General features: G+C 47.6%; 16 protein-coding genes and 1 long non-coding RNA gene across 44 annotated transcripts in view; 8 read left to right on the top strand and 9 right to left on the bottom strand.

The window, feature by feature from the left end:
- Nucleotides 1-25,165, bottom strand: part of LOC310842827 (uncharacterized protein) — a gene marked incomplete at its 5' end in the record, with an annotated part of 28,232 nt that extends 3,067 nt beyond the window's left edge. The window contains one exon of the mRNA XM_083734967.1: nucleotides 24,207-25,165. Within this exon, the coding sequence (XP_083591093.1) occupies nucleotides 24,207-25,165 (959 nt within the window). The remainder of the gene's footprint in view (nucleotides 1-24,206) is intronic.
- Nucleotides 25,166-46,270: 21,105 nt separating this feature from the next.
- On the top strand, nucleotides 46,271-47,314 carry LOC310843615 (olfactory receptor 52K1-like; the record flags this gene model as incomplete). The annotated part of the gene is made up of 1 exon (XM_083737231.1): nucleotides 46,271-47,314. One exon carries the CDS (start codon nucleotides 46,271-46,273, stop codon nucleotides 47,264-47,266), a length of 996 nt encoding a protein of 331 aa, XP_083593357.1. The 3' UTR covers nucleotides 47,267-47,314.
- Nucleotides 47,315-50,081: 2,767 nt separating this feature from the next.
- On the top strand, nucleotides 50,082-53,745 carry LOC310842826 (olfactory receptor 52K1-like; the record flags this gene model as incomplete). Its single annotated transcript, XM_083734966.1, has 2 exons — nucleotides 50,082-50,153; nucleotides 52,719-53,745. The coding sequence occupies exon 2, from the start codon at nucleotides 52,768-52,770 to the stop codon at nucleotides 53,743-53,745; it is 978 nt and encodes a 325-aa protein (XP_083591092.1). The 5' UTR covers nucleotides 50,082-50,153; nucleotides 52,719-52,767.
- Nucleotides 53,746-62,159: 8,414 nt separating this feature from the next.
- Nucleotides 62,160-63,176, top strand: LOC310842824 (olfactory receptor 52K1-like; the record flags this gene model as incomplete). The annotated part of the gene is made up of 1 exon (XM_083734962.1): nucleotides 62,160-63,176. Exon 1 carries the CDS (start codon nucleotides 62,175-62,177, stop codon nucleotides 63,174-63,176), a length of 1,002 nt encoding a protein of 333 aa, XP_083591088.1. The 5' UTR covers nucleotides 62,160-62,174.
- Nucleotides 63,177-66,369: 3,193 nt separating this feature from the next.
- On the bottom strand, nucleotides 66,370-86,031 carry RRM1 (ribonucleotide reductase catalytic subunit M1). Its single transcript, XM_083736496.1, has 19 exons — nucleotides 85,788-86,031; nucleotides 84,140-84,228; nucleotides 83,225-83,402; nucleotides 82,710-82,810; nucleotides 81,938-81,997; nucleotides 80,825-80,864; nucleotides 79,433-79,595; nucleotides 78,802-78,943; nucleotides 78,511-78,594; nucleotides 76,962-77,123; nucleotides 75,100-75,179; nucleotides 74,255-74,456; nucleotides 73,048-73,197; nucleotides 72,490-72,711; nucleotides 71,480-71,556; nucleotides 70,800-70,935; nucleotides 69,284-69,379; nucleotides 68,242-68,430; nucleotides 66,370-67,574 (listed from the first exon to the last, which is right to left on the bottom strand). Exons 1-19 carry the CDS (start codon nucleotides 85,804-85,806, stop codon nucleotides 67,392-67,394), a joined length of 2,373 nt encoding a protein of 790 aa, XP_083592622.1. The 5' UTR covers nucleotides 85,807-86,031; the 3' UTR covers nucleotides 66,370-67,391.
- A 5,743-nt stretch (nucleotides 86,032-91,774) lies between these two features.
- Nucleotides 91,775-120,055, top strand: LOC310843406 (sodium-dependent proline transporter-like). The gene is made up of 15 exons (XM_083736754.1): nucleotides 91,775-91,875; nucleotides 100,539-100,779; nucleotides 104,239-104,370; nucleotides 105,321-105,475; nucleotides 106,215-106,267; nucleotides 106,527-106,665; nucleotides 107,997-108,131; nucleotides 110,063-110,166; nucleotides 111,191-111,315; nucleotides 112,489-112,601; nucleotides 113,379-113,513; nucleotides 114,521-114,620; nucleotides 115,360-115,478; nucleotides 116,737-116,910; nucleotides 118,717-120,055. The coding sequence occupies exons 1-15, from the start codon at nucleotides 91,843-91,845 to the stop codon at nucleotides 118,879-118,881; spliced, it is 1,923 nt and encodes a 640-aa protein (XP_083592880.1). The 5' UTR covers nucleotides 91,775-91,842; the 3' UTR covers nucleotides 118,882-120,055.
- Nucleotides 120,056-120,796: 741 nt separating this feature from the next.
- On the bottom strand, nucleotides 120,797-227,075 carry STIM1 (stromal interaction molecule 1). 17 transcript variants are annotated; one of them, XM_083736455.1, is made up of 14 exons: nucleotides 227,035-227,074; nucleotides 224,914-225,221; nucleotides 186,444-186,574; nucleotides 166,907-167,021; nucleotides 158,249-158,360; nucleotides 157,436-157,551; nucleotides 145,948-146,125; nucleotides 133,889-134,066; nucleotides 131,343-131,510; nucleotides 130,047-130,147; nucleotides 128,614-128,852; nucleotides 126,401-126,478; nucleotides 124,669-124,735; nucleotides 120,797-123,190 (listed from the first exon to the last, which is right to left on the bottom strand). In XM_083736455.1, the coding sequence occupies exons 2-14, from the start codon at nucleotides 225,020-225,022 to the stop codon at nucleotides 122,644-122,646; spliced, it is 2,139 nt and encodes a 712-aa protein (XP_083592581.1). In that variant the 5' UTR covers nucleotides 225,023-225,221; nucleotides 227,035-227,074; the 3' UTR covers nucleotides 120,797-122,643. The 17 variants fall into 17 exon arrangements, 16 of the variants coding, with proteins under 16 accessions (XP_083592581.1, XP_083592594.1, XP_083592587.1 ...); XM_083736468.1 differs by having other exon boundaries at nucleotides 133,856-134,066; nucleotides 227,035-227,060; XM_083736461.1 differs by lacking the exon at nucleotides 227,035-227,074 and adding an exon at nucleotides 226,607-227,027 and having other exon boundaries at nucleotides 124,309-124,735.
- A 3,432-nt stretch (nucleotides 227,076-230,507) lies between these two features.
- RHOG (ras homolog family member G) lies at nucleotides 230,508-269,930 on the top strand. 2 transcript variants are annotated; one of them, XM_083737436.1, is made up of 2 exons: nucleotides 230,508-230,836; nucleotides 266,808-269,930. In XM_083737436.1, exons 1-2 carry the CDS (start codon nucleotides 230,783-230,785, stop codon nucleotides 267,423-267,425), a joined length of 672 nt encoding a protein of 223 aa, XP_083593562.1. In that variant the 5' UTR covers nucleotides 230,508-230,782; the 3' UTR covers nucleotides 267,426-269,930. The 2 variants fall into 2 exon arrangements, with proteins under 2 accessions (XP_083593562.1, XP_083593563.1); XM_083737437.1 differs by lacking the exon at nucleotides 230,508-230,836 and adding an exon at nucleotides 240,014-240,235.
- A 5,102-nt stretch (nucleotides 269,931-275,032) lies between these two features.
- On the bottom strand, nucleotides 275,033-291,080 carry PGAP2 (post-GPI attachment to proteins 2). Of its 4 annotated transcripts, none has more exons than XM_083737396.1 (7): nucleotides 290,213-291,080; nucleotides 288,400-288,624; nucleotides 286,469-286,643; nucleotides 285,490-285,742; nucleotides 284,694-284,800; nucleotides 278,557-278,665; nucleotides 275,033-276,973 (listed from the first exon to the last, which is right to left on the bottom strand). In XM_083737396.1, exons 3-7 carry the CDS (start codon nucleotides 286,631-286,633, stop codon nucleotides 276,843-276,845), a joined length of 765 nt encoding a protein of 254 aa, XP_083593522.1. In that variant the 5' UTR covers nucleotides 286,634-286,643; nucleotides 288,400-288,624; nucleotides 290,213-291,080; the 3' UTR covers nucleotides 275,033-276,842. The 4 variants fall into 4 exon arrangements, with proteins under 4 accessions (XP_083593522.1, XP_083593521.1, XP_083593524.1 ...); XM_083737395.1 differs by having other exon boundaries at nucleotides 288,400-288,531; XM_083737398.1 differs by having other exon boundaries at nucleotides 284,706-284,800; nucleotides 288,400-288,531; nucleotides 290,213-290,384.
- A 127-nt stretch (nucleotides 291,081-291,207) lies between these two features.
- On the top strand, nucleotides 291,208-337,389 carry NUP98 (nucleoporin 98 and 96 precursor). Of its 7 annotated transcripts, none has more exons than XM_083735847.1 (34): nucleotides 291,208-291,692; nucleotides 295,815-295,876; nucleotides 296,630-296,732; nucleotides 297,873-297,980; nucleotides 300,022-300,201; nucleotides 301,244-301,380; nucleotides 304,009-304,116; nucleotides 304,540-304,723; nucleotides 306,605-306,765; nucleotides 308,118-308,255; nucleotides 309,820-309,904; nucleotides 311,010-311,102; nucleotides 311,742-311,882; nucleotides 312,829-312,962; nucleotides 313,577-313,764; nucleotides 314,348-314,464; nucleotides 316,456-316,766; nucleotides 317,720-317,833; nucleotides 318,856-318,994; nucleotides 319,106-319,283; nucleotides 319,987-320,151; nucleotides 320,928-321,104; nucleotides 321,876-322,035; nucleotides 323,201-323,627; nucleotides 324,728-324,960; nucleotides 325,735-325,998; nucleotides 326,878-327,035; nucleotides 327,236-327,379; nucleotides 327,990-328,129; nucleotides 329,238-329,459; nucleotides 330,747-330,988; nucleotides 332,236-332,390; nucleotides 334,328-334,439; nucleotides 335,936-337,389. In XM_083735847.1, the coding sequence occupies exons 3-34, from the start codon at nucleotides 296,657-296,659 to the stop codon at nucleotides 336,151-336,153; spliced, it is 5,409 nt and encodes a 1,802-aa protein (XP_083591973.1). In that variant the 5' UTR covers nucleotides 291,208-291,692; nucleotides 295,815-295,876; nucleotides 296,630-296,656; the 3' UTR covers nucleotides 336,154-337,389. The 7 variants fall into 7 exon arrangements, with proteins under 7 accessions (XP_083591973.1, XP_083591971.1, XP_083591977.1 ...); XM_083735845.1 differs by having other exon boundaries at nucleotides 325,729-325,998; XM_083735848.1 differs by having other exon boundaries at nucleotides 291,291-291,692; nucleotides 297,873-297,974.
- A 4,218-nt stretch (nucleotides 337,390-341,607) lies between these two features.
- Nucleotides 341,608-354,391, top strand: CHRNA10 (cholinergic receptor nicotinic alpha 10 subunit; the record flags this gene model as incomplete). Its single annotated transcript, XM_083734961.1, has 5 exons — nucleotides 341,608-341,677; nucleotides 346,426-346,571; nucleotides 347,831-347,985; nucleotides 351,146-351,678; nucleotides 352,755-354,391. 5 exons carry the CDS (start codon nucleotides 341,608-341,610, stop codon nucleotides 353,360-353,362), a joined length of 1,512 nt encoding a protein of 503 aa, XP_083591087.1. The 3' UTR covers nucleotides 353,363-354,391.
- Nucleotides 354,392-378,398: 24,007 nt separating this feature from the next.
- Nucleotides 378,399-398,527, bottom strand: LOC310843507 (uncharacterized protein). The gene is made up of 3 exons (XM_083737017.1): nucleotides 398,501-398,527; nucleotides 396,960-397,452; nucleotides 378,399-380,785 (listed from the first exon to the last, which is right to left on the bottom strand). The coding sequence occupies exon 3, from the start codon at nucleotides 380,625-380,627 to the stop codon at nucleotides 379,302-379,304; it is 1,326 nt and encodes a 441-aa protein (XP_083593143.1). The 5' UTR covers nucleotides 380,628-380,785; nucleotides 396,960-397,452; nucleotides 398,501-398,527; the 3' UTR covers nucleotides 378,399-379,301.
- A 14,539-nt stretch (nucleotides 398,528-413,066) lies between these two features.
- On the bottom strand, nucleotides 413,067-417,687 carry LOC310844002. The gene is made up of 2 exons (XR_014563870.1): nucleotides 417,627-417,687; nucleotides 413,067-413,193 (listed from the first exon to the last, which is right to left on the bottom strand). It is a non-coding gene; the product is annotated as an uncharacterized lncRNA (long non-coding RNA).
- A 9,376-nt stretch (nucleotides 417,688-427,063) lies between these two features.
- LOC310843318 (uncharacterized protein) lies at nucleotides 427,064-560,704 on the bottom strand. The gene is made up of 6 exons (XM_083736483.1): nucleotides 560,612-560,704; nucleotides 509,008-509,500; nucleotides 508,730-508,811; nucleotides 508,363-508,445; nucleotides 507,355-507,481; nucleotides 427,064-429,710 (listed from the first exon to the last, which is right to left on the bottom strand). The coding sequence occupies exons 2-6, from the start codon at nucleotides 509,407-509,409 to the stop codon at nucleotides 427,981-427,983; spliced, it is 2,424 nt and encodes an 807-aa protein (XP_083592609.1). The 5' UTR covers nucleotides 509,410-509,500; nucleotides 560,612-560,704; the 3' UTR covers nucleotides 427,064-427,980.
- On the top strand, nucleotides 446,495-471,561 carry LOC310843333 (uncharacterized protein). The gene is made up of 2 exons (XM_083736525.1): nucleotides 446,495-446,594; nucleotides 468,116-471,561. Exons 1-2 carry the CDS (start codon nucleotides 446,561-446,563, stop codon nucleotides 470,371-470,373), a joined length of 2,292 nt encoding a protein of 763 aa, XP_083592651.1. The 5' UTR covers nucleotides 446,495-446,560; the 3' UTR covers nucleotides 470,374-471,561.
- Nucleotides 517,733-525,590, bottom strand: LOC310843324 (uncharacterized protein). The gene is made up of 5 exons (XM_083736509.1): nucleotides 525,163-525,590; nucleotides 524,885-524,966; nucleotides 524,517-524,599; nucleotides 523,494-523,620; nucleotides 517,733-520,876 (listed from the first exon to the last, which is right to left on the bottom strand). Exons 1-5 carry the CDS (start codon nucleotides 525,562-525,564, stop codon nucleotides 519,210-519,212), a joined length of 2,361 nt encoding a protein of 786 aa, XP_083592635.1. The 5' UTR covers nucleotides 525,565-525,590; the 3' UTR covers nucleotides 517,733-519,209.
- Nucleotides 542,970-557,191, bottom strand: LOC310843473 (uncharacterized protein). Of its 2 annotated transcripts, none has more exons than XM_083736922.1 (2): nucleotides 557,010-557,191; nucleotides 542,970-545,501 (listed from the first exon to the last, which is right to left on the bottom strand). In XM_083736922.1, exons 1-2 carry the CDS (start codon nucleotides 557,041-557,043, stop codon nucleotides 544,075-544,077), a joined length of 1,461 nt encoding a protein of 486 aa, XP_083593048.1. In that variant the 5' UTR covers nucleotides 557,044-557,191; the 3' UTR covers nucleotides 542,970-544,074. The 2 variants fall into 2 exon arrangements, with proteins under 2 accessions (XP_083593048.1, XP_083593049.1); XM_083736923.1 differs by lacking the exon at nucleotides 557,010-557,191 and adding an exon at nucleotides 553,162-553,330.
- Nucleotides 560,705-570,725: the final 10,021 nt, after the last annotated feature.

Below are 570,725 nucleotides of genomic sequence, written 5' to 3'. Positions count from 1 at the left end.
AGGACTCAGTTCACACTGGGTTGCACGCCCTGCGCTGGTCCTGTGGCCCAGCGACAAGCAAGGAGCAGCATTCTCATGGCATGTATGCTGAGGTTACTCAACAGTCATTAACAAGGAAAGCGTCCCTTGAAAAGCAGGGAAATTGCCATGATCTACCATTGCATTATCAGTTATCAGCATAGTCAAACTCTGAACACCCTTCCATGTGTCAGTTATCTAAAACTCTCAGTTACTCTTTTGTAACCACCAGTTATATGGAAATTGAACTGAAGTGCATTGTTTTTGGTGCTCAGTTCAGATGTAAGAACCTAAGAAGAGTCAGCTGGAGCAGGCAGCTTGAACCTAAGCTGTGTCAGGCTTTACAGGTCATAAAAAGCCCTTTTAATTGTGCGCAAAATCAGAGCGGTAGAGAGTGGAGCTGTTCTAGCAATGCTCCTTTTAACCAGCCCTGGTGAACCAATGGCTGCAGCTCTTTGAGACAGTTTTCAAAGGCAGCCCCACCTAGAGCAAGTTCCCATGGTCCAAACAGGATGCAACCAAGGCATGTGTCGCTGTGGCCAAATCAAACATCTCAAGGAACGGGCGCAGTCCATGCCCATTTCCAATGCATGACATTTCACCATTCACTGGATTGATCACACTCAACCTCGTGTCCGTCAAGGATCTCTCATCTTTTATTCATTTGGAAATAAATCACACCACCAACATTAAGAGAAAGAAGATCCCTGTGGCCGTTCTTAAAAGAAGAGATGGATCTGACCATAGAGAAAAAGGTTAACTTACAAAAGCCCAGGAGCTCTCAGGAGCTCTGTTCATCATCAGCTGTCTGCTTGGTTTTTCCTTTCAGAACAGAAGGAGAGACTGTTTATAAAGCTTCGGCATATATAGTCCCTTTGAGTTTCCACTGGGCAAAGAGCGGCCTGTGATTCTATATAAAGCCCTCAGATCTCAAGGTAGACCAGGAGGAATTCCCTAACTAGAGGATGTTAACCTCTCTGGCATGCTCTTGGAGAATGTGGCAGCCTTTCACAAATGGATCCATGGGAATGAAATTACAGGCAACTGAGGGGCTAACCATAGGAATCAGCATCATCCAAGCATCTCAACCTGAGGAGCAAGAGGAGGCAGTGTGGTGTAGTGGTTAGAGCGTTGGAGACCAGGATTCGAATCCCCACTCAGACATGAAGCTTGGGCCAGTCACTGCCTCTCAGGCAAACCTAACTCACAGGGTTGTTGAGAGGAATAAATTGGGAGGGGTAGAAATGTATATCCCGCCTGGATTTCCCTGGAAAGACAAGATGGGATATAAAGGCAACAGATAAAATTGGATACATTGTGAGACACCCCAAGGGAGGCTCCCACAACTACAGTGGTACCTCGGGTTACATACGCTTCAGGTTACAGACACTTCAGGTTACGCCTCCGCTAACCCAGAAATAGTACCTCGGGTTAAGAACTTTGCTTCAGGATGAGAACAAAAATCGTGATCCGGCAGTGCGGCAGCAGCAGGAGGACCCATTAGCTAAAGTGGTGCTTAAAGTTAAGAAGAAGAAGAGGAGAAGAAGAAGAGTTTGGATTTGATATCCCGCTTTCTCACTACCCGAAGGAGTCTCAAAGCGGCTAACATTCTCCTTTCCCTTCCTCCCACACCACAAACACTCTGTGTGTGAGGTGAGTGGGGCTGAGAGACTTCAGAGAAGTGTGACTAGCCCATGATCCACGACGAAATAAAAAAATTGATAAGGACATCACACACAAAAAAGGCAGAGGCATATCTATTAGGAATTCTAGATAAAGATATCCCAAAAGATAAAACTAACTTATTTCTATATGCGACAACAGCGGCAAGAATTTTGCTTGCTAGCTATTGGAAAGAAGACAGCATCCCAACAAAAAGAGAATGGTTGGGGAAACTTTGCAAGTACCTGGAATTAGCAAAATTGACGGATATAATAAGGAGAAAATCCGAAACTATGGTTATGAAGCAATGGGAGTTCTGAAATGATTATTTACAAAACCAGGGCTTGACTACAAAAATCTGGTTGTGTTAAGAATAATCTTGTGCGTAATATAAAAAATACAAAGTGAGACATTAAGGAAATCCAAAGGGAAAATATGAAGAACAGAGGTTCTGATGAACGGATTATTAAAAATGTGTGAGGTAAATGGCGGAAGTCTTTTTTAAAAAACAACAACAACCACACACTTTATTTAAGGTAGATAAGGACAAGATGAAATTATACAATTGAATATAAATATAGATGGGAAATGGCTATGTATTGTGAATACTTATCTACTTTTAAAAATTTTCACCTATGATCTTTTTCTTTTACTTCTTTATTTTTTCTTTGTTCTTTTTTTCTTTTTTCTGATATCTTATTTTTCATTTCACTGCTTTATTGTGAATAGCGTTTTATAGAGGTATAAATAACTGTAAATATGAAAAGAGCCAAAATATTCTCTAATTTTTTTCCCTTGTTTAGACGTATTTTCTTTTTCTTTTGTATTTTCTTTTGTTGTGAATATGTATGTTTTCTAATTTGTACTTAATAATTTTTTGTTTTTTTAAAAAAAGCTATTTTTGCATTCAAGATCATACGAACCCTCCTTATGCAAGCTTTAGCAGATTCCATTTTTTAAAAAAGATAATTGTTTCCTTACTGCTAAACTCTGCCAATTCCAGAGACCAGGTTCAATGGGTCAGTCTGTTATCCCAAACCTTCCTTCACCCTTCAACTTGCAGAAAGAAAGTTTTTCCTTTTTATAGGCTTCAGGCTTGGGGTTCATTTTGCAAACAGGCTTGTAATAAATAATAAATTCTGTTCGATCCTTCACTCAACTGTAAGGATTACTGGCCTAAATGGACCAATGGACTGACCGGGTCAAAAGGCACTTTCCTCTGTTCCTTTGACTATGTGTTCAGTAGGGCTTATCCCCTGGTAAATGTGTTCGCAGTTGCAATCCTAATTTATTTGTCTTGATATGTTATTATTGTACATTGGTTTTGGGGACCCTTAACTGCAAAGACCAGCCATGAGAGCAAGACCACTGTTGTCATTGCAGCCTCTGATAATCTGATATTATTTGTACCAGAGACCATTACTGACTGTCAAAACTTTGGGTTAGACACCCAGATTTCCTGTCCATGTTCCTCTGGAGGGGGGGAGGGGGGAAATTATGGCATTTACACTGAAGGTGCAAAGACAGTAAACAAAAGTTATGAGAGGGTGTTCAGAAGAGGGTGTTGTAAAAGAAGTCGGAATGCCCGTGAAGACCTTGGTAGGTGAGTCTATGGCCCTATTCTTCCTCAAGTCTTGGCCTGTGATGTCACCTTTGAAATACTTTATTGTCACTTGTACAACTTGTATACAGTGAGATTACACGAGCACCCCCCACTCAGCTCTCTTAGTCTTAATTTCCCTCATTTACTGACGCACACCCACTCACTTAAAGAGATGGCTTTGGAGTTCTCCACATTCTGGCTTTGATTACATCACGATGGTAATTTGGTGTCATTGGCAAACTTGCAAATTTTCTGCTCATCCCTGACTCCAGCAATGCCTGCAAAAACCATTCAAGCAATGACAGGGACGCTAGGTAGTGGGGAAACCTCCACTGCTTGGAGGAAAAACCTCAAGTTTAGCTAGAAACCTCCACACCACAAAAATACCAGTGAAGGCAAGAACTGAAGGGATGAATTCTGTACATTCTGCAGCTAGAATGTTTGTTGTAGACCTTTGGCCCTCTAGAAGTTTCTGGACTAGAACTCTCATCAACCTTGTCCATTGGCTATGCTTGCTGTGACCGATGGGAGTCATAGTTCTACAGCATCTGGAAGGCCAAATGTTCCCCACCCTGGACAAGGGAATAAGAAGATGCCCTTGCCTTGACTTCAGAGAATCATCTGAAAGCAGCCTTTGCAGAAGAGAGTGTTGATTCCTTTCCACTTGAGCATCCTTTATGTTTATAAAACACGGAATCAGGTTGGTATGGCTTTTAATTGCATCTAGAGCAGCGGTTCTCAACCTGTGGGTCCCCAGATGATGTTGGACTACAACTCCCATCATCCCTGAGCTCTGGCCTTGCTAGCTAGGGGTGATGGGAGTTGTAGTTCAACAACATCTGGGGACCCACAGGTTGAGAAAGGCTGATCTAGAGGAATTTGGTAATATTTGCTACAGTTCACCAATACAAAGTTGTGGTTTGCTGATGGTTTGCAGGAACTCTTATGGTGGCTTGCAAACCTACAAATAGAGCTCCCTGAAGAACATACTGGATGAGGCCAATGCCCCCCTCAGTAGGAAGCACCCCAGCAGGACCCTCTTCCCTACTGTGGTTTCCAGCAACTGGTATTCAGAAGCATTTCTGCCTCTGACTGTGGAGGCAAAGCAGAGCCAGCCTGGCTAGGAGCCATCAATAGCCCTCTCCTCCTCCATAAACTTGTCCAATCCTCTCTTACAGCCATCTAGGTTGGTGGCAATCGCTGCCTTCTGTGAAAGTGAGCTCCATAATTTAGTTATGCACTACATAACAGGCTTCCTTTCACATAGCTGTTTCATGAGCTCGATGATGACAAAATCGATGCAGCTAATGTTGATGATCCCATGGGCTCTGGGCTGAAGCTGCTGTCCCCCTAGGAGTTTCAGTAGAGACTATAACTTCCTTCCCTCCCAACTGGCTTTCAGAAGGTTCTCCGCATGTTGCTGCAGAAACCCAAGAGGACACGGCCAGCATCAGAGCCCAAGCACAGGCTAAGAGTGTGGCCAGGCAGCATCTCCAACAGACCTTGAGAAGGGCAACAACTGAGATGGCCCCAGTTGTCTGCTTGAGAGCATGGGGCAGCTGGAGTTTCGCTGAGACTGAGGAGCCCATGATAAGGTAACAACAGAGGGGAGCAGAAGGGTGACGCCAGCAGCCGAGGAGGCCACTGAAAACTGGCTCCAAGGAAGGGAGGCAGCTAATGATCCAGACCTCCCTGTTAACATTGCCAGAACTGCTAGCTATTCATGGGGCTTAGGGGTCCAAGTAGACCTACAACAATTTCCAAGCTCAACATCTCTATTCTGGTATAGGACTTAGTGGAAAGGGATGAACAGCGCCCCTACCCTGATGGAGGATCTTGATTCTTATAATGACTCTGTAGCTCATAGTATTGTTGTTTTTTTAAAAAAGTGGTAGAGGAATAAGCTGCTCCAGTTTTGTTCTCATTTTCCACCTCTGGTGTGGAGCTCTTAAGAACTGGATGTTCATTCCCAGGGTGAACGTTCCGCACATTAGCAATCAATGAAGTTCCTCCTAAACTGCTTGCTCCTAGTTTTGTGGTTAGGCCATACACGTGAAGATATGAAACTGGCCTTACTGATGATTGGTTTTGAAGTATTTCTACCTCAGAGTCAAAAGAGCTGATGCAGAAGACCAAGTGTTAAAACACTACTGTATGTTCCTAACCTCCTTGGTCTCACCTAACCTTAAGCAGCAAGCGTAGTAGCCCTGCCTAACTTCCTTTTCGTCTTAACAGCAGGCTATGAAATGGTTCCGGGAGCCAGGTGGAAGCCATGGCATGCAACAATCGCTCCAACAGCAACCCCTCCGTTTTCATCCTCGTGGGCATTCCTGGCCTGGAAGCTGCTTACTTTTGGATGGCCTTCCCCTTCTGCTCCATGTACTTAGTAGCCTTGCTGGGCAACTTGACCATCCTCTTTGTGGTCAAGAAGGAGCCCAGCCTCCACTTGCCTATGTACTACTTCCTGTGCATGCTGGCCGCCCTCGACTTGGTGCTGTGCTCCTCCACGGTGCCCAAGATCCTTGCCATCTTCTGGTTCCAGTCCCACTCCATTGGCTTCAAGGCCTGTGTCATCCAGATGTTCTTCATCCATGGTTTCTCAGCTGTGGAGTCAGGGGTGCTGCTCGCGATGGCCTTTGACCGCTACGTGGCCATCTGCGCCCCTCTACGCTACACCACCATCCTCACCAGCTCCGTCATCGCCAAGATTGGGTGTGCAGCCTTCGTGAGGGGCATTGGCTTGATGACCCCTTTGACTTGCATGGTGAGCCGTCTACCATATTATGGGCCCAATGTCATCGGCCATTCCTACTGCGAGCACATGGCCGTGGTCAAGTTGGCTTGTGGAGATATCACACCCAACCACATCTATGGGATCACGGCAGCCACCTTCGTGGTGGGATCAGACACCATCTTCATTGCTGTCTCCTATGTGCTCATTCTCAGGGCAGTCATGGGGCTCTCCTCTAAGGAAGCCCGACAGAAATCCTTCGGCACTTGTGGCTCCCACATCTGCGTCATCCTGATCTTCTACACTCCTGCCCTTTTCTCCTTTTACACACAACGCTGGGGACACCACATCCCTGCCCACATCCACATCTTGTTGGCTGACCTCTATGTCCTAGTGCCCCCCATGCTCAACCCTATCATCTATGGCATGAAAACAAAGCAGATTCGGGAGCAAGTACTGAAGCCATTCTACCCGAAAGGAGTCAAGGTTGAGACTTGACTCCAACTGGTGTCAGACCCCCAAAGGATGAGAAGGTTAGAACTTGTTACAGTTTAACTGCATCTAGATCCCCCTGCCAGGTGGAGCCTCCAAGCTTTGGGTAGCTCAGTTATTAGAAGTGTGGTTCAAGTTTCATTATTCTTGTCTCAAGTATACCAAGAAATATCTAAAACAATTAATTTGCCTGTTCAGGCTTCCTCACAACTGTCATTACTGAATATGTGGATGGACAACACATGACAGCTTGTTGAAGAGCTCCTGACATGGATTTTTGCTGCAGCCAGGATTTCAATAGCCCATTAATGGGAAACCTTGAAAAAATCTACATTTGTCATTGTAATGCAAGAACATATGGATTTTGGCCATTGTGGGGGAAAATCACACATAAATTGCATGTTTCCCAGGGGACGGGGGATCCAGAATATTTTTATGTCAGCTGGTGGGATTTTATTCTCTATGCTTTAAACTTTGATGCTCAACATTCGCCATCCAGACCAGTTTGGGAAATATGGGTGTCATCATTTCTTTCTCTTACTGTTTGTTTGCTTGCTTGCTTGCTTGCTCTGGATATGGTATGATGTAATCCCTTGCTACTACACTTTTGGGTTGTTAGTAATGGGGGAAAAACAAGAGAGGGAGGGAGGGAGGGAGGGGGAGAGGGAGAAAGAGGTGTAGTTATAAATTCTTATTGGTCCCTGTAGGAATAACGGAGGACAACGGGAGGTTGGATGCAGGGAGAGGTGAATGAGCAAGCTGGCAGGCATGCTCCAAGCAAGCTGCCGACTAGCTGTGCAGAGGCTCCTTTTATTAATAGAAGTCAACAATTGGAAACCACTCTGAACATGATGTATTTCCATCTAAGCACATTTCCAGCATTATCAAATGCACGTGTCCGCAGGTGTTTCCCTAAAATGTTTTCCCCAATACTTGATTACATCTGCATCCCCGGTCATGCTCCAGCCAAGTGTTAAGTCTAGTAACCAAATCTGTGAGAGGACAAACGGTCAGGGGGGAAACCCTGTTTGCTACCCAAGAGGCCACAAGTTCATGGAGCGTGGGTGAAGGCTCCTTGGCACGCTGTGGTATGCCGGGTGCGAGGTGTGCCTCAGCACAGGTGGAGCCTTACCTCCATAGCTCCAAAAGGTCAGGGGGAAACCCTGTCTTCTGGCCAAGAGGCTAGAGTTCAGGGAGAGTGGCCGCGAGGCTCCTTGGCACGCTGTGGCATGCCAGGTGCGTGGTGGACTCTCTTTCATTGGAGGTTTTTTAACAGAGGTTGGGTGACCATCTCTTCAGGGATTCTTTAGTTGTCATTTCTGCATAGCAGTGGGTTGGACTAGATGATCCTCGGGGTACCTTCCAATTCCACAGTTCTATGATTCTCTGTGTTAAAACTGTTATTCTAAAGCAGCAATGCAGCAGCAAGCAAAGGCTCTAGCAGCTCAATCTGCTGCCTGTGGCTGGAAAGCCAAACAGGAAGTATGTGACTGTTGCCGTGGAAACAAAGGGGCAGTCCATTCTGTACTGAGCACCGGATGTTAGCTCAGAGTGTGTCATATGACCTGTACAGGATGTACATCGGTGGAGTTTGAGTTTCTCTCTGTTTGTTGAAGAGAGCAGACATCTTTTACTGTATGACTGCTAAAGACAGGAATAAAAGCATGTAGTTACATTTCTGTCTGTGTCTGATTCCCCTCCCTGGGGATATGCAGGGAGCAGGGAGGAGGAGAAGCAGTTGGTGTGTTTTTCTCACAGCCTGAGGAAAATCGCCGGAACGGACCTCGTATGTTCTTCCTGCCGGGAGTCGCCGGAGGGAGGTCTAAGGAATTCAGCCGGTGCCTGAACAGATAGGCACATACCTCTGACCGGGCTAGAATTCCAACAGTGGCAGCAGAGCTGATGGTTTCTACGATCCATGGAAGTCTGCAGAATGAGTGGAAGCAGACGCCGGTTGCTGTTTTCATCGACCTCTGCATCAAGAAGTGGCCTCCATGGAAGCCTGAGGTGAGAGGCTAATCCCTCTGCAGTCAGAAGCTGACCAGACGGGAAGACGAAGCTGAGCCAAGCCACGGAGCCCAGGTATGCGATTTTCGGGCTTAGAAGTGTGAAAGCAGATTGATTCATTCTCTGCTTCAAGGGAGCAACGTTTGGGAAAAACAGCTCCGAGAGAGAAGAGCTCTGCATTCCAAACATTCCTGTGGTTAATCCTGTCCAAGGGAAGGAATGCTGTTGCTTAGCAACGAAGGCCAGTTTCACGAGAGGGCTGGAAGTCAGGCTTTGCCTCGGAGAGGCAAAAACAAGGTTTTGTTTTGACTTAGGCCCAAAGGAACTGTTGGAAAGGGACTTTCCAAAGCAGCTAGCGTTCAGAGCTGCCAGGTGGCAAGAGTGTAAACAAGCCAGCTATTGGATTTTAGAGGCTTGTGTTTGAGAGTCAATGCAAGGACTCAAAATGGATGCCAAGAAGGGGGGAGGCCTGCCTTCTCCAAGCCTCCTGACCAGTGACAATTATGCATCTTGGTCTATTAAGATGAAGGCCTTGCTGCAGAATCAGAGACTGTTTGGGGTGATTGAGAACCCCATCCCTGCAGCACCAACGCGTGCTTGGGAGTCACAGGATGTGAAGGCCAGAACAGCTATAATTCTGTGCGTGTCAGACTCTCAGCTTATTCATATACAGCATTTACAGCACGCGAAAGATGTTTGGGACACGCTGAGAAGGACACATCAGAGAGATGCAGGTTCTTCAGCGTTGCTGTATTTTGAGAAGCTGACCAACCTGAGGCTTGCGCCTGATGGAGATGTTCAAGCGCACCTGACGGAAATGAAATTTCTGCGTCAACAGATGGTGGAACGCAATTTCCGTCTGGATGAGGAAGTGTTTTGCTTCATGGTGATCAACAGTCTGAATCGGACTTACAAAACAATTGCCAGTCAGCTGGGGTCTCTCCCAGCAGCTGATCTAACGTCGGACAGGGTCTTTGCCGTCGTTCTGAATGAACATGACAGACTTGCCGCCCTGGAAGTCAAGGACAGGGGGAGACAAGAACGGAGTTCTGACACCCCCACTGCTAAAGCTACTGGAGAAAACGCTGTAGCTTTGAACGTTGTCCGATGCTACAATTGTGACCAAACTGGGCATCTTCAGCGGTACTGCAAGAAGCCATGTCAGCAGAAAGTAGCCAAGGGAAGCTCCACAAAGTCTGAGGCGTCAGACAAAGGTCACACCAAGCCAAAGGCAAAGACTGCAAAGGCTTTGATGTCCCTAAAAGCCACACCAGAAGTGGGGAATTCTTTCGTTTTGGACACGGGAGCGATAGTTCACATGACAGGACACAGAGGACTATTTTCGTCGTTTAAGAAGCAAAGCTTCGTTGTACAACAGGCCAACGGTCAAGAGCTGGAAGCCACCGGAATTGGGACTGTGTATCTTGAAAGTCTGAACTTGACTATAAACAATGTATATTTGGTTCCAGAGTTGAAGTACAATCTGCTCAGCATTTCGCAGATTGCCAAGAAGGGACTAAAACTGTCCTATGATGATCAACACTGCGAGATCTACAAAGATGGAGAGTTGTATCTTTCTGCCAAAGAGAAAGATGGACTGTATTTGTTGACTTTTGATCAAAGTGATTACATGGAATGTAATTCTTGTGATTCTAACATGATTTCTTTTGCAGGTGTAGCCAAGGAGAACACCAAGAAGGTGACCTCGAGAGTCAACAGGGCATTTCAGCGGGTGTATGCTGATGTGATTGGTCCTTTAGCACCATCTAGAGGCAATGCAAAGTATTACCTAATATGTGTTGATTCTTTTACAGGTTTTGTCTGGATTTATCTTTTGGAGAGACCGCAAGAAGCTTTAGAAAAGTTTAAAGAGTTTTGTGACAAGGTTAAAAATATGCATGATGCTGACATAAATTGTCTTTGCACAGATGAGAAGCCAATTTTTCTTTTACAGGATTTCCAGAGGTTCCTGAAGAAGAAAGGGATAAGACACAAAATTGCTAGTTCCGAAGAAGCTTGGAACAGATGTGTCTGTGTTAGGGTGAACAAAGAATTGCAAAAGGGAATGGAAGCGCAATTGCTTAGTTCACATCTGCCACATGAGTACTGGGCTGAGTCGCTGATGTCATTTTGTTATACGTGGTTGAGAAAGTTTTCAAAAGAGTTGGGAAGTTCTCCTTTTGAGAAACTGTTCCACAGAAAACCTTCTGTTGCCCATTTCAAGGTGTTTGGGTCTCATGTGAGGACAGAAGCTCCGGGTGGAGTAAAGAATGCCAGAGGCATTTTTGTGGGTTATGAAAAGGGTCTCTACAGAGTAATTTTGTCTGAATCTGGAAAGGTGATTCTCACAAAATTTCTAGAGAGTGCTCCTGAACAGGAGAGAGTGATTGTTCACACATTTCCCACAGGAAGTGATGATGATTCTGATGATGATGTTGATTTTATTGAGTTCAGTAGTACTGATGATGACAGCGATAGCTCAGACAGCTCAGTTGTCACAGTCATTGAGAGGAAATCTCACATAATGACTAGACCCTCAGAAGAGGAGGATGAACCACTGTTTACAATTGGTACTGGTTCTCCAAAGAGTCCAAAGGTTGAACCAGAAAGCAAAGAAGAGCAGCACCTCTTACGTAGGTCTGAGAGAGCAACGAAGGGTGTACCACCCAAGAGGTATTCACAAGAGTTTGCTAACTTAGCTGTTGCTGTTGTAAACGACAAAGGAGAGATTGAAGCTGTGTCTGAGTCAGAGACAAAGGCACAACAGAGAGTTGCTAACCAAGGTAATGCAGAAGCACTCATTCCTTGGAAGTCACACAACCAGAGAGGTACATTGGTAAAACCAGTGGCGGGTAGTTCCAAGGGTGGAACTGAAACAACAGGGGAGTGTTATAAGTATAACAACTGTTTGTTTTCTTCTCTGGATGACGCTTTGCTCGCAGCACGCATTGATACTTTAGGGGGAGTTTGTTATTCTAAAGCAGCAATGCAGCAGCAAGCAAAGGCTCTAGCAGCTCAATCTGCTGCCTGTGGCTGGAAAGCCAAACAGGAAGTATGTGACTGTTGCCGTGGAAACAAAGGGGCAGTCCATTCTGTACTGAGCACCGGATGTTAGCTCAGAGTGTGTCATATGACCTGTACAGGATGTACATGGGTGGAGTTTGAGTTTCTCTCTGTTTGTTGAAGAGAGCAGACATCTTTTACTGTATGACTGCTAAAGACAGGAATAAAAGCATGTAGTTACATTTCTGTCTGTGTCTGATTCCCCTCCCTGGGGATATGCAGGGAGCAGGGAGGAGGAGAAGCAGTTGGTGTGTTTTTCTCACAGCCTGAGGAAAATCGCCGGAACGGACCTCGTATGTTCTTCCTGCCGGGAGTCGCCGGAGGGAGGTCTAAGGAATTCAGCCGGTGCCTGAACAGATAGGCACATACCTCTGACCGGGCTAGAATTCCAACAAAAACAACTGACTTACAAGTTACTTACAAAAGATACATAAATGTGATATGCTGTAGAATGCCCTGTTTACCTCAGACGGTTGTTGTGTGGATAAAACTGGGAGAGGGAGAGCTATATATTTCACTTTGAGCTTCCTGGAGGAGGAGGGGGAAAATGGGATATAAATGTAATGGCTGTTAGGCTTTTCCTCAATAAAAATGGAAACTGTTCTTGAGGTACGTTGTAATCTGTGCTTGACTTTATAACCCTTCAGTGTTTTAATCTGCCTGCTGTTCCAAGTTTTTTACCTGCTTCATTCTACCATTAGAGTGTCATGGAATTCTAGTCAATATACCGTTCCAGAGCAGAACTCCAATGTATAGTTAGCAGAGTAAAAACTTAAACACGTTGCAGGATCCCCCCAAAATAGACCAGAGACAATTTCATCCAGCAGAGCTTTACTGCTACTGAAGGCAGATGAGCATAATGGTCACAAATCCAAAACCTTCAGGACTGGAACTGTCCATAAGAAATCCAGTTGCAGCAGACTTAACTTAAACTTACAATAACTTATAATAAGAATAAAACCTTAACACTAAGCATACTATGTACAGAGCACCACACTGGAAGGAAGAAGAAGAAGAGTTGGATTTGATATCCCGCTTTATCACTACCCGAAGGAGTCTCAAAGCAGCTCACATTCTCCTTTCCCTTCCTCCCCCACAACAAACACTCTGTGAGGTGAGTGGGGCTGAGAGACTTCAGAGAAGTGTGACTGGCCCAAGGTCACCCAGCAGCTGCAGGTGGAGGAGCAGGGAAGCGAACCCCGTTCACCAGATTACGAGACTACCGCTCTTAACAACTACACCACACTGGTAGAGAAAGAAAGAGAAAGTGAAATCCAGGCTCCTTCTGACCTCTTATTATAGTCAGCATGACCTTGAGAGAAAGAGATAACAGAACCAGTTTAAACCAGCTGTACTCAGCGTCTCTGAAGAAATAACCCAAACAACACATGAACCTTCTGCTTGCTTCTTTCACACAGAAAAACATCCAGAAACCTCTTGAATGAATTAGAATAGGAAAGATCTCTACACATCAGATCAATACTTTCTGCCCTAAGAAATGCAAACTGACCTAGAGGTTTTTTCCCAGGTGGGGCAGACTGCCCTTAGAGGTCTGTCCCGCAGGCCTGTTCTAAGCTCAATAACTGACTTAGTGAGGAAGATTCTCAAAAACATTAGCCACGTCTCCTTCCCCTCTTCCCTCGTCCTTTCCTCAAAGAGAGCCATTGTCATGAAAACACCACCATTTCATGAACCTCTTACCAAAAAAAAAAAAAAAAGAGTCAGGCTTTGCTTTTGCAGCTCAACTCCCTCTCAAGGGACCTAAGACCCCACAATGTCCGCTGTCGGTCAGAGGAAGCGAATAGAATTGACAACCAGGGAAAGGGAAACAGCTACTTAAGCCCAGTCTTTCTTAATCTGTTGCTATAGACTCTCCCTCCCTCCAGCAGCAGAAAGAAGAGCCTTGAGCAAAGCGGGGAGCAACTTTTAAAATCTCAGAAAGGGTCCAGCCTTGGTCCTTTCAGTATGACCACCCACCCAAAACGTATTGAGAACATCACAAAATGTCATGGAAGGGGGAATTGTTCAGTGAAAGTGGAGCATGTGTGATGCCATGATTTCCAAACTTGTCCATCAGGATACTTTGTGAATTGCCTGTCTTGATCCGCCATTCCTATTCAGACACGTTTTATTTACTTCTCCAGGCATTTTGACTACCCGTCTCCTCCTCCCTCCCAGATCTGTTCTTCATGTTCTTCTCCAAATTCCACTCTTTGATAAGCCTTGGGGCTCTTCTTTTGATAAGCAACCCCTGCAACCAGTTACAGACCCCTGACACACTCGCAGCCCCTTGGGGGTTTTCCCAGTTTCCTGGCTACGTGACTTCGGAGATGGCTGCTAGGGTGAGATATGGGCCAAACACTGTTCCCCTGTCCACCTTTTGGTTTACTGTATCATTTGATGTGAGCTTGTTAACAGAGAAATCTGAGGGCTCCCTTGGACAAATAAACAAGGACACCAGCCAGGAAGACCAGAGCAAAACAGCAGCCAGTAGGCTTGGTCTTGATTGAAGACTGTGGCGACAGGACTCCCACCTGCCACAAGGTGGAACAAGATGGAAGCCCTGAACAAAAACATTTATTAGCTACTAATCCCCCATGCTACACCCCTAAGACTACATCATGACTACATCATTGACACATCACAAAGAGGAGGGGTTCAGGGAGGAGTTGTGGTGGTAACCTGAGTGTCTTGTCACCTGTCCGGTTCCTCCTTTCCCCCTCCCCATGATTACATTCCTGAGGACAAAGAGGAGTTCACTGTTTCCTGCCCCCAGAGGGAAGGGCTGGTCACTGTCCTTTGTTTCAGTCCGTACTGAATCCACTTCCATATACAGGTCCTTTGTGAGTGTAATGATCTTCTGTCTAGGACCATCAAGGTTGGAATGCCAACTGGGTAGGGCTCGCTGCGGACGTGTTGGTTGCCTTGTGTCAAGTCTCCCCCCTTTGATAGTCCTTCCCTCATGGTGTAAAATAAAATAAAAGTGGAATGGTACATATCCAATGCATGGCTGATTTGTGTGAGTGTGTGTGTGTCATGTTTGTACAAACTGAATGATGGGGGGGGGGTGTTTCCTGCAACAAGCTTTATCCATAAAACAGACAAAACAATCTCAGCCTTCTGCTGCTTCTTGAAACTTCTTCTCAATTCTTCTCCGTTTCTGGAACAAACGATTCTCTCACACACACAGAGAATATCCAACAGTTTCGCATTTGGTGCTGTTTGCACCGTTCCTCCTGGGACCCTGGAGGACTCTGAATGCTCCCAGTGCTGGCTGGGAAGCAGAACTGAGATGGGGGAAGCCCTCAAATCCATCTGCACCACAGCACGGCTGGGCAGCCAGGCTGACCTGCACATGGCTGTTGCAGCAATGAGGCCACCATGCTTTACAGGGTGCAGGAGATGCTCCAGAGGGTGCAGGAGATGCTGCTGGTCTCCTCCCACCCCACAGATCCAGGGCCTGAATCAGGGGTGTGGTGGGGGCATCAGCAACACATCTTGCCTGGAGGCCCATATTTTGTTATTACTGTATGTTGTAATTCTGCTAGTTTGACTTATGATAGAATTGTTTAGTTGTTTATGGGTCCTGTTGATACCATTTTGTAATTTTTGTATATAGTTTTTCTCTGTTTCTTTTTATTGCTTTATACCCCACTCTGGCACCTTGCCAACAAAGGTCCGTATAGTTAAAGCCATGGTTTTCCCAGTAGTGATGTATGGAAGGGAGAGCTGGACCATAAAGAAGGCTGATCGCCGAAGAATGAATGCTTTTGAATTATGCTGCAGGAGGAGACTCTTGAGAGTCCCATGGACTGCAAGAAGATCAAACGTATCCATTCTTAAGGAAATCAGCCTTGAGTGCTCACTGGAAGGACTGATCGTGAAGCGGAGACTCCAAGACTTTGGCCACCTCATGAGAAGAGAAGACTCCCTGGAAAAGACCCTGATGTTGGGAAAGATGGAGGGCACAAGGAGAAGGGGACGACAGAGGACGAGATGGTGGGACAGTGTTCTCGAAGCTACCAGCATGAGTCTGACCAAACTGCGGGAGGCAGTGGAAGACAGGAGGGCCTGGGGTGCTCTGGTCCAGGGGATCACGAAGAGTCGGACACGACTAAACGACTAAACAACAACAACCCCACTCTGGGATTGAAAACATTCAGTAATGAGTGGGCTATAAATACTGCTATTAAAAAAAAACCAGGACAGAAAGTGGTGTGGTCCCCAGGTGCTTCTTCTCCCTCACACCACAGCAAATCCTTTCTCCTTGCTCCCCTCCCTGAAGAGGATGAGTTTGGGGATCGACCAGGTAATAAATACCCTTATAGCGCCTCAGCTGAATGCATTGGCTTTGCACGCAGGTGATGCATTCCTGGAGCCGGACAAAAAATCAGGTCACTGCTGCAATCTGTGTGCTAGTCCTAGAGAATGCTCAGATGACCTCATGCAACTCAGCTGTTGCCACCTAGTATCAGAAGACACACCTCAGGAATAGGGAAAGAGCTGTTGGGGATCAGAACTGCAGGTAAACAAGACAGGGAGACACACAGCAAATTCAGCTGAGTGTCTGTTTATCCTCTGTGCTCCTGACAAGACAAGAGTGTTCAGCCCTTGTGGCTTTCCTGGAGTTCATATAAAGAGAGGAGGGAAATGCAATTTTCGTGATGGGATCTTCTTGGCATGGCTCCCTATTGCCAGTTGCAAGCAGAGAACAAGGCCTCCTTTGCAGTTATGCCTTCACCTGATCTGGATCTGACTCAGGTAGGTCTGGCATTAAAGAGCAGCTTACAGATAATAATAATAATAATAATAATAATAATAATAATAATAATAATACATATTATTTATACCCCGCCCTCCCCGGCCAGAGCTGGGCTCAGGGCGGCTAACACCAATAAAATTACAGTAAAAACATAATGGGGGGGACCAATTTAAAATACAGGTTAAAATGCAATTTGAAACGCAGCCTCATTTTAAAGTAGCTGATAAATCAAGACCATAAGGGGAGGGAAACATAAGGGTCAGACTGAGTCCAAACCAAAGGCCATGCGGAACAGCTCTGTCTTTCAGGCCCTGCAGAAAGATGTCATGTCCCGCAGGGCCCTGGTCTCCCGTGACAGAGCATTCCACCAGGTCGAGGAAAGTTCTGAAAAGGCCCTGGCCCTAGTTGAGATGAGCTATATGACCTTCAAATGCACATAGGGATATGCCTAATTCAAGCTCAGTGGATGAGGAAGCTCACCAAAGAGTAAGCTGAGCAGTCACTGAAATAGAGAAGTCCTCTTGTGGAACAGAAGTTGGTTAAGTTGCTGGAAGCAAAGAGTAGGATTGAATGGACAGAGAGAAGTAGAAAATGGAGTCCCTCTTTAATTAGTACTGGGACCTGTGCTTCCTAACTTGTTCATAAATGGTCCAGAGTTGGGAGTGAGCAGTGAGGTGCTCAACTTTGCTGATGATAATACATTATTCAGAGTTGTTAAAACAGAATGAGATTGCCATGAGCTCCAAAAGAACCTCTCCAAACTGAGTGAATGGGCAGTAAAATGGCAAATGCAGTTCAATGTAAATAAGTGTAAATATTGGTGCATATTGCAGCAAAAGAAAAAGAAAGAAAGAAACCCTTAATTTCGCTTTTGTGCTCATGTGGTCTGAACTGGAGGTGACAGGCCAGGAGAGAGACCTTGAGGTCATAGAAGATATCTCAAGGAAGAGGTAGACACAATGGATGATGGCTCTGAAAAAGGCAGATTCCATGCTAGGGATCACTAGGAAAGGCATTCAAAATGAAGCTGTCGGCGTCATATTGCTGTTACAAAAATATATGGTGTGGCTGCATTTGGAATACTGTGTACAGTTTTGGCCACCTCACCTCAAAAAGGATATTGTAGAGTTGAGAAAGGTTCAATAAAAGGTAGCCAAAATAATCAAGGGGGTAGAGTGACTCGCCCTGTGAAGAATGGTTGCAGCATTTGGGACTTTTTAGTATAGAGAAAAGGCAAGCAAGAGCCAACATGATAGAAGTTTATAAAATTATGCATTGCCTGGAGAAAGTGGATAAAGAAAAGCTTTTCTCCCTCAATCATAGCACCAGAACTTGTGGACACCCAAGGAAGCTGAAGGTTGGAAGATTCAGGATAGAGAAAAGAAGGGATTTCTTCACGCAGCAAAGAGTTAAACAATGGAACTCACTCCCACCGGAGGCCACAAACGTGGATGGCTTTAAAAGAGAATTTGATGAATTCATGGAGGATAAGACCATTAACGGCTACCAGGAGGGAAGAGGGCTGCTTGCTGGTTTCTAATTGGGGCAACTAGTCAGCCACTGTGAGAACAAGATGTTGGGCTAGTTGGGCCACTGGCCTGATCCTGTAGGCTCTTCTTATGTTCCAGATGTGCTGGCTTTCAATTCCCACCATCCCCAGCCAGCATGGGCATCTGAAGGGCACCAGGTTGGGGGATACTGGTGTATTTGTTTGAAGGTGCTCGAGTTCCACTCACTGATTGACTTGTGTACCGGTGAGTGAAGCGGAACTACTAGGGCTGTCCTAGAACTCAGCCCCAGCCAGCAAGAGAGAGAAGGTGTCAGTAGGAAACCTTCTGCAGGGAAAGAGGAGAAAACAGCGTTGCTTCCCTTTTGTGAAGCCAACCTTAAACGCAAATTCTCTTTCTTGGGATTTCATTTTTCGTTAAACTGGAACACCACGCTCAGCTTCATGGATCCAGGCAAGTTCAACTCCAGCTCCTCTGCCTTCTTCTTAGTTGGCATCCCTGGGCTAGAAAGTGCCCACTCCTGGATGGGCGCCCTCTTCTGCTCAATGTACTTGATGGCGCTTGCAGGAAACTGCGTCCTCCTCCTGACAATCCTCCTGGCTCACACCTTGCAGCACCCCATGTTCTACTTCCTGGCCATGTTGGCAATGATTGACCTGGTCATGGCCACAACTGTGGTCCCCAAGATGCTTGGCATCTTCTGGATGGGCTCTCAAGCGATTGGCTTTGATGCGTGCTTCACCCAGATGTTCCTCATCCACGCCACCACAGCTGTGGAGTCAGGAGTCTTGCTGGCCATGGCCTTTGACCGGTACGTCGCCATCTGCCACCCGCTAAGATATGAGACTATCTTGACATCCCAAAGGGTCGTGCAGATAGGGCTGGCCATTCTGGCAAGAGGGGTCCTCTTCATGGTGCCTTTGACCTGGATGTTGAGGCGTCTGCCATACTGTGCTTCCAAAGTGATATCTCATTCCTACTGCGAGCACATGGTGGTCATGAAATTGGCCTGTGCAGATTATTCTGCAAGCAGCACCTACAACTTGGTGGGGACCACCCTCATTGTGGGGACCGACACAGCCTTCATCGCCTTGTCTTACAGGCTGATTCTCAGGGTTGTGGGGAAACTTGCCGAGAAAACCGAGCGGCTCAAGTCCTTCAGCACCTGCAGCTCCCACATCTGTGTGATGCTGCTCTACTATCTCCCGGGTTTGGCCTCCATTTACATCCAGTGCTTTCCCCAGGCGGTGCCACCACACGTGCAGGTCCTGCTGGCTGATCTGTATCTCAGCCTCCCTCCCATGCTGAACCCCGTCATTTACAGCATCCGGACAAAGCAGGTGCGTGAGGCTCTGTGCAAAGTATTTTCCTTCTTCAAGGGTCCTCTTGGATGAGCAAGAGGATGGAGCAAGAGAAGATTTTTCCAAAGGAGGAAAAAATATTTTTCGTTGACAGGCTGAACTCTTTCTCCCTCTGCTCATCAACCCCTCTGCCCTTCCCCCCACATTAACTCTCTAGAGCTTCCCCTTCCCATGCCATGGGACTATGGAGATTGCTTTTCACCACCATCATTTCTGAAGCGGTTTCTCTCTTTTGTTCTGCAGTTCTGCTTCGCACCCAATTTCACCACCACCCACATGCCCATGTGTCTTCCCCGCTCCTTTTGTGCAACCCACCCTGCATGCAAACTACACGCCTCCATGGTGTAGTGGTTAAGAGCGGTAGTCTCGTAATCTGGGGGACCGGGTTCGCGTCTCTGCTCCTCCACATGCAGCTGCTGGGTGACCTTGGGCCAGTCACACTTCTCTGAAGTCACTCAGCCCCACTCACCTCACAGAGTGTTTGTTGTGGGGGAGGAAGGGAAAGGAGAATGTTAGCTGCTTTGAAACTCGTTTGGGTAGTGATAAAGCGGGATATCAAATCTAAACTCTTCTTCTTCCTCCTCCTCCTCCCTTTGCACTTGTTGCAGCTGCTAAGCACCCTTTTCACTTTCTACCAAAGCCGGCCTAATACATGTTGGTACCTGAGGCAAACTACGAAATCATGTCACCACCCCTGCCAGGGATGACGGTTGAGCGAACATCTACAGTCTTCTCTTTCTTTGGCGATCACTCGTAGCCAAGTAATATTGTCCTCCATGAACACGGTTTTAACAGTGAGTCCATAAGTGACTGGAGGCCAATTCTGGATCCACAAGTCCTTCCACAGTGGGGACATTGGTTTCTGGGCAGGAGTTGATCACAGTGAGGGTTTGCCAAGCGTGCTTTCCTCTATTACGTTTCTCTCTTTCGTCCTGAGTTTGAGCGTCTCCAAAGCCCATGACACCTTTGGTAAAGGCTGTTCTCCAACTGGGGCACTCGCAAGCCAGTGTTTCCCAGTTGTCAGTGTTTATACTACATTTTTTTAGATTTGCCTTGAGACAGTCTTTGAACTTCTTTTGTTGACCACCAGCATTACATTTTTGAAGAAGAAGAAGAAAAACATCTACAGTACATCAGGAAGAAGGGGGGAATAAAGATCTACACTGGGAACAAGGGTGGGAGGAGACCAGCAGAGCCTCCTATTTGCCAAGATATCACTGTAGACTCAGCATGGGATGCTGCCAAGGAGACGACGGATCTGGCTTCCAAGGAGTGTGGTGCAGCTGTCACTGTCGCTGTGGCGGCAACAGCAGGCAGTGCTTTCCTTGGAGGCCAGATCTGCTGTCCCGTGGATTCTGCCACCTGAGGCAGTCACCTCACCTTGCCTCATGGGAGGGATGGCCCTGCATTCCACCCAGCTATGATGCCAACATCCCTGCCTGTCCTTCATCCCTTGCATGCCCCTGCTTTCACAACTGGGGGTGCCTCCTAATCCCTCCTATTTTGAAACCCCCTCTGCACCCCCATTTTCACCTTCACCCCTTTCCCCCTCTGCTCTCCTCCTTGCTTTCTCTATCTCTCCCTTGCACAGGGAATATTGCAGATATTAAGACTGTGCAGCTAGAAGACGAAGAAGAAGAAGAAGAAGAAGAAGAAGAAGAAGAGGAGGAGGAGGAAGAGGAGGAGGAGGAGGAGGAGGAGGAGGAGTTTGGATTTGATATCCTGCTTTAACACTACCCAAAGGAGTCTCAAAGCGGCTAACATTCTCCTTGCCCTTCCTCCCCCACAACAAACACTCTGTGAGGTGAGTGGGGCTGAGAGACTTCAGAGAAGCGTGACTGGCCCAAGGTCACCCAGCAGCTGCATGTGGAGGAGCGGGGAAGCGAACCCGGTTCACCAGATTACGAGTCTACCGCTCTTAACCACTGCACCACGCTGGCTCTCTTGAAGCGACTGGAAGCACAAAAACTGACTGCTTTTGGAATAAAGCATTAGATTGTTCAAAGCTTTACTTGCAGAACTTTCTTCAGAACAAACACATCAGAAATGCATCCAAAGCATTCTATACAATATCTGGTGCTGTCCAGCACAGGCCCAGCATCTTAGAAATAACAGACAATTCCAAACAGACCTAGAATCCAAGGTCTCTCTCTCTCCTTAGAACCTCCCTTTGGCCTGGAGCTGTTTTCTCTTTCTCTTATTATCAAACCCATCAAGGAGCTCAGAGAGCTCTTCTGTCTTTTCTTTTGCTTCAGTGACGTCTTCCAGTTAAACCCTTCCAGCAATACACACAGGCATTCTTCATTTCAGTGTCTATTAAGAAATTCTACTCACCAGTGATTACTCCCCACTTCTCCTCCCTCCAGTTGTCCTACCCTGTTTACACACACAGATTCCATCATCACCCCCTTCACCCCCTGTGAACAGACAATGAGCATCTCCTCTACAGTACATTTATTATTCAGGAACTACAGAGATGAAGATAAATGGTCTTCCCAAAATTAAGGTTTACGTCCTCTTCAATTCAAACTTATCTCACCAGGGCTTTTTCTCAGCCAGAACTTGCCAGAACTCAGTTCTGGCACCTCTCAGATGGGCACCATTGCCATTAAAAGAGAACAAGAGAAGCATTCATGTTGAGTTTCAGCCCCTCTTTTTATAGAAAAATAGCACTGTAGCTCACAAAACACAACAGTAAGCTAGGAGGAACTGCAGATATAGGGCGGTATACAAATTTAATAAATAATGATAACAATAAATAATAAAACAACAGTTCAAAAGACTCAGGTGTGATATTATTCACTAAGTAAATAAGCTCCATCCCCTATGATTGACTATACTTTATTGTCAAATGTCTTTTTTTTTTTGTCCGAATTAAAACATTAATCCAGATGCAAAAGAGAGAGGGGGGACACAGGAAGGAAGGAAGGAAGGAAGGAAGGAAGGAAGGAAGGAAGGAAGGAAGGAAGGAAGGAAGGAAATAAAAGAGAAGGGGGGGAGAGAGAAAGTTAAGAAGCTACACTTAAACTATGCTTCCAATGGTTAGTGAGCTCACAGCTCCAGCAGGGCCCCCCTCTTTGCTCCTCAACAATCTCAAGGATCAACCTTGAGATGCTGAGAGATGCTGTTGCCTTGCTGGCCCAGGATTCTGAAGAGGAGAGCTTATGTTTCTCAGAAGGCGATAGGTGTTCCCCAATAGCGGTCTCCGAAGATGACCAAAGCCTGTGGGCAGATGGAGGTTGCAGTAGAGGCCTCCTTCAGCTCTCTGGATCCCAAACAGATACAGAAAGGCACAGGCTTTGTTCATCAGCTCACCAGAGGTCAAGTGCAACAAACCTGATTCCTTATTCCTTGGAATCAGCAACCTGTTTAATGAGCATCTAGCCTGATTTGTTTGCAGGGAGCTTAGACAATGACCAGGGCCGGCTCAAGCATGAAGCAGTTGCCTCAGGCAACAAATTCTGAGGGGCAGAAAGTGGCTACAAATGTGTGCCATGTGGTCTGCCCTGCAGCCCCTAAGCTAGCCTGTTACTCTTGGGGTCAGTGAAGGACTCTGTCCTATTCCAGTGGTCAAGGAAGAGTGGAATTTGCTGCCAAGGAGTGTGGTGGAGTCTCCTTCTTTGGAGGTCTTTAAGCAGAGGCTTGACAACCATATGTCAGGAGTGCTCTGATGGTGTTTCCTGCTTGGCAGGGGGTTGGACTCGATGGCCCTTGTGGTCTCTTCCAACTCTATGATTCTATGATTCTAACTACTACTCTGGTCCAATTTTGTGCACAGAATAGGCAATGCATCTTCTTGTCCTTTGTGTTGAGCAGCAATATTGCTTGGACCGCTCCTGGTGATGGCAGATATTCAATGAACATTCAATGGGACTTAAATGGCTCAGGACCGCAATACCTCAAGGACCGCCTTTCTCCATATGATGCTCTTCTTCATGTGCCTCCTCTGTGAGACGTCCGGTGGGTGGCAACACAAGAACAGGGCAAGTTCTCACCTGGTGCCTTCATTGCATATCTTTAGGCAACAGACAAAAACATTTCTTATTAGTCATGTCTTTGGCTGGTTAACATTATATGGCTTCCTAAATGTGTTTGTGGACTTTAGAAAAAATTGCAAACAGATGCGGAAGTGTGGAGAGCTGAATTTTACATTGAAAAGATGAGAAAGTGAGAGAAACCAGTGTTGCCCATCTATACCTGCAAGTGATTTAGATAAAAGACTCTCTGCATTGAGCTAATTGAGTGGTTCCCATGGCCTTCTGATTGATGCTGTTCAATTCATGTTTCAGCCAAAGAAAGAGGGGAATAAACCTCACATAAGGAGCAATTGTGAGGCTCACTCAAGACCACCTCTGGACCACAACAGCATCTTGGCCAGCCTCCTCCGGATCTCTCTTGTCTGGACGGCATACACAAGGGAAGGCAGGGAACATTTATTGCAGATATTAATATTGCACAGTTTGAAGCAACTGGATGCATAACAACCGACTCCTTTGGAATGAAGCGTTGCCCAGATTCATTAGAGCGTTCAAACCTTTGCTTGCAGAACTTTCTTCAAAACAGAACAGAAACATCAAAGATACATCCAAATATTTCAATACAATATATTGTGCAGGTCCAGCACAGGTTCATCTTCTTAGAAATAAAATAAACCTGATCTAAGGTTAAACACTCATGTGTTAGCCAGCAGAAAACAGCAATTGTTAACTATCAATCCATCAAGTAGCTCAGAGACCATTTCTTGCTGTTCTTTAGCTTCAGTGGAATCTCCCACTTAAACCCTTTCAGCAAAACACATAAGCATTCTTCATTTCAGTGCCAATTAAGCAATTATACTTAACACCAATAATGTGAGTCAGCCTTTTATATTCTATGACTGGTTCTTAGTATATGCAAGTGGTATTGGTAAGAGACTCCCCCTCTAGAGCTAGTTCAGAAACTCCACAGATGAGCTTTCTCCTTGCATTTGATTTGAGCCACGAATCACCCTGAGGCTCACATCAGGCCTTTAGCTCGTCTCCGGGACCAAGACAGCATCTTAGCCAGTTTCCCTTGGATCTCTTTTGTCCGGATGGCATACACAATGGGATTCAAGACGGGAGGGAAGATGAGATAGAAGTTGGCCAGGAGGATGTGAGCTGCAGGAGCCACATTGTGCCCAAACCGGTGAGTCAAAGATGAAACTGCTATGGGGATATAAAAGGCCAAGATGGCGGTGATGTGTGAGGTGCAAGTGCTGAAGGTCTTAAGACGGGCCTCCGTGGTGGACAAGCTCATCACCGCCCGGAAGATGAGGACGTAGGACACCCCGATACACAGGGAGTCAACAATGAGGACCAGGAAGCCAATGGCCATGCCATAGATGTTGCTGATGGAGATGTCCTCGCAGGAGAGCATCACCACAGCCATGTGCTCACAGTAGGAGTGTGCAATGATGTTGGTGTGGTAGTAGGTGTATCGATGGGCAAGAAGAGGCAGTGGAGCGATGTATAGGAAGCCCCGCAGAGCAGCGGCCAGCCCGATCTTGGCCACCACCGAGTGGGTCAGGATGGTCCTGTGCCTCAGCGGGGTGCATATGGCCACGTAGCGGTCAAAGGCCATCGCCAGGAAGATCCCAGATTCAATGGTGGCAAAAGAGTGGATGACAAACATCTGGAGGAGGCAGGAGTGGAAGGCAATGTCCTTGTTGCCCAACCAGAAGATGCTGAGCAGCTTGGGCATGGTGGAAGAGGAGAGGACCAAGTCGATGACGGCCAGCATGGAGAGGAAGAGGTACATGGGCTCGTGGAGGTTGGGCTCGGCCCGGATGATGAAGAGGATGGTGCAGTTGCCCACCACGGCCATGGCGTACATGGAGCAGAAAGGGATGGAGATCCAGACATGGGCAGCTTCCAGCTGAGGGATGCCCGTGAGGGAGAAGGTGGACGGGCTGATGCAGGCATTGTAGAAGGCCGGCATCTTACCAATGCACCACGGGAGGGACCATCACCCCATGCGACTGGAAACAAATCAGGGGAGAAGTCCTATTATTGTACTTAATGCATTTTTTCTTTGAAGACCCTGAAATTTCAGGTGTCCCCTCAAGAGCAGAGGAGGTCAGGCTGCTAATGTTCTGTGGAACAACTGGACCTGCTGAGATGTGGGAGGTACCCACTATTTGTAGTATTCTAGAAGCAACTGAAGGCATAAAATCCCAGAATTGTAGAGTTGGGAGAGACCCCAAGGATCATCTAGTCCAACCCTCTGCAATGCAGGAATCTCAGCAAAAGCATCCATGACAGGTGGCCACCCAACCTCTGCTTAAAAACCTCCAAGGAAGGAGAATTCACCAACTTACAAAACGTTTCCCTGGTGTTTGCAAGCTTTTCAATGGAATCATAGAACTGTAACATTGGAGGGACCCCAAGGTCCCTTCCCCCTGGTTTGGAGGGAGGGGGGATTTGAAAGGGGATTTCAGGAGCACCCATAGCTGAAGATAAAATCTGCTTTCCTTCATAAACTGTTTTCACAAATGCAAGTTTGTACATAACCCAAATATACCATGAACGACATGGGAGAAGGCCTTCTCTATGGTGGCATATCCCATTTAGGGAATGCCCTGCCAGTTACAGGGTGTTCATGTGCAGAGTGAGTGCCAAAATGTGTGTTCTGTAGGCTGTTGATCCAACAGTTTATTTTATCTGCTCTTGTTTTCTTGAATTGCTGCATTTGTGAATGCCTGGCATGGTTTTAAACTGTTTGTGGTGCCCTTGCAAGGGAGGACTGCTTAGAATTATTCAAGTAAATAAATAAATAAAGCAACCTGGAATGAACAGAAGAATGGGCAGGGAACAGAGCAATGGAAGAGTTTCTTCACGGCTGAGTTTACCTGCAGCCTCACTCTTGTCCTGGAAAGAGCATCATCTCAAGTGCTGGTCCAGAGGGTCTTCTGAACCCAGATTGTGTGGAAAAAGGGGAGCCACTTTGCCCTGTGGCGGCTGAGACTTTGCGAGCAGAAAGCCATGGGAAGTCTGAGAGGAGAAGAAGGAGGAGGAGCAGGAGGAGGAGCAGGAGGAGGAGGAGGAGGAGGAGGAGGAGAAGGAGAAGGAGAAGGAGAAGGAGAAGGAGAAGGAGAAGGAGAAGGAGGAGAAGGAGAATAAAGCATTAATGGATGACCATCTGCCATGGGTGCTTTAGCTGTGACTCCTACATTTCAGAGGCTTGGACTAAATGGCCCTTGAAGCCCCTTCCAACTCTATAATTCTATTATTCTATGACTGAGTCAGTTGCAAGTTCCCCACCCAAGAAGAGAAGAAGAGTTTGGATTTGATATCCCGCTTTATCACTACCCGAAGGAGTCTCAAAGCGGCTCACAATCTCCTTTCCCTTCCTTCCCACAATAAACACTCTGTGAGGTGAGTGGGGCTGAGAGACTTCAGAGAAGTGTGACTGGCCCAAGGTCACCCAGCAGCTGCAGGTGGAGGAGCAGGGAAGCGAACCCAGTTCTCCAGGTTACGAGTCCACTGCTCTTAACCACTACACCACACTGGTACAATCACTACAATCTTTTTCAAGAAATCGCCTGGTTCTGGAGATCTTGAATAGTTACTTTCAGACAGACATTGGCCTGGATCAGCCAATGATCTCACCCAAAAATTTATGAATATCTATCTATCATCTATCTATCTATCATCTATCTATCTATCATCTATCTATCTATCTATCTATCTATCTATCTATCTATCTATCTATCATCTATCTATCTATCTATCTATCTATCTATCTATCTATCTATCTATCTCTATATCTATCATCTATCTATCAGCTATCTATCATCTATCTATCTATCTATCTATCTATCTATCTATCTATCTATCATCTATCATCTATCATCTATCTATCATCTATCTATCATCTATCTATCATCTATCTATCATCTATCTATCTATCTATCTATCTATCTATCTATCTATCTATCATCTATCTATCTATCTATCTATCTATCTATCTATCTATCTATCATCTATCTATCTATAGATATCACACCCAGAACCCAAATTCTCTAAGCCTGAGCAACTCCCTGCAGCAAGCTGTCTTCCAGGGCTGTTCTGCCTGGGGGCAAACATCTCTCACCAGCTTTCCTGCCCCAGATGCACCACGGCTACCAAGTTCTGAGCTGCAATAAAATTTCAGGGACTCCAGAGCAGTTTTAAAGTGTTTGGAAGTGCTGTATGAAACACTGCTTTCTGCTGTCAGAAACAATCCCTGATTGGTTCACCACTGCAGATTCAAATGCTTCATTCTATGGAGCGTAGTAGCTATTTTTTTAAAAAATGCAGCAAGCATAACCCAATACATTTTGGACCTCCCAACTGGTTCAAAGTACTCATTACCAGTCAGGTTATTTGGGCAGAAGCAGAAAACCCAACCAGAACCTCTCCTCCTCTCTGACAGTAAAAAAAAAAAATACAGTAATAATAAATCAAATAGCTAACCAGTTCTTGCCTTACTGAGACCCAAAATCCTACTTCCTGTGGAAGCTGCCTCACAACAGGGCTGTTCTGAGGTTCAACTTACCAAATTATTGAGCCAGCAATGGTTCTTCCTAAGCAAATGCTGACTTTGGCCATTTGGTGAGGTATTTGTGCTGCATATTTTGGAGACCTTGAGGGATCTCCCAACCCAACTGGGGCCTGGGATAATTAAGTGGCTCTTTGGCTGCCAAACCTCAAAGCACCAAGCAAGGACTACAAATATTGAAAATGGAAAGCCTTTGTAAAAACTGTATTCTTTATTTTGGCTATCTGCCTTTCAGGCAGGACGCGGGTGGCTCTGTGGGTTAAACCACAGAGCGTAGGACTTGCCAATCAGAAGGTCGGCGGTTCGAATCCCTGCAACGGGGTGAGCTCCCATTGCTTGGTCCCTGCTCCTGCCAACCTAGCAGTTCGAAAGCACATCAAAGTGCAAGTAGATAAATAGGTACCACTCCAGCGGGAAAGTAAACGGCGTTTCCGTGCACTGCTCCAGTTCTCCAGAAGCAGCTTAGTCATGCTGGCCACATGACCCGGGAGCTGTACACTGGCTCCCTCAGCCAGTAAAGCGAGATGAGTGCCACAACCCCAGAGTCTTTACCTCTTTACAAGTCCACCACTTTTCCAACACTCATTAGATCTTGTCCTATATATTCTGGCAAGCTTTGATATATACATCATTTTCATCACTTTTTCTTTAAGTGCACTACATGCAGTAAAATTGATACCTTCATTCCACAGCCTTTCCCAAGATTCTAACTGAATGTTATATCCAAAATCTTTAGCCCATTGTATCCTCACCCCTTTAACCTCTTCATCTTTGGTATGCCATTCCAATAATAATTTGTACATGCCTTGGGCAGAGCTAATATCCCATTGTTGTCCCATAAAATTCTCCATTGCTCCATTGAAAGAGCTTCCAGAGCTATGGAGCATCCCTGAGGGTTCATGGCTGAACTTGGGCCTCACCCTTTCGCAAATAGATGACCCACCCAGAAGATAATCATGCTGGACCATGTTAATAATGCTTCTGAATCCCAGCTGCTGGAGGCCGCAGGAGGGCAGAGGGCTCTTGTGCCCAAATCCTGCTGGAGGGCTTCCCTTGGGGACACCTGGTTGGCCATTGTGAGAAGGGGATGCTGAACCAGGTGGTCCAGTGGCCTGAGCCAGCCATCTTTGCTAAGTATAATTGTTTAATTCACACTGAAATGGAGAAAAATGTGTCTTGCTAACATTCAGGTTTTTCCCATGGCAGCATACTGAGCTTTAACCGGTTGATAATTAACTGTGAATGTGCTCTGCTGTAATGCTGAATCTCTGAACATGTCAGGAAGGTATTTGATTGCAAATCTCCATCCTGGAATGGTGGTGGCTGTAGTCTTTGTTCTCAGGCTCAGGACCGCAATGCCTCAAAGACTGCCTCTTCCCATATAGAATCATAGAATCATATAGTTGGAGGAGACCCCAAGGGCCATCGAGTCCAACCCCCTGCCAAGCAGGAAACACCATCAGAGCACTCCTGACATATGGTTGTCAAGCCTCTGCTTAAAGACCTCCAAAGAAGGAGACTCCACCACACTCCTTGGCAGCAAATTCCACTGTCAAACAGCTCTTACTGTCAGGAAGTTCTTCCTAATGTTTAGGTGGAATCTTCTTTCTTGTAGTTTAGATCCATTGCTCCATGTCCGCTTCTCTGGAGCAGCAGAAAACAACCTTTCTCCCTCCTCTATGTGACATCCTTTTATATATTTGAACATGGCTATCATATCACCCCTTAACCTCCTCTTCTCCAGGCTAAACATGCCCAGCTCCCTTAGCCGTTCTTCATAAGGCATCGTTTCCAGGCCTTTGACCATTTTGGTTGCCCTCCTCTGGACACGTTCCAGTTTGTCAGTGCCCTTCTATGAACCTACCCAGAACCTGAGATCATCTTCCTAGGCCCTCCTTCATGGGCCTCCTCCTCGAGAGGTCCACAGGGTGGCAACACGAGAACGGGGCCTTTTCTGCAGTGGCTCCCCGTCTGTGGAATGCTCTCCCCAGGGAAGTTTGCCTGGCACCTTCATTATACACCTTTAGGCACTAGGCAAAAACGTTCCTCTTTAACCAGTCCTTTGGTTGATTTGATTGACATCCTATGTCCTTTTAAAATGTGCTTTTGGGGAGGGGGCTATTGGGTTGCAGTTATTTTATTATGTATTTTGTGGTTTTATATCTTGATTTTATCCTGTGAATCGCCCTGAGACCTCCAGATTTTGTTGGGAAACATCCTAGGGTGTTCCTGCAGCCGCCGCTGTCCAAGAGTCCTCCAGTATGCGCAGCTCTGGAAAAGGCATTTCCCTTCTTCTCCAGTGCGCTCAGCGACATATACCAAATGGTATATGCACACTAATCTTCTAGCATTACACAGCAAGAAGCGTGAGACATCGTAGAGCTAATGTATGTATTTATTTACACACTATGTAAATACAAAGAATTATGGCGTCCTCTCTCATCAGCTCTGAGAGAGAACAGCACGATGGTGAATTAAATTAAAAGACGCCTGCTTCTTGGGAGAAAAGCAATGACAAACCTAGACAGCATCTTAAAAAGCAGAGACATCACCTTGCCAACAAAGGTACGTATAGTAAAAGCTATGGTTTTCCCAGTAGTGATATGTATGGAAGTGAGAGCTGGACCATAAAGAAGGCTGACCGCCAAAGAATGGATGCTTTTGAATTCTGGTGCTGGAGGAGACTCTAGAGAGTCCCATGGACTGCAAGAAGATCAAACCTCTCCATTCTGAAGGAAATAAGCCCTGAGTGCTCACTGGAAGGGCAGATCCTGAAGCTGAGGCTCCAAGACTTTGGCCACCTCATGAGAAGAGAAGACTCCCTGGAAAAGACCCTGATGCTGGGAAAGATGGAGGGCACAAGGAGAAGGGGACAACAGAGGACGAGATGGTGGGACAGTGTTCTCGAAGCTACCAGCATGAGTTTGACCAAACTGTGGGAGGCAGTGGAAGACAGGAGTGCCTGGCGTGCTCTGGTCCGTGGGGTCACAAAGAGTCGGACACGACTAAACAACAAGAAGTTGATTTCAGTTTATTCTCCATGAGGATGCCTTGGGCATCGTCACTCTTCTCAGCCTCAGTTCCTCAGCTGTAAAATGGGAGCATTTGCTCACTTTCCCTTACCCCAAGCCTCCTGTCTCAATTTATTATCCTCCCCTTTTGGGTCTCTCCCCCCAGTGGTGGAGCTTCATGCTCTGGCACGGGGGGGGGGGGCTGGCACACATCCTGGGGGCACGCCACCGGGATCACGCTGCCCCCGCACTCCTCTTCCTCCGCCAGTGTCTCTCCCCCCCCCCCCCAGTGTGGGCATCAGTCTTCATCAACCTGGGGTCCTCCAGATGTTTGGGACTACAACTTCCATCAGCCCCCATCTGAACCGCTGTCTGGTGTTGGGGGCAGGGAGGAGATGGGAGATTAATCTGGAGAGCAACAAATAAACAAAGGTGGATTTAGCCTGTAGGATGCTTGAGGCCAGGTGAGGGGGGGTCACCTGTGCTACTCTTTCAAGCCGCCAACAGGACATCTAGGCCGTTGTGCCAGTAACAGCAAGAAGAATCACTCTGACTTTATTGAATTGTATTAATCGCTGTGATGAAGTTGTTGCAGCTGTTTACTCTACTTATACAGTGGTACTTCAGGTTAAGAACTTAATTCATTCTGGAGGTCCTTTCTTGACCTGAAACTTTTCTTAACCTGAAGCACCACTTTAGCTAATGGCGCCTCCTCCTGCTGCTGCTGCGCCGCCAGAGCATGATTTCTGTTCTCATCCTGAAGCAAAGTTCTTAACCTGAGGTACTAGCAGAGTCTGTAACCTGAAGTGGGTTAGCGGAGTCTGTAACCTGAAGTGTATGTAACCTGAGGTACCACTGTATACGCTGCTGTGTTTTGATATTATAGCGACTGCAATGCCTGTTTGTTTTTTAATGCTATTGTGATTATCACAAGCCACTTTGAGCTTGACATTTGTTGCTGGGAAAGCATATCAAATCAAATGAAAGCTGCAGAGTTTTGCAGTCAGGGCAGTCAGCAATTTGGTCTTGCAGAGGACCCCTCATGATTTCAGTCCAGCCTGTGTCTTTGTGAAAACCCCTGTTGTTGATTTTCAAGCTCTTCTTGTCAGCGAAAAAGGGGGAAAACAGGTAAAGGAGCTTCTCCTGCTTCTCTTGTCTGCGGAAAGGGCTCCATCGTGTGGGAGGAAACCAGGCTGCAAGCTGCCCACCTCCACCTGAGGTTGGAAGAGGCACTAGGGATCCCCTGTCCTCCTTGCCTTGGCCCTCTGCCCACAAGGGGGAAAATCACGCCTGCAATTAGCAAAGGCCTTTAGGGGCTGCCTCTCTCACTTTTCTGAACCACTTTGGAAAACTTTCTGTGCCCTGCACGGAAAGGAGCAGCCTGCATGGCTTTTATTTTTTGCCAAAAGAGCTCACTTCTTGTTCGTGTCTTTTCTTAGCATTCTTATTCTGGTGCGTGTATATTTTTAGCTTTCTGCAGAAAAGTCGTAACTCGCTGCTCTTGTTTTCCACATAGCAGCCATCTGGGGACCTGCTGCCTGCCAGCCAACCTTTGGGAACAGGGGGTCAGATGCTATCTCCCCAGACCCACCTGCTCCCGAGGCCGACATGTTTGTCCACTTGCCGTTAATTGGGTCCCAGAGGAGACAGGATCCTTCCTTTGTTTACCAGCGATGCTTAATAGCTCCAGCCTCATTAGTGCCGGCCGGACTCGGCCACTAGAGAGCAGAGAACAGCGGCCAAGTAATTAAGCCCTGGGCACGACAACTCATTTGCGAGCTTGTCGGCTTTAGGAACTTTTAATGTGACCTTTGGGCACCGAAAGGAACTTTTGCAGAGACGACAGTTGCAAAGGCCTCCTCTCATGATAGCAGAGAATGAAGCAAGGATCTTGTTGTAAAAACCCAGCACCTCTCTCCCTCTCCACCCAGCAATCTCTGTCATTTTCTTAAGTTAAAAACTTTATTGTAAATTTCAAAAGCAATTACCAATTATTCTGGTCTTGTCGGGACTAATATTTATTATTATTCATTTATTGAATTTATGTACCGCCCTATACCTGGAGGTCTCAGGGCGATTTACATAAAAAGATCACAGTATATAAAATAAAAATAAAAGCAATAACCCAATAATACACACACCCCAAAAAACAGCCACGTTTTAAAAGGGTATGGGAGGCTGATCAGGTCCACTAAAGGCCTGGTTAAAAAGGAATGTTTTTGCCTGTCTCCTAAAGGCGTGTACAGTGGTACCTCAGGTTAAGAACTTAATTCGTTCCAGAGGTCCGTTCTTAACCTGAAACTGTTCTTAACCTGAAGCACCACTTTAGCTAATGGGGCCTCCCGCTGCCACCACACGATTTCTGTTCCCATCCTGAAGCAAAGTTCTTAACCCGAGGTACTATTTCTGGGTTAGTGGAGTCTGTAACCTGAAGCGGATGTAACCCGAGGTACCACTGTAGAGTCAAACCTCAGGTTACAGCCACTTCAGGCTGCGTTTTTTCGGATTGCGGACCACCGAAACCTGGAAGTACCAGAACGGGTTACTTCCGGGTTTCGGCGGTTGCGCATGCGCAGAAGCCCCGAATCGCAACCCGCGCATGCACAGACGCAGGTTGCGAACGCTGCGGGTTGTGAACATGCATCCCACACGGTTCACGTTCGCAACCCGAGTGTCCACTGTAATGACTATAAAACCAGGGTGGGGGGAGAGATGGGGATGCCAGAGGGGTGCAAATCACTAAGAGGAACATCTACCAGTCTGTGCTCCTAGCCCCGCCCCCCGTACCAACCCCATAAATGCTGCCACCTCAATCCTGTCTGCATTTACTTGGAAGTAAGTCCCATTCATAGTGACCAGCACCCCACTGCTGTCCCTGCTTCCGCTGCCCCACAACCTCCCCCACTGACCACCCACCCACTGCTGCTTCGTCTTCTGCTGGCCAGGGAAGCCCCAGCGCACTTATGGTATTGGGCAGAGGTCAGCAAACTTACTGCGCCTCGGGCCAGTGTTTCCAGTGCTGATCGCACAGCGGGCCGGAGGGCGGGGGAGTGGGTGCCCATAAGCGTGCGCACTTCCGGGTCGGAGGATCACCGGAAATAGCTTGTGCGCATGTGCACGGGCCTCCTCCAACCCGGATGTGCACCGCAAAGAATGCTTGTGCATGTGCACATGCTATTTCCGGTGCTCCTCCGACCCGGAAGTGGGCAGCCGTGCAGTGCAGCGCCAGTAACAGCGAGCAGTGGCAGTGGGCGGTGGGGGTCGCCGCAGGCTGGATAAATGAGTCCCTCGGGACTTATCCAGCCCGTGGGCCTTAGTTTGGGGACCCCTGGTATTGGGGCTAAAAGGAGGAGGAAGAAGAGGGTGACAAGTCCAGGAGAGCGGAGGCAAAGGCACCAGATTCCCAAGAACAGGGGGGGGGGGCTGGTGGCACACGGCATGTGACATCACGCACACAACATCCTGACGTTATGCGCATGGCTTCAAGAAGTGGGAGGAGCTGGGGGTGGAGCCAAACATGGCAGCAGCGTGGCTTCAATGACTGTGGCTCCTCTTGCTGCCGCTACCGACCTGGGGCTGCTTCCCGCCTTGTTGTTGTTGTTATTAATTGAATTTATATACTTCCCTATACCCAGAGGTCTCAGGGCGATTCAGGAGGAAAAGGAGGAGACATCTGGGGGCCACACTCGGCTGTGCTTGGCCTCTTCCACCACTTTTGGACATTGAGGGTCAGCCCCTCTCCCCAAAAATATTGGGGGGCAAAAGAGCTTGGTCCCTAGGAGACGACACCCCCTGGCAAGAGGTGGACTTCTAGGGGCCTGGATCTGTTGTCCCTTCCTGCCGCACGAGGCAGCTGCTCCATCATGCCTCATTTGCGGCCGGCCCTGTTGTGAGGTAGTGGGTGGCCCAGTGAGCCTCATGGCCAAGTGGGGATTTGAAGGCTGGTCAGCCCAGCGCTCTAGCCATTGTACCACCACTGCCTCGGGTGGCATCCTAGGTTGCAGCCGTGCCCCAGGGGTTCAGGTTGAGCTGGAGAAAAAAAAACAACCTGGAGAACTGTAAGATTGGAAGGAGGCTCAAAACACAGATCTGCCATCCCTCTCACCCACAATACGTAGCAAATACCACAGCAAGGAACCACAGGCAGATCATGCATACGCCAGTATTGTGCCCTGTATCAAATCAGATTTCAAGGCACTGTGCAACTTCCGCAGTAATAGAATAAAGTGCTGTGTTTTATTTCATTGGAGAGATTTGTAAGCCACCCTGTTTCCAAAAGGGATATTATTATTATTATTATTATTATTATTATTATTATTATTATTATTTATTATTTATACCCTGCCCATGTGGCTGGGTTTCCCCATCCACTCTGGGCGGCTTCCAACTAAACACTAAAATACAATAACCTATTAAACATTAAAAGCTTCCCTAAACAGGGCTGCCTCCAGATGTCTTCTAAAAGTCCGGTAGTTATTTTCCTCTTTGACATCCTTTGCAGCATACAAGAGACATAAAAGAATTAGTTACACCAAGCCCACTACAATTAGACAACCACCTTCTTGGAGCAAAAAAACTCTAAAAGGGAAACTGAGGCCATGTAATTTATTTCAGAAAAATTATACACTGCTCGGTTGTTAAAACCTCAGAGCAGTCTACTATAATAACACAGTTCAGATGACGCAGGAATTTAATTTTAAGTCTGGACACTTCTGTTCCAGAAAGAGGCAAGTAAGATTTTAAGGAGGAATAATTAAGGTTATAGATCTCTGTTTCTGCCTCCCTTGCAGCTATTGGACTCACAAACTCAAACAAATTAAACCACAGCGCCACCTAGTGGGTTTTGGAAAAAACAGCAGTTGTTTTTGAAAATTTGCAGAAACCAGGTACCTTACATGGAATTGTTAACTTTTGAAACCTAAACTGGATACCAGAACAAACACACAATATGAGCACGCTTGTCCGTGTAAAAAATAAAACACAAAGTTTAAACAAATATGCAACACAAAATCAATCCCATCGTGTCTGTGTGTGTGTGTGTGTGTGTGTGTGTGTGCATGCACATTTATTAATGCAGAGGGAAAATTTAAAATACTACACAAAATTAAAACAATTACAAATGCAACAAAATATTAACTCGTGTGTGTGTGTGTGTGTGTGTGTGTGTGTGTGTGTGTTTGTTTATAGGCTTTAGCTAGTTATTAAGAGCCTTTACAGTATATTTATAGGCTTTAGCTATTTATTATGACTTCAGTGTTGGACGGCCATCTGTTCTGGATACTTTATTTAGCTGTTTCAGCAGCAATATCGTAAAAGCCCATTTTTGTAAGCTTGCGAATTGAAGCTGAACTTCAAAAATAAAACATTTAATTTTTTAATAAAAAACTTCCCTATACAGGATTGCCTTCAGGCGGCTCGGGGGTCGGATAACTCCATACCCTCCAACATTTCTCCAGTGAAAACAGGAATGTCCTAAGGAAAAGTGGGACATTCTGGGATAAAATCAGAAACCAGGATGGCTCCTCTAAATCAGGGACATCCCTGGAAAATAGGGTCTGTTGTCTCAAAGTCACATTTCCTCACTCGTTCAAAAGTGAACGGTTAAATGTTGCAATTGACCCTGAGACGGGACCAGATTCTACAACCCACGTAGTGTTTCTTGGAGGTTTAGTCATTCTTTTAAATGTAGATTGGACGCTCGGGTTGTGAACGTGATCCCTGTGGGATGCACTTTTGCAACCCGCAGTGTTTGCAACCCGCAGCTGCATGACTGTGCACGCAGCTGCGGGTTGCAATTCAGCACTTCTGCACATGCAAAAAGCGCGATTTAGCGCTCCTGCACATGTGCAACCACCAAAACCTGGAAGTAACCTGTTCCGATACTTCCAGGTTTTGGCGGTCCGTAACCCAAAAAAAACCGCAACCTGAAGTGTCTGCAACCCAAGGTGTGACTGTATTGCATTTCTCTCCCTCCTTTTCAAGGAGCTCAAGAAGGCATGCATAGTTTTTCACCTCCTTATTTAACCTCCACAACACTAGCCCTGTGAGGCAGGCCAGGCTGAGAGTGAGTGGCTGGTCCCCAAGACTTAGCCCAGCAAAGGCTTTGTGGCAGAGTGGGTGATCCGAACCCCGGTCTCTCCCGGGCCCTCTAACCAGTGTACCGTACTGCTTTGCCATGCAGAAAAGGCAGAGGTGTGCGACCACACGGCAAACTTGGGACTCTAAAGGAAAGTTTTCTCTCTGTCCCTCCACAGGTCCGAAGAGCAACTTCAGGTCTGAAGGGAAAGGCGTTTTGCTTTGCGGAAAATTGGCCCCGCGGGGAGGCAGGTGGCAATTGTTACAACAGGGCAGCTAATTGAGCCGTCTGCGAACAGGCAGGGGCCGTGGGGCCGCATAGGCCGGGGAGAATCAAGGCCGCTGCAGCCCCCAGACTCTGCCACTGTTATTGTCCAGCTCGTTAAGGCTAATTGCACTCAGCGGTCTTGGCTGCACCCGCAGGGAGGTGCGAAAGGACAGCGGAGATAAACAGAAGCAACTTTAGAAACTTCTAACTTTGTCCACTTTCGGATTCCAGTAACTGAAAATGAACGGCAGGCCGGAAAATAGACCCCCCTGCTGGTGCTGGGAATGTCAAGGGTCCCACGATTCCTGCAGGTGGGAGGGAAGGACAGCGCTGTGGCCATTTCGGGTTGTGTTGTTGCAGGAATTTATGTATAGGTTTTTTGGGGGGTTGCCCCTCCAGCAGATATCATGCACATGCAGCCCACTACCAAAATCAGCACAATCACTTTTGTGACTTTTGTGATTTGTCCCCACAAAACACTTCATCACAGTTTCTTCAAAGGGCCTCTGCTGCACAATACCAAATGTAAGAATTCACTGATAAATGTACCTATGTATTGGCTCACTGGGAAAACTTCAGAAATTCATATTGTTGCAGGGAACCCCCCCCCCCCCAATCATTCAGTTTGTACAAACTTCACACACACTCACACTCACACACTACATACGCTATACTTCTGTTATAAATTCATAGAAAAGCAACCATACATCCGATTTGCACTATTCCACTTTTATTTTACTCCATGAAGGAAGGACTACAAAATGGGGAAGGTTTGATACAGGCCACCATAATCCCTTGAGCATACCAGCACATCCACAGGAGCCCTGCCCAGTTGCTATGCCAATCCTGATGGTCCTAGACAGAAGACAATCAAGATCACAAAGAACTTGCATATGGGAGTGGATTCAGCATGGACTGGAACAAAGGACAATGATCAGATCTTCCCTCTGGGGGCAGGAAACTGGAAACTCCCCTCTGTCACCTGGAAAGTACTCATGGGGAGGGGAAAAGGAAGAACCAGCCAGGTGACAGGACACTCAGGTTACCACCACAACCCCTCCCTCAACCCCTCCTTTCTGTGGTGTATGCATGATGTTTCTGGGGGTGGTCTTGATCTATAGGATGGGAATTTCAAAAGTCTTTATAAGACCTTGCACACCATTTTTTCTGTGTCTTTCCTCTCTCCTGCAAGTGAGGGGAGCACCCTGTTGCAACAGTTCAATAAAGGCCAAACCTACAGGCTGCTGTTTTGCTCCAAGTTATCCTGGTTGGTGTCTTTGTTTTTTGTCCAAGGGAGCCCTTGGATTTTTCCGTTAACAATATAGACATGTGAGCTCAGCTCCTCAGCAGCACCTCTGCCTGAGTGATCATTCCTGGCATCCTGATACCTGAGTGCCAGACAGGTAGCCATTCCAGAAATAACAAACCCAGATGAAGACAAAAGGGTGTGATTAACTTGGCTGGGAAACAGGGAAATGCAAATATCTCTTTTGTTACACTTGATGAGTGTTTAGTGGAGGGCAAGGGGAACCATGGGGCAGGGTCCAGGATGCTCAGATCACTGCCACCAGACCACCCCTTTCATGATGTAACCATGATGTATGAGTGATGTAGTTTGGGGGGAGGGGTGTAACATGGGGATTAAAGGTAAAGGTACCCTGCCCGTCCGGGCCAGTCATGACCGACTCTAGGGTTGCACGCTCATCTCGCTCAAGAGGCCGGGAGCCGGCACCGTCCACAGACACTTCCAGGTCACGTGGCCAGCGTGACAAAGCTGCAACTGGCGAGCCAGCACCAGTGCCGCACACGGAAATGCCGTTTACCTTCCCGCTATAAAGCGGTACCTATTTATCTACTTGCACTTAGGGGTGCTTTTGAACTGCTAGGTGGGCAGGAGCTGGGACCGAACGACGGGAGCTCACCCCGCCGCGGGGATTCGAACCGCCAACCTTACGATCAGCAAGTTCTAGGCACTGAGGTTTTACCCACAGCGCCACCCGCGTCCCGAACATGGGGATTAGCAGCTAATAAAAATTTGGGTTCTCTTTTGTACAGGGCTTCCATCTTGTTCCACATGGTGGCAGGTGGGAGCCCTGTCGCGACAGTCTTCAATCAAGACCCAAACCTACTGGCTGCTGGAAGTTTTGCTCTGGGGGCAGGGGACATAGAGAAGGACTTCTGGCATCTGACAGGTACAGGGTCCTGGGCAGTTTGTTTGGGGAGAAGAGGTCCTGGAGGAATTATTATTATTTATTTAATTTTTATACCACTCTATACCCGCAAGTCTCATGGAGGGTTACAACATAAAATCACAATATAAAAACACAAAATACATAATAAAAACAAAAATAACTCAATAACAACCCCCTCCCCAATACATTTTAAAAGGGCACTGGGTGCAGATTGAGGTTAACACATATAAACATATAACGTGGATTAGGTAAAGGTAAAGGACCCCTGACCGCTAAGTCCAGTCGTGAACGACTCTGGGGTTGCAGCGCTCATCTCGCTTTACAGGCTGAGGGAGCCGGCATTTGTCCACAGACAGTTTTTCCGGGTCATGAAAGGGAAGGTATCTTTTACCAGACGTGGTGGACTTGTATTTTTTTAAAAAATGTGCAATAAAAAGTAGCACTTTTAAACCCCCATTTCACAAAGTAAAAAACAGTTTCAAATTCAGTTACTTTTCAGTTACTTCCCCTTCTTTCAAGATCAGGAGGAGACAGCCAAAAGTGTTGGACTTGTAAAGAGGTAAAGGCTTTCTGAGAAATGGTATATATAGTGGTACCTCGGTTTAAGAACTTAATTCGTTCTGGAGGTCCGTTCTTAACCTGAAACTGTTCTTAATCTGAAACACCACTTTAGCTAATGGGGCCTCCCGCTGCTGCCGTGCGATTTCTATTCTCATCCTGGGGCAAAGTTCTTAACCCGAGGTACTACCTCCGGGTTAGTGGAGTTTGTAACCTGAAACGTCTGTAACCCGAGGTGTATGTAACCCCAGGTACCACTGTAATGAGTTAAAGAAAAATAAGTTAAAGAAAAATACTTTTTAAAAAACACAGAAGCCTTTTTACTGGGTATAGTGGGTGAAGAGATACTAACGGAAGATAAAATACTGTTTATGTATGCAACAACTGCGGCAAGAATTCTTTTAGCCCAAAAATGGAAACAGCAAGAAGTACCGACGAAAGAAGAGTGGCAGAAGAAGATGGTGGACTTTGCAGAACTGGCGAAGCTGACAGGAAAAATCCGAAACTGGCACGATCAAGTATTCCAAAAGGATTGGAGTAAATTCATACGATATTTGAAAGGTCATTGTAAGCAATTAACATCACTAGCAGGGTTGTCTGATGACTTGTAATGAGAAATTTTCTATCTTTCTGTCTTAATTTAAACTTTGAGACATTCTGTAATAAGTCTAATTAGAATTGGAAAAAGTATAAATTGCAGTGATATAAAGGTTAATTTCGAAAACTATGAGGCTGGAGGGAAGGAAGTCGATAGGCTCTAAAGAGCCAGGGCGGTATAGTGGATGATGACGGTGTGAATGTCTAACATTAAATGGAAAATAAATAAAAATTGTAATTTTTTCAAAAAAAAAAAGGATGTGGCTCTGTCCTCTTGGCTTCAAGAGACACAGAACTCGCTTACACCTGTAACTGGAACAACTGGTGGTTAGAGCATGGCTTACGTCAACAGAGGCATTGACCAAATTCCTCACTACTATGAGCTGAATTAAGAGCATGAAATCCACACTCGACTCTGAGTATATTTCAGTAAATGTGAGGGACGGGCAGAAGAATTCAGGGTGAGGGCAGATGTCAACAGGGGCGGGGATTTTAGTGTTTTAATTAGGCGGTTGTGACAGGCTGAAAACCCTGCGCATACCCAGCCAATGGGGAAACTGAGGGAAGAACGTGCGCTGGATGTAGCTTGTGTTTTGCTAAATTTGGGTGTGCCTACATTTGGACATTTGCTTTTGAGTTCTGGTGCTGGAGGAGACTCTTGAGAGTCCCATGGACTACAAGAAGATCAAACCTCTCCATTCTGAAGGAAATCAGCCCTGAGTGCTCACTGGAAGGACAGATCCTGAAGCTGAGGCTCCCATACTCTGGCCACCTCATGAGAAGAGAAGACTCCCTGGAAAAGACCCTGATGTTGGAAAAGATGGAGGGCCCAAGGAGAAGGGGACAACAGAGGACGAGATGGTGGGACAGTGTTCCTGAAGCTACCAGCATGAGTTTGACCAAACTGCGGGAGGCAGTGGAAGACAGGAGGGCCTGGTGTGCTCTGGTACATGGGGTCACGAAGAGTCGGACACAACTAAACGACTAAACAACAACAACACATTTGGACACCCGTGCTTGCAAGGGTGTCTCTGTAATCAATAAACTCATCTCTGCTTCACCAATTTTGTTCAGATTTTGTCTGGACCCACCTGTCCAGCTTGAGAAGTCAGAGGTCAGCATATTCTGCCACGGGCAGTGAGGACATCCAGTCCTCATCATAACCTCATTAGGTTTTTAATGGGATTAATTTGTACCTCTGCAAACCTTGGGATTCCCCCAAACCTGGTGTGTGGATGGGTGGTTTGGCCTCATGAGGAAGATTCCCGCTTCGATAATAACTTGGCTCTGAGGGCATGAGGTAGAATTTGTGTGTCTCTCTCATTTGTAGTGCCTGGGTGACTGGTGGACATATTTGGATCGAGCTACAAATGGTGGCGCTGTGGGTTAAACCACAGAGCCTAGGGCTTGCCGATCAGAAGGTCGGCGGTTCAAATCCCTGCGACGGGGTGAGCTCCCGTTGCTCGGTCCCTGCTCCTGCCCACCTAGCAGTTCGAAAAAACATCAACGTGCAAGTAGATAAATAGGTACCGCTCCAGCAGGAAGGTAAACAGCGTTTCCATGCGCTGCTCTGGTTCGCCAGAAGCGGCTTCGTCATGCTGGCCACATGACCCGTAAGCTCCCTCGGCCAATAAAGCGAGATGAGCACTGCAACCCCAGAGTCAGCCATGACTGGACCTAATAGTCAGGGGTCCCTTTTCCTTTACCTTTTCAAATGGTCCATGATGCCAGATCTATGACCTGACCATCATCTCCCACCCAAGAGTGATGGATTTGCGCCAAAAACGGACTCCATCAATTACGGCTCGCAAGAGGGGACCATCTTTGGCTGTGATTCCTCTGAGAACAGAGCTGAGCTTACTTAATCCTGTCGGGCACAACAGCATCCTTCAGACCCTGCTGGGCCCTTGGATGCTTCTCAGCGCATCAAGGTAGGTAAAACTGCAGCATCTATCCCTAAAGGCGGATGCTGAAATGGAAGAGGACGAGGTAAGGAACGTTGCTGAGTCAAACTAGGATGCTGGGCTGCTGTTTTAGGTGCAGCATTATCCAGGTTGCCTTATCCAAGTTGGACAGACAAGTGTCTGGAAAGCCCACATTCTATTCTGGGCACCCTCTTTTCAAGAAAAACTGATCTGATGTGGATTTAGGGGAGAATCTGGAGGAAGACGTAAGGAGGAAAGTTGTGGGGAAAAAGAGAGGAGGGAAGCAAGCTTGCCTAGGGATGTTACACCACTTCCTTCCTGTCGATGGCTATTAGCCAGCATGGCTCTGCTCTGCTCTTCACAGTTGTGGGGAGAAAGTCCTGCTTGGGGCATCTGGTCGGCCCCTGGGAGAACCACTGGCCGGATCCAGCATGCTCTCCTTTAGTCCTTGGATGTATATTCCAGGAAAAGTTGGAATTCCCTTCCAGGAATGCTTTGGAGATCCTTTCCACACATTCTGTGTCCTGCCTACAGAACTGGGAGCAGAATCCTGCTCCCTGGGTCGGCGCATCTTCAGGCAAACCTTGGGACAGATCCAGCCTGGTTTCAAGTCCAAAGTTTTGTGCAGGAGCTCCTGAATAAAGGACTGTCAGCAGGAAGTCTTGGCTTCCTGCAAGATGTGAAGGTCAGTTGATATTCGCCTTGGAAGTGACTCGGGAAGTTCTTGGAGGATAAGGGCCTCAGTCATAATGGCTGTGTCCTCCTTTCGGGATAAGGGGCAAGATGCTGGGGAGCACAAGTGGGGAGTGTGCAGGTCCTGCTTGGGGGCTGTCTTTTCGGCAGGGTTTCCCAAACCTGGGTCTGCAGCTGATTTAGACTGCCACTCCCATCATCCCTGGCTAGCAGGACCAGTGGCCAGGGGTGATGGGGAGTCCAAAAACAGAAGGAGCCACTGTGATGGACGAGAGGGTCTTTCGGTCTGAGTCAGCTGCTGGGATCTTGTGTTCTTGAGTCTGTCTTGTCCACACTTCAAAGGGAGAAATGAAAGAACTATTTTGTTTTGTTTTTATTGAAGATTTTCTTGTTTTACAAAACAAACGAATAGACAAGGGAAAGCCCGTATAGCGTCTCCACTTTGAATTCCTGGAGTCTGTTTCACAGTTTGTTATTGTTCAGTATGAAACACCAATTGAATTGAATTGGATTTTATTATTACGGTCACAGACCAGTTCCGGCTCACTTACAATATCAGGAAAATCATAAAACACAACAGGAATGCATTAAATTGCAATTGGGTATAACAGAGACAATACAGATATAATGGCAGATAAAAATATATATTAAATCTTGATCACTAAAATATAACCTAAAATTGTCATTTAAAACCTTAATCATTTTGGTAGTACAGCTTGTTCCCTGAGTTTTATGGCAGTTACACAGAATTTGGCCACCCTTAGTGTGATCTCAGGATCCTTGTCCTCTGCCAGGAGTTTTTTTTTATATATATAAATATTTATTAAAATTTTAAAATATAGGTGCAAAGATAATAAACAATATAACATAAATCATAACATAGTTTCATAGCTTCTTTGGACTCCCTCACGTCTCCCGCTCCCACTTGCATCATTACAAACTTTTGCCAGCAATTTATCATCTTGTTTACAATCTTACTTCCTGTTCATTTGAATATAATCTAATGATTCTCCAAAAGGTTTATATTTTCCTCAGTCTCACTTATCGTCCTAATTCCATCTAATTTAGTGGTGCTCAATTATTTATGATCTAGCATCCTTCTTAACATTCGACCAAATTACAGTATCTTTGTAAATAAATCTTGAATTTCTTCCAGTCTTCTTCAACCCTCTCTTCTCCCAGGTCTCGGATTCTGCCGGTCATCTCGGCCAGTTCCATATAGTCTATCAGTTGCATCTGCCATTCTTCCAGTGTGGGTAAATCTTGAGTCTTCCAATGCTTAGCGATGAGTATCCTTGCTGCTGTTGTTGCATACAGGAAAAAAGTTCTGTCCTTCTTTATCACCCTCTGGCCGACAATACCCAAGGAGTTTTAGACATTGAAGTTTGGACCCATTTGGAGATTTTTGTATAACAGGAGTGATAAATACTGAGCGTCTATCCCCGTAGAAATGGCAACATAACAAGACATGAGAGACAGTTTCTACCTCCATCAAGCCGCAGGAGCAGGCTCGTTCCACCTATGGTTTACCCTCAAATCTGCCCTGCAATAAGGCAGCTGGCAACACGTGAGACACTAATGTCACAGACATCATACAGTTGGGGGGAAAGAAAAGGGGGGAGAGATGGGGGTATTGTTCTGTCGTTCAATTGCTTAGTACTAGTGTGGAGATTCATATCAGCATCACATTGGTAGGTCCTTTACCTATTTACCTTATTACCTATTTACTTATTTACTTCCTTACTTATTTCTATTGGCATTGCGGGGGGTGGGGTGTTGAAAGGTCCAGAAGGTTCCGTTCAATTGGTTGTTGTGTGGCTTGTCTGTATGGAGGGTGGGGTGGGTTCTTGGGTCAGGTTACTCATAGGTCATTGTCTCGCTGTGCTGTGTATGTGATGAAGGGGAACAACACTGGGGTGAAGGCATCTTCGCTTGCTTGTCCCCGTGCTAATTTATGTTTCTTGGTTAACTTCTCTAATAGGGCGGTTTCCCATACGTTTTGGTGCTACTGGTCTACGTTCACTCCTGATAGGTCCTTCCAGTGTCATAGAATCATAGAGCTGTAAGGGGCTCCAAGGGTCTTCTAGCCCACCCCCTGCAATGCAGGAATCTCAGCTAAAGCATCCATGACAGATGGCCATCCAACGTCTGTTTAAAATCCTCCAAGGAAGGAGAGTCCACCGAAACTCGTGGGAGTCTGTTCCCCTGCTGAGCAGCTCTTACCGTAAGAAAGTTATTCCTGATGATTCGTTGGACTCTCCAATCTTGTAACTTGAAGCCATTGCTCCCTTAGAGGGACCCTAGAGGTCCCGGGCCCTAAGGAAGTCAGATTAGCCTCACCCAGGGCCAGGGCCTTTTCAGTACTGGCCCCAACTTGGTGGAACACTCTGTCTCATGAGACCAGGGCCCTGCAGGATCTGATTTCTTTCCACAGGGCCTGCAAGACAGAGCTGTTCCGCCTGGCCTTTGGCTTAGAATCAACTTGATCCCCTTCCCCTCTTTCTTTTTTCCTTCTGTGATGGAACTCCTATTTGGGGACTTCCCTGGCTTTTTTCTGGGCCACGTACGACCAGTCTGGATAGTTGGCCTTGGTGAGGATTTGACATTTTCATCCCCAAAACGTTTTTGATTTGAATTTCTACTGAAATGAGGCTGCATTTTAATGTTGTATTTTAATCTTGTTTTTAAGTTGTATTTTAATCATTTGTTTTTATACCTGGTGTTAGCTGCCCTGAGCCTGGGTGTAAATACAATTATTATTATTATTATTATTATTATTATTATTATTATTATTATTATTATTATTATAGCAGGAGAACCAGGAGAAAGCAAGCATCAAATTGTGATGTTTCTAGCTGCTGGAAGTAAGTGTCTTATGAGTTTTTCGACATGTATGAGTGCATTGTTGTCCTGGAAGATATTTAATAGGGCTAGTTCTGGAGTTACTTTTATTATCTCTTTCGCTATTTTGGAGATTTCCTGCAGGAATGAACTTCGGGGCATTTCCACCTCATGTGGAGATATGTGCCTATGGAGGTGCAGGCTCTCCAGCATTTAGATGCTCCTATTTTACAGATGGGAATAGATTTGGAGGCTACCTAACAACAACAAAAATAGGATGGTGGAACTATTCCTCTCTTCCCTCTTTTCAGATCTAAGGATTGTTATCTCCAATCATTGCGAAGATGGCTGGAGGGGATCAGAACGGAACAGCCAACGTCTCCTACACAGAATTCCTTCTGCTCGCCTTCCCAGGCCTCCAAGAGTCCAGATATCTCCTCACCATCCCTTTCTTCTGCCTTTACCTCATGATTGTTGCAGGGAACTCCATCCTGATCTACACCGTGAGGGCAGATCACAGTCTCCATTCGCCCATGTACATCCTGATTGCTTTGCTCTTCGCAGTCAACATCTGTGGCTCCACCGTCATCCTTCCCAAGATGCTCCTCAGCTTCCTTCTCGGAGTCAGCCACATCTCCCTGACGGAGTGCCTGGTCCAGATGTTCTTCCTCTACTTTGCCACCATGCAGGACTGCAATCTTCTTCTCCTGATGGCTCTGGACAGATACGTGGCCATTTGTCACCCTCTGCACTACACAGACATCATGACGAAGAAGCTCCTGGTGATATTGACACTGGTCGCTCTTGCCCGGGGCGTGGCTTTCGTCAGCCCAGTAGTGATCCTGGCTTCCCAGGTGAGGTTCTGCCGGTCCAACATCATTGGGCATTTTGCCTGTGAGCACATGGCCCTCATGAGGTTGTCCTGTGGCGACATCTCCAGGAACAAGGTTCTAGGCCTGGCAGCAAGAACCATCTCCGCCATCTTTGACTTTGGCTTTCTCCTGGGTTCTTACGGCTGCATCCTCCAGGTGTCCATGCAGATGAGCTCTGGCCACGCCCGACACAAGGCCTTTCACACCTGTGGCACCCACCTCATGGTCATCTTTACAACCTACTCTTCCAGAATCATCTCCTCCATTGTCTACCGCTTAGCCAAGTCAGCCAGCCAGGATGTCCACAATCTCATCAGCACAATATACCTGTTTCTTCCCTGGATCCTGCACCCCATCATTTATGGCATGAGGACTAAGGAGATCCAGGACAGTCTTTGGAAGCTGCTCAGAAGGAAATGGGCTCATTTGGTCCCCGGGAAAGCTGTGGCTGTGAGCAGAATCAAGTGACCGATCTGTCTGTGTGGATACGAGGCGGGTTTAGCAGAACTATCTAGAGCAGACATTGCACACTTGGTGTCCAGGTTGTCCAAGTCTGGTCTAGATTCATGTAAAGGGGTTTTCAAGAGTTTTCATAAGACACAGGGAACAAATGACAAAAGTCTGCTGGTTGGGTCTCTTTTAACGGCCATGGAAGGATTCTGCAACACATTCCTTTGAAGGTCCTGCCCTGGCCACCATTAGAGTCAGAGGATTTCTGGCTTTTGGCTCCAGGTTTGTGTCTGGGCAAGAAGTTTCACCTGCCTTAGCAGAGGAATAATAGGAGACCTGACAGTATCCTTGTCACCTCAATTGCGCTCCACCTCTTGACTTTCTTGTCCCACAGAGTGGCTGGGCCAAATGAACTAGGCAAGAAGGGGTTAATATTTTTGGCTCAACCTTCCTGAAAAGTTATACCTTCGGGTTCCTAATCCTAGGCTGCTGCTAATCTGCAGCTAGGGAAAATCAGTCTGTGCATGCTCAGAACCACTCACTTCATTACAATATTTAGCATATATATGGGGTCTGGGAATGTACAAAGTTATTTTATTATTTATAATATTATATATTATTATACTGTTGTTAGCCGCTCTGAGCCCGGCTTCGGCTGGGGAGGGCAGGATATAAATAAAATTTATTATTATTATTATTATTATTATTATATTAGAGTATTTGAATACCGCCCTCTTGCAAAATGTCATCAACATTAAAAACTTTAGAAGCAATCGTTCCTCAATGTATCAGTGTGCTATATATATATATATTTTAAAAACTGAACATGAAGGGATGGCTTTTCCAGATATATAAAACGATTAGTTTGCTGCAAGGTTAGCAGCTACAAGAGACTGGTACGAACTAGACCTGGTCACACACTTAGAAAATTTTGTTCTAAAGAGACAAAAAGAAGCAGCGTTATGGCACCAACAGTTAGCAACATATCCTAGGTCCATTTTGGTTTAACAATCTGTGGTAAATTAAGAAATAAAATCTGTCCAGAGTTCTCACCTCTCACATCAAGGCTTTGCAATGAATTTGCAACATGTGTTTATTACTTATTCTTATTATTCTTATTAATTTATTAAATTTCTATACTGCCCTTTCTCCAAAGATTACAGGGCAGTTTACAAAATAAAAACACAAAAATACATACCATAATGACGAACAAGAACAAGAACAAAAACCACCCCAACACATATACATGTGGGGTATCCAAGAGCCCATATAGAGTCCTTATGTAGGTTCCCTATCAATAGGAGAAAATAACAGAGGCCAACCAGAGAATATTGAGATGCAAAGTGACTAGTGAGCCTGATCTTTATTAAACTGTTGCAACAGGGTCCTCGCTCACCACACACAGGAGGGAGGCGAGAACCCAGAACAATGGTACGCAAGCCCATATATAGTCTTTTGAAATTGCCCACCCTGTAGCCCAAGACCACCCCCCAAAACATCATACATACATCTTTCTGCCAGGATACCTGATAATGGTCACTGGTTGCTTTACCTGGGCAGCCTGGCCATTCTGTTGTGATGGTTAATACTTTAGTTCCTGACTCCAGGTCACAGGGTCACCCTGTTCATACACACATAAGCCCTTCAGACAGGTAAGCAAAAGACAAGGGGGAGGCTTTCCATTTCCTCCCTCACTGCAGAGAAATATTTGATGTCATTGGGAGAGTCAAAATGGCTTCAGGATTGCTCTCCTGTACTATTTCAGACACATGGTTTAAATACTTATGCATGTGTTCGCCTTGTACATTTATGAACATTTAATTTATATTTGAGACTGAAATATACTCAGAGTCGCAAAGTGATTTCATGCTCTTTATTCAGCTCATAGTGGTGAGGAGGAAGGAATGAATGTCCCCTCAAAGTATCTGCTTTATATACATTATTTACACAATGGGCTGCACATGATTGGCTAATTCCGGGATTCTACTGTAGGCCAATCAGGTTGTGGATTCACTTCTATCTGGAGCATGATTGGGTGGTTCCTGCTAACCAATCATACTGCTGCATTGTTCTAGGACCAATCAGACTGCTGCATTCTGAATCCTATTGTTCTAGGACCAATCAGACTGCTGCAGTTTGGATCCTATTCAACTCAGTACATAACAGAGACTTTGTTGTTATTGCTTAGTTGTTTAGTCATCTCCGCCTCTTTGTGACCCCCTGGACCAGAGCACGCCAGGCACTCCTGTCTTCCACTGCCTCCCGCAGTTTGGTCAAACTCATGCTGGTAGCTTTCAGAACACTGTCCCACGATTTCGTCCTCTGTCGTCCCCTTCTCCTTGTGCCCTCTGTCTTTCCCAACATCAGGGTCTTTTCCAGGGAGTCTTCTCTTCTCATGAAGTGGCCAAAGTCTTGGAGCCTCAGCTTCAGGATCTGTCTTTCCAGTGAGCACTCAGGGCTGATTTCCTTCAGAATGGAGAGGTTTGATCTTCTTGCAGTCCATGGGACTCTCCAGAGTCTCCTCCAGCACCATAATTCAAAAGCATCAATTCTTCGGCGATCAGCCTTCTTTATGGTCCAGCTCTCACTTCCATACATCACTACTGGGAAAAGGAGAGCTTTAATTATACGGACCTTTGTTGGCAAGGTGATGTCTCTGCTTTTTAGGATGCTGTCTAGGTTTGTCATTGCTTTTCTTTTTGAGACTTTAGAATTCTTATAACACTAAGAAGTGGATCAAAGACTGGGCCCCTTTGGGACCATTAGGAGCTAGACCTGAGGCAATACCGTCTCGGCTGCTGTTGCTCCAGGAGGAATTCACTTTCGTGGTTATTTAAGCACCTGGTTTGCAGCCAGACAAGCCTTGAACTCCATCACTGGCTGCCACAACCTCTTTTGCGTAACAGTGAGTAATACTATGCTGCATATTCAGACCTTATGTGAATTGCGGGGGGTGGGGGAGAGAAGGATGCTGTCAGAGGTAGCCGTGCCGTGGGTCCCCGACCCGTGTGACCCACTGTGCTCTGGGAGAACTGGGGGGCAAGGAGGCCTTCCATTCACATTTCTTTTGTGCAGGGGCCTCCAGATGTTCTGCTTCAGGGGCTGATGGGGGCTGCAGTCCAAAACATCTGCATCAAGTACTGTTTGGATGTGGGTGGCACTCTGGGTTAAACCACAGAGCCTAGGACTTGCTGATCAGAAGGTCGGCGGTTCGAATCCCTGCAACGGGGTGAGCTCCCGTTGCTCGGTCTCTGCTCCTGCCAACCTAGCAGTTCGAAAGCACGTCAAAGTGCACGTAGATAAATAGGTACCACTCCGGCAGGAAGGTAAACGGTGTTTCCGTGCGCTGCTCTGGTTCGCCAGAAGCAGCTTAGTCATGCTGGTCACATGACCCAGAAGCTGTACGCCAGCTCCCTCGGCCAATAAAGCGAGATGAGCACCGCAACCCCAGAGTTGGCCACGACTGGACCTAATGGTCAGGAGTCCCTTTACCTTTACCTTTATTGTTTGGGCATCAGTACAAAAAATCAAGCAAGGGGCATCCACTTCTGATCAGAGCTGTGTGAGGAACATAGATTTAAAGCCCCCCTCTTCCATGCCACAATCCCAGTCTTCCTGGTACGTTTCTGAGCACAATTCAAAATTTTGGTGCTGACCTTGATAGCCCTGAACGGCCTCGGTCCAGTATACCTGAAGGAGCGTCTCCACCCCATCATTCTACCTGGACACTGAGGTCCAGCACCAAGGGCCTTCTGGCAGTTCCCTCCCTGCGAGAAGTGAGGTTACAGGGAACCAGGCAGAGGACCTTCTCAGTGGTGGAGCCCACCCTGTGGTACACGCTCCTGTCAGATGTCAAGGAAATAAACAACTATCTGACTTTTAGAAGACATCTGAAGGCAGCCCTGTATCGGGAGGTTTTTAAATGTTTGATGTTTTGTATGTGTTGGATAGGGTTACCATATAGCCAGGAAAACCTGGACAAATTCAGGATTTGGGGCCAATTTGTTGCATCCAGGGGGATTTAAAAAAAAAAATGCCACTGGAGATGGCTGCAGTTTTGGCAGCGCACGTAGCATCAGTGGCTGATTTCTCTTCCAAACTTTGGGGGGAAATCTCATTTTAAAAGGTCTGGATTTTTACTTTTTGAATCATGGCAGCCCTAGTGCTGGAAGCTGCCCAGAGTGACTGGGGCAGCGCAGCCTGGTGGCTGGGGGATAAATAATAAAATTACTACTAGTACTAGTAGCCAGGATGGCTATACTCTGCCCTCCATAGTTTGAGGCAGCAGTGCTTCTGAATCCCAGCTGCTGGACCCACAGGAAATGGGAGACTTGCTCTGGCGCTCGAATTCTGCTTGAGGGTTTGCCTGTGAGAACAGGAAGCTGGACTAGATGGGACACTGGCCTGATTCATTTCATTTATTAGACTTGGCACCGAAGTGATTCTATTAAAGATATAGAATGCATATTACAATAAGGGGGGGAATCATATGACACATTAATATTTCATTTAGCAATCATTACAAAAACATAATGGGACGCGGGTGACACTGTGGACTCATGTTTAGCTTGTGGTCCACCAAGACCCCTGGCTCCTTCTCACATGTATTGCTAATATGCCAACGTCATTCCTTGCCACCACTGATGGGCTGATGGGAGTTGTATTCCAATGCATCTGATGTCCACCAGGTGGGCAAATGCTGCTGTCAACTGTGTCTTTAGCTAAGCACCACCAGTGCCGGCAAATAAGAAGTCCCTCAGGACTCGATTAGTCAGGCCTCGTGGCAAAATGACGGCCAACGCGACTACCAGCCCATCTCAGCTTCTGCCTCTTGAGCTGGTGGACAAGTGCATAGGCTCACAAATTCACATCGTGATAAAAAATGATGAAGAAATTGTTGGTACACTCCTAGGATTTGATGACTTTGTCAAAATGGTATTGGAATATGTTACAGAGTTTTAGATCACACCTGAAGGACGAAGAATTACAAAGCTAGACCAGATTTTGCTGAATGGAAATATTAATAATAATCATCATCATCATCATCATCATCATCATCATCATCATCATCATTTATTTATACGCCGCCCATCTGGGCAGCTTCCAACAAAATATAAAAATACTGTAATGCATCAATCATTAAAAGCTTCCCTAAACATAACAGTGCTGGTTCCTGGAGGAGAAGGACCAGAAGTGTAAATAAAGTCATTTGCCATCATTGAAGACTTCCTGTTAAATATTCTGCAGGAATATATTGATGAAACTTGATGCGTTTTTTATTTTTTAAATTTATACAAAGGCAAATTTCCATTTCAAGAAAAATGCATCGTTAACAATGACTTTCAGTTAAAACCATGACTTTGTTGTACAGGCAATAAAGAGGTTGTTTTTAATAATAATAATAATAATAATAATAATAATAATAATAATAATAATAATAAAAGAAATCCCTCTTCTTCCACCTTCCCAGGCCCTAGTTGCATAAGTATTGGGCAAGACCTCCACCCACCCACCCAAAAATGGGTGTGGAGACCCCGAGTGGAGCTGCCAACATCTCCTACACGGAATTCATCCTGCTTCCGTTCCCCGGCCTCGAGGATTCCAGGCAGCTCCTTGCGATCCCTTTCTTCTGCCTCTTTGCGGTCATCCTGGCGGCCAACTCGGTCCTGATCTACACGGTGAAGGCGGAGGAGCGCCTCCACTCGCCAATGTGCCTGCTCATCGCCTTGCTGCTGGCGGTCAACATCTGTGGGACGGCCACCATCCTCCCAAAGATGCTCTTCAGCTTCCTTCTCCGCTCCAGCCGCATCTCACTGGCCGAGTGCCTGGTGCAGATGTTCTTCCTGTACTTCACTTCCGTCCTGGACTGCAGCGTCCTGCTGATGATGGCTCTCGACCGGTACGTGGCCATCTGCCACCCGCTGCGCTACGCGGACATCATGACTACCCGGCTGCTGGTGCTGCTGACTCTCGCCTCCATGTTGCGTAGCCTTTTCGTCGTCAGCCCCGTGGTGATCCTGGCTTCCCGGGTGAGCTTCTGCCGCTCGGACGTCATCGGCCACTTCGTCTGCGAGCACATGGCCCTGATGAGGTTGTCCTGCAGCGACATCTCCATCAACAAGGCGGTGGGGATGGCGATGCGGTGCGTCGACGTCATCCTGGACTTCAGCATCCTCCTGGCTTCCTACAGCCAAATCGTCCGCACGGCGCTGAAGATCGCTTCCGGCAACGTCCGCCACAAGGCCTTCCACACCTGCGGGACACACCTGATCGTCCTCTTCGTCAGCTACTCCTCCCGCCTCTCCTCCTCCATCGTCTTCCGCCTGGCCAAGTCGGCCTCCCAAGATGTCCACAACCTGATCAGCGCAGTCTACCTGCTGTTCCCCTGGGCTCTCCACCCTGTTATCTACGGGGTGAGGACCAAGGAGATCAGAGAGAGCCTCCAAAAGCTCTTCAGGAAATCCCACAGCCCTCTCCTTAGGACTTTCAAGCGCTAAATGAGCTGCTGCTGGATGGCCACTTGCCAGGGATTCTTGAGCTGTGATTCCTGCATTGCGAGCGGTTGGACTGGATGACCCTTGGGGGACCCTCCCAACGATTCTGCAATGTTTTGGGAGTTGTTTTAAATTAATTTATTCCACTGTACGCTTTTGGGAATATTTTATGCATACCCCTTAGAACTTCCAGCAATTAAGGGGAGTACAAATGGCTAAAAACTTACATGTAGCCATGGCTGAGGAAGAAAATGTATCTTGGCCCATCTTACGTTCCGTATTTTTAATATTTCTGTAAGCTGTACCCAGAGAACTCAATGATAAAGGCAGCATACCAATGTTATAAATAAATACCGACTCAGGGAGATCCAGTGCATTGTTAGCAGAGCCATCTTTCCCATAGGGTTTAGTGGTGTGTCACGCCAGGGCGCCGGTCTCTCAGGGGCGCCCCAGAAAGTGGGGGAGCTGTGCGGCTTTGCCAGCGGCCTCCCCTTTCCCTACACACCTGCCAGCTGTGCCCCGCCAAATATATGGCTGGCGGGCATGCAGCTCGCCTCCCAAGCCTCTGCGGGCATAGCTCTCCTCCCGAGGAGGCTTGGGAGGGAATAATAATAACAATAATAATAATATTTTATTTATATCCCACCCTCCCAAGCCAAAGCCGGGCTCAGAGCAGCTAACAACAGTAAAAGTAATACAGTTTACATAAAATCACAATCAGTTAATTGAAATACATTCTAAAATCAATTCAGAATCAAATTAATGGCAACCATTAAGCTAGAGTTCTATGAGGATTACCAAAGCATAGCTGTCAACTTTCAGATTTGAAAATAAGGGATCAGTAGCCTCGAAAATAAGGGATCAGCAGCCTCACCTGTCCCGGGGACAGTCTACGGGATATTTAACAATCCAGGATGGCAGCGGGAAACGGCGCTGGAATAAGGGAATTTCCCGTAAAAAAGGGGAAGGTTGACAGCTATGTACCAAAGGAGGGGGTCAGGCTGTGTCCTGGCCAAAGGCCTGGTGGAACAGCTCCGTCTTGCAGGCCCTGCAGAAGGATGTCAAGTCCCACAGGGCCCTAGTCTCTTGTGACAGAGCGTTCCACCGGATCGGGGCCACAGCCAAAAAAGCCCTAGCTCTGGTTGAGGCCAGCCTAACCTCCCTGTGGCCCGGGACCTCCAAGGTGTTTTTGTTTGAAGACCATAAGGTCCTCCGTGGGACATGTGCTCTCCTCCCAAGGAGGCTTGGGAGGGGCGCAACTTCACTCCCAAGCCTCTGTGGGGATCGCTCTCCCGCAGCAGCAAGGGAGGAGGAGATTTCACCCCTCCCATATCCAATAATCTGCTGATGTTCTCTGCTGATTCTCCAGAGAGGAGGGGCGGTTTTCTGCTCCAGTACTTATTCCGCTCCAGCTTCACATCAAAGGGAGAGAGAGAGAGACACTGAGTGTTAGAGAGAGAGTGTGTGTTATCTCTGTAAGGTTGCTGTTAAGAACAGCTGCAGACACTCAGTGCAGTTCAGCATTTTCATTTAGACCTCATTTAGCTCTGTATATAGTTGTGTATTATAGTTGTAGATAGAATAAAGAAGATATTCTACAGAGCTGCTCTCCGAGTCGTTTATACACTGCCAGACTCTGCTATACTCTGCTGTGCGACGACTGTCTTCTTGTGGAAATGAATCCGGTGCTCACAACCCTAAGCTGTGAGTCCACAGCACTTTGACCTGTTCCTGTGCAGAAGGTGGTCTCTGGAAGTGCTACCCAGCTCGCCTAGCCCAGTCGGGGCTGAAGTGCATGAGTCCAGTTGGTGGCACTGGCTCAGGGGCGATGCTGATAGTGCGCAGCTACAGCCACCCCAACAATATTGTGGTAATTTGGGGGCGCTGGGCAGATATTTGCACCCCGGCGCCACATCTGCTAATGACAGCCCTGATTATTAGCTTGGCTGACTTCTTTGGAAGAAGCTCTCCAGAAATAATCCTGATCAAAGATAATAGGCTTACATGAAGAGCTAAAGAAAATGTTTAAACAAAATTTTGCTCAGAAAACAGAAGCTTTTTTTATTAGGAACACAGTCATACCTCGGGTTGAAGTAGCTTCAGGATAAGTATTTTCGGGTTGTGCGCTGCAGCGACTTCCGGGTTTCGCCACTCGCGCATGCACAGAGGGTCAAAATGAAGTCATGCACATGCGCAGAAGCAGCCAATTGTGACCCGCGCACGCACAGACACGGGCGGCGTTCGCTTCTGGATGCAAACAGGGCTCCGGAACGGATCCCGTTCGCATCCAGAGGTACCACTGTACTGGATAGGGACATAACGAGGGGAAATAATAAAATATTTCTTTACGCCACAGTGGCAGCGAGAACATTAATTGCCAAAAAAAAATGGAAAACAGAAATTATGCCGACAAAAAATGAATGGCAAGATATATCTTTGACTATATAGAATTGGCTAGAATGACAGATGTGATTAGGGGTCAGACCAAACAAAAATTTCAAAAATAATGGGGAAAATATAGAGATTACCTTAAAAAGCAGTGCCCTCAAATTAATAGTTGGACTTGTTTTGATTAACTATCGCAAAATGAATTATGGGGTAAAACTAAAAACAGAAAGAAAAAGGGGTGGAAATGAAATGAGAAGGAAACAGTTTACTAAAGATAAAAGTAAACTACGCTAAGGATGAAGGAAGTCAAGTGGAAGAATAGAAGAATTGAAATATGGTATATACACATTGTTTAGTATTTGTTTAGTATAGATTTTTGTATTTTCCTTTGATATTGCCTTTTCTTTTCTTTTCTTTTTCTATTAGTATGTGTGTTTGTGTTGCAAAATAAAAATAAAAAGACTTATTAAAAAACCAAAGACAACAGGTTTATTGAGTCTTCGTCCTGATTTGCTTGTGCAAAGCTTACATGGATGTTGTTGGAGCATCTCTAGTCTTCACATTTCCCCCTCTGTTTTCTTTTGCAAGGAGGTTATTCGTTCACCCTGCACTCATCCTGGTTTCCTTGAGGGGTATTTAGACATTTCCCCATCAATCGGTTGTCCACCCCACACCATTTGGTACATTTTCCCCATTGTGAAAAGTCCGTTGTTGGGGATCCATCGGCGTGAATATTTCCGCTTGCACAAGGCGGCACCCTCTGGATTTTCGCCAGGACCCTAATTAGTGAGGCCGGCAGGGTCACAGGTGCAGGAATGTGAGCCAACCGCAAAACTGGTAAGAACCAGTCAAAAGGGGAAATGAGCGGCTGGTTTTTAAAGTGAAAGGTAACAGCGGCAAGAGTATTTTTCCCCACCAAAAAAATTATTAGTTTTCTCTTATAACACATAGACAAAAGCACAAAAGAAAAACATTACATTTGACACAACATAAAAACTTTGTTGTTGTTGTTGTTGTTGTTGTTTAGTCGTTTAGTCGTGTCCGACTCTTCGTGACCCCCTGGACCAGAGCATGCCAGGCACTCCTGTCTTCCACTGCCTCCCGCAGTCTGGTCAAACTCATGCTGGTAGCTTCGAGAACACTGTCCAACCATCTCGTCCTCTGTTGTCCCCTTCTTCTTGTGCCCTCCATCTTTCCCAACATCAGGGTCTTTTCCAGGGAGTCTTCTCTTCTCATGAGGTGGCCAGAGTATGGGAGCCTCAGCTTCAGGATCTGTCCTTCCAGTGAGCACTCAGGGCTGATTTCCTTAAGAATGGATCAGTTTGATCTTCTTGCAGTCCATGGGACTCTCAAGAGTCTCCTCCAGCACCATAATTCAAAAACATCCATTCTTCAGCGATCAGCCTTCTTTAAGGTCCAGCTCTCACTTCCATACATCACTACTGGGAAAACCAGAGCTTTAACTATATGGGCCTTTGTTGCTTTTTAAGATGCTGTCTAGGTTTGTCATTGCTTTCCTCCCAAGAAGCAGGCGTCTTTTAATTTCGTGACTGCTGTCCACCATCTGCAGTGATCATGGAGCCCAAGGAAGTAAAATCTCTCACTGCCTCCATTTCTTCCCCTTCTATTTGCCAGGAGGCGATGGGCCCAGTGGCCATGATCTTGGTTTTATTGATGTTGAGCTTCAGACTATATTTTGCGCTCTCCTCTTTCACCCTCATTAAAAGGTTCTTTAATTCCTCCTCACTTTCTGCCATCAAGGTTGTGTCATCTGCATATCTGAGGTTGTTGATATTTCTTCTGGCAATCTTAATTCCGGCTAGGGATTCATCCAGCCCAGCCTTTCGCATGATGAATTCTGCATATAAGTTAAATAAGCAGGGAGACAATATACAGCCTTGCCGTTCTCCTTTCCCAATTTTGAACCAATCATAAAAACTTAACAACAATAAAAACACACAAAATAAAAGAAGAATTTTTTCTTCTTGTTCCCTGGGGTATTTACATTGCTAAAAGGCTTCCTCGACACCCTCCAATCTGGATTTCATCATATTACATATTTAGCAGTTCCCAATTTCATATTTATAACACCAGTATCTTCCTTCATTACAAACTTCTTAACCTTACTTCCAATTGGAATCCATATTAATGTTTGCTATTAATCTTTTTCTATCCCTTAGCCTAATCTGTTACTTCTAGGGATTTCTTAATTATGTTGTATTACAATATCTCACTAAATATTCTTTAAATTTCTTCCAGTCTTCTTGTGTTTCCTCCTCTTTCTGGTCGCAGATTCTTCCACTCAGGTCAGCCAGCTCCGAAAAGTCCATCATCTTCATCTGCCAATCTTCTGTTGTTGGTATTTCTTGCAATTTCCAATGCGACAAGAGTTGGCTCAGAAATGGAAACAAGAAGAAATACTGACAAAAGAAGAATGGCAGGCAAAGATAATGAACTACGCAGAATTGGATAAAATGACAGGAAGTATTCGAAACCTGCAGGACCAGAGATTCACAGAAGATTGGAAGAAATACACTAATTATTTGAAGAGCAACTGTAATCAACAAATTACGCTAGAAGTTTTGTAAGGAGAAATGTATGAAACATTGCAAAGAAGAGAAAGAAGAGAGATACCAGTTATGTGACTTAAATGTAATAGTGAAAATAAGAAATGTAAATCAAGTAAATAGACTGGAAAGTTTTCAGATGTGATCGATGGAAGTAAAAAAAAAAAACTGTATAAGATGTAAAAGTACGTTTAATTATTGTTGAAAATGATATGTTGAAAAACTAATAAAAAATTATAAATAAATAAAGTGAAAGGTAGCTCCGTTTTTAACCGTCATCATCATTTTCACATTGTATATACCTCCTTTCCATATTGTTGTATACTGTGGGTACAAGCTGAAGAAGCCACAAAATATACAACAAAGCTCACGCCTCAGTCTGATCCAATACAAAAAAGCTACAGTGGAAGTTCAGTTTTCAAACATCTCGGAAGTCGAACATTTCAGCTTTCGAATGCCAAAAACGCAGAAGTAACTGCTTCGATCTTCAGATGCTTTTCGGAAGCCAAACATGCCGCACGGCTTCCTTATTGAGTTTTCTAGATGTAAACTCATAAACTCTTATCTCTAATTCTATAACGAATTATTGTGTTATAAATATCCTTATGAGCTTGAGTTTGTTATCTCCATTTGAGTTTGTAATCCTTGTCAGAATGCGTACTTTTAAACAGATTAGTTTTTGTTAAAATTGACTATTGATTTGCGAGTAGGGACCACTCCCACTACTGAAACTTATATTGGCCAGAGTTCTTGGTGTGCTTTTTTCTTGGTATATTTAATAACAAGGAGACCACAGTGGAAGCAGAAGGAGGGCAGGCCAGAGGATTTGCCCGCTTGCCCCTTGGAGACCCAACCTGCTAATTTTAGGAGACCCATTAGCAGCAATTATGAGCAGCGCCCAAGAGAGGCGCCGATGCCAGACCTCACTCCGGTCATATTTAATGGGGTGAATTATCTGAAACTGGACATTAGAAAGGTCCTTCCATCAGATGGTGAGCAAAACATAGTGGCTTGCTTGCATTAGTATTTCAGCATTAGTATATTAGTATTTTAGTTGTGTTTTTAAAACTATGGGTTGTACATTTTTCTTTATGTTCTTTTTTTGGTGTAAACTGATTTTTTCAATTTTTTTACAATGAAGGGGCATATACATTTTATGAAATAAATAAATGACATCGATAAAACAAGTTTAAACTAGCTAGGTAAAGCATTCAAAAGTTAATTGGAATAAGTGATGGGCTAAGAACAAATTGAAAGACACGTCAGCCTTCTTGCCCTTTGTGTTCTTTTTGCAATCCTGTTAACTGGTTCTGAAGAAAGTGATTTTATTGATTGATTGATTGATTGATTGATTGATTGCATTTCTATGGAGACTGAGGACTTGTTTCTTCTATGCAGTCCATGGAGATCAGCTGCACACCTTTCGCTCCTGAAAAGTGCTTCTTGAGGAACCAGATTAATTCCAAAAATAAAAGCTCATTGCCGGCGATTCTGCATTTCCACACAGTGTGTCCGTTTGAAAGCAGATATAGGTGGTCCCAGCAAAGAGGGGGCCTGGATATAATACAATACGATAATCTTTATTGTCTTTGTCCCATACAGAACAACAAAATTGAAAAAATCTACACCAGACATTCAAAACCCAACAAGCCTGCTATCCCAGCTATCCCAGCCTGCTTAGCACCCTAAAAACTTTGATACCCCATCATTAAATACAATATACTCCTATAGAGACTACCTTAAAGGTGAAGGTAACGGGACCCCTGACCATTAGGTCCAGTTGTGACCGACTCTGGGGTTGTGGCGCTCATCTCGCTTTACTGGCCGAGGGAGCTGGCGTACAGCTTCCGGATCATGTGGTCAGCATGACTAAGCTGCTTCTGGCGAACCAGAGCAGCGCACGGAAACGCCATTTACCTTCCCGCCGGATTGGTACCTATTTATCTACTTGCACTTTGATGTGCTTTTGAACTGCTAGGTTGGCAGGAGCAGGGACCGAGTAACGGGAGCTCACCCCGTCACGGGGATTCGAACCGCCAACCTTCTGATCAGCAAGTCCTAGGCTCTGTGGTTGAACCCACAGCACCACTCGTGTTCCTAGAGACTACCTTACACTGTGTTTAAAACCAAAATCGCATTTGGATAGAAACTGTTTCTCAGGCGGCTAGTCCTAGTCTTTATAACCCTGTACCTTCTTCCAGAAGGCAGAAACTGAAAGAGATCATTTCCACGGTGCGCACTATCCTGTTCTATCTCTGCAGCTTTCTTACGGCACCTGGAAGCATAGATTTGCCCCACACCTGGGCAGACACCAGGACTGCAAACACCACTTCCTTCTTCGTTCACCTGGGGCATGTGCAGAGAGGGGAAAAGCGTGGATCACCTAATCATAGGAAGGGCTATCAAACATGTATCAAGTAACCACACTCCTTTTGGTGGATGGCAGTTTCCAGAATCAAGCAGAAGTAGCCAGTAGAGAATGAGACTCTTCAAGGTTGTGGGTTTGAGCCCCACGTTGGGCAAAAGATTCCTGCATTGTAGGGCTTGGAACAGATGACCCTCTTGGTCCTGTCCACAGCTGTCAACTTTTCCCTTTTCTTGCAAGGAATCCTATTCGGAATAAGGGGATTTCCCTTTAAAAAAGGGAAACGTTGACAGCTATGGTCCCATCCCACTCTGCAAGTCAATGATTCTAGGTTGAGGGCAAGTGGGAACGATTCCAGACTGAGGAAAAACTGCCTTTTTGAGGTACAAACAAGTTGCTGTGTACATAAGAATATAAAACACGAGAGCCCTGGCAAATCTAGCCCAGAATCCTTTTCTCGCCGTGGCCAACCAGACGCGCATTACGGGGAACCCGCAAGCAGGGTTCAAACACAAGAGCCCTCTCCCCTCCTGAGGTTTCCAGCAGCTGGGTTCCAGATGCATCGCTGCCTCTGACCGTGGAGGCAGAGCAGAGCCATCATGGCCGATAATAATAATAATAATAATAATAATAATAATAATTATTATTATTATTATTATTATTATTATTATTATTATTATTATTTATACCCCGCCCATCTGGATGGGTTTCCCCAGCCACTCTGGGCGGCTTCCAACAGAATATTAAAATACAATAACCCATTAAACATTAAAAGCTTCCCTAAACAGGGCTGCCTTCAGATGTCTTCTGAAAGTCTGGTAGTTGTTTTTCTCTTTGACATCTGGTGGGAGGGCATTCCACAAGGCGGGCACCACTACCAAGAAGGCCCTCTGCCTGGTTCCCTGCAACCTCACTTCTCGCAGTGAGGGAACCGCCAGAAGGCCCTCAGAGCTAGACCTCAGTGTCTGGGCAGAACGATGGGGGTGGAGACGCTCCTTCAGGTATACTGGATCGGAACCATTGTAGGCTATGAAGAAATCACACAGCAGCCACAAATAGTTGACAACAAAGTAAGTCCTTTCCCCATTTCCCCCCATTTCAGGTCCAAAGCCATGTCCGAATTTGGAGGCCCTTCTGAACTGGTCCAGAACACCTCAGCCAACATCTCCTACACAGAATTCCTCCTCCTCGCCTTCCCTGGCTTCCAGACGTCCAGGTACCTCCTTGCCATCCCCTTCTTCTGCATCTACCTGATGATCATCTTCGCCAACTCTCTGCTGATCTACACCGTGAAGGCGGAGAGCTGCCTCCACTCGCCAATGTACCTCCTTATTGCGCTGCTCTTGGCAGTCAATGTTTTTGGGAGCACCACAGTCCTCCCCCAGATGTTGCTGAGCTTCCTGTTCGGGGTCAGCAGCATCTCTCTGACTGGCTGCCTGGTCCAGATGTTCTTCCTCTACCTCGCCATCATGCTAGACACGGGCGTCCTCCTCATGATGGCTTTGGACAGGTACGTGGCCATCTGCCACCCTCTCCACTACGCCGACATCTTGACCGGCAAGCTCCTGGGGCTCCTGGCATCTGCCACTTTGGTGCGGAGCATGTCCATCGTCAGCCCGGTGGTGATCCTGGCCTCCCAGGTGCACTTCTGCCGCTCCAACGTCATCGAGCACTTTGCCTGCGAGCACATGGCCCTGATGAAGTTGTCTTGCGGGGACACCTCCAGGAACCGGGTGGTGGGCATGGCCATGAGGTCCTTCACCATCATCTTTGACCTGGTCTTCCTCGCCCTTTCCTACAGCAAGATCATCCTCACGGCCCTGAAAATGGCCTCTGGGAGCTTCCGCCACAAGGCCTTCCACACCTGCAGCACACACCTCATCGTCCTCTTCATCGGCTACTCCTCCTGCCTCTCCTCCTCCATCGTCTTCCGCCTGGCCAAGTCGGCCTCCCAAGACGTCCACAACCTGCTCAGCGTCATGTACCTGCTGTTCCCATGGGCCATCAACCCCGTCATTTACGGAGTGAGGACCAAGGAGATTCGGGAAAGCATCCTGAGGCTTTTCAGGAGGTGGAGGTGGGCTCTGTTTGGTCCCCGGAAATTAGGCACCTGAAATGGTCCAGGTGATGGATTTAAGTACTCCATTGGCATTACTAATCCTGGCATCTCTCTCAAGCTCCCAAATCAGCGTTTCTCAAAGTGGGAGGAGCCACCCCTTGTGGAAAGGTGGGATTACCCGGGGGGGAACTAAGAGGCAAAGGGGCAGCACACGGGCATAGCTGTCAACTTTTCCTTTTTCTTGCGAGGAATCCTATTCGGAATAAGGGAATTTCCCTTAAAAAAGGGGAACGTTGCGGCAGAAGTGTAAATGACGATCAGATTTTGAAAAGCTGCCATCTCTGCATCAGAGAGAGCCAGTGTGGTTAAGAGCGGTAGTCTCGTAATCTGGTGAACGGGGTTCACTTCCCTGCTCCTCCATCTGCAGCTGCTGGGTGACCTTGGGCCAGTCACGCTTCTCTGAAGTCTCTCAGCCCCACTCACCTCACAGAGTGTTTGTTGTGGGGGGAGGAGGGGAAAGGAGAATGTTAGCCGCTTTGAGACTCCTTAAAGGGAGTGAAAGGCGGGATATCAAATCCAAACTCTTCTTCTTCTTCTTCATCAAGTTCATCAGTTTTGTTGAATTAATTAGTTGTAACTGGATTGTGAATAAATGTGCAATTGTTACTGTTTTGAATGTTATTGTGTGGTTGCCTTCCTTAGTGTAAGGTTACCAGGTGTCCCTGTTTCCACAAATCTGTCCCCTGACAAAAAAAGCCATCTATTTAGGAGGAAGTTGAAAAGTGTCCCCGAATGCATTGAAAAAAATCTGGTAACCTTACCTTAGTGGGTCGTGCAAACTGCTCTTCCGAATCATGTTTTACGTAAGGTACGTGTGCCTCCTCCTGGTAAGGTCCGGAGGGTGACAACACGAGAACAGGGCTCTTCTGCAGCGATTCCCCACCTGTGAAATGCTCTCCCCCCAGGAGACTCACCTGGCACCTGCATTGTGTACCTGCAGGAAGCAGGCAAAAATGTCCCTCTTCAAACAGGCCTCTGGCTAACATCCTATAACCATTTAAATGTATTTGTGGGAGGGGGTTATTGGTTTGTTTTTTGTTCCTGTTCGTTTTTATCTTGTATTTTATGTTGTGAACCACCCCGAGATCTACTGATGCAGGGCGGAATAAAATTCAGTTGTTGATGATGATGATGTCCCCCGCCACAGATATTACCTCCCCTCTTAACACCCCATACAAGTTCCCGTTCTCTGGAGTTACAGGGAACCAGGCAGAGGGCCTTCTTGGTAGTGGCACCCACCTTGTAGAATGCCCTGCCATCAGATGTCAAGGAGATAAACAACTACACACTTTTTAGAAGACATCTGAAGACAGCCCTGTATAGGGAATTTTTAAATGTTTGATGTTTTACTATGCTTTTATATGTGCTGGAAGCTGCCCAGAGTGGCTGGGGCAATCTAGTCAGATGAGTGGAGTAGAAATAAACAAAACAAAAATAAAATAATAATAGTGGCAACATGGGAGCTGCTTCGTGACCAGGTGAACCACCTTGGAACAGGGACCTTTCCTTTTAAATAAGTAGCACAGGCATTAAACAGCATGGAGGTTATACAGATATTACCTGCCACCCCTCTGAGCAGTGAGTCTCCAGGGATTCCAGTTGTTTACCCAGGTTTGATTTCCTTGGCATGAAGGTCAGCGGAGATTGCGGTGTCTTTAGGATATATGGTTTTATTTTCCCATATGTACAACCTGAGCATAAGACTGAGAGGCTCACAGCACCAACACCCCAACAGGTCTTGCTTCTCTGCTCATCGCAGCTTTGGATCCAGCACAGGGCAAGCAGGTTTCTGTGTGTCCAGCTCCCAGCTCAGCTCACACCCAGCTCTCTGGCTCCTGTTCTAGGTAGCAGCTAGGTGAGGAGACTGGAAGAAAGCCCCCCCCCCCCCCCAATTAGCCTGGAGGGCACCATCATTTGGCTGTAGCTCTTGCAGTTAGGCTCAGTTCTTTTGGGATAGTGACAAGGACACTTAAGTGACCAGCTATTGCTTTCCTTATAGGATAGTGCAAACAGCTTTTTTATATTAAGGTATGGGGCACTGGGGAAGAGTTTATGAAACCAAACGGGGAGTGGCTCCCCAAAATTTGGGAACCCTTCCTATATCCATCCCAGTGGGATCCAGGCCTGGTTTTGGCACCATCAGTCATCCAGACTTATCCCTGATCAGTTTATCCTTGGTCCCAGTGGCTTTCGACAGTGTAGCCTGAAATTCCAACTTGTCAACCCGAGTGACTTCTGTGGCGAGGAATCGCTTAGACTGGCTTACCAGCTATGGTTGTTCCTGGAACAGGATAGCCTGGTCTCCGTGGTCCACACTTCAATGACCTCCCACTTGGACTACTGTAATCCACACCATGTGGGGCTGCCCTTGAAGGTCCAGAGGCTGCAGGCAGCGCAGGAGGCTACCAGGCTGATTAAGTGGGGTGACCCCATGCGCCACAAGTCCTGAAAACGCTGCCAGTGAGCTACTGGGCCCAGTTCAAGGTTAGTCCTAGCATGTAATGCCCTAAATGGCTTGGGACCCAAGTACCTAAAATAGCACCTTCCCAATATCAACCACCTGGCAACCTACGATGGGCAGGTGAGTCTTGGTGCTGCCACCGCCACCGAGCTTGTACGCCCTTTTCAGTTGTGGTTCCCCCATTTGTGGAATGTTCTCTCGCGCAAGATGTGCCTGTCTCCCAACATTAGCCGCGACTCCTGCATTACAGAGGGTTAGACCCCACAATTCTACGATCTAACTTTCAGAAGGAATCTGAAAATAACCCCCTTTACCCTGGCACTTCAGAGCTGAAGGACACCGTCCTGGCAATGTTTGAAACCCTACCTTTTTTGTAGAATGGTTTAACTGTTTTTAGAATGCTATTAAAAAAAATATTATTGTGGGTGTTTTTGCCTCAACCCCAGCTCCTTTGGGAGGAAGGGTGGGATATACATTGAATAAATAATAATAATGTTCAACTTGTCGTATTCAACCAAACTCTCCCTTCCCTGCCTGCAGTGTAATCCTAAAACTAGCAGTTCATTTATGAATTTTACTCAGGAAAGTGATTTGTACCGTTGTACATAATCACTGAAAAGCATGGGAGAGCAGCTGACACAAAGATGCCAAGCCAATGACTTTGGCTATTTCAAACAAGGACATGAATTTCCAGGCTCTTTAGCACCAAGAAATGCCGGACACCAACTTTACACCATGGCTTTTATTGATGCACTGAATTTGCTTAGAGGATTCAAGTCTACATGCAGAATACCCAAATTCAATAAATAGTCCAGAACTAGGCCACTTAATTCCGATGGGAATGACAAAGAACTGAAGAAAAAAGGCATGGTTTAGTTTGTGGTGTGCGTCTTTTTCTTGTCTTTATAAAATAAACAGCTCAGCCCAGTAAACGTCGTTCTTCAGAGAAGGCAGGAGTGGCCACAGCAGCAGCTTTGTGGCAAAGAATAACACTGCTAAACCAAGCCCAGTTTTTGGATGCTTAATCCAAGCTCCTTCCAGTGGCTTTTCCCCAGAATTCACAGCCGGTGAAGGAAAAGGGAAAACATTCCCTCTATGTAACAGTAACTCTAAGCCCATCTCCAGAAGCGGCTGGTATGGGCTGTGGCACCACATGGCAAGTTGTGCGCCTTAAAGTAGCAAGTTGCAGGCCCACACGATGAGCAAAGAAGACACTCCCTTCCCCTCTCCCTGCTCTGCAGCCCCCTGATTGCACACTGCTCGTCTTAAGACAGAGAGAGAGAGAGAGAGAGAGAGAGAGAGAGAACGAACTAGACCCCAAGGGCTGGAGAGGAGATGTTGTCTCTCTGGGTAACAAGACATGCTGGTGGAGATTTTGGCATAAGAAGCGATTGTCGGAAGGAGTTCTTGTTCCCCAGGCATAACAAGACGTGTTAACTTCTCTTTATGTGCATTTTAAAGGAGCCTACTATTATTTACATTATGGATAATAAAAGGGCACTTAAAGGTTCCGTTACAACAGCCGTGTGTGCAGATGGCCTCTGCTGCCACCCCGCTTGGATGACCCTGACAGCTTTGCCATCGGAAGGGGAAGCAAGGACACCACTGCGCCCAGCGAGCCACAACTGCCTGACCCCTCCTGAAGCAGAACGGCAGCCTCTCTCTTCTAATCAAAGTGAACTAGACCTAACTAACCTAGCTGGGGCTGGAGCAGGAGAGGTAAGGGGGGCCTCCCCACCTGGCAGCTGCTTAAGACCCGCACATGAGACACTCGTCTCTGTTCTCCAGGGAACACACCATGGCTGCTTTGTTCCTCTCTTTCTCCTCCTCTTCCTTGAAGCTCTTCTCCTTCAGCTTCTCCTTGTTCAGGGTGAACTGGATGGGGTTGGCCGCAGGCTTTGTCCTCAGGTAGTACATGCCAGTCTTCAAGCCCTGTGGGCAGGAAAGGGTGAGACAGATAGACAGATGATAGATAGATGATAGACAGATATAGATGATAGATGATAGATGATAGATGATAGATAGATAGATAGATAGATAGATAGATAGATAGATAGGAGGAATTAAAGCAGCTTGTGTAGGTTTCGCTACCAACAACACAGTAACAGGAGGTAACCCAGAACACCCAGGATCCAGGGAAGAATGTTACCTTATGTTATTTAATGCTGTATTGTTTTTAACCCTCTATTGGAAGCCACCCAGAGTGGCTGGGGAAACTCAGCCAGAGGGGCAGGGTATAAATAATAAAATTATTATTATTATTATTATTATTATTATTATTATTATTATTATTATTATTATATTGCCACTGTTGGCAGCTACAACCTATGTAATAACTATCCTTTTCTATACTTTCTGTATCTTCCATAAGTATTCCATGCTTTATATAAGTATTAAACTGCCAATTCAATTCAAAAACCAGGCAGAACCATATGAGCCAGGATTTCCCCCTGGACAAGGTTTGCAGGACTTGTCAAAACAGGGCCTGAGCACAACGGCTTGTTATCAGGGCTATATTGTTATAGCTTGAAAGTATAACCTACAAGATCGACACTAAAAACTTGCATTAGGGTGGTTCCCTCCCCGTCGCTCTGCTTACCTGCTTCCACCCGTAGAAGTGCATGCTGGTCAGTTTGCCATAGTTGGGCTCCGCAATGTGGATGTTGAGAGACTGGCTCTGGTCAATGAAGGCCCCTCGGTCTGCTGCCATCTTGAGGACCGTTTTCTGGGAGACTTCCCACACCGTCTTATAGAGCTGTTTCAAGTCATCTGGGATCTCAGGGATATTCTGAAAGGCAGAAGGCCTGCAGGATGACTCCCTGTGGACAGGAAGGTTGCTTTTGGCTTACACCAGGGGTGGGGGGCTGGATTTGGCCGACTCCCGACTCACGTGGAGGATCCAGAAGGAAATCAAAGTCAGCGCTATCAAAATCTGCTGCGAGATTCAGCAAGACTAGCAGGGTTGTGCTCTCTCGCACCCTCCAAGTCATTCCATGCTGATTCTATCCCCAAACCAGCCTCACCTACGTAAGCAAAGCCCTTCTGGATGAGGCCAGTGGTCCATTTAGTCCAGCATCATCTTCTCACAGTGGCCAACCAGGTCCCCCGAGGAAAGAGGCCGTAAGCAGAGCATAGTTATTGAGTCTAGCAGCCACTGATAGCCAGATCCTCCTTGAATTTGTCCAATTCTTTTTTAAAGCCATCCAAGTTGGTGGCCGTCACTACGTTTTGTGTGAGCACATGCTATGGTTTAGCTGTGTGAAGTCCTTTCTTTGATCTGTCCTGAATCTTCTAAAATTCTGGTTCTCCCTATGGCCCCACTAGGTTCTAGTATTAGGCGAGGGAGGAAAAACCACTCCCTGTCTGCTTTCTCAGCCCTGCACCGTGCAGCCTTACTGGATGTTAACAATTTCAATGTTCAACTGACTGTTTATCCCCATTTAAATAATGAACAGACACAAAAAGGTAGCAGGTACGTTTGAAGGGCATGGTTTTCTTGCATTCTTCTCTCTCTCTCTCTTTTTTTAGCATCTCCACATAAGAGGAAGGAAGCTCTTTCTCGCATATGGAGCCGGGTATAGAACTGAGGCCTCCATGCAGAAACGGCCCCCTTGGCAAAGCCCCCCCCCCCAGCAACTGACCTGGATAGAGCCATTGTAGCCAATGATCTGGTTCTTCATCTCCTCGCTCCACAGGCCCCTCTCCGTCAGGTCTTTTAGTAAGTGGGGATTCACTATCTGCAAAAACCAGAAGTCATGCTCACTTACAGCAAGCAGCCAGTGTCCTGTTTGCTGCAGCAGCCAGCTTCTGGGAAGGCCACAAGCAGGCAGGGCATGATGCCCCCCACATGCGTATCTTTGGTTCCCAGGAACTGGCATTCGGAAACTTGTGGGCTGCCTCAGTTCCTGAAGGCAGAGCACAGCCATTATGACTGGCAGCCACTGGCAACTCTTGCTAATGCGTCTAATCCCCCTTTTAAGCCATCTAAGTTAGTGTCCGTCACCATTTTTTTGGACAGCAAATTCTACAGTTTGGCTCTGTGCTGCATGAAGAAGGGTTTTGTCTGTCCTGTATCTTCCAACATTCAGCTTCACTGGATGTCCACGAGTTTCAGTGTTACGGGAGAGGGAGAAAAGCTTCTCTCTGTCCTCTATGTGTCACAGGACCGACAAGGAATGCCTTTGAGGAGCGGGAACAGTCAGAGGAAGATAGAGAGGAAGGATGGGGAAGAGGGAGAGAGCCAGGAGGCGGAAAGGCTCTCCGATGTTGAAGCAGAGCCCCAGCACCGCACAGGAAGTTCAGGAACAGACGGTGAGCCTGTGCCGGTGCAGTCTGCACAGGAAAGGAGAGGGCTAAAACGCGGGGATCAGAGACGTCCCATGAAACTTCCCCGCTTTTTCTGCTGGATGAGAAGCCGGAGAAGACCACTCCCCGAATCTGAACCGGACGATTCGGATGCATGATTGTAATGTGCGGTTTGTACATATGTAAAATAAAGAACTGTAAATATCTCTCTGAGTGAGCAGGGGGTGCTTATTGCGAAGAGCATACACAAGCCATCACACTATGCCAGGCATAATTTCATACACCTTTATCGTGTACCTTCTTACTTGCCTTTTCGTTATATTAAAAACCCCCAAATGGTGCAAACATTCCTCACGGGGGGGGGGAGTGTGTGTGCTCCATCCCCTTTATAATTCTGGCTGCCCTATTCTGAAGCTCATCTAAGTCTCGCATGCCAGTCCACCACCATGACAATTCTCTTCATCACCAGAGCTAGCATCTTGAATTTTGCAACCATTTCCCCTTGAAGCACATATTGAAGCCATGAGCCACCAAAGAGCAGCCCGGTCTGCGCACAACACAAAGCCAAGGTTTAATGTGCAGACTTGCTTAGCTTCTCCCCTGCCCCTGACTGCGCCACACAGGGGAGGAGACAATCCCCAACTCTCTCCAAACCAAGAGCAGCAGGGCCAAGGTTTGCTCAAAGTAAACTAGAGTTTTATGTTGTGTGTGAACCAGGCCTGTGCTTCTGGCACTCACAAGAGACAGGGGCTGAATTTTATTAGAGAGGATGGCAAGGAGGACATCAGGATCGCAGGCACAGCACCCACCTTTACCCCTGAGTTGCTCAAGGCCACCCTTCTGCTGCCTTACCTGGAACTCTCCAGAGAGAACTCTGCGCGTGTAGATGTTGCTTGTATAGGGCTCAATGGACTCATTGTTGCCCAAGATCTGAGCTGTAGAAGCTGTTGGCATTGGTGCAAGTAGAAGGCTGTTCCGAACCCCGTACCTAAATCACACAGAAAGCAGGGACCTGTGATTGTTGAAGGGGATCGCCATCTTCAGAGAACCAGCCTTTGGCATCAGTTAAGGAAAGCCCAGTTTTGGCAAATTAAAAATTATCTTGCCCAGCGGAACCATCTGCCAGGTTGGTTGCAGGTGACGGATAATACCCTAAAGTGCTTGTATTCCCCCAGCATTGAAAAGGATCTCACGGTTTGGTGTTAAACAAAAGCAACTAAGTCACAGAGCAGTCCCACTGAAATTAACGGACTTGATTCTACTGCATCTGCTCCTAGCATGATAAACACTGGATACCCCAAGATCAGAATACCCTGTTAAGTTCTCCCATGCAAGCTGCACAGAAATGAATGAGAGCTGCATCGGGGAGAAGACTGTGCTCTTACGTAGCTCAAGCTGCAGTTTTAACATCTTCAGTTTAGAGCTATCCCTTTGCATGCTTTGCTACTCCTCACCCATTAACCCCACCACCAGCCAGCTCTGGGTGTTGCCCAAGGCATACTGCGCCAAAGAGATCAAGGGCTTTTACTCACTTTGCAATCTTCTCCTTCAGAGCCTTCCAGTCCCAAAGGTCTGTAGGGGTCACATTCCACATGTCATACTGAAGGATCTGAAGAAAAGGCACACACCATCTCATCAAACCAAACCTGCCACCTAAGTGAAGGGTGTGCAGCCTGCCAGCTACACAGGAAAGCCCACAATATAAAACCAAGGGGGGGGGGGAATGAAGAGAAAAGCAGCTTCCTTCAGGTCAAGGCTTCTTGCAATTTTTTGGTTCATACACGGTGCTTCATTTCCTGCTTAGACACCATTGGCAAATGCCAAGCTCTCCACACAGGCATGAGTTGATGGTTTCTCTCCATGGATGTGGCTATTCATCCTTCAGAGGTTTCAGTCATTAATTTCATCACAATGAATCTGAGAAAAAGCATCTCAGACATGTGGAGGGCACGTGGTGAAAATCCGCAGCTGTGCAACTTTTTAATCTCAACTACTCATGATCACAAACCTTCACACTTCCATCTAGACTGAGATTCGTGATGGACACTGTACAGCATTCTGGAGATCCCAGGTTTTTTTAAGTGAAAAGGCAGAGGAAAAGCAGAACACTTGGAAGAATCTGAGAGCTTCAAAATATACCTAAGGATTTAGAAGTTTAGGAAATCCAGATGCAAGCAGGCATTTCACTCAAGTGTAAAAATGCTTACAAAGAAAGAATGCTTTTGAAGAAAAAGCTTGCAGGGGCATCTTGTAGGAACTGAGGCTTAGGAACTTCTTTTAAAAAATGAAACTGGGTATCCATGAATATCTGAACTCTGTGCCAAAAGGCCAGATTCAACAACACCAGTCATATGGTGAAATACATGGTGAAATGGACACTTAAATTAGTTCAGCATCTCAGTGTAGCCCAGCAGACATTTATTGGAGTTGTGGCACTTCTTGGCATCTCAGTTTGAGATTCCACAAGTTCCAATCCGACAGATTTTCCCAAAGGACCCTCAATACAATTGGTTCAAAAACCTTTCTAAACTTTGCCACTTACGCCTTTGCTGACTGGGCAGCCCTCGTAGGTTTCGTACGGCCCGTGTTCCTTGGCAAGCTCACAGCTGGCGTCTAGGGCACCATAGTAAATGGTCTCAAAGATCTGCTGGTTGAGCAGCTGGGCCTCTGCGCTCTCAAAAGGGTACCGCATGAGGATGAAGGCATCAGCCAGCCCCTGTACACCAATACCAATTGGACGATGGCGCTTGTTTGAGGTCTCGGCCTGCAAAACATTGTGAAGGACAAAAGGAGAAAGGGGGGGGCAGAGAGTTAAGAACCTGGAATAGGCAAGCTCTGGTTTCAGGCAAATCATTCTTCCCCTACTAATGTATTGTGTGCTTCCCACAGCCCACTAGCTAATGCCTGACTAACAAGGAATGTGCTTTAGGGGAAAAAATACATGAATACAGAAACTCCCACATTCTTAAATTTCTCCATAGTATCAACCACCCTTCAAAGGAAGTAGCTGAGAACTTGCTGATCCTCTGTAGTCCCTCAACCTTGAACAACCAGCCTTACCAAGAGCACTTCTCAGTCTAGGGCTACCAATTCTTCATACCTCTGGCACAGGGTAGTAGTTGATGTCGATTATCTTGTTCAGATTCCGGACAATGACTCGGGTGACCTCAGCCAGCTTCTTGAAGTCGTAAGTGTGCTCAGGAGTGACGTACATATTCAGGGCTAAGGAAGCCAAGTTGCAAACCGCAACCTGGAAGAGGCAAAGAAGGAAGCAGCGCTCAATGGCTAAAGCAATGTATGCAGTAGAGAGAGGGGAAAGGGTTACAAACTGTATGGCAGAAGATGTTCCCCATTACGGGCTCATCAACCATTTACCCGGAATGGCAGAATCTGAAGAGCCACTCATAGGCCAAACACCTGCTTTGAGTCAGGACACCCTCTGCCTAAATGCAGAGCTCTAAATCCAGTTCTAAATGTTATGGGGAAGATCCTACAGGCTGCCTACAGCATGCTATGCTGATGTGCTCAAATATGGTAAGGAGTAATCAAAACCATTGCTTTCCAATTCTATTTTCAGTGATCCTGTGAGGAATAAATCCTCAAAATGTCAGAAGAGGGCAGTAACTCAACATACACAGATCCCAACCGCTCCACCTCTTATTTCTCAAAAGCTAGACACTCCTAGTCCTTTCAGACATGCTGTCGACACCACTTATGATCCTCATTCTGTTGACTGACACACACACACACACACTCTGCCCACACCACCAGATGGGTAGTGCCAGTCTTCCTTGCTCTACATATATCTATGCACACAATTAATTTCTGGCTGTATTCCTTTCACCTGGCAGTGAATTCTACATCATCATCATTATTATTAAAATAATATTTCACCCAAATATCACAAGGTGGTTTACAGCATAAAAACAACAAAAAACTAATAACACAAGCACAGTACACACTTAAAAGGCCATAGATTGTTCAACAGCCCAAGGCCTGGCTGAAGAGGAATGTTTTTCCTGGTGCCTGGCACCTAAAGATATGCAAGGAGGGTGCCAGGTGAGCCTCCCAAAGGAGAGCAGTCCCCAAGGGGGAGCCACCAGAGAAAAGGCCTGTTCTCATTTTGCACAGATGAGTGCAAACAAAGCAGGAATTTCCCACTTCTCGTGGCATCTGAACATCCCTTTGCCCTTTTGACTGGCAAAGCATGGGAGAACAGTGGCTCCCCCAAATACATCTCATGGGAACGCCTTCCCTAAAACGGACTCCGCTGAGCCGCAGTGGCACCTGGTTCCTACCCAACCCACCTCATCCTGGCTGGTGTATTCCACAATTTCTGTGCACAGGTTGCTGCATTTGATAGTTCCCAGATTCTGCTGGTTGCTCTTCCGGTTGCAAGAGTCCTTGTACAGCATGTAAGGAGTTCCTGTCTCCGTCTGAGACTCTATGATGGCATACCAGAGCTGCTGAGCCTTCACCACTCTGCGGACGCGCCCCTGCTTCTCATAGCTGCAAGACAGAGCAAGACTCGTCATTGGGACCCGCTTGGAGTTTCTGAAAATAGGCTCACAAGCATCTTGCTTTCATTTGCAAAGCAAGGACACTGAAACTCCATGAACTCCTGGTGGAACAAGGCCCCTGAACAGGAGGTGCACAACAGCACACCTAAACTGTGCAATGGTCTTGGGTTCCTCCAGGGAATCTTGGGAGCTGCAGATCTGGGCAAGTGCTGAGAGCTCTGCTTCAATATTCTTAGGCTCCCCAGAGTTCCTTGGGGAAAGTGTAACAGAAGCAGCTTGTGTTGTTCTTAAGAGTCTGGATTTTTGGCCAGCTCCAGCTGATGAGCACTGCCAGTTCCCATTTTCAGAATACAGACTAGGGGGGGGGGGAATGCAAAAACTGTAGTTCCATTAAATTTTCTGAACTGTAGTTGCAGTAAATGAGCTACAAATTCCCACTCAGAACATGCAGAATGAAAAGACGTAACAAGAGCTTTGATTCCATTTTCATTTCTAAGCAGACTCAAAAGGTATTTTGTCTGGAATCATTTGGATCCAGCCAAGGGGCAAGGCGAGGTGGTGAAGGAGCTGCTGCTGTCAGGCTATTCCTGGCTCAAACTTTGCCAAAGGATGCACCAGCCTCTCTCTCATACCTCTCATACAACTTCTCAAACTCCTCTCCCCAGACATCATCTAGGCCCGGGCATTCATTGGGGCACATCAAAGACCAGTCCTGCAACAGAAAGACTGAAAGTAAGCAAGGATAAACACAAACTGTTCTTACCTTCCACACAGCAGGACACTGCAAAGACAAAATGTACATTAGCAAGCCTTCATGTGTTTAAACGCCTAAAGACTTTAATCACCACTTTTCCCTCCTCAACAGGGAAAAGATTTTTATCAATTCAGCTCATTTCTGGGGAGTGGAAAGGGCGAAGAACACAAAAGATTTTTTTTCTAGAAGCTCAACTGCATTTTCAATAGAATTAAATACAAAGAACCGAACACACAAAGCATTACTTCTGTGCATTATCCTCCTGGTGGCAATTGTTTTTATATTAAAATAAAGAACATTTGAAAAAGATTGAGGGAGGACACCTGTGGTTCACCAAATGGGATACAAAAAAAACCCCAATTAGACTTACCGTATTTTTCGTCCCATAGGACGCTCCGTCCCATAGGACGCACCTACTTTTTTGGGGGGGAAATAAAGGGGAAAAAAATTCCTTTATTTCCCCCCCCCAAAACCAGGTCAGGGAACAGTGGGATGGCGGTGCTGTGCCTCCCCGCTGTCCCCCGAGCTTGTGGGGCTGGCCCATGTCTGCCTGGCGCGAGGGGCGCTCTGCTTCAGGGCGCCCCGCGCGTCGGGCAGCAGGCTACAGTCCGCAGCATGGGGAGCCCTCTGTTTCAGGGCGCCCCACGCGCCCCCCGGGTGCGCAAGGCTTGCCAACACCAGCGCGGAGCACGGGGTGTCCTCCGAAGGGCGCCCCGTGCTCCGCGCTGCCAGCTGCCGCCCGCAAGCCTTGCGCTCACGGGGGGGATCCCCCGGGTGCGCAAGGCTTGCCGACACCAGCGCGGAGCACGGGGCGGCCTCCGAAGGGTGCCCCGTGCTGCCGCCCGCAAGCCTTGCGCTCACGGGGGGGATCCCCCGGGTGCGCAAGGGGGGATCCCCCGGGTGCGCAAGGCTTGCCGACACCAGCGCGGAGCACGGGGCGGCCTCCGAAGGGTGCCCCGTGCTCCACGCTGCCGCCCGCAAGCCTTCGGCTCCCGGGGGAGATCCCCGGGTGCACAAGGCTAGCGGACACCTGCGCGGAGCACGGGGCGGCCTCCGAAGGGTGCCCTGTGCTCCGCGCTGCCGCCCGCAAGCCTTCGGCTCCCGGGGGAGATCCCCGGGTGCGCAAGGCTAGCGGACACCTGCGCGAAGCACTGGACGTCCTCCGGAGGGCGCCCCGTGCTGCAGGCTGCCGCCCGCAAGCCTTGCGCGCCCGGGGGAACTCCCTCCGGGCGTGCAAGGCTTGCAGATAGCTTCCTGGAGCCTGGAGAGCGAGAGACGTCGGTGCGCACCGACGCCTCTCGCTCTCCAGGCTTCAGCGAAAGCCTGCATTCGCCCCATAAGACGCACACACATTTCCCCTTCATTTTTGGAGGGGAAAAAGTGCGTCTTATAGGGCGAAAAATACGGTATCTAAAACAAGACAGTCATTTTCTAACTTCTTCAGTGTCTCAGAACTGATCAATGATCGTTGGATAGATGTTGGGTCCAATTCACTTTGCCTTTAGGCTTTTTAAAGCCATAGAACTTGACCTGTTATGATGCTAGGCATACATTTCATGAGGAACAGAGAAAGACACTACAAATCAGTGTTGCTCTCTAACTCATGGGTTATATGGCTGTATCTCGACAAGAGAAGATGTAACTCAAAAAGGAGTTAAGGGCACTGTTTCTGGCACATGCCATTGCCCTCTCTTTGCAGCGCTGCTGGCAGGTGCCTGTGCTGTGAGCCCAGCTTCTCACCTGGTTGGTCTCCACGCGCTTCATGAAGAGGTCTGGGATCCAGAGGGCGTAGAAGAGGTCGCGGGCGCGCTGCTCCTCCTTCCCAGTGTTTTTCTTCAGGTCAAGGAACTCAAAGATATCAAAATGCCACGGCTCCAGGTAGATGGCAAAGGCTCCAGGTCTCTGGCAGAGCAAATAAACAGAAGAATCAGAATGATGCCTACAGGAAGTTGCATCTCTGCCCCTAGCTTCTCGCTCAAGTGGAGAAGAAAAATTAAGTGGCTTCTGCCTGGCCGAAGCTTTCCGTCATTTCCTGGATTATAACCAAACAACGGATTTGGTTGCACTAAGGCCGCTTGCAAAATCTAACAAGCACACCCAAGTGCTTTTGCATGTTTATTACACTTTGTTCAATTCCCAAATGAAGCACCTCACGCTACTGGAGATCTCGCTGGATGATCTCCCAACCTTCAAAAGGTTTTTGAAGCCTTGCACTACAAACCTGGAGGATCCAAGGACAGTCTCTTGGTGCCCAACCTGGACGTCTTATATATTAGGTATAAGCAAACTGGTATCAACTGGAACATTTTTCAAGGTCAGTTTTCAAAACAGGTGATTTTTAGAGAAACTCTACAGATAGAAAGAAGCTGGGGGATCAAGATACGTTACGGAGCATTTTTATTCACTGAACTCCCTGCAGTCAAAACCTTTAACATGAGCCTAAGAGAGCTTGAAAAAAATCCCAAATGCTGACTGTACTTCTGGGCAACCCTTCCAGTATCTCAGAGACACCAGAGGCACAAAAGCAAACTTTTACACCAGGCATAGGCAACCTTTGCCCCCCCCCCCCGGATGTTTTGGGCTACAATTCCCATCACCCCTGACCACTGGTCCTGTGAGCTAGGGATCATGGGAGTTGTAGGCCAATACATCTGGAGGGCCAAAGGCTGTCTATGCCTGTTTTACACCATGGGACTACCCAGTGGCTAGCCTGAGATGCCTGTTGACATTTCCATTCCACCTTAAGGAACAGACATGGGATTGTTACGTGTCACATGTCTGTTTACATTCCAGCACAGTATGCTGGGAACTTCCGTTGTGTATAACTTTTGCTGTTCTCTCTGAGATGACATGAGAAAGGACATGTTTCCTTGTCCTGATTTATGATTAATAAATCTGTAGTTGTAGTATGCTTTCACAAGCTTCACCCCCATTCTGGGTGCGCAGCACGGTGATCTGCTGATAGTGTGCCCTGGCTCAGAAGCCCGGGTCGCTGATTTACGTCGAAGCAGAGGCGATGGTCTTGGCAGCAGCACGGCTGGATGGAGATGGCCCAGCCGGGGCTTGCCAGCTGGCCTCCCAGCCCTCTGCATGCCAACAATGCCCACATTGAAAAGGAACTAAAAACACTACCAGGCACTCTCACAGTAGAGATGTGGCTACTGACAAGCGCTTCCCTTAAAAGGAGTTTCAGAACAAGAGCAGTGGAGAATGCTGGAAACATCTTGAAGCACTTGAACTCGCAATCCCACTCCCCCAAATGCATAGTCTCTGGAAGAAGCCAACACACCTTGTTCCCCCCTTGGTCCACATAGCGAGCTGTGTTGTTGTAGACCCTCAGCATTGGGACAAGTCCATTAGAGTTCCCGTTGGTCTGAAACGAAGAGAAAGCAGATGGGCATCACTTAAGGCACAGAGCAGTTTGTTCCTCTTGCAGAGGCAGGTGCCCAACCCCACACAGGAAAGACTGCCACTTTTATAACGCAGGACCTGATTTAAGTTACATTAAAGCCACAGCAGCCCAAGGGGCTGGAAAACAGGTGCTTTGCAGCAATCATTAACATGGCAATTCAAAACTCACCCCGGCGATATAGCTGCCAGTGGCTCGAATGCAGCTCACTGCAACACCAATCCCACCAGCAGACTTGGAAATCAGCGCACAGTGCTTAAGAGTGTCGTAGATCCCTTCAATGCTGTCATCCTTCATGCACAGCAGAAAGCAGCTGGATGGAAGGAAACAGAAGTGTTAAATGCCACAGGAGGGGACAGAGAGCACTCAAGCTGACATTTAAGGCCATCATGCAGATTTTTTGGGGGGGGAAGGGGGAATGCAAACTGACAGCTATAATTTCACTACAACACATGATTTCATAAGCCATAGGACATTAATTTTCTCCTCAAAGGGTTTTTCTTCTTTATATGAGAGATGTTGAATCAATACCTCTCCTCCACCCCCAGCAATTAGCATCAGCAGTTAAGAAAGAAACTTGTTTGTTAGCAATAGCAAGCAAATAGACCTTCTAGGTAGGCACTGTTCTGTTTAGGAGCAAATGCACCCCTCTGAAAAAATGCTAGCTGTAAAAACTGCAACCAGTCTAAGCAAGAGCAAGGAAGGGACAGCTGATGCCCATTTTATAGAAATTAAAACCATTTTGCTTAAGCAACACCATCCTCAATTGCTCCCTCTTCCAGTGGCCACCTGCCCGGATTACCTGGAGAGCTGGGGGCGGTTGGTACCAGCATTGAAAAGAGTGGGCGACGCGTGGGTGAACCACTTCTCAGAAAGGAGGTTATAGGTTTCGATTACAGCATCAATGTCATTCTTGTGGATTCCCACAGACACCCTCATCAGCATGTGCTGGGGGCGCTCAGCCACTAGACACCGGAAGAGAAGAGTCAAAAATAAAACATGAGTGCATCACAGCCTGCGAAAGGAGGCCACTAAGGCAACTGGGCCCAATGCATTCTGTCAGATCAGAGAGCAATTTCCATCACACCTACTGGGCCCTGTTCTGGCATCTGTAGGATTCCAGGCACAGCAAGATGCAAGAGTAAAAGCTGATGAGGGGTGGGGAGGAGAGTTAGTTCTTGCCAAAGGTCAAAATTAGCCCCCCTCAACCCAAACAGAATAAATAAAAACAAATTTAGAAGACTCTGTAATCACCTCAGGAGTGAACTGCTGCCATGTGAGTTACAGTGGTACCTCGCAAGACGAATGCCTCACAAGACGAAAAACACGCAAGACGAAAGGGTTTTTCGTTTTTTGAGTTGCTTCGCAAGACGATTTTCCCTATGGGCTTGCTTCGCAAGACAAAACGTCTTGCGAGTTTGTTTCCGTTTTCTTAAAACCGTTAATACCAGGGTGCATCCGTGCTTTGCAAGACGAAAAATCCGCAAGACGAAGAAACTCGCAGAACGAATTAATTTCGTCTTGCAAGGCACCACTGTAAAAGAAATCCCTATCTACTTCTTCAGTGCAGAGGGGCTGTGGCTCAGTGGTAGAGATTATGTATTGCATGCAAAAGGTCCCAGGTTAAATCCCCAGTGGCATCTCCAGGTAGGACTGGGAGACGTTCCCTGTCTGAAGCCCTGGAGAGCCTCTGCCGGTCAGTGTAGACAATACTGAGGTAATGTGGATCAGTGGGTCTGTCTCCACATAAGGCAGCTTCACACGTTCCTATGCAAGGCAGCAGCAGCAGCAGCATGTAAGGAACATTTGTAACCTAATGCCCAATGAAGCTGCTACTTAGATGGTTTTGAGAACACAAGGACGTAATGGCAGTACTCTCCCCTCTTGCAGTTATCAGTGGCTGGCATTCAGAAGAATAACTACCTCTGACAAGGGGCCAGCTCTCAGTAGGAAGCCCAATACCCAGAATCACCCCGCCTACAGAAGCGCTAATCCTTCATGATTTAAGCTCCAAGGAGCATTAAAGTGTCAAAGAGCCCCCTTAGGCCATCACTTCTAGAAAGCTATGGCTTTATTTATTTAAAGCATTTATATATCACATTTTGTCAATGATTTCAAAACAGTTTACAAAAAAATAAGAATAAGCTATATGCATTTGTACACAGGACTGAGACAATTCTCATGCACCACTTACCTTTGGAATTGATTTTTAGCAGATACGAACGCTCAAGTGTCTTAAAGAGAGAGGAAAGGAAAAGGACATAGGTCAGAGCTCATTATAAAAAATAAAGGAGTAGAAGATTTACTACCAAAAAATCAATTGATTTCTACCACCACCACCCTCTTATTGCATCTGAAAGGCTGTGGCTTTCAATCAGTATTTCAGGAAACCCCAAAGTTCCTCATCAGGTCCACAATGGCAGACCAGCTTCCCTGAGGAAGACCCTGCAACACACAGCTGCAAGAGGCTTCTCCTGGAGCATGGTGGGTGGGTGAACTCTGACCTATGGACTTAACTAAGCCCATTTTGAGGAAACCACACCAACCTTTCCCAGGTCTATGGTTCTTCGTCTGCAGGCAAAATTCAGCACTCCTTAAAATTTGGAGCCTTTTCCATCACCCTGCTTAAGCAACACGAAAAGGCCCCCAAAAGCTCTTAATTCGGGCTACAAAGGAAGACTCGGGAGTTGCCCACTGCTGGCTCCATTCAGTTGGATGGCAGGATCCAATTCCCCACCCCTCTCCTAGGCTGTGTTTCAGCCTCATGTTTTTGCAGTCTTCACCAACCTGCACCCTCCAAATGTTGCCGGGACTACAATTTCCACCGGCCTCAGCCGGCCCGACCCTAAGATGTTGTGGACTGATGGGGATTGCAGTCCAACAGCACCTGGAGGGCACCGCATTGGCGAAGGCTAATGTGGCAGAGCAGCCCCACCATGTGCAGAGTCATGCAAGCAGAGCGGGGGGCACTAAAGCACACCTAGGATCCTTTGCGGTTGACGGTGTTGAGGGAAGCCATGGGGGAAACCTTCTCACCAGGTTATCAGCATTCACAGCTCCCTGGTATTGGGAAGTTTGAAAATTGCTGCCTTACTTAGAAGTTGCCTTATCAAAATTCCACTAGAGGGAGATGTGTGTGGCACAAGAGAAGGCATCTTGCCTCGACATGCCTTCCCCAAGCCATTCATATGAACAACAGCTGGGATGAAGGTGCTTATTTACTGTCTGGGCCTCCTACATAGAACAGAACTTGCCATTCCAAGCCTTACCGGTAACTGACACCCTCAAAGAAAGAACAACTCTTTACCTTAAAGCCAAAGTAATTATAGGAGAAATCCCGATCATAAATTATAGAAGAGTTCAGTCTCTGAGAGAAGAAAAAAATGAAAGTTAGATCAACACATTTAGACTATGTATACCCCAGTACTTGTAATACAAAAACCTACGTGGTGTGTGATACAAAAAGTATTTTTTTAAATTGTTCTATTTTTCAACTTTGTGATGACTCAATTTGTTTCCAAATGGGAAGCTAAGAAGCAAACAATTCCTAATTTCAAACCAGCACCACTTCCTTTTTGCAGAATGTCCCCTGGCTCTGTTGATCAATACAACTGCATTTGGAATATTCTACGTGTACCCAAAAAACCAACAATGCCATACTGTATGAAAAATCACTATATTTGTAAAAGGCTTATTTTAAAGGACTAGATCTGAACACAGGGCTTTGGAAAACCTACGTTTAAAAGAGATGGCAAGGCCACCTTCCACCAACATCCATGAGGCATTTGTGGAGCATGGATGATAGCACAAGGGCAGCCATCACAAGTGCACAGAAAATCCTGGCAAGTTAACTTTCAATCCATGCACATTCCTCTGTCTGGCAACTCATCTGCCTCTCCACAAATGCATGTGGATCATCTCATCATTCTCTGTCACAGAATATTACGCAGTTTCCCAAACACCAAGTGGATATTCAGGTGAAAACTGCTTCCCACCACCTAGCGCCAGAATAGCCATTCTGCTTTTAACTCAGACTGCTTTTAATTCTTTCCTGTTAGCTCTGCCAAAGCGCTACTTACATCTTTGTTGGCCAATACGATGTCTAGAGTTTCCTTAGCAATCATTGGAGAATGTTTGCCATTGTGCGGGTTTACATAGTTGTACAAATCTTCCATCACATCTAAAAAAGGGGGATTACTGTATTTTAATAATTACAACTATAAGGTTTGCCAGTATTATTACTTGCTTTTGGAGACCGGGGGGGGGGGGGATAGAGAGAGAGAGAGAGAGAGAGAGAGAGAGAGAGAGAGAGAGAGAACTGGCCAAGCTGAATGCCCCACCACCGAGCAAATCAGCTGAAGAAATCAGCTCATGCTTATTGAACAATGTTTTAACTCCACAATTCATCGCAACCATTTGATCGGTGAGAATTTCAATGCAATCCGATGCCTCCTGGGTACATATTATTAGTAGGGTTAACTACATCAAACCTCTCCACCCAATAGTTTTGCCGTTAAAATCCCTCCAACACGCCAGTTCCACAAACGTTGCAGAAATGGTTTTCCTGTGTTGTGGCCAGCACCCCCACACTCACCGCTGAATACTTTCTTGGTTTCCTTATGCAGGTTGGAGACAGCAATTCTTGCTGCGAGGATTGCATAGTCAGGGTGCTTGGTTGTCAAGGTCGCTGCTGTTTCAGCGGCCAGAGTATCCAGTTCTACGGTAGTGACTCCACTGTAAAGGCCCTGGATCACTTTCATGGTGATCTGAGCCTGGACAAGAAAAAAAATGAGCAAATACCCATAAAGTTAGTTTGCTATAATGGGGTGGGGGGGAGAGTCAGTTTTGATGACTTTGTTTGCCAGAGAACTATATGAATTTTGTAGCAACGCTGTCCACTAGGTTCCTTGCACTCTCAAGGTGGTTAAAGTAATATGGAGATTGAGATGCCTCAACAAGAGTAAATGTATGAATCTTAAAACAACAGGTGGGTAATGGAAGGGATGCTAGGGGGAGAGGAGTGCTCAGAAGGCTGGGAAGTTGAGAAACAGCAGTTCCTCAGTGATTGCTTAGTGAGGAGCAAGGCTTAAAATTTGCAAGGTACCACCTGTAAATATAACCATGCTGAACTTAATACTTTGGAGGTACTCAATTGCTCAGAATTTTACATGAAAACTTGTCACCTTAAGTAGCCATTTTCCCTGGAAGGCAGTTTACAGATTTATTTATTTTAAAAATGGCATACACCCAAAAAGCAGACTGGTTTCCAAATCAGACTGAGGCAACTGTGCACAGACTGCAGCTTCAAATATATATTTTGTGGACCACAGCAGCAAACACTGCTTTGTCACTATCATGAACAGAACTTTCCTCAGCATACAAGGAGCTTCATTCATTTATTCATGAGAATTTACATTCCGCTATTCCACTACAATGTGCTCAAGACATTTTACCATCCTTGTTTTATCTTAGACCATGACAGACTCATCATAGCACCGAAGACACTCACAGGGTCGACGAAGTCCAAGTTGAGACCGTAACACAGTTTCTGGATCCGGGACGTGATCTTGTCAAACATGACGCGCTCATGGCGCCCATCTGCCAAAAACAAACAGGCACATTTAGCATCACTTCCTGAGCAAACGCTGTACTGGGTGAGGGTCCAGTCAAGGGTTTGGCCTCACAGCCTCTACCACTGCTGCCATATCCCTCCCAGAAAAACTAACTAGCCCCTCCACCAAGTAGAAAAAAAATGGAATAAATGGGGACATCCAAACATATTGAAACAGACACTTCACAAGCTCAATGACCCAGGGGATATCAATGTGAGCCTGTCACAAGGGCCCTTGCATCCCAAACGGCAATTTGGGGAGTGGTGATAATGTGAGGGGTGGCAAGGGGAGATGTAGCTGCACCCAACCTGGGCCAGAGGACACCACCCCAGGGTGCCTCTGGAGATGCTTCTCTCCAGAGCCTGCAGGGTGGCACCTCGGGGTGCCCTGGGCTGACCCTCGAGGAGTGGGGGGAGGGGGCGGTCTGGCAGGAACCGAGTGCTGCCTCACTCCTGGCATCAGCAAACCCACCACCACCACCCATGCCTCTGGTGTGGTGCAGCAGAGAGACCAGGGTTCGAATCCCTCCTCAGCCACTGCCTCTCCGCCTAGCCTACTTTGCAGGGTTGGTGCGGGGATTAAAGGGGTGGGCGGGAGAATCGCCTTGCACACTGCCTTAAGTGCCATGGGAGGGCGGGAAGGCAAGCTGGAGTTTTATTATTTTTATTATTATTACTACGACCAATTCATTTACACCTGCGACAGGGACCCAGGCAGTTAAAGTGAATGCAGCAAGGGAGCCTCCACGCCACCTCCAGACCCGCTTGCTGTTACTATGAGTTGTTGTTGTTGTTGTTGTTGTTGTTGTTGTTGTTGTTGTTGTTGTTAAACTGACAATCTCGACCTTCTCCCACGCTACACACAAGGCGGCCAAAGAGCAGCAGCAGCAGCAGCAGCAACAGCGGCAAATGGTAATAATGTTTCTTTTCCTGTTCGCTTTATACCCCACCCTTTACTTTTTATTAGCTTTATTGCATTTTTAAAAAAACTACGGAGAAAGCATGAACTAAACATTACACCCAAATAAGAAAAAATAATAAGAAAAATACAGAAAAAGAAAAACGGGGGGAAATAATAAATGAAAAAGAATTAGTGACGTATACAAAATTGTTCTGTATTCATTTATTAAAATCTGGGTTTTTTTTTCCCATTATACCTTGTGTGATTAAGCGCAGCCAAAGTATTGTTTTTGGAACCGTATTTTGCCGGGTAGTTTTTTTTAAAGCAATCCCATTCGTGTTTTTTACCTTGTCGCCTGAGTGAGTGATCTCTTCTTAGTTCTGTCATTTTACCCCTCCCTTTACGCGAAGACCCCAGAAAGAGAAATGACGCCTCCCCCCCCATCTCTTTCTCTCTTTTTATGGCGGGAATACTGGCCTTGGGTCGGCCGAGGGTTTGGGGGGCTCACAGTTCCTGGCCTTTCCGCCCGTCCCCCCACTTCTCCATGAAGGGGTCTTTTTTTGGGGGGGGGTAAAGGGGGCACAAAAAGTCTTTCCTCCCCCCTCTCACACACACACTCGCCCTGGGGGGGGGGCTCCTCCTCACCTCTCTTGACCACGTGCATGGCGGCGGTGGCGGCCTTCTCCTTCTCCTCCTCTCCCTTCCCTTCCCTTCTTTCTCCTCAGGCGACCGACCTTCCGTCCTCGGGAACCGCGCGCGGGATGAGGCGGTTGGGGGGGGCGGCGTCGGCGGCGCCTGCGAAACGGCTCCTTCCCGCCAAGCGACGCTGGCCCCGCCGCGCCGCCGTAGCCACGCCCACGCCGGGACGCCGACGGAGCCATCTTGGGGGCTGGCACACGTTTTCCCACTGCGCAGGGCTGGGCCGGGGAAAGCGGAGGCGATGGGAGGCCCAGGCTTCCGTGCCCGGGACAAAGATGGCGGCGGCGGCCTTTTCCCGCCTCTCTCTCTGAGGGGAGCCCAAGAGCGCGAAGAAACCTCACGGGGAAAGCGCCCTCTGAGGGCTTTGTTGTTTTTTACTTCTCATTAGAAATTATTATACACAACTGGATTGTAAATAAATACATAAATAAATTTAAAAAATCTCGAAGTGGTTTACCAATTTTATTTTATTTTTGAATAAAATAAATGTATTTCGTTTCACGAATTTTTAAGTTCTGTGACGTGGGGCTGTGGTTCTTTTTTTTTAATGTAGGACAGTATAAAAGTGGAATATTATTAATATAATACACCTCCAGGCACAGCAGCACCTGCACGAAGCAGCACCCAGTCGTGTACGAAGCCACCATGAGGACTAGGACCTTGAGATTCACTCCCAGGGGGAAGAATGGCTGCTTGGCATGTGGGAATCCCCAGGGCAAAAGGCATTTCCAGGAAGGACTGGGAAGCCGCTCCTGCCTGCAATGAGGCTCGTTTTTCCCACTTCTACCATAAAACATAGTCCATTTATATACTGTAAAAGAAAAAAGAATTTTAAAAACCCAACTCTCAAAACAGTTTAAGAAACGATAAACCGATGAAATCAGCCGTGGGGAAAATTTATGGCAGTGGCATGAAACATGCAAAACATTACAATGCTAAAATGGGTTAAAAGTCCCAACCGCGTTTGCGTCTAAGCAAGAATGCTTTTAGCGGGTGCCGAAAAGGGGCCTGTTCAAGATCATCATCATCATTTTTTATTTGTATGCGGCCTTTCCACAGTTAAAAAAGCAATGCTCAAAGCGGCTTACAGCGTAACAAGATTTACTAAATTACAAAAGTCATAATAAATAAACCACATCAAAAAAATACACAACTGAATGGGAAACAATTTCCACATAAATCAAAATCTAAAACTAAGAATACAGCATTAATATCACAGATATTAGAATGACATAGGTAAAAAATAGCAGCAGTTTAAACAAAAAATGTGTGGGTGTCCAGCCCCTTCATGGGGAATTTTGTGGGTGCTCAGGGCCCCAGGGTGTTGGCCCCTGGGCTTGAGATCCATAGGCAAGGAGTTGCAAAGTCACAGGTGCTGCCGCCACATTAAGCGAGCAGGTGCTTGCAAAGGCAGGATGGAGAGGCATTTTCTGACACCTGAAGCAGCGCCCGTTGAAAGTGGCTGGGTGGGCACATGTGGGGCAAGGCCATCTCTGAGGTGGGTGGCCCTGTCTGCAACGGGGCAGAGAAAGAAGCTGAGGCAAAGTGGGACGGCTGCACCATACTTGATTGAGCGAGTGGATACAGACCATTTGGATCCCCTCATCATGGGACTGAAACTGCCTTGGTCGCGCTGGTTGATGATCTCCTGCGGGCTAGGGACAAAGGTGAGAGCTGTTTCCTAGTTCTGCTCATAGCTGTCAAAGATTTGAAAATAAGGGACCAGCAGCCTTGAAAACAAGGGATCAGCAGCCAAAATAAGGGATTTTCCGGGCGCAGGTATGTTCAGCTTCTGAGCCCCTCCGAGCCAAAGGCAGAAAACCCAGCCAGCAGCCAAACGAAGCCTCATCAATAAGGGACAGCAGCGGGACATGGCGCTGGGATAAGGGACTGTCCCGCCAAATAAGGGACACTTGACAGCTATGGTTCTGCTGGATCTCTCAGCGGCGTTTGATACCATCGACCATAACATCCTTCTGGACCGTCTAGAGGGGCTGGGAGCTGGGGGCACTGTCATACAGTGGTTCCGCTCCTTCCTCCTGGGCCGTGTTCAGAAAGTGGTGGTGGGGGAATGAGTGTTCAGACCCCTGGGCTCTCACTTGTGGGGTGCCCCAGGGTTCTGTCCTCTCCCCCATGCTTTTCAACATTTACATGCAGCCTCTGGGAGAGATCATCAGGAGGTTTGGGCTGGGTGTTCATCAGTATGCAGATGATACCCAGCTCTACCTCTTTTAAATCAGAACCAGTGAAGGCGGTGAAGGTCCTGTGTGAGTGCCTGGAGGCGGTTGGAGGATGGATGGCGGCTAACAGATTGAGGTTGAATCCTGACAAGACAGAAGTACTGTTTTTGGGGGACAGGAGGCGGGCAGGTGTGGAGGATTCCCTGGTCCTGAATGGGGTAACTGTGCCCCTGAAGGACCAGGTGCGCAGCCTGGGAGTCATTTTGGACTCCCAGCTGTCCATGGAGACGCAGGTCAAATCTGTATCCAGGACAACTGTTTACCAACTCCATCTGGTACATAGGCTGAGACCCTATCTGCCTGCAGACTGCCTCGCCAGGGTGGTACATGCTCTGGTTATCTCCCGCTTGGACTACTGCAATGCACTCTACGTGGGGCTACCTTTGAAGGTGACCCGGAAACTACAACTAATCCAGAATGCGGTAGCTAGACTGGTGACTGGGAGCGGCCACTGAGACCACATAACACCGGTCTTGAAAGGCCTACACTGGCTCCCAGTACGTTTCCGAGCACAATTCAAAGTGTTGGTGCTGACCTTGAAAGCCCTAAACGGCCTTGGTCCAGTATACCTGAAGGAGCATCTCCACCCCCATCATTCTGCTCAGACACTGAGGACCTGCGCTGAGTACCTCAGGTTAAGAACTTTGCTTCAGGATGAGAACAGAAATCGTGCAGCAGCAGCAGCGGGAGGCCCCATTAGCTAAAGTGGTGCTTCAGGTTAAAAACAGTTTCAGGTTAAGAACGGACCTCCGAAACGAATTAAGTGCTTCACCCGAGGTACCACTGTGAGAACAGGACGCTGGGCTCGTTGGGCCGTGGGTTCTGGTCGCCTCAACTCAAAATGGATATTGTAGGGTTTGGAAGGGTTCGGAAAAAGGCAAACCAAAATGATCCAGGGATGGGACTTTTTACTTTAGAGAAAAAGCAAGTATGAAGCGACGTGGCAGAGGTTTATGAAAGGATGGATGGCTTTGATAAAGCAGGCAGAGGAAATTTTGTCTCTCCTGACACTAGAACTTGTGGACCTCCCATCAAGTTGAATGCTCTTGTGCTCGGATCCTGAGTACGGGTTTGCCCCAAGAGGCACCTGGTTGGCCTTTGCGAGAGCAGGAGGCTGGCCCACATAGGCCCCCCTTGGGCCTGATCCAGGCAAGCTCATCTTCCTCAAGCCATGACTGCTAAAAGGTGGTACAGCGTCAGTGTGCTTTGGGGTGTGGATGGGAAAGGACGGTATCACAACAAGACCGATGAGAAAATGCTGGCTTCCTTTTTTCTTTTCTTTTTTTAAAGCAAGCAGTTGTTGCCGCCCTGGGCTCTCTTTGGGCGGGATGCAACCTTAATAAACAAGTCCATAGAAAGCTTGTTTTCCTGCATTCCATGCGCTCATGCACTGATATAGAGACATGAAATAAGCCCTTTGAACTGCTTCTCCTGCTGCTGCCAGAATCCGTTCCGCGGCTGCCATGGCCGGCTTTCATCGGCAGAGGATGCTGTTTCACAATCGCGCCACTTTCACATCCCGTATCTCAGATCCTACCAGCCGAAGATCAAACTCCGAACACAAATCAGCATCTCGTGGCATTTTAGGCAAAGCACTTGCGCTCTGGGTTAATTAATTAATTAATCAAACAGAATATCTATGAGCTGCACTTTAAAGGGAGATGGCAAGGTGAAGGAAGCTGAATGCTGGAAGATTCAGGACATGCAGTGCAGAGCTAAATGTGGAACTCCCTGCCACTTGGATAGCTTTGAAAGGGGATTGGGCAAATTCAGGGAGGAGGAGAGGGCTCTTGAGGGCTATTCCATTCATAGTCCTTTCCTTCTCCATGAATTTGCATAATCCTGCTTTAAAGCCATCTATGTTTTTGACCACCTTGTGGGAGTGAGTTCCAAAGTCTAACTCTGAGCTGCATGAAGGAGGATTTTATTTTATTTCTTCCTTTCCCAAATCTTCCTGTGCTCCGCTTCATTGGGTGCCCACAGGTTCTAGCGTTAGGAGAGGGAAGAAAACTTTTCTTCCCTGCAAGCTGAGCATAATATTATAAACTTTAATAATCCAGCAAGGGGTTGGGCTAGGCAGGGGTGAGCCTTTTTGACTGGCTTCAGGCAGGTCACTGTCTAATTGGCAGGTGGGGCCCTGAGTCATCAGGTGGGTGGAGATGGGAACGCCAGGCAGAGGGACTGCGCCCAGGTGAGAAGCTCCCTGGGGAAATAATAATAATAATAATAATAATAATAATAATAATAATAATAATAATTTATTATTTATACTCCATCCATATGGCTGGCACCCTGTGCGGCTTCCAACAGAATATTAAAATACAATAGTCTACTAAACATTAAAAGCTTCCCTAAACAGGGCTGCCTTCAGATGTCTTCTTAAAGTCTGGTAGTTGTTTTTCTCTTTGACATCTGGTGGGAGGGCGTTTGTTGTTGTTTAGTCGTTTAGTCGTGTCCGACTCTTCGTGACCCCCTGGACCAGAGCACGCCAGGCACTCTTGTCCTCCACTGCCTCCCGCAGTTTGGTCAAACTCATGTTTGTAGCTTCGAGAACACTGTCCCACCATCTCGTCCTCTGTCGTCCCCTTCTCCTTGTGCCCTCCATCTTTCCCAACATCAGGGTCTTTTCCAGGGAGTCTTCTCTTCTCATGAGGTGGCCAAAGTCTTGGAGCCTCAGCTTCACGATCTGTCCTTCCAGTGAGCTCTCAGGGCTGATTTCCTTAAGAATGGATATGTTTGATCTTCTTGCAGTCTATGGGACTCTCAAGAGTCTCCTCCAGCACCATAATTCAAAAGCATCCATTCTTCGGCGATCAGCCTTCTTTATGGTCCAGCTCTCACTTCCATACATCACTACTGGGAAAACCAGAGCTTGAACTATACGGACCTTTGTTGGCAAGGTGATGTTTCTGCTTTTTAAGATGCTGTCTAGGTTTGTCATTGCTTTTCTCCCAGGAAGCAGGCATCTGTTAATTTCGTGGCTGCAGTCACTATCTGCAGTGATCACGGAGCCCAAGAAAGTAAAATCTCTCACTGCCTCCATTTCTTCCCCTGCATACATTTTGGGGAGCAGCGGGTGCTTATGGATCCAAATGGATCGCTTGCATTTCCCGCCCACCGTTTTCCTCCCAGGAGTTGAAAGTGGGGGCTTACACTGAATGCCCACCAGGACCCTGCGACAGTGGCGTAGCGTGAGGGGTGCAGGGGGGGCCGGCCGCACCGGGCGCAACATCTGGGGGTTAGGGTTAGGGGCCGCAAATCCACGGGTTAGGGGGCGCAAATCCACGGGTTAGGGGGTGCAAATTACTTGCCTTGCCCCGGGTTCTGACAACCCACGCTATGCCACTGCCCTGCGAGGTAGGCCAGGCGCAGAGAGGTAGCGCCCAACCCAAGCGCGCACCTGGAGAACCTCGGGGTGTCCGATTTGAACCCTGATCTCTCCCGGACTCTAGCTTCCCCATACTCTAACCACTACACCACGCTGCCTCTCCTCCGGGTAGCCTTCATTCTCCTTCCCAAGAAAGCGGCCCCGAGCGCTGACACCGACAGGGGCCGCCCAGGGACCACACGGGGGCCGCTTGGGAGAAGCTTCCCACCCGGGGGGAGGAGCCTCCGCCGGCCCAGGTGAGCCGAGGGCGGGCAGGTGAGCCGGGCTGGCCCCGCCCCGGCCCCGCCCCCGCCCGGCTTCCTCTTTCTCCGGCCGGCAGCCGCGCCGGGTCTGCCGCGCCCAGGGGGCCCCGTCGGGCCGAAGCGCCGCCGCCATGCACACCCCGGCTCAGCCGGCAGCCGCCCCGGTGAGTGAAGGGGGAGCCTCACCTAGTGGTTGAAGCGGGCCGGGCTGAAGTAGGGGGGTGCCCCGGGATCCCTTGGTGCTGCTGGGGGGGGGGGGCGGAGGTTGCAGTAGCAGCTCGGTGCCGCTTTCCGAGAGCGTCTGGGCATGTGCAGAGTGCCTGATCTCTCCTAGCGAGGAACTGCGCGCAAAATGCTCCCTGGCGCAGCTGATGGGAATGATTTTTTTTTTGATGGTGGGGTCGCTTCTCGCTTCTGCCCCCAAAATCTCTCCACCTGACAGCCTTAAAGGAACCCCAAAGCCTATTTTTTGCCCCCTCCTAAGCCAAGATTGGATGGTCTTCGGGGCAGAGACCTCCTACCTCAGAGCCCAGAACGGAGATGAGCCCCAGCAGCGCCCCACTTTCTCTTCTAAGTCAGGATTCTTCCAGCTTGGGGCGGGGAACCCAAATCCCTGGACAGTCCAGACACCGTCTCCAGAGTCTGCCCTTTCCAAAGAAAGAGATTCCAGTTAAACATTAGGGAGAAATTTCTGGCTGTTAAGAGCCGTTGTGCCAAAAGATGGTATCTTCTTCATTGGAGCTTTTAAAGCAGAGGTTGGGTGCCCATCTGTCAGGGATTTTTTAAGCTGTGATTTCTACATTGTGGGGGTTGGACTAGATGAACCCCAGGGGTCCCTTCCAAGCTACAGTCCTGTGGTTCATTTCCTTCCTGCTGCTGATTTTCTCACCTGTCCACACCACCTGTGGAAGCCCAGCTCCACCTTTCGTTATGCCCAGCTCTGATCTGAACCGTAAAAGTCCCTCGTGTGGCACACCCAGCCTGTTATTGAGGATCTGTTAGGAGAATCGCGGCAGATCTGTGTCAGAGGAGAGACAGGGCGTAGCTCCCTCAGTTTCATCTAACTTCCTGCTACTGCACCTTTCTGCTATCCCACCTGTGTTATGCGAGGGGGTGGCACGACAGGTGCCCCGCATAGAAGTTGTTGCATCTGGCCTGACTCCGGCGTGCTGTGAAGGGAGCCCTGCCTCTCGCAGGAATGCCAGCTTGTCTCCCTTTATTTATTTATTTATTTTTAATTAAAATGTTGCTAAGTTGCTTTCCTGGGCAAACATCTATCCAAAGCAGCCAGCAAGCAAAACAACAGAAAGAGATGGTAAGAAACAGTTTGATGCAACATCAGCAAAAACAAAACAAAACAAAACAAGGTAACGCTATTCTAGGCTGCATGAACAGAAGTCTAGAATCCAGATCAAGGGAAATCATAGTCCCATTCTGTTTGCCTTGGTCAGACCACATCTGGAGTCTTGGGCCCAGTCCTGGGCGCCACAATTTAAGGAGGATGTTGACAAGCTGGAATATGTGCAGAGGAGGGCGACCAAGATGATCTGGAAACCAAGCCTGATGAGGAACGGTTGAAGGAGCTGGGTATGTTTAGCCTGGAGAAGAGGAGACTGAGAGGAGATACGAGAGCCATCTTTAGATATCACCCGGAAGATGGTAGAGCAAGTTTGTTTTCTCCTGCTCTGGAGGGTAGGGCTCGAAGCAATGGATTCAAGTTACAAGAAAAGATCCTGACTAAATATCAGGAAGAACTTTATGACAAATTGTCAGAGGATTGTTGTTGTTTAATCGTGTCCGACTCTTCGTGACCCCCTGGACCAGAGCACGCCAGGCCCTCCTGTCTTCCACTGCCTCCCCCAGTTTGGTCAAACTCATGTTCGTAGCTTCGAGAACACTGTCCCACCATCTCATCCTCTGTCTTCCCCTTCTCCTTGTGCCCTCCATCTTCCCCAACATCAGGGTCTTTTCCAGGGAGTCTTCTCTTCTCATGAGGTGGCCAAAGTCTTGGAGCCTCAGCTTCAGGATCTGTCCTTCCAGTGAGCACTCAGGGCTGATTTCCTTCAGAATGGATTGGTTTGATCTTCTTGCAGTCCATGGGACTCTCAAGAGTCTCCTCCAGCACCAGAATTCAAAAGCATCAATTATTCGGCCATCAGCCTTCTTTATGGTCCAGCTCTCACTTCCATACAGCACTACTGTAAAAACCATAGCTTTAATTGAGAGCTTACTCAAGTGCAAATAGGAAAGAGTTCTGCACTTTAAAGGCTGCAGGTGAGGCACCAGAAACTGCACCAGTGGTTGTGAGAAGGAGCTGATCACTTACTTGAAGAGGTGCAAATATCCTGGGTAGGTGGTGAAAACAGATTGCTGCTTATTTTTGCTCTCCCAAAATGAGGCCAAAACTTCAACCAAGGCAAGAGATGGTTGTAGCCGATCTTGCCAAAAACCTTCTGCCACTCGTGAGCACAGAATCCAATCAAATTATTGTTGTTGTTGCAATTTGTTACCTGCCCTTCCCCTAAAGATTGCAATGATACTAATATTAAGATACAATATTATTGTAAAATGCAATACAATATTGTTACAATATTTGCTGCTTTATGTTACATTATTATTTTTTATTTTTTATAATTAGAGAAAAGAAGGGGCCCATTGACTAGTGGGAAGTCAACTTAATGGAAAAATTGTATTAAATTTGATGTGATTTCGTATTGATTTATTATAAATTTGGAAAACTAATAAAAATATTGGACATTTTTTTAAAAAAATAGCTTAAAACAAAGGCAAGTCCTTAAAATACACATCTCGGATGTCAACAGCTGGGGTCAAGGGGCGAGTCTTCCACTTTCGCCAAAACCTGAGTGATGAGGATGCCATCTGTGCAAAGCGAGTGCCACAACTTAGGGGCTACCACAGAGAAGGCCCTCTTTTAAATGGCCACCAGATCCAATAGCCTGGGTTGGCGTGTCTCCCTGGCCCCTCAATCCTTCACTTTTTCTTGGTCGGCCTGAGCCAAGACATTTCGCTCTGTCTTCTGTGACCAGATGGGGTGCAGTGGTGCTGCCAAGGCGACTGATTCTCCCGGGCATTGCAGAGAGTTGAGGATGGGCTGCTGGAATTGAGCCATGTCCGCATCATTTTTCTGCCCCAGGAGCCCGGGGGGAGTGGAGCGGGGGTCCCCTGCCTCGCTGCGGTGCTTGCATGCCTTCGCCGGAAACCTGGGACTGAAGGGTTAACCGGGCAGCCTGTTGCTCTTTCGAGAGAGCGGCTCTGTTTCCTCTTCTGAAGTTTGGTAAGTTGGATGCAGCAAGGGCTTTTTGAAAATGGGATGACGAGGGCTCTTTGAAAATGGGACGCGTCATCCTGCCTTTCAGCAACTCAGCTGGGCCCCTTTCCGCAAACGGGAGAAGAACGCCTTTCATTTGGCGCAGCAAGGAAAACAGCGCACACCCCCATTTATTCAGTAAAAAGAGGAAGCAAGCGCTCTGCAAATCTTCAAGGCTGTGAAACCAATCTTCCCTTCAAAGGCTCTTCTGCCTGGCTGAATCCATAGGGATTCAGGAGGTTCCAGCTGGAAGAAACCCCCACAGACCTCCACCCCACTTGCAGTCTTCCCTGGGGGGCATCTGGTGAGTCACTGTGTGAACAGAATGCCAGACTAGATTCCTCCATCGCAGCGGGTTGGACTAGATGACCCCCAGGACCCCTTCCGACTCTGCACTTCTGTGAGTCTTTCTAGACAGGTCTTTAATAATAATAATAAATTTTATTTATACCCCACCCTCCCTAGCCAAGACCGGGCTCAGGGTGGCTAACACCAAGTAAAAACAATTGATTAAAATACAACTTAAAATCAAGATTAAGTATAAAATTAAAATGCAGCCTCATTTCAGTAGAAACTCAAATCAAAAACTTTTTGGGGGATGAAAATGTCAAATCTTCACCAAGGCCAGCTATCCAGACTGGTCCTACATGGGCCAGAAAAAAAGCCAGGGAAGTCCCCAAATAGGTGTTCCATCACAGAAGGAAAAAGGAAAAAGGAAAGAGGGGAAGGGGATCAAATTGGCTCCAAGCCAAAGGCCAGGCGGAACAACTCTGTCTTACAGGCCCTGCAGAAAGAAATCAGATCCCGCAGGGCCCTGGTCTCATGAGGCAGAGCGTTCCACAAAGTTGGGGCCAGTGTTGAAAAGGCCCTGGCTCTGGTGGAGGCTAATCTGACTTCCTTAGGGCCCAGGACCACTAGGGTGTTGCTATTTATGGACCTTAAGGTCCTCCGTGGGGCATCTTTAGCCTAGGTGCACATTCAGAAGGACGCGCAGAGGCAGCTAGGGATGGTTCAACTCTGCGCCTGCAGCTGGAGGCAGCCATGCTTATGAATGCCGGTTGCTGGAAACCACAGGAGCGGAGAACATTGGTCTTGTGTTCGAATCCTGCTTGCAGGTTTCCCACGGTTTGGCCCCTGTAAGAACAGGATGCCGGACTAGACGGACCACTGGCCTGGTCACGCAGCCGAGTTCTTCTGAGCTGCCACAACCATTCAAGGGTTGAGCTTTAAACGGTGACGCAAGAGATAAGAAGAGCCGAGCTTCTGGATCAGGCCCGGGGCTCCTGCAGTCCACCATCCTGTTCTTCCAGTGGCCAAGCAGATGCCCCCAAGCGGAGCCCAAAATCAGGACCGAGAGGAGCACAGCAGCAGCGCTGCCCCACCCCTCCTAGGACTCTCAGCTACAGATACTTGCAGGTATCTGACAGCAGAGTATCTACAAATGCACAGGACTAGCCTGTTGAGCCACTTACTGGACTTATCCAGGTGACGGAGTCATGGACAGACTCTACCACCTGACCCCTCGCTCCGCCTGCTTCTGTACACCAACCATATGTCCTGTCTCCGACAGCGCCCGGGTCTCGGGCATGCACACCCGGATACACGGTGCATCTAATTTGTGAAGATGGAAAGGCACTTTGCACTTGCTCAGAGGCAGTCTCTGCATTGTGCCGCACGCTCTCAGCGCCGAGGCTTCGCTCCGACCTAATCTTTGTTGGTGGGTTTAACTGCATTTCAATCCCATCTTGTTCTCTGGGAAGCCCAAGGCGGCACACATCGTTCTCCATTCTCTGTTTTTATCACCCATTTCCTTGGAGGAAATGAAGGCCAAGTTAATGAAGGCCGAGCGATGATGACTGGCGGAAGGGGCCCACCGCGTGTTGCGCCCGAGTGGAAATTCGAACCCGTCTCTCTTGCCTGGATAATACAAAAGTTTGAAAGAGTGAAACGCTTTTGGGGAGTGCCCTGTGCAACAACAAAGGTGAGGGCCTGTCTGCTTTCCCCCTTGTGCATTTTAACGTCAGTGACGCCTCAACCTCTTCCGCCTACTTAGCTGCTGCAACAGGAATTGCAGATAAAGTTCCCAGAGAGTTGGCCGTCCAACTTCCATTTAAAAACCTCCCCCAAAGGAGGGGGCCAAATGAAGTCACAGAAGGCGCTGAGGTAAAGCAACTGGGGTGTGGAATTTTTGTAAATTTAGCTTTTGGAAATCTTCCCAGGAAAAACATAATCTGGATACCTTTTGGAAACCTTTGAAATCTACCCACCCGGGAAGAATGGCAGATGAAGGTGATGGATTACATGGAACTGGCGGAAATGACTGGCAGAATCCGAGACCTGGGGGAAGAGTCGGTAGAAGAAGATTGGAAGAAATTTAAAGACTATCTACAGAAACATTGTAAAATTAAGGAATGTTAGAAGGAGGCTGGAATGAAGTTATGTGGCTTTAGCAGTAATGTTACAAAGGGGTATGTAAAAATGGATTGTTAATAGGTGAGAATGTAAAGTTATAATATATTAAGATAAATTATTAAGATAAAAGTAAAAATGGAAAGGATTTGCTGAAATAACTAATTGAACTAGAATACAAAAAAGAGAGGTGTGAAGAGGTCAGGGAAACAAGTAAATGAAAGACAAGATATGGAAAGGTTGATTTGTTTTTAATTGTTTTTATTTTTCTGTATTTTGTATTTTTTTTCTTTTTTTTTCTTATTCTTGTAATTTTTTTGAAACTTTAATAAATATTATTTATAAAAAAAAAGGAAACCTTTGAAATCAATACATTGAAAGGAACCCTGATCATAGTCTTGGTCTTTTCCCCATTCCACATATAAGGGAGTTTTTGTTAAATTCTCTTAAAATAATTACTTACTGGACACTCAGTGTTCTTTTTAATTATACAGTTTTATACTCGTTGAAGTATAAGAATGCAAGTTAAATACAGACCTACCTCGGGTTACAGACACTTCAGGTTCCGTTTTTTCAGGTTGTGGACTGCTGAAACCCGGAAGTACCGGAACGGGTTACTTCCAGGTTTCGGCGGTTGTGCATGTGCAGAAGCGCTAAATCACACTTTGCACATGCGCAGAAGTGCCAAATTGCAACTTGTGTGTGTGCAGACACGCCACTGCAGGTTGCAAACATGCATCCCGCACGGATCACATTCGCAACCCGAGCGTTCACTGTACTACGGCAAGAAAAATGAACGAAATATGTTTTAGTCAGACTGGATTGGTGTCATTTTGGTTGTTTTTTTCAGATGGCACAAATTTAAAAAAATGCGAATGCATGTCAGTTTTGGAAATGTATACATTCCCCCCCCCCCCAATCTTGCATCACTAAAATATATCGTGATATTATGGGTGGAGGGTGGGGTGATTCAGAGTTCTTCTCTGAGGGTGCAAAGCCACCCTTCTCTCGCTGCACCTGTGGAATCCAGCAGCTCTCTAAACCCTCCAGGTTACGAAACCTCATTCCTGGGAACTGCTGTGGGCCTGTGGTCTGGATCCAACCACACGAGGAGTCAACAGGGTGCCCTCAGCATGACCTCACCGGCACTTCTGGGAATCGCAGCGGGTGCAAAACAGGAAGCTGGCGAAACAGACCAGAGACATTTGCTGGGCTCCCAGGGGCTGTTGCTCCACTGCTGCCTTCTTTCAGTAAGCTGTGGGGCTCTCCAGATGTTTTCGACTGGATGGAGTTAGGCATCCAAAACACTATGAATGTGAGCTGCATTTTTTCTGCATTTTATGACGAATGCTACGCAAGAAACACTCCCCCCCTTCTTTCGTAAACAAGAGATGAGGCGCAAGCGTCGTGTCCGACAAAAGCATAATAAAAGTTAATTCGGGGGCTAAACTAAATTTGAAGGAGCTGGGTGGATCTTTGGGCGGCACATATGCTAAAAACAGCCCTGCACTCTCCCCTCCATGGTGTTAGAATTCCTGCTCCATGATTGCAGTCATGGGATTGTTGTCTATCACATGACGGTGTATGTTTTGACTCCACAGAGTGGGAAGTGACGGAGACAGGATGTTTGTGTTCCTGCATTCCATGAAGTGGGACTATTGTCCTATCTTCTTTTTCTCTTTGCTGTCTCATGCTAGAGAGAGAGGGAGCCATGTTGCAGTGCTCCGTGTGTGTTTATATGTAAATAAAGTAGATTAGCCAAAATGCTGAGTTGCTGAGGTCTGTCATGTGCAAGGTGCGCAAACTCTGCGGATCCCTAAGTGTGCCGGTGTCTGTTGGCATCGGTCACTGTGATGTTCGGGCTGAAGAAAGCTAATGAAGCTCCTGAACGAATGACCAGGAGGGAGAGAACATGCCTGTCGGGCATGTGTCTCTGCCAGGGTCCTACTCGAGTGTAGGCTGAACTCCTGACAACTTTTCCTCTTGTCAACTTTTTCAACTGCGTATTATTTCATAATCCATGGCCTCCAGGAATTGTTGAGTGGGAAGGGAGCCTGAGGGCATCTAGTCCAACCCACTGCAATGCAGGAATTTCAGCCAAATCTTCCCTGACAGATGGTCACCCAACCTCTGCTTTAAAATCTCTGAGGCAGGAGAATCCACAATCTCCCGAGGGAGACTGTTCCACTGAGCTAAAAAGTCCAAAATGCTGTATTGGGTATTGTTGTATTTTCCCAATTCCTTGCTACTAAAAAACCTAATGGTAGAATATCTGCAACTAGCGAAGGTGACAGGAAGGATAAGAGGCCGACCGAAACAAAAGGTCTATAAGGCGTGGAGAATCTTTAAAGAATACTTTACAAACTATGGTATAAAAGGAAACATCTTGGCAGAACTAGACTGTATAAATATAAGTTAATAGGGAGATAAAAAGAGGCTATATAAGAAATATGCAACTGTGCGGTATACTGTAAGTTAATTGATAAAGTACAGTGAGATTAATTGGAAGTCTTTTTTAATTTCTTTATAAGTTTTATAATTGATTTCGGTATCATGGGGGAAATTTGTTGAATATCTGAAAGGAATATGTGATGTGCAAACAACGATGGCGGGGTTTCAAGAGGCACTGTGAAAGTCGAGATATATTGTTAAAAAGAAATAGAAGTGGGAGGGAAGTTTAATGGCAATATAATCAGAGAAATGCGTAATTGAGAGGTAAATATGGATGATTGTCAGAGAAGCCGAAGGAAGTTCAAAAAGAACTAAATTTGTGGAAATTTCGATAAGATTGTATACTTGTGTTAGAAAATTAATAAAAATTATTTATAAAAAAAGGATTATAAGTGATGTTATACTAATTTTGTTGTTTCGTATGTTGTGGTTTGTTTGATTTCTCCATTATTTGTTTTGTTTGTTTGTTTGATTGCATGCTTGTTTGTTTGTCTGTTTTCCCATAAATGTATTTATTTTAAATCAATGAAGATACACTTTTTTTAAAAAAAAAAAGTCCGAAATGAAATGCTGCAGCCATTTTTTGCAGCGCCTCCTTCTTGCCTCGATTTCTGGTGACCCTCCTTCTTTCTCCTCCAGCCGCCGGGAGGTGCCATCCTGATGAATGGGGCGCCCCTGGAGGGGGTCCCCCCGTCTCCTGCCAGTCCCGCCCAGAGCCAGCTCTCCTTCCAGATCCAGCCGGTGACCCCGTCCCCTGAGCCCAGCCAGCCCCGCGGGACGTGGGGAGGGAAGTACGAGTTCCTCCTCTCCTGTGTCGGGTACTGCGTGGGGCTGGGCAACGTGTGGAGGTTCCCGTATCTCTGCTATCGCAATGGAGGCGGTGAGTGGCTCGGATGCTCTTGGCAAAGAGACGCCTCATGCTTCTAGTCCCCAGCGTGGCGGCTGGAGAGCTTGAGGTGGGTTTGGCAGAGGGTGGGGAGCTAGGTCCTTGGCTGAGCTTCATGGCTTGCTCTTGGTCATTCATTATTTACCGTATTTTTCGCTCCATAAGACGCACCTAGTTTTTAGAGGAGGAAAACAGACATGTGATTTGACGGTCAGTTTGGGGTAGCCCAATGCAAAAATCCTGAGAATCCATGTGGATCCGTGCTTTGTAACCATGTTTTTGCGCCATTGCGACCCCACGAAACAGTGGATGCGTAATTTTATCGGTGCAGGCTGTAGCCATGGACATGCTATGTGATCTGATGGTGAATTTGGGGTGACCCAATGCAAAAATCCTGAGGATCCATGGGCTTTTACCTCCCCCCTCCCAGGCAGCCTCCTTTATCGCTAGCGTCCCTTATCTCGCTTCTGATCACTTGCTGATCAGCTGCTTCCTTTCAACACTCCCTTTCCTCTTGTTTTCTTTAGTGTCTTTTCTTTAGCTGGAGCAGTTTTTGCTCCTCCTTTTCTTCTAATTTCTCTCCTCATTGCTTTAGTCTTCCTGTTTCCCCCCTTTGCAAGTTTGCTGTCTTTTCCTCCCCCCTCCCAGGCAGCCTCCTTTATTGCTATCATCCCTTATCCCACTCACAAGCGCATGCCAATCAGCGGCTTTGTTTCAACACCCACTTCCCTCTTTCAAAAAAAAAAGCATGATCTGCTTTTTGCCTCTGGGCAATTTGGCCCCCGGGGACCACACATTTGCTCCATAAGACGCCCAGACATTTCACCTTACTTTTTTAGGAAGAAAAAAGTGCATCTTATGGAGCAAAAAATACAGTATGTATGTATGTATGTATGTATGTATGTATGTATGTATGTATTTAATTTATATACCGCCCTATACCCGGATGTCTCAGGGCGGTTCACATAAAAGGATCACAGTATATAAAATAAAAACAAAAGCAATAACCCAATAATACACCTCTCCAAAAAAAAACCACATTTTAAAAGGGTATGGGATATTGGTCAGGTCAACCAAAGGCCTGGTTGAAAAGGAACATTTTTGCCTGGCGCCTAAAGGTGTAGAATGAAGGCGTCAGGCAAACATCCCTGGGGACTGCATCTCACAGATGGGGAGCACTGCAGAAAAGGCCCCGTTCTCGTGTTGCCACCCTCCGGACCTGTCAAGGAGGAGGCACATGAAGAAGGGCCTCAGAAGATGATCTCAGGGTCCGGCTAGGCTCATATAGGAAGAGGCATTGCGGTCCTGAGCTGTTTAAAGCTTTACAGGTCAAAACCAGCACTTTGAATTGGGCTCGGAAACAAATCGGTAACTAGTGCAGTCAGACCAGGATCGGTGCAATATGCTCAAACCATTTTGCTCTGGTGAGCAACCTGGCTGCTGAATTCTGCATCAGCTGAAGTTTCTGACCCTTCTTCAGAGGCAGCCCTACATATACCACATTGCAGTAATCTAACCTTGAGGTTACCAGAGCATAGACAACAGTAGTTAGGCTATCCCTGTCCAGATAGGGGCGTATCTGGGCCACCAGCCAAAGCTGATGGAAGGCACTCCGGGCCACTGAGGCCACCTCCCAGGAGGACCCTCAAGCTATGAACCTGCTCCTTCAGGGGAAACTTAACCCAATTTTACAGCCAGGGCACAGAATCTGTGCGCTTTGAGGAGGATTCACAGCTTCTATTTCTGCATCTTTCCTCCTGTGGTTTCGAAGGACTTTGCAGCCTCGCCCCAAGGAGAGGCTGGTGCCCAACTTTCCCCATCCTACCCTCCGGCGCTGCCACCCTAAAGCAGCTGCAGTTGAGCTTGCCCTGGCAGCACCCCGAGGCTGCTCCTCTTCTGGGAAATGGACCACACAGGGAAAGTCTTGCAAAGCATCCCTTCTCCAACGGTCTTAAACCTCAGAAGGCAAAGCAGAGAGCAGGTCCTGAGAGTGGCGGGTATTTTCTCTGCATGCCACCAAGCAGTTCCACAAACCTCCAGAATATAAAGGAGAAATTGAAAGTGTAGGCCCCTGGCACTTGCAGCAAACCAGGCCCCAGGCTTCAGATCTTGGGAAATCCTTCTGCGTTTAGTCACCAACATCTCTGCAGTTTCCGCCCTCGGGGGATGTTCCAGCAGATGCAGCTGGAGGGCCTAAACGCCTTTTGAGCACGATGCATTGCAAAGAGGAACGGGCCAGCCTTAGCCAACCTGGTGCCCTCCGTATGTTGAGGCAGAGCATAGCCGTTGTGACTAGGAGCCATCGCTAGCCCTCTCCTCCTCCATGAATTTGCCCAATCCTCTTTCAAAGCCATCCAAGTTGGTGGCCATTGCTGCCTCCTGTGGCAGAGAGTTCCACAGTTTATGCACTACACAAATAAGTCCTTCTTTTTCTCTGCCCTGAATCTCCCTACATTCAGCTTCACTGAATCCTGACAAGACAGAAGTCCTGTTTTTGGGGGGACAGGAGATGGGCAGGTGTGGAGGACTCCCTGGTCCTGAATGGGGCAACTGTGCCCCTGAAGGACCAGGTGTGCAGCCTGGGAGTCATTCTGGACTCACTGCTGTCCATGGAGGCGCAGGTCAGTTCTGCGTCCAGGGCAGCTGTCTACCAGCTCCATCTGGTACGCAGGCTGAGACCCCTCCTGCCTGCAGACTGTCTCGCCAGAAAGGTGCATGCTCTGGTTATCTCCTGCTTGGAGTACTGCAATGCGCTCTTTATGGGGCTACCTTTGAAGGTGACCCGGAAACTACAACTAATCCAAAATGCAGCAGCTAGATGGGTGACTGGGAGTGGCTGCCAGGACCACATAACACAGACCACATCCTCATCATTCTGCCTGGACACTGAGGTCCAGCACTGAGGGCCTTCTGGCGGTTCCGTCACTGCGAGAAACCAAGTTACAGGGAACCAGATAGAGGGCCTTCTCAGTGGTGGCACCTGCCCTGTGGAACGCCCTCCCATCAGATGTCAAAGAGATAAACAACTACCAGACTTTTAGAAGACATCTGAAGGCAGCCCTGTTCAGGGAAGTTTTTAATGCACGACATTTTAATGTATTTTTAATCTTTGTTGGAAGCCGCCCAGAGTGGCTGGGGAAATGCAGCCAGATGGGTGGGGTACAAATAATAAATTATTATTGGACATCCACAACTTTTAGCATTATGGGAGAGGGAGGAAACTTTCCCTCTGTCCGCTCTCTCCTTGCAATGCTCAATTTTTAAAACTTCGATCATGTCTCCTCTTCCTGGTCTTATCACCAAACTGAAAACTGCTCGTCCATGGCACCAATCCTGAACATCTGCTTAAAACAAGGGGGAATCAGTCGTCCTGCTTAGTCAAATTAAGCCATGCACAATTTTGGGGGTTCGCTCCCCCAATCCCTGACTAAAGGCCTGCCTTGCGTCCCACAGGGGTGTTCCTGATCCCGTACGCCATAATGCTTCTCTTCACTGGGCTGCCTCTCTTCTTGATGGAGCTGAGCCTGGGCCAATATGGAGCTGCAGGCCCCATCACTGTCTGGAAGTGCTGCCCCCTCTTGAAAGGTAGGTCTCCCAGGTGCAGCTTGAAAAGTATTGCTGTTAGTATTTCCATAGTGATCAATTGATTCCTTTATCTCTCTTGCAAATCACCTTGAAGGGGTTTTTTGGGGGGGCGTGGTTTCCCGTCCCTTGAGGACAAACCCTGTACCCCTTTCAAGACTCCGGGTTCCAAGACCTGTGTCCAGCCACTAACCACAGCTAAATCTGCAACAGCTGTGTTAGCAAACTCCTGAGCATACCTGGTGGGCATCTCACCCTTTGTAGCTCCTCTTGTCTTTGTCCACAAAATTAAAAGACGCCTGCTTCTTGGGAGAAAAGCAGTGACAAACCTAGACCGCCTCTTAAAAAGCAGAAACATCACCTTGCCAACAAAGGTCCGTATAGTGAAAGCCATGGTTTTCCCAGTAGTGATGTAGGGAAGTGAGAGTTGGACCATAAACAAAGCTGATCAGCGAAGAATGAATGCTTTTGAATTCTGGTGCTGGAGGAGACTCTTGAGAGATTGAGCAACGCACAATTCAGACAGCCTACCTCCAGGTTAAACAAGCATTTTGTTCAGACTTAAAGATAGGGATCATTGGTTCTTGCAGCCACCGATAAAAACTTTGCCACTGTTAATGTTCTAGCGTTTGTCCGGTCTTCCAATAGGAACCTGACATAGTGAGCCTCTGATTTTCCCAGGAAAGGTACCAGCAAGGGTAATATCAGTTCAGCCCCGGCTTGCTCGTAATTCGCACAGTACAGCAAAATATGTTTTTATAGAATCGATGTCTTGGGCACACGAGCAAAGTCTGTCCTGGTAGGGAACTCCTCTCAACCTGCCATCCAATACTGCAGAAGGAAAGACGTTAAATAATAAATTATTATTATTATTATTAGATGACCCTCGTGGTCCCTTCCAACTCTTCCATTCTATGATTCTACGATTGATTTCCCCTCTTCTTCCTCTGCAGGGATTGGGATCGGAATGCTGCTGGTCTCCTCGCTGGTCTCTCTCTACTACAACATCATCATAGCTTGGACCTTCTATTACCTGGGCATGTCTTTGCAGAGCCCCCTGCCCTGGTCCTGCGATGCCCCACAAAACGCCCACCTCTGCCAGTTGCAGGTGCACTTGGGGAGCAGGGTGTGTGTGTGTGTTTGTGGGAGAGGGTCTCCCCACCCCTCTTCCCACCTTGGATCAAATCTACGCTCCCAGGTGCCATAAGAAAGCTGCAGAGATAGCGCAGGATAGTGCGCACCCTGGAAATTATCTCTTTCAGCTTCTGCCTTCTGGAAGAAGGTACAGGGTTATGTAGACTAGGACCAGTCGCCTGAGAAACAGTTCCTATTCAAATGCGATTTTGGTTTTAAACGCAGTGTAAGGTAGTCTTTATGTGAGTATATTATGTGGGTATGAGACTTTAGGGGCTTAACCAGGCTGGGATAGCTGGGATAGCAGGCTTGTGGGTTTTTGAATGTCTGATGTTGAATTTTTTCAATTTCGTTGTTCTGTATGGGACAATAAAGATTATTGTTGTATTGTATCATATCCTGTGCAACATTTTGCCTGGAAACATAACTTTATAGTTATGGGAACCCAAAGGTCTTCTAGCCCAACCCTCTGCTGTCCTGTAAGCAAAGGGTTCTGTTGCACCAATGAGCCACTTCCCGCAGCAGAAATTCTTGGGGAACAGGTTCGGTGGTCAGCGAAGTGCAGGGCAGGAACTGGCCCTTGCTGGGTGACTCGGGGGGTGGGCGGACAGTCACTGCCTCTCGGCCACCTTGCAGTGCTGTTGTTGGGGACTGAATGCGGAGGCAGAGAACGTGTAAATGCACTTTGCTCAACTGCTTCGCTACCATTTCAGAATGAATCCTGGGGCAACGCCTCTCGAGTCAGCGCCAGCGAAGCCTTCTGGAAGTGAGTGCTGTTTTTATTTACCAATGTTGTTGTTGTTCCCTGAAGGTCCCCTTGGGGTTACCCGGGGCAGGGAGCTCAGAGCTGACCGCCTGACTGCCGTTCTTGCAGGTTGGCCACTGGGGGGAAAACAGGGGGCCGAGCTGGACTTCTTTTGGGTTTTGTTTTGGGCTGGGCGTGGAGAAAGGGGGCTGGTTGGGGATGGAGTGCGCCCCCCCCCCGACGGCCTCCTGTCTCCAGCCTTTCCGCTTGTTCTTCCCAGCGAACAGGTCCTAGGCGTGGTCCACAGCACCGGCCTGGGCGACCCTGGCCCCGTGAGATGGCCGCTGGCTCTGTGTCTGCTGCTTGCCTGGCTGGTCATCTTTCTGTGCATGCTCAAGGGAATCCACAGCTCAGGAAAGGTGAGCGACTTGCGGGGGGGGGGGGACATCTGTGAGAGACATCGTCCTTCAGAAAATAAAACAAAGTTTCTAGTCCTCATCATTCGGAATCCTCTTTCCATAATTTTCCCCATGCTGACAACTGTATATTATACCCCAAATCCCTTGCCAGTCGTATCTCCTGAGTCAAACCAATGGCCTACTTAGGCCAGTGTTGTCTGCACTGGCTGGCAGCAACTGCTTCCCAGGCCTTCAGGCAGGAGTCTCTTCCAGCCATACCTGAAGACGCCAGTAGGTGGATTGAACCCGGGACCATCTGCATGCCAAGCCAGTGGTCTGCCTCTGAGCTATGGTCCTTCCCTCATCACCTGCCATCTCCTGCCCCCCCCCAAATGCTGTCAGTCATCACCTGAACATCTCCCCCTCCCTCGCTAAGGCTCTGGCTCTGGGTGCCTAAATGGGGGGTGTCCATCTCTTGCCTCCCCTGCTCTCCCCTCCCTTGAGCTCCTGCTGGGGGGGTTGGGGGCTGGCTGTTGGGATGCATCCAAGGAAATGGGGGCAATTTGCAAGCCCCCAGCTGGCTCCAGCCCACTGACCGGTAAGCTAGGCGATCTCCAGTCCTTGGCTCAGCATGAAACAGCGACTCACAGCTTCAGAAGCTGGAGCACACTCTAATCAGCAGAGTACATAACACTGCGCAGACAGAAGTGGCAGGAGACGGCTGTGAGAGCATACTTACAGGCAGTTTATTCAGCACACATCAGGACAAAGGAAAAAAGATGTCTTCTCTTCTTCGTGTCCAGGAGCAGGCAGCAAAAGCAATAGCTGTACACACAAACAGAAGGTCCCAGCAAGCTGTGCTGGAGTGTAAACAGACATGTGATATACAACAATCCACACATCTGTTTTACGGTAGAACAGAATATCAATATCCTAACACACAAGGGACGCAGGTGGCACTGTGGGTTAAACCACAGAGCCTAGGACTTGCCGATCAGAAGGTTGGCGGTTCGAATACCCGCGATGGGGTGAGCTCCTGTTGCTCGGTCCCTGCTCCTGCCAACCTAGCAGTTCAAAAGCACGTCAAAGTGCAAGTAGATAAATAGGTACCACTCCAGTGGGAAGGGAAACAGCGTTTCAGTGCACTGCTCTGGTTCGCCAGAAGCGGCTTTGTCATGCTGGCCACATGACCCGGAAGCTGTATGCCGGCTCCATCAGCCAGTAAAGTGAGATGAGCACCGCAACCCCAGAGTCCGTCATGACTGGACCTAATGGTCAGGGGTCCCTTTACCTTTTAACACACACGCACACACACACACCGCTCAGAGCCCTTCCCTTGTCTCCCCACCCAGGTGGTCTACTTCACAGCGACCTTCCCCTACGTGGTCATCGTGGTGCTGATCATCCGAGGAGCCACTCTGGAGGGATCCATCGAGGGTGTGCGATTCTACCTCTCCGCAGACTGGAGCCGGCTGAGCAGTGCTCAGGTGCGCCTTGGGGGGGGCTCTTTGGGAGGGAGGCTGCGCGACACTGAGATCCAGCTCCCAAGGGCCTTCTGGCCATTCCCTCCCTGCAAGACCATATAACAGAGGTCCCAAAAGACCTACATTCGCCCCCAGGATGGTACTGAGCACAATTCAAAGTGTCGGAGCTGACCTTGAAAGCCCTAAACGGCCTCGGTCCAGTAGACCTGAAGGAGCGTCTCCACCCCCATCGTTCTGCCCGGACACTGAAGTCCAGTGCCGAGGGCCTTTTGGTGGTTCCCTCCCTGTAAGAAGTGAGGTTATAGTGAACCAGACAGAGGGCCTTCTCGGTGGTGGCACCTGCCCTGTGGAACACCCTCCCGCCAAATGTCAAGGAAATAAACAACTATCTGATTTTAGAAGACATCTGAAGGCAGCTTTGTTTAGGGGAGCTTTTAATGTTTAACAGACTATTGTATTTTAATATTTTGTTGGAAGCCGCCCAGAGTGGCTGGGGAAACCCAGCCAGATCGGCGGGGTATTAATAATAATAATAATAATAATAATAACCCATAATAATAATTTTATATCTGCGATGCTGAGTCCGGGACAGGCAGCATGGATAATCCAACTTTCATGTTCATAGAGAGTTCCAGTTTGGCACAGTGGTTAAGAGTGTAGAACTCTTATTATTTACTAAATTTGTATCACCCTTTACTGTCAGAGTGGTTCACAACATAAAATGACAATATAATATATATATATATATATAAAATAAGAACAAACCAATTATCCCCCCTGCCACAAACACATTTAAAAGGCTGTGGAATATTAATCTGCCCAAGGCCTGGTTGAGGAGGAACGTTTTTGCCTGGCTCCTAAAGGGGTCGAATGAGCCTCCCGGGAGGGGGCCACCGCAGAAAAGGCCTGGGTGAGTCTAGGGTTCAAATCCCTACTCAGCCATGGAGCTCAGTGGGTATGGCTTTGGGCCAGTTGTTGCCTCTTTCTGCTGAACCTGCCTCTCAGGGTTGTTGTGATTGTCAGGAGCTCAGCCTACACTCGAGTAGGACCCTGGCAGAGATACATGCCCAACTGGCATGTTCCCTCCCTCTTGGTCTTTCGTTTGGGAGCTTCAAAAGCTTTCTTCTGCCCGAACATCACAGCGACCGATGCCAACCGACACCGGCACACTTAGGGATCTGCATGACAGACAGACAGTTTGTGTACCTTGCATGACAGACCCCAGCAACTCAGCATTTTGGCTAATCTACTTTATTTACATATAAACACACACGGAGCACAGCAACATGGCTCCTTCTCTCTCCAGCATCAGACAGCAAAGAGAAAAAGGACAAGGACAATAGTCCCACTTCACGGAACACAGGAATACAAACATCCTGTCTCCGTCACTTCCCACTGTGTGGAGTAAAAACATACACCGTCATGTGATAGACAACAATCCCATGACTGCAATCACGGAGCAGGAATTCTAACAGTGATGATAAAATGGGGAGAACCATATTCACCACCTGGAGCTCTTTGGAGGAAGAGAGGGCTGTAATGAAATAAATTATAAAACTTGAGTTTCTAATCTGGCCTTTGCTGAACTGATGCCCTCCAGAGGTTTTGGATTACAGCTCCCATCAGCCCCGTCTGGCACAGCTGGCTGGATCTATAGTGGAGAACAGCTGGAGGGGGGTCCCCAAGGGGCATCTAGTCCAACCCCCTGCAATACAGGAATCACAGGTCAGTCGCTCCAGTTCAGTTCCGGGAGCCTTGTTTCGTCTCCCAATAATGTATGTTCAGGGACACTCTTCTTTGCAGCCCCATGTGGCTTTCAATGTGTGCAAATGAAGATGGTGGCAACTTGAGGAATCGGCATTGCATAAATCGCTCCATGGAAGGGGTGGGAAGTGAATCTTGGGTAAAAAAAATCTCTTTCCACCCCACCCCAGGTCTGGAATGATGCTGCCTCACAAATCTTCTATTCCCTTGGCATTGGCTTTGGGGGGCTCCTTTCTATGGCTTCCTACAACAAGTTTGACAACAATGTGATCAGGTAAGAGACTGTCGGGCTGAGAGTGCTCCAAAGGAAATCTACAAAATGCATTCAGAAAAGAAAATAATTCTCAGCTCTCATCCCACTTTGTAGATAAATGATGATAGATAGATAGATAGATAGATAGATAGATAGATAGATATAGATAGATAGATGTTGTTGTTGCTTAGTCATTTAGTCGTGTCCGACTCTTCGTGACCCCCTGGACCAGAGCATGCCAGGCACTCCTGTCTTCCACTGCCTCCTGTAGTTTGGTCAAACTCATGCTGGTAGCTTCAAGAACACCATCCAACCATCTCATCCTCTGTCGTCCCCTTCTCCTTGTGCCCTCCATCTTTCCCAACATCAGGGTCTTCTCTTCTCATGAGGTGGAGCCTCAGCTTCAGGATCTGTCCTTCCAGTGAGCACTCAGGACTGATTTCCTTCAGAATGGATCGGTTTGATCTTCTTGCGGTCCATGGGACTCTCAAGAGTCTCCTCCAGCACCAGAATTCAAAAGCATCAATACTTTGGCGATCAGCCTTCTTTATGGTCCAGCTCTCACTTCCATACATCACTGCTGGGATGCATGACGTAGCTCATAGCTTCTCTGAGTTGTTCAAGCCCCTTCGCCATGACAAGGCAGTAATCCATGAAGGAGATATCTATATCTATCTATCTATCTATCTATCTATCTATCTATCTATCTATCTATCTATCTACCTACCTATCTAGAAAAATATAATTCTTATTAGAGTTAGGGTTGATAATAATATTACCCAGCCCATGTTCCTGGGCAGGCTATGATGATATAAAATTCAACGTTAAAACAGATCAAAACAAACTGAAGCTAGAGTGGGTCCTAAATGCATCTCTCAGGTGCCAAAGGCCAGGATAAAGAGGCGTGTCTTCAGTAAAGGTATCCTAGGACTACAGAGTCGAAAGGTACCCCCAAGGGTCATCTAGTCCAACCCCAATGCAGGAATCGCTGATAATTGAGGGACCGAATGCTCCCTTCTCCATCCCTCCACGTCTTTTCCTGCAGGGACACCCTGGTCATCGCCATCGGCAACTGCTGCACCAGTTTCTTCGCCGGCTTCGCCATCTTCTCCATCCTGGGCCACATGGCTTGGCGGAAGAAGGTCCCCGTGGGGGAAGTGGCAGATTCAGGTAGGGCGGCAGGAGGAGGAGGAGGCGGGTCCTCGTCTGTTTTGGGAGGGGCTTACGTCCTGCCAATCAAAGCGGGATGAGGCAATCTCGCAGGGAATGATGGAGAGAACTTGGATGGGTCGCTTCCTCACCTCCTCTCTGAATAAGCCTTGTGCTTGGGAGTCCAGGACCAAGGTGGGATTCGAACCCAGAACTCGGTTCACCCTGCTTCCCCTTGGCAAGTGCGGCTGTGGCACCCAGGGCGTAAATCCCAGGTGCCTCAGGTGTGGCCTTGTGTGTGTGGTTTGGGAGCTGCACGGTCAGGGAAAAAACAATGCTCTCCAGGGTTGTAAAGACTGCAGAGAGAATAATTGGGTGCACTCTTCCCACCTTGGATCAAATCTACGCTTCCAGGTGTCATAAGAAAGCTGCAGAGATAGCGCACCCCGGAAATGATCTCTTTCAGTTTCTGCCTTCTGGAAGAAGGTACATGGTTATAAAGACTAGGACTAGCCACCTGAGAAACAGTTTCTATCCAAATGCGATTTTGGTTTTAAACGCAGTGTAAGGTAGTCTCCTGGGGACACGGATGGCGCTGTGGTCTAAACCAAAGAGCCTAGGGCTTGCCGATCAGAAGGTTGGCGGTTCGAATCCCCGCGACAGGGGGAGCTCCTGTTGCTCTGTCCCAGCTCCTGCCCACCTAGCAGCTCAAAAGCACGTCAAAGTGCAAGTAGATAAAGAGGTACCGCTCCGGCGGGAAGGTAAACGGTGTTTCTGTGCGCTGCTCTGGTTCGCCAGAAGCATCTTAGCCATGCTGGCCACATGACCCGGAAGCTGCCCGCCGGCTCCCTCGGCCAATAAAGCGAGATGAGCGCTGCAACCCCAGAGTCAGCCACGACTGGACCTAATGGTCAAGGGTCCCCTTTACCTTTAAGGTAGTCTCTATGGGAGTATATTGTATTAAATTATGGGGTATCAAAGTTTTTAGGGGCTAACCAGGCTGGGATAGCTGGGATAGCAGGCTTGTTGGTTTTGAATGTCTGATGTAGATTTTTTTCAATTTCGTTGTTCTGTATGGGACAATGACAAAAAAGATTATTGTATCGTATCATCCTCCATGCCCTGCAATTGATGCTGCCAAACACATCTGGGTTATTGACCCCCAACTCTCGCCTTCCTTCCATCCTTCGCCAGGTCCAGGTCTGGCTTTCGTGGCCTACCCAGAAGCCCTTGCTCTGCTGCCGGGGTCGGCCTTCTGGTCCATCCTCTTCTTCCTGATGCTCTTCACCCTCGGAGTGGACACCTTGGTCAGTTCCAGATGTTGCCCCTCCTTCCAAGGCTGGCCGGACTCTGCGAGAGAAGCCAGGCGCTCACTTAGAATCACAGAATTCCCGAGTTAGAAGGATCAATCCAGTCCAACTTCCTGCAATGCAGGAGTGTGCAGCTGCCCCAGATGGAGATGGAACCTGCAACCTTGGCGTTATCGGCGCCACGCTCGAAACCCACTGGGCTATGTCAGATGAAACAACAGTTTTAAAGGCATCAGTCCAATAACTGGGGTGGGGAGACATTCAGACATGGCCAACCCTACTATAAGAGCACCAGTTGAGCCTGCAGGATCAGACCAGCGGCCCACCTGGTTTCCCCGTGGCCAAACAGATGCCCATTATGGGAAACCACCAGGCAGGATCTGAGCCACCAGAGCAAGTCTCACCTCCTGGGGATTCCAGCAACTTGGATTCAAAAGCATCGCTGCCTCTGGCTAGGAGCCTTCGATAGTCCTCTCCTCCATGAATTTCTCCAATCCTCTCTTAAAGCCACCTAGGTTGGTGGTCTTGTGGGAGGGAGTTCCATAGATCCTTCCTGGGTGTGTGTTTTTTTGGGAGGCGGCATGCTCAGATAATTGGCAGGCCCGAGGCAAAAAGGTGCATGGGACCAGTGCATTCTGCACAGTTTCATTTTGCACGGAAGTGCATGTCAAATTGTAACCCGTGGAAGGAGGAGGGTAGGTCAAAATGGTGGGTGGGGAGGCGCTGTGGGTACTGGTCTCCCCCCACCCTAACGGCGAATGCTTCTCTTTCTAGTTTGGGAACATGGAAGGCATCACGACGGCCGTGATGGACGAGTTTCCTTCGCTTCGCGACTGGAGGCGCAAAGCCCTCTTCCTGGGGCTCCTCTGCTTTGCCTTCTACCTTCTGGGGCTCCTGCTAATCACAGAGGTAAGCAGAACGCCAGAAGAGCCTGGCTGCAGGATCAGCCCAGGGGAGAGGCATGGAGAACTGAGTTACTTAAGAGGCACTAGTGAACAAGAAGGGACACGGGTGGCGCTGTAGGTTAAACCACAGAGCCTAGGACTTGCTGATCAGAAGGTCGGCGTTTCGAATCCCTGTGACGGAGTGAGCTCCCGTTGCTCTGTCCCAACTCCTGCCAACCTAGCAGTTCGAAAGCATGTCAAAGTGCAAGTAGATAAATAGGTACCACTCCGGTGGGAAGGTAAATGGCGTTTCTGTGCGCTGCTCTGGTTCACCAGAAGTGGCTTAGTCAACCTGGCCACATGACCCATAAACTGTACGCCAGCTCCCTCGGCCTATAGAGTGAGATGAGCACCGCAACCCCAGAGTCGGCCACGACTGGACCTAATAGTCAGGGGTCCCTTTACCTTTACCTTAGTGAATGAGAGGGCACTCGCATTGCCCGTTTGCATGTCTCTGGAGGAGCCGTCAGTGAAACTAGGCTAGTGCTGAGGATCATACTGATTGGGTGCTTTTGATTTTTAACCCGTTCAAGAGTTTAAAGAAGGTGCCTATATACACAGAGCATAAAATGTTGTGTGAGATGTTATCTTTCTGCTGTTGTATTTATTTATGTTGTATTTTATGCTGTTTTTAAGTCGCATTTTTAATCAATGTTTTATATTTGCTGGTTAGCCGCCCTGAGCCCGATTTTTAAACTGGGAAGGGCAGTGTATAAATAGAAAATTATTATTAATATTATATTATCCAGTCCAGCAGCTTGTTCCCACAGCAGCCAACCAAGATGCCCAAAGGGAAACCTGCTAGCAGGATTCGAGCGCCAGATGCCTGCAGGGCACAATGGCTCTGTAGTTAAACTGCGGAACTCCCTGCCACTGGAGGGAGCTTGGAAAGAGGAGTGGGATAGTGGACTACCTGGATGCAGCAAGGCTCTTTTTCCGTTCTCACATGTGTGGCTTTTCCTCCCTCCCCAGGGTGGCATCTACTGGTTCACCCTCATGGACTCTTACAGCACCAGCTTTGGGCTGATCATCATTGCTCTCTTCATGTGCCTCGGAGTTACCTTCTTCTACGGTGAGTGTCTTGCAGGCCTCCCCACCCCAGTCTGTTTCTTCCAGAGCTCTCCTGGCTTCCAACTTTTTCTCCTCCTGCTGCACCGCCAACTTGAGGCATTTCCTGGAAAGGCTTTTGGGTGCCCGCAGGGCAGCCAGCGCCTTGAGGAGCACGGCAAGATTTTGAGGCAAATTCCCACCTCTGTCTGCCATCCCCGCACCCTCCAAAGGGCTCTTAAACTCAGCCTTCAAGAGGAGCAGTGTAAGGATTTGGGGATATTTAGCCTGGAGAAGAGGAGATTCTTCAAGCATCTTCAAGTACCGTATTTTTCGCTCCATAAGATGCATTTTCCCCCTCCTAAAAAGTAAGGGGAAATGTCTGTGCATCTTATGGGGCGAATGTGTCGTCGATCGCTGGCTCCCTTTCCGGCCCCTTGCCCAGGCCTCCATTTTTTAATGTTCTGCAAAGAGGCTGTTTGTTTCCCCAGCGACATGTGACTGGCTGATTAGATATCTGTCTGGAAACTGTAGAAATGGCTCCCTTTCCTTTCCTAAAGAAGCTTCAGAATTGTGAGTTGAACCCCATAAAAACCGGATTTTTTCCCTTTGCAAAAGAAGCTGCACAACTGTGAGCTGATCATCAAAAAAACAGGGCTTTCCCACTTTCCTCCTCTAAAAATTGGGTGGGGTGGCCAGAGGGGTTCTCCACGCTGCCCCCCACCTGCTAACCTCCTCTCCTCATCTTCTCCCCAACCACGCAGGCATCAACAAGTTCTGCCAAGACATCGTGGACATGATCTGCCGCTGCCCTCCCTGGTGCAGCCAGCTGGTCCTGTACTTCAAGGCTTGCTGGGTGGTCTTCACGCCAGGGTTCTTGCTGGTATGTCGCCCCCACCTTTCCGCTTGGGTGGGGGCAGGGCAGAGATTTTTTTATCAGCTTCCTACTGCGGTTCATCTTGATTTAAATAACTGGGTGGTGAAAGACAAACGTGGGATTGTCTCGCATGAAGGGGACCTGTTCCACCCCCTTGATCATTTTGGCTTTCCTTTTCCGAACCTGGGTTTTTGCAACCTGGGCTGGACTCACAGAGTGTTTGTTGTGGGGGAGGAAGGGAAAGGAGATTGTGAGCCGCTTTGAGACTCCTTCGGGTAGTGATAAAGCAGAATATCAAATCCAAACTGTTCTTCTTCTGTGGTATACAGTGGTACCTCTGGTTGCGAACGGGATCCGTTCCGGAGGCCCGTTCGCAACATGAAAAGAGCGCAACCTGAAGCTCCGTATCTGCGCAGGTGTGCGGCGCTATTTAGCGCTTCTGCGCATGCACGAGCGGCGAAACCCGGAAGTAACCCTTTGTGGTACTTCCGGGCCGCCACGGGACGTAACCTGAAAGAACGTAACATGAAGCAAACGTAACATGAGGTATGACTGTAATGGCATCGTGATATTGGAAGACTTAGGGAGGCAAATTTCTCCCTTGTTTATCGGCCTTTCACGGCCGTCACTGTGGTCTCTGACCTCATAACACCGGTCCTCAGAGATCTGCATAGGCTCCCAGTACGTTTCCGAGCACAATTCGAAGTTTTGGTGCTGACCTTTAAAGCCCTAAACGGCCTCAAAGGCCCAGTAGACCTGAATGAGCGTCTCCACCCGCATCGTCCAGCCCGGACACTGAGGTCCAGCTCCAAGGGCATTCTGGTGGTTCCCTCCCTGCGGGAAGTGAGGTTACAGGGAACCAGGCAGAGGGCCTTCTTGGTGGTGGTGCCCGTCCTGTGGAACACCCTCCCATCAGGTGTCAAGGAAATAAGCAGCTCTCTTATCCTTAAAAGACATCTGAAGGCAGCCCTGTTTAGGGAAGTTTTTAATATTTAATGCTGTATTGTTTTTAACACTCGATTGGGAGCTGCCCAGAGTGGCTGGGGAAACTCAGCCAGATGGGCGGGTATCAATAAATTATTATTATTATTATTATTATTATTATTATTATTATTATTATTATTATTTGCTGCCGGAATAGCAAGGAAAACCATTCTGCTCCTTTCACACAGTAGGTGGGAAGGCTCACGCGTGACAACTGCCCCTTTCTGAAACTCCCAGAATCCTCCAACAATTGCTTGTGTTTCCTTCTCCCTCCCCACAGTTCATCCTCTTCTACATCTTCCTGGATCTGTCCAGCACGACTTTGCATTACGGCACTTACCAGTATCCCCGGTGGGGGGAGGCCCTGGGCATCTGCATGGGGGTTGTGACCTGCATCCAGATCCCTCTCTGGGCAGCCATCGCCCTCTTCAAGGAGTCGGGGACCCTGGCAGATGTGAGTATGATTCAGAAGGCCGAGAGGTGATGTGATATAGACACCTTCAAGGGCCTTGACGTGGAAGAGAGGGGGCAAGCTTGTTTTCTGCTGCTTCGGAAGCAGAGGGATTCCGATGGTAAAAAAAGGAGTTTCTGACTTAAGAATCAGGAACAGCTTTCTGAGAGTAGCAGTTATTCCCCTTGGGAATTTGTGGACTCCTTGGGAGGCTTTTAAACACAGGATGGATGGCCTTCTGTCGTGGATGCTTGAGCTGAGATTTCTAATTGCAGGGGGTTGGAGCAGCCTTTCTCAACCTGTGGGTCCCCAGATGTTGTTGGACTACAACTCCCATAACCCCTAGCTAGCAAGGCCAGAGCTCGGGGATGATGGGAGTTGTAGTCCAACATCTGGGGACTCACAGGTTGAGAACCACTGGACTCGTCCAATTCTACAGTTCCTGCCACTGGGCTGTGCAATTCCCTGGTTCAAAACCCCACCTCTGCCACTAATCAGTAGAGGGCCTTAGGCAAGGTGGCCTATCTTGAGAGTTGGAAGGGATGCCCAGGGTCATCTAACGTCACCTGGTTTTGACTGGTGACGTTTTGACCTTTAAAGCCCTTCACGGCCTAGGACCCACGTACCTATGGGACCGCCTCTCCCGGTATGCTCTGCGGAGGACCTTAAGATCCACGAATGACAACATTTTGGAGGTCCCCAGTCGCAACGTGGTTAGATTGGTCTCAACCAGGGCCCAGGGCCTTTTCAGTACTGGCCCCAACTTGGTGGAATGCTCTGTCACAAGAGACCAGGGCCCTGCAGGACTTGACATCTTTCTGCGGGGTCTGCAAGACAGATCTGTTCTGCCTGGCCTTTGGTTTGGACTCAGTCTGACCCTTATGTTTCCCTTCCCTTATGGTTTTGATGAGGCTGCATTTTAAATTGCATTTTAACCTGTGTTTTAAATTGGTTCCCCCCGCCCATTATGTTTTTACTGTAATTTTACTGTTGTTAGCCGCCCAGCTCTGGCCGGGGAGGGTGGGGTATAAATAAAATTTATTATTATTATTATTATTACTATATGGAGCACTTTAATCAGTCAAGACGATAAACGGCAGGTAATGTCTCAAAGCCAGCTTAGGCAGCAGGCAAATGACTACAGGAAGCTGCCTTTCGTCGTGACCAGCCATTGATCCATCCATCTGCACAGACACTTCCCTCTGGAAGCTGCTGGATGAAGACCACAGGATCAGGCCAATGGCCCTTCTAGTTCCAGGATCCTGTTCTCACAGTGGCCAACCAGGTGCCCTTAATAGGAAACCAAAAATCAGGATCTGAGCACGAGCCCTCTCTCCCCCTGTGGTATACAGAAGCAGAGTGTGGCCATCGACTGCCCTCTCTTCATTCATGAATTCATCCAATCCTTTTTTTAAAGCCATCCAAGCTGGTGGCCAGTGCTGCCTCATGTGGCAGGGAGTTCCATAGTTCAAGCACGCTCTTTGCTCTGCAGGAAGAAGGACCTACTTTTTAATCTTTCCCGAACCTTCCAATTCCAGCTCCCATCATCCCCGACTGCCAGCCATGGCTGATGGGGGCTGTAGTCCAATGACTGGAGGGGGGCACCAGGTTGGTGATCCCTGACCCACACGGAGTGGCAGCAGCCCTCCAGGGTTCCATAGGAGGGTCTTCCAACCCCACCAGGGGGATGTTGGGGGGCTGAACATGCAGAGCTCCTGGAGTCCTCAGCCCTCATGCTTCTTTTAAGAAGTTTGGGGGTTCAAAGCTGAACTCAGAAGTTCATGGGCTTTTTCTCCACTGCTGTCCCAGCGTTTCAGGAAAGCCATCCGCCCTCTGAACTCCTGGCGCACTGCCAGCAGCCGAGATGCGTCTCACGAGATCATCGATGTCCCCTACACGGTGAACCTGACGGACAACGACTTCACGGGGGGCTGGCAGCCGCCGCACAGCGACGAAGCATCAATCTGTGGGTGAACAGAGCCGCGGTTGTCCGCCTTCGCCAAAAGCAAACGGCCCATCTCGACTTCCTTGGAGACGTCCCCACCATGGCCATGGGGATGCCCTGCTGCTGTTTGCCAAGGAGAGTCTGAGTCGGGGGCCAAACTCTCCGGTGCAAGGCCTGCCTAGGGCTTCAGAGCTCATTTCCCTGTGTAACAGGGAGGTGGCCAAGGGCTGGCAGGACTCTTCCAGACCCTGCTGTGGCACCGTTGGTGCCATCTGCCAGCCCTGCTGGGCTCACGAACGCGGCAGGCTATTGCTGTCTCCAAGAGCTCCTCCAACTCAACGGATGGCTTGCGAAGGAGGCGCCACTCGCTCGAGGGGCCGGGTCCCAGCCAGTCTTTCCGGACTGGCGAAGCGTTCCTCTCTCTCTCATTTGCACACCTGACTCTCCAGCCAGGAAGAAAACAAGCAGGACATTGTCTACTGATCTGCTGCAGAGCAGCAGGAAACCTCTGGGCTGCTTCCTCTATGTCCCTTGTGCCCCACCCAGGTCATTCTTCCTTGCTCCCTCTTCCCTCCTCTCGCCCCCCTTGTTGACGTGGCCCAAGCAGATGGCCAGTGGAGGGCTGGGTTTCGACCAGGTGTTTGTCCATCTCTTTTTAGACACCCGAGTTTGGCAGAGTCCCTGCTAGGTGCCAAGTGCGAAGCCAACGAAGTAACCGAGGTCAAGCCGGTGTAGGGAAGGACCCGATCCCCTGGATAACGGCTGGCTCTCCTATGGGATGTGGGGCTCAACCTGCATCAGCACTGACCAATGGCAATGCTGCCTGGGGCAGATGAGAGCTGGAGGGGTCCCCTAGCCCTGCCCTGATATTAATGCTCTGGAAGGTGCAGGCAGTTGGGTCTCTCCACCCTTGAGCCCCCTCCCCTGCCATTGCTCCTCCTAAAAGATGCCAGTTCAGGATTCAATTGCCCAGTCTCTGCACTCCATTGCTATGTTGTATTCCTGTTTCTCTCTCTTCAGATCTGTGGGTGCCAATGTCGGGACGAGTAGGGAGGGGGTTCTAACTGTGTGGGGCAGGGCATTGGGAGGGAAAAGTTTGGAAGAGGCAACCCCTGTGAAGACCAGATGTGGAAGCAGAGCTCCCCCTCCCTTCCAGGGGAAATGGAAGATTTCCCCCTAAATAAATGGTTCGATCACTTCCAAGTGCCTTGGTGCAGTTGATTTTTTTTCTCTCCCTTGGGAACTGGGCCAAAGACAGCCAAGGGTAGGGATTAGGGTACATACACACAACCCACAGAGTGTGCATAAATGGTTATTGCAATGCTATAGCACAGGGCTGACCCTGAAGACAGTGAGGAAATGTCTGCTGATGTAGAATTTTGTGGCTAGGCTGCTCCCTGGGGCAAGACGGTTTGAGCCTGGGAGGCCAATCCTGACCCGTCTGCACTGGCTACCAATTTGTTTCCGGGCCCAATTCAAAGCTCAGGGCCACAATACCTCAAGGACTGCCTCTCCCCACATGAACTGACCCAGATCCTGAGCTCATCCTCTGAGGCCCTTCTTGGTGTGCCCCCCTCCCCTCCAACGGCAAGAGCTGTCCGGCAGCGGAACGGACTTCCTTGGAGGTTTTTAAGCAGAGATCAGACGACCATCTGACAGGGATCCTTCAGCTGTGAGCCACCAAGTCCTTACCAAGGAAAATGTGGGGTATAAATGAATGTAAAAATACTAATTCCTGCATTGCAGGGGGTTGCACTATATGTCCCTTGTGGTCCCTTCCAACTCTAGGAAATTGCCCCTCAGGCAGAGGGCTGTTCCTGAGCTCTTCCTCTCAGCCAAGGCCGTGTTGCAATGCCACCCAAAGCAAACCCTTCCTTCTTGCCCAACCGCCACTTCCTGCTTGCCCCCTCCCTCTGCCAAAGGCACCGACGCCACACAGCCGCCTTAAAATAATCTACATGCTTTTATTGGATTGAAAACAGTTTTATGAAATGGCCATTAAATAAGATCAAGACTTGGCAGGTGCAGAGCAGGGTGGCCTGGCGCTGGGGGTGGGACGGGATGCTCTCCTGGTGCCCATCGCTGCCCAGGGCAGAAGCTGGCAGCCAGACGGGACCTCATGGAGGAAGAAGATGATGTGAGGGCTGCTTTCCTTGGCGCTCGTCGTGCCTCCTCTGGTGCGTGGCAAGGGTAGAAGGGAGCACCACGATCCTTCTGGCTTCTCAAGCTAGTCTTCATGGCCTTGGATGGTGGAACTTGGGGGGTGGGGTGGGGGGTCGCCCCATCCTCTGCTTGAGCCAAGCCCAGGCCCCCCCTCCCTGTAAGTGCCCGGTCTCTCGGCTTCCTCACCAGACCTGGACATTGTCAAGCTGGCAGAGCAAGGCCCGGACGGCGCAGGCGCTTGGAGATGGAGGAGAAGCAACAGCAGGAAGCTCAAAGCGGTGCCAGCTTGGCCATCAAGTCTCTGAGTTTTCCCCAAAGCCCTTCCTCTGTCCTTGCAAGGCATGCAGGCATGGCTCTGGAGGGGAGGCTGCTGTCGGGGAAGAGGACCTGTGTCTGCCACGGAAGGAGGCCACCAGCGGCCCAAACCTGTCCACCTTTGTTCCAAAGTGCAAAAACAAAACAAAACAGAGCCTGCAAGAGGGAATGGGAGGCAGCTCTCTAGCACCCCACACACACAAGCTGCCCACCTCCCAGACTGCAAGGTTATAGCCCAGGAGGTGCCAGGTGACACACAGCCAGGTGCCTGGCGTGGCCAAGAAGCTGGCCAGCTCCGGTCTTCGTGCGTCCCACGTGCATAGGGCAAGACCTGGCTGTAGCAGGGACGTCCCGGGGCAGACAGCAACTCCAAAGGTAGTTGTGGGGCAGCTCTTGCAGAAGGCTTCTAGGCTCAGTGAAGCCTCCTGCTCATTTGTGAGCCAGAAAGCAGACACAAGAACGCCCCCCAGCTCCTGCAGGGACCCCTCCCAAAGCCAAGCACCACTTGCAGAAAAGACAAGGCCTCTTTCCACCTGGAGGGGAGGTGTGGGGAGAAGGAAAGGCCCTGCTGCTCTGGGGCCAAGTGACCGCTTTGTGGTCTCCTGCCCACAGAGCTGGGCGCTGAACTTGCCCCTTTTTGTCTGTAACGAACAGCTGATGTTAACAAAGGGATCTAAAAAATGGGCTTTTGCAGGCCAATTGGAGTTCATCTCCCTCTCTTTCCCCACTCCTCCCAGCAGCCCTGGCCTGCCCTCTTCCTGCCCCTTCTTTGCTTCGCTTGAGGCAAAGGGGCTAGTCCATAAAGTAAACCCACATTTGGGGGTTAGGACAAGCAAGGCGAGCACCACCCTGCCCTCCCCAGCAACAATCCCCTTGCAAAATCCTCTCCCTCCTTGTGGGGGGGGGGGCCACTGAGCCTCCTTGGGGCTGCTGTGGTGCGCAGGGCAAGCAGCAAACAAAGGGGGGCGCAGGGGGTGAACGGATCCAGTGTCACACGGTGTGGCGGTGGCAAGAGGGCGAGGAGGGAGAGCTCGTCTGAAGCCATGCGCAGCCAAAAGCAAGGGACCCCCCCCACCTCCGGCGCAGGGAAGGCGGCCAGGCCGACGTCACAAAATAAATAGGGGCGTTCCACCAGCAGCTCCTCCACCCGGAGAGCAGAGGGATCCTGGGGGAGGAGGAGGAGGAGAGGCGGGTGGGTGCTCTTGCCCCCCCTCCTCAAGGTTCTCCCCCTCCCCTCGCCTCCTGCTCCGTCCCAGTGTGTGTGTTTGGCTGGGGGGTTCCCTCCTTGCTAAACCCCCCCCCCCGGCCCGGACTTATTTCTTGGGCTTCTTGAAGATCTTCAGGGGGAACTTCTTCTTGCCCTGTCCCGAGGAGTCGGTCTCTTCCCCCGTGGAGCCGCTGTCTTCCTCCCCGCCGGCCGCGTTCTTCTTGGAGGCCAGGTGGGGGATGCGGCTGTTGGCGGCCTTGGCCTGGCTGTTGAGCCGGGGGTCGGAGGTGGGGGAGGGCGTGTCGGGCTCGGTGGAGCTGGGGCTGTGGGAGCGGGAGGAGTCGGAGTGGGCCTGGCGGGAGAGGGGCCCTGCCCCGGCCGCGTGGCTGATCTCCCCCAGGCTGGACGACTTCTCCAGGCCGTGGTTCAGCATCGCGGCCTTCTTCATGAGGATGGGGCTCTCGGGGAAGGGCTCCGGCAGAGAGGAAGCCTCCGCCGGCCGGTTGCCGTAGCCGCAGGCGGCCGCCACTGCCGCTTCCTCCGACTTGTTGAGCAGCGCTGGCCGAGCAGGCAGCCGGGGGGCCGAGCTGGACGTGCGCTGGCTGTTGCTCAGGTGAGGGATGGAGGAATCCGAGTCAGAGTGCGATAAATCTCTGGGGGTGGGGGAGAGAGAGACAAGGAAAGAAAGTAGGGCGTGAGGAACCCGGATTTTAAAATGTGTGACCGCGCACTCTCCAGATTGGTGCATGCTCTGGTTATCTCCCGCTTGGACTACTGCAATGCGCTCTACGTGGGGCTACCTTTGAATGTGACTCAGAAACTGCAACTAATCCAGAATGGGGTAGTTAGACTGGTGACTGGGAGCAGCCGCTGGGACCACATAACACTGGTCCTGAAAGACCTATATTGGCTCCCAGGATGTTTCCAAGCACAATTCAAAGTGTTGATGCTGAGCTTGAAAGCCCTAAGCGGCCTCAGCCCAGTATACCTGAAGGAGTGTCTCCATCCCCATCGTTCAGCCCGGACACTGAGGTCCAGCGCCGAGGGCCTTCCGGCAGTTCCCTCATTGCAAGAAGCCAAGTTACAGGGAACTAGGCAGAGAGCGTTCTCGGTGGTGGCTCCCTCCCTGTGGAACACCCTCCCTTCAGATGTCAAGGAGATAAACTCAGTTTTAGAAACATCTGAAGGCAGCCCTGTTTAGGGAAGTTTTTAATGTTTGATGTCTTAATATGTTTTTGTACGTGTTGGAGGCTGCTCAGAGTGGCTGGGGTTAATAATAATAATAGTAATTACTGATGTCCAAAACACACACACACCAACACACAAACCTAGGCAGGGTTTCGAACATCAGAAGAGCACACTGGATCAGTTAAACGGCCCGCCTAATCTAGCATCCTGTTTTCACAGAGGCTGGCTGTTATGGGGAACCTGCAAGCAGGATTCAAACCAAGAGCCCTCTTGGAGTAATTTAACTCTGTGCAGCGGGGAGAAGTGGAGGCAAACCAAACAAAAGCACACTCTGCATCACAGAACGGCCCAAGTCAGGCAGGGAGGCGGCTGGCCGGTTAGTTGTGTTAGCGTCTTTTTTTCCTGGCCAGAACCACCAGGCGAGAGGGCCAATGACACGCCAAACCAGGCCTTGCAGGCCTCAAGACGGCAGCCAAGGGCACCCATGCTTCTGCCGAGGGAAGAAGGTAGGAAGTGGGGTTAGGAAGGCAGGCCGGGCCCCGGAGGGGAAGCCAAGAGGGCAAGCACCACTCCCGCACAATACCCATAGCTCTCGGCCCGGCAGCGCGTCCCGGAGGTGACGTCGGGAGGGGGCAGGTTGGGCAGGGCGTCCACCTGGAGGATGTAGGAGGAGGTGGTGTGGTGGTAAAGGATGGGCAGGGTGTGGCAGGCGGAAGCGGAGGAGGGCGAGTGGCCCGTGGAGGAGGAGGAAGGAGTAGACGGCGGCGAGGAGGAGGAAGAAGAAGATGGAGAGCAGGCGGTCGCACTTCCGCCGTGGATGTCGGAGGCGAAGGGCTGGCTGCCGCTCAAGCTGGGCATCCGGCGCAGAGTGACCCTGCCGGGCAGGTAGTGGACCAGCGGCCCCGATTCACCCTGGCCGGCGGCCTGGTGACTCTCTACCAACCTCTGTGATCCCAAGGAGTGCTGCGGGTCGACGAGGCGCTGGCGGACGTTGCTGGACATGGAGGGCGCTAAACCGGGAGAGAGGAGGGAAAGAGACAGAGGATTAGGAGGGCGAGCGGCTCAAGGGAGACAGGAGAGGCTGCTGGCTGTCGGCTTTCGTGCCCTGTCCCTGCCCACCGCCAATCGCTTCCCCGGAAAACTGAAGGAGCTCCACACTCGCCCTGAGCCCCCAGTAAATGGCTGTGGCAGCTCCTCCTTGCAGTGCCTTTTGTTTTGCTTGTTTTGTAAGAGTTACACACTGCTCGACTGGAAGGAGAAAGCTCAAAGCGACGTAGAGGAAAAAAATAAAACCATGAAAACATCTGTAAGAAAAAAGTGAGCACTGCAACCTAAGACTTAAAAAAAGTTAAAGTGGAAATAGAGTAAAACTCGCAGCAGCTTTCTACATGTTTTGGCAGGCTTGTCTAAGCCAAAGAGCGCAGGGAAGGCATCCGACTGATGTCAATAACAGGTTCATAAGCGTATAGGTGCCGCTGCACCAAAATACTGTTTTTGCACAAATGTGGAATGGGGCTGGTGTGGCACCCTAAGAGGAGCAGTTTTGTCGATCAAGGCAGTCGAGAGGCATCCATGGGGGTCACCTAAACGGCTTGCTGCCCTATAGAGGGTCCTTTGGGGGATTCTGACAAGCATCTCCCTCCTGTTTTCCTCTCCGGATTCTTCTCTCAAGTGCAGCCCTGGTAACGGAGAAGAATCACCTGCGAAGGAGCCTGGCGGACTCATGCGAGGCCCTCAGACCTCCAAGGCTTCACAGCGCCCAGGCACAACCTCTCGACAGGGCACTGGGGGGGCTGGCACAGAGGTGCCTTCTGGGTAGGCGCCGTTCCAGGGGTGGAGAGTGCCTGGGCACTGGAAGGGCATGCAAAGAAAGCAGCAACATCAGAGGGGTTAAGAGGCGCATGGAGCAGGAAGCCGATGAGCAAGGGGGGTCCTGCTGGGATCTGAAGAACCAGGAAGAAGCTGAAGTGATTCTTGAACTGCAGGGGGTTGGACTGACCGCTGGGCTTCCTTCACACTCTACAATTCTAATATTCCAGAGGCTCTTGGGGGGGGGGTGAATCTTTGCCCACAGAGGCAGGGGGAGGGGGCAGGTTGCTCTATCTTCTTGTTTCATGCCAGAAGGCATCCTCCAGCAACTGCAGGTTTCCGCCTGGAAGGTCTTTTGAAACGGGAGAACCTAAGACCCACCTGCTGGATCAGGCCAATGGCCCATTTATCCAACCTTCTCTTCTCACAGTGACCAAGCAGATGCCCATTATGGCAAACCCACAAGCAGGATTTGAGCACCAGAGCCCCCTCCCCTCCTGCATTTTCCAGCAGCTGGGATCCAGAAGCATCGCTGCCTCTGACTGTGGACAGGAACGTTCAGGCCACAGAGTCCAGGTGACCCCCGAGTCCCTCCTGCCCTGCTTTCCTCTCCGCCTGGGGGTGATTCTGGGTCCCAGCAGGCCCTGCCCCCAGGGAAAGTGTTAGTAAAGATGCCAGCTTTGGGGGGTTTTTTTGTGTGTGCACTTTTTTGGCTAGAGATGGAGGAAGAAAGGAAGAGGTGAGAATTAGCTTCTGTGCTCAGAGAGGCTGCTGGTGCCATTGTGTGAGCAGGAGGGCCCCTCCTGCCTGCCCTTTGCGTTTAGTTCAGAGGGTGGAAAGAGAATCCAAGATAATAATCCTCAAACCGGGGTATTTCCAGGACTGGTCCTCCGAGGAGAGGGATGAGCGGTCGCTGAACCTGTGCCCCAAGAGCAAGGCTGCGTCTGGCGTTAGCCAACCGGGAGGAGGGCAGGGAGGCCGGTGGGGGAGAGAGAAAGGGGGGGGCGTCATTGGTGGGGAGAAACATCACACCTCGCACAGGCATTTCTGAACGGCAAGCAAAGCACCCTGCCCTGCCCTCCGCCCCAATCCTGTCAAACCTAGACCACTGCTCTGCACCCCATTGCCAGGGTTGGGACAGATGACCCATTGGGGTCCCCTTCCCACTCTGTGGCTCTGTGCCCACTCACCACCCCCAGGCTTGCCTTCCCCACGTCTGCCCCCAGCTGACACCCCCAGCAACCGCTCTGTCCTCACCTTCCCTGCCTAGGGTGAGCAGGTTCCAGTCTATTCTAGGGGATTCCCAAATTGCCGGGGGTGGGCTGGATGACCCTCAGGGTCCCTTGAAGCACAGCAGCAAATTCCCACCAACCCCCCACTCCTCCCAGTATTGGGGAAATGCAGGGCAGAGGCAAGCCAGGCGCTCCTGCCTTAGACCACCGTGCGTCAGGGGTGCTTCAGAAGAGCAAAACGCTGGCGTGCAAACCTCTGCTCAGAAACCCCTGAGCCCCAGACTGCAGGTGCCTGGCTGAGCTTGGGGAACGCTCTGCACATAGGCGCCGACTCCATGGGGCCTGAGGGGGTCCGAGCCCCCTCAAAAATTCGTTTGGGGGGGCTCTGCCCCCCCAATAATTTAAGAAAATTATTAGTTATATTATGCTTTGTAAAATCACAAAATTATGTTGGTATTTTTTATTTTCCTTGTTTGACGATAGTTACCTTTTAAAATACATTCAGTAATGAGTTAAAACAAAGCCACTCCCGATCTAGAGAGGGGGTGGGGTTGCGGGCTCTCGACCCATCAACAATCTTGCGGGGATTCCCCCTAGCTCATTAATATTCACCGCCCACGGCGGCAGCCAATCGGCTGCCGCAAAGGGCGGGCCCTCACAGGTTCACTTAAGGTTGGGGCAGCCCGGGGCTCGCCCCTTTCATTCCCCCAGCAGCAGCGGTTGGGAGGTCTTGGGCCCCCCCAATATTTTTTATAAGTCTGTATGGGCCCCCGCCCCCCAATATTTTTTATAAGTCGGCGCCCCTGGCTCTGCGCATGTTCAAAGGAACAGCACCCTTGAGCTGAGCCTTACCAAGCCCTGCTTGATTCCAGCAGTCTTGAAGCTACACAATGGGAGCCGGTGGCATTCTGTAGCCCCAGGGCTACACTCTCCTCCTCCTCCCCACCACCGCCCCACTTTAATGCAGAGGTGGGGAGGGCAGAACACCCGGCTTTTAAAGCACACAGGCGCTGTCATGTTACCAGGATGGTGGGGGCCGCTTCCCACTTCCCTCCATGTAGAATTTGCTTCTTGCCCCATATCAGGAAGGTGATATGGGGAGGGGGCTCTGGTCCAGAGGTTCCCAAAGTGGGGGTGGGGAAGTGGGCTCACCGGGGAAGGGGAGCGCTAAGGGAGTGGCAGGGGGACAACGGAGGTGCAAATCACTATCGTGAAAAGCTGGCATGCCCAGATCAAGCCCATCCATTTTGTTGAATCAGTTGAATGAAATAGTTTTATAACTGGGCTGCAAATAATTGTGCAATTCACGGTTACCACCTTCAATTTTACTGTGTGATTCTCTTCCTTAGGGGGTTGTGCAAACTGCTATTCCAAATAATGTTTTTGGGTAGGATGGGTGGCACTGGGGGTGAGTTGATGGAACAGAGGGAGGGGGGGGCTATTGGGTTGCTGTTTTCATTTCGATTATATATTTTGTGGTTTTATATTTTGATTTTGTTCTGTGAACCCCCTGAGACCTCCAGGTATAGGGTGGTAATAAATAATAACAGAGGAAAAGCTTTGGGAATCTCTGTACCAGGAGGACTGTGTGAAAGCAAACCATCCCCTAGCTGGCGTTTCTCAAACCTGGGTCTCCAGCTGCTGTTGGACTACAACTCCCATCATCCGTGACCCCCAGAGGTCCTGCTAGCAAGGGCTGATGGGCGTTGTAGTCCAACAAGCAACTGGAGACCCAAGTTTGAGAATCACTGCTAGCCTAAAGCCCTCCAACAGGTGAGGGCTCCCTGCTTTCCATTGCTGTGAAGCCCCTTGTCCGTCCGTCCCCCCCGCTCCCCAGGGAGACCTACACTGCATGGACATGGGGGATACGATTTCTTCATCCAGGTCGTCCACGTCGTCGGTCATGATGAAGTGCGAGGTGTTTGGCCGCGTGCAGCTTCCCATCCACGAGGGGTCGATGTTGAGGACGGACACCAGGGTGTGGATGCCCGGGTTGACCACGATCTGGAAGCCGCAGAGCATCTCTATCTGCTGCCAGCGGTGGAGCCGCTCCCGCAGGGCTGCTGTCACCTCGCTCAGGGCTTGCCTGTGGGGTGGAGAAGGGAATGAGCTTCTATGAAAATGATGCACCGGTCGTATTTGTTATCTAAGTTATCTAAAATGTATAGAACAACTTCAAATACCTGCTGGAAGTGTAAAGAAAAGGAAGATACCTTTTATCATATGCGGTGGCCATGTAAGGTAACAGAATCATTTTGGGAAATGGTGTATAATGAGTTGAAAAAAATGTTTGAAATAACTTTTGTTTAAAAACCAGAAGCATTTCTTTTAGGAATTATAGGTGCTGAGATCCCGATAGATCAGAAAAGACTTTTCATGTATGCGATGCATGGATGTTATTAGCCAAGCCAAGCTGCTGGACCATGCCGAAAAGGCAAAACTGACTGGGAGAGTCAGAAATCAAGAAGACATGGACTTTAAAAAAGAATGGGGGGACATTATAATTTACCTAGGAGACCATCGTAAACAAATTAAAACTTTAGCTGGACTATAAGACCCACTTATAAAGTAATGAAAATTATGGACAATTTGGGAATACGAAAACTATGGAGAATGGACTGACATGTAGTTGTAAATATTGGTACATGCAACCATGTAGAGGATGGAGGGAAGTCTGGAGATTCAGAGAATCTCAGAGAATGGTTATTAAACAATTTTGTTATAAATGTGTACAGGTGAAAAGAAATAAACAAATATTATGGGGGGGGGAGAAAGGAAAGGAAAGAAGCAGGGCTGGAGGGAGCGGAGAGACAAAGGCCTGAGGTGCCTTGCAGGGGGTTGGTCTGGATGGCCTCTGGGGTGCCCCCAACTCTACAGTTCCACAAACCCCAACCAAGGAAGGAGCAGAGCTGAGTGGCCGAGTTTCTGCTTGGCATGCAACAGACCCCAGATTCCATCTCTGGCAGCATCTCCAGACAAAAAGTGGTGAAGCAGAGGCAATGTGGCCGCGTCACAGAACATCTTTAGCCTGCAGAGTGGCCTTGCCCAAGTCCTTCTGGATGCCTGCTCCCAACCCCGAGCGGATGGGCGGCTAGGCCCTTCCTCTTTCGCGAAGCGCTCTTGCTTCCGCAGAACAGACTGGGGGGGGGGTCATCTGACTCCCGCACAGCTGAAGGCTCCTGGCTTCTGGGCTCCAAACCTGCTTAGCAGCTTCCTAGGATGTGGGTCTTGCGGAGGGGGCAGAGCGGACAGAAGCTGCCCACAAACACAGGAAACTCACTTGGCAGTCAGGATTTTATGATCCACGTCGTCCAGGGACGAGCTGTGGGCAACGTGGAATGTCCCAAAGAGAGTGTTGCGCTTCTTCTTTATCTTTTCGGCCTGGAAAAGGGCGTAAGCAGAGAAATGTGACTGAAAAGTTTGCATCTATTCAAACTTTTCTGCTCCTGAGTCTCAGCTGCCAGCCCCTAAGGGACCCAGAGGGCGAGGCTAGGAAAGGAAGACACAGCCCACACCCTTGTTGCAGTGAGCTGAGCAGTCTGTGGATTCTGTCTCCCACCTCCATGGGCCTCATTGAAGCGTAAGAGCTCGGCTGCTGGATCAGGTCAATGGGCCATCTAGTCCAGCCTCCTGTTCTCACAGTGGCCAACCAGGTGGCCTAAAGCGAAGCCTGTAAGCAGGATTCGAACACAAGAGCCCTCTCCCCTCCCCTTCCAGAAACTGGCCTTCAGAACCATCGCTGCCTCCAACTGTGGAAGCAAGAGCATAGGGACCAGGGCTAGGAGCCCTCAAAAGCCCTCCATGAATTTGTCTTTTAAAGCCATCAAGACCATCCTGTGGCAGGGAGTTCCATGGTTTAATTCTCTGCTGTGTGAAGAAGTACCATATTTTTTGCTCCATAGGCGCACCAGACCATATAGCGCACCTAGTTTTTTTGGGGGGGAAATAAAGGGGGGGAATTATTCCCCCCCAGCCCCAAAGAGCAAAGAAGCTTCCTCTTTAGCTATGCGCAACCTCTCCACCCGAGCTTCCCCCGACCCCAGCCCCCAGAACAGGCTGCTTTCCGCAAGCCTTCTGAGCCCGGCGGATAGCTGCCTGAAGCCTGGAGAGTGAGAGGGGTCGCTGCGCACCGACCCCTCTCGCTCTCAAGGCTTCAGCGAAAGCCTGCATTTGCTCCATAGGACGCACACACATTTCCCTTCATTTTTGGAGGGGGAAAAGTGCAACATACAGCAATCGTCCAACATACAGCATCATTGCATGTCCTCAAGTTCTTGTGTAATGAGAGAGAGAAACTTTCCTCTATCCACTTTCTCCATGCGGTACACAATTTCACAAGTTCCTATCATGTTGACTTTTCTCTAAACGAAAAGCCCCAGAAGCAGCAACCTTTCCTCGTAGGAGAGTTGCTCCACCCCTGGATCATTCTGGGTGCCCTTTCCTGAACCTCCTCCAATCCTACATACCCTCTTTGAGGCGAAGCGACCAGAACCCCACAGTTTAGCCATGCGCTGCGTGAAGAAGTCCTCCCTCTCGACTGGGCCTCCTTGCTCCTTCTTCCCTGCCCCTCACTCACCCCTTCCTTGGCCAGAAGCAGCTGCTTCTCGGCGTTCTGCTTCTTGATGTTGTAGTACTGCACCTCCACCTCGTGGGTCAGCTGAAGCCACTTCTGCAGGGCTTCTGGGACGGCCCAGCTGCTATGCGACTCCAGCTCCTTCTCCGCATTCTTGAGCGCCATGCGCACCTGCAGGGAGCGGGGAACAACAGCAGTCGCTCTAGTACTTCGGCAGGCAGGCAAGGGGGCCCCAGGCGCACGAGATTTCCTCAGGGGGGAGAGGCATCAGCCACGGTCAACGACAAGACGCACCAGCTCCATCCGACAACCCCCCACCCGCTCCAGTCTCTCTGGGCCATGGGTTCCGGTTTCCTCTGCCTACTGCCAAACTGGCTCAGAGCATCCTGGTGAACGGTCTCCCTTCCCACCCTATCAAGGGGGCCTGGAATCGGGACGCTGCAGCTCATGCCCCTTTGTGTGCCCTCGAGAGTGGAAATGACAACTGATCAGTCGCCCGTGGGAAGCCAGGAAGCAGGATCTCAGCACAAGAGCCCTCACAAGAGTCCTGTGGCTTTCAGGAACAGGCATTCAGAAACATTAGAGCGCCGTCTCTGTAGAGCCCTGGGTGTCCAGGCACCCACAAAATTTTCAGCGAGGGGTCTGGGCCCCCTCAATATTCTGCAGCCGGGTGGGCTCTCCCGCTGCAACAGCGGGCTCTGCCAGAGCCTGTCGCAGCAGCAGGAGGCCCTGTTGCAGGTCCCACCAGGCCACTGGGAGGAGCTCTGGCATGTTGGGATATTTCCGTTCCACCTTAAAAGGGAGCAGGCTATGTGACACAGAGTCTGCGTATTTCCTGTTCACAGGATGTTTATGTTTGCTATTGCTTTCGTTTCTCTCTTGGTGCCTGAACCCGCTAGCAGGCGGTCATGTTTTTCTTTGTTCTGACTAACGCTGAATAAACATTCTAAATGATACTCTCCTGAGTGCAACTTTTGCTGTGTGTGAATTCTGCTGATAGAGCGTGCATCAGCCCAGGAATGTGGCAATCTATTTCTGGAGCTCGTGTCGCTAATAGCTGATACTGTATCTACGGGAGATCGATGGACGTCCGGAGACGACGTGGAGGCAGTGATGGCCTATGTCTCCCTGGCAGTATCCCAACATGGCATGCCCCCCAAAAGGCCTGGTGGGGCCTGCTGAGGCTGCAACAGGCTCCACTGGGCTCTCACGGTGCAGTAGCCTTTAGGAGGGTGTGCCAGGGCGCACCTGAGAAGCCTTGCTCTCTCTAGCTGTGGAGGCAGAGCATCCTGGCTAATAGTCATCCGTGGCCCCTGTTAGAATTCCTGCTCCAGGACTGCAGTCATGGGATTGTTGTCTATCACATGACGGTCTATGTTTTGACTCCACAGAGTGGGAAGTGACGGAGACAGGATGTTTGTATTCCGTGAAGTGGGACTATTGTCCTTTGTTCTTTTTCTCTTTGCTGTCTGATGCTAGAGGGAGAAGGAGCCATGTTGCAGTGCTCCGTGTGTGTTTATATGTAAATAAAGTAGATTAGCCAAAATGCTGAGTTGCTGAGGTCTGTCACGCGCATGATGCGCAAACTCTGTGGATCCATAAGTGTGCTGGTGTCTGTTGGCATCGGTCGCTGTGATGTTCTGGCTGAATAAAGCTTATGAAGCTCCCAAACGATCAACCAGGAGGGAGGGAACATGCCAGTCAGGCGTGTGTCCCCGCCAGCGTCCTACTCGATTGTAGGCCGAGCTCCTGACAGCCCCCTCCTGCTCCCGTGACTTTGTCCAATCCTTTTTTTAAAAGCCATCCAAGTTGGTGGTCCTCACTCTCTGATGTGGGAGGTAGTTCCACAGCTGAACTACATACTCTGCAAAGGACTTTCCCTGATCCATCCTGAATCTTCCAACGCTCAGCTTCATCAGATGTCCACGAGTTCCAGTGTTGAGAGGGGAAACTCTTCTGCATCTATTTTCTCCCTGCTATGCATCATTTCACAAACTTCGATCATGTCACCTCTAAACTAAGAATCCCCAAACCCTGCAACCTTAGGAAGTCGCTCTATCCCCTGGGTCATTTTGGCTTCTCTTTTCTGCACCTTCTCCAATGAACACATGAGCGGGGAGGACGACAGGAGGCCGGACGGTGACCCGAACCCCAACTTGGACCTCAAAACCTGTGTGCCACTTCTAACCCTCTTGGGCCACAGAGATTGGGCTAGAGAGGTTGTCTGTGCCCGTCTTGCTGCCCGAGATCAAGCGGTCATGGGAAACAGGCCAAAGATACGACTGCCTTGAGGTTGGACGAGGCCTTCTGGTTTGCTTAGCCCAATTATATGGAGACAGGAATCATGTGCCTCATTTTAAAATTGGGACTGATGGGAGGAGAGAATCTGGCATATGGTTGCCACCTTTTTGAAAAGGCTGGCTTTGGGGGGCTCAGTTCCAAAGGGCAGCAGGTCAGGCAGAAACCTCCAGAGCCCAAAGAGAGTTCAAGCCCCCCAGGAGGAGCTGTCCACCTACCCGGCATGGGGGCTGCTCCCGGCCAGGGCGTACCTGCTCCAGCTCCTGCTCTGCATACTTCTGCCGGCTGAGCTCGTTCTCTGTCCCCTCCCGCAGCTCCCGGAGCCGGTGGGCCTCCTGCTTGGCGATGCTGATCTCGTCCTGCAGCCGCTTCTCCAAGGAGACCTTCTCCACCTCCACCGTGCGGTGCTCCTCCTGGGCCTTCTGGAGCCTGAACAGAGAGAGACAGAGCAGAAATGGGCCATGAGACTGGCTGCCCGCAGAGTGCTAGGGCTGGAAGTCTGGAAAGATGCAGTCACCTGCCCCAGGAGGAGTGCAGGTGGGCTGGCAAGAATGGAGAGCAAGGAAGCAGGTCCTGAAGCTCAGAGAAATGCCTTGGAGGAGGAAGCTGATTCAGATGCTCAGAGGGGAGCTGGACAGAAAGAGCACAGAGAGGGGTGTTGGGGGGAGAAGGCACAGGGAAGCTGACAGTGGAGAGCAAGACTAAGGGCCAGGTCATCCAGAAACAGGAGCGAGGTGGTGATATAGGCATGGCTTCACTTACAACGCAGGAATTCTACAGCCCCTATTCATTTTGCTTTGGTGCCTAGCCTCCCAAAGCTCCAAGAAGATTAAGAAAAGGAAGGCAGGGTTGAAATATACATTCTTAAAAAAACTAGAAGCATTTGTGGCGCTGTGGGTTAAACCACAGAGCCTAGGGCTTGCCGATCAGAAGGTCGGTGGTTCGAATATCCACAACAGGGTGAGCTCCCGTTGCTCGGTCCCTGCTCCTGCCAACCTAGCAGTTCGAAAGCACATCAAAGTGCAAGTAGATAAATAGGTACCACTCTGGTGGGAAGGTAAATGGCGTTTCCGTGCGCTGCTCTGGTTTGCCAGAAGCGGCTTAGTCATGCTGGCCACATGACCCGGAAGCTGTACACCGGCTCCCTCGGCCAATAAAGCGAGATGAGTGCCGCAACCCCAGAGTAGTCTGCGACTGGACCTAATGGTCAGGGGTCGCTTTACCTTTTATAGGCCAGGACATTAATAGGCAAGATGTTAAACTGTTTTTATATGAAACAACAGCGGCAAGAGTATCGTTAGCCCAGAAGTGGAAGCAAGAAGAAATTCCGACGAAAGAAGAATGGCAGACGAAATTAATGGACTATGCAGAACTGGACAAAGTGACAGGAAGGATTCGAAACCTGCGGGACCAGAGATTTACAGAAGATTGGAAGAAGTAGTATATGAACTATCTGAAGAGCAATTGTAACCAACAAATTACGCTAGTAGGACTACAGTAAGTTTTGTAAGGAGAAATATACAAAGTGTTACAAAGTAGAAAAAGATAAGAGATAATGGTTATAAGTTTGAAATGTAATAGGGAAAATAAGAAATGCATACTGAGAGACTAAATTGGAAAATTTTCAGACCAGACTGATGGAAGTCAAAAAAATTGAATAAGAAGTAAAAGTATGTATAATTGCTGTTGAAAATGATACGTTAAAAAACTAATAAAAATTTATATATATATTTTTTTAATATTATATTTTTAAAAATTATATTAAAAAAAGGAAGGAAATGAAGGCAGGAAGGAAATGCAAGCTTAAAAGTCAATTAAAACCCCACCTGCAGCACCCCTCTGCCAACCAACCATCAACCCCTCAGCTGGAAACCACAGGCTCTTGGGCTTGAATCCTGCTTGGTGGTTTCCCAATGGGGCATGTGGTTGGCCACTGTGAGAACAGGATGCCAGACTAGATGGGTCTCATCCAGCAAGCTCTTCTTCTTACATTCTTCACCAAACCTTGGCTCCCAGCCACGACTGACGGTGGTGCGTTTTCCAAGGCAGGGGACTTCCTGACTCTGGGGGAGCCGCCCAGCACACCTCCCTCTGACCCCACCCAGAGTGGAACCGAGGCCTGGCAGACATAGGTTTAGGCAGGGGGTTCTCGGCAAGTAGCTGGACGCACCCTGCGGCTGACGAGAAGGGAAAGGAACCTCTCCCAGGCACACAGAGCTGCTTTTTGTCAGCGCCGTTTGCTTCCAAGGCTGCAAAATGCAGGGCATGCGTATCTCAGTCTCCCACCCCACCTTGCAGTGATGCTGCAAAAGAGACAACTGCATCTGTATGGCAAGTGGAAAAGCGAGGCTGAGAGAGGGGCTTCGCCTACGGTGGGCACCCACCCAGAAATGCTTTTTGCAGGGGACCTACAACACCTATTCAGCGGCTGGTTCCAGTTTCCATGAATTGGGCTTTGCCATCCTCTGAGAAGCTGGACTTCAATCTGATCTGATGCTTTAATGGAGCCCTTGCACTGTCCAAAACAAGGACCTTTGCCAAGAGAGGAAATGGAGACAATTGCATCAGCCTGTTCCAAGGAGAGTTGTGGGCTTTGAGCCATCCTGGGGTATGTGTGAAACGAGTTTACGTCACTGCACAGCATCCCAGGAGGATGGAAGGAGGCAGCGGAAATCTTTGTCCTGGCTCTTAGGACCCAGACCACAAGCTGCTCTCCCCCCCCCCCCCCAGCCTTCCTCCAACAAAAGCATGCGCATTGCCTCGGAAAGATAACGTTTTTCTAAGATTCAGATCTAAGGACGGCCCACGATTACCCCATGGGATGTTGCAAAAGTAAGCCACAGCCCTCAGGACCTAACATCCCAAGATCTTAAAAAACTTCCTCTGCCCCCAATTCTACGAAGTTCACCAATGCCTGTTCCCTCGACACTGAAATCTGCAGGCTTCTACGTGTTCCACTGCCTGCAGACACCCGTTCAAACCTTAAAAGTGAAAATCTTCAGTCTGCCTTTATCTATATAGAGCAAGAGCAATTGACGTGAGCGTAATTCGCTGTAATTCCTCACCAGGAACCAACGAAACAAGTGCAGTCAGCTTTTCAAATTCCAGGGGACAACAATCAGTCCAACTCAGGCATCCCCAACCTTCAGGCCTCCAGATGTTTTGGACTACAATTCCCATCATCCCTGACCACTGGTCCTGTTAGCTAGGGATCGTGGGAGTTGTAGGCCAAAACATCTGGAGGGCCACAGGTTAGGGATGCATGGTCTAACTCAGTGTTTCCCAACCTTGTGCCTCCAGATGTTTTTGGCCTACAACTCCCATCATCCCTGACCACTGGTCTTGCTAGCTAGGGATGATGGGAGTTGTAGGCCAAAAACATCTGGAGGCACAAGGTTGGGAAACACTGGTCTAACTGTTATGAAAACATGCTCCTGTTGGAGAGACGAAAGTTGCTGCCTGCAGGGCTTCCCTCCTAGGCTGCCACGAGGTGCAGGATTCTGCTCCAAGTATGTCCACATTTAGATATCAAGAGACACAAACTATGATACATTAGTTTGCATGTGTGTATGTACACACACTTCCTACACTGCAAGATTCAGGACTGGCAAAAGAGAGTCCTTCGTGCAGAGCAGAGTTAAACTATGGAACTCCCTGCCACGGGAAGAGAGAGGAGGAATAAATCCTCTCCTCCTGGGCAGGCACTTCTGCTGTGATAATGTGGCAGGATGAATCTGGTGAGGGTGTGGAGTCTCCCCAGGCCCTCTCCATGGGCTGTTCTCTGAAACGCAAGGGCAGGTATTGCGGCTGCCTGCCGGGTGTTTGCTTAGCAGAAAACAATGGGCCTCCAGGGCCTGGACGTCCTGAGAAAGAGAGAGAGAGAGAGAGAGAGAGAGAGCGCGCGCACCTCCTTGTCACCTGCTGAGGGTCTGTTCTGGGACACCACTGGCTGCCTCCTCTGTACGTTGCATTTCTGTCACCCTGCCAATGTTTCCTTTTCGGGCCATGTTTTACTTTTAGGGTATTTTCAGTCGGCTTTGGTTCAGCAATTTGTTTTGAGAATCAAAGGAGGAGGCCAAGGAAATTGAAGAACAGCTTCATGTACGCGACAACGGCGGCAAGAGTCTTAATAGCAAACGGATGGAAGAACGAAGAAATCCCGACCAAAGAACTGTGGCAAGGGAAACTGATGGACTATGTGGAATTGACACACAAACTGCGTGATAAGGACAACTGCGACTTTAAAGAAGAATGGGAACCTTTTACAAAGCATTTAAAGAAACAACAAAGTGAATTGGACTCCTTGGCAGGTTTTGAATGAACATACACAAATTTATTATTGGTAATATAGAGAGAGGTAGGCTAAGGATCTTTACAATTTTATAATATGCAGAGATTAATACGTGCTGAGTAAATGTGGATGATGTGTTTTTGATGTATTGTTATGCTGAAATTCTTAATAAAAAATTAATAATAAAAAGACAAAAAAAAAAGAGAATCAAAGGAGGTGGAAGACAAGCAGGCATAAAAGGCAATGAGGGGAAACCTATTCTCCTGGGAGATTCAGCACCCGGTGACAAAACCAATGCATAAAGCAGAGAGCAAGGGAGAGGCTGCACTGAATTTTCGGGGGTTTCAGCCCCCAAATGTGCATTGGTCAGCACTCTCTACCTGGAGTGCTGTGTTCAGTCCTGGGCACCCCACTTTAAGGAGGATACTGACAAGCTGGAAGGCATGCAGAGGAGGGCAAACGAAATGATCGAGGGTTTGGAAGCAGAGCCTTATGAGGAATGGCTGAGGGAGTTGGGGATGTTTAGCCAGGAGAAGGGAAGACTGAGAGGTGAGATGATTGCCACCTTCAAGGACCTGAAGGGCTGCCACGTCGAAGACGGAGCAAGCTTGTTTTCCGCTGCTCAGTGACAGACGGAATGCTCCAAAGTGGGTGATGAAAGGTTCAGGAAGGATAAAAGAAAGTTCTTCCTCATGCAGAACCTAGTTAAACTATGGAATTCGCTGCCACCGGAGGCAGTAATGGCTACCAACTTGGAAGGCTTTAAAAGAGGATTAGACCAATTCATGGAGGAGGAAAGGGCTATCAAAGGCTACTAGCCATGATGGCTCTGCTCTGCCTGCACAGTCAGAAGAGCAATGCTTCTGAATCCCAGCTGCTGGAAACCACAGAAGGGGAGAGGGATCTCGCGTTCAAATCCTGCTTGCAGGTTCCCCAAAAGAGGCATCCACTTGGCGACCGTGAAAACAGTATGTTGGACTTCATGGACCAATGGCCTGATGCTTGTCTTATGTTTAGAAGACAAAACTGCAAGGCCAGTCAGTAAGGGGCTCTGAAATTCAGCTGCAGATGGAATGCCCCAAGCTGAATGGGAAGGAGATGCCGGAGAATCCAGGTTTCCTCCAGTTCACACTGATAAGAGAAGGGAAAGCCGGCTTTCTAAGAGCATCAAACTCAGCAAGGTTGGGTGGGTGCTGGTGTGAAAGGAAGTGACAGGAGCCTCCCTGGAGCTCAACGTAACACAAAGCAAGAATTCTGAGGAGGAAGCCAGTCCCCAGGAGGGCTGAGATCCACAGACTCCGAGGAGGGAGAGCAGTGGAATGTCCTCCAAAGGCCAAGCCTTGGCTCCTGGGCATTGCTCTGCTGCATTGCTCCTTTCTCCAAAGGCAATCTTCAAAACTCTGCAGGGCTGTCACAGGAAGATGGAGCAAGCTTGTTTTCTGCTGCTCCACAGGGAAGGGCACAAAACCAAGGGATCCAAACGGCAAAAAAGGAGATTCCAAAGAAACACAAGGAAGAACTTTCTTAGGGCAAGAGCTGTTTGACAGTGGAGGAGACTCCCTCAGAAGGTAGTGGACTCTCCTTGGAGGTTTTTAAGCAGAGGCTGGATGGCCGTCTGTCGGGCGTCCTTGAGCATTGCAGAGGGTTGGGCTAGATGACCCCTTGGGGGTCGCTTTGATGAGGTGCCAGGGCGAGGGAGAGGGATGTCGTTGCAGCAGCTGCCTTCAGGCCTTTCCAGAAGCATCCGGCACAGGCCTCGCTATGCAACGGCAGCATGGGACGCTGCGGGGAATGCGAAAAATGTGCACTCTGGCAGGCGAGTTTCTCAAATAAACACATTGCCTGGGAAGAGCAGAACAGGCCACCGCTGTGTCACTGAAGCAGCATTGCAAATTGCGAAGCCCACCAAAAACACAAGGCAGCTGCTTGGAACACAGCAGTGGTTCCCAAACTTTTTCGGGCGACTGCTCTTTTGGTTACCTCCCAGTGCCCCCTACTCTACCGTACGAAAAGCAACATTCAGAAGAGCAGTTTGCACAACCCACTAAGGAAGGCGATAAGTCAATAAAGGTCAAAACAGTAATGATTAATTGCACACTTATTCAAAATCCAGGGACGCAGGTGGTGCTGTGGGTTAAACCACAGAGCCTAGGACTTGCTGATCGGAAGGTCGGTGGTTCGAATCCCCGTGACGGGATGAGCTCCCGTTGCTCGGTCCTTGCTCTGGCCAACCTAGCAGTTCAAAAGCACGTCAAAGTGCAAGTAGATAAATAGGTACCGCTCCGGCGGGAAGGTAAACGGCGTTTCCGTGCGCTGCTCTGGTTCGCCAGAAGCGGCTTAGTCATGCTGGCCACATGTCCCGAAAGCTGTACACCGGCTCCCTCAGCCAGTAAAGCGAGATGTGCGCCGCAACCTCAGAGTCGGCCACGACTGGACCTAATGGTCAGGAGTCCCTTTACCTTTACTATTCAAAATCCAATGAAAACTATTTGCTTGATGAACTTTATCTGGGGATAGCAGCTTTTCAAAGCCTGATATTTATACCTCCAGTTCTCCCACTTACCCCCGGGGTGCTGCCACCCAATTTGGGGACCACTAGTACACAGGCAGGGCAATTTCAAAGCCACCGCCACACACAAGCCGTCTCAGCCACCCTCTTCGCCGGCTCCTCTGCAAGGCAAAACTTGTTTTCGGCTCACATTTCTGCCTCAGAGAAAAAAACGTTTCCCTCCCCAATTAACAAGGAATATTTGTGACGTTCCTAGTTTCAGAGATAACCCCGTGCTCTCGGCAGGGTCCTGGCGCTCCAGGGGCCTGTTTGGAGCTGCGGCTTAACGAGGAATTTCTGTCTCCCGGCAGAAAGGAGCCTGTGAGCTGAAGTGAAACCAGACAAAAGAAAAGTCCTTCTTCGTGCAGCAGCGCAGAGCTGAACTGTGGAGTTCGCTCCCACCAGACATGGCCGCTGACCCAGGTGGCTTCAAAAGAGGATTGGACAAATTCATGGGGGAGGAAAGAGCTATTGATGGCTACTAGCCACAATGGCTCTGCTCTGCACCTCCACATTCAGAGGCAGCCATGCTTCTGAATGCCAGGAAACCTCAGTAGCAGAGAGTTCCTCTGATGGTCAGATCCTGCTTGCGGGTTTCCCATGATGGGCATCTGGTTGGCCACTGTGAGAACAGAAGGCTCTTCTGATGTTCTTACAGTGAGGGGGGGAAGTATTTGATCGCCTGCTAAATTTGCCCGTTTGCCCTCCAATGAAGAAAGGACCAGTCCATAATCTTAATGGTAGGTTTATGGTAGCTGTGAGAGACAGAATAACAACAGGAAGGTTCGAGTAGCTACACGTCAGCCTCGAAATCTGACTGACTTGGAGAGGATCTGCAAAGAGGAGTGGGACAAAATGCCTCCTGAGATGTGTGCAAATCTTGTGGCCACCTACCAGAAACGTCTGACCTCTGTAATTGCCAACAAAGGTTTTGCCACCAAGTACTAAGTCATCTTTTGCAAAGGGATCAAATACTTATTTCACTCATTATAATGCACATCAGTCTCTGACTTTTGTCTTCTGGGTTCCTCGGGGTTTTCCTGTTGTTATTCTTGTCTCTCACAGCTACAATAAACCTTCCATTGAAATTAAAATTATGGACTGGTCATTTCTTAGTTAGAGTGCAAACGGGCAAATTTAGCAGGGGATCAAATACTCCCCCCCCCCTCACTGTATGTCTTGGGCCAACTAGGAGGCCCATCCCAGAGAACTGGCTAATATATTTGCACATGGGATCTTGCACACATCACGCCCCTGTCCTTAAGCACGTGTGTTGGGGCCAGCAAGGCCGGTGCTCCAGGATGCTCTCCCAAAGATCCTTCCCGAAGGTAAACCTAATTCTGATGCGCTTTTGGTGGTGGAGCCTCATCTATGGGACCCTCCCTCCCCCTCCCCAATCAAAGTGGTTTGGCTCTCGTGTTGCTTTCTTTAGGGGAGACCCAAATACATTTCTTTTCAATCCACCTTTGGTTAGGGAAGTCAGGGCTACTTTCCCTCTCACACTGTACTTGCTTTTATTAAAGGTAGTTCACTGGGATTTGGGAGGGTGGCTGTGATGGAAGTTTGTGTCCTACTTTTATGCCGCTCTGTCAGAATTCACTGAAAATCTAAAACCAATTTACGTGTGATTTTTAAAGCAGGGTATTTTTACATTCTAATGTAACTTCGACTTGTGAAACTTTCTGAAAGGACTTACGGTCTTGAAAGCAGCATAAGAATCAAATAAATAAATAAATAAATACTGGGCATTTATTACAAGAGGCAGAGATCATTCAGCCAGTTCCTGGCTGAAAAGTTCTGTGTGTCTGTCATGCTGGAGAGTGACGTCTGCCAAAGCAACAAATGGCACCGCAGACACTGCAAGGCAGTTTGTTCCTCAGAACTGGCCGCCTTTCAGGCTCCGAGGAAGCCACCTCATGTTTCTCTTCTCCTCGTGTCAGGAGCAGAGCAGGCTGCACCCAACTGCTGGTGCTTCACCTGTCCTGGTGAGCCAGCAAAGGAGGCCCTCAGGCCAGTTCACAGGGCCAAGTCGGGGCAACCCCACACCTGTCTGGCAGGAGGAGCACAACACCTGCAAGATGCTCTCTGCACTCCACCTGCACCTGACTGTCACGTCCATACAGATCGTTACATAAGAACCTAAGAAGAGCCTGCTGGATCAGGCCAATGACCCGTCTAGTCTAGCATCTTCTTCTCACAGCAGCCAACCAGATGCCCCAAAGGGAAATCTGTGGGATGTAACATCAGCAGTCAAGTACAGCACTTCCTGTTTGCCTAGAGTGGACATGCAGGGGGGTGTTACTCCACAGCCAGGAGGACTTCCTGTCACACCTGGTCTGGAGCTTCCTCCCCCTGCGTGTGACCAGGTAGGTGGGCGTGACCCTGCGAGACCCCATTAAAGGGGCTGGTCATGCAGCCACCTCCCTCTTCATCCTCTTGATACTGATGTATTTTGCTGTCTGCTGGCCCTCAGCCAGCAGCACATGGGCTCATCCCCATATGGGATGAACTCAAACCCTCTTCTGTAACTCTAAGCTAAAGCCTGCCTTCAGGGATCCAACTGTGAACTGAATGTGAGTAAACTTATTATCATTATTTTAAGAGAAGACTGTTGTGTCTTTATTCTTTTTAAAATGGAACAAAGGAGATTTACCAGGAACAAACCCAATCTAGAGAAGCTAGATTGGATTCAAACAAATCCACCAACTAGCTTCCTGCTATATATTGGGGAATGTTGCGCTGCAGCTGTGTGAGGAAAGATACCATTAAATCAATATATCCTCTCCTAGTATCTACAACATTCCCACATGAACAAGACCTGACCACAAGAGGCCTCTCCCCTCCTGCAGTTGCCAACAATTGGTGGTATACAGAAGCATTGCTGCCTCTTCCATGGAGACAGACCTCAGCCTCTATCGTTGCTAATAGCTGCTGCTGGCCCTCTCCACAAATTTGCCCCATCCTCTCTTAAAGTCATCTAGGTTCGTGGCCATTACTGCGTCCTGTGGCAGGGAGTTCCACAATTTAACCATGTGCTGCATGAAAAAGTCCTTCTTTTTATCTGCTCAGAATCTTCCAATGTTCAGGCTCACTGGATGTCTGCGTTAGATAGATAGATAGATAGATAGATAGATAGATAGATAGATAAATTTATTGTCATTGTCCGTATATACACAGTATACACAACAACGAAAATCAAACACCCAAGACCGGATTCACATACACATTCGCAAGTATCTCCAACACTCTCATCCTATTCAGACATAATCTTAGAACATAACATAATCCAGAATATAACATAACCTATTAGAAGCATAGCATAACCTAAAACCTATCTCATTCCTTACTACTCACTGCTTGCTATTTCTTACAACTGGCCCTGAGATCATTATTTAGTGCAATCGATTTCCTGGAGATCGTTAGAGAGGGAGGAAAACTTTTCTGTCTAATTTCCCATTTGGTTCACTAAAACCTTCAGATGTGGGGGTACTTCACTGGGAACGGGGTGTGTATAACCCTGTTTATGGATTAAAAAATTGTTTGAAAGGACCTCAGAAGCCCCGGCCTTGCACAGAACTGTCTTCATGGCCCCTTAGCCCAGGACAGGCCCCTCCACTCCTTCTGGGGGCGACTGCAAGATTATTTTCTGTCCAGGAAGCAACTCTTCCAGGGTCCAGACCCAGGAGGCCCTTGCCTCCCCCGAACTGCTTATCAGCAGGCCTGTGTCGGAGAGCAACTAGGTGGAGCGATGTAATTGCTTTGTGTTGCCAAAACATGCTAAATGAGCTGGCTGGGTTCTGAATCCTGTAACTGAGCTTTTGCCGCCTGGTTGGTGGCTGGCAGGGAGCGATGGCCAGAGGGGGAACACGAAGTGCTCAAGGCCAAGGAACACGCGAGAGGGAGGGAGACAAAAGGCTCCACACCCTGAGCACTGCTTGCCTGCACATGTTCAGGCATTTTTTAAAAGGGTGGCAGGGACAGGGAGGTTCTCAGGGAACTGCATGCATGAGCAGAACTGCAGAGACAAAACAACAGACTGTGATGAGCCGAGCTTTGCCGCAGCAGAAGCAGCTCCTCCTGCAAAGGCAGAGTTGGGGGGTGGCGCTTCCAAGCCACAGTGGGTTCTGGGTGGCTCCCATTATTTAAGTGACTCAGCCTCTTCTCAGTTGCCCGGAATCAGGCCAGATAACTGGAGGATGTGAGGGAGGAAGGAAGGAAGAGGCTGATTTCATGCCCCTTTTAGGAGCCTCTCTCTGGTGTCCTTTGAAACGAAACAGGAACCCCAGTTTGTGCTGGCAGGGAGCAAGAGGAAGGAAGGTGCCTCAGGACCAGCATGGGGCCTGCCTGTGACAGGTTCTGGGTTCAAATCCTGAATATTTGGGGCAAATCTATCCCAGGCCTCACCAACTGCTGTCATGGGTTGCAAGCTAAAAAGCATCACTGCTCTTTGCTTGCTGCAAATAGGACAGACTAACAGAGCCGTGTGGACACTGCATGCCAATAACTGCTCACAATTACACTATAAGGAAAGAGACGTCAGCTTGCTCAATTAATCTGCAAGGATTATTCCGGTCACAGAGATTATCTCCATTGTTTAGCCCGTTCATCCACCAAAGGCAGACCAAGAAGAAACAAATTCCGAATACAGGGAAGTAAGGGTTAAATCAGTGGTTCTGAAATGAGATGAACCATCTCTGGGGGTGGGGAGGGGTTCCTTGGAAGGTGCTAAGAGGTAAGGGGGTGGAAGGGGTGTGTGATGGAGGCATAAACAACTATCAGATTTTGAGAAGCTGGTATCACTGGATCAAGTTCCTCAGTTTTGTTGAATTAATTAAATAGTTTAAACCGGATTTTGAATAACTGTGCAATTCACTGTTACTGTTTTATTGTGTTATTATCTTCCTTGTGAATGTTGGTTTTCACAGGGTAAGGAGCGCTGGGGATGAGTTCATAGAACCAGGGGAGCAGAGCTCCCAAAATGTTTGGGAACCCTTGGTTTAAATTAAGTACTAGAAGAAACCCCCTCGCTGTAAGACCAGTTGGAATAAGCTGCCTAGAAACCTGGACTTTCCACTGAGGTTCTGCTGTCTCCATCCTTGGGAGGTTTCAAGATCTGACAGGTAACAGCTAACCTGCATGAACTTCTGGGTGTTTAAAGCCAGCAGTCTTCTGGTCCACACAAAGCACTAGATGCCCACCCTTGATCCTTGCTGGGTTGGGAATGGTGATACTGGCACATGGTGGGCAGGAGCGAGGTCAGGGCAGGCTCATCATGTTTGCTTTGCAAGGGGGCTTCATCCAGAGCTTTGTGGTTCATAAGTGCCAAACCAGAAGCGCAAGCAGGTCTCACACCAAAGTATTTGGGAAGATCTCAGCAAAAGTCATCAGCATGCCAGGTACTAGCGGAGAAGGGAGAGAGCCAGGGCAGCAGCTGTCACCACCCTTGGCACCCTGCAGCCTCCAAGACTCACCTTTCCTGGAGATCGTGCAGACTCTGCTCAGCTCTGTGGAGACCTTCGAGGTCCTTCATCATCTTCTTCATGTGCTCTTTCGAGTAGCGGTTCTGGATGTAAGCAAACCAGCAGCCGCCCACCCCGATCACAATGGACACCACCAGCATGAAGTCCTTCAAGTGGTTATGACGGGTCACTGGGGAAACAGAAGTCACACAATGGCCTATTTAGACAAGGAAACAAGCCCACCTCTCCTCTCCTCCCTTCCTTTCCTTTGCTCTTTTGCATTTGATATACACCTGTGGCTGTGTTTAGGTCAGGCAAGGAAAGCTCCAAGGGCCAGGAAGAGCCCATAATAGTCAACTTTCCATACAAACTTCAGAACCGCACATAATTCTTTGCCTAAGGCAGAATCCTGTACACTAGCACACTGGACATCAACTGGTGGACGGGGATTTGGCTTAAAAGTGGGCCCTGGGTCTTCGCCAGCACAAGTCGGTCTAGTAGAGGACAGCGTCACCCTTAGTTTCAGAAAAACAGTGATGTTAGTCTGTGCCCTGATTCTGAAGTGTCCTCCCCAGAGAGGCACACTTCACACCAACATAGCGAGCTTTTCGGCGCCAGATAAAGATCAGACCAGGCGTTCTAGATTACAAACAGTTTCATTGGCCCTGTTTTGTTTCTTTGGATTTTTATTCCCTTGCCTTGCTGCACTCTGCAATATTTATTTGTGGTGTTACGTGTTTGTGTGAATTAGTTTATAATACAATTTGCAATCTCTGCAATCCCCCCCTGAAACTGAGTTAAATAAATATTTCACATTTTTTGTTTTATTTGTGAGCCACTCAGATTTTTTTTTTGTGTGTGTGTGTGTGTGTGTGACTGAGCAGTACAGAAAAGCTGCAGATAAATTAAATAGCGTGCATGCACAGTTATTATTCACTATTTGCAGGGATGCAGAAAATCCTCTCTCTTGAGGCTCCTCTTGGAGGGACCACTCCTTCTTCCAGCCTTCAACAGCAATATATTACTCCTGGGGATTCTTCCTGACTTTGCAGCGGTTGCTCCTGCCATGGTATGTTGCCTTGCTTCTGCCCACTGGCCTGCCAACATCCTTGTTCCAGTTCCCCCCCTCTCACCCCCTGGATGGACTTCTCAGTGGGGACACTGGCTGGCCATCAACTCTGCCCCAAGGCTGGCCCTCCCATAGCTCCAGCCCAACAGATCACCCTGCTTTCTTGGACTCCCCCCCTGGCCCAGCAGCAGCCGAGCCTCAGAAAGTCATATTCTTCCCCAGCTATTCTTAGATCATGTGCTTACAGAGCATTCCTGCAAAAGCACTAAATATACACATCCCTGCCTGAAGCATGAGCTCCGTCACCAATGCATTATTTACTTTATTTATGAATCACTTCCTACGAGGCGTCCTAAAGCGATTCCACAGCACAAATTAAAACGCAGCTAAAACAACTGCAAGTCGAAACCGTTTCAAATCTAGTGCAGAAACAAAGCAGGATAAAATAACTCCACTCAGGAGGCTCGTTGAATGGAAAGTCTTCATTGGAGAAGGTGGCTAGCAGGAGGGAGTTTCCAAAGGACATTGAAGGCCCAATTCAGACTTCCTATGGGACAGATCTGCTGAGAAGACGGTGTGTGCGGGATGCCCTGTCCTGAAGACTATAGTGATCAGCTGGGTATAGAAGGGGCCGGCCAATCTTCCAGGTACCCCGGCTCCAAGCTACATAGGCCTTTGTACACCAGTACCGGCATCTTTAACTTATAGTCTAGTAGCTATCTGGTGGCCAGTGCAGTTCTGTGAACAGTGGAGCAATAGGACGGCAATAGTCCTAGTTAGAGCTTGGTGCTGATAACGCCAAGGTTGCAGGTTCTATCCCCGTATGGGACAGCTGAACATTCCTGCTTTGCAGAGGGTTGGAATCAATGACTCTCCGGGTCCCTTCCAACTCTACAATTCTATGCTTCTATCCTGCCGCAGAGAGCAGTTGAGCTGCTGCATTCTCCTTCAAGGGCAGCCCCACATGGAGAGCATTGCAACCATCAAGGTTACCAATGCAGGAACCACAGTGGTCAAGCCATCCTAGTCCAGAAACTGTCTTCCCAGCACTCCTTAGCCTCTAGCAATAGAGATGCGTCCAGGGGCACTTCCGAGCTACAAACCTGCTCCTTCAGGGGAGTGAGACCCCATCCAAAGCAGGAAACTGGCCAATAATCCGCTCAGGAACTGCTCACCTACAATGCCACCAACCTGCCAGGATTCAGAATTTGGCTCTTGTCCAGCCCACCACTGACTAGAAGCCCTGATCCAGGGTTTGCACCACCTTTCCTGATTAAGCTACACCCTGGTGCAAATGGACCCTTGTTGCACGGCCACCTGATAATGGCTACTGTCAGTCACACGAAGTCTAGCATGGTGGGCCTTTTATCACACGGGGCGGAGCGTGGTATGAGACAGGGCTGAAGGGTCAAGTCCTGGGGTCTCCTTTGGCCTCCAGGCAGCCAGCAGAGTAAATCGGAAATTCCTATCGCAGAAACGGGTAATTGGAAAGCACTCCTCACTTCACCTAAAATGGTAAGATTCCTAGGAGGCAGTTATGTAACTCCTCTGCTCAGAGAAAGAGGAGATCACCCTGAGAACACAAGGACTCTTCAAAGAGCTCAGAGCAATCAAACCATGGCTGGATTTGGGGATTAGAGTGGCAGGGAGCCAAGGTTTCAGGAAGGCACTGCAAACAAGGAAAGATCCATCCTTAGAAAAATGACCCCGGGGTTTTGTTTCCTTATGGTGTATGAGGAAGCCTCCCACATTCTCTGGGTTGGATGGGACAACTGGAGCTGCAGCCCTCAAGCCCTCGTGTTGACGTCACCTGGCAGCAAACACTTCACAAAGCATCCCTAAGAATGGCCAGCTTTCGCTGTGACAGCCTGCACCTCGGAAGGGAGCTTCTGAGACTTGGAGAGGCCTCAAGAGAGACTCGTAAGAACCTAAGAAGAGCCTACTGGATCAGGCCAATGGTCCATCTAGTCCAGCATCCTCCTCTCACAGTGGCCAACCAGATGCCTCTTCTGGGAAACCCACAAGCAGGATTCAAGCACAAGAGCAACACTGTATTAACACTTGATTGGAAGCCGCCCAGAGTGGCTGGGGAGACTCAGCCAGATGGGTGGGGTATAAATAATAAATTATTATTGTCACTGTATTATTATTTCCCCTCCTGTGGTTTCTAGCAACGGGTGTTCAGAAGCACTGCTGCCTCCATAGCTAGTAGCCATCAAGAGTCATCCATTCATTTCCCTAATCCTCTTTTAAAGCCATCTAGCTTGGTGGCCACCACTGCGTCCTGCGAGTGGCAGTTATGAGCTGCGTTAAAAAGTCCTTCATCTGTCCGGAATCTGTCCACTCCGTTACAGAAAGCCAGGCTCACGTACTCCAAGCAAGCTGAACTTGGAAGAGCACCTGGAAAACTCATTGCTTCCTCTTGCTGTAAATCTCTGCCATCCCTCCTTTTACCATTTGCAAACTTTTTTGTGAGGCTAATAGCAGTCTGATGGGAAGCCTATGCAGCCACAGGACCCTGTTGGGTGGGGAAGGGGAGTTTAACTCTTTCCCTGCCACAGTCCTGACAAAGACCACTTCCCCCCTAACCGCTCTTTGCATTTCAAGCGAAATTGCTGCTGGTGGCAAAGCAGGCTTCCTTTCTAGTGGCTGGCAGCTGCTTCGGCGATGGGGACCATGGAGATTGTATGGGTACCGTGTGGGGTATAACAGCAGAAGAACAAGCATGGGTTTATGTGCTGTAAGGGTCCGTAAGAGATTTATACTTTGAGGCTGGTTACGGAAGGAAGCGGCCTGCTGTCTGCTCACATGCTGAATGGAAACACTCTTGGCTGGCTTGCTGACCAGTGCTGTTTGTTTACTCTCAGAATGGTGTTTTTATGTGAGATCCGAGGGACCTTTCAACCAACATGCTCTTAGGGAGGCCAGTCCTTATTTGGATGGCTCTGGGCAGGGCTGGGTCACTGAGAACTCAGCGCAGAAGAACTTCAAGGATCTTCTGGGTTGCTGGTTCTGACCCTCTGGTGTTGCTTCCTGGAGTATTTGGCTCGGGAGGCTTGCCTGAGCCATCAGATCTGTGGCGCGATGCCCCATTTCTTCTTGTGCCACACAATGATCTGGACTGGGCAGATGACTGGGTGGCAAAACAGAAGAGCCCCACAGACCCCACCCTGGGTCCCAAATGGACTGTGTGCCACCTCCCTGCTCCCTCCCTCCCTCCCTCCTATCCCCATCTTATTTCACTCTCTGTAATCACCCAATAATTGCTCAGGAGAGTTCCCTCTGAGTCCAGCGAAAACAAGAAGGCGTAGGGCTGAGTCCTTGAAGCGAAATGGAGCACTTCTATTTGTATTGGGTCAATTTTCTCACGGATGAGGTCCCTGGAGCCTCCTGGCCTTCCCAGAGCCCTCTTGATTGCACCAAAAAAACCTTTAGCTGCTCTGCACTGAATGCTTCTTTCCGGCCACGGTGGTGATGTCTGCTTTGCATCTTGGTGGTGGCTCTGGCACCTACTATGTATTTATTCTGGCACTGCTAATTGTGGGGATGGATGTTGCTTGCTGGCAGGAGCGCAAGAATCCAGACACCATGGCCTGCCTAAAAATGAGAACTAGTGCATAGAATCATAGAACTGTCGGGCTGGAAGGGACCCCGAGGGTCATCTAGTCCAACCCCCTACGAGGCAGGAATCTCAGCTGAAGAATCCTTGATAGATGGTTACCCAAACTCTGCTTTAAGGCCTCCAAGGAAGGAGAGTTCCCCACATTTGGAAGGAGTCCACTCCATGGTTGGACAGCTCTCACTGTCAGAAAGTTCTTCTTTGCGTTTAGTCGGAATCCCCTTTCATGTAACTTGAAGCCATGGGTCTATTTCTCCAGAGCGGGAGAAAACAAGCTTGCTACAACTTCCATGGGGCAGGGCTTTAGATATTTGAAGATGACTATCTTATCTCCTCTCAGTCTCCAAGCTAAACATACCCAGCTACTCTAACCATTCCTCCTAAGGCTTGGTTGTCATACCCTGGATCATCTCGGTCGCCCTGCTCTACACAAATCCTTCAGCTTGTCAATATCCTTCTTCAACTGGGGTGCCTAGAACTGCAGTAGTTCTGCAGCAGGAGAAAAATGGCATCACAGATATTGAAAGTGAGCCTATGGTGGAGCAAGTGAGAAGCCTTGGCTTGCTTCTGCCTTGACTTGAGCATCCCTCAAACCCTCTAATGCAGGGGTAGGCAACCTAGGGCCCGGAGGCTGGATCTGGCCCAATCGCCTTCTCAATCTGGCCCATGGACGGTCCGGGAATCAGCATGTTTTTACATGAGTAGAATGTGTGCTTTTATTTAAAATGCATCTCTGGGTTATTTGTGGGGCATAGGAATTCGTTCATTTCCCCCCTCCAAAATATAGTCCGGCCCACCACATGGTCTGAGGGACGGTGGACCGGCCCACGGCTGAAAAAGGTTGCTGACCCCTACTCTAATGAGTCTCCCTGGGTATCCATAAGGAAGCTTTCAGTCCAGGGGAGAGCAAGGAGGATTCACGAAAGGAACAATTCCTCCTCTTCTTCTGCACTTTCCTCAGAAGGTATTGCAATACAGTCCCTGGGGACTGGATCCAATTTCGCAAAGGCATAATGGAAATGTCCTCCTTGAGAAATGCAGCCGCACAAGAACAGGTCTGGGAGAAACACACACACACACACCCTCCACTTCTACTGAGAAGTCTGAAAAAGCCACCCTGCTTCAAATTGAATTCGGAAGGTGTTTAGGAGATGCAGTGGGCTGGTAGCTGCCCCTTCGCGTTCTTACAGAGACATCGTCAAAATTGCAGGACGGTGACCCTGGGAAAATCTGGGCGCACCAGAGTTTCAGCTCTGACATTCCTGTGCGCGGCGCCAGGAGGATGTGTCCAGCTCCGTGCTTCACAATGCCAAGATTTTGCAAGTGTTTTGCACTGAGAGAGACGTCATCAGCATCTGATGCTACAGGCAAAGTAACCAGAAAGAGGGTCAGTCCTTATCACGGTGCCTCGGAAGATGGAGTTTTGCTTTCTAGACCTCTCAAATGTTGTTATTAGCAGTGAATCAAGCTCATGCACAACTACCGCCGAAAGACTGTAATAACCTCTCATAAGGAGAGCCTGGTGCTGGATCAGGCCAATGGCTCATCTAGCCCAGTATCCTGTTCTCACAGTGGAAAATCAGATGCCCCAAAGGGAGAACTACAATCAGGATTCGAACACAAGACCCCTCTCCTGTGGTTTCCAGCAACTGGTATTCAGGAGCATTCCAGTCTCTGACTGTGGTGGCAGATCATAGCCATTGCTGCCAGAAGACATCTCCATGAATTGCCTACTCCTCTTTTAAATCCATCTGGGTTGGCGGTCATCACTGCCTCTTGTGGAAGCAAGTGCCATAGTTTACCTCTGCCCTGCGTGAATAAGTCCTTTCAACAGCCTTGCACCCACCTGCTGTGCACTCTAGGGGTGCAGGTTTGAACACAGGAAACGTGGATTCAAGTCCATGCTCTCCTCAAATCTCTGGGTGGCCGGGGGCAAGCCAAACGCCCCAAGAAGCAACCGTGCTGCTTCCAAGGGCTGGGGAACAACAAAGAATTCTCCCTTCCTAAAATGTTTGCATTTGCTCACCTTCCAAAGGAGGGCAAGACTGATCTCTGTGAGGCTGCTGCTGCTGCTGCTGCTGCTACTGCAGAGGAATCCTCCTGTGGCTTCCTCCACACACAGCCCCCCTGTGAAGCAGCAACGCTCACCAGATATTCTCGACAGAAGGTCTCCTGCATTTGCAGCGCTGCTCTTGTGCTTGCAGGCTTCCCACTGGGACACCTGCCTGGCCACGGTGAGAATAGGGAGCTGGGCTAGGAGGGCTGCTGGCCTGATCCTGCAGGCTCTTCTTATGTCCTTCTGTAACGCCCCAAGGGCCCTCTAAGGAGCAGGTGTGATGAGGAGGCAGCCGCAGCCCCCTTTTTTTGCTAGTCTCCTCCGTGGCTGAATAAATTGCCTCCGCCCCCTCCTCCCGCCACCTGCCTTTTGCACCATGGAGCTTGCCGGGAGAAACCGAAGCTCCAGCGCTATGGCGACAGGGTCAGACACAAACTCCGGCAGTAAACAAACACTGGGGTGCCCTTGGAGACCGAGCGCCGCACAGAAGGAATTTCGGAGCAAGCAGGCACAGAGCAGGGGGGCTCAGCCTGCTCGTGGGCTGCCCTGGGCTCCCCACTTTGACTTCCTGCCCTTCAACGTGAGCTTTTCTGCGTTTGCCCTGCGCTTTCCAAAGCGTGCTGGGATACGGTGACCTCAGCGCCTCTCGGCGGATCTGGCACCTTCCCACAGATCTCCAGCCAGGGCCTGTGCTTATCCTAGCGCTCACACAGACCGAAGGCGCACCTGAGATGACCCTCCCGTGGGGTGGGTCGTCGGAAGAGGGAGGCTGATCCTCCTGCTCCAGCTTCCCTTCCGCCGCCAGACCCATGAGGCACTTTCACTTCCTAGCTCCTGTCACCGGGCTCAAGAATCACACGATGCCAGGAGGAGGAGGCCCAAAGGACGCTGCTGCAGCCTCCTCAGTTCCTGGCTCACTTCACAGCCTGGGCCAGTTTCTGTACATGCAGCAACTGCAAGAAGTCAAATACTAATGTGCGAAGGGCACAGTTAAACTGTGGAAGTCCCTCCCATTCAGGAGGAGGAGAGGGCTATCGATAGCTACTAGCCATGCTGGCTGTCCTCTGTCTCCACAGAGGGAGAAATGCTTCTGAATACCAGTTGCTGGAAACCACAGGAGTGTTGCGTTCGAATCCTGCTCGCAGGTTCCTGTGAAAGGGATCTGCCTGGTCAGTGTAGGAACAAGATGTTGGACTAGACAGGCCTTTGGCCTGATCTAGCAGGCACTTCTTATGTTCTTGTGTGGCCCCTGGCTGCCAGGACCCTCAATAAGAATACAGTGGACGCTCCGGTTACGAACAGGATACACGTTCGCAACCCGCAGCAGTGTGTCTGTGCACACGCGGGTTGCGATTTGGCGCTTCTGCACATGGGCAACCACCGAAACTCGGAAGTAACCCGTTCCAGTACTTCCGGGTTTCAGCGGTCCGCAACCCAAAAAAACGCAAACTGAAGTGTCTGTAAGCCGAGGTATGGACTGTAGTAATTTTATTATTTGTACCCCATCTATCTGACTAGGTTGGTCCAGCTCCAAGCTTCCAACATAATATAAAAACACAACAAGACATCAAACCTTTAAAACTTCCCTATAAAGGGAAGATGTCTTCTAAAGTCCCAGCCCCCACTGGGAGAAATCCCCACTTGCCTCCTGCAACCTGTCCCCCCCCCCCATTTCAGTTACTGCCCCAGAGTGAGGCTGCCCTGATGCACAAGGAAGGCCCTTGCGCATGGCAGCGGGGATCGGGAGCATCGGCAGAGCTGCACGAAGGCTGTGGGTCTCCTGCAGGCGGCAAACGGCCTTTCCAAGAACTGCTAACTAATGGGACTCGGCTGAGGCTGCCGCTCAGCTCATTACCAGGCAAAGGCAACCTAAACACAATGCACTGGACTGTAAATATTTAGAGTGGCCAGGATATCTGAGCCCGATAATTGCAATACTTTGATTAATCGCCTCTTCCTGATCAAAGCAAATGGGTTTCTTCACGGCCAAAGTGCCTTTCAAGCAAGCTTTCTGTTCCTTGGGTGAATAGAAGGCCTAAATTCAGATTCTTCCCAAAAGGACGCGTCTGACATAAGGATCAAAGAAAGGGCCACAGAATCATAGAAGCTTGCAGCTGGAGGGAACTCAAGAGTTATCTAGTTCCCTCCCCTGCAATGCAAGAATCGCAGCTAAAGCGTCCATGAGTTGGGCTGGAGAGCACAGATCCAGGTCTCCGGTCATCACTGCTAGATAAAGGTAGTGATGGAAACTCCCACCCTCCACATTGGCCCAATAAATAAACCATTTATTTGCAAACAGAAAATTTTATCCCAGAATCGGTTTCACAGGTTGTGCTCTCCTTGTGCTCCCAAGCTGAGCAGGAAGATGGTGAAGCTTTGATGCCCCTCTGCCCTCAGTTACCACTATGGCCTCCCACCACTAAATCACCTTGTCACACCTTTCCCCAAAATGTTGCCAGTATCAGCAGTATGGCGAGCTTGTGGAAGGATGCCCTCCCTTTGAAAGAACCTAACAAGAGCCTGCTGGATCAGGCCATCTAGTCCAGCATCCTGTTCTCACAGAGGCCAAATAGATAGATGCCTGGGAGAATCCTGCAAAGCATCAGGTGTCCCAGAGAAGCATCGGTGGCACACCTGACGTTCAACCTGTGAGCCACTCACTCACCACAGCCTGTGAGCCGAGCAGAAGGAGACGCCAGCTTCGTGCTCCTGGGTTAGATCGATTGCAGCCACTTGGAATCCCACAAGGGAAAAACAGCACTTAAGAATGATAAATAAATCATCCACTTTGCTCTTCAACCACCTCTCTCCTAGAGTACTTGCAGGCCCTGAGGGTTTCCACACCATTTATATGGGCAGTTTAGATTTATTTCCTTTTCAACCAGAAGTTGAAGCAGTCCAGAACCAGCAACACAAGCACTTCTCTGTACGAACATCCCGACTCAACCCTAAGTTGCTCTGCTGCCACCTAACAATACTGCCCCCCCCCCCCAGCTCCTCATCTTGCCAATCCAAGCATGGGGGCCCGAGGTGGGTGCGTGGGTGGGGGGTGGTTTCAGGCAGCCAAAAAGGAAAAAGGTCCTGGAAATGCATGCATGGAAATTAATCTACCTGTCTGTCTAAGAGATTCCGAATATTCTGGTTACAGATTTCTGTCTTAGATGCTGAAGCCACATTTCTTTGGATTTCCCCCTTCCTTGTTCCAAGAAGAAGAGAAGAAGAGTTTGGATTTGATATCCCACTTTATCACTACCCGAAGGAGTCTCAAAGCGGCTCATATTCTCCTTTCCCTTCCTCCCCCAAAACAAAGTGGGGTTTTGAGTGAGGCTGAGAGACTTCAAAGAAGTGTGACTAGCCTAAGGTCACCCAGCAGCTGCATGTGGAGGAGCGGAGACGCGAACCCGGTTCCCCAGATTATGAGTCTACTGCTCTTAACCACTACACCACACAGAGGCAAGGCTGGGCCACAACCACTTAAAAGCCAAACCGACAAAGTAAATTCTATGCCACGAAATACCTAAAGGCAGTCCAAGTGTCAAAACCCAACTCCCAAATCACTCTGGCAAATCTTCAGGAAAGGGGGATTTCTTCTCAACTACAGGCAGCCTCCAAACTCTCTCTCCTCCATTCCATCCAGGCATTAAGTCCGAACAAGAAGAAAACTAGAACTAGCGCATACAATCGTAGAGTTGGAAGGGACCTCAAGGGTCATCTATTCCAACCCCCTGCACTGCAGGAATCTCAGCTAAAGCATCCCTGACAGACAGCCATCCAAACTCTGCTTTAAAACCCCCAATGAAGGTGAGTCCACCACCTTCCAAGGAAGCCCCTTCCCCTGTTGAATGGCTCAGAGCAAAAATTTATGCCAGGGTACTGGAGGAAGCAAAGATCACCCGTGTCGAAGTGATGATTCTTCATCAGAGTTGTTCCGCCTGGCCTTTGGCTTGGAGCCAATTTGATTCCCTCCCTCTCTCTCTCTTTTTCCCCCCTTTCTTTTCCTTCTCCTCCTGTGATGAGGCTACATTTTAATATTTTAATGTTCCATTATTTTAATGTATTTTATTTTTGTTTTTAAGTTGTAACCATTCATCTTGTTTTTATTATTGCTTGTAAGCCGCTCTGAGCCCGGCCTTGGCTGGGGAGGGCGGGGTATAAATAAAAAATTATTATTATTATTATTATTATTATTATTATTATTATTATTAACATCAATTTTGTTGGACTGGTCCTGTTGTGCAGATGCCTAATGAACATCTTCCAAAGCAACTACTCTATTCCAAACTTAAAAATGGAAATGCTGGTGGTCAACAAAAGAAGTTTAGAGTCTCTCTCAAGGCAAATCTTAAAAAATGTACTATAAACACCAGCAACTGGGAAACACTGGCCTGTGCGCACTCCAGTTGGAGAACAGCCTTGACCAAAGGCGTGGCTTTGGAGACACTCAGGATGCAAGGGAGAAGCGCGCTAAGAGGAAGGCACACTTGGCAAACCCTCACCATGATCCCACCCAGAAACCTATGTCTCCACTGTGGAAGGACATGTAGATCCAGAATTGGCCTTATGGACTCACTGTTAAAACCGTGTTTATGGAAGACCATCTTACTCTGCTACGAGGGATCACCAAAGAAGACAAGGAGTCCTTGCAGCTTCCGGAGTGCCTAGCGGAAGTACCCCGGAGGAGTTCCCCATCTACACATGTCAGCTGACACACTTCCCCCACATACAGTCGCCACGTGACCACATGAACGTCACTCACAGAGAGGCGGCCCAAAGAGCACCGTGTCCAGGGCCTTGAGCTGCAGCTTCTGCCTGTGGCTCCTGTCGGTCATCTTCAGGACAGTTCCTGTCATGGTGGCGTTGGTGATTGCCAACCTGCGGGGAAGAGGGAGGCGGAGGAGGTAGTCACATCTGAAGGGCATTTGGAGCAAAAAACACAGCTTGGCCAGGTAGCCCCTCAGGCAAGCTCTGCAAGGACCGGCAGGCAGGTAGGAGATTAACAGGCAGCTTCCTGGTCATTCACAAGGATATTTTACAAGAGCTATTCTCACTTCATAAAGAAGGAAAGCTTCCTTTGCTGGGATATCTTCTCTGCTCTCGCTAAACCCAGGGAGCTGGTTGTTAGCCCCCACAAATGTGTGAGAATGAGAAAGTGGCCAGATGGATAATTTTATTTATTGCATTTATTGCAATACTTCTTTATTATGTTATGCGTTTTTGTGTTTTGATATTGTAAAGCACCCTGTGATTCTCAGATAATAAATAATAATAAATAATGTGGCATTTATATCCCACCTGTGGGGTAGAGGTTAGTCTGAGAGGCAGTGAGTGACCCCCAGCAGGTCACCCCAGTGAATTTCATGGCTCAGCAGGGATTTGAACCCTGGTCTCCCAGGTCATAGTCCAACATTCCAACAACTACTCCACCGCTGGCCCATCGACACTATACGCTGAAAACAGGTTTGAAACTGACTTTGCCAAGGTACTGGGGATCTCCAAGCAGCGCTATCACAAAACCCTGGAAAACCACAGGCCAAAACCCAGCTTCCTTTTTTGCACCCCCGGAACTGACCTTGGCATGGCATGCCCAGAGAGCTGCAGCTTCCTGAAGGTCTCTTCGTACTGTGGCAGCTCCACGTAGGTGATGAGCCACTGCACCACCTCATCGACGGTCCAGTTGTACACTGAAAAAAAGGTGGGAGAGGGCAAGTCAGTGGCTGAACCAACCAGCAGCCGGTCTTCATGCCCCACCATCTCAGCTCACGTCTCCAGACCTCCCACCTCTCTCCTGTCACTGTCTGGCTCATCCATCTAGCTTTATTGTGTTTTTGGTGCCACAGGATGCCCCCAAACCTCTCTGAACCAACAGGAAGATGCAGAGAGGAACATAATTTCAGAAAATGCTGGCAAAGGCTGGGCCAATTGCAGGCTCTACAGTAAATCCTATGAGAAGGGGCTAAAGGGACAGGGGACGGGGGGGGGGGGGAAGGTCAGAGAATGTACAGAAGGATGTCAGACCAAGGCAGGGCAATGTAGCACAGCGGGAAGAGTGTTGGATCAGGGCCTGAGAGACCAGGGCTCAAATCCCCTGCTCAGCCATAATTGCGGGCAATTTGCTGCTAACTTGACGATAAAGTTCAGTCTCACACCAAACCATGCAGTCATCTGTATGTCTGCAGAGAACAGCTGAACCAATAAACAGGCTTTTCCCATTTTGTTTTTTAGCATGGCAATGTCATTGGTCCACTTATTTGGGCAAAATTAGAAGAAGCCCTTATTCCTCCTTCAAGGAGGAGACAAGGAGGAAAGACTCAACATGACAAAAAACAGACTGCTCCTCTCCTCCTGCCCCTGACAGCTCAGGGGTATCAAGAGAAGCAGATGTGGAAATCAGTTCTTAAAAAGCTGCTGTGAACTGGAAAGGAGCAGGAGGGTGGTGGCAGAGAGAGACAGAGGGAAAGGCAGTGTGGGCGGGTAAAGAAACTTAGGATGCAGCAGCTGACAACGCCCCCCCCCCCAAAAGGGAATATGGGATCTCTGCCTGAAGCCATGGGACTCTGGGACCTGCTCTCACCAACAGTAGGGAAGGAGTCAGGACCTCTGTGCAAACTGTGCTTTTATTTATTCATATCTGGAAAATTTACACGCCGCTTGGTTGTAGTAAGCCTCAAAGCGGTTTACAAGAAGATAAAGCAATAAAATCAATCAACATTTGCAACGTATGGAAGTTAAAATATGAAAATAGATTAAAAATCCACCTCAACTTTCTGAGCACCTGGCTGGGCTTGTTTAAATAAAAACAGTGATATCAATAGGCAGGGAGTTCCAAAGTGTAAGGGCTGCCACACTAAACGATCAAGCTCTTACAAATGTGAGCTACAGGTCAGGACTACAGAACTACTATCACCATCATGATTTATATTCCTCCTTCCCCCAAAAGAGCTTAAGGTGGTGTACACAGTTGTCCTTCCCGTTTTATCCTCAGGACAACCCTGTGAGGTAGGCCAGGCTGAGAGGGGGTGGTTGGCCGAAGGCCATCCAGGGAGCTTCATGGCTAAGCCACCATTTCAACCCTGGCCTCTCCCAGGTCTTCCTAGTCCAACGCTCTCTAACACAGCCACGCTGGCTCTCTTGAGAACTTCATCCAAAAGCAAATACTGAGGGGTCAAAGCTACTGGGACCAGTATGGAAAGATAAAATACAGCTATATTAAGGTTTCAATCATCAACAAAATGAAACCTGGTAAGTAGATGGCAGGGGGCACTCTTGACAGACGGCTTGTTCAAGTCTGTCCACATATAAATTGGGGTGCACGTATGAAAGACAGAGCCATGTAGGTGCCCATAACAGTACCGTGTATTTGTAGAGAATGGCTTATTTTTTAAAAAATTGCTTCAAGTCAAAAGCAAGGCTGCCACAGTGGTTCTCACTTCTCTGGAGGAGGTTCATTAGGAAGTCCGAAGTGCAGAAAAACCCTTAAGAGCCTGATGTGTGGCATTTCAGTGGAGAAAAAGTGGTTCCCTAAGTGTGTAGTGGGATTACCTGGGGGGCCAACAAGAGGCAATGGGGTGCTGGAGGTGTAAATGACTTTGAAACACGCTGGGATACCGGGATCAAGCTAATCATTGTTGTTGAATGAATTGAACTAGTTTCAATTGGCTTTGAATGTATTTGCAATTAATTGTTACTGTTCTGAATCTAATTGGGCTATTATCTTCCACAGAGGGTTGTGCAAACTGCTACTGGCACACGCAGAGCCTCCCTTTCAGTGCAACATCATTCACTGCCCTTTCACAAATGCTCAGTTCTATATGCTGGCAGTGGAGCATTTCCACTCTGAGGAAAGGTCTGGGACTCTGCAGAAAAGGCAAGGAAGAGGCGACATGCTTGAAGTTTACACCATTATGCACAGAAAGTACATAGAGAAAAGCCTCTCTCTCTCTCTCTCTCTCTCTCTCTCTCTCTCTCTCTCTCATAGAACTTGTGGGCATCCAGTGAAGCTTAATGGTGGGTGGAGTTTGGGAATCTAAAGGGTATATAAATATAGTTTGTTCTGTCTTTACTTTGTTTTGCTATTGGTATGGAAATTGGGAAAGTCGTGGAAGGGAAATTTTGGTCGACTTTAGGAAAAATGTTTAAGAAAAAATAATGAGGTATAAATATTGATGTGTAAATTTGGATAAGTTAAAATTGGTTATTAAAATGGTCTAAACTAAATGAAAATAAGGTTTGTAAATATAAATTGAGGAAATGGAAGAAAGAAGAAAAGTAAAATAATAACATGTTAGAATAAATTAATTTAAGTCAAAATGGAGAAATAAGTTAAGGATTTGCTGAGCTAATAATTTAAATTGGAATACAAGAAGGGGAGGCGTGAGGAGGTCTGAGAAACAAGTTAAAAGAAAATAAGTATTTGAACTTTTAAGTGTTTTTAATTGTTTTTAAGTTTTGGATTTTTGTATTTTTGTTATCTTTTTGCTTATATTGTTTATATTTTGTTTTTGTTTTTATATGTTTTTTCCTTTTTTTGAAAATGCTAATAAATATTCATTTAAAAAAAATGCTGGCAAGAAGCCCTTCCTCATGCAGCAGAGTTAGACTGTGGAACTCCCTCCCACAGGAAGCAGTGATGGCCACCAACTTGGATGGCTTAATGGGACAGATTCGTGGAGGAGAGGGCTATCGATGTCTCCTAGCCAGGCTGGCTCTGCTCTGCCTCCACAGCTGGAAGAAAAAAATACTTCTGAATACCAGTTGCTGGAAACCACAGGAGGGGAGAAAGTGCTCTTGTGCTCCAATCCTGCTTGCAGGTTCCACAGGCATCTGGTTGGCCCCTGTGAGAACACGATGCTGGACTAGATGCTGGACTAGGCAATCAACTTGATGGCAGGATTTAAATAAACATCCACATTACTAGCATCAGAAAATGCTTGGAAGATAGTGAAATAAAATGATGGGTTTCATTTTATTTTTATGTTTTTAAGGTTTGATGTTATGTTATTGATAACATTTTCTGTTGAGAGATAGAAAAGCGGGTGAAAATAGAAACAAACCAGAAACGCAAGTTGGGGGAAGTCGTGGAGGGGAGGGAGGGAGGAATATATAGTAAACCTTAAGAATTTGAGATGTATGTAATGAATGAAAATGAAAAATTTATTTTCAAAAGGATGCTGGACTAAATGGACCATTGGCTTGCTCCAAAGGCTCTCCTCCTTCTGTTCCTCTGCTCCATTCAGCCCTACAGGACTCCAGAGCGCTCACTCTGCCAAGCTCCTCAGAGGAGAGAAGAATCCTGCAGCCGGCATGTGGGCAGAGGCACAGCAGCCAAGCCTCCCCTTTGTTTGTTCAGACAATTTTGGAGGCAGACGCAGGTGGGCGGGCAAGGAAGAGCCTGGCAAACAGCCAGAGCCTGGCAGCAGCATGGGGTAGAAGAGCTTGGCTGGGTGGCTGGTCGCTTCTCGCTTGATAGCTTAGTTGGAGGGGGGCTGCCACAGACGTTGAAATCCAGCCGGGGGTGGGCGTGTTGTGCAACATGATAGGAGTGGCTTTAATAAGGCAAAATAACTGCTATGGGGAAACTGCCCTCAGCCGAATAAGGCTTGCACCTCAGAGATGGGACGTAGCAGGGAGCATGTGAAGGTCAGTCTCCTATGACCAGAAGGTGGTTTAAAATGTTGAGAAGGAGTGGATGAACTTTCCTTCAAGGAGGAAGATGACCTACCCGTGTGAGAGACAAGCTTGTCCCTGTGCTACTACATACCTCCGTAAGCGTAATTGTATTTTATTGTTATTTTGTTATTGTTGTATTCCTCTGCTTTCAAAAATGTTTTATTGTGTCCTTTTTCCTTTTCTTTCTTTCCTTACTTTCATAGAATCATAGAATCGTAGATTTGGAAGGGACCACGAGGGTCATCTGGTCCACACCCCCCACCAAGTGCAGGGACTTTTTACCCAATGAATCTTTGTCCATATAAAACTAAGTGCAGGGACTTTTCACTCAATGAATCTTTGTCCATATAAAACTAACGGTGGGCTGGACCTTTTCTAAATGCAGGACCAGGCGGTGGACAACTGCTCTTTCTCAAACACAGTGGACCTTTGCTTGCTTAAATGCTGAGCAACCCATGATGCTGGAATGCCCTACACAACTTCTGAGTAGGTCTAGTCTAGAGTTGTCCAAATCCTGGGAGGAGTCTGGCCAACCTGCCTGGGATGCTGAGAGGGGCAGGACCCACCACTGGGAATTCTGAGAAGAAGGAAAGGGGCCATCTCTGCAGGTTGACACAATGACTGGGCTTTCTTGGAGTGCGCTTTGGAAACGAGTGGCAATAGAGACACCTCCCAGGCCATCGCCACTTCAGGCACTAACAAAGTGGAGTCTCACATAGCTTTAATTCATGCATTTGTTTTTTAAAAAGCAAAGGATTGCTGAGTTGGAAGGGACCCCAAGGATTATCTAGTCCAACCCTCTATGAGGCAGGAATCACAGCTAAAGCATCTATGAAAGATGGCCATCTAACTTCTGCTAAAAAACCTCCAAGGAAGGAGAGCCCACCATCTGCTCCACTGCCAAACAGCTCGTACTCTCAGGAAGTCCTTCCTAATCTCCTTCCTTGCAATTTGAATCTATAGGTTTGGGTCCTACCCTCTGAAGCAGCAGAAAACCAGCTTGCTCCATGCTGATAAAAATTGACTGCTTTTCTACCAATGGTTTTAGGGACGTGGGTGCCACTGTGTCTAAACCATTGAGCCTCTTGGGCTTCCCGATCAGAAGGTCGGCAGTTCGAATCCCCGCGATGGGGTGAGCTCCCGTTGCTCGGTCCCTGCTCCTGCCAACCTAGCAGTTTGAAAGCATGTCAAGTGCAAGTAGATAAATAGGATAAATAAATAAATACCTCCAGCAGGAAGGTAAATGGTGTTTCCGTGCGCTGCTCTGGTTCGCCAGAAGCGGCTTAAGTCATGCTGGCCACACGACCCAGAAGCTGTCTGTGGACAAATGCCAGCTCCCTCGGCCACTAAAGCGAGATGAGTGCGCAACCTGAGTCGTCCGCGGCTGGATCTAAGGGTCTGGGGTGCCTTTACCACCAATGGTTACAGATGAGGATATAAGAGCATCCCCTGCCCTCAGACAGCACAGCACAGCACAGCAGCTCCTGCGACTGTGCTGTTGGGCTCTGCCTCTCTCCTGAGAAGATGCCTTAAATAGCTCAGGACAGCAATACCTCAAGGACCGCCTCTTCCCATATGAACCTACCCGGTCCCCGAGATCATCTTCTGAGGCCCTCCTTCGTGTGCCTCCTCCTCAAGAGGTTCAGAGCCATTCTTTGCAATGGCTCTGCTTCTGTGGAATGCTCTCCCCAGGGAAGTTCACCTGGCGCCTTCATTTTATACCTTTAGGCGCCAGGCAAAAACGTTCCTTTTTAACCAGGCCTTTGGTTTATCTTATTGACATCCAACACCCTTTTAAAATATGGCTTTTGGAGGGGGGGGGGTATTGAGTTATTGCTTTTGGTTTGATTTTATATGTTGTGATCTTCTTGTGGACCACCCTGAGACCTCTGGGTACAGGGCGGTGAATAAGTTGAACAAATAATAATAATAAAATAATGCCTCCGCTCTGACTTGCAGCGGAGGATCTAGCCAGCTTCACAAGGAGCACACAGGATCTGGCAGCAAAGCTCTCCGACTGCAAGCCGAACTTTTTTGCTGGGGGAAAAACCTGACAAGTACATGGAGATTAGAATGGGTAGCAGCCAGGGGAGATTAACAAGGCCATAAAGGCAGCAAGAAGTATCAGCATGGGGAAGTGTTTGCTGAGTGTGGCAGGCAAAGGAGCTGCGGCCTTATCTGGAGGCACTCAACACCCTCTGCACCACTGTGGCACTTCGGGAGAGCAAAGAGCACTGCAAGTCTTCCGCTCTCACTGCCGCCTTGTCTGGGATGCTTTGGTGCTAGAGAGCGGATAGGACTCTGAAGAACGCAAGAGGCACCTGCAGGATCAGCCCAGTAGCCCATCTAGGCCAGCATCCTGCTCTCACAGCGGCCAACCAGATGCCTGTGCGAAACTCACAAGCAGGATTTGAGCACAAGAGCCCTCTCCCCTCCTGCAGTTTCTGGAAACTGGTATTCAGAAGTATTTCTGCCTCTGATTGTGGAGGCAGAGCATAGCCAACCTGGCTGGCAGCCATCAAAGGCCCTCTGCTCCCCCATGAATTTGTGAGAATTCCTGCTCCTTGATTGCAGTTATCACATGATGGTGTATGTTTTGACTCCACAGCGTCGGATGTTTGTGTTACTGTGTTCCGTGAAGTGGGACTATTGTCCTTTGCTCTTTTTTCTCTTTGCTGTCTGATGCTGGAGAGAGAGGGAGCCATGTTGCAGTGCTCCGTGTGTCTTTATATGTAAATAAAGTAGATTAGCCAAAATGCTGAGTTGCTGAGGTCTGTCGCGCAAGCTGCGAAGACTCTGTGGATCCCTAAGTGTGCCGGTGTCTGTTGGCATCGGTCGCTGTGATGTTCGGGCTGAAGAAAGCTTATGAAGCTCCTGAACGATCTCGACCAGAAGGCCAGTCGGGCATGTGTCTCTGCCAAGGTCCTACTCGAGTGAAGGCTGAACTCCTGACAGAATTTGCCCGATCCTCTTTTATGACCATCCAGTGGCCATCCCTGCCTCCTGTGGGAGGGAGTTCCACAGTCTGACTAGTTGCTGTGTAAAGGAGGACTTCATTTTATCTGCCATGGGACTTCCAACACTCAGCTTCCTTGAAGCATCCTGCACCTCTCAGCAGGGCAGTGGAACAGGAGTGTGACCCCCGCGTGTCTCCTGAAATGCCTTAACCGTTTACATTCCCCATGCCTTGCAACTGAACATCTGTGGTGGGACTGTCCATTAGTTAATGAATTCTGGAAACAGATTGGTATAGAAATATCGGGAATTGTGGGTAGGAAGGTGGAAATATCTAAATTAATGGTTCTTATTAGCCTGAGTAGCACCGAGTTAGAAACCAAAGAGGAATGTAAATGGGTAAAATTGATGGTAATTGCAGCCAGACAGGTTATAGCGAGTAATTGGAAAGAGCTAGGGGAGAACCAATGGAGGAAAAAACTGAAAAAGATTATAATTTTAGAATATCTAACTGTGAAGATACATAAAATGAAAGGGTTTAAGGTCAGTGAGAAGGAGGAGGATTAGAAGATATTGAATTATTTGGGTAGGTTTGAACAATTTGGGGCAATTAAAACGTTAAAAGTTAAACCTTGTGGAGGGAGGAGTGTTAATGTATATAGAATTGTACATATGGTTGATTTGAATATGTTATTATTCATTATGTATACCCAATGTATCAGCCGCCTGGGGCGGTTTCACTGTTTGTGTTTTGGTTGTTGGTAAAAAAAAAATATTGTGGAAAACAAGATTAAACATACAGGATTAAACACACTAGTATTTAATCCAGGCTCCTAATATTCCAAAATAGTCTCAGACGCGCCACAGCCCTTCCCACTCATGCCCAGGGCCTCCTGTGACTCACTACTGAACCTCGCTCATTCTTTATCGGCACAGGAAAGGAGGGCAGTGCGGGGAGGGGGGAGAGGCAAAGAGATAATTCCCCCATTTATTATTATTTTTAATTTGCATATTATTTTCACCCTGCTTCCTGTTCTACTGCGGCGGAGGAGTTGCAAATGCAAACTCGGTTTTTAAAAATGCAAAAGTCGAAACCGGTCAAGGGCTGCCCTGGAGGAAGCCACAGGCCAGTGGCAAGAGGGGCTTTGCTGAAGGAGGAGGAAGTGGCTTGGCCAAGGCGCAAGAGGTTGCTAGAGAGAGCAGGAGAGGGAGGGAGGAGCAGAGAGGCAGATTTTGAACATCGAGGACTTAAGAGCCTGCTGGAGTTCCACAGTTTAACTCTGCACTGTGAGAAGGACTTTCTTCCCCCTGAATCTTCCAATATTCAGCTCCATTGGAGGCCCATGAGTTTGAATGCTATGAGGGAGGGAAGGAGGCTTTTCCCTTTATCTACTTTCTCCATGCCACAGATAATTGTATAAAAATTTATCATGCAGCCTCTTACTCGCCTTTTCTCTAAACTCAAAAGCCCCCAACGCTGCAGTCTTTCTTTGAAGGGGAGTTGCTCCACCCCCTTGATCATTTGGGCTTCCCTTTTCTGAAGCTTTCCCAACTCTGCAGTCTCCTTTTTTGAGGTGAGGCTGCCAGAGCTGGACGCCAGCCTTACCTTCAGACGACTTCCAGGCCTTCCAAAGATCTTCCACGCTGATGTGCTTATCTTCCCCATGGAAGGTGCTGTGTTTGACCGTTGGGTCGTGGTAATTCAAGTCTTCCCTCAGGAACTGGAGGGGGAAAAACACAGCCCCAAGTCAACCAGTTGCACAAAGTCCCGTGTTTATCAGCTCCATCTGGTACGCAGGCTGAGACCCTCCCTGCCCACAGACTGCCTCGCCAGTGGTGAATGCTCTGGTTATCTCCCGCTTGGACTACTGCAATGCACTCTACGTGGGGCTACCTTTGATGGTGACCTGGGAACTACAACTAATCCAGAATGTGGCAGCTAGACTGGGGACTGGGAGCAGCCGCCAAGACCATATAACACCAGTCTTGAAAGAACTACATTGGCTCCCAGTATGTTTCCGAGCACAATTCAAAGTGTTGGTGCTGACCTTTAAAGCCCTAAACAGCCTCGGTCCAGTATAACTGAAGGAGCGTCTCCACCCCCATCGCTCTGTCCGGACGCTGAGGTCCAGTGCCGAGGGCCTTCTGGCGGGTCCCTCGTTGCGAGAAGCCAAGTTACAGGGAACCAGGCAGAGGGCCTTCTCGGTAGTGGCACCCGCCTGTGGAATGCCCTCCCTTAAGATGTCAAAGAGATAAACAACTACCAGACTTTTAGAAGACATTTGAAGGCAGCCCTGTTTAGAAGCTTTTAATGTTTAATAGGTTATTGTAGTTTAGTGTTCTGTTGGAAGCCGCTCAGAGTGGCTGGGGAAACCCAGCCAGATGGGCGGGCCATAAATGCTAAAAGTTTGTTGGGTGTGGACAGGGCAGAACTAGGTTCAGAAACAACAAAGGAACTGGTCTGGGGGCTGAGCTAGTTCACAGGGCTGCAGAAAGAATTAACACGCAAGAGCATGGTTTTGGGTAAGATATTAAACTGCAAGTCCCCAAGGAATGGGGGAACCATCACTTGGAACACAGTAAGAGTCTGCCTGGATCAGACCAATGGTCCAACTAGTCCAGCATCCTGTTCTCACAGTGGTCGACCAGAGGCCTGTGGGAAACCTGCAAGCGGATCTGAGCACAAGAGCAGCACCCTCCTTATCTCTCTCGCCCTGACCTAGCCACTGTGATCCATGCGACGGTCACCTCCAGACTGGATTATTGTAACTCGCTCTACGTGGGGCTGCCCTTAAGACTGACCCAGAAACTCCAGCGGGTGCAGAATGCCGCGGCGAGACTCCTTATGGGGTCTTCGCTGCGAGATCACATTCATCCGGTACTATACCAGCTGCACTGGCTCCCGGTGGAGTACAGGATCAGGTTTAAGGTGCTGGTTTTAAATTTTAAAGCCCTATACGGCCTAGGACCCTCGTACCTACGGGACCGCCTCTCCTGGTATGCCCCACAGAGAAACCTACGGTCTGCAAATAATAACATCCTCAAGGTCCCAGGCCTCAGAGAGGTTAGGCTGGCCTCAACTAGAGCCAGGGCCTTCTCAGCTGCGGCTCCAATCTGGTGGAACGCTCTGTCACAAGAGACTAGGGCCCTGCGGGACCCGACATCCTTCCGCAGGGCCTGCAAGACAGAGTTGTTCCACCAGGCCTTTGGCCAGGGCGCAGCCTGACTCCCTCCTCTGGCAACCTGCTTAGAATCTTGCTTAATTAGTTGCCATTAATTTGATTTTAATTGATTTTTATAATTAAATATTTTTAGAATGTGTTTTTTAGAATCTGATTGTTTGATTGTTGATTGTTGTTAGCCGCCCTGAGCCCGGCTTCGGCTGGGGAGGGCGGGATATAAATAAAAATTTTTATTATTATTATTATTATTACACCTCTTGTGCCTTCCGGCCACTGCATTGCTGTCTCCCAATTATGGAGGCAGAGCCTAGCCGTCCTGGCTAGTTGCCATTGCTAGTCCTCGCCTCCATGAATCTGTCTAACCCTTTTTCAAAGCCATCTGGGTTGGTGGCTCTCCTGTGGGAGAGAGTTCCACAGTCTGACTGCACGCTGCGTGACAAAGGACTTCCTTTTGTCTGTCCTGATGTGTCCTATTCACCCCGCTCCTTGTAAAAAAAATCACCAGCTTGTTTCTCCTTTCGGCTTCCCATCAGTCCGCAAGACCACCAGTTCCTCACCCTGGGCAGCTAACCTTTCAGAAGGGTTTTTAACACACACACACACACACACACACAAAAACAACAACAACAACCAATTGCCTCATTTTGCATGCTTTTACTGATGTCTCTGCTCTCACTGTTGCTATGCAAACCTTTACTGAAGCACAGCTGTTCACCTGAATGGGTTGTCCCCATTTGCAGTTCCTTAATGAGGCCACTGGCAGAAACGCAGCTTTGCTCACTAGACCTGTCCTGTCCCCCCATCACAAATGCCTTACTCTGCTACAGAGCTTTGCAGAGAAGCTAGAAAAGGAGAGGTGGCCTTTCCAGCTGCTCCCATGGGAGATGAAAAGCAGCTGTCCACGTGGAGGCACAAGCGTGCAAACACACACAACTAGCGGATCTGCTCAACAAGCGAGCAAGGCAGGCGACTCTGACCCTCTGAAGAAAAGCAAAGGTAAGTCTGCCAAGAAGAGGAAATCCATTCGCCGTGCGCAAACTGCAAATTCATCTTTGCTGCCGGGAGGCTAAGAATAAACTGCAGCATCACGTTCCTAAGCCACATCCAGGACAAGCTGAATAGGCTGCATCTCTTTTTCCCTCCAAAGTTCTTAGCACCTGCCTATTAAAAGGCTATTCTGAAACTCACAGCTTCGGAGATGTGTGCAAGGGCAAGCAAAGGTGGCTTCCGAAACTCAGCCGCGAGATCAGGGCTCTCAAGTGTCTCTTTGAAAAGCCACACCTGAGCCCTCTCAAGGTTAATCACCACAGACCCCCTTCAACAGGCAGGCGACAGAAGAGCAGCATTTGCATTTCTCTGCTTAGAGGTCCAAAAAGGTCGGCAGATGGAATGTCTTCCTGGCTAGTCATACCCTTCACTTCCTGAATCAACTGACGCCCAGGGACTTTGGATTCAGGAGGGATATTGGCAAAAAGTGGAACACACACACAAACCCAGCTTCCATTCACTCATCCTTGTCATGATTTATATCTTTTCCCTCTTTGTCTGCAAAGTCAGAAACCTGTAGTATCTAAAATTCAAAGAAACTTCCTCTTCAGTTTACAGAGATGATATATTTTTAGACCAATTCTAAAGGCATTACATTAATCCCCCTTCACTTCATGCTGTTGTTTTGAATGAAAACCACAACTGTTTTTGGAAAGCTACATACATTTTACAACCACTGACTTCCGAGTTGTTAACAGTCGCCAATTCTACAAAATCTATTTCTACCCTCACCCAGACCACACCATAATTCATGAAATAATTCAAGATAATTAACCTGAAAGGTTCCAAAGGATGGAAACATTTCCACTCCTGATCAGTTTTTGTTGCTAGCATTTTCCATCAGTGAAATCACCATTCCTTGTTACAAGCACCCATAAATTTATCTCTTTTAATATGCAAAGGGCTTAACCATATCCCTGGATTTCGGCTATAAATATATAGCAGAGCATAAGCTTTTAAGCACACTTCACACTTTGAGCAAAAGGCCTCAGTAAACCAGTCACTGGTTCCATATTTACAAGATATTCAGAAATGAAAAGGGGGTGTTGACAATGAGCCCCGCAAAACACACCCCTTCCAACTGCAAGCCCCCCTTAAAAATGCCCTCTGGTGGGGGGGAAACAGCTTTCGCCCAGCAATGGCATGGAATGAACTTGAGGGGGGTGGTTGGGGGGAGTTTCCAAAGGCTCAGTGTCACTTTTGAGACCAACTAAGTCAGTTCTTGGTATGAGCTTTCGTGTGCATGCACACTTCTTCAGATACACACAAGTGTATCTGAAGAAGATACATACAAGTGTGCATGCACACGAAAGCTCATACCAAGAACTGACTTAGTTGGTCTTTAAGGTGCTACTGGAAGGATTTTTTTTCTTTTGACTATGGCAGACCAACACGGCTACCTATCTGTAACTGTCACTTTTGAGAGAGCCTCTTATCAAGTACTCCTCAAAACACTGAGGGCACCCAGAGCGAGACCTAGAAAGGGTATTTTTTGAAAGAGAGTGAGCTGTATGGGGAGACACAGTCCTTGGGAGTCTCCTGGGCCCTGATGGTCTGAAGGCTTTCCAAGTCAATGCCAACTAAGGTGGCAGAAGCTTTTCTATTCATCAGATGCGTGAAGGAGCTACCAAACTAAAGAGGTATATAAATAAATAAACAAACCCTGCCTTAGGGTCAGTGGACTCCCTTGGAAAGTGGTGAGCTCTCCTTCCGTGGAGGTTTTTAAGCAGAGATTGGATGGCCACCTGGTCAGCGATTCTTGAGATGTGATCCCTACGTTGGACGCGTGGATGAGATGACCCTACAGCTCTATGATTTTATGGCTACAGAGAGGATATATTCAGATAGGGCTTATCCACCTGGGAAGGGAGCCCATATAGGAGAAGGAAATCTCCTAAACCTCTGCTGCCTTGCAGGACATCTTTGGGAGGAGAAAAGCCACAGGAGTAAACCCTCTGTAACTCCAGAGTTGGGTTTCCAAGGCAGTTGGATGACATCTTGCATGCCTCCTACCAGCAACTCCTGCAGTCAATATAGTGCCAAACATCTTGCTTTCCTTTCCTTTACTTTAGACTATATCAGCCCGCCTGAGAGGGGGGTCTTGTCATCTGGGTAGCTCAGGACCTCCATACACACAGTCCAGGCTTGCACCCTCGGGAGGTCACCTTCATACTGCTAACACAACTCTCTCTACTCCAGTGTGGTGCAGTGGTTAAGAGCGGTAAACTCGTAATCTGGTGAACCGGGTTCGATTCCCCGCTCCTCCACCTGCAGCTGCTGGGTGACCTTGGGCCAGTCACACTTCTCTGAAGTCTCTCAGCCCCACGCACCTCACAGGGAAAGGAGAATGTGAGCCGCTTTGAGACTCCTTCGGGTAGTGAGAAAGCGGGATATCAAATCCAAACACTTCTTCTTTTTCTTTTCTATCTCTCTCTCTCTCTCTCTCTCTCTCTCTCTCTCTCTCTCTGTGTGTGTGTGTGTGTGTGTGTGTTTGTGTGTAATACCAAATACCAAAGGGCAAGCAAAGCAAAGCAAAGCAAAGCACCATTTTATGGAGAGATGTGGTATGGCAGAAAGCAGAACACAAATGAATTCAGAATCCAGCTCAGTATCGGTGTGACTCTCCACTACACCGCATTAAGCAAATTCCGGTGATCAAGAGGCTTAGTAAAACATCTAATGGGAGCCAATCCCTTTCCCAGCTGAGCCACAAACCCATGCATGGTACAGTTGCTGCAAGATGAGTAACAGAGGGAGCAAGGAAGACAGTGGAAAAGGTAGGCCGAAGAAGACGGAAGAGCAGCTAATTGCAAAGGAGAGGCAGGAAAGCCTTCCTGGAGCCAGAAAGCGGTGAAGCTGCAACTGCAGGACTCTAGAAGTGCCCGGTGGATCCTTTTTCTGGAATGCCTCTCTCTCTCTCTCTCTCTCTCTCTCTCTCTCTCTCTCTCTCCCTGGCCAAGAGGCCCCTGACTGAGCAGAGTTTTGAAGCTGCACCGCCTGAAAAGAGGGATTAAGAAAATCTGCGCAGTCCTGTGACATTCTCAGTGAGCCAAGCTCATGATTTGAAAACGAAATAACGGAGGGTGGTGGTGAGGAGGGCAGGGTGAACCTTCCCAAGATGTTCCAAGATCTCTGGAGATTATAAGCCACTGGCTGCAGCCAAACCAGGCAGGAATGCAAAGATAGAGATATCCCCTCCTGCCCCCACCCCGCCCCGCCCCACAGCCTGTGACCTCCACAGGGAACATGGCAATGTCATCTAGAGTGGCCAATGTGCACAGCTCAGAGCAGCCGTGATCTCCCCTAGGGATGTAGGCAGGGGAACCAGCTGTTGCTCAGTATATTTAGCTCAGGAAGGAAAAGTGATCTCCCGGTCGGCCCTCCTTCAGCAGAGCCACGGTGAAAACAGGCTTCAAAGGTCTCTTGGAAGAGGACACGGTCATAGAATCGTAGAACTGGGGTGATGTAAGGGACCCCAGGGTCATCTAGTCCAACCCCCTACAAGCCAATAATTGCAGCTACAGAATCCCTGGCAGAGGGACATACAACCTCTTCTTAAAAACCTCCAGGGAAGGTGGGAGTCCCTTCCATGGCCAAACAGCCCTTCCTGTCTTCCTAACGTTTAGTCGGAATCTCTTTCCTTGCCATTTGAATCCACTGGTTCAGGTCGCACCCACTGGAGCAGCCGAAAACAAGCTTGCTGCATCTTCCATGGGGCAGCCCTTGAGATATTTGGGGACGGCTATCAGGTCACCTCTCAGGTGCAGCTGGAGCAGTTCTCCAGTAAGGAGCCAGTGTCCTGTAGCTCAAGTGCAGGAGGCGGTGGGTCATCTGCATTGCCAGGAGATGCGGAGCAGGAGCTAAGCCAAAATGCATTCATAGGGCTGAGACCCTCCCTGCCCGCAGACTGTCTCACCAGAGTGGTGCATGCTCAAGTTATCTCCCGCTTGGACTACTGCAATGCGCTCTACGTGGGGCTAGCTTTGAAAGTGACCCGGAAACTGCAATTAATCCAGAATGCGGCAGCTAGACTGGTGACTGGGGGCAGCTGCCGAGACCACATAACACCGGTCTTGAAAGACCTACATTGGCTCCCAGTACGTTTCCGGGCACAATTCAAAGTGTTGGTGCTGACCTTGAAAGCCCTAAATGGCCTCGGCCCAGTATACCGGAAGTGGCGTCTCCACCCCCATCGTTCTGCCCGGATGCTGAGGTCCAGCTCCGAGGGCCTTCTGGTGGTTCCCTAACTGTGAGAAGTGAAGCTACAGGGAACCAGGCAGAGGGCCTTCTCAGTAGTGGCGCCCGCCCTGTGGAACACCCTCCCTTAAGATGTCAAAGCGATAAACAACTACCTGACATTTAGAAGACATCTGAAGGCAGCCCTGTTCAGGGAAGTTTTTAGACTTTGACATTTTAATGTATTTTTAATCTTCTGTTGGAAGCCGCCCAGGGTAGCTGGGGAAACCCAGCCAGATGGGCAGGGTACAAATAATAAATTGTTGTTGTTAGAATTGTAGAGTTAGAAGGGACCCCCAAAGGTCATTCAGTCCAACCCTCTGCAACTCAGGAATCACAACTAACGGCTGAGATCACTGGAGTATGGCAACATTAGAGGACAGAACGTTCATGTAGGCCTGCCTATCTACATGCCCAGCAGGGCTGGAAAACGACTTCTTTTAGCCACAAGTTTTAAGCCCCGAGGAAGCCAGGCACCTGGGATTCTGTCTCCCTCCCCAGGCAGTGGAGGTGAAGGCACACCTCCACAGGCAGACACAAAGGCCCACGGCACGTGCGGCCGAGTAATCCCAGCAGCAGAAAAAGCAGGCAGCTGGCCATGTTTCAATGGTGAGGTAACTGGCTCTTTCTGGAAAATGGGCTGAGAAGCACAGCGCACGGCCTCTTCTCAAAATTCAGGGACAGCACTGCGCACACATCAAGAGGTAAGGCAGGCAGGGCCCAAGAGAAGCAACACAAAAGGAAAGTGCAATGGGGAGCGAAGAGGAAAGCAAGCTTTCAAGCAGCGTCACACACTTTGCAATTTTGGTAGGTCCTAATAAATAAACACTTAATTAGCAAACTTTAATTAATTAAAACATTTCGGTTATTTGATGGAAGGAAGAGATTGTTCCTGGCAACCTTGAAATTATTTAAGATATTGTTTTTACTGTTTTGCTGTTCATTTGGGGAGCAGGGAAAGGATAAAAAATTAAAGTGATTAAAAATAACTGAATAAATAAGGGTAGGTATAATTAATAATGATAATCCCCTGATTAACTGGAGCCACTGTGGCATAATCGGGCAGAACTGTGGAGACCCAAGTTCAAATCCCGCCTCAGCCATGAATCTCACTGGGAAGCCTTGGGCCAGTTTCTACCTATTGTAACTGAGTTTTATTAAATAAAACATTTGCCGACGCTAGATGCACTGGGTATCCTGGGTGCAAGATGGAAAGGCAGGATATATAAATCTTTCAAAATAAATCAAATACGTGTGATGTCTTGTTGCCCCGCTGGGGAAATAAGTCATAAAACGGCTGATTTGGAATGTGTCATCATTCTTTGCTGCATCTTGGCCGACAAACCGGTTTGGCAAAGGGTGCTGCTGGCAACTTCCAAGGCAGCCTTGGGCTAGGGAGGAACAGGGCTTTCAGTCGACCCAGAGCACCTGCAGTTTTAGAAATGAATTCTGGGGTGCTCACCCCGTGATTCAGAGGACAAAGCTGCTGCTAATGTTACAGCCTGCAGGCAGGCATCTCTCCTCAGTTGCAAACCCAGAGCTGCCAATTCCCTCGGCAAAAATGCTGGAGGAGAGAGAAATCCGTTCAATTAAGTCGCCGGGCACCTCGAGAGCTACGCCTGCCTCTGCGCGAAGACCAGAAATAGGCCGCCAATTGGAAGGGATTCCCCTTGGGGTTCAGGGGCGCTCCTTTTAATTGCGGTCCCTGCAGCCACCTCCGAACACACAGCAAACTCCTCTCCCCAGAGGGGAGCGTCAAGAAATGTGAAGAGAAGCGCTCCCAGGCTGCGGATGGGCAAAGGTTTTGAGCAGCGCAGCTTAGCAAAACAAGAGAACTGCTGAGCAAAAAATAATAACGGGAGCAAATATGCAGAGAGCTGATGAGCAAAAAGATGAGTGTGATATAAATGGTAAGGAAGGCAGAGGTCTGAAGCCGGGTTCTGTCTCTGCTCCACCGCCAAGTATCTAGTGCTCTCAAGACTGGAGTCAGGAAGGAAGGTGCACTTCTAAGATTCCTGCCCCTGGCTTGAATAGGGACTTGCAGAAAACAGAGAATAAAAACTCGCTTCCGAGAAAAGCTAGGCTGGTTCCCTCCTTCTTGTCCTTCCCCTGGCAGTTTTATCCCAACAGGCCTTTAGGGACTGTTTTTTTTTTAAAGGAATTTTAACAAAGGTGTGCCGATTTTATTATCTGTATGTTTACAGATCTGTTTCTACATTGCTTGAATTTATTAGAGGTTACCTTTAATATGTATATTTGGCTTTTTGTATTTTATCTGTCTTAATTTGTGTAAGCCGCCTTCAGTCTTCATTATTATATTATAAATATAATGATAGTGATAAATATAGCTACGTCCTGTGCTCACAGGCTTTGCATTTCATGTCAAAGGCCAAGTAAAACTTCATTCAACTTCCTTTTGCTCTTATGCCCAATTCTATGTCTGACAGTCAATTCCTCAACAAATATAAACCGAGTTTAGAGTATCTGATGTTTAAGCTGCGTGTTTGCTTAGGTTTTGCCTAATGCCTCTTCAAAACTCTAAACCAGTGTTGGCATTTGTGCTCTGAAAGAGCTTAAGCAGGAACAGAGGAATGATTCCAACAAATTATAGCAGATTCCATGAGTGTAATCCCACGTTTTGCCTGCATCTCTAGACTCCCTTTAAAACAAGAAACTGAGTCGAGAACTAAGGACTGGTTAGGAAGGTCTGTTCATTTATTACTGCATTTATATCCCCCCTTTCCTTCAAGAAACTCAAGAAGCCGTACATACTTCTCCTTCCCATTTTATCCTCACAACAACCCTATGAGTAGGTTAGGCTGAGAGCAAATGACTGGCCCAAGGTCATCCAGTGTGTTTCATGGCTGAGGTGGGGATTCGAAGCCTGGCCTCTCCCAGGTCCTAGCTCAACACTAACCAGTACGCCACCAGACCACTAGTCCATCAACCTCAATATTGTGAACAATTACTGGCAGCCGTTGTCCAGTGTTTCAGCTGGGAATCCATCTCCCTCTCTACCACTTAGCTATGGTCAAAAGCTGGTTTGCCTTATTCTTGACATCCGAATATTAAGATGTCACCCCGGGACATGAGAAGGATAGTGACAGAATTGCAACAATCTTTGACAATCCAAGTATCGGGCAGGTACCTTGCAGATGACAAATGCTGCACAAATGATAAGCGGAAGAGATCATATATATACGCAGGTCCCACTATCCAAATGCTTGTTATATGAAAATCACTTATCCAAATATGAGTAATTAGTACCCAAATCTCACTATACACATCACAGATTCAGATATGCAAGCTATTTTGTGTTTTGCTGGTCTGTGGCAGCTGCTTTGCCAGAAACCATGGTGGGAAGGAGAGAGGAGAAGAGATAGGACAGAGAAGAGAGCATTTTTCCCTTCCTTGTTTGCCTTTTGCAAGATTTCAGTGGGTTTTCCTGGGTTTTTTGTCACTTTGGGGTCAAAGTTCCATGGTTGGGAATGCATGAGAAATTTCCCCATAGGAATCAATGGAGATCGTTGACTTGTTATGCGAAGGCTCGCCTAAGGAACGTTTTCTGAGAACGCATTGCTTTTGGGTAGCAGGACCTGCTTGTGTGTATGTGAACATGCTCTGATTCAGCCTTGACTCACACAGTCTCAGCTCCACAGGAAAGAGATTACTGGAAAAACACAGCATTTCCGACTTCCGGAGGCGGCGCGAACGGTAATGGCTGCCCTTTCCTAACCGGGAGAGGGAAGCTCCGCTGGAAAAGGGTCGTCCGCTACGGCGAAGCGGAGACCCATTCTGGAAAACCGCAGGCAGCGGAAGCCTGCGGTCTCGGGACCCGGCGGGCGCCAGGAGCAACCCCCGAAACGTTGAGGGAACCCCGTAAGGGGCTCCGGATCGCAGAGGGGGCAGCGGCGCTGTGGGTCTATGCGCATTCAGCGGAGCGAAGCCGCGCTGCCGTTGCCGGTGAGCGCCGACCTTTCTTCCTGCAACACAAGATTCTAAAACGCAACAACCCGTGAGTAACTGAGGACTTTACTAAATTTTGGGACTAAAAATACTGAAAATAAGCTGAAAGCGGAGAGACGAGGAAAAGGAAGTCCGTCTTCCGCAGCCATTGACTTTTAAAGCAAAGAGCAGGAGGAGTGGAGGCATAGAGAGAACTTTTGACAGCTCAGATTGAGCACCCGCAGAAATTACTTTTAATCCCCTTAAAGACTGTAAGCAACTGATTTTTGGACTTTTATCAGGACTTATATACTCTCTTCTTTGTGGATTACAATTTTATTTAAGAAGCCCAGGTGTCAGAACTGCCTGAGCAGTAGAACTGTCAGACTGCAAATTTGGATACATTCTATTTAAACTTTGAGACAGTCTGAGGGAGTTCAGAATGGTTACGTTCTTGCATTATGGAACTCCAGTAAGCACAACTTGAAATATTGTGGCAAACCTAAAACCAACTCTGCTAAAACTACTTTTGTGAAGATCCCTAAGTATTGGTTCAGATTTCGTATGTGGAATGGACTCTTCTTCTTAGGACATTTTATGCTCCCCCTAGAGGATTGAGGATTTATAACAAAAACATTGTTTTACTTTCTATTTCCCGGCCCTCTGTTTGACTGCTACCACCTGGGCCGTAGCTTTCTCATGGGAACAACTCAGCTTGACCTTGACTGCTAGATAACTTTGGAATGAGTGGCGCAAAAAGAAAGGGATTAAGAACTAGACAAACAACTCTGACAACCTTAACTGCAGCCTCACAAGCACGCAGATCATCTGTGCCTACTCTGCCCTCGGAGGAAAAAGCTACCTCCCTGTCACAGGCAGGGGAGGGAGAAACTGAGGAATTACAACTAGAAGAGATGGCCTCAGGAGGATCTGGTTCTGTATTAGAGAGAATTCTTGAGAAATTGGAGTCTTTGGACAGGAAAGTTGACCAACAAACTGCGAAAATTGACCTTAATACAGAAACTTTAAACAAAGTATCTGGGCAAGTTGCACAGAATGCACAAGCAATCGGACAACTGAAGGAGGCTGCAGGTGAAAATCAGAAACTGGCCGAAGAGACCAGCCAAAGAGTGGGAGAGTTGGAAAAAGAAGTAAGGCCGCTCAGCAAGCAGGTTGGGGAACACCAGACCTACCTCTCTATGTTGGAACTTCGGAACAGGGAGACTAACTTAAGGATAAGATCGATACCAGAAGTGGAAGAAGGTAATCTAGCTGAGTTTTTGACCAAAGAATTCTCCAAGTTCTGGGGTCTAGAGGAGGAAGACTTTAAAATTGTGTCAGCCTTCAGACTTGGAAGACTCACAAAGAGAGAAAAGCCCAGAGACTGTTTGATTACGTTGAGATCAAAGGAGGAAAGGGACAAGATTTTGGGCCTGCACTACGGAAGATCCCTGAACATTTCGGACAAAAGAATTGAGATTTTTAAGGACATTCCTAAACAGCTGTTGGACCTCAGATCTGAATATTTGGACTTAGTAAAACTGCTGAGAAGCAACTCAATCATCTTTAGGTGGGACTTTCCCCAAGGATTATCCTTTACCTTTAGAGGGAAGAAGATTAAAATTAGAACTTTGGAAGATAGGGATAAGTTTTTGACTGCCTACGGAGAGGACCTTCATAAAGGACTTGAACTACCCTCAGGGCCTGAACCACCACAGGTACCTGTACCTCAGAACCCTGAAGACTCACAGAACAAAACACCATCCCAAGGAAACTAAACAGATTCATCCAGGATGTCTCTGCAACTTTTAAGCTGGAATATAAATGGCTGTAACAGCCCGGAAAAAAGGAAGAAAATCTTTCACATATTAAAAAAGGAGCAACTAGACATTACTTGTTTACAAGAAACACATGTGACTAGGCTCCACAGAAAAATATTGGTAAATAAAAGGTTAGGCCAAGAATTTATATCTTCGGATGCAGTTAAGAAGAGAGGAGTGGTGATATATGCAAAGGAGAGCCTCTCACCAAAATTTCTATTTAAAGATGAACATGGAAGAATTTTGGCAATTGAAATACAGCACCAAGGAGAGAAAATTTTGATATTAGGAATCTACGCTCCAAATGAAGGGAAATCAGAATTCTACAAGAAGTTGCATGAGATTATGCTGGATTATCTGGACTATGATAACATCATCATGATGGGAGATATGAATGGGATTGTTTCAACGAACATGGATAGGTCACAAAGCCAAAAGGTTACTAAAGATGGCAGACTACCAAAGACCTTTTTCGAAATGACAGACAACATGGACTGGATTGATATATGGAGGACAAAGAACCCCTTGGGGAAAGAAGGAACATTTTTCTCTGAAGCCCAACTGACTTGGACAAGAATTGACCAAATATGGATTTCTAGAGGTCTGGCTCCTAAGGTGAAGAAAGTGGAAATCTGCCCAAAGACCTGCTCCGATCATAACGCGTTGAAAATGGGCATGACATTATTACCAACCGGCTCCTTTAGATGGAAGATGAATGACAACTTGTTTAGAGACCAGGAGATTATTAAGAAGGCCAAAAAAACAATAAAGGATTATTTTGAGATAAATTTGAACACTGCTGTGGAAAAAAGAACAATCTGGGACGCAAGCAAAGCTGTGATGAGAGGGTTCTTGATACAACAGAACGCCATAAAGAAAAGACTACAAAATGAGAAAAAGGATAAGATTTTGGGGAAAATTAAAGAGTTAGAGAAGAAACTAAGAGTAAACCCGAAGTCACAGCCGATCTTGAGAGAAATTAAACTTCATCAGGCACAATATTCCAAACTGATAAATCAGGAAATAGAATGGAAGATTAAATCAATGAAACAAAAAACATTTGAATCGGCTAATAAATGTGGGAAACTGCTGGCTTGGCAGTTGAAGAAGAGACAAAAGCTGAACATAGTAACAAATTTGGAAATAGAAGGAAGATATATTCAGAACCCGGTGGAAATTAGAAAATGTTTCCAGAAATATTTTAAGAAATTATACACTCAAGGGCCACAAAATGAGGAAGAGATTGTAAAATTTTTGGAGAAAAATGGACTTAAAAAACTATCACAAGAAAATAGATCACTCCTGAATAGCAAAATAACACGATTAGAGATAGAACATGCCATTCAGAATATGAAGCTGGGCAAGTCTCCAGGGCCAGATGGCTTGACCTCCAAGTATTATAAGACATTAAGTGACTATTTGATTCAACCACTGATGGAGGTCAGCAATGAAATTATGGAGGGAAAGAAGGCGCCTGAATCGTGGAAGGAAGCTTTCATCACATTGATACCAAAATCAGAAACTGAAAAGACACAACTTAAGAACTACCGTCCCATTTCCCTTTTAAATGTGGATTATAAAATATTTGCTGACGTTTTGGCAGGAAGACTCAAAAGAGTTTTAAATGAGACAATTCATAAAGACCAGGCAGGCTTTCTCCCAGGAAGACATTTGTTTGCTAATACAAGGAACATTATTGACATTTTGGAACTTTTGCAAACAAATATTAACACTAAAGCAGTTTTAATTTTTATAGACGCGGAGAAGGCCTTCGATAACATCTCTTGGAAATTTATGAAGGGGAATTTAAAAGAAATGGGAGTGGGGCGGGGTTTTGAAAATGGGATTGACGCGATTTACTCAGAACAAAAGGCAAAACTGATAGTCAACAATGTGGTTACAGAAGAGTTTAAGATTGAAAAAGGGACACGACAAGGCTGCCCGATTTCCCCCTTGCTGTTTATTTCTGTCCTGGAGGTGCTCTTGAACTTGATTAGAGGGGACCGGTTGGTGCAAGGGATTCAGATCGGAGCGAAACAATATAAACTTAAAGCTTTTGCAGATGACCTTGTTTTGACATTGCAAGAGCCAGAATCTAGCACAAAAAGAGTGTTACAATTGATTCAGGACTTTGGTCGGGTAGCGGGCTTTAAACTAAATAAACAGAAAACTAAGGTGTTGGGAAAAAACTTGACAGATGCAGAGTCAGAACGGTTTCAGAGAGAAACAGAACTAACTGTGGTTAAAAAAGTAAAGTACCTAGGGGTAAACATAACAGCAAAAAATCTGAGTCTATTTAAGGACAATTATGAAAAATGTTGGTCTGAAATTAAGAGAGACTTGGACAGTTGGTCAAAATTGAAGCTTTCTTTGCTAGGCCGAATTGCTGCTATTAAGATGAATGTATTGCCTAAGATGTTGTTTTTGTTTCAAACATTGCAAATTGTGGATAAGACGGAGTGCTTCAGGAAGTGGCAGAGAGATATTTCTAAATTTGTCTGGCAGGGCAAAAAGCCCAGAATTAAGTTTAAGATATTAACTGATGCGAAAGAAAGAGGGGGCTTTGCCCTGCCAGACTTAAGGTTGTACTATGAAGCCGCAGCTTTCTGCTGGCTAAAAGACTGGCTACTTCTAGAGGACACTGATGTGTTAGATTTAGAAGGTTTTAACAATGCATTTGGTTGGCATGCATACTTATGGTATGACAAAGTTAAGATCAATAAGGCCTTTAAGAACCATATTGTCAGGAAAGCAGTGTTTAATGTCTGGACAAAATACAAAGACCTATTGGAAAATAAAACTCCAAGATGGTTATCACCTCTGGAGGCTAAGGCCCGAAAAAGACCCAATATGGAGGCCAAATGGCCGAAATATTGGGAAATAATAGAGAAAGAGGGCAATAATTGGAAATTGCAGAGTTTGGAAAAAATGAAAGATAAAGTGCGAGACTGGTTACATTACGCTCAGATTCAAGAAATTTTTAAAAAGGATAAAAAGTTAGGATTCCAGGTGGAGAAATCGAAGTTGGAAACAGAATTGTTAGAACCTAAGACTAAAGTACTCTCAAGAATGTATAACTTGCTGTTGAAATGGAATACACAAGATGAAATGGTTAAGTCGGCCATGATAAAGTGGGCACAGGATATTGGGCATAATATTATGTTTGAGGATTGGGAAAGGTTGTGGACCACGGGGATGAACTTCACGGCATGTAATGCTCTGAAGGAAAATGTAATGAAAATGATATATAGGTGGTACATGACCCCAGTTAAACTTGCCAAAATATGCCATGTGCCAGACAATAAATGTTGGAAATGTAAGGAAAATGAAGGAACATTCTTTCACCTCTGGTGGACTTGTCCCAGGGTGAAGGTCTTCTGGGAAATGATATATAATGAGCTGAAAAAGGTATTTAAGTATACCTTCCTTAAGAAACCAGAGGCCTTCCTCCTGGGCATTGTCGGCCAGATGGTGCCAAAGAAGGATCGAACATTCTTTTTGTACGCAACAGCAGCAGCAAGGATACTTATCGCCAAGAAGTGGAAAACTCAAGATCTACCCACTCTGGAAGAATGGCAGATGCAGCTGATGGACTATATGCAACTGGCTGAGATGACTGGCAGAATTCGAGACCTGGGAGAAGAGAGGGTTGAAGAAGATTGGAGGAAATTTAAGACTTATTTACAAAAATATTGTGATTTGGTGGAAAGTTAAGTAGGATGTTTGATCATAAATAATTGGCCACCACAAAATCGGATCGGAATGGGATGTAAAGTGAGATTAAGAGAAATTAATTTGCAGAGGACTATATTTAAATAAGTGGTTATAAAATTCGCAAATTAGATGATAAATTGCATGGAAAAAAAATCTATGATGATGAAAATGGCAGCGGGAGATGTGAGGAAGTCCAAAGAAGTTATGAAACTCTGTTGAGATAAAAGTAAGGTTGTTTATTGTCTTTGTACTTTATTTTGTAAAAACCCCTAATAAAAATTTTATTAAAAAAAAAAGAAAAACACAGCATTTCCCGTTCTGCACAGAATGCAACCTGACAGCATCACTTTTGCCTAATGAAAGAAAGGCCCCGAGTACTTCAGCTTAGTGGAATCAGACGTCAGAGCCAAGAGCAATCAGGCTTACATGTTTAAGCATGTCCAACTCAAGACGTTTCCCCTGGGAAACTGCCCTCCAGGCAGCGAAAGGAGGGATGAGAAAGCCCTAAATGCACTGGGAGGGGGAGAAGAAGACTCAAAAGGCGCATCTCCCTAGAGAAGATGCTACACCTAGATGTAGGCTGTGAACACCCACTGGGCAGGGCAGGTTGCTCAGATGCGGAAAATGCCTTGCTTCCAAAGACAACAGTTGAGATCCCCAGCTCTTGCTCAGCTACAAAGAAAAGGACTCCACTTTCACTGCATGCCTTGAAAGCAGAGTCCTTGGCCCCTTCTGCAGCTCCAGATTAAAATTAATGGTCGCCCCCCCCAAATACCTATTTCCAATGCCATTTTCTGGAAAAAGAGGTGCCGGAACTCACCATGAACACCTCCCTCGTTCTCTTAGAATGGCAATGGCACTCATCTGGCAGGTGCCGGAACTGAGTTCCAGCGAGTTCCGGCTGAAAAAGAGCCCTGTCTATATCTGTTAAAAGAAGATCAGAAAGCAACTGCAGTAGTCCAGACCTTAAGGGGAAACAGGGGGAAGGAAGGTTCTTAATCAGAGCTTCAGAGATGTGGCTTGTTTCTTTAAGAGCTCTAGGGAGGATTCCTTTCTAAGCAGCTCTGCTCATGAGAAATCCTCCAAACATAGTTTGGAAAAGAAAAAGACACCCTTTAGATAGTCACTTTTCATTCTGCTAACTTGGCCAGGGCCTCACCAGCTCATAACAATTTTGGTAAACCTGGCGGTGTGCTTAAAAATTGACACAGAAGTCCAGTGCCCTGCACCCCAACGCTAAACGCATATATTTGGAATTAACGCCACTTGCTTAGTGGTACTTCCAAGGGTGGTGCTTAGAAATCACAAGGCAAAAACCTACATGTGGAAATGGACAACGGATGCAAAATGCAGCTACCCAAAGGCAACTCACCCATTAGAGGTGAAGGAAGAAGAAGAAGAGTTTGGATTTGATATCCCGCCTTTCACTCCCCTTCAGGAGTCTCAAAGCGGCTAACATTCTCCTTTCCCTTCCTCCCCCACAACAAACACTCTGTGAAGCGAGTGGGGCTGAGAGACTTTAGAGAAGTGTGACTGGCCCAAGGTCACCCAGCAGCTGCATGTGGAGGAGCGGAGACACGAACCCGACTCACCAGATTACGAGACTACCACTCTTAACCACTACACCACACTGGCTCTCAGGAGATGTATCTCTTTCAAGAAGAGGCTTCTAGTTTTTCCCTGGGAGCAATTAGCTTCCCTTTTAAACATCAGGAGTGTGGTGTTAGTGGTTAGAGTATTGAACTAGGACCTGGGACACCAGGGTTACTACCTTGGAGTATTCAGAAAATCTTTTTAGCCCTCCATTTATTTTCTCAACACCGTGCAAAGGCTCCCTTTGCTCCTCTAAGCTTTCCATCTTATTTATTGCACAATAAATGGAAGAGCACCTGCAGCCATTTTCCAGCTCCTTTCCCACGCCTGCTTTGACAATGTTGAAGGAAAGCAGCATAGTTTCAGAAGAAAGCTTAAGAGAAGGAAGGTTAAGGGAAGCCCCAGTGCCGCAGGAGGCAGGAGTGTGCAGCTGGCGCTCAGGCTCAGCTTCTACACACACATAGGGCCTCCTCATGCTCTCCATTTTCAAGATGTGCAGCAGACGTACAGGAGGACAAATGCCGCCTCTCAAGAGTAGCTGGACTACGACTGCCCTAAAGCTGGAGGGAGCAGGTGGAAGGATTCAATAAGAAGGGCGGCTTGGCATTTCCCATCTTCTTTTTGCTCCAAAAGACAAGCAGAGAGCGGCACATTCATCTCAAACAGAGAGTGTCTCATTCATCTCTAAGTGTACGAAATTGTTATGAGAGTGGCAGGAAGGGAGAGGAGGTTGTTGCCCTGTGCTGGTTTTAAACCAAGCAATCATCCCCCCCTTTTTTGCTAGGAACTTCTTGGCTAATTTGAAGGGGGGGGAGTATAGCAGCCAGATGGGGGAGGCTGGGTGGGCGCAGATGTCCTCTGAGGAGACTCAGAGAATTCATAAAATGGTGGAGTTGGGAAGGACCCCTCGGGTTCATCTAGTCCAACCCCCTGCAATGCATTGGGTCCTGGACTGACGGAGACATAATCTTTGTATGGATCATAAGTGCAGCCTGCTGGATCAGGCCAATGGCTCATCTAGTCCAGCATCCTGTTCTCTTGCAGCCAACCAGATGCTCCAAAGAGAAATCCACAAGCAAGACCTGAGCACCAGAGCCCTTTTCCCTCCTGCGATTTCCATCAACTGGGATTCAGAAGCAGGGCTGCCTCAAGCTATGGAGACAGAGCACAGCCACCCTGGGAGGTACCCATTTATAGCCCTCTCCTCCTCCCTTAATTTGCCTAGTCCTCTTTTAAAGCCACCTAGGTTGCTGGCCAGCACTGCTTCCTGTGGTGCAGGTGGAGGTGGCCAAGAGCTTCAGCCTAACTTCAGCTTCCCCAACCTGGTGCCCTCCAGATGGCCAGGCTAGCTGGGGCTGATGGGAGTTGTAGTCCAAGACACCTCCTACCCAAGCTGACTGTGTCACCTCTTTCTTGATTTATTAAATTTGCATACAGCCCTTCATCCAAAGACCACAGGGCTGTTTACAATGTAAGATTTTAGAATCTCTGTGCTGTGGGGAGAGGGTGCTGGGTCCCCCGAAACATATGTACACTAAGTGGAGTGGGAAGGTCAGGAGAGGGATCGGAGACCGAGAGAGTGGGGTGCCCTCTGCTGTGCCCTCACCTCATCGCTCTCCTCCACGTCGACATCGCCATTGGCATCGTCGTCCATCTGCTTGTGGATGTTGAGGACAGCCTCAAAGCTGAGCTGCTCGTCTTCGTTGTGGCACAAGGCCTGGTCGATGCGGCAGAATTCTGTGGGGAGGGAGGATAAAAACAAAAAGGGTTAAGTCACGCCCCAACGCGTGGCATTTTGCCTTGCCAGTTCTCCAGACAGGTGGGAGGGGAAACGATATTGGCCTTTGGAGACAACTGAGCACAATTGGGCTTCGTTTCTGGAAGAAGAGTGGTGAGTCTATCTAGCCGGGACATGCGACACCCCAAGAACTAACCTCTAATCCAGTGCATGAGGCCTAATCCCCCCTTGACAGTCACTTGGGACACAGCCATTCCATCGGTGGGAGAAACAGGAAGAAGAATGCTTGCTCCATCGAGCTGTGTTGGAGGCCCCACTCCACCAGACACCTCCTGCCCCCAAACTCGGCCAGATGGTCATTATTGGAACAATGGAAATTGGTGCCAGAGTTTTGGTTTTCCTCTTCCCTCCCTGTCCCCTTTCCCTTGCGTTTCGTGGTTTTTTCAGGCTGAAAGTCTGCAGATAGGGATGGCCTTGCTATATATAAGCCGCTCTAGGAGCCCTTGTGCTATAAATCAATCAATAAAGCCTCACGGCTTGGGGTAGAAGGCACTCCACACATGCTCAGAGGTGCTACTACACAGCTTTCAAGACTGAGCGTGGCTCCTGAAATGCTACATGATTTCACTTTGGAGCAGCAGTTTCCTGCCTTCCTGCAAAAGACAAGCCTTCCTAACCCAACGGGCTGGGTGTGGAGGGGTTGAGAGAATCCTTTTTGACTCCAGAAGGTAGCAAGGATATTGCTTTAAATACAGGGTTTCTTGCCTTGGTTCATTCAAATGATTTTGTACAAGTTGCTATTCATTGTCCTCACAATCCCAGAACAGGGAACAACATTAAAACGCAATAAAACAGTATTTCTGTAAACTTAAGTAAAACTTAAAACCAAACAAGAAAAGACAGCACTTTGCTAAAATGCTTGGATAAATAACCACATTTTTAGCTGGCATCAAAACTTCATAAATGTTGGTGCCCCTTACACCTAGGAGGGGAAGGCATAAGGGCTGCTGGGATCAGTGGCGTAGCGTGGGGGGTGCAACATCTGGGGGTTAGGATTAGGGTGCAAATTACTTGCCTTGCCCCGGGTGCTGACAACCCACGCTACGCCAGTGGCTGGGATGCACTAGAGCAGTGGTTCCCAGACATTTTGGGGTCTCCACCAGCTTGGTTCCACAAACTCATCCCCACTGCCCCTCCCCTATAAAAAGCATTGTTCAGAAGGGTGGTTTGCACAACCCACTAGGGAAGATAACAGCACAATAAAATTCAAAGCAATGACCATTAATTGCACGGTTATCCAGAATCCAATTAAAACTATTTAGTTTAATTAATTCAACAAAGCTGATGAGCTTGATCCAGTGATTTCAGCGCTACTGAGTTTGAAGCAAGTCAAACAGTACACAGATTAGGGAAAACCTCCAGTGGCTGTAATGCAAGCAAGAGAACACATTTCGGTGCCCAGTTTTGCACCAGACGGCAGCCACAGAAACCTCCAGACCGCCTGCTCAAAGGCTGGAAAAGCCTTGCCCTCGTTATAGGGACATCACACACCTTGTGCAGACAGACAAGAATGTAAAGGACCTGTCAAGAGCTCAAAAATGGGATCAAGGCAAGAGCAAAGGGAAGAGCCCTTAAGCGAAAGGTGAACAATGACGCTAAGGACTGTGTATTTCTGGCATTCCCAGACCTACCCCCCTCAAATCCAATATCAAGGTGTCTAATCACTGCAGATCTAAACAAGGGAGCTCTTCTCAGGTTTCAAACGTGGACATCTCCTGCCCTGCCCCCTCCACACATTGCTTAAATATGTGCCGCTGAATATGTGCTGTTGGGTCGCAAGCCAGGAGCAAAGGAAACATGAAGAAGGAGAAACCGGCAGGCTGCGATATGGAGCAAGTTTCAAAAGCTAAAGGAGGCCTGATGAGTCAGAGGACTGCAGAGAGCAGCAACTTTCTGCAAGCGCAGGTGTCTGGCAAGAAAAGGCTCAGCCGGCTGACACACACAGCACAGCCCTGGAGGATTTGCTCATGCTTTGCCTGGAATTGCAGGTGTCTATATAAAAGCAGTGGGTGGGTGGGGAGCCAGGAAGGAGGTGGGTGCACTGTCAAGAAAACAGCAGAGCGAGCTTGGTTTCTGCTGCTCCAGAGGGGAGGACCCTCAACAATGGATTCAAAGGACAAGAAAGGAGATTTCAACTAAACATTTAGAAACTTTCTGATTGTAAAAGCTGATCAACCATGGAAAATGGTGGGCTTTCCTTTGCTGGAGGTTTTTATCTCTACACTCCTATGATTCGATGACTCTCCCAGCCCTCCGGCCACTGCTACAGCTCTATTCCCTGCTGCCCCCAAGGGAGAAAGGTGCAATCCCAGTTCCCTGCAACTCCTGAGACGCTCCCCCCCCCCATTCATTCAGCCGGCTTCCCGCAAGGAGAATTAGGCCAGCTCCCCACCCCAAGAGGGACCAGAGACACTCGGATGACTTTCAAGACACATGAGCCAAGAGTCATGAGTTTGGACTGAGAGTTGTGCTTGTTGCTCCAGTTTCACGCTTCGCATGCAGTCTAGGACAGACCTACCCTACAGCCCGGCATTCTCCTCACCGCTACCCATCATGGCAGTCTGCCCTCATAGGGGATGAAGGCATCTTGTTTACCTAGATTCTCGTGCCTTTAAAAACGGCGAGACAAGCCCAACTGTAGTACCCTAGGGGCAAGTCGTTCCGCTTTCTGTACTTGTACCCAAGTGCAACACTCCTGCAAGTCCCATCAGGCACGAGGAATTTGGAGCATCCTTAGCCAGGAAAGTCATCTGTTCCTCCCTTTCCCTACCATGGCTGCCAGGAGTGAGCAAAGCAGCAGGTCTACCTGTCACTAGGGCACAAGAGGACAATATTGATAGATTGTCAAAACCAGTTTGAAGTCCCTATCGTGATATCAGTTTCGTAATTTTTGACCTGGCAATATATCACAAATCATGAATGTGGTGGTGTGCTATACAAAAACTACAATGTGGGGGGAGCCATGAAGTCAGCCAATGCTTCTCTTGATTCCTGCAGCCCCTGCTAACTGCAGGCCCAGGTCTCTCCTGCCTCATGCAGGGGGCAGAACATCACAAGAGCCGGCCCTGCAAAAATCCCACCCCACGGTGCGGGGCAAACCGTGCAGCCAGCCAATGCCTCTACATAGCTCCATCCTTATTTCAGACATTGTGATATATCGGTATATTGTGGTGTTTAGCTGGTGATATATCACAATGCTGGAAGCCAGATATCGCCCAGCCCTGCCTGTCACGCCATTATCAAAGGCACAAGGACCTCAAGTAGGTGGGGAAGGGGGTGGCAACTATAGAGGAAGTGGGTGCAACGGGAAAGAAAGGGGGGGGCAAAGCTGGCGGGTATCCATTATTTTATTTGTTTTTACAGCGCTGTATCATAAAAATATATCAAATCGGTTTACAGCAATAAAAACAAAAACACACAGTAAAAGCATTCAGGGACCCATTTCTTCACCTTCTGTTTGTATGGTGGTAATGAATCATAGAACCATAGAATCACAGAACTGTAGCGCTGGAAGGGACCCCAAGGGTCATCTAGTCCAACCCCCTGCAATGCAGGAATCACAGCTCAATAATCCTCCACAGTTGGGCATCTAACCCTGTTTGAAACCCTCTACCACCTTCTGAGGTAGTCCATTCCTCGGTCAAGTTCTTCCTCGTGTTTAGCTGAAATCCCCTTTCTTGTCATTTGGATCCACTGGTTCAGGTCCTCCACTCTGGAACAGCAGAAAACAAGCTTGCCCCTCCTTCCATGTTGTAAAGCCTTTTCTTTTCAATGCGGCTTATTTTGTGCAGGTGGGAGTTTTATTGTGCTGGCTGCTTTCATTGTCTCTCTTTCTTACTCTCTCCCTTTGACCGGAGTTGCAGCTGGAGAATTGATGCTGCTTTTCCTACCGCTGTTTCGGTGTTTGATTGTTTTCTGTAAACTCTGTTGTTAAAAAAATTTAATTTATGGTTTGGCTGTGTGTGGTGGGCCACTGTGGTTTAAAACAAATAAATAAGCGAGAAGACCAGCTGAGAGCAGAGATCATTTCCAGTGGCTGCCTTGCACTTGAGGAACCTCCACGGAGGAATTATTCAAAAGCAGCGTGGGATCCTTCTATCTGGGGGCGCGCTGCCTTGCTATTGCGGTCACATCTGTACAGTTACAAAACCAGGAGCTTGAGACACACCACTCAGGCAGACTAGAAACCCAAGAGACACGAGTGCATACCGTGAAAGGCTGAAACCAACCCATCTTTCAATGACTTTTTAACCATCCTGACTGTCAGCTAAGAGGCAGAATGAGCAACGGTTTTAAGAAAGGGCTGAGCAATGGTTAAGTGACCCCCATGGAAGTGGACCAAGTCTCTGGGGGGGCACCCATTCCGTAGCACCCCAGGGCAGCCAGGCACCATACTGTTGTCGCACAGCTCACATGGCAACTATCAATGCCATCAAAACATTATGTGCCCATTATTCAAATTTCTTCTCCTTAGCTGGGGCACAATCCACGGTTGCACAACGCCTAGCGTTTCCTTTCCGGCTTACTGGTTTCAGATGGATTTTGTCCTCAGAGTCTCAGATTGCAGGCAGTCTTAATTCTCCTTGATATTATCTTTATCAGCACTCGAAAAGGGCTGCCTTAAATCCTTCACGGCCAGCTACCCCAAGAGGTACTTCAGAATAATAAAAGGAGGCCAGGACGAAGCAGCGTAGCTTGGGCTGAAGCACCACCCTTCGTGCCTCGGTTTATTCATTCTGGAAAGGCGGCCAAGAGGGAAACTTATCTCAAAAAGTTAAAACTTGTTACAGAATCCCAGAAAAACAAAGTGAGGTAGAAGGGGGTGGGGAGAGAGCATAACCAAACATTTTATTTTGATTATTTCCAAGAAGGGCACACAAAAATGCTAAGATTTTTTTTTGGGGGGGTGGAGTCTTCAATTTATCTGAGCTTTAATGTGCATCTATGTATTAAGGCAGAATCTCCTGGAGGTAGAATCACAGAACTAAATCACAGAACCACAACTAAGAGCACCCGTGCAAACACAGCTGCGGCTTCATGAGAATTAAAAATCTGCACCCCAAATTATCTAGGCATGCCTTGAAGCTGTTGCAACCCCAAGCAGCTCTCAAGGGATGTGCCACTCACTCCTTATTTATTTATTTATTTTAAAAAAATCTTCATACCACTGTGCCACAAAAAAATACACCAAAGCAGTTTACAGCAATAAAACCATACACTAAAAGCCATAAAGAGAGTTAAAAACAGACATCACTTTAGCATTGTGTGTTCTTAATTGCCTGCATAGGCCTGGTAGAATAGCAAAGTTTTCAGCAGGCATTTAGAAGTTGCCACAAAAGGCACTGGGGAATATATAAAATGAATTTCAATAGGGACAAACGTAAGGTTCTGCACTTCGGCCAGGAAGAACCAGATGCACAAATATTAGATGAGGGAGACCTGACTTGTGCAAAAAATCCAGGGGTCTTAGAAGACCACAAGCTAAACATTAGTTGACAATGTGATGCAGCCACAAAAGAGGCTAATGCTATTCTAGGATGCATCAACAGAAGTATAGGGTCTAGATCAAGGGAAGTGCTAGTACCACTCACTTCTGCCTTGGTCAGATCACACTTGGAATACTGTGTCCAGTTCTGGGCACCAAAATTGAAGAAGGGTGTTGACAAGCTGGAAGGTGCGCAGAGGAGGGTGACCAAAATGACTAAGGGTCTGGAAACCGAGCTTTAAGAGAAACTGTTGAAAGAGCTGGGTATGTTTAGCCTGGAAAAGAGACCAAGACTGAGAGGAGATATGATAGTCATCTTCACATATCGGGGGGGGGGGGGTGTCACATGCAAGAGGGAGCAAGCTTGTTTTCGGCTGGCCCAGATGGCAAGACCCAAACTAGTGGATTCAAATGACAAGAAAGGAGATTCTGAATAAACATTAGAAAGAACTTTCTGACAGTAAGAGCTATTTGACAGAGGAATGGACTCCCTCGGAAGGTGGTGGACTCTCCTTGCTTGGAGGTTTTTAAGCAGAGGTTGGAATGGTCATCTGTTATTGATGCTTTAGTTTAGAGACCTCCGGGTATAGGGCAATATACAAATTCAGTAAATAATAATAATAATGGTTGAGATTCCTGCATTGCACAAGGTTGGACTAGATGACTCTGGGGGTCCCTTCCAACTCTACGATTCTACCTGAAGACGTCAGAAATTGAACAAGGGACCTCCTGCATGCAAAGGAGTTGCTCTCCCAGGAGCTACAGCCCCTTCCCCAACTAGGGATTTCCAGCTCAAGTCCCACATGGCCTCCATCTGCTCTTGCACAAGTGCCACTCATTTACACGCAGGGGAAGAAATCCTTGATACACCTGGAAGCATGAAGGTTGAGGATATTTAATGACAAAGTATTCCATTTGGCTATTTCTGCTGCAAAAGGGCCCAAGGAAGTGGCTGGAAGCCATTCTAAATTAAGCAGGTAGGACCCAGAGAGCACCAGGCTGCAGAGGATTGTGCTTGGAGAAGTGAAGGCTGCTTGACATCAGAGCAATGCTCCTTTGCAGGCAACTCCCAAGAGTTTCTAGGTCCCACCTATGTTTGGGGCTCTTTAGGGACTGAGCAACCAGGGTCCCTGTCTCACTCAGTGCAGTGGGCCAGTGTTCGAAACTCTCATTGTTCTCGGCGCATTTTGTGACAGGGAGTTTCATTAGCTTGGGCAGTTTCTGAACTCTGGGTACAATACAGCGCCTAAGATTTCAGAAAAATTCCTTCCAGTAGCACCTTAAAGACCAACTAAGTCAGTTCTTGGTATGAGCTTTCGTGTGCATGCACACTTCTTCAGAGTAAAACTGCAGAGTGGAAGGAAAAGAGGACCTTTTTCTGCCTCCCCACTTCCAGCTACCTTTCAGGGAGTTGCGACTAGATGCCCCTTGGGTGCCCTTCCAGCTCTACAATTCTGCGATTCTATTGTTCTAAGCTACAGAATCATATCATGTACCCCAAAACCTATAATGCTGCCACACACTGCGCTTGACCACCATCCCATCTCTCCCAGAGCTGTCTATTCTGACTGGCATCAGCAGCTGCCCAAAGTCTCAGACCTTGGAGTTGCCAGGGACTAAACCCGTGGTCCTTCTGCATGCATCCTGCCGAGCTACAGCCCCCTCCTTACTGTTTTAACGGCTGTGTGCCTTTCGGTTCCCACCCACGAAGCTCCAAAGACACACCCCCCCATGTGACAACTGGGCAGGGAAAGCAGGAACAAACCGCCTCGCCGTCATCTTCTGCAGAGGAAACAGAAAATGCCAGCCTCGCCCAGAGCATGCTGTGCTGACACAGGAACAACTGGAGCCTGGCCAAGGGTTTTCGCCGCGTTATCGGCAAGTGCCACTTTGCTCCAGCTCAAGCACAATCCACTTCCGTCAAAAGCTCCCTGAGCTCTGAGCCTGGCAAAGCAGATCGGCGCTGCAGGGGAGCTTTTCTCTGGTGCAAAAGCCAAGAAAGAAAAAGGATGGGAGGGAAGCCACGCAGGCAGGCAGGTTTAAGGGTTATGCTTTCCTTGAATTACCCAGCCATTTCCTCCCCTTCTTCTCCCGCCCCCAGCGGTACAATTTGTATAGCCAGAAAGAACAAACACGCTAGGACCTCCACCCCCCAAAGCGGCAGTACTTCATGCGCAGGACCTCCTGTACGCTGGACTGGAGAAGGGCTTTGTTTGCACATGTGGTTTTTAAGTACACAGCCACACAAAAGCAGAATGCTATGTATATACAAAGCCCGGCACCCGGCCAGATTTCCTCCCCATCTCTCACCAAACACCTTCCTCCAGCTCTTTCAAACAGTTGCAATCCAGGAACCTCCAGGAATGTTTGTTTCGGCCACTAGAACTGTTAGGCGAGGAGGGGGCCCTTCAGGATGACTTGGGGACACATGACGAATTTCTACGCATCGTTCCACAGCACATAGTTAAGCTGTGGAACTTGCTTCCCACAGGAAGTAATGATGACCAGCGCCCGAGATGACTTTATAAGAGGATAGGACAAATTATTACGTTCTTATTGCTGAAAGTCTAGCTAAAGACAAAAGACCACCCAGGCACTATACTTAACCCCCCCTGAGCTCTCTGAAGGGAGATGTTAGATAACAAGAGCGACTTAAGATATATAAAAAACAGAAGAACAACCGGCAAAGAGGTGTCACGAAGATCTGCACTTCCCTGTCAAAGGTGGGATGCATTCAGCGGTGTTATAGTGGAGGGAATAATTTGGGTCTCTCAGCAGCCTTAAACCAGGCCATCTTCTCTAGAATGACGGAGCCCCAGTTTTGCTGCCCAGAGGCAACTTCTAATGCCGTCTCCTGTCCGAACAAGAACAGCCACGCCTGAAATCTCCCCATACCAGACCATGTCTCAGAGTGCCATTATAAACCCACGTCTCTTGCGGCCCCTCCTCTGGCTGCTTTCTTCTGACTCACATAACCTTTCTGTTTCAATCACCTGGCAAGCTCCGACTCCTGCAATTCCACCACAACGCAAGCCTGGGAAGACAGGGCCTGGTCACAGAACCAGGAATGTGCCCCGCAGGCTTCTGCACCAAGCCTTTCCTCCTGTCATCCAGGGATCCGATTTCATTTCTAAAATATTTTCGGCCTGAGCTGCTCCATGTTAAATGGGAGTCTTGTGAGTTCCCCTGCAAACAGGGAAGCAGGGAGTAGGCCAGCAGGGGCAAGATTCAGCGCTGGAAAGGGTTCAAGAAAGGGCCACCCAAATGGTCAAGGGGGTGGAGCAACACTCCCCTTCCCCCCAAATGAGAAAAGGGTGTAGCGCTTAGCGCTTTTTAGTTTAGGGAAAAGGCAAGTGAGAAGCGACATGGTAAAAGTTTGTGAAATTATGCAAGGAATGCACTACTGGAAAAGCTATTAATAAGTGGCATTGTTTATTGCTATTATTATTTTAATATTTAAATGCCGCCAATCTGACTGGGTTGCCCAAAACCACACAGTGGAAAGAAGCTAGGACCTCCTGACATATCCCATAGCCAGAACCCAGAAACAAGGACTGGGGCAAATGGACCGGTTCTTGCTCAATCTGCAGGGAAATGTTGTATAAACACTTTTACACCTGAATGTCAGAGATGGAAAGCCAGAGGTGGGTGGAAACGGTGTCAGGGGGAGAGACTTCAGCAGCCTTTAGTGAGTCAGCAGCTCCTGTCAGCCACAGCCCACGTAAAAAGCCAAAGCCACGAGGAGCTAATAATCATTTGAAAAGGTAACGAGAAGAAGGAAAAGTGAAGAAAGCCAAGGAACCACATAACAGCATCTGGTGAATCACTCAGGAGAAACTTGCAAAAGCAAATGCGGTTTTGCCTCTGGATCTTGGCTGAAGCTCAAACTTGCCCTCCTGTGGAACTGCAGGGGGTTTTAGGGCCTTGGGTCAAGGCTAAAGTGTGAGAGCCCAAGGTTTTAATCTGCACAGTTTCAGCTGTAAGCAGCCAAACCTCCCATGAGAGCAGCAGAGGCTTAGACCTGGTGAAGTCTCATGCCGCTAGACTGACCACTGACCTGACTCCATTAAAGCAAGCTCCTTGCAGCTTTACCTAATGTCTGAAGAGGATTTAGAAGAACTTAAAAGGAAACTCATTCCACCCATATATATCACACAAGGCCAGCACATTTCATTCCTCAGAGGGAAGTAACACAGTTCATATATTCTGCCTTTCTGAAGGGGTGCAATATCTGTCACCCTCCTGTCTTGCGATCTCAGACAGAAGGCACTACAAGAACTTGAGTGTAGCATCCACTTCAAATTTCTGCTTTTTAAAATTTTGATCAACCCAGAAAGTCTAGCATGAACCCCAGAAATAGAGGACCTTTCTGGGATGTTTGTGTGAGTGTCACTAAGTCTTAAAAACAAGTTTCAATGCAAAATAAAGATTAATCTTAGCTTCCACAGTACAGTAATACGTCTGCCTCGTCTAGCGTCCATTCCGGCGAACGTCCGCAGCAAACTTGGAAGTACCAGAATGGGTTACTTCTGGGTTTGCCACTCGCACATGCGCAGAAACGCAAACCGCTCCCCCGCGCGTACGCAGACACAGCTCTTTGCCCTGCATCCTTTTTGGCTAGCAGCCGGGGCTCCGGAACGGATCCCAGCCGCAAAACGAGGTACGACTGTATGCCAAAACTGTGCAACTGTGGACCAAAAGGATTCTCGAAATTTGTGTCAATGCCTTCTACATCCAGCATCCTATTCTCACAGTGGCCAGCCAGAGGCCTGTGAGAAACCAACAAGCAGGAACTGAGCACAAGAGCAAGGCTCTCCCCTCCTGTGGTTCCCAGCAAGTGACATTCAGGAGCGTTGCAGTTTCTGACCAGGGAGGAAGAGCATAGGCATCAGGGCTAGGAGCCATCAGTAGCCCTCAACTCCTCCATGAATTTGTCTAATCCTCTTTTAAAGCCATCCAGAGTTTCCTAATTTTAACGATGTGCTGCATGAAGAAGTTCTTTTTTCCCCCTGAATCTTCCAACATTCAGCTTCTAGTGTCATGAGATAGGGAGATAAACCTCTCTCCATCCACGTTCTCCATGCCAGGCATGTGGAAAGCACTGTGAGGGGTGGAAAGAAGGGGAGAGGGCTTCTAGGACAATGGCCAGAGCAGTGCATGCAAATCCCAAGGCTTCAGCGCCAAGGAAACCACACATTCGGGACACTTGTCTGCCATTACTAAATTGTTTTCTGTGGACCCCTTGAACTGCTTCATAGGATTCCATATGAACATTCAATTCTATGCACAGCTGCCAGTGTGTGAAAATACCTTGCGCTGACTAGTGCTGCATTCTCTAATTGTCTGCAATGGCACCACTGATCAGAGCAAAGCCGAAACCGACAAACAGTTATGGGCACATGCAGAGTTCCATCTGAAGAGTGCTTCTTGGCAACGGCCGCTGAGCGCAATGCAGACTTAACCTAGGAAAAACAGGCCAGCATCTATGCTTTGTGCTTTGGCAAGAGCAGCGAGGGGAGGGGAGCCCTAAGGTCAACAAAGCCCAGCCCACAGGCTTGCCCATATACATTCCTTGGATTGTTCAAAATATTTTCACCTTTTCTGCAGGGTAATCTGCCCACCGGCCAAAACAATGGCAGCTGCTTAGAAAAGTGTCAGGGGGGGGGGGGGGAGAGAGACTGCAGCTCAGCTGCGTGAGGAAAGTCTCCCCCACTGGCATCTCACACAGGGCTGGGAAAGAGCCCTGCCAGTCAGAGTTGACAATATTGAGCTGAATGAACCAGTTGCCAAACTTGCTAAAGGGCAGCTGCCAATGCAAGGGTGAGAAGGTGTCAGGCCCCTGGCAGAAGGGCATTTCTTTCACACTGTGGATCTCAACACACGCATGAAGACCCCCTGCCCCCCCCAATACCCCCCGCACACATAAACCTTGAGCCAGTCACTGCCTCTCAGCCACAACACAGGGCTGTTGTGGGGATTAAAAGAGGAGAAACTTATGCCCCACCTGCAGCTCCTTGGCAAGTATTAATTAATTAATTAATTAATTAATTAATTAATTAAATTAATAGATTTATTTATTTAACAGATTAATAGAATAGCAGACTTGGAAGGGACCCAAATAATAACCTAGTCCAACCCCTTGCAATTACTATTTTCATTAAATTTATACTGTACTCCGCTTGATTGTAAAAAATAATAATAATGCAGTGTGCAAAAAAAGTAAAATAAAATTATCATTAAGAATAATAAACAATAATAGTTTATGACTTTCAAAAAGTTAAGACAGCAATAGCCTAAAAACAGACCGAACTTGCATCAGCTTTCTAAATATCTGGTAGCCTTGCCTAAACAAGAATGCTTTTAGCAGGCACTGAAGAGAGTACAGTGATGGCGCCTGCCTGACATCAACAGGCAGGGAGTTCCAAAGTGCAGGAGCTGCCACACTAAAACATTGTATTCTTACAAATGCGGAATGAGTATTATTGTGGCACTTGTAACAACGGTGCCAGTTCCAAAGACTGAAGCGGTCAAGTGGGAATACATGAGGATAAGGGGATCTCGCAGCTCAACGTATCCCAAGTTGTTAAGGGCTTTGCATGCTACTACCAACAAATCAGCAAGAATAGTGCAAAGAGCAATGCAAAACTGGTTCATTTAAGTACATGTGGGGGCCACAATTACACCTTGCTAATAAACAGTTCTGTTTGCGAACTGATTACCAGAGCGCTGGGCTGGGGAGTGTTCCTAGTCTTGTTCATGCGTTTCAGGGTATCTCACCTTGGTTTGTCAGCATACAATTTGCATTTATTAAAAGAATTGTCTTGCTTGGCTGTGTACTCTGAGCCTAACTCATTGGACCTTGGAGAGGGCGGGAATCTAATTGACAAATTAATCTAATTGAGTCAGGCAACTTATCTCAATTTTGCCCACTTTGTGCTACCCGTTTCGCTTCCTGGTTCTCATGCTCCAGTTAATATAATCTAGCTAAAAACAGCAGGAGCTGGGGCTCAAAAGCATTTAGAGGTGGACAAAGGGTTTCAGCTTTCTCAAAACAGAACAAATGCAAGGACTGTAAGGGATCGCTTTCAACCGAGAAACAGAACGACGGGTATGAATCCATTCTTGCTTGTGGCAGCCGCTATTCCTTTGCTCTTCTTAGGAATCGCACCCAAGGCTTGAACCCTTTGGACGTCCCACCTCAAAAGAGCACACTAGCCCAGCTACGAAAGGAGGGTGGCCAAGCACACATTCCTGGAGATGAGTAGTGTTGGCCAAACACTTTCTGGCCACACCAACAGAGCCATTTCCTCACAGGCGGACTGGCCAGAAACTCTCTTTTTATAGTATTTATAGTTCTACATTTATGGGAAGATTTATATAGATCTATTCATAGCCCAACACAAAAACTATGCAGTCCCTCCTGCTCTGGTTCAGCAGAGCCAGAAAGTCACTCTCTCTCTCTCTCTCTCTCTCTCTCTCTCTGCAAGCATATAAAAATATAACATCTGAGGACTCCCCAGCTGAGGGCATCAGACAGCCCTCTCCTATTCCCCCTCCTCTGCATGTCTTTTGGGTGCTTGCCCTGTTCCTTCTACAGGTCTCAAACAAAGCACCACAACCCACAGCACTGCAACTCGCAACCCACCAAGAGAAATACAGCTAGCATCGTGCATGGTGGAACCCCCTGCAGCTTTGCAGGCCTGGTGATGTCGCTGCTTGTCTGGGGGCTGCAAAATAGGAGGGCTCAGGTCACAGTTCATGGATGGTGGGGTGCCTTGTTGGACTTGGTGGGTCATGCATTGGGCCTAGTGAATCTGAACAAAATAGAGACCAAAAAACCCCCTGTGAACAGTCATGATTGTGCCCAATGGGCTGGTCACCAAGTATTTCTCAACGGTACAAACCCTTCTTGCCAAGCAGCACAATAAGAACATAAGAAGGGCCTGCTGGATCAGGCCAATGGCCCATCTAGTCCAGTATCCTGTTCTTACAAAGGCTGCCCAGCTGCCCCAAAGGGAAATCCACAAGCAGGATCCAAGCAGGATCCCCCCTCCAGTATACAGAGGCATTGCTGTCTCCAACTCTGGAGGCAGAGCTTGGTGTCATGGCTAGTAGTGATCGATAGCCCTCTCCTCCTCCATGCATTCATGTAATCCTCTTTTAAAGCCACCCAAGTAGCTATGACTGCCTCCTGTGGGAGTGAGTTCCATAGTTTATCTACATGTTGCATGAAGAAGGACTTCCTTTTATTTTTCCTGAATCTTCCAACATTCAGCTTCGTAGGATGTCCACAAGTTCTAGTGTTATAAGAGAGAGAGAACTAAAACTTTTCTCTACCTGCTTCCGCCATGCTATGCATAATTTTATAAACTTTTATTATTCCATCTCTTTACTCGTCTTTTCTCTAAACTAAGAAGTCCCAAACGCTGAACCTTTCTTCAGATGTAAATTTCCTCAGGAGGAAAGGCACCACCTTCTCTTGCTAGATGAACTCATGAGGCAGTGAGGTCCATCAAAGAGGGCTTGTGGCCCCCTTTAACTTGCCAGGGGGTCAGGTCAGCTCCTCAAGCCCCACAACTTCCAGCTCTTACTAAGTCAGCTGCTTGAATGGCACAGCCTGGGAATCATAGAAGAAAGCACCATATTTTTCACTCTATGAGACGCACCAGACCACAAGACGCACCTACTTTTTGGAGGAGGAAAACAAGAAAAAAAATATTCTGAATCTCAGAAGCCAGTACAGCAAGAGGGATCGCTGTGCAGTGAAAGCAGCAATCCCTCTTGCTGTTCTGGATTCTGGGATAGCTGCGCAGCCTGCATTCGCTCCATAAGGCGCACACACATTTCCCCTTACTTTTTAGGAGGGAAAAAGTGAGTCTTACAGAGCAAAAAATACGGTAATTGTCTCTGAAGAAGAGAGTATTGCAGCAATCAATATAGGTAAGGTAAATGAAAAGGACCCCTAGGCAGCTAAGTCTAGTCAAAGGAGACTATGGGGTTGCAGCGCTCATCTCGCTTTCAGGCCAAGGGAGCCGGCGTTTGTCCACAGACAGCTTTCCAGGTCATGTGGTCAGCATGACTAAACCGCTTCTGGCGCAACAGGACACTGTGACAGAAGCCAGAGCGCACAGAAATGCTGTCTACCTTCCCACCACAGTGGTACCTTTCTACTTGAACTGGTATGCTTTTGAACTGCTAGGTTGGCAGAACTTGGAATCAATGTGCTCTGGGTGCAGCCAGTTTTCTAGTTTGCCAGCACCTCTGGAGGTGCACCACATTTTGCAGTTTCTTCTGATGGTCTTAGCGTATGGCACATAGCCCACGCCTTTAAAGTGAAGAGAGGCAAAGACGAACCGCGGAAACCAACTGGATGCTATTTAAACAACACACACTTTTGCTGAAAGCCACTAATAAACTCTCCAGGTGAAACTGCTGCCAGACTTCACCACTCAAGGTGCCTTGGGACAAGGGTCTGAAGACCAATAAAATTTCCATACACATCTGTAAAATAAGTGTGATATGCCAACCTCCAAACCTTGAGCTGGAAGACGGCTGAATTATGAAGAAGCCATGAGGTGATCACCTTGAACTTTGAGGAATGGCAAGAGGAACATTTTGAATGAGGACGGCCAGGAGGCGTGTGTACCCACACAAAGCAAGCCCCAGGCTTTTGTTTTCATTGCAAACTATCTTGGGTGTGGCTGTGGATGAAAGGCAGCCTATAAATAGAGTAAGGAAACTAAAAATATCCTGTGTGGCTCTGATCTTTAGCTTAGAATGAAAGCAATGGAAGGAGGGCAAAATCCAAGGAGGGCATGACAAGACAGTGCAGGTGCAAAGGAACGGGCCATGGTCGTGCCACAGCCCCTGTTAAGAGAAGAGGTTGCCTTGCTAAGGGGCAGGAGGAGGAGAGAGACCCCCCGGCCCCCAGGAAAGCAAGCAGATCAGCCAGGCAGCTGCACCCTGGCAGTGATGATTTGCTCTGTGAAAAGTCTACCTTTCCAGCCCCAGCCCAACAAGAATCATAGAACTGCAGGGCCACTTAAATTTTATAATTGGCCATGTGATTGATCTGTATTTGAATTGGCATTGTAATTTGGTATTGATATAATATGGTTTATATTGGACTTTTGTAACTGAAAATGAATAAAAACTATTTAACAACAACAACAAAAGAATCACAGAACTGTAGAGTTGGTCCTCTGGTCCAACTCTATGCAAGGCAGGAATCTCAGCAACAGAAATCCTGGCAAATGGGCCCCCAATCTCTGTTTTAAAACCTCCAGTGAAGGAGAGCTCACCACCTTCCAGTGGGAGTCTGGTCCACTGTGAAACAGCTCTTACCCCCCAATGTTTCAGCTGGAATCCCTTTTCTTGTCATTTCACTGAATCATAGCATTGAAAGTGACCCTAAGGGTCATCTGGTCCAACCCCCTGCAATGCAGGGATCTCAACGAAAGCATCCACAGCAGAAGGCCACCCCTCCTCTGCTTAAAGGAAAGTCCACCATCTCCACTGTCAAATAACTCTTACAGTCAGAAAGTTTGAATTAAGGGCTGCCTGCAAGGACACCTTGACTGGATACCTGGACCTTATTACATGCAGTTTAAGTTCAGGGTTCAAACTCAGGATGAAAGGGAGAAACGTGCTAAGAGGAAGGCATGCTTGGAAAACCCTCACCGTGAGCAACTCTCACCCAGAAACCTATGTCCCCAGAATTGGCTCCACTGTCACTTATGGACTCAAAACTGTGTTTATGGAAGACAATCTTACTCAGCTACAAGTGATCGCCAAAGAGACTACATGCACAAAACAGGGTCTGTTTGCATGCAAAGATAGGGAGAGTCCAGGCCGCTGCATCCCCAGCTAAGAGGCACATGAGATGGGCCTCAGCTTGTGATGCTCCTGCGTTAGTTGTGCTGCATTAGCACAAATGAGGGGTGGGTCAGAGGGAAGCTCCAGGAGTTTACCACTCCCAGGAGCTGCCTGGGTTGCCAGCAGCAGTAAGTCCCACCTGCCTCATTTCATTGGAGCTACTTTCCCCAGCTCAATTCATTTACTCTCTGACCTGCTCGTTCCACTTGGTTGTGACCTGGTCCCCCTGCACTGAACTGAGCACAAAAACAAACACACAAACTAGGATTTTATCCCAAATGGCGATCAAAAGACTCACGGTGCTATGGTAGCCCCACCTGCAGTGACCAGGATCCTTTGTGCAAGGAACTGAAAGTATGAAACACATCTGCACACAAAAGCACCTGGAATCCAACCCTCCTGGATTAAGACATCTACACCCAAAGATGGCAGAGGCAGCTGTAGTTTAAAGCCATGGTCAATGGCTCACCGCCCTCTTAGCAACTTAGCATTCTCTCTGGTGGAGAGCTTAGAGCTTTCCAAACTAAGATATCTTTCCCCTCGCGTACAGGGCTAGCTGCCCACAACAGCACGACAGCACGATTATACAACTGTCAAAGCATTTGGGGAATCTTTGCCGATTACAGGCACTACATAAAAAGAAAAATATTCGCTATCATAGAAGGCCAGAAAAGAATTAACATCAGATGTACACGCAGAGTGCATGTACATTTTAAAAGAAAAACCAACTCTGGAAGGCAGAAAAGTATGCCTTTAATCAGATTTCAGCGCACCCTGGCATTTCTCTGACATCTGTCATCTGATCTCCGAACAGTTTACAAGAACACTGATTAGTTTATAAAGACTTTGTGCATCTCCAGGGCTCACATCCCCTTCTCCTCCCCCTTGGCTCTTGCAAGCCTACAAGTGATTACTTAATGCCCCACTCAACTGTGATTCCAAGCAACCAGAACTCAGAGGAATCTGGCCTCTGACAGCGGAGGCAAAACGTAGCCATGAACCTGCTTAGGCCTTTCTTCAAGCCTCCCTGGTTGGTGGCCACCACGGCTTCTTGTAGGAGAGTTTCACAGTTTGCAATGCGCTTTATACCCTGCCACTTTGAAAATTCCTTAATGCCATTTCTTTTCTCAAATGTTGTAAAAAGTTACGGAAAAAATGGCACCACACTAATGCGTACTGGGAAATAATAAGTTCCCTTAAATATGCTCAGAAATGATCTGCAAATTTGACAAATTCCTCCCCCCCAATGGTAACGTGATTGAAGTTTGGGTGGGACCCCCCTGGATCTCCAGACCCTAGTAGAGTTGTAAAGTTTTTTACACAGATCAGTTACATTTGTTATGAGACATTTGTGTTGAGTACAGTATAATGTCAGGAAGAAGTGGGGGGAAAGGAGGGGTGGTGGTGAAATTTATACTCTTTTTTTAGAGAGGTAGGTTTTAGACCATTTAACACTCTTCCCCCCTTCATGGATCACTGTTAACACTATGGTTTTCCCAGTAGTGATGTATGGAAGTGAGAGCTGGACCATAAAGAAGGCTGATCGCCGAAGAATTGATGCTTTTGAATTCTGGGGCTGGAGGAGACTCTTGAGAGTCCCATGGACTACAAGAAGATCAAACCTCTCCATTCTGAAGGAAATCAGCCCTGAGTGCTCACTGGAAGGACAGATCCTGAAGCTGAGGCTCCAAGACTTTGGCCACCTCATGAGAAGAGAAGACTCCCTGGAAAAGACCCTGATGTTGGGAAAGATGGAGGGCACAAAGAGAAGGGGACGACACGAGGACGAGATGGTGGGACAGGGTTCTCAAAGCTACCAGCATGAGTTTGACCAAACTGCGGGAGGCAGTGGAAGACAGGAGTGCCTGGCGTGCTCTGGTCCAGGGGGTCACGAAGAGTCGGACACGACTAAACGACTAAACAACAACAACACTCTTCCCTTCAACTCATTTGTCCGGTTTATCATGGCTTCATTTGTACAATTTCTACTTGTCTAGGTTTCAAAGGCACCCTAATACAAAGTGCATGTTCTCTTTTGCTGCAGAGCTTCAGAAGTACACTGGGGTCTGTCCAAGAAGGCAGAAAGGCAGCAGGGCAAGAACGAAAGGGTTTCCCACAGGGAAGAAGGAGAGGGATGCTGCTGGGCCAGGTGGGTCTTTGCTTGGCGTGGAGGGGAGGAGAAAGAGGAGGCGACCACGTCTGTTAAAAGCTCTAAGGAGGGAGGTATTCAAGAGACGTCACCCGTCCCCACTGAAATGGAAAGGGTTCCGTAGTCCAAGCCCAAATTATGTTCGATTTCGAAGCATCATTGTGCAAACCCTCCATGGGCCTCTGCCTTCAGTTCTGTCAGAGCACAGCTAACAAGCACATACTTTCATCTCTTCACCTGCCTGTTCAGCAGACCCTGTCACATTTATAGCCAAGGAACTGCTTTGCCCCCCCCTTTTTTATCTCTCTGGCAAGTCATATAAAAACATCTGGAGCGGAATGCTGCTTTTAAACGTTGCCAGTTGGAAGCGGCACTTCAGCTGAAGAAGCCCAACATTTCCACAACGCTTACTCTCATTTTCAAACAAAACATAAATTACTAAACTTTGGACACAGAATGCCAGCTTTTTACTTCTCTGTTGTTGTTGTTGTTGTTGTTGTTGTTGTTGTTGTTGTTGTTGTCTTCCTTACAATATTCTGCTCAGTTAAGAGTGTGTGATTCTTTTTTATAATAAAATAAAGCCCCAGAGTAGAATACCAACAGGTAAGGGAACAAGCTCATCTAGCCCTCTGAGGGCCTTCTGGCTGTTCCCTCCCTGCGATAAGTGAGGTTACAGGGAACCAGGCAGAGGGCCTTCTCGGTGGTGGCGCCTGCCCTGCAAAATACCCTCCCATCAGATGTCAAGGAAATAAACAACTATCTGACTTTTAGAAGACACCTGAAGCCAGCCCTGTATTGGGAGGTTTTTAATGTTTGAAATTTTATTATGTTTTTAGATACGCTGCAAGTCGCCCAGATGGGCGGGGTATAAATATTATTATTATACCTCGGTCCAGTATACCTGAAGGAGCGTCTCCACCCCCATCGTTCCGCTCGGACACTGAGGTCCAGCGCCGAGGGCCTTCTGGATGTCAAAGAGAAAAACAACTACCAGACTTTTAGAAGACATCTGAAGGCAGCCCTGTTTAGGGAAGCTTTTAAAGTTTAACAGACTACTGTATTTTAATATTTTGTTGGAAGCCACCCAGAGTGGCTGGGGAAACCCAGCCAAATGGGCGGGGTATAAATAATAAAATATTATTATTAATTATTATTATTATTAAATGAACATTTTTTTGATAGAAGGCATCTTAGACAAATTTATTGTGGCAGATGCTTTGGAAATTCAGAGGGAGCCCACAACTCTGGTCAGCCCTGGGTGGCATGCTGCCTTAGTTTTCCACAGGGGAGCAGGGTGTACAGTGGTACCTCTAGTTGTGGACACGATCCGTTCCGGGGTGCCGTTCGCACCCCAAAAAGTCCGCAACTAAAGCAGCGCTTCTGCACCAGCACAGAGTGCAATAGAGTGCTTCTGTGCATGTGTGAAGCGTGCAGAATGCTTCTGCGCTCATGCGCATGCAGCAAACCACGGAAGCATACACTTCTGGGTTTGCCGCATTTACAACCCAAAAATCCACGACATGAAGCAAACGCAACTAGAGGTATGACTGTATTACAGTTACAGTAATTAATTAGTTGCCTTCCACACATATTCCAGCATTGCAGGGGGTTAGACTACGTGACCCTTTAGATTACTTCCAGCTCTACAATTCTTTGATTCTATGTCCCAATGCAATTTACAGTCACATCCTTAAAAACAGCAAAAAACCACTGGTCACAGGTTTACAAATAGCACATCTAAGGCAGAGATCTTTTCGTACAGCTGGAAAATTTTGTAAATGCAAAAATGTATTCCACCGTTTCCGGAAAACACAGATTACAAAATGTCATTATGATGCTCCACCGTTAGACAATTATGGATCCAGGTGTAGGTTTTCCATTGCATCATTCTATTATGAACAATATGTGCACTACAGTGCGATCAAAGACTCTATTTTATCTGGAAAGATCATCTCTACATATCCCTTCAAGGTGTAAAAGCTTTTTGTTTATTTCTTTTAAAAAGTCAACTTAGCCAGACAAGTGTGCCAAGTGAGAACAATTGTTTTGATCCACAGACAAGTTTCAAGCGGTTAAAAGAACAAAAGGCTCTTTGTTTTCATGGGGAGCCTTTCGGCACCGATAAAACTCAGGGAGCTCTGCGTGCCCTCTGATATTTCGCAGAATGAGACACAGAAAGCAAATCAAAGCAACATGGCCATTTTCAGAACAAGCAAGACAACTCAGGCCTCTAATCTCTGTGTGCATTTCACATGGACTGGGCTTCCTGACTTCTTGGAAGAATTGGCCCAGGCCACTGAGGTGTGATGCAAAGCCACTGGGCAAAAACACCAGGCTCTGACGCCAGCGAAGGAAGAGGTTGCCTGGTAGCCACAATGGCATCTGCTGTGGCATGGCCTGTTGTCCTCCAGAGATAACTGGACTGCAAATCCCATCTACTGAGGGGACATCTGAATCCATGAGATGCTGGCTAGGCCATTCATTCATTCATTCATTCATTCATTCATTCACATTCAGGACCAGCCCTTTCCCCATCAACTCTGAGAGTGTGCTCAACTATTTATTTTTAACCACACCTCCTGTTGCAGCCCCCAGGTGGGAAGCTGCTGGAAATGCTTCTTTTCGATAATAATTCACAGCGGCTGCAACGCCTGGAGGAATTTATCTCACTCCCGCGTTGCTACTGGGACTTTTGAAAACTGTGTTTATAGATGGAGTTCCTTTTAAGCGTTTGTATTGTTTTTATTTGTGGGGCTGATCTTAACTGTCTTTAGGCTTTCTTGTTTTGTGACTGCAACCGTTTCTTCTATAGTTGCGTATTTTATTGTTGGAACATTGTGGTGAAGGGCAGGAAAGAAACCTAGGAGATAAATAAATGCTTGTTTGCTTGCCTGCCAGGAGTATCAGGCCGACCACATGGAGAGGCACTAATTCAGTGCCAACTCAGAAGGTTCAGGGCTGATATGAAGACACTCCACATGATCAGACTCATTCCCATAGGCAGGGGCATGGAAATGCCTCCATCCTCTCAGGAAATCACCACTGCAATGAGGTACTGTACTTCCAGCAGCCTCAAACCTTCTCCCTTTGGGAGAATATACCTGCAAGATGGCCTGACCCCATATGCGCCCACTCCAATGCTTTTATCTGCATCACTGGCATTGCTACGGGTGCCGCACAATACCCATTATGCATGTGTATGAAATCTTTTTTTAAGGTGGCAGCAATCACACTCTGCAACTCTCTGCCTCTTGACATCGGGTGGGTGCCTTCTCCGTACCCTGAAAACATTCTTGCTTAGACAAGCCTACCCAGACATGTAGAAGGTTGGAGTATGTTTCAATTTGTTTTTAGTTTATGGCTGATTTTATCTTTTGACTGCATTAAAGAGCTGTTTTTACTACCAATTTTATTGTTTTATTCTCTTTGCAAACCACTCTGAGGGTTTTTTTTTTGTTAATCAAGCAGTGTATAAATTTTATGAAACAAACAGATGAAATGAAATATTAGGGACAAGACCCACATCTCATTTTAAAGGTAAAGGGACCCCTGACAGTTAAGTCCAGTCACGAACGACTCTGGGGTTGCGGCACTCATCTCACTTTACTGGCCGAGGGAGCCGACGTTTGTCTGCAGACAGGTCATGTGGCCAGCATGACTAAGCCACTTCTGGTGAAAACAGAGCAGCGCACGGAAACACCATTACCTTCCCGTTGGAGCGGTATCTATTTATCTACTTACACTTTGACGTGCTTTTGTACTGCAAGGTTGGGAGGAGCAGGGACCGAGCAACAGGAGCTCACACTGTCATGGGGATTCGAACCGCCGACCTTCTGATCGGCAAGCCCTAGGCTCAGAGGTTTAGACCACAGCACCACCCGCATCCCTACATTTCTTTCTACACCCTTTAAAAATGCCCAGAGGGGGATGGGCTGCCCTCCTGCTGGCTGAACTGCCTCTGCAATTTGGCGCCAGGGCAACTATCAAGAAGACCATCAGTCCCTGCTAAAAGGCCTTTGCAGAACAAGCTGCTGCTGGAATCCAGAAGAACGAGAAGATTGTAAAAGGGGGGAGCCCCCCTTGACTCAAGCCCTTTTCTGGTCTCTATATAGGCCTAACTACAGTCTGCAGCATTTGTAGAAATATTTCTTTCCTGTCTCATTCAAAGCCTTCAAGATTAATCAGATGTGTGTGTCCTTACTTCAACCGTGTTCGTATTTCACCTACAACGCCAGAGAGAGAAGAAGAAGCAAGGGTTTCTTGGTCAAAGCCACCAGAGCTTTCCTGGCTGGGCAAGGGCTTGAACCAGAATTTGTAAAAGAGTTCATTTAAATTTGACATTCACCCACTCGCTCCATGTACATGCCAGTGATCTCGCTAGTGTGATCGGCTTTGAGGACTGAGCCACCAACATGCTTCTGATGATTATGGAGAACTCTTAAGTTACGGAGTCCATTATCAAAGCATGTTGCAACACAAAACATGTTAACAGGGGATGAGACAAATCTGAGGAGATGGAGAGGACTATTAACAGGCCCTAACAGTATACCTGAAGGAGCGTCTCCACTCACATCGTTCAGCCCAGACACTGAGGTCTAACTACGAGGGCCTTCTGCTGGTTCCCTCCCTGCAAGAAGTGAGGCTGCAGGGAGCCAGGCAGAGGGGCTTCTCGGTCGTGGTGCCTGCCCTGTGGGACGCCCTCCCATCAGATGTCAAGGAAGTAAACAACTATCTGACTTTTAGAAGGCATCCGAAGGCAGCCTTGTTTAGGGGAATTTTTAATGTTTGATGCTTTATTGAGTTTTTAATATTCTGTTGGGAGCCGCCCAGAGTGGCTGGGGAAACCCAGCCGGACAGGCAGGGTATGTATGTATGTATGTATGTATAAATAAATAATAGTAGTAGTAGTAGTTATTATTTACTACTACTACTACTACTACTACTACCAGCTTGCATTGGACTGTGCGGCCTCCAAGATCCCTTTCCTATCTTGCAATGGCTAAAAAGAACCAGAGTGTCTCCGCCTTCTTACTTTCCATGCTTTTGGGCTGCCCAGAGGCATCTGGCTTGGCAGCTTGAGAAGCAGGATGCCAGGCAGGAGAGAAACTTCGGCCTGATCCAGAAGGGCTCATCTTAACTCCTTCTCCACAACCAGCCCACAGCCTGCATGTCCAGACTGAGGAATGCAACCCGCAGGGTATAAATCCTTGGAACGCAGCTGCCAGCATTCAAGGAATCAGCCCTGCGGCTTGATTCTGGTGGGGGCCGGTTGGTGTCGATTTGGTCCCGGAGAACCGAGTGCGCAGAAGAATCCAGATCCCCAGCAGAGCTGCAGATAGGAACGATAAGGGATTCCTGAAGGGAAACTAAATTCCTCTTCCCACTCCCTCCTCCTCTCCCCCGCCACCCACTTCCACGACTCATAATTAAAAAGCAAAAACATTTTCCTTACTAGGGCATTGCAGAGAAATCGCACCAAAATGCTCTGCGTTGCCACCAAGCAAGAAGAGGAGCTACAGTTCAGGGGGAAGTCAAGAGAAAAGGCAAGTGCCACTCAGGCAAAGGTCAGGCGCACAAAGTGTGTTAATGGAGACAAACCATAGGAATCGCCTTGAAGCTTTTCAACCCATTCACACTGCGATTTGCTTTTTCTCCGCCAGTGAGAAAAGCATTTCTACAAGAGGTGGTAGTAATGGACTGTTGTGGCTGGATATGAGCAGCGGTTCCCAAAGGGGGTGAGGCCAACACCCTGGGGGCAGTGGGAGTGCCTAGAGGGGCGCAAAGAAGCAAGAGGGAAGAGCGAGGAGGTGTAAATGGCTATCAGACTCTGAAAAGCTGGTATCACTCGATCAAGCCCATCCGTTTTGTCAAATTAATTAAACAGTCTTAAATGGATTTTGAACAAATGTGCAAATCATTGTTACTTCTTTGAATTTTGTTGTATTATCTTCCTTAGTGGGTCGTGCAAACTGCTGTTTTTTAAAATTGTTTTTATTAAAGATACAGTGGTACCATACCACTGGTTACGAACGGGATCTGTTCCGGAGGCCCGTTCGCAACATGAGCAGAACGCAACCCTCGTCTGCGCGTCCGCAGGTCGCGATTCGCCACTTCTGCGCATGCGCGTAACGTCATTTTGTGTGTCTGTGCATGCGGTGAAACCCAGAAGTAACCCTTTCCAGTACTTCCAGGTTGCCGTAGGACACAACCTGAAAACGTTCAACTGGAAGCAAACGTTACATGAGGTATGACTGTATTCTATTCTGAGTAATGTTTTTTATAAGGTAGGATAGTGGGCATTGGGGATGAGTTTACGGAACTAAGGGGGCAGTGGTCCAAAGAAGTTTGGGATCGCTGGATATAGGTGACTGTCAGGAGGAACAGGCCGCACTAAGCACCCCAACTATTTTTGGGGCTGGTTGGTCTTATGAATGGTGTCAGATTAGCATTCATTCAACTCACATGGGGGAGGGGGTGTGTACACCAGAGAGGGAAACACTTTCTAGAAAAACAAAATAGGAAGAACTTCAGAGATATCCTAACACAGCTGCTCTGGAAGAGGGTGGCATGGTAAGATATAGCTGTGTATCAATTGTGGGGAGAGCAATGTGCTCTGAAGCACTGAAGCTGCTTGTCTGTCTTCTTGGAGAGGTCGTTAAAGGAACTTCAGAAAAAGATGAGAGCACTTCTGAGTCATTTGCACATCATGCTTCTGGCTGTTTTACTCACGTGCAAAATGCCATTTTGAAAAACCGTTGCTGGATAATGGAAAATTGACTTTGGAAAACAGATAAAGGACTTTGGAAAATTGTCTTTAAAATGATATAGAACACGTTAACTACGCATGAAAATGAAAAATGGGTCTGTATGGAATGACCCCATTAAAGGTAAACAAAACAATTATTTGCACAGCAGACTTTGAACCAAGTCCACAAAGGTCTGCTTCTGTTCCAGAAGTGACCCACCTTCATTTCTGTGATAGCACAGTAAGTATGCTTTCGTTATCAGGTTTTTGTATGGATTAGATCCCACTTTGCCAGGTACCCATCCTGCTACGGTTTACAGGCCAGCGAATGGGAGGTGGCCTATGAAATTATGAACTCTTCTGCTTGGGCCTTGTACCTGGCTGTTTTAAGAGAGCAAGCATGTGGGAAGGACCTGCTTTTGTGATTTTTAGGAGGGTGCAATGCTAGAAATTGCCTAACCAAGCCAAAGCAACTCTTATTATATAGATGCTGGGTTTGGCAGAGCTAAGCTAGAGTTCTCCGCAGAACATTTGTAAACAGTGAAGAGCAGGCAGGCATTCCAGCACAGCTGGGAACAGTCTCCAGGGAGTCCCAGTTGGCTGAATGGCTGCGCTCCCCAACACGTGCCCACTGCTCATTTAAGGAGAACGTTTCTGCCACCCAGACTCGCTTGGGTTTATTGCCACATAAAGTCCAAAGCACCTCTCAGAGGCTTAAGTGGGAGTCAAGAATTTTCATGTCAGAATGATGGCCCATGAAAGCAGATTGTGCACTCCAGCTGAACTCTACAATTCTATGATTCTAGGTCAGGACTGGGGAGATCTGCGTTCAAATCCCCACTCAGACACCAAGCTCACTTGTTGACCTTGCATCTCAGCCTAACCTACCATACAAGGTTGCTGTGGGGATACTGGGGTGGGGGGTGGAGAAGAGCCTTGCATACCACACATGAGTCTCTTAAAGGAAATGTGGGACATAAATGTAAACAGCAAAGCACACATTCTTTACCTTCACAGAGTGCAGCATTCCCAAGGCATCCTTTTCCAGTGATCTCTGCTCCTCACAAAATGCACAGAATAAAATATTAGAAGGGAAGGGGAGGTTTTCCTTATTGTCACCACCTTTTCCTGATCCACAGAGCATGGGTCACCACCCCAAACATACCATGATCATCTCTGTTAATTAAGCGCAGTTATGTCCCTTCACACAAAGCTTCTCTCGACTTCTGATTATTAACATGAAGAATCAGCTGACCGCTGGCTGTTCTAGCAAAACATGCAATCCATGTAGGATACACAGTCCTATCGGTGAAGGATTTTGAAGACAACCTGAAGGCCTGTCCCTCGACCTCCACGCCAAGACAGAGCACAAAGGGAAGCAGCCTTCTAATATAGTTCAACACACTGTTAAACTGTGGAACTCCCCCCTGCAGAAGGCAGTGATGGCCACCAGCTTGGGTGGCTTTAGAGGAGGATTAGACAAATTCATGAAGGAGGAGAGGGCTACCAATGGCTACTAGCCGTGATGGCTATGCTCTGCCTCCACAGTCAGAGGCTGCAATGCTTCTGAATGCCAGTTGCTAGAAGCCAAGTGAGGCAAGAGGGCGCTTGTGCTTGGAGCCTGCTTGTGGGTTTCTCACACACACATTTGGTTGGTCACTGTGAGAGTAGGATGCTAGGTGAGCCATCGACCTGATGCAGCAGGCTCTTCTTATGTTCTTATATATGTTGGGCTGGGCTATTTAAGTATAGGATAGAATTTACACCATCACTTCCTGTTCTCAACCGCTCAAGCAACCAGGCAAGCAGATGTAGACATGGAAAATATAGGCCTCCTTAATTGCACACAGCAAGAAACTGCTCAGGGGTGTAGTCATTGTGGGTGAGGTCTATGCTGAAGGCTGCAGGGCCAGAGTTCGAAATTAGCAGGGCGCCAGGTGCATTTTGCACCTTAAGATTCTCCGTTTGCGAGCGCCTCAAAAAGTCTGAGTGCCATTTTTTGCACCTGGCTGACACTCAAGGATTACTGAAATGTATGTACTTTGAAGCCTCGAAGTATATGTTAAAGATAGATAATACGTTAAGGAGTTTAACAATAAGGAGTATAGCGTTTTGAAAACTGAAATATGGTACCAATATTTTTATTGTAAACACCAAGTTAAACATGTATTAACAATTTCTGTTAAAAATTTGATATTAACAATGTGTCGCTTATGTGAACTGTGTATTAGTTCATGGTTTCCAAAATAATAAATAAAAGGTGCTGCTGACACCCCCATGGCGAGTAGACATTCTGTTTTGGCACCCACAGCCCAGGTCCCAGGAGCCATTTGGCTCCTAGCTTTTCTGTCCCAGTTTCTAACACTGCACAGGGCATAAGAGTAGAAAGGGGGAAACCTTTTTATGAGCTCTTGTTTTGGAGGTACCAGCGTTTAAAACCTGAAATAAACAGGAAGTTGAAATTGGATGCAAATGCCAGCCACTCACTGTGGCTTTGTTTCCTATATCCAGGACAACCAACTTCTGTGCCCAAGCAGAGAAGCAGGTACTTCTCTAGTAGTCTGGCATGCGAAGCTCAACTCTCCTGGTTTTCGGCTCTGCTGACATACCATGGAAAGGCAGCCAACTTCCGACACCGACAGCGAAGAAATGCAGGTTGCGGGCCAAATCCGTAAGAAAAGCCTGGCTGCTGGATCAGACCAAAGGGGCCCAGCAGCACCCTGTTCTCACAGTGGCCAACCAGATGTCTGTACTGGGAAGTCCAGAAGCAAAGTCAGAGGACAGCAGCACTCTCCCCCAGCAACTGGCATTCTCAGGCATAAGGCCTCCAGCTGTAGAAGGAGAACAGAGCCATCAAGACTAGTAACCACTGACAATCCTATTCTCCATGAATTGGTCTCATCTCCTTTTAAAGCCCTCCAAGTTGGTGGTCATCACTGCAGCTTGTGGGAGTGAATTCCATAGTTTAACTATGTGCTATGTAAACAGGGACCCCTTTTTGCCTAGATGCTAAGGCTTCTCTGGATAGAATTAAACACCCCAAACACAGGGGTGTTGCCCCAAATGGTCTGAGAGACTGCCAGCTCGGGGCAGGAATGCCCACGTCTGATGGCTCCTCGGGATCCTTGAGCAGTTTGGAGATTTGCTGCCGAGTCCAGGTCCCTGTGCCCCTCATCTGATGAGGCCTCAGGTTTGAGGCCCAACAGGAACACAGGAAACTGCCTTACAATGCATTGGCTCATCTGGATCAGTGTTGTCGGGTTTCAGACTGAACCTGGGACCTTTCGAATGCAAAGCACGCACTCTACTCTACTGAGACACATCTCTTCCCCAAAAGAGGAAGGGGAAGAAGAGCCCACCGTGAGGACTTGTGTCTCTCATCACTTAAAAAGCAGTCCCAAATAATACCCAGAGCATGCCTCTGACACACATGAATCCCATTCCGCACAGTGCTGCCAATCACAATGCTCACGGTTGGGTTCTCAGCAATCTTAGAGGGTGTCCTGACGAGGATTTGCACCCCCTCACACCACAACATGAGCCTCAAATTTCGCTGAAAGGGTTTGCACAACACAACTTCCTTGAAACGGAAGCATAAACCTAGCAAAGCGCACAAGGACAAAAAGTGACAAGGACATGACAATCTGTTGCGCTGGAAAACAATTCCAAAAGAAAGTGTCAAAGAGCAGTACCAAATCCTGCTGCTTTGCCTGTGGATTTAATTGCCTGTGTTTAAATTAGGTTAAAAATATGCTAAATAAATAATAAGCTGCTCACCCAATTGGCTCTCCTATCAGTTGTGGTCCTTTCTAGCAGAGTCCCAGAGAACACCAGACATCCCAGCCATGACACTTTGCTTGGCTGATGGACCAGAAATTGACCCGAGGTGGGGGGGGGGGACAGACCAAATGGGACCGCTTCACTATAATGGAGTAGGGAACACTGGACAGTGTGACGCAGCAGCTAAAAAAGCCAATGCAATTCTGGGCTGCATCAATAGGAGTATAGCATCTAGATCAAGGGAAGTAATAGTGCCACTGTATTCTGCTCTGGTCAGACCTCACCTGGAGTACTGTGTCCAGTTCTGGGCACCACAGTTCAAGAAGGACACTGACAAACTGGAACATGTCCAGAGGAGGGCAACCAAAATGGTCAAAGGTCTGGAAACGATGCCTTATGAGGAACGGCTAAGGGAGCTGGGCATGTTTAGCCTGGAGAAGAGGAGGTTAAGGGGTGATATGATAGCCATGTTCAAATATATAAAAGGATGTCACATAGAGGAGGGAGAAAGGTTGTTTTCTGCTGCTCCAGAGAAGCGGACACGGAGCAATGGATCCAAACTACAAGAAAGAAGATTCCACCTAAACATTAGGAAGAACTTCCTGACAGTAAGAGCTGTTCGACAGTGGAATTTGCTGCCAAGGAGTGTGGTGGAGTCTCCGTCTTTGGAGGTCTTTAAGCAGAGGCTTGACAACCATATGTCAGGAGTGCTCTGATGGTGTTTCCTGCTTGGCAGGGGGTTGGACTCGATGGCCCTTGTGGTCTCTTCCAACTCTATGATTCTATGATTCTAAGCTATAGGTGGGTTGGAGAGCATCATCTAAAGGCCAAGGGATAAAAGCATCAGGCATCTCTCTCTCCTGGCATCACTGAGAAGTGGAATGCCTCATTTCACTCCTGTTCACAAACAAAACTTATGCACATTTATGCCTCCATACCTCTCTCACACATACATATGTCACATGCAGGTTTCCCAAAGTTCACTTCTCTAATTTTTCCCAAATATCCCCCCAGACCAGTCAAATTTGTCCAGAAAATTTCACAGTATTTTTTTACCGGTTTCTGTCATTGCAGAATTGGGCAAAAGGTAGGAAGGCTTTCCTGACAACTGACTTCAGCTTCCCTGCAGTTTCTCTTTTAAACCTAATGCTTCCGGTCATCTCCCCAGTGGTATGCATTTTTGTGTTCCTTTTCCTCTTACAATATTTGAAAGTTGTTATTATATCAACATGCAATTCTTTTCTTCACCAAAAGTAATCAGATTTCATGATTTACCTTCAAAACAGCTCAATTATCTTTGCAGGTTTCCCACAAATACTTCTCAATTTGCAAATGCCTATTTAAACTGCAAAAATGGCACAGCAGGATTGGCAGATTTCAACTACACACCTACCATTTAGCAGACCAGCCATCACATCCTCCCTCTTCCCCTCCCATCCCAACAGAAGGGAATGCAGGATGTTTTGCCAAGTCACAATTCCAAGGGAGAAGATGGCAGACCTAACCGTGTCCATTGTCCATGTCAGAAAAAAACTTCCTCCCATTGTGCAGGACAAACACAAGCAAACTCATCAAGAAAGTAGCTCCTTTACCGTTCTAACATTACATGCCCTCCTGTGTATTCATCCACACTGGGCAGAGAATGCTTGAAAAGAGCCCAAATCATTCAGAGATTAGAAGAATTTAAACAACTTATTTCCATTTGGTGCAAAATCTGTATTACAAACCTACCTCAGCCCTGCAGTCCTGAGGGAGGGGGGTCTATACTCTGCAGTTCGCAGATCCAGCCCCCAACCCCTCTACTTCTAAGGATCTCAGACAGCAAAGATGAGAGAATGTTGCATAAGAACCTAAGAAGAGCCTTTAGGATCAGGCCAATGGCCCATCTAGTCCAACAACCTGTTCTCTCAGGAGCAGAAAAGATGTCTGCGGGAAACTCACAAGTGGGATTCAAGCACAGCAGTGCTCTTCCCTCCTTTTTCTAATGGGGGGGATTGGAAAGAGCCGCTGCTGGGGGAGCGGGGGCTGTTGCTTAATGCCCAACTCATATGTTCATTCAACTCCCCCTAGTAAGGGCTCCAAGCATCTCTCCTTCACCTTTTTTCAATGCATGCTCTGATGGAATGTGTGAATTGCTCTGTGCCTGCAGTTTCAGTCAGATCCATCACTCACCCTCATCCGTTGCTACTCTCCTCTTAGCTATTAACCTGCTTTTACCTCCGTGTTCCTGTATCCCATCCTACCCAAATTTTGCAATACTGTAATAATGAATAATCTTTTTTAAAAAATAATAATAAATAATTTATAGCACAAGTTTTGGGATTTGATGTTTTTATTTGTGCTACGTGCATTCGAGCTACGATTTTTAATGTATGATGACTCAGAAGTAAACTGTGAATTTAGCCAGCCTTTCTGGCTCAGATCATGTTTAAAATGTCTTTTAAAAATAAATAAATAGGAAAGTACAAACAAAAACACCTCTGCAAATTCTGCAGGCGTTCCATAGTAGTAGTTTTGGAATGATTCCTGTGAATGAGACATATAGCTATGGGAAAACATGACATGGAAACTGAAAATCCATGTAGAAGAAAGACAGAAAGACTCAAGAGCAGCTATTGGAAAGAATCAAGTGTGCTGCCCACAGTTCATTTACAAAAAAACAACAACAACCAGGAGATTTTTCAAGCTGGGCACAGCTCTTTTCATTGAGAATGTCTCCGGTTCAATCCCTGTCAAGTAACAGTTGACAAGAGAGGCTTTTCTGAACCTTAGAAGCTGAAGAGCTGGTGCCAATCAGAAGAAAGCCCTTCTTCATGCAGTGCTTAGGTAAACTATGGAACTCGCACCCACAGGAGACAGTGACAGCTGCCAATCCAGATGGCTTTAGAAGAGGAATAGACAAATCAGTGAAGCAGAGGGCTATTGATGGCTTCTAGCCACGATGGCTATGCTCTGCCAGCACAGTCAGGGAAGCAATGCTTCTGAATAACAGCTGCTGGAAGCCGCAGGAGAGAGTACAGTGGTACCTCGGGAGGCTCCATTAGCTAAAGTGGTACCTCAGGTTAAGAACAGTTTCAGGTGAAGACCTCCAGAACGAATTAAGTTCTCAACCCGAGGTACCACGGTACTCAAATCCTGGTTTTGGCCTTGCCTTTGGGGTATCTGGTTGGCCACTGTGCTGGTCCAGCTCTTCTGATGTCCTGAACGCATAGCAGTGGGCCGGCTAGATGGACATGTAAAGCTCAACTGGAACAAGGCAGATCGCTAATGATCAGAGCAAGGCTCCCCAGAAAGGCCAGCAGGTACACACCAGCCCAGCAAAATGTTCCACCAAATCCAGGCCTCATAAACAAGATTCAGGTAGAGCAGAATATAGCCAACTGCATGATTTACAGCTTTAAATATACAAAGTTCAGAACCTGTTTTCAATGCCTGGGCTCTGCACTTCGTTGGCACCACAAGGGTGAATGTGTTTGATGCAGAGTCACGCAAGCCATTTAACTTTCTCTGATCTTCCTAGCCAGCCTAAATGAACTACTTTGGGGGAGGCTAATTAAATCAAGAAAGCGCAGTGATCTGGCCCATCATGTCAGAAGGTCATCCTGGGACTCCTTCACCGGAATAACCTCATTTGAAGCAGAATGAGCTTGGTCTTTAGTGTGCGTGAATTAATTTATCCAGCATCAAGCTTTATTTCTGCAGCAAAGCTGATTAATGAAAAGAATTCAGTCATGGTTCTCAGCACCAATAAACACAGGCTGCAGTTCCAGAGCCTCTCAATTGTTTTCGGGGTTTGTTAGCAGCAAGCAGAAAACTTCTGCACTAGATCCGGGGAATGAGTGACGGCCACAAACCAAGTTTAACTGCAAGAAGAGAACTTAAAGGAATGCAAAGTTCACCTCGAGGCTGAGGTTACGCCTCTTAGCAAGCTACAACTGTTTGAACATCCTTATTCTACAGGGCAGCATTTAATTTGTTTGCTTCTGATGAAATCGTGCCAGAAAGTACTCTCAGTTTAGAGAAATGGAGAGTAAAACAATGTTGATAAAACAATGCTTAGCATGGAGTGAGTGGATAGAGAAGTGTTTCTTCCTCTGTCATATAACACCAGAACCCATGGATATCCAACGAAGCTGAAGGTTGGAAGATTTGGGGCAGATAAAAGAAAATACATCTTCACGCAGTGAACAGTTAAACTATGGAACTCCCTCCCACCTGAGGCAGTGGTGGCCAGCATCTTGAATGGCTCTAAGAGAGGCATAGACAAATAAATGGAGGAGAGTGCTATCAAAGGCTGCTTGGCCAATATGGCCATGTTCTGCCTCCACAGTTGGAGGCAGCACTCCATGCTTTAACTGTTTTTAACTCTGGATTTTAAATTGCTGTAACCCCCAATGGGACCTGCTGATGAAGGGCAGGGAATAAATTTAATAATAACAATGGAATCCATCCCATTTATTGGTTCCTGAGGACATGGGCAAAGTCTTTGGGGACTTGTGTCCACCCACTTGCTTTCTTGACCCTTGACCTTTGTGGCTGGTGAGGGCCAGCTGGGAAGGAGTGAAGCCTCATGGACCAGCAGCCATAAACAAAGCTCTGCAGCTGGGTGAAATGATGCTACCACTGAAGGAGGCTGCGGTCTGAGCCGTTCTGAAAAGTCCTCCCTGAATCCTGCTGATCTGAACTATGGACCTGCTACAATTAAGCAGCCCTGTGTGAAAAGGAAAGGTCATCAATATGCTGGTGCCACCTTATGTTATTTTCCAGTATCCTCTGATCTGAGAGCTGATCAAGAGATCACAGAATTATAGAGCTGGAAGGGATCCAGAGGGTCCATTGGCCTGTCCCTGCAACGCAGGAATCACAGCTACAAACGTGTGGGGTTACGGGCACCACTTGTCGGGTCCAGCTCTCCCTGAAAGAGTGGCTAGGCAGCCTTGGGTTGCTTCCTAGCCCTGCTGCAAATCCTTGTGCCGGGTTTCTGCAGCCCTTCCTCACTGAATGAGACTTCCTCTCCATTATGCACACAACAGACATGCGTTCTACACTGAACTGCCCTTGAAGACGGCTCGGAAACTTTCACTATCTCAGAAAGCAGCAACTCTTCTTTCAACTAGAGCACAGAAAAGAGACCACATTGCTTCCAATTCGATGCAGCTATTCTTGCTGCCAATTTGCTTCCAGGCTCAATTCAAGGTGCTGACCTGACCTTTCTTCTATTTTAAAGAATTGAGCTATTGGCAGTCTAAGACTCAAAGAATCCTACTCAAGTTAGGGGGTGAACAAGAAAACTTTCAGGTCTTTTAAAGCTCTGCCTAGAGTTCAATATAGTTCTTATAAAGGAAAAAGAGCAGTATTATCACTGCTACTTCAATGTCTACGACTTCCACAGAGCTGTTGCAGCCCTTTTCAGGATAACTCACAGGAGTTATCCCCTCGGGGCACAAAGAGAATGAATCTTCTCTTCTCCAGAAGCAATAGATGACTTTCAGTATGGCCTGATGATGATTTCTGGGGCTGAGTGGGGGCAGTGAGAAGTTAACTCAAAATCACTTTCTGAGCTGATGCTGCTGAGCTTAAGAAGGTGAGCGGGAAGCATGACTCTTTTGACCGCCAGCAGCTGCTGCTGCAGCTTCTGTTCAAAGGAGCATCACAGCAGGAACGGGGTTGAGAGTCTGTAGTCACTGCGAAAAGCTGAGCAAGGCAGAGAGTCTGGTCTCTTCCTGTTCACTGCAGCTTCCCTGCCTGCCATGGCTAAAGGCTGGAAAAATATACTTCCGAGTTCAGGGCATCGTGCTTTTAAAAGCCAGCAAGGAAACAGCCCTGCACAGGATGGAGGGAAAGTCCGGGTCCTTCAGTGCCAGCATCAAGATACTCTAACCACTTCCTCATGCAGAGCCCACCTGTTGCGTCACAAGCCCCACAACATGACTCACGAGTAAGCCAGCAGGCACAAGTGCAGCTACAGGAAGGCCTTTTGAAAGCCTTGCCAAATTTAGCTGCTTAGATGTCTCCAATGTGGTAGGAAAATATTTATTATACCATAGCGTACTCTTTTAGACTCTCCTGCAACCCGAAGGTGGCACAGAATTAGTCAAAGAGATTTTCACAAAAGCAGTAAGGCCTACAGTATTTTTATTCACCAATTGAATAAGGGAGGGGGGGAAGGCTTTGCACAAGGTAAAAAACTGGTTAAATGTTATGCAACCCTCTGGAGATATATAATGAAGCTGCATCTTGCCACAAAAAGTTTTTCTACCCTCAAAAGACCAAGCACGGGTAGCACGGCACTTTTTGAGGAACCAGCTTCCTCAGGAACTCTCGCCACGTCTCCACATGCAGTGTCCCTGCAATGTCCACTGAAGGCCTCCCTCAAGCAATGGATTCTCCAGGCAGAATGCATACTTCTTGTGGTCCTAAACGCTGAGCAGATATAGACGCATGTCCGTGACAGTTTGTTCAAGCACGTGCAACCCCACTAGGAAGCAGCTAACGGGCCTATTATGCTTCTGCCCTGGAGTCTGCCTGACTTGCGTTAACTTCGGGGCTTCAGAATTTACATGCAATATTGAAAAGCCCAAGGAAATCTACACAAGACGAAGAGGATAGAAAACAACAGGAGGAGGAGGAGGAGGAGAAGAAAGAAATAGGTGTTTTCAGCTTAGAGGCGGCATGGATAACCAGACTGGGAGTTCTTTACGCATGGATAACCAGACTGGGAGTTCTTTACGAACACAACCTCCTTCCTGCTGGCCTCTTGCAGCAGGTATTGACAATGAGGGGGCAATGGGGACATTGAGTAATTTTGATAGCCTGAGCTTTACAAGTTGCCAAGGAGGCCACAGTCCTGACAATTGTAATTATTTTAAAACATGCTGGATAAACATTTGATCTGGCGCAGGGTAAAGAAGCAGGTGTGGGAACTGGCTGTTATGCTAAGTATCAGAAGCCCAAGCAACAGGTTTATGGCCAGCTGTAAAAAAGTGATTATCCCGTAGAGCTGAAATTCATCACTGCTCCTGCAGGTCCTTTTCCCACACAAGAGATGAGCTAAGTGAGACTCAACAAGACTCAGAAGGGGAAGGACGCATGACCAGATCTGCACATGGTTAGGAAAGGAAGTCAGCCTTTATCGCACATCAACTGGCAGGCCGATCGCTGCAAACCCGCATGGTATTATAGCCCACATTTTTCTCCAAGACGCTCAAAGTGGTGTACATGGTTCTCCCTGAATCCCTACAACAATCCTGTGAGGTAGGCTATGCTGAGAGGCAGTGACTGGCCCCAGGTCACCCACACCCAGTGAGCTTCATGGCTGAGTGGGGGATTGGACCCTAGTTAGCTCTCTAGTCCTCACAGAAAAATCATTAGAAACTAATTGTATATCTGCTGAGTGTTTAGCCCCCCAAGAAGGAAGTTGCTTGAGATATCCATTGATCAAGAGAGAACATCCTTCCTACAGAAGCCCTCCAGCACCTCTCCACATCTGCTTCTCCAAGCAACAGCTGTCACTTTCAACAAGCAAACGCCTGCAAAAGTCCAAATTTGGCAAGCAGGAAAACTTTGAAACCAAATTAAGCCAGGCGTGTTCTGCACAGAATAGGACTAACAAGTTTTTTTATGTGGCTGTGGCTGAAGACTTTGGCTTCCCAGCTCATTTAAAGTTCTGGCACCTGAGATAAAGGAGTTTCGGTTTGCCAGTAAGGCCCGCAGACCCTGCTAGAAGAACCAGCCGCTATGGGTTTTCATATTGGAAAACTAGTGTTTCCAGAAATGTGGTTGCTGCTGGGAAGCCTTAGAAATGCCAAGGAAATTACTGCTGCTGGTTCGCTAATACTTGCCCACACCCAGTGCAAGTCACGTTATATAAAAATAACTGCTCACCTCTCTGTGGCAGTAATACAGGATGCAAGTGGGGTTCGGTACTGGCAGCATGTGTAATGCACCATAAGAACTGCCACACTGGATCATGCGCTCACATGGAGGTTACTACTAACGCGATAATCTCAACCTGCCGTTTGTTTGCCAGCATCTAGTTTTCATTCCTCTTTCATACGAAGTCTAACAGTGGATGCTAGAACTGTCACCCTCCTCTCCATAAACAGTATCTATTCCTTGTGGCAGTGAATTCCACAGTCCAGTGCTCAGGAAATGGCAACAGGCTGCCTCTTCCTCAACACTTATTTGTGCTATTTTCAACTGAGGAGAGAGAAACTCAGGGTCCCCTCAAACAAAGGTCAACAAGGACATTTCCCACTCCTCTTGGGAATCCCAACAAGAAAAACCACTTAGTAACTGGTGTGCAAAGATTCCAACTCTGACACTCTTACAACCTCCCCCCCCTTTCTCTCCTTCTGCCAAGCCACTTGATAAACCTATGTTAGTTAAGGTTATGCTGACATGCAGCTATTTTAAAGACCTGCGATGCAGTTATGGGAAGTTTCAACATGAGAAACTGGCAATGGTGCATCCTGGCAATCACTTCGCAAATCAATCTCCTGCATGGGACTTCCCTAGATCTTTAGGAATGCTCCGACACCACAAACAAGCAGGGAACAGTGGATTCTCCTTTACTATATTCCAAAGCTCAGATACGATACAGCAGATATGTTCTAAATACTTGTCTGTTTTACCAAATGCCTGATAATAGTGCACTGTTTGCACCTACAGTCACATTCTTTAACTCAACGGAAAGAGGACAGTTGACACTCAGCAGCTAAACCTCAAGCCTTAAACAGTCAAATCTTTCTTCTGAAAAAAAATCAGCAGGTTTCAGATAGAAAGCACACTTCTTCCACAAAAAAAGCTGCTCTTTTTCTCTCTCCTCTATGTAAAGCAGGAAATAACCACTTTTACTTCAAGCTAGCTGCCTTTCTCGGAGGCTATTTCAAGATGCGTAGTGTTTTTTGTTTCCTAGCCTGAAATTGCCTACAGAAAGAACCATTGCGGAGTTGGGGAGGGGAAACTCTCAGGCACGCTAGAAAAAACATATCAGTATAAGACCACCAAAAATAGCTAGGATTTAAGCAGACATCAGAACGCAGGTTGGCGAGGAGGGAGCTCCAAAATACAAGTTTCTTTTCCGAACCTCCAAGAAGGGAAGACCAATTCACAACTTCAACTTCAAAGCAGAGTCCAAGGGATGAAAAGAGCCCACTGCCAGCAGCCCAAAGGAACATTATTTTATACCCCAAAGGATTAAGAAAAGGAAAAACTGCCTCCTTACCCACAACTTTTTCTTTACCTGCTATTGTGGCATCGTCTAGGTAGGTGCCTGGGGGCCTCTCCCCCTGTCCATGGTGCAGAAGGAAACCGCAAAGGATCCATATGGCTATTCTGGACCATACATCCATGTTGTGTCCGGCAAAGGAGACCCTTCAGCGTTTCTCGCGTGTCAGGAGTTCCTCGGCATCAGTTCCCAACAGAAAAAGAAGTCCAGATTCCCAGGGATACTCCCGAGTCCTGTTTCTTTCTGTCCTTGGATTCTTATATTCCAAAAGTGTACAGGAAGTGTCCACTAGCCCAGAAGTAGAGCCAGGTTGTTTCCAAAAGCTGCAGAAGTAAAGGTTGGAAAGGCTTTAAGGAGTTTTTCCCCTAGCCGCTGAACACAGCTCAAAATTCTGCCCCAGATCCAACAGCCTCCCAAAACCTTTTCTATATCTGCAGAACAGGCGCTGAAAGGCTCGTCTTACCTCTAAGTGGGGGTGTCATACAAATCTTAAACGCTTAAAAGCATCTGTTTTCAACATGCAACATAACTGGGAAATTAGTAAAAATATTCTCTGGGCTTGGCTGCTTTCTTTCGCAAATTATGTACTAGGCTGCTGAAGCAACCCAACCAATGAAGCAGTAATCCAAGCACATCCCCAAAACTGCCAGCAGGTTTAGAACAGTTTAGCGGATTCAGAACTAGAGGAGACCAGATTATGCCTGGTATAATAGAACTGTAACAGATTCTAAACGCACACAGACATTATTTGCCAAGCTAGATTTTCAGTCTTCACACCGCAGGAGTCTCAATCTGACTGCTAAAAGCCTAACAAGCATTTACTTTTAACGGAACCCAGGAAATCTCTCTGCAAAGAGATACATGCAGGTGAATTCAGAGCAACACCACCACGCAGCATGTAGAAAACGTGGAAGAGGAACACGTCAGCCAGATAAAAGATTAAAGAAATGGGGGTCCTGTTGCACAATTTGCCCCCTTTTGTCCTCTCAAAAAGAAAACTTCCTCAGAACCAAAGGAAAGGAAAACGTCTGGAGACCAGCTACCCGCTCTCATCAGATTCCTGCGCTCTTGTCAGGGGCAAGAAACAGCAGCCTTGCGACCACCTGGATCAGACCTTCCCGGCTTGGCGTCCCCTGGATTCCACTCCGCCAACCAAAGGCTGCCAAACCATTTAATCCATTTAAACTTTGGCTTCTGCACAACTTTCAAAGCGATATTTCTGTCTGTCTGTCTGTCTCCTCTCTCTGCAAAATTTTGCTCTGCAAAATCACTCCCTGAAATCCCTGTTATCCCTTTTCAGACTATCCTGGGCCACTTCCTTTCCTTCTACCCAGCTGTCCAGAAGAGTCTCCCCCAGGCCAGGCTGTGTGTCAAATGCTGAAAATAAAACATGAAATAAAAAGCTTCGTCAGGTCGCGTCTGGTTTTTGGTTTTTTAAAATCCTGCTAAGCTCTCGGGGAAGGTGACCCAAGTCCGGCCACAGATCTTCTCAAGGCACCTGGTGGCTTTTCCGCAGGAGGGACCTCTGTCAGGCCAGAAGAAAGCCCCCCACCCCGCCGAGAAGCGGGTCCCTGGGGCGCCTTTCACACGAAGAGGAGCCTGGTGACAGTCCCAGGATCTGGCTGGCTTCCTTCTTCCAGAGCAGGAGGAGCTTTCCCTTGCTGGGCCAGGAGGGAGGGAAGCAGGGAGCGGAGGAGGGAGGCCTCACCTGCCCACAGGTGCAGCAGCCTCAGGTAAAAGCTCCTGGCTGACGCCCACTCCCCCCCCAACCTCAATGCCCCCCCCACACGCGGGTGGGTCTTTCCTCTTCTTCTTCTCAGGTGCAGGCCCCTCCCCCACACAACGCCCCCCTCAAAAAAATATGCCCCCCCACAAGCTGACCCCCCCTCACACACACCCTGACCCCCTCACGACCCCCCCCCCACAAGGGCCTTCCTGGGCTCCCAAATAGCCCCACGAGGGCTGCTCTCCTCTCTCAGGCACAGGGCACTGGGGCGGCCGGCCCTCGCTTCTTCCCCCCCTCCCCGAATTGGTCTCTCCTCAGCACGCCGCCCCCCCCCCCGCCGGCGCAATGGACTCTCCCACGAACTGCCTCTTTCCCCTCCTGCCGCGCGCGCGCCTGCGCTCCTCACTCACTCACGCTCTCTCTCTCTCTTCCCGCGTCCCCAAGTGGTATCTCCCACGAACGCGCTCGCCGCCCCCCCCCCCTTTCCCGCCCTTCTTATTGGTCTCTTCCTCGTCGTTCCGGCGGCCTCGGCGCTCCTCTCGCAGGAGGAGGCGGGGTTACGCGGCCCCGCCCACTCGTCCCCCGGCAGCCAATAGAGCGCCGCGGTTGGCCGCCCGGCGCGCAACTTGCCCGGCAGCGGCCTCTGGCGGCGGCGAAAAGTGAGAGCGCGGCCTCCTTGCAGCTGCAAGTGGCGAAGCTCCGCTCGGACTGCACCAATGGAGGGGTGGGGGGGTGTCCTGCTTGCGTTTCTTTATTTTATTCACATTTGTACCCGCTATTCAGCCAAAAAAAATATCTCCCAGAGTGGCTTACTTGAAGTCAAAACAAAATGCCGCCTACCTGCAGGCCCCCTCCCTCCCTACATACATAAAAAATAATGTTATTATTTATACTCCACCCATCTGGTTGGGTTTCCCCAGCCACTCTGGGCGGCTCCCAACAGAATATTAAAAGCACGATGAAACATCAAACATTAAAAGCTTCCCAGAACAGGGCTGCCTTCAGATGTCTTCTAAATGTCAGATAGTTGTTTATTTCCCTGACATCTGATAAATAGAACACACAAAGAAAAAGGGACAAGGAGGGAAGAGGAAAATAAACCTCAACATTTATAGCCCACCTTTTTTCCCCACTGATAGGGACTCAAGGCGGCTGACAAATAAAATAAGAACAGCTAAAAATATAGGTGTGCGTGCATTGTTATAATCATTACTGTTATTGTTTATTCAGTTTATATACCACCTGTCATCTGAAGTTCCCCGGGCAGTGCATATTAAAAACATAATTTACATAGCATAATTAAAAACACACACACAATACAGTCATACCTCAGGTTACAGCTGCTTCAAGTTGTGTTTTTTCAGGTTATGGACCGCTGAAAACCGGAAGTACTGGAACGGGTTAATCCTGGGTTTCGGCAGTCGTGCATGCGCAGAAGCTCTAAATCACGCTTTGTGCATGCGCAGAAGCGCCGAATCACAACCCGCACGTGCACAGACGCGCAGATGTGGGTTGCGGAAGTGCATCCCGCACGGATCACGTTCGGAACCCGAGCGTCCACTGTAAAACAATCTCAGAAAAAGTCATAATAACACACATTTGAAAGGCCCTGTTGTTGTTTAGTCGTTTAGTCGTGTCCGCCTCTTCGCGACCCCCTGGACCAGAGCATGCCAGGCCCTCCTGTCTTCCACTGCCTCCCACAGTTTGGTCAAACTCATGCTGGTAGCTTCGAGAACACTGTCCAACCATTAATGGACTGGGTAAAGATATAAGCTGAGATTAGATGATCCTTGGGTCCCTTCCAATGCTAAGATTCTATGATTCTATGAATGGTTTCATCTGGCAATAAAGATATGAAAGGAAGGCACCGGGCAAGCAAGCCTCTCTGAAGACAGCATTCTACAGATGGGAGGCCCACAGAAAAGGCCCATTCTTGTGCTGTCATGCTCCAAACCTCACGAGGAGGGGGACACAGAGAAGGACAATTTTTAAGCGTGTAAGGACAAAAGAAGTACCAATTATAATTTAACAGTTTTCAAGTTACTCTATCTTATCAAAGCAACTAGAAAAAAATATATTATGATGGGAAGATCTCACACAGGTGAAGGGAAGCAGTGGGGAGGAGGGGAGGGTTAGGTTGAATTTGGGAAATAAAATAATATATTCGACAGCAAAGGATATAATAGATTCTTATAGAACAGTAATATATCGTAACCAGAATAGAAGTTTAAAAGCGGAAGTAAATGTACTTTTAGTATTTTCATTATTGTAATAGTTATTATTTCTTATTGGTAGAAGGCAATGTTAATTTTGACTTATTTGTTTTGCTGTCTGTATAATTTTTGTTTAAGTCAAATAAAAGGGGGGGGGGGGCTTGGATGACAAGTCCTGGACAGTTCGTTCAAGGAGAGACAGTCAGAAGTCCCCAAAGCCTGTTGCAATAAGAAGGTCTCTGCCTGTCTGCATTGCATTTGCATTTCTATCCCACCTTTTTCTCTCCCAAAGAGCTCATTTCAACAACCCTGTGAGGCAGGTTAGGCTGAGAGGGCACACAATGAGCTTCATGACTCAGCGGGGATTCGAACCCTGGTCTCTCCCAGGTCTTAGTCTAATTATTGTATTTTAATATTTTGCTGGAAGCCGCCCAGAGTGGCTGGGGAAACCCTGCCAGATGGGTGGAGTATAAATAATAACTTATTCTTATTATCATTATTATTATTATTAACTGCTATACCACACCCTGCACTGCAATTATTGGCTCGTCCCCCCATGAAACACACAAGTCCTGCAGGAGCAAAGTTTGTGAGTTTGTGCGCAAGACATTTTGCTGTCTGAGACAAAAGGCAAGATGACCCCTTCCCTCCTGGCAGCGCACACAGAAACCAACTGAGCTAATGATGATGATTTTTTAAAATTTATATACCACCCTTCATCCAAGGATCACAGAAAACACAATTACTACTACTAATAATCGAATCCCCTCTCCGAACACATTAAAAAGGTCAAAGGAAGAGCATTCCACAAACAGGGAGCCACTGCAGCAAAGGCCCTGTTCTTGTGTTGCTGCCATGAAGAAGGGCTTCCGATGAGGAACGCAGAGTCTGGGTCAGTTCTTGTGGGGAGAGGCGGTCCTGGAACATTATGGTCCTGAGCTGTTTCAAGCTTTATAGGTCAAAACCAGACCTTTAAATTGGACCAAGACTAGCAGCCAGTTCCATTGGACCAGGATTGATGTAATAGGCTGAAACCATTGAAGCTTACTCTAGTCAGTGTTTCCAGGGCACCTGAGGTACAAGGCAGCCTGCATGGCACTCGCAGCTCTGTCCACCCCCACCCCCCCGTCCTTCAGCATTTGCAGCCTGAGGCAGCTGCCTCACCCCAGGAGGGCCCTGACCTTAGGTAAAGGGACCCCTGACCATTAGGTCCAGTCGTGGCCGACTCTGGGGTTGCGGCGTTAATCTTGCTTTATTGGCCGAGGGATCCGGCGTACAGCTTCCGGGTCACGTGGCCAGCATGACTAAGCCGCTTCTGGCGAACCAGAGCAGCACACGGAAACGCCGTTTACTTTCCCGCCGGAGTGGTACCTATTGATCTACTTGCACTTTGACGTGCTTTCGAACTGCTAGGTTGGCAGGAGCAGGGACCGAGCAACAGGAGCTCACACTGTCGCGGGGTTTCGATCGCCAACCTTCTGATCGGCAAGCCCAAGAGGCTCGGTGGTTTAACCCGCAGCACCACCCGTGTCCCTGGTCCTGACCTTTGTTGCTGTTGTGTAGTCGTTTAGTCGTGTCCGACTCTTCGTGACCCCATGGACCAGTGCACGCCAGGCACTCCTGACCTTAGGGATGCTGTATTTCAAAAAGCGGAAATCTGGACAGAAACGTTGTGGGAAATGGCACTGCCGACATTGGCTGCCAGGCGTCTGGATTTTCTGGGACATTTAGCCGATTTCCCACCCAGACACTGCTTTTGACTGTAGTATTCCAGTTATGTGCGGAAAATTCCGGACGAACAACTTTTCGTCCCTGCGCTCTGTGCATATCTCCCCTCTAGAGGGCAGCAGGCTCCTTCCAGACCTCCTGCCAGGTTTTTTCATCTTCTCTCCTGGCAAATTTCAGCCCTGGGTCCACAGAAGGGGAGAATGGGACCACAGCAGCCATGGGGTCCTCCTGGCCATCCATCCATCTTGACTGCAGACCCAAGGCATCAAGGGTGAGCCTCCACAGCTGTTGCCTGCCATGAACCACTATTGCATGCATGTCCAAAGTCTGTTTTGGAGGCCTAATCCAGCCCGCCAGTCGATTTAATCCAGCCCCCGTGGTAGTACGTTTCCGAGTACAATTCAAAGTGTTGGTGCTGACCTTGAAAGCCCTAAACAGCCTCGGTCCAGTAGACCTGAAGGAGCGTCTCCACCCCCATCGTTCTGCCCGGACACTGAGGTCCAGCTCCGAGGGCCTTCTGGCAGTTCCCTCCCTGCGAGAAGTGAGGTTACAGGGAACCAGGCAGAGGGCCTTCTCGGTGGTGGCGCCCGCCCTGTGGAACGCCCTCCCACCAGATGTCAAAGAGAACAAGAACTACCAGAGATTTAGACGACATCTGAAGGCAGCCCTCTTTAGGGAAGCTTTTGAGGTTTAATAGACTATGGTATTTCAATATTCTGTTGGAAGCTGCCCAAAGTGGCTGGGGAAATTATTATTATTATTATTATTAATTATTATTATAGTATATGTCCTGGGGTAAAATTCTAAAAAAAGCTCAGCAACTTAAATCCTAAAAAAAGCACAACAACTTAACAACTGGGTCAGCCCTCATGCATGTTCATTTCATCAAATCTGGCCCTCTTTGAAAAAAGTTTGGGCACCCTGCTATTGGATTGGCAGCAGCCGATAGATACTGAATCACAGAACTGCAGAGTTGGGGGGGGACCCCGAGGGTCATCACGTCCACCCCCTGCAATGTAGGAATCTTTCGCCCAACGTGGAACTCGAACGCCATGACCGTGAGATGAAGAGTCTCATGCTCTACTGACCGAACCATCCCACAGGCACCATGTTATATGCCGAGGATAATAATTGATTCTCTTGTAAATTATGCTGTTTAAAATGTGCATTTTAAATCTGACTTCCTTTCGTAACGTTTTCTTTCGAAATGTTTGTGGGTTTTTTGTTAACTTTGTTGCGCTATAGACAGTAATCTGAAATGCAGAGATTTAGCATATTTTTCTGTTATCGGCAGCCTGATTAACAATAGCCTTAACAAAAAAAATTCCTTCCAGTAGCACCTTAAAGACCAACTAAGTTAGTTCTTGGTATGAGCTTTCGTGTGCATGCACACTTCTTCAGATACACTGAAACAGAAGTTACCAGACCCTTCTATATAGTGTTGACGACTCTTAACGACTGCCATAACAATAACAATAGCCTTGATATTACTGCAATAACAATAACAATAGCCTTGATATTGGAGTTACAGATAGGTAGCCATGTTGGTCTGCCATAGTAAAAAAAAAAAAAAAAATCCTTCCAGTAGCACCTTAAAGACCAACTAAGTCAGTTCTTGGTATGAGCTTTCGTGTGCATGCACACTTCTTCAGATACACTGAAACAGAAGTTTCCAGACCCTTCTATATAGTGAGAAGGTGGGGAGGGGTATTACTCAGAAGGGTGGTGGGAATGGGTGGTTGGCAGATAGCTGTGATGAGCCTGTTGACGACTCTTAATGACTGCAATAGGTCTTACAGGGAGAAGCAAGGGGTGAAAAGGTGAAAAATGGCTTTGTCATGTATAATGAGATAAGAACCCAAGGTCTTTGTTCAGGCCAGGTTTCTCCATGGTTTTAAGTTTGGTGATAAGTTGTAATTCAGCAGCTTCTCTTTCCAGTCTATTTCTGAAATTCCTTTGTAGTAAAACAGCTACTTTGAGATCTTGTATAGAATGTCCTGGGAGATTGAAGTGTTCTCCTACTGGTTTCTCTGTCTTGTGATTCCTGATGTCCGATTTATGTCTGTTTATTATTTGGCGTAAGGTCTGGCCTGTTTGTCCAATATAGAGAGCTGAAGGACACTGTTGGCATTTGATGGCATACACAATGTTAGACGATGAGCAATTAAATAGTCCCGAGATGGTATGTGTGATGTTGTTGGGGCCAGTAATGGTGTTGTCCGGGTGTATGTGGCAGCAAAGTTGGCATCTGGGTTTATTGCAGGCTACAGCAAACCTTTTTAGAACTAAAATACCCAACAGATGAAGTTAGACAACAGATCAACAGAGCCAGACTGATACCCAGAGAGAACTTGCTGCAAGACAGACCCAAAAAAGAAAATAACAGAACACCTCTAGTCATCACATACAGCTCCCAAGTTAAAACAGTACAACGCATCATCAGAGATCTACAACCTCTCCTGGACAATGACAGTTCTCTTTCTCAAGCTCTGAGAGGAAGACCTTTCATTGCCTACAGACAGCCACCCAGTCTTAAACAACTCCTAACCCACAATAATACTACAACCAGACCTAACACGGACACTGGCACCAGAGCCTGCAATAAACCCAGATTTATTTATTTTTTGTCTCGATATTGGAAACAATCTATAGAAATCCCCATTGAAATATGATTAGATAATATTTGGAATGTGGCTCTCTTTGAACGCCTTACTGGCCACAGAAGGGAAATCAAAGGCATTTCAAAACAAAAATTTTTTCCTTCCAGTAGCACCTTAAAGACCAACTAAGTTAGTTCTTGGTATGAGCTTTCGTGTGCATGCACACTTCTTCAGATACACTGAAACAGAAGTTTCCAGACCCTTCTATATAGTGAGAAGGTGGGGAGGGGTATTATTCAGAAGGGGTATTACTCAAAGGCATTTCAAGGAGAGACGCTTTTGGTCTTATCTTTTCCTTTCCAAATAAGATGGAAGATATTTTTATTCCAGCCCCCAACACAACAATCTCTGTGGATAACACATAAATAAAGGTATTGTTTCTATACTATGTACGGCATATGAAACTTAATAAGAATGTACCACTGGACAAGTTACTGTAGTTATATGCTGCTCTTGTATTTAAATTAAAAACAGTTTAAAAATACCAGTACTGGTTTAAAAAAAAATATTTGCTGCTTTAAATGTGAGTTCTGTAGTTGGCCTCCTTCGCAATGTTTTGCTTTGAAATCTTTGAGATAATATTTTAGTTTCCTGTTATGTTGCCTGGAATGTATACTTTAAATTTGACTTTCTTCAATAATACCTTATTCTGGGTTGTTTTATCTGCTGCATTAATGTGTTGTAAACTGCTTTGAGATTTTCCCCCTTCAAAATATAAAGCAGTATAGAAATGAATACAGTGGTACTTTGGTTCCCAAACTTAATCTGTTCCGGAAGTCCGTTCCAAAACCAAAGCGTTCCAAAACCAAGGTGTGCTTTCCCATAGAAAGTAATGCAAAATGGATTAATTCGTTCCAGACTTTTAAAAACAAGCCGTAAAACAGCAATTTAACGAAACCATTGATCCACAAAATGAAAGCAATAAACAATGTACAGCAGTCACACAACCAATCAATCAGTAGCTGAACTGGATTCCATGCAGTCACAAAAACAAAACAAAAAAGAGCCGCAAAAACAAAAATGCAAAATAAATAGCACAAACAGACAGACTTCAGCGAAATACTCAAAATGGAAGTGTGGCACTCAAAACGGAGCACGTTCGGCTTCCGAAAACGTTTGCAAACCGGAACACTTACTTCCGGGTTTGCAGTGTTTGGGTTCCAGGTTGTTTGAGTACCAAGGCATTTGAGAACCAAGGTCCCACTGTACTCGTCCACCCTGATTGTGAGCAGCTCTCCAGGGTTCCAGGCAGAAAGTTTTTCTTGGTAACCCAAGTTGGGGACACTCAGGGATTGATCCTGAAACCTTGTGCAAGCAGAGCAGTTGCTCTCCCAGCCCTGCCAATACACAGACTCCTGGGCTCATCAGAGCCTCTTCAATACATACAGTCCCTACCATATTTTTTGCCCTATAGGACGCACTTTTCCCCCTCCAAAAATGAAGGGGAAATCTGTGTGCGTCCTATGGGGCGAATGCAGGCTTTCGCTGAAGCGTGGAGAGCGAGAGGGGTCGGTGCGCACCGACCCCTCTCGCTCTCCAGGCTTCAGGAAGCTATCCGCAAGCCTTGCAAGCCCGGCGGGAGTTCCCGCAGGGCTCCCTAGGCTGTGGATAGCAGCCTGCTTGCCCGGAGCGTGGGGCGCGCCGAAGCAGAGCGCCCCGCGCTTCGGGCAGATATCCGCAGCCTAGGGAGCCCTGTGGGCGTTCCTATGGGGCGAAAAATACGGCATTTTGTAATTATGGGCTCTCACAGTCACTCTTTTCTATTGGGATTCCGTCACATGCCCTCAAATTCAAGTTGTCCAATTACAGTTGGAGGCCTGGAAGCAATCTGTGATTAGCAGTGATTCCTGCATTAAAGGCTGGGGCTGGACTGGATGACCCCTGGGTTCCCTTCCAACTCTACACTTCTACAATTCTGTGAGAGGATGACTGTTCTTTCTTTATCCTTTTCTTATTTAAATATATTTTTATTAAGCTTTACATAACAAATTTAAATTCGAACACACCGTTCACCTCCTCATTTAGGATTCTCTGAATTCCTTTTACTCTTCCATGGTTACCATTGTCAATCTCTCTCCCCCCCCCATTCTGCTTATCTTATTTTCTCTAATTTGTGAAAAGAAGAATGAATTTTCCATAGTTTTTCACACATCACAAGCATGACTCAAATCTTGCCAAAGTTTTTAGCTGTTCACACTGTTCTCTTAAGTACAGTACATTATAAATTTCCCCCATTCCTTCTTAAAATTCTTCTCTTTCTGGTTTCTGATTTTCCCAGAAAAGTTTCGCCATTTCGTCGTAGTCCATCATCTTCATCAGCCATTCCTCTCTGGTTGGAACTTTGTCTTCTTTCCATCTCTGGGCCAGTACAGCGGTAGCTCTGGTTGCGAACGGGATCCGTTCCGGAGGTCCGTTCGCAACCTGAAAAGAACGCAACCTGCATCTGCGTGGGTCGTGATTCACTGCTTGTGCGCATGATGTCATTTTGTGTGTCTGCGCATGCGCGAGTGGCAAAACCCGGAAGTGACCCCCTTTCTGCTACTTCCGTGTCGCTGTGGGACGCAACCTGAAAACGCGCAACTTGAAGCAAACGTAACATGAGGTCTGACTGTAGTATCTGCGCTGCTGTCGCCGCATACATAAATAGTCAAGGATGATTCTTCATGCACCTTGAAGCATAAAGGGCACGATGCAAGAAGTCTCATGCACAGGCTTCATTTCATGTGAGCCCTGGAAGAGCTCTCCTGTACCCGGAGGAAACGGAGAAGGTGAATCTTCGATTTGAATGTTGTTTTGGAACAAGACCTTGCCTGAACCCACAGTGACGGCAAATCTCTCTTGCAAATGACTTACGGAGGGCTTTAAGAGGCAGGTTTCAGTAAGTGATGTTTGCCTTTGATGTAGCGCTCTGCGTGGGCAGAAATTTGCCAGAGCTTTGCAAAACACCTCCTACATAAAGCCTCATCAAACTTCACATACGTTTGGGCTGGTTTTTTGGTTTTTTGTTTAAATCAAAACCTTCCGCTAAGGGAGCTGGGCATGTTTAGCCTGGAGAAGAGGAGGTTAAGGGGTGATATGATAGCCATGTTCAAATATATAAAAGGATGTCACATAGAGGAGGGAGAAAGGTTGTTTTCTGCTGCTCCAGAGAAGCGGACACGGAGCAGTGGTTCCAAACTACAAGAAAGAAGATTCCACCTAAATATTAAGAAGAACTTCCTGACAGTAAGAGCTGTTTGACAGTGGAATTTGCTGCCAAGGAGTGTGGTGGAGTCTCCTTCTTTGGAGGTCTTTAAGCAGAGGCTTGACAACCATATGTCAGGAGTGCTCTGATGGTGTTTCCTGCTTGGCAGGGGGTTGGACTCAATGGCCCTTGTGGTCTCTTCCAACTCTATGATTCTATGATTCTATTCTATGATTCTATGATTCCTGCATTGCTCTGTGGCAAGGGGCGCCAGGTCTGTCTCACACTTGTCTGATTTCCGAGACTTTACCAATAGAGAATAGTGGAATTTTTCTCCCCCTTCCAATTCTTTGCGATCGATATTCTGGCCGCTGCTGTTGCGTAAAGGACCAAAACCCCACCTCAATACCATCGCTATTAGAATGGTAAAGCAAGCTCTGTGAGTTTGTGGGAAAGGCAAAATTGACGGCAATCATTAGAGGCCATTCAAATCAGAGAATAATTAAAGAGCAAGATGGAGTGAAGGAATACATGAAAAAATATGGTTCCGGAACTGGAATATTAATAGATAATGTGTAAAACGTGCAGGGGTAAGCAAGGAAATAATAAAAGAATCAGTTGAATAATTATTAAACAACACAACAAGATGGAAGAAGTAAAAATAAAATAAAATACTGAGATCACACATGTGTGAAGGGGAGTGGGGGGTATAGGGGCATTTCTAAAAATTTCTAATATAATATTTCTAATTGCATTGCATTTATATATAGCAAAGGGAAGTCTATAGCAATTTGGTATATTTTAATCTAGTCAACTATGTAATAGGCTTATGTTACAAAACGAATATGGATTTTGAATTTGATGTTTGTAATTCTTTTTCGGTTCTGGAATGAAGTTAAAAAAAGGAAAAGGGAAAAAAAAAACAAATAGAGAATTGTGGAATTGGAAGAGGTCTTGGGAGGTCGTAAGAACATAAAAACATAGGAGGAGCCTGCAGGATAAGTTAGCCAATGGCCCATCCAGTCCAGCGTCCTGTTCTCACAGTGGCCAGCCAGATGTCTGTTATGGGGAACCTGCAAGCAGGATCCATCTGTGGCTCATAGATATCATAGGGCCACGGGTGGCACTGGGCGGTTCAAATCCCCGTGACGGGGTGAGCTCCCGTTGCTCTGTCCCAGCTCCTGCCAACCTAGCAGTTCAAAAGCACGCCAGCGCAAGTAGATAAACAGGTACCGCTGCAGCGGGAAGGTAAACGGCATTTCCATGTGCTCTGGTTTCTGTCACGGTGTTCCATTGCACCAGAAGCAGTTTAGTCCTGCTGGCCACATGACCCGGAAATGTCTGTGGACAAACGCCAGCTCCCTTGGCCTGAAAGCGAGATGAGCGCCACAAACATTGTACTGTTGAGAGTGTATTAACTTATGGTCTCTGTGTGTGGTTCATTGAAAAAAAAAATCTGGTAACCTTAGACTAGCCTCGATGGCTCTCCCCTGTCTGCAATGTCAGAAATGCTTCCAAATGCCAGTTTTTGGAAACCACGGGAGGGGAGAGTTGCTCCTGTGCTCGGATCCTGCTCGTTGGCATCTGGTCAGCTTCTGTGAGAACAGGATGCTGCGTGAGATGAGACACTGGCCTGATCCAGCCAGCTCTTCCTATGCTCTCATCTTCCCCTCTTCCAGCCATCAAACTGCCCAGGGCCTTGGCTACAACTTTTGTAGCAGAGATTTCCATAACGTACAGTATGAAGGATGCTGGAGCCAAGAAGATGTGCCAAGAGCTAATGGATCTGTGATCTCCGACTGGGCTCTGCCAAGGATGTTTTAGCTCTGACATCCGGTTTGGAGCAGTGGGTCGGACTACAGTGGTACCTCGGGTTAAGAACTTAATTTGTTCCAGAGATCCGTTCTTAACCTGAAACTGTTCTTAACCTGAAGCACCACTTTAGCTAATGGGGCCTGCCGCCACTGTGCAATTTCTGTTCTCATCCTGAAACAAAGTTCTTAGGTACTATTTCTGGGTTAGCAGAGCCTGTAACCTGAAGCATATGTAACCCGAGGTACCACTGTACATGGATTTAAAAGAGGATTGGACAAATTCATGCAGGAGAGGGCTATTGATTGCTACTTGCCGTAGATTATGTATGGGAACTGATTTGTAAATCCGGGGACCTTAGGCTGGTAGCCACCCGTAACTTTCTTGCTAATGAATTTGTACAGCCGTCTTTTAAGGCTGTCCAAATTGGCACTGCTGGAAGCCAGGAAACTGAGCGAAGGGCGAAAGGTGGGCCAGTTGGTATGAGCCCAGCTGGCTTAATGGAACCTCCGCATCCAGGGGAAGTCCTGCTCCGAATTCCAATCAGGGGCAAGGTCCTCTGTCCCCTGCTGGAAGGGGGAGTGAGATGGGGTTTTGTCTCAACAGATGGGATTGTTTTCGAAAGGAGATGGCAACCAAGCTATTGGCAGCGCTTTCTGATAGTAAGAGCGATTCAGCAGTGGAATGGACGCGGATGTTATATATATATAGATAGATAGATAGATAGATATGTATGTATGTATGTATATGTATATATACACTTATACACACACACACTTTTATTAGTTTTTTAACATATTAATTCCAACATTCATGCAACATAACTTCTCATCTTACGCAATATTTTTGGACTTCCGTCAACACCTCTGACGATTTCCCATTCTTTATCACTTTTTTTGCATTTCTTAATTTCATATTGCCTTTAATTATCCTTAACTAATAATTCTCCTCATTATCTTTTTTTGCAATATTTCAAATAATTCACCTTACAAAACTTCTTGCAAACCTACTAGCGTAATTTGTTCATCACAATTGCTCTTCAAACAGTCCGTAAATTTACTCCAGTCTTCTGAGAATCTCTGGTCCCGCAGGTTTCGAATCCTTCCTGTTCGTTTAGTTTATCTAATTGTGCATAGTCCATCGGTTTCATCGTCCAATCTTCTTTTGTTGGTACTGTAGTTCTTCTTCACTGGACGTTTTTCAGCAGAGGTGGGACGGCCATCGCCCATGTATGATCTACAGTGGTACCTCGGGTTACAGAAGCTTCAGGTTACAGACTCCGCTAATCCAGAAATAGTACCTTGGACTAGGAACTTTACTTCAGGATGAGAACAGAAATCGTGCTCCCGCGGTGCGGCGGCAGCAGGAGGCCCCATTAGCTAAAGTGGTGCTTCAGGTTAAGAACAGATCTCCAGAACGAATTAAGTACTTAACCCGAGGTACCACTGTACTTGAGATTTCTGCATTGCAGGGGGTTGGAATAGATGACCTTTGGAGGGTCCGCCCAGCTCTAAAATTCTATGGTTTTTCAGCTGCGATCCTTTGCCTTGCAGGGGGTTGGACTGAATGACCCCTGGGAGGGGGCTCACTTCCAACGCCACGACCCTGTGGGGAAGGCAAGCTCCTCGGGGCAGGGACCAGCTTGCTTCCTTGCCGGCCACCCGCGGGGGTGGTCCGGGTCCAGGATCCGGGGCGGGCGAGGCCGAGGCGGTCCCGATCCCTGTCCAGCCGCTGCCTTGGCTGCCGCTTGCGCCCGCCCCGGGAGAGGCAGGTCCGCCCGGGCGCCGTCGAGGGGTGGGGCGCGCCGCCGCCGCCGCCCGGCTTGCCGAGCCCCTTCCCCGGCGGCGGCGGCGGCGAGCGAGCCTCTGCTCCTTCCCCTTCCTCGCACACTTCCTCCGGCCGCGCTCACTTCCTCCGAGGAGGCGACGAGAAGCAGCAGCAGCAGCAGCAGCAGCAGCAGCAGCAGCAGCAGCGACGGCAGCGCCGCCCGGCCGGCCGAGCGCCATGCGCCCAGGTGGGTCTCCGGCTCCCCGACGGGGCGAACCCCGCGCGCAACGCTCCCTTTGCGCAAGGCGCGCCCGGGAAGAGGCGCCTTCCTCCGCCAGGGCAGGGCGCCCCGGGGCATGGGCAGAGGGCGAGCTGCTTCGGGGCGCTCCGCGACGGGCTGGGTCGCCCTCCTTCCCGATCCCGGGGCGCCGGGAGGAGGGGACTCCCGCCTGCTCCGACAGCCGCCCTCTGGGGCTCCGGAACCGGGTTCATCGGGGCTGACTCGCGAGTAAATCCGGGGGGGGGGCTTGATAACGGGGTGGCTGATCTCCTGCCCAAGTTTTCCAGCTCGGCTCCCAACTGCGTCTTTTCTGCCCGTTCACACGACACGTGTGGGCACGGGCGCACACGTGTGTTTTGGGAACAGCTGCGCAGGTAAATGCATCCAGGACATCAAGTCGCGGCTTCTAAGGCAGGGGGAGTTCCTGAAACATGCGATTTCCCCCCTTTTTTTGCTTGTTGAGATGGTACAGCCCTGAGGCGGGGGTCGGTCTGTGTCACGTGTCTTCCCCGGCATTTTTTGAATGGGTTCTGGCGGAGCCGAATGGAGGAGAAGCTTCAGCGACGTATCTAGGGGTCGTTGGCAGGAGGGAGAGGATTGCTCCCTCGAGCTGTGTAATGTCTGCACTGACTGGCAGCAGCTGGCCAGGGGTTCAGGCTGCTGTGCGGGGCAGTCGACTGACTTTTTATTTATTGCATTTATTTATGCATTTATATCTTTTCTCCAAAAAGCTCAAGGTTGCTTTACAGGGCTCCCCCACCCCTTTGCATTTAATCCCTGCAACAACCCTGCGAGGTGGGACAGGGTGAGGGTCAGCGAGTGGCTGGCCCAAGATGGCACTGAGTGAGCTCGAGTGGGGGATTCGAACTCCCGTCTCTCCCAGGCCCTGGTCTGATGCTCTAAGCCAGGGTTTTTCCAACCTTGGGTCTCTGTTGTTTTTGGACTACAACTCCCATCATCCCTAGTGCCAGCAGTCAGGGATGATGGGAACTGTAGTCCCAAATCAGCTGGCGACCCCAAGGGGTCTTCTGCATGCAGGGCAGATGTTCCACCATGTAGCCGTGGTCCTTTGCCCAGAGATTTGGGCTGGATGTGAGGCTGAACGGGAGTCCCGAAGGGGCAGAGGAACGGACACCTTGAGACTGGCTCGATTCAGCCGGATCCGCTGTGGTGGCCTTGATCCGAGCTGCTGCGTGATCCTCTCACGCCCCAAACCTCCCGGAGCCTCCCAAGGGGGCCATTTCCTCAGTTTCTCCAGCCGTCCTCCAACTTCAGACGGAGATGTTCTCAATGGGAGGGACTTTCCAGCCGGTTGACGTGTGAGCGGCTTGGAAACCCCGGCTGGGAAGGACCTCCTTGAGTCACAGAGTTCGCGATCTGCTGGTGGCAGCAGCAGCAGCAGGAAGCCTTGACTCACTGTGTGAAAAGGGCCCCTCAGAGGTCATCCAGCCCAACCCCGTGCCGGTGCTACAAAATGCAACGCTTCCTTTGGGGCAGGCAGCTTTGCTGGGGAAATGAAACCCCAAAACCCTCATGTCTGCCCTCAGTTGCTTCTGGTTCCCAGTTCTTTGTCCTGTTCCGGAGAGGTAGAGTGCCACTGAGCCTGGAGGCTCCATTTAGCTATCGTGTGCGGCGATAGCTCTTTCCTCCTCCGTGAAATCTGTCTGCTCCCGCCTGCTTTTTTTAAAAAAGCAAATTTAAGTCACTTCGTTTGCACCAACCTTTACTGTCCTAGCACCCTCCAGAACGCCTGGGTTGGACTTCGATGATTGACATCTGCCCCTGCCAGTTGGGGCTGGTGGGGGGACGGAGGGCGCCAAGTTGGCGGAGGCTGCCCAGGCCCCTGGGATGCTGATTCAGCCGTGAGCCTCTGCCGTTTCCCCCACCACTTTCAATGAGGAACTGGGCGCAATCGACGACGGTCCAAAGTTCCCTTTCTGTACTTCCCCCGGTTGAGACACCGCTGTGGAAAGTGTGCCTCAGCCCCAGCCTCTCCTCCTGTCCCGGGAGACAGTTCTGAGCTGTTTTATCCACTCGGTGAAAATCATATAAGTGTCGGAAGGGCCCTCTTAGGGTCATCTAGTCCCACCCCTGCAATCTCAGGCATCCCTGGCAGGCGGCCTCCCATCCTCTGCTGCCTTTTGCACCATCTTTACGGCTTGTTTTCAACCAGATAAGAATCTGACCCATTGCTTCTTTCAGAGACTTGCATAGTCTACAAAGACTTTCAGAGACTTTTATGTTTATTGGGTTCTGTGTTTTCAAGAGAATCCATCAAGAGTGCACAAGAGATTTCTAAGATTTCTGTTTATTTGGTTTTGCAAAGAGTGCATATTTCATATGTTCTGTATAGATTATATAAAGAGTTTGTATCGACATTGCATTGTTGTACTCGGTCGTGTTGCCTTGGATATTATTGATAATTGTTTGCAACACAGGGGTTTAATTGTTTGGTTACTTACCGCCTTGCCCAATCTGACAATGCCCTGAGAAGACCCCCCCTTCTCATATCCCCCAGGATCTTAAGACCCCTTCCTTGGGTTGCCCACGGTTACTTCGCTGGCACCCTGTAAAAATAAACTTTCAGCCCCAGTTATAAATGGGCTGCGGACTCCTTCAGGTCAACTCATTTGACAGCCACTCTGTTTTGGTTTTTTTTTGTTTGTTTTTTGAGGCCTGCATAACGTTTTGCACTTCCCAGTTCTGGCTTCTGCTACATCCCCAATTCTGCACATCTCACTATTGCGGGGCAGTTCGCCGGCGATGATGCAGCTCAGCTCAGGCACCGGCTGCCTTAGGTGACACGAGCCGAGATAACTTGGTACGTGGAGACTTTCTCTGCGTGTCGACCAGGTCTTTGCATCACTCTTGCAGGGCGGGACCATGGGTCCTTCCTGCCTGCCTGCCTGCCTACCTCACAGGGCTGTTGTGGGGATTAAATGAGGACTAGGACCAGCGAGCAGGACACGGGTGGCACTGTGGGTTGAACCACAGGACCTAGGACTTGCCAATCAGAAGGTGGTTCGAATCCCTGCAACGGGGTGAGCTCCCGTTGTTCGGTCCCTGCTCCTGCCAACCTAGCAGTTCGAAAGCACGTCAAAGTGCAAGTAGATAAATAGGTACCACTCCGGCGGGAAGGTGAACGGCGTTTCCATGCGCTGCTCTGGTTCGCCAAAAGCAGCTTAGTCATGCTGGCCACATGACCTGGAAGCTGTACGCCGGCTCCCTCGGCCAGTAAAGCGAGATGAGCGCCGCAACCCCAGAGTGGTCTGCGACTGGACCTAACGGTCAGGGGTCCCTTTACCTTTAGGACCAGGGAGCTCCTTGGAGAAAAAGGTGGAATATAAATATCTAGTAACAAACAGAAAGACAGACAGATATATAAATAAGAAGATAAAATAGATAAACGTTTCTCTGCAACAGGTGCTCAGAAGCATTGCTGTCCCAACCTGGCCAGAAGCCATCAATACTCCTCCTGCATGAATTTGCCTAATCCTTTTCTAAAGTCATCCAAGTTGGTGGCCATCACTGCCCCTTGTGGCAGGCAATCCCAGGGGTTAACCGTGTTCTGTGTGAATAAGTTATTTTTCTTTTCTCTGCCCTGATTTTCCTGGGAGCTTCGGCACCCCCAGTACAAAAATGTGCCCCCCAAAATGCCCCCCTCTTTCCACCATGATGCGAGGGTCCTTTGGGTTGTCCTGGCTGCTTTTATGGGAACCAGATGTGCTGCGATCCGACGACTGTACTGCCTGGAGGAGCTGTGTGTTTGTTTGGTTGTTAAGGAAGTCGGCCGCTCTTGGGCCCGGCTGATGCCACAGAGGGCAGGAGGGATTCACTCCTTCCCTGACCATGTGGCTCACTGAATAATAATAATAATAATAATAGTAATAATAGTAATAGTAATAATAATAATAATAATAATAATAATAATAATAATAATAATAATAATTTATTTGTACCCCGCCCATCTGGCTGGGTCTCCCCAGCCACTCTGGGCAGCTTCCAACAAAGATTAAAAATACATTAAAATGTCGCACATTAAAAACTGCCTTCAGATGTCTTCTAAATTGCATCTGGAACATCTCTCCGCAGCTTCGTTTGCTGGCCACCTCCAAATGGCAGGTTCTCTTGCTTCTGCCCCCGGAAGGGCCTAATTTTCTAAGGCTGCAATCCTCACGCTCCTCACCCAGTAGGAAGCCCCCTGCCTTGTCAATTTTTGATCGGCACAGTTAGGATTCTGCAGCCAGCTAGTTTTGCCCAAAGGGATACGGGAAAATGAGAATAAAGGCAAGCCGCGAAACGTTTCGTATTAAGCGTTGCATATTGAAGGGAGGTGCGGGATGCGAGTGGCCAGGAACCCCTCCTTTGCAAAAATGTCTGGGTAGCAAGAAGAATCAGATTTCTGTTAGGGCTTTATTTGGTGCTGAGCTGCTGAGTGAAGCTCCACTTGCCAGCTGGAAGAGGGAGAATCACAGAATTGTGCAGTTGGAAGGGACACCAGGGGTCAAATAGCTTCCTATAGCTTCCTATAGACACACCAGCTTCCTATAGACACACCAGCTTCTGGACTCTGCTGGGCCTTGGCCACGCTGCATTGCAGCGGGTTGGACTAGATGACCGGGTGGGGTCCCAACTCTACAATTCAATGATTCTGTGAAATAAGCAAAGCCCAGGCAGGTGGGGTGGTCCCAGTGCTTCATGGCCGTGAGAGGCTTGGGGCTCACTTGCACTTCCGATCGCCTCGCAGCTAGAAAACACTGGTCCAAGTGATTTTTCACTTGTCCCTTTGAGACTAAATCTTAGGCTGGGGGAAAAGGCTTCATTTCAGAAAAATCTTTGCCGTGTGTGTGGGGAGGGAGCAAAACCTCTCTCGTCGCCCTAGAACCCTGGGCCACTGGGTCCCTTCTTAAATCGGTCCTCAATCTCTTCCGACGTTCAGCAGACAAGTTCCAGGGTTGGGACAGAGGGATAAAAGCCCCGTGAGAAACGTTCTTGCAGGACCTGAGCACAAGAATGTAAGAATATAAGACCTCCTGGATCAGGCCACGGTCCCATCTGGTCCAGCATCCTGTTCTCACAGGGGCCAACCAGAGGCCTCTTCTGGGAAACCTGCAAGTAGGATTTGAACACGAGCCCCCTGCACCCGAGTCTGTGAAGAATCTCCCTATGAGATTCTCCCAGCTCCTCAAAACGCATCCTCTCTCCATTAGACCCCAAAGTTGAATAGCCAAGCTTTTTGGGGTGGAGGGTGCCATCCCAGAATGCTCTGTGTGTGTTGCGCTCGAAGCTTCTGGTGCCAGCCAGGTGCCATGCTCATTCAGGAGCTGAGCAGCCCAGCAGACTCGGGGACAACGGAACGTTTGCAGTCCAGTTTTGCGCGAGGGCAGGAGAGGCAGGCAGTTTGGCTGGGATTTCCGCCGCGCCCAGGCGCTCGCGAGGAGGAGCTTCCCAGAGACGGGGAAGCGAAGGGCTGTGGCTCGAGGCTGACGAAAGAGCCCCAGGGAGGGGAAACAGGAACCTGCGAGGTGGAGGAAGGGCAGGCCTTCTGCTCAGAGCGGATTTCGCAGTGCCGTAAGCCACAGGGCGGCTTCCTTCTGCTGTGGAGGCCTCTGTCGGGGTCCTTGTTTGGGAAAGATCTCGTGAGAGCAGGGCGCAAACCCTGACAGGGCCCAATCCCTAGAATCTTGAACATTGAACATGAAGCCCAGCCACTCTGGGTAGATGAGGGCAGAGAAAAGAAAGTCCTCTTTCATCTTTTGTTGTTGTTGTTTAGTTGTTTAGCTGTGTCCAACTTTTCGTGACCTCCTGGACCAGAGCACGCCAGGCACTCCTGTCTTCTACTGCCTCCCACAGTTTGTCAAACTCATACTGGTAGCTTCGAGAGCACTGTCCCACCATCTCGTCCTCTGTCCTCCCCTTCTCCTTGTGCCCTCCATCTTTCCCAACATCAGGGTCTTTTCCAGGGAGTCTTCTCTTCTCATGAGGTGGCCAAAGTCTTGGAGCCTCAGCTTCAGGATCTGTCCTTCCAGTGAGCACTCAGGGCTGATTTCCTTCAGAATGGGGAGGTTTGATCTTCTTGCAGTCCATGGGACTCTCAAGAGTCTCCTCCAGCACCAGAATTCAAAAGCATCCATTCTTTGGCAATCAGCCTTCTTTATGGTCCAGCTCTCACTTCCATACATCACTACTGGGAAAATCAGAGCTTTAACTATATGGACCTTTCTTGGCAAGGTGATGTCTCTGCTTTTTAAGATGCTGTCTAGGTTTGTCATTGCTTTTCTCCCAAGAACCAGGCGTCCTTCATCTGGAACAGGCTTAAACTATGGAACTCCCTCCCACAGGAGACTGTGATAGCTGCCAATTTGGGAGGCTTTTAAAGGGGATTGGATAAATGAACTTAGGAGGAGACGGCTGTCATTGGTGACTTAGCCAGAATGGCTGTCCTCTGCCTTCACAGTTAGAGGTAACTTCTGAATCCCAGTTGATGGAAACAGCAAGAGGGTGTTATTCTCGCACTCGGCTCCTGCGTTTGGACTTCCCACTGGGGTACCTGGTTGGCCACTGGGAGACGAGGATGCTGGATTGGCTTGATCCCACAGTGGTCCTATTCCGATGTTCTTTTTCTTTTCTTTCAAATAATTTTTTATTATTTTCCTTATTACGTTTACAATGCAAGACAGTAAATCACAGAAATACTTCAGCTCTGCCGAGCTTGCAACTTCCCTCCATCCCTTCAGCGAGTATCCCTTGTTTTCGTATACCGTGTATTCTATTAAAAAAAGGTAAAGGTACCCCTGCCCGTACGGGCCAGTCGTGTCCGACTCTGGGGTTGTGTGCCCATCTCACTTAAGAGGCCAGGGGCCAGCGCTGTCCGAAGACACTTCCGGGTCACGTGGCCAGCGTGACAAGCTGCATCTGGCGAGCCAGCGCAGCACACGGAAACGCCGTTTACCTTCCCGCTAGTAAGCGGTCCCTATTTATCTACTTGCACCCGGGGGTGCTTTCAAACTGCTAGGTTGGCAGGCACTGGGACCGAATGATGGGCGTGCACCCCGCCGCGGGGATTCGAACCGCTGACCTGACGATCGGCAAGTCCTAGGCTCTGTGGTTTAACCCACAGTGCCACCCACATCCAAACAGTACTTGATGCAGCGCAACCTTAAATCTGCCATACGTTGCAAGAGCTATTTCAGTCCTGCCAGTGTTTTTAAAGTTCTACAATTGTCTTTTATATATACCATAAATTTACTCCGACTTTCTCGAAACCTCTGATCATCCTGGTCACGAATTCTTCCCGTCAGTTTGACTCGCTCTGCATAACTCATCGTTTTTGTCTGCCACTCCGCAATGGTGGGAACTTCTTTCAATTTCCAGTTTTGGGCAAGCAGATTACTTGCTGCAGTTGTGGCATGCATAAAGAGTCTGTGGTCTGCTTTCTTAATTTCCTTCCCCGTCAAACCCAACAAGAAGGCTTCTGGTTTTTTGGGGGAAAGTGTATTTAAATATTTTCTTAAGTTAAATTAACTCCCAAAAGTTCTTAACTTTATCACAAGTCCACCACATACGGTAAAAGTCTCTATTCCGATGTTCTTTTCACCAATGGCTTCCTCGAGTCTTCTCCCATCATCTCTGACTAGACTGGCGATAGCTACGGTAATTGTTTGCGAATGCTCCTGGCGTGGGATTGGGGCCGCGGCTGGAGCTTACAGCAAAGCCGTGAGAGAGCCCGCCTCCACCACAGCGCAATTCTCTGCCTTACAGTCTTAGCCAGGTCTCCTTAAAAGCAAGCCCCGTAGAGATCCACGGCACCTGCTCGCCACTTACTGTATTTTTCGCTATGTAAGATGCACCAGACCACAAGACACACCTAGTTTTTGGCAGAGGAAAACAAGAAAAAAAATATTCTGAATCCCAGAAGCCAGAACAGCAAGAGGCATCGCTGCGCAGTGAAAGCAGGAATCCCTCTTGCTGTTCTGGCTTCTGGGATAGCTGCGCAGCCTGAATTCGCTCCATAAGACGCACACACATTTCCCCTTACTTTTTAGGAGGGAAAAAGTGAGTCTTACAGAGCAAAAAATACGGTAGCTTGCTTTTAGTGTCCTTGTTTCCAGCGCAGCACCCATGGGTGCCCACAAAGGCGTTCTTTGGCTCTTGCAGACCCCCCCCCAAAAAAGTAGCTTAACTGTTGGCCAGAGGGAGGTTGCAGTTGCATCTTCCAGAAAGGAAGGGGAACAAACCCTCTTTCCAAGCCTATGTGCTGACGGGAGCGAGTGCGCATGGCTGACCTGTGCGCAGAGTTGTGGGTGCATTTCCCCAGACCTCCCCCCCCCCGAAAAAGTTGGGCAACCCTTGCTCTAGTGTTTAGGTCAAACAGTCAACGTTGTTCTGGAAACCGCGTGTGGTGTAGGAGGCAATGTGGCATAGTGGTTTGAGTGCCGGGAGCCCAGGGTTCGAATCCCCACTCTGCCCTTGAAGTTCATGGAGTGACCTTTGGGGGCCAGTCGCTGTCACTCAGCCTAACCTACCTCACAGGGTTGTTAGTGAGAACGATGCGCACCGTCTTGAGCTCCTCGGAGGAAAAGTGTGCGGTCATTAAAAAAGATAAAGAAATGTGAAAATGCCCATTGAACGGGAGACCTGTCTTGAACGAATGATTGCTTGGGAATTCAAAGGGTTGTTGAATTGAATTAAACTCACCTCCTGTGCCCCTAACAGGGACGCGGGTGGCCCTGTGGGTTAAACCACAGAGCCTAGGGCTTGCTGGTCGGAAGGTCGGCAGTTCGAATCCCCGCAATGGGGTGAGCTCCCATTTCTCGGGCCCAGCTCCTGCCAACCTAGCAGTTCTAAAGCATGTCAAAGTGCAAGTAGATAAATAGGTACCGCTCTGGTGGGAAGGTAAATGGCGTTTCCATGCTCTGGTTCACCAGAAGCGGCTTAGTCATGCTGGCCACATGACCCGGAAGCTGTACGTCGGCTCCCTTGGCCAGTAAAGCGAGATGAGCGCCGCAACCCCAGAGTCGTCCGTAAAGGGTCAGGGGTCCCTTTACCTTTCCCTTTGCCCCTAGTGCCCTTGCCTTCACCTCTTCCTAGCGGTCTCTGCCCTTGGTTGTGCCATGAGTGTCTCGCGGTGCATTTGAGCACCCTCTCGGTCTTCCTAGCTGCCATCTGTAAAATGGGTACATGCTCTCCCCGTGCCTGGTAGGTCCTTGAGCCGCTGTCGCCTGTTCCTTGGCCTTCTCTGCGCATCATGCGCTCTGCGTGTGTTTGAGCCCTCGCCCAGGGATTAAACGCTTTTGCTTCGGACTTGACCTGGTCCTCAGTTCTTGGTTTATTGAATTGCAGCGTGTGTTGTGTCTGGGCTCCTCCTTGGTGGGAATTGCTTGCTTCGTTCCGCTTGTGAGCTGGCTGGGCAGTAGAAGCCGTGGGTTGTAGGAGGATCTCGGCTGATCCGAAGAGCGCGTCTGGTTGCCTGGAAGCCAGAAGCAAAGCCCAGGCAGTCACTGGGTCGTTTGGCTTCATATTACAGCGCATATTTCCTGTTCTCTGCCTCCTGAGCTGCTGAGCCTCTGTGAACTTACTGACGCATCTCTGGCAGAGCCCAATTCCAAGTCACAGAATCATAGAATTGTAATAACAACAACAACAACAACAACAACAACAACAACAACAACAACAACCGGGCCTCAGGGTGGTTAACAGCAAATATAAAAACAATTGGATGAAATACAGCTTAAAAAACAAGATTAAAATACAACATTAAAACATTAAAATGCAGCCTCATTTCAGTGGAAACTCAATCAAAAACTTTTTAGGGGATAAAAAGTCAAGTCTTCACCAAGGCTAACTATCCAGACTGGTCCTACGTGGGCCAGAAAAAAGCCAGGGAAGTCCCCAAATAGGAGTTCCGTCACAGAAGGAAAAAGGAAAAAAGAAAGAGGGTATCAAGTTGATTCCAAGTCAAAGGCCAGGCGGAACAACTCTGTCTTACTGGCCTGCGGAAAGAAATCAGATCCTGAGTTGGAGTTGGAAGGGACCCTGAGGGTCATCTAGCCCAACCCGCTTCAATCTAGGAATAAATGCAAGTCCACTGGTTTTCTCCCTTAAAGGTGGGACAATCACCAGAACTTAAGGAAAGCCTACTGGATCAGGCAAAACATCCGTCACATCCAGCATCCTCTTCTCCCAGTGGCCAACCAGACACCGGTGAGAAACCCACAAGCGAGACCCGAGTGCGAGAGCAGCTCTATCCTCCTGCAGTTTCCAGCAATTGGCGTTCAGAAGCAGAGCAGAGTAGCTGCCCACAGCCCTCTCCTCCTCCCTGAATCTGTCTAATCCTCTTTCAAAGCCATCCGAGCTGGTGGCAGGGAGTTCCACAGCCTAACTACGCGCAAAAGTCCTTTCTTTTCTCCATCCTTCAGCTTCATCCCAGGCCTACAACCTTTTGAAGAGGTGCTTGCTGACGCCAGCTCTCCCCCAGTGTGGGGCAACAGGAAGAACTCCCCTTTGCTGGCAAACCCCAGCCCTCAGAGGGAGGTTCACCGGCTGGTTGGAGGGTGGGAAGCTGGTGATGCCTTGATTCCTTCCCTCTCCGGTTCCTTCCTGGATGGGAGGCCAGGTGCCCGGGAGACGAGGCTCCTGCCCAGCCCGCAATCTCCTTTGCTGACCCGTTGCCCGGTCAGTAACAAGGGAGACGCCCGCAGCCCCCACAGCTTGCTTTCTCTAAGGCCCTAAGGAAGTCAGAGCATTCCACCAGGTCGGAGCCATCACTGAGAAGGTCCACCAGGTCCAGGGCCTTCTCAGTGATGGCTCCGACCTGGTGGAATGCTCTGTCCCAGGAGACCAGGGCCCTGCAGGATTTAACCTCCATCCGTCGTGCCTGCAAGACAGAGCTATTCCGCCTGGCCTTTAATTTGAATTCAGCCTGATCTTTCATTTCCCTTCTCTTCCCTCCCCCTCCCCTTTTATGAAGATCACCTGCTCTGAGCCCCCACAGCTAATTCTCCCCTGGCCTCCTCGCTGGCCCAAGTAGGACCAATTCAGCCAGCTAGCCCTGGGGATTATCTAATGCTTAATTTTTGAATTTTGAATTTTATTGCTCTTCATGTTTTTACACTGTATTTTATGCTGCTTTTATAATTAAGTGTTTTAAGTTTGTTGTTAGCCGCCCTGAGCCCGGTTTTTAAACTGGGAAGGACAGGGTATAAATAAATTATTATTATTATTATTATTATTATTATTATTATTATTATTATTATTTCTCCCACTAAAGCCTAGGGTCGGCGGCTCAGGACCTGGTGGAATGCTCTGTCCCAGGAGACCAGGGCCCTGCAGGATTTAACCTCCTTCCGTCGTGCCTGCAAGACAGAGCTATTCCGCCTGGCCTTTAATTTGAATTCAGCCTGATCTTTTATTTCCCTTCACTTCCCTCCCCTCTCCTTTTATGAAGATTACCCGCTCTGAGACCCCACAGCTAATTCTCCCTTGGCCTCCTCGCTGGCCCAAATAGGACCAATTCAGCCAGCTAGCTGAATTATATTATTATTATTTCTCCCACTAAAGCCTAGGGTCAGCGGCTCAGGACGGAGGCAGAGCTGCCAGGCCTGGGCTGAGTGAGGTGGGCAAGAACCTCGCTAGGGCTCTGCTGGATCCGTCCGAAGGGCCCCCTCCTCACCTGGCCCAGCAAGCTGTTCTCACAACGGCCGAATACCCCTGGGAACCCCAGAGTCGAGATAGACTGCCGCTGGCTCTGGAGGCTCCATAGGCGCATGAGAAGCGCCTGGTGCATTAGGACAGTGGCTTATTTAGGGCAGCATCCTGTTCTCACAGGTGTCAGCTCAATGCCCCCGTGGGAAAATGGCTGGCAGGATCCTGCGGTTTCCTGCAAGTGGTATTCAGAAGGGTAGCTGCCTCCAGCCAGAAAAGCTATTGTGGCAAATGGCCACGATTCACCCTCTCCTTTCCCTTGAGCTTGTCTAATCCTCTTTCAGACCAATGGATGTTCTGCGCCTGTGGCCCTACTCTCTGTCGCCCTGACGCAAGCCGGCTCCTTTGGGTGTCGGCTTCCTGTTTCCTGTTCCCCGCTTTTGTTGTCAAACTCTCTCGCACCCCCCTTGAGGTGCCTAAGCCACGTGACATTAAGGCAACAGCGAGGCTGGTACAAAACGAGAATTACCGTATTTTTTGCTCTGTAAGACTCACTTTTTCCCTCCTAAAAAGTAAGGGGAAATGTGTGTGCGTCTTATGGAGCGAATGCAGGCTGCGCAGCTATCCCAGAAGCCAGAACAGCAAGAGGGATTGCTGCTTTCACTGCACAGCGATCCCTCTTGCTGTTCTGGCATCTGAAATTCAGAATATTTTTTTTCTTGTTTTCCTCCTCCAAAAACTAGGTGCGCCTTGTGGTCTGGAGCGAAAAATACGGTAATTGCTCTGTGGTGAAGCGGTGAAATCCATCGGTGGCCTTCGGAGAAGGCTTTTCCTCCCTGGAAAGGAAAGATAAAAAAAGGAAAAGGTTTCTTTCTTTTCTTAAAAGGCTCCTCCATCTAGTGCTGTGCAGAATTTCTTTTCCTGCGCCAGATGGAGCGGTTTAAAAGACACAACACAAAAGGAAAAGGGGTTGGGAGGGAGGAGGAAAAACACAAACTTGGGCACTAATTCTCAGTTGCAGAGTTCTTGAAAGGGAAAGCTGGAATGGAAAGATTTCAAAGGGAGGAGAGTCGCTGGTCGGTCAGCTGAGCTGATGGAGACCCCGCAGTCCCCTCTCACAAGCAGTTTCTACGAATATTAATCCATTTCATGGTTTTTGAAATATTAATCCATTTCATGAATTTTGTACACGTGTTTGGAGGACTGCATTGCAAAATTTGGAGGAGAGGGAATTTCGAAGGACGGCTGCAGTTCAGTTTGCATGTTCATACCTTTCAGGAAGTGCAAATAGGTTGGCTTCGTGTTCAAATCCTGGCTTAGGCAAATTCCACCCCCCCCACCCCGCTAAGATCCTTGCCAAGAATTTGCATTGCGTGTTCCTTTTCCAGGCTGCCTCCCTTGGCCTTTTGCCCAACATCCAGATCAACTACCCTTTGTTCGTTGCAGGGGTGGGATGCAGAGATATGCAAAGCAGTCCGTGCGAGGGAACCGGCTTCCTCTTCTGGAGAAACCGCAAGCTTCTGAGCCCCACAGAGCTCCTCAGCAACCAGGATAGAAAGCCAAAGGGACACCTTTTGAGTCCTTGGGCCAAAAGTCTTTTCTAGGGAGGAGAGAGACTATTCCCACCACAACCTCCACTTTGCCTCCCTTGCTAATTCCGCCTTTAATTCCAAATCTCTCAGGGCGGTTCATAATAATAACAATATAATAATAATTTATTATTTATACCCTGCCCCTCTGGCTGAGTTTCCCCAGCCACTCTGGGCAGCTCCCAATCGAGTGTTAAAAACAATACAGCATTAAATACTTAAAACTTCCCTAAACAGGGCTGCCTTCAGATGTCTTTTAAAGATAAGATAGCTGCTTATTTCCTTCACGTCTGAAGGGAGGGTGTTCCACAGGGCGGGCGCCACCACCGAGAAGGCCCTCTGCCTGGTTCCCTGTAACCTCACTTCTCGCAATGAGGGAACCGCCAGAAGGCCCTCGGCGCTGGACCTCAGTGTCCGGGCTGAACGATGGGGGTGGAGACGCTCCTTCAGGTGTTCAGGACTGTATACAGGTTCATCTACCATTATACCTGGCATGCAAAAGGAGCTGTTACATGCAAATGGCTGGATTTGCCTAATGCAACATCAGCCGAGAAGCAGAGCCAGGAAGAGATGGAAAGGAATAACCGACCCCACCACTGCAAACAGGCTGTGGCGTGTGATTGACAGAGCGTCGCCTGCCCTTCTTCCAGAGTGGTTCAGGTGGTAGAGCATGAGACTTTGCATCTCAGGGTCAGGGGTTTGAGCCGCACGTTGGGCAAAGGATTCCTGGATTGCAAGGGGTTGGACCAGATCATCCTTGGACCCGGGTCCCTTCCAACCCTACAGTTCCGTGATTCATGGGGCACCTGAGTTATCAGATGTGACAAGTGAGCCTGGATTTCCCAGCTCACCTGTTGGTCCAGCTGGGACCGCTTCCTCTCTTGCCAGTATCAAAGGTTCAAGCACTAGTGGTGTCCGTCTGAAAATGCCCTCTTTGCATCATGAGCCTAAGAAGAGTCTGCAGGATCAGGCCAACGGCCCATCTACTCTGTCCATGGAGGCACAGGTCAATTCTGTGTCCAGGGCAGCTGTTTACCAGCTCCATCTGGTACGCAGGCTGAGACCCTACCTGCCCGCAGACTGTCTCACCAGAGTGGTACATGCTCTAGTTAGCTCTCGCTTGGACTACTGCAATGCGCTCTATGTGGGGCTACCTTTGAAGGTGATCCGGAAACTACAACTAATCCACAATGTGGCAGCTAGACTGGTGACTGGGGGCGGCCGCCAAGACCATATAACACCAGTCTTGAAAGACCTACACCGGCTCCCAGTATGTTTCCGAGCACAATTCAAAGTGTTGGTGCTGACCTTTAAAGCCCTAAACGGCCTTGGTCCAGTATATCTGAAGGAGCGTCTCCTCCCCCATCGTTCTGCCCGGACACTGAGGTCCAGCTCTAAGGGCCTTCTGGAGGTCACTCAATGTGAGAAGTGAGGTCACAGGGGACCAGGCAGAGGGCCTTCTCGGTAGTGGCACCCGCCCTGTGCAATGCCCTCCCACCAGAGGTCAAAGAGAACAACAACTACCTGACTTTTAGAAGACACCTGAAGGCAGCCCTGTTCAGGGAAGCTTTTAATGTGTGACATTTTATGTGTTTTTAATCCTTGTTGGAAGCCGCCCAGAGTGGCAGACATCCTTAGCCTTAATCTCTTCGGTAAATACAATGAATTTTCTGTTAAGGTGACCCAGGTTGGTTGCCATCACTGCCTCCCCTCCTGTTCTTGGGGAGTGAGCCCCATGGGTTCCATGGACTCTTCTCTGCTTTCTGTGTGCCATGTGTGATTTTACTACAGTGGTGCCCCGCAGGACGAATGCCTCGCAAGACGGAAAACCCGCTAGACGAAAGGGTTTTCCGTTTTGGAGGTGCTTCGCAAAACGAATTTCCTATGGGCTTGCTTCGCAAGACGAAAATGTCTTGCGAGTTCCTGCGGGGTTTTTCCCCTCCCCCCCCTTTCCCCCAAGCCGCTAAGCCGCTTATCAGCTGATCCGCTAAGCCGCTAATAGCGCTAATCCGCTAAGCCGCTAATGGGCTTGCTTCGCAAGACGAAAAAACCGCAAGGCGAAGAGACTCGCGGAACGTATTCTTTTCGTCTTGCGAGGCACCACTGTATCGCGTTGCTTCTCTTCCTCGCCTTTTCTTGAAACTGACACGTTTTAAAAGTGCTGCAACCTTTCCTCACAGGGGGAATTGCTCCACTCCCTCGATCGTTTTTGCTTGCTCCAACAAAACGTTTCCTCACCAGAATTGCAACTCGAGAAACTCTTCTGCCCTTGCTTTGCAGCAGCAGGCTGAGCCCAGAGTTCAGCGTTCGAAACTCCCATTGTTCTAGGCGCATTTTGCAACAAGGCAGTTCATTAGCTTGGGCAGTTTCTGAGCTCTGGGTAAAATACAGCACCTAAGATTTCAGAGTAAAACTGCAGAGTGGAAAGAAAAGAGGACCTTTTTCCTCCTCCCCACTTCCAGCTACTCTCTGAAGACTGGAGAAGAGACCCTCTTAAGAATATTCGGGGGTTAAGCAGGGGAAATGAACATAATATTTTAGCTGCAGTTCATTCATTTTCAGCTTTGTATTCTTGCTATAAAAAGCGTACCTAGACATTTCATTGTTGCACCCATAACCTAGGTTGAAGGTTTCATTTAGCTCTGTTACTTCCGCGTGGTTGCGGAGCGCAACCTGAAAGTATTCACCACAAAGCATATTTAATCCGAGGTATGACTATATTTTGGGACACGGGTGGTGCTGAGGGTTAAACTACAGAGCCTAGGACTTGCCGATCAGAAGGTCGGCAGTTCGAATCCCCGCGACGGGGTGAGCTCCCGTTGCTCAGTCCCTGCTCCTGCCAACCTAGCAGTTCAAAAACACGTCAAAGTGCAAGTAGATAAATAGGTACCGCTCCAGCGTGAAGGTAAACGGCGTTTCCGTGTGCTGCTCTGGTTCTCCAGAAGCGGCTTAGTCATGCTGGCCACATGACACGGAAGCTGTACGCCGGCTCCCTCGGACAATAAAGCGAGATGAGCGCCGCAACCCCAGAGTCGTTCGCGACTGGACCTAATGGTCAGGGGTCCCTTTACCTTTACCTTATGACTGTATTTTAAGTTTTTTGTATTAATCCAGCAAATTGAATGCTTCTGTGAGCATTGCGGCAGCCTTTGGCTATGTGCAATGAAACTCACTGACTGACACTGGAAACCCACTGTGTCTCCAGGTTGGCTGCCCCATCTCTGAGCATCCCGGTTGCAGCTGGCCAAGGTGTGCGGAGACCCTTGCAAAACAGGCAGTGGGTGAGGCCCGGCTCTGGGGAGGGGGCTCCCAGAAACTGCTCCCCCCTGCCTGCCAAACCCCAGGGCGCTTGCCTTCTGCAATCTCCCTCCAGAGGAGGGGCCGCTGGGGGGATGGGAAGGACGCTGAGAATAGACACGAGAGGGGTGAAAAATGCAACACCCCGCTCCAAAAAAAAAAGGGAGTCTGGTTCTGCCGCCGCAGAGGCCTCTTCCAGAAACGGCAGAGGAACTGGGGCCCTGCTTCCCGTTTCAGAACTTCAGCTTCCGGTGGGCAAACGTCACCTTAACCCTCTAGATCAGCAGTTCCCTAACTTTTGGGGGCCAGCCCCTCGGTGCCATAAACTCACCCCCCCCCCCGAATAGCGGTTTGCATGACCCACTAATGAAGGCAAGCGCGCAACCATATTCAAAACAGTCACAATGAATCGCACACGTATTCAAAATACAATTTAAGCTGTTTGGTTTGATGTATAAAATGTATATAGATCACTTGGTTGCAGAAAACCTTGACGCGGTTTATCGAAAGAACAAAATGGTGAGATTGTCATATATGTTGTTGTTGTTTAGTCGTGTCCGCTTCTTTGTGACCCCCTGGACCAGAGCATGCCAGGCACTCCTGTCTTCCACTGCCTCCCGCAGTTTGGTCAAACTCATGCTGGTAGCTTCAAGAACACTGTCCCACCATCTCGTCCTCTGTCGCCCCCTTCTCCTTGTGCCCTCCATCTTTCCCAACATCAGGGTCTTCTCCAGGGAGTCTTCTCTTCTCATGAGGTGGCCAAAGTCTTGGAGCCTCAGCTTCAGGATCTGTCCTTCCAGTGAGCACTCAGGGCTGATTTCCTTCAGAATGGAGAGGTTTGATCTTCTTGCAGTCCATGGGACTCTCAAGCGTCTCCTCCAGCACCATAATTCAAAAGCATCTATTCTTCGGCGATCAGCCTTCTTTATGGTCCAGCTCTCACTTCCATACATCACTACTGGGAAAACCATGGCTTTATCTATACGGACCTTTGTTGGCAAGGAGATCTCTCTGCTTTTTAGGATGCTGTCTAGGTTTGCCATTGCCTTTCTCCCAAGGACCAGGCGTCTTTTAATTTCGTGACTGCTGTCACCATCTGCAGTGATCATTTGTCATATATAAATTTTTATTAGTTTTTTAACATCATTTTCAACAGTAATTAAACATACTTTTACATCTTATTCGATTTTTTTGACTTCCATCAGTCCTGTCTGAAAATTTTCCGATCTAATCTCTTAGTATGCATTTCTTGTTTTCCCTACTGCATTTCAAACTCATAACCAATATCTCTACCTTTTTCTACTTTGTAATGCTTCGTATATTTCTCCTTACAAAACTTCTTGTAGTCCTACTAGCGTGATTTGTTGATTACAGTTGCTCTTCGAATAGTTCGGTGAGATTGTTAGCTGTTAGAACTATGAAGACTGTGAGAAAAAAAGTTTGTTGTTGTTTAGTCATTTAGTCATGTCCGACTCTTCGTGACCCCCTGGACCAGAGCACGCCAGGCACCTCTGTCCTCCACTGCCTCCCGCAGTTTGGTCAAACTCATGCTGGTAACCTCGAAAACACTATCCAACCATCTCGTCCTCTGTCGTCCCCTTCTCCTTGTGCCCTCCATCTTTCCCAACATCAGGGTCTTCTCCAGGGAGTCTTCTCTTCTCATGAGGTGGCCAAAGTACTGGAGTCTCAGCTTCACAATCTGTCCTTCCAGTGAGCACTCAGGGTTGATTTCCTTCAGTATGGAGAGGTTTGATCTTCTTGCAGTCCATGGGACTCTCAAGAGTCTCCTCCAGCACCATAATTCAAAAGCAGAAAAAAAAGTTAAGAACCAGCAATAAATTAAAAATGCATCGGAATGCTAAACATCCGGGTGGGCTTGTCTAAGGGAAATGGTTTTTAGCAGGCGCCGAAAAGTGACAGAGCCAGCCAGGTGTCATGAGGCAGGGAGTTCCAGAGGCGAGGTTCCACCACACTGAAAGACTGAGCTCTTACAAATGGGAAACACATTTGAACCAGTGATAGAATTCTAATATTTTCACCTCCAGTGCCCTCCCAGGTTGGGAGGATTTGGGGGAGGGGGGGTTGGACAGGAAGTTGGCTATAAAAAGTTCTTTTCTGCTCCCTTGGAATTTTGGGACCTACAATTCCTAATAGAAAAGCCTCTGGCGCTACAAATCTCTGGTCGCGAGAGCACAGGTCTTGCTCCAAAGGATTTTTTTGCGTTGAATTATTTATACCCCGCCCATCTGGCTGAGTTTTCCCCAGCCACTCTGGGCGGCTCCCAATCAAGTGTTAAAAACCGTACAGCATTAAATATTAAAAACTTCCCTGAACAGGGCTGCCTTCAGATGTCTTTTAAAGAGAAGATAGCTGCTTATTTCCTTCACATCTGAAGGGAGGGCGTTCCACAGGGCGGGCGCCGCTACCGAGAAGGCCCTCTGCCTGGTTCCCTGTAACCTCACTTCTTGCAGTGAGGGAACCGCCAGAAGGCCCTCATAGCTGGACCTCAGGGCTGAACAACGGGGGTGGAGACGCTCCTTCAGGTATACTGGGCTGAGGCCATTTAGGGCTTTCAAGGTCAGCACCAACACTTTGAATCGTGCTCGGAAACGTACTGGGAGCCAATGCAGATCTCTCAGAACTGGTGTTATGTGGTCTTGGCGGCCGCTCCCAGTCACCAGTCTAGCTGCCGCATTCTGGATTAATTGCAGTTTCCGGGTCACCTTCAAAGGTAGCCCCATGTAGAGCGCATTGCAGTAGTCCAAGCGGGAGATAACCGGAGCATGCACCACTCTGGCAAGACAGTCCGTGGGCAGGGAGGGTCTCAGCCTACGTACCAGATGGAGCTGATAAACAGCTGCCCTGGACACAGAATTGACCTGCGCCTCCATGGACAGCTGTGAGTCCAAAATGACTCCCAGGCTGCACACCTGGTCCTTTAGGGGCACAGTTACCCTATTCAGGACCAGGGAATCCTCCACACCTGCCCGCCTCCTGTCCCCCCAAAACAGTACTTCTGTCTTGTCAGGATTCAACCTCAATTTGTTAGCCGCCATCCATCCTCCAACCGCCTCCAGGCACTCACACAGGACCTTCACTGCCCTCACTGGTTCCGATTTGAAAGAGAGGTAGAGCTGGGTATCATCTGCATGTTGATGGACACCCAGCCCAAACCCCCTGATGATCTCTCCCAGCAGCTGCATGTAAATGTTGAAAAGCATGGGGGAGAGGACAGAACCCTGAGGCACCCCACAAGTGAGAGCCCAGGGGTCTGAACACTCATCCCCCCCCCCACTTTCTGAACACGGACCAGGAGGAAGGAGGGAACACAAAGGCGCCCTTAGCATTCATTATGTTTGGGGCTTTTGAGGAAATTCCATGCTAGAGATCATTAGGAAAGGGATTTAAAATAAAACGGGCCGAATCATGAAGACATTCTTCAAATCTTGTGGTGCGCCTGGGATAACTGTCCAGTTCTGGTTGCCTCACCTCGGAATGGAGCTGGAAAAAGTTCAGAAAGGGGCAAGCAGAACGATCAAGAGGGTAACTCCTCTATGAAGAAAGATTGCAGCATTTGGGGATGCTTGGTTTAATAATAATAATAAATTTTTATTTATACCCTGCCCTTCCCGGTTCAGAAAACCAGACTCAGGGCGGCTAACAACAAATTTAAAACACTTAATGGATGCAACAAAAAACACAGTATAAAACGTGAATAACAATAAATTCAGAATTCAAAAATAAATTTAGGGTGGGAAATCCATCCAATAAACATTAGATGATCAGCAGGGCTAGCTGGCTAAGGAGGAGACCAGGGGAGAATTAGCTGTGGGATCCCAGAGCGGAGAATCTTCCTAAAAAGTTTAGTTTAGAGAAAAGAGACTGCATGATAAAAGCGTTAAGCACGGCAAGCAGAAAAAAAGGGGGGGGGGAGCCTGTGCCCTTTTCTCATAACATTAGAACTCCAGTGAACCTCAATATGGAAGTTAAAAAAGGAAGTCCTTCGTGCAGCGCATAGTTAGCCTATGGAACTCCCTGCCACAGTAATGACCACCTAGATAGCTTTAAAAGAGAATTAGGCCAATGCGCGGAGGAAAAAGTCTCTTGTGCGAGGCTCATGGACCTGCCTGGCCCTTGCGCTGACCTCGTCCGCTTTGATCAGGCTTTCCTAAGCAGGTGGGTGGTGCTCGCTGTGAATCAATAGGGGAGAGCTTTGATTTCCTGCCTCTGACAGCAACATGTCTTGGGTCGTGTCTCTGCCTAGCTGGCTTCCTGTTTAGATTTCTGCAAGCGGCGGCGTTTCCCTTCTCTTGACATCAAAGGCTTTTCCTAGACGGGGATCCTGAACTGGGGTGCTGTGGAAGGGACCCCAGCTTTGGAACGGAGACGAACGTTAAATCAGTTGGAGTTCTTGTTATTAAATATACCAATATAAGTTTCAGTAGTGGGAGTGGTCCCTACTCGCAAATCAATAGTGATGCCTTTAAGAAGATCTCATCTACCCCTTTAAGCGCATATAAAAGGTAGTGTAATAGGCTCACTTCCAAATTGAAAACGCACAGAAAAGCTCAAGGTACACGTTGATCTGCTCACACTTGGGTGAGGAATCATATGATTATAGGCTGCCTTAGAGTTTTTAATTTGATTCAACACACGTAATTATTATTATTATTATTTTCAGTTGTTATATCTGAGAAACGTAGAAAATAACAGGGATGAACCACCAACCTGGACGACTTTAAAAGTAGATTAGAGAAACTCATGGAGGAGGAGAGGGTTTATCAAAAAGGTCCGTATAGTTAAAGGTATGGTTTTCTCAGTAGTGAGAGCTGGACCATCAAGAAGGCTGATCGCTGAAGAATTGATGCTTTTGAGTTCTGGTGCTGGAGGAGACTCTTGAGAGTCCCATGGACTGCAAGAAGATCAAACACATCCATTCTGAAGGAAATCAGCCCTGAGTGCTCACTGGAAGGACAGATCCGGAAGCTGAGGCTCCAAGACTTTGGCCACCTCATGAGAAGAGAAGACTCCCTGGAGAAGACCCTGATGTTGGGAAAGATGGAGGGCAGAAGGAGAAGGGGGCGACAGAGGACGAGATGGTTGGACAGTGTTCTCGAAGCAACCAGCATGAGTTTGACCAAACAGTGGGAAGCAGTGGAAGACAGGAGTGCCTGGCGTGCTCTGGTCCATGGGGTCACGAAGAAGCGGACACAACTAAACAACAACAACTAGCCACAATGGCTCTGCTCTGCCATCCACAGTGATGCTTCTGACTGCTAGTTGCTGAAAACCCCAGGATGGGGAGAGGGGTCTTGGGTTCGAATCTTGATTGCAGGCTTCCCATAGGCTTCTAGCTGCCTCCTGTGAGGACAGGATGCTGGGCTGGACTGATCCAGCAGCCTAGTCTTGTGCTTCGCTGGGTGGTCTCCAGCTCTGGGGAGACAGGGGACGTCAAAGCGTCAAAACTCCTGCCAGCTTTTCCTTACCTGAAGAGCAAAGCCCGAGGGGGCAGCTCCTGTGGGTCGTCCCCCTCCCCACAGCCACCCCACAGCCCAGAAACAAGGACCTGCTTTTCCGCCTTGCCAAGAAACCTTTTAGGCAACTGCCTCTCAGCTCCCCCCACTTTGCGGATTTAAGATTAATGGCAGTCGGAGCCGGACGCAGCCGAGGCCAGAGCTGGGCTAAATATACCAAAAGCTGCTGGGTGTATTTATGGATCAGGCCTCTTCCTCTCCACCCAGCCCCACAGACTCTGCTAGACGAGAGAGCGGCTTTCCTGGCTGTCTTCAGCTGGGGGGGGGGGCCTTTTGAGGCTTCTTGTATAGCAATGATGGCCAAACATGGCCTTCCAGCTGTTTTAGGACTACAGCTTCCATCATCCTTAGCCAACAGGACCAGTGGTCAGGGATGATAATAATAATATAATAATAAATGTTATTTATACCTCCCCAGCCAAGACCGGGCTCAGGGTGGCTAACACCAGGTATAAAAGCAACTGATTAAAATACAAGTTAAAAAACAAGATTAAAATGCAGCCTCCTTTCAGTAGAAACTCAAATCACAAATTTTTGGGGGGATGAAAACGTCAAATCTTCACCAAGGCCAACTATCCAGACTGGTCCTACGTGGGCCAGAAAAAAGCCAGGGAAGTCCCCAAGTAGGAGTTCCGTCACAGAAAGAGAAAGGAAAAAGGAAGTGATGGGAATTGTAGTCCCAAAACAGCTGGAGGGCCAAGTTTGGCCATCGCTGCTCTATAGGGACAGCAATTGGGGTGTTTGGGAGAGGCTTAGTGCACTTATCTCCCATTGCCCCCCTAAGATATTTACTGAAATCCAAGGAGCCCCCCCCCCAGGAAGGCTTATGTAGGGCCTGCAATTCTTCCAACAGTCCATCATGCATTGGGAATCTCGAGGCTGGACTACTGTAAGGCGGTCTTTGTGGGGCTGCCCTTGGGGGCAGTTCGGAAGCCCCTGCTGGTGCAGAATGCTGCAGCCAGATTGCTGACGGGGCTTCTAGTCGAGAACATGGGGGCCCATTGTTGAAACAGCCACACTTACTGCCAGTCCAGGTTCAAGGTGTTAATAATAATAGTAATAGTAATAGTAATAGTAATAGTAATAATAATAATAATAATAATAATAATAATAATAATTTATACCCTGCCCATCTGGCACCACTCTGGGCGGCTTCCAACACAATATTAAAATACAATACTCTATTAATAAACATTAAAAGCTTCCCTGAACAGGGCTGCCTTCAGATGTCTTCTAAAAGTCTGGTAGTTGTTTTTCTCTTTGACATCTGCTAGGAGGGCGTTCCACGGGGCGGGCACCACTACCAAGAAGGCCCTCTGCCTGGTTCCCCGTAACGTTACTTCTGGCAGTGAGGGAACCAAAATAAGCCAGTGTGGAACTAAGAGCAGGGAGAGAGGAGACAATTCTACTGTTTGTGTGAAGCCCAGGAGCTGAAATCAAAAGCCCAATTGTAGCAGAGAATATTAGCAGAAGAGGTGGACTTATTCACTCATTCATTCACTTGATTATTTACCAGGGAGGTGGGGGAGAGGGAAGAGAGAAAACATTGCACACCATCCATTGGGTTCTTAGACGGAAGGTGGGTTGGTTGTTGGCATCCGTCCGACTCAAGAGACAATGGAGTGCGCCTCCGGGGGTGAAGGCAAACCGCAGGAGAATCACAGTGCCTGCTGTGGCTGCAGAGATCGGTAACTCATAACGGCTGCCCACCGTGTTGCTTTTGCTGCGTTGGCAGCAACAAAGTGACATATCTGGGGTGCAAGCCTGAGCAGTGGGTCTGGAGGTCCTGGGCTGCCCAGAAGACAAGACCCGCCCCCCCCCCCCATGAAGGAAAGCAGAGCAAGGCGTTTGGCACCGGAAGGCGGCGTACAAGGCGCCATCCAACTGCCTTAGGGACTCCGTTCCAGATTGGTGTGGAGTTCACCCCCGAACCTTTTCTTCTCCCAGAGATATCCCACAAGGCAGTGGAGGTTTAGGGCCAGAATTTCCCTTCTCCTAGATGTGCTCCCTTCCCGGGTGGCTGAGCCCTGTCTGCTCCTCAAAGCCGGGGCATAAATGCAAATACAGTGGATGCTTGGGTTGCGAACGCGATCCGTGCGGGATGCACGTTCACAACCCACAGCGTCCGCAACCTGCAGCAGCACGTCTGCGCACGCGCAGGTTGCAATTCGGTGCTTCTGCGCATGCACACAGCGCAATTTAGCGCTTCTGCGCATGCGCGACCGCCGAAACCTGGAAGTAACCAGTTGTGGTACTTCCGGGTTTTGCCGGTCCACAACCCCAAAAAAACGCAACGTGAAGTGTCTGTAACCCGAGGAATGACTGTAATAGAGCACACATTATTTAACTTCACACGAGTTCAGCGCCCCAAGGCCTCCTTGCTTGCGCTCCTCATGTAAAGCACAGACTTGGGGGTCTTCCACACGTTCTAGAAACAGGTCCAACAGTTTCTGAGCATGTTTCTTTTTGCCCCAGCCCTTTCCCTGCGAAACTCCGCTCTTTACTGCTGAATCGGAATAAACAGCAATTCGAGTTTTCTGCCCAGACCTTAGTCACTGCCTGTGATCTCGCTAGAGACTCGTGATCTTGCATTTGGTTCTGAATCATTTCCTGCTTTCAGCTCCCAGCCCCTCTCTGCCTCTTGCCCTCCAATCGTTGGCCGACCCTTATCTCTGACCCTCAGAGCAAGGGAGGGAGGGAGGCGGCTGGGGTGGAGATTAGCTCTGCTGCCTGCCTTGGCGCTTGGCAGGGCTGGGGAAGGCAGCCTGGGATGGGCAAGGGGGAAAGAGGCCCACTGGTCAGACCCCAAAGCGGAGCCTCCAGACGCAGTAAGAGCAAGAGAGCAGCCCTGCAGGATCAGGCCAGTGCCCTGTCTCTTCCACCATCCTGTTCTCCCAGCGGACAGCCATATGCCCCAGTGGGAAACTCGCAAGCAGGATTTGAGCGCTGGAGCGACTCCCCCTAGCAAGTGGGATTCAGAAGCTTGGCTGAAATGAATTATTTCATTTTACATTTATATTTGATCCTAAGAGCCAACTTCCTTCCTTCCTTCCTTCCTTCTGGCTTTTTATATCACATCTAAATTTTTCGCATTGTCTTCATCCATTTTGTATATTATTGTTCTTCTTTCGTATTTGTCCATAGAGTGTCTATAGCCAAATAAATCCTCCTGTATATACAATTCTTATTGTCTATTCATTTACAACTACCACTGATTAGATTAATCACATTATGCATTTTACTTTTCATTATTTTCTTTATCCAGAAATTTTCTTTGTATTTCACATTATGAGGTTTATTTCAGTTCTGCTGGTTTCACTATTTCACCTTATCCTTCCTATGCATGACAGAAATTTTCCCCGTTCCTTTTGAAATGTTTCATCGCCATGTTGTCGAATTTCCCCCCGTTAATCTAGCTATTTCTGCATATTCCATATTCTGCATATTCCGTTACCTTCTGTCGCCATTCTTCTACTGTGGTAATTGCTGTTGAGTATGTAAATGAAGATCAATGAAGAATATTATGAACTGAAATGAATTATATGATGCCTTTCCTTGTATCAAAGCAAGTAACCCAGTCTCAGAGAGATGCGGATCTCGACAGACGGAGGGCATGAGATGCTTGCTTGCAGATCTGTGTGGAACAGCTACTGGTTGGGGGGGCTGTTGTGTTCACCCCTGAGAGAGCTTGGGGGGTTGCTTCCAGATGGGTGTCTGATGTAGGATCTTGCTGCTGGATCAGGCTAATGGCTCATCTGGTCCAGCATCCTGTTCTCACAGTGGCCAACCTGCAAGAGTCTCCCTTTCCTGCTGGGACAAACTCCCCTCCCCACTGGTCTCCCAGAATCAGAAGAGGCAGAAAAAGGGCGGAGGAGAAGTGAGCTTCATGCAAGCACAGTCTCCAATTGCTTGGACAAAGTTCTGGAGAGTAAGGGACTTAGATGGCTGTGGGAAGGCGGGGACTTTCAGTCTCGGCAACTGACTCACGGGGCAAGACCTACCGGGGATAAGCTGCTGCGCTCATAAAGCCTGATGCTTTGCCCAGTTTGTGCAGTTTGCATTCTTGCTAATAAAGAGTTGATGCAAACTTGCACAGTGTGATTTACTGCCGCCTCGTTCCCGACAATACTGAGCAAGGCGTGTAGATGATACCGAGCGAGGCGTGTAGACAACACCGAGCGAGGCGTGTAGACAATACCGAGTGAGGAGTGTAGCCAATACCGAGCGAGGCTTGTAGACAATACCAAGCAAGGCATGCAGACAATAATGAGTGAGGAGTGTAGACAATACCAAGCAAGGCATGTAGACAACACCGAGCGAGGCGTGTAGACAATACCGAGTGAGGAGTGTAGCCAATACCGAGCGAGGTGTGTAGACAATACTGAGCAAGGAGAGACCTCAGTCTAAGCAGCTTCTTCCTCTTGGGCTTCTTCTCCTTGCCCTGACTGTGTCTTCCTTCTGTCTCTCCCCCTGCAGATTTCTGAAGGCGAGAGGAGAGGAGGTGCCAGGGCAGCCGCGATGCAGAGCATCAAGTGTGTGGTGGTGGGGGACGGGGCGGTGGGCAAGACCTGCCTGCTCATCTGCTACACGACCAACGCCTTCCCCAAGGAGTACATCCCCACCGTCTTCGACAACTACAGCGCCCAGAGCGTGGTGGACGGCCGGACGATCAGCCTCAACCTGTGGGACACGGCCGGCCAGGAGGAGTACGACCGCCTGAGGACTCTCTCCTACCCGCAGACCAACGTCTTCATCATCTGCTTCTCCATCGCCAGCCCGCCCTCCTACGAGAACGTCAAGCACAAGTGGTACCCGGAGGTGTGCCACCATTGCCCCGACGTCCCCATCCTGTTGGTGGGCACCAAGAAGGATCTCCGCTCCAGCCCAGAGGCGGTGAAGAAGCTGAAGGAGCAGAACCAGGTGCCCGTCAGCACCCAGCAGGGCATCAGCCTCTCCAGGCAGATTCACGCCGTCAAGTACATGGAGTGCTCGGCCCTCAACCAGGAGGGCATCAAGGACGTCTTCACAGAGGCCGTCCGTGCCGTCCTCAACCCGGCCCCCGTCAAGGCCAAGAGACCCTGTGCACTCTTGTGAAGGGGGACGCTGCCCAGTGCTGACCCTGCCCGCTAGGGCTGCAAACGGGTGCCCTTGGGGGTGGCTGGCCGTTCAGGGCTGGGGGGTCTCCTTATCCCATTCCCCCTCCTGAATGAAGGATCCACACGCCTCCTCCTCTTTCTTCCCCAGATGTGACTTTTCCTTTCTCTCTTTGCCACCGTTCCTGCCCAGATTCCCCGATTCAAATTACTAGGAAGGAGATCTCTGTAAGGCGTGAGCCATTCGGCAGTGAAGCGGATAACCTGGGGAGGTGGGCTCGCCTTCCTTGGGGGCTTTTCGGCAGGGATTCTTGAGCTGCGGTTGCCGCATTGCAGGGGGCGGTCTAGCGGCCCTCGGGCGTCCCCTATGATTCTGTGGCTCAGCTCGTTTGGATTAGCCAGGGACCCAAGGCCACGGATGACGTTGCAGCGTCCAAGATGGAAAAACGGCCACGTTTGCACTAATGACCTGCACAGTTTGCCTGGGACGATGATAACGGTTCCTTGGTGGCTCAGGCCCCCAAACACCATCTCTGGTTGCTGGGACCTCATTTCCCCCTCTTCTTTTGGGGGGCTTCCAAGCCACCGCTCGGCTCAAGCTCGTGAGAACCTGATGGACCTCAGAAATGTATTGTCTGAAAGGGCAGCCCCCAGGAGACAATGGCAAGGCAGACGGACGCAGAGATCTGTGGGGTTCATCCAGCCCCCCCCCCAATCTGTCCTCTTGGGAGCCCACAGACACACAGAGAGCTGAGACTCGGCAGGGACGTTCTAAGCACTGAGATGACCCCCCACCCGCTGCGACTCCTCTGTGACAATTTGGAACCTGGCAGCTGTCAACAGAGAAGCTTCCTTTGCAGTGCTCCCTCCCTCTCCTCTGGGCTTTCGTGCCTACTTCTCAGGGCTTTTGGGGGGCGCTGATCTCCCCACCTCCATCTCCCCACCTGCCTATCTCCAAATCGAGCCCCAGCTGGCGGCTGCACCAATTGCACCTGAAGTACCTACTTGCCTTAAGGAACCTGCGGCGAAATGCAGGACACCTCCTGTTTACAGAGCCCGGCGCTTGGGGTTTTGTGCATGCGCCTGTTTTAATTTCCTAAGGGGCTTCCTGGAGCCCAGCCTTTGCAAACCTGGCGCCCTCCTGCGGCTTTGGACTACAACTCCCATCAGCCCCAGCCAGTCCATGAATTACTGCCATGCCCTCTGCGTGGGGCTTCCCCTGCGTGGGGCTGCTCCTGATCCAGGAGCTGCAGTCAGTGCAGAATGCTGCAGCACAATTGCTGACGGGAGTGAGTCCCTGCCAGCGTAGAAACCCTGGTGCTCAGAGATCTGCACCAGCTGCCAATCTGCTACTGGGCCAAGTTCAAGGTGTTACTATTAGAATATAAAGCCCTTAATAACTTGGCACCTGTTTACCTGCAAGATCGCATGACCACAACCTCTTTGATCGGCAGAACTGGCATGGTTACAGGTGCCGCAGCACACCTGTTCCGCATTGGTGAGAACTCAAATCTCTCAGTGTGGCAGCATCTACAGTTTGGAAGTCCCTGTCTCTAGACATCAGGCAGCTGCTTTTGCTGTTCTCTTCTCGGTGCCTGCTAGAGACATTTCTTCTGTTCAGACAATCCTGCCCAGATCTTTAGAAAGTCCACTTTGAGTTTTAAAATCTGTTTTTAGTCTTATTGCTCTTTTAACTTTTCAAAAGCTTTCAGATCGTTCCAGTGAGGGCCGGGCGATATGTGGTTTTCAACATCGCAATATATCACCAGCTAAACATCACGATATACTGATATATCACAATGTTTGAAATAAGGATAGGGCTATGGAGAGGCGCGCCGATCGGAAGGCCGGCAGTTCGAATCCCCGCGGCGGGATGAGCTCCTGTTGCTTAGTCCCTACTCCTGCCAACCTAGCAGTTCAAAAGCACACCAGTGCATGTAGATAAATAGGTACCGCTCCGGCGGGAAGGTAAACGGCGTTTCTGTGCGCTACTCTGGTTCGCCAGAAGCGGCTTTGTCATGCTGGCCACCACAACCCGGAAGCTGTCTGTGGGCAAATGCTAGCTCCCTTGGCTTATAGAGTGAGATGAGCGCCACAACCCCAGAGTCGTCTGCGACTGGACCTAACGGTCAGATCAAAAATCATGAAACTGATTATTACGATACAGACCTCAAACAGATTTTGGAAGTTATATCAATATATTGCCCAGCCCTTGTTGCAGTTAATTTTCCTGATGCATAATTTTATTATTTGGATTTTTTTTTTTTGTAAACTGTTTTGAGGTTCTTGGTTTTTTCCTCTCCCTTTTTTTTACAATCCAGCAATGCGTAAATTTTATGAAATAATAAAATCAATAAAAAAGGGTCCCCGGCAGCTGGAGGGGCACCAGGCTTGCAAAAGGCTTGCAGAGACTTCCCATTCATCTAGGCAGTTCCTCTCCCCAAGATGCATTGTTCACAGCCCCAGAGGCTCCGGTCAAACTGACTGTCTGTGGTGTGTCCCCCCCATCCCCCCCTGCACTTCCTTCTGAGAAACAGGAACTCCTGCCTTCCCGGCCTGCTAGAAATGGACTCTTTTGCCTTTCATAGTTCTGCAGTCAGTAGCCAGGGGCGCTGTGTGTGTGTGTGTGTGTACACTTAACAGTAAAAAGACAGACTAGGAAGAACGCTGTGATAACCAAACCTCTGCAGTTCCCCACCTGCTTGTTCCAGCTACGTGGCTCCGGCTGAGAAGCCCCCACTGGCTTGTGCATTGCCCACCCATTGCTCAGCTTCGCTGCACAGTCAGAGGACCTTAAACGGCACTCCATGAACCACCACCAATTGCAGCAGCAGTTGAGTTTTGTTGAGGTGTTCCGTGGCAGGTCTGCCAAACTGGGATTAAAAATCAAGCAGTGCATGGCCAGTCACTATAACAGGAAGGGGAAAAAATAATTAAGTGAGCCCTGGTGTATGTGTGTGTGGTGGGGACTAGAAACTTGCTGGAATGTTTTTGAACTGGAGAGTCTCAGGATCTAGTTTTCTGGCGCCACGGAGAGCCCAGCCACAGCCCCTCGTGCCTCCATTTTTGCTTTCCTAATTGCCTCCGGTGGAAAGAAGAACCTTTGGCGTCGTCACGCCTCTTTGCGCAACACGCCAGTGAAGCTTCCTGCCTCCTCTGAATCGGACTCGCAAGCTGCAGCCCGCCGGCAACGCGGGGAGGATGTTGGCATGACCTGACCCGAGAGGTCCTCCTCTCCTCGTCTCCCTTCAGCAAAGGGAGGAAGGAGCCTTCCCATTCCGGACCTTCTTTCCTCCTTTAAAATCACGTTGTGCAAAAGTACCCGGAGTGTTTTCTCTTGTCAGCCTCAGATAAATAAAGATGCAGCTCCAAAAAAACCCTCCCCACATCCTCTCTATTCTTGGACTTCTTTTAAAACCGTCCAGGTTGGTGCCCCTCACTGTAGGAAGGAATGAGGGACATAGTTTAACGATGTGCTGCAGGAGGAAGGCCTTTTTAAAGTCCAAATCCTCCCGTTTTGTGGGATGCCCAAGAGTTCTAGTGTTACGAGGGAGGAAAAGTTTGTCCGTCCACTTTCTCCAGGTCATGCAGGAAGTGGGGTGGTGGTGGGGTGTGTGTGGTTCCAGCTTGCCAAAGGCGAGAATTGAGTAGGGGGGATGCTCTCAGCCTCTGGAGACCCCACAGGCACCATGTGGCCCAGAGACTTGGCCTTCCAAGTCAAAAGTAGCCTGGCTGCAGGTGGACCTGGGCTTTGCGTCGGTGGGTGTGCAAGAGGAGAGGAGAGGCTTCTTAAGGGCTGTGGACTCTGCCAGGTCCGCGCAGAGCAGGAACTGCTGAGGGAGCTGAAGCGGGAGCTGAGGCTGCATTTTCAGTTCCCCTCGGCTAAAAATGCAACCGAGAGGGAGGCCCTGGCTGGCGCCAAATGGATCAGGCTGGGCCAGAGGCTGCAGCAATAACCCAGAGGTCACAGGAAGCCCTTGCCGCTCTGGGAGCACAGCTGGAGCCCTTCGCGCCTCTTCTAAGAAGTGGATCAGGCCAGTGACCCACCTAGTCCAGCATCTTAATCTTGCAGTAGAAGTTGAGCTATTGTGGCTAGCAGCTATTGATAGCTCTTTCCATGAATTTGTAGAATCCTCTTTTAAAGCCGTCCAAATCTGTCCTGGTTTTCTCAAGGTTCGGCTTCACTGGACGTCCGCAAGTTCTCTGGGTTGCCAGAATAGGAGCAGCTCCTTGGAAGCGACTGCCTTCAATGGAGCCAAGTGTCTGGGGGGGGGGTCCCCATCTCCCTGGCCGCCACCCTTCGCTCCTCCCTCCAGAGGCGCAGCTCCCATCTCCCAGAGACCTTCTGCACCCAAAGCAGGCCCTCTGCTCCTAAGGCAGCCTCACCCAGCTGGGTGCTGCCCACGACTACAACTCTCACCAACTCCAGCCAGCGAGGCCATATTAGTGCGCCACTCACATTTCACAAGGCTGCTGAAAGAGCTTGTCACGTCGGGGGTAAATCTCTAGGCAAAGCTTGTGGGAAACAGCATCCTGGCTCCTGCGCAGGCCAAAGAGGCAGTCTGGTCATCTGATGGCTACAGCTGGAGCCAGCCCTGCAGTGATGGCCTCCTGGCCAGCAACTTCCCACCCTGCGGGATGTTTCAACAGACCTCTAGGCCTGCTAACCAGGTGCCCTTCTGATGTTTCAGACCATCAGCTCAAGTATCATGTGGCTGCGTTGTCTGAGTTTGATGGAACTCAGATGGAAACCATGGGGTGGCCACACTTAGCAGGTTCTTTAGCTGGGATTCCTGCCTCAGAGGGGGTTGGGCTAGATGACCCTCGGGGTCCCTGCCAACTCTGCAAATCAGTGAGCCTGTGGCCACCCAGCCCTTGCCTTTTCCATGGTCTCCAACTGGATCAGCGGCTCCCAAACCTTTAAGAGTCATCCCCACCCCTCCCTATACTCCGAAATGCACTGGGCAGAACAGCAGTTTGAACGACCCACTGATGAATATAATTACTCAACATCGTTCAGAACAGTTAATACTGGATTGCGCATACATTCAAAATCAAATTAGAACTATTTGGTTGAATTAAAGAACAGAATGGTGGAGTTGGAAGGGAGCGCAAGGGTCATTCAGTCCAATGCAGGATGTAGTCTGATAGCCAGCGCCGCTCCCCCCCCGCTCCCCCTTTCCCTTAGTGCCTCTTAGGAAAATCTGTTGGTGGGTCAGTGGCCAAAGTGTTGGTGCTGACCTTTAAAGCCCTAAACGGCCTCAGTCCTGTATACCTGAAGGAGAATCTCCACCCCATCATCCAGCCTGGACACTGAGGTCCAGTGCTGAGGGCCTTCTGGCGGTTCCCTCACTGCGAGAAGCAAAGTTACAGGGAACCAGGCAGAGGGCCTTCTTGGTAGTGGCGCCTGCCCTGTGGAAAGGCCTCCCACCAGATATCAAGGAAATAAACAACTATCTTATCTTTAAAAGACATCTGAAGGCAGCCCTGTTTAGGGAAGTTTTTAATATTTAATGCAGTATTGTTGTTAACACTCGATTGGGAGCTGCCCAGAGTGGCTGGAGAAACTCGGCTAGATGGGCAGGGTATAAATAATTAAATATTATTATTATTATTATTATTATTGGCCATCGTCTTGGGCTGTTTGGCTTCCGACCTCCATGGGGAAGCTAATGCAGCCTTTGTCTGGCTTGCTCTGGGTCCTGCCAGCAACACAGCAGCCAGTCTTTTCTCCTCCTGCCACAGAAAGGCCATTGTTCCTCTTCCTGGCGTGGATTTCACTAACAAATTGCTGTCGGGAATGGTGAGGCCCCAAAGGAGAGGGGTGTGGGCTGGGCAGAGGGCTGACCCCAGGATCAGGAGCCAGCTGCACCTGCGCTCATAAGGACACAGCCAGAGAGCCCTGCTGGATGAAGCCACAGACCCGTCTGGTCCAGTGTCCTGTTCTCACAGTGGCCAACCTGGTGTCCTTAATGGGAAACCAGCAGGCAGGATCTGAGCACCACAGCCCACCCTCCTGCAGTTTCTGGTATTCAGAAGCAGAGTATCCTGGCTAGCAGCCTTTGATAGCCCTCTGAATTTGCCCTATCCTCCTTTAAAGCCATCTAGGCTGGTGGCCAGGGACGCGGGTGGCGCTGTGGATTAAACCACAGGGCCTAGGGCTTGCCGATCAGAAGGTCGGCGGTTCAAATCCCCGTGACAGGGTGAGCTCCCGTTGCTCGGTCCCAGCTCCTTCCAACCTAGCAGTTCGAAAGCACGTCAAGTGCAAGTAGATAAATAGGTACCACTCCAGCGGGAAAGTAAACGGTGTTTCCGTGCGCCGCTCTGGTTCACCAGAAGTGGCTTAGTCCTGCTGGCCACATGACCCGGAAGCTGTACGCCGGCTCCCTCGGCCAATAAAGCGAGGTGAGCGCAGCAATCCCAGAGTCGTCCGCAACTGGACCTAATGGTCAGGGGTCCCTTTACCTAGGCGCGTGGCCATCATTGTCTCCATAGTTTTAACTAGGTGCTGCATTGCTCTGTACTATCATGCAAAATGTTGCTTGAGGAACAGCCCCGACGGTCCCGTCCTTTCCACCCATTGCTGCTCGGCTGTTGACCTTCAGGTCTGGAATGTGGCTGGCCCAAGCCAAGAGCTCGAGGCTCTGCTGCTGGACACATCGCATAGAGAGGCATCCATTCCTCTCGCTTCCCTCCCCGCCCTCCTCTGAGGCTCCAGGACATTCCTGGGAAGGCATGACATCACTGGCTTGCTATTGAACCCGAGCTGATCTGTGGCCTTTGGGAGAGGCTGTCCAGAGGTGGATGGAGCCAGAAAACAAGTGCTTTCGTGGCTGCAGCAACAGGGCAGGGAGATGATGTCGTCTGGAATGCACAGGGCAAGTGGCGGCAGCTCAAATCTCTCATAGAACTGCAGGGCAGGAAGGGGATCTGTACGGTCATCTAGTCCAACCCCCTGCAATGCAGGAGTCATTAATTGCATCTACATCCCACCTAGTGCTCCAAGGAGCTCAAGGTGGCGTACACTGTTCTACCTAATATTATTATTATTATTATTATTATTATTATTATTATTATTATTATTATTATTAATCCCCCGCCCATCTGGCTGGGCTTCCCCAGCCACTCGGGGCGGCTTCCAAAAAAATATTAAAATTCCATAATACATCAAACATTAAAAGCTTCCCTAAGCAGGGCTGCCTTCAGATGTCTTCTAAAAGTCTGGTAGTTGTTTTTCTCTTTGACATCTGGTGGGAGGGCGTTCCCTCTGCCTGGTTCCCTGTAACCTCACTTCTCGCAATGAGGGAACCGCCAGAAGGCCCTCGGAGCCGGACCTCAGTGTCGGGCAGAACGATGGGGGTGGAGACTCTCCTTCAGGTATACTGGACTGAGGCCATTTAGGGCTTTCATGGTCAGCACCAACACTTTGAATTGTGCCCGGAAACGTACTGCTTGGCATACAGAAGGTCCCAGTTTCATCCTAGGCACCTTCCCTTTTGAAGACCTTAGGAAGCAAGGCAGGTAAAGATTCCCCCCCTTCCTCTTGTCAGCTAGGACAGATATCAGGCAGAGGGAGCAACTGGTCCACTGCAACTGCTGCTACAACTGGGAAAAAAATACTCAGTGCTTTATTTCATCATGGGAGGGGGGGGGAGCCAATGAAAATAGACACCTGGCAGTACAATTTTTTACACACACACACACACACACACACACACACACCTTGCCACAGAGAAAGCAAAGAGGCCCGCACACCAGGGATGTGGGAGGACAAGCAGCACGAGAGAAAACCCGGCCTGATGCCAGAACATCCCTGCCTTGGAACAGCAACCCTGGGCTAGTAGCTGCATCACAAGCTGCTCCCTCGAAGCCTCCTTTCCCGAGAGCTCCTTGGCCAGCCTGACTCCACCAGCTGACCCGAGACTTCTTACCTGGGGAACCAAGTTACCTGCATTCAGTCTTTACTGGTTGCTCTGAGCCCTCACTTCCTAGGAGCTTTTCCCTCAGCCATTCCCCTTCTTCCCTATCGATCCCAGGCCCCTGGCTGGTGGTATCTCTGCTCCAGCCTGCCCCCCTGCTTGACCCAGGTTGGACCTCTGGATCAGCCTCAAACTACCCTTTCCTTAGGATTCCCCCCTTGAGGCTTCTGGGACCTCATGGAGGTGGCCTGATCCTGCCACTTCTTCCTGATCTCTCTTGCTAGGAGTAAGGCCTGGTGGGCTCTGAAGTGAGCCTCTCTGCATCTATATGCTTGGAGAAGCATCTGTGTCCCTTTGCCTGCATCAAGAGCTGATGCCCAGGACACAAGGTGTGCAAGGGTTAAGTTGAGCACCTCTGCTTGGTCCTCTAAGTGCTCCTGCACCCTCCCAGCTCAAGGTACGCGTTTCTGCTTTATGTCTCCCAGCCTGATCTTTCCCAGCTGAGCCCAACTCTTAGGTGGTTCTTTCACCAATGTCCAATGCAGCCCTGTACCTTCAAAACATCACAGTCAAGAGCAAATGAATCCCACCAATGCTGTCCCCCAATTCCTGCCTGCCTGAGGTTTCTAGGAATTTGGGGGAAGGGTCTGTGAATTCTCAAGGACAGAGAAGCTCCAGCAGCAGACGGGCAGAGATGATTAGCTCCCGGGGGCTGCAAGGGGGTGCTGACGCCACGCAGAACTTGTTCCAATGTGCAGAATATGCATAACTCGCTTTAGGGAACTTCAGTGCAGAAGCTGGGGAAATGGGGAAGAGAGACCGCCTCACCACCAGCCCCATTTTATTTCTAAAGTCCAGGCGCTCCCAGGGTTTGGCACTTTGGCCCAGCTCAGTGACAGGCATCTATCGTAGAGCTGGACCTCACTGGGCAGCAGGAAAGCCCCACGCGGGAGAAGGAACGAGACGGAAGGAGGCCAGGCTGCCGTTTGCAGAGGCAAAGAGAGACACTCCCCTCTACCCCACTGGGAAAAAGGACCGGCTACAACCACTTGGCGTTCCTGCTAAGGGCCAGGTGGGAAAAGGAGTCACAACGACCTCCTTCAGGCAAGTCCCAGATCCGAGCAAGGAGTCTTTGCCTTCAAGAGCCGCTGGACTTGTCACCATCACAACACACAGCCCCAGTGGGCTAGGCCAGGGCCAGTTCTGTCCCTGTCCTGGGTTGGCAGCAGAGCACATTCTGAGTTTTGTTTTTACTTTTACGAAGATGTTCCATGGATCAAAAGGCCCGTCAACCAGCCACACCTTCTGCTCTGTTGTCAGACACATGACGGCAGGGTCCCAATTCTTACGGAGCCCACTGGTTCTTTTCAGTCCAGTCGCAGGTGCCCCTTCTGAAATGTCCTGGGGCCTGCCGGAAGGATCTGACGCTGGCAAGCAGGCTGCTCCTCCTCCCCGCAAGAAATCCAGAGGCTTTCCCTCAGCTCAAAGGCAGGCTTTTGCTAGAAGCGTTTGTCTTCTGGCTGGGAACTGACCACCAGCTCCTTGTTGCCAAAGTCCCACCACGCAGTCATGTGGAAGGCCATGTTAGAAAAAACCACCAGGTACTCCAAGAAGGCAAAAATGGTGTAAACTAGGGAAGGAAAGAAAGAGGGGAAAACAAGGTCAGGAATCTCAGGTGTCTGAAACAGCGCCAAGCACAGCTTATATATTTTGAGTCCATAAGGGCTAGAAACATGGGTTTTACCCTAGGATTCCTGGGATGCTCAGTTCCTCCTGAGGAACACTTCACAAGTTCTGCCAACACACCTGCCTCTTGTACACAGCTGCCTTTCAGTGTTCTCAAAGGCACCTGCCAATCACTCACTGGCGAGCATTTCCCATGTGGCTCAGATAATACGGTAAGTGATCTTACACGAGCACCCCCAACTCAGCTCTCTTAGTCTTAATTCCCCTTGTTTACTGACACACACCAAACCCAAAAGTCAGTTGCCCTGTTGCTATCTTTTCATTCAGCAGCCTAACAGCCCATGGATAGTTTACCCTGTTGGTGCAACTAATCATGCTTCTATATCTTCTGCCTGAGGGCAGGAGATCAAGAAAGTGCTGGCCAGGGTGTGAATCATCCCTGAGAATTTTCCTCACTCTCCTGAGGCAACGTTCTTCCGCAATGTCATCCAGCGGATTCACGGGACAGCCCATAATATCTTGTGCTGTATTCACCACCCTCTGTAGGCACTTCCTATCAGTTGATGTCAAACCAGCATACCACACCCTGATGCAGTATGAAAGGACACTTTCTATTGTGGACCGGTAGATCATCAAATGTTGATTGACATAAAAAGGAGATCATCGAAAGTTGATTGACATCGTTCTTTCGCAATACTCTGAGGAGATGGAGTCTCTGTTGGGCTTTCTTAACCACCTGGGTTGTATTTATTTTCCAAGTAAGGTCTTCACTGAGATAAACTCCTAGGAAGAGACTCTCCACACAGCCTTTCCCAATGTACAGTGGGGCTAGTTTTCCTCTCTTCCTCCAAAAGTCCAACACCAAGTTGTTCCCTAGGCACCATGTAGATATTTTTTGGACCTCTCCTCTATACCAGTTATTAAACCCATTATGGTGGTGTCATCTGCAAACTTAATAATTGCAGTAGACGGGTCAGATGATACACAATCGTATGTATACAATGAATACAGGATGGAGTTTTAAAAGGCCGTCTCAGTTCAGGGAAATGCAGGCAGTGAGAGGGAGGCTCCGAGCCATGTCTATAGCAAAAAAGAGTGATGCTCGACAGAGCCTCTGCCTCCCCACCACACCAAACCAGGCAAAGGAGACACAGAAACACACCCACGTACCTGGTCCACATGCCCACCAGGTGCTGCTGGGTTCAGACTCTCATCCCTGGCTAGAGGCCCTGCTGGCTGCTGGGTGTTAGAGTTCACCAATGTGTGGAGGGTGCCCAAGTTGGCTATCCCTGGCCTAGCGGTTAATGGGGCGCAGGAGCCACTAAGCGCCCTGTGCCCATCTTTCCTCTGCTACAAACAGGAAGCATGGGGCAAGCACCAACACCAGAGCCACAGGAATCCTCTCCTACAAAGGAAAGTCACAAAGCAGGTGCATAGGGTGCTCTGGCACTGCAGACCAAGCACCAGCACCAAGCAGCCAAAGTTTCTAAGCATGAGCCAGAGGCTGAATCCCCCAAGGGGACTTACCTCCGGGCTCGCAGTACCAGTTGTGGCGGAAGTAGAAGTACACGGCTACTGAGAACGTGACCAGGTTGAAGAGGAACAGCCACCACTTCCACTTGTAGGACTTGCGCTCCTGCAAGAGAGGGAGAGGGGGGCAAGGTCACTCCCGCCAGAATGAAGGCTGGCAGCCCCACATTTGCACACGCATGCCACCTCAGCATCAGTGGATGCAGGACTTGAGGCCCTGCTCCTCAAGGCTTAGCATGTAGCCTATTTGCGGCAAGATGAACACGAGGAGACCTGTGTAGGGAGGTCACCTGTGGCCACCTCACCGCAGAAAGGATACCGTTGAGCTGGAAAAGGTGACCCAAGTAATCAAGTGATTTTGGAGCGCCTCCCCTGTGAGGCCAAGTGACAATGTTCAGAGCTTTTTAGCTGAGAAAATCAACGAGTAAGAGGAGATACGAGAGTGGGGTTTACGTTTATGCATGGTGTAAAGACTCGCCCCCCCCCCGTCTCATAACGCTAAACCTCTGGGATGTCTGATGAAGCTCAGATTTGGAAGATTCAAGATAAGCGAAAGGAAGGGACTGCTTCACACAGCACAGTTAAAATATGGATTTTGCTGCTACAAGATGTAGTCATGGCCAGCAACTTTAGTGGAGGCTTACACAAATTCACGAAGGATAAGGCTAGATAAAACTGGCTGCTGGGCATGATGGCTGTGTGATCCTTCCGCTATCAGAGGCAGGATGCTTCTGAATACCAGCTGCTGGAAACAGCAGGAGGGGAGAGGGCTCTCGCAACAGGGGAGAGGAGAGGGCTCTGTGCAACTTGCAACAGATCCACACTCTGAAGCCCAGGGTTCCTACAGAAGGGCCACAGTTTGCCTATCACAGCTTCCTCCCATCATTCCTGACGGCTGGCCCTGCTAGCTAGGGATGGTGGGAGTTGCAGTCCAAAAACAGTCCTGGGGACCAAAGTTTGGGAAACGCTGCCTTAAGGGATAAAGAGCAAAAGCGCAGGGATGCTGATTGCCAAGGGTGTCTCCACGGCTGACAGGCTCAACACAGCGCCCCAACACAGAGCAGCCCTGAGTTGCTGCCGCTAATATACGGGAAGTACAAATCCTCACTCGGCTTGGCTTCCTGACTCAGCTGATTTGAGGAAAATGGGATGCAACAGCAGCAGAAGCATTAAGCAGGGTGGGAGGGAGGGAGGGAGAACTTAAGTGCTGGTTGCGGCATGATGCCATGGCCCACACCCACACACCAGGGAGGAAGAGGGCCTTGCTTCTGCCACGAGAAAAGTCTGACAGAGGGGTGGGGCGATAGAGATGAATGGGGTGTGGGAAAAAGGTCCCCCACTTCTGGTTATTGCCCATCCATGCAGGCAAGGGGAACCCCCACCCCTGTCTCACCCCGGGGCGTAGAAACTCCAAACCACAAATGTTTAGATTGCAGCTTTCGTTTCCATTTGCTTTCGTCAAAGAGAAGCACAAGGATTTCAGGGGGAAAGTGGGAGGTTTAGAAAGAACAGGGGGGAAAACAAGTTTTGAGATAGGGGCAAGTGGGAGGGGAGAAGTATATAGATTTAAAGGAGAATAATATTGTTAAGCTGTATTGTGTTTAAGATATTTGGAAAAAAATAGGGGGGGAGTGGGAGGGGTTTGGGAAAGAGCAACGGGTTGGGAGGAGCTATGGCAACGCAGCTGGTCAAGGCGGAGAACAGGGCGGCAATTCTAGAAAACTGGGTTCAACATGAATTTGGGCAATGGCAGTAACCTCTCCGGTGCTTTCTAGTGATATATGGAAAGCCATTTCAGTCTTCTAGTCCTCATTGTTACAGCTCCCACATTTCTGTATCTGAGTGGCTCTCCTGCTCCTCGTTTCTCTTTGCCTCTTTTGCTCCTTTAGGATAGAACCAGTGTGGTGTAGAGGTTGGAGGGTCAGCCTAGGACCTGAGAGACCAGGGTTCAAATTCCCACTTGGCCATGAAGCTCCCTGGGTGTCCCGTCACTCTCCCTTCCCAAGTCTCACCGACCTCACAGGGTTGTTGTGGGGATGAAACGAGTGGGGAGAAACGCGTATGCCCCTTGCACTCCCTAGAGACAGGGACAGAAATGCAAGCAATAAATAAAACAAGTCGCAGAGCAGCGCAGGGGCTGAACCGTGTTAACGTGCCCCCTACTAGCACGCTTTTGGGGCCCAAGACCTGTTCTGTCGCAGGCGTGAGAAGGCCAGCCCTTCTGCGCTAGAGCGGAAGTGCCAAGGCAGACGGGAGGGAGGGAAGCCAGGAGCAGGAACCGCAAGCAGAAATCTCTTATGTAAAAATTCACACAGGAAATGGCAGGTGGCAATTCATTGTGTTTGCGCAGGCGGTGTCAAAATTCCTCTTTAGCCTCCCTTAGTCAGTGGCTCCCAAGAACACACACACATGTCCGTACCCTTGCTTGTCCTCAGCATGCAGCCCCTCTTCTCTCTTGGCCCTGTGCCTATTGCCCCCTCCACACACAGAGACACATACCCATTACCCTGCTCCTTGCCATTCCTTGCTTCAGTTTCCTGTGTCTTCAGCTCTCCAACCCTCCCTCCCCAACAGCTTGCCCTGAGGTCCTCTGCAAGAGCACAGTGGGCCCATCTAGTCCCAAGTGGGCCCATCTAGTCCAACAAAACATCCCAGCGAGGAGCCTCGAAAGAGGGCCTGGGTGCGACAGCAACTCTCTGCCATTGCCCTCCCCAGCAACTGGTATTCAGAGGCATACGGCCTCTAGCAGAGCAGAGAGAGCACAGCCACCCTCAGGATTAGCCGCTGTCCTGACAGCCTTCTCTTCCTTCATGAGTGTATCTCGTGCCTTTCTAAAGCCAGCCACGTTGCTGGCCATCAGTACTTTTCACAGGAGCCAACGCCATAGATTTTCATTTTATGAAGAAGTGCTTTCCTTTGTCTGCTCTTTAATATGCCACCAATCAGCTTCATCTGATCAAACCTGGGTTCTAGTACTTGGAGGAAGTAAAGTGCACAACTTGACACACTTAGGCCTAGGACCCTCGTACCTACGGGACCGCCTCTGCTGGTATGCCCCGCGGAGGACCTTAAGGTCCACAAATGACATTTTGGAGGTCTCAGGTCGCAAGGTGGTTAGATAGGTCTCAACTAGGGCCAGGGCCTTTTCAGTACTGGCCCCAACTTGGTGGAACGCTCTGTCACAAGAGACTAGGGCCCTGCGGGACTTGACATCTTTCTGCAGGGCCTGCAAGACAGAGCTGTTCTGCCTGGCCTTTGGTTTGGACTCAGTCTGACCCTTATGTTTTCCCTCCCCTTACGGTTTTGATCCATGGGCTACTTTTAAAATGAGACTGCATTTTAAATTGCATTTTAACCTGCATTTCCCCCCTATTATGATTTTACTGTAATTTTACTGGTGTTAGCCGCCCTGAGCCCGGCTCTGGCCGGGGTACAAATAAAATTTATTATTATTATTTCTTCTGTACCGTTGCATCTCACTCTTAGAGAAGTGCCAAATGCTAGAAGCGTTTATGGTAGGGGAACTGACCCGACTCCTCTCCCAACTCTACAACACCCTTTTTGAGGTTAGATGACCAGAACTGTACACAGTATTCCAAACCCAGTTGCACTGCAGAATTGTGTAAGAGCACTACGATACTGGCAGCTTTGTTTTCAGTTCCTTTTCTAATGATGCTGAGCATGGAATTTGCCTTTTTGCACCTGCCGCGCACCGGTTCAACATCTTCACTGACCTACCCGCTACAGCCCCAAGGTCTCCTTCCTGGTGAGCCGCTTCCAGCTCAGAGCTGCCAGAGTATATAGTCTCTCCTATGCAAACTGACCTTTTACCTCCCTCACAGAAGCTTTAGTGCTTGCCAGTGTTGATACACACAAGCAAGTGCAAACAGTCTTCTCCATACTATTGCTGTCCCTTGAGATCATGGCTTCTGGGGCAGCAGGTGTGTCTTCCATTGAGCCCCCTCACCTCTCCCTTTGCGACATAAGTGCAACATAAAATGCCAAGGAATTATTGAGAAGACAAAGTTCCAAATGATGATCAGTAAAATACTGAGCAAACCTGGACAGCCCTCTGGTGGCAGAACCTTATACCAAACTCCACCAGTTGCTGCTCTCCCCATTGCCCATAATTCATATTAAGGGTTTGGGGGTGGTGGTCTGGATGATACCCTGAGTCCCTTCCAGTTCTTGGGGTCTGGTAACCAGGGAGGAATAGAATCAAATAGGAGTTTGCTGAAGTAGTCAGATGAGTTTCTTTGGACGACAACGACCTTAGTTGGTCACTTCAGTGTCCTCACCAGCATCCCCAAAGAATGAGCTAGCTCGCAAGAGTCCTGCCTAATGGGCGGCCTTTCCTCCAACCCACACATAGCTGATAGCCAGAGAGAACTCTATGTGAGCTGAGCTGGGAAACGGGCTGGAAGCTGGAGACACAGAGACCTGCTTGCTCCGTGCTGGATCCAAAGCTGTGACCGATGGAAAAGCAAGACCTGTTGGGGTGTTGATGCTGTGAGCCCTGCCGTGTTATGCTCAGGTTGTATATACGTGTAAACAAAACCAAATACTGTGGTACCCTGGTTGTCAAACGTAATCCGTTTGACTCCCGAGGTGGTTTGAAAACCAAGGCGCTGCTTCCGACTGGCTGCAGGAACTTTCTGCACTCAAGTGGAAGCCACGTCAGACGTTCGGCTTCCAAAAAACGTTTGCAAACCGGAACACTCGCTTTTGGGTTTGCAGCATTCGGGAGCCAAAACGTACCAAGGCGTTCGACAACCAAGGTACGACTATATCCTAAAGACACCACAGCGCTGACCTTAATTCCAAGGAAGCTAAACCCTGGGTAAGCGTCCGGAACCCCTGGAGTCTCTCACCATTCAGAGATTGGGGTGGTACGTAACAATATACATCTCAGGAGACTGAAAGGTTACAGCAGGGGTCGGCAAACGTTTTCAGCAGGGGGCCGGTCCGCTGTCCCTCAGACCTTGTGGGGGGCCAGACTATATTTCTTTGCGGGAAATGAATTCCTATGCCCCACAAATAACCCAGAGATGCATTTTAAATAACAGGGCACATTCTACAGTGATCCATGCAACGGTCACCTCCAGGCTTGACTACTGTAATTCGCTCTACGCGGGGCTGCCCTTGAAGCTGTCCCAGAAACTCCAGCGGGTGCAGAATGCTGCAGCGAGGCTCCTCACGGGGTCTCTGCCATGGGAGAATATTCACCCAGTGCTTTTCCAGCTGCACTGGCTCCCGGTGGAGTACAGCGTCAGATTTAAGGTGCTGCTTTTGACCTTTAAAGCCCTTCATGGCCTAGGAGCCTCGTACCTACGGGACCGCCTCTCCTGGTATGCCCCACGGAGAGCCTCAAGGTCCATAAATAGCAACACCCTAGTGGTCCCGGGCCCTAAGGAAGTTAGATTAGCCTCAACTAGAGCCAGGGCCTTTTCAACACTGGCTCTGGCCTGGTGGAACGCTCTGCCTCATGAGACCAGGGCCCTGTAGGATCTGATTTCTTTCCGCAGGGCCTGTAAGACAGAGTTGTTCCACCTCGCCTTTGGCTTGGAGCCAATTTGATTCCCTCCCCTCCCCCTTTCTTTTTCCTTTCTCCTCCTGTGATGAGGCTGCATTTTAATATTTCAATATTTTAACCTTATTTTTAAGTTGTATTCATTCAACTTGTTTTTATTATTACTTGTTAGCCGCCCTGAGCCCGGCCTTGGCTGAGGAGGGCGGGGTATAAATAAAAAAAATTATTATTATTACTCCTGTAAAAGCACGTTGATTCCCAGACCGTCCGCGGGCCGGATTTAGAAGGTAATCACCTTCTAAATCACCTTCTTGGGCTGGATCCAGCCCCCAGGCCTTAGGTTGCCTACCTATGGGTTACAGCCATCCAACAACCCTTTTGATGGGATCAGAGTGTTTATGTCTTACTTGTTTTAATTGTACCAAGCTGTATGTAACCTGCCCAGGCACCACATGTGGATGGGGTACTCTAAATCAACACATTTGGAAGCACAACTATGGAAACGTGATGTGCGCTATCAAGACCCAGGCAAGGCTGCCAAGTTCAGCCCTCAGCTCCAAACCCTCCTCACATCCACCAATGAAATAAAGAGAGGGGACTGTACCTCGGGACTTACTGCGTGCTTCTTAGTCATTCGCCACAAAACGCAAGTCAGGAACATGTGGCTGAGGGCCGAAGCTATGAAGAGGATGAAGGCGTTCTCGTGGATCACTGCAGCAAAGAAAGGACAAGCAATGCTAACTGTGAGCAAGAAGCAGAACCGGCTGCCACCACAAAAGTTCAACTAGCCACGAGGGACATGCAAACTCCTAGGCACAACATTAAAAGTAACAGCTAATTGTGCATCTGAACCTCGCGCCTAGTGAGAAAGCGTTCTTCTACCTAAGCCATATGGAAGCCAGAGGGAGCTGCAGCTGTTTTCTGCTGCTCCAGTGAGGAGGAGGACCCGAACCGATGGATTCAAATGCCAAGAAAGGAGAGTCTGACTAATTCTTAGGAAGAACTTTCTGGCGGTAAGAGCTGCACAACAGTGGAACAGACTCCCTTGGAAGGTGGTGGAGTCTCCCTTCACTGTATATTTTAAAGCAGAGGTTGGATGGCCATCTGTCAGCGGTTCAATAGCTGAGATTTCTGCATTGCAGGGGGGTCGACTAGATAACGATTCTATGATGCTTTGAGAGAGTCTGGAACAGAAATCTGGGGCAGGAGGCAGAGCAGGCTAGGCGAGAGAGGACCAGAGGAGGCACGGTGGCTCCAGCCAACCAGCCCCCTCCCAACCAGCTCGTAAGGGCAGTGCTGTTGTGCCCCAGTGACAACCCCCAAGCTCTCAGGCCCACAAACCAGAAGGCATCCACCTGCCAGTAAGCCAGGCTGGCGCTGCACCAGGCGCTGATACTTACGGTAGTTCTCCGAGGAGGAGACGTAGGTCAGCAGCAGGAGGGCCGTGTTCTCCAGCAGGTTGAGGCCGAAGGCCGCATTGCACAGGCGGAGGTACCGCGGGTGTGTGCAGTGGCAGCCGCGGTAGTGGCTCCAGTAGACAAAGGCCACGAGGAAGCGGGGCCCAGAGTGCAGCCCGATGCAGAAACGCCACATGTAGCGCTCGGGGGTCTCCCCACCAATGGCAGAGCTGATGGAGGGGAGATAGTTGGGGACCTGTAGGGGAAAACTAAAGTCAGTGGTATTGTAGATCTGACAGTTCTCCTTCCTGTGACCTGCCACCGTGGAGAAGCACCGTTTCCCCTTGCAGGAAGGCACCCCCTGCTCACAAGCCTCCTCTTCTCACAATGCTGGACTTTGGGGCCTATTTGCTGTTGGTCTTGAGGCGTCACTCTCCTACCTACAGGCACTTCAGCCTCTGACTCCCACAGCAATGTTCCTCTTGCCATAGCTGGCAAGGGGAACGGGAGCACCCCAAACCCTTCACTCACCAAGGCTGAATATAGGTTTTTGGTCCCTGCTGGCTGAATTCTGTTAGCTCTGATCAGACAGCCTCCGAAGATCCCTTTGTCTTAGGCACTCTTATTGTACTCTCCCATGCAAACCTGCCTGGGTAGGCCCTAATCTCCCTCCTGCCACCCGCACAGGCACACAAGGTGTTGATGTGTGGAAGGGTCTTTTTGGTGGCTGCCCCCAGGCAACTTTGGATCTCCCTACCTAGAGAAGCTAGACTGGCTCCTTCTTGCTGCCCTGCCACTGGGAGGTGAAGAGTGTTTTATTGCAACAGGACTTTGGCACTAACTCTAACTGCTCTTCTTAAGCAAATGACCCAGAACCCTTGAAACCGAATCCCCGTAAAAGACGTGACTATACTATAATGGTGATAAATTTCAACATAGGGCAATCTTTAAATGCACACACAAATACTTAAGGAGGACTTACATCGCAGTGGGTGGCAGTGGTTTCATCAAAGTGAAAGAACAGGGACCAGATGACGCAGAAGAGGAAGCCAAAGAGTGGGCAGCACACGGTCCCGACTGCCAGGGTGGTAAAACGGAGGCGGAAGAGGGTCCCGTCCCGATCCAAAGGGAGCGGCAGCTGGAACATGCTGCCAAACCTATGCGCATGGAAAGACAAGCATTTGTGCTGTGCTTCTTTCAGAAGCAGCAGAGTATTCCCTATCAGTCTCCACGGCTGTGGATAAAGATCTGAAAAGCAGCCATGATGCGTATACAAAGAGGGGGCTCACAGGCATCAAGGCTTCTTTCCATCGCAAAATTGACAAAGCGCCAGGTCTGGACGGCAGCTACCTGAGATTTATCAAATCAATTCCAGTACAAAATCACTCATCTTCTAAACGAAAATATGTTACCTTGTCCCTGAGTTCAGCTTCCCTACCTCCAGGTTGGCTTGAAAGCTGCGGCTGGTGCAAAACTAGAAAACTGCCACCAGATCACAATGCTGCTGGAAGAACTGCAAAAGGACACTTGACTTGCATGCATTTAACTTGCATCATATCAGCTTTAAGCAACTGGTGTCAAGCCAGCTGTGACTGCACAAATTAAATGCATACAGGGTGGAGAGCTTAAAAGCTATTTTTTCCCGAGTGCAGAAGGAGCCTTTAAGCTGTCTGCCTTGCTTATTAGGAGGCTCTTCCGAGATCTCAGACTGTCCTGCCACCTGGAACTGACCTCCAGGACTTACTGCTGTGCCATGTAAGATGCCCCCTGAGGAGCAAGGCTGGGTAGTGCAAGGCCAGAAGGCTGCCTGGCACGACTCCCAGGGCAAAGCAGATTGAGAATGTGGAGGACTCTGCCTTCTTCCACCAGGAGAACCCTGTGATCCCCGAATGAAGAACGGCATGGGAATTTAATAAAATAAATAAATAGCTTTAAAGCTCTCCGCCTTGCGTGGGGTGCAAGGCCTGTCCAACCTAGCTTCTGAAAGGTAGGGGTGGGCATGTGGAGGTGGCTTCCATTCTTCCCCATAGAGAAGAGTCCAGAGTTGTTCAACGATATACAGGCCTCCTGACTCTCCCACCTGTTAACGGAGAAATCTGAGGGCTCCCTTGGACAAAAAAACAAGGACACCAGCCAGGAATACCAGACCAAAACAGCAGCCAGTAGGCTTGGTCTTTATTGAAGACTGTCGCAACAGGACTCCCACCTGCCACAAGGTGGAACAAGATGGAAGCCCCGAACAAAAGAGAACCCAAACTTTTATTAGCTGCTAATCCCCATGTCACCCCCCCCCCACTACATCACTCATACATCACGGTTACATCATGATTGGGGAGGTCTGGTGGCAGTGATGTGAGCATCCTGGACCCTGCCCCATGGTTCCCCTTGCCCTCCACCAAACACCCATCAAGTGTAACAAAAGAGATATTTACATTTCCCTGTTTCCCAGCCAAGTTCATAACACCCTTTTGTCTTCATCTGGGTTTGTTATTTCTGGAATGGCTACCTGTCTGGCACTCAGGTATCAGGATGCCAGGAATCATCACTCAGGCAGAGGGGCTGCTGAGTAGCTGAGCTCACATATCTAAATGAATTTCTGAAGTTTTCCCAGTGAGCCAGTACATAAATACATTGGTCAGTGAACTGTTACATTTGGTATCGTGCAGCAAAGGCCCTTTTAAACAGATAGGAAGAAACTCTGATGAAGTGTTTTGTGGGGACAGAGCACAAAAGTCACAAAAATGATTGTGCTGGTTTTGGTAGTGGGCTGCATGTGCATGATATCTGCTGGAGGGACAATCCCCCCCAACCTAAACATAAATTCCTGCAACACTCCCCCTGCTCTGCGAAGTGGATACTGACAATTGTGACCAACACCTTTGCATCCCCTGTGCGGGAGAAAGCCAGCCTCACCTGCTGGGGAAATGGGCACAGCAACTCCTGTTCTTCAGGACTTCTGCTTGAACCACAAAGGCCTAGCCTTCCATCTCAAGACGAGAACTGATCCTGCACAGTCCCTCCTCCACGTAGGCCCCGTCTGATTTACTGTTCACACAAGAAAAGGCACGAGGAGGAAGTGAGCCAATGTTTTCGTAACAGGGCAGGTCAGATCTGGCAGCTGAGCTGGTGAATGCTGACCTAGGAAGAAGAATTCTACTCAGCCTGTCACACAGAACCCAGCCACACCCGCAGCAGAGCTCACCTGAGAGCAATGTCACCCTTTCTGACTCACAAAGAGCATCTGCTTAAGGCAGGCCTTTTCCTGCTCCAGCTGGACTCAGTTAGTGAAGCCATTGCAGTGACTGCAACAGGAGCTTGATATAAAAAACTGTGGCACTCACGGTCGATGGGTGTGTTACACCATAGCTGCAGCCGAGAGGTGATGGCAGCAGCTACCACAGTGCCAAAATTCACGGCACAACTTCTGTGCGGGTGGGGCCCACTGGGAGCAGGCAGGGTTACGCCAGCTGCTATAAGCAACACACCCATTCCACTCAATTAAAAGGTGTGCTGGAGAGTTTCAAGAACGCTGGAAACCAGACTTGAAATACTGCCCAATGTCACAAAATCCAGCCGAAGTACTTCACACCCGCGTGCCCACCCATCTACCCAAGCCTGCCTGAAGCAGAGGACAAATCAGTAATAACCAAGGCAACAAAAATAACTTTATGACCACTGCTCCATAGCCATTGTTGTTATACAATTCCATTCACCATATAGATGGGTTTATGAAGCATTTCTACAAAACAGTGGGTATATCCAGAATCACTGCTCACTACGTCTGTTTGCGGACCACTTTGGCAGAGTTGGACGTTATAAAACAAAGCTTTACGGCTTGTTTTCACCAGATAAGAATCTGACCCATTGCTTCTTTCAGAGCCTTTGATAGCCTACAAAGACTTTCAGAGACTGTCTGTGGGGCAGTTATAAAAGCAGAGGGCAACGCACATGATGCACAGCTCTCTTCTCAGGGCTCTTGTGCTCGAATCCCACGTTTCCCAGAAGAGGCAAGGCTAGAGGAGCAAACCCTCCACAGATCTGGAGCGAAGTCCCTAAGGCGGTTGGGATGGCGCAGCGCATGCCTACTTTGGGCAACTCCTGTAGCCCAGCTGGTGCCCAATACCTTGCTGTTTTTCTTTGTGGGGGTCTTGTCGTCTGGGCAGCCCAGGACCCCCAGGAACGTGGCCCAGGCTTGCTCCTCGGGGAGGTCTGGAGACAATGGGGTATCATAACTCCCAGTGCATCTTTTTGCGGGGACAGGATACTGGGCCAGGTGCCTGGGCGATATATGGCTTTCAACACCATGCTATACCACCAGCTACACATTGCAATAGGTCACGGTGCCTGAAATAAGGATGGAGCTACATGTAGGCATTGTGTTTTTCGCATAGCACACATCGTGATTTGCAATATATTGCCAGGACAGAAATTATGAAACGGGGATGACGATAGGGACCTCGAACTGGTCTGGGGCGACCTATCGCCCGGGTCCTAATGGGGCCCTTGGGCCTGATCCAGCAGCTGCTCTCCTCGTGCCCTCCTGCTCCCAGGTGAAGGTTTGCCGCCTCCCGGCACATGCCTCCCGAGGCGGCTGGCGGGAGGGCCGGCCCCGAACCCCCCGCTGCGGGAAGCCGGCCTCCGGGGTTAGAAAGCGGGCCGCTGCCCCGGCGGGACCCCCTCCGACCCTGCCCCGCTTCTCCCTCGCGCCCGCCCGTGTCGCCGTTACCTCCGAGGGGAGCTTCGGGATGGAGCGCTCCGGAGCGGCGCCTTCTGCTGCCTCAGAAGGAACCGGGAGACCTTCCCTCCTCCGCCCGGGACCCGCTTCTGAGGGGAGAAGGGAGGAGAGGAGGGCCAAGGCGAAGCCGCGGCGCCTGCCTGCCTCTCGCCCGCCCTCTGCCCGCCCAGGCAGGCCCCAGTGGGAGGCCTCCGACAGACCCGCCCCGGCGTCGGCCGCGTTCCAGGCGCTTCTCTCCCTCCAAGCGGAGGGCGGCGGCGGCGGCTCCCCCGCGCACTTCAGATGCACTCTGCACATGCTCGGGGGGCTTAGACAAGGGGGGGGGGAGTCGTCTCCTCTTCCTGAGGAGGTGAACGTGTCTCCTTCGAACTGGGGACTCCCCCCACGCCACAGCTGGGCTTTTACGAGGGCCAGGTTTTCTCCTCAGCGTGGGGGCTTTTCGTAGCCCCCTCACCGGGCCTGGCGAAGCGCCCTTTTTCTCCCCCCCCCGCGAACTACGACTCCCGTCAGCCCGTCGCGAGGGCCGCGCTGGCAGGGGCCGATGGGAGTTGTAGTCTGGGGGGGGGTAAGGCGACCGGGTTCACCACGGCTTTTTGTTGGCGGCGCCCTTCAGTGGCCCAGGCCCGGGTTCGTTTCTGGGACAATGGCAGGAGCCCACTGCGCTCGCTTACTCGGCAGTAGCCCCCATTGGTTTCAATGGGGCCGACTCCCGTGTAAGGATCGTGCCGCCCATTATTTATTTCTTAACCCGGCGCTTTCGGTTTGTCTCCCTCTCGAGGGGTTGCTATGGAAACCCGAGGGCGATCCTGATTGGCTCCTCACCATTTCAAAACCGCCACCGCACTTCCTCGTGGCCCGGATGTTCGTTGCCGCCACCCAGCAACAAGCCCCAGCCGGCCTCCCAGCCAATCGGCTGATTTTCTGCTTCTTGCGGCTGACGTCAGAGAATGCGAACAGCGCGAAGGGTGGGGGGGAGGAAGAGATACAGGCGGCCAGGACCGGACTGCGCCGGCTCGTGGCGCAGCTACGCTTTAGGAGCCACCGCTCGACCAATAGGAGCCCAGCGCAGAGTTGACGGCCTCGGCGCACGACAGTGCGACGCAACGACGCCTTCCGAGGAAGGATCAGCCAGCCAATAAGAGGCGCCGATCGCGCCAGGCGTCAGCGTGCGTGCGTGCGACGGACGTGCGTGTGTGACGCACTTATTTCCCCGCTCAACTTCCCTCGGCGCTTCTCGACCTCTCGCGTGAGGCGACAGCAGCCAAGGCGGGTGTCTGTGGAGCTGCCGCCGCGGCCTCCTCCGTTCGTGGCGTGTACGGCCGAAGCGCCCACCCGAGCGAGCGAGCGGCGAGGCGCGAGCCGCCTTCCCGCGCTGAGGCTCCGGGGCGGAGAGGAACGCGCGGCCCGCCCTCGTCTCCAGGCCCAGGCTCGGGTGAAGCCCCGCCGGGGCCCCGGAGGATTCTGGGAGAGGGTGAGTGGCGCCTGGGAGGTGGGAGGGGCCGGGGGCGAGCGGGGTCTTTGTGCAGCGCCGAGCGCACGAGAGTGACGTAGAAGACCCTTCTGTGGTCCCGGGGCTTGTGGGTCGCTGGCAGGGATCCGCTAGTGTGTTATTATTGTTAGCATTGTATTTATATTACGCCTTTTTCCTTGTCGGGCTCAAGGAGTGGCTTACAGCTAGAATAGAAACAGTTAAAAAAAAAGGATTCATCATCAATGTTAGTATTCCATATAGGAAAAGGAAAATTCTAATCCTAAAGCTCTGCTGCTTTATGGAATATCTTTGTAAGAAAAAGCGAAGGAGTCAATCCTACACAAATCCAGAATGCCGCCTTGTACAGCTCCTTCTGGCAGCTCCTGCAGGCAAGCTGGTGCCAGATATATTGCTCCGCTTTCCTTTGTTGGGGGCCTTGTCTTCTGGGCAGTCCAGAACCTCCAGACACACTGGCCAGCCTTGCGCCCCAGGGAGGTGACGGTGCTGCTAATGCAGTGGTTAATAATAATAATAATATTTATACCCCGCCCATCTGGCTGGGTTTCCCCAGCCACTCTGGGCGGCGTCCAGCCGAATATTAAAAACAATACAGCATCAGACATTAAAAACTTCCCTAAACAGAACAAAAAAAATTCCTTCCAGTAGCACCTTAAAGACCAACTAAGTTATTTCTTGGTATGAGCTTTCGTGTGCATGCACACTTCTTCAGATACACTGAAACAGAAGTTACCAGACCCTTCTATATAGTGAGAAGGTGGGGAGGGGTATTACTCAGAAGGGTGGTGGGAATGGGTGATTGGCAGATAGCTGTGATGAGCCTGTTGACGACTCTTAACGACTGCAATAGGTCTTACAGGAAAAAGCAAGGGGTGAGAAGGTGAAAAATGGCTTTGTCATGTATAATGAGATAAGAATTCCCTAAACAGGGCCGACTTCACCCCTGGAGGTGCACTGCATTATTTCTTGAGACTGACTGATGCCAGCAACAACAAACTATAACAATAAACAGATGCTCTCAGCACCAGCCCTTTCCTTAAAAGCAGTCAGTTCCCTAGCACTTGTTGGAACAAGAAAGTTGTCACTTGCTAACAGAAGGACAACAAGGAGGAGCCCATCTGGTTTCTCTAGGGAAGGGGTTTCAAAATCTGGAGACAGCCCCTGAGAGCCTTCGGTGTGGCATACAGTAGGTAAAGACTGTAAAACAAGTCTGCTGGGCTAGGCCAAAGGGGCTTGTCTAGTCCAACATCCTGTTATTGCAGTGGCCAAACACATGGCCCAAAGGGAAAGAAGCCCACAAGCACAAGAGTGCTTCTCTTTGCTTCATTTCCCAGCAACTGGTATTCAGAAGCATTGCTGGTAATAGCATTATGTAACAATTATTGCCTCCAACGTTAAAGGCAGAGCTTAGCTATCATGGTTAGTAACCATTGGTTGTGTGTCATCTTCCATGAACTTGGCTAATCCTCTTTTAAAACCATCCAAGTTGGTGGCTGTGGGAGCAAGTGTCATAGCTTAACTATGCAGTGTATGAGGAAGCATGGGTGTAAACTTTGGGATGAGTAAGTACAATGTCTCTCTGTGTTTATATTTGTGTTTTCCGCCTATTTGGGGCAGGCCTCTCACTCAGTAGCAGAGGGTCCCAGGTTGATTCTCCAGAATCTCTGATTTGTAGGCTCTTTAGGTAGCTGAGCTGGGAAATCCTAAGAGGTTTTAAAGAACTTCTACCAGCCAGAAAACAACAACTGCTGGGATAATGTGCAAGTGAGAGTGGAGGATGGCACTTAAGCATATGAATGGGAGCCCCAAAGCAGGACCTGAGTTCATATCTGTGTCATGGCAGTGCTGCATCTCCGCTCTCAGAAGCAGTTGCTGGCAATCCCTACTGTTGCTCTCCGGTTCTGCTTTGGAGTTCCCATTTGTCTAGGTGGGCCTTTCCCTGTTTCACTAGGGCAAGGATTATCCATTTCTTATTTTCTTCTTGCAGTGAAAACAAGGTTCTGCCATGTGTGTACCTATTTGAAGTATAAAAAGATAAGCACCAGGATTAGTTAGAGAACTGTTAAGAGGCAATTGGGGAACTGTACAATAGCGTTTTTACCCCAAAGGGAGGTCGTTTTTAAGTTATATTATTTAATGGTTCTACAATGTTATTGGTGGATGGAAAAGTTGATAATCATAAGTGTTTGTCATGCTGCCTTGAATGTTTCACCTGAGTGTTTTCATAAATTAAACACCATCTTGGAGACATATGCATATTTTTAAATGGCAACTATTGTTGCATATCTTTGCATTTTATTGAATCGGTGAAACTTTTTAAATGGAAACATTGGTAGCAGAGCTAAAATTCACACAGCTACTTTTAGACCCTGAAGCTCAGGTTCGAATCCCCACTCTGCCAACTCAACTTACAGAGTTGTTGCAAGGCAAACATGATGTGGAAGAGAAATGCACACTGCCCTTAGCTGCTTTTTGGAAAGGTGGGATAGAACCAAATTAATTAAAAAATATGTGCCTACTTCAGTGCATAATATATTGCTTTGATAAGTTTATGAAATTGGAAGTATAAAGAACAGCAGTGACAAAGTTGTCCAGCGTTAGGATATTGTAAGCTGTTGAAATATATGGTACTGGAGTAATATTTTTGTCTTTGCCAGTTGGGCAGCTAGAAAATAAATGAAAGCTGAAAATAAAAACTATCATTTTGTTAATACTGTACATCAAGCAGGAGGGATAGGGCTCTATGAAAGTAACAGTGGGCTTGCTATGCAGAAAAATCATTTGGATTAGACCAGGCATAGGCAAACTCCGGCCCTCCAGATGTTTGGGACTGCAATTCCCATCATCCCTAGCTAACAGGACCAGTGGTCAGGGATGATGGGAATTGTAGTCTCAAGCATCTGGAGGGCTGGAGTCTGCCTATGCTTGGATTAGACTGAAGGCACGTATTTAAGACAGTAAGTCTAACAATTTGTACGTGAGTGATGGTACTATGGGGTGGTTGCACATTTAGATGGAGGTTACTTTAGATGGTTTAAAGATCATACAGGCACAGGCTAGCTTTTAGTGGTGCATATCAGTAGTTTTGGGAAGGACTGAGAAGGAGTTTGTAATGAGTGCAAGTGCTAATGCCTGGTCCTTGGAAGTTCCTTGAAACCACCAAGATAGGATGCAACTGTGTAGTTTAAATCCTCTCTGTGTGACCATCTCAGCCCAGGGCCACTACTGGAGAATGTAAAGAATTGATGCTGCCATGTGAATAAGCTTTTTGGCTTTAGAGAAACTTTCAGTGACATACAGGCAGTGGTTTGAGTTTGTAAAAACTTTCATTTTTTGTGGCCAGTATTTGTATACTCTACCTGTTAAGAAATCTTAGACACAATGGTAGCCATCAGTCTTAGAAACTGAGATATGAAAGCTAGGAGCTAAATGGCACCTTAAACCTAGGTGGTGGCCGCAACAATGAAATGTCTAGGCGCACTTTTTTATAGCAAGAATACAAAGCTGAAAATGAATGAACTGCAGCTAAAATATTATGTTCATTTCCCCTGCTTACCCCCCTAATATTCTTAAGAGAGTCTCTTCTCCAGTCTTCAGAGAGTAGCTAGAAGTGGGGAGGCAGAAAAAGGTCCTCCTTTCCTTCCACTCTGCAGTTTTTCTCTGAAATCTTAGGTGCAGTACTGTAGCCAGAGCTCAGAAACTGCTTGTGCTAATGAAATTCCGTGTCGGAAAACGTGCCTAGAACAATGGGAGTTTTGAACACTGGTAGCCATGCCTACCCAAGTTAAAAACTGATGATTTTTAGCAGAGCTTTGCTTGCAGTGATGTTTGAGGGAGCCATGTTTGTCTGCTTTGGCAAAACCCCTTGTCCAAAGCATGTGGAGGTATGATTTTATTTGATTTATTTATTCAGTTTGTATACCTCCCTTCTTCATAGATCTCACAACATAAAAATATAAGATTAAAAACAGAAATCACATAATAAAAACAAGAAGAAAACAAACCAGTAACCCTCCCACAACTCCAACACTCATGTTAAACTCAAGCCCTTAGTTTTGTTTTCGTTTTTAATCAAGTATTAACTTGGGTCTGTCTTCATCATAGGGTAATGGGAATCCTGAGCGAATGAACATTGTCCACGTGAAGTAGCCTGGAATAAGATAAAGGTGAGAGTTTGAATAAGGAGTGGAATGATTGGGAAATGCTTCGGACTTCATACAAGATGTAAGAATGAGAATATTCAGCCGCTTCTTTATTTTACGATATTTTTAGGCTGGCTTTCTATTCGAGGAAAAATATAGCCAACAAATATAGTTAAATAAAACGTGGAGAATCTCTGCTAATTGCTCATGGGATCTAAAGTGCCTACAGCAGATGATCTGGGCAGAACATATACAGACTTCCCAGAAGTTAATGTTCCACAACTGAACAGCTACAGAAAAGACCTTATTCCTAATGGATGTTAGCTCCCTAAAGCATGCTAGGAAGATAATGGAGATCTATTTTTCTATAGGCAGTGGACTTTTGTTTGTTGGTGTAGAAATGTTTGTGTAGAAATGCTCGATGAGATGAGAGCCACACATGCAAACCTGATGTCTCAGGTAGTACAGCCAGACATGAATATCATCACTTCAGTAGAGTCAGTGCCTCTGGATGAGATACACCTTTGCAGGAGATCCTGAAGGGGGCCTTTGCTACCATGTCCTTTTAAAGAGCTTTCCAGGAGCATCAGGCTGGCCAAAGCAGGATAGAAATTTTCATGTTGAAAATGGCAATGTGCAGTAATTAATGGTAATGAGATGGATAGCCATATATTCCCCCCCTCCACCCCATTTCTAATATCTGTATTTATCTGGCATTTCTCAATAAGGCCAAACGTTGATTGCACCTAAGTTTTTCTTTTTCTTTTCTTCATTTAGGTCTTGAGAACCTGAAACAACTTCAAAATGTTTAACAAATCATTTGGAACGCCTTTCGGAGGCAACACAGGTGGCTTTGGGACGACTTCAACTTTTGGGCAGAGTAAGTGACGTGGGCGATAATGGTGGAGAAGCCTATGAATAGGGCCACAGGGTGCTGCCATGTTACCAGATCAGTCTATTTGCCCATCCTGGCACAGGTATTACACGTTACCTGCTCTGTGATCTCATTTAACTGGACGCGGCCGGAATAGACTTCAGACCACCTGGATGCAAAGCATTTTGTTCACTTCTAAGCTGGTGAGGGAACCTGTTCAGCCGTTGTTGAACTCTCATCAGTCCCAGCCAGAATGAGCAATAGATGACCAGAGATTCATAGAATTGTAGAGTTGGAAGGCACCCCGAGGTCATCTAGTCCAACCCCACTAGCAGGGGGAATTGCAGCTCAAGAGAGATGGCCATCCAACCCCTACTTAAAAACATCTAAGGAAGGAGAGTCCACCACCTTCCAGGGGAAGACCTGGAAAGGTTGTTTTCTGCTGCTCCAGAGAAGCGGACACGGAGCAATGGATCCAAACTACAAGAAAGAAGATTCCACCTAAACATTAGGAAGAACTTCCTGACAGTAAGAGCTGTTCGGCAGTGGAATTGGCTGCCAAGGAGTGTGGTGGAGTCTCCTTCTTTGGAGGTCTTTAAGCAGAGGCTTGACAACCATATGTCAGGAGTGCTCTGATGGTGTTTCCTGCTTGGCAGGGGGTTGGACTCGATGGCCCTTGTGGTCTCTTCCAACTCTATGATTCTATTCTATGATTCTATGACCGTTCCAGTGTTGAAAAGTTCTTCTGGTGTTCCCGATGGGAGTTGTAGTATAGCAACATCAGGAGGGCCCCAGGGTAGCTACCCCTGTCCTAGGCTGCCAGTTTGGGTTTTTAATGTTTTCATTAAGAGGCTAATTCAGCTTTAAGTGTAACCTCCTTTGACATTGGCTTGAAAAGCCAATATTTTGCCTATCAGATACTTGGCTGAGTTGCCACATGCTCTCATACAGAAGACTCTTGCATTCCTAATAGAGATGTCTTACAGAACCACGTTCTATTCAGGAATTGCTAGACTTGTATTTGAAATTACTTCACTTCTTGTAAGTCAACTTCAGCTGTACAACCAGCTCATTGCTATGTGGTTTCAGCCCCTTCTGTATTCAGACCATATATATAGTCTCATCTCAACTCTAACCGTTTTGCAGATGCTGGCTTTGGCACTACAAGTGGAGGAGCTTTTGGGACATCTGCTTTTGGAACAAATAATAATGCCGGAGGACTGTTCGGGACTGCGCAGACCAAGCCAGGTACAGGTATTACCACTGCTTCTTATTCCTTAACTTGAACCCCTTCACTGTTTGCCTCTTTACTTTGCTCAGTTTAAGCTGCTGGCTGTTACCTAAGGCCCAAGCTTCTTAGGGTCCAAGTACCCGTAGGAGCAATTCTATCTTACTTTTCTAACAAATGATGCCTCTTAAAGTAGCTTGCATCAATAAAAAGAGAGACACAGACTGTCATCAAGTTTGCAAACTTGAAAAAGACTAATGAAGGGGAAACAGAGGGAAAAGGCAGAGGACGGATGTTGTTCTGGCATCGAGGAACTAAGCATTTATATCCAGTTTGGGCTAGAATGAGCCTCCCTTGGTGAGATTCTTTTTATATATATATATATATATATAGAGTTTTCACAGATTATATAAAGACAAAACAAAAACAACCATACAAACAAATACAAATCAAACAAAAACAAGTATAGTTTCATACCCTTATTTTCAAAAACCTTACTTCCCCGACTTCCTCACACCTTCCCTTTCTGTATTCCAATTTCTAATCAATGTTCAGCAAATCCTTTCCTTCAATCCTGTTTAGATCTTTACTTTTTTTTTCTTTTTCATACCCATTACAGCTAGTAACCACATAATTTCTAAACCAACATCGTTTCAACATTCATTAATTTTACAGTATTTTTTAAGATAGTCCTTGAATTTCTTCCAATCTTCTTTCGCCGTCTCTCTTCCCTGGTCTCTGATTCTGTCGGTCATTTCTGCCAGTCCCATATAGTCTATTACCTTCATCTGCCATTCTTCCAGAGTGGGTAGATCTTGAGTCTTCCAATACTTTGCAATAAGTATTCTTGCTGCTGTTGTTGTGTACAAAAAGAAAGTTCTGTCCTTCTTTGGCACCAATTGGTTGACCATGCCCAGGAGAAAGGCCTCATCCCTTGGTGAGATTCTTGCTTGGAAGATAATTGGTGACCTTTGTCTCTGAGTAGGTGGTGGGCCAGAGTACCCCTTTCTCCTTGTTTTTGCAGTCCCAGGGCAAGTGGCAACTGCAGCAGAGGGGACAGCAAAATCCCTGAAGCTGCTTCGCTTCCTCTGACTGATAAATGGGGCCAGATTAGTCACATCCATCCTGTGATCCTCTTCCATTATCAGTCTGCCGAAAATCTGCCGAAGTTCTTGGCCAGTTTTCTCCTTTATTAGAGGGACACTGTTCCACAACAAAGAAGGAATCATTTTAAGTGCTAGTGCTCCGTTTGTGGAGTGCCCTTGCTGAAGAGTGCCACCTGGCACCTGTGGTCCAGTTTTTTGTTTACAAACAAACAAAATCTGTTTACCTAGGCACTTTATCTTCACAATTTCATAAACTGGTTTTATTTGCTTTTTTCTGTTTTGTTGAAATACGCACACAGACCTTCATCCCATTAGGTTTTATGCATATATCACCAGTCAAACTGGCCAAAATGTATATAAAAAAGATTCAAAACTCCAGGGAAAGAACAATGGCTAAATAAACTAATTCAGTCTGCTGAGCTTGCAAGTATGACATGCAAAATAAGAAATGTAGATGATAAACAGATGAGGAGTGAGTGGGAGCATCTAGGGGAATATTTACAAAATTTGATCTTAAATACAAATTCCAGGTAGTGGATACCTTCTGACCAGCAGCTGATAATATAAAGGGTATGGGTAGGCTGAAAACAAGGTTAAGGTATTATTGTATATGTGGCTAATTAAGATGTACAAGAACTGTTATGGAATGCTGGGTGGGAATTAGAAAAGAATTATTGTACAAGGACATGATATGATTGTATAACCGAAAACAGACATACTAAGGTTACCAGAATTTTTATCAATGAATCCAGGGGACACTTTTCAACTTCAATGGATTTTGTATGGGAACTGATTTGTAAATCCAAGGACTGTCCCTGGGAAATGGGGACATCTGGTAACCTTAATGTATACATATAATATATATATATATATGGATTTGTGTGTATGTTTGTGTGGGTTTCATCATCAAATATTCCCACCCCTTCTTGTGTCTGATTTGATTGGATATTTCTGGTTCCAGGGGGGTTGTTTGGTTCCAGCACCTTCAGCCAGCCAGCCACTTCTTCCACCAGCACTGGCTTCGGATTTGGAACATCGACCGGCACTTCCAGTGGCTTGTTTGGGACAGCAAGCACTGGCGGAGGCCTCTTTTCATCCCAGAACAATGCCTTTGCACAGAGTAAACCTGTGGGGTTTGGCAGTGAGTATCATCTATTGCTATTTCCTGACCATTTTGAAGAATTCTTTACGCAGCACAACCACGTGATTCTAAGTTCTTTAAATCACTTTTATTGCTGTATTTATAATTGTTGTAACCCTCCCTGGTTCCTCAGGGTGAAGGGCAGGTGGTAATAATAATAATAATAATAATAATAATAATAATAGTCATACCTCAGAGGTTGAACGGAATCCAATCCGGAAGTCCGTTTGACTTCCGAAACATTCGGAAACCAAAGTGCGGCTTCTGATTGGCTGCAGGAAGCTGCAGTACCTGAGTACCAAGGCGTTTGGGATCCAAGGTACAAATGTAATAACAACAGCTTGGGTAGTTGCTCCCCAAGTGCTTGCCTTGGGACAGTTCAGTTTCTTGCTCACCAGGGGCAGGGGACAAGTCGTGCTTAGCAAACCTGTTCTGAGACTGCCATAAGGAAGCCAAAAAGGTTGCTTTAGTCCTTGTTTGGGTGGGTGCAGGGGCATAGGAAGGGGGTCAACCGCCCCAGGTGCCCTCACTGAGTGGGGGTGTGACATCTGGCACCCCGCCCACCCACAACTCCCAAGCCTACCCCGAGACGTTGGGGTACGGGGGTAGCTGTGCCACTTTGCCAGTGGCATTTCCCCCCTTCCTCTTTCGTTTTGACAGCTTCGGGGAGGCTTGGGAGTCACCAGTGGGCAGCGCGCTGAATGTCCGCCGTGGGCAGCTCGCTCCCCGCCCTTGAGCGGCTTGCTCCACCCCCTCTTTTATTTCATATTAAATTGAACTTCCACAATGTCCAAGCTGTTTCCAGTCAGCCATTATTATTATTATTATTATTATTATTATTATTATTATTATTATTATTACCATTACCCCGCCCATCTGGCTGGGTTTCCCTAGCCACTCTGGGCGGCTTCCAAAAAATATTAAAATACAGTAATCCGTCAAACATTAAAAGCTGCCTTGCCTTAAACACTCGCCTTGCATAGTGTGAAAAGTAAGGCCATTGTTTCTTTTGGGCATTGACTTCGCTTTTCCTTTTCTACAGACTTTGGGACAAGTACTAGCAGCGGGGGTTTATTTGGAACCACTAACACAACCGCCAATCCGTTTGGGGGGACGTCCGGTTCACTCTTTGGATCGACCAGCTTCACCGTTCCAACTGGCACCACCATTAAATTCAATGTAAGTCCCAGTTGCTTCCTGTCTAAAATTAGTTCCATCCATTACCTAGCCTTTTCCGGTATGATGCCAGCCAGATGTTTGTTTTGGACTGCAACTACTAGCACCCCTGACATTTTGCCCTGTTTGCCAGGGCTGATGGGAGTTGCAGTCCAGAAGAGGCTGCTTTCTGTTCACTACGCTTTGGACTCCCTATTCCAATGAAAGATGCATCTGGTGTATTTATTGTGCATTTTATTTATCTATTTATTTGGAATAGTTATAAACTACTGAATATTACAAAATAACATTTGCAATAGCTGCCAGTGGGAACCGTGGTGGCAAGTCCTCTTGTTGGAGAGCAGTAGCCAAATGACCAGAGTTGAATATCAACCCTGCAAGGCAGTACGCTGCCACTACTCCTGTAAATCCATCAGCCTGAATCAAGATAATCCCAGAGCTTCCCAAATGCCACACAAGGTTTTGGGAACCAGACGCTGTCCCTGCAGGCTTCAAGCCCACTAAAGTTTATGCAGTAGCAGTTTGACCAAGAGACTAAGATAACTACATTCAGTACCAACAAGTCCCATCCGAAGAAACACACAAGTAGCAGGAAGAGTTTTTTAAAAAAGAAAATAGCAGCATAAATAATGGAGCTGTATCCCAGTGAGATTATAAGTAAAAGCAGTTGGGAATGGTAAGACAAGATACCAAACAAACTAACTTGCTTTATAAACCAAATCAGCAAATTGGCCTTCAGCAAGTAGCATACAGGTGTTACCAGGTGTCAGGCAACATGGTGAGGACTAGCACAATGTTTTACCCCAACTTTGCCTAGTAACCAGTGACTCTGAATAGCCAATGAGAAGACTCTACCGTGTTATGAGCAACCCACGTTATCACAGGTGTGGCCAGTTTCTAATTAGCAAGGCCCACACTGACCTCCAGTAGCAAGAGCACAGAAAGATATCACAGGTGCCGATACTTGTGATCCCCGCCTCCCAACCTTGAAGGGAGAGAATACTCTCTCAGAAGCCTCCTTTTGTGCTCGGAGGCCTGAGTTGGGAAACCATTTTCTAGCAGCAAAGAAAAAACCTCAGGAAATAAAAACTGATAAAACAGTTCTCCAAAGAGAAATTCAATTACTGCCCATGGGCCAGCTCATCTTCTGGAGAAGCCTCGCCTGGCAAATGAATCACAGACTAAGAGCGCAGGTACTCTTGTCTTTTGCTGTTTCAGTTTTGGTCATTTATCTCTTTATTTGGATCACATTTAAATAACACGGCTATAACCAGCCTGTGGTGGTTCAACTTCTGTGTGATCACTTGTGGAAAGGCCATGGCTCAGTGTCCAGAGCACATGCCGTGCCGGCAGAAGGTCCCCGTTTCCAGTCTCTGGCATCTCCAGCCCAGGTGTTCCAAGTGCAGAACAGAAATGCTAGGCATTGCGTTGAGCTGGAAAACTTGTGTGCAGAGGCTCCTTTAAGCAGAAGGTGGAATAGTTGATCATGAGGGTTCTGTAGCAGTTGTTGGAGCAGAAGATGCCAGGATTTCGTAGCAGGAAGCGCTCTCTTGAGCCCTTCTTCAGCCACATGCACCAGTGGGGATGGGGCTGTTTCCTGCTCGTGCTACAGCAGAAAGAGTAGCAGCAGCAGCAGGCGCAGCCCAGGACAATGAGGGCTGCCTTCCAGGTAGTGAAGGGCCCTCACAGCCGGGTCAGCCTAGAGCAGGAGCAGAGGCAGACCGTAGGCCAGGGCTTTGTACCAGGATGGCAGGAAAGCGTGGGCACCCCTTGCGTACCAAGGCAAGCAAAGCCCCTTCTGTTTATCATCTTCTACGTCTTATCCTCCTCCCTAGAAGCCTGAGTCCCATTCTGACCTGGTGAGAAACTGGCTACCCAGGGTGCCTAACAGCTGACTGAGAATTTGAACTGCTGTATTAATATTTATATATTGCCTTTTATAATTTATATATACAATTTATGTATATCAAAAGATCCCAGGGTGATATACAACATTAAAAGCACATTGCAGAACATCAGTGATGAAAACATAATAATAAAAGCATACTGACAAACAGCCCAATAATAAAATAGTCATCATAATAACAGTCCTCTTCCCCACACTTTTACAGGACATAGATTATTTAATAGCCATAGACCTGAGTAAAGAGGAGTGTTTTTACCTGGGGCCTTAAGACATGTACTGATGGCACCAAATGAGGCTCTCTGGGGAGAGCATTCCACAGTTAGAGCCACCAAAGAAAAGGCCTGTTGTTGTCACTCTCCAAACCTCTCTGGGAGGGGGAACATAGAGAAGGGCCTCAGAAGACAAGGGCTGGGTCTGGGTTGGTTTATGTGGGGAGAGCCGGTCCATAAGGTATTGAGGTCCTGAGCCACGTGAGGCTTTATAGGTCAACCCCTGCACTTTGAATTGGGCTCGGAAACTAATCGGCAGTCAGTTCAGTTGTGCCAGGATGGGTGTTACATGCTGTAGCAACCTGGCTTGTCTCAGTGTTCTTGTTAGCTCACATGAGTGGCTGCTTGGAGGCTCACAGGAATCCTGCTGGTCCCTCTGTGCCATGACTGCTTACAGGACTTCCAGGGGAATTAAATCTAAAGGAACCTTGACGAGTGTTCACATTTCTCTTACAGCCCCCTACAGGTACTGACACTATGGTTAAGTCCGGAGTCAGCACAAACATCAGCACCAAGCATCAGTGCATTACTGCTATGAAAGAATATGAAAGCAAATCGCTAGAGGTCAGTCCGTCGTATATCTGTATAATCTCTGCATGCTGTCCCTGTTTGTTTGCATCCCGTCTTGTGGCTCAGACATTGGAGTGCTGCTCTCCTCCCTCTATAGCAGTGGATGGGGGTGAGCTCTTTGCATTTCGAATAGAAAGAATGGAGGCAAGGCATTTATGCACATGGTGGACCACATTCTGAACTGCCACATCACAGTTGTCAGGAGAAACCTGTCAGGCAGGTGTTTCTGGCACCTGATGCCTGCTTTGGCAAAGTTGCATTTTCTCCTCTTTGAGAACGCTGCCCTGTACCCAGGGACTGTCGACTCCAATGTTTTACTGCATCGCTTTTGCCTGAGAAGGTGTGGTGGCAGCAGGTGTGGGGAACAGGTGGTGTCCCATGTGAGACGTCTGTACTCAAGAAATATCCCTTGTTTAGGAGCTTCGTTTGGAAGACTATCAAGCGAACAGGAAAGGTCCCACCAACCCTGTAGGAGCTGGAGCCACGCCAGGTTTGTTTGGCTCATCCACTGCTACCTCCAGCGCAGCCACAGGACTCTTCGGTTCCACCACCACTAACACGGGCTTTTCCTATGGACAGAATAAAACAGGGTTTGGAACCAGTAAGTACTGCTGCTTTGACTTGGGCAGGATGACTCTGAGTACTTGTGTGTTTTTTTAATACTGTTTTAAGTTGCCTTGAGACTCTGTCGTGTTAGGTGTCCAACATTTTTTAACACATGCAAATAATAACATCCACAGCTTGAAATACTGGCTGCTGATTTATAAGATGCTGTCAAAACTCCACCTGTTCTCTGTATGCTTGTGGGAAAACATGCAAACAGAGCAATCTCCTTTATTGAGCAGATTATGCCTTGAGGTCCTTGGGACAAGTAAGGAACAGAAGTGCAAATAAGATAAGTTCTCAGAAAAGGGGGAAGGTGCCCAAGGGAGTTGCTCTGCATGTCATGCAAGTCCCAGGAAGTAGAATGCCACACTTAATAGTGCACAAAAAGTGAGCTATTCAGTTCTTGATTCTGATTTAAGGCAGTATCTTGCCTGATATCATATGTGGTTAGCTGGCATCATTGACTGGAATGGCACTTTGATCAGTCACAGCTGTTTTCTTGCTCTAAAATGGCTCTACTCAAGTCAGCTTTTATTTCTTGGAAGCACCTCCCAGCAACACCAATGTTGTTGTTTGTTAAGGCAGCCCTCTTTAGGGAAGCTTTTAATGTTTGATGCATTACTGTATTTTAATATTTTGTTGGAAGCCGCCCAGAGTGGCTGGGGAAGCCCAGCCAGATGGGCAGAGCATAAATAATAAATTATTATTATTATTATTATTGGTGTTAGTTGCTTCATCTTGTCCAAGACAATCCAAAGCAACTTAGAACCAAACACCTCTGTGCTGCTTCTACTGATGCTTCCTCATTTTGATTGGGAGTTCAAAGTGGTGTATGGTTTTGTAAGTTGAAAATTAAAATGACAGGAATTTTTAAAAAGAAAAACACAAAACTCTGAAGCCATAGTCGAATTCCTCCGTCCTTGTTTCTGCTCAAAACAGTGCCTAAGTGCATGTGAGGAGCTGTGCCATCGGTGTGGTAGCTCCAAATCTATGGAATGCCTTCCTGCTAGAAATCAGGTGCCATCTCTGCTGAGTTTCAGACACCAAGTTAAAACAGTTTTATTCTCTGATGTTTAAAATTTTGTGTGTCGTATGTTTTGTTTTGTTTTGTAAGTTGCTTTGAGTGCCAGATGTGAAAAGCAGGTTATAATAAAATAAAATGTAGCTGCATCTACTCACCTTCATCCTTTGGAACCTATCCTGCCTCTCTCTCTGTTGGCATTTGGATTGTGAGCTCCTTGAGGGGTATACTCTGTGAAGTCCCAGGGACATGGATGCCTTGAGAGGTGTGTGTGTGTGTGTGTGTGTGTGTGTATATATATATATATATATATATATATATGCTTTCGTAGATTTTCACGGGTACAGGAATGCAGGTTTTGGTGTCCTCGGGTGTCTTCCCGTGTAAAAGTTGGGGTGTCTAGGCGACGTTTCGACGAGGTCTCACTCGTCATCTTCAGGCTGGTGCTTTCGGCTTCTTGTTACTGGAACAGAGCGGGATCTCAATGTTTGAGTTCCTATAAATACTGTAGAGGGGGTGTGGTGTCTAGCCTCCAATGTTCTGGGCAGAGAGGAAGGCACACTAGCCTGGGAACTTCCTCTCTGCCCAGAACATTGGAGGCTAGACACCACACCCCCTCTACAGTATTTATAGGAACTCAAACATTGAGATCCCGCTCTGTTCCAGTAACAAGAAGCCGAAAGCACCAGCCTGAAGATGACGAGTGAGACCTCGTCGAAACGTCGCCTAGACACCCCAACTTTTACACGGGAAGACACCCGAGGACACCAAAACCTGCATATATATATATATATATATATATATATATATATATATATATATATATATAAAATTTGCTTTGGCACCTTGTTTCAGGTACGACGGGTTTTGGAACAGGAACAGGAGGCCTCTTTGGCCCGACTCAACAAACCACCAGCCTCTTCAACAAGCCTTTTGGCCAGGCCACGACTGCACCAAACGCAGGCTTTTCGTTTGGGAACACCAGCACCCTTGGACAACCCAACACAAACACAATGGTAAGGTAGCAAGGACTGTTGTAACAACCTTGGAGTCTTTACTTTCTGCCTAACTCCTGCTTACCTGGTTGCCTTTGATTTCTGCAGCCTTTTACTAAGAACTCTCCAAGGAAATTCTCTTTGCTCGGCCTGTTACTTTTTCTTGTACAGTGCTGTTTTATTCTCCAGCTTGCTCCTTAGCACAGCAGGTTGCCTTATTTTGCCATTTTTGTATCTGTTGAATATTTCGCCAGCATGCTTTATATTGAGGGTTAAGAGATAAAGGCCTGCCTTGTCACAAGTCAGAGCCATGGTCCATCTAACTGACAACTGGCTCCAGACTCTCCAAGCAGAAGTTCTCTCCAACACAAGATCTTCTAGTTGGAGATTTCAACACTTCATATGCAAAGCACATACTTTTTCATTATGAAATGGAGCCATAGCAGGCCTCCCAAGTTATGAAATAGTTTGTTTTCAACAATATACCAGTTGTTTGGTAGGCGCGCAAGCAAGCAAGCACACACTCAAATTATCTTACCTCTCCCAGGAAGAGGAAAGCCTGGCAGTGATTTTGGCTTTTCACCGACTTGAATGTCTCTAGGGCAGGCTACTTTATCAAGTGGTCCACTATATTCCTTTGCTGCTTTCTCTGTTGGGTACAAGCAAAAATGCATAAGCAAGGGAGGGGACCTCTGGTTACAAATGAAATGGAACTGGACAGTCAACTAATTTCAAGTGGCCTTTTCTGTGAAGGTCTCAACCTTTAATAGATGCATCCAGTCACAATGGAAACCCTCTATTGAAGGAGTTTCCCTGTTACGGGCGAAGGGTGCCAGGTGTTAGTGGCTTGGAATGGGAAGTTGGCAAAGCTGTGTGGGGAATGAGCTGCTGAGTGGAAGAGATAAGGAATCTTCATAGGCTTTGGGAAATTACTTTTTCCACCAAAGACAACTCGTGGGTGGGCGGGTGTTCAATTTGTTCAGTTTTTTAGTTCTTTTTAATCTTCCTGTGAGGGGCCACACTGTTTCTTTCCATATGCATGATGGCAACCTTCAGGTGCTTTTCTGCCCAGATCTGAACCTCCATTCAGAAACCATCTGCCATGCACAAATTCAGGCCTCAGTATTTTCCACGACACAGTGGCTAAAATGAAGGTAGGTTTTCCTGCATGCTTTAATGCTACACTTAGCTGAACCAAATGCAAGTGCCTCTCTTCAGTAGCCACACGCAGAGCCCATATTCCCTTGTGTAAAAATCACCATGGTGCAAAAACAGTAGTCCCACATTTCCAGAACTACTGCTTAGTTTTTTTTGTTTTTTTTTTAAGGATAAGTTGTAGCGTATCTTTCTCAAACATCCCCTAATGTTTGCAGGGTTTATTTGGAGCAACACAGCCCTCACAAACGGGAAGCCTTTTTGGAACAGCTACCAATACGAACACAGCTACTGCATTTGGAACTGGGACAGGTCTCTTTGGACAACCCAATACAGGATTTGGTGTTGGTGGCTCGGTATGTCAGCTGGGAGTAATGAGGTCCTCAGGGGTGTGGAAGTGGCTTGTTTCTTTTCACTCGTGACACACTTGTGCTCATTGGTGTTCTCCCGTGCGGAAGCGAAGTGCTTTTGCAGGTGCTTTTCCAGTGGTGTTAATTGCAATTTGGTCAATGGTTAGAAAGGTCCAATAATTTTGGCTTTGAACAAGTCTTGGAAGGTTTTGCAAGAAGCCTAGCAATCCTGTAAACTGAGAGTGACTGCCCAGTCTAGGCACTCTGAACCATAATTTAGCAGACGTGACCTGAGTTTCTCAATTGTGTGCACCCGGCTCCCATGACACACTTTTCCTGGTCAACTCAAACTACACTTCTCCTTTGCATCCCCAGTGGGGAACTGCGGTTTAATACCTGTTTCCTAACTAGTGTTTTGAATATCTGCAGATCTTGATCTTAAACCACAGGTTGAACACAGTTTGGACCTGTGTAAACTGATGTTAAACCACAACTACTCATTTTTGGATGGAACAGGGATCTGTAGTTCAAGCAACAATGTGAGGGGTGGGGGCGTGCCACTCTGACACTCACTCACTGCTTGCCAAATTGTCACTCTGAATATCAGCCCTTGTGGGTGTCAACTGTAAAACCTCAGCTTTTGCCATTTGGCTGCTCTCCATCAGAGCAATTCTAGCAAGGACCATGCACATTCCCACGCTGGACTATGAAGTTTCCACATGTTGGGTATTTCCTCCTGATTGACCAGGCAGAGAACATGTGATTCTTAGACTGAATATACCATGCTGTCTCCGGCTTTCTCTCATTTATTTTTTGCCCTGCCTCTATCCACACAGTCAAATCTACTCTCTCTCTCTGCTCTAATTCTACTGCCTTGTGCTCTGTTCTGTCTTCCCTCCTTCAGCCTGGTTCTTTACCACGCCTTGTAGGCACCTGGTGGGACGGAGAGAACCAGTGGGGACACTGTTGTAGCAGACTCTCTAGGGAGCACTGGGAAGGGAGTGTTAGAGGTGGCGCTGCTCTGTACATCAACAAGGGCATAGTGGGATTCAGCGCCAAGTAGTTTTCCTCCTTCCTCCCACCTTGAGTGCTGGACAGAGGTTTGTCTCAGCAGTCACCTCCCTCAGGCAAGGAAAGACTTTCCTAGCTAGGACAGGGCAACCCTAACCCCCACCGCTGCAAGCAGTATCTATAATGGCTTGTCCTAGAGTGCTGGGAGATGAGAGGGAAGAGGGGACGCTTGCATGCTCTTCCCCGCCCACAACCCTCTTGACTCCCCCTCTTGCTCAGCACTGTGCGCTATGCAGCTGTCCTGCGCTGACACCAAACTGCTGCTGTGGGCCAGCACAGACGTAGTTCACTAGGGAGAGATAGCTGATAATGTGCGATCTGTGGATGGTCGCACATCCTTTCCAAACGTTTAAAACACGCTGTGATTCTATGTTAACCTTTCTACGATTGGCTGCTAACTGAGAAAAAGCTAATATCCCTTTGTGACCAGGGCGGGGGCTGTGGACAGGGAAAAGAGAAAGAGACCCTGTGACGTTTAGAATGCATATTTCTCCTTCAGTCCCTCTTCAGCAACAAGCCTGCTGGATTTGGAACCACGACAACCAGCGCGCCCTCGTTTGGAACAACTACGACTGGGATGTTTGGTAACTGATTAAACAATTGCTTTCCCTTTGGCATAGTCACGTAAAGAGCCTTAAATCTATCGCTGTTGCATTGAGTAGAGCACACGGTCTGTGGCAGACTAATTTATGTGAGATGATGCTCTTTGTGGGTCTTAAATTCTGTGTCAGTAAGCCGTGCTACATGGCAGGCAGCTGCGAGAGCCCAGGTGCTTCTGGCCTTGCTTTTGGCAAGAGTTTCACTTTGAGTGTCTCTGTCTCTTATACAAGCTTGGGGCCTTCCTCAGATCCATGGAAAACAAAGGCTTTTTCCCAAGTCAAACAGCAGTACATTTTCCCTGCCTCTCTGCTGGTGATTGAAGAGGTGTGGGGAGACAGCTGGAGAGAGTTCAGAGCCCTTCTCATTCCTTCCAGGGGTTACCCTCCTTCAGTGTCTTGGTGACAGACTTCCCTGGGGAGTGGGGAGTCAGGGAATCATTTGCACCTTCTTGAACAACAGCTCATGCTGCAGCTAAAAAAGATTCCTGGGTACAGATGATGATGATGATGATGATGATGATGACGGGAACCTCTCAACTGAATGCTACTTTTGAGTGAAAGGCAACCCCATTTTCTTTCATCCTCTGGAAATGCAAGTGGGTTGTGTGTGCGCTAGTGATGTCAGGCGGACCATGTGCTGTGCCTTGTGTAATAGTAATAATAAGAGTAATAATAACAATAATAAGAGTAATAGTAATTTTATTTTGTATACAGTGGATGCTCAGGTTGCGAACGTTATCCGTGCGGGGTGCACGTTCGCAACTCTCAGGGGTACGTTTGTGCATGCATGGGTTGTGTTTCGGTGCTTATGCACAAAGTGCAATTTAGCGCTTCTGCGCGTGCGTGACCACCGCAACCCGGAAGTAACCCGTTCCGGTACTTCCGGGGTTCGGCAGTCCGTAACCGGAAAATACGCAACTTGAAGTGTCTGTAACCTGAGGTGCGACTGTATGCCGTCCGTTCATCTGTGTGGCCCCAGCCACTTGGGGCAGTTTCCAACAAAATATTAAAACACATGACAAACACCTGCATGGAAGAGAGAGAGAGGCCTGGGTGACAAACACAGCCACTTGCTGTTCTTTACTTGCAGGTTTCGGTGCAAACACCACAGGAAATAGCCTGTTTGGGAACAAGCCTGCAGCTGGGGCTCTGGGCACGGGACTTGGAACAGGATTCGGAACAGGTAAAGAATAGAAAGATGCCACCCTCAGAAGCTGCTTCCCCCCTTCCTCTCTCTGGCACTTAGCCAGGTTTCTGGTGCCATGATTGGGATTCACTAAACATAACAGCAAGCTTCCACTTCCCTTCCTTCTCTAAACTGCTGTTTCCCCCCACTCTCACCAAAATCTTGCTGCCTTTATCTTACTGCTGCTTGTGCCGTTCTAGTTACTGAATATGTTGGACGCTCCAGCTAACTTCATGGTGGTTGTCGGCGTCAGTATGTTCCAACTCTCTCTCTCTCTCTCTCTCTCTCTCTCTCTCTCTCTCACACACACACACACACACACACACACAGACAGCTCCTGCCCTTACTGTAAAGAGTGACACACCTGTGAGACCTTCAGTTAGCAAAACCACTTCTCCACTGTAGAGAAGAATGGTCCGGATTCATAGCACACATCCTTTACATTCTTGCTCCTGAAATGAATTCTGGCCATTGAGCCAAGCTAGTGGTGAGGAAGGAGAGCAGCTCCTTGGAGCACTAAAAATGAAGTCCTCCTTTGAACTGTCTGTAGGGAAGGAAGGCTGCTTACATCTGTTTTGCTGCTAGTTGCGCATGTCGACGTTCCACAACCTGCTCTGTTTCTCTTCCTTCCTGTAGCCCTGAACGCAGGACAGACTTCGCTGTTTGGGAACACCCAGCCTAAACTAGGGAATACGCTGGGGACAGGGGCCTTTGGCGCCCCTGGTTTTAATACGTCAACAGCTACTCTGGGCTTTGGAGCTCCCCAGCCTGCGGTGGGTAAGTGTCTCATTCACAAATGAATAGCCTGGACTCAAGTGGAAGAGGGGCCCTGCATGAGGTCACACCAGTTGATTGTCCCTCTGAGCATTGGACTCCAGCTCCCGTCAGTCCATTTTTGTATAGAAAGCCATGTGGCAAATTCCAAATGGGAATGTAATTCACCAAAGTGTGGCATGTGTTGGAAATGCAGCAAGAGGTTTCCAGGACTAAGATAATAATAATAATAAATTTTATTTATACCCCGCCCTCCTCGGCCAGAGCTGGGCTCAGGGCGGCTAACACCAGTAAAATCACAGTAAAAACATAATAGGGGAAAACAAAACAAAACAATTTAAAATACAGGTTAAAATGCAGCCTCATTTTAAAAGTAGCTGATAAATCAAGACCATAAGGGGAGGGAAACATAACGGTCAGGCTGAGTCCAAACCAAAGGCCAGGCGGAACAGCTCTGTCTTGCAGGCCGTGTAGAAAGAAGTCAAGTCCCGCAGGGACCTAGTCTCTTGTGACAAGAGCGTTCCACCAAGTCGGGGCCAGTACTGAAAAGGCCCTGGCCCTAGTTGAGACCAATCTAACCACTTTGCGACCTGGGACCTCCAAAATGTTGTCATTTTTGGACCTTAACGTCCTCCGTGGGAGATACCAGAAGTTAATAATTCCCAAAAGTGGTTTCCAACTGAATCAGGGACCCAGTTTCTACCTCATATCGCCAAAACCTGAGGGATTAAGAGAACGGTTTGTAGCTGAACCTATAAGCCCCGCTAACATTTTGTTTTTATTGGATGGCTTTTGTCAGTCAGTGCAGTGGATGCAGCTTCTAGGGGAGGATAGCACTTTCCCCACATAGATTACCTGCTTCACTGCAGGCACCTGCTCTTCTGTCAGCGAGGTGTTACAGCCCCTTGGGGGGATATTGGGCTGATGTCTTCCCCTCTCATTCATTCAGCTTTGACGGACCCAAATGCTTCAGCCGCTCAGCAAGCGATTCTTCAGCAGCACCTCAACAGCTTGACATACTCGCCCTTTGGGGATTCCCCCCTCTTCAGAAACCCGATGTCTGACCCAAAGAAGAAAGAGGAGGTTTGTTGTGGGAGAAGGGGACATGGCTGAGAGGGTGACTAGATTATGCCAGGTTGAGAAAGGGTCCGAGAAGGCTTTTCTACTTTGGAATCCAGAGCTAAAACTGATTCAGGACAGGCACCAGAAAGTACTGTATTTTTCGCTCTATAAGACGCACCAGACCACAAGACACACCTAGTTTTTGGAGGAGGAAAACAAGAAAAAAAATATTCTGAATCTCAGAAGCCAGAACAGCAAGAGGGATTGCTGCGCAGTGAAAGCAGCAATCCCTCTTGCTGTTCTGGCTTCTGGGATAGCTGCGCAGCCTGCATTCACTCCATAAGACGCACACACATTTCCCCTTACTTTTTAGGAGGGGAAAAGTGAGTCTTATGGAGCAAAAAATACGGTACTTCTTCACACAGTACATAATTAACTTACAAACGTGGGTGGAATGAAAGGGGTGAGCAATCAACTTGGGCATCTTGCAGAAGCGGTCTGTCTCTACCGCTGTTAGCAGCCTGTCTGTTGGGGAGGGAGAAGGAAAAGGAGGTTGCTGCAAAAGCGGGCGAGAGAATCTGATAGGATAGCCGTCTCAAGTTTGCAATTGTGTGTGTGTGTGTGTGTGTACACAGAGACTGAAGCCAACCAATCCGGCGGCCCAGAAGGCATTGACCACCCCTACTCACTACAAGCTGACTCCTCGCCCTGCGACCAGGGTGCGTCCAAAAGCTTTGCAGACCACAGGCTCCTCTAAATCGCACCTGTTTGACGGCCTGGATGACGATGAGCCAGCCCTGTCGAACGGGGCCTTCATGCCCAAGTAAGTGTTGGCTCTAATGTGGCTTGGGGTGCCTGCAGATCTGAAGTGTGAGGTGTCTGGCAGCATATCTCGATGGCCTTGAACTGTGTTGCGTTCTGGCTTTGATCCAGCTCTTGCTGGAGGTAATTGGTACTTAATGATCTTGAACAGAGTAACAAGTACCTATTACGGCCAACGAGAGCTGGATTAAAGCCAGAATGCACGCTTCAGTTGGCGCAGTGGCTCTTCCTGAACTCTTTAACACAATATATATGGTGGTGGTGCAGCGCACTCTGTGGTTAAGGTGAAGCCCAATTATAGGTCACAGCCCACTGGGTAAAGACCACTGGCATCTCTTATCTTTTTCACAGCAAAAAATAGTTCACAAGGAGCACTTTAATGCCATTAAATAAAGAAGAAAACCACACACACAGCTGGCCCAGCTAAAGCCTCCAGTGTCTTGCAGTGGGGGAGAGAAGGGCTTCCACAGTCCAGTTCTGTGGTGTGATGGGGGCTGCAATTAAAAATAAGTTGAACTAAGGGGGGGGGAGGTAAGGGAGTGAGGCAGCAGTGATTAATTTCTCCTCTTTTTGGTCTTTCTTAGGAAAAGCATTAAGAAGCTAGTTTTGAAGAGCATCAAGGCCAGCAGCCTTTTCTCTCCGACCAACTGTGAAGCGGATGACCTCGCCTCTCCCTCTGAGTACCCAGAGACCGGAGACCGGTATGTCTGCATGGACACCTTAAAAAAACAGGACTTTGGTCAGGTTTTCCTTTTTGAAGTAAGCGGACTCAGCCTTAAAGGCGCAGCTCCACATGCAGTTGTTGGGTTTAAACCATGGGCAAGTCGTCTTCTCTGTTCTAGGCTTGGCACCGGGAACGTTGTGCCCCTTGTGTTGCCTGAGTAATCAAATTTATTTATTTACGGCTATTAGCCCATAAAATATGTACAAACCTAAAAGCACAGAAACATAAAAACCAATACATCTAACAACAGAAGGGGAACACCACGATGCAAGGGTGGGTCATTGAGCAGTGTTGCAGTGTAGCAGCAAAACAGACGTAAGCAGCCTTCCTTCCCTACAGACAGTTCAAAGGAGGACTTCATTTTTAGTGCTCCAAGGAACTGCTCTCCTTCCTCACCACTAGCTTGGCTCAATGGCCAGAATTCATTTCAGGAGCAAGAATGTAAAGGATATGCACTATGAATCCGGACCATTCTTCTCTACAGTGGAGAAGTGGTTTTGTGTGTTGCCTGAGTAATGCTCACACTGTGTAACAGGGGAAAGAAAAGACTTTGGTGATCTCACCTGCCACTGAACCCCAAATATTTTGACCATACACGGTTTTGGCTATATGCACTTACCTCTGGAATGTAACCTCCATGGAAGCTGAGAGTTGCCTGTACTTATGAAGAAGAAGAAGAAGAAGAGTTTGGATTTGGTATCCCGCCTTTCACTCCCCTTCAGGAGTCTCAAAGCGGCTAACAATCTCCTTTCCCTTCCTCTCCCACAACAAACACTCTGTGAGGTGCGTGGGGCTGAGAGACTTCAGAGAAGTGTGACTGGCCCAAGGTCACCCAGCAACTGCATGTGGAGGAGCGGAGACGCGAACCCGGTTCCCCAGATTAGGAGACTACCGCTCTTAACCACTACACCACACTGGCTCTCAAGAAGGGCGGGGGAGCCACCGTTCCTGGAAATCCTGCTCAGCGCTCTCTCTTTGTCTTCTGAGATCTAGCTGAGCATTGCTCACACCCTTTCAAGTCTATCTTGAGTAGCCTGGACTACCAGAAACTTAATTTATAGGGAAAGCCAAGGATGTTATGGTGCTGTGGGCATGTGCCCTTGGACTGTGTGCATGTGAAATCGGAGGGGGAAATTGGAAACTCCCAACTCCCTCCGACTCTCCCATACAGAATAAAGAGAGGGCGCTTGGTCCAGAAAAGTCTACGTTTTCATATAGGAGCTGTCGTGTATTTGAGAAATGCATTTTACTTAAGTTAGAACAATATCCATTTCAAAGCAATTTCACAATGTGCATTTTTAAAGGCGGTGGTGACGTCAGGCTTCCTGTGCGATTCTGCACTGCGATGCCAGAATTGGTTTGGTCTATGGATCTGTTCCCTTAACAGCTGAAGGTCAATACGCCCAATAAATCCTGCATCAGCTTTCTAACTTCTGGTTCAGTTGTTGCCTTTGCATTCCATCCATGCAGAAACGCATGTTTCAAGAGGTTCATTACCAGTTAGGTAAAGGTAAAGGGACCCCTAATCATTAGGTCCAGTCATGGCCAACTCTGGGGTTGCGGCGCTCATCTTGCTTTACTGGCCGAGGGAGCCGGCATACAGCTTCCGGGTCATATGGCCAGCATGACTAAGCTGCTTCTGGCAAACCAGAGCAGCGCACGGAAACGCCGTTTACCTTCCCGCTGGAGTGGTACCTATTTATCTACTTGCACTTTGACGTGCTTTCGAACTGCTAGGTTGGCAGGAGCAGGGACCAAGCAACGGGAGCTGACCCCATTGCAGGGATTCGAACCGCCGACCTTCTGATCGGCAAGCCCTAGGCTCTGTGGTTTAACCCACAGCGCCACCTGCATCCCACCAGTTAGGTAGCTAGTGTTTATTTTTTATAGCAGTGTGTTTGTATTTCGGTTATGAAGCCTTTTCTTTGGGGCTCACGTGGTGGACCTTAAATGTTGTGGCTTCCTTAGATTCAACTTCCTTTCCCGGTCAGTTGATGAGATCCACCGGCAGGATGGAGAGCAGCAGGAGGAGGAGGACCGTCCTCGTGAAGTCACGCGGTACTACTCCAACCCCATTGCCAAGCCCATCCCACAGACCCCCGAGAACGCCATGCACAAGCACCACAACAACGTGGACGACACCCTCCTCGCCCTGAACGTGCGTCCTCCCCTGCGGAACGGGCTGGAAGGCAGCAGCGAGGATGCCTCCTACCACGAGGAGTCCCTGCAGGAGGACCAGGAAGAGGAGGCGGACGGCATGCACCAGGCTCATCCGGCAGGTGAGGCAGCTGGTTCTTCTGGTGGTCGGGCTCTTCTCCCCCCCAGAAATGCCCCCAAGCACAGACTGGGGAAAGTAGGAATTGTGCAGAGGAATTGAGGGGGCGCTGCTTATAATGCACATTGTCATTTGCAGTCCTTCAAACTCTGTCTGGTCATGACTTTTCTACCCTTGGATCTCATTCAAGTGGCATTTTCTTCTTTTAAAAAGCAAATCTTGGTGTTTCTATTATTTTCAAACACTGAGTTGGCCTTCTGAAGATTTTGATGACCTGCGATCCAAGTCGGTGCAGGTTTCGATGCACCAAACGGCTCTAGCAAAAGTCGGCTTGGATTGACAGACCTTTGAGAAAACGGTCTTGTGAATTATCCAAGAATGTGCTTCAGGGTGTAAGGAGCAGGTTCACGTTGTGTCAGACCTGATGTCTGTATAGCTTAGCGCTGCCAACGCTGGCAGTGAGTTTGAACCCAGATCCTAGTTACTGCTTCTTTGATCTTTCGCTCCTTTCTCCTCTGCCCTGCTCATGTATTGCCTTCCCTAGCATGGCAATACAAGGCCATGCAACTGGATCTGTACCATCAGATTGCACCTGCAGCCTTACCAAAATAAAACCAAAACATTTCTAACGTTGAGGTGTTTCTAGGAATGCTGCAAGATTTGTGGCTGTCATTTTTCATAACTAATTTTAATAGGTACTGATTCACTTTGCAATCTACTGCAGAGGCAGTGTTTGGTTAAGGTTTTCTGAGTGTTTTTCTCCTTAGTCAGTTGTAAATCTAAAGTTCCTTCAGTGAGTCCCTTTATTGCTCCCTTACATACGTATTATAATCTTGGAGTAGGTACACCTGCATTCTCTGGCTCATTTCTTTGCTGTTCTGGCCTGCAAATGAATTACTGTGCCTGTTGCAGAAATTGCTGAAAGGAGTGACTTTCAACCAGTTTCGGTTCTTTTAGGAATTGTTTTAACCCGAGTTGGCTACTACACCATTCCATCCATGGAAGAATTGGCCAAAATGACAAGCGACAAAGGAGAATGCATTGTGACAGACTTCACCATTGGCCGAAAAGGTAAGGATGCTTCTCTGCACAAAGACCTTTTCTCCTGAAACTGCCTTTCCCAAGGCCCAGGAAAGTCCCACCTGGGTGAAGGTCAAATTCAGGCCATTGAAACATGGTTAAAGTACTAGGCGTGTCTATAGAATTACTCTGGCCATTCACACAACAGTTTTCCGGAATCTGCTCTAAAGGTTCCTGTGTGTTGAAAGTCCCTCAAGCTCATGCCCTCATTTTGTCAGGAAGGGTCAGAAGAATTCCCCCTAAGCATTTCAAGTAATCTGGTTGTTGGATATTAGTCCTAGTGGTTGAGTCCCCACGGTCTCTTTCCTCAAGTAATAATAATAATAATAGCATATTGCAGGGGTCAGCAAACTTTTTCAGCCATAGGCTGATCCACCGTCCCTCAGACCATGTGGGGGGCCGGACTATATTTTGGAAAAAAATATGAACTAATTCCTATGCCCCACAAATAACCCAGAGATGCTTTTTAAATAAAAGTACACATTCTACTCATGTAAAAACACACTGATTCCCGGACCGTCCGCAGGTCGGATTTAGAAGGCAATTGGGCCGCATCCGGCCCCCTGGCCTTAGGTTGCCTACCTACCTCTGGTATATTGCAACACATGCAGTGTACATGCACTTAAACCCATCAGTTCTTGAATGTGATCACAGTAACAGTACAGATGACAAAGCTGCACACAGTGTGCACAAATTAAAAGTTGCTTGGATGCATAAATGACGCTCCAGAGTACATGATTGCAAAACCTGATTTGCGGCATTAACTGGTTGTGGGCTGGTTTAGGTGTGTGTCCCCCCTAGACCTTTCTGGGAGTTGCCGCCAGACTCCTGCTGCAGCTTGTGTGCTTCTTGCATAGATTTCTAAGACACTCCCAGTTCTGGTGATTGCGCACACTTGACCAATGAGCTTCCATCGCTTTGTTGCAGCAGCACTCCGGGTTAAGCTGATGCTGAGATCATAGAATTGTAGAGTTGGAAGGGGCTGTCATCTAATCTGTTCATCTCCTCCCTAGGCTACGGCTCAATCTACTTTGAAGGCGAAGTGAACCTGACTAACTTGAACCTGGATGAGATTGTGCACATCCGCCGGAAAGAAGTGATTGTCTACCCAGATGATGAGCAGAAGCCACCCATTGGGAAAGGATTGAACAGGTAAATATAGACCAAGCCAGTGCTGGCTCACGTTCACCGTGAACACGCTAGTTCATCTGTTAGGAGTCTTTGCCTCTCTGGCCTCCATTAACCCTCTTTGTTTCTTAACAGGAGAGCTGAGGTCACTTTGGATGGTGTTTGGCCCACTGACAAAACCTCGCGTTGCCTGATAAAGAGCCCAGAACGGCTCACCGAAATGAACTACGAAGGCAGGCTGGAGGCTGTCTCCCGGAAGCAGGGCGCCCAGTTCAAGGAGTACCGCCCTGAAACTGGTTCGTGGGTATTCAAGGTAATAACAGCTGTGTTGCTCGGTCCCAGCGCCAGCCAACCTAGCAGTTTGAAAGCACCCTTGGGTGCAAGTAGATAAATAGGGACCGCTTTCTAGCGGGAAGGTAAACGGCGTTTCCGTGTGCAGCTCTGGCTCACCAGAGCAGCGATGTCACGCTGGCCACGTGACCCGGACGTGTCTTCGGACAGCGCTGGCCCCTGGCCTCTTGAGTGAGATGGGCGCACAACCCCAGAGTCTGGCAAGACTGGCCCGTATGGGCAGGGGTACCTTTACCTTTACCTTTATAAGTAAGTGGAACCAGCTTCTATACCAAAGTTTTTTTTTCTTTCCTTGGCCTGGAAAATTTTAAGGCACAGGTAAGGATAATTGCAAATTTACACTATTGTTTGCACAAAATTCCAACTGCCCCATTTTGGCGACTCCTCAGAAATACTTCATCTGCCAAAGGAATGGGAGCCTGTGCTGCTTCTCTGCATCCCTACCCCCCGGGATGTTGTCAAACCAGCTCCCGTCATCTTTAACCATTGGTGCCACTTTTGGCTGCAGCAGATGGGAGCTGGAGCCCAGTATCAACTGCAGGTTCCCAATCTCTGGTGTCCCGGCCACCAGTATAACTTGACAGGCAGGATATTGTCTTCACTTACTGATGTGCACAAGCTACTAGTTCAGGCCATCACCTATGCTGGCTTTGGTTTCTGTCCAGGTGGCTCACTTCTCAAAATACGGTTTGCAAGATTCTGATGAGGAAGATGAGGAGCACCCATCGAAAGTCGAGGCAAAGAAACAGAAAACGGCTCAAGTGCCCCCGCCGGGCCTGTTGGCGTCTCAGCAAATGGCTCTAGGTGGGAAACCAGCACCTCCTTCCAAGGTAAGGGAAAGAAATATGTGGACTGGAGCCCTTGTAAAAGGGAAGATTGAAATAAGTTATTCAGTGGCAGAAGAGGAGAAGGAGGGGTGTCTCCAAATGTGCAGGGGTTCTGCTTTTTCTCTCCCCCCCCACCCATCCCTGCCCAAAGCGAAAATTGGTCATGATCTCCTTGCTGATGATAAAGACAAGAAAAGGCACAAGAGTGGCTGGCTGAAATTCTCTCTTTTTTCATTTTTTGCCGCATCATTTTTAGTATTTTCCTCAAATTTTAATGAATCATCCACAAAACTAGCTGCAATTCTCTCTTCTGGTCCTGATGATCCAGGATGTAAGAGGACAGGTGAGCCTTGTTGCTTGTCTAGAAGCAGCATGTATAGGAAAGGGGTTTGTTTTGGCTCTCCTGTGCTTCAGGAGGAAGGGCAAGATACAAAACAAAGGAATAGGTCAGAATTTCAGCAGCTTAGGTTTCCACAGTTGGCCTCGTTCCCTCTGCCTGCCTGAAGCCGTTCCCTGGAACTTGGTTTAGTGGAGGAGCCATGATGATGCCAGCCTAACACCGCCTATTGTGACATGGCATTGCCACGCTGGTCTCTGTCTCCAGTCCTACATGATACTTGCTTTGCCAGCTCAGCAGCTGCTCTGTGTGGGGCACTCGGCCACATCCAGAACTGGGGTGGGAGGCCTGGGCTCTGCTGATCTTTCGTGGTAGATGTTTATTACATGCTCCGCTGTTTTGGATCTGTATTGCATTGCCTCTTAACTCCTGATGCCTACAGAGCCCAGACGTTGAGCAGCTTGGGAAGGTTGTGGAATTTGACAGTGACATGGCAGACATCACTCAGGAGCCGGCCCAGGACTTGGTCACGGAAGAGAGTTTTGCAGAGGAGCAGGAACCAGTGCCAGCTTCTGCACACATCGCATCCTCTCTGGACATCAACCCTCACACATTGCAGGTGAGCCCCTTCTCGTTTGTGTTGCTTGCCTGGTAGGGTCCTCCTTTGGTCTTGGACTCAGACCTCACCACTTGTTCCTATAACCGGGTATACCTGCTCTTCACTCTTCTCTGAGCCTTCTGTGGTTTGCTTCTATCATGTCACCATGGATTCTCCTTTGCTGTGCTGGCAGGGGCTGGTGGGAGTTATAGTTCAGTACATCTAGAAGGCATCAGGTTGGCCAAAGCTGCCTTTTCTGGGCAGCAGGACAGATCTTTCTCTCCCTATCCCAGGTGGGACAGATTTGGCAGGTGGGCAGGGCTGCCCCTCTGACATCACTTTGACACCAGGCCCTGAGCTTTGGATTTCTGACCATCAGGGCTCCAAGTGCAGCATCCCTGGGCTTCTCTTTGAGCATCTGAAAGAAATGGGTGGGTGTGGTTTGGGGTAGAGGGCCTCACAGGCCAAATTGGACTCCCGGCATGCCAGAATCGGCCTCCATGCCAGAGCTTCCCCACCCCTGCTGAACATATTTACAAGTCACATGCCCTGCCTTTGGACCAGTCAGAAGATGCAGCCCTCAAACTGGGGGTCTCTGAATGTCAGAAACCTAAAAGGTCCATTTACAGTAACTGGACAAAGGTTCATTTTTAACTCATTGGTTTTATCTCTTGCTTTTAGCATTGTTATGTCAGTGGATATTGAATAAGCACACCAAAGAAAAAACAAAACCTTCAGCTTCTTAAAAGCCGCCTGTGATATATGATGACCTTGTTCTGTACTTGTTTTCAGATCATGAAAGCTTCCTTGCTTGTGGATGAGGAGGACTTGGACCTGATCCTGGACCACCGTTTTGGCAAGCAAGCTGCGCCAGTGGACACATCCCAAGACCTCTGTTCCCCCAGACTTCCCATCTCCTCCTTGATGCGCGGACGCAAGAGCCGCCCCTCAGGTACAGTAAGAACCCTGGTCTTTGTGCTGGCGCCAAGGGGGAAATGGTTCTTAACTGCTAAGCTCTGCTTGGGACATACTTTCTGAGGCTAACCTGACGTTATGCTTAGCACATCGCTGCAAGGCAGTTCCTCTCATTGCTTGGCCTTTGGGACTCTGTTCAACAAAGGATTAAATTAAAAATAAATTGGTTAATGCTACATTTCCAAGACTTGGATGTTTGTTGAGTAGTGCTCTGTGAATTTTCCTACTGTGTATGAGCCACTTTTAAGACTTTTTGGAATGGTGTCCAGTAAATTAAGTAAAAGAAGTAAGGAAGCATTTTGAGGAGGGTGGGGGAGAGTAAGCCCCTCTAAGGCACCCCAGGCACTTTGGGGGATGTGGTCTGTCATTAAACAGAGGAGTGAGGCCTTTGGGCTTTTCACAACACAAAGTGTCACTGCAAACACCAGTGACCAGTCTGTATTAGTCAGTTTACAAATACTATGTTCTTTGATGTATTATTCCGGCTGCTCTAATGTTGAACCAGGGGGAGCATTTGGGATCTATTTAGGAAAAAGCCCACACATTGTAATCAGTTTAGAACAGGAGTGGGGCGGGTCCAAGGCTCACCAACCCTGAAGAAAACCAGACATGAGTGTTTGGGATTCCAGAGCAGTGCTGCATATACCATTTCTGCACATAGACAGACATTAACGCACACGACCTCAGCAAAGTGACATGATCCCACAACCTGAGCAAAGTTCAGGATGAAACCTACGGGGCTCTCATAAGGGTTCCTCACATGTTGCTGTGGAAACTCGAGGTTTAAGATTGCAGAGTGACAACTAACGCATCATAGGTAACGTCAGTTTTTTTCGTGGAGTCCATTCACCCATTCAGCTGCATGATAAGGTGATGTACACACAGGTCTGAACCAATCATTCACTGAGGATTGTGACTGTAACTTTTGGCCTTGAATGAAGGCCTGGAAGCTTCAGCTGGTTTGAAATACTGCTGCCCGAGTCCTGAATTGGGGAGCAGTAGGCACGTTGCAACCTTCCCTCAGGCCACCGGAAACCAGCGCACTTGTGTCCAGAAGCATGCTTTTGGGTGGCTGGGCTGTTAGAATGGTGATCTGTCAGAAGTCTTGTCTTCCTAATCAAGGCCTTCCTTCTCCTCCTTAGTTGGTGGGCTGCTGCAGTCAAGACTCTCAGGCGGATCTTTACGCGTCCCATCTACTTCCCTCCAAGACAGACGCAGTCCAAGAACTTCCTTGCTGGCCAGCACTCTTCCTGCCCCGCCTTGGTCCCTCGGTTCTCCGCTGACCGGCGCATTCACAATGCCCAGCCTGGAGCCTGACATGCCGCTGAAAACGGTGGGCGTCCGCAGGCATCCCGATCTGGTGCCTCTGGAGAAGTCTGTCACCTACGGGAAAGGAAGGCTGCTGAAGGATATGGCCCTCTTCATGGGACGCTCCTTCCGTGTCGGCTGGGGGCCCAACCGGATCCTCGTCCACAGCGGGGAACAACTGAGCACATTGAGCGAGCCAGAAGATCTCCGCAACGAATCCATGGAGTATGGATTCTTGCCAACGCCTGTTGCTCCTAAACAGTGAGACGTTATTCTGTTCTTAAATATCAGTCTTCCAAAGTGTTGTGCAGTGAGCTGAGTTATCTGGCTGGCTAGTCTAGTTTGTACTGATGTGGGCTTTTCCCACAGAGGCAGAACTAATTTCTTCTTACCTGTTCACTCTAGAGGGTGGGTGGGGAAACCTCATGCCCTTTTCTCAGCCTGCTGCACTTGGTATCTGGAGTTCGGCTGCACTGCAAGAGCAGTCATTCCTGCCCTGGGTTTTTGTTTACAGTGGTACCTCGGTGCTTAATTCGTTCCAGAGGTCTATTCTTAACCTGAAACAGTTCTTAACTCTGAAGCGTGCTTTTGCTAATGGGGCCTCCTGCTGCCACTCCACCGCTGGCGCGCGATTTCCGTTATTATCCTGTGGAAAAGTTCTTAACCTGGAGCAACCACTTCCTGGGTAGTGGAGTTTGTAACCCGAGGTACCACTGTATTTCCTAAAATTTATGTATTGCTTTGGAGGGGGGGGGGTTGTTGTAAGAAAACCCCAAAGCAGTCGAGTGCTGGTCTTCCTTCAGCAGAGCAGGTTCCCTCTCCCTACCTTGTCCTGAGCTCACTAGCAGCATAACAGAAACCTTTTCCAGGACCGGGCATATTGGTCTCTCCTGGCAGAAATTGCCATCTTCCAATAATATAGAGAGGCAACTCTCTCAGCACAGCACCTTGGCATCACTTGGCTCCTTCAGAAGCAGCAAAGCTTTCTGGTTATAACCGTTGGAAACTGCTGAGTTTGTCGCCTTGTCGTCTTTCAATGCATAGGGGCTGTGTATGATGAATATTTTCTTACTATGGCGCTCCTTTTAAGCTAATAATGGCTTGGCTGAAATTCTGTGCTGTTTTATCCAATGGATGTTTGTGAATAAACCCACAAACGGAGAAGCAATGTGGGGTCTTTGAGAAAATGCTTCCCACCACCTACTTACCCCATGCTTAAACTTTTGAAGCTGTGCTTAATTTGTAAGCTTACTTGAGTGCATATTATTTAGAAGGCAGCCTGTGCTTATTTTTAAATAATCGAATATTGCCGTGACAGAGCCACTCACCTCCCTTGATCTGTGTTCCCGATGCCTCTGCAGGCTCTCGGAGTCTCCCTTTAAGGTTCACGTGGAGAAGCTGAGCTTGGAAGGAAAGGCAGCTGACGAGGACCTAGACTCATACCTTGTTCCACTGGAGATCAAGCTGAAGCAGAGCACTGTTCACATGGATGAGCCGTGCCCTTTCCTGACTCCCAACCCTGGCGTAGCTGCTATTCATGAGTATGCCCGGTGGGCAACGGAGACGTCTGCAGACCCAGAAGAAAGGGAAGAAGGTGGGCACAAAACTGGATGCCAAAGAAAAGGAATGGGGGTGTGTGGAGGAATTGGAAATGTCAGGTTGAGCTCCTGTCATGTTGGGGGAGGGCTTTTTGAACCAGCTTTTTGAGGAGAGCCTGCTCTGTCCTGTGGCTGTGAAGAGGCAATTCTGCCTTGGCCAGTGGTAGATGGTGCATGCAGGCATTGAGTCACTGCTTAGCATCTTTCCATGCCCCAGTCTCATGTCCCACCATGGGCTCATGCCCCAGCACCTGTTTTAGAGCAGAGTCACCGTGGAAGACACAGCGAGGCGGGGCGTTCTGGTAACAGGCCGGCCTCCTGCTGTCTCCAGCAGCTGCTGTTGACCTCCCAAGCTGTGATGCATGGGGAGCAGCTGGGTGCTAGGAACAGAAGAGATTCCTTGGTCTTTCTTGCTATGGATGCAACTTCAAGGGGCCAAAAACTGCAGCATCTTGGCAGGATCAGGTGTGAGCTTTTGCGGACCCTTGCTGCCTTCATAGAATTGGAAGGCCCAAGGTGACTTGGTGGCCCTGGGTATTTCTGGCCTCACCTTCATGGTCCAGATCACAGCTGGCCACAAGCAGAGAGAGGCAGGTGATTGACAGAGCAGAGGTAGCAGTGCACAGTGTGGGGTAAGGGTGGAATGGCCTTAGGAGCCCCCTGCTGCATGTGTGCGGCTGGGACCCTGTTTGCTGCTGCATTATGGGATAGCACAGGGCAGGCCTGCAGGGTCGTGTGCTGATCTCTCTCTGCCCTCTCGCCAGCTGCAGTGAAAGACTGGTGCTTGGTGTGGACCCTGTGTGAGGCGCTCTGGGGCCACTTGAAGGAGCTGGAGGCCCGCCTGGATGAGCCCACGGAGTACGTCCTTGCTCTGGAGCGCCGGAGAGCCTTCTCCCGCTGGCTGTCGCAAACGGCTGCTGAGCGGATCAAGAACGAGGTCTCGCTTGCCCAGAACGACAGCCCCGCCCAGGCCGTCTTCAGCTACCTTACTGGGAAGCAGATCAGCGAAGCTTGCCGGCTGGCGCAACATTCTGGTAAGAGGGCGGCTTTTCACCTGGAGCCAGGATCTAATAAGGAATCTGCTGGATCCCGTGGGCAGAAATGGTGTACTGCCAGTGCTGCTTAGCGGGTTGCCTGGAGAGGGCGCAGCAGGCAGAATCCTGAATTACAGGCTGCCCCTTCCTGTGGTCAGGGCATTGGAGGCCCTTCTGCCTCCAGAGAGAGGAGTCTCAGGAGAGAAGTAGGTGGCTTAGTAGTGGGTTTCCCTGGATGAAGGCCCAGCCTTGCGGAAAGGTGCTTGTCTGTTCCTTGGAAAGTGCCAGCGCCAAGAGGAAAGCTCTCCTTTGCCCGCATCTTGACATAAATTTGGCTTCCTTCAGCACAGCAAAGAGCATTGGCCCGAGGAAGTTCTGCCCGCCACCAGTGTTGTTTGTTTCTGCAGGGCTGGTAGGAGGGAAATGCAGAGTTCCTTTGTAAACTCTTCACCCCTCATTCTTCTCTGCTTTAGCTGCTCCCTAGAAAAGGATTGGAAGGGGATTTGGGTGTGTCTTCCCAACTAGATCAGCTTCTTGAATTTCTAGGTGAGCAACACCAAAAAAAACACACCCCTGCCTTACAACAGGCTTAAATCAACCGATCCTTGCTGATGATATTGAGGGTGGGCTACATGCAGCACTCCCCAAGCAAGAAGCCATCTATCATGTAGCTGGACTTGGTTTTCCTATGGGCAGTTATTTTCTGCCCAAGTCAGTGTGGTCCTGCCCCCTCCAAAATATGTGCTAGAGCACCAATGTCTGCACTACTGCCATCTTTTGGCCAAGCAAGCCCGTCCCTGCGTCCAAGTAGTTTACATTTCAGGAGAGGCTGCTCACTGGGGTTTGTGTCTCTTCTGACGTGCTGCTGTTGCCTTACAGGGGACCATCGGCTGGCTCTGCTGCTCTCGCAGCTGGCAGGGAGCCAGGATGTCCGGGAGCTCCTTGCCATGCAGCTGGCAGACTGGCATCAGCTACAGGCGGACTGCTTCATCCAGGAGGAGAGGCTGCACATCTTTGCCCTTTTAGCTGGCAAGCCGGTGAGTTGCGGAGCCCGGGCTTGCTTGTCAACCCTGGGCACTGCTTGACCAGTTGCGTTAGGGTCACATGTACACACAACGCCGTCACCAGGCCAGCGAGCCTCTGTGGGTGTCCCTCTTGCACAGCACAGCTACTGTGTTGGGCTCTGTGCCTGGCCCACACTGACACTCTGCCTTGGCCCTTTCCCTCACTTCTGCAGGTGTGGCATTTGTCAGAGAGGAGGAGCATCAACATCTGCGCCCATCTGGATTGGAAGCGTTCTCTCGCCATCCACCTCTGGTACCTGCTTCCTTCTACAGCGCCTCTTTCCAAGGCCCTCAGCATGTATGAAGCCGCATTCCAGGTAGGCGGAAGTCGCAGTCCTGTTTGGCCAGAGGGCCAGCCTTGAGCCCTATCCCTAGAGCTGAGGCACTCCGGCCTGTTGCTGCCTCCTGAAGGAAGGACAGGATGATGTGCTGTGCCTCTGCTGAGCTCCCTTTGCTCTTTGGCATATGCAGGAACATCACCGATGTTCTAGAACAGACTAAATGTCTGTGTCTAGGTCTGCATCTGGTTTCCCACAAGGGACACCCAGAGACCCCCACCGGAAGCCCATAAGCAGGACGTGAGAGCAGGCCCCCCTCTCCTCCTGCTGCCTCTGATCCTGTGGAATTGGCAGCCATTCCCCACCTGTCAAACTTGCCTTGTGGGGAGGGAAGGCGGGAGAGACAAGGTTCCAGCTCAGTTTCCAGCTCCCTACCCCAACGTCTCTCTAGTGCCCCCTCGGAACAGGCATACGCAAGAGAGAGGCCTTTCCTTCTTCCTGCAGCTGCTTCCCCTCACTCACTGGTATTGTCAAAACAAAAAAATTCCTTCCAGTAGCACCTTAAAGACCAACTAAGTCAGTTCTTGGTATGAGCTTTCGTGTGCATGCACACTTCTTCAGATACCTGTCACTGGTATTGTGTTCGCAGGACTCCTCGGAGGGAGAGAAGTATGCTTGCTCTCCGCTGCCTCCATATCTGGAAGGCTCAGGCTGTGTGATTGAGGAAGGCGATCAACAACACCCACTCCGAGACGTGTGCTTTCACCTGCTAAAGCTCTACAGTGATAGGTAACTCTTCCTGTTTTCCTGCACCTGCTGAAGGCGGACTCTGCTCTGCAGATATTCAGCTCTCGTAAATCTTTTGGTCTTTTAAGGTGACACAAGACCCTTTGCAACAGACTTCACAAGGCTGTCCCTCTGGAATCTCTTTCCTCCTTGTGAACTCAGGTTATGCTGCAAATGTAATGACCTACCAAGAAGATCCTGGTTTCTGCCCACTCTGCGGGGAGGAGATCCCCAGATATCATTATTGTTTATTAAATTTCTATGCCACCCTTCATACGAGGATCAGAGGGTGGTTTACAATTTGAAAATACATACCACAAAAATACATACCATAGTAACAAATGAAAGCAATAACACCCCCCTCCCCCCCCCCACAGTTTAAAAGACCATAGATAGTTTAATTAGCCAAAGGTTTGGGAGAAGAGGAATGGTAAGCATCCTGCTTAAAAAGTCCCAAATCAATTTACAGCCATCTGGTTGGCCACTGTGAGATAGCTGTGAAATAAGATTGGCCACCAGTCTGGTCCAGCAGGCTCTCCTCGTGTTCTTATGTTCTAAAGTGTTTTTAAAAAGTGTGCCTGGTGGGGGAAGGGGGGAACATAAACAGAAAGTTGTGTGCCCGTCAGCCATGGGACATACAATACCCCTTTCCCTCCACTCCTGTATGTATTGTGTGGAGGGGGATACTGAAGTCCAGGACCCTAGAAGCTTAACAGTGGTGGGGATTTAGTTTATCAACACTGCTTCTTTGTCGTCCCCAGCTTAAGAGTTCTAGTTATGATTCCTCTCCAGTGGATATTGGGCCTAACACTGGAATGTCTCTATGGCTCATTCAGAATTCAGTATTGGGGCAGAGAGGGAGAGAGGAAGATGCATTGATGCCAGGGAATGACTTCTCTCTTGTATGTGGCTGTGGGCAGTCCTGCTAGTCTCATGAAAGCTCATTTCCCCCCAAAGCGTTTGCCCCGGGTTTGCCATTTAGGCCTGGACATACAGACCCTTCTGCTTCCTTGGAAAGTCTTTCGGCGTACAGCACCGTGAACTGGAGTGTGGGCCCCGCTGTGGCCAGCCGGCTTATGCTGCTTCCTTCCTTCCTCGTGTTCCCTTGCAGGTGTTACGATCTCCACCAGCTGCTTGACCCGAAGAGCATAACAGCTGACCCCTTGGACTACCGCCTCAGCTGGCACCTGTGGGAAGTGCTGCGTGCCTTAAATTACACCCACCTCTCAGAGCAATGCCAGGGAGTGCTGAACGCCAGCTTTGCAGCCCAGCTGGAGAGCGAGGGGCTGTGGGAATGGGCCATCTTTGTGCTTCTTCACACCCCCAGTGCAAAGTAAGTGTGCAGCCCTCCTTTGTCTTGCAGGGCTGTTTAGTGGGTGTGTGGGTTTTATCGGATTTCTTCCCATGGGAGGAGGGAGGTGCATCCTGTCAATGTAGCATCATGCTATCTGAAATGGTGGCATCCTCTTTGGGGTAGAGTATGATCTGCTCTCATTTAACAGCACTGCTATTAATAAAATTGGCCCTGTGGGCTCTGAACATGCACAAGTTTTTAGCAAAACACCCACAAATGTGCTACAAAATGTTTAACAAATATTAAAATATTTCGGAATCTTTCAGTGAAATAGAGAAATTAACTTTTCTTCCTTTTGAGTCATATTCTAAGAACTGATTCAAACATGCATGCTCATCATATAAAATTTCTCAGAAGTTAATAGCGCAGCTTAATAATACTGACTTAAAATCCATTGCGGCATTCGAATAATACCAGCAATATCATTCATTAGGTATATGATATAATACATTTTGAACTGATTTGAGATGATAGCAATAACATGTATTGGCAGCAAAGAATGGTAATTTGATTTATGGAGTAGATGGGAAGTCGGATTTAAAAGGAAGAGACCATTACAGTTTATGGATTATTAAATGTATATTAATTCTGTATGTAATGCGAGACTGATTATATTCTTATTATGGTGTAATTAGTCTTTTTGTTGTTGTTGTGTTGAGCAAATAAAATATTATTTTTTTAAAAGAAGTTAATAACGCAGCTGAATATTTGAAGGGACTTGAATAGGACTGTGTCTGAGATTCATCCCATTGGGTGATTGATCAGTAATGGCTCATTCACATGTTCCTTTGATACTACAGTTTTTTATAACTTGCTTGCACAATGTTGAGGGCAGCCTTACCCAGCCTGGTCTCCTTCCCCCAGGCGTTTGGAGCTACAGTTCTCTTAAGCTGGAACTTGGAGAGGAACCTGGGGCAGAAGGGGTGGGTGGGTGGGTGGCAGGATCAGATGAGCCTGCAGTTAAGCTGTCCCTCCATCTAGCTTGGGAGAGTCTACTGTGAGTGGCAGGCAGTGGTTCTTCCGGGCCTTGGCCAGAGGAAGGACTTTGGCAGCTCAGCCGCTGGGCAGCCTTTGACAGGAGATGCCTCAGGGGCGGAAGCTCAGACCTCTTTGCAAAACATTTGCTTTGCCACTGAAGACCCAGTAAATTGGGGGCAGGGAGCAGCATTTGGGACCATTTTCCTGGCTGAATTGTGCGCATAGAGCTATTGCTGTACCCTCCTGCTCTATGCAAGGTCATACAAAGAGCGTTTCTCTTCCCACCAGCGTGCGAGAGAGAGCCGTGCGTGAGCTGCTGAACCGTCACTGCAGGTTGCAGGAGACGCCCGAGTCGTGGAGCAAGGAAGCCTTCCTGATGGAGAGGCTGTGCGTGCCGCCAGAGTGGATCCACGAGGCCAAAGCCGTGAGGGCCAGGATGGAAGGCGACAAGCATAAGGAGACTCTCTACCTGTTCAGGGCAGGGCACTGGAACCAGTGCCACAGGCTGGTCATCAGGCACTTGGCTTCAGGTAAGGCTTCCTTCCTTCCTTCCTTCCTTCTCCCGGGGCATGGCGGTAAACAGGGCGTCTAACTGAGTTTTGGACTGTCTTTACCAAAACAAAAAACCTGCAAGCACTCAGTAGGATTTTGCCTTGCTTCCTAAAAGGAGGGGGCTTCTATCACAACAGAATACAGTGATACCTCGGGTTAAGAACTTAATTCGTTCTGGAGGTCCGTTCTTAACCTGAAACTGTTCTTAACCTGAGGTACCACTTTAGCTAATGGGGCCTGCCGCCACTGTGCGATTTCTGTTCTGTTCTGTTCTGTTCTCATCCTGAAGCAAAGTTCTTAACCCGAGGTACTGTTTCTGGGTTAGTGGAGTCTGTAACCTTTAGCTTCTGTAACCTGAAGCGTCTGTAACCCGAGGTACTACTGTATTTATTAAATTTGTACGCTGCCCTTTGGTGGTTCACAACATAAATATACAAAATGAAAATACAAAATGCATAATTAAGCAAAGGCAGCTCAATAACCCCCCTCTCACAAAACCCATAGAACGTTATTCAACATAGGGGATAAAATTGAACCCTGAGGAACCCACACTGAAGGCTCCACGGGGCTGAAGAGCACTCCCCAAGCATCACCCTCTGGAAATAACCACCCAAGTAGGAGCAGAAGCACCGCAAAGCAGTGCCACCCACCCATAACTCTTGACGGCTGCTCCAGAAGGTTGCCATAGTCATTGGCATCAAAAACTGTTGAGAGATTGAGGAGAATTAACAGAGACCCATTTCCCCTGTCTCATTCCCAACAGGTCATCGTACAAGATGACTAAAGCAGTTTCTGTGCCAATTTAACGGGCTCTGGAAAATCAGTTTGGGAGTCCTCAACATCGTCTCTGAGACTAGTTCTATCAACTGAGGCAGTGAGATCTCTGGGCAGTGAGGGAGGTGGTAAACCAGCAGAATCCCTAATTTGTCCCAGTTGCCCAAAGCCAAGGAACCACACTCTAGATTCCACCCCTCCTTACAAATTGAACAGACATCCTCAGGGGGCGAAGGTGCCCTCTCCTAGTGGTGTTTCTTCTTCCTGCTCACAGCTTCAGAATGCCACGTGTCCCATTCTTGGCGCAGATGTTGCCCACATCTGAAAGTCGTGTCAATTTCAACATCTATGCCTGCCTTCTGGCAAGTTGATGTTTTACCAAACGTTCTGCCAGGCCCAGTAGTGTTGAAGTTCTCTTATTTGTTCATCACTCGCTGTTTCCCTCTTTCAGATGCCATTATTAACGAAAACTACACCTATCTGAAAGGGTTCTTGGAAGACCTGTCTGCTCCAGAGCGCAGCACCCTCATCCAGGATTGGGACACCGCAGGGCTGGTTTACTTAGACTACATCCGCATCATTGAGATGCTTGACAGGATTCAGCAGGTGACACACTCAGGACAAGGATGGTGTCATTGCATTTGTACCCCTCGTTTTTCTCCCAAGGAACTCCCAGGGGCTTGCGCGCTTCTCCCTCATTTAATCCTCACAACAGCCCTGTGAGGAAGGGGAGGCTGAGAGGCAGTGACTGGCCCAAGGCCACCCCGGGAGCGTCATGGCTGCATGGCGACATGAACCCCAACCTCCCAGGTTCTAGTCCAATACTCTAACCACCACACCAGACTGTTGCATCCTGCCTGCTCCCTTACAGAGAGCACTCTTGGGAATTTTCCTCTTCCCAGTCACACGCTGATCGAGCCTGATATGCGTATTCAGGGAAAGCTACACTGCGTGCCCCTGTTGAAGCTAATTCAAAATATAGGGAGTAATGCATGGGAAGGCAAACTAAGGCCCGGCGGCCGGATCTGGCCCAATCGCCTTCTAAATCCGGCCCGCGGACGGTCTGGGAATCGGTGTGTTTTCACATGAGTAGAACGAGCCCTTTTATTTAAAATGCACCTCTGGGTTAGACAAATTAGAATATCATGGAAAAGTTCATTTATTTCAGTAATTCAACTTAAAAGATGAAACTAATATATGAGATAGACTCCTGACATGCAAAGTGAGATATGTCAAGCCTTGATTTGTTATAATTGTGATGATCATGGCATACAGCTGATGAAAACCCCAAATTAACAATCTCAGAAAATTAGAATATTAAATGAAATAAGCAAAACAAGGATTGCAAATAGAGCAAGACTGGACCTCTGAGAAGCAGAAGCATATCTCACTTTGCATGTTATCTCGTATTTTAGTTCCACCTTTTAAGTTGAATTACTGAAATAAATGAAATTTTCCACGATATTCTAATTTTTTGAGTTTTACCTGTAGTCTGGCTCCCCACAAGGTCTGAGGGACAGTGGACCGGCCCTCTGCTGAAAAAGTTTGCTGACCCCTGGAGTAAAGCATCTGAAAGTTCCTGTGTTGAGACATTCTCTGCAGGTGAAAAATAAATCAGCTAGCATGCCAAGGAAAAAATGTTCCTTTGGACGTGCTGGTTTTCTACTGGCAGGGAGATGGGCTTGCCAAGGGAGGGTGTGGCCTGTCGAAATCTCTACTATGACCAAGCTCCTCCTCCGGTCGAGCCTTTGGAATCTCCTCCGACGATGATTTGATAAGGCTCCAGGCACATTCTCCATTCAGCAGAGTATCAAAGCAGCAGAAGAGAAATTTGGGCTACATTGCTAGGTTTTATTTCTAACTACGCAGACAGAAAATAAATATACATGCTCTCTCTCTCTGTGAAAGGCAGAGAGCAACTGGAAAACAAAGGATCAGGAAACCAGAAACATCCCATCCGTCTCCTGTCTTCCGTGAGACTTCCAACAGTCTGGAATGTCTCTGGAATGCAAAACAGAGTCTGGTGACTCCAAGCACTGCACAGTGGCAACACACAGAAACCAACATGGCCATGCAGTTGATGTATGGGGGTCTTTCCATCTGCTGTGCTCTTCCCACAAGGAGAGGAGAAGGAGATAGCCCTCTTTTTTCTTAGGCTCTAGTGCCCTTAAATGCTGCAAAAGGTGATTCAGAGGCTGGGACTTGCCTGCTCACTGTGTCTTCTAGCTTGGGGGTGGGGGAGTGAGGGGGAACTGCCAGGACTCCCCAGGTGCATGAAGCTCAGCTTCCCATTCCAGTTATCGGAGGAATTTCTGGGAGGGAGAAGAGCTTCAGGCGGCTTCACTGGGCTGTTTGAATAGTAATGGTGGCCATCGGATGCACCATTGCGAACACTTGCCTTGAGATTAGGAGGGGAAATCTGCCCCGTGGAAATTCCGCTGGAAGCCTGGCATGAGACATTTTAATAATGAGGAAGTTCTCCAGCGGGGCCGTTGTCACCCCAGTGAGTGACGCTTCTCCTTTCTCCTGGATTTCCTTTTCAGCTGGATTGCTCTGGGTACGAACTGGAGGAGCTGCACACTAAAGTGACATCCCTTTGCAACAGGATAGAGCTGCTCCAGTGCCGCAATGCCAAGGATAGGCTGGCTCAGTCTGGTAAGGCTGTGGGCACGCTGTTTCCTTCCTGCAAAATGTGGGTTTTATTGTAATAATAATAATAATAATAATAATAATAATAATAATATAATTTATTTGTACCCCGCCCATCTGGCTGGGTTTCCCCAGCCACTCTGGGTGGCTTCCAACAAAGATTAAAAATACATCAAAATGTCACATATTAAAAACTTCCCTTCAGATGTTTTCTAAATGTCAGGTAGTTGTTTATCTCTGACACCTGGTGGGAGGGCGTTCCACAGGGAGGGTGCCACTACCGAGAAGGCCCTCTGCCTGGTTCCCTGTAATTTGGCTTCTCACAGCGAGGGAACCGCCAGAAGGCCCTCGGAGCTGGACCTCAGTGTCTGGGTAGAATGATGGGGGTGGAGATGCTCCTTCAGGTATACTGTTACTGTTCCTTTATTTCATTTATGAATCCCTTCCCGTGAAGCGTTTCTAAATACCAAATGATTGCGGATATAAAAACAGTTTAAGCAATTACCTCTGCAAAACCAACTTCAAGTAATTTCAGAGGCTGAAGGCTTTCCTCATCTTCAAAAAGCCAGTGCCTGCCTGATGCCTTTGGCTGGGTCGGGACGATATGGGATTGGGGGGGCAACTCCCATCTCTTGCAGGGGCGCAATTAGTGCCAGTGCCGTCCGTTAAGAGTTTGGGTGTAATCTTCGATGCCTCCCTCTCTATGGAGGCGCAGATTACAGCTATAACAAAGGCGGCATTTTTTCATCTCCGCCAAGCTAAGCAGTTGGCTCCTTATCTCTCTCGCCCTGACCTAGCCACTGTGATCCACACGACGGTTACCTCCAGACTGGATTATTGTAACTTGCTCTACGTGGGGCTGCCCTTGAGACTGACCCAGAAACTCCAGCGGGTGCAGAATGCCTTACGGGGTCTTCGCTGCGAGATCACATTCACCCGGTGCTATACCAGCTGCACTGGCTCCCGGTGGAGTACAGGATCAGGTTTAAGGTGCTGGTTTTAACCTTTAAAGCCCTATACGGCCTAGGACCCTCGTACCTACGGGACCGCCTCTTATGGTATGCCCCACAGAGGAACTTAGGATCTTCAAACAAAAACATCACCTTCAGAACAAATTAAGTTCTTAACCCAAGGTACCACTGTAATGGAATACTGAATGGTATGGTTTTTTATAAAATATGCAGGGATTGATGATATGTAAAATGAATCATGGAAAGAGAAGAAGGGAAGTCATTGATATTTTAAGGATGTACGAATGAGTATTTTAAATTGGAAAACAGAAAATTTATTAAAAAGTTGCATTACACTTGTAACCTGAGGTCAGCCAAGAGCACACCATAGACTAGACCAGTCGTGTCTGGTAAATGCAAGGGCTTCTCTCGCTGGAGGTCCATTCCCCTGGGAAACTGGTGTAACAAAGCTCAACTGTAAATACTTTTCAAAGCTCTTTGATACGTTCATTCACTCAAGCCTTCGCTGATTTGCCCATTTCTCGCACCCAGAAATGGCCAAGCGCATTGTGGACATCCTGCGCGTGGTTTTGAGCCTGCAGCACCCTCCGGACTCTGCCTCGGACTCCACCCCGGACGTGCAGAGAGTGCCGCTGCGCCTGCTCGCCCCCCACATTGGCCGCCTCCCCATGCCCGAGGACTACGTGCTGGAGGAGCTGCGTAGCCTCACCCAGGGCTACCTGCGGGAACTGACGGTGGTGGCGCAATGAGCGCAGCTTGCCTCCTCGCCTGGACGTAGCTGCCCTCTCTGAAAGATTCGTCTGTCCTTTGGCCCCAGGGCCCAGGGGGGTAGGCAGCCCCCTTCCTGCGCAACTCCTTCCCACCCTGGGGTGCTGCACAGCCACCACAGGGGGCAAAGTGCAGAGACTGGGCTCTGGTGTTTGGGCACCTCCTCCCCCCCCCCCGCCACCGCTTTCTAGTGTTAATAAAGCCTTTGCCGCAGCAGAAGCCAGCTGTGGGGGTCACTGGACCTGTGGCGGGCAGAGAGCAAGGCACCTTACAGATGGCACAAAAAAATCAGTGTGTGTGTGTGTGAGTATGTATACAGTCAAATCTCCATTTCAACTGAGCTCTGGTCAGCGTCCGTTTGGGGTTTTTTGGAGGGGATGGGGGCTTTGAGTGTGTCCTGCGCTGCTGGGCTTGGACAAGTGGAGTCGACCCTGCTGCCCGTGTGCCTTATGGGGCTGGGTCAGATCTGGGTTGTGCTGTCTGGCCTCTGCAAAGAAAGGAGGGAGGCGGAGGCACAGCCAGGTTTGGTCTGGAAATGACACCGTTGGCTGATCCTTTCCGGGGGGGGGGGGGAATCCCTCAGTGACGTCAGCTTCCTGGCATCCTCTCCTGGGGTGGCACAAATGGCACCCCAGAGTGCTTCTGATCCTTGCAGGGGGCTGGCAGGTTCCCCTCCTTCTGTCAGCCTGGCTTTGGGAGACTGGCTTGAGTCTTCAAGCTGAGCTGCGCCTGTTCTTCATGCCGAATCCCTTTGCAAGAAGTGCTGGGGAGGGGGGGGACACAACCTGATTTTAGGTTTTGTGCTGGGGGGGGGCAGAGGGAGGGGGGAATGGCTCAAACCAATCAGTTCAAGGTGGTCATGTTGAATGTGTTTGCCATGTGGTTTCATCATACTGCCGAAAGGGAATTCCAGATGCGGAGCTGGTGAGCTGGCTGGCAGCCTCCAGGGCCCTGGGGTGGACAGTCTGCCCGAATCTCATAGGGCAGGGTGAGGCCTGGTGTGGGAGCTGCCCCTGCAGCCAGTTGTGTAGGACTCCTGGAGGCAGTGCGTGTCTGCGTGTGCGTGTATGTATTGGGGGGGGGGATGCCAGCAAAGTGGTGACGCATGAAGATTATGTAAAGGTTTTTATTGAAAACTATAAATAAATGATCCAGATTATTTTCTTGTCTGTTTTTCTGGAAATACCTTTATAAGAAAATAAAAAAAGTTTATAGCATTTTCCTGATTGCCTCTCTTTTTTCCCTTCCCTGCCCCTCTTTTAAGAATCAAATGGCTCAACCTCAGACTTGGGTCTCTATTGTATCCAGGGGGCAGTGTTCAGTTCCGGGATGTGTGTGTCCCTCGTTAGGAGGAAAGGTGCAGGCACAAGAGTTGGGTGCGAGGGGAGCTGTGTTATTCCTCCACCATCCAAGGTGCTACGCTCTGTATACGTTCCCAGGCATCATGAGTGGCGAAGGAGCTGCTTCCTTCCCTCAGGCCTTGCTTGCACGCTTTCCCCTCCCATCAAACACTGTGACTGGAGAGGGTTGGGTGAGATTCTGACCTGGGATTGGAAACCAGAGCTCTTGATGAGCAAAGTCCAGCTCTCCTCCCCACCCTGGCATTCTTCTTATATGGCGCAAGAAATATTTGCAACACTTTGAAGACTGGCAGTCTTTTTCAGAGACCATTTTGTAACTGCTCTGTAGTGGCCCACTCTATAGCTGCCTCACCTCAAGTCTGGATTTGGTACAAATCATCCCAATCCAGTTCCAGATTCAGAGAAATTGGTTACATTGCCCCAGCTGAAAAGGATCATAGAATTGTAGGGTTGGAAGGGAGCATAAGGGGCATCTAGGCCAACCCCCTGCAATGCAGGAATCATTTGCCCAATGTGGGGCTTGAACCCACAGCCTTGAGATTTAAGAGTCTCGTGCTCTACTGACTGAGCTATATGGCCTTCAGCTGGACGCAACAGGACCTTACGTTTTCATGATGGTTATGTTCTAGCTCCTCAATCAAAAGCATCACTTACTACCACTTGCTGGCAGAATCATTGTGTGGGAATGTTGAAGGTGGCAGGAGAGGATATATTGATTATTAATATCCTTCCTAATTGCTCTAGCAAGTTTCATTCCCCCTTTTTTACACAGTGGAAACTGGTTGCAAACTCATGTGAGTTTCTTAAGTCAATAAGCAATTCAATCTGGCTTGTCCAGATGGAAATGTGTTCTAATATGTTCCTGGTAAGACCCCTTGAATCCCTCCTAAAAGAATAAAGACACCACAGTCTTACTTTGTTGTTGCTGTTTAGTCATTTAGTCGTGTCCGACTCTTCATGACCCCATGGATCAGAGCACGCCAGGCACTCCTGTCTACCACTGCCTCCCGCAGTTTGGTCAAACTCATGCTGGTAACCTCGAAAACACTATCCAACCATCTCGTCCTCTGTCGCCCCCTTCTCCTTGTGCCCTCCATCTTTCCCAACATCAGGGTCTTCTCCAGGGAGTCTTCTCTTCTCATGAGGTGGCCAAAGTCTTGGAGCCTCAGCTTCACGATCTGTCCTTCCAGTGAGCACTCAGGGCTGATTTCCTTCAGTATGGAGAGGTTTGATCTTCTTGCAGTCCATGGGACTCTCAAGAGTCTCCTCCAGCCCCAGAATTCAAAAACATCTATTCTTTGGCGATCAGCCTTCTTTATGGTCCAGCTCTCACTTCCATACATCACTACTGGGAAAACCATAGCTTTAACTGTACGGACCTTTGTTGGCAAGGTGACATCTCTACTTCTCAAGATGCTGTCTAGGCTGTCATTGCCCTTCTCCCAAGAAGCAGGCGTCTTTTAATTTTGTGGCTGCTGTCACCATCTGCAGTGATCACAGTCTTACCGATAAGTAACAAAAAAAGTACAGTGGTACCTTGGGTTACAGACGTTTCAGGTTACAGACTCCGCTAACCCAGAAATAGTGCTTAAAGTTAAGAACTTTGCTTCAGGATGAGAACAGAAATCGTGCTCCGGCGGTGCAGCGGCAGCAGGAGGCCCCATTAGCTAAACTGCTGCTTCAGGTTAAGAACGGACCTCCGGAACGAATTAACTTAACCCGAGGTACCACTGGGGTTTTACCACTCAGTTTTACTAAGGATCAGGCAGAGCACAGAGTGATCCCTGAAGGCAGGCTTTGGGCTTAAACTTACGAACATGTACAAAAAGGTTTACCCCATATGGGAGATTACCTGGGGGACTGCTTGGCTGGCAGCCAGCAGTTCAGTCCAGGAAGTTCGCAGGACGAAAAGGGAAGCTGGAAGAGTAGAGAGGTGGCAGTGTGACTATAGCAGGGGTCAGCAAACTTATTCAGCAGGGCGCCAGTCCACTGTCCCTCAGACCGTGGGGGGGGGGGCGCACTATATTTTGAAGGAAAAAGAATGAATGGCTTCCTATGCCCGAAAAAAATAACCCAGAGGTGCAGTTTAAATAAAAGCACACATACTCATGCAAAAACACGCTGATTCCCAGACCGTCCGCGGGCCGGTTTTAGAAGGCAGTTGGGCCAGATGCAGCCCCCTGGGCATAGTTTGCCTACCCATGGACTAGAGCTTTTGTTAGGTTAGGTAAGGTCATGCCCACCTACTGGTCACATGCAAGGAAGAATGCTCCAGGCCAGGAGGAACAGGAAGTTCGACTGGCTGGACCAAACTTTCCCTTGCATGTCCACTCTAGCAAAACAAGGGCTGTTGTACTCCCAGTGGATTACATCCCACACATAGAACTGTAGAGCTGGAAGGCACTAAGGCTGGCTGATATATCCATAACAAGTTTCATAATTTTTGACCTGGCATTATATTGCGAATCATGATGTGTTTGTGTGCGCAAAAATCACAATGTGGCAAAAAAAACCAGCCAGCCAGCCAGCCTCTACATAAAGGTAAAGGGACCCCGGACTGTTGCGTCCAGTCATGGACGACTCTGGGGTTGCGGCGCTCATCTCGCTTTACTGGCCGAGGGAGCCGGCGTACAGCTTCTGGGTCACGTGGCCAGCAGGACTAAGCCGCTTCTGACGAACCAGAGCAGCGCATGGAAACGCCGTTTACCTTCCCGCCGGAGTGGTACCTATTTATCTACTAGCACTTCGACGTGCTTTCGAACTGCTAGGTGGGCAGGAGCAGGGACCGAGCAATGGGAGCTCACCCCATAGTGGGGATTCGAACCGCCAACCTTCTGATCGGCAAGCCCTAGGCTCTGTGGTTTAGATCACAGTGCCACCCGCGTCCCTTAGCCTCTACATAGCTTCGCCCTTATTTCAGACATCGTGACACATCAGTGTATTTCGATGTTTAGCTGGTGATATATCGCAAGGTTGAAAACCAGATATCACTCGGCCCCAGAAAGGACTCCAGGGGTCATAAAGTTCAACTCCCTGAAATGTAGGGAGAGAGCTACTTTCCTTCCACATGGTGCCTGGGGGCCCTTGTGGCAGAGGCAGACCTAGGGGTTTCAGATTTCAGCACCACCATGTGCCTCGCCAAAACTCGGCACCTCCCCACCTCTCTCGCTCCATTCTGAATAATAGTCGCAGCAGCGCCCCCCAGGGCTCCATGCCCAGTGTGACGGAACCAGTCATGCTCCCCTAAATCCGCCTCTTACTGCGGGAAATGGGGACACTGGACCAGATAGACCCCTTGGGTCTCATCCGGCGCTCTGGTTGTGGGCACAGTCCAGCGGCCCGCAGTTTTCAGAGGAGTCGCTCTGCCAGTCTGCTGGGACTTAAGACATCCTGAAGACTTTCCTTCTATAATTGTCACCTGCCAAAAGACTGGATTTTTGTGGAATGCCAAACGACCACCAGGCTGATGCTGTACACCTGAGATTCCAGGATGATTGTACACATTCGGAAACGAAAGTTTCCTTTTGTTTCGCGGATGGCACAGTTTGCTTTAACCAGCAGGCACCGGCGAGGCCTTTGTGCCCCTTTCTTCCAGATGACTGCAGTCTAAAACAGGCTGATGAGCAAAACCCAAACTCACCTTGACCTGCTGTGTCTCTGCTGCCTTAACACACACACACACACACACACACACACACACACACACACACACACACAACTCCTTAGGTTGGCTGTGCAGGGCGGATCCTTTGCCAGAGGTTCATTTGCAACCTCCGAGGCTGCTCCTTCCACCTGATGTCACCTACGACCGGCTGGCCGGCTGCTTTTTTTTCCACTCTAGGTAAGGAAAATCCTTCGGTGGCTGTCAAAGAAAAGACAGGCTGAGTTGCACAGTGCAGAGTTTACACGCACTGGACCTTCCACACGCACAAAGGGTTCCTCTGGATTGCCTCCTGTGCCTTCTCCTTGCTGACTCACGCAGCCATGCTCTCCGGGTGACTTAAAGCCCTCCTTCCAGCTGCTTCCGAGATTTGCCACCTCCCACCCCCCAGGTTCACCTTGGCAAGGGTGAAGATGTCTCCGAATCCTTGGATGGGCACCTTCCTCCTGTCTGCCTCTTTGCTGGGTCTGCTCTTTAGTCCAGGTAAGACTTTCCAAAGGCTTTGCACCTCTCCTTTGTGGCGCCTTGATTTCTTCTTTGCTTCTTATTAGCAGAAGGGGCCGTGAAATGTGGTGCAAGGAAATTATTCTGCTTTCCCTCTCTCTCTCTGACGCTTGCTTCAAGGAGTTTTGCTTCTAAGCAAAAGGCTGCTTCATCCTGGAATTTTGCAAGCCTTCGATCAAGCGGCTGCCCCCCCCTGCCCCCCCCTCCCGGGCCAGCTGCAGATTCTAAGGTTTCGCATTTGACCTCCCACCTGGGAGAGAATTCTGCCTGCTCCTCCTCAGGACCCGTGCGTTTGTCTTTGCCATTCGTTTCATACTTGGGAAAAGTGTTGTTTTCACGGCGGGGAGGTTTGTCCTAACAGCTCCATAGAAACTTGGCCCCGGAGAGTTTGCGTCCTGGAATTGCCATCAGCTAAATTGCAATTCAATCGCCCTCTTGCGAGGAAATGCAGGCCAGGCTGCGCTTTGGAAATGCAGCTGGTTAGGGACTGGAAATGTGTGTGTCTTGATCTGTAAGCGAACCTTGCAAGATGTCAATAGACGCGCCTGCCAGGGAAATGGGACACCCGTCATTAAACTTTCAAACCGAGGAAAGGACGGATCTTGCAACATCCCCTGCCTGTTAGGAGCTTAAAAAACGGAGGAAGAGACAGGTGCCGACAGGGGAGAGCCGGTGGGGTCCAAGTAATGTAGTGGCTCCATCTGGCGAAGAGAGAGAAGGTCTGGGTTCAAATCCTGCCCTTCGCATGGACTAGCTAAGGAGCCCTGGGCCAAATTAGCTGCAATTTCTGTATTGCAGGGAGTTGGACTAGATGACCCCTGGGTCCCCTCCAACGCTACGTTTCAATGATTCTAAATGACTCTCCCAGCCTCCGTTCCCCTGCTTGTAAAATGGATAGAGGCGTAACCGTCCTTTAGTAATGCTGGATGAAAACTGTCCTTTTAAAAGTGGCAGGATGGGCACTTCAGGCTAGCTCCACTGTGTTGGAAGGAGGCAGAGCATGCCTTCTGTGGGTGAGAGGCAGCGGGGCGTAGTGGTTAGAGTGTTGGACTGGGTTCAAATCCCCACACTGGGCCACAAACCTCTCTGGGTGTGATCCTGGGCCAGTCCCTCTCCCTCTCAGCCTAGTCTACCTCTCAGGGTCATGATTGGGGTTAAACGAGGACAGGGAGAACCATGTTCAGCACCTTGAGTTCCTGGGAGGAAGAGGTGGAATATAAATGCAAATAATAATAATAATAATAATAATAATAATAATAATAATAATGCTGACTGGGGCTACTTCAGACTGCCCTCGGCTGCCCTCTCACTCAGGAAGTCTTGGCTGCAGCACAGGAAGGAAGAGATCCTCTTTGCACATGTTGTGGAACGAACGCCGTGTTCACAGGGCTTCCATGTGGGGAGTCTGTCTTTGCACCCATGTGCAATGCCTTAACCCTGCAAGGCACCGAGGAGGGTCGCTTGCCTCTGCTCAGAAGAGCCCCCTCGGACAAACGGCCCTTTCGGAGCTGCTCCTCTGCGGGATTCTTCCCCGGGACAGGGCTGCGAATGTGACCCCCGTGCTTGGTGAGCGGAAGAAATCCCGAGCAGGTGGCCTGCGGAGTCTTGCCGCACTGCGCCTGAGTGTGCGGGTGGGGGGGGGTGGCCCCATTGGCCCTGGACAAGACCCCAGGGATCCCAAACACCCCCTCCCTCCAACGGCAAGCCTGTGTCTGACTCTGGAGGGCTGCCCCATGGAAGATGGAGCCAGTTTGTTTTCTGGTGGACTCAAATGGCAAAGAACACTAGGAAGAATTTTCTCAAATGGCAAAGAACACTAGGAAGAACACTAAACACTAGGAAGAACTTTCTGGTGGTAAGAGCTGTTCCACAGTGGAATGGACACCCTTGGAACATGGCAGGCTCTCCTTCCTTGGGGGGTTTTTAAGCAGAGGATGGTGGGGGGCATCTGTCACATGAAAGTTGTACATGGGGAGAGGACCATTTTTCTCCCTTTCTCATAGCGCAGAACTTGTGGGCGTCCACTGAAGCTCAACGTGGGAAGATTCAGGACTGATAAAAAGCAAGTCCTTCTTCCTGCATCACAGAGTTAATCTGTGGAACTCCCTCCTGTTGCAGGAGTTTATGTATAGGTTGGAGGGGGGTTTGCCCCTCCAGCAGATATCCTGCACATGCAGCCCACTACCAAAATCAGCACCATCACTTTTGTGACTTTTGTGATTTGTCCCCACAAAACACTTCATCACAGTTTCTTCCTATCTGTTCAAAAGGGCCTTTGCTGCACGATACCAAATGTAAGAATTCACTGATAGATGTATCTATGTACTGGCTCATTGGGAAACTCCAGAAATTCCTATAGACATGTGAGCTCAGCTACTCAGCAGCCCCTCTGCCTGAGTGATAATCCCTGGCATCCTGATACCTGAGTGCCAGACAGGTAGCCATTCCGGAAATAACAAACCCAGATGAAGACAAAAGGGTGTGATTAATTTGGCTGCGAAACAGGGAATTGTAAATATCTCTTTTGTTACACTCCATGGGTGTTTGACGGAGGGCAAGGAGAACCATGGGGCAGGGTCCAGGATGCTCAGATTACTGCCACTAGACCTCCCCTTTCATGATGTAACCATGATGTATTAGTGAGGTAATTTGGGGGGGGGGTGTAACATGGGGATTAAAGGGACCCCTGACCATTAGGTCCAGTCGCGAACGACTCTGGGGTTGCAGTGCTAATCTCGCTTTATTGGCCGAGGGCGCTGGCGTACAGCTTCCGGGTCATGTGGCCAGCATGACTAAGCTGCTTCTGGCGAACCAGAGCAGTGCATGGAAACGCCGTTTACCTTCCTGACGGAGTGGTACCTGTTTATCTACTTGCACTTTGACATGCTTTCAAACTGCTAGGTGGGAAGGAGCAGGAACTGAGCGATGGGAGCTCACCCAGTCGCGGGGATTCAAACTGCCGACCTTCTGATCGGCAGGCCCTAGGCTCTGTGGTTTAGACCACAGTGCCACCCGCCTCCCTAACATGGGGATTAGCAGCTAATAAAAGTTTGGATTCTCTTTTGTTCGGGGCTTCCATCTTGTTCCACCTTGTGGCAGGTGGGGGTCCTATTGCGACAGTCTTCAATAAAGACCAAGCCTACTGGCTGCTGTTTTGCTCTGGTATTCCTGCCTGGTGTCCTTGTTTTTTTGTCCAAGGAAGCCCTCAGATTTCTCCATTAACACTCCCACAGGAGGCAGCGATGGCCATCAACTGAGAGGCAACCTTTGGCACCCACACCCTGTGATAGGAATTCTGAGGTCTTAGATATATGTTAAATGTTCACAAGTGTACCAACCAAGCATGTACATAGATCAGCACAGGAAGACCGACCTGGAACCGTTTTGATTCCCAAACTGACCAAATGTTTTCTTTGCAAGGTCAAAGGAAAATGGAAAAGCCTCCCCATTGTCCTTTCCTTCACAAATCCTGTCTTAAGGGTATGTCTGTGTTTAAATAGGGTTGCGCGCCATTGTTCTGGGTTCCTCCTCCTTTCCTGCGTGTGAGGGGAGCACCCTGTTGCAACAGATCAATAAAGATCAGGCTTACTAGCTGCTTTGCTTCTCAATATTCTCTGGTTGGCCTCTGTTATTTTCTCTTACCAATAGGGAACCTATATATGGGCTCTTGGATACCCCATAAGGGAAAAAGGGCAGTTTTTTGTTTACAACAGATGGCGACCACGAAGGGACATTTGGTTACTTGGATTCTGGGAGCGAGGAAGGACTGGTGATCCAGCACGCACCAGGCAGTTTGCCAGGAGGAATAACCAGTCCTTCATTGATCACAGGGTCTGGAAATAACTGGAGGTCCAGCGGGGTTGACCAGAGGTCCAGCGGGGTTAACAGACCAAAAGTCAGGAATTTACTGTGCTGTGAAATATGCTTCCAGCAGGGATGTAGCAGGGCACTGTCCCTTTCAAGTTCATCAGTTTTGTTGAGTGAAATAAATGAAATAGCTCAGTTGGGATAGCTAAGCTGGTAGAGCAGCTGAATTCTTAAATTCAGGGTTGGGGGTTTGAGCCTCATGTTGGGCATGATGGAGGGGTTGGACTAAATGATCCTTGTACAAACTTAACATACAGAATAAGAGAACAAGAAAAATGTACGTTTAAAGAAGAATGTAAAATGTTCACTGAATATATGGGTGGAAATTGCGTTCATTTAAAAACGCTGGTAGCACTAAGATAAATTCAACAGTATATATAAGTTTTGATGGATGTAACAATGGATTACTGAATGGTTTAGTTCATGTAAAATATGCAGGGATGTGTGGTATGCAAAATGAACCACCAAAAGAGAAGATGGGAAGTCATTGATTTAAGGTTGTTTAAATGAATATTTTGAAATGTAAATTAGACAATTTAATAAAAATTATATATTAGGACTAGATGACCCTTGTTGTCCCTTCCAACTCTACGATTCTGTGAAATAGTTTTAACTGGATTTCCAATAAATGTGCAACTAAATTGCTGTTGCTTTGAAGTTTATTGTGTTCCTATCTTCCTTAGTGGGTTGTGCAAACTGTCATTCCGCTTTTCATAGGGTAGAGAAGGGGGCACAGGCATTTATGGAACCAAGGTTTTGGTGGCCTTTAAATATTTTGGAAACAGCTGACATGGACCTTTCCTTTGTTCTCTCCCCACCCCCTTCTCCCTGCCCCACAACTTGGCCTCCTTTCCCCCCAGGCTGCTCAGGGGCTCAGGGCAAGTTTGCATACAAGCTGCTCAATGACCTGTTTGCCAACTACTCCAATGCGCTGCGTCCGGCGGAAGACACAGACAGAGCTCTCAATGTCACGCTGCAGGTCACCCTGTCCCAGATCATCGACATGGTGAGTCCTTTGGTGCTTGGAGGGCGGGTGGAAGAGGCTTCAAATGCAGCCGCAGGTCGGAGCGCTCTTGTCAGAAGAGGCTGAATGGCTATGGATAGATCCACTGTGTCTTGCGCCCCATTGCAAGGGGTTTTGGTCTTGGTTGGCTAGGGCAAGGGCCCTGTTTTGCCGAACTGCTTTGAGTTCTCTTTCCCTAACTGAAAGACTTTCATTCGCCATTTGCTTAAAGGGTAAAGGGACCCCTGACCATTAGGTCCAGTCGTGGACAACTTTGGGGTTGTGGCGCTCATCTTGCTTTTTGATCATCTAATAAGTCTTCATTCAATCTCCATCTAAATGAAATATGACTTTCTTTTTGCATTTCAGGGAGGTAAGCAAGTGGCTAGGGCTTGCTGATCGACAGGGTGAGCTCCCGTTGCTCGGTCCCTGCTCCTGCCCACCTAGCAGTCAAAAGCACGTCAAAGTGCAAGTAGATAAATAGGTACCGCTCTGGCGGGAAGGTGAATGGCGTTTCCGTGCGCTGCTCTGGTTCGCCAGAAGTAGCTTAGTCATGCTGGCCACATGACCCGGAAGCTCCCTCGGCCAGTAAAGCGAGATGAGCGCCGCAACCCCAGAGTCAGCCACGACTGGACCTAATGGTCAGGGGTCCCTTTACCTTTACTTTTAACATACAATGAGCATAACATACAACAATACAAACAACCAAATAAAAGACTTCCTTTATCCTGTATCTGACCTCCTTATTTACTTCCTATAAATGTTTCCTTTATGAATAATTATTAAGAATTTTCTAATTATAACTTAAATATCCACAAAGTCTCCTAAAGACATTAATCAAAACAAGTCCAGGTATGTATTTTAGGGCACTGTTTTGTGAAGTGTTCCCTGCGTTTTCCCCATGCTTTTTGAAACTCTTGTCTAGTGTGATCTCTAATTGCTTCTGTTAATCTAGCCAGTACAATATACCGTACTAGATAACAGTTTGTCTTGCCATTCCTTTTCTGTTGGCACAGTTTCTTTTTCCAGTTTTTAGCAATTAGGATTAGAAACCAGACTGGGCAATGGCACTTGGTCTATTCCTTCCTCTAAAGAAAAAAAGGAGGTATTGCAATGGGTGTGTGTGTGTGTGTGTGTGTGTGTGTGTCAAAGCCGATTTTCCCCAGATTCCCCATCCGATGCCCTGCTCTGCAATAAAAGCAGAGCATAAGGTGTGCTCCTTGCACCCTGTATCTGAGGTTGTTTTCCCTCTTGCCTTGCAGGATGAGAGGAATCAAATCTTGACGGCTTACCTGTGGATCCGGCAGGTGTGGGTGGATGCCTACCTGAGCTGGGAGAAGGAGGCTTACGATGGCATTGACACTATACGGATCCCAAGCAGCTATGTCTGGAGGCCGGACATCGTTCTGTATAACAAGTAGGTTTCACAGAAGGCCCCCTGTGGCACCACAGCCCTTCCCTTTAAAAGATGTTCTGCGAAGGTGTTTTTTGATGAACTACCGTATATTTTGCTGTATAAGACTACTTTTTCCCTCCTAAAAAGTAAGGGGAACTGTGTGTGCGTCTTATGGAGCGAATGCAGGCTGCACAGCTATCCCAGAAGCCAGAACAGCAACAGGGGTTGCTGCTTTCACTGCACAGCGATCCCTCTTGCTGTTCTGGCTTCTGAGATTCAGAATATTTTTTTTCTTGTTTTCCTCCTCCAAAAACTAGGTGCGTCTTGTGGTCTGGTGCGTCTTATAGAGCGAAAAATACGGTAAGTGGAAGACTATGAGTCACGGGAGCAGGGAGAGAAAGTGTCTGGATTCAGCAGTGCTTTAAGTTTGTTTTTGGTTGTTAGTCTGCTAATGTTCTTCATATTGTTTTGTGGGTTATGAGTCCTGGAACGCTCTGCAAATTTTATAAAATGGCTTCTTGTGGTTGTGCTGTTTAATCCATTTTATAAGTTGTTTTGCTAATGATTTATAGAAGGTGATTGTTTTATTGTGGATTTGTTCATTATGTTATATATGTTGCAAGTGGCGCTGTGGGTTAAACCACTGAGCCTTGGGCTTGCCGATTGGAAGGTCAGTGGTTCGAATCCCTGCAACGGGGTGAGCTCCTGTTGCTCAGTCCCTGCTCCTGCCAACCTAGCAGTTTGAAAGCACACCAGTGCATGTAGATAAATAGGTACCACTCTGGTGGGAAGGGAAATGGCGTTTCCGTGTGCTGCTCTGGTTCGCCAGAAGCGACTTAGTCCTGCTGGCCACATGACCCGGAAGCTGTACGCCGGCTCCCTCAGCCAATCAAGTGAGATGAGCGCCGCAACCCCAGAGTCAGCCACAACTGGACTTAATGGTCAGGGGTCCCTTTACCTTTACCTTTACTAAGTTACTATTTATTGTTTTTATATCATTTGTATTAAGTCTCCAACAATATTTCAAACCATTTATCATTATACAATTTTTTTAACACCCCTCCTTTCCCGATGTTTTTTTTCCTACTCCTTTTTATTAGCTGTTTTACAACACATAAATTTTGATTATCTAAACCCCTTGACCATTATTATTATTATAATTCTAAAATAGTTATTAATAGTAGTTATTATTTATTGTATGTAAGCCACTTTGTGACTCACATGAGTGAAAAGCAGCGTAGGATTATAATACAGTGGTACCTCGGTTTTTGAACTTCTCGAAAGTCAAATGAAAACCCGAAAGTAACTGCTTTGGTTTTCCAATGCTTTTCGGGACTGAAACGTGCTGCACGGATTCCCTATTGAGTTTTCCGGAAGTAAATGCCTCCGGAAGTAATTGCTTCGGTTTTCGAACGTTTCAGAAGTCCAACGGTCTTCCCAAATGGATTACGTTCGAAAACCGAGGTACCACTCTAAATGAAATGAAATGGATGGTCTCCTGAAAACGGAGAGCTGCTTTCCTGACCCGGCACTGACACTTCCTCGGAAACTGCAATTATTCCAGAATGCGGCAGCCAGACTGGTGACTGGGAGCGGCCGCCGAGACCACATAACACCAGTCCTGAAAGACCTTCATTGGCTCCCAGTACGTTTCTGAGCACAATTCAAAGTGCTGACCTTGAAAGCCCTAAACGGCCTCGGTCCAGTAGATCTGAAGGAGCATCTCCACCCCCATCGTCCATCCCGGACACTGAGGTCCAGCGCCAAGGACTTCTGGCGGTTCCCTCCCTGTGAGAAGTGAAGTTACAGGGAACCAGGCAGAGGGCCTTCTTGGTGGTGGCGCCCACCCTGTGGAATGCCCTCCCATCAGACGTCAAGAAAATAAACTATCTGACTTTTAGAAGACATCTGAAGGCAGCCTTGTTTAGGGAAGTTTTTAATGTTTAATGCTGCCAGGCCTACCTCACAGGGGTGTTGTAGGGATTAGATGGGGGGGCAATACAACCATGTAAGTCACTTCAAGCTTCAGGGAGGAAAAAGCCAGTATATAAACGCAATAAGCAAGCAATTCTTCGGCGCTCACATTAGGGGAACTGTGTGCCAGACATGTAAACAAGGAATCTTTGCAGGACAAGATTTCCCTCCTGCTTAACCATGTGGGGTGGGGGGACAAAATCTGGGCCTTGCAATGGGAAAACGTGGAGGCGCCATGTTGCATATTTGTGGGGAGGGGGAAGAGAAGTGGTAGAAATTTGGATCAGGAGCTGGAATGTGGGGAATTACCACATTTTTCCGTCTATAAGACGCCCCCATGTATAAGACACCCCCTATTTTGTGTTTTTAATACAGTGGTACCTCGGGTTACGCTTCAGGTTACATATGCTTCAGGATACATGCTCCACTAACCCAGAAATAGTGAATAGTGAATAGACAGAGAAACCAGTAGGAGAACACTTCAATCTCCCAGGACGTTCTATACAAGATCTCAAAGTAGCTGTTTTACTACAAAGGAATTTCAGAAATAGACTGGAAAGAGAAGCTGCTGAATTGCAACTTATCACCAAACTTAAAACCATGGAGAAACCTGGCCTGAACAAAGACCTTGGATTCTTATCTCATTATACATGACAAAGCCATTTTTCACCTTTTCACCCCTTGCTTTTTCCTGTAAGACCTATTGCAGTCGTTAAGAGTCATCAACAGGCTCATCACAGCTATCTGCCAATCACCCATTCCCACCACCCTTCTGAGTAATACCCCTCCCCACCTTCTCACTATATAGAAGGGTCTGGAAACTTCTGTTTCAGTGTATCTGAAGAAGTGTGCATGCACACGAAAGCTCATACCAAGAACTGACTTAGTTGGTCTTTAAGGTGCTACTGGAAGGAATTTTTCCAGAAATAGTGCTTCAGGTTAAGAACTTTGCTTCAGGATGAGAACAGAAATCGTGCTCCAGAGGCACGGCGGCAGCAGGAGGCCCCATTAGCTAAAGTGGTGCTTTAGGTTAAGAACAGTTTCAGGTTAAGAACAGACCTCCGGAACGAATTAAGTACTTAACCCAAGGTATCACTGTATTCTGTTGGGAGCCTCCCAGAGTGGCTGGGGAAACCCAGCCAGATGGGTGGAGTATAAATAATAACAATAGCAATAATAGTTATTCCTCTCCTTCCCCCTCCTCCAGCGCCGATGACCAGTTCACAGGCTCGATGGAGACCAACGTGGTGATCCACTCGGACGGCCAGATCATGTGGGACTCTCCGGCCATCACCAAGAGCTCCTGCAAGGTGGACGTCTCCTACTTCCCCTTTGACGGCCAGCAGTGCCGACTGACCTTTGGTTCCTGGACGTACAACGGCAACCAGATCGACATCCTGAACAAGCAGGAGACGGGGGACCTGACGGACTTCGTGGAGAACGTGGAATGGGAGGTGCTGGGGATGCCGGCCAAGCGCAGCGTGGTCACCTACGGGTGCTGCTCGGAGCCCTACCCGGACGTCACCTACACGCTCCTCCTCAAGAGGAGGGCTTCCTTCTACATCTTCAACCTGCTTCTCCCCTGCATCATGATCTCTTTCCTGGCCCCGCTGGGCTTCTACCTCCCGGCCGACTCCGGGGAGAAGGTGTCCCTGGGGGTGACCGTCCTTCTGGCACTGACTGTCTTCCAACTGCTGGTGGCCGAGAGCATGCCCCCCTCGGAGAACGTGCCCCTCATCGGTGAGTAATCCCTGGGGGGAGAAGGTGAGGATTGTGGCATCTCTGGACCCCGCCCAGAAACAAGGAAACTGAAAAAAGGGATATTGCATGTTTGGGGTTGACATCTGCAGGATCTGATTTCTTTCTGCAGCGCCTGTAAGACAGAATTGTTCCGCCTGGCCTTTGGCTTGGAATCAACTTGATTCCCTCCCCCTCTTTCCCTTTCTCCTTCTGTGATGGAACTCCTAGTTGGGGATTTCCCTGGCTTTTTTCTGGCCCACGTAGGACCAGTCTGGATAGTTGGCCTTGGTGAAGATTTGACGTTTTCATCCCCAAAAAAGTTTTTTATTTGAGCTTCTACTGAAATGAGGCTGCATTTTAATGTTGTATTTTAATTTTGTTTTTAAGTTGTATTTTAATCGATTGTTTTTATACCTGATGTTAGCCGCCTTGAGTCTTGGCTGGGGAGGGCAGGTTTTTTTTTAATTTTAATAATTTTTTACAGTGGTACCTCGGGCTACTTATGCTTTAGGTTACAGACTCCGCTAACCCAGAAATAGTACCTCGGGTTAAGAACTTTGCTTCAGGATGAGAACAGAAATTGCGCGGCAGCAGCGGGAGGCCCCATTAGCTAAAGTGGTGCTTCAGGTTAAGAACAGTTTCAGGTTAAGAACAGACCTCCGGAACAAATTAACTATTACAGTGGTACCTCAGGTTAATTTTAATATTTAATAATAATAATAATAATAATAATAATAATAATAATAATAATAATTATATTTAATGTTTTATTGTGTTATTAATATTCAGTTGGGAGCTGCCCAGAGTGGCTGGGGAAACCCAGCTGGATGGGTGGGGTATAAATAATAAAATATAATAGTAATAATAATAATAATAATAAAATAATAATAATAATACCTGCGAAGGTCTCATGTTGCCTTCCCCAGCCTGGTGCTCCCTCAATTTCAGGCTCCTGGCGAGGTCTGATGGGAGTTGTAGTGCAGCACCCCGGATTGGTGTGATGGTCGCTCTCAGGTGCTAAAGGAGCGTCTCCTCTTGTCCGTCCGTCCCCCGCTCCCTGACCCCTCCGCCTGCAGGCAAATACTACATCGCCACCATGACCATGATCACGGCCTCGACCGCCTTGACCATCTTCATCATGAACATCCACCACTGCGGCCCTGGCGCCAAACCCGTCCCCAGGTGGGCCAAGAAGCTCATCCTGCAATACATGGCACGCATCTTCTTCGTCTACGAAGTGGGGGAGAGCTGCAAGAGCCCCCGGCCGGAGCCGGAGCCCGCCCCCAAAGCCCGTGTGGCCAACGGCGGGGCCCCCACGCGGGGGGTGGGCACGGGGAGATCCCCCGGCGAGGAAGCCCTGCCCCGCCGGTCTCCTTCGCAGGGGCCCAGCAGCCCCTCGGAGCAGCCCGGCTGGGGCGAGGTCAGCCAGTACGTGGACCTGGAGGGCGGGGAGGGCGAGTCTGCGGATCAGGCCCCCTGCGCCAAGAGCCGCTGCCTCTGCCACCACCACAGCATCCTCAGGAACGTGGAGTACATTGCCAACTGCTTCCGGGACCAGAAGGCGGCTTCCAGGCGGACCGGGGAGTGGAAGAAGATCGCCAAGGTGATGGACCGCTTCTTCATGTGGGTCTTCTTTGCCATGGTATTCATCATGAGCCTCCTCATCATGGGCAAAGCCATCTGAGATGCCCCAGAGGAGCAGGAAGTATGCCAGCAAAGCCTCCTTCCTGCTCCTCAGCCGGCTGCTGCGATATCATCATCATCATCATTTTTTGGAAGGAGAACTTGCCGTGCAAAAAGTGGGTCGCGCAGGGCTGGCGGACGGTGCTGGCAGAAGGTCCAATCCGCTGGCAGGACTAGGGCATTTCTGATGGGCACCCAGGGAAGTGTGAGCTGGACAGGTGAACCCCAAGACCCCTTGGGATGCCATGGGTGGTGCTGGACTGCAGCTCCTGGACCATGGGGGGTGGGCAACAGCATGTCCAGGGGCCCTGGGGGTCCTTCCAACTCTACAGTTCTGTGTCGAGCCAGAAATTGGATACTACGGACATGGCGGCTGCTTCTGCATCCACCACCACACCCTTCTAGTAGATGAGCGATTTAGTCTTTGGCTTCTGCACACACACAGCTGCCCCACAACCCTAGGAGCAGAGGAACAGCTGCCAAGTCGGGACATGGGTTCATTCATCTCAGTATTGTCTACACTGACGGACAGCATCTCGTAAGGGTTTCAGGCAAGGGATTCTTTTCCAGCCCTCTCTGGAAGACGCCTTTGGGGATTGAATGTGGGACCTTCTACATGCAAGACCTCCTGGTCTATGGCTCTGTCCACACTGCAGCTTAATGTGGATTGTGAACCCCTCATGCTTCCTTTAATTCCTCCTTGGATGCAAGCAGCAGTCTCTTTCGTCTACTGATATTGCACACTTTCTCCTCCCAGAATCCCAAGGTTCCCTATTGCTTTGAAAATCCAAACAGGAGAGCGCCATCAATGGCATTGGTGCAATTTGTGATTATGCAAACACTTGCACCATTGGTAGTTGGTCTAGATGACCCTTTGCCCCTTCCAGCCCTATAATTCTGTTGTTGTTGTTGTTTAGTCATTTAGTCGTGTCCGACTCTTCGTGACCCCCTGGACCAGAGCATGCCAGGCACTCCTGTCTTCCACTGCCTCCTGCAGTTTGGTCAAACTCATGTTGGTAGCTTCGAGAACACTGTCCCACCATCTCGTCCTCTGTTGTCCCCTTCTCCTTGTGCCCTCCATCTTTCCCAACATCAGGGTCTTCTCCAGGGAGTCTACTCTTCTCACGAGGTGGCCAAAGTCTTGGAGCCTCAGCTTCACGATCTGTCCTTCCAGTGAGCACTCAGGGCTGATTTCCTTCAGAATGGATCGGTTTGTTCTTCTTGCAGTCCATGGGACTCTCAAGAGTCTCCTCCAGCACCAGAATTCAAAAGCACCTATAATTCTAGGATGATGCAAATGCAGAGTTTTAGTGCCTAGGGCAGCACTGAGTTCGGCCTTCTGCAAATCCCATTTATCAGCCCTGCTCCCACTCCAAAACCAACCAGCCAACCAACCAACCCAACAAGCCCTAACATGTTTCTAGCCCTCCTGGAGACCAGCTTGATGAAGCTGGGCTCACGCAGGAAACAAAGGCTTCTGTGTTTGTGGAACAGAAGCGGAATGCCCTGAGGTTGAGGGTCAGCTGTCCTGCCTCCTGCATGGCTTTGGGCCCTTCCACCGTGGCCAGCAGAACAGAACATGCACAGCTATATCCAAAACCATATTGGTTGTAATAACAACAACAACTTATTATTTATAACCTGCCCATCTGGCTAGGTTTCCCCAGAGAGAGCCAGTATGGTATAGTGGTTAAGAGCGGTGGACTCTTAATCTGGTGAACCGGGTTCGCTTCCCCGCTCCTCCACATGCAGCTGCTGGGTGACCTTGGGCCAGTCACACTTCTTTGAAGTCTCTCGGCCCCACTCACCTCACAGAGTGTTTGTTGTGGGAGAGGAAGGGAAAGGAGAATGTTAGCCGCTTTGAGACTCCCTAGGGTAGTGATAAAGTGGGATATCAACCCAAACTACTACTACTACTACTCTTCTTCTTCTTCTTCTTCTTCTTCTTCTTCTTCTTCTTCTTCTTCTTCTTCTTCTTTCCCAGCCACTCTGGGCGGCTCCCAACATAATATTAAATACACAATAAAACATCAAACATAGAAAACTTCCCTAAGCAGGGCTTCCCTCAGATGTCTTCTAAAAGCCAGATAGTTGTTTATTTCCTTGACATCTGATGGGAGGGCGTTCCACCGGGTGGGCGCCATCACCAAGAAGGCCCTCTGCCTGTTGTCAAGTGATTTACCTAAGTCATTCTGATCAGAGATTTCGGCTTCAGAATCTGGCTCCTGCCCCCCCCCCCTTAGCGCAGAATCTACAAGGAGTTCATTCCCTCTTTTAGCAATACTGAGTTGAGCATGGATCTTTGCTTAAGCACAATAGGGAGAAATTGGCAGGTGTAAAGAAGCCCCAAAGCTTTCTGAAGTTCAAAAGGATTTAGTCCCAAGGGACAAAAAACCTTGGCATTGAAAGCGGCATAGTTGTTGTTGTTTAGTCGTTTAGTCGTGTCCGACTCTTCGTGACCCCATGGACCAGAGCACACCAGGCACTCCTGTCTTCCACTGCCTCCCGCAGTTTGATCAAACTCATGCTGGTAGCTTTGAGAACACTGTCCCACCATCTCGTCCTCTGTCGCCCCCTTCTCCTTGTGTCCTCCATCTTTTCCAGGGAGTCTTCTCTTCTCATGAGGTGGCCAAAGTCTTGGAGCCTCAGCTTCAGGATCTGTCCTTCCAGTGAGTACTCAGGGCTGATTTCCTTCAGAAAATTGATCTTCTTGCAGTCCATGGGACTCTCCAGAGTCTCCTCCAGCACCATATTTCAAAAGCATCAATTCTTCAGCAATCAGCCTTCTTTGTGGTCCAGCTCTCACTTCCATACATCACTACTGGGAAAACCATGGCTTTAACTAGACGGACCTTTGTTGGCAAAGTGATGTCTCTGCTTTTTAAGAGTGCTTTAAATGTGTGCATGTTTCCCAGGGGGACTTTCTCCTCTGTCCTTCTTGTCACATTTCATCGCTTGCCCGAATCCTGAAATGCCAATTATCACTCTCGCTTTGGTTACGCTTGCTTGCTTCAACCTTGTGCAACCCGCTGACGAGATCTTAATTTGGGGATAAACTTGCTTGTTTGCAGGCTTGAGAGCATCCCGCCTTCAAGCCAAATGTTCAGGTGTGTTTCCGTGACTTTTTCCTTGTGTTACATTTTCGACCGCCCTTTCCATTCCTCCCCAAACTTCCAAGGCAATCTCAGTCTAGACGAGGTCGGGCGCCAGAATCCCTGAGCTTGAACAGGCCTCTGGCGGGCCAAGGAAGCTCACAGCTGACCCCACTGGCCCCTGGGAGGAGAAGCCGATCCCATGTACGTTCCTCTCCAATGGTGCAAAAAATGGACATTGCGCCTTTGCAATAGGAAAGGACACTTCCCTGTGTACAGTGGTGCCTCGCAAGACGAAAAGAATCTGCTCCGCGAGTCTCTTCGTCTTGGGGTTTATTCGTCTTGCGAAGCAAGCCCATTAGCGGATTAGCAGATCAGCTGTTAAGCGGCTTAGCGGATCAGCTGATAAACGGCTTAGCGGATCAGCTGTTAAGCGGCTTAGCGGATCAGCTGATAAACGGCTTAGCGGATCAGCTGTTAAGCGGCTTAGCGGATCAGCTGTTAAGCGGCTTAGCGGATCAGCTGATAAACGGCTTAGCGGATCAGCTGTTAAGCGGCTTAGCGGATCAGCTGTTAAGCGGCTTAGCGGATCAGCTGTTAAGCGGCTTAGCGGATCAGCTGTTAAGCGGCTTAGCGGATCAGCTGTTAAGCGGCTTGGCGGCTTAGCGGATCAGCTGTTAAGCGGCTTGGCGGCTTAGCAGATCAGCTGTTAAGCGGCTTGGTGGCTTAGCGGATCAGCTGATAAGCGGCTTACCGGCTTGGGAAAAGGGGGGGAAAGGGAAAAAACCCCCGCAAGAACTCGCAAGACATTTTCGTCTTGCGAAGCAAGCCCATAGGAAATTCGTTTTGCGAAGCACCTCCAAAACGGAAAACCCTTTCGTCTAGCGGGTTTTCCATCTTGTGAGGCATTCGTCTTGCGGAGCACACTGTATTCTGAGCTTTGGTTCAAATGAGCTGGGCAAGGGGTAAAATGAATTAGTTCGGAAGGCCATGGATTTTAATAAAGGTCAAAGCCATCAGGTGAGTCAGCCGGGGGGCAGCTCTGGGAGGACCCTTTTGCTTCGTCGATCCACTGATCCTGAAACGGGACGAGGGTGTTCTCAGCTTCCTTCCACCTGAGACACCTTCGTGCCCCACCTGCAGATTCTCAACAGGGAACTCAAAACAGATGTGGAAATGATAATAAAGTCCTCAAAAAGCCAACCGTTTCTCTGTGTCTGGAAGGTTCTCTGTGGGGTTGTCTTGTCTTTTTGCCCATCTTCTGCCCCAGTGGCTTTCTTTTTCTTTTACCAAATTTTATTCAACATAATTATTACAAAATACAAGCAAAATACATACATACATATATTTTTCAGATAGGCACACATGTATAAAAAAAGAAGAAAAAAGAAAAAAGGAAGAAAAAAGGAAGAAAAAGAAAAAAGAAGAAAAATTGGAAGAATTTCTTTCAAATTTATTCTACAAATATCTCAGTGATAAAATTTCACTGACTGACTTCCATCGCTGACACTGCACTACCTATATACATTTTAAGCGAATTTGTATCTGTTATTCCGTATTTTCCCCATACAATCTCATACAAATATTCTAATCAGTAAGTTTTCTAAATCTTTCATAAATCTATTCTAAACACAGCCAATACCTTACACTTACCGGTAATCCTTGTCTTCAGAAATATAAATATAAATGCCCCAGTGACTTTCAAAGGGGTCTCGGGGGGGGGGGGCTGGACTGCATGACCTTTGTGATCCCTTCCAACTCTGTAGTTCTGCGATTTAGCTCTGCTCCACTGGGGCCTGGCTAGCTACAAACGAATGGAGCAGAACCACGGGGCTGGATCAGCAATCCACACCGAGAGGCAGCGTGGTGCAGCGGTTAGAGATCAGGGTTCGAATCCCCAACTCAGCCACGAAGCTCATTGGCTGAGCCTGGGGGCCAGTCACTGCCTCTCAGCCAGACCTACCTCACAGGGGTGTTGTGGGGATTAGATGGGGGGGGGCAGTAGAACCATGTAAGTCACTTCAAGCTTCAGGGAGGAAAAAGCCGGGATATGAATGCAATAAGCAAGCAATTCTTCGGCGCTCAGATTAGGGGAACTGTGTGCCAGACATGTAAACAAGGAATCTTTGCAGGACAGGATTTCCCTCCTGCTTAACCATGTGGGGTGGGGGTGGGGGGACAAAATCTGGACCTCGCAATGGGAAAACTTGGAGGCGCCATGTTGCATGTTTGTGGGGAGGGGGAAGAGAAGTGGTAGAAATTTGGAGCAGGAGAGCTGGAATGTGGGGAATTACTGTGTTTTTCCGTCTATAAGACGCCCCCATGTATAAGACACCCCCTATTTTGGGGGACTCCGATTTAAGAAAATGGGGGAGATGGCCCCTATGTATAAGATACCCCCAAATTTTGGACATCATTTTTTAGGGGGGAAAACCTAGTCTTATACACGGAAAAATATGGCATTCTGTCCCTCCATCCCAATTACAGTGGGACCTTGGTTCTCAAATGCCTTGGTACTCAAACAACTTGGAACCCAAACACTGCAAACCCGGAAGTAAGTGTTCCTGTTTGCGAACTTTTTTCAGAAGCTGAACGTGCTCCGTTTTGAGTGTTACACTTTGGATTTGAGTGCCACACTTTCATTTTGAGTGTTACGCTGAGGTCTGTCTGTTTTTGCTATTTATTTTTTGTTTTTGTTTTTGCAGCTCTTTTTGTTTTTGTGACTGTGTGGAACCCAGTTCAGCTACTGATTGATTGATTGTGTGACTGCGATGCATTGTTTATTGCTTTCCTTTTATGCATCAATGGTCTCATTAGATAGTAAAATTAATGTTAAATTGCTGTTTTAGGGGTTGTTTTAAAAAGTCTGGAACGGATTAATCCATTTCGCATTGCTTTCTATGGGAAAGCGTGCCTTGGTTCTGGAACGCTTTGGTTTTGGAACGGACTTCCAGAACAGATTAAGTTTGAGAACCAAGGTACCACTGTAGTTGAAGGGTGATAACCTCCAGCTGGGGTTTATGAGAATTTGGGGGGGGCAGTATTTCTGGTGGGAGACACATCGTGCTCCTTCTCTGGTAATTTGTCTGCCTTTGTTCCCCATCTTCCTACACTCTGATCTCACCTGTGGCTCCTAGAAGCTGTCAGCAGGTGACAGTGGCCACACCCTGCGAAACGGCTTCCACTGGCTGGCTAAACCAGGCGGAGGTAGCTGGTGGGACTCAAACTTCCTCTGAATGCTGTGGATGGAGCAGGCAAGACCAAGAGTGGGTCCCATGGTCGAGAAGGTGGCTTCTGGACGTGCTGTAGAGGGAAGTGAGGGGCAGATAGGACTCATCAAGCTGGGAAGGGGGTCCATAGGAGAAGGAAAACCCTGATCCTGAACCTTGCAGGACATCTGTAGGAATGATGCTGGGTTGTGGAGTACACTCCCTCCCGCGGGCAGCCTCAGCTGTCTGCATGCGTGACCTTGAGGTGCGGAGCACACTCCCCCTCACAGATAAAGCCACAGCTGTCTAAACATCTTGCCATCTGTCTAAGCTTTTGCAATCTCAATAGTCTGCTGTGCCCTGTCTGTGACCTTTGTCTCTGAGACCTTTGTCTCCTTCGTCATACATTGTGCAAGGGGAAAATGACGCGGTGGAAACAGGTGCCAAAATAACTTTGTACCACCCCATGATCTCAGGACTGGAAGATATGTAAAGGTCACAGTCCAAAATGTATCTGACTGGTTTTGCATATTGTGCCAATAAAAGAAGCCTCCACATAGCTAGCTGGCAGCTTGCCTGTGCACAGCTCACCTGAATTACCAACTCCTGCCTCATGTCCTTCACTTCACATCTTTGGAAGAAGATAAGGCTAAGGAGTAAAACCCAAGGGAAAACCCATACCCACTGCCTTGAGGGATATCTACGGGAGAAGAAAAGGCTAAGGAGTAAACCCTACGCAAATCTGGACTGCAGTCTCCTAAGATTGTTGGATTTTTGTACACCTCCTCCCAGCAATTCCTGCAGCCCAGCTGGTGCCAAATGTATTGCTCTGGTGTGCTGGTCCCCGGGGGGGGGGGGGTTACCGTGAGGTGTGGTCAAAGTCTGGTCCTGGGCCAAGGGTCTGGAGACTGTCCACCAAGGGGGAAGCAGGGTCCAAAGCAAGAAGCCGGGCGTGGTCGGGAACTCCGGAAAAACAGGTCTGGGTGCTGGCAGAAACAGGTTTCCAACGTCATTGCTCCCGCAACCTGGGACTGGGCTGACTGGCCTTTATCTCCTCTGAGGCCAGGGGTGGTCCCGGCCCACAGGTGACCCGCCTCTCCTGGTCTTAAGGTGAGCACTCCTCCTGAGAGAACTTAGTTCCCTCTGCCTCTCTGCCCTGAGCCTCTGCAGCTCAGGAGAGGCTGGAGGGTTACTGGACCCAGAGGCAACCTCACCTTCCCCTGACAGGGCTGGGAGAGGAGCACCTGCAGGCAATGGGTCCTCCATCACCCCGGGAGCCAGAGTGGATTCATCTGGTGTCTGCTCCTGAGGACCCGGCACAGATGCAGGCCCTTCAGATTCAAACCCCTGCCCCAGCTCAGCCAGCCCTGGACGCGGGGACTGCTGTGCAGGCTGGGACTCCTCAGATCCAGCTTCTGAATCAGATTCCCAGGCCAGAGGCTGAGAGGGGGGATCTTGTCATCTGAGCAGGCCAGGGCACACTGCTCAGGTCACTTCAGTGGTGCTAACGCAGCAAAAACACTGTGAGAGACAGGCACAACAGGCACCATAACTGTTATAAGAAAAACTGCTCCTTTCCCCTTATGGGGTACCCAAGAGCCCGTATAGAGTCCTTATGTAGGTTCTCCATTGGTAGGCGAAAATAACAGGGGCCAACCAGATAATATTGAGAAGCAAAGCAGCTAGGAAGCCTTATCTTTATTAAACTGTTGCAACAGGGTCTCACCCCCCATGCAGGAGGGAGGAGGGACACAGAACAAAGGTGTGCAAGCCCTTATATAGACTTTTGAAACTGCTACCCTGTACTCTGACCACCCCACCCCCAACACATGATACATACATCACAGAAGGGGTGGTCTACAGCAGAAATCCTGTCTGGCAGGAAACCTGTTAATGGGTTTACCTGGCTGTTAATGGGTTTACCTGGACAGCCTGGCCATTCTTTTGTGATGATAAATAATGAATTCCTACAGGCTCTCTCTATTCATACCCAAATGTGCCCTTAAGGCAGGATTTGTGACAATGGGGGGGGGGGGCTTTTTCCATTTCCATCCAAATTGCAGAGGAATATTTGAGGTCACTGAAAGCCTCAAAATGATTTTGTTGTTGTTGTTTAGTCGTTTAGTCATGTCCGACTCTTCGTGACCCCATGGACCAGAGCACGCCATGCACTTCTGTCTTCCACTGCCTCCCACAGTTTGGTCAAACTCATGCTGGTAGCTTCAAGAACACTGTCCAACCATCTCTTCCTCTGTCGCCCCCTTCTCCTTGCGCCCTCCATCTTCCCCAACATCAGGGTCTTTTCCAGGGAGTCTTCTCTTCTCATGAGGTGGCCAAAGTCTTGGAGCCTCAGCTTCAGGATCTGTCCTTCCAGTGAGCACTCAGGGCTGATTTCCTTCAGAATGGATAGGTTTGATCTTCTTGCAGTCCATGGGACTCTCAAGAGTCTCCTCCACCACCAGAATTCAAAAGCATCAATTCTTCAGCGATCAGCCTTCTTTATGGTCCAGCTCTCACTTCCATACATCACTACTGGGAAAACCATAGCTTTTACTATACGGACCTTTGTTGGCAAGGTGATGTCTCTACTTTTTAAGATGCTGTCTAGGTTTGTCATTGCTTTTCTCCCAAGAAGCAGGCGTTTTTTTAATTTCGTGACTGCTGTCACCATCTGCAGTGATCATGGAGCCCAAGAAAGTAAAATCTCTTACTGCCTCCATTTCTTCCCCTTCTATTTGCCAGGAGGTGATGGGACCAGTGCCCATGATCTTTGTTTTTTTGATGTTGAGCTTCAGACCATATTTTGCGCTCTCCTCTTTCACCCTCAATAAAAGGTTCTTTAATTCCTCCTCACTTTCTGCATCAAGGTTGTGTCATCTGCATACCTGAGGTTGTTGATATTTCTTCCGGCAATCTTAATTCCGGCTTGGGATTCATCCAGCCCAGCCTTTCGCATGATGAATTCTGCATATAAGTTAAATAAGCAGGGAGACAATATACAGCCTTGTCGTACTCCTTTCCCAATTTTGAACCAATCAGTTGTTCCATATCCAGTTCTAACTGTAGCTTCTTGTCCCACATAGAGATTTTTCAGGAGACAGATGAGGTGATCAGGCACTCCGATTTCTTTAAGAACTTGCCATAGTTTGCTGTGGTTGACACAGTCAAAGGCTTTTGCATAGTCAATGAAGCAGAAGTAGATGTCTTTCTGGAACTCTCTAGCTTTCTCCATAATCCAGCGCATGTTTGCAATTTGGTCTCTGGTTCCTCTGCCTCTTCTAAATCCAGTTTGCACTTCTGGGAGTTCTCGGTCCACATACTGCTTGAGCCTTCCTTGTAGAATTTTAAGCATAACCTTGCTAGCGGGTGAAATGAGTGCAATTGTGCGGTAGTTGGAGCATTCTTTGGCACTGCCCTTCTTTGGGATTGGGATGTAGACTGATCTTCTCCAATCTTCTGGCCACTGCTGAGTTTTCCAAACTTGATGGCATATTGAGTGTAGCACCTTCACAGCATCATCTTTTAAAATAGTTCAGCTGGAATACCATCCAGTATTCTGACTTTAGAATAAGGTTAATAATAAGAGCCCATGTGGTGTAGTGGTTAAGAGTGGTAGTCTCGTAATCGGGTGAACCAGGTTTGCGTCTCCGCTCCTCCACATGCAGCTGCTGGGTGACCTTGGGCCAGTCACGCTTCTCTGAAGTCTCTCAGCCCCACTCACCTCACAGAGTGTTTGTTGTGGGGGAGGAAGGGAAAGGAGAATGTGAGCTGCTTTGAGACTCCTTCGGGTAGTGATAAAGCGGGATATCACATCCAAACTCTTCTTCTTCTTCTTCTTCTTCTTCTTCTTCTTCTTCTTCTTCTTCTTCTTCTTCTTCTTCTTACCAGGTTTTTTTTCAATTAATCCGGGGACACTTTTCAACTTCAATGGATTTTGTATGGGGACTGATTTGTAAATCGGGGACTGTGTCTGGTAAACAGGGAAGTCTGGTAACCTTATTTTAGGACTGTTTTCCTGTACTGTTTCAGACATGTGTTTTATATATTTATGTATGTGTTTGCCTGGTACATTTATGAACATATGATTTACATATATGAGACCTTAGAATTCCTATAGCAATAACCTTCCAACAGTCTGACTTCCCCCTACAAAGGTGAACTCCGCCATTCTCTCCCAAGACAGAGAGATGCCAACAAGAAAAGACGTCGCCGGTCCTTACAGGAGAAGCCCTCTAATTCTTTTCACTGTGCCCGCAATGGAGAGGACCCCACAGCTGATGGGGTAGAGAGAGATGCTTATCTTAGCATGCAGGCGGTCCCTTAGTCCTGTTTGCAATTTTCCCAATGGGGCATCTGGTTGGCCACTGTGAGAACAGGGTGCTGGACTGCCTCCTCCACACGACTCTTCTTCGGCTCCCTGGGGCTTCCAAAATATTTCCAGATCTTTGAGAGACTGAAAATGGGAAACTCAGTCATGGGGTATGCACGCAATGCAAGCTTTTTTCTGTCTGTCGGACCACTCAGGGGAGCGAAAGATCTGAAAAGACCTTCAGGCAGAATCTGACTCATCATCCTTGCCTTGTTTCTGCTAAGTGCTGCGACTGACAGGAAGCATTGAAGAATCCCGAAATGTCAGCATCCACCTCCTTAACACGGACCTCCCACCTGAAGGCCTTTCTGTGCAGATATTTGTGAGCATGGGTTGTTCTCCTTATGGAAAATGCAGTGTCATCTTCCAGAATAATGTATCTGTAGCTGGACCATAAAGAAGGCTGATCGCCGAAGAATGGATGCTTTTGAATTATGGTGCTGGAGGAGACTCTTGAGAGTCCCATGGACTGCAAGAAGATCAAACCTCTCCATTCTGAAGGAAATCAGCCCTGAGTGCTCACTGAAAGGACAGATCGTGAAGCTGAGGCTCCAAGACTTTGGCCACCTCACGAGAAGAGAAGACTCCCTGGAAAAGACCCTGATGTTGGGGAAGATGGAGGGCACAAGGAGAAGGGGACGACAGAGGACGAGATGGTGGGACAGTGTTCTCGAAGCAACCAACATGAGTTTGACCAAACTGTGGGAGGCAGTGGAAGACAGGAGTGCCTGGCGTGCTCTGGTCCAGGGGGTCACAAAGAGTCGGACACGACTAACAACAAGCTGTTCATAGACTTCTACAGTAGAATGGTTTGTGAGGAAGATAAAACATAGCATCAACTTTCCAAACATCTGGATAGTTTTGTCTAAACAAAAATGTTTTTAACAAGTGCCGAAAAACATTCTGTGAAGGAGCTTTCCTGATATCAATAGGCAGAAGAAGAAGAAGAAGAAGAGTTTGGATTTGATATCCTGCTTTATCACTACCCTAAGGAGTCTCAAAGCTGCTAACATTCTCCTTTCCCTTCCTCCCCCACAACAAACACTCTGTTAGGTGAGTGGGGCTGAGAGACTTCAGAGAAGTGTGACTAGCCCAAGGTCACCCAGCAGCTGTACGTGGAGAAGCAGGGAATCGAACCCAGTTCACCAGATTACGAGTCCACTGCTCTTAACCACTACACCACACAGGGAGTTCCAGAGTTCAGGTGCCGCCACACTAAAAGGTTGAGCTCTTACAGATATGAAATGGGCATTATGTGGCACTTGTAGCAATGCCAGACCACAGATTGAAGTGGGTGCATATGGGGTGATGTTGTGGTCTAAACCACTGAGCCTCTTGGGCTTGCTGATCAGAAGGTTGGCAGTTCGAATCCCTGCGACGCAGTGAGCTCCCGTTTCTCTGTCCCAGGTCCTGCCAGCATAGCAGTTTGAAAGCATGCCAGCACAAATAGATAAATAGGTACTGTTAAATGGCATTTCTGTGACCACTCTGGCTTCCATCACATTGCCCCATTGCGCCAGAAGCGGTATAGTTGTGCGGGCCACATCACCCAGAAAGCTGTCTGTGGACAAATGCCGGCTCCCTTGGCCTGAAAGTGAGATGAGAGCCACAACCCCATAGTCGCCTTTGACTAGACTTAACCAGCCAGGGGTCCTTTGCCTTTTTTTACCCTTATATGGGGTGGAATAATCACTATTTTGTGGGTTTCCCTATCGGTGCCCAAAAGAACGACACTTGTGGCATGTCCTGGCAGTGAAAGCAAGCTCTCTGCTCCCTGTCCCTGCTGCCTGCCTGACCTGGAGGCTGCCCTCCGCATCCCTCCCCTGCCTGGGTCCCTCCTTTCCCACCCTCATGGCTTTTTCCACTCGGCTGCCTTGCAGGCGCCGTAATCTCAGGCGACAGGACTGTCCTCAAGGACCTTGGAGGCAGATGTGCATAAAGAGCGATGTGCCAAGAGGCAGCTGGGATCTTTCCAGGTCTTAGCATGAGCCTAGCTGCTCTCACAAAAGCCCCAAAGACTATCCATGGCTCGGTGGCAGGGGGCACGCTATGATAAGAATTTTAAGGTCTTGGATATATTTAAAATGTTCATAAATGTACCAACCAAGCACGTACGCAGATCACCACAGGAAGACTGACCTGAAATCATTTTTGATTCCCAAACTGACCAAATGTTTTCTCTGCAAGGAGGGGGGGGGGGGTCAGGGAGCCTTCCCATAGTCTCAGGAATTGAGTAATCAGCATTTTAATGGGTGACAGACTATCAGGATAGGCAATCGGGAAAGGCAATCAGATAACCTGCAGACAGAAAAAACAAAAAACAAAACGTGTCTGAAGAAGTGTGCATGCACACGAAAGCTCATACTAAGAACTAACTTAGTTGGTCTTTAAGGTGCTACTGGAAGGAATTTTTTTTTGTTTAGAAAAAACAACAACACCTTTTCTGTGATGTAGATATGATGTCACTACTGGGTTTTCCCAGTAGTGATGTATGGAAGTGAGAGCTGGACCATAAAGAAGGCTGATCGCGAAGTTCCACCATCCAAAGTACAATGGAACTTCCTTTGCATGTCTGGACCCCTTGGCTGGTCTGGTGATGGGATTAGGCTTTCTTTGGCCAACAATCAGCTCTGCAATTGTCTCCTCTGGGCACTTCCTGGGGTAGGAGGTGTGTATACATGTCTTTGGGGAAGTGGCAGGGGAAAGAGTCGTTTTTTCCAAGGGCAAAATAGTGTTGAAATGGAGGAAACTGACAAAGGAGATGATTTTTTATGATTGTTAAAGCTAGGTATATTCCCTGAGCTGTCAAGTCGAAAGGATACATTCAGGCATAATATTTGTAACAGTTAACAACTTTGAAGATGTGCCCCCCCCCCCCGTAATTTCCGTAACACCAACAAAGCAGGACATGAGCACAACCGATGTCTCCTGCCATGGTTCTTTCCCAGCAGCTGGCATCCAGAAACATGCCAGGAATGGGCACATTCAGCCATCATTGTGATTCGTAGCCCAGGCAGCCACATCCTCCGTAAATGTCTCCTGTTCCCCTTCCGAAATTTCCTAAGCTGGTCAGGCATCCTGCCGCATCTTCCCAGCCCCATGGATGCTCCTGTCCTTTTCAGTCCTTTGGTGCTGCCACTTCTGCCCCAAAGAACACGAGACATTTTTTATCCTTTTGGACAGTGGCATGCATTATTCAGTGCTGCCAGGGGGGCGGGGAGGAAGGATCAGCCAGCTGGAAACATCCTTTGCTGGTAAGATTCAGCTTGGGGCAGGGGAACAAGCTAAGGCTGTGGGAAAGGACACTGCAGATGCCAAGAAGGGCAGTGGCAGCATGAAGGTGGTGTGTGCATTGACCTCAACTGGGCTGACTGGGTCTGGAAACCAAGCCTGATGAGGAACGGTTGAAGGAGCTGGGTATGTTTAGCCTGGGAAAGATACTGAGACTGAGAGGAGATAGGAAAGCCATCGCCAAAGATATTAAGGGCAGTCACATGAAAGAGGGAGCATGGAAGATCAGCTCCACGGACACCCTGTCTTTCCTTGGAGGTTTTTAAGCAGAGATTGGATGGCCATCTGTCATGGATGCTTGAGTTGAGGTTCCTGCATTGCAGGGGGTTGGTCTAGATGGCCCTTGGGGTCCCTTCCAACTCTACAGTTCCATGACTATATGATTCTATTTACAGATAGGTAGCCGTGTTGGTCTGCCATAGTCAAAACAAAAAAAAATTCCTTCCAGTAGCACCTTAAAGACCAACTAAGTCAGTTCTTGGTATGAGCTTTCGTGTGCATGCACCCTTCTGAGTAATACCCCTCCCCACCTTCTCACTATATAGAAGGAATTTTGTTTTGTTTTGTATATGATTCTATGACTTACAGTGGAGGCTGCTCCATTAAGGTGCAAGTGGGGCACTGCCCCACCAACCGCTACCTGCCCCCAACCTGCCCTCATCTGCCCACCTTCTTACATACAAGCAGTGCTGCCCTTTCATTAGGGAGGATTGCTGAGAATCCTCCGGAAAAACAATCTCTCAAAGGACCTGTTGATGGCATTTTACCATTGTACTGTTGAGAGTGTATTAACCTATGGTCCTCCTGCATTTCTTGCCACCGTTCTCAGTCTCCCAACAGTTTTAGTCCAGCTGAAGAACCAGGTTCTGCAAACCTGCAAAACTCCGCCAAATGGTGACCCTTCCAGGTCAGGTGGGAAAGGCCTGCCAGGCAGGGAGCAGGTCCTGCAGGACTCCCAGCAAGAAAACCTGAGAGGTGAGTCTTGGGCAAAGAAGGGACAAAGGAGCTCCCTGTCTCCAAGGTGTGGGGCTTACCTGCTCTTTGATTGGGCCACAGGTAGGCCAACGCCGGCCGAGGCATGACATTCTGCAGAGGAAAGAAAAATCTGGGTCAGATGACACTACGAAACCCACCTTGGATGGCTGCACCCAACTTGGACCCAATCCCTTGCCCCAGAGGACCACCCTGCCCTTGCCCCAAAGGACCACCCTGAGCCCTGCAGCCTCCTGGGCTGAAGTGGAGGGGCAGCAGCAGGAAAGGGGGTGGGAAAAGCCTCTGGCCTCATCCTGGCACCCAGGAACACACACTGCATTATCTGCGTTAAAAGTCACTCGGGGGGGGGGGTTGCTATTGGGAGGATGGAAGCAACCAGAGAAATGAATAGAAGAAGGCAAGGTTCTTACTCAGAGGTGGGGGAATTTCCAGGCAATGGCCAGCAGCAAAGAAATGGAAAGGGTGTCTCAGAGTCAGGGGCCAGTCTGGGCCAAAGAAGCAGGGCAGGCTCAAGGGCCTCAGCACCATGCAAGATGGAGGGCGCGCACAAGTGCCAGTTTCTATTCTCATGACTTCAAAAATGGGACAAATTGGGGGCCAAACAGGACAGGGGACTCCATGCCCCAGAAATAGGACAGTCCGTTGGGTAAGGGACAGGGGGCAACCCTAAAACCTCTCCTGATGCCATCGGGACACTTACAGTGAGCATCTGGAGGGTGTGTGTGCCAGAATTGGGGGCTTCCAGAAGGAGACGCCCAGCAGGAGCCGGAAGTGCCGCTTCAGTTCCTGCGGGAAAAGAGAGAAGAGAGGTTGAGTGCTGGGTTAAATCTTGCAAGTGTGTGAAGAAGAAAGAGCCTGCGAAGGGAAGTCAAGACAGAGGAGATACTGATTTGTCCCCCTCCTTCTTGGTCACTTTCAGCACCACCTCATACATCCTGTGCACAATCACATTGACCATATCTGAGCTGAACTTTGGCCTCATGATGCTACAGAGATGAAGGGGGGAGAGGGTTAGATGCTGCGTCCTCTGAGTCTCCCTTGCCCCCTTCTCCCTCCTGCCTGCTCTTCCCCACCCGGAGCTCCCCCTGGAGTTCTGCCCCCCACCCACCCTCACAACCCCGCCCATCCCAAAGACCCCTCCACCTCAGCTGGAGGAGGGCCTCCAAGGCCAGGGCCAGGCTCAGGGATTGATCCCTGAAGCGCTCCAAGTGCCCCAAGATGTCCTGGAAGAGAGCAGAGGAGGAAAGCCAGCTCTTTCGGGGGTGGGCAGCCAGAGAACTGCACCCTGAGGTGCCCCCTAGCCCTTCGGGGTCCACACTTGCTCACCTATCACCACGGGCTCCTCCGGGACTTGCAGCGGGGCCACCCTGTTCCTCCTCTGGCAGCTGAACAGGGCCCTGAACCACCTGAACCTAGAAGAGAGGAGCGGGGGGGGGGGAGAGCGACTCAGGAGCCCCAGTGGGTGGGGTGTGTTTGTGTCTGTGCGGGGGGCCGAGAGAGGAAGGTGGTGGAGTCTTCCTTGGAACCAGAGAGACCCCCATGAAGGGGGAGAAGGCCGATGGCATTGGGCAGTTGGAGAGATGCAAGATGGAGCCAGGGAGAGGTGTAGTGGTTGGAGGGCTGGACTAGGAGGACCGGGGAGAGCAGGGTTCTGTTACGGAAAGGAAGGGGGGGCACATGAATGAAGTCTTACTCCCGAGTATGACCTGCAGAGAGCTCGAGGCGATGACCTCAAGGGCACCCTGCCCTGCTGAGATCCCCTAGCCCCCCCTCACTGTATTGCACCAAACACCACACAAACCCCGAGCCCCAAGAATAAAAGCGTCTTTTCCCTCCCTGTGTCCCTATGCTTTTCACAGGTAGACCAGGTAGAAGGCCAGCGTATTTTATGAATGAACATTCTGTTTGCATGAGGATGTCTTCTAATGCAGCTGCCTGATAACAGAGAGGGGGGATTTTTGGCTTCAACTGCCAAAGGGTTTCCCCCCTCTTTTTGCTTGCTTGCTGGAAATAGGGTAAAGGCCGGTGGTGATTTCTTATGCACAGATATGGAAAAGCAGAAGTAATCTTTACATGGACCTAGGAAGGGTTGTGCCCATGCTCATTGGTTTGATTTTGCTGCAGTATATGAATATGTAATGTTTAATGCTGTTTGGAATAAGCTATATAAACCCAAAGCCCCCAGGGCTCATTGCCCAGTCACTGGAAACCGTTCTACTGCTCAGCAATAAATTTTTACTTTCTTTTTCTCTATTTCTGTGTCTGTTGATTCTGTGTCTGTTGAGCATATCTTGAATGGGTAACAGGTATTCCTTATCTCCTTCCAACAGTTTCACCGATTCTCTCCATTCCACCTCCAGTCTGCTTCATTGGTAAAGGACTTGGAAACCGCTTGGTCCCTGCCATAATCCCCCGAGGGAGGGATCATGTACACACAGGAAAGAACTTATTGATGCCAAATCACTGGCCAAGCTCTTTCCTCCAGGCCTGCCCAGGTGGCAGACTATGCAAACCAAGGTCCTATTGTTTTCTTGTTGTAGGTGCTTAGAATGTGCTTTTCAATGCATATCCTGTATTTGCATGTTCCCCCCCACATACCCCATATGTTACTCATGTATAACCCTCCCCTTTTCTGATGTAGTGATGATGTAGTAGTGATGTAGTGATGATGTTTTTCAAACTGTAGCTTGGGAGATGGTGGGAAGTTATAAAAGTCCTTGTCACCCCATCCTCAGGGTTCAATCTCCTTTTGAACCTGTTGCGCAATAAACTCAGATCATCAGCAATTTGCTCCGGTTGGTGGCTGGACTCCCCCTTTGTTCTGCAGGGACCCATGGGCTCTGCCCGATGAGCTAGGTGGCTGAGCAGACTCACACCTAGACTTTCTGTAACATTTGGTGCCCAACCAACGTGGGGCTTGCGGTTCTCCTGTATGGCTGACTGGGGCCCCCAAAACCTTCAGCCAGCATGGGCCCTTTTGCCTGGGAAAACCCTTTTGGACCCCTGGCCATCTTCAGGGGTAGTAATCAGCTAGCCTTGAGGGGCCCAGCCAGGGAGCAAGTTAAGATCCAGCTGGCTTATTCATCAATCCTGGAATCACAACAGAAGACGCGTGAGTATAGGTGAAAATCCAGTGCACTGGTGGGAAGGGAGTGGTGATCTCCTGGCAACTGAATTCTCTGCTCTCTTATCTATCATTCTTCCTTACCTTTCTCTTGGTCTAGATTGTGAGAAAGCCCTTGGACCACTGCTCAACTCGAGAAGGGAGTTCTGAGCTCTATCTTTATCTTAAAACCTCCAGCCAGCTGCACCAATTGAGAGCCCAAAAGTAAGACAGAGAGGACCAGCTTAAAAACCCACCTCACCGCAATGGGCATCTCATTGAAAGCAAGGGGTTGGAGCTCTTTTTCTGAACTTCCAGCCAGCCACCCCATTAGGAACCTGAAAATAAGACAGAGAGGACCGGCTCAAAAACCCACCTCTCTGCAAACAGGTGTCCTATTGAAAGCAAGGGACTGGAAGGGACCGTCTTTCTATCCTTACCCCAGCCGCACCAGTCGAGTCACGTAACACGTGTATCGTGTGTGAGCCCGCTTCTGAAAGCAAGGGGGGTATTCCAGATCAAAAAACTCTATCCAGGGGTTGCCTGAGCTGGCATCACACTGCTCTGGCATCCAGTAGGGTCCGTTTCTTAAGTTTGCAACGATAGGTAGGGGAGCTCTGGGGAGGAAACCAGATAGCTCAGGACTCGGGAGAAACCTTGTGATATTGTTAGCTAACGGAGGATAGAAAAAACAGTAGGAAAAACCCTTATATACCTTAATTGAAACCCTTACCTACCCCTCTTCCCCCTTTTTCTATCTTAGACACACGTCAATTAAGAAATGGGTACCCAAGCTTCAAAACATGAGCGGGCTCCCTCTAGGAGGAAGGCTTCACAGAAGCCATCCCAATCCCAGAGGGACCCTGACTCCCCTCTTGAATTTGTACTAACATACTGGAAATCAATACCAGGACATAGACTACTGTCCTACCACTTCCTACATTTGGCTTTTGGCACAAGGACCCAAGCCTCACACCCAAAAACATGGAAGAAATGTACCTTCAATTTCTTACCATAGAACAGAAAAGAGGGTGCGTCACCTACAACGGAGTTGTAAGAACGATTCAGAGTGACGTTCCCTGTTTTCCAAGCTTCCACCCAGAAGCGTTGTGGTAAGCCTGAATCAAAAAACATTCCCTCCATCGCTTCCTGGAGCGTTCTGTTCTGCCTTTCTGCCACCCCATTCTCCTGTGGTGAGTGCGAAATTGTCACCCTGTGACGTATCCCTTTCTGGCAAAAGTAATTCTGCAACGCGGACCCAGTGAACTCCCCACCGTGGCCTGATTGAAAACTGCAGACCCTCAGTGAGAACTGGAGTTCCACTGCGGGGACCCACTCCCTCAGCATGGTGGCAGCCTCCCCCTTTCCTTCAGAGGTATCACTCAGCTGTTTCTAGAGTAGTCATCTATCAGTCAAAGCATATTTAGCCCCACCCAGACTTGCAACAGACATAGGGCCACAGATGTCTGCATGAACCAACTCAAAAGGTTTTGGGGTTACCCTGTCAGACCTTTTGTTAGAGGGGCTTTTTCCTTTGGTGGCAGATGACAGAAACTACGACACCACAAGACCAGTGTACAGTGGTGCCTCGCAAGACGAAATTAATTTGTTCCGCAAGTCTTTTCGTCTTGCGAGTTTTTCGTCTTGCGAAGCACGGTTTCCCATAGGAATGCATTGAAAATCAATCAATGCGTTCCTATGGAAACCGCCTTCAGACCAGGTCCGGGGACAGTCTGTCCCCTGACCTCTTCTGAAGGCCGGCCGGGGACAAAAGTCTTTGCTCCCCCCCGCCTGCCTTCCCGGGGCAGCAGAGACTTCTCCGCTGTGCAGGGCGATCTTAAAATGCTGGCAGGCGGCAGCGAAACCTTCGCTGCCGTCCCCCAGCATTTTAAAAGCCCCCGGGACAGCAGAGACTTCTCCGCTGTCCCAGGGCGATCTTAAAATGCTGGCGGGTGGCAGCGAACCCTTCGCTGCCGTCCCCCAGCATTTTAAAAACCCTGGGACAGCGGAGGACTTCTCCGCTGTCCGGGGCGATCTTAAAATGCTGGTGGGCGGCAGCACTTCCACCCGCCAGCATTTTAAAATCGCCCCAGGACAGCGGAGGAATTCTCCACTGTCCTGGGGCGATTTAAAAGCCCCCGGGAAGGCAGGCAGGGGGGACAAAGACTTTTGCCCCCCGCCAGCCTTCAGAAGAGGTCCAGGACCTCTTCTGAAGGCGGGCGGGGGGCAAAAGTCTTTGCTCCCCCCCCGCCTGCCTTCAAAAGCCATCCGGGATAGCGGGAAGCTGGCCTTCCTGGACCTCTTCTGAAGGCTGGAGGGGGGGGAAAGGCTTTGCTCCCCACTGCCAGCATTTAAAAGAGGTCCCCGGAGATTTCCCTATGGGCTTCCTTCTTGCGAAGCAAGCCCATAGGGAAATTCGTTTTGCGAAGCGCCTCCAAAACGGAAAACCCTTTCGTCTAGCGGGTTTTTCGTCTTGCGAGGCGTTCGTCTTGCGGGGCACCACTGTAAAACCAAGTGAAATGTTTTATTACAAAACAACAAAGCTTCTGGGTGTTTTTCCTTGCAGGCAAATTCAAACTGCCACGCCCCAGATGGTGCGATGTGGCATCCCTGTCAGTTGCTTTGGGACCTTTTCTTGCCTTCCCACACCAGGCCGTTCCCCTAATGTGGTTGCCCGGGGCAATGGCCTTGGAGGCATACTGAGCAGTTTCCTTGGGGCAATGTTTACACAGGTGGGTCTCTGAGCCACAACGATAACAACGGCGTGTAACAACGGCATGTAGCAAAGTCCTTCATGGTGCCCTCTTTCACTTCCCCCCCACTCTTGGAAGCAGGACAGCTTGGGCCGGCTCACCCCCCTCTGTCTGCCAACGTTCTTCCTCATTGCATAGTCGACCTGAGACAAACTGGAACGTTAACTGGGCTGGGGCATTGCTTCAAGAGTTAAGCACAAGTTCTCATACCTCTTGTCTAAAGGAGCTCAGAAGAATTTAGACTTTTAACTCCTCTGGAAAAACCACATTTAGCTGATATAATTTATTGAACACAGCTAGCATCTTTGTAATGCGTTCACAGATGCTGTCGCCAGGCCATGGTTTCATCTCAAAAAGGCTTCTGGTGACCTGGATCTTGGCTCCCACTGAGGTTCGGTGGTGAACCCACTCCAGCGCCTGCCAAATCACCTGGACATTCTCTAACCCTTCAACATGGGGTAACTGTGAGGTGTCTATGCTCAACACTAGCAATCCCATTGCTCTCTGGTCTTTCCTCAGCTCAGCAGCAGCTGCCACTATCGCAGGCGCAGCTGCGCCGGCCGCTGCTGGGACCAGAGGAGCTTGAGTGCAGGCCCATAGACCCGTGGCTGTAAGCCAGGCCTTAGCTCTTTGGGACCATTCCTCCCATTTCTGCCCATCAAGTCTCTCAAATGTGACAGCATAGGAGTCCTGGACTTCCACCATCTTCCCCTGGGGCTAGCTTACTCATGCCTCACACTGCAGTAGCTCCTTCCCCAGCAAGTTCCACTGCCCTCAGGCAGGTCCTCCAGCTGGACTTGCTTCACACACAGGCACAACCACGCAGCTGACTCCATAACCTGTGAGATTTAATGTCCGGCACACTTCCACTGCGACTCAGTGCTTTTCCCGGTGTCTAGCAGAGTTTGCGAACATCGGTGTGGCCTGTGTGGAGAAAGCTCAGGCATGCAGAAAAAGACTCCGTACGCAGCTTCTTTCTAATCTAAGAAGCTTTATCGTACAGCGGCAAAATAAATCAGCAATACGGGAGAAAGAGCTGACATGCTGTCTCTCCCCTTCACAGCAAAACAGAAAGTAAAGTATTTCACATAACAAAGCGTACAAATCCCCTATGTGAACACACCCCCAGCGACAGGACATAACTTCCTGAGCTATTAACCCTATAAGCTCTGGGTCTCCTCACACCCCCTTTTGTCCTGTATCGCTGGGGTGAATGTAAGCACTACCACTTACCCCAAACCGAACCCTTCACAGAACTCCCCCTGTTTTTGGAAGCTCAAAGGTTTAGTGAACCCATCTGCCAGATTCTTCTGGCTCAGACAGTACTTCAGCTTCACTAAGCTGTCTGAACACTCTGACATACATTTTGCAAACATATGTCCAAATGTCTGGTTCTGAACTTAAACAGAAAGTAAAGTAGTTCACATAACAAAGTGTACAAACCTCATATTTGAACACCCCCCCCCAGCGACAGGATGTAACTTCCCAAGCTATTAACCCTCTAAGCTCTGGGTCTCCTACAGTATGATGTATCTAGGGGGTGGTTTTGGGCTACACCCCTTCTGTGATGTACCTCATTCAGCCCACATTTTACCAGCTTCCTCATATAAATATCACAGAGGACTTTTCAAAAGCTTTATTGAAACAAAGTTTGTAACTCCATCCAAAAAAAAAAAAAAGAGAGAAAAGGAGATTTCTCTCGCTTGTCTTGTTTTTGAGAAAAACATGCTTTCATCCTGTATGTTTGTAATGTAAAATTTTCAGATGAAGGGCAAATAAATTTTAAAAAGCATAAATGAGGATCTTGGCAAGCTGGAACATGTGCAAAGGAATGCGATTTATGTCTTTATTTAATTTGTAAACCACCCAACCCAGTGGTGCTGACTTGTATAAAATATTGGTGGGGGCCAGGTAAGGCCCGCCTTGCACTATCAATCATAGGATGCATGCACACCATTTGAATGGCAATGCCTATAATGGCAGCAACTTTTTAAAAAAGTAATATTTGGCACCCGTAGTTCAATTTCTCAGCAGCTCCCCTTGCCCCGGAGAACACTTCTAGCATTCCATCTCCTCTACTTGTGGCATTGTTCAGCAGTGGGGAAAGTGACCTCTTCACAACGGATGTCCATTTGGTATGGCCCTATCCAGGTTTGTCTTTCATTTGTTCTCCTATGTGTGTTGCCAGTAGAAGCCACAATTCTGTGGGTACTTTAGGTGGTGCAGAAAACACCTAGAAGCTCCCTAGAGGTTGAAGTGCCGATCAAACTTCAGTTTTGCGATCTATTAATTCCAATTAGCAGTACTGGGGGTGGTTCAGATTCTGAGGCAGTGCTTTTGGCCAACAGAGGGTGTCACAAGGCCAGCCTACTTTCCCTTTAAAGCAAACTTGGGTCTCCAGCTGTTTTTGGACTACAACTCCAATCATCCCTAGCTAGCAGGACCAATGGGGAGGGATGATGGGAACTGTAGTCCAGGAGCTGATGGGGACCCAAGTTTGGGAAAGCCTGCTTCAAAGCAACTTTTCCATTTTGCCCACAAAGATGGGACCTGTCCATGTTTGTATTTCCTTGTATTTTGTTTTTCTCATGACCTTTGTGCGTTTTTTTTAATTTATTTTTTAAGAGGGCAAATTGAAACAGAAATTGTATGGCAAGTTGCAGAAGAATAAAAGGTTGTGTTTGAAAAAAAAACACACCAAAAACTGGGGGGTGGCATCCTTAATTATTTTATTGGGGGTGGGGCAAAGACCACCAGGCCTTTAAGAGTTGGCGTCTATTCCCTACACCCACAGGTCTCAGGAATGTTACAACACAAAAACACAAAACACCAAGTTAAAAGAGCATTAGATGTCAATCAATAAAAGGCCTGCTTATAAAGGTGTGGATATAAAGGTAAAGGGACCCCTGACCATTAGGTCCAGTCGTAAGCGACTCTGGGGTTGCAATGCCCCTTCCGATCGTCAGGAGGAGGGGGGGTTGCGGGATCACGACCCCGCCCACACCCGCTCGGCTGGCGTCAGCCTCGTGGGAGGCAAGGATTCCCCTCAATTAGCATCCCCTGTGGTGCCAGCCAATCGGCTGGCGGCAGGGGCGGACCTTGGTAAGGCCACTTAAGGTCGGGGCAGCCCTTGGCTCGCCCCTTTTTCCTTCGGAGACGACGCGGTTTCAGCGACCACGTGGACCTGTGGACCTTGAGGAAGATTTCTGTGAAAGGGAAGTCTTGCTTTATTTTGCCTCCTAATTTCCCCCCTTTTTTTTCTTTTTTCTTTTCTTTCTTTCTTACCTGACTGTTCCTAGCTTCGTTTCCGTTTCTGGAGCCTTTTGCTTTACAGCGAGAGAGCCCCTGTGTGTTGCTGCGCTTCTCCGACCTCAAGGCAGTCACTCTGTGTGTGTGTGCGTGCCGTGCTGCTCTTCTCTGGATTTAAATTAATTATACTGTGTCTGTGTGCTGCTCTGCTCTGGTTGTATATCTGTATATTACGCTGTGTCTGTGTGCTGCTTTAAATCGATCAGCTTTAAATCGGTTGATCTGTGTGTGGGTGCTGCTCTTCTTCGGCTTAAAACAGTCACTCTCCGCCTTTGCCAGTTGCATTGCTGTGTGTTTAAAAAGGGGTAATCGGGGAGCTGCTGGTTTGGATCTTATGTGTGCGTACTGAGCACGTGGTCAGTGTGAGTCTGGGGTTGCAACGCTCATCTCACTTTATGAGATGTACAGCTTCCAGGTCATGTGGCCAGCAGTGCACGGAAACACCGTTTACCTTCCCGCCGGAGCGGTACCTATTTATCTACTTGCACTTTGGTGTGCTTTTGAACTGCTAGGTTGGCAGGAGCAGAGACCGAGCAACGGGAGCTCACCCCGTCACAGGGATTTGAACCGCCGACCTTTGCCCGGCTCCTAAAGCTATATAATGGTTTTGCCGACCTTTGTATGGATTCTTTGATGGGAAGTTAGTTTGCTGCTCTGATTGAAGCTCTTTCCACATTCCACACGCTGACAGAGATTCTCCCCTGTATGAATTCTTTGATGGAAAGTGATACTGTGACTGTGACTGAAGCACTTCCCACATTCAAAGCACTGATAGGGTTTTCCCCTGTATGATTTTTTTTAAAAAAATATTTTTTATTAAACAATTTCAGCATAACAATTTATCCACCCTCATAATCAATTACATTATTTCCCCCCTTCCCCCCAACCCTCCCTCTCCCACCCACCATGGACTTCCCTCAGCTCCCCTCCCTCATTTCTTTGCATATATTGTTTTCTGCATGTTATAAAATTGTACATCTCCTTGCCTTATCTATCATGTGTTCAACTAATAAATTTATGGATGTTTATTCAAAACCTGCCAAGGACTCCAGTTTATTTTGATGTCTTTTTAGATAGTTTGTAAAAAGTTCCCATTCTTCCTTGAAGTCACAGTTGTCCTTTTCAAACAGTTTATATGTCCATTTAGGCAATTCCGCATAGGTCACCAATTTTTCTTGCCACTGTTCTTTCATTGGGATTTCCTCATTCTTCCATCCTTCTGCGAACAAGACTCTCGCCACTGTTTTAGCATACATAAATAAATTCTTTCTTTTCCTTGGCAGGTCTTGTCCTCCAATCCCTAACAAAAATACTTCTGGGTTTTTTTACATATGTCAATTTGAACATTTTTTTCAATTCATTATATATCATTTCCCACAATTTTTAAACTTCTCTACATTCCCACCACATGTGATTATAAGTCCCTTCTTTTTCTTTATATTGCCAACATATATCTGACCCAGTTTTATACATTTTTGCTATCAGTACTGGTGTAATATACGAACTATACATCATTTTCATATAGTTTTCTTTCAAAAGAGAACAGTCTGTAAATTTCAAATCTACTTTCCACAATTTCCCCCAGTCCTCAAATTGTATGTTATGTCCTATATCTGGTGCCCATTTGATCATGACCATTTTTTTCCTCCTCATCTTTTGTTTCCTGTTCTAGCAAAATATTATACACTTTCTTCAGCTGCTTCACTTCTTCTATAACACCCTTTTGAAATCTAGAAAATGTATAACTAAATCCTTTCTTATTATCTTCCTCGTACATTCCATGTAATTGTTCGTAGTGTAACCAACTCTGCAAATAATCTTTTATTTCCTCAGTCTTTTAATTTCCATTTCCCTTCTTGATTCTTCAGCTAATCTCTGTATGTATGCCACGTCCCTTTCTCTCTCTCCTGTATGAATTCTTTGATGGGAAGTGAGATTGGAGCTCCGACTGAAGCGCTTTCCACATTCCACACACTGATAGGGTTTCTCCCCTGTATGAATTCTTTGATGGGAAGTGAGAGAGGAGCTATCAGTGAAGCTCTTTCCACATTCCACACACTGATAGGGTTTCTCCCCTGTATGAATTCTCTGATGGGAAGTGAGATTGGTGCTCTGACTGAAGCTCTTTCCACATTCCATGCACTTATAGGGTTTCTCCCCTGTATGAATTCTTTGATGGGAAGTGAGACTGTGGCTGTGAGTGAAGCTCTTTCCACATTCCCCACACTGATAGGGTTTCTCCCCTGTATGAATTCTTTGATGGGAAGTGAGAGAGGAGCTATCAGTGAAGCTCTTTCCACATTCCACACACTTATATGGTTTCTCCCCTGTATGAATTCTTTGATGGAAAGTGAGAGAGGAGCTCTGATTGAAGCTCTTTCCACATTCCACACACTGATAGGGTTTCTCCCCTGTATGAATTCTCTGATGCTTGGTGAGATCAGAGCTCATCCTGAACCTCTTTCCACATTCCATGCACTGATAGGGTTTCTCCCCTGTATGAATTCTTTGATGGGAAGTGAGAGAGGAGCTATGAGTGTAGCTCTTTCCACATTCCACACACTGATAGGGTTTCTCCCCTGTATGAATTCTTTGATGGGAAGTGAGATGGGAGCTCTTCCTAAAGCTCTTTCCACATTCCACACACTGATAGGGTTTCTCCCCTGTATGAATTCTTTGATGGGAAGTGAGATGGGAGCTCTTCCTAAAGCTCTTTCCACATTCCACACACTGATAGGGTTTCTCCCCTGTATGAACTCTTTGATGGGAAGTGAGTTTGGAACTATCAGTGAAGCTTTTTCCACAATCCACACACTTATAGGGTTTCTCCCCTGTATGAATTCTTTGATGGGAAATGAGATGGGAGCTCTGAGTGAAGCTCTTTCCACATTCCACACACTGATAGGGTTTCTCCCCTGTATGAATTCTTTGATGGGAAATGAGATGGGAGCTCCTCCTGAATCTCTTTCCACATTCCACACACTGATAGGGCTTCTCCCCTGTATGAATTATTTGATTGGAAGTGAGATTGGAACTCTGATTGAAGCTCTTTCCACATTCCACACACTGATACGGTTTCTCCCGTGTATGAATTCTTTGCTGGGAAATGAGATGGGAGCTCTGACGGAAGCTCTTTCCACATTCCATGCACTGATAGAGTTTCTTTCCAATGAAATTTTGTTCATGGGAAGTGGAATGGGAGCTCTGACTGCAGTTTTTTCCATACTCCAAATTTTTGCGTGGCTTCTCCTCCCTCGGGATTTTGTCATGGTCACCTTTGTTTTCGATTTCCAATTCATCACAATCTGCATTGGGGACAAAAAGGGATTAGAGTCTCAGGAACAAATGGAGAAGAACTGAAGGTAATTGGGTGTGTGTTCATTACCTGTGTTGTTTGTTTATTATAAGATTCTGATGAGTTGTTGAATGTTGCTTTATTTGATATACAGTAGTGGTCAAAATTGTGGAAGCCTTTTAGAAAAAAGTGTATTTCAGAGGTTTGATGGCTCAAAACACCACTTCTTTTGGAGTAATATCATAAAATTATATATAAATGGAAAGATAATTTAATCAAGAAAGCAATCCAACAAAGTTTCTTCAATTACCTGTATTTTATCAAACGTTATAGCCAAATAACCAGAAAAAGGAGGCACCACTTGCTTAGGTTGACAATTTCAGTGTGTTAACTGGACAGTGGAACAATGGGACAGTGTTATTTGGAGCGATGAGACCCAAATCTCCTTGCTTGGTAGTGATGGCATGAAACATGCAAGGAGGAGAATCAGAGAACATTTACATCCTACTTGCATTACACCGACCGTGAAACACCCGGAAACAGTAGATCCTTGACTTACGTACGGCTCTACTTTTGTACCATTCCAGTTATGACCTTCAGTAGGCACTTCGACTTATGAACTTTCCTCTAGAGACAGAGGTCTTGCCAGCAGCCCGGAGCTCGCCCGGCCAGCTGCAGGGCAGCGATGGAACCTTTGCCACCGGGGAGAGGCCTTCAGTTTACTGGCCCTCTCCCTGCCAGCTGCAGAGCAGTGCTGAGGCCTCTGCTGCTGGGGAGAGGGCCCCCATCCCACCCTTGAATCTGTGGAAGAGGTGCTGCCTGCAAGAGGCATAGCAGGGCGCACTCCAGCCCCAAACCCTGCCCAGGAACCAACCTGAGGAAATCTAGAGAAGAACCTGGCCTGCCAAGAAAAAGGCATGACCCTGGCCAAAGTGAATCAGCTCTTTACTGACCCTTGCCCTACCACCAGCTTGTGGCCAGATAAGCCACCCATCCACAGTGCGCGTAAGGGGGAAAAAAACGTTAATTTTTTCCATCAACAATACTGTCTTATTTATTTTATTGTACAGTACATTGATTATTGCCTTCATTTTATGGATCTATGGTCTTGTTAGAGAGTAAACTCCATGTTAAATTGCTGTTTTGGGGGTGTTATTCATCATCTAGAATGGATCAATTCACTTTTCCATTACTTTCTATGGAAAAGGGTGCCTCTACTTATGTACGTTTCTGGTTATGACCAGACCTCCGGAACGGATTATGGTTGTAAGTAAAGCTTCCACTGTAGTGTGATGACCTGGGGCTGTATGACAGCAAAAGTGTGGGCAGAATTTGAATCATTAATGGGAATGTTGAGCCCAAACTGAAGCGTTCCACAAGTGATCTTTTCCCAGATACTGAAGCATTTCTATATATATTTATACAAATCTATCTGTCAGGGGCTCAGGAGCAGAGGCACAGAGAAGAGAGGAGATGGAGAGCGAGGGGGAGGAATCCGAGGGGAGCGTAGGAGATGACAGTGGTCCGAGTGATTCCATGAGCCTCTCCAGCGAATCGGAAGATTCACAGAAGGGGGCGCCAGTGGCCAGGGTTAGGGGGTTCCCAAGGGGAACGGCCCAGGAGCAAGGGGGCAGCAGGGACTCCCAGAGCAGTAGTTGGAAATCAGGACCAGCTTCCCCACCAGAGCGGAGTGGGGGGGAAGAGTCCCAAGTATCGGGGCCAGTGCATTTCCCACCAGGGAGAGAAGACGAGGCAGGGCTGACCACGCCTCCATTGGAGAGTTGGATAACGGAGGGGAGGTCAGATCCGGCCAGTATTCCGGAAGAGGGAAGCAGTGACAGAAGTAGTGGGATGGTTAGGAGAAAGGTCACTGGGTTGGCGCGAGAGGCAAGTTCAAATGTACAGGAGCGCGGGACAGCAGAGAATGAGGATTGGGAACCGGGTCCTAAAGCCCGCAGGAGGCATGGGGAGGAGCTAAGCGACTCAGCGTCGGAAGAGTCCAGAAAGGGTAATGCCCCAGCAAGCAGGAGGACCCAGAGGAGGAGAGAGCAGCGCAAAAGGTGGAGCAAGGCTAGGGTCTTAAACTGGTGTCAGAAGGGAGGAGACTCAGACGAGACTTCGCCGATCTAGGGATAAGACGTAGGGCTGCACGCTGTGGCTTTGAAATGGAAACTGAACTTCAATAAAGACTTTTGTACATTACAGCAGCCTAGTGTTGGTCCTTTGTGAGCTGGGACCTAGAGGCAGCTCTGACACTATCTTTCTTTCTTTCTTTCTTTCTTTCTTTCTTTCTTTCTTTCTTTCTTTCCTATTTCAACAGGATTCAGTTCCATGTCGTTGCTGTGTGCAAAAGGTGCTTTAAAGATAATCCTATTGCACTGCTGGAATGGCTTGGGAATAGCCCAAACATTAACCCAATCAGAAATCTATGGAGCCAACTGTGGCATTCGTATGGAGTCCCCAGTCATCCCACGGACTATTGACCCGTACACCACTAATCCGCTGCCACCAACCAGTTGGCCGGTTAAAGAAAAATGGAATCCAGTATAGATGGGAATTTCCAGAAGGAATTTCCTTCTATTACAAAGACAAGAGGTTCAAACTAAGTAGCCTTCAGGATCTGGAAAAATTCTCCAGAAGATATGATAAAGAGTTGGGAAAAGTAGAGAAGGTAAGACCAGGACGGGACCAGTCTGAAGAGGAGAAAAGGAGAGGGGAAGAAGAGGAAGAGGAAGAAGAGGAGAAGGAAGAAGAGGGAGAAGAGGAAGAAGAGGATAATAATAACAAGGACCTTGATAGTAGACTTGAACAAACCAGAAAAAGGCTCTGAAAATACTTTCATGGAATGTGAATCGACTTGAAAATAAAAATAAAAGGAAAAAAATTGAACATGTCTTGATTAAACTGAATTTAGATATAACCTGTTTACAGGAAACACATGTCGCAAGGAAACATAAGAGAGTTTTAAGTAATAAAAAATTAGGGAGAGACTTTATTGCCTCAGACACAAACAAGAAAAGAGGGGCTGTATTGTATATAAAGGAGAAATATGACCCAAAATTAATTTATAAAGATGAGGAGGGGAAAGTGCTGATAGTGCAAATTACGTTCCAGGGGGGAAAGGTAATCATTGTGGGAATCTACGCACCTAATGACAAAAAAGCCGACTTTTATTCAAAGCTCAATGAAACATTATCAGAATTTTTGGATCAGAGAGTGATAGTAATGGGGGATTTCAACGGTGTGGTTATTCCAGATTTGGATAGATCAATGAAAAGGCGAGACACAAATGAAGGTAAACTACCAAAAACATATTTTGATATGGCAAACACTATGGGGCTAACAGATATTTGGAGACTTAGAAATCCCACAACAAAACAGTTCACATTCTTTCCAGGTCCAAATCAAAGCTTTGGTAGAAAAAATTACATTTGGACTTCTAGAGAATTGGTGCCAAGAATTTCCAAAATTGAGATTCTCCCAAGGACATTATCAGAACATAATTCGTTACATTTGGAGTTAAAAGGAAAAGACCCTTCATCATTCAGATGGAGGATGAATGAAAGTTTATTCAATGACCAAAAGATAGTAATTTAGGCAAAAGAGACAATTACAGAATAAGTGGAATTTAAACAAAGGAACACCCATTGAAACAGTATGGGATGCACGCAAAGCTGTAATGAGAGGATTCCTGATCCAAAAGAACAGTTTTCAGAAAAGAGGAAGGGAGAAGAAAAAAGAAGAAATCCTGTCCCATCTCATGTAGAATGAGAGACTGCTGAAATAAAACCAAAAGATGAGCTAATAAGACAAAATATTAAATTGTTGCAGACTCAGTTCTCTATGTCGGTGAGTCAGGATGTAGAGTGGAAAACAAAAACAATGAGACAAAGGAATTTTGAATCCGCCAACAAAACTGGAAAATTATTGGCATGGCAATTAAAGGCAAGACAAAAACAAAAGACAATTTGTAAGATAAGAGGCAGAAAACATCATTGAAGACCCCAAAGAAATTAGAAAGACCTTTCTGAAATTTTATAAAGATTTGTATAAGACAGAGAAAGAAGATTGTAAGAAAATAGAAAACAGAAAAGTCATCAATTACAGCAGATCCCCCCAGGAGAAAAGGAACAATTAAACCACATAATTGTTGTTGTTTAGTCGTTTAGTCGTGTCCAACTCTTCGTGACCCCATGGACCAGAGAACGCCAGGCACCTCTGTCCTCCACTGCCTCCCGCAGTTTGGTCAAACTCATGCTGGTAACCTCAAAAACACTAAAAACCATCTCATCCTCTGTCGCCCCCTTCTTCTTGTGCCCTCCATCTTTCCCAACATCAGGGTCTTCTCCAGGGAGTCTTCTCTTCTCATGAGGTGGCCAAAGTACTGGAGCCTCAGCTTCACAATCTGTCCTTCCAGTGAGCACTCAGGGTTGATTTCCTTCAGTATGGAGAGGTTTGATCTTCTTGCAGTCCATGGGACTCTCAAGAGTCTCCTCCACCACCATAATTCAAAAGCATCAAGTGATGTCTCTACTTCTCAAGATGCTGTCTAGGCCTGTCATTGCCCTTCTCCCAAGAAGCAGGCGTCTTTTAATTTCGTGGCTGCTGTCACCATCTGCAGTGATCATTGAGCCCAAGAAAGTAAAATCTCTCACTGCCTCCATTTCTTCCCCTTCTATTTGCCAGGAGGTGATGGGACCAGTGGCCATGATCTTCGTTTTTTTGAAGTTGAGCTTCAGACCATATTTTGCGCTCTCCTCTTTCACCCTCATTAAAAGGTTCTTTAATTCCTCCTCACTTTCTGCCATCAAGGTTGTGTCATCTGCATATCTGAGGTTGTTGATATTTCTTCCGGCAATCTTAATTCCGGCTTGGGATTCATCCAGCCCAGCCTTTCGCATGATGAATTCTGCATATAAGTTAAATAAGCAGGGAGACAAAATACAGCCTTGTCGTACTCCTTTCCCAATTTTGAACCAATCAGTTGTTCCATATCCAGTTCTAACTGTAGCTTCTTGTCCCACATAGAGATTTCTCAGGAGACAGATAAGGTGATCTGGCACTCCCATTTCTTTAAGAACTTGCCATAGTTTGCCGTGGCCGACACAGTCAAAGGCTTTTGCATAGTCAATGAAGCAGAAGTTTCTGGAACTCTCTAGCTTTCTCCATAATCCAGCGCATGTTTGCAATTTGGTCTCTGGTTCCTCTGCCTCTTCTAAATCCAGCTTGCACTTCTGGGAGTTCTCGGTCCACATACTGCTTGAGCCTTCCTTGTAGAATTTTAAGCATAACCTTGCTAGCGTGTGAAATGAGTGCAATTGTGCGGTAGTTGGAGCATTCTTTGGCACTGCCCTTCTTTGGGATTGGGATGTAGACTGATCTTCTCCAATCTTCTGGCCACTGCTGAGTTTTCAAAACTTGCTGGCATATTGAGTGTAGCACCTTAACAGCATAATCTTTTAAAATTTTAAATAGTTCAGCTAGAATACCATCACTTCCACTGGCCTGGTTATTTGCAGTGCTTTCTAAGGCCCATTTGACTTCACTCTCCAGGTTGTCTGGCTCAAGGTCAGCAACTACCTGGGGTATACGAGACATCCATTTCTTTCTGGTATAATTCCTCTGTGTATTCTTGCCACCTCTTCTTGATGTCTTCTGCTTCTGTTAGGTCCTTTCCACTTTTGTCCTTTATTATGGAAATCTTTGTACGAAATGTTCCTTTCATATCTCCAATTTTCTTGAACAGATCTCTGGTTCTTCCCATTCTATTGCTTTCCTCTATTTCTTTGCACTGCTCGTTTAAGAAGGTCTTCTTGTCTTTCCTTGCTATTCTTTGGAAATCTGCGTTCAATTTCCTGTATCTTTCACCATCTCCCTCGCATTTTGCTTGCCTTCTCTCCCCCGCTATTTGTAAGGCCTCATTGGACAGCCACTTTGCTTTCTTGCATTTTCTTTTCATTGGGATGGTTTTAGTTGCTGCCTCCTGTATAATGTTACAAGCCTCCATCCATAGTTCTTCAGGCCTCTGTCCACCAAATCTAAATCCTTAAACCTGTTCCTCACTTCCACTGTGTATTCGTAAGGGATTTGATTTAGATTGTATCTTACCGGCCCAGTGGTTTTTCCTACTTTCTTCAGTTTAAGCTTGAATTTTGCTATAAGAAGCCGATGATCTGAGCCACAGTCAGCTCCAGGTCTTGTTTTTGCTGACTGTATAGAGCTTCTCCATCTTTGGCTGCAGAGAATATAATCAATCTGATTTCGATGCTGCCCATCTGGTGATGTCCATGTGTAGAGTCGTCTCTTGTGTTGTTGAAAAAGCGTGTTTGTGATGACCAGCTTGTTCTCTTGACAGAACTCTATTAGCCTTTGCCCTGCTTCGTTTTGATCTCCAAGGCCAAACTTGCCAGTTGTTCCTTTTATCTCTTGACTCCCTACTTTAGCATTCCAATCCCCTATAATGAGAAGAACATCCTTCTTTGGTGTCACTTCTATAAGGTGTTGTAAGTCTTCATAGAATTGGTCAATTTCAGTTTCTTCAGCACCAGTAGTTGGTGCATAAACTTGGATTACTGTGATGTTAAAAGGTCTGCCTTGCATTCGTATCGAGATCATTCTATCATTTTTGAGATTGCATCCCAGTATAGCCTTCGCCACTCTTTTGTTGACTATGAGGGCCACTCCATTTCTTTTACAGGTTTCTTGCCCACAGTAGTAGATATGATGGTCATCCGAACTGAATTCACCCATTCCCGTCCATTTTAGTTCACTGATGCCCAGGATGTCAATATTTATTCTTGCCATCTCATTTTTGACCACCTCCAACTTACCCAGGTTCATGGTTCTTACATTCCAGGTTCCTATGCAATATTTTTCTTTACAGCATTGGACTTTCCTTTCGCTTCCAGGCATATCCGCAACTGAGCGTCCTTTCGGCTTTGGCCCAGTCGCTTCATCAGCTCTGGATCTACTTGTACTTGCCCTCCGCTCTTCCCCAGTAGCATGTTGGACGCCTTCCGACCTGAGGGGCTCATCTTCCAGCGTCATAACTTTTATATGCCTGTTGTCTTTGTCCATGGAGTTTTCTTGGCAGGGATACTGGAGTGGCTTGCCGGTTCCTCCTCCAGGTGGATCACGTTTGGTCAAAACTCTCCACTATGACCTGTTCATCTTGGGTGCCCTGCTCGGCATAGTTCATAGCTTCTCTGAGTTCTTCAAGCCCCTTCGCCATGGCAAGGCAGTGATCCACGAAGGGGAAACCACATAATTACAGAACAAGAAATTGAGAAGGCGATAAAGAGAATGAAGATAGGGAAAGCTCCAGGCCCTGACAGCATTCCGGCAAAATATTATAAGACACTATGTGGACCATTATTACCTGTGCTGTGTGAGGTTATGAATAACATTTTGAAGGAAGGGAAAATTCCAAATACCTGGAAAGAGGTGTACATCACTTTAAGATACAGATGGTTTGAGTGTTAAAAAAAAAATAATTATAGACCTATTTCCTTATTGAACAATGACTATAAATTATTTGTGGATGTGCTGGCCAACAGATTAAAAAAAAAACTTTTAAAGGAAGTAATACATAAAGATCTAGCTGGTTTCCTACCAGGGCAACAACTGAAAGACAATGTTAGGAACATAGTGGCTATAATTGAGTACTTGGGAGTCTAGAAATGATAAACAAGCGGCCTTGGTGTTCATTGATGCAGAGAAAGCATTTGATAATGTTTCATGGCGGTTCATGAAAGAAAACCTAAAAACAATGGGAATAGGAGAAATGTTTTTGAAAGTGTCAGGGAACTGCCATCAGAGCAAGAGTCAGAGGCAGGGCTCCAGAGCGATGTCGGAGAGGGGACTAGCAGGAGGGAAGGATTTCAGCGTAACACCCATAGAGAAGAGGGGGAGATGGAGGAATTGGTGACAGGGCTCCAAGACCCTTCACCTGAGTCTAGTGGAGAGAGCGCTGGGACGCCCCTGCCATCCCCTTACTTGCGCAGACGCGTTCCGCGCAGGGAACATAGGAGGAGACTCAGGGTCAAACAGCTTTTATGTTGGAAGAGGTTCAAGAAACGCCCACTCTCGGATTCTGCAAGTGACTAACAGGTCACGGAGGGCGAGCTCCGACCCTAAACATGGTTGGGCTAGCAAACTAACTGAACTGAAGTAATTTACGCACAAGTAACCCTTCACAACCATTACAGCAATCCGAGAGTCCCTGCTGTTACTTGTGCGCAAGCAGTGGAAACATGAGCCAGACTGGAGGCGCCGGGGCAGCGGAGCCGGCTGCGGGGGCGCAGGACCTATTAAAGAGGAACCAGGAGCTGGAACGGCATGTAGCACTGCTGATGGCGCGGCTGGACGAGAGGCGCACCCAGGACACGCAGGTTAGACCCACCCCAGTGGCAAAGGTGCCAGGACTAGTACACAAATTTGGGGGGGAGCCCCAGAAATATAATGGATTCCGAACAGAAATAGAGTACGCCTTGCGGCTGCAGCAGAGTGACTTTGCTGACGAGGCAGCGCAGGTGGCGTATATCGTGGGGCACCTTGAGGGCAACGTGAGGGAATGGGTTAGACCCCTGATGGCCGCGCAGAACCCCGCCATGAAGGACGTTCGGAAGTTTCTACAGGCAATGGACACAAGGTATTCTAGCCGATTGGGGGAGAGCGTCAACCAAAGGGAGTTACTGAGATGCAAGCAGGGGGAACTTTCCGTTAGAGAATACTGGTCCCGCTTTGCGATGCTAATACACCGGCTCGAATGGGATCTGGATAGCCCTCCCATACGGATGCTGTTTAAGGAGGGGTTGTCCCCAACCGTTAAAGATGAGCTCTCCCACGCGCCCCGCCCGGAGACTATGGATCAGCTGACAAAAGCTGCGCTGGCGATAGGCGCTCACTAGGAAGCGCGCGCTTTGGAAAGGCGGGAAGGGAGGGGAGAGCGCCACTCTGACTACCGCATTCCTGAGATGCCTAAGCTGCCTCCTGACGATGTAGTACCAATGAAAATCGATGGAGCACGGGCGTGCGAGGTTTCTGGCGCCAACCAAGGAGGCAAAAGGGAGGGAAAGGCTGGGAAAAGCACCAAGAAGTGTTTCCTCTGCCAACGGCCAGGACACTTTGCCAGGGTCTGTCCACAAAGAAAGGCTTGGCAAGGGATGGTGGGGGCCGCTGGAAGCGAGGAGGAGGGGGCAGAGGAAAAGGTGCAGGGAAACGCCAGCACTTGACTGCCCACAGGGGGGCGCAGCAGCCAAGCAAACAGATAACAGAAGTGCCCCAACCGGCCCCACCCAAGATTTCTATAGCTATAGAGGTGGTGCTAGAACTCCCAAATGGACACCCAGTCAAGGTGAAGGCAATGCTGGGACTCAGGCAGCTCCTGCAATTTTTTTAGTAAGGAGTTTGCACTGGAGCACCAGATCCACCTGCTGCCACTTGATTTCCCGCTCCAAGTGACCACGATAGATGGCAGGGAGCTGCTGGGAGGGGAAGTGACACATCAAACCCCACCTATGAGAATGAGTGCTTCCAGGCACACAGAGACCATTGCTTTCCATGTGGCCACACTGGCGGGACCCCCGATAATACTGGGCATGAGCTGGCTAGTGCTACATGATCCAGTGGTGGCCTGGCACCAACTGTCAGTCACCTTCGGGTCAGCACACTGTTTGGAACACTGTCTAGGGGGGGAGAAACCCAGGGTGAGGTTAGCCAGAGTGGCAGCAACTACATTGAAGCAGAGAGCGGACATGCCGCGACAGTACGCGGATTTTCAGGAAGCCTTCAGTGAGAGGGAAGCGGACAAGCTACCGCCACATAGGCCCTTCGACTGCCAAATCAACCTGCTCCCGGGAGCGCAGCTCCCGGTGGGTAAGCTGTATGCCATGTCGGACAGAGAGATGCAGGAGTTGCGAGACTTTATTGACAAAAACCTTAAGAGGGGGTTCATAAGGGAATCTAAGGCGGTGGGGGGCAGCCCTGTGTTTTTTGTGGACAAGAAAAACACGGATCAGCTTAGGCTGGTCGTGGACTATAGAATTTTAAACCTTGTATCAGAACCCGTGACCTTCCCAATGCCCAGAATTGATGATATCCTGACTAGGGTGAGGAAGGGGAAGATCTTCACCAAGCTGGACCTCCGGGGAGCATACAATCTGATTAGAATAAGGAAGGGGGACAAATGGAAAACCACCATGTTCACACCCCTAGGGGCCTGTGAGTACTTAGTCATGCCATTTGGATTACAATCGGGCTCAGCCTGTTTTCAAAGCTTCATGCACCATGTGCTGGGACCCCTGCTGTACAAAAATTGTGTAGCATTTCTGGACGACGTACTGATCTATTCGGACAATGAAAAGCAGCATGTCCGGGACGTCAGGGAAGTGCTGAAGAGGCTACAGCAGCACCAATTGTGGGTCAAGCTGGAAAAGTGCCAATTTCATGCCAGAGAGGTGGAATTTCTGGGATACAAGTTGTCGGACAAAGGACTGGCCATGGACCCTAGCAAGGTGCAGGCAGTGCTGGAATGGAAGGCTCCCAAAACCCGGAAGGATGTGCAGAGGTTCCTCGGGTTCAGCAACTTCTACCGGAAGTTCATCAAGAACTTCGACCACTTGACCGCACCCATCACGGATTGTCTCAGTAGCAAGAAAAAGTTCGTCTGGACGGAAAGTGCCCAACGATCCTTCAAAAGGCTAAAGAAGGCGTTTGCCTCGGAGGAACAGCTCCTGCACGTGGATCTGCAGAAGCCGATGAGGCTGGAGACAGATGCATCAGACAGAGCTATTGGAGCGGTGTTGCTGCAGCCAGGACGGAGCCAACACACCTGGAGGCCGTGCGCCTTCTTCTCTCGGAAACTGAACAAATCGGAGCACAACTACACGGTGTATGACCGCGAACTGCTAGCTATTTATGCAGCATTTCGGCAGTGGAGACATCTCCTAATAGGGGCACAGCACAAGATTCAGGTTTGCACGGATCACAAGAACCTGGAATATTGGAGAACAGCTCGAGTGCTCAACGAGAGACAAATTCGATGGGCACAGGAGTTCTCCAAGTTCAACTTTGAGATCAAGTACGTGCCGGGGGAAGAGAACGTGAGGGCAGACGCGCTTTCCCGGAAGCCCGAGTATACGGAAGGGGAAGGACCACCGGAAGTTCGACACGTGTTCCCTGAGGAACGATGGGTTTGCGGGGGAGCGTTGGTGGGGAAACGAGAACTAACTGAGCTGACTCGCCAGGACGAATTCGCCCAAACCAGAATCAGGGAACTCAGGGGAACTGGGGGAGATCAGGGAGGCTTTGAGGAAAGGGAAGGACTACTGTATTACAAGGGAGCAATGTATGTGCCCAGGGAAGCCCTGCGAGAAAGGGTGCTCAGACAGCTTCATGACAACCCAACAGCGGGGCACTTTGGGCAACACAAAACCATGTTACTGGTTACGAGGCAGTTCTGGTGGCCAAGGGTGAGGGAAGATGTACGAGAGTATGTACGGGGGTGTGACCGCTGCCAATGGGCCAAGGGAGAGAGGGCGGCCCCGGCGGGGTTACTGGAACCCTTACCCACACCGGGAAGACTATGGGGGGCAGTGTTGATCGATTTCATGACCGATTTACCCAAATCTAGAGGGAAGACAGCAGTCATGGTAGTTGTAGATCTCCTAACCAAAATGTGCCATTTTATAGTGTGCTCACATGCAGTAACGGCCGAGGAAACTGCCCGGTTGTTTGTGGATCACATCTTCAGGTTGCATGGGGCTCCTTCGAGGGTTATCTCCGACCGAGGGAAACAATTTACCTCGAGGTTCTGGAGGAAACTCATGAACTTATTGCAGGTGGAAGTGGGGTTCTCGACGGCGAGACACCCGGAGACCAACGGGCAAGCAGAGAGGGCGAACAGTGTTTTACAGCAATATCTACGCTGCTACGTCAACGAGAGACAGAACGATTGGGTAGAGAAGCTAGCACTAGCAGAGTTTGCGTATAACAACGCTGAGCATGTGTCCACGGGGATGAGCCCGTTCATGGCTAATTATGGGTTGCACCCTAGGGCTTTTCCCGGGAGAGGGGAGGAAGGGTGGAGCGTGCCCGCCGCAGAGCAGTTTGTTAAAGAAATGGAAGCTCTGCACCAGCAGCTTAAGATGAACCTGGACAGAGCAAAGGAAGTATACAAGAGACAAGCAGACAAACGTCGCCGGGAAGGGGAGACCATTAGGGTGGGGGACCGGGTGTGGTTATCCACCCAAGGCTTACCCTTCAAGGGCGGGTGTAAGAAACTGAGGCCAAAACGGCTGGGACCATTTGAGGTGACACACCAAGTGAACCCAGTGGCATTCCGGCTCAAGTTGCCGCACAGCATGAAACTCCACCCAGTATTCCATAGGTCACTGCTTTCACCGTACAGAGGGGAGCGGAGGGGCCGAGAGGTAGGAGGGGAAGGGCTCACACACCCGCTACTGGAAGAAAGGGAACACCACCACGAGGTAATGGAGATCCTGGACTCGCGCTGGCGAGGGCGGCCGGTGGAGTACCTAGTGGCTTGGGAGGGGGAACCCGAGTCAGAAAACACGTGGGTTCCCGCGGGGGAAATAGTTGATGAATATCTGGTGGAAGAGTTCCACAACAGGTATCCAAGGAAGCCAAAACCCCTTGGGAGGTTCTGGGAGGAGCAATTTGCCACCACCGATGAGGAGGAGGAAGATTTTGTGGGTTTTCCGGCTTCCCAAGAGGAAGGAGGAGAATCATCAGGGGAGGAGGAATCAGATTGGGAAATCCCCCCCGTGAGAAATCAGAGCAGGTGGGAAGTGGTGTTTGAGTCCACGGACGACGACAGCAGCTCCTTCCAGGGGTTCCCCGCATTGTCGGCTGAAGAAGGGGACAAGGTCCCTTCACAGGATCAGGCCGGGGGTGGAGGGGGTTCTGGGGGGGAGGTGGATGTCAGGGAACATCAGAGCAAAAGTCGGAGGCAGGGCTCCAGAGCGATGCCAGAGAGGGGACTAGCAGGGGGGAAGGATTTCAGCGGAACACCCATAGAGAAGAGAGGGAGATGGAGGAATTGGTGACAGGGCTCCAAGACCCTTCACCTGAGTCTAGTGGAGAGAGCGCTGGGACACCCCGCCGTCCCCTTACTTGCGCAGAGCGTTCCGCGCAGGGAACATAGGAGGAGACTTGGGGTCAAACAGCTTTTATGTTGGAAGAGGTTCAAGAAACGCCCACTCTCGGATCCTGCAAGTGACTAACAGGTCACGGAGGGCGAGCTCCGACCCTAAACATGGTTGGGCTAGCAAACTAACTGAACTGAAGTAATTTACGCACAAGTAACCCTTCACAACCATTACAATGATATATAGGGGGCTTTTGACACCAGTAAAACTGGCAAAAATGTATAGGTTGAGGGATAAGAAACGCTGGAAATGTAAAAAGGTGGATGGAACTTCTATCATATGTGGTGGACTTGTGATAAAGTCAAGAATTTTTCGGAGTTGATCTATAATGAACTTAAGAAAGTACTTAAATATACCTTTCCCAAAAAACCAGAGGCTTTTTTGTTGGGTTTGAAGGGGAAGGAGGTTTAGAAAACAGACCAAAGGCTATTTATGTACGCCACAGCGGCAGTAAGGAATATATTGGCCCCAAACTGGAAAGTTCCCACCACTGCAGAGTGCCAGACGAAAATGATGAACTACACGGAATTAGCCAAACTGACTGGCAGGATTCGGGATCAGGAAGATCAGAGATTTCAGGAAAGTTGGAGTAAATGTACTGTGTACTTAAAGGATAATTGTAAAAAAATTAAAAACCCTGGCAGGATTGAAATAACTCCTACAATGTATAAGAGAGATACAAGGTTAAAAATTAAAATACGCAACTGGAGAAAATAAGGGATACCTGCTGAAGGGAAGGAGGGAAGTCACAAGCTCGGCAGAGCTAAAAGTATATATGTGATTTAATGTATTGTAAAATGACTGTGTAAAGAAAACAATAAAAATTGATTGGTAAAAAAAAAAAAATAAAGTTAATGTTCTTTTTATATGGGATCAGATTATAATTATTTATGTTTCATGTTCATATATATGTTGGAAGGCGCCCAGAATGGCTGGAGGAACCCAGCCAGATGGGCAGGGTAGAAATAAAAAAATATTATTACTACAGTGGTACCTCGATTTAAGAACAGTCCTCTTCCGGAAAATTTTAAGTTTCTTGTTGTTGTTGTTGTTGTTGTTGTTGTTATTATTATTATTAAGTTTGTAAACCGAGGTACCACTGTATTACTATCATCATCATCATCACCACCACTGCTACTTCTACCTGAAATTCAATAAGTCTAGCTCTTCTTCTCTGGCATGGATTTTGTTTGGCCCAGTCATGGCATCCCCTCCATCTCCAATGTCAGTCGTCTCTTTGGTCAATCCAAGACTGACAGGAGCAAAAACAGAAAACCTGAAGCTACTTATCTTTCTGAAGCTGACATTGAATTTGGCCTGGGAAGTTCAGACCAGCCAAATCGTGGTAGAAAAAGGAATAATTTGAAGAAGATTGTTCAAAGGAAAAACTGTAATTTACTGTTTATTGTGGGGGTGTTAGGTTCCCAGGTGTTATAGGGGGCTCTGTTGAACTCTGTGAAAATATATGAGATTGGTCACATAGAGGTATTTTTTGTATTTCCAGGCAGATATGACGATCGCACAGGGAGCCTTACCAAGAGAGGCCACAATCCCACGATTCTCCTCCATGACGTCCTTATGCAGAGCTCTCTGGTCAGGATTCAGCAACGCCCACTCCTCGTCCGTGAAACGAACAGCGACATCTTCAAAGCACACTGGACCCTAAAAGAAGAAGGGAAAAGTCCTCCTCTAAGACAGCAGAAATATGATCTGCTCCACAATGCTCTGTTGTTTCCTTCCTGTAAATTGCGGTGTTGTTTTAATACGGTTGCTTTGCTGCACATTTTATTTATGGGTGCTTATTTTATTCTGCATTTTAATTATGGGTATTCGTGTTTTCAGGCCACTATTTGTTCTCATTTGTCCACTGCTTAGAAACAAATTTTTGCATTCAGTTATCAATCTAGAAATAAAATAAGCCTCTTTTGGTCTTGGATGATCTAGCAGAGATTCCTGCATTGCAGGGGGGTCTCCTGGCTCTGAGAGACAAGCAGGGAGGGTGGCTTCTGGCAGAAGGAGAGGGAGCCCCCGGTGGCTCCTCCTTCTCCTGACTCACCTCTGCCTCTCGACCTTCCTCTCCCACTCGCCTCCTTCCTCTTCTGCCTCTGATTCTGCACTGCATTCTGCCACAGAGTCTCCCAGCTCACTAAGCCCTGTTACCCCTTCAGCTTCTGACACCTCCTCTTCCCAGGCTTCTCCCTCTTCTCCCTCTGACCGCTCATCCTTCCTCCACTTCCACTCCTTCGGCTCTGAGCCATCTTCCCTTCCTGGTTCCCCGGCTGCTTCCTCCCACCATTCCTCTGTGCCCAACCAGTCCAAGATACTGCTCCATCCCTCGGCCTCTGTCCCCACAAGGCAGCTTCCCCTGACCTGATCTGGTTCCACACCCGCTGCTTCCCTTCTGCCCCCATGAAAAGGCAGATCAGGAGGTCTTGCTGGCATCCTTCTGCCACCTGCAAGAGAAAAAAGGTAAGCAGGACGCCAGGAGTGCCTGCTTCTCTCACAGGTGAAACAGGGCATCTCTAACTACAGATGGGCCTTTGAGAAAGACTTACCTACTGAGAGTATTTGGAGGTTTGTGCCCATTTCATATGTTCGTTTGTGCAGAAATACATCTCCCCTCCTCTGGACCCTTGGTCCCAACTGTCTCCCCCCAAAACAAGATGAAAAGAACCCTCAGATGAGTTGGAAAACCAACAGAATTAGACCAAATGGAGAAAACCACCTTCCTCCTTACCCAGTGGCCTCTCTCTGGTGTCCAACGGAGGCCTCTCTGCCTCACAGGAATCCAGGTCCATTTCTGCAAAGAGATCCTTTCCCTGAGAAAGAAACAAGGATTCAAACCAGAGAATGGGGAGAAATACTAGAAAGAGAATGACAAAGACTTGAAGGGTGTGAGATCTCATTCCATGGATGCTTTCCCAGAAAAAGGATGGGCCATCAGCAGACCATTATGGGATGTTCTCTGTCCTGTTTGGAGCCCCTTGGGAGCATCCAGAGGAAAGTCTCTCTCACCTGCTTTCTCTCCTCTGCCTGACTCAAGAGGAAACCTTCGGCCAGGGCCACTGCCTGGGAACTGGTCTCCGCTCCGCAGTCCCTCACCCAGCTCTCCATCTCCGGGGGAAGGACAGCCAGGAACTGCTCCAAGATCACCAGGTCCAGCATCTCAGCTTTCGTGTGCCTTTCTGGCTTCAGCCACTGACGGTCAAGGTGGTAGAGTCGGCTGCAAACCTCTCGGGGTCCTTTGGCCTCCTGGCAGCAGAACTGCCTCACCTGCTGGCTCTGCACCTCTGAGCGGAGGGTGTCCTCCTCACCCAGGATCTTCTGCACTGGGATTTCCCACAATCCCCCACTGCTCCCAGTTTGGCTTGCATGGCCTCTTCCTGCTCCAGGGCCAGCTGAGTCTCGCTCATCCATCTGTGCTCTCAGGAAGCCTCTGAGAGATCGGAAGGAACCCTTTGGTCTTCTGCCAAGTTCTGTCCGTCTAAATGAAAAGCTCTAGCAAATCCTACAAAGCAAATACATTGTTCTGTTACAGAATTTGTAGGACGGGGGGGGGGGGGAATGGTTCCCTGGGTCTTGCTGGAAACCAGGGTTGGACTGCACCGGATCCCAGACAATGAGATATCTTTTTGAAAAGGAGGAGGAAGAGGAGAAGAAATAAGTCTCTAGCCTTCAAGCAATGCAGAATGTGGAGGCAACTGAAGGGATTTCTGTCAGATTAATCAACCTGGTTTCTGCTGCCTCCCAGTCAATGCATGAAGTCAGAACCGAATGACAAGGGAGTCATTTGTATCTTGTGATAAATGGATGCTTTTCTCTGGTGGGGGTCCTGACCTGGGGGTCCTCAGGAGTTGCTCCCCCCACCCCCACCCCACCCCACCTCCACTCCCTGCTTCTGTCTCCTTTTCTGCAATCTCTGCCGCTGTCCAGACAGATTCGTGGGGTGAGATCTCTTTTTCTCTCTTCTGAGGGCCAGGAATGTATCTGGCCAACCCCGAGAGGGCCAAGTGGGTGGGGCCAAAGATATCTCCCTTGATTTTTTTATTTTTGTTGTTGTTCTGTTAGATAACTTAACACAAACTGGTCCCCAATGCAGCAGCCAGACTATGGGCTGGGATCCCTCTCTTTATTCCTGGCCTCTCTTTCCTACTTTCCCTTCCTCCCTCCCCGTGGTTTTTTTTTGGGGGGGGGGCTAGTGTCCACCTCCCGGTCCAGCTTTGGAAAACCATTTGCACCTGTTTCCTCTGTTGTGCAATGAAGTTGAGCGAATTCACACAGAGTTAAAGTCCTAGGGACTCCTTTGTTTAAAGAAGGGAGATTTTTTCTAAAAGGGGGGGGGCGGAGGGCCAAATGAGTTTGGGATCCTCTGATCTGCAGGAAGGAGAGCGTGGCAGACCTGCCCCCCCCCCCCCGGCAGGACCCTCTCCTCCCTGACTTGGGGTCCCCCCCCTGCAGGAGCAGATCAGGCCCCCCAGGCACCCTCCCCTGCTGCAGCCCTGGGACCCCCCCCCTCTCCCCACTGCACCCTCTGGGGGGAGAGAGAGGAGACTCACCAGATCCAAGGAGAGACAGCGAAGCAGGAAAGCACTGGGGAGGGAGGGGGACTGGCTCGGGAGGACCTGCCCCCCTTGCTTCCTGTCCTCTCTAGGAAGGCAGCTCACTTCCCTTTAACCCTTGCCAAGCCGAGTCCTCCCTCGCTCAGCCCTCTCTCAGATTCTTATTATTTTTTATGCATTTAGGGGGCAGCTGCCCCCCCCCCGGCTCCGCCAATGCCCAGATATCCTTTTGGGGGTGAGGCTCTTGGCTGGACTCTGAGCATCTCCCTCCCTTGGCCAGAAACCAGAGGAAGAGCCTGCAGGGAAAAGGGCTTTGCAGGAGGCAAGGAAGCTCCTCCTGGAATTCAGGAGTGGAGAGAGAGGAGGGGAACCCAGGGTCATCTAGTCCCACCCCCAACAATGCAGGAATCTCAGCTAAAGCATCCATGGCAGATGGCCGTCCAGTCTCTGCTGAGAAACCTCCAAGGAAGGAGAGTCCCCCACCTCCCAAGGGAGACTTTTCCCCTGCCAAAATGAGTAATAATGAGTAATAAATTAAATGAGTAAATGAGTAATAATTTCTTATGCATCCTTTTCATAGTAATAAACAAAAGTATGTCATTTTCCTTTCCAGAAATGCTTAATTGCTAATTCAAAGGACTGAAAATGGATGGTTATTGTTATTATGTTTAGGGAAGCTTTTAATATTTGATAGACAATTGTATTTTAATATTTTGTTGGAACCTGCACAGAATGGCTGGGAAACCCATCCAGATGGGTGGGGTATAAATTATTATTATTATTATTATTATTATTATTATTAATCAGGTGAGTGTTCTCCTTTCAAAAGAGGCAGGTGGAATCTCCACGCTTGCTAACAGCAGAATGTTGACAGGCTAGTGAAATATGGGGAGCCATAGAGCATCTGCTTGGCATGCAGAATGTCCCAGGGTCAACCCCTGACATCTCCTGCAAGGGCCGGATGAAATCCCTGCCTGAAACTCTCGGGAGCTGCAGCCAGTCAGTGTAGGCCAGGGGTCCTCATCCAGCCCGCCAGGGTCGTGAATCTGGCCTGCATGGCCATTTCAGAACCCGCCAAGTGTCCAAGGCTGAAAGCATCTCGCCACCTGCTCAGCCATTCCTCGCGCAGCGCTGAGGTAAACACTACCTGCGTGATGAAAGCCCTACCAATGAAAGGCCAGGGGGTTTCACCCAGGGACGGGGAAGTGTTGTCTTTTGGCTTGAAGAGCGAAGGTGAGGTTGACGGAGGAAGGCAGGCTTGGGTCAATTTGGTTTCGTTACTTAGAGGTTTACTTTAAAGGTGGGAGAAGGAATTTAATCCTATTTCTGTAAGTGGCACAGGGGTCTTTTCACTCATGTGGTTTACATGCTCTGAAAGTTGGGATCCGTTTTGTTATTTAAATTTTAAAAGGGTGGAGTGGAACCGGATATTGACCATCTTTTTAGCCTGGGGCAGGGGTCAGCAACCTTTTTCAGCCGTGAGTCAGTCCACCGTCCCTCAGACCATGTGTGTGTGTTGGGGGGGTCAGACTATATTTTTTTGGGGGGGTGAACCAATTCCTATACCCCACAAAGAACCCAGAGATGCATTTTAAATAAAAGGACACATTCTACTCATGTAAAAACTGATTCCCGAATCATCTGCAGGCCAGATTGAGAAGACGATTGGGCCACATCCGGCCCCCAGGCCTTAGTTTGCTTACCCCTGGCCTGGTGAGCCACATTCTGGTTGAAGGAGGCCAGGATTAGTCCCCAAGGCCTGGGATGTCCCTCCTCCCCTGCCGTAGGACTTGGAATCCAGGAGAAAACTCTTGGAATAGCCTTGTCAGGTGCTCAGGGACGGACTCACCTGTCCCCATGTCCTTCTCTTTGCAGATGTGCTGTGGTTGCACATCCCTCCCCCAGAGGTGAATATTGGAGAAAACCAGAGCAGGGACTCAGACTTGCCCTCCTTGCCCCCCACTCTGCACTCTGGGAGGTGGAGAAGCCCTCCCTTTCTGAGGAACTGACAGACTGACTTTTGCCTTTCAGCTTCTGGATGAAGATCAGCTGCTGGAGGAAGATCCAGCCTCTCCTGAGCTGCAGAGGGTCAGGGTTAGAGAGGCGAGTCACCAGAGGATTGGGGCCGCCCTATGCCTCAGGGCAGATAAAAGCCGGAAAGCCCCAGTCCCAAGTTGCGGGTGGCATTGGCTCAGGAAAACCAGGTCTTGACCCACACCGTTCATCAGCTAAGCAATGCAGCTACAGTGCTTCAGCAGCGTTTGGACGTCTTACTAGCTCCTGTTGCCGACGCCCCAGCTTCTGGCAAGTATCCAATGGCCCTGCCAGAGAAATTCAATGGGTCCCCGGCCAGCTTTCCCATGTTTCTTGCCCAAGTCAAGCTGTATATTCAGGGGCGAGCCCGGAATTTCCCCGATGACTGTGTTACAGGAAAAATCCGAGGGCTCCCTTGGACAAAACAAAGACACCAACCAGGATAACTTGGAGCAAAACAGCAGCCTGTAGGCTTGGCCTTTATTGAACTGTTGCAACAGGGTGTTCCCCTCACTTGCAGGAGAGAGGAAAGACCCAGAAGAATAGTGTGCAAGGTCTTATAAAAACTTTTGAAATTCCCCTCCTCTAGATCAAGCCCACCCCCAGAAACATCATGCATACATTACAGAAAGGAGGGGTTGAGGGAGGAGTTGTGCGGTAACATCATGCATACATTAGAGAAAGGAGGGGTTGAGGGAGGAGTTGGTGGTAACCTGAGTGTCTTGTCACCTGGCTGGTTCCTCCCTTCCCCCCTCCCCATGAGTCACTTCCAGGAGACAAAGGGGAGTTTGCAGTTTCCTGCCCCCAGAGGGAAGATCTGATCATTGTCCTTTGTTTCAGTCCATGCTGAATCCACTCCCATATGCAAGTTTTTTGTGATCTTGATTGTCTTCTGTCTGGGATCATCAGGGTTGGCATGGGCAGGGCTCCTGTGGATGTGCTGGTATGGTGAAGGGATTATGGCTGACCAGGACTAAGACACCCCCCTTTGTTAGTTCTTTTTTTTTTATAAATAATTTTTATTAAGGTTTTCCAAATTAAAACAAATTAAATCCAATTTATACACTTCTTCCAATAACCAGGACTTCCCCCTCCCCCCCTCTTGTGTTCCAAATATTCTAAATAAACAATTAAATTCAACAAGTTCTTATCCCCAAATTACACTCATCGTCAATAACCCAATTTTTTCAAATTCCCATCCCCTAAGATCTGTCTACCCTTCCACGAGTTCCCCCCTTTCAGATATAATGCAGATGAAAAGAAAATACAAAAAGAAAGAAAAAATAATTTTACAGCCTTTGGATTCCAAATTTCCCTCCCCTCTTTCCCTGTTGCGTTCCTTATATCCCTCCAATTCTAATATCTTCCTGGTGTTCCCACATTTCACTAAACCCATATCTCTCTGATTCTTTACCAGTCATTTTTAATCACAAGTGTCCAATCTTAGAAGGAGTCTATCTCAAAAAGGGGCTCATTTCTTCTATCCAGATTTTTGTATCCAGGAGTAAAAACTCCAATTTTATTTCCATAAGCTTGTCAAATCTGGATATCCCAAATGTCCCCACTTCCAGTTCTGTCCAGTTCTTGTTGTTTCCATATTCTTGTCGGTCGCTCTCCTCCTTTTTGTTTCCCTGTTCTCCCGCAGAAAGGTTCTTTTTCCAAAAGCTTCTAATTCCTCTGCAGAGGCTTGTTATTCAGGAGCAAAACATTACGTCCTGTCTCTTTCATTTTCCAACAGATAAATCCATTGTTTCTTATAGTATGTAGACCTCTGTAGACAAAATAATGTTCCATTTCTGCAGTTTCCCAGGAGGTTGAAAGTTCTGTTCAACTGTTCAAGTTTCCTAGCAAAAACACATGCAATATCCCTCAGCTCCTCTAGATGGATTACAGTAACTGAGTTCCCTTCCAGCTCACATCCACCAGTCCAAATAGCTTGTTAATCCTTATTTGAAACAATTTGTATCCAATTTATATCCAAATGTAACTGGCAAAGTCCTCAAAACACCGTCTCTATTTTGTTCTTCCGTTTTGACAGCTCTTTGACAGCTGTCAAAACCTCCATTACTCTTCTCCAGGTATTCTCACGGATCGCTCCAGGGATTCCGGGGGGGGGGGGGTTGCTTTTTAATGCAAATTCTCCTTTTCTCCTCCAGCTCAAACTTATAATTTTCCCTCGGGAAGTTGTTAGTTCATCAAGATAGGGTTACATTCGATCTTAGTTGTCAAGTCCTTTGTTTTATCTTTTCTACAATAAAGGGGGGGCTGACTTCCTTTTTCCACCTCCCCCGTTCGCATCAAATTTTAAAAATTTATCCCTCTTTTTAATCCATAGTCCAATTACTCACGGATTTTTCTTTTGGATTCAAATTTTCAATAGAAGAAGCTAGCGCTCTCCACCGAATGGCATGCGGCTTCGCTCGGCAGGGGAAGCGGCGGACTTAAAGCACCACCCCCCCCCAGGCGCCCGTTCCTTAGCCTTTAAAAAGGCTCTTTCGCGGGCCGGGGAGGGGCGCAAAGGTGCCAGCCGAGTCACCATGTCCATGGGGCTCCGTGCCCATGGCTTTTGAGGGTCCCCGCGTCGCCGGCGCGGTAGAACCCAACCCCTGCCGAGCCGGCTCCCTCCGGAGCACGGAGGGAGCCCGCCATTCGGCGATGGCGCCAACCCGGAAGTCCCCTTTGTTAGTTCTTGTCATATGGAGTAAAATAAAAATGGAACAGTGCAAATCCGATGTATGGTTGATTTTCTATGAATTTATAACAGAAATGTGGCGTATGTGTCCCATTAAACTTTAATTAGTTTAATGTAAATGCCCAGTGCGCTTCCATCGTCACAAGTCCCACTACAGCAGAGCATTTCGTGCAGCAGTTTAAGAAGGGCAGGAGAGGCAGTATCTTTTCAAAGAGGAGTCTTGGAGCATGCGGTTTGTAACTCAAAGATAAGGTTTATTTACAAGAACAAAAAAAACCCCTGCGAAGAACCACACATATCAGCAAACACGCCCAAAGGGGGAGAAGGGAAGAACAAACACACGGGAGACTATTTATACAAACTCATGTTCCTGGAAGCCTAATGACCTCCAGCTGCTCAGTGATTAGAGCGTTTCTGCTACCTTTTAACCCTTTGATAGCAACACCCCCTCTCACTCATAACACTGAGCTGTACCAACCTTAATTCAAATTTAAACCTGAACAGAAACATTTATGAGATTGCGGACTCAAAGCTTTTGTAAAACCGTCTGCAAGATTTTCTTGGCTTGGACAATACTTTAGTTCAATTAAACCTTGTTTTACACTTTGGCATACATTTTGATAACGGATATCCAAGTGTTTTGTGTGTGCCTTGAATTGACCTGATTTAGCTAGTTTAATACAAGGTTGTTTGTCTTCCCACACTCTGATAGGTAGGGAACATTCTCCAAACAATTCTTGTACCAGTTGCTTATAAAATTCCAGTTCTCTACAAACATCTGATAATGCATTGAACTCAGATTCAGTTGAACTTAAAGCTATAAGTGATTGCTTTCTTGATCTCCAACCAATTAGTGCATTTCCAAATTTTATTGCCATTCCTGACACTGATTTTCTATCGGGTCCAGCATCTGCCCAACTGCTGTCGGCCCAACATTCAAGTTGTGTGCTGCCCTCTGCTGATAGTTTTAAGCGAAACCTTTTGGTAGTTTGGAGATACCTTAAAACTCTTTTTACTCCTTGCCAAGCATGCATTGATGGTTTTTCAGCTTGTCTACACAGCATGTTGACGGCATATGTTATATTGGGCCGTGTCCACTGTGCAATGTGGAGTAGACTGCCTATCGCTGACTGGTAAACCCCGGGATTACTTAACTCTGCCTGTTGCTCGGCTTGAGCATCCTTTATGTAACTTAACTCCATTGGGGTTTTAACACCAGCACAGTTGTCCATTTTAAACCTTTCCAGCAACTGCTGGATCTTAGCTTCTTGGCTGAGCCAATAGTTCCCATTTTCATCTTGCTGAATTTTAACTCCTAGATAAACAGACACATTGCCTAGTGATTTTATCTGAAACCTTTCTCCAAGCTTTGTGGCAAATTGTTGTGCAAGTTTATCATCCTTTCCACTGTATAATAAATCGTCAACAAATATCAAGACTGCTTCTTGTTCACATCCCGAGCCTTTTAGATAAAGACACGCATCTGCTGCGCTCTTTCTGAACCCCATGCTCTCTAGAGCATCGTTTAAGCAGGAATTCGAATTACGGGCGGACTGTTTCAACCCATAAATGGATTTGTGTAGGCGCCAGACCTGGTTTGGCTTGTCTCCTTCAAAACCCGGTGGTGGTGTCATATAGACTTCCTCCTGTAAGTCTGCATTTAAATAAGCCACATTGACATCAAAATGAAACAGCTTATTTCCCTTCTTAGCTGAAGAGGCTAAAAGCATTCTTAGTGACTCCAATCTTGAAGTAGGGGCATAGATTTGAGAATAGTTAACACCTTTGCGCTGCGAAAACCCTTTTGCAACTAGTCGGGCTTTATATTGCAACTCTTCAGTAGTTGTGGGCTTTAAACGATATACCCATCGACAACCTACAGCTTGTTGCCCTTTCGGAAGCTCTGTACTTGTAAACACACCAAGAGACTTCATCGAAACCATCTCCTTTTCCATTGCTTCCTGCCACTTTACGGCTTCTGAGCTTGGAAGCTGTTGTACTTCCATATAGCTATCTGGCTCACACTGTGCCATATTTACGTATACACTTGTCACCTTAAACCGCTCTGGCGGCTTGCCCTTCGTGGCACGATTTGACCTGCGCAATTGCTCCTCTTGTGCCCCCTCTGACCGTTGGCTGTCAGAATCTGTCTCAGACTTTATATCTGGACGTGCCTCTAGGGATAAAGACCTCCGTTTAGATACCTCCCTTGGGCTTGGTGTTGCAGGTGACCTGCTTCACTTTTGCTGTCTGCTAGGCCTACTGACTGGCGATGTTGGAACACCCCTAGATTTTGGCTTTTCTACCTTAGGAGAAGAACCTTGTGCCTGGTCAGAATCTGCATCTTAACCATGTGCACCATCCCCTTTTGGCTCACTACTCTCTGGACTTTCATTCTCAGCATAAATGCCTAAATCATCTCTCAAAATGTCAGGGTTAGTATGTAAGTGAGTCCATCCGGATTGCTCACAAAATTCAGCGCTCCTACTGAGGACCACTCTTGTAGTATCCCCATCTGGGTTCACGAACCTCCAAGATTTGGCGTGTGGTTTGTACCCACAAAAGATGAGTTTCCTAGCCCTTGGACCTCCCTTTTTCCTTAACGCTTTTGGGATAAGTACATAGGCTGGACATCCAAACACCCGAAAGTAATTAATTTTGGGCTTCTTCCCATATAAAGCAAAATAAGGGGTGGTGCCAATTGCAGAATTATATACTCGGTTCAGAATATGAGTAGCCGCCTGCCAGGCTTCCGCCCAGTAACTTTGAGGAAGTTTAGCATCAAACAACATAGACTTTGTCAACTCTTGCAGAACCCTGTTTTTACGTTCGGCCACGCCTCCTTCTTGGGGGGAATAAGGTGTAGACAGACGATGCTTAATTCCCTTTTTCTTAAAGAAATTCTGCAACACAGACCCGGTAAATTCTGACCCTCTGTCTGTCTGAAAAGCAAGTACTCTAGTACCGAATTCAAGTTCTACTGCATGAACCCAATTTTTAACTGTTTCTGCAGTATCTGCTTTTGTTTTGAGAGGAAAAAACCATGTGACTTTTGTTTTGTCATCCGAGAGACATAGTGCATACCTCAAACCTCCCATGCTAGCAACAGGCATTGGGCCACATAGGTCCATATGCACAAGCTGGAATACTTTGTCAGATTTCCTATCTGAACTGGGATAGCTGCATCTATGAACCTTTGCCCTTTTGCATGCAGTACAATCCAAATACTTAGTACATTTGTTCATTTTGCGCCCTTCTGATAATTCAGGTTGCCTTTTAACATACTGAAAATTAATATGTCCCAGACGGCGGTGCCATAAATGAACACAAGAATTATGGGTAGGCGAGTTCACACAACCAGCATGAACCTGTTCAACTTCATCTGGACTTGTCTCAAAATAATATAACCCATCTCTGCATTCCACCTGCAAAAGAGATTCGTTATTCTTTGAAATAGTGCAAACCCCATTTTCAAACACAGTTTTAAACCCATTTCTATCAAGTTCTGACACAGACAAAATACACCCCTTCAGTGTTATTCTAAAGCAGCAATGCTGCAGCAAGCAAAGGCTCTAGCAGCTCAGTCTGCTGCTTGTGGCTGGAAAGCCAAACAGGAAGTATGTGACTGTTGCCATGAAAACGAAGGGGCAGTCCATTCTCCTTATTGAGCACAGGATGTGAGCTCAGGATGTGTCATATGACCTGTACAGGATGTACGTGGGTGGAGTTTGGAGTTTCTCTCTGTTTGTTGAAGAGAGCAGACATCTTTTACTGTATGACTGCTAAAGACAGGAATAAAAGCATGTAGTTACATTTCTGTCTGTGTCTGATTCCCCTCGCTGGGGATATGCAGGGAGCAGGGAGGAGAAGCGGTTGGTGTGTTTTTCTCACAGCCTGAGGAAAATCGCCGGAACGGACCTCGTATGTTTTTCCTGCCGGGAGTCGCCGGAGGGAGGTCTAAGGAATTCAGCCGGTGCCTGAATAGATAGGCACATACCTCCAAACATAGGCAATTTCTGTTTGCAAACAATTCAAGAACACTGTGCCTACAGTCTCTAAGGAACGTTTAGTTGAATCTGCCATTGTCACAACTTTAAGGGTTTGCAAATGTCTGCAATTCTGCAAACGGACACTAGATGGCGCCACCAGGTGGTGAGATGCACCACTGTCGATCAACCAGCGTAGATTGCTGCCTTGGCCACGCCCTTGCATCAACGCCATTGCTGAAGCCATGTGCTGTGTGAGTAGCCACGACCTCCTCCTCTTCTTCGACTTCCCCTGGAACTCCTTGTCTGGTAACTAGGGGTAACGGCCTTGGTGCTGTCTTGACCAGGTTCACGTGTGCAATTCCTGATTAAATGGGAAGAGGAACCACAGCGAAAACAGTGTCTAGCTGCAAAAGCATTTACTGTGTGCTCAAACTCAGCATCAACACTCTTAGGCACAGCATAACTCCCCTTTAAAGACAAACCTCTTTCTCTTTGCCTTTTATCCTGTTCATCTGCAAGCCGAGAAGAAATGTATTCAAGGGTTAATTCAGTTGAAGGCATAGCTTCCAAAGTTAGAGCTAGAGTCTCATAGCTTTTATCAAGAGAAGACAACAATATGTATGACTGCTGCTCCATTGAGAAAGGAATGCCCAGCTGTCTTAGTTGATTAAAGGCAGACACCATTTTGGCAATATGTTCTTTCACACACGCTCCCGGTTGGAGACGTAAATCAAACAAACATCTTGTAGCATGGATCTTGGCCCCCGCAGTGTTTCTGGAATTTAACCGCTGCAGAACCATCCAGACCTCATGCGTGTTCTTTAACTCAGAAACATAAGGCATTTGCTCTGGTCCCACTGCCAAAACTAGTAGACCTTGGGCTTTCCTGTCACGTTTCTGTGAAGCTGCTGCTGCTGCTTTGTCTTCTGCAGACGCGTCTGCAGCTGCCTGTAAAGGCGGTGCTTCAGTACAACTCCACAACTCTTTTGCTTGCAACCAAACCCTCACTCTAGCCTTCCAATCTTGCCAATTTTTCCCATTGAGTCGCGTATACGGGACAGTAAAACTTTCCTGGGACTCTGCCATCCTCCCTGGGGCTTAGGAACGATACTCACACACCTGTAGACCGTCTCCCAGCTGCTGAGGTGGCTCCTTGAGGAATAAGACGTCTTCCAGCAAGTACAAACTGCGCAGTGCCTCTTTAAAACTTTTCTAGGCACGTTGCAGGACTCAAGCTGCTTTGAAGGCTTTCGTTGTCGGCAACCGCTTCTGTCTTCGCTCCAGTCCTTTCATAAATCACTCTGAACTGCACTCCTTATCTCCTTCTTGACGTACAAACATCCATAACCTGTCCCATTAAACTTTAATTAGTTTAATGTAAATGCCCAGTGCGCTTCCATCGTCACAAGTCCCACTACAGCAGAGCATTTCGCGCAGCAGTTTAAGAAGGGCAGGAGAGGCAGTATATTTTCCAAGAGGAGTCTTGGAGCATGCGGTTTGTAACTCAAAGATAAGGTTTATTTACAAGAACAAAAAAAAACCCTGGCGAAGAACCACACATATCAGCAAACACGCCCAAAGGGGGAGAAGGGAAGAACAAACACACGGGAGACTATTTATACAAACTCATGTTCCTGGAAGCCTAATGACCTCCAGCTGCTCAGTGATTAGAGCGTTCCTGCTACCTTTTAACCCTTTGATAGCAACAGTATGTTGTGTGTGTGTGTGTGTGTGAAGTTTATACAAACAGAATGATTGGGGTGGGGGGGTTCCTGCTACAACTGCACCAAGGTGCACTTCCTGATCAGCTCCTGAAGGACCGGGTGGCCAAGTGGGCATTGCCGCTGCTCTGGCAAGACTCTCCCTTGCTGACAGACTATACAGGGTTTTGCAACCATCTGGAAACCGTGTTCGGCAACCCTCAGAAGGGGAGTCAAGCCAATCGGGCAATTCGGTGGTTGGAACAGGACAAGTCCACAGTGGCCACCTATGCCACAGAATTTTGGTTGTTGTCACAGGACTTGTTCTGGAATGACTGCAACCTTCAGGACCAGTATCTCGAGAGGCTTTCAGATGAGATACTGGACCAGCTGGCCATGATGGATCGCCCCGCCACGCTGGATACCCTCATTCAACAGAGCCTGCTGATAGACGATCAGTTGGAGGACTGTCGCCAGGCTCCGGGCCGCCAGCACTCCCAGCTCCCAGCTCCAGTCCTTCCCAGCAGTTTCACGGTCACAGCCAAGTCGCTGGAGGAGCCAATGCAGCTCGGGGCAGCGTGGCCTTGCCTCTCCCCCTCGGAGAAGTCTTGGCGTCTGGAGGGGAACCTGTCTCTCTACTGCGGCGGGAGTGGACACTATGCCCAATCCTGTCCCGAGAAAACGCCGGCCACAGGGAAATGGCCAACCCCAGTAGCCGGTGGCCCAGGCTACCTGGGGTCCCAGACATCGCATGATGGGCCCTCACCGGCGGAATTGCAACACCTCATGGTTCTGGTGCATCTATACACCCTCTGGCGGGCCCTGGATTCTCACCTATGCTCTGGTAGATTCAGGGGCAACCCGCTCCTATATGGACTCTGCCTTCGCTGCCCATCATCAGGTGCCACTCCAGGACAAGCCAGAACCGGTACAGGTGGAGGCAATTGACGGACGGCTCCTGCGCTCGGGGGCCATTACTCAGGAGACTCAGCCCTTGGTCCTGTGTCACCAGCAGCACCGGGAGGTGCGCACCTTGGACATTGCCACCATGCCCCGGTTTCCCCTGGTGCTCGGGATGGACTGGCTGGAGTCTCACAATGTTCAGATCGACTGGGTCAATCAGACTGTGCGCTTCCCGTGTCCCCATGCTTGGTCTGAGATGCTAGTGGCCGCCCCCACGGGGGAAGCTATGTCAACGCTCCCCGCTGTTTACCAGGACTACCAAGAAGTGTTTGAGGAACAGGGGCAGACCAGCTGCCGCCTCATTGGTCTTTTGACTGTGCCATAGACCTCCAGCCCGGAGTGACCCTGCCTGTGAGCCGCCTGTACTGTCTTACGGAGCCAGAGCGCTAAGCCTTGTAGGTCTTCCGTCGCAAGAACCTGGAATGCTGGTTCATTTGGCCCTCTACCTCGCCCACCGCCGTTCCAGTACTCTTCATTAAGAAGTGTGGGGAGCTTCATCCCTGCCATGATTACCAGGCCCTGGATAAGATTACCATCCCAGACCTGTATCCCTTGCCCCTTATTGCAGAGTTGCTGGAGCGGGTGCAAGGGGCACAGATGTTCACCAATCTGCACCTTCGGGGAGCCTACAATTTGATTCGGATCCGAGCCGGGGATGAGTGGAAGACAGCATTTGGGACCCGGTATGGGCAGTTTGAATACCTGGTAATGCCTTTTGGGTTGTGCAATGCGCCTGCCGTGTTCCAACGGTATATCAACCACGGGTTCCAGGACTTGCTAGACAAGTACATGGTGGTGTACTTAGATGACATTCTGATTTACTCCCACGACCCAACTTGCCACCAGGGTCATGTCCGGTCCATGTTGCAGTGCTTGTGAGAGCAACGCCTGTATGCTAAGCTCAGCAAGTGAAAGTTCCAGCAGCGGTCGGTGGACTTCCTCGGGCACCAACTCTCCACCTGATGGGGTGCAGATGGATCCCGGGAAGGTGGCAGCAGTTCAGGAGTGGGCGGCACCCCAGAAGCGCAAGGACCTACAGCGGTTCATGGGGTTCGCCAACTATTACTGGACCTCCATTGTGGACTATGTTCATCGCGCCACCCCACTGACCCGACTGCTGTGCCCCAAGACACTGTTCTCCTGGGACAAGGAGGCAGAGGCGGCGTTTCAGGGGTTGAAAGCCTGTCTCCAGAGGGTGCCGCTTTTACAGCATCCTAATCCCTCTCGTCCCTTCATGGTGGAGACCGACGCCTCCAGTACGGCTCTCGGTGCCATCTTGTCCCAGCAGCACGGTCCTGATGCGGGGCTGTTACTCTGCGCCTACTATTCCTGCCAGCTTCTTCTGGCAGAGTGTAACTATACCGTGTGGGAGCGGGAACTACTGGCCATCAAGGTGGCCTTTGAGGTCTGGGGCCATCATCTTGAGGGGGCAAGACAACTGGTGGAAATGAGAACCGACCACCGGAACCTGGAGTACCTCCAGACTGGGTTGACCACTTGGCATTGGAGGAGTTCGCTTACAACAACGCGGTGAACGCCTCCACCCAGCAGACCCTGTTCCAGGCCACTTACGGTTACCATTTGCATTTGTTCCCGGACATGCTGCCAGCATCTGCAGTCCCCACGGTGACTGATTGGCTCCAGGAGCTCCAGTCTCAGCACCAACTATTGATGGAGCAACTGCGCCAGGCCAAGGATGCCTACAAGGCCCAGGCCGACCGCCATCACCAAGTGGGACCGGAACTCCACATCGGCGAACCATGGGGCTATATAAATTCTAATTGGACTCCGTTGGAATTGGGCAAGTGTATCCGGGCTGCAATTAGCTTTTTGGTCCCTTAGGATGGCGCGTTGGAAGATGGCCGACAATAACATCTCTCTGACCCACACGAGGTAATTTAGGGACTGCTATGGGAAGTAGGCAGCCTTCCCTTCCCCCCAGGATGTGGTGGGATCCTGTCTTGCCAGCGGTGTTCACAATGCACCCCCTGATCCGAGAGATGGGGGTGCCGAACACTTGGCACGAGCCCTCGGTGAAGTCAACTCTTCCTCATGCCGATTCCAATTAGCGCGTGCTGGTTGCTTCAGCTCGGAATTATAATTGGAAACAGATGATTGGAAATGAGGCTGAAGCACAAATATCAAGCAAAGCTCGACGATACGGCTGCTGAGTAATGGATCTCTGCGACCAGGAGTGACAGACGGATACATAAATCTTTTGATGTGTCACCACCAAGAGACTGTATGTTTGGAACGAAGGGGGGGGGGTAGAGGAAAAACTCTTTTTTCTTCTTTATATGATGTGACAAAAATAACCCTCCACACCAGAAAGAAAAAAGATTGTCGCGTTTTTTAAGAATCATAAGCAGGATTCTAAGAACTGTGTGGGAATGTGGAATACAAAAGGAGAGAAGATTGGTGAACGGTGAGGAATTTTTATGACACAGTTAAAAAATGGCGTCTCTACAAGACAGGCTGCCGGAGAAAGAAAGACGGGGGAGGAGAATCAGGAATGTTGGAAAGAGGAGTGATGGAATTGAAAGTTTGACCTGACAGAGCCCCCTGATCTACTTAATTTATTTGGCTAGCCTGGAAAAATAAAGGACAAACCGAAGATTAATTTTGTTTATGGAAGTGTCGAACAGAGGCTGTCCTGGGCTGATATAGCTTCTGAAAAGAACCCACACAGAGATGCCAGCTTTCAGTCTGCTTGTGAGAATCATCAGAGATCGCACAGAAAGGAATGTACGACTACAACAAGATGGAGAAAAAAGTAATAAAGGACTATCCGGATTGAAGTGGATAGAACTGATTAATTAATGCAGTAAAATAAGTGATGTCTGGACTTTTTGGACTCGTGCGGAGCTTGATATATGGGTACCTTCAAAAATTTAAAAATTGTCTGTATAATTTGGAACCAATGTGTTACTGGAAAAATCCGAGGGCTCCCTTGGACAAAAAGCAAAGGCACCAACCAGAGTAAATTGAAGCAAATCAGCAGCCTGTAGGCTTGGTCTTTATTGAAGAAAGACTGTCGCGACAGGGTGCTCCCCTCATTTGCAGGTGAGAGGAAAGACAAAGAAAAATAGTGTGCAAGGTCTTATAAAAACTTTTGAAATTCCCCTCCTCTAGGTCAAGCCTGTTGGTGATAAGCAGCGTCCCGTGCACAGCGGAAGGATGAGGAGTACGTGCCACATACTCTATATTGCTTTATTTACACTTCAAAGCTGGTATGTTACAGAAAAACATCTTGCCTCTGCCGGAGCAGAGAAAAGCATCCTCTCTCCTCTAAAGCACGGAGAGAACAACACACTGAACTGCAAAGAACAGTGAAAAACAGGAAACCAGTGTACGTCACATCCAGTCTCCCTTTCCCGTGGAAAACCCAACAGTAACTGACTGTGGAATGTAAACATTGTCTTGTGACAAGCACTTTCGCTGCTCAGTGAAGGAAGCAGAAACCAACATCCTCCCCCTTTCTGTGAACATCACTGGGCAGCGTGTTCGTACAATATCAGTACAAACCCAACTTCTGCACATAGGTACAGTGTTGATCCCTTGATACAATCTTGGACAATACATCAGCAGGAATTTCATTACCTGGCATATAGGACACCGTTACGAGTCCCTTCTGAATACGTTCCCTAGCATGTTGCAACTTCAATTGCAAGTGCTTCGTGCTTTGCTTACAACCTTCAGAATTCAGCAAAGCCAAACATGCTTTGTTGTCCTGGTAAACCTGGATTGGACATTTGACAGGAATTTTCATGTCTTTGCACAATTGTAATAACCATTCACAATCTTTAAGTGAATAAGACAGTGCATTCAGTTCAGCTTCACAAGTACTTAAGCTAACTGTTGTTTGCTTCTTGCATGACCAATCAAATAGACCCTGATTGTACTTATAGCAAACTCCAGACGTACTTTTCCTGTCTGTAGTGTCACTTCCAAAACTTGCATCTGCAAATATCTCAAGACCACCAGACTTCTGATTGTTAAATCTCAGTCTGTAATGCATAGTGCCTTTCAAATACCGTGCTATGCGTTTCAGAGCTTTCCAATCCTTAACAGTAGGATTGTTGACTTGTCTGTTTAGCAAATTACAGCTAACAGCAATGTCTGGTCTTGAACATCTGGCAATGAAGTTTAGCTTGCCTAGCACACTTCTGTACAGTGTAGTGTCAGAAAATGCTTCTTGAGTGTCATCTAGCTGATAACCTGTTGTCATCGGTGTGTCTACAGGGTTAGCATCCATCAGGTTTAGTTTGCTTAACACATCAGCAATTTTCCGTGACTGGTGTACTAGAATGTTACCATCTTGATCTCTCTCTATTTCCAGAGATAGGTAGTTGCTTACCTCACCAAGATCTTTCATGTCAAAGTGCTCTTTCAGTTGAGCTAGGGCGTTATTGTACGTTGTGACATCCTTCCAAAAGAATAAAAGATCATCAACATAAAACAAACAATACAGTTTCTTTTGCCCCTCCTCTTTGACAAATACACATGGATCAGCTTTCCCTTGCTTAAAACCGAGAGAAAACAATACTTCAGTGAGTTTTGTGTACCAACACCGTGCACTTTGTTTGAGACCATAAAGGGACTTATTCAGAGCACAAACAAATCCCTGTTTTACCTGTACGCCATCAGGTGGAAGCATATAAAGTGATTCATCTAGAGATCCGTACAGAAAAGCTGTATTCACATCATGGTGACTAATGTGTAGATTCTCTTCTGCAGCTAGCTTGAGCATAAGCCTAATGCTCTCATACCTCACTGTGGGTGAGTAGGTCTCGTGATAGTCTTCACCTGGTACCTGTGCAAAACCTCTGGCTACCAATCTGGCTTTGTGTCTGACTATCTTGCCATTTTGATCAGTCTTCGCTTTGAAGACCCATTTGCTTCCAAGCAGTTTCATTCCTGGAACTACTGGAACTAGGTCCCATGTTTTGTTCCTTTCCAAGGAATCAAGCTCAGCCTTCATGGCATTTAACCATGGCTCAGCTTCCTTTGAATCCAAATCCTGGATTTCTTGGAAACTTGAAGGTTCAAATACCTTCTTGGAGCTTTTAACAGCTGTTACTGCTATCTTAGCAAACTCATCAGCAAATCTCTTTGGAGGTCTGCCTTTTGTGGCTCTCTGTGACCTACGAATTAGCCTTAAGTCTTCAACACTTTCCTCTTTCTTCTTAGGAGAAAAGTGGCCTATTGTGAACAATGGTTCTTCCAATTCTTGATCAGAGCTTTCAGAGGGTCGCATAGAGGCTTTCGCACTCTTGAAATCCTCTGAATCACCCGATTCAGTTTCAGACTCAGAATCAGAACCTTCATCAGTGGGTGTGGGTTGTTGCGGTTGCTTTTGACTATCCTCAGTCTCATCACTGTCATCAGGATAACATTGGAAAATTCCCACATTCTCCCCCCACTTGGAATTGTACTCAACACTTCTTGTGAGCTTAATTGTCTTAGAGTCAGTCATCATTATTCTGTAAGACCCTTTCTGATAACCTAGAAAGATACCATGCAATCCACGCTTGTCTAACTTGGAGTTTTGTGGTGAGTGAACCCACATGTCAGAACCAAAAACTTTCATGTGTTTGATGTATGGCTTCTTGCCAAACATCTTCTCATAGGGGGTACAACCAGTCGCTGAAGATAACCTGCGATTATAACTGTAAACAAAACACGAGAGAGATTCAGCCCAATAACTCTCTGGAAGATTGGCATCATGCAGCAAGGTTTTTAACCCTTGAAGCAATGTTTGATTTGCTCGTTCCGCAAGTCCATTCTGCCATGGCGAGCGAGGACTAGACAAATCGTGTTGAATTCCTTTCTCAGTCAGAAAAGCTTCAAACTGCTGAGAAGTGAATTCTCCCCCGCGATCAGTGAAAAGAATCTTTATCTTCTTACCATGCACATTTTCCAACCAAGCACAGAATTCCTTGAACCTAGGAAAAGCCTCTGATTTCTGCTTAAGATTGTACACATAAATATACCTGGAAAATGCATCAATGAGAACCATGAAGTACCTGTTTCCACCCAAAGAGGGCGCTAGTGGTCCAACCAAATCAGCATGAACAACCTGGTATGGTTCTGTAGCTTGCCTACTAGACACCTTACCTTTCGCAGCCATTTTTACCTTGTTTGCTGTGCATGCCTTGCACTTCATGTGGTACCTGCAGGGTTTAATAGTCATACCTTCAACCAAGGCAGGCATTTTAGATACTGCCTCAAAATGCAAATGACCAAATTTTCGATGAAAATCGTGAATACATTCTGCATGCAAACTTTTGTTAGAACCTGCAATGCAACAAGTGTCATCCTGCACAACATCATCAAAATACAAAACATACAAACGATCAACATATTCAGCATACAATACATAATCATTTTTCTTTGTGATGATGCACCTTTTGTTCTTAAAGGAAACGTCAATTTTCCGCTCATTCAGCTGTCCAACGCTGAGCAGATTATGTTTGGCATCCGGTACATAAAGCACATCCTGTATCGATAAGTTCAAACTGTGAAGAACAACAGTTCCGTAGCCTTTACTGGGGATTGTGTGGTCATCCGCCTGGTGAATCGCACCTTCCTGCGGTGTAAAAGACACGAACAGTCGCTTATCGTTGCACATGTGGTGGGTCGCCGCTGAATCAACAACGAAGAAAGATCTAGACGTCTTCTGGACCTCTGCAACCTTTGGAGTGAAGCGTGAGACCATTGCCTTGTGCTGCGTTGTCCTGGACACCGGACCTTTGCCTCGGCCTTTTCCACGCGATGAGCTTTCGCTGCGCTGCTCTGTCTTGGCCCTGGGATATCTGCATTCCCTTTTCATATGGCCTAGACGTCCACACGAGTAGCATTTCACTGCCTTCAAAGCTTTGGCGCCATCTGGTGGTTCCACTGCACTATGGGACGACGTCTGTGAAGTCTCCCCCTTGCCCATGCAGCTATCACCCTGGCGGTCTGCTTCATTCTGAATCACGGCAGTATCACAGGCTACTGTGAGTTGAGCATTTGGCTGATCAGTGGTATCAAATTCCACACTTGCCTCAGCCAGCCTTCTGCAGCTAGCCATCATGACTCTGGCATTAGCCTTCTGCGTCATCTCTGCTGCTTTAAATCAAGCTGCTTTATACAAGCTGTGTCTGTGCTGCTTCATTTCAAAGGCAAGTTCAAAACAGCCTCTGCCTGTGAGCCTGTGCCACTCTGCTTATCTGCAGCTGCTTCAAAACTCATTCCAAAGGCAAGTTCAAAAGTGCTTTCTCTCTGCTGCCTTAAATTCATGCTGCGTCACTATTGCAGCTGCTTTACTCCAAGAGCACTTTTAAAAGTTACTTTCGATTTCCCCAGCATAGGAAATTGTTCCTTTTAGCCTTTGCCTGTGCCCGGCAAAACGGCCTTAATAGTTCAAAGTCCAGCCATAAAGCCATTAATTAGAAGCTGGCAGGCTGCCCGGAGCAGTAGCACATACCTCATCAATCATCTTGACGCGCAGAGCAGATTCCGTTCCGATCTGTCCCTCTGCATTCCGATCCGACTTCTGGAGCCCATAACCATGTGTTGGTGATAAGCAGCGTCCCGTGCACAGCGGAAGGATGAGGAGTACGTGCCACATACTCTATATTGCTTTATTTACACTTCAAAGCTGGTATGTTACAGAAAAACATCTTGCCTCTGCCGGGCAGAGAAAAGCATCCTCTCTCCTCTAAAGCACGGAGAGAACAACACACTGAACTGCAAAGAACAGTAAAAAACAGGAAACCAGTGTACGTCACATCCAGTCTCCCTTTCCCGTGGGAAAACCCAACAGTAACTGACTGTGGAATGTAAACATTGTCTTGTGACAAGCACTTTCGCTGCTCAGTGAAGGAAGCAGAAACCAACAAAGCCCACCCCCAGAAACATCATGCATACATTACAGAAAGGAGGGGTTGAGGGAGGAGTTGGTGGTAACCTGAGTGTATTGTCACCTGGCTGGTTTCTCCTTTCCCCCCTCCCCATGAGTCACTTCCAGGAGACAAAGGGGAGTTTGCAGTTTCCTGCCCCCAGAGGGAAGATCTGATCATTGTCCTTTGTTTCAGTCCATGCTGAATCCACTCCCATATGCAAGTTTTTTGTGATCTTGATTGTCTTCTTTCTGGGATCATCAGGGTTGGCATAGCAACTGGGCAGGGCTCCTGTGGATGTGCTGGTATGGTGAAGGGATTATGGCTGACCAGAACCAAGCCACCCCCTTTTGATAGTCCTTGTCATATGGAGTAAAATAAAAATGGAACGGTGCAAATCCGATGTATGGTTGATTTTTCTATGAATTTATAACAGAAATGTAGCGTATGTAGTGTGTGAGTGTGTGTGTGTGTGTGTGTGTGTGTGTGTGTGAAGTTTGTACAAACAGAATGATTGGGGTGGGGTGGGGGTTTCCTGCTACAAATGTGATGTGATCGGCCTGTTAATAAAAATTATTTTTTAAAAAAAAGATAACAGAGAGGGGGGGATTTTTGGCTTCAACTGCCAAAGGGTTTTCCCCCTCTTTTTGCTTGCTTGCTGGAAATAGGGTAAAGGCCGGTGGTGATTTCTTATGCACAGATATGGAAAAGCAGAAGTAATCTTTACATGGACCTAGGAAGGGTTGTGCCCATGCTCATTGGTTTGATTTTGCTGCAGTATATGAATATGTAATGTTTAATGCTGTTTGGAATAAGCTATATAAACCCAAAGCCCCCAGGGCTCATTGCCCAGTCACTGGAAACCATTCCACTGGGTCTTTATTGCTCAGCAATAAATTTTTACTTTCTTTTTCTCTATTTCTGTGGGATCACGTACACACAGGAAAGAACTTATTGATGCCAAATCACTGGCCAAGCTCTTTCCTCCAGGCCTGCCCAGGTGGCAGACTATGCAAACCAAGGTCCTATTGTTTTCTTGTTGTAGGTGCTTAGAATGTGCTTCTCAATGCATATCCTGTATTTGCATGTTCCCCCTCACATACCCCATATGTTAATCATGTATAACCCTCCCCTTTTCTGATGTAGTGATGATGTAGTAGTGATGTAGTGATGATGTTTTTCAAACTGTAGCTTGGGAGATGGTGGGAAGTTATAAAAGTCCTTGTCACCCCATCCTCAAGGTTCAATCTCCTTTTGAACCTGTTGCGCAAGAAACTCAGATCTTCAGCAATTTGCTCTGGTTGGTGGCTGGACGCCTCCTTTGTTCTGCAGGGACCCATGGACTCTGCCCGATGAGCTAGGTGGCTGAGCAGACTCACACCTAGATTTTCCGTAATATTTGGTGCCCAACCAACGTGGGGCTTGCGGTTCTCCTGTATGGCTGACTGGGGCCCCCAAAATCTTCAGCCAGCATGGGCCCTTTTGCCTGGGAAAATCCTTTTGGACCCCCGGCCATCTTCAGGGGTAGTAATCAGCTAGCCTTGAGGGGCCCAGCCAGGGAGCAAGTTAAGATCCAGCTGGCTTATTCATCAATCCTGGAATCACAACAGAAGACGCGTGAGTATAGGTGAAAATCCAGTGCACTGGTGGAAAGGGAGTGGTGATCTCCTGGCAACTGAATTCTCTGCTCTCTTATCTATCATTCTTCCTTACCTTTCTCTTGGTCTAGATTGTGAGAAAGCCCTTGGACCACTGCTCAACTCGAGAAGGGAGTTCTGAGCTCTATCTCTTTATCTTAAAACCTCCAGCCAGCTGCACCAATTGAGAGCCCAAAAGTAAGACAGAGAGGACCAGCTTAAAAACCCACCTCACCGCAATGGGCATCTCATTGAAAGCAAGGGGTTGGAGCTCTTTTTCTGAACTTCCAGCCAGACACCCCATTAGGAACCTGAAAATAAGACAGAGAGGACTGGCTCAAAAACCCACCTCTCTGCAAACAGGTGTCCTATTGAAAGCAAGGGACTGGAAGGGACCGTCTTTCTATCCTTACCCCAGCCGCACCAGTCGAGTCACGTAACACGTGTATCGTGTGTGAGCCCGCTTCTGAAAGCAAGGGGGGTATTCCAGATCAAAAAACTCTATCCAGGGGTCGCCTGAGCTGGCATAACACTGCTCTGGCATCCAGTAGGGTCCCTTTCTTAAGTTTGCAATGATAGGTAGGGGAGCTCTGGGGGAAAAACCAGATAGCTCAGGACTCGGGAGAAACCTTGTGATATTGTTAGCTAATGGAGGATAGAAGAAACAGTAGGAAAAACCCTTATATACCTTAATTGAAACCCTTACCTACCCCTCTTTCTGTTGGAAATTCAAGCCCTTCTCATGAGAAGCTGGCAGCAGTCCAGGCACCCGGCTTGATTCCCTGTTGACCTCCCTGGCTGCATTCCCCAGCAGACGCAGGCAAGGTCTCAATCGGCGATTTTTCTCAAACGTGAGAAGAACACACACCCCTTTCCTGCCTCTCCCAGGCAGGGGAAAGAGATAGATAGAAACGTATTTACATGCTTTTATTTCTGTCTTTGCAGCGTTACGAAAAACATGACTGCTCTCTTCAAATTCCAGCAGTGTTGTGACTAAAACTTCCTGTACATCCTGTACAGCTCATATTACACTGTGAGGTAATTCCGGTGCTGCGCACTGTGAAATGACTGCCCCTCTGTTCCCACAGCAGTCCCAACATTCCCATCATGTGTAACTTTGCAGCTGCATTGCTTCATTATCGTAACACTTTCCCCTTTTTCTATCTTAGACACACGTGAATTAAGAAATGGGTACCCAAGCTTCAAAACATGAGCGGGCTCCCTCTAGGAGGAAGGCTTCACAGAAGCCATCCCAATCCCAGAGGGACCCTGACTCCCCTCTTGAATTTGTACTAACATACTGGAAATCAATACCAGGACATAGACTACTGTCCTACTACTTCCTACATTTGGCTTTTGGCACAAGGACCCAAGCCTCACACCCAAAAACATGGAAGAAATCTACCTTCCATTTCTTACCATAGAACAGAAAAGAGGGTGTGTCACCTACAACGGAGTTGTAAGAACGATTCAGAGTGACGTTCCCTGTTTTCCAAGCTTCCACCCAGAAGCGTTGTGGTAAGCCTGAATCAAAAAGCATTCCCTCCATCGCTTCCTGGAGCGTTCTGTTCTGCCTTTCTGCCACCCCATTCTCCTGTGGTGAGTGCGAAATTGTCACCCTGTGACGTATCCCTTTCTGGCGAAAGTAATTCTGCAACGCGGACCCAGTCAACTCCCCACCACGACCTGATTGAAAACTGCAGACCCTCAGTGAGAACTGGAGTTCCACTGCGGGGACCCTCAGCATGGTGGCAGCCTCCCCCTTTCCTTCAGAGGTATCACTCAGCTGTTTCTAGAGTAGTCATCTATCAGACTCAAAGCATATTTAGCCCCACCCAGACTTGCAACAGACATAGGGCCACAGATGTCTGCATGAACCAACTCAAAAGGTTTTGGGGTTACCCTGTCAGACCTTTTGTTAGAGGGGCTTTTTCCTCTGGTGGCAGATGACAGAAACTACGACACCACAAGACCAGTGTAAAACCAAATGAAATGTTTTATTACAAAACAACAAACAACAAAGCTTCTGGGTGTTTTTCCTTGCAGGCAAATTCAAACTGCCACGCCCCAGATGGTGTGATGTGGCATCCCTGTCAGTTCCCTTGGGACCTTTTCTTGCCTTCCCACACCAGGCCGTTCCCCTAATCTGGTTGCCTGGGGCAATGGCCTTGGAGGCATACTGAGCAGTTTCCTTGGGGCAATGTTTACACAGGTGGGTCTCTGAGCCACAACGATAACAACGGCGTGTAACAACGGCATGTAGCAAAGTCCTTCACGGTGTCCTCTTTCACTGCCCCCCCACTCTTGGAAGCAGGACAGCTTGGGCCGGCTAACCCTCCTCTGTCTGCCAACATTCTTCCTCATTGCATAGTCGACCTGAGACAAACTGGAACGTTAACTGGGATGGGCATTGCTTCAAGAGTTAAGCACAAGTTCTCATACCTCTTGTCTAAAGGAGCTCAGAAGAATTTAGACTTAACTCCTCTGGAAAAACCACATTTAGCTGATGTAATTTATTGAACACAGCTAGCATCTTTGTAATGCGTTCACAGATGCTGTCGCCAGGCCATGGTTTCATCTCAAAAAGGCTTCTGGTGACATGGATCTTGGCTCCCACTGTGGTTCGGTGTTGAACCCACTCCAGCGCCTGCCAAATCACCTGGGCATTCTCTAACCCTTCAACATGGGGTAACTGTGAGGTGTCTATGCTCAACACTAGCAATCCCATTGCTCTCTGGTCTTTCCTCAGCTCAGCAGCAGCTGCCGCTATCGCAGGCGCAGCTGTGCCGGCCGCTGCTGGGACCAGAGGAGCTTGAGTGCAGGCCCATAGACCCGTGGCTGTAAGCCAGGCCTTAGCTCTTTGGGACCATTCCTCCCATTTCTGCCCATCAAGTCTCTCAAATGTGACAGCGTAGGACTCCTGGACTTCCGCCATCTTCCCCTGGGGCTAGCTTACTCATGCCTCACACTGCAGTAGCTCCTTCCCCAGCAAGTTCCACTGCCCTCAGGCAGGTCCTCCAGCTGGACTTGCTTCACACACAGGCACAACCACGCAGCTGACTCCATAACCTGTGAGATTTAATGTCCGGCACACTTCCACTGCGACTCAGTGCTTTTCCCGGTGTCTAGCAGAGTTTGCAAACATCGGTGTGGCCTGTGTGAAGAAAGCTCAGGCATGCAGAAAAGACTCCGTACGCAGCTTCTTTCTAATCTAAGAAGCTTTATCGTACAGCGGCAAAATAAATCAGCAATACGGGAGAAAGAGCTGACATGCTGTCTCTCCCCTTCACAGCAAAACAGAAAGTAAAGTATTTCACATAACAAAGCGTACAAATCCCCTATGTGAACACACCCCCAGTGACAGGACATAACTTCCTGAGCTATTAACCCTATAAGCTCTGGGTCTCCTCACCCCCCCTCTCATCCTGTACCACTGGGATGAATGTAAGCACTACCACTTACCCCAACCCAACCCTTCACAGAACTCCCCCTGTTTTTGGAAGCTCAAAGGTTTAGTGAACCCATCTGCCAGAATCTTCTGGCTCAGACAGTACTTCAGCTTCATTAAGCTGTCTGAACACTCTGACATACATTTTGGAAACATATGTCCAAATGTCTGGTTCTGAACTTAAACAGAAAGTAAAGTAGTTCAAATAACAAAGTGTACAAACCTCATATGTGAACACCCCCCCCCCAGCGACAGGATGTAACTTCCCAAGCTATTAACCCTATAAGCTCTGGGTCTCCTACAGTATGATGTATCTAGGGGGTGGTTTTGGGCTACACCCCTTCTGTGATGTACCTCATTCAGCCCACATTTTACCAGCTTCCTCATATAAATATCACAGAGGACTTTTCAAAAGCTTTATTGAAACAAAGTTTGTAACTCCATCCCCCCCAAAAAGGGGGGGAAGGGAGAACGTTAGAGAAGGAGAGGTTTCAGATGGAGACAGGTTTAACATTGGTTAAAAAAGTGAAATACCTGGGGGTAAATATGACTGCTAAGAATTTAAATTTATTTAAAGATAACTATGAGAAATGCTGGTTAGAGGTGAAAAAGGATCTTGAAATATGGTCAAATTTGAAGCTTTCCTTGCTTGGTCGAATTGCTGTTATAAAAATGAATGTATTGCCAAGAATGCTGTTTTTGTTTCAATCACTGCAAATTTTGGACAAAATGGACTGTTTCAAGAAGTGGCAGAGTTACATATCTAGATTTGTCTGGCAGGGCAAGAGGCCCAGAATAAAATTTAAGATATTAACTGATGCAAAGGATAGAGGTGGATTTGCCCTGCCAGACCTTAAACTCTACTATGAATCAGCAGCATTTTGCTGGCTGAAAGAATGGCTGCTTCTTGAGAACACAGACATTTTGGATTTAGAAGGTTTTGATAATGTTTTTGGGTGGCATGCATATTTGTGGTATGACAAGGTTAAAGCACATAAGGCATTTAAAAACCATATTGTCAGAAGAGCATTGTTTAATGTCTGGACAAGATATAAAGACTTACTTGAAAATAAAACCCCAAGGTGGCTATCACCTATGGAAGCGAAGGCTCTGAAAAAACTCAATATGGAGGCCAATTGGCCAAAATATTGGGAGATTCTGGAACAGGAGGGTGATAAATTGAAATTGCAGAGTTTTGAGAAGCTTAAGGATAAAGTGCGAGACTGACTTCATTATTTTCAAATAAGGGAGGCTTACAATTTGGATAAAAAAATTGGCTTCCAGGTGGAAAAATCAAAATTGGAAAGAGAGCTACTAGAACCCAAAACTAAGATACTATCAAGAATGTATAACTTGCTGTTGAAATGGAATACTGAGGAAGAAACGGTAAAATCTGTTATGATAAAATGGGCACAAGATGTTGGACATAACATTATGTTTGCTGACTGGGAACAGTTGTGGACCACAGGTATGAAATTCACGGCATGTAATGCCTTAAGAGAGAATATTATGAAAATGATGTACAGGTGGTACATGACTCCAGTCAAGCTTGCAAAAATCTATCATCTGCCTGATAATAAATGTTGGAAATGTAAAGAGACTGAAGGTACATTCTTTCACCTTTGGTGGACGTACCCAAAGATTAAGGCTTTCTGGGAGATGATCTATAATGAAATGAAAAAGGTATTTAAATATACCTTTCATAAGAAACCAGAGGCCTTTCTCCTGGGCATGGTCGGCCAATTGGTGCCAAAGAAGGATAGAACTTTCTTTATGTATGCTACAGCAGCAGCAAGAATACTCATCACAAAGTATTGGAAGACACAAGACCTGCCCACCTTGGAAGAATGGCAGATGAAGGTGATAGAATATATGGGACTGGCAGAAATGACTGGCAGAATCCGAGACCCAGGGAGAGGAGTTGGTGGAAGAAGACTGGAAGAAATTTAAAGACTATTTACAGAAACACTATAAAATTATTGAATGTTAATGATGTTGAAATGAAATGAAGAGGTTTCAGCAATAAGGCAAAGGAATATGTAAAAATGGATTGATATTAGATGAAAATTTGAAGTTATAATATGTGAAGATAAAGAAATTAAGGGTAAATTAAGAGGGTATGGATTTGCTGAACTAATTATTAAATGGAATACAAAAAAGGGAGGTGTGAGGAAGTCATGAAAATAAGTAAATGAGTGGTAAGATAATAGAGGGATTTAGTTTTAACTACTTTCACTTTTCTTTGCTATTTTTATCTTGTACTTTCTGTATTTATTTTTTTTACTAATTTTGTAAATTTTTTTCTTGTTGGAAAATTTAATAAATATCATTTTTTTAAAAAAGGAGAAAAGGAGAGATTTCTCTCGCTTGTCTTGTTTTTGAGAAAGACATGCTTTCATCCTGTATGTTTGTAATGTAAAATTTTCAGATGAAGGGCAAATAAATTTTAAAAAGCATAAATGAGGATCTTGGCAAGCTGGAACATGTGCAAAGGAAGGAGATTTATGTCTTTATTTAATCTGTAAACAACCCGACCCAGTGGTGCCGACTTGAATAAAATATTGGTGGAGGGCCAGGTAATTCCCGCCTTGCAATATCAATCACAGGATGCATGCACACCATTTGAATGGCAATGCCTATAATGGCAGTGACTTTTTAAAAAAGTAATATTTTGAGCCCGTAGTTCAATTTCCCAGCAGCTCCGCTTGCCCTGGAGAACACTTCTAGCATTCCATCTCCTCTACCTGTGACATTGTTCAGCAGTGGGGAAAGTGACCTCTTCACACCGATGTCCATTTGGGATGGCCCTTTCCAGGCTTTTCCCTGCCCCTTGTGTTTGTCTTTCATTTGTTCTCCTGTGTGTGTTGCCAGTAGAAGCCACAATTCTGTGGGTACTCTAGGTGGTGCAGAAAGCACCTAGAAGCTGACTAGAGGTTGAAGGGCCGATCAAACTTCAGTTTTGTGCTCTATAAATTCCAATTAGGAGTACTGGGGGTGGTTCAGATTCTGGGGCAGTGCTTTTGGCCAGCAGAGGGAATCACAGGGCCAGCCTACTTTCCCTTTAAAGCAAACTTGGGTCTCCAGCTGTTTTTGGACTACAACTCGCATCATCCCTAGCTAGCAGGACCAATGGGGAGGGATGATGGAAACTGTAGTCCGGGAGCTGTTGGGGACCCAAGTTTGGGAAAGCCTCCTTTCAAGCAACTTTTTCATTTTGCCCACAAAGATGGGACCTGTCCATGTTTGTATTTCCTTGTATTTTGTTTTTCTCATGACCTTTGTGCGTTTTTTTATTTTTTTATTTTTTAAGAGGGCAAATTGAAAGAGAAATTGTATGGCAAGTTGCAGAAGAATAAAAGGTTGTGTTTGAAAAACACACACCAAAAACTGGGGGGTGGCATCCTTAATTATTTTACTGGGGGTGGGGCAAAGACCACTAGGCCTTTAAGAGTTGGCGCCTATTCCCTACACCCACAGGTCTCAGGAATGTTACAACACAAAAACAAAACACCACGTTAAAAGAGCATTAGATGTCAATCAACCAAAGGCCTGCTTATAAAGGTGTGGATTTAAAGGTAAAGGGACCCCTGACCATTAGGTCCAGTCGTGACCGACTCTTGGGTTGCAACGCTCATCTCACTTTATGAGATGTACAGCTTCCGGGTCATGTGGCCAGCAGCGCACGGAAACGCTGTTTACCTTCCCGCCGGAGCAGTACCTATTTATCTACTTGCACTTTTGTGTGCTTTTGAACTGCTAGGTCGGCAGGAGCAGAGACCGAGCAACGGGAGCTCACCCCATCACAGGGATTTGAACCGCCGACCTTCTGATCGGCAAGTCCTAGGCTCTATGGTTTAACCCTTTGCCCGGCTCCTAAAGCTGTATAATGGTTTTGCCGACCTTTGTATGGATTCTTTGATGGGAAGTTAGTTTGCTGCTCTGATTGAAGCTCTTTCCACATTCCACACGCTGATAGAGATTCTCCCCTGTATGAATTCTTTGATGGAAAGTGATACTGTGGCTATGACTGAAGCACTTCCCACATTCAAAGCACTGATAGGGTTTTCCCCTGTATGATTTTTTTTTAAAAAATATTTTTTATTAAACAATTTCAGCATAACAATTTATCCACCCTCATAATCAATTACATTATTTCCCCCCTTCCCCCCAACCCTCCCTCTCCCACCCACCATGGACTTCCCTCAGCTCCCCTCCCTCATTTCTTTGCATATATTGTTTTCTGCATGTTATAAAATTGTACATCTCCTTGCCTTATCTATCATGTGTTCAACTAATAAATTTATGGATGTTTATTCAAAACCTGCCAAGGACTCCAGTTTATTTTGATGTCTTTTTAGATAATTTGTAAAAGGTTCCCATTCTTCCTTGAAGTCACAGTTGTCCTTTTCAAACAGTTTATATGTCCATTTAGGCAATTCCGCATAGGTCATCAATTTTTCTTGCCACTGTTCCTTCATTGGGATTTCCTCATTCTTCCATCCTTCTGCAAACAAGACTCTCGCCACTGTTTTAGCATACATAAATAAATTCTTTCTTTCTTTTCCTTGGCAGGTCTTGTCCTCCAATCCCTAACAAGAATACTTCTGGGGTTTTTAACATATGTCAATTTGAACATTTTTTTCAATTCATTATATATCATTTCCCACAATTTTTAAACTTCTCTACATTCCCACCACATGTGATTATAAGTCCCTTCTTTTTCTTTATATTTCCAACATATATCTGACCCAGTTTTATACATTTTTGCTATCAGTACTGGTGTAATATACGAACTATACATCATTTTCATATAGTTTTCTTTCAAAAGAATACATCATTTTCATATAGTTTTCTTTCAAATCTACTTTCCACAATTTTTCCCAGTCCTCAAATTGTATGTTATGTCCTACATCTGGTGCCCATTTGATCATGACCATTTTTTTCCTCCTCATCTTTTGTTTCCTGTTCTAGCAAAATATTATACACTTTCTTCAGCTGCTTCACTTCTTCTATAACTACCTTTTGAAATCTAGAAAATGTATAACTAAATGCTTTCTTATTATCTTCCTCGTACATTCCATGTAATTGTTTGTAGTGTAACCAACTCTGCAAATAATCTTTTATTTCCTCATAGTCTTTTAATTTCCATTTCCCTTCTTGATTCTTCAGCTAATCTCTGTATGTATGCCACATCCCTTTCTCTCTCTCCTGTATGAATTCTTTGATGGGAAGTGAGAGAGGAACTCTTAATGAAGCTCTTTCCACATTCCACACACTGATAGGGTTTCTCCCCTGTATGAATTCTTTGATGGAAAGTGAGAGAGGAACTCTTAATGAAGCTCTTTCCACATTCCACACACTGATAGGGTTTCTCCCCTGTATGAATTCTTTGATGGAAAGTGAGAGTGGAGCTCTGACTGAAGCTCTTTCCACATTCCACACACTGATATGGTTTCTCCCCTGTATGAATTCTCTGATGCTTAGTGAGATCGGAGCTTTTTCTGAAGCTCTTTCCGCATTCCACACACTGATAGGGTTTCTCCCCTGTATGAATTCTTTGATGGGAAGTGAGAGAGGAGCTATTAGTGAAGCTCTTTCCACATTCCACACACTGATAGGGTTTCTCCCCTGTATGAATTCTTTGATGGAAAGTAAGAGAGGAGCTCTGACTGAAGCTCTTTCCACATTCCATACACTGATAGGGTTTCTCCCCTGTATGAATTCTTTGATGGGAAGTGAGAGAGGAGCTATCAGTGAAGCTCTTTCCACATTCCACACACTGATATGGTTTCTCCCCTGTATGAATTCTTTGATGGAAAGTGAGAGAGGAGCTCTGATTGAAGCTCTTTCCACATTCCACACACTGATAGGGTTTCTCCCCTGTATGAATTCTCTGATGCTTGGTGAGATCAGAGCTCATCCTGAAGCTCTTTCCACATTCCCCACACTGATAGGGTTTCTCCCCTGTATGAATTCTTTGATGGGAAGTGAGAGAGGAGTTATGAGTGTAGCTCTTTCCACATTCCCCACACTGATAGGGTTTCTCCCCTGTATGAATTCTGTGATGGGAAGTGAGGGAGGAGCTATCTGTAAAGCTCTTTCCACATTCCATGCACTGATAGGGTTTCTCCCCTTTGTGAATTCTTTGATGGGAAGTGAGATGGGCACTCTGACTGAAGCTCTTTCCACATTCCGCACACTGATAGGGTTTCTCCCCTGTATGAATTCTTTGATGGGAAGTGAGATCGGAGCTCTTCCTAAAGCTCTTTCCACATTCCACACACTGATAGGGTTTCTCCCCTGTATGAATTTTTTGATGGAAAATGAGACTGTGGCTGTGACTGAAGCTCTTTCCACATTCCACACACTGATAGGGTTTCTCCCCTGTATGAACTCTTTGATGGGAAGTGAGTTTGGAACTATCAGTGAAGCTTTTTCCACAATCCACACACTTATAGGGTTTCTCCCCTGTATGAATTCTTTGATGAGAAATGAGATGGGAGCTCTGACTGAAGCTCTTTCCACATTCCACACACTGATAGGGCTTCTCCCCTGTATGAATTCTTTGATGGGTGGTGAGATCGGAGCTCCTCCTGAATCTCTTTCCACATTCCACACACTGATAGGGCTTCTCCCCTGTATGAATTATTTGATCGGAAGTGAGATTGGAACTCTGACGGAAGCTCTTTCCACATTCCATGCACTGATAGAGTTTCTTTCCAATGAAATTTTGTTCATGGGAAGTGGAATGGGAGCTCTGACTGCAGTTTTTTCCACAGTCCAAATTTTTACATGGCTTCTCCACTCTGGGGATTTTGTCATGGTCACCTTTGTTCTCGATTTCCAATTCATCACAATCTGCAATGGAAACAAAAAGGGATTAGAGCCTTAGGAACAAATGGAGAAGAACTGAAGATCATTGGGTGTGTGTTCATTACCTGTGTTGTTTGTTTATTATAAGATTCTGATGAGTTGTTGAATGTTGCTTTATTTGATATACAGTAGTGGTCAAAATTGTGGAAGGCTTTTAGAAAAAAGTGTATTTCAGAGGTTTGATGGCTCAAAACACCACTTCTTTTGGAGTAATATCATAAAATTATATATCAATGGAAAGATAATTTAATCAAGAAAGCAATCCAACAAAGTTTCTTCAATTACCTGTATTTTATCAAACGTTATGGCCAAATAACCAGAAAAAGGAGGCACCACTTGCTTAGGTTGACAATTTCAGTGTGTTATTTGATTGCTATCAAGTTAGTTGGTTTTTTGTGTTCTTTCATTTAGTGAGGTTGTAAAACAATTAATCCGTTCCGTGAGGCTCTTCGTATAGCGGTTTTTTCGTCTTGCGAAGCAAGCCCATTGACAGCGTAGCGGATTAGCGCTATTAGCGCCTTTTAGCAATCAGCTGTTAAGCGGCTTATCAGCGGATCAGCTGATAAGCAGCTTAGCAGCTTAGGAAAAGGCTGAAAAAAGGGGGGGAAACCCGCAGGAATTTTCGTCTTGCATTTTCGTCTTGCGAAGCAAGCCCATAGGGAAATTCGTTTTGTGAAGCGCCTCCAATACGGAAAACCCTTTCATCTAGCGGGTTTTCCATCTTGTGAGGCGTTCGTCTTGTGGGGCACCACTGTACTATTAAGTGAACAAGGCTATAGTTATGAAGAAATTAGATGAAAGATTAGGAAAAACTTAACCAAAGCTGACCTTTCTATATTTTTGAAGAGGTCTAAGGAGACTCAGTCACTACAAAATCAGACTGGTTAAGGCAGGAAAAGGTCACAAAGGCAATTGGGTGTATACAAGATGACATGGCGCAATGTAATGTGAAGTTAAGTGGAAGGACTGGTCAAAATGTTAGAATTATAAGGAAAAAGCCATTGTTATCTCTCAAGCAAAGGTTGAAAAGATTAAACCCATGTTATCTGGACAGTGGAACAATGGGACAGTGTTATTTGGAGCGATGAGACCCAAATCTCCTTGCTTGGTAGTGATGGCATGAAACATGCAAGGAGGAGAATCAGAGAACATTTACATCCTACTTGCATTACACCGACCGTGAAACACCCGGAAACAGTAGATCCTTGACTTACGTACGGCTCTCCTTTTGTACCATTCCAGTTATGACCTTCAGTAGGCACTTCGACTTATGAACTTTCCTCTAGAGACAGAGGTCTTGCCAGCAGCCCGGAGCTCGCCCGGCCAGCTGCAGGGCAGCGATGGAACCTTTGCCACCGGGGAGAGGCCTTCAGTTTACTGGCCCTCTCCCTGCCAGCTGCAGAGCAGTGCTGAGGCCTCTGCTGCTGGGGAGAGGGCCCCCATCCCACCCTTGCATCTGTGGAAGAGGTGCTGCCTGCAAGAGGCATAGCAGGGCGCACTCCAGCCCCAAACCCTGCCCAGGAACCAGCCTGAGGAAATCTAGAGAAGAACCTGGCCTGCCAAGAAAAAGGCATGACCCTGGCCAAAGTGAACCAGCTCTTTACTGACCCTTGCTCTACCACCAGCTTGTGGCCAGATAAGCCACCCATCCACAGTGCACGTAAGGGGGAAAAACGTTAATTTTTTCCATCAACAATACTGTCTTATTTATTTTATTGTACAGTACATTGATTATTGCCTTCATTTTATGGATCTATGGTCTTGTTAGAGAGTAAACTCCATGTTAAATTGCTGTTTCGGGGGTGTTATTCATCATCTAGAATGGATCAATTCACTTTTCCATTACTTTCTATGGAAAAGGGTGCCTCTACTTATGTACGTTTCTGGTTATGACCGGACCTCCGGAACGGATTATGGTTGTAAGTAAAGCTTCCACTGTAGTGTGATGACCTGGGGTTGTATGACAGCAAAAGTGTGGGCAGAATTTGAATCATTAATGGGAATATTGAGCCCAAACTGAAGCGTTCCACAAGTGATCTTTTCCCAGATACTGAAGCATTTCTATATATATTTATACAAATCTTTCTTTCTTTCTTTCTTTCTTTCTTTCTTTCTTTCTTTCCTATTTCAACAGGATTCAGTTCCATGTCGTTGCTGTGTGCAAAAGGTGCTTTAAAGAAAATCCTATTGCACTGCTGGAATGGCTTGGGAATAGCCCAAACATTAACCCAATCAGAAATCTATGGAAGCAACTGTGACATTCGTATGGAGTCCCCAGTCATCTCACGGACTATTGACCCATACACCAATAATCCGCTGCCACCAACCAGTTGGCCAGTTAAAGCAAAATGGAATCCAGCATACATGGGAATTTCCAGAAGGAATTTCCTTCTATTACAAAGACAAGAGGTTCAAACTAAGTAGCCTTCAGGATCTGGAAAAATTCTCCAGAAGATATGATAAAGAGTTGGGAAACGTAGAGAAGGTAAGAGCAGGACGGGACCAGTCTGAAGAGGAGAAAAGGAGAGGGGAAGAAGAGGAAGAGGAAGAAGAGGAGAAAGAAGAAGAGGGAGAAGAGGAAGAAAAGGATAATAATAACAACAAGGACCCCCAAGTTTGATTTGGACTTGATAGAAGACTTGAACAAACCAGAAAAAGGGTCTGCAAAATACTTTCATGGAATGTGAATGGACTTAAAAATAAAAATAAAAGGAACAAAATCAAACATGTCTTGATTAAACGGAATTTAGATATAACCTGTTTACAGGAAACACATGTCAGAAGGAAACATAAGAGGGTTTTAAGTAATAAAAGATTGGGGAGAGACTTTATTGCCTCAGACACAAACAAAAAAAGAGGGGTTGTATTGTATATAATGGAGAAATATGACCCAAAATTAATTTATAAAGATGAGGAGGGGAAAGTGCTGATAGTGCAAATTACGTTCCAGGGGGGAAAGATAATCATTGTGGGAATCTATTCACCTAATGACAAAAAAGCCGACTTTTATTCGAAGCTCAATGAAACATTATCAGAATTTTTGGATCAGAGAGTGATAGTAATGGGGGATTTCAACGGTGTGGTTATTCCAGATTTGGATAGATCAACAAAAAGGTGAGACACAATTGAAGGTAAACTACTAAAAACATATTTTGATATATCAGACACTATGGGGCTAACAGATATTTGGAGACTTAGAAATCCCACAACAAAACAGTTCACATTCATTCAGATCCAAATCAAAGCTTTGGTAGAAAAAAATACATTTGGACTTGTAAAGAATTGGTGCCAAGAATTTCCAAAATTGAGATTCTCCCAAGGACATTATCAGAACATAATTCGTTACATTTGGAGTTAAAAGGAAAAGACCCTTCATCATTCAGATGGAGGATGAATGAAAGTTTATTCAATGACCAAAAGATAGTAAATTAGGCAAAAGAGACAAATACAGAATAAGTGGAATTTAAACAAAGGAACACCCATTGAAACAGTATGGGATGCACGCAAAGCTGTAATGAGAGGATTCCTGATCCAAAAGAACAGTTTTCAGAAAAGAGGAAGGGAGAAGAAGAAAGAAGAAATCCTGTCCCATCTCATGGAGAATGAGAGACTGCTGAAATAAAACCAAAAGTTGAGCTATAAGACAAAATATTAAATTGTAGCAGACTCAGTTCTCTATGTTGGTGAGTCAGGATGTAGAGTGGAAAACAAAAACAATGAGACAAAGGAATTTTGAATCCGCCAACAAAACTGGAAAGTTCTTGGCATGGCAATTAAAGGCAAGACAAAAACAAAAGACAATTTGTAAGATAAGAGAGGCAGAAAAGATAATTGAAGACCCCAAAGAAATTAGAAAGACCTTTCTGAAATTTTATAAAAAATTGTATAAGACACAGAAAGAAGATGGTAAGAAAACAGAAAATTATATACAAAGCCATCAATTACAGCAGATCCCCCCAGGAGAAAAGGAACAATTAAACCAGATAATTACAGAACAAGAAATTGAGAAGGCGATAAAGAGAATGAAGATAGGGAAAGCTCCAGGCCCTGACGGCATTCCGGCAAAATATTATAAGACACTATGTGGACCATTATTACCTGTGCTGTGTGAAGTTATGAATAACATTTTGAAGGAAGGGGGAATTCCAAATACCTGGAAAGAGGCGTACATCACTTTAATCCCAAAGAAAGATACAGATGGTTTGAGTGTTAAAAATTATAGACCTATTTCCTTTTTGAACAATGACTATAAATTATTTGTGGATGTGCTGGCCGACAGATTAAAAAAACTTTTAAAGGAAGTAATACATAAAGATCAAGCTGATGCGGAGAAAACATTTGATAATGTTTCATGGCGGTTTATGAAAGAAAACCTAAAAACAATGGGAATAGAAGAAATGTTTTTGAAAGGTATTGAGGCTATATACTCAGAGGAAAAAGCCAAACTTATTATAAATAATAATCTGTCTGACAACTTTGAAATATCTAAAGGTACCAGACAGGGGTGTCCTTTGTCACCCCTGTTGTTTATTACGGTTTTGGAAGTATTAAACAAGAATTTGAGAGAAGTGTCAGAAATCAGAGGTATTAAGGTGGGATCGAAAGAGTTTAAAGTAAAAACGTTTGCTGATGATTTAGTTTTAACATTAGAAGACCCAAAAACAGTGTACAAAAAGCCCTAGAGAAAATGGAGTAATTTGGAAAAGTTGCAGGATTTAAACTCAATAGAAATAAGACCAAAATGCTAGTAAAAAATATGAATAAAGAAGAGACAGAGGAATTGCAACACAGGACAGGAATTATGGTGGTTAAGAAAGTGAAATACCTTGGAATTTTGTTGATAACAAAAAATATAAATTTGTATAAAGATAATTATGAAACCACATGAAGAGAGATTAAGAAGGATTAAGAAATTTGGAACAGGTTGAAATTATCCTTTTTGGGCAGAATATTGGTGATTAAGATGAACGTTTTACCTAGAATGTTATTCTTATTCTAAACAATTTGTCTGGCAGGGAAAGAAGCCGAGGATCAAAATAAAAATATTGATAGATAAAAATGAAAGAGGTGGCTTTGCCTTACCAGGTATGAATCTCATATGAAGCATCCTGTCTCGTATTGTTAAAGGAATGGATAACATTGGAAAATACGGACCTATTGGATTTAGAAGGTCATGACAACAGGTACAGGTGGCACTCGTACCTGTGGTATGATAAGGTAAAAGTAAAGGTTTTTTAAACCATGTGATCAGAAGGTCAATTTATGAAGTATGGGAAAGAAACAAGAATTTAATGCAAAGGAAAACCCCACGGTGGATATCACCAATAGAGGTATTGACAGTTAAAAAAGTAAATATGAGAAAATTATTAGAAAAATGGAACAAGGGTTAAAACTTAAACCATAAGAGTAAAGAGAGGGCATGTTTACAGGTTGGTTGCAATACGATCAGGTGAATGATATATTGAGTGAGGATAAAAGGAAAGCTGGGTTTAAGGATAAAAAATCAAGATTTCAATTAGAATTAGTGGAAGGCAGAGGTAGAATACTATCTAGGATATACGATTTGTTATTAAAATGGTTTACAAAAGTTGAAGAGGTGAAAGAAGGAATGATAAAATGGGATATAGATTTTAGGCATAATATTGAACTGGATGCATGGCTAAAATTATGGAACAAAAGTATGAAATTCACGGCGTGTACGGCTTTAAAAGAAAATTTAATGAAGATGATATATAGGGGGCATTTGACACCAGTAAAATTGGTGAAAATGTATAGGATGAGGGATAAGAAATGCTGGAAATGTAAAAAGGTGGATGGAGATTTCTATCATATGTGGTGGACTTGTGATAAAGTCAAGAATTTTTGGGAGTTGATCTATAATGAATTTAAGAAAGTACTTAAATATACCTTTCCCAAAAAACTAGAGGCTTTTTTGTTGGGTTTGATGGGGAAGGAGACTAAGAAAACAGACCAAAGGCTATTTTTGTACGCCACAGTGGCAGTAAGGAATATATTGGCCCAAAACTGGAAAGTTCCCACCACTTTCCCACCACTGCAGAGTGGCAGACAAAAATGATGAACTACACGGAATTAGCCAAACTGACTGGCAGGATTCGGGATCAGGACGATCAGAGATTTCAGGAAAGTTGGAGTAAATGTACTGTGTACTTAAAGGATAATTGTAAAAATTTAAAAACCCTGGCAGGATTGAAATAACTCCTACAATGTATAATAGAGATACAAGGTTAGAAATTAAAATACGCAACTGGAGAAAATAAGGGATACCTGCTGAAGGGAAGGAGGGAAGTCGCAAGGTTGGCAGAGCTAAAAATATATATTTGATTTAATGTATTGTAAAATGACTGTGTAAAGAAAACAATAAAAATTGATCTTAATTTTTCATCTAGATCAATTTTTATTGTTTTCTTTACACAGTCATTAAGATGAATGTTTTGCCTAGAATGCTGTTTTTGTTTCAAACATTACAGATTGTGGATAAAATGGACTGTTTCAAGAAGTGGCAGAAAGATATATCTAAATTTGTCTGGCAGGGCAAAAAGCCCAGAATAAAATTGAAGATATTAACGGATGAAAAGAAAGAGGGGGATTTGCCCTGCCGGACTTAAAATTGTACTATGAATCAGCAGCTTTCTGCTGGTTGAAAGACTGGCTTCTTCTTGAGAACACAGACATTTTAGATTTAGAAGGGTTCAATACTAGGTTTGGTTGGCATGCATATATATGGTATGACAAGGTAAAAATTCATAAAGGTTTTAAAAACCATATTGTCAGGAAAGCTCTATATAATGTCTGGATTTGCTATAAAGATCTGTTGGAAAATAAAACCCCAAGGTGGCTGTCGCCAATGGAAGCCAAGGAGATGAAAAAACTTAATATGGAATCTAAATGGCCAAAATATTGTGAAATCTTAGAACAAGAGGGTGAAAAAGTGAAATTACAGAGTTATGAGAAATTGAAGTCTAAAGTACGAGATTGGCTCCATTATTATCAAATAATGGAGGTATATAAACAAGACAGGAAAATTGGCTTCCAGGTGGAGAGATCAAAACTAGAAACAGAATTGTTAGATTCCAATACTAAGAATTTGTCAAAGATGTATAACTTGCTGTTGAAAAATGGAATACGCAGGATGAAACGGTTAAATCAGCTATGATCAAGTGGGCACAAGACATTGGTCATAATATTATGTTTGCTGACTGGGAACAGTTATGGACCACCGGTATAAAATTTACGGCATGTAATGCCTTAAGAGAGAATATTATGAAAATGATGTACAGGTGGTACATGACCCCAGTCAAGCTTGCTAAAATTTATCATTTGCCCAATAACAAATGCTGGAAATGTAATGTAACTGAAGGTACTTTCTATCACCTTTGGTGGACGTGCCTGAGGATTAAGGCCTTCTGGGAAATGATCTATAATGAAATGAAGAAGGTACTTAAATGTACCTTTCATAAGAAACCAGAGGCTTTTCTCCTGGGCATGGTCGGCCAATTGGTGTCAAAGAGAGACAGGACTTTTTTTATGTACGCTACTACAGCAGCAAGGGTACTTATCGCAAAGTATTGGAAGACACAAGAACTACCCACTCTGGAAGAATGGCAGATGAAGGTGATTGACTACATGGGACTGGCCGAGATGACTGGCAGAATCCGCGACCAAGGAAAAGAGACAGTGGAGGAAGATTGGAAGAAATTTAAAGTGTATCTTAAGAATGATTATAAAATTAATGAGTGATAAAATGTCGAGGTTAGAGAAAAAAGAGGATTACAGCTGTAAATGATTAGGTAAGAGAGAAGGGGGGAAAAAGAGTAATTAGTTAAATTAAGTGAGGACTTGCTGAAAGAAATTTGGAAATGGGGATGCAGAAAGGAGAGGTATGGGGAAGTCGGAGAAGTAATGTTTATGAAAAGAAGGTTTTGAAATTATATTTGTGTGTGTTTGTGTGTTTGTTTGTCTTTGTATAATGTATTGTATTGTGTTTAATACGAGTTGGAAAATCAATAAAAATATTATTTAAAAAAAACAATAAAAATTGATTGGTAAAAAAATAAAAATAAAGTTAATGTTCTTTTTATATGGGATCAGATTATAATTATTTATGTTTCATGTTTATATATATGTTGGAAGGCGCCCAGAATGGCTGGAGGAACCCAGCCAGATGGGCAGGGTAGAAATAAAAAAATATTATTATTACTACAGTGGTACCTCGATTTAAGAACAGTCCTCTTCCGGAAAATTTTAAGTTTCTTGTTGTTGTTCTTGTTGTTATTATGTTTGTAAACCGAGGTACCACTGTATTAATATCATCATCATCATCATCATCACTGCTACTTTTCCTGAAATTCAATAAGTCTAGCTCTTCTTCTCTGGGATGAATTTTGTTTGGCCCAGTCATGGCATCCCCTCCATCTCCAATGTCAGTCGTCTCTTTGGTCAACCCAAGACTGACAGGAGCAAAAACAAAAACAGAAAACCTGAAGCTACTTATCTTTCTGAAGCTGACATTGAATTTGGCCTGGGAAGTTCAGACCAGCCAAATCGTGGTAGAAAAAGGAATAATTTGAAGAAGATTGTTCAAAGAAAAAACTGTAATTTACTGTTTATTGTGGGGGTGTTAGGTTCCCAGGTGTTATAGGGGCCACTATTGAGCTCTGTGAAAATATATGAGGTTGGTCCATAGAGGTATTTTTTGAATTTCCAGGCAGATATGACGATCCCACAGGGAGCCTTACCAAGAGAGGCCACGATCCCACGATTCTCCTCCATGACGTCCTTATGCAGAGCTCTCTGGTCAGGATCCAGCAACGCCCACTCCTCATCCGTGAAACAAACAGCGACATCTTCAAAGCACACTGGACCCTAAAAGAAAAAGGGAAAAGTCCTCCTCTGAAGTCAGGGAAGAGTTAGAAGTTCCCAGTTTCTCAGAGGGAGAAAGCATTCGCCAAGGGGGGGAGGAGAGCAGTGAATCTAATAGAAGAGAACAGGAGGAACAACAGGGAGGGGCCGGCTGTTCCCAGGAAAGGCAAGGGTTGAGTTCTAGCTCAGATTCAGAGGAGGGGAGATACAAGCCAGCTCTAGGAGCTTAGAAAAAAGAACGGGAAAGCGAAGGGAAGGGCGCGTTCGACATTTTGAGGGTGGCTGGTCACGGAGAAGCAGAGCTCAGAAGGTATCTGAAAGAAGGGACTCTGAGGAATAATATTTAAGAACCGTTTAGAAGATTGTTTTGTTAATATGCAATAAAAAGTTATAGAAGAACAAGAAGCGTTCGTGTGGTGATCTAAAGAGGACAACGACCAGGCCTGACATCTGAGACAGTAGAAATATGATCTGCTACACAACGTTCTGTTGTTTCCTTCCTAATTGCGGTGTTGTTTCAATAGGATTGCTTTGCTGCACATTTTAATTATGGGTGCTTATTTTATTCTGCGTTTTAATTATGGGTATTCGTCTTTGTGCAAATAGGTGGTACTCCACATGTGGTTTTCAAATCATTCTGCCTTCGCAAGCGTTCCAGTTTCCCCGATGGAAGGATCCACTTTCTCCTCTCCTCATGAGCTGTTCTGGGAAGGTTCCCTCCCAAAGCCCTAGAGCCAAATTCAAGGGGTTCATGGGGGCATGGAGAGGGGGAGGAATGGGGGGGCTGGTTAGTTGAACCCAGGCCACTATTTGTTCTCATTTGTCCACTGCTTAGAAACCAATTTTTGCATTCAGTTATCAATCTAGAAATAAAATAAGCCTGTTTTTGATGGCCATCTGTCTTGGATGATCTAGCAGAGATTCCTGCATTGCAGGGGGTCTCCTGGCTCTGAGAGACAAGCAGGGAGGGGGGCTTCTGGCAGAAGGAGAGAGAGCCACCGGTGGCTCCTCCTTCTCCTGACTCACCTCTGCCTCTCGACCTTCCTCTCCCACTCGTCTCCTTCCTCTTCTGCCTCTGATTCTGCACTGCATTCTGCCACAGAGTCTCCCAGCTCACTAAGCCCTGTTTCCCCTTTAGCTTCTGACACTTCCCAGGCTTCTCCCTCTTCTCCCTCTGACCGCTCACCTTCCTCCACCTCCACTCCTTCGGCTCTGAGCCATCTTCCCTTCCTGCTTCCCCGGCTGCTTCCTCCCACCATTCCTCTGTGCCCAACCAGTCCATGACATTGCTCCATCCCTCGGCCTCTGGCCCCACCAGGCAGCTTCCCCTGACCTGATCTGGTTCCACAGCCGCTGCTTCCCTTCTGCCCCCATGAAAAGGCGGATCAGGAGGTCTTGCTGGCATCCTTCTGCCACCTGCAAGAGAAAAAAGGTAAGCAGGATGCCAGGAGTGCCTGATTCTCTCACAGGTGAAACAGGGCATCTCTAACTACAGATGGGCCTTTGAGAAGGACTTACCTGCTGAGAGCATTTGGACGTTTGTGCCCATTTCATATGTTTGTTGTGCAGAAATACATCTCCCCTCCTCTGGACCCTTCTTCCCAACTGTCGCCCCCCAAAACAGGATGAAATGAACCCTCAGAGAAGTTGGAAAACTGACAGAATGAGACCAGTGGAGAAAAACCACCTTCCTCCTTACCCAGTGGCCTCTCTCTGGTGTCCAACGGAGGCCTCTCTGCCTCACAGGAATCCAGGTCCATTTCTGCAAAGAGATCCTTTCCCTGAGAAAGAAACAAGGATTCAAAACCGAGAATGGGGAGAAATACTAGAAAGAGAATGACAAAGACTTGAAGGGTGTGAGATCTCATTCCATGGATGCTTTCCCAGAAAAAGGATGGGCCATCAGCAGAGCATTATGGGATGTTTTCTGTCCTGTTTGGAGCCCCTTGGGAGTATCCAGAGGAAAGTCTCTCTCACCTGCTTTCTCTCCTCTGCCTGACTCAGGAGGAAACCTTCGGCCAGGGCCACCGCCTGGGAACTGGTCTCCGCTCCGCATTCCCTCACCCAGCTCTCCATCTCCGGGGGAAGGACAGCCAGGAACTGCTCCAAGATCACCAAGTCCAGCATCTCAGCTTTCGTGTGCCTTTCTGGCTTCAGCCACTGGTGGCAAAAGTGGTAGAGTCGGCTGCAAACCTCTCGGGGTCCTTTGGCCTCCTGGCAGCAGAACTGCCTCAACTGCTGGCTCTGCACCTCTGAGCGGAGGGTGTCCTCCTCACCATGGATCTTCTGCACTGGGTTTCCCCAGAATTCTCCCCAGCTCCCAGTTTGGTTAGCATGGCTTCTTCCTGCCTCAGGGCCAGCTGAATCTTGCTCATCCATCTGTGCTCTCAGGAAGCCTCTGAGAGATCAGAAGGAACCCTGTGGTCTTCTGCCAAGTTCTGTCCGTCTAAATGAGAAGCTGCAGCAAATCCTACAAAGCAAATACATTGTTCTGTTACAGAATTTGTAGGACCTCCCTTGAAATATAAGCGGGAAATTTTTTATTCTTATATTATTATTATTATTATTATTATTATTATTATTATTATTAACACACACACAGCCACTGATGCCAAGGTCCCTCGAGGTTCGGTGAGTAGCGGCGCTCATTTCCGGCTGCTTTGCCAGCACCAGTCCCTTTGGGACAGAGAGGATGTGGTCCTGGGATGCCCTGCTCTGGGTGCGAGGGGATTGCTGCAGTGGCCTCCGTGGGGAGCTGCCCTGGGAGACACTGGGAAACTGGTCCCCAATGCAGCAGCCAGGCTATGGCCTGGGATGCCTCTCTTTATTCCTGCCCTTTCTCTCCCACCTTTTTTTTTGGGGGGGGGGCTAGTCCACCTCTTTGTCCAGCTTTGCAAAACCGTTTGCACATGTTTCCTCTGTTGCGCAATGAGGCTGAGCGATGTCACAGAGAGTTAAGGGATTCCTTTGTGTAAAGAAGGGAGATTTTTTCTGAAAGTGGGGGCGGAGGGCCAAATGAGTTTGGGATCCTCTGATCTGCAGGAAGGAGAGCGTGCCAGACCTGGCCCCTCCCTGGCAGGACCCTCTCCTCCTCCCTGACTTGGGGTCCCCCCCCTGCAGGAGCAGATCTGGCCCCCCAGGCCCCCTCCCCTGCTGCAGCCCTGGGACCCCCCCTCTCCCCACTGCACCCTCTGGGGGGAGAGAGAGGAGACTCACCAGATCCCAGGAGGGGAGAGCGAGGCAGCCCTTGCAGGAGAGACCCCAAAGCAGGGAAGGACTGGGGAGGGAGGGGCCTTGGCTCTGGAGGACCTGCCCCCCTTGCTTCCTGGCCTCTCTAGGAAGGCAGCTCAGTTCCCTTTAACCCTTGCCAAGCTGAGTCCCTCCAGCTCAGCCCTCTCTCGCTTGGCAGAACCTCAGATTCTTATCATTTTTGTGGATTTCGGGGGGGGGACTTTTGGTTGGACTCTGAGCATCTCCCTCCCTTAAAGAATTTGAGGTCTACTTTTAATCATTTGTCTACTTTTAATATGTTCTATGTTTTAAACGTCCCTGAGAACTCTTGATGAAGGGTGGTATATCAATGTAAAAAATAGTAACAACCACCATCCTTTTTTAGTCCATTGAATTAGCAAGTTGAAGGGGAAATGGCATACTATTGTATGTTTGCATAGGAACATGCATAAGAAAGTTTTGGTTATTCATGATCAGAATATGATTTATTTTGAACTTCGCTTGGTACCTCCTTGGTAGCCAGTGCAATTATTTCTGTGTTGCAAAATATGAGTCAGGTATATCAAAAAGCAACACAACTGAAGTCTCTGAAAATTTCTGAAAGTGCTTAAATGAATCATGGTGCCAGACTTTCCCGGGTGGAGAACAAGCTATGAAACTTTGTTGTTGTTTGTTGTTGTTGAGTCGTTTATTCGTGTCCGACTCTTCGTGACCCCATGGACCAGAGCAGGCCAGGCACTCCTGTCTTCGTGAAACTTTGTATAATCAGCAAATGTCCAGTTCTCAAGTCCAACTCTGAACTCTGATGAAGAGCGTTTCCAGATAACAACTACTGTTTCATTGAATTCTTCATCAGCCAATTAGTTCAACCCTCGAAATTAGAAAGATTTCTTCATTAACCAATCTTTTTTCAAATAGATATAATTACATGAGAATGAAAAATACTCTGGAACAGTGCTCAGCTTGTTCTCCGCCGGGTAAAGTCTGCCACCGTGATTCATTTAAGGACTTGCAGAGACTTAAGTTTGTTAGTTTTGATGTTTTGAATTATTCTTATAAAGTTTTTCACATTGTAATTGTTTCTGGCTGAGTGCTGAGTGTGATTGTTTCAGCAGGGCTCGAACTCAGGACCCGCTGCCTTGAGGGACATCTAAGAGCAGTTGGGCAGGGGAAAGGTCTCCCTTGGGAGGTGGGGGACTCTCCTTCCTGGGAGGTTTCTCAGCAGAGATCGGAGGGCCATCTGCCCTGGATGCTCGAGCTGAGATTCCTGCATTGCTGGGGGTTGGACTAGATGACCCTGGGATCCCCTTGAGGCACCTAATCATAAGCCTGCATTTTTATCAAAGCTTATATATTGCAATCAAGGCTTGTATTTAAAAATGAGCTTAAAAAAAAGGATTTTCAAATGTTTCATGCCAGGCAGAAAGAACCTTGGCAAGAGGTTTTTCTCCTAAGACAAGGGGGCCCCATTGATTTATAGTAGAAAAACAATTCTCAAAGTCATAAAAAGGGAGAATTACATATGCTGCCCTTGCAGACTGAGAAAACACAATTAAAGGCAAGGGTAAATAGTAAAATAATACCAATGTGCCTCCCAGTAAAATGAGCCAGATCTTCTTTCTAAGGTTGAAAGGCCAAGAGCAGTGAAAAAGGCAACTGGCTTGGCTAGAAGAAAAGAGAGCATTTTTGGGAAATCTTTTAAAGCTGTTTTTTACTGAGTTCCTTTTTACTTTACAAAGGCTTTATTCTTTTAAAAGGCTACCTATGATAAGTGAATGAAATATATTAGCTTAAATATATTGGCTTAAATGTAATTATGCAAAGGATTTAAGGAATGCTAGATTCTTATTTCATATGGTTGTAAGAGTTGTATTTATCCTGAAATTAAGTCAGCCACCAGTCTAGCCCCCCTGCTAGACAGAAGACGCCATCCAAGCACTCTTGATATATAGTTGTCAGGCATTTGTTTAGAAACCTTAAATGAAGGAAATCTTTCAATGTTGATGTGAACTCAAGATCCTTGACATCTGTTGAACATAAAAATGTAAGATTAAACATTTGTTTTAGAAGGCAATAGGGCAAGGAGGGCAAGAGGTGAGCTGGTAATTAAGATTCCATGTAAGATATATTATTACTTATTTGTCACATATATAGCTCTTTGTCTCCCTTATAAGGGCAAGGAAGTGGGTGTATCTTTTGTGGGTGTATCTTTTGTGATTGGTTCTACCAAACAGCCAATAGGAATTTCAACCAGGCTGATTGGACAGAGGCAGCCACAGGAGGAGCAAAGGGGGCTGGATTAAGGGAATATAAGTGCTGGCCAGGATGGCAAGAGGCCAGGCCAGAGCTTGGTAACCATATACCACTGTGCCTCTCATTTATTTGTCTGACAAATAAATTATTATTTTAATTTCTCTATTGCTGCGTTGAATATTTCATTCCAGCTAAGCGTTAACCACAAGCAGGGTGCTACACCCTCACTCTCTCCACTCCTGAATTCCAGGAGGAGCTTCCTTGCCTCCTGCAAAGCCCTTTTCCCTGCAGGCTCTTCCTCTGGTTTCCGGCCAAGGGAGGGAGATGCTCAGAGTCCAGCCAAGAGCCTCACCCCCAAAAGGATATCTGGGCATTGGCGGAGCCAGGGGGTAGCTGCCCCCCTGAATCAATAACAAATAATAAGAATATGAGGTTCTGCCAAGCGAAAGAGGGCTGAGTTGGAGGGGGTGGAACTCAGCATTGCAAGGGTTAAAGGGAACAGAGCTGCCTTCCTAGAGAGGACAGGAAGCAAGGGGGGCAGGTCCTCCAGAGCCAAGGCCCCTCCCTCTTTCCCCAGTCCTTTCCTTGCTTTGGGGTCTCTCCTGCAAGGGCTGCCTCGCTCTCCCCTCCTGGGATCTGGTGAGTCTCCTCTCTCTCCCCCCAGAGGGTGCAGTGGGGAGAGGGGGGGTCCCAGGGCTGCAGCAGGGGAGGGGGCCTGGGGGGCCTGATCTGCTCCTGCGGGGGGGGGGGGACCCCAAGTCAGGGAGGAGGAGAGGGTCCTGCCAGGGAGGGGCCAGGTCTGCCACGCTCTCCTTCCTGCAGATCAGAGGATCCCAAACTCATTTTACCCTCCGCCCCCCCCCCTTCAGAACAAAATCTCCCTTCTTTACACAAAGGAATCCCTTAACTCTCTGTGACATCGCTCAGCCTCATTGCGCAACAGAGGAAACATCTGCAAATGGTTTTCCAAAGCTGGACGAGGAGGTGGACTAGCCCCCCCCCCAAAAAAAAGGTGGTAGAGAAAGGCCAGGAATAAAGAGAGGGATCCCAGCCCAGAGTCTGGCTGCTGCATTGGGGACCAGTTTCCCCGTGTCTCCCAGGGCAGCTCCCCACGGAGGCCACTGCAGCAATCCCCTCGCACCCAGAGCAGGGCATCCCAGGACCACATCCTCTCTCTCCCAAAGGGATTGGTGCTGGCAAAGCAGCTGGGAATGGTCGCTGCTACTCACCGAGCCTCCAGGGACCTGGGCATCAGTGGCTGTGTGTGTGTTCAGCCATCTAAGAGAATAATAATAATAATAATAATAATAATAATAATAATAATATTAGCCGCTTATATTTCAATGAAGCTGTCTTTGGCCCTACCCACTTGGCCCTCAGGGGGTTGGCCAGATACATACCTGGCCCTAAGAGCAAAGAAAAAGGGACCCCACCCCAGGAGACTGTCTTGAGAGGAGCAGAGAGTCCAAGTGCAAGAAAAGGAGACAGAAGCAGGGGTGGGGTGGGGGAACAACTCCTGAGGACCCCCAGGTCAGGACCCCCACTAGAGAAAAGCATCCATTTATCACAAGATACAAATGTGATAAATGTCCCTTGTCATTCGGTTCCGACTTCATGCATTGACTGGGAGGCAGCAGAATCCAGGTTGATTAATCTGACAGAAATCCCTTCCGTTGCCTCCACATTTTGCATTGCTTGAAGGCTAGAGATTTATTTCTTCTCCTCTTCCTCCTCCTTTTCAAAAAGATAGCTCATGGTCTGGGATGCGGTGCAGTCCAACCCTGGTTTTCAGCAAGACTCAGGGAACCATTTCCCCCCCTGTCCTACAAATTCTGTAACAGAACAATGTATTTGCTTTCTAGGATTTGCTAGAGCTTCTCATTTAGCTGGGAGACTCTGTGGCAGAATGCAGTGCAGAATCAGAGGCAGAAGAGGAAGGAGGCAAGTGGGAGGCGGGAGGTCGAGAGGCAGAGGTGAGTCAGGATAAGGAGGAGCCACCGGGGGCTCCCTCTCCTTCTGCCAGAAGCCACCCTCCCTGCTTGTCTCTCAGAGCTAGGAGACGAAAATAGGCTTATTTTAATTAATCACTGAATGCTAAAATTGTTTTCTAAGCATTTGACAAACAAGAACAAATAGTGGCCTGGATTCACCTAACCAGCCCATCGGATGAAAAATGGGGCCTGCCCCCCAATCCTCCCCCTCTCCATGCTCCCATGGACCCCTTGAATTTGGCTTTACGGCACTGGGAGGGAACCTTCCAAGAACAGCTCAAGAGGAGAGGAGTAATTGGATCCTTCCATCAGGCAAACTGGAAGCAACAGAGCATTGTGTAGCAGATCATATTTCTGCTGTTTCAGAGGAGGACATTTCCCTTTTTCCTTTAGGGTCCAGTGTGCTTTGTCGCCGTTTGTTTCACGGACGAGGAGTGGGCGTTGCTGGATCCTGACCAGAGAGCTCTGCATAAGGACGTCATGGAGGAGAATTGTGGGATCGTGGCCTCTCTTGGTAAGGCTCCCTGTGGGATTGTTATATCTGCCTGGAAATACAAAAAATACCTCTATGGACCAACCTCATATATTTTCACAGAGCTCAACAGAGCCCCCTATAACACCTGGGAACCTAACACCCCCACAATAAAGAGTAACTTACAGTTTTTCTCTTTGAACAATCTTCCTCAGATTATTCCTTTTTCTACCACGATTGGGCTGGTCTCAACTGCCTATGCCATCTTTAATGTCAGCTTCAGAATTGTTAGGAAAGATAAGTAGCTTCAGGTTTTCTGTTTTTGTTTTTGCTCCTGTCAGTCTTGGGTTGACCAAAGAGACGACTGACATTGGAGATGGAGGGGATGCCATGACTGGGCCAAACAAAATTCATCCCAGAGAAGAAGAGCTAGACTCATTGAATTTCAGGTAGAAGTAGCAGTGGTGGTGATGATGATGATGATGATGATGATACAGTGGTACCTCGGTTTACAAACTTAATCTTTTCTGGAAGAGGACTGTTCTTAAATCAAGGTACCACTGTAGTAATAATAATAATTTATATTTATACCCTGCCCATCTGGCTGCATTCCCCCAGCCACTCTGGGCGGCTTCCAACACACATGTAAAAATGAAACATAAATAATAATAATCTGATCCCATATATAAAGAACCTTAACTTTAAAATGAACAACTTCTCCTAGTGGCTGAAATTGTGGAAACCTATTTTGAAAGGTGTATTTCTGAGGTTTGATGGCTCATAACACCACTTTTGTGTGGAGTAATACTATAAAATTTTATAGCAATGGAAAGATAATTTAATGAAGAATATAATGCAATGAATTTTTATGAAGGAGTATTTATTAGAACAGCAGTCATAAAGAAAAAATGTGAAACCTTTGGTAACCATTGGTAACCTTTAGCTTTAATTACGGCCTTACAACGCCTTCCCATGAAGTGAACCAAGTTTTTAGTTTTGCAGCTGTAATAATGTGAAACCAAGACTGAATTATTGTTTCTGTTCATTGGGCTTTATTGCTGGGTTGCTTCTGAATAACAAGTTTCTTTAGTCGGCTCCAAAGATTTCTGATTGGGTTAAAGTGTGGGCTATTCAGGTTGCCATCAGTATGCTGATGACACCCAACTCTATCTGTTGATGGGTGGCCATCCTGACTCGGCCCCAGACACACTGACCAGATGTTTGGAAGCTGTGGCTGGATGGTTACGTGGGAGCCGGTTGAAGCTAAATCCTTCAAAGACAGAGGTCCTGTGGCTGGGACGGGACGATATGGCATTGGGGGGGGGGCAACTCCCATCTCTTGCGGGGGCGCCATTAGTGCCAGCACCGTCTGTTAAGAGTTTAGGTGTAATCTTCGACACCTCCCTTTCCATGGAGGCGCAGATTACAGCTATAACAAAGGCGGCATTTTCCCATCTTTGCCAAGCTAAGCAGTTGGCTCCTTACCTCTCTCGCCCTGACCTAGCCACTGTGATCCACGCGACGGTCACCTCCAGACTGGATTATTGTAACTCGCTCTACGTGGGGCTGCCCTTGAGACTGACCCAGAAACTCCAGCAGGTGCAGAATGCTGCAGCGAGACTCCTTACGGGGTATTCGCTGCGAGATCACATTCACCCAGTATTATACCAGCTGCACTGGCTCCCAGTGGAGTACAGGATCAGGTTTAAGGTGCTGGTTTTAACCTTTAAAGCCCTATACGGCCTAGGACCCTCGTACCTACGGGACCGCCTCTCCTGGTATGTCCCACAGAAAAACTTACGGTCTTCAAATAAAAACATCTTGAAGGTCCCAGGCCACAGAGAGGTTAGGCTGCCTTCAACTAGAGCCAGGGCTTTTTCTGCTGTGGCTTCGATCTGGTGGAACACTCTGTCACAAGAGACTAGGGCCCTGCAGGACTTGACATCTTTCCGCATGGCCTGCAAGACAGAGCTTTCCCACCAGGCCTTTGGCCAGGGCACAGCCTGACTCCCTCCTTCGGCAATCTTCACGGAGCTCTGGCCCAATGGTTGCCATTGGTTTGATTTGAATTAATTTTATAATGAATGATTTTAGAGTTTTGTGTTGTACTGTTGTACTGTTTTATTGTTGTTAGCTGCCCTGAGCCCAGCTTCGGCTGGGGAGGGCGGGATATAAATAAAATGTATTATTATTATTATTATTATTATTATTATTATTCCCAGGCCATTCCAGTAGTGAAATATCATTATCTTGAATGTACCTTTTGCACACAGCAGCAACATGACATAGAGCTGAATCCTGCTGAAAATATATAAATGCTTTGGTATCTGGGAAAAGATCACCTGCGGAACACTTCAGTTTGGGCTCACGTATTTCGTTTATGCATTTTCCCGCATTTATATTCCCATTAATGACGCAAATTCTGCCCACACCTTTTGCTGCCATACAACCCCAGATCATCACACTGTCTGGGTGTTTCACGGTCGGTGCAATGCAAGTAGGATGTAAATCTTCTCTGATTCTTCTCCTCTTCTCCGATTAAAGAAACTCGCGTGTTTCATGCCATCACTACCAAGGAAGGTAGTGTCCTTTTAAAAAAAAATAAAGTTTTTTATTTATACAACAAGAAAAAAGAAAAAAACACAAATACCAAATTACACACAAATTACAAAAATAACCATAGACACATAATTTTCTTAGCAAACAATAAAACATCTATTGGTCTTAACACTAAAGAACCAACCTCCCGTCTATTCCATATTTCAAATTCATATTACTTATTGCCAATACACACTTTTATCATAATTAAACTTATTCTTAATAAATCTAATTTCTTATATCTACCTTGCAACTATTACTGAAGTTCCTCGAATGCTGCGACAGAATTTAAACTACTATATTTATTTTTCAGATATTCTTTGAAAACCTCCCATTTTGAAACAAATTCCTGTTTTGATTTATTCTTTATTTTTTCTGATAAACCATCTAATTCGGCATATTCTGTCAGCTTTTGGATCCAATCTTGTATAGAAGGGATTTCATTACTCTTCCATTTTACTGCGATCAAAACTCTTGCTGCCGCCATCACATATAAAAAGATACCCTTCCTCTTTTGTGGAATATCCAAATCTGTTATTCCCAGGAGGTAGGCCTCTGGTTTTTTATCGAAAGAGATCTTTAGCATTTTTTGCAGTTCTGCAAGTATACTCTCCCAGAATACCTGTATTTTCCTACATGTCCACCACATATGGTAGAATGTTCCTGAGTCTCCGCATCTCCAACAATTACTTGACACATTTTTATACATTTTGGAAAGTTTCCATGGTGTTAGATACCATCGATGTTGCATTTTTTGAAAGTTCTCTCTAATCGTGTAACAGTTTGTGAATTTCCAATTGATCTTCCATAAATTTTCCCATTGGGGCATGGTTATTGAAGGGCCAAAATCCTGGGACCACCTCACCATAGCCACTGTTACCTCCTCCTCCTTGACTGTCCAGTCAAGGAGGAGTCGATAAGTTTTGGAAAGAGATTTTCTTTTAGAATTTACAAGATGAGATTCGAATCGGGACATTTCTGTTGAGAACCCCTTTTGTTTGTCAGGTTCTTGCTGTTACGATATGAGTGCAACGCAGCTGCAAACTGCCAGCTTGTTTACATCACATGATGTGGCTAGTCCTGGGAAAGAATCTTCCAGGCAGCTCACGGGATACACAAAGCTTTGTTCCGTGTTGTAATGGTTATAAGGGGTTACTTGTGCGTAAGTTGCCGTTACTTTCGGCTAGATTGCCTGGCTAACCATGCCTTGGCTGACAGCCCTCCACTCCGTGACCGGTCAGTCGCTTGCAGAATCCGTCAGTGGGCGTTTCTTGAACCTCTTCCAGCATAGAAGCTGTTTGACGCCCAGTCTCTGCCTACTCTCCCTGCGCGGAACCCTTCTGCGCAAGGAAGGACTGGGCAGAGGTGTGCCTGCGCTCTCTCCACTAGTTTCAGGTGAAGAGTCTTGGAGACCCCTCTCCGAATCCTCCATCTCCCTCCCTTCTCTGCTGGTGTTGCGCTGAATTCTTTCCCCTCTGCTGGTCCCCTCTCCTGCATCGCTCGGGAGCCTTGTCTCCACCTCTCTCTCCGATGTCAGTTCCCTGACATCCACCTCCCTCCCAGGACCCCCTCCAACCCCGGCCCAACCCTGTGACATAACTTCGTCTCCCTCTTCAGCCGACGATGCAGGAAATCCCTGGAAGCAGCTGCCATCGTCCTCCGAGGACTCAAACCGCGCTTCCCACCCGCTCCGATTTCTTCATGTGGGACGGGCTTCCCAGTCCGATTCCGCCTCCTCTGACGTTTCTCCTCCTTCCTCTTCGGAAGTGGGAAAACCCACAAAATCCTCTTCCTCGTCTGTGGTCCCAAATTGCTCCTCCCAGAATCTATCGGTTTGGGTGTACCCGGATACCTGTCATGGAACACCTCCACAAGATATCCATCATCTATCTCCCCCGCGGGAACCCACGTGTTTTCTGACTCGGGTTCTCCCTCCCAAGTCACCAGGTACTCCACTTGCCTCCCCCGCCACCGTGAATCTAGGATTTCCATAGCTTGGTTGTGGTGTTCCCTCTCCTCTACCTGCGGGTGTCTGATGCCTTCCCCCTCTCCCCCCCAGAACTCCCGTTCCCCTCTGTATGGTGAGAGTAGGGACCTATGAAACACCGGGTGGATTTTCATGCTGTCTGGCAACTTGAGCCTGAATGCCACAGGGTTCACTTGCTGCGTTACCTCAAAGTGTCCCAGCCGTTTTGGCCTTAGCTTCTTGCACCCTCCCTTAAAGGGTAGCCCTTGGGTGGACAACCACACCTGGTCCCCCACCCTTATAGTCTCCCTTTCCAAGTTCATCTTAAGTTGCTGGTGCAGGGCCTCCATTTCGTCCACAAACTGTTCTGCCGCAGGCACGCTCCACCCTTCCTCCCCCCTCCCGGGAAAGGCCCTGGGGTGACACCCATAATTGGCCATAAACGGGCTCATTCCTGTGGACACATGCTCAGCGTTATTGTACGCAAATTCAGTCAGCGCCAGTCTCTCTACCCAATCGTTCTGTCTCTCGTTGACGTAGCAGCGTAGGTATTGCTGCAAAATACTGTTCACTCTCTCTGCTTGCCCGTTGGTTTCCGGGTGTCTTGCCGTTGAGAATCCCACCTCCACCTGCAATAAGTTCATGAGCCTCCTCCAGAACTGCGAGGTAAATTGTTTCCCGCGATCCGAGATGACCCTCGAAGGAGCCCTATGCAGCCTGAAGATGTGATCAACAAACAACTTGGCCGTTTCCTCTGCCGTTACTGCATGTGAGCAAGCTATGAAGTGGCACATTTTAGTTAGCAGATCCACTACTACCATGACTGCTGTCTTCCCTCTAGACTTGGGCAAATCTGTCATAAAATCGATAGATACCACCTCCCAGGGTCTTCCCGGTGTGGGTAAGGGTTACAGCAACCCTGCGGGGGCAGCCCTCTCCCCTTTAGCCCATTGGCAGCGGTCGCACCCACGTACATACTCTCGTACATCTTCCTTCACCCTTGGCCACCAGAACTGCCTGGTAACCAGCAACATGGTTTTGTGTTGACCAAAATGCCCCGCCGTTGGGTTGTCGTGAAGCTGTTTGAGCACCCTTTCCCTCAAGGTCTCCCCTGGTACGTACATCGCCCCCTTGTAGTACAGCAGCCCTTCCCTTTCCCCAAAGCCTCCCTGGTTTTCCCTTGCTTCCCTGAGTTCCCTGATTCTTCTTTGAGCGAATTTGTCGTGGCGAATCAGCTCGGTTAGTTCTTGTTTCCCAACCAACGCTCCCCCACACACCCATCGTTCCTCTGGGAACATGTGTCTGACTTCCGGCGGTCCCTCTCCTTCCGTGTACTCCGGCTTCCTGGACAGCGCGTCTGCCCTTACGTTCTCTTCTCCCGGCATATACCGGATCTCGAAGAAGAACTTGGAGAACTCCTGTGCCCATCGAATCTGTCTCTGGTTGAGAACTCGAGCCGTTCTCCAGTATTCCAAGTTCTTGTGGTCCGTGCACACCTGGATCTTGTGCTGGGCCCCTATTAGCAGATGTCTCCATTGCTGAAAGGCTGCGTAAATTGCAAGCAGTTTGCGATCATACACCGTGTAGTTTTGTTCCGACTTGCTCAGCTTCCGCGGAAAAAAAGCGCACGGTCTCAAGCTTTGCTTCCCCCCCCGGCTGCAACAACACCGCTCCGACGGCCCGATCCAATGTGTCGGTCTCCAGCCTCATTGGCTTCTGCAGATCCACGTGTAGAAGTTGCTCCTCCGAAGCGAACTCCTTCTTTAGTCTTTCGAAGGATTGTTGGGCACTTTCTGTCCAGACGAACTTCCTTTTGCTACTGAGACAATCCGTAATGGGTGCGGTCAGGTGGGCAAAGTTTTTGATGAACTTCCGGTAGAAGTTGCTGAACCTGAGGAACCTCTGCACATTCTTCTTCTGTGTTTTGGGGGTCTTCCAGTCCAGCACCGCCTGCACCTTGCTGGGGTCCATAGCTAGGCCCCTGTCCAACAACTTGTACCCCAGAAATTCAACTTCCCTGGCGTGAAATTGGCACTTCTCCAGCTTGACCCACAACTGGTGCTTCTGCAGTCTCTTTAGCACTTCCCTGACGTCCTTGACATGCTGTTTCTCATTGTCTGAATAGATTAGGACGTCGTCCAGAAATGCTACGCAGTTCTTGTACAGCAGGGAACCCAACACGTGGTGCATGAAGGCTTGAAAACAGGCGGAGCCTGACTGTAATCCAAATGGCATGACTAAGTACTCAAGGGCCCCCAGGGGGGTGAACATGGTGGTTTTCCATTCGTCCCCCTCCCTCATCCTAATCAAATTGTACTCCCCCTGAGGTCCAGCTTGGTGAAGATTTTCCCCTTCCTCACCCGTGTTAAAATGTCATCAATTCTGGGCATTGGGAAGGTCACAGGTTCGGATACAAGGTTTAACGCCCTATAATCCACAATCAATCTGGGCTGATTAGTGTTCTTTTTGTCCACAAAGAACACCGGACTGCCCCCCACTGCCTTAGATTCTCTTATGAAACCTCTTTTCAGGTTCTTGTCAATAAAGTCTCGCAACTCCTGCATCTCCCTGTCAGACATGGCATACAGCTTACCCACCGGCAGCTGAGCCCCTGGGAGCAAGTTGATTTGGCAGTCAAAGGGCCTATGTGGTGGTAGCCTGTCCGCCTCCTTCTTACTGAAGACCTCCTGCAAGTCAGCGTACTGTGGCGGCACCTCTCCTCTCGGCTCCACCGTCATTCCAGACACCCTGGCCACCCTCAACCTTGGCTTCCCCCCCCCCCAGACAGTGTTCCAAACAGTGAGCTGACCCGAAGGTGACCGTCCTCTGATGCCAAGCCACTACTGGATCATGTAGGGCTAGCCAGCTCATGCCTAATATTATTCGGGGTCCCGCCAGTGTGGCCACGTGAAAGGCAATGGTTTCCGTGTGCCTGGAAACCTTCATTCTCATTGGTGGGGTTTGATGCGTCACCTCCCCTCCCTGCAGTTCCCTGCCATCTATCGTTGTGACTTGGAGGGGGAAATCCAGGGGCAGTAGGTGGAGTTGGTGCTCTAGAGCAAAGTCCTTGCTGAAGAAATTGCAGGAGCTGCCTGAATCCAGCAGTCCCTTCACCTTGACTGGGTGTCCATTTGGGAGTTCTAGCACCACCTCTATGGCTATTGACGCCTTGGGGGGGTCTGGTTGGGGCACTTCAGTTAGTTGCCGGCCTGGCTGCTGTGCCTGCTGATTGGCAGCCAAGCGTTGGCGTTTCCCTGCACCTTCTCCTCTTCCCCCTCCTCCTCACCACCAGCGGCTCCCATCATCCCTTGCCAAGCCTTTCTTTGTGGACAGGCCTTGGCAAAATGTCCTGGCCGTTGGCAGAGGAAACACTTGGTGCTTTTGCAGTCCTTTCCCTCCCTCTTGTGCCCTCCGCTGGCGTTTGAAACCTCACGCACACGCGCGCTCCATCGATTTCCATTGGCTCAATGGACTAGGAAGGCTGCCTTGGCATCTCAGGAATGCGGTAGTCAAGGCAACGCTCTCCTCTCCTCTCCCGCTTCTCCAAAGTGCGCGCTTCCTGTCTTACTCCTATCGCAAGCACAGCTTTGGTCAAATCGTCCATCGATTGCGGGCGGGGCATGCGAGAGAGCTCGTCCTTCACGGCTGGGGACAACCCCTCCTCAAACAGCATTTGTATAGGGGGAGAATCTAAGTTCCACTCCAGCCGGTGTATTAACATCGCAAAGCGGAGAGCCAGTGTGGTGTAGTGGTTAAGAGCGGTAGTCATGTAATCTGGTGAACCGGGTTCGTGTCTCCGCTCCTCCACATGCAGCTGCTGGGTGACCTTGGGCCAGTCACACTTCTTTGAAGTCTCTCAGCCCCACTCACCTCACAGAGTGTTTGTTGTGGGGGAGGAAGGGAAAGGAGATTGTTAGCCGCTTTGAGACTCCTGAAGGGGAGTGAAAGGCGGGATATCAAATCCAAACTCTTCTTCTTCTTCTAACTGATAGATTCCCCTGCTTGCACCCCATCAGTTCCCGTCTGGTCACACTCTGTTCCACTTGGCTGGAATACATCGTGTCCAAAGCCTAAAAGAACTTCCGAAGGTCCTTCAAGGCAGCATTCTGCGTAGCCATTAGGGGCCTGACCCATTCACGCGCCCCATCCTGCAGATGCCCCATGATATATGCCACCCTCTCTGTGTCATCAGCAAAGTCATCGTGCTGCAGTTCCAAAGCGTACTCTATTTCGGTTTGGAACGCGTTATAGTCCTGGGGCTTCCCCCCAAACTTGTGTACCAGTCCTGGCACCTTCCTTGCCACGGGGGTGGGTCTGACCTGCGCATCCTGAGCTCGCCTTTCATCCAGCCGCACCGTCAGCAGAGCCACACGCTGTTCCAAATCTCGGTTCCTGTCCACCAGATTCTGCACACCTGCAGCTTGCTCCGTGTCGCCGCCAGCACTTCCAGTCTGACTTATGGTCTCCTGCCTGTGCACAAGTAACGTCAGAGACTGACGGATTGCTATAATGGTTATAAGGGGTTACTTGTGCGTAAGTTGCCGTTACTTTCGGCTAGATTGCCTGGCTAACCATGCCTTGGCTGACAGCCCTCCACTCCGTGACCGGTCAGTCGCTTGCAGAATCCGTCAGTGGGCGTTTCTTGAACCTCTTCCAGCATAGAAGCTGTTTGACGCCCAGTCTCCGCCTACTCTCCCTGCGCGGAACCCTTCTGCGCAAGGAAGGACTGGGCAGAGGTGTGCCTGCGCTCTCTCCACTAGTTTCAGGTGAAGAGTCTTGGAGACCCCTCTCCGAATCCTCCATCTCCCTCCCTTCTCTGCTGGTGTTGCGCTGAAATCTTTCCCCTCTGCTGGTCCCCTCTCCTGCATCGCTTGGGAGCCTTGCCTCCACCTCTCTCTCTGATGTCAGTTCCCTGACACGTGTGTAATATGAGACCTTCCTGTTGCATTTGTAAAGGAAGTCTGAGTCATTTGCTTGGAGAAGTTTGAACTGATCGGACATGTTTTTTTTGTAGAGCTGTGCTGTAAAGTCAGAAATAAACAAGATGTAAAAGGACTTTCTGACTAATCTTCTTTCCCCTGTGAAAGGGGAGAAGGGGGTGTGCATCTTCCACGCTTTTAAATACCTTTTTCATTTCATTATAGAACATCTCCCAGAAAGCCTTAATTCTTGGGCATGTCCACCAAAGGTGAAAGAATGTACCTTCAGTCTCTTTGCATTTCCAACATTTATTATCGGACAAATGATAATTTTTTGCGAGCTTGACTGGTGTCATGTACCACCTGTAGATCATTTTCATTATATTTTCTCTTAAGGCATTACATGCCGTGAACTTCATACCTGTGGTCCATAACTGTTCCCAGTCAGCCATCATAATATTATGTCCAACATCTTGTGCCCATTTAATCATAGCAGATTTCACCGTTTCATCCTGAGTGTTCCATTTCAACAGCAAGTTATACATTCTTGACAAGTTCTTAATTTTGGTATCTAACAGTTCTGTTTCCAATTTTGATTTTTCCACCTGGAAACCAATTTTTTTGTCCAAATTATATGCCTCCATTATTTGGTAATAATGGAGCCAGTCTCGCACTCTATTTTTTAGTTTTAATCTCGCACTCTGCAGTTTTAATCTGTCTCCTTCTTGTTCCAAAATTTCCCAATATTTCAGCCATTTGGCCTCCATATTGAGCTTTTTCTGAGCCTTTGCTTCCATTGGTGACAACCACCTTGGGGTTTTATTTTCAAGCAAGTCCTTATATCTTATCCAGACGTTAAACAGTGCTTTTCTGACAATATGGTTTTTAAATGCTTTATTTGCTTTGACCTTATCATACCACAAATATGCATGCCACCCAAATAGATTGTTAAAACCTTCTAGGTCCAGCACGTCAGTGTTTTCAAGAAGCAGCCATTCTCTCAGCCAGCAAAAAGCGGCTGATTCATAATAAAGTTTTAAGTCTGGCAGGGCAAATCCACCTCTTTCTTTAGCATCAGTTAATATCTTAAATTTTATTTGAGGCTTCTTGCCCTGCCAGACAAATCTAGAGATATCTCTCTGCCACTTCTTGAAACAATCCATTTTATCCAAAATTTGCAATGTTTGAAACAAAAACAGCATCCTTGGCAATACATTCATTTTTATCACAGCAATTCGGCCTAGCAATGATAGCTTCAGATTTGACCATATTTCTAAATCCTTTTTCACTTCCATCCAACATTTTTCATAATTATCCTTAAATAAATTCACATTCTTGGCAGTCATATTAACCCCTAGATATTTCACTTTCTTAACCAGTGTTAATCCTGTCTCCTTCTGAAACCTCTCTCTCTCAGTCACTGTTAGGTTTTTCTCTAAAACCTTAGTTTTCATCTTATTCAACTTAAAACCCGCTACCTGACCAAATTCTTGAATCAGTTCCAGTACTCTTTTAGTACTAGATTCTGGCTCCTGTAATGTCAATACCAAATCATCGGCAAATGCTTTCAATTTGTACTGTTTAGCTCCGACTTGTATACCTTTAACCAATTGGTCCCTTCTAATCATGTTTAAGAGAACCTCCAGGACCGATATAAAAAGCAATGGAGAGATTGGGCAGCCTTGTCGTGTTCCTTTCTCTATCTTAAATTCTTCCGTCACTACATTATTCACAATTAATTTAGCCTTTTGTTCTGAGTAAATTGCACCTATGCCGTTTTCAAAACCTTGACCAACCCCCATCCCCTGTAAATTCTTCTTCATAAAACTCCAAGAAATATTGTCAAAGGCTTTCTCCGCATCCACAAATATCAAAACTGCTTTGGTGTTAATATTCACTTGTAGTTTTTCTAAGATGTTAATTATGTTCCTCGTATTGTCAGACAAGTGTCTGCCCGGGAGAAAGCCCGCTTGATCTTTATGAATTTCTTCTACTAGTACCTTTTTTAGTCTTTTATCTGCAAAATATATATCTGCAAAAATTTTATAATCCACATTAAGCAAAGATATGGGGCGGTAGTTCTTGAGCTGTGTCTTCTCAGACTCTGTTTTTGGTATAAGTGTAATATAAGCTTCCTTCCACGACTCTGGTGCCTTTTTCCCTTCCAATATTTCATTACAGACTTACTTTAAGGGTTGTACTAACCATTCTTTCAGGGATCTATAATATCTTGAAGTCAGACCATCCGGTCCTGGAGATTTGCCTAGTTCCATGTTCTGGATGGCCCCTTCTACCTCCTGCTCCTTTATTTTGTAATTCAACATTAGCTTATTTTCTTGAGAGATTTTTTGTAATCCATTTGTTTTCAAAAATCGATCAATGTCCATTTCTTTCTGCATCTCCTGTGTATATAATTGTTTAAAGTACCTCTGGAAGCACTTTCTGATCTCCACTGGATTCTGTATATTCTTTCCTTCCACTTCCAAGTTTGTAATGGTATTGAGTTTTTGTCTTTTTTTCATTTGCCAAGCCAGCAGTTTTCCGCATTTATTTGCCGATTCAAATGTCTTTTGTCTCATCTGTTTAATTTTCCATTCTATTTCCTGGTTCATCATTTTCATATATTGTACTTGATATAACTTTATCTCTTTCAGAATCTCCTGCGACTTTGGTTTCGCTCTCAGTTTCTTCTCTCCTTCCTTTATTTTCTCAAAAATCTTGTCTTTTTTCTCATTTTGAACTTTCTTCTTAATCGCATTCTGTTGTATCAGAAATCCTCTCATAACCGCTTTGCTTGCGTCCCAAATTACTCTTTTTTCAACAGTGGTGTTCATATTTATCTCAAAATAGTTGGGCCTTCTTTGTCACTTCTTCGTTCCCAAACAGTGTCATTCATCCTCCATCTGAAGGAACCAATTGGTGTTAGTTTCATTTCCATCTTCACAGCATTGTGGTCGGAGCAAGTTTTAGGGCAAATTTCCACCTTTCTAGTCTTCGGAGCCAGCCCTCTAGTCACCCAAATTTGGTCAATTCTTGTCCATGTCATTTTGGCCTCAGAGAAGAAAGTTCCCTCTCTTCCCAAGGGGTTCTTCATTCTCCAGATGTCAACTAAATCCATATTGTCAGTTATATCTAAAAAAGTTTTTGGTAGTCTACCATCCTTGGTAACTACCTGTCTCTGTGCCTTGTCCATATTTGTAGACACCACTCCATTCATATCCCCCATCAGAATCATATTGTAATCCATATAGTCCATCAAAGTCTCATGTAACTTTTTTAAAAATTCCGATTTCCCCTCGTTTGGTGCATAAATGCCTACTATCAAAAATTTCTCTCCTTGTGATTGGATTTCAATTGCAACAAATCTTCCTTGGTCATCTTTAAATAAAAATTTCAGTGATAGGCTCTCCTTTGCATAAAGTACTACTCCTCTTTTTTTAACTTTGTCTGATGAAATAAATTCATGTCCCAGTCTTTTATTGCTCAATGCCTTCCTGTGTAGCCTTATCACATGTGTTTCTTGTAGACAAATCAAGTCCAATTGTTATTTTTTTAATAAATGAAAGACTCTTCGCCTTTTTTCCGGGGAGTTCAGTCCATTAACATTCCAGCTTAATGCTTGCAGTGCCATGATGTAGTTACTTTGATTTTCCTCCAACTGCGCCCAATGCTTGCTCTTGTTCTGTCGGTGGTGTTGGTATCACTTTCACTGGGCAGTCCAGTCCAAAGGATAGTGTTGCTATGTCCACTATCGGTGATCTTCTGTCCAATACTTTTTGCTCTAGTCCTCTATCTGGTGATCTTCTGTCCGATGCTCCTGTCTCTTTTCCAAGTTCCTTCTGCAGATCTTCTTCGTAGTTACTCAAAAACTTTTCTTTATCCTCAACTGATCTTATTTTTATTTTCCTTCCTTTAAAACTGAAGGATAGGCCTTGGGGAAATTCCCACCTGAAGATGATTCTGTTCCTTCTCAGCAGGACAACCAGATCTCCATAGTTGGACCTAAGGTCCAAAAGATGTTTCGGGATATCTTTGAATATTTCCACTCTTGACTGCTGTATTACCAAGGTCTTCTGATAGTGCCGACCCAGAATTTTATCTCTCTCTTCTTTAGATTGGAGGGTAATCAAACAGTCTCTTACTCTATTCTTCTTCCTTCCTCTTCCAAGTCTAAAGGCACTCACAATTTTAAATTCTTCTTGTTCCAAATCCAAATCCCAAAACTCTGCAAATTCCTGCGTGTGAAAGTCTATCAAACTACAGTGGTGCCTCGCAAGACGAAAAGAATCCGTTCTGCGATTCTCTTCGTCTAGCGGTTTTTTTGTCTTGTGAAGCAAGCCCATTAGCGGCATAGCGGATTAGCGCTATTAGCGGCTTTTAGCGGCAAAGCGGCTAAGAGGCTATTAGCAGCTATTAGAGGCTATTAGAAAAAGGGGGGAAGCGAAAAAAATCGCAAGACGTTTTCGTCTTGCGAAGCAAGCCCATAGGGAAATTTGTCTTGCGAAGCGCCTCCAAAACGGAAAACCCTTTCGTCTAGCGGGTTTTTCGTCTTGTGAGGCATTCGTCTTGCGGGGCACTACTGTATCCTTCTCCAATTCAGGTACAGCTCTGATCCTCAAATTTGTCTGTTTTTCCTTAAGCTCAATCATAGAAAGCATCGACTTGTGGTCCTCAAGTTGCCTCTGTAGATCTGGGACTCTCTTTGTTTCCAATTGTGTTACCTTGACTTCCACGGCAGCAACTTTTCCCCTGGCTTCCTCTGCGGTCTGTCAGATCAAAATAGATTCCTGTATCAATTTCTGAATGGTTTCTATGTTGGTATTCACCTTTTGTCCCAAATTATATATACTTTCTGTATTTAAATCGATTATAGTATTTGCAGCATCCACCTTCGCATTTGTTGCATCCACTTTTGCATTTGTCGCATCTACCTCCTTATTGAGCTGCTCTAAAGATTCATTTATCTTACCTAATGCAATCGCTAGAGCTTCTTCTGATGACATTCCTCTTGGTTTGGATTGTGTTGGTACAGCTGCAGGTGAGGCAGAAGGACCAGATGCTGACGCTCTTCGCTGCCAAGACTTCCCAGATCTTGTTGTTTTGTCTGGGAGTGACGAATCTACTTTTTCTTTCCCATCTGCCATAACACTTAAAAAGTCCAAGGTCAGTCCCACAATCACACAGTTTTATCTTACAAGTGGAAAATTCCCCTGATCCAACTCTTGTAACAGTTTCAGAAACTTCCTCTAGGGGGAAACAGTTACAATCCGTACTTGTATTAATCCAAAATAACGCCTTTTAAAACACAGCTCAAGCAGGAAAGTTAGTTTCAATTTTCAGTTACTTTTCTTCCTTTTTAGGATCAGAAGGGGACAGCTAAAAACAATGTATCTCTCTTACTGAGCTAGCTGTCAGCGGATGATCTATTCACAGTCAGTGCGCATTTCAAAGTACGGCAGTCTTATTGTCCTATTGGCAGCCCGTTCCCAGGTTCTGAGTGGTGGAATTTTAGCTTCCTTCCCTCTCTCTTGCAGGTATATATAGTCCAAAACTCTTCTCCTGCTTCCAAGGGGGGGGGGGGGTTACTATTTTTTGGTGTTGAAAAATTAGTCCTTTCCGATCGGCTTTCCAAGACTTTAGCTTGCAGCCTCTTTGCTTTGATCTATTTACAAAAGCGGAAGGCGGACTTCCTGTTTATGCCTCCCCGCTACAGTACCAAATTGAGTCTTTTTTTCCTTTAAAAGTTTCCAATTTGTTCTACTCACGGGTAGTTGCTTTTAGAATCCAGTTGTCCACAGGAAAAAGTCAGCGCTCTCCGGCAATGGCTGTGCGGCTTCGCTCCGTGGAAAAAGCAGTAGATTCACAGCACCGCGCTGCTCACCCAACTTCGCTCCGGAGCCCCGAAATTGGGTTTCCCTGCGAGTAGGGGAGGTGCAAAAGGTGCCAACCGAATCCCACGTTCACAGGCTTCACCCGCCTGTGATTTTGAGGGGTCCCCGCCTTCGCCGTGGTGGCCAGACCCGGTTCCCACAGAGCAAATTCCTCCTGGTCAGAGGAATTCCACCATTACCGATGGCGCTAACCCGGAAGTCTCCATCAGGTCTTTATATTTTTCCCATACAGCAAAGAGTGACTTTCTTATTATATGGTTGGTAAAATTTTTATGAATTTTCGCTTTTCCATATATCAGGTAGGCGTGCCATCCCCAACGATTGTCAAAACCTTCCAGGTCCAGGAGGTCCGGATCCTGCAACGTGCACCAATCCTTTTAGCCAGGTGAAACAGGCTGCCTCGTAGTAAAGTTTTAGGTCAGGTAGGGAAAAGCCTCCTCTCTCTTTTATGTCTATTAAGATCAGGTGTTTAATCCTAGGTTTATTCCCTTCCCACAGGAATTTGGAAATTTCTCTTTGCCATATCTTGAGACAACCTGTCAAGTAAGGTAGTGTCCCATTGTTCCGCTGTCCAGTTAACATGGGTTTAATCTTTTCAACCTTTGCTTGAGAGATAACAAAGGCTTTTTCCTTACAATTCTAACATTTAGACCAGTCCTTGCACTCAACTTCCCATTACATTGCGCCATGGCATCTTGTATACACCCAGATGATTTTCTTCTGTCATGTAGGCACTGTCGCGTTTTCCACGCGGCGCTTTCAGCAGAGACGCTAAGAGTTCCAGGTTTTTCCAGTGCAGTCTTTTTAATGTGAGTTATAAACAGGCATTTACAAAAGAAACAGTCCATACAGAGTACTTACAAACGAATACTCTCCACCACCACACTACAGCACAACCACCATACAGCACAACCACCATACAGCACAACCACCACACCCACTGTTAAACAGGCTTTCCTTTTAAAACAGGTGATAGCCAATCACACTCCTGCTGAGTCACTCTGACCCAGCAGAGTATTGCATCATCCTGTTGAAGCCTGCAGACTTATCCAGTATCCTGCGAATCCCAACACTCCTCCTTAAGTCAAAGGCTTGAGACCTAATAATTCTCTTAAGTCTCAAAATTTAGGAGCATCCAAACATGTTGTATACAAATCTGCCACATTACATTTCGTGTTACAGTGCTGTACCTTTAACACATTTCTTTCCAAAGCATTTTTCACATTTCCGTATCTTATAGCAATATGTTTACTCTTGCTTTTAAAGTTCTGTTGGTTAGCAAGCTGTTGTGCAGCCATGTTGTCACTTAGCACAGTGATTGGCATTTCAGAAGGTATTCCAAGTTCTTTTGTTAGACAAGCAAACCATTCTATTTGTGATACACATTCACTTATGGCTGAGTACTCTGCTTCACAAGTACTTGTGGCAACAAATGTTTGTTTCTGGGATTTCCACTGAACCAGGGCATTTCCAATATATATGGCATAGCCAGTGGTAGACTTTCCATTTTCTCTGTCCCCCCAGCTGGCATCAGCGTATGCATACACTTGCTGATCATATCCTGTATCCAGCACCAGTTTGTAATCTTTTGTGCCTTTCAGATACCTTAGGATTCTTTTAAGTGCTACCCAATCTCTCTGAGCCGGGTCTGCACTTCTTTGGCTTAACATGTGCACTGCCAATGTTATGTCGGGTCTTGTCCAACAACTTAAATATAACAGAGAACCCAACAGAGAATGAAATGCTGTTGCATTCTCACATTTTTGTCCTTCTGGTTCATTTTTGAACTGGGTAGTTATGGGAGTGTCAGCCTCATTTGCCCTCTCCATTCCATATGTCTTCAGTAACTTTTCAATTTTTTCCTTCTGACTCAGAGAGTAGATGCCCTCTTCATTTCTCTGAACCTCTACTCCTAAGTAATTCTGAATCTCTCCCAAATACTTCAGTTTGTATTTGTTACCTAGGCTGTTTATAAACCAAGACACTTGCTTTTGTGCAGTTGTTATCAGACAGATATCGTCAACATACAAAAGTAAATAACAAACACTTCCTTGCACCATTGCTGAATATAAACAGGAATCAGCCAGGCTTTGTTTGAATCCCATCTTTTTCAAAGTTGTGTCTATGCATTCATGCCATAGACGTGCACTTTGGTGTAAACCATATAGTGCCCTTTGCAGCTTTAACACCATGCTGTCTTTTTCAAGCTCATAACCTGGTATTTGCTGTAAATACACCTCGGCGTCAATAGGAGCATTTAAATATGCTGAGGCAACATCAAAATGATTAACTTGTAACCCTCTCAGACTTGCCATTGCCAAAACTGATTTTACTGTTTCAGCCTTTGCTGTTGGGGCAAACACTTCATCATAATGTATCATTTTCCTTTGTGTAAAGCCCCTTGCAACCAATCTGGCTTTCCTCTGATAACTACCATCAGCCAGCTTTTTCACTTTAAAAACCCACTTACAGCTTATGGGCTTTTTACCTTCAGGCAATTCTGTAGGGACAAACACATTGTTGTTTAGCAGAGAGTTATACTCTGCCTGCATTGCCTTTAACCACGCCTCTTTCTCTAAAGTAGGTAACTCTTGCACTTCTTCAAAGTTTTCTGGCTCAGTTACACAAACCTGGTTTATGGTGGCTGGGAACCCATAACGGTCTGGAGGTTGACCTTTATTACTTCTTGCAGACCTCCTTGGTTCATTAATCTCACCCCCTGGGCTACCTTCAGGACTGCTTTTGGGGTGGATTGACTCTGGAGATCTACCTCCTCCTGTCCCTGTTGCACTTTCTTCTCTCCCCTGCTCCATGCTAGCAGCTGGAGAAAAATGCTCAACCTTTACCTCCTCCTTTTCAGTTTCTCTGGGAGAGCTGCCAATTCTTAGCTTTGTTTCAACTGCCTTATCAGGTACGCTCGGCAGTAAAACTTTTTCTGGCAGCAGGTTTGCATGTATCTTGGGCCAATTTCTTTGCTCATTAAAGCTGGCTGATCGACTATAACTCAAAAGATTTTTATCATCTTCAAACCTGTAGGCTTTCGTACCACTTTCATACCCAAGGAATAGCAACTGCTGTGCCCTTTTTCCACCTTTTCTTCGGTTCTTTACAGGTATGTCAACCCACGCCTTTGTCCCAAAGATTCTCAAATGTTGCAAACTGGGACTTTTGTTATAGAGAATTTTATAGGGTATGTCATCTAGTACCCTTGACCATAAGCGATTCCCAATATAATTTGCGGTCTTAATACTCTCAGCCCAGTACTTAATTGGAAGATTTGCATCTGCTAATAATGCTTTCATTTGTGTCTGCAAGACACCTCCCCTACGCTCTGCTACCCCGTTCTCCTGAGGCATTGCCACATTGGTAAGCCTATGTTTAATCCCTTGGGAACGCAACCAGTTTCTTAGGGAGCTTGCCATAAACTCTCCTCCCCTGTCTGACTGAATAGAGCACACCTTTTCGCCAAGTTGCCTTTCTACCCTTCTTACCCAGAACTTCAAAGTTTGGGCAACGTCAGACTTTTGCTTTAACGGATAGACCCAGCCAAATCTAGAATAGTCATCCACTAGGATCAAACAGTACTTGTTATGGGAGACACTTGGTGGAAAAGGACCAGTTACATCAGCATGGATCAATTCCAGTGGTTTTTTGGTTTCTCTCTGGCTTGCTCTTGCTACTGGGCAAGCCCTGCTTTTAACCTCCTTGCAGATATTACAGTCTAAGTAATTATCACAACTTTTTATGTTTTTCATCCCCCCACACAACTCCAATGTTTTGTTTAGCACCTTATAGCTAGCATGAGCCAGACGCCTGTGCAGGAGATGAATACACATATTATGGGTCGGGACATTTTGCACATTAGCAACCTTAGACTCACACTGCAGTACATACATATTAGCTCTAAGGTTAGCATTTGCCAACACTGCCCCATTTTGCTTTATCTGGCACTTATCTCCCACAAAGTTTACTTCAAAGCCTGCTTTTGCCAAGTCAGGAATGCTTAGGAGATTGTTTTGCAAACTAGGCACACACAACACATTCCTGAATGTGTGTCCCAGCTGTGGGAACACAACCTCCCCCTCACAAACCACATTAGCTTTCTGGCCCGTAGCAAGACTTACATGATTTTTGTTTGAAGCCCTAGCATCAGTTAGCAGTCCTTTTCTTTTACAAAAGGTTTGAGAAGCTCCACTGTCCAGAACCCACAGTTCTTCATTTTCTTGACCATCTGCAGACACCCAAGCGGTAGACTCCCTCTGCTGCCTCCTGTGCTTCTGCTGTTTTAGTTGTTTTCTCGGGCAGTCCCGAAGCAGATGTCCACTGGACTTGCAGCAAAAACACCTTTTTACTCTGTTGACCACCGGCTGGTCTGCAGCAGCTCCTCCTGGCTGTTTCTCCGGCTCCCGACACCGCTGCTCTTCCCGGCTGTTGTTTCCTCTGGGATGCTCCAACAGCTGGGCTGAGGTCATCTTTCGCTCTGCACGCTTGTCCTCCTCTGCATACAACTGTCCGGTAACGTATTCCAGAGTCAGCTTATCAGTCTCTACAGACTCGAGGGAATTGACCAGCATATCATAGCTGTCATCAAGGGAACTCAGGACTATAAAGACTTTGTCCTCTTCCCCCACAGGCCTCCCTCTTAAGGCTAGCTCCTGGAAACAGCCTGTTAGGAACTTTAGGTGGTTTACCAGGGAGTCCCCCGGTTTCTTCCGACACTGGTACAGTCTCCTGGTCAGTGTAATCAGTGAGCCAGCTGTCTCTCGCACATGGACAGCCTTGAGCGCATTCCACGCCTCACTTGCCGTCACCTTATCAGCTACGTAGACTAGCTGGCTGTCGTCCACTCCAAGGATGATTGTAGCCAAAGCTTTCTCATCCTTTTCAAGCTGGGCCTCTGCAAGTGCCAGCTTTTCATCGTCATCCTCCTCCTCCTCAGGGGGCTGCGGTGGAGTTTCCACCACCTTCCATAGGCCCTCACGCTTGAGGAAGTGTTGCATTCGGACCGACCAGATGCTATAGTTTGTGGCCGTCAGCTTCTCCTTCAACATGCCAGTTCTGGACTGCTCCATCCCTGCAGCTCACCTCCAGCACCCACGGCTAGATAACTGCCACCTGTACTCTTGCGCAGCGGAAGCGTGCTGGGCCCATAACCCTGTCGCGTTTTCCACGCGGCGCTTTCAGCAGAGACGCTAAGAGTTCCAGGTTTTTCCAGTGCAGTCTTTTTAATGTGAGTTATAAACAGGCATTTACAAAAGAAACAGTCCATACAGAGTACTTACAAACGAATACTTTCCACCACCACACTACAGCACAACCACCATACAGCACAACCACCACACCCACTGTTAAACAGGCTTTCCTTTTAAAACAGGTGATAGCCAATCACACTCCTGCTGAGTCACTCTGACCCAGCAGAGTATTGCATCATCCTGTTGAAGCCTGCAGACTTATCCAGTATCCTGCGAATCCCAACAGGCACATTCTCTCCACTCATCCATCGTCACTTGCCTTTGTACACATTCCCTGCCTTAACAAGTCTGATTTTGTAGTGACTGAGTCTCCTTATACCTCTTCAAAAATATAGAAAGGCCAACTTTGGTTAAGTTTTCCCCAATCTCTCTTCTAATTTCTCCATAACTGTAGCCTTCTTCACTTAATAGTACAATCTTACTTTCTGGGGACCACTCAACTCTTTGTGCCATTTCTATAATTTTATTATGTTTTACACCCTCACTAAATGAAAGAACACACCAAACCAACCAACTTGATAGCAATCACATAACACACTGACAAAAGTCAACCTAAGCAAGTTGTGCTTTCTTTTTCTGGTTATTTGGATATAATTTTGATAGAAAAGGGGTAATTGAAGAAACTTTGTTGGATTGCAATCTCGATTGCATTCTTGATCGAATTATCTTTCCACTGATATATAATTTTATGACATTACTCCAAATGAAGTGGTGTTATGAGCCAGCAAACCTCTGAAATACACTTTTTTCCAAAAGTCTTCCACAATTTTGACCACTACTGTATATCAAACAAAGCAACATTAAACAACACATCAGAATCTCAAAATAAATATGTTGGTTAATGACAAACAATACAGGTAATGAACACACACCCAACTCCCTTCAGTTCTTCTCCATTTGTTCCTGAGGCTCTAATCCCTTTTTGTCTCCATTGCAGATTGTGATGAATTGGAAATCGAGAGCAAATGTGACCACGACAAAATCCCCAGAGAGGAGAAGCCACGCAAAAATTTGGAGTGTGGAGAAAGCTGTAGTCAGAGCTCCAATTCCACTTCCCATCAACAAAATCTCATTGGAAAGAAAGTCTATCAGTGCATAGAATGTGGAAAGAGCTTCAATCAGAGCTCCAATCTCACTTCCCATCAAAGAATTCATACAGGGAAGAAACCCTATCAGTGTGTGGAATGTGGAAAGAGCTTCAGTCAGAGCAACGATCTCACTAAGCATCAAAGAATTCATACAAGGGAGAAACCATATCAGTGTGTGGAATGTGGAAAGAGCTTCACTGATAGCTCCAATCTCACTTCCCATCAAAGAATTCACACAGGGGAAAAACCCTATCAGTGTGTGGAATGTGGAAAGAGCTTCACTCACAGCCACAGTCTCACTTCCCATCAAAGAATTCATACAGGGGAGAAACCCTATCACTGCATGGAATGTGGAAAGAGCTTCACTCATAGCTCCTCTCTCACTTCCCATCAAAGAATTCATACAGGGAAGAAACCCTATCAGTGTGTGGAATGTGGAAAGAGCTTCAGTCAGAGCAACGATCTCACTAAGCATCAAAGAATTCATACAAGGGAGAAACCATATCAGTGTGTGGAATGTGGAAAGAGCTTCACTGATAGCTCCAATCTCACTTCCCATCAAAGAATTCACACAGGGGGAAAACCCTATCAGTGTGTGGAATGTGGAAAGAGCTTCACTCACAGCCACAGTCTCACTTCCCATCAAAGAATTCATACAGGGGAGAAACCCTATCAGTGCATGGAATGTGGAAAGAGCTTCACTCATAGCTCCTCTCTCACTTCCCATCAAAGAATTCATACAGGGGAGAAACCCTATCAGTGTGTGGAATGTGGAAAGAGCTTCACTCATAGCTTCTCTCTCACTTCCCATCACAGAATTCATACAGGGGAGAAACCCTATCAGTGTGTGGAATGTGGAAAGAGCTTCACTGATAGCTCCAATCTCACTAAGCATCAAAGAATTCATACAAGGGAGAAACCATATCAGTGTGTGGAATGCGGAAAGAGCTTCACTCACAGCCACAGTCTCACTTCCCATCAAAGAATTCATACAGGGGAGAACCCCTATCAGTGTGTGGAATGTGGAAAGAGCTTCACTCACAGCCACAGTCTCACTTCCCATCAAAGAATTCATACAGGGGAGAAACCCTATCACTGCATGGAATGTGGAAAGAGATTCACTCACAGCCGCAGTCTCACTTCCCATCAAAGAATTCATACAGGGGAGAAGCCCTATCAGTGTGTGGAATGTGGAAAGAGATTCAGTATGAGCTCCTCTCTCACTTCCCATCACAGAATTCATACAGGGGAGAAACCCTATCAGTGTGTGGAATGTGGAAAGAGCTTCACTGATAGCTCCTCTCTCACTTCCCATCACAGAATTCATACAGGGGAGAAGCCATATCAGTGTGTGGAATGTGGAAAGAGCTTCACTGATAGCTCCAATCTCACTTCCCATCAAAGAATTCATACAGGGGAAAAACCCTATCAGTGTGTGGAATGTGGAAAGAGCTTCACTCATAGCTCCTCTCTCACTTCCCATCAAAGAATTCATACAGGGAAGAAACCCTATCAGTGTGTGGAATGTGGAAAGAGCTTCAGTCAGAGCAACGATCTCACTAAGCATCAAAGAATTCATACAAGGGAGAAACCATATCAGTGTGTGGAATGTGGAAAGAGCTTCACTGATAGCTCCAATCTCACTTCCCATCAAAGAATTCACACAGGGGAAAAACCCTATCAGTGTGTGGAATGTGGAAAGAGCTTCACTCACAGCCACAGTCTCACTTCCCATCAAAGAATTCATACAGGGGAGAAACCCTATCAGTGCATGGAATGTGGAAAGAGCTTCACTCATAGCTCCTCTCTCACTTCCCATCAAAGAATTCATACAGGGGAGAAACCCTATCAGTGTGTGGAATGTGGAAAGAGCTTCACTCACAGCCGCAGTCTCACTTCCCATCACAGAATTCATACAGGGGAGAAGCCCTCTCAGTGTGTGGAATGTGGAAAGAGCTTCACTCATAGCTCCCATCTCACTTCCCATCACAGAATTCATACAGGGGAGAAACCCTATCAATGTGTGGAATGTGGAAAGAGCTTCAGTCAGAGCTCCGATCTCACTTTCCATCAAACAATTCATACAGGGGAGAAACCCTATCAGTGAGTGGAATGTGGAAAAAGCTTCACTGTTAGCTCTAAACTCACTTCCCACCAAAGAATCCATACAAAGGTCAGAAAAAACATTATATAGCTTTAGGAGCCAGGCAAATCCGCACCTTTTTAACCAGGCCTTTTTCTTATTGACATCTAATGCTATTTTAACATGTGATGTTTTGTGTTTTTATGTTCTAAGCATTCTGAGACGTGTGGGTGTATGAATACAGCCACTCTTAAATTCCTAGGGGTCTTTGCCCCCCCATAAAATATTTGAGGAGGCCACCCCCCAGGTTTTCTTTGTGTGTTTTTTTTCAAATGCAACATTTTATTCTTCTGCTACTTGACATACAATTTCACTGTCAATTTGTCCTTTTAAGAATTTTTTTTAAACCGCACAAACGTCATGAGAAAAACAAAATACAAGAAAATACAAACATGGACAGGTCCCATCTTTGCGGGCAAAATGGAAAAGTTGCTTTGAAGCAGGCTTTCCCAAACTTGGGTCCCCAGCAGCTCCCGGACTACAGTTCCCATCGTCTCTCCCCATTGGTCCTGCTAACTAGAGATGATGGGAGTTGTTGTCCAAAAACAGCTGGAGACCCAAGTTTGCTTTAAAGGGAAAGTAGACTGGCCTTTTGACACCCTCTGCTGGCCAAAAGCACTGCCCCAGAATCTGAACCACCCCCAGTACTCCTAATTGGAATTTATAGAGCACAAAACTGAAGTCTGATCGGCACTTCAACCTCTAGGGAGCTTCTAGGTGCTTTCTGCACCACCTAGAGTACCCACAGAATTGTGGCTTCTACTGGCAACACACACAGGAGAACAAATGAAAGACAAACACAAGGGGCAGGAAAAACCTGGAAAGGGCCATAACAAATGGACATCCGGTGTGAAGAGGTCACTTTCCCCACTGCTGAACACTGCCACAGGTAGAGGAGATGGAATGCTAGAAGTGTTCTCTGGGGCAAGGGCAGCTGCTGAGAAATTGAACTATGGGCACAAAATATTACTTTTTTAAAAAGTCACTGCCATTATAGACATTGCCATTCAAATGGTGTGCATGCATCCTGTGATTGATAGTGCAAGGTGGGACTTACCTGGCCCCCCACCAATATTTTATTCAAGTTGGCACCACTGGGTCGGGTGGTTTACAGATTAAATAAATACATAAATCTCCTTCCTTTGCACATGTTCCAGCTTGCCTATATCCTCCTTTATTCTTTTTTAAAATTTATTTGCCCTTCATCTGAAGATTTTACATTATAAGCATACAGGATGAAAGCATGGCTTTCTCAAAAACAAGACAAGCCAGAGAAACCTCTTCTTTTCTTTTTTTGGATGGAGTTACAAACTTTGTTGATCAGGGGCCTGCTGTGGAAATAGTCCATCTCTATTTCAGTAAGGCTTTGGACAGAGTCCCCTGCGACATTTATGTGAGGAAGCTGGTAAAATGAGGCTGAATGAGGTAACTGTTAGGTGGATTTGACTGACCGAACCCAAAGAGGACTCCTTCATGGTTCCTCCTCATCCTGGGGAAAAGTGACCAGAGGGGAACTGCAGGGTTCTGTCCTGGGCCCGTTGTTGTTCAACGTCTTGATAAGTGACTTGGATGAAGGAACTGAGGGGATGCTCATCACATGTGCATACGAGACCAAACGGATCATGATGGCATCCTCTCTCTTCTTCAGCAACTGACAGGGAGACAAAGAACAGTGCAAAAGCACAGCAGAGCGGAAGAGATAAGACCAACTTCCGTTCTTACACTTCCCAAGCCTAGGAAAGTAAATAGGGGCATGTGACATACTAGCCACATATCCAGCAACGGGAGGAGTGAATTGCTAACTCACCACACATGATTGCAGGTGATATAAGGAAAAAAACCTGCTCCTTTTTCCTTATGGGGTACCCAAGGGCCCATATGGAGTCCTTTTGTAGGTTCTCTATTGGTAGGAGAAAATAACAGAGACCAACCAAAGAATATTGAGAAGTAAAGCAGCTAGTAAGCCTGTTCTTTATTAACTGTTGCAACAGGGTTCTCCACCCACACGCAGGAGAGAGGAGGAGGACCCCGAGCCATGTGTGCAAGCCCTTATATAGACATTTTAAATTGCCCGCCCTGGAGTCCAAGACCACCCCCAGAAACTGTCAGGATGTGAGTACAATGCAGCTGCAAACAGACAGCTCAGTGTTTACATCACATGATGTGGCTAGTCCTGGGAAAGAATCTTCCAGGCAGTTCACGGGATTCACAAGCCTTTGTTCTCAGTGTAATATGAGACCTTCCTGTTGCGTATGTGAAGGAAGTCTGTGTCACTTGCTCGGAGGAGACTGAACTGATCGGACGTGTTTTTTGTGGAGATGTACACTCAGAAATAAACAAGATGTAAAAAGCCTTTCTGACTATCTTCATTCTCCTGCTGGTATGCAAAGGGGGTGTGCATCTTCCATTCTGGGGGATGTCGCCTATCAAGATCTCCCTGGACTGTCCGGGATGTCAGCCAGAGAGGATCACCGGTAAACAGGCCCCGGGAGCAGGGAGAGAGGCCAGCCTCACCCGAGGGGGCAAGTTTTCCAACAGAAACATCATACCTACATCACAGAAAAGGTGGTCTACAACAGAAATCTGAGTGTTGTTTTTACCTTGTCTGCCAGGTTACCTGTTAATGGCCACTTGACTAGATTACCATATTTTTCGCTCTATAGGACGCACTTTCCCCCCTCTAAAAATGAAGGGGAAATGTGTGTGCGTCCTATAGAGCGAATGCAGGCTTTCGCTGAAGCTATCCGCAAGCCTTCGGAGCACTGCGGGAGTGCCCGCCAGGCTCCAAAGGCTTGCGGATAGCAGCCTGAAGCCTGAAGCCCGGGGAGCGCAGTGCCAACTGCGCTCCCCGGACTTCAGGCAGCTATCCGCAAACCTTCAGAGCGCTCCCCCAGCCCACAAGCTCTGGGAGCGGCAACAAGGCTGTGCAACCTTGCCTCTGCTCCCAGACCTGTTCTGGGGTTGGGGGAAGCTCGGGCTGCCCCAGCCCCACGGCTAAAAACGAAGCCATACGCAACCTCTCATGGGTGGACAGTCTTGGCTTCTTTGCTCTTTGGGGCGGGGGGAGGGGAGAAATAATTTTTTTTCTTTATTCCCCCCCCCCCCCAAGAACTAGGTGCGCCCTATAGAGCAAAAAATGCGGTACCTGGGAAGGCTGGCTATTCTTTTGTAATGATAATACTTCATTCCTGAGCCAGGTCACAGGCTCACCCTATTCACACCTTAAATGTGCCCTTAAGGCAGGATTTGTGAGGACAGAGACAATGGGGAGGTTTCTGCATTTCCTTCGACCTTGTAGAGAAATATTTGAGGTGACTGAAAGAGTCAAAACGGCTTTAGGACTTTTCTTCTGGGTTTTGGACATGTGGTTTATATATTTATATATGTGTTTGCTTGGTACATTTAGATCTCTCTCTCTCTCACCTAAAAATTCTTATAACAATTCCCCCCTTTGGGGATATAATTTTTTTGTAAAAAATTGCTGCCCCACAAATAATAACCTGGCATGTTGTAAATGGATGCCTTCATGTAAATCTTAAGAGACTTGCATGTCAGGCCTCTCAAGGCTATTTGCAGGTGTAGCAGTGCACATAGCTGGACATAGGATATCACATAAAAAAATAACACATGTTGCATTTTGTTCCTAAATTACTTGTGGCATTCTAGCACTTTGGGAGGAACATTCTCAATAGTGGTCTATGCTTTACACTTAGCGGGAAGGTCAAATAATGAGTGAAAAATGCAGTTTTTTTTTGTTTCTGCCTTTTTTGTGTGTGTTCCCAGGTGTCAAAGCTAGCTCTCGTCTGGTCTCACACCTCCATCATATCACAGCAGCAACAATCCCTGGTGAATCCCCGTAGGGCTTTCATATTGACCATGTCACCTTGTAGTGGCACAGGTTTGGGCATTTCTTGAGAGAGATGTCTTTGCCTTGTCCTTTCTAGGGGATTTATTATTATTATTATAGGCTCTGGTTTTGCATTCTTAAGGAAGTTGTTCAGTTGTTCCTAAGGGACCAAAGAGCTAATTGCAGCCTGGATACAATTGCCCATTCAAACGGAGTCCAATTAGAATTTATATAGCCCCATGGCTCACCGACATGGAGTTCCGGCCCCATCTGGTGGTGGCGGTCAGCCTGGACCTTGTACGCATCCTTGGCCTGGCGCAGTTGCTCCTGTGATGGCCTGGGAATCTGATTCAGAGGCTGAACCGGAGGAATCCCAGCCTGCACAGGAGTCTCCGCCTCCAGTGCTGGCTGAGCCGGGGCAGGGCTTTGAATCTGAATGGCCCACACCTGTGCCGGATCCTCAGGAGCAGACACCAGATGAATCCACTCTGGCTCCAGGGGTGATTGAGGACCCATTGCCTGCAGGTGCTCCTCTCCCAGCCCTTAAGGCCAGGAGAGGCGAGTCACCTTTGGGCCGGGACCACCCTAGGCCCCAGAGGAGATAAAGACCAGTCAGCCTGTGCTGGTCCTGGGGGGAGGTTACCGTGGGGTGAGGTCCAGGACCTGGGTCGAGGGTCTGTAGACTGTCCTCCACGGGCAAGGTGGGGTCCGAAGCGAGGAGCCAGGCAAGGACAGGAACTCTGAAGGAACAGGACTGGGTGCTGGCCGAAACAGCTCTTCAACGACATTGCTCCCACAACCTGGGACCGGGCTGACTGGCCGGTCCCAGCCCTCTGGTGACCCGCCTCTCCTGGCCTTAAGGCGAGCACTCCTGGGAGAAACCAGCTCCCTCCGCCTCTCTGCCCTGAGCCTCTGCAGCTCAGGAGAGGCTGGAGGGTTACTGGACCCAGGGGGAGACTCGCCTTCCCCTGACAGGGCTGGGAGAGGCGCACCTGTAGGCAATGTGTCCTCAATCCCCTCCAGAGCCAGAGTAGATTCACCTGGTGCCTGCTCCTGAGGATCCGTCACAGGTGCAGGTGCCTCAGAGTCAAGGCCCTGCCCCAGCTCAGCCGGCCCTGGAGGCGGGGACTCCTGTGCAGGCTGGAGTTCCCAGGCCATCACACAGCCCAGTCTCCCAGCCGTGGAGTTCTGGCCCCACCTGGCGGTGGCAGTTGGCCTGGGCCTTGTACGCCTCCTTGGCCTGGCGCAGTTGCTCCATCAATAGTTGTTGCTGAGACTGGAGCTCCTGAAGCCACTCTGTCACTGCAGGGACCGCAGATGCTGGCAACACATCCGGGAACAGCCGCGGATGATAACTGTAACTGGCCTGGAACGGGGTCTGCTGGGTGGACGCATTCACCGCGTTGTTGTAGGCGAACTCCGCCAATGCTAGAAGAGTTTGGATTTGATATCCCGCCTTTCACTCCCTTTAAGGAGTCTCAAAGCAGCTAACATTCTCCTTTCCCTTCCTCCCCCACAACAATCACTCTGTGAGGTGAGTGGGGCTGAGAGACTTCAAGGAAGTGTGACTGGCCCAAGGTCACCCAGCAGCTGCATGTGGAGGAGTAGAGACTCAAACCCGGTTCTCCAGATTACGAGACTACCGCTCTTAACCACTACACCACACTGGCTCTGCTAGGTGGTCGACCCAGTCATCCTGCTGGTAGCTGCAGAAACACTGGAGGTACTGCTCCAGCACCGCGTTCGCCCGTTCTGTCTGGCCATCGGTCTGTGGGTGGTAGGCGGATGATAGACAGACCTCTGTCCCGAGGGTCTGGTGCAATGCTCACCAGAAACGGGATGTGAACTGCACGCCCCAGTCGGACACCACACGCTCAGGTAGGCCGTGCAGGCGGAAGACATGCTGCAGGTATAGCTGAGCAGTTTCCTTAGCTGTGGGAACGGATGGGCAGGGGGCACAGTGCACCATCTTAGTGAAATGGCTGGAGAAAACTAGGAGGCAGGTACAGCCACAAGACGGGGGTAAGTCCACTACAAAGTCCAGTGAAACCGTGTGCCAAGGACGTGGTGGGACTGGCAATGGCTGAAGTAGGTCGGGGGGTTCGCCCAGTAGGGCCCTTGGCCCGCCGGCAGATGTCACAACCAGCGACATAGCGAGCCACGTCAGCCTTCAGGCGGGGCCACCAAAACTCGCGGCTTACCAAATGGGTGGTCCGATACCGCCCAAAGTGTCCTGCTGCTGGGGCATCATGGGTCATCTGGAGAACCTCAGCCCACAGGCCCTGGCAGGATGTACAGGCGACCGTGGTGCAGCCGAAGGCCCTGGTGCAAGACCAGCCCCGGATACTGAGGGCATGACCCTTTAGCCAGTTCCCGGAGTCGTTTCTGGGCCCAATCGTCGACCTGCTGCTGTGCCCTCACCCGAGCCTGCAGTGGCTCAGCCTCCTGAGTGGCCAGGAACGCAGCCGGTGGTAGGATTGTGGTTGGTACTGCTTGCTGTACCGTGTCTGCGACGTCTTCACGTTTCCGGGACAGGGCATCCGCCTTCTGATTTTGGGAGCTAGGGATGTAGCGGATCCAGAACTGGAACCGGGAAAAGAACAACGCCCACCAGATCTGCCTTTGGTTCAGCTTGTGGGTGGTCTGGAGGTACTCCAGGTTCCGGTGGTCAGTTCTCACCTCCACCGGGTGTTGTGTCCCCTCAAGATGGTTGCGCCAGACCTCAAAGGCCACCTTGATGGCCAGTAGTTCCCGCTCCCACACGGTATAGTTACACTCCGCCAGAAGGAGCTGGCGGGAATAGAAGGTGCAGGGTAAGAGTGGCGCATCAGGTCCGTGCTGCTGAGACAAGATGGCACCGAGAGCTGTGCTGGAGGCGTCGGTCTCTACCACAAAGGGTCGAGAGGGATCAGGATGTTGCAAGCTCAGCGCTCTCTGGAAAAAGGCTTCCAACCCCTGAAACGCCTTCTCTGCCTCCTTGTCCCTGGAAAATGGCGTCTTGGGGCACAGTAGCCGGGTCAACGGGGTGGTGTGATGAGCATAGTCTGCAATGAAGGTCCGGTAATAGTTGGCGAACCCTAGGAGTCGCTGTAGGTCCTTGCGGTTCCGAGGTGCCGCCCATTTCCGAACTGCTGCCACCTTCCCAGGATCCATCTGCACCCCATCTGGAGAGAGTCGGTGACCAAGGAAGTATACTGACCGCTGATGGAACTCGCACTTGCTGAGCTTCGCATCCAGGTGGTGCTCCCGCAAATGCTGCAGCACGGTCCGGACATGACCCTCGTGGCGAGTCGGGTCACAGGAGAAAACCAGAATGTCATCCAAGTACACCACCACCTACTTGTCTAGCAAGTCCTGGAACACATGGTTGATGTACTGTTGAAACACAGTGGGCGCGTTGCACAACCCGAAGGGCATAACCAGGTATTTGAACTGAACATACTGGGTCCCGAATGCTGTCTTCCACTCATCCCCGGCTCGGATCCGAATTAAATTGTAGGCCCCCCCAGAGGTCTAGTTTGGTGAACACCTGCACCCCTTGCACCTGTTCCAGCAACTCCGAAATAAGGGGCAAGGGGTACCGGTCTGGGATGGTAATTTTGTTCAGGGCCCAGTAATCATGGCAAAGGCGAAGCTCCCCACATTTCTTCTTAACGAAGAGCACTGGCGCAGCGGTGAGCGAGGTAGAAGGCCAAATGAACCCACGCTCCAGGTTCTTGTGCAGGAAGTCCTGCAAAGCTTCGTGCTCTGGCTCTGTAAGAGAGTATAAGCGACTCACTGGCAGGGGCGCTCCGGGCTGGAGGTCTATGCCGCAGTCAAAAGACCGATGCGGCGGGAGCTGGTCTGACCCCCGTTCCTCGAACATGTCTTGGTAGTCCCGGTACTCAGCGGGGAGCATTGATGCAGCCTCTGCAGTGGGCGTGGCTGCTAGCATCTCGGACTGAGCATGGGGACATGGGTCTGGGAAGTGCACAGTCCGATTGACCCAGTCAATCTGGAAAATGTGAGCCTCCAGCCAGTCCATCCCGAGCACCAGGGGGAACCGGGGCATGGAGGCAATGTCCAAAGTTCGCACCTCCTGCTGCTGACACAGGACCAAGGGCTGAATCTCCCGAGTAATGGCCCCCGAGTGCAGAAGCCGTCCGTCAATTGCCTTCACCTGTACCGGTTCTGGCTTGTTCTGAAGTGGCACCTGATGATGGGCATCAAAGGCAGCATCCATATAGGAGCGGGTTGACCCCGAATCTACCAGGGCATGGGTAAGAATCCAGGGCCCACCTGGAGGGTATAGATGCACCAGGACCATGAGGTGTCACGATTCCACTGGTGAGGGCCCCTCTAGCATGGTCTGGGACCCCAGGTTGCCAGGGCCTTCGGCTACCGGGGTTGGCGGTTTCCCTGCAGCTGGCAACTTCTCGGGACAGGACCGGGCGTAGTGTCTGCTTCCGCCACAGTAGAGACATAAGTTCCCCTCCCGACACCGCGTCTTCTCCGCGGGGGAGAGACGAGGTCGCGCAGCCCCTAGCTGCATAGGCTCATCGCTTTTCCCGAACGCACCCCAATGAAGGGGGAATGCGGGTGTGGCGGGAGCAAACTGTGCTGGTCCCGGGGAGAGGTGAGGTCCAGGACCTGGGTCGGGGGTCTGTAGACTGTCCTCCATGGGCGAGGTGGGGTCTGAAGCAAGGAGCCAGGCAAGGACAGGAACTCTGAAGGAACAGGACTGGGTGCTGGCCGAAACAGCTCTTCAACGATGTTGCTCCCGCAACCTGGGACCGGGCTGACTGGCCTTCTCAGAGGCCAGGGGCGGTCCCAGCCCTCAGGTGACCCGCCTCTTCTGGCCTTAAGGCGAGCACTCCTCCTGGGAGAAACCAGCTCTCTGCCCTGAGCCTCTGCAGCTCAGGAGAGGCTGGAGGGTTACTGGACCTAGGGGGAGACTCACCTTCCCCTGCCAGGGCTGGGAGAGGCGCACCTGTAGGCAATGTGTCCTCAATCCCCTCCGGAGCCAGAGTAGATTCACCTGGTGCCTGCTCCTGAGGATCCGTCACAGGTGCAGGTGCCTCAGAGTCAAGGCCCTGCCCCAGCTCAGCTGGCCCTGGAGGCGGGGACTCCTGTGCAGGCTGGAGTTCCTCCAGTTCGGCCTCTGAATCAGATTCCCAGGCCATCACACAGCCCAGTCTCAGGTTGCGGGAGCAACATCGTTGGAAACCTATTTCTGCCAGCACCCAGATTTGTTCTTCCGGAGTTCCCGACCACGCCTGGCTTCTTGCTTTGGACCCCGCTTCGCCTTTGGTGGACCGTTTCCAGACCCTCAACCCAGGACCGGACTCTGACCACGCCTCATGGTACCCCCCCCCCCCGGGACCAGCACAGCTCCATCAATAGTTGGTGCTGAGACTGGAGCTCCTGGAGCTAATCTGTCACCGTGGGGTCCACAGATGCTGGCAGCATGTCCGGGAACAAACACGGATGGTAACCGTAAGTGGCCTGGAACAGGGTCTGCTGGGTGGAGCCGTTCACCACATTGTTGTAAGCAAACTCCTCCAATGCCAAGTGGTCGACCCAGTCTGGAGGTACTCCAGGTTCCGGTGGTCGGTTCTCACTTCCACCAGGTGTCTTGCCCCCTCAAAATGATGGCCCCAGACCTCAAAGGCCACTTTGATGGCCAGTTGTTCCCAGTCCCGCACGGTATAGTTACACTTCGCCAGAAGAAGCTGGCAGGAATAGTAGGCGCAAGGTAACAGCAGCACATCAGGTCCGTGCTGCTGGGACAAGACGGCACCGAGAGCCTTACTGGAGGTGTCGGTCTCCACCACGAAGGGACAAGAGGAATTAGGATGCTGTAAAAGCGGCGCCCTCTGGAGACAGGCTTTCAACCCCTGAAACGCCACCTCTGCCTCCTTGTCCCAAGAGAATGGTGTCTTGGGGCACAGCAGTCGGGTCAGCGGGGGGCGTGGTGAGCATAGTCCACAATGAAGGTCCAGTAATAGTTTGCGAAACCCAGGAACCGCTGTAGGTCCTTGCGGTTCTGGGGTGCCGCCCACTCCTGTGTGGGAGTCATAAAGCCAAGGCAGAGGTTTGTAAATACCGCAGGGTGCCCCCTCACCTCAGCTGACCAGCACTCTGTGCCTTACAATGTATTAGGATGTATTGACCTTAAATGGAGTTGTGTTTCCTCTGGGCAGTGTTTCCTTATATGGTGAGGGGAGTGTCAAACCATTACCAGGCATGTAACGTGAGACATTGCCAGATGACCATGCTATTGGTGAGGACAAAGGATAATAAAAGTTACCGGGGAAGAGAGAGGTTCAAAGGAGCTGCCCCTGCATTATGAAAATACTCGCTGCCTCTCTGTGTCTTCTTTCTATGCTATGCTAAGCACCATCTATGATGGCAGGACTCCGTCACTCCTGAACTGCTGCCACTTTCCCGGGATCCATCTGCCCCCCATCATGGGAGAGTTGGTGACCAAGGACGTCCACTGACCGCTTGTGGAACTTTCACTTGCTGAGCTTAGCATACAGGCGTTGCTCCCGCAAGCGCTGCAACATGGACCGGACATGACCCTCATGGTGAGCTGGGTCGTGGGAGTAAATCAGAATGTCATCTAGGTACACCACCACGTACTTATCTAGCAAGTCCTGGAACACGTGGTTGATGTACCGTTGGAACACGGCAGGCACATTGCACAACCCGAAAGGCATTACCAGGTATTCGAACTGCCCATACTGGGTCCCAAATGCTGTCTTCCACTCATCCCCGGCTCGGATCCGAATCAATTTGTAGGCCCCTCGAAGGTTCCAGCTTGGTGAATATCTGCGGCCCTTGCACCCACTCCAGCAACTCCGCAATAAAGGGCAAGGGATACTGGTCCAGGATTGTAATCTCTTTTTTTAACTTTTATTTTGCTTTAAACAGGTACATATATAGACAACCAAAATTACGAAGGAAAATTCCTTAATAGTAATGGGGGAAAAAACTTTAAAAACTCCAAAAAGTATCAAAGTACATGACACAGAACATAAGCAACTATGGAAAAGATAAAAGAAAAGAAAAAAGAAAAAGAAAAAGGAAGATGAGCCAAAGCAGGAAGGCTCATCTATTGTACACTTCCGTCAAGCTCACAACAGATCATTATTCTTATCAATTATCTCTATCTGCATTCCAAAGGAATCCCTCATCTTGGTATCAGGGAACATTTCTCTATGCGGCATCATTCTAAAAATAACCAGATATTTCTTGCTGAACCCTTGTCCCCTAAATAATTATTTAAACATTCTCATTCTTCTTTCACCAATTTTTTAGGTTTACCCCTTATTGCATCTGTCAGCTTTGCGAGCTCCAAGTACTCGCACACGGGATGGTAATCTTATTCAGTGCCTGGTAATCATGGGAGGGACGAAGCTCCCCACACTTCTTAACAAAGAGTACTAGAGCGTCGGTGGGCGTGGTAGAGGGCCGAATGAACCCGCGCTCCAGGTTCTTGCTGTTACGATATGAGTACAACGCAGCTGCAAATTGCCAGCTTGTTTACATCACATGATGTGGCTAGTCCTGGGAAAGAATCTTCCAGGCAGTTCATGGGATACACAAAGCTTTGTTCCGTGTGTAAAATGAGACCTTCCTGTTGCGTTTGTAAAGGAAGTCTGAGTCACTTGCTTGGAGAAGTTTGAACTGATCGGACATGTTTTTTTTGTAGAGCTGTAAAGTCAGAAATAAACAAGATGTAAAAGGACTTTCTGACTATTCTTCTTTCCCCTGTGAAAGGGGAGAAGGGGGTGTGCATCTTCCACACTGGGAGATGTCGCCTATCAAGATCTCCCTGGTCTGTCTGGGATGCCAGCCAGAGGAAGATCACCGGTAAACGAGTCCCGGGAGCAGGGGGAGAGGCCAGCCTCTCCCAAAGGGGCTAGTTTTCCAACAAGTGGTAGCACGCGGATGGTGGCTACAAAGTAACAGCTGCAACACCCGGTGGAAACGTGTTTTGCTGATTTACGACGTTCCATGGACCCCTGATGGTTGCTGATTTATGGCTGATGGTGAACGCGGATTGAATCGTTCTCCGGTTCGTTGAGAAAGGCTGCTGTTTTGGATTAAACAGAGCGGAGAGAAGGCCACATACCAAGCATTCCAGGGGAGCTGATAAAACTGCCGTTGCCTGCCAACAAGTCGTGAGTACTTTACGGGCTGATTTATGGGCTCATTAGCTTCAGAGGCAAGAGAGAAGCAAGCCAGAGCTGTAAAAAGCTCAGAGGCTGAAATAAGCTGTTGGTTTTTCAGCGAAGCTTGCTGATCACAGACTGTTAGATTTTTCAGCTCTTAGCTGAAAGCTGTAACTTGGATTCAAGATGGATGCCAAGAAAGGGGCAGGTTTACCTTACCCAGCTCCCCTAACTAATGACAATTATTCCTCATGGTCTGTGAAAATGAAAGCCCTGCTTCAGAGTCAGAGGGTATTTGGAGTGATTGAAAATCCCGTCCCAGCTGCACCCACAGCGGCTTGGAATTCTCAGAATGTGAAAGCCAGGTCAGCTATTATTCTGTGTGTCTCTGATGAGCAACTTGTGCATATAGCAGATTTGCAATTCGCGCACGAGGTTTGGGAAACGCTGCAGAGAATCCATCAAAGGGATGCAGCAGGCACCACGCTGCTGCATTTTGAGAAGCTCACAAACATGAGACTGGCGCCTGATGGAGGATGTGATGGTGCATTTGACAGAGATGAAAAATCTATGCCAGCAGATGGCGCAAAGAAACTTTCCTCTTCAGGAAGAGATATTTTGCTTTATGATAATTAACAGCCTTAATCAGACTTATAAAATGGTTGCAAGTCAACTTGGTTCTCTACCTGCCCGGGATCTTACAGTGGAGAGAATTTGTTCTGTGGTTCTTAATGAGAGAGACCGCCTTGCTGCAATAGTTGTTGCTGATGGGGGGAGTGAAGCTCGGAATACAAGCACCCCCACTGCTATTGCTAGAGAAGAGCAAGCTGTAGCTCTGAACGTTGTCCGTTGTTACAATTGTGGTCAGCCTGGGCATATTCAGAGGAACTGTAAAGAGCCACGTCAGCAGAAAGGAGCAAAAGGGAGCTCTGCAAAGCCTGAGGCTTCAAGCAAAGGTCATGCCAAGTCACAGGCAAGGCCAGCAAAGGCTTTAATATCGCCGAAAGCCTCTTCATTGGTTGAAAACGCGTTTATTTTAGACATGGGCTGCACCCAGCACCTAGCATCACGCAGGGAATTATTTTCTACGTTTGAGAAGCAAAGCTTCACTGTGAAACAAGCCAATGGTCAAGAGATCAAAGCGATCGGGTTTGGGACTGTGTATCTGAAAAGCCTGAACTTGACTATAAACAATGTGTACTATGTTCCTGATTTAAAGTTCAATCTGCTGAGTGTTTCTCAGATGACAAAGAAAGGACTGGTGTTGTCCTATGATAAAGAGAGTTGCAAAATCTTTAAAGATGGAGAGCTGTATCTTTCTGCCAGAGAAAGATGGACTGTATCTATTGATTTTTGAAGTGTCAGATTACAGAATGTGCACTGCATGTGATACTAAAATGTTTTCTCTTGCAGGTGTATCTAAGGATAAGAAGGCTGCAAAGATAACCAGTGTTTTTCAGCGAGTGTATGCTGATGTAATTGGTCCTCTAGCACCATCTAGAGGCAATGCAAAATACTATCTTGTATGTGTTGATCATTAGTCTCAATATGTATAGGTATATGTATTGAAATCACCAAAAGAAGCCTTAGCAAGGTTTCAGGAGTTTTGTGACAAAGGTAAAACTGTTCATAATGCAGATATTGATTTTCTTTTCACAGATGAAAAGCCAGTTTTTCTTTTACAGGATTTTCAGGATTTCCTTGAGAAACAAGGGATAGAGCATAAGATTGCTGTTTCTGAAGCTTCATGGAACAAGAGTATTTGTGTAAAGGTGAACAAAGAGTTGCAAAATGGCATGAAGGCACAATTGCTGAGTTCACATTTACCACATGAGTTCTGGGCTGAATCTTTATCTTCTTTTTATTACACTTGGGTGAGAAAGGTTTCAAAAGGTATGGAAAGTTCTCCTTTTGAGAAGCTATTGTGAAATGTGTAAGTTCTGAATCTATCCACAGCTATTCCACAGGAAACCTTTAACACATTTTAAGGTTTTTGGATCTCACGTCCATACTGAAACTCCACATGGGGTTAAGATTGCAAAAGGCATTTTTGTGGGTTATGAAAAAGGTCTCTACAGAGTAATTTTATTTGAATCTGGTCAGATGATTCTCACAAAGTTTCTAGAGAGCACTCCTGAACAGGAGAGAGAGGTTTTTCACACATTTCCCACTGGTGACTAGACTAGAAGTGACTGAACCAATGTTTACTGGTGGGCATTGTAATGGTTCTACGGGGTTGCTCATGCGTAAGTTCCCACCACTCTTGGCTTGGTTGCCTGGTTGAACCCTTTCTGTCTGGACAGCCCTTCACTTCGTGGCTGTCTCAGTCGCTGGCAGAATCAGTGGGCATTTCTTAAACTTCTTCCAGCACAAAAGTTCTTTTACGCCAAGTCTCCTCCTACTCTCCCTGCGCGGAAGTCTTCTGCGCAGGGAGGGTGTGGGCAGAGGAGTGCCCGTGCTCTCCCCACTGGTCTCCTGTGAAGAGTCCTGGAGCCTTCTCTCCAATTCCTCCCTCTGCCCCCTGGTGTTACGCTGGTTTCCTTCCCCAGCAGATGGTCTGCCTCTCTCCCTGCTGGGACCCTCTTCGGCATCACTCTGGAGTCTTCCCTCCGCCTCTGGCTCCGATGCCAGTTCCCTGACATCCACCTCCCCCCCAGGGCCCCCTCCATCCCCGGCCCGACCTTCTGATCCAACTCCGTCCCTTTCCTCGGCCGACGATGCGGGGAATCCCCTGAAGGAGCTGTCGCCATCCTCTGAGGATTCAAAACCCGCTTCCCACACGCTCCGATCTCTTCCCGCGGGGCGGGCCTTCCAATCTGATTCCTCTCCTTCTGACACCTCCCCTCCCTCCCCTTCGGAGGCAGGGAAACCCACAAAGTCCTCTTCGTCGTCTGTGGTTCCAAATTCTTCCTCCCAGATTTGCGCTAGTGGTTTTGGTTTGTCCGGGAACAGGCTGTGGAATTCTCCCACCAGATAGTCGTCGTTGATCGACTCAGCGGGGACCCACGTGTTTTCTGACCTGGGTTCTCCCTCCCAAGCCACCAAGTACTCCCCCCCCACCTTGAATCGAGTATTTCCGTGGCTTGGTTGTGGTGTTCCCTTTCCTCTACCTGTGGATGGTGACTCCTCCCCCCGCCCCAGAAATTCCTGCCCCTCTCGGTACGGGGAGAGTAAGGACCTGTGGAACACCAGATGTATCTTCATGCTGTCAGGCAACTTGAGCTTGAATGCGACTGGGTTCACCTGTTGTGTTACTTCAAAAGGCCCCAACCGTCTTGGCTACAACTTTTTGCACCCTCCCTTTAGGGGTAACCCTTGGGTTGACAACCACACCTGGTCTCCCACCCGTATGGCCTCCCCCTCCCAATGATGCTTGTCCGCCTGCCTTTTGTAAACCTCCTTGGCCCGCTCCAAGTTCATTTTGAGTTGCTGGTGCAAAGCTTCCATTTCTTCTACAAACTGCTTTGCCGCGGGCACACTCCATGCTTCCTCCCCCCTCCCCGGGAAGGCTCTGGGGTGACACCCATAATTGGCCATGAACGGGCTCATTCCCATGGACACATGTTCAGCGTTATTGTATGCAAATTCAGCCAATGCTAGTTTCTCTACCCAATCATTCTGTCTCTCGCTGACGTAACAGCGCAGGTATTGCTGGAGTATACTGTTCGCTCTTTCTACTTGTCCGTTGGTTTCCGGGTGACTAGCTGTCGAGAAGCCCACCTCGACCTGTAGCAAGCTCATGAGTTTCCTCCAGAACCAGGAAGTAAATTGTTTTTACCGGTGTGGGTAAAGGTTCCAGTAAACCTGCGGGGGCAGCCCTCTCCCCTTTTGCCCTCTGGCATCGGTCACACCCCCGTACATACTCCCGTACATCCTCCCTCACCTTTGGCCACCAGAACTGCCTGGTGACGAGCAGTATGGTCTTGTGCTGTCCAAAGTGTCCAGCGGTTGGATTGTTGTGGAGCTGTTTGAGTACCTTTCCCCTCAGGGTCTCCCCCGGTACATACAATGCCCCCTTATAGTACAGTAGCCCTTCTTTTTCCTCAAACCCTCCATTGTCTTCCCTTCCATCCCGAAGTTCTCTGATTTTGGCTTGAGCGAACGCGTCGATTCTGGTAAGCCCTGCCAGTTCTCATTTCCCCACCAACGCTCCCCCACACACCCATCTGTCCTCGGGAAACACGTGTCGGATTTCTGGCGGTCCCTATCCTTCCATGTACTCCGGCTTCTGCTCTTACGTTTTCCTCTCCCGGCACGTATCGTATCTTGAAGGAAAACTTGGAGAACTCCTGAGCCCATCGAATCTGTCTCTGGTTGAGTACTCGCGTGGTCCGCCAGTATTCCAAGTTCTTGTGATCGGTACAGACCTGGATTTTGTGCCGCGCCCCTATCAACAGATGTCTCCATTGTCAAAAAGCCGCATAGATTGCCAGCAGTTCACGGTCATACACGGTATAGTTTTGCTCCAACTTGCTCAGCTTCCTTGAGAAAAAGGCACACAGTCTCCAGTCCTGCTTGGCCCCCGGCTGCAAAAGGACCACCCCAATGGCTCAGTTGGACGCATCCGTCTCCAGTCTCATGGGCTTCTCCAGATCCACGTGCAAGAGCTGCTCCTCCGAAGCAAACGCCTTCTTCAGTCTTTCAAAGGCTCGCTGGGCACTTCTTTTTGCTGCTCAATCTGTGATGGGTGCGGTCAGGTGAGCGTTCTTTATGAACTTCCTGTAGAAGTTGCTGAACCCCAAGAACCTCTGCACATCCTTCTGGATTTGGGGGGCCTTCCACTCCAGCACTGCCTTCACCTTGCTTGGGTGCATAGCTAGGCCATTGTCTGACAACTTGTACCCCAGAAACCCGACCTCTCTGGCGTGAAATTGGCATTTTTCCAGCTTGACCCACAACTGGTGCTTCTGCAGTCTCTGTAGTACTTCTCTGACGTCTCTGTAGTACTTCTCTGTAGTACTTCTCTGACGCATTGCTCCTCATTGTCCGAATAGATTAAGACGTCATCCAAAAAGGCCACACAATTTTTGTACAGCAGGGGCCCCAACACGTGATGCATGAATGCTTGAAAACAGGCGGAGCCCGATTGTAATCCAAATTGCATGACCAAGTATTCAAAAGCCCCCAGGGGGGTGAATACCCCTGCCTCACCCGTGTTAAAATATCGTCAATTCTGGGCATCGGGAAGGTCACGGGTTCGGACACAAGGTTGACCCCCCTATAATCCACTACAAGTCTAGGCTGATTAGTGTCTTTTTTGTCCACAAAGAACACTGGACTACTGTTGGTTTCTGCTTCCCTCACTGAGCAGCGGAAGGGCTTGTCACAAGACAATGTTTACATTCCACAGTCAGAGTTACTGTTGGGTTTTCTCACGGGAAAGGAGACTGGATGTGACGTACACTGGTTTCCTGTTTTTCACTGTTCTTTGCAGTTCAGTGTGATTCTCTCCGTGCTTTAGAGGAGAGAGGATGCATTTCTCTGCTCCGGCAGAGGCAACATGTTTTCTGCAACTTAGCAGTTTTGAAGTGTAAATAAAGCAATATAGAGCATGTTGGCACGTACTTTTCATCATTCCGCTGTGCACTGGACACTGCTTATCAACAACACTGGGACCCTCTCCAGCATCACTCTGGAGCCTTCCCTCCGCCTCTGGCTCCAATGGCAGTTCCCTGACAGGCATGGTTCTCCAAAAGGTCCTGAGGATGAACCAGTCAGCAAACAGGATCAGCACCTCATACGCAGGTCCGAGAGAGTCACAAAGGGCGTACCACCCAAGAGGTATTCTCAAGAGTTTGCTAACTCAGTTGTTGCATGTGTTACTATTGTTGACAACTCAAGACGAGTTAAAGGTGTGAGTAAGTCAGAGACAAAGACACAACTGAGTGTTGCTAAGTGTAACACTACCTTCCCTAGCCAAGGTAATGCAGAAGCACTCATTCCTTGGAAAACAGACAACCAGAGAGTTACACTGGTGAAACCAGTGGCAGGTAGTTCCAAAGGTGGAACTGATACAACAGGTGATTGTTACCTGTATAACAACTGTTTGTATTCTTCTCTGGATCAAGCTTTGTTCGCAGCTAACGTTGATTCATATGGGGGAGTATGTTACGATATGAGTACAACGCAGCTGCAAACTGCCAGCTTGTTTACATCACATGATGTGGCTAGTCCTGGGAAAGAATCTTCCAGGCAGTTCACGGGATACACAAAGCTTTGTTCCGTGTGTAATATGAGACCTTCCTGTTGCGTTTGTAAAGGAAGTCTGAGTCACTTGCTTGGAGAAGTTTGAACTGATCGGACATGTTTTTTTTGTAGAGCTGTAAAGTCAGAAATAAACAAGATGTAAAAGGACTTTCTGACTATTTTTCTTTCCCCTGTGAAAGGGGAGAAGAGGGTGTGCATCTTCCATGCTGGAAGATGTCGCCTATCAAGATCTCCCTGGTCTGTCTGGGATGCCAGCCAGAGAAAGATCACCGGTAAACAAGTCCCGGGAGCAGGGGGAGAGGCCAGCCTCTCCCGAGGGGGCTAGTTTTCCAACACTTGCGACGGAAGTCCTACAAGGCTTAGTGCTCTGGCTCTGTAAGAGAGTGTAGGCATCTCACAGGCAGTGGCACCCCGGGCTGGAGGTCTATGCCGCAGTCGAAAGATCAATGAGGTGGCAGCTGGTCTGCCCCCTGTTCCTCAAACACTTCTTGGTAGTCCTGGTAAACAGCGGGGAGCATTGATGCAGCTTCCCTCATGGGGGCGACCGCTAGCATCTTGGACCGTGTATGGGGACATGGGTCTGGGAAGAGCACAGTCTGATTGACCCAGTCGATCTGAAGATTGTGAGATTCCAGCCAGTCCATCCCTAGCACCAGGGGAAACCAGGGCATGGTGGAAATGTCCAAGGTGCGCACCTCCCGGTGCTGCTGGTGACACAGGACCAAGGGCTGAGTCTCCTGGGTAAAGGCAACCAAGCGCAGGAGCCATCTGTCAATTGCCTCCACCTGTACCGGTTCTGGAGTGGCACCTGTTTTTGTCCTGGAGTGGCACCTGATGATGGGCGGCAAAGGCAGAGTCCATATAGGAGAGGGTTGCCCCCAAATCTACCAGAGCATGGGTGAGAATCCAGGGCACACCAGGAGGGTATAGATGCACCAGGACCATAACGTGTTGCAATTCCACTGGTGCGGGCCCATCATGTGCTGTTTGGGACCCCTGGTAGCAGGGCCTTCGGCTACCGGGGTTGGTGGTTTCCCTGCGGCCGGCACTTTCTCGGGACAGGATCGGGCGTAGTGTCCGCTTCCGCCGCAGTAGAGACACAGGTTCCCTTCCTGACGCCGCGTCTTCTCCGCGGGGGAGAGGCGAGGCCGTGCTGCCCCAAGCTGCATAGGCTCCTCCAGCAACTCGGTTATGGCCGTGGACCTGCTGGTAAAGACTGGAGCCGGAAGCCAGGAGTGCTGGTGGTCCCAGGCCTGACAACGGTCCTCCAACCGATCGTCTATCTGCAGGCTCCGCTGAATGAGGGCGTCTAGCAAGTTGGGGCGATCCATCATGGCCAGCTGGTCCAGTATCTCATCCGAAAGCCCCTCAAGATACTGGTCCCGCAGTGCAGAGTCATTCCAGGACAAGTCCTGCACCAACAGCCGAAATTCGGTGGCGTAGGTGGCGGCTGTGGACTTGTCTTGTCTCAACCGACGAATCGCCCGATTGGCTTGGCTCCCCTTCATAGGGTTGCCAAACGCAGTCTCCAAGTGGTTACATAGTCTGTCAGCAAAGGAGAGTCTTGCCGGAGCAATGGCAAAGCCCACTTGGCCGCCTGGTCCTTCAGCAAGCTGATCAAGAGGTGCACCTTGGTGCGTTCATCAGGAAAATTTCGGGCTTGCCCCTGAATATACAGCTTGGCCTGGGCGAGCAACATGCGAAAGCTGGCCGGGGACCCATCAAATTTATCTGGCAGGGCCACTGGGTACTTGCCAGAAACTGGGGCGTCGGCCCCAGGAGCCAGTAAGGCATCCAACTGCTGCTGAAGCGCCGTAACTGCATTACTTAGCTGCAATGGTGGACAAGCAGTGGCAAGGACAGGCCCATCTGCTTCATCCAACCAAGTCTCTGTTACACATGCCAGGTCAAATCCTCCATCCATGATCCAGTCATGGATGGCAGTGGTCTTATGAATCATTGACCTGGCATTGCACAGCAGCACTTTCAGGTCATGTGGGTATCCCTTGCTGATTCTAGTATCCATCCGGTCAGGACCAGACCCGGAGGCAGGAATAGTCCTCAGACAATGACTAAACCTGCCCCATCTGTAATGACATAGTCTAGTCTTAGCGTAACTCCTCCTCCTACCCGTGATCACTGAGATCGGTTGTACCAGTGCATCCCCCCCCTGTGGAACATGCCCCAGCCATTTTGTGGGCTGGGGCCCACTCCCTGGCAGCCCTGACCCCTCCCCTTAAGAACAAAATAACACCTTAAACAAACAAACAAAACCAATAAAGCAATGCAAACAAAAAAACTGTAAAAATTACAAAAACAACAAAATCAAAAAAATTCCCCATGCCCAACCAAACATCCACCCCACCCCCACCCCCTCCAGCAGTAACAGCAACTGTCCTAGTGAGGCCTGTCAGGCCCCGCCATGGGCCAGGTGGTAAGTGGCATAGCAGGGCCCTCAGACACTCACACAGGAGAGTCCTATATAAAAATGTCTATATAAGGGCTTACATGCATGGCTCGGGGTCCTCCTCCTCTCTCCTGCGTGTGGGGGAGAACCCTGTTGAAACAGTTAATAAAGAACAGGCTTACTAGCTGCTTTGCTTCTCAATATTCTCTGGTTGGTCTCTGCTATTTTCTCCTACCGATAGAGAACCTACTAAAGGCCTTACTGAAATTGAAAAACACTATTTCCACAGCAGTCCACTGATCATCATCATCATCATCATCAACAACAACAATAATAATAATAATAATTTATTATTTATACCCCGCCCATCTGGCTGGGCCTCCCCAGCCACTCTGGGCGGCTTCCAAAAGAATATTAAAATACTATGATACATCAAACATTAAAAACATCCGTAAACAGGGCTGCCATCTGGTGGGAGGGCATTCCACAGGGAGAGCGCCACTACCGAGAAGGCCCTCTGCCTGGTTCCCTGTAACTTGGCTTCTCGCAGTGAGGGAACCGCCAGAAGGCCCTCGGTGCTGGACATCAGTGTCCGGGTAGAACGATGGGGGTGGAGACGCTCCTTCAGGTATACTGGACCGAGGCCGTTTAGGGCTTTAAAGGTCAGCACCAACACTTTGAATTGTGCTCAGAAATGTACTGGGAGCCAATGTAGGTCTTTCAAGACCGGTGTTATATGGTCTCGGCGGCCGCTCCCTGTCACCAGTCTGGCTGCTGCGTTCTGGATTAGTTGTAGTTTCTGGGTCACCTTCAAAGGTAGCCCCACGTAGAGTGCATTGCAGTAGTCCAAGCGGGAGATAACCAGAGTATGCACTACTCTGGCGAGGCAGTCCACAGGCAGATAGGGTCTCAGCCTGCGTACCAGATGGAGCTGGTACACAGCTGCCCTGGACACGGATTTAACCTGTGCCTCCATGGACAGCTGTGAGTCCAAAATGACTCCCAGGCTGCGCACCTGGTCCTTCAGGGGCACAGGTACCCCATTCAGGACCAGGGAGTCCTCCACACCTGCCCGCCTCCTGTCCCCCGGAAACAGTACTTCTGTCTTGTCAGGATTCAATCTCAATCTGTTAGCCGCCATCCATCCTCCAACCGCCTCCAGACACAAAGTTTGTAACTCCACCCAAAAAAAGAAAAGAAGAGATTTCTCTGGCTTGTCTTGTTTTTGAGAAAGCCATGCTTTCATCCTGTATGTTTATAATGTAAAATCTTCAGATGAAGGGCAAATAAATTTTAAAAAAGAATAAATGAGGATATAGACAAGCTGGAACATGTGCAAAGGAAGGAGATTTATGTATTTATTTAATTTGGAAACCACCCGACCCAGTGGTGTCAACTTGAATAAAATATTGGTGGGGGCTAGGTAAGTCCCGCCTTGCACTATCAATCACAGGATGCATGGACACCAGTAGAATGACAATGTCTATAAAGGCAGCAACTTTTTTAAAAAGTAACATTTTGAGCCCATAGTTCAATTTCCCAACAGCTCCCCTTGACCCGGAAAAACTTCTAGCATTCCATCCCCTCTGGCTGTGGCATTGTTCAGCAGCGGAGAAAGTCACCTCTTCACACCGGATGTCCATTTGCTATGGCCCTTTCCAGGTTTTTTCTTGCTCATTGTGTTTGTCTTTCATTTGTTCTCCTGTGTGTGTTGCCAGTAGAAGCCACAATTCTGTGGGTACTCTAGGTGGTGCAGAAAGCACCTAGAAGCTCCCTAAAGGTTGAAGTGCCGATCAAACTTCAGTTTTGCGCTCTATTAATTCCAATTAGGAGTACTGGGGGTGGTTCAGATTCTGGGGCAGTGCTTTTGGCCAGCAGAGGGTATCACAAGGCCAGCCTACTTTCCCTTTAAAGCAAATTTGGGTCTCCAGCTGTTTTTGGACTACAACTCCCATCATCCCTTGCTAGCAGAACCAATGGGGAGAGACGGTGGGAACTGTAGTCCGGGAGCTGCTGGGGACCCAAGTTTGGGAAAGCCTCCTTTAAGCAACTTTTCCATTTTGCCCGCAAAGATGGGACCTGTCCATGTTTGTATCTTCTTGTATTTTGTTTTCCTCATGACCTTTGTGCGGTTTTTAAAAATTTCTTTTTAAAAATAATAATAATATTTATTAAAGTTTTAAATGTTACAAAAAGAGAAAGAGATAATTCCAAGTTAAACAAAAACTTAACAACACATCACAATAAAAAAAGAAGAGAATAGGGGGGGGAGGTTATAAAAAAACAGAAAAATAGAAACAATTAAGAAACACAACGAACCTTCCCGTAACTTATCTTTCGTTTACTTGTTTCCTTGAGCTCCTCGCACCTCCCTTTTTTGTATTCTAGTTCAGTTAGCTATTTCAGCAAATCCTTTCTATCTTTCCCAATTTTTATCCTATAATTTATCTTAATATAATGTAACTTTACCTTTCCTCCTTTTCTCCATTAACAATCTATTTTTACTTAATCCTTTATAATATTTCTGCTAAAGCCATATAACTTCATTCCAGCCTCCTTCTAACATTCCTTAATTTTACAATGTTTCTGTAAATAATCTTTAAATTTCTTCCAATCTTCCTCCACCGACTCTTCTCCCTGGTCTCGGATTTCCGCCAGTTCCATAAGGTCCATCAACTTCATCTGCCATTCTTCCTGGGTGGGTAGATCTTATGTCTTCCAGTACTTTGCAATAAGTATTCTTGCTGCTGTTGTAGCGTACATAAAGAAAGTTCTATCCTTCTTTGGCACCAATTGGCCGACCATGCCCAGGAGGAAGGCCTCTGGTTTCTTCAGAAAAGTATATTTAAATACCTTTTTCATTTCATTGTAGATCATTTCCCAGAAAGTCTTAATCCTTGGGCATGTGCACCAAAGGTGAATGTGCCTTCAGTCTCTTTACATTTCCAGCACTTATTATCAGGCAAATGGTAAATTTTTGCAAGCTTGACTGGTGTCATGTACCACCTATAGATCATTTTCATTATATTCTCTCTTAAGGCATTACATGCCGTAAATTTCATACCTGTGGTCCATAACTGTTCCCAGTCAGCCATCATAATATTATGTCCAACATCTTGTGCCCATTTAATCATAGCTGATTTCACTGTTTCATCCTGAGTGTTCCATTTCAAAGGCAAGTTATACATTCTTGACAAGTTCTTACTTTTGGGGTCTAACAGCTGTATTTCCAATTTTGATTTTTCCACCTGGAAGCCATTTTTTTTTGTCCAGATTATATGCCTCCATTATTTGATAATAATGGAGCCAATCCCACACTCTATTTTTTAGTTTTTCAAAACTCTGTAGTTTTAATCTATCTCCCTCTTGTTCCAGAATTTCCCAATATTTTGGCCATTTGGCCTCCATATTGAGCTTTTTCTGAGCCTTCGCTTCCATTGGTGACAACCACCTTGGGGTTTTATTTTCGAGCAAGTCCTTATATCTTATCCAGACGTTAAACAGTGCTTTTCTGACAATATGATTTTTAAATGCTTTATGTGCTTTGACCTTATCATACCACAAATATGCATGCCACCCAAATACGTTGTTAAAACCTTCTAGATCCAGCACATCAGTGTTTTCAAGAAGCAACCATTCTCTCAGCCAGCAAAAAGCGGCTGATTCATAATAAAGTTTAAGGTCTGGCAGGGCAAATCCACCTCTTTCTTTAGCATCAGTTAGTATCTTAAATTTTATTCGAGGTTTCTTGCCTTGCCAGACAAATCTAGAAATATCTCTCTGCCACTTCTTGAAACAATCCATTTTATCCAGAATTTGCAATGTTTGAAACAAAAACAGCATCCTAGGCAGTACATTCATTTTTATCGCAGCAATTCGGCCCAGCAATGATAGCTTCAGATTTGACCATATTTCTAAGTCCTTTTTCACTTCCATCCAACATTTTTCATAGTTATCCTTAAACAAGTTCACATTCTTGGCAGTCATATTGACCCCTAGGTATTTCACTTTCTTAACCAATGTTAATCCTGTCTCCTTCTGAAACCTCTCTCTCTCAATCACTGTTAGGTTTTTCTCTAACACCTTAGTTTTCATTTTGTTCAACTTAAAACCCGCTACATGACCAAATTCTTGAATTAGTTCCAGTACTCTTTTAGTACTAGATTCTGGCTCCTGTAATGTCAGTACCAAATCATCTGCAAATGCTTTCAATTTGTACTGTTTAGCTCCGACTTGTATACCTTTAACCAATTGGTCCCTTCTAATCATGTTTAGAAGGACCTCCAGGACCGATATAAAAAGCACTGGAGAGATTGGGCAACCTTGCCGTGTTCCTTTTTCTATCTTAAATTCTTCCGTCACTACATTATTCACAATTAATTTAGCCTTTTGTTCTGAGTAAATTGCACCTATACCATTTCCAAACCCTTGACCAACCCCCATCCCTTGTAAGTTTTTCCTCATGAAACTCCAAGAAATATTGTTGAAGGCTTTCTCCGCGTCCACAAATATCAGAACTGCTTTAGTATTAATATTCACTTGTAGTTTCTCTAAAATGTTAATTATGTTCCTCGTATTGTCAGACAAGTGTCTGCCCGGGAGAAAGCCCCCTTGATCTTTATGAATTTCTTCTACTAACACCTCTTTTAGTCTTTTAGCCAAAATATCTGCAAAAATTTTATAATCCACATTAAGCAAAGATATGGGGCAGTAATTCTTAAGCTGTGTCTTCTCAGACTCTATTTTCGGTATAAGTGTAATATAAGCTTCCTTCCACGACTCTGGTGCCCTTTTCCCTTCCAATATTTCACTACAGACTTACTTTAAGGGTTGTACTAACCATTCTTTCAAGGATCTACAATATCTTGAAGTCAAACCATCTGGTCCTGGGGATTTACCTAATTGCATGTTCTGAATGGCCCCTTCTACCTCCTGATCTGTTATTTTATAATTCAACATTAACTTATTTTCTTGAGAGATTTTTTGTAATCCATTTATTTTCAAAAAACGGTCAATGTCCATTTCTTTCTGCATCTCCTGTGTATATAGTTGTTTAAAGTACCTCTGGAAGCACTTTCTGATCTCCGCTGGATTCTGTATATTCTTTCCTTCCACTTCCAAATTTGTAATAATATTAAGTTTTTGTCTTTTTTTCATTTGCCAAGCCAGCAGTTTTCCGCATTTATTTGCCGATTCAAATGTCTTTTGTCTCATCTGTTTAATCTTCCATTCTATTTCCTGATTCATCATTTTCATATATTGTACTTGATATAACTTTATCTCTTTCAGGATCTCCTGCGACTGGTTTCATTCTCAATTTCTTTTCTCCTTCCTTTATTTTCTCCAGAATTTTATCTTTTTTCTCATTTTGGACTCTCTTCTTAATTGCATTCTGTTGCATCAGAAATCCACTCATAACCGCTTTGCTTGCGTCCCAGATTACTCTTTTTTCAACAGTGGTGTTCATATTTATCTCGAAATAATCTCTCAGGGTTTTTTGGGCCTTCTTAGTCACTTCTTCATTCCTAAACAAAGTGTTGTTCATCCTCCATCTAAAGGAACCATTTGGTGTTAGTTTCATTTCCATCTTCACAGCATTATGGTCGGAGCAAATTTTAGGGCAGATTTCCACTTTTCTAATCTTCGGAGCCAGCCCTCTAGTTGCCCAAATTTGGTCAATTCTTGTCCATGTCATTTTGGCCTCAGAGAAGAAAGTTCCCTCTATTCCCAAAGGGTTCTTCATTCTCCGTGTGTCCACTAAATCCGTATTGTCAGTCATGTCAAAAAAAGTTTTTGGTAGTCTACCATCCTTAGTAACTACCTGTTGTAGATACCACTCCATTCATGTCCCCCATCAAAATTATATTGTAGTCCATGTAATCCTTCATCCTGGAGAAGAGTGACTGGCACCCCACTAGTCACTCTTCTCCAGGATGAAGAGGAACCATTGATGAGCACCCTTTGGGTTCGGTCAGTCAGCTGGTTACAAATCCCTGAGTGGTAGCATAGTCAAGACCGCATTTTACCAGCTTCTTTACAAGAATATCATGAGGCACCTTGTCAAATGCCTTGCTGAAATCAAGGTAGGCTACATGAACGCAGTGGGTGCTCATCAATGGTTCCTCTTCATCCTGGAGAAGAGTGACTAGTGGGGTGTCACAAGGTTCTGTCTTGGGCCGTCTTATTCAACATCTTTATCAACGACTTGGATGATGGACTCAAGGGCATCCTGATCTAATTTGGAGATGACACCAAACTGGGAGGGGTGGCTAACACCCCAGAGGACAGGATCACACTTCAAAATGACCTTGACAGATTGGAGAACTGGGCCAAAACAAACAAGATGAATTTTAACAGGGAGAAATGTAAAGTATTGCACTTGGGCAAAAGAAATGAGAGGCACGAATACAAGATGGGTGACACCTGGCTTGAGAGTAGTACATGTGAAAAGGATCTAGGAGTCTTGGTTGACCACAAACTTGACATGAGCCAACAGTGTGACGCGGCAGCTAAAAAAGCCAATGCAATTCTGGGCTGCATCAATAGGAGTATAGCATCTAGATCAAGGGAAGTAATAGTGCCACTGTATTCTGCTCTGGTCAGACCTCACCTGGAGTACTGTGTCCAGTTCTGGGCACCACAGTTCAAGAAGGACACTGACAAACTGGAACGTGTCCAGAGGAGGGCAACCAAAAAGGTCAAAGGCCTGGAAACAATGCCTTATGAGGAACGGCTAAGGGAGCTGGGCATGCTTAGCCTGGAGAAGAGGAGGTTAAGGGGTGATATGATAGCCATGTTCAAATATATAAAAGGATGTCACATAGAGGAGGGAGAAAGGTTGTTTTCTGCTGCTCCAGAGAAGCGGACACGGAGCAATGGATCCAAACTACAAGAAAGAAGATTCCACCTCAACATTAGGAAGAACTTCCTGACAGTAAGAGCTGTTCGACAGTGGAATTTGCTGCTGCCAAGGAGTGTGGTGGAGTCTCCTTCTTTGGAGGTCTTTAAGCAGAGGCTTGACAACCATATGTCAGGAGTGCTCTGATGGTGTTTCCTGCTTGGCAGGGGGTTGGACTCGATGGCCCTTGTGGTCTCTTCCAACTCTATGATTCTATGATTCTAATCCAACAGAGTCTCATGCAACTTCTTTAAAAATTCCGATTTCCCTTCATTTGGTGCATAGATGCCTTACTATCAAAAATTTATCTCCTTGTGATTGAATTTCAATTGCAACAAATCTTCCTTGATCATCTTTAAATATAAGTTTCGGTGATAGGCTCTCCTTTGCATAAAGTACTACTCCTCTTTTTTTAACTTTTTCTGATGAAATAAATTCATGGCCCAATCTTTTATTACTCAGTATTTTCCTATGTAGCCTTGTCACATGTGTTTCTTGTAGACAAATCAAGTCCAATTGTTCCTTTTTCAATAAATGAAAGACTCTGCGCCTTTTTTCGGGGGAATTCAGTCCATTAATATTCCAACTTAATATTTGCAATGCCATGATGTGATTACTCTGATTTTCCTCCAACTACACCCAATGCTTGCTCTTCTTCTGTTGATATCACTGGATTGTCCAGTCCGAAGGGTAGTTTGGTTATGTCCAGTATTCCTTTTTTTGGTGATCTTCTGTCCAATGCTTTTTGTTCTGGTCCTCTATCAGGTGATCTTCTGTCCGATGCTCTTGACTCTTTTCCAGACCCCTTCTGCAGATCTTCTTCGTAATTATTCAAAAAATTAGCTTTATCTTCTACTGATTTTATTTTTATTTTCCTTCCTTTGAAACTGAAGGATAGGCCTTGGGGAAATTCCCACCTAAGGTTAATTTTGTTCTTTCTCAGCAGGGCAACCAAATCACTGTAATTGGACCTAAGATCCAAAAGGTATTTCGGGATGTCTTTAAAAATCTCCACTCTTGACTGTAGTACTTCCAAAGGATTCTGATAATGCCAACCCAAAATTTTATCTCTCTCTTTTTTAGTTCGGAGGGTAATCAAACAGTCTCTTATTCTATTCTTCTCTTTCTTCCCTCCTCTTCCAAGTCTAAAGGCAGTCACGATTTTAAATTCATCCTGTTCCAAATCCAAATCCCAAAAGTCTGCGAATTCCTACGTCATTTCTTAAAAGGGCAAATTGAAAGCGAAATTGTATGGCAAGTAGTGGAAGAAAAAAAGGTGGCATTTGAAAAAACACACAAAGAAAACCTGGGGGGGTGGCCTCCTCCAATATTTAATAGGGGGGAACAAAGACCCCTTGGCATTTAGGAGTTGGCCGTATTCCCTACACCCACACGTCTCAGAATGCTTAGAACATCAAAACACAACATAATAACACAAAACATCACATGTTAAAATAGTATTAGATGTCAATAAGAAAAAGGCCCGGTTAAAAAGCTGTGGATTTGCCTGGCTCCTAAAGCTGTATACTGGTTTTTCCGACCTTTGTATGGATTCTTTGATGGGAAGTGAGTTTAGAGCTAACAGTGAAGCTCTTTCCACATTCCACACACTGATAGGGTTTCTCCCCTGTATGAATTTTGTGATGGGAAGTGAGAGCGGAGCGCTGACGGAAGCTCTTTCCACATTCCACACACTGATAGGGTTTCTCTCCTGTATGAATTCTTTGATGGGAAGTGAAATTGGAGCTCCTACTGAAGCTCTTTCCACATTCCACACACTGATAGGGTTTCTCCCCTGTATGAATTCTTTGATGGGAAGTGAGATTGGAGCTCTGACGGAAGCTCTTTCCACATTCCACACACTGATAGGGTTTCTCCCCTGTATGAATTCTGTGATGGTAAGTGAGAAAGGAGCTATCAGTGAAGCTCTTCCCACATTCCACACACTGATAGGGTTTCTCCCCTGTATGAATTTTTTGATGGGAAGTGAGAGAGGAGCTCTTCCTGAAGCTCTTTCCACATTCCACACACTGATAGGGTTTCTCCCCTGTATGAATTCTTTGATGAGAAGTGAGAGAAGAGCTATGAGTGAAGCTCTTTCCACATTCCACACACTTATAGGGTTTCTCCCCTGTATGAATTCTGTGATGAGAAGTGAGATGGGAGCTGCGACTGAAGCTCTTTCCACATTCCATGCACTGATATGGTTGCTCCCCTGTATGAATTCTGTGATGGGAAGTGAGAGAGGAGCTTTTCCTGAAGCTCTTTCCACATTCCACACACTGATAGGGTTTCTCCCCTGTATGAATTCTGTGATGGGAAGTGAGAGAGGAGGTACATGTGAAGCTCTTTCCACATTCCACACACTTATAGGGTTTCTCCCCTGTATGAATTATTTGATGGGAAGTGAGACTGACTCTCTGCCTGAAACTCTTTCCACATTCCACACACTGATAGGGTTTCTCCCCTGTATGAATTCTTTGATGGGAAGTGAGATTGGAGCTGTGAGTGAAGCTCTTTCCACATTCCACACACTGATAGGGTTTCTCCCCTGTATGAATTCTTTGATGGTAAGTGAGAATGGAGCTCTTCCTGAACCTCTTTCCACATTCCATGCACTGATGGAGTCTCTTTCCAATGATATTTTGTTGATGGCAAGTGGAATGGGAGCTCTGACTACAGCTTTCTCCACACTCCAAATTTTTGCGTGGCTTCTCCTCTCTGGGGATTTTATCGTGGTCACCTTTGTTCTCGATTTCCATTTCATCACAATCTGCATTGGAGACAAAAAGGGATTAGAGCCTCAGGAACAAATGGAGAAGAACTGAAGGGAGCTGGGTGTGTGTTCATTACCTGTATTGTTTGTCATTAACCAACATATTTATTATGAGATTCTGATGTGTTGTTGAATGTTGCTTTGTTTGATATAAAGTAGTGGTCAAAATTGTGGAAGACTTTTGGGGAAAAAGTGTAGTTCTTCTTTTGGAGTAATATTATAAATTTATATATCAATGGAAATATAATTTGATCAAGAATGCAATCAACAATGCAATCAAACTAAGTTTGTTCATATTATATCAAACCTTATAGCCAAATAACGAGAAAAAAGAAGCACAACTTGCTTAGGTTGACTTTTGTTAGTGTCTTATGTGATTGCTATCAAGTTGGTCATTTAGTGAGGTTGAAAAACATAATCAAATTAAAGAAATGGCACAAAGAGTTGACTGGTCACCCAGAAAGTGATGTAAAATTGTACTATTAAGTGAACAAGGCTACAGTTATGAAGAAATTAGATGAAAAATTGGGAAAAACTAAACCAAAGCTGGCGATTGAAGAATGGAGAGACTGTGCCTACATGACAGAAGAAAATCATCTGGGTGTATACAAGACTATATGGTGCAATGTAATGGGAAGTTGAGTGCAAGTCTGGTCTAAATGTTAGAATTCTAAGGAAAAAGCCATTGTTATCTCTCCAACAAAGGTTGAAAAGATGAAACCCATGTTAACTGTACAGCGGAACAATGGGACAGTGTTATTTGGAGCGATGAAACCCAAATGTCCTTGCTTGGTAGTGATGGCATGAAATATGCGAGGAGAAGAATCAGAGAAGATTTACATCCTACTTGCATTACACCGACTGTGAAACACCCAGACAATGTGATGATCTGGGGTTGTATGGCAGCAAAAGGTGTCAGCAGAATTTGCGTCATTAATGGGAATATAAATGCGGAAAAATGCATAAAAGAAATACTTGAGCCCAAACTGAAGTGTTCCGCAGGTGATCTTTTCCCAGATACTGAAGCATTTATATATATGCTTCATATGCTTGAAATATATATGCTTGAAATATATTCTATTTCAACAGGATTCAGCTCCATGTCATGTTGCTGCTGTGTGCAAAAGGTGCTTTGGAATGGCCTGGGAATAGCCCACAATTCAACCCAATCAGAAATCTATGTAGCCGACTAAAGAAACTTGTAATACATGTTTGATGTATTAGATGATTTTAATATTTTTTTGGAAGCCACCCAGAGTGGCTGGGGAAGCCCAGCCAGATGGGCAGGGTACAAATAATAAATTATTATTATTATTATTATAGAAGTAAGCCAGCAATAAAGCTCAATTAACAGAGGCCATAATTGAGTCTTGGTTTCCCATTATTACAGCTGCAGAACTAAAGACTTGGTTCACTTCAAGTGAAGGCGTTGTAAGGCCGTAATTAAAGCTAAAGGTTACCAATGGTTACCAAAGGTTTCACGTTTTTTCTTTATGACTGCTGTTCTAATAAATACTCCTTCATAAAAGTCATGGCATTACATTCTTCATTAAATTATCTTTCCATTGCTATATAATTGTATGGTATTACTCCACACAAAAGTGGTGTTATGAGCCATCAAACCTCAGAAATACACTTTTCACAAAAGGTTTCCACAATTTTGGCCACTATTAGAAGTTGTTCATTTTAAAGTTAATGTTCTTTATATATGGGATCAGATTATTATTATTTATGTTTCATGATTATATGAGTGTTGGAAGCCGCCCAGAGTAGCTGGGGCAACCCAGCCAGATGGGCAGGGTAGAAATAAAAATTATTACTATTACTACAGTGGTACCTTGATTTAAGAACAGTCCTCTTCTGGAAAAGATTAAGTTTGTAAACCGAGGTACCACTGTATCATCATCATCATCATCATCATCATCATGACTGCTGCTGTTGCTGCTTGCGTGAGTGCTGGGAGGACCCCTCCCTCTCCTGCCAATTCCATCTGGCCTAGGGGGCGGGGCCTGCACTTACCACTACAGTTTAGAGGCCTGAGCAGCTACCTGCAGCAAGGGACAAAATGGTTTTAAATGTTTTAAGTGCTTTTAATTTGCAGCACTTTAAATGGTGGTTGTTGTTTTTTATAATATTATATTATTTCATTAATTTATTTTTGCTTGGGGTGGGATAAGCATTTAGTCAGGGGGGGGAGTAGTTTAATTTGAGCGCTATTGTTTCTTGCTTTGGTTTTATTATTGTTGTTGTTATTCTGTTAAGTTATTATATAGTTTGTATTTTGCTTTTTAAGGGGAAGGGTCATGGCTGCCTGGGAGTGGGCCTCAGCCAATAGATTGAGTGGGGCAGGTTCCAAAGGGGGGAATGTATTGGGACACCCAATCTCAGTGATCACGGGCAGGAGGAGGAGTTATGCTAAGACCAGACCAGACCAAGGAGGCAGGTTTAGTCGTTGTTGGAGGACTATCCCTGCCTCCAGGTCTGGTCCTGACCGGAAGGATACAGTAATCAGCAAGGGATACCCACATGACCTGAAAGTGTTGCTGTGCAATGCCAGGTCAATGATGAATAAAACCTCTGCCATCCACGACCTGATTGTGGATGGCGGATTTGACTTGGCATGTGTGACAGAGACCTGGTTGGATGAAGCAGATGGGCCTGTCCTTGCCGCTGCTTGCCCACCAGGTTTCTCTTACGCACAGCAACCCAGGTCATGTGGGCGGGGGGGGGGGGTTTGCAGTGATTTTTAGGAAGTCATTAGTCTGCACCAGGCGTCCTATTGGGAAGATCCAGTTTTCTGAGTGCATGTTCTGAAAGTTGGGCAATAGGGGCAGTACAGGATTCCTTTTGGTGTACCGACCTCCCCGCTGCACCAAGGATTCCCGGCCCGAGCTGCTTCAGGTTGTGGCGGATATGCTCCTGGAGACACCTAGCTTGGTTGTCCTGGGGGATTTTAACATCCATGCCGACACGACCTTACAAGGGGCCGCTCGGGACTTCGTGGAAAGCACGGCCTCCATGGGGCTGTCCCTGAATAAGTTTGGCCCAACTCATAGCCGCAGACATGCCTTAGACTTGGTGTTTACCTCTACGGATGTTGGTGATCTGACATTAACTAAAAGCGAAACAAAAGAAGTGCCATGGTCAGATCACTTCCTGGTGCAACTGGACTTCTCCGCAACCCGTCCCCTCTGCAAGGAGGTGAGACTGATTCAGATGGTCTGCCCCCACCACTGAATGGATCCAATTGGCTTCCAGAGAGTGGTAGGGGATGTTTTATCCCAAGTTAATGGCCTTTCAGCAGATTCCCTGGTGGCACACTGGAATGCGGAGTTAACCAGGGCTATGGACTGTCTGGCTCCGAAGCGCTCTCTCCGATTGCATGGAGCCCGGACAGCCCCATGGTTTCCCCCGGAGCTGAGGGTGATGAAACAATTGATGAGACGGCTAGAGCGCCGGTGGCGGAAAACTCATTGTGAATCAGACCGGACACGGGCTAGAGCTCAACGCCGAGCCTACCAAGTGGCAATGGCGACGGCGAAGAGGGTCTTCTTTGCCTCCTCCATTGCATCTGCAGAAAACAGCAGAAGGAGACTTTTTCAGGTGGTTCAGAATCTATCGGATTTTTTTTAAAAAAAATATTTATTCAAAGTTTCAAAAATACATAAATACAATAAAGAACAGAAAAATACAACAGAAAAAAGAAAAGAAAAAGTTTTTAAAAAGAAAAAAGAAAAAAGTGGGAAAAAGAAAAATACACATCCCATATTACATCTTTTCATTTGCTTGTTTCTTAGACCTCCTCGCACCTCCCTTTTTGTATTCTGACTTAATTCGTTGTTTCAGCAAATTCTTCCCATATTTCTCAATTTTTATTTAAATAATTTATCTTAACAATCTATCTTATTAATTAATTCAACATATCCTTTCCGTCTTTTACCATATTCTGTTATTCAATTTACCTTAATGTATTTAACCTTATCTTACCTTAAAAGCCTTAAAATTCAAAGTTTAAATCATATTTATACATAACTCCTTAAATCCTTTCTACTAAAGCCAATTAATTCCTTTCCAGCATTTTCCCTAATATTTCATTAATATTACACTAATTTCAAAAACAAAAAAAGAATTTTCCCCCTAGTTGTTATCCAACGCCCCTTCTTCCTGGTTTCGGGTTATGTCAGTCCTTTCTATACATTCCATCCAGTCCATCAATCTGGTGATCTTATATCCGAGGCCCTTAAGTCTCTTCTATGCCCCTTCTGCAGATTTTCTTGTTCTTGTTTGTAGTTGCACTCTTCCTTGCCTTTTGTTGGTTTCTTTCTTAATTTCTTCCCTTTCTCCTTGGGGAGTAGGTTTCCGGGGGATTCCAAACGATAATCTCCATTTTCCTTCATCAAGCCAGCCCATTCCCCACAGTCCCACTCCCTGTCATCATCTTTGAAATCCAAAAAGTGGTTGTCCAAAAAGTAATTGTCAACATGTTTCATAGTCCCACCAGATTTAAGAGCTTCCTTAACTCCAAACACTTCCAGGTACACTCCAAGTTCAATCTTCCAATGCAACAACTTTCGCTCCTGCAGGACTTTGGATCTCTCCATTTGTATTGCTTGGGGTGCGATCACAACCTCTTCCATCTTCCTCTGCCCTTGCACTTGCCCAGTCAAACCAGTTTACTCTCTCTCCTGCAGGCTTAAACAGTCAATTCCCCCCCACTTTTCTCCTGCTTTCCAAGGGGGTTTTATTGGTTGTAGAAGCAGGAAAATTCAATCTTTAAAACAACTTTCCAGGCTCTTAGAATGTAAAGTTTTTACTTCAGTCTATTTACGGTCTTCCTGTTTTAACCTTCCCGCTTCAGTGCCTAATTCAAGAATTTCTTGATCCAATTTTCCGTTTTTACTCACGGGTATTTGTTTAGAGTCCGAATGTCAACAGGAAAAAGTCAGTGCTCTCTGGCGATGGCTGTGCGGCTTCCCTCCATGAAAGTAGCAATCGCTTCGCTGCACCGCGCTGCTCACCCCACTTCGCTCCGGAGCCCCCAAAAGGGGTTCCCCCGCGAATAGGGGAGGCGCTCTTGGTGCTCTGTCGAACCCTACGTTCCCAGGCTCCTCCGCCTGGAATTTCTAGCGGGTCCCAACCTTCGCCGCGGTGGGAAGACCCAGTTTCCACGGAGCCCATTCCTCCGATCGGAGGAACTCCGCCATTCGCCGATGGCGCTAACCTAATCTATATGAAGCCGCTGGGAGAGATCATCAGGGGCTTTGGACTGGGTGTTCATCAGTATGCAGATGACACCCAGCTCTACGTCTCCTTTAAATCAGAACCAGTGAAGGCGGTGAAGGTCCTGTGTGAGTGCCTGGAGGCGGTTGGAGGATGGATGGCGGCTAACAAATTGAGGTTGAATCCTGACAAGACAGAAGTACTGTTTTTGGGCGACAGGGAGCGGGTGGGTGTGGGGGATTCCCTGGTCTTGAATGGGGTAACTGTGCCCCTGAAGGACCAGGTGCGCAGCCTGGGAGACATTTTGGACTCACAGCTGTCCATGGAGGCGCAGGTTAACTCTGTGTCCAGGGCAGCTGTCTACCAGCTCCACCTGGTATGCAGGCTAAGACCGTACCTGCCCGTGAACTGTCTCGCCAGAGTGGTGCATGCTCTAGTTATCTCACGCTTGGACTACTGCAATGCGCTCTACATGGGGCTACCTTTGAAGGTGAACCGGAAACTGCAATTAATCCAGAATGTGGCAGCTAGACTGGTGACTGGGAGTGGCCGCCAGGACCACATAACACCGGTTCTGAGAGATCTGCATTGGCTCCCAGTACGTTTCCGAGCACGATTCAAAGTGTTGGTGCTGATCTTTATTGCCCTAAACGGCCTCGGTCCAGTATACCTGAAGGAGCGTCTCCACCCGCATCGTTCAGCCCGGACACTGAGATCCAGCGCCGAGGGCCATCTGGCGGTTCCCTCATTGTGAGAGGTGAGGCTACAGGGAACCAAACAGAGGGCCTTCTTGGTAGTGGCGCCCACCATGTGGAACGCCCACCCATCAGATGTCAAAGAGATAAACAATTACTAGACATTCGGAAGACATCTTAAGGCAGCCCTGTTCAGGGAAGTTTTTAATATGTAATGCTGTACTGTTTTTAACACTTGATTGGGAGCCGCCCAGAGTGGCTGGGGAAACTCAGCCAGATGGGCTGGGTATAAATCATCATCATCATCATCATCATCACCACTGCTACTTCTACCTGAAATTCAATGAGTCTAGCTCTTCTCTGGCATGGATTTTGTTTGGCCCAGTCATGGCATCCCCTCCATCTGCAATGTCAGTCGTCTCTTTGGTCAACCCAAGACTGACAGGAGCAAAAACAAAAACAGAAAACCTGAAGCTACTTATCTTTCCTAACAATTCTGAAGCTGACATTGAAGATGGCCTGGGCAGTTGAGACCAGCCCAATCGTGGTAGAAAAGGGGATAATTTGAGGAAGATTGTTCAAAGAAAAAACTGTAAGTTACTGTTTATTGTGGGGGTGTTAGGTTCCCAGGTGTTGTAGGGGCCACGGTTGAGCTCTGTGAAAATATATGAGGTTGGTCCATAGACGTATTTTTTGAATTTCCAGGCAGATATGACGATCGCACAGGGAGCCTTACCAAGAGAGGCCACGATCCCACGATTCTCCTCCATGACGTCCTTATGCAGAGCTCTCTGGTCAGGATCCAGCAACGCCCACTCCTCATCTGTGAAACGAACAGCGACATCTTCAAAGCACACTGGACCCTAAAAGAAAAAGGGAAATGTCCTCCTCTGAGACAGCAGAAATATGATCTGCTACACAATGCTCTGTTGTTTCCTTCCTGTAAATTGCGGTGTTGTTTCAATAGGATTGCTTTGCTGCACATTTTAATTATGGGTGCTTATTTTATTCTGTGTTTTAATTATGGGTATTTGTCTTTGTGCAAATAGGTGTTACTCCGCCTTGTGTTTCCCAAGTCATTCTGCCTAGGCAAGCATTCCAGTTTCCCCAATGGAAGGATCCACTATCTCCTCTCCTCGTGAGCTGTTCTGGGAAGGTTCCCTCCCAATGCCCTAGAGCCAAATTCAAGGGGTTCAGGGGGGCATGGAGAGGGGGAGGAATGGGGGGCAGACCCGATTTTTCATCCGAAAGGGCTGGTTAGGTGAATCCAGGCCACTATTTGTTCTCATTTGTCCACTGCTTAGAAAACAATTTTAGCATTCAGTGATTAATTGAAATAAGCCTATTTTTGTCTCCTGGCTCTGAGAGACAAGCAGGGAGGGTGGCTTCTGGCAGAAGGAGAGGAAGCCACCGGTGGCTCCTCCTTCTCCTGACTCACCTCTGCCTCTCGACCTCCCTCCTCCCACTCGCCTCCTTCCTCTTCTGCCTCTGATTCTGCACTGCATTCTGCCACAGAGTCTCCCAGCTCACTAAGCCCTGTTTCCCCTTCAGCTTCTGACACCTCCTCTTCCCAGGCTTCTCCCTCTGACTGCTCATCCTTCCTCCACCTCCACTCCTTCGGCTCTGAGCCATCTTCCCTTCCTGGTTGCCCGGCTGCTTCCTCCCACCATTCCTCTGTGCCCAACCAGTCCATGACATTGCTCCATCCTTCGGCCTCTGGCCCCACAAGGCAGCTTCCCCTGACCTGATCTGGTTCCACAGCCGCTGCTTCCCTTCTGCCCCCATGAAAAGGCAGATCAGGAGGTCTTGCTGGCATCCTTCTGTCACCTGCAAGAGAAAAAAGGTAAGCAGGACGCCAGAAGTGCCTGCTTCTCTCACAGGTGAAACAGGGCATCTCTAACTACAGATGGGCCTTTGAGAAGGACTTACCTACTGAGAGTATTTGGACGTTTGTGCCCATTTCATATGTTTGTTTGTGCAGAAATACATCTCCCCTCCTCTGGACCCTTGTTCCCAACTGTCTCCCCCCAAAACAAGATGAAAAAACCCTCAGATGAGTTGGAAAACCAACAGAATGAGACCAAACGGAGAAAAACCACCTTCCTCCTTACCCAGTGGTCTCTCTCTGGCGTCCGACGGAGGCCTCTCTGCCTCACAGGAATCCAGGTCCATTTCTGCAAAGAGATCCTTTCCCTGAAAAAGAAACAAGGATTCAAAACAGAGAATGGGGAGAAATACTAGAAAGAGAATGACAAAGACTTGAAGGGTGTGAAATCTCATTCCATGGATGCCTTCTCAGAGAAAGGATGGGCCATCAGCAGACCATTATGGGATGTTCTCTGTCCTGTTGGGAGCCCCTTGGGAGTATCCAGAGGGAAGTCTCTCTCACCTGCTTTCTCTCCTCTGCCTGACTCAGGAGGAAACCTTCGGCCAGGGCCACCGCCTGGGAACTGGTCTCCGCTCCACAGTCCCTCACCCAGCTCTCCATCTCCGGTGGAAGGACAGCCAGGAACTGCTCCAAGATCACCAGGTCCAGCATCTCAGCTTTCGTGTGCCTTTCTGGCTTCAGCCACTGGTGGCAAAGGTGGTAGAGTCGGCTGCAAACCTCTCGGGGTCCTTTGGCCTCCTGGCAGCAGAACTGCCTCAACTGCTGGCTCTGCACCTCTGAGCGGAGGGTGTCCTCCTCACCATGGATCTTCTGCACAGAGTTTTCCCAGAATCCCCCACTGCTCTCAGTTTGGCTTGCATGGCCTCTTCCTGTTCCAGGGCCAGCTGAGTCTTGCTCATCCATCTGTGCTCTCAGGAAGCCTCTGAGAGATCAGAAGGAACCCTTTGGTCTTCTGCCAAGTTCTGTCCGTCTAAATGAAAGGCTGCAGCAAATCCTACAAAGCAAATACATTGTTCTGTTACAGAATTTGTAGGACGGGGGGGAAATGGTTCCCTGAGCAAGCATGGATGAGTCTTGCTAGGAACCAGGGCTGGACTTCACCGCATCCCAGACCATGAGCTATCATTTTGAAAAGAAAGAGGAGGAGGAAGAGAAGAAATAAGTCTCTAGCCTTCTAGCAATGCAAAATGTGGAGGCAACTGAAGGGATTTCTGTCAGATTAATCAACCTGGTTTCTGCTGCCTTCCAGTCAATGCATGAAGTCAGAACCGAATGACAAGGGAGTCATTTGTATCTTGTGATAAATGGATGCTTTTCTCTAGTGGGGGTCCTGACCTGGGGGTCCTCTGGAGTTGCTCCCCAATCCCACCCCCACTCCCCTGCTTCTGTCTCCTTTTCTTGCACTTGGACTCTCAGCCATTCTCAAGGTAGACTCCTGGGGTGGGGTCCCCTTTTCTTTGCTCTGAGGGCCAGGTATGGGCAGGGCCAAAGACATCTCCTTTGAATTTAGGTATGTAATTTATTATTAGTAGTAGTAGTATTATTCTGTTAGATAGCTTAACAGACACACACACACACACAGCCACTGATGCCCAGGTCCCTGGAGGCTCGGTGAGTAGCAGCGACCATTCCCGGCTGCTTTGCTAGCAAAATCCCTTTGGGACAGAGAGGATGTGGTCCTGGGATGCCCTGCTCTGGGTGCGAGGGGATTGCAGTGGCCTCCGTGGGGAGCTGCCCTGGGAGACACTGGGAAACTGGTCCCCAATGCAGCAGCCAGACTATGGGCTGGGATCCCTCTCCTTATTCCTGGCCTTTCTCTCCCACCTTAACTTCCTCCTTCCCTGTGGGGTGTGTTTTTTTTCTGGGGGGCTAGTCCACCTCCTCGTCCAGCTTTGGAAAACCATTTGCACCTGTTTCCTCGGTTGTGCAATGACGCTGAGCGACGTCACTCAAAGTTAAAGTCCCAGGGACTCCTTTGTTTAAAGAAGGGAGATTTCGTGGGAGTCAGGGATCCTCTGATTTGCAGGAAGGGGAGCGTTGCAGACCTGCCCCCCCCCTGGCTGGCCCCTCTCCTCCCTGACTTGGGGTCCCCCCCCCTGCAGGAGCAGATCAGGCCCCCCAGGCACCCTCCCCTGCTGCAGCCCTGGGACCCCCCCCCCCGTCTCCCCACTGCACCCTCTGGGGGGAGAGAGAGGAGACTCACCAGATCCCAGGAGGGGAGAGCGAGGCAGCCCTTGCAGGAGAGACCCCAAAGCAAGGAAAGGACTGGGGGGGGGGGGCTTGGCTCTGGAGGACCTGCCCTCCCTTGCTTCCTGTCCTCTCTAGGAAGGCAGCTCAGTTCCCTTTAACCCTTGCCAAGCCGAGTCCTCCCTCGCTCAGCGCTCTCTCAGATTCTTATTATTTCTTATGCATTTTGGGGGGCAGCTGCCCCCCCCGGCTCCGCCACTGGCCAGATATCCTTTTGGGGGTGAGGCTCTTGGCTGGACTCTGAGCATCTCCCTCCCTTGGCCGGAAAGTGGAGGAAGAACTTGCAGGGAAAAGGGCTTTGCAGGAGGCAAGGAAGCTCCTCCTGGAATTCAGGAGTGGAGAGAGAGGAGGGGATCCCAGGGTCATCTAGTCCAACCCCCAGCAGTGCAGGAATCTCCCTAAAGCATGGATGGAGCGGAACTAGATATTGATCATCTCTTTGGCCTGGGGAGCCGCATTCTGGTTGAAGGAGGCCAGGATTGGCCCCCAAGGCCTGGGATGTCCCTCCTCCCCTGCAGTAGGACTTGGAATCCAGGAGAAAACTCTTGGAATAGCGTTGCCAGGTGCTCAGAGATGGACTCACCTGTCCCCATGTCCTTCTCTTTGCAGATGTGCTGCGGTTGCGCATCCCTCTCCCAGGGGTGAGTATTGGAGAGTACCAGAGCAGGGACTCAGACCTGCCCTCCTTGCCCCCCACTCTGCACTCTCGGAGGTGGAGAAGCCCTCCCTTCGTGAGGAACTGACAGCCTGACTTTTGCCTTTCAGCTGCTGGAGGAAGATCAGCTGTACCTGCTGGAGGTGATTCAGAACTGCCAGGCAGATCAGCTCAGGGGGCTCTGAACCCTGAAGTGCTCCAAGCAGGAGACGGCCAAAGCCATCCTGGTGAGTGATGGGTGGTGTGGGGCACCCCCATGGGGAAGTGGGGGATGGAGGGGCTTTGGGGGAGGGGTTGTCCGTCTGCCGGAGAAGAGGACCCTACTGTCTTAGATTCACGTATCCTGTTTGAAAGGGGAATCATCTTAGGGACTTCCTGTGGACATCTGGGTCGGGAATGCTGTTCCTGGAATGGACAAACACACAAGACGTAACCAGCTGTGCATTCACATAAACAATACTCTTCTATATATTCTTATCACAATATCAAATGTTTACCTTGCACATAAACAACACATAAATATAAACAACACATAAATAATATAGACGGAAGTCCCAAATCAGTTCATTCATAAAAACCAAATGTCTGCTAGTTTCTGTTCCACATATGTTCATAAAGTCCAAATTGGAGCCTACTACAAGTTCCACAGCGTAGACAAGGATTCATAGCTGTCAACTTTCAGATTTGAAAATAAGGGATCAGCAGCCTCACCTGTCCCGGAGACAGTCTACAGGATATCTAACAATCCGGGATGGCAGCAGGAAACGGCGCTCGAATAAGGGAATTTCCCGCAAAGAAAGGGAAGGTTGTCAGCTATGCAAGGATTTCTGGAATAATGCCTTGTTTCGCTCTCATGGGCTTCATCAGTAGTACATAGTCTAAGTAATAGAAATGAATATAATGTCGCAATTCATCATATTTTAACAAATGTACATCATATTTTAACAAATGTACAACAAAATACAAACCTGTGTATGGATAAAGTTTGTTTTTCATTTGTTGTTTTTAAGGGGCCACTTTAAGAAGAAAACCTTACAGCTGCAGATTGCTGTCACCTGTTACTAAAATCAATGCTGCACCTGTCTATATCATCTTACATTGTAAGAGTTGTTGTTCACTGCAGAAACCACTATAAGTTCTATTATCTTGATACTTCATATATGGTATGTACTTTTAAAGCACAATTGTTTATATGATTTTAATTTGTTAAATGATCTAGTGATCGATCCACCACTCTGGTCACTGCTCCCTGAGAAAAGCTCAAGAACTCTGGGCAAAGACAATGGGTAGATCACTGGCTGGATTTTTATTACTGGGAGTAGATCTCTGTCTCCTGGAAGTTCTGGCATTGTGGCCATTTCAAGGTACTAGCTCAACTTTAATTGCCACTCATCTTTTGTTGATATTAACTCATTTTCCAGTATTTAGCTATTAACATCCTACCCGTTGTGGTCGTGTAAAGAAACACTCTTTTATTTTCATTTGGGATGCTTATCGTTAGAATGTTAAATAGGAAAGCTTTGGTTTTCTTTAAAATAAATAGCATTTATTTTATTTTCCCTTTGGGGACATGTTCACATGTGGAATAAGGTTCCCTCGTTTTGTCTGCATCTCCAATGCTTACTGCTGATATTTATTTATTTTGACCAATTTGCTTGTTTGTTTTTAAATAATTTTTATTGAATGATTTTATGTTACAAAAAACATTACAACCATACTGCCACAAAATATAATTGAGAAATAAAAATTACATACATCAATATTTTGTTTGTTTATTTGTTATTTACTGTCTTATTTCATCCCAAACATTCCATACAATAATAATATTATAATAATTTATTATTTATACCCCGCCCATCTGGCTGAGTTTCCCCAGCCACTCTGGGCGGCTTCCAATCAGTATTAAAAACAATACAGCATTACATATTAAAAACTTCCCTGAACAGGGCTGCCTTAAGATGTCTTCTGAACGTCAGGTAATTCTTTATCTCTTTGACATCTGATGGGAGGGCGTTCCACAGGGCGGGCGCCACTACCGAGAAGGCCCTCTGTCTGGTTCCCTGTAGCCTCACTTCTCGCAATGAGGGAACCGCCAGAAGGCCCTCGGCGCTGGATCTCAGTGTCCGGGCTGAACGATGGGGGTGGAGACGCTCCTTCAGGTATACAGGACCAAGGCCGTTTAGGGCTTTAAAGGTCAGCACCAACACTTTGAATCGTGCTCGGAAACGTACTGGGAGCCAGTGCAGATCTCTCAGAACCGGTGTTATGTGGTCCCGGCGGCCACTCCCAGTCACCAGTCTAGCTGCCGCATTCTGGATTAATTGCAGTTTCCGGGTCACCTTCAAAGGTAGCCCCACGTAGAGCGCGTTGCAGTAGTCCAAGCGTGAGATAACTAGAGCATGCACCACTCTGGCGAGACAGTCCGCGGGGAGGTAGGGTCTTAGCCTGCGTACCAGGTGAAGCTGGTAGACAGCTGCCCTGGACACAGAGTTAATCTGCGCCTCCATGGACAGCTGTGAGTCCAAAATGACTCCCAGGCTGCGCACCTGGTCCTTCAGGGGCACAGTTACCCCATTCAGGACCAGGGAATCCTCCACACCTGCCCGCCTCCTGTCCCCCAAAAACAGTACTTCTGTCTTGTCAGGATTCAACCTCAATCTGTTAGCCGCCATCCAACCTCCAACCGCCTCCAGGCACTCACACAGGACCTTCACCGCCTTCACTGGTTCTGATTTAAAGGAGAGGTAGAGCTGGGTGTCATCTGCATACTGATGAACACCCAGTCCAAACCCCCTGATGATCTCTCCCAGCGGCTTCATATAGATATTAAAAAGCATGGGGGAGAGGACAGAACCATGAGGCACCCCACAAGTGAGAGCCCAGGGGTCTGAACACTCACTCCCCATCACAACTTCTGGACACGGCCCAGGAGGAAGGAGCGGAACCACTGTATGACAGTGCCCCCAGCTCCCAGCCCCTCTAGACGGTCCAGAAGGATGTTATGGTCGATGGTGTCAAAGGCCGCTGAGAGATCCAGCAGAACTAGGAAACAGCTCTCACCTTTGTCCCTAGCCCGCCGGAGATCATCAACCAGCGCGACCAAGGCAGTTTCAATCCCATGGTGAGGCCTGAATCCCGATTGGAAGGGATCCAAATGGTCCGTTTCCTCCAGGCGTGTTTGGAGTTGTTCAGCAACCACCCGCTCGATCACCTTGCCCAAGAATGGCAGATTTGAGACTGGGCGATAGTTGGCCAAATTGGCCGGGTCTAAAGATGTTTTTTTAAGAAGCGGTTTAATGACCGCCTCTTTCAGCGGGTCTGGGAAGACTCCCTCACAGAGGGAAGCATTCACCACCCCGCAGAGCCCATCGCCCAGCCCTTCCCGGCTCGCTTTTATCAGCCAGGATGGGCAAGGATCAAGGAGACAGGTGGTCGGTTTCACTCGTCCAAGCAGCCTGTCCACATCCTCGGAGGTAACAGATTGGAATTGATCCCATGTAACAGGACCAGACAGAACTCTAGCACTCTCCCTCCCTGGCCCTGCTCCCACGGTGGAGTCTACCTCCTTCTGAATCTGAGCGATTTTATCTGCAAAAAACTTTGCAAAAGCATTGCAGGAGATCTTGGGGTCCCTACCAGGCCCCGGTGGTACAGGTGGTTCTGATAGATTGCGAACCACCTGAAAAAGTCTCCTGCTGCTGTTTTCTGCAGATGCAATGGAGGCGGTGAAGAAGGCCCTCTTCACCGTCGCCATTGCCACTTGGTAGGCTCGACGTTGAGCTCTAACCCGTGTCCGGTCTGATTCAGAATGAGTTTTCCGCCACTGGCGCTCTAGCCGTCTCAACGATTGTTTCATCACCCTCAGCTCCGGGGAAAACCACGGGGCTGTCCGGGCTCCATGCAATCGGAGAGGGCGCTTCGGAGCCAAACAGTCAATAGCCCTGGTTAACTCCGCATTCCAGCGGGCCACCAGGGAATCAGCTGAAAGGCCATCAACTTGGGATAAAGCATCCCCTACCACTCTCTGGAAGCCAATTGGATCCATTAAGTGGCGGGGGCGGACCATCCGAATCGGTCCCACCTCCCTGCGGAGGGGAAGGGTTGCGGAGAAGTCCAGTTGCACCAGGAAGTGATCTGACCATGGCACTTCTTTTGTTTCGCTTTTAGTTAATGTCAGATCACCAGCATCCGTAGAGGTAAACACCAAGTCTAAGGCATGTCCGTGGCTATGAGTTGGGCCAGACTTATTCAGGGACAGCCCCATGGAGGCCATGCTTTCCACGAAGTCCCGAGCGGCCCCTTGTAAGGTCGTGTCGGCATGGATGTTAAAATCCCCCAGGACAACCAAGCTAGGTGTCTCCAGGAGCATATCCGCCACGACCTGAAGCAGCTCGGGCAGGGAATCCTTGGTGCAGCGGGGAGGTCGGTACACCAAAAGGAATCCTGTACTGCCCCTATTGCCCAACTTCCAGAACATGCACTCAGAAAACTGGGTCTTCCCAATAGGACGCCTGGTGCAGACTAATGACTTCCTAAAAATCACTGCAACCCCCCCTCCCCGCCCACATGACCTGGGTTGCTGTGCGTAAGAGAAACCTGGTGGGCAAGCAGCGGCAAGGACAGGCCCATCTGCTTCATCCAACCAGGTCTCTGTCACACATGCCAGATCAAATCCTCCATCCATGATCAAATCATGGATGGCAGTGGTCTTATGAATCATTGACCTGGCATTGCACAGCAATACTTTCAGGTCATGTGGGTATCCCTTGCTGATTCTAGTATCCATCCGGTCAGGACCAGACCCGGAGGCAGGAATAGTCCTCAGACAACGACTAAACCTGCCTCCTCTGTAATGACATGGTCTGGTCTTAGCGTAACTACTCCTCCTACCCGTGATCACTGAGATCGGTTGTCCCAGTGCATTCCCCCCTGTGGAACATGCCCCAGCCATTTTGTGGGCTGGGGCCCACTTCCCGGCAGCCCTGACCCCTCCCCCCTAAGAACAAAATAACAACTTATACAAACAAACAAAACCAATAAAACAATACAAAAAGAAAATGTAAAAATTTACAAGAACATCAAAATAAAAAAATAATTCCCCAAACCCAACCAAACATCCATCCCACCCCCACCCCCCGCATACAAAAAATCCAAAAGAATTTTTTAAAAAACATTTTAAAAACACTCTGTGCCCCTCCTGCAGTAACACTGTCCTAGTGAGGCCTGTCAGGCCCCGCCCCAGGCCAGATGGTAAGTGGCAGAAAGGAGCAGGGCCCTCAAGCACTCACTCAGGGGAGTCCTCCTGGGCAGCAGGCAGCAGCCCCGCAGAAACACAAAAAATACAATAAAATAAAGTGATAATAATGAAGATAAATATTTTCCCCCTTATCTTACAAAATCTTTTCTTCAGTTTTGACTTCCTATCAAGTCCCTTCGCATATATTTTATCTTACAATTGAATGTACACAAAACAATAAACCTTTCTATATAAATTTTCCAAAAGATTCTGAAAACATGATAAATCCTTAATAGTTGTGCACCTTCTTTTAGTTCCTTTATCACTCGAATGCGAGCATGGAGTCAAAACTATTATTGTATTTTTGAACATATCTTCTATAACCATCCCAGTTTTCCGCGATTTTTTGCTTTGAGTTTCCTCTGAGTTTACTAGTCAATTGAGCCGTCTCCACAAATTCCTGTAATTTGATTTGACAATCTGTTATTTTTGGAGCCTCCTGATCTTTCCATCCCTTGGCAACGAGTATTCGATGTCCATTTTCTCATATATATATAATATAATATAATATAATATAATATAATATAATATAATATAATATAATATAATATAATATAATATAATATAATATAATATAATATAATATAATATGTTCCTCAATGTACCAAGCAAACACATATATCAATATATAAACCACATGTCCAAAACCCAGAAGAAAAGTCCTAAAGCCGTTTTGACTCTTTCACTCACCTCAAATATTTCTCTACAAGGTCAAAGGCAATTTAGAAACCTCTCCATTGTCTCTGTCCTCACAAATCCTGCCTTAAGGGCACATTTAAGGTGTGAATAGGGTGAGCCTGTGACCTGGCTCAGGAATGAAGTATTATCATTACAAAAGAATGGCCAGCCTCCCCAGGTCATCCAGTCAAGTGACCATTAACAGGTAACCTGGCAGACTAGGTAAAAACAACACACTTCCACTGCGACCAGGGAAAAGCTTTTCCCGGCATCTAGCAGAGTTTGCGAACAGCGATGTGGCCTGTGTGAAGAAAGCTCAGGCATGCAGAAAAGACTCCGTACGCAGCTTCTTTCTAATCTAAGAAGCTTTATTGTACAGCGGCAAGATAAATCAGCAGTCCGGGAGAAAGAGCTGACATGCTGTCTCTCCCCTTCAAAGCAAAACAGAAAGTAAAGTATTTCACATTACAAAGTGTACAAACCCCGTATGTGAACACACCCCCAGCGACAGGATGTAACTTCCCAAGCTATTAACCCTATAAGCTCTGGGTCTCCTCACCACCCAACCCCCGCTCATCCTGTACCACTGGGGTGAATGTAAGCACTACCACTTACCCCAACCCAACCCTTCACAGAACTCCCCCTGTTTTTGGAAGCTCAAAGGTTTAGTGAACCCATCTGCCAGAATCTTCTGGCTCGGACAGTACTTCAGCTTCACTAAGCCTGTCTGAACACTCTGACATGCATTTTGGAAACGTATGTCCAAATGTTTGGTTCTGGACATAAACTGTCCAGACTCTGCTAACTTCAAACAGGGTTGATTGTCTTCCCAAATGGTGATGGGCAAGCAACACTCTCCACAGATCTCTTGGACCAAACATTTTAGAACTCTAGTTCCCTACAAAGCTCTGACAACGCACTGAATTCAGCTTCTGGGTTTTTTTACAAATGTCAATTTGAACATTTTCCCCCCAATTCATTATATATCATTTCCCACAATTTTTAAACTTCTCTACATTTCCACCACATATGATAAAAAGTCTCTTCTTTTTCTTTACATTTCCAACATATGTTTGACTTGGTTTTATATATTTTTGCTTTCTGTACTGGTGTAATATACCATCTATACATTTTCCAACTACAGTGGTACCTCGGGTTAAGTACTTAATTCATTTCGGAGGTCTGTTCTTAACCTGAAACTGTTCTTAACCTGAAGCACCACTTTAGCTAATGGGGCCTCCTGCTGCCGCCGCGCCGCCGGAACATAATTTCTGTTCTCATCCTGAAGCAAAGTTCTTAACCTGAGGTACTATTTCTGGGTTAGTGGAGTCTGTACCCTGAAGCGTATGCAACCTGAAGCGTATGTAAACTGAGGTACCACTGTAGTTTACTTTCAAAAGATAACAGTCTGTAAATTTCAAATTTACTTTCCACAATTTTTCCCAGTCCTCAAATTGTACGTTATGTCCTATATCTTGTGCTCATTTGATCATGACCGATTCGACCTCCTCATCTTTTGTTCCCCATTCTAGCAAAATACTATACACTTTCTTCAGCACCTGCACATCTTCTATAATTTCCTGTTGAAATCTAGAAAATGTATAACTAAACCCTTTCTTATTATCTTCCTTGTACAACTCATGTAATTGTCTGTAGTGTAACCAACTCTGCAAATGATCTCTTATTTCCTCATATTCTTTTAATTACCATTTCCGTTCAGCAAATCTATGTATGTAGGCCACGCCCCCTTTTTCTCTCTCTCCTGTATGAATTCTGATGGGAAAACAAAGAGGAGCGTTCACTGAAGCTCTTTCCACATTCTACACACTAATAGGGTTTCTCCCCTGTATGAATTCTCTGATGCTTAGTGAGATGGGCACTCTGACTGAAGCTCTTTCCACATTCCACACACTGATAGGGTTTCTCCCCTGTATGAATTCTTTGATGGAAAGTGAAAGAGGACCTCTGACTGAAGTTCTTTCCATATTCCACACGTTGATATGCTTTATCCCCTGTATGAATTCTCTGATGGGAAGTGAGAGAGGAGCTCTTCCTGAAGTTCTTTCCACATTCCACACACTGATAGGGTTTCTCCCCTGTATGAATTCTTTGATGGGAAGTGAGAGAGGACCTCTGATTGAAGCTCTTTCCACATTCAAAGCACTGATAGGGTTTCTCCCCTGTATGAATTCTCTGATGCGTAGTGAGATGGCCACTCTGACTGAAGCTCTTTCCACATTCCACACACTGATAGGGTTTCTCCCCCATATGAATTCGTTGATGGGAAGTGAGAGAGGAGCTAACAATGAAGCTCTTTCCACATTCCACACACTGATAGGGTTTCTCCCCTGTATGAATTCTTTGATGGGAAGTGAGTCTGTGGCTGTGAGTGAAGCTCTTTCCACATTCCACACACTGATAGGGTTTCTCCCCTGTATGAATTCTTTGATGGGAAGTGAGACTGGCGCTCTGACAGAAGCTCTTTCCACATTCCACACACTGATAGGGTTTCTCCCCTGTATGAATTCTTTGATGGGAAGTGAGAGTGGAGATATCAGTGAAGCTCTTTCCACATTCCATGCACTGATAGGGTTTCTCCCCTGTATGAATTCTTTGATGGGAAGTGAGAGAGGAGCTCTTCCTGAATCCCTTTCCACATTCTACACACTGATAGGGTTTCTCCCCTGTATGAATTCTTTGATGGGAAGTGAAATTGGACCTCTGACTGAAGCTCTTTCCACATTCTACACACTGATAGGGTTTCTCCCCTGTATGAATTCTTTGATGGTAAGTGAAATTGGACCTCTGACTGAAGCTCTTCCCACATTCCACACACTGATAGGGTTTCTCCCCTGTATGAATTCTCTGATGCGTAGTGAGATGGCCACTCTGACTGAAGCTCTTTCCACATTCCACACACTGATAGGGTTTCTCCCCTGTATGAATTCTTTGATGGGAAGTGAGTCTGTGGCTGTGAGTGAAGCTCTTTCCACATTCCACACACTGATAGGGTTTCTCCGCTGTATGAATTCTTTGATGCGTGGTGAGATAGGAGCTATCAGTGAAGCTCTTTCCGCATTCCACACACTGATAGGGTTTCTCACCTATATGAATTCTTTGATGGAAAGTGAGATCGGAGCTCTTCCTGAATCTCTTTCCACATTCTACACACTGATAGGGTTTCTCCCCTGTATGAATTATTTGATGGGAAGTGAGATTGGACCTCTGACTGAAGCTCTTTCCACATTCCACACACTGATAGGGTTTCTCCCCTGTATGAATTCTTTGATGGGAAGTGAGAGAGGAGCTATGATTGAAGCTCTTTCCACATCCCATACACTGATAGAGTTTCTTTCCAATGAGATTTTGTTGATGGGAAGTGGAATTGGAGCTCGGACTGCAGCTTTCTCCACACTCCAATTTTGTGTGTGGCTTCTCCTCTCTGGGGATTTTTTCGTGGTCACCTTTGTTCTCGATTTCCAATTCATCACAATCTGCATTGGGGACAAAAAGGGATTAGAGCCTCAGGAGCAAATGGAGAAGAACTGAAGGGAATTGCATGTGTGTTCATTACCTGTGTTGTTTGTTTAATATGAGATTCGGATGAGTTGTTTAATGTTGCTTTGTTTATATAAAGCAGTGGTCAAAATTGTGAAAGACCTTTGGAAAAAAGTATATTTCAGAGTTTTGATGGCTTATAACACCACTTCATTTGGAGTAATGTCATAAAATTATATATCAATGGAAAGATAATTCGATCAAAAATGCAATCAGGAATGCAATCTGTCAGGGAACTGCCATCAGAAAGGCAGGAGGTGGAGGGGCTGTCAGAAGTCAGGAGAGACTCAGCAGCGGAGGAAGGCACCAGCAGGGGGAGAGTGGGAGATCAGAGAGAGAGAGAGAGAGAGACGAAGGAATGGCTCAGGGAGTCTTCCAGCGATAACAGCGGAGAAGTCTCAGATCCTCCCATAGGTACACCCACTCCTCGCCGGAAACTGTCGCGCTGAGAATCCAGACGACGCGTTTCCGTCAAGGAGCTTTTATGCTGGAGTAGATTCCGTAAACGCCCACTGTCGGATTCTGCCAGCGACTGAGGGAGCCATGCTTAAGGGCTCCGCTAAAAACAGAGCCTTGCTAAGTTGAGCAAACTCTGAGGGACTAAGCTTTACGCACAAGCAGCTCATCATCCCATCACACAATCCAACAAAGTTTGTTCAATTACCCGTATTCTATCAAACGTTATAGCCAAATAACCAGAAAAAGGAAGCACAACTTGCTTTGGTTGACTTTTGTCAGTGTGTTATGTGATTGCTATCAAGTTGGTTGGTTTTTTGCGTTCTTTCATTTAGTGAGGGTGTAAGACATAATAAAATTATAGAAATGGCACAAGGAGTTGAGTGGTCCCCAGAAAGTGATGTAAGATTGTACTATTAAGTGAGCAAGGCTACAGTTATGAAGAAATTAGAAGAGAGATTGGGGAAAACTTAACCAAAGTTGGCCTTTCTATATTTTTGAAGAGGTATAAGGAGACTCAGTCACTACAAAAGTGACGATGGACGAGTGGAGAGACTGTGCCTACATGAGAGAAGAAAATCATCTGGGTGTATACAGGATGACATGGCGCAATGTAATGGGAAGTTGAGTGCAAGGACTGGTCTAAAATAGAATTCTAAGAAAAAGCCATTGTTATCTCTCAAGCAACGGTTGAAAAGATGAAACCCATGTTAACTGGACAGTGGAACAATGGGGCGGTGTTATTTGGAGTGATGAGACCCAAATCTCCTTGCTTGGTAGTGATGGCATGAAATACCCGGGAAGAAGAATCAGATAAGATTTACATCCTACTTGCATTACACTGACCGTGAAACACCCAGACAGTGTGATGATCTGGGGTTGTATCGCAGCAAAAGGTGTGGGCAGAATTTGCGTTGTTAATGGGAATATAAATGTGGGGAAATGCATAAACGAAATATGTGAGCCCAAACTGAAGGTGATCTTTTCCCAGATACCAAAGCATTTATATTTTCAACAGGATTCAACAGGATTCAGCTCTATGTCGTGTTGCTGCTGTTGGAGCCGACTAAAGAAACTTGTTAGTCAGAAGCAACCCAGCAATAAAGCCCAATTAACAGAGGCAATAATTCAGTCTTGGTTTCCCATTATTACAGCTGCAGAACTAAAAACTTGGTTCACTTCAAGGGAAGGTGTTGTAAGGCCGTAATTAAAGCTAAAGGTTACCAAAGGTTTCACGTTTTTTCTTTATGACTGCTGTTCTAATAAATACTCCTTCATAAAAGTCATCACATTACATTCTTCATTAAATTATCTTTCCATTGCTATATAATTTTATGGGATTCTCCACACAAAAGTGGTGTTATGAGCCATCAAACCTCAGAAATACACTTTTCACAAAAGGTTTCCACAATTTCGGCCACTAGGAGAAGTTGTTCATTTTAAAGTTAATGTTCTTCTATATGGAATCAGATTATTATTATTTATGTTTCATGTTTATATGTGTGTTGGAAGCCGCCCAGAGTGGCTGGGGCAACCCAGCCAGATGGGCAGGGCATAAATATAAATTATTATTATTACTACAGTGGTACCTTGATTTAAGAATAGTCCTGTTCTGGAAAGTTTGTAAACCGAGGTACCACTGTATCATCATCATCATCATCATCATCATCACCACTGCTACTTCTACCTGAAATTCAATAAGTCTAGTTCTTCTCTGGGATGAATTTTGTTCGGCCCAGTCATGGCATCCCCTCCATCTCCATTGTCAGTCATCTCTTTGGTCAACCCAAGACTGACAGGAGCAAAAACAAAAACAAAAACAGAAAACCTGAAACTATTTATCTTTCCTAACAATTCTGAAGCTGACATTTAAGATGGCCTGGGCAGTTGAGACCAGCCCAATCGTGGTAGAAAAAGGAATAATCTGAGGAAGATTGTTCAAAGAAAAAACTGTAAGTTACTGTTTATTGTGGGGGTGTTAGGTTCTTAGGTGTTGTAGGGGGCGCTGTTGAGCTCTGTGAAAATATATGAGGTTGGTCACATAGAGGTATTTTTTGAATTTCCAGGCAGATATGACGATCGCACAGGGAGCCTTACCAAGAGAGGCCACGATCCCACGATTCTCCTCCATGACGTCCTTATGCAGAGCCCTCTGGTCAGGATCCAGCAACGCCCACTCCTCGTCCGTGAAACGAACAGCAACATCTTCAAAGCACACTGGACCCTAAAAGAAAAAGGGAAATGTCCGCCTCTGAGACAGCAGAAATATGATCTACTCCACAATGCTCTGTTGTTTCCTTCCTGTAAATTGCCGTGTTGTTTCAATACGATTGCTTTGCTGCACATTTTATTTATGGATGCTTATTTTATTCTAAGTTTAAATTATGGGTATTCGTTTTTGTGCAAATAGGTTGTACTCCACCTTGTGTTATTCAAGTCATTCTGCCTAGGCAAGCATTCCAGTTTCCCCAATGGAAGGATCCACTTTCTCCTCCTGGGCTTTTCTGGGGAGTTCCCTCCCAATGCCCTAGAGCCAAATTCAAGGGATTCATGGACGAATGGGGAGGGGGAGGAATGGGAGGCAGGCCCCATTTTGCAGCCGATGGGGCTGGTTAGGTGAATCCAGGCCACTATTTGCATTCAGTTATCAATCTAGAAATAAAATAAGCCTGTTTTGGATGGGCATCTGTCTTGGATGATCTAGCAGAGATTCCTGCAATGCAGGGGGTCTCCTGGCTCTGAGAGACAAGCAGGGAGGGTGGCTTCTGGCAAAAGGAGAGGGAGCCACCGGTGGCTGCTCCTTCTCCTAACTCACCTCTGCCTCTCGACCTTCCTCTCCCACTCGCCTCCTTCCTCTTCTGCCTCTGATTCTGCACTGCATTCTGCCACAGAGTCTCCCAGCTCACTAAGCCCTGTTTCCCCTTCAGCTTCTGACCCCTCCTCTTCCCAGGCTTCTCCCTCTGACCTCTCATCCTTCCTCCACCTCCACTCCTTGGGCTCTGAGCCATCTTCCCTTCCTGGTTCCCCAGCTGCTTCCTCCCACCATTCCTCTGTGCCCAACCAGTCCATGACATTGCTCCATCCCTCAGCCTCTGTCCCCACAAGGCAGCTTCCCCTGACCTGATCTGGTTCCACAGCCGCTGCTTCCCTTCTGCCCCCATGAAAAGGCAGATCAGGAGGTCTTGCTGGCATCCTTCTGTCACCTGCAAGAGAAAAAAGGTAAGCAGGATGCCAGGAGTGCCTGCTTCTCTCACAGGTGAAACAGGGCATCTCTAACTACAGATGGGCCTTTGAGAAAGCCTCCCCCACTGAGTGCATTTGGAGGTTTGTGCCCATTTCATATGTTTGTTGTGCAGAAATACGTCTCCTTTCCTCTGGGCCCTGGATCCCAAAAGCCCCCCCCCCCCAAAAAGATGAAAAGAACCCACAGATGAGTTGGAAAACCAACAGAATGAGACCAAACGGAGAAAACCCACCTTCCTCCTTACCCAGTGGCCTCTCTCTGGTGTTCAACGGAGGCCTCTCTGCCTCACAGGAATCCAGGTCCATTTCTGCAAAGAGATCCTTTCCCTGAGAAAGAAACAAGGATTCAAAACAGAGAATGGGGAGAAATACTAGAAAGAGAATGACAAAGACTTGAAGGGTGTGAGATCTCATTCCATGGATGCTTTCCCAGAAAACGGATGGGCCATCAGCAGACCATTATGGGATGTTTTCTGTCCTGTTTGGAGCCCCTTGGGAGTATCCAGAGGAAAGTCTCTCTCACCTGCTTCCTCTCCTCTGCCTGACTCAGGAGGAAACCTTCGGCCAGGGCCACCGCCTGGGAACTGGTCTCCGCTCCACAGTCCCTCACCCAGCTCTCCATCTCCAGTGGAAGGACAGCCAGGAACTGCTCCAAGATCACCAGATCCAGCATCTCAGCTTTTGTGTGCTTTTCTGGCTTCAGCCACTGACGGTCAAGGTGGTAGAGTCGGCTGCAAACCTCTCGGGGTCCTTTGGCCTCCTGGCAGCAGAACTGCCTCACCTGCTGGCTCTGCACCTCTGAGCGGAGGGTGTCCTCCTCACCCAGGATATTCTGCACAGAGTTTTCCCAGAACCCCCCACTGCTCCCAGTTTGGCTGGCATGGCCTCTTCCTGCTCCAGGGCCAGCTGAGTCTCGCACATCCATCTGTGTTCTCAGGAAGCCTCTGAGAGATCGGAAGGGACCTTTTTTTTTTTTTAAAAGAAATATTTATTAGAGTTTTACAGAGACATAAATACAAAAATACACAAAAGAAAGAACAAAAATAAAAAATACAACATACAAAAAACGAAACAAAAAATAAGAGAAAATTTAAAAACAAAACCGTTTTTCATAGTTTAAGCTCCTTTGCTTGATTCTTGGACCTCCTCACACCTCCCCTTTTTGTATTCCCATTTACATAATCAAATCAGCAAATCCTTGCCCTCTTTCATTTATCTTAACTCTATATCTTAACATTATTTTAACTCTATATTTCCATCCATTATCAATTCATTTTTGCATATTCTTATTAACTTTGTTGCTAATACCACTTATTTTCAATCCAACATCATTTTAACATTCATTAACTTTACAATATTTCTGCAGATAGTCTTTAAATTTCTTCCACTCTTCTTCCACCAACTCTTCTCCCAGGTCTCGGATTCTGCCAGTCATTTCCGCCAATTCCATATAGTCCATTACCTTCATCTGCCACTCTTCCAGGGTGGGTAAATCTTGTGTCTTCCAATGTTTTGCAATAAGTATTCTTGCTGCTGTTGTTGCATACATAAAGAAAGTTCTATCCTTCTTTGGCACCAATTGACCAACTATGCCCAGGAGAAAGGCCTCTGGTTTCTTCAGGAAGCTATATTTAAATATCTTTTTCATTTCATTATAGATCATCTCCCAGAAAGCCTTAATCTTTGGGCAAGTCTACCAAAGGTGAAAGAATGTACCTTCATTTTCTTTACATTTCCAAATGATATATTTTTGCAAGCTTGACTGGTGTCATGTACCACCTGTATATCATTTTCATAATATTCTCTCTTAAGGCATTACATGCCATAAATTTCATACAGGTGGTCCACAACTGTTCCCAGTCAGCAAACATAATGTTATGACCAATATCTTTTGCCCATTTAGTCATAGCAGATTTAACTGTTTCATCCTGCGTATTCCATTTTAACAGCAAGTTATACATTCTTGAAAGTATCTTAGTTTTGGGATCTAACAATTGTGTTTCCAATTTTGATTTTTCCACCTGGAAGCCAATTTTTTTGTCCAAATTATAGGCCTCTCTTATTTGATAATAATGAAGCCAATCTCGCACCTTATCTTTTAATTTCTCAAAACTCTGCAATTTCAATTTGTCTCCATCTTGTTCCAATATTTCCCAATATTTCGGCCAGTTGGCCTCCATATTGAGCTTTTTCTGAGCCTTTGCTTCCATTGGTGACAACCACCTTGGGGTTTTATTTTCCAGTAAGTCTTTGTATCTTATCCAGACATTAAGCAATGCTTTCCTGACAATATGGTTTTTAAATGCTTTATGTGCTTTAACCTTGTCATACCACAAATATGCATGCCACCCAAAAACATTATTGAAACCTTCTAAGTCCAAAATGTCTGTGTTCTCAAGAAGGGACCTTTTGGTCTTCTGCCAGGTTCTGTCCGTCTAAATGAGAAGCTGCAGCAAATCCTACAAAGCAAATACATTGTTCTCTTATAGAATTTTTAGGACAGGGGGAAAAATGGTTCCCTGAGCAAGCATGGATGAGTCTTGCTGGGAACCAGGGCTGGACTTCACCGCATCCCAGACCATGAGATATCTTTTTGAAAAGAAAGAGGAGGAGGAAGAGAAGAAATAAGTCTCTAGCCTTCAAGCAATGCAGAATGTGGAGGCAACTGAAGGGATTTCTGTCAGATTAATCAACCTGGTTTCTGCTGCCTCCCAGTCAATGCATGAAGTCAGAACCAAATGACAAGGGAGTCATTTGTATCTTGTGATAAATGGATGCTTTTCTCTAGTGGGGGTCCTGACCTGGGGGTCCTCAGGAGTTGCTCCCCCCACCCTCCCCCCACCTCCACACCCTGCTTCTGTCTCCTTTTCTGCAATCTCTGCCGCTGTCCAGACAGATTCATGGGGTGAGGTCTCTTTTTCTCTCTTCTGAGGGCCAGGAATGTATCTGGCAAACCCCCAGAGGGCCAAGTGGGCGGGGCCAAAGACATCTCCCTTGATTTTTTGTTGTTCTATTAGATAGCTTAACACAAATTGGTTTGCAATGTAACACCCCGATTATGGCCTGGGATCCCTCTCTTTATTCCTGGCCTCTCTTTCCTACTTTTACTTCCTTCATCCCCGTTGTTCTTTTTTTTGGGGGGGGGGGGCTAGTGTTCACCTCCCCCTCCAGCTTTGCAAAACCATTTGCACGTTTCCTCCGTTGTGCAATGAGGCTGAGCGATGTCACACAGAGTCAAAGTCCCAGGGACTCCTTTATTTAAAGAAGGGAGATTTTTTTCTGAACGGGGGGGGGGGGGATAGGCCAATGGGTTTGGGATCCTCTGATCTGCAGGAAGGAGAGCGTGGCAGACCTGGCCCCTCCCTGGCAGGTCCCTCTCCTCCTCCCTGACTTGGGGTCCCCCCCTGCAGGAGCAGATCAGCCCCCCCCAGGCCCCCTCCCCTGCTGCAGCCCTGGGACCCCCCCCCCTCTCCCCACTGCACCCTCTGGGGGGAGAGAGAGGAGACTCACCAGATCCCAGGAGGGGAGAGCGAGGCAGCCCTTGCAGGAGAGACCCCAAAGCAAGGAAAGGACTGGGGAGGGAGCGGGGGCTTGGCTCTGGAGGACCTGCCCCCCCCGCTTCCTGTCCTCTCTAGGAAGGCAGCTCGGTTCCCTTTAACCCTTGCCAAGCCGAGTCCTCCCTCGCTCAGCCCTCTCTCAGATTCTTATTATTTTTTATCGATTTCGGGGGGGGGGCAGCTGCCCAGATGTCTGTTCCATTTTTAATGGAATTAGAGGGAGAGCTGCCCCCCCCCCGGCTACGCCCATGCCCAGATATCCTTTTGGGGGTGAGGCTCTTGGCTGGACTCTGAGCATCTCCCTCCCTTGGCCAGAAACCAGAGGAAGAGCCTGCAGGGAAAAGGGCTTTGCAGGAGGCAAGGAAGCTCCTCCTGGAATTCCGGAGTGGAGAGACAGGAGGGGATCCCAGGGTCATCTAGTCCAACCCGAAGCAAGAGGGGGCTGGGTCTAGTTCCCGAAACAGGCAGCCCTGATGGGCATGGTATAAATAATTTATTATTATTATTATTATTATTATTATTATTATTATTATTATTATTATTACTACTACAATCCCTAGCTATGCAGGAATCTCAGCTAAAGCATCTGTTGTGTATTGAGTCAAAGGATTTTATATTTGTATTATTATTGTCTGTATTTGCATTAGGGTAAAGTGACTGCCTTTTGGTTCCAGAGGGTACAGCTACTATTGGTTCATTTAAGCTGCTGTATTTGGATCCTCTGTCTTATTGGTTGCCTCCAAAAGGCAGGACTGTGATTGCCTGATATTGTTCCCTCCAAAATGTATCCTTTCTAGCTTATTCCCTGTCCCTATAAATGTAGCTCTCCCCTCCTCAAGTCTCAGTCTTGTTGCTTTAATAAAGAAGTGTTACTACAGAACTGTCTCCAGCATATTATGTCAAGAGAGCTGAAATCACAAACCCCATGTCACAACAGCATCCATGGCAGATGGCCGTCTGATCTCTGCTTAGAAACCTCCAAGGAAGGAGAGTCCCCCACCTCCCAAGGGAGACCTTTCTCCTGCCCAACTGCTCTTAGATGTCCCTCAAGGCAGCGGGTACTGAATTTTAGCTCCAAGGATAGAATCATAGAATCATAGAGTTGGAAGAGACCACAAGGGCCATGGAGTCTAACCCCCTGCCAAGCAGGATACACCATCAGAGCACTCCTGACATATGGTTGCCAAGCCTCTGCTTAAAGACCTCCAAAGAAGGAGACTCCACCACACTCCTTGGCAGCAAATTCCACTGTCGAACAGCTCTTACTGTCAGGAAGTTCTTCCTAATGCTTAGGTGGAATCTTCTTTCTTGTAGTTTGGATCCATTGCTCCGTGTCCGCTTCTCTGGAGCAGCAGAAAACAACCTTTCTCCCTCCTCTATGTGACATCCTTTTATATATTTGAACATGGCTATCATATCACCCCTTAACCTCCTTTTCTCCAGGCTTCTCCTTTCTTGTCTGTTTCTCTGAAATAGATTGTATCCCTCCATTATTACATTCCAATCATGGGACTTATCCCACCAGGTTTCAGTGATGCCTATTATGTCATATTTAGTTTGCTGTACCAGGAGCTCAAGCTCATCTTGTTTATTTCCCATGCTTTGCGCATTAGTGTACAGACATTGAAGTCCATTAATCATTCCCCCGTGTCTCTTATTTAAGGATTTTTTCCTCCCACCGCTAGGTCTGCGTGCTGTTTGCTCCATTTGGTCTATGACATTTGGATAATCATCTTCATCAATTGATAGACTCCTACCTTCAGGAGCACTGTCTCCCTCCCCCACATTAGTCAGTTTAAAGCCCTCCTGATGAGGTTTCTGAGATTTTTGGCAAAAACATTCCTCCCAACTGTTGTGAGGTGCAGCCCATTGCTTGCCAGAAGTCCATCTACAAGAAACTGCAGTCCGTGATCTAAGAATCCAAACCGTTCCTACTTCCGGGGTGGCACCATCGGAAAATGGCTGATTCTCCTTAAACGGAGGGGACTGGCTCCGCGGAAACTGGGGTTCTTACCGCTACGGCGCAGCGGGGACCTTTAAAAACCACAGGCGGGTGAAGCCTGTGGCCGTGGGACTCGGCGGGCACCTTTTTGCGCCCCCCCCAATCGGCAAAGGAGCCCAGTTTTGGGTTCCGGAGCTGAGCGGGGAAGTGGTGCTGTGCTGTGAGTCGTCTGCTCGTTCCGTGGAGCGAAGCCGTGAAGCCATTGCCGGAGAGCGCTGCCTTCTTCCTTGTAAATTGGCACCAAGATCAACGATCCGTGAGTAGGTTAATTTGGCAATTAAAGGAACTGACTTCAAAGATTTGGCACCGAAGGCGGAGAGGTATAAACAGGAAGTCTGCCTCCCGTTTCTGTAAAGAAGTAAAGCAATGAATCCGTAAGCAGGAATTTCAAAGGACGTCTTTAAAGTTTACAATCCGAACATCAAACAAGCATCAGCCCCCCTTGGATGCAGGGGGAGGAGGGGGGAAAGATTTGAACAGTTTTTCCCTGTAAAAAGAGAGAGAGAAAGCAGCTAAATCCACTGCTCAAACCCCTGAGACCGGTTGCTGTGAACTGTAAATAATATTGCTTTGGGACGTGTGTTGTCGCTGAAAGTACTTCTTCCTTGCAACAGTTAACTCTGCGTTTGAAGATACAATTAAGATACAATTTTACTGACTGGTTTCTCCTGATTTTAAAGTATCATTTAACAAACAAATCGAAACAAAAAACGTTGTCCTTTAGAGACTGGGGGATGAAATGGAAAGTAAGTGACTTTAAAAACATTATTGACTGTTGCTAACATTGTGTCCCCCTAGAGCAGGGGTCTGCAACCTTTAAGACAAAAAGAGCCACTTGGACCCGTTTCCGAAGAAAAACAACAACTGGGAGCCGCAAAAACATTGCAACATTTAAAACAAATATAACACTGTATATATGCCACCTAACCCCCACAAGGAGAATGCTGCGCATGTGACCAAATAGCGAGGACTTACTTTGCTAGAGACAAGCCCTGACGCTACCACAAGCCTCCCTCTCTTCCCGCCGCCCAGCCTCCCAAGAAAAAACCCCCACTTCAAACGGTCACAAAGCACAAATTCCACGCAACCGCGACTTGCTATGCCCAATAATCAATGCCCAAAATGCCATAGAAAATTAATCAGGGCCCCAGTGTACCATAAATCATAATCAGTGCCTGATGTAAATAATAATTAATAATGAGGGTCCAATGTCATCCTCATCATTATAAAAATACCTTTTTTGACACTTTTTATTATTTCTGTGTTTGACCCCTCAGAATTACTCCTCCTCATAGAAATAAACATTACATTAACAAGTTACCTTTTTTTGAGTGTGTGTTCTTCACTCCCCTTCAAAACAGTGACCAGTGTATATGCCTCCTTTCAATGCAGCCTGCTTGCAAAGGCGGGACGACAAAGTTTTTTTTATTTATTTTTATTTATTTATTTTATCTTATTTTGAATATTATTATTATTATATATATATATATAATGCGTTCAACTGTTTTTTAAACAGAAGGGGTGGGCACTGTAGGCAGGGGGCAGTAACTGCCCTTGCTCCTGATCAAGCAAATAAATTTAAAGTAACCACTAAATAAAATGAGTTGGCCTAATGAACCAACTTCCAATTAATTTAAACGGAATTAAGTAATTAAATTGGCCTGCAATAATAAATACTGTTTCTTAATTAACTAACCAAAGGACTTAAATCAACCAAATGAATCTAATCAATTAAATTAAATTGATATACAATCAGAATCCAGCAGCAATTGATCTGCCCTTTCTCTTAGTCAACCAAAATGAATTTAAAGTTCCAACCAAATGAATTAAATTACCAAAATGAATCCACACTCGATAAGTTTAAATACAATTGGAATCAAGCAATAAGTTGACTACTGCAAGCACTTATTAAAGCAATCAAATTAATTATATTTCAGGGTTGCATATATATCCTTGGAGCGCTAAAGCCCTAATTAAAGCGCTTTAATATAATAACACTCAGAGTCAAACCTCTATGAGCTCTTAAAATGCTTAACTTAAATAACTTGTTCTCTTCCAATCCACCAATTGAGCTATATTGTCACTTATAAAGCCTGAGTATCCAATTCCCACAACAGAGTGCCTCACCTAAAATGGCCGCCGGGCCAAACCACGTGGTTAGCTCAAAATGGCGACCGCAACTTCCTGGTTACCAAGCAACACAGCTATCAACTTCCTGTCCCTGGCTGCCAGCGGCGCTCTGCTGGAGGGGCGCCCGAGATTATTGGAGGGCGCCCTGCTGGGCGCTCTGCTGGAGGGGCGCCTGAGGGACTGATCCAATCATAAGCGGCTTTTTGCGTGTTTCCGCCCAGAAAATGCGCCTCCTCCCCTCGCCTCCGCCCCGGAGCCGCAGCAAAGGAGTTAAAGAGCCGCATGCGGCTCTGGAGCCGCAGGTTGCCGACCCCCGCCCTAGAGGAACTTTGAATTTGCTGCAACTTTCCATTTCAAAACAAGCTTAGTCTCTGAGAGTGTGACTGACCATTTGCGCCCCCCCAATCCGTGAAGGAGCCTTTTTAAAGGCTTCGGAACGGGGACGGGGTGCAGCGCGGTGCTGAGAGTACTCCTGCATCTGTGGAGTGAAGCCGCAAGCCATTAGCGGAGAACGCTGACTTTTTCCTTGGAACATTCGGACTCTAAAACATCAACCCGATGGGGAAGTGGGGGAGGGAGGGGCTTTGGAGAAGGGGAAGTATCTGGGAATTTGGATGACGGCAAAGAATATAAATCTTCTTAATGACAATTATCAACCAGTCTGGAAGGAGTTTAAAAGAGAATTAGAAATACAGGACATATTAAAGCTATCAATGACGGGAAGAATGCCTGCGATCAAAATGAATCTACTACTGAAAATGTTGTTTTTGTTCCAGACAATTCCGATAATAAGAGGTTTAAGACAATTCAAAGAGTGGCAAAAAACTCTCGTGCGTTTTACATGGCAAGGGAAAAGACCAAGAATTAAATTTAAAATATTGACAGATAAGAAGGAAAGAGGGGGGGTTCGCAGTACCTGTTCTGAAACTCTACTATGAAGCGGCATGTTTATGCTGGACAAAGGACTGGATAACTCAGGAGAACCTAGACTTGTTAGATTTGGAGGGGTTCAACAATACATTTGGATGGCACTCTTATCTTTGGTGTGGTAAGGCAAAAGTGCATAAGGGGTTTACAAATCATGTGATAAGAGGTGCCTTATTTGAAGTCTGGGAAAGAAACAAGAATTTGTTGGAAAGGAAAACACTGTGGTGGCTGTCACCAATTGATATATTAACAGTTAAAAAACTGAACATACTAGGGAGAGGGACCACATATGAGGAAATTTTGATGAAGGCCGAAAAAGGTTGGAAATTAAAGCCCTATGAATGTATTGCTGAAAAATTGACAGGATGGTTGCAATACCATCAGGTCAATGATGTCTTTAAAGAGGATTAAAAAAATAGGATTTGAGAATAAAAAATTGAAATTTCAAATAGATATTTTAGAGAGTAAATCCAAGCTATTATCAAAAATGTACAATCTCTTACTAGAATGGAACACAAAAGATGAATTTATAAAAGAGGCTATGATAAAATGGGCCATTGATTTAGGACATAACATAGAATATGATGTATGGGCCAAACTCTGGAATGAGAGCATAAAATTCACTGCTTGTTCTGCCTTAAAAGAAACTGTTATGAAGATGGTTTATCGTTGGTATCTCACTCCCACCAAATTGGCAAAAATGTATAGAACAAGTAGTCAAACCTGCTGGAAGTGCAAGGAAAAAGACGGCGACTTCTATCATATGTGGTGGTCTTGCAATAAAATAAAAGAGTTTTGGGATGCGGTTTACAACGAGTTAAAAAAGATGTTTAAGTACAGTTTTCCCAAAAAGCCGGAAGAATTTTTGCTAGGTTTGGTGGGAGAAGGGATTAAAAAGATAAATCAAATATTTATATGCAACAACTGCAGCCAGAGTTCTGATAGCTCTAAAGTGGAAGCAACAGGAGATGCCGACGATAAGAGAATGGCAGATAAAGTTGGTTGAGTATGCTGAGATGGCTAAATTGACACACAGAATTCGCAATCAGGAGGAGACAAAGTACCAAAAAGAATGGAGTAAATTTATGGTTTATATAAGTGAGAATTGTACAAATATGAAAACGTTGGCAGGATTGAAATAAATCTCATGTCATGGTATAATTTATAATTAAAGAATCTGTAAACTATAGATGGAATAGGAAAACTGATGGAAGGGAAGGACGGAAGCTAATGGATCTATGAAACACAAAGTAGGATACATGTAATAAGATGTGATGTTTTGGTGGTGGGTGGTGGGGGTTGGTTGGTGATTGTAAATTTCAATAAAAATCATTAATAAAAAGAACAAGAAGGGGTTGTCCGTCTGCCGGAGAGGAGGACTCTACTGGCCTAGGTTCACGTATCCTGTTTGAAAGGGGAATCATCTTAGGGACTTCCTGTGAACATCTGGGTCAGGAATGCTGTTCCTGGAATGGACAAACACACAAGACGTAACCGGCTGTGCATTCACATAAATACTCTTCTATATATTCTTATCACAATATCAAATGTTTACCTTGCACATAAACAACACATAAAGTGCAATAATATAGACGGAGGTCCCAATAAATCAGTTCATTCATAAAGACCAAATGTCTGCTAAGTCCAAATTGGGGACTACTACAGTTCCACATGGTGGGACGCAGGTGGCGCTGTGGGTTAAAGCCTCAGCGCCTAGGACTTGCCGATCGAAAGGTCGGCGGTTCGAATCCCTGCGGCGGGGTGCGCTCCCGCTGCTCAGTCCCAGCGCCTGCCAACCTAGCAGTTCGAAAGCACCTCCGGGTGCAAGTAGATAAATAGGGACCGCTTACCAGCGGGAAGGTAAACGGCGTTTCCGTGTGCGGCTCTGGCTCGCCAGATGCAGCTTTGTCACGCTGGCCACGTGACCCGGAAGTGTCTCCGGACAGCGCTGGCCCCTGGCCTCTTAAGTGAGATGGGCGCACAACCCCAGAGTCTGTCAAGACTGGCCTGTACGGGCAGGGGTACCTTTACCTTTACAGTTCCACATTGTTGACAAGGTGTGATGGCCTGGGATTCGGACTTGGATGCTGAACCTGAGGGATCCCAGCCTGCACAGGATTCCCCGCCTCCAGAACCAGCTGAGCCAGGGCTGGGGCATGAGCCTAAAGGGTCCTCACCTGTGCTGGGTCCTCAGATGCAGGCACCAGCTGAGTCTGCTCTGTCTCCTGAGGTGATGGAGGACCCATTGCCTGCAGATGCTCCACTCTCAGCCCCGTCAGAGAAAGAGGAGGTTGCCTCTGGGTCCGGTAACCCTCCAGCCTCTCCTGAGCTGCAGAGGCTCAGGGTTAGAGAGGCGAGTCACCAGAGGATCGGGGCCGCCCTATGCCTCAGGGCAGAAAAAAGCCGGCCAGCCCCAGTTCCAAGTTGCAGAAGCAACATTGTTGGTTGCTAGTTCCTGCCTGAGCTCCTGACCCACCCCGGCTCCCTGCTTGCAAGCCTGTTCCTAACTTCACCCAACTCCCTGCCCTGCACCCAGCTTCAGCTACTACGGACTGCCTCCACGTTGCATCTTTGACCATGGATTGGACTTGGACCTTGCCTCGGGTTAATTCAATGGGTCCCCGGCCAGCTTTCCCATGTTGCTTGCCCAGAACAAGCTGTATATTCAGGGGCGAGCCCGGAATTTCCCCGATGACTGCACCAAGGTGCACTTCCTGATCAGCTGCTCCGGCAAGACTCCCCCTTGCTGACAGACTATACAGGGTTTTGCAACCATCTGGAAACCGCATTCGGCAACACTCAGAAGGGGAGTCAAGGGGAGTCAAGCCAATCAGGCAATTTGGCAGTGGAAACAGGACAAGTCCACAGTGGCCGCCTACGCCACAGAATTTCGGACGTTGGCACAGGACTTGCCCTGGAATGACTCCACCCTTCAGGACCAGTATCTCGAGGGGCTTTCGGATGAGATACTGGACCAGCTGGCCATGATGGATCGCCCCACCACGCTGGACACCCTCATTCAACGGGGCCTGCAGATACGACGATCGGTTGGAGGATCGTCGCCAGGCTCAGGGCCGCCAGCACTCCCGACTCCGGTCCTTCCCAGCAGTTCCATGGCCACAGCCAAATCACTGGAGGAGCCAATGCAGCTCGGGGCAGTGCAGCCTCACCTCTCCCCCTCGGAGAAGACTCAGCGTCTGGAGGGGAACCTGTGTCTCTACTGTGGCAGGAGTGGACAGTAAGCCCAATCCTCTCCCGAGAAAATGCCGGCCACAGGACAATGGCCAACCCCAGTAGCCGATGGCCCAGGCTACCTGGGCTCCCAAACATTGCATGATGGGCCCTCCCGGTGGAATTGCAACACCTCATGGTTCCGGTGCGCCTATACGCCTCTGGCGGGCCCTGGATTCTCACCCACAGTCTGGTAGATTTAGGGGCAACCCGCTCCTATATGGACTCTGCCTTCGCTGCCCGTCATCAGGTGCCACTCCAGGACAAGCCAGAAGCGGTACAGGTGGAGGCAATTGACGGACGGCTCTTGCACTCGGGTGCCGTTCCTCAGGAGACTGAGCCCTTGGTCCTGTGTCACCAGCAGCACCGAGAGGTGCGCACCTTGGACATTGCCACCATGCCCCGGTTTCCCCTGGTGCTCGGGATGGACTGGCTGGAGTCTCACAATCTTCAGATCGACTGCATCAATCAGACTGTGCGCTTCCCAAACCCATGTCCCCATGCTTGGTCCAAGATGCTAGTGGCCGCCCCCACAGGGGCTCCAGGAGCTCGAGTCTCAGCACCAACTATTGATGGAGCAACTGCGCCAGGCCAATGATGTGTACGAGGAGTAGGCCGACCACCACCGCCAGGTGGGGCCGAAACTCCACACCGGTGAACCATGGGGCTATATAAATTCTAATTGGACTCCGTTTGAATTCGGCAAGTGTATCCAGCTTTTTGGTCGCTTAGGAACAACTGAGCAACTTCCCTAGGGTGGAAGACCAGAGCCTATAATAATAATAATAAATCCCATAGAAAGGCCAAGGCAAAGACATCTCTCTCAAGAAATGCCCAAACCTGTGCCACTACAAGGTGACATGGTCAATATGAAAGCCCTACGGGGATTCACCAGGGATTGTTGCTGCTGTGATATGATGAAGGTATGAGATCACAGGAGAGCTAGCTTTGACACCTGGAAACACACAAAAAAGGCAGAAACAAAACAAACTGCCTTTTTCACTCATTATTTGACCTTCCCGCTAAGTGTAAAGCATAGACCACTATGGAGAATGTTTCTCCCAAAGTGCTAGAATGCCACAAGTAATTTAGTAACAAAATGCAACGTGTTATTTTTTAATATATCCTATGTCCAGCTATGTGCACTGCTACACCTGCAAATAACCTTAAGAGGCCTGACATGCAGGTCTCTTAAGATTTACACGAAGGCATCCATTTGCAACATGCCAGGTTATTTGTGGAGCAACAATTTTTCAGAAAAAAATTGAAGGAATGGGTTTCAGTGCAGTAAATTTAAAACTGACTCACCCCCCCTTTTGTTGGTCTTTCAAAAGGGAGCACTCTAAAATGCGTAAAACTTGAGCTGTTGAGGAAAAAGCATAACAAGGACACGGCTGCATAAACAAGCTCTCTCCTTTATCAGTCATGGCTAGGGATGACCCTGGCTCTCTAGGGGAACAGAGAAAACACATCAGTACTTTATCTTATGTGCTGACCACAAAATCTGCGCAGACCGATGTCCAGGAAAAACGCAAGAAGCGTGTTCCCAGAGATGGTGACCTCTGGCTCCAAGATAGGAGTAAGAACAGGAATACCCTTTTATGGTCAGGAGTGCAGGAAGGAAATACCTTTTATGGTTAAGAGTGCCGGAGCAGGAACATCTGTGTTGTCAACCTGCGTGTACAAGCTGACGTGGCTGGGGAAGGGGGAGAGGGTGTCTGGAGGATATAAATACTGCATGAAACTTCTTATTTCTTTGGACTTGCTGTGGACTCACCACGCAAGTGCCTTCTGCTATCCGGAGAGCAGAATAAACTCTTTCTTTGAACCTCGGCGTCATTTGACTTCCTTCCTCCTGTCCCGGAGCAACGCAGACCCAATCAGTGAACTCCAATAAGGCTACAAAATTATATCCTCAAAGGGGGGAATTGTTATAAGAATTTTTAGGTGATATATAGGTGTTATATATATATACATATAAATGTAACATGCAAACACATATATATAAACCACATGTCCAAAACCCACAGGAAAAGTCCTAAAGCCATTTTGACTCTTTCACTCTTTCAGTCACCTCAAATATTTCTCAAGGTAAAAACAATGCACTCAGATTTCTGTTGTAGACTGCCTTTTCTGTGATGTATGTATGATGTTTCTGGGTGTGGTCTTGGACTCAAGGGTGGGCAATTAAAAATCTCTGTATAAGGGCTTGTATGCAGGGCTCGGGGTCCTCCTCCTCTCTCCTGCGTGTGGGGAAGAACCCTGTTGCAACAGTTAATAAAGAAGAGGCTTACTAGCTGCTTTGTTTCTCTCTTCTTTTTTTTTAAAAAAAATGATTTTTATTGGTTTTCACAACAAACAACACAACACAGCACAAACAAAACATAAAAAACAGAAACACATAAAACATGGCTTCCCCACACCTCCCTTTCTCTGCATCCTTATTTTGCAATTCTTTAGCAACCCTTAAGTCAATTTCTCTAATTAGTTCTCTTTAGATTTCCTTAAAATAATTGTTTACCGCTGTAATTCTCTTTTTCTTACCCCTTGACATCTTAGCAGTCCTCAATTTTACAACAATTTTTAAGATATATTTTAAATTTCTTCCAGTCCTCTTCCACCACCTCCTTCCCCTGGTCACGGATTCTGCCGGTCATCTCTGCCAGTCCCATGAATTCTGTCACCTTCGTCTGCCATTCTTCCAGAGTAGGTAGATCTTGCGTCTTCCAATACTTTGCCAAAAGAATTCTTGCTGCTGTGGTTGCATACATAAAAAATGTCCTATCCTTTCTTGACACCAATTGGCCCACCATGCCCAAGAGAAATGCCTCCGGTTTCTTTGAAAATGTCCACTTAAGGACTTTTTAAATTTCATTATAGATCATTTCCCAAAAGGCTTTAATCTTTGGGCAGGTCCACCAAAGGTGGTAAAAGGTTCCTTCAGACTCATTACATTTCCAACATTTATTATTGGGCAAATGATAGATCTTTGCAAGCTTGACTGGGGTCATGTACCACCTGTAGATCATTTTCATTATGTTCTCTTTTAAGGCACTACATGCCGTAAACTTAATACCAGTGGTCCATAACTGTTCCCAGTCAGCAAACATAATGTCATAACCGATATCCTGTGCCCATTTAATCATAGCTGATTTGACCGTTTCCTCTTGTGTATTCCATTTCAACAGCAAGTTATACATTCTAGACAAATTCTTAGTATTGGGTTCTAGCAGTTCTATTTCTAACTTTGACCTCTCCTTCTGAAATCCTAGTTTCCTGTCCTGCTTAAATGTCTCATTTATCTGATGGTAGTGTAACCAATCTCGAACTTTGAACTTTAGTTTCTCATAACTCTGAAGTTTAAACTTATCACCCTCTTGTTCTAGGATTTCACAGTATTTTGGCCAATTAGAATCCATATTAAGTTTTTTCACCGCCTTAGCTTCCATTGGTGACAACCACCTGGGGGTTTTACTTTCCAGCAAATCTTTATATCGATTCCAAACATTGTACAATGCTTTCCTAACAATATGGTTTTTAAAACCTTTATGCACCTTTACCTTGTCATACCATAAATATGCATGCCAACCAAAGTTGTTATCATACCCTTCCAGATCCAAAATGTCTGTATCCTCAAGAAGTAGCCATTGCTTCAACCAGCAGAATGCTGCTGATTCATAGTAGAGTCTTAAGTCCGGCAGGGCAAAGCCCCCTCTATCTTTTGCATCAGTTAAAATCTTAAATTTTATTCTGGGCTTTTTGCCCTGCCAGACAAATTTAGATATGTCTTTCTGCCACTTCTTGAAACAGTCCATCTTGTCCAAAATCTGTAACGTTTGAAACAAAAACAACATTCTCGGCAATACATTCATCTTAATAACAGCAATTCGGCCTAACAAGGAAAGTCTCAGCCTAGACCATATTTCTAGATCTTTCTTTACTTCTGTCCAACATTTTTCATAATTATCTTTAAATAAGTTCACATTCTTAGATGTTAGGTTCATCCCTAGGTATTTCACTTTTTTCGTTATTTCCAAACCAGTTTCACTCTGAAATCTCTCTTTTTCTTCCATTGTTAAATTTTTTTCCATCACTTTTGTTTTCTGTTTGTTCAATTTAAATCCTGCTACTTGACCAAATGTCTCAATTAATTCTAATACTCTTTTGGTACTAGTGTCTGGCTGTTGCAAAGTTAACACTAAGTCATCTGCAAATGCCCTTAGTTTATAGTGTTTAGCTCCGACCTGTATTCCTTTAACCAGCTGGTCCTTTCTAATCATGTTTAACAAAACCTCCAGGACAGATATAAAAAGTAAAGGGGATATTGGGCATCCCTGTCGTGTACCTTTTTCTATTGGTATTTCCTCCATTACCACATTGTTCACAATTAATTTTGCTTTTTGTTCAGAATATATTGCACCTATACCGTTTTCAAAACCTTGGCCTACCCCCATCCCTTGGAGATTCTTCTTCATAAAGCTCCAACAAATATTATCAAAGGCTTTCTCCGAATCCACAAAAATCAGAACCGCCTTTCTGTTAATGTCCACCTCCAACAGCTCCAAAATGTCTATAATGTTCCTCACGTTATCTGACATGTGTCTCCCTGGGAGAAAGCCTGTTTGGTCCTTATGAATCTCCCCTAACAACACTCTCTTGAATCTTTTTGCTAAAATGTCTGCAAAAATTTTATAATCCACATTCAACAATGATATAGGGCGGTAGTTCTTAACCTGATTTTTTCCAGCTTCTGTTTTCGGTATAAGTGAGATAAATGCCTCTTTCCACGATTCAGGAGCCTTTTTCCCCTCCAAAATTTGGTTGCATACTTCCTTCAATGGTTGTATTAACCACTCCTTCAGCACTTTGTAGTATCTGGCAGTCAAACCGTCTGGTCCTGGTGATTTTCCCAGTTGCATATTCTGAATGGCACCCTCCATTTCTTGTTCTGTAATTTTCTCGCTCAAAATCTTTTTATTTTGGTCTGAAATCTTTGATAGTCCATATTTTTTAATAAAATCTTCTATTTCTTGTTCCTTTACTGGCCCTTGCGCATACAATTTCTTAAAAAAGCTTTGAAAGCAATTGCTTATCTCATTCGGCTTGTGGATGGTTTTCCCATCCACTTCTAGACTTGTCACAGTGTTCAATTTTTGCCTCTTTTTCAGTTGCCATGACAGAAGTTTCCCACATTTATCTGCCAATTCAAATGTTTTTTGTCTCATTTGCTTTATTTTCCATTCTATTTCTTGATTCATCAGTTCCATATATTGCGTCTGATAATACTTTATTTCCCTCAAAATCTCTTGAGACTTTGGTTTAGATCTCAATTTCTTCTCTCCTTCTTTAATTTTTCCAAAAAAAATTTCTTTCTTCTCATTTTGTTTTTTCCTCTTTATAGAGTTCTGCTGAATTAAAAAACCACGCATCACAGCCTTACTAGCGTCCCAAATTGTTCTTTTCTCCACTTCTGTTCTCATATTTATCTCAAAATAGTCTTTCAATGTTTTTTGGGCCTTCTTATAAATTTCTTCATCTCTAAATAAGGTGTCATTCATTCTCCATCTGAAGGATCCAGCTGTTGTTAATTTCATCTCCATCTTTACTGCATTATGGTCGGAGCATGGCTGCTTTGTTTCTCAGAGGGATTCCGCCATTACTGATGGCGCGGCCTCTGGAAGTCCAGAATGTACAATTGGTCTGGTTGGTCTCTGCTATTTTCTCCTACCGATAGAGAATGTACAAAAGGACTGTATATGGGCTCTTGGGTACCCCATAAGGAAAAAGGAGCAGGTTTTTTCCCTTATATCACCTGCAATCATGTGTGGTGTGTTAGCAATTCCCTCCTTCCGTTGCTGGATATGTGGTTAGTATGTCACATGCCCCTGTTTACTTTCCTAGGCTTGGAAAGTGTAAGAACGGAAGTTGGTCTTATCTCTTCCGCTCTGCTGTGCTTTTGCACTGTTTTTTGTCTCCCTGTCTGTTGCTGAAGAAGAGAGAGGATGCCATTATGATCCGTTTGATCTCGTCTGCAAATGTGACGAGCATCCCCTCATTTCCTTCAACCATGTCATTTATCAAGACGTTGAACAACAACGGGCCCAGAACAAAACCCTGCAGTTCCCCTCTGGTCACTTTTCCCCAGGATGAGGAGGAACCATGAAGGAGTCCTCTTTGGGTTCGGTCAGTCAAATCCACCTAACAGTTACCTCATTCAGTCTTATTTTACTAGCTTCCTCACATGAATATCACAGAGGACTCTGTCCAAAGCCTTACTGAAATAGAGATGGACTATTTCCACAGCAGGCCCCTGATCAACAAAATTTGTAACTCCATCCAAAAAAAGAAAAGAAGAGGTTTCTCTGGCTTGTCTTGTTTTTGAGAAAGCCATGCTTTCATCCTGTATGCTTATAAAGTAAAATCTTCAGATGAAGGGCAAATACATTTTAAAGAAGAATAAATGAGGATATAGACAAGCTGGAATATTTGCAAAGGTAGGTGATTTATGTATTTATTTAATCTGTAAACCACCCGACCCAGTGTTGCCAACTTGAATAAAATATTGGTGGAGGGCCAGGTAAGTCCCGCCTTGCAATATCAATCACAGGATGCATGCACACCATTTGAATGGCAAGGCCTATAATGGCAGCGACTTTTTAAAAAAGTAATATTTTGCGCCTATAGTTCAATTTCTCAGCAGCTGCCCTTGCCCCAGAGAACACTTCTAGCATTCCATCTCCTCTACCTGTGGCATTGTTCAGCAGTGGGGAAAGTGACCTCTTCACACCGGATGTCCATTTGGTATGGCCCTTTCCAGGTTTTTTCTTGCTCATTGTGTTTGTCTTTCATTTGTTCTCCTGTGTGTGTTGCCAGTAGAAGCCACAATTCTGTGGGTACTCTAGGTGGCGCAGAAAGCACCTAGAAGCTCCCTAAAGGTTGAAGTGCCGATCAAACTTCAGTTTTGCGCTCTATTAATTCCAATTAGAAGTAATGGGGGTGGTTCAGATTCTGGGGCAGTGCTTTTGGCCAGCAGAGGGTATCACAAGGCCAGCCTACTTTCCCTTTAAAGCAAATTTGGGTCTCCAGCTGTTTTTGGACTACAACTCCCATCATCCCTAGCTAGCAGGACCAATGGGGAGGGATGAAGGGAACTGTAGTCCGGGAGCTGCTGGGGGCCCAAGTTTGGAAAAGCCTCCTTTAAGCAACTTTTCAATTTTGCCCGCAAAGATGGGACCTGTCCATGTTTGTATCTTCTTGTATTTTGTTTTCCTCATGACCTTTGTGCGGTTTTTAAGAAATTCTTAAAAGGGCAAATTGAAAGCGAAATTGTATGGCAAGTAGCAGAAGAATAAAAGGTTGCATTTGAAAAAAACACAAAGAAAACCTGGGGGGTGAACTCCTCAAATATTTTAGGGGGGGGCAAAGACCCCTAGGAATTTAAGAGTGGCTGTATTCCCTACACCCACATGTCTCAGAATGCTTAGAAAGTAAAAACACAACATAAAAACACAAAACATCACGTGTTAAAATAGCATTAGATGTCAATAAGAAAAAGGCCTGGTTAAAAAGGTGCGGATTTGCCTGGCTCCTAAGGCTGTATACTGGTTTTTCCGACCTTTGTATGGATTCTTTGGTGGGAAGTGAGTTTAGAGCTAACAGTGAAGCTCTTTCCACATTCCACACACTGACAGGGTTTCTCCCTTGTATGAATTCTTTGATGCTTAGTGAGATCGGAGCTCTGACTGAAGCTCTTTCCACATTCTATGCACTGATAGGGTTTCTCCCCTGTATGAATTCTTTGATGGGAAGTGAGATCGGAGCTCTGACTGAAGCTCTTTCCACATTCCACACACTGATACGGTTTCTCCCCTGTATGAATTCTTTGATGGAAAGTTAGAGAGGAGCTATGAGTAAAGCTCTTTCCACATTCCACACACTGATAGGGCTTCTCCCCTGTATGAATTCTTCGATGGGAAGTGAGACTACCGCTGTGAGTGAAGCTCTTTCCACATTCCACACACTGATAGGGTTTCTCCCCTGTATGAATTCTTTGATGATAAGTGAGAGAGGAGCTACCAGTGAAGCTCTTTCCACATTCCACACACTGATAGGGTTTCTCCCCTGTATGAATTCTTTGATGGGAAGTGAGATGGGAGCTCTGACTGAAGCTCTTTCCACATTCCACACACTGATAGGGTTTCTCCCCTGTATGAATTCTGTGATAGTCAGTGAGATCGGACCTCTTCCTGAAATCCTTTCCACATTCCACACACTGATAGGGCTTCTCCCCTGTATGAATTCTTTGATGGGAAGTGAGACTGTGGCTGTGAGTGAAGCTCTTTCCACATTCCACACACTGATAGGTTTTCTCCCCTGTATGAATTCTTTGATGGGAAGTGAGACTACCGCTGTGAGTGAAGCTTTTTCCACATTCCACACACTGATAGGGTTTCTCCCCTGTATGAATTCTTTGATGGGAAGTGAGCTTGGAGCTCTGACTGTAGCTCTTTCCACATTCCACACACTGATAGGGTTTCTCCCCTGTATGAATTATTTGATGGGAAGTGAGACTGACTCTCTGCCTGAAACTCTTTCCACATTCCACACACTGATAGGGTTTCTCCCTTGTATGAATTCTTTGATGCTTAGTGAGATCGGATCTCTGACTGAAGCTCTTTCCACATTCCACACACTGATAGGGTTTCTCCCCTGTATGAATTCTTTGATGATAAGTGAGAGAGGAGCTACGAGTGAAGCTCTTTCCACATTCTACGCACTGATAGGGTTTCTCCCCTGTATGAATTCTTTGATGGGAAGTGAGAGAGGAGCACTGACTGAAGCTCTTTCCACATTCCATGCACTGATAGAGTTTCTTTTCAATGAGATTTTGTTTATGGGAAGTGGAATGGGAGCTCTGACTGCAGCTTTCTCCACACTCCAAATTTTTGTCTGGCTTCTCCTCTCTGGCGAATTTTTCGTTGTCACCTTTGCTCTCAATTTCCAATTCATCACAATCTGCAATGGAGACAAAAAGGGATTAGAGCCTCCTCAGGAACAAATGGAAAAGAACTGAAGGGAGTTGGGGGTGTATTCATTACCTGCATTTTTTGTCATTAACCAACATATTTATTATGAGATTCTGATGAGTTGTTGAATGTTGCTTTGTTTGATATACAGTAGTGGTCAAAATTGTGGAAGACTTTTGGAAAAAAGTGTATTTCAGAGGTTTGCTGGCTCATAACACCACTTCATTTGGAGTAATGTCCTAAAATTATATATCAGTGGAAAGATAATTTGATCAAGAATGCTATCGAGATTGCAATCTAACAAAGTTTGTTCAATTACCCCTATTCTATCAAAATTATAGCCAAATAACCAGAAAAGGAAAGCACAACTTGCTTAGGTTGACTTTTGTCAGTGTGTTATGTGATTGCTATCAAGTTGGTTGGTTTTGTGTGTTCTTTCATTTAGTGAGGGTGTAAAACATAATAAAATTATAGAAATGGCACAAAGAGTTGACTGGTCCCCAGAAAGTGAGTAAGATTGTACTATTAAGTGAAGAAGGCTACAGTTATGGAGAAATTAGAAGAGAGATTGGGGAAAACTTAACCAAAGTTGGCCTTTCTATATTTTTGAAGAGGTATAAGGAGACTCAGTCACTACAAAATCAGACTTGTTTGTGGGAAAATGATTGCTTGTACATGAGAGCATAAGCAAGGTTCTTATTGTTACAGGGTGATTTCATAGCTAGAAGCATCCTTGGAGCATGAACAGTGCGTGGACAGCTCGTGCTGTCCTATATGATTGGCTAACGTGGCATGGCCTGATCTAGTGCGAAGGTCCTTATCTGCTTGCTAGAACAAATTGCTTGGCTTGTATTTTGTATCTTTCTGATTTCACACAATAAAAGCTGTGCTGCATGAGCCCTAGGAGCGGCCATATTTCGGAACCTACTATGGTGTGAGACTGATTTTTCCTTGAATGCCGAGCTGCAACTCGACAATTGGTGCCCCGTGTGACTGCCTTCGGACTTCACGTTGTCTTATTCAGCGCTCACCAACACGTCGTTCATCCACGTAGTGGATCCCTGATGAGTGCTCCCGTGTGATTTCTTTCGGACTTCATGCTGTTTTACAACGTTCAGCCTCACCTCGCCTGCCAGGACTGCAGACGCGTCGTTCATCCACGTTGTGGATCCCCGGTGAGAGCTCCCGTGTGAATGTGATTCTGGACTACGTTACGGATTTATCAGCACTTATCTCCGCCCGGACAGGGCAAAAGGCGCCTCCCTCATCCTCCTAAGGATCCCTCCGGTAAGTGCTCCCTGCTCTTTTGCAACTCTTGCAATCATGGGAAAGTCTCTCTCTGCACCACAGAAAAAATTTTATAAAGACCTTAAATTCCTTTTGGCCAGTAACAACCTTGCTGTTCAGAAAGCTGACCTTAAGTCCCTTATAATAGCCCTGGACACTCACTGTCCCTGGTTCCCCCAGGACGGAAATTATGCGTTAGACGATTGGAAAAAAATTGGACACTTCTTTCAAAATCATCCTCAGATTGATGTCAAAGTTTTGCATGCCTGGTCTAACGTCTACAAAGCTATGTCGTGCTTAACTCCTTCAAACATTCTTCTGGCTGCCGCAACAGCTTCTTCGCCTGCCCTCCCAGCTCCCGCTTTGCCTGCCTCAAACCTGCCTCCTAAACCACCGGACATTTGCCCTTCGGCTCCTCCTGTCACTCCCCTGCATTCTTCAAATTCTGCAGCACCCCCCGCTCTTCCACCTCCTCCGCCCAAGGCATCTGGCACCGCTTCCACCCCACTTCAAGAATCTCTTCGCGCCGCTGCTCCGTTGCTAGCTTTTGATTCTACAACTCCTAATCTTTTTCCTGTGATTGCTCCTGCCGCGCCAGGGGGAGGCCCAGCCCGGCACGAACAGTTTGATTTGAGATTCATAAAAGAACTGTATTCCTCTGTCCAGAACAATGGCTTGCAATCTCCTTACACCTTGGGCTTGTTTGCCACTATTTTTCAACAAAATTTGATACCAGAGGATGTTAAGCTGTTGGCCCGCACTGTAATGCAGCCTCATCAAATGATTTTGTTTATACAAGCTTGGCACTGGGCCTGCCAACGTCGTGCAGATGGGATTAGGAATAATCTTAATAATGTTGCATTGGCTAATCATCAGGCTGCTTTGGCTGCTGCCGCTGCTGGTGCCGCACCACCGCAACCCCCCGTCATGTTAACCCAAGCTGATGTCCTCGATGGATTAACGGGAGGAGGCAATTTTCTTACTGCTGCCCAACAACTAACTCTCGATCCTCAATATTGGGAGGCCACTACGGCTGCTGCTCAGGAGGCCTTGGCTTCTGTCCCTGATGACAAAACTGAGCGCGATGGCCGATGGGGGAGCGTTAGACAAGGTCCTACAGAGCCCTATGGACAATTTGTCGATCGCTTGTATAACACCCTTAAACGGCAAGTTCAGGACGTAGCAGCCCAAGCAGTGATTGTCCGCCAGCTTGCGTTTGATAATGCGAATGAGGACTGTAAGCAAGCACTACGCCCTTTGCTGGCAACTCCCAATGTAGCCATTGCAGATATGCTTAAAGCCTGCCAATCGGTGGGGACTGAGATACATAAAGCTCGCTTGCTAGCCGCAGCTCTATCCTCCACTGTGTCCAAAAATCCTGCAAAGGATAAAACCTGCTATGGATGTGGCAAAGTGGGCCATTTTCGTGCACAGTGCAGATCTAATACAGAGCAAAGTCGTCCTAGCACAAAATGCCCCATTTGCAAAAAAGGTTTCCACTGGGCCAATCAGTGTCGCTCCGCCACGCCTCAACAGAACCAGCAAAATCAACCGACGGGAAACCGGCAGTCGGGCCCACCCCGGGCCCAGGCTCAACAATAGGGGATCCAGCGCATTCTCCAGCCATCTCACCTCCGGCCTTGCCCCGCCTCCTTTTAATTCAGGACTTATACCTGCCAGTCCCCTATGTACCACACCAAGTCAGAGTGTCATTAGAGGCTGGTTTTTCTTCTTCAGCACAGTGCCTTGTTTTTCCACTGTCAGAGGTTTTGCAGCATGGGATTCACCTTGTTCCAGATGTTTTACATGGATTACAACAAAATGACCCCTATGTGACTGTATTTTCTGATCGCCAGGCACGTTTGCAATCAGGTTCTCCTATAGCAAAGCTCATATGCGTCCCAGGGCCAACCCAGGACCATGACCCCCTTGTTGCTGCTACCTTCCCAGTCACAGAGAAGCGTCCAAAGATCCAGATGACCCTTGGGGGTCGCACGATTGAAGGGGTTTTGGACACGGGGGCAGACTGTTCTGTGATTGCTATTAAGGATTGGCCCTCCGCCTGGCCACTTGAGCCAGCTTCCTCTGTTATTGGCGTTGGTGGCGCTGCAGCTGCCCGACGCAGCAGGAACCCTATTTTGATTCAAGGCTCACAAGGCTTTGAGATGACTATCTTACCACTGGTTCTGGACATTCCCGTCTCCCTTTGGGGGCGAGATCTGCTTGCTGCAGCGGAAACTACAATTTCTACAAATTTATGCTGAGGGCTGCCCCTGCCATGCCCCGGACTGCGCTTTCTCTCTGCTGGACCACAGACACCCCCGTATGGGTGGATCAGTGGCCCTTGCCTAGACAGAAGCTTGCAGTGGCAGCCCAGTTAATTACGGAACAACTTGAACTGGGGCATATTGAACCTTCCACCAGCCCATGGAATACACCCATCTTTGTCATCAGAAAAAAGGCATCTGGACAATACCGTCTTTTGCACGATTTACGAAGGGTTAACAACCAATTGTGCCCTATGGGGACCTTCCAACCTGGCATCCTAAATCCCAACATGTTGCCACAAGACCATCAGCTTGCAGTCATCGATCTCAAGGACTGTTTTTTTTCTATCCCTTTGGCACCACAAGACAGACAGCGTTTTGCATTCACCTTGCCGGTCCTGAACAACTCCAAACCAACCAAGCGCTATCAATGGACGGTTCTCCCACAAGGTATGAAAAATTCTCCGACCTTATGCCAGTATTTTGTGGATAAGGCGCTTCAACCATTCCGTGAGCGCCACCTAGCGGTCATCTGTTGTCATTACATGGATGATATTTTGATTTCCTCATCACACATCCCTGACGCTCTTCTCGAGGACTTAATCCATACTTTGATGCAAGCAGGATTGACAGTGGCTAGAGAAAAAATTCAGCGGACCTTACCTATTACGTACCTGGGACACAAGCTGACAGCATCTGCAGCCATCCCAGTTACACCTCAACTACAGTTTCCTGGTCACCTTAGACTGGTGGATTTACAACAACTCCTTGGACAGCTGAATTGGATAAAGAGTTATTTGGACCTGCCCACCTCTACTTTGTCTCCACTATTTTCTGCCCTTAAAGGACATAAGGATCCAGCGGACAAGATCACAGTCACCTCTGCAATGGAAGAGGCTTTAACCTCTGTGAACAACCATCTCCGCAGATGTATGGTGGACAGGATTCCTTCTCTTTCCATGGCGCAATTATCACTTGCAGTATTTGCCACCCCGCTCCTTCCAACAGCTATATTGTACACCACAGGCCAAAAGCCTGGGACTGTGTCTATTGTGGAGTGGCTTCACTTGCCTCATACTCCTCCGCGGAACGTGTACGCCTCACACGGGGCACCAATTGTCGAGTTGCAGCTCGGCATTCAAGGAAAAATCAGTCTCACACCATAGTAGGTTCCGAAATATGGCCGCTCCTAGGGCTCATGCAGCACAGCTTTTATTGTGTGAAATCAGAAAGATACAAAATACAAGCCAAGCAATTTGTTCTAGCAAGCAGATAAGGACCTTCGCACTAGATCAGGCCATGCCACGTTAGCCAATCATATAGGACAGCACGAGCTGTCCACGCACTGTTCATGCTCCAAGGATGCTTCTAGCTATGAAATCACCCTGTAACAATAAGAACCTTGCTTATGCTCTCATGTACAAGCAGTTAAGGGCCGACATCGAGCCCTTGCCCTCTCTGGAATGGACTTACAGTCAGTGTACCTGCCCTTCTCACAGGAAGAATTTCAGCATCTGATGATGACAGCCGTTTCTACCCAAAACTTGGTACAAGCTAGAACTTGTCAGTTTTATGTTGCCCATCTCAGATCTCACACTGGCCACCCTGGGTATTTGGCAGAAGGTAATGCCCGGGCAGACCATGCTTTGAAAAATGGTATTTTTTCATTGTTTTCAGACCCATTTGAAAGTCATTCTGTATTTCATCAAAATGCTAAAGTTTTGGCGAAATCTTTCTCGCTGCCCATTTCTCAAGCTCGAGACATTGTGTCACAGTGCGCAGTATGCGCTAAATCTCCCATAGTTATTCCTTTTGATGCAGTTAACCCTAGAGGCCTGCATCCTCTGGCAATTTGGCAAATGGATGTCACCCACACGCCTTCTTTGGCTCCATTTTCTAGGGTACATCTCACTGTGGACACTGCCTCTGGCTATCTCTGGGCCACTCCTCTCAAAGGAGAGACCACTCGACATGTTATTCAACATTTAATGCGCTGTTTTGCTGTTATGGGAAAACCCCATACCTTAAAAACTGACAATGGCCCTGCGTACATTTCTCAGGCCTTTTCTGATTTTTGTTCTTTGTGGGATATACGGTTGACTCATGGCATTCCTTTCAATTCTACAGGGCAGGCGATAGTCGAGCGTTCTCATTTGACCTTTAAGACCCTTCTCAACAAGCAATTGGGAGGTCGATCGCCTACTGTATCTGAAATACCTAATGCTGTACATCAAGTATTGTTTACTTTAAATCATCTCTTGTATCCCCACAATAAAGATTTTACGCCTGCTGAACTTCATTTCCGGAAGGAGGAAGTATTGCAACGCCCTTTAGTGTCTTACAGGTTGCTTCCAGATCCACAGTGGAAGGGTCCAACTTCCTTGATTTCCTGGGGTCGCGGGTTTGCGGCAATTGACGTAGACGGAGTTCCCCGATGGGTTCCAGCCCGCTGCGTTCGACCCTGGCGCTCTTCTGTTGCCTCGTCTTCGCCCAAGGAGACACCAGCACCTTGAAACCGTATTTTACGCTGTTTGCCAGTGATGACCTCTCACCTGACCTCAACCCGCATTGCAGTTGGAGACATCGCCATATTGATGTGCCCTGGATAAAGTCAGCTTCCACAGCGGTTCCAGTGTTTCCTGGCACGTTGAAAGGCCGTCTTCAACCCTATCGCGTTGGCCCCCCTTCCCCCTGGGAAGCCACCGTTTCTACCACTTATCGTTACAGTTTTGCCGCCTCTTGTCTGGGAAATGAACCTGGCTTTGAAGGATGCCCTCGTCAGACCGGCATCGCTTGGGTTTTGCCCCCCAATAGCGACCATCCCATCTGTGTCTCCACGTTTCGTTGGGTTTGGATTTTTGGCTCAACAGTGCACGGAGCAGTACATGAGGCCTATTTACAGCAAATGGGCTCCTGTATCTGCAGGAATGGCTGTGTGGCTTCTCCTGGTTTGTGGTTTTTACATGCCAACAATCGAGCCACGAAATATCACGCAGGTTGCTCGGAAACAGCTATTGGAATAATTTACCATTCTCACCCTTATTGCCCCCCCGAGCAACCAATATGGCATCATCCTGAGTGGCCCCACAATTCCACTTCAAACGGATGGAGCCTCTCCGTGAACTTTGTAAAACGCCGCTTTCGTCGTGCTGCTTTTTTGCAGAAGGCCAGGAGGCCTGAACTTTATCATCAGATTTGGACTAACAATACTTACGTTAGAGACATTAATCATTTTGCTTCTATGCTTAACCTTTCTGATTGTTGGATGTGTATGCATATCCCTCCTCAATCAAAAAGATCTGGCATTCTATTACATGGTATTCCTGTAAATGCTTCATATAAGATTAGCAATAATATGAAGGACAATCGCATAAGTTTACCTCCTGTATTTCTATCGCTTGTAGAATTAGCTCCTTATTGTTTTCATTTTAATCACAATAGCAAAAAATTTTTAGGTCATTATCCATATTGTAATTGGACTAATGGTCCCTCTTTTCCTCTAATAGTATAAACAAGAAAAGGGGATATGTGGGAAAATGATTGCTTGTACATGAGAGCATAAGCAAGGTTCTTATTGTTACAGGGTGATTTCATAGCTAGAAGCATCCTTGGAGCATGAACAGTGCGTGGACAGCTCGTGCTGTCCTATATGATTGGCTAACGTGGCATGGCCTGATCTAGTGCGAAGGTCCTTATCTGCTTGCTAGAACAAATTGCTTGGCTTGTATTTTGTATCTTTCTGATTTCACACAATAAAAGCTGTGCTGCATGAGCCCTAGGAGCGGCCATATTTCGGAACCTACTATGGTGTGAGACTGATTTTTCCTTGAATGCCGAGCTGCAACTCGACAATTGTTAAGGCAGGGAATGTGTACAAAGGCAAGTGACGATGGACGAGTGGAGAGACTGTGCCTACATGACAGAAGAAAATCATCTGGGTGTATACAAGATGACATGGCACAATGTGATGGGAAGTTGAGTGCAAAGACTGGTCTAAATGTTAGAATTCTAAGGAAAAAGCCATTGTTATCTCTCAAGCAAAGGTTGAAAAGATTAAACCCATGTTAACTGGACAGCGGAACAATGGGACACTACCTTATTTGACAGGTTGTCTCAAGATATGGCAAAGAGAAATTTCCAAATTCCTGTGGGAAGGGAAGAAACCTAGGATTAAACACCTGATCTTAATAGACATAAAAGAGAGAGGAGGCTGTTCCCGACCCGACCTAAAACTTTACTACGAGGCAGCCTGTTTCACCTGGCTAAAAGGATTGGTGCACGTTGCAGGATCCGGACAATCGTTGGGGATGGCACGCCTACCTGATATATGGAAAAGCGAAAATTCATAAAAGTTTAACCAACCATATAATAAGAAAGTCACTCTTTGCTGTATGGGAAAAATATAAAGACCTGATGGAGCCTAAAGTCCCGTGGTAGACTTCTCCAATAGAAGCCATAGCAATAAAACGGAAAAATACTCAGGAAAGCTGGCCAACATATAAAATACTTCTAAAAAATGAAGATAACCAAATAAAATTAAAAAACTTTGAGGAAATAAGAGAACACATTTCAGACTGGTTCCAATACCATCAGTTATTTGAAAAATTTAAATCTGACAAACAAAAGGGGTTCTCAACAGAAATGTCCCGACTCGAATCTGATCTTGTAAATTCTAAAAGAAAAACTCTTTCCAAAACTTATCGACTCCTCCTTGACTGGACAGTCAAGGAGGAGGAGGTAACAGTGGCAATGGTGAGGTGGTCCCAGGATTTTGGCCATTCAATAACCATGGCCCAATGGGAAAATTTATGGAAGATCAATTGGAAATTCACAAACTGTTACACGATTAGAGAGAACTTTCAAAAAATGCAACATCGATAGTATCTAACACCATGGAAACTTTCCAAAATGTATAAAAATGTGTCAAGTAATTGTTGGAGATGCAGAGACTCAGGAACATTCTACCATATGTGGTGGATATGTAGGAAAATACAGGTATTCTAGGAGAGTATACATGCAGAACTGCAAAAAATGCTAAAGATCTATTTCAATAAAAAACCAGAGGCCTACCTCCTGGGAATAACAGATTAGGATATTCCACAAAAGAGGAAGGGTATCTTTTTATATGCGATGGCGGCAGCAAGAGCTTTGATCGCAGCAAAATGGAAGAGTAATGAAATCCCCTCTATACAAGATTGGATCCAAAAGCTGACAGAATATGCCGAATTAGATGGTTTATCAGAAAAAATAAAGAATAAATCAATACAGGAATTTGTTTCAAAATGGGAGATTTTCAAATAATATCTGAAAAATAAATATAGTAGTTTAATTTCTGTCGCAGCACTCGAGGAACTTCAGTAATAGTTGCAAGGTAGATATAAGAAATTAGATTTATTAAGAATAAGTTTAATTATGATAAAAGTGTGTATTGGCAATAAGTAATATGAATTTGAAATATGGAATAGACGAGAGGTTGGGTCTTTAGTGTTAAGACCAACAGATGTTTTATTGTTTGCTAAGAAAATTATGTGTCTATGGTTATTTTAGTTTCTTTAATCGGAGAAGAGGAGAAGAATCAGAGAAGATTTACATCCTACTTGCATTACACCGACTGTGAAACACCCAGACAGTGTGATGATCTGGGGTTGTATGGTAGCAAAAGGTGTGCGCAGAATTTGCGTCATTAATGGGAATATAAATGCGGGAAAATGCATAAACGAAATACGTGAGCCCAAACTGAAGTGTTCCGCAGGTGATCTTTTCCCAGATACCAAAGCATTTATATATTTTCAGCAGGATTCAGCTCTATGTCATGTTGCTGCTGTGTGCAAAAGGTACATTCAAGATAATGATATTTCACTGCTGGAATGGCCTGGGAATAATAATAATAATAATAATAATAATAATAATAATAATAATAATTTTTATTTATATCCCGCCCTCCCCAGCCGAAGCCGGGCTCAGGGCAGCTAACAACAATAAAACAGTACAACAGTACAACACAACATTATAACACAATCATTCATTATAAAATTAATTCAAATCAAACCAATGGCAACCATTGGGCCAGAGCTCCGTGAAGATTGCCGAAGGAGGGAGTCAGGCTGGTGGAAGGGCCTGGTGGAACAGCTCTGTCTTGCAGGCCGTGCGGAAAGATGTCAAGTCCTGCAGGGCCCTAGTCTCTTGTGACAGAGTGTTTCACCAGATCGAAGCCACAGCAGAAAAAGCCCTGGCTCTAGTTGAAGGCAGCCTAACCTCTCTGTGGCCTGGGACCTTCAATATGTTTTTATTTGAAGACCGTAAGTTTCTCTGTGGGACATACCAGGAGAGGTGGTCCCGTAGGTACGAGGGTCCTAGGCCGTATAGGGCTTTAAAGGTTAAAACCAGCACCTTAAACCTGATCCTGTACTCCACTGGGAGCCAGTGCAGCTGGTATAGTACCAGATGAATGTGATCTCGCAGCGAATACCCCGTAAAGAGTCTCGCTGCGGCATTCTGCACCCGCTGGAGTTTCTGGGTCAGTCTCAAGGGCAGCCCCACGTAGAGCGAGTTACAATAATCCAGTCTGGAGGTGACCGTCACGTGGATCACAGTGGCTAGGTCAGGGCGAGAGAGGTAAGGAGCCAACTGCTTAGCTTGGCAAAGATGGAAAAATACCGCCTTTGTTATAGCTGTAATCTGCGCCTCCATGGAAAGGGAGGTGTCGAAGATTACACCCAAACTCTTAACAGACGGTGCTGGCACTAATTGCGCCCCCACAAGAGATGGGAGTTGCCCCCCCAATCCCATATCGTCCCGTCCCAGCCAGAGGACCTCTGTCTTCGAAGGATTTAGCTTCAACCGGCTCCCACGTAACCATCCAGCCACAGCTTCCAAACATCTGGTCAGTGTGTCTGGGGCCGAGTCAGGATGGCCATCCATCAACAGATAGAGCTGGGTATCATCGGCATACTGATGGCAACCTGAATAGCCCACACTTTAGTCCATGCTGAATAGCCCACACTTTAACCCAATCAGAAATCTTTGGAGCCGACTAAAGAAACTTGTTATTCAGAAGCAACCCAGCAATAAAGCCCAATTAACAGAGGCAATAATTCAGTCTTGGTTTCACATTATTACAGCTGCAGAAATAAAAACTTGGTTCACTTCAAGTGAAGGCGTTGTAAGGCCATAATTAAAGCTAAAGGTTACCAATGGTTACCAAAGGTTTCACGTTTTTTCTTTATGACTGCTGTTCTAATAAATACTCCTTCATAAAAGTCATGGCATTACATTCTTCATTAAATTATCTTTCCATTGCTATATAATTTTATGGTATTACTCCACACAAAAGTGGTGTTATGAGCCATCAAACCTCAGAAATACACTTTTCACAAAAGGTTTCCAGATGCACAGGGTATAAACAAAAATTATTATTATTACTACAGTGGTACCTTGATTTAAGAACAGTCCTGTTCCGGAAAGTTTGTAAACCGAGGTACCACTGTATCATCATCATCACCATCATCATCATCATCACCACCACTGCTACGTCTACCTGAAATTCAGTAAGTCTAGCTCTTCTTCTCTGGGATGGATTTTGTTTGGCCCAGTCATGGCATCCCCTCCATCTCCAATGTCAGTCGTCTCTCTGGTCAACCCAAGACTGACAGGAGCAAAAACAAAAACAGAAAACCTGAAACTACTTATCTTTCCTAACAATTCTGAAGCTGACATTGAAGATGGCCTGGGCAGTTTAGACCAGCCCAATCAAGGTAGAAAAAGGAATAATCTGAGGAAGATTGTTCAAAGAGAAAAGTGTAAGTTACTCTTTATTGTGGGGGTGTTAGGTTCCCAGGTGTTATAGGGGGCGCCGTTGAGCTCTGTGAAAATATATGAGGTTGGTCTATAGACATATTTTTTGAATTTCCAGGCAGATAGGACGATCCCACAGGGAGCCTTACCAAGAGTGGCCACGATCCCACGATTCTCCTCCATGACGTCCTTATGCAGAGCTCTCTGGTCAGGATCCAGCAACGCCCACTCCTCGTCCGTGAAACGAACAGCGACATCTTCAAAGCACACTGGACCCTAAAAGAAAAAGGGAAATGTCCTCCTCTGAGACAGCAGAAATATGATCTGCTACACAATGCTCTGTTGTTTCCTTCCTCTTTTTTAAGTGATTCTTTTGCTTCCCACTTTAATAATGGGAGCTTCTTTTAACAAAGGAATTCTTGTATTAGGCATTTATTTTATTGCCCCCTCTACTCTCCCCATGCACTGTTCTGGGGAGGGAACCTCAAGGGGAGGAGTGGAGGGCAGTTCTCTTTGTGCTGCTGATGGGGCTGGCTAGGGGAATCCTGGCCACTGCTGGTTATGGTTTCTCCAAAGCTTAAAAGCCTATTTTAGCAGTCCATGGTCAATGTAGAAATAAAGCAGTAACTACAAATGAATCCTGCTGGCAACATTCAGAAGACTGGTATGAGGTATCTGGGCAGGAAACCCCACAGTTCACAGCTGCAATTTATCAGCAAGAACATGATATTCACAGACCTGGCTGAGTTTCAGGCCTCATGAGAACAGCAGCTCATTCCCTGAGCCTCTTCTTCCACAAAAGCCGCTGCCGAGAGTAAAGGCCCCCGACTCCCGACAGCTTTCTAACTGCCCTCCTCTCTGGGGTTTCTGGCAAGGGATCAAAGAGTGCACCATGGGGCAGCCTGCCTTTGCTCCTCCATTGCTCCATCCCTCGGCCTCTGGCCCCACAAGGCAGCTTCCCCTGACCTGATCTGGTTCCACAGCCGCTGCTTCCCTTCTGCCCCCATGAAAAGGCAGATCAGGAGGTCTTGCCGGCATCATTCTGTCTCCTGCAAAAGAAAAAAAGGTAAGCAGGATGCCAGGAGTGCCTGCTTCTCTCACAGGTGAAATAGGGCATCTCTAACTTCAGATGGGCCTATAATAATAATAATAATAATAATAATTTATACCCCGCCAATCTGGCTGAGTCTCCCCAGTCACTCTGGGCAGCTTCCAATCAAGTGTTAAAAACAGTACAGTGTTAAATATTAAAAACTTCCCTGAAGAGGGCTGCCTTCAGATGTCTTTTAAAGAGAAGATAGCTGCTTATTTCCTTCACATCTGAAGGGAGGGTGTTCCACAGGGCGGGCGCCACTACCAAGAAGGCCCTCTGCTTGCTTCCCTGTACCCTCACTTCTCGCAATGAGGGAACTGCCAGAAGTGCCTCAGCGGCTGGACCTCAGTGTCCGGGCAGAACGATGGGGTGGAGATGTCCTTCAGATATACTGGACCGAGGCCATTTAGGGCTTTCAAGGTCAGCACCAACACTTGGAATTGTGCTCAGAAACGTACTGGGAGCCAATGCAGATCTCTCAGAACCGGTGTTATGTGATCTTGTCAGCCGCTCCCAGTCACCAGCCTAGCTGCCGCATTCTGGATTAATTGCAGTTTCCGGGTCACCTTCAAAGGTAGCCACACCTGCTGAGAGCATTTGGACGTTGGTGCCCATTTCATATGTTAGTTGTGCAGAAATACTTCTCTCTTCCTCTGCACGCTTGTTCCCAACTGTTCTCCCCAAAACAAGATGAAAAGAACCCTCAGATGAGTTGGAAAACCAACAGAACAAGACCAAACGGAGAAAACCCACCTTCCTCCTTACCCAGTGGACTCTCTCTGGTGTCCGACGGAGGCCTCTCTGCCTCACCGGAATCCAGGTCCATTTCTACAAAATGATCCTTTCCCTGAAAAAGAAACAACTGTAAGTGTGTGAAATCTCATTCCATGGATGCCTTCCCAGGAAAAGGATGGGCCATCAGCAGACCATTATGGGATGTTCTCTGTCCTGTTGGGAGCCCCTTGGGAGTATCCAGAGGAAAGTCTCTCTCACCTGCTTTCTCTCCTCTGCCTGACTCAGGAGGAAACCTTCGGCCAGGGCCACCGCCTGGGAACTGGTCTCCGCTCCGCATTCCCTCACCCAGCTCTCCATCTCCGGGGGAAGGACAGCCAAGTACTGCTTCAAGATCACCAGGTCCAGCATCTCAGCTTTCGTGTGCCTTTCTGGCTTCAGCCACTGGTGGCAAAGGTGGCAGAGTCGGCTGCAAATCTCTCGGGGTCCTTTGGCCTCCTGGCAGCAGAACTGCCTCACCTGCTGGCTCTGCACCTCTGAGCGGAGGGTGTCCTCCTCACCCAGAATCTTCTGCACAGAGTTTTCCCAGAATCCCCCACTGCTCCCAGTTTGGCTTGCATGGCCTCTTCCTGTTCCAGGGCCAGTTGAGTCTTGCTCATCCATCTGTGCTCTCAGGAAGCCTCTGAGAGATTGGAAGGAACCCTTTGGTCTTGTGCCAAGTTCTGTCTGTCTGAATGAGAAGCTCTAGCAAATCCTACAAAGCAAATACATTGTTCTGTTACAGAATTTGTAGGTCAGAAGAAACAACAGAATCTGTAAGGAAGCATGGATGTGTCTTGACAGGTACCAGGGCTGGATGGCACCACAGCCCAAACCAGGAGAGATCTTCTTTAAAAAGAGGAGAAGAAGGAAGCACCCTCTAGCCCTCCTGGAAGGAAGATTGCAAAATGCGGAGGCAACTGAAGGGATTTCTGTGAGGTGAATCAGCCTGGTTTCTCCTGCCTTCCAGTCAATGCATGAAGTCAGAACTGACTGACAAGGGAGTCATTTGTATCTTGTGGAAAATGGATGCTTGGCTCTAGTGGGGGTCTCATCCGGGGGTCCTCAGGAGTTGCTCTCCCCCCACCCCCACTGCCCTGCTTCTGTCTCCTTTTCTTGGACTTGGACTCTCTGCCGCTCTCCAGGCAGACCCCTGGGGTGGGGGTCTCTTTTTCTTTGCTGTGAGGGCCAAGTGGGCAGAGCCAAATACATCTCCCTTGAAATTTAGGCAGCTAATTTATTATTATTATTTTATTAGAGAGCTTAACCCCCCCCCCCAGACACTGATGCCAAGGTCCCTGCCCATTTCCGGCTGCTTTGCCATCAACAATCCCTTTGGGAGAGAGAGGATGTGGTCCTGGGATGCCCTGCTCTGGGTGCAAGGGGATTGCTGCAGTGGCCTCCGTGGGGAGCTGCCCTGGGAGACACGGGGAAACTGGTCCCCAATGCAGCAGCCAGACTCTAGGCTGGGATCCCTCTCTTTATTCCTGGCCTTTCTCTCCCACCTTTTCTTCCTCCCTCCCCCCCTTTTTTTTTTTGCGGGGCGGGGGCTAGTCCACCTCCTGCTCCAGCTTTGGAAAACCATTTGCAGATGTTTCCTCTGTTGTGCAATGACGCTGAGCGACGTCACACAGAGATAAAGTCCCAGGGACTCCTTTGTTTAAAGAAGGGAGATTTCGTGGGAGTCAGGGATCCTCTGATCTCCAGGAAGGAGAGCGTGGCAGACCTGGCCCCTCCCTGGCTGGCCCCTCTCCTCCTCCCTGACTTGGGGTCCCCCCCCTGCAGGAGCAGATCAGCCCCCCCCCCGGCACCCTCCCCTGCTGCAGCCCTGGGACCCCCCCCCCCTCACCCCACTGCACCCTCTGGAGGGAGAGAGAGAAGACACACCAGATCCCGGGAGAGACAGCGAGGCAGCCCTTGCAGGAGAGACCCCAAAGCAAGGAAAGGACTGGGGAGGGAGGGGCCTTGGCTCTGGAGGACCTGCCCCCCCTGCTTCCTGTCCTCTCTAGGAAGGCAGCTCAGTTCCCTTTAACCCTTGCCAAGCCGAGTCCTCCCTCGCTCAGCCCTCTCTCAGATTCTTATTATTTTTTATGCATTTAGGGGGGCAGCTGTCCCTCCCCCGGCTACCTCAATGCCCAGGTATCCTTTTGGGGGTGAGGCTCTTGGCTGGACTCTGAGCATCTCCCTCCCTTGGCCAGAAACCAGAGGAAGAGCTTGCAGGGGAAAGGGCTTTGCAGGAGGCAAGGAAGCTCCTCCTGGAATTCAGGAGTGGAGAGAGAGGAGGGGATCCCAGGGTCATCTAGTCCAACCCGAAGCAAGAGGGGGCTGGTCTAGTTCCCTAAACAGGCAGCCCTGTTTAGGGAAGGTTTTAATGTTTAATAGGTTATTGTAATTTAGTGTTTTATTGGAAGCTGCCCAGAGTGGAAGCCGCCCAGAATAATAATAATAATAATAATAATAATAATAATAATAATTATTATTATTATTATTATTATTATTATTATTATTATTACAACCCCCAGCAATGCAAGAATCTCAGCTAAAGCATCCATGGCAGATGACCGTCCGATCTGTGCCCAACTGCTCTTAGATGACCCTCAAGGCAGCAAGTCCTGAGTTCCAGCCCTGCTGAAACAATCGCACTGGCTGCCAAGGAGGAACCCAGCGAAGTTCAAAATAAATAAATCCTATTCTCATCATAAATGAGTAATACTTTCTTATGCATTCTTTTTATACTAATATACAAAAGTATGCCATTTCCCTTTCCAGAAATGGATGGTTGTTGTTATTATGTTTAGGGAAGCTTTTAATATTAGATGGACTATTGCATTTTAATATTTTGTTGGAAGCTGCCCAGAGTGGCTGGGGAACCCAGCCAGATGGGTGGGGTATAAATTATTATTGTTATTATTAGTAGTAGTACTACTGCTACTATTACTACTGATCAGGTGAGTGTCCTCCTTTCGAAAGAGGCAGGTGGAATCTCCACGGTTGCTAATAGCATAACGTTGAAAGACTAGTGAAATATGGGGAGCCCTAGAGCATCTGCTTGGCATGCAGAATGTCCCGGGGTCAACTCCTGACACCTCCTGCAAGGGCTGGACGAAATCCCTGCCTGAAACTCTGGGGAGCTGCTGCCACTCAGTGTAGATCAGGGGTCCTCAATCTATGTCCCGCGGGCCGAATCCAGCCCTCCAGGGTTGTGAATCTGGCCTGCACGACCATTTCAGAACCCGCCAAGTGTTTGAGGCTGAAAGCATCTTGCCACCCGCTCAGTCAGTCCCTGCGCCGTGCTGAGGTATAACACCGGTCTTGAAAGACCTACACTGGCTCCCACTACGTTTCCAAGCACAATTCAAAGTGTTGGTGCTGACCTTTAAAGCCCTAAACGGCCTCGGCCCAGCATACCCAAAAGAGCGTCTCCACCCCCATTGTTCTGCAGTGGCGTAGCGTGGGTTGTCAGCAACCGGGGCAAGGCAAGTAATTTGCGCCCCTTAACCCGTTGATTTTAGCACTCGAGTGTGAGCACGCCGCCCCCAAGATGTTGCGCCCGGCCCCCCCTGCACCCGCACGCTATGCCGCTGCTTCAGGCCCCCCAATAAAACATCTCAGGGGGCCAGTCCCCCAGTTGATGGGCATTGCCAATGTGATCAACTATGCAGGGCGGGGCTTACCTGCCTCCCCCCCCCCCCCAATATCATACTGTATTCACGTTGGCACCCCTGATGAACTCAGCAGGGCTTCCTTCTGCCCCGCAAGCCTTTGCACCTCCGCGTCTCCTTTCCTCTCTATATGTAAGAGGGTGAAGGTCAGGCTGGCAGCGCAAATAAGGGCCCCGCTGCTGAAGGCCTCGCCCGCCACGACCTCCTGGCCCACGGGCAGGGCAAGAAAGTGCCTTTTCCTTGGGGGGGGGGAGTCTTAAAACCATTATTATTATTATTATTATTATTATTATTATTATTATGAATGTCTAATGTGCGTGGTTTCTCAACCTCCACCAACGACTCGCCACGTGCGAGGAGGAAGGCGGGCTCCCTTCACCTCCCCGTCCCCTCAAGGGAATGGAAAAACGACGTGAGGAAAAGCGACGCGGCGGGACAGCCAGCGAGGTTCTCCTCAGAGCCTTTTCCCGCCACCCCCTCGCAAGACAGCCCTGAAGCCGAGCCTGGAGTGAGGTGAGGGGCGGGGCCCGGCGGAGTCTCGCTGTCCCCCAACACCTCTCGAGGCGGCATGAGGGGCGCCACGTCAAGGGCGCCCGCGGTGGCTGCTGTCAGGGCACGAGGCGGGCCCGGCGCCTCTCCCCCACCCACCCCGTCCGCCCACCCAGGAGGGGCCGGTGGGCTGACAAGCACCTCACAGCACCAGAGCGGGAGAGAAGTCCGCCTCCCGCCGCCGCCTCTTCATCCCCAGCAGCAACTTCCCTGCCCGGCTCCCCCCCCCGCCGCCACCGCTCCTCCTCTCCTCCCGGGGACAATGCTCTGGCTCCTGAGCAGCAGCTCCCGAGCCGTGTCCCCGTGGCGCCTCCGCTCCCCCGGGCTCCCCTTCGCCACCTGGCTCCTGCTGTACCACCTGGGGGCAGCATCCATGGCCGGGGCTTCCTCCTTCCCGAGACATGGGGCTCTGCTATAGCCTGCGCCCGAGGCTCTTCGGCGACTCCGGAGGCAGCAAGCGCGCCCCCCAGATGTTGCGCCCGGTGCGGCCAGCCCCCCTGCACCCCCACGCTACGCCACTGTTGTTCTGCCCGGACACTGAGGTCCAGCTCCAAGGGCCTTTAGGTGGTTCCCTCATTGCGAGAAGCAAAGCTACAGGGAATCAGGCAGAGGGCCTTCTCGGTAGTGGCCCCCGCCCTGTGGAACGCCCTCCCATCAGATGTCAAAGCGATAAACAACTACCTGACATTCAGACATCTTAAGGCAGCCCTGTTCAGAGAAGTTTTTAATGTGTGACATTTTTGTGTATTTTTGGTTGCTGTGGAAGACACTTAGAGTGGCTGGGGAAATAAGCCAGATGGGCGGGGTACAAATAATTATTATTATTATTATTATTATTATTATTATTATTATTATTAGTTGTTGTTGTTGTTGTTCTTTAGTCGTTTAGTTGTGTCTGACTCTTTGTGACCCCATGGACCAGAGCACGCCAGGCACTCCTGTCTTTCACTGCTTCCCGCAGTTTGGTCAGACTCCCCTGCAGTAGGGCTTGGAATCCAGGAGAAAACTCTTGGAATAGCCTTGCCAGGTGCTCAGGGACGGACTCACCTGTCCCCATGTCCTTCTCTTTGCAGATGTGCTGCGGTTGCACATCCCTCCCCCAGAGGTGAGCATTGGAGAGAACCAGAGCAGGGACTCAGACCTGCACTCCTTGCCCCCCAGGTGTACCTGCCGGAGGTGATCCAGAACTGCCAGGCTGATCAGCTCAGGGGGCTCTGAACCCAGAAGTGCTCCAAGCAGGAGACCGCCAAAGCCATCCTGGTGAGTAGTGGGTGGTGTGGGAGCCCCCCAAGGGGAAGTGGGGGAGGGAGGGGCTTTGGAGAAGGGGAAGTATCTGGGAATTTGGATGACGGCAAAGAATATAAATCTTTTTAATGACAATTATCAACCAGTCTGGAAGGAGATTAAAAGAGAATTAGAAATATGGGACATATTAAAGCTATCAATGACGGGAAGAATGTCTGTGAACAAAATGAATCTACTACCAAAAATGTTGTTTTTGTTCCACACAATTCTGATCATAAGCGGTTTAAGACAATTCAAAGAGTGGCAAAAAACTCTCTCGCGTTTCTTATGGCAAGGGAAAAGACCAAGAATTTAATTTAAAATATTGACAGAAGATAAGAAGGAAAGAGGGGGGTTCGCAGTACCTGTTCTGAAACTCTATTATGAAGCGGCATGTTTATGTTGGACAAAGGACTGGGTAACTCAGGAGAACCTAGACTTGTTAGATTTGGAGGGGTTCAACAAGTACGTAAGGGCTTTACAAATCATGTGATAAGAGGTGCCTTATTTGAAGTCTGGGAAAGAAACAAGAATTTGTTGGAAAGGAAAACACCGTGGTGGCTGTCACCAATTGATATATTAACAGTTAAAAAACTGAACATACTAGGGAGAGGGGCCACATATGAGGAAATTTTGATGAAGGCCGAAAAAAGGTTGGAAATTAAAGCCCTATGAGTGTATTGCTGAAAAATTGACAGATGGTTGCAATACCATCAAGTCAATGATGTCTTTAAAGAGGATAAAAAATAGGATTTGAGGATAAAAAATTCAAAATTTCAAATAGATATTTTAGAAAGTAAATCCAAGCTATTGGAGTAAATTTATGGTTTATATAAGTGAGAATTGTACAAATATGAAAACGTTGGCAGGATTGAAATAAATTTCATGTCATGGTATAATTTATAATTAAAGAATCTTAAACTATAGAATGGAATAGGAAAACTGATGGAAGGGAAGGACGGAAGCTAATGGATCTATGAAACACAAAGTAGGATACATGTAATAAGATGTGATGTTTTGGTGGTGGGGGTTGGTTGGTGATTGTAAATTTCAATAAAAATCATTAATAAAAAGAACAAGAAGGGGTTGTCCGTCTGCCGGAGAGGAGGACTCTACTGGCCTAGGTTCACGTATCCTGTTTGAAAGGGGAATCATCTTAGGGACTTCCTGTGAACATCTGGGTCAGGAATGCTGTTCCTGGAATGGACAAACACACAAGACGTAACCGGCTGTGCATTCAGATAAACAATACTCTTCTATATATTCTTATCACAATATCAAATGTTTATCTTGCACATAAACAACACATAAAGTGCAATAATATAGACGGAGGTCCCAATAAATCAGTTCATTCATAAAGACCAAATGTCTGCTAAGTCCAAATTGGGGACTACTACAGTTCCACATTGTTGACAAGGTGTGATGGCCTGGGATTCAGACTTGGATGCTGAACCTGAGGGATCCCAGCCTGCACAGGATTCCCCGCCTCCAGAACCAGCTGAGCCGGGGCTGGGGCATGAGCCTGAAGGGTCCTCACCTGTGCTGGATCCTCAGGTGCAGGCACCAGCTGAGTCTGCTCTGGCTCCTGAGGTATTGGAGGACCCATTAGCTGCAGGTGCTCCACTCTCAGCCCCGTCAGAGAAAGCTGAGGTTGCCTCTGGGTCCGGTAACCCTCCAGCAGAAAAAAGCCGGCCAGCCCCAGTTCCAAGTTGCAGAAGCAACATTGTTGGTTGCTAGTTCCTGCCTGAGCTCCTGACCCGCCTTGGCTACCTGCTTGCAAGCCTGTTCCTAACTTCACCCAACTCCCTGCCCTGCACCCAGCTTCAGCTACTACAGACTGCCTCCACGTTGCACCTTTGACCATGGACCGGACTTGGACCTAGCCTCTTGGGTAACCCACGGGACCAGCACAGTTTGCTCCCGCCACATCCGCACTCCCCCTTCGTTGGGGTGCGTTCAGGAGGAACCAGAAGCCATGGCTGACCAGGCGGCTGCGCTGGTGGCATTGGCTCAGGAAAACCAGGTCTTGACCCACACTGTTCAGCAGCTGAGCAATGCAGTTACAGCACTTCAGCTGTGTTTGGACGCCTTACCAGCTCCTGGTGCCGACACCCCAGCTTCTGACAAGTACCCAGTGGCCCTGCCGGAGAAATTCAATGGGTCCCCAGCCAGCTTTCCCATGTTTCTTGCCCAGACTAAGCTGTATATTCAGGGTCGAGCCCGGAATTTCCCCGATGACCACACCAAGGTTCACTTCCTGATCAGCTTGCTGAAGGACCGGGCAGCCAAGTGGGCATTGCCGCTGCTCCGGCAAGACTCTCCCTTGCTGACAGACTATAAAGCGTTTTGCAACCATCTGGAAACCACGTTCGGCAACCCTCAGAAGAGGAGTCAAGCCAATCGGGCGATTCGGCGGTTGAAACAGGACAAGTCCATAGTGGCCGTCTATCCCACAGAATTTCAGCTGTTGGCACAGGACTTGTCCTGGAATGATTCCACCCTTCAGGACCAGTATCTTGAGGGGCTTTCGGATGAGATACTGGACCAGCTGGCCATGATGGATCGCCCCACCACGCTGGACGCCCTCATTCAACGGAGACTGCAGATAGACGATCGGTTGTAGGACCATCGCCAGGCTCAGGGCCGCCAGCACTCCCGGCTCCCGGCTCCGGTCCTTCCCAGCAGTTCCACAGCCACAGCCAAATCGCTGGAGGAGAAAATGCAACTTGGGACAGCGCAGCCAGTGTGGTGTAGTGGTTCAGAGCGGTGGACTCGTAATCTGGGGAACCGGGTTCGCGTCTCCGCTCCTCCACATGCAGCTGCTGGGTGACCTTGGGCTAGTCACACTTCTATGAAGTCTCTCAGCCCCACTCACCTCACAGAGTGTTTGTTGTGGGGGAGGAAGGGAAAGGAGAATGTTAGCCGCTTTGAGCCTCCTTAAAGGGAGTGAAAGGCGGGATATCAAATCCAAACTCTTCTTCTTCTTCTTCTCTCCCCCGATGGCCCAGGGGTCCCAGACATCGCATGATGGGCCCTCACCGGTGGAATTGCAACACCTCATGGTTCTGGTGCACTAAGCCTTGCAGGACTTCCCTCGCAAGAACCTGGAGGGCGGGTTCATTCGGCCCTCTACCACACCTACTGCTGCTCCAGTACTCTTCGTTAAGAGGTTTAGGGAGCTTTGTCCCTGCCATGATTACTGGGCCCTGAATAAGTTTACCACCCCAGACCGGTATCCCTTGCCCCTTATTGCAGAGTTGCTGGAATGGGTGCAAGGGGCGCAGATGTTCACCAAGATAGACCTTCGGGGGGCCTACAATTTGATTTGGATCCGAGCCGGGGATGAGTGGAAGACAGCATTTGGGACCCGGTATGGGCAGTTTGAATACCTGGTAATGCCTTTCGGGTTGTGCAATGCACCTGCCGTGTTCCAACAGTACATCAACCACGTGTTCCAGGAGTTGCTAGACAAGTACGTGGTGGTGTACCTAGGTGACATTCTGATTTACTCCCACGACCCAGCTCGCCATGAGGGTCATGTCCGGTCCATGTTGCCGCGCTTGCGGGAGCAACGCCTGTATGCTAAGCTCAGCAAGTGAAAGTTCCACCAGCGGTCAGTGGACTTCCTTGATCACCAGCTCTCCCCTGATGGGGTGCAGATGGATTCCGGGAAGGTGGCAGCAGTTCGGGAATTGGCAGCACTCCGGAACTGCAAGGACCTATCATCACCACAAGGGGACATTATCCTGAGGGGGCAAGACAACTGGTGGAAGTGAGAACCGACCACCGGAACCTGGAGTACCTCCAGACTGGGTTGACCACTTGGCATTGGAGGAGTTCGCTTACAACAACGCGGTGAACGCCTCCACCCAGCAGACCCTGTTCCAGGCCACTTACGGTTACCATCTGCGTTTGTTCCCGGACGTGCTGCCAGCATCTGCAGTCCCCACGGTGACAGATTGGCTCCAGGAGCTCCAGTCTCAGCACCAACTATTTTTTTTAAAAAAATATTTTTTATTGCTTTTTAGAAATACAGAAATACAGAAAAAAGAATAAAGAGTGGTTATAAGAAAGTAAAGTAGAAAAATAACAAATTTCCATATTCTTTTTCCATCTAATCTATAGGACTTCCCCACATCCTCCGAACCCTGCGTTCTCTGTCTTATAAAGCATCAGCAATTTGTTAACTTATTTCAAAACTTATTGTAACTTCCATTTTATCATGTTCCCTATTTTCAATTTTACTGTAACTCAATTCTTATATGTTTTATATTAAACACAATAAAGTTGTTTCATTATTTTACCTCTGAATTCTTGTGTCTTAATTTTCATTTCATTAACTTACATTTGCTGAAGCTAGAATTTCCTGAAAGGTGCATTTTTTAACATTCATACAGCTTATAGTGTTTTTTCAAATAGTCCTTAAACTTTTCCCAGTCCTCCTCAATTGTTTCTTCTCCCGCGTCTCGGATTCTGCCAGTCATTTCAGCCAATTCCATATAGTCCATCAACTGCGATTGCCATTCCTCCAGCATGGGTAAATCTTGTGTCTTCCAATATTTTGCAATCAGGATCCTTGCTGCTGTGGTAGCATACATGAAAAAGGTTCTGTCCTTCTTAAGCACTCTCTGGTCCACCATGCCCAGAAGGAAGGCCTCTGGTTTCTTAGGTAAGGTAAATCTCAGTACCTTTTTTAGTTCATTATGGATCATTTCCCAGAAGGCCTTCACTTTCGGGCAGGTCCACCAGAGATGAAAGAATGTCCCTTCCGCCTCTCTACATTTCCAACATTTATTGTCAGACAGATGGTATATCTTAGCTAGCTTGACTGGGGTCATGTACCACCGGTATACCATTTTCATAATATTTTCCTTCAGGGCAGTGCATGCCGTAAATTTCAAACCGGTGTTCCATAACCTTTCCCAGTCTACAAACATAATGTTGTGCCCCACATCCTGCGCCCATTTTATCATGGCGGATTTGACTGTCTCATCCTGTGTATTCCACTTAAGCAGCAAATTATACATTCTCGAAAGTAGTTTACTTTTTGGCTCTAACAATTCAGTCTCTAGTTTCGATTTTTCCACCTGGAATCCAACTTTTTTATCTATTTTAAATACCTCTTGAATTTGCGCATAGTGCAGCCAGTCTCGTACCTTAGTTTTCAATTTCTCCAAACTTAACAACCTCCAATTGTCTCCAATTTTTTCAATTATTTCCCAATATTTAGGCCAATGGGCCTCCATGTTAAGTCTCTTACGTGCCTTGGCCTCCACTGGTGAGAGCCACCTCGGAGTCTTACTCTCCAATAAGTCTTTGTATTTTATCCAGACCCTCCAAATTGCTCTTCTGACAATATGGTTTTTAAACAATTTGTGCACTTTAACCTTGTCATACCACAAATATGCATGCCACCCAAACGCATTGTCAAACCCTTCCAGATCTAGGACGTCAGTGTTCTCCAATAAAATCCAATCTTTCAACCAGCAGAAGGCTGCAGATTCGTAATATAGCCTCAAGTCTGGCAGGGCAAATCCCCCTCTTTCTTTCGCATCAGTTAATATTTTAAACTTTATTCGGGGCTTTTTGCCCTGCCAAACAAACTTAGAAATATCCTTCTGCCACTTTCCAAAACATTCCACCTTGTCCACGATCTGTAGGGCCTGAAACAAAAATAACATTTTCGGCAATACATTCATCTTTACAGCGGCTATTCGGCCTAACAAGGAAAGTTTCAATCTTGACCATATTTCCAAGTCTCTTTTGATTTCTGACCAGCATTTCTCATAGTTATCTTTAAACAAATTCAAATTTTTGGAGGTCAAGTACACCCCTAGGTATTTTACTTTTTTAACCACATTCAGCTCCGTTTCTTTGGAGAACTCATCTGTTTCTGTAACTGTCAAATTTTTTGCTAAAACCTTGGTTTTTTGCTTATTTAACTTAAACCCCGCCACCCGACCAAAATCAGAAATTAATTCTAACACTCTTTTAGTGCTGGAGACTGGTTCCTGAAGTGTTAATACCAAGTCATCTGCAAATGCTTTCAATTTGTATTGTTTCACTCCGACCTCGATTCCCTGAACCAACCGGTCCTTTCTAATCATATTTAGCAACACCTCCAGAACTGAGATGAACAATAGGGGGGATAGAGGGCACCCCTGACGTGTCCCTTTTTCAATTTTAAACTCCTCTGTCACCACATTGTTTACTATCAATTTAGCTTTTTGTTCTGTATAGATTGCTTCTATACCATTTTCGAACCCCCGCCCCACTCCCATCCCTTCCAAATTTTTCTTCATAAACATCCAAGAAATATTATCAAAGGCCTTCTCTGCATCAACAAAAATCAAAACCGCTCTGGTATTCAGATTTGTTTGTAGAAGTTCCAAAATGTCAATAATGTTTCTTGTGTTATCAAACAAATGCCTACCAGGGAGAAAGCCGGCCTGGTCCTTGTGAATCACTTCATTTAGTACTTTTTTAAGTCTATTTGCCAAAATATC

The sequence above is a fragment of the Podarcis gaigeae genome, assembly GCF_964106915.1.
Source record: "Podarcis gaigeae genome assembly, chromosome: 4".
NCBI lineage: Eukaryota > Metazoa > Chordata > Lepidosauria > Squamata > Lacertidae > Podarcis > Podarcis gaigeae.
The sequence above is the reverse complement of the archived record's forward strand: the minus strand, read 5'-3'. Positions and strand labels throughout refer to the sequence as shown.

What these genes read in the sequence shown, in the direction of transcription:
- RRM1 (XM_083736496.1), bottom strand. An exon ending in GCTAAAAATCAATTCCAAAG is followed by an intron (nt 79,596 to 80,824) that starts GTAAGTGGTGCA and finishes TCCGGTGTCTAG; the next exon opens with TGGCTGAGCGCCCCCAGCAC. An exon ending in GCTGCCCAGTCAGCAAAGGC is followed by an intron (nt 71,557 to 72,489) that starts GTAAGTGGCAAA and finishes CCTTTTCTTCAG; the next exon opens with ATCCTTCAGTATGACATGTG.
- LOC310843406 (XM_083736754.1), top strand. Translation starts at nt 91,843, where the DNA reads ATGCACACCCCGGCTCAGCCGGCAGCCGCCCCG. An exon ending in GTGCTGCCCCCTCTTGAAAG is followed by an intron (nt 104,371 to 105,320) that starts GTAGGTCTCCCA and finishes CTTCCTCTGCAG; the next exon opens with GGATTGGGATCGGAATGCTG. An exon ending in AGTCGGGGACCCTGGCAGAT is followed by an intron (nt 116,911 to 118,716) that starts GTGAGTATGATT and finishes CTGCTGTCCCAG; the next exon opens with CGTTTCAGGAAAGCCATCCG.
- STIM1 (XM_083736461.1), bottom strand. Translation starts at nt 225,022, where the DNA reads ATGGATGTATGGTCCAGAATAGCCATATGGATCCTTTGCGGTTTCCTT. An exon ending in AGACGATGCCACAATAGCAG is followed by an intron (nt 186,575 to 224,913) that starts GTAAAGAAAAAG and finishes CCCTCCCCACAG; the next exon opens with AATTCTGCCGCATCGACCAG. An exon ending in CTGCACGATCTCCAGGAAAG is followed by an intron (nt 134,067 to 145,947) that starts GTGAGTCTTGGA and finishes CTCTCTGTTCAG; the next exon opens with GCTCCAGAAGGCCCAGGAGG.
- RHOG (XM_083737436.1), top strand. Translation starts at nt 230,783, where the DNA reads ATGGGGTCCTCCTGGCCATCCATCCATCTTGACTGCAGACCCAAGGCA. An exon ending in GCAGACCCAAGGCATCAAGG is followed by an intron (nt 230,837 to 266,807) that starts GTGAGCCTCCAC and finishes CTCCCCCTGCAG; the next exon opens with ATTTCTGAAGGCGAGAGGAG.
- PGAP2 (XM_083737396.1), bottom strand. Translation starts at nt 286,633, where the DNA reads ATGTTCCAGCTGCCGCTCCCTTTGGATCGGGACGGGACCCTCTTCCGC. An exon ending in CTCCTCCTCGGAGAACTACC is followed by an intron (nt 284,801 to 285,489) that starts GTAAGTATCAGC and finishes TCTTTGCTGCAG; the next exon opens with TGATCCACGAGAACGCCTTC. An exon ending in CTGGTACTGCGAGCCCGGAG is followed by an intron (nt 276,974 to 278,556) that starts GTAAGTCCCCTT and finishes TTCCTTCCCTAG; the next exon opens with TTTACACCATTTTTGCCTTC.
- NUP98 (XM_083735845.1), top strand. Translation starts at nt 296,657, where the DNA reads ATGTTTAACAAATCATTTGGAACGCCTTTCGGAGGCAACACAGGTGGC. An exon ending in AACTACGACTGGGATGTTTG is followed by an intron (nt 309,905 to 311,009) that starts GTAACTGATTAA and finishes CTTTACTTGCAG; the next exon opens with GTTTCGGTGCAAACACCACA. An exon ending in CTGGTTCGTGGGTATTCAAG is followed by an intron (nt 319,284 to 319,986) that starts GTAATAACAGCT and finishes GTTTCTGTCCAG; the next exon opens with GTGGCTCACTTCTCAAAATA.
- LOC310843507 (XM_083737017.1), bottom strand. Translation starts at nt 380,627, where the DNA reads ATGGAATGTGGAAAGAGCTTCCGTCAGAGCTCCCATCTCATTTCCCAG.
- LOC310843333 (XM_083736525.1), top strand. Translation starts at nt 446,561, where the DNA reads ATGGAGGAGAATTGTGGGATCGTGGCCTCTCTTG. An exon ending in TGGGATCGTGGCCTCTCTTG is followed by an intron (nt 446,595 to 468,115) that starts GTAAGGCTCCCT and finishes TCTCCATTGCAG; the next exon opens with ATTGTGATGAATTGGAAATC.
- LOC310843318 (XM_083736483.1), bottom strand. Translation starts at nt 509,409, where the DNA reads ATGGATGAGCAAGACTCAGCTGGCCCTGGAACAGGAAGAGGCCATGCA. An exon ending in AGGCAGAGGAGAGAAAGCAG is followed by an intron (nt 508,812 to 509,007) that starts GTGAGAGAGACT and finishes TTTCTTTTTCAG; the next exon opens with GGAAAGGATCTCTTTGCAGA. An exon ending in CGGCTGTGGAACCAGATCAG is followed by an intron (nt 507,482 to 508,362) that starts GTCAGGGGAAGC and finishes TTTTTCTTTTAG; the next exon opens with GGTCCAGTGTGCTTTGAAGA.
- LOC310843324 (XM_083736509.1), bottom strand. Translation starts at nt 525,564, where the DNA reads ATGGATGTGCGAGACTCAGCTGGCCCTGGAGCAGGAAGAGGCCATGCC. An exon ending in AGGCAGAGGAGAGGAAGCAG is followed by an intron (nt 524,967 to 525,162) that starts GTGAGAGAGACT and finishes TTTCTTTCTCAG; the next exon opens with GGAAAGGATCTCTTTGCAGA. An exon ending in TGGGATCGTGGCCTCTCTTG is followed by an intron (nt 520,877 to 523,493) that starts GTAAGGCTCCCT and finishes TCCCCAATGCAG; the next exon opens with ATTGTGATGAATTGGAAATC.
- LOC310843473 (XM_083736922.1), bottom strand. Translation starts at nt 557,043, where the DNA reads ATGGAGGAGAATCGTGGGATCGTGGCCACTCTTG. An exon ending in TGGGATCGTGGCCACTCTTG is followed by an intron (nt 545,502 to 557,009) that starts GTAAGGCTCCCT and finishes TCTCCATTGCAG; the next exon opens with ATTGTGATGAATTGGAAATT.